The sequence below is a fragment of the Podarcis raffonei genome, chromosome 6 (genome assembly GCF_027172205.1).
Source record: "Podarcis raffonei isolate rPodRaf1 chromosome 6, rPodRaf1.pri, whole genome shotgun sequence".
NCBI classification, from domain to species: Eukaryota; Metazoa; Chordata; class Lepidosauria; order Squamata; family Lacertidae; genus Podarcis; species Podarcis raffonei.
The window spans coordinates 19,985,281-20,505,823 of NC_070607.1; the positions used below are offsets into that span (position 1 = coordinate 19,985,281).

At 41.0% G+C, this 520,543-nt stretch overlaps 13 protein-coding genes and 5 long non-coding RNA genes across 56 annotated transcripts; 8 read left to right on the top strand and 10 right to left on the bottom strand.

Moving 5' to 3' along the window:
• Positions 1–913: 913 nt before the first annotated feature.
• LOC128415394 (uncharacterized) lies at positions 914–58,802 on the top strand. 2 transcript variants are annotated; one of them, XR_008330939.1, is made up of 3 exons: positions 914–1,036; positions 3,770–3,854; positions 58,688–58,802. It is a non-coding gene; the product is annotated as an uncharacterized LOC128415394 (long non-coding RNA). The 2 variants fall into 2 exon arrangements; XR_008330938.1 differs by lacking the exon at positions 58,688–58,802 and adding an exon at positions 29,863–30,086.
• On the bottom strand, positions 34,291–66,439 carry KIF14 (kinesin family member 14). 3 transcript variants are annotated; one of them, XM_053391508.1, is made up of 30 exons: positions 66,336–66,439; positions 63,283–64,519; positions 61,854–62,105; positions 60,642–60,732; positions 59,775–59,873; positions 58,579–58,631; positions 57,801–57,831; positions 55,697–55,804; positions 54,811–54,927; positions 53,733–53,851; positions 52,470–52,642; positions 51,622–51,769; positions 51,102–51,165; positions 50,758–50,942; positions 49,837–49,939; positions 49,470–49,630; positions 48,527–48,674; positions 46,789–46,941; positions 45,811–45,928; positions 44,438–44,528; positions 43,885–44,023; positions 43,126–43,226; positions 42,514–42,590; positions 41,442–41,663; positions 41,135–41,319; positions 40,280–40,438; positions 39,926–40,048; positions 38,874–38,948; positions 37,489–37,627; positions 34,291–36,404 (listed from the first exon to the last, which is right to left on the bottom strand). In XM_053391508.1, exons 2-30 carry the CDS (start codon positions 64,395–64,397, stop codon positions 36,013–36,015), a joined length of 4,941 nt encoding a protein of 1,646 aa, XP_053247483.1. In that variant the 5' UTR covers positions 64,398–64,519; positions 66,336–66,439; the 3' UTR covers positions 34,291–36,012. The 3 variants fall into 3 exon arrangements, with proteins under 3 accessions (XP_053247483.1, XP_053247484.1, XP_053247482.1); XM_053391509.1 differs by having other exon boundaries at positions 39,926–40,045; positions 44,438–44,531; XM_053391507.1 differs by having other exon boundaries at positions 44,438–44,531.
• A 3,642-nt stretch (positions 66,440–70,081) lies between these two features.
• Positions 70,082–79,292, bottom strand: DDX59 (DEAD-box helicase 59). 5 transcript variants are annotated; one of them, XM_053391515.1, is made up of 8 exons: positions 79,060–79,292; positions 77,406–78,235; positions 76,362–76,529; positions 75,704–75,793; positions 74,648–74,899; positions 72,453–72,605; positions 70,747–70,875; positions 70,082–70,387 (listed from the first exon to the last, which is right to left on the bottom strand). In XM_053391515.1, exons 2-8 carry the CDS (start codon positions 78,222–78,224, stop codon positions 70,124–70,126), a joined length of 1,875 nt encoding a protein of 624 aa, XP_053247490.1. In that variant the 5' UTR covers positions 78,225–78,235; positions 79,060–79,292; the 3' UTR covers positions 70,082–70,123. The 5 variants fall into 5 exon arrangements, with proteins under 5 accessions (XP_053247490.1, XP_053247493.1, XP_053247491.1 ...); XM_053391518.1 differs by having other exon boundaries at positions 79,143–79,287; XM_053391516.1 differs by having other exon boundaries at positions 79,056–79,287.
• An 11,056-nt stretch (positions 79,293–90,348) lies between these two features.
• Positions 90,349–105,099, bottom strand: LOC128415393 (uncharacterized). Of its 3 annotated transcripts, none has more exons than XR_008330937.1 (3): positions 105,047–105,099; positions 104,556–104,635; positions 90,349–90,427 (listed from the first exon to the last, which is right to left on the bottom strand). It is a non-coding gene; the product is annotated as an uncharacterized LOC128415393 (long non-coding RNA). The 3 variants fall into 3 exon arrangements; XR_008330936.1 differs by lacking the exon at positions 90,349–90,427 and adding an exon at positions 91,351–92,396; XR_008330935.1 differs by lacking the exon at positions 90,349–90,427 and adding an exon at positions 99,617–101,043.
• Positions 105,100–105,404: 305 nt separating this feature from the next.
• Positions 105,405–182,517, top strand: CAMSAP2 (calmodulin regulated spectrin associated protein family member 2). Of its 3 annotated transcripts, XM_053391510.1 has the most exons (18): positions 105,405–106,514; positions 127,538–127,797; positions 150,164–150,325; positions 150,685–150,768; positions 155,458–155,490; positions 156,254–156,395; positions 157,805–157,944; positions 167,711–167,804; positions 168,487–168,580; positions 169,924–170,006; positions 171,998–172,067; positions 173,966–176,141; positions 177,328–177,464; positions 177,995–178,215; positions 179,081–179,150; positions 180,452–180,567; positions 181,001–181,119; positions 181,849–182,517. In XM_053391510.1, the coding sequence occupies exons 1-18, from the start codon at positions 106,376–106,378 to the stop codon at positions 182,152–182,154; spliced, it is 4,446 nt and encodes a 1,481-aa protein (XP_053247485.1). In that variant the 5' UTR covers positions 105,405–106,375; the 3' UTR covers positions 182,155–182,517. The 3 variants fall into 3 exon arrangements, with proteins under 3 accessions (XP_053247485.1, XP_053247486.1, XP_053247488.1); XM_053391511.1 differs by lacking the exon at positions 155,458–155,490 and having other exon boundaries at positions 105,407–106,514; XM_053391513.1 differs by lacking the exon at positions 127,538–127,797 and having other exon boundaries at positions 106,414–106,514.
• Positions 182,518–190,966: 8,449 nt separating this feature from the next.
• Positions 190,967–226,742, top strand: WDR47 (WD repeat domain 47). 2 transcript variants are annotated; one of them, XM_053391538.1, is made up of 16 exons: positions 190,967–191,324; positions 202,359–202,525; positions 203,177–203,260; positions 206,761–206,845; positions 207,452–208,254; positions 210,308–210,434; positions 212,454–212,632; positions 212,989–213,219; positions 215,126–215,201; positions 216,702–216,859; positions 218,349–218,429; positions 220,468–220,637; positions 222,562–222,732; positions 223,300–223,431; positions 224,490–224,708; positions 225,207–226,742. In XM_053391538.1, exons 2-16 carry the CDS (start codon positions 202,368–202,370, stop codon positions 225,347–225,349), a joined length of 2,817 nt encoding a protein of 938 aa, XP_053247513.1. In that variant the 5' UTR covers positions 190,967–191,324; positions 202,359–202,367; the 3' UTR covers positions 225,350–226,742. The 2 variants fall into 2 exon arrangements, with proteins under 2 accessions (XP_053247513.1, XP_053247514.1); XM_053391539.1 differs by lacking the exon at positions 218,349–218,429.
• LOC128415402 (uncharacterized) lies at positions 223,466–225,326 on the bottom strand. Its single transcript, XR_008330942.1, has 3 exons — positions 225,217–225,326; positions 224,440–224,672; positions 223,466–223,512 (listed from the first exon to the last, which is right to left on the bottom strand). It is a non-coding gene; the product is annotated as an uncharacterized LOC128415402 (long non-coding RNA).
• Positions 226,743–228,904: 2,162 nt separating the features above from the next.
• CLCC1 (chloride channel CLIC like 1) lies at positions 228,905–251,227 on the top strand. 10 transcript variants are annotated; one of them, XM_053391551.1, is made up of 15 exons: positions 228,917–229,009; positions 229,481–229,555; positions 230,328–230,521; positions 232,773–232,907; positions 235,106–235,225; positions 236,112–236,222; positions 237,783–238,004; positions 239,786–239,926; positions 241,013–241,106; positions 243,224–243,321; positions 243,406–243,552; positions 244,318–244,650; positions 246,413–246,472; positions 248,534–248,794; positions 249,958–250,524. In XM_053391551.1, exons 4-15 carry the CDS (start codon positions 232,773–232,775, stop codon positions 250,084–250,086), a joined length of 1,851 nt encoding a protein of 616 aa, XP_053247526.1. In that variant the 5' UTR covers positions 228,917–229,009; positions 229,481–229,555; positions 230,328–230,521; the 3' UTR covers positions 250,087–250,524. The 10 variants fall into 10 exon arrangements, with proteins under 10 accessions (XP_053247522.1, XP_053247526.1, XP_053247527.1 ...); XM_053391552.1 differs by having other exon boundaries at positions 230,392–230,521; XM_053391550.1 differs by having other exon boundaries at positions 228,956–229,012.
• LOC128415403 (uncharacterized) lies at positions 241,100–244,387 on the bottom strand. The gene is made up of 3 exons (XR_008330943.1): positions 244,299–244,387; positions 243,694–243,808; positions 241,100–242,082 (listed from the first exon to the last, which is right to left on the bottom strand). It is a non-coding gene; the product is annotated as an uncharacterized LOC128415403 (long non-coding RNA).
• GPSM2 (G protein signaling modulator 2) lies at positions 250,896–288,156 on the bottom strand. Of its 6 annotated transcripts, none has more exons than XM_053391540.1 (15): positions 287,893–288,155; positions 276,573–276,875; positions 269,174–269,395; positions 268,093–268,228; positions 267,171–267,313; positions 265,073–265,196; positions 264,141–264,256; positions 262,786–262,941; positions 260,092–260,200; positions 259,684–259,813; positions 257,984–258,054; positions 255,572–255,745; positions 254,904–255,051; positions 254,600–254,817; positions 250,896–252,029 (listed from the first exon to the last, which is right to left on the bottom strand). In XM_053391540.1, the coding sequence occupies exons 2-15, from the start codon at positions 276,674–276,676 to the stop codon at positions 251,862–251,864; spliced, it is 2,019 nt and encodes a 672-aa protein (XP_053247515.1). In that variant the 5' UTR covers positions 276,677–276,875; positions 287,893–288,155; the 3' UTR covers positions 250,896–251,861. The 6 variants fall into 6 exon arrangements, with proteins under 6 accessions (XP_053247515.1, XP_053247516.1, XP_053247517.1 ...); XM_053391541.1 differs by lacking the exon at positions 287,893–288,155 and adding an exon at positions 287,525–287,796; XM_053391542.1 differs by lacking the exon at positions 287,893–288,155 and adding an exon at positions 287,420–287,508.
• A 202-nt stretch (positions 288,157–288,358) lies between these two features.
• Positions 288,359–310,279, top strand: AKNAD1 (AKNA domain containing 1). 10 transcript variants are annotated; one of them, XM_053391531.1, is made up of 18 exons: positions 288,360–288,557; positions 292,276–293,412; positions 295,696–295,755; positions 296,565–296,706; positions 296,941–297,089; positions 297,200–297,259; positions 298,366–298,499; positions 299,758–299,914; positions 301,892–302,061; positions 303,638–303,728; positions 303,956–304,065; positions 305,335–305,429; positions 305,539–305,671; positions 305,922–306,019; positions 308,407–308,490; positions 309,355–309,439; positions 309,705–309,849; positions 309,992–310,279. In XM_053391531.1, exons 2-18 carry the CDS (start codon positions 292,393–292,395, stop codon positions 310,133–310,135), a joined length of 2,877 nt encoding a protein of 958 aa, XP_053247506.1. In that variant the 5' UTR covers positions 288,360–288,557; positions 292,276–292,392; the 3' UTR covers positions 310,136–310,279. The 10 variants fall into 10 exon arrangements, with proteins under 10 accessions (XP_053247511.1, XP_053247512.1, XP_053247506.1 ...); XM_053391530.1 differs by having other exon boundaries at positions 303,959–304,065; positions 308,368–308,490; XM_053391527.1 differs by having other exon boundaries at positions 288,361–288,557; positions 308,368–308,490.
• A 435-nt stretch (positions 310,280–310,714) lies between these two features.
• Positions 310,715–338,336, bottom strand: STXBP3 (syntaxin binding protein 3). Its single transcript, XM_053391558.1, has 19 exons — positions 338,215–338,336; positions 333,313–333,362; positions 330,894–330,975; positions 328,550–328,626; positions 327,415–327,493; positions 325,812–325,912; positions 324,826–324,974; positions 323,633–323,723; positions 322,976–323,100; positions 320,409–320,513; positions 319,157–319,214; positions 318,623–318,688; positions 317,340–317,420; positions 316,408–316,546; positions 315,690–315,796; positions 313,975–314,073; positions 312,779–312,864; positions 312,541–312,689; positions 310,715–311,593 (listed from the first exon to the last, which is right to left on the bottom strand). The coding sequence occupies exons 1-19, from the start codon at positions 338,264–338,266 to the stop codon at positions 311,496–311,498; spliced, it is 1,794 nt and encodes a 597-aa protein (XP_053247533.1). The 5' UTR covers positions 338,267–338,336; the 3' UTR covers positions 310,715–311,495.
• A 6,939-nt stretch (positions 338,337–345,275) lies between these two features.
• Positions 345,276–361,719, top strand: FNDC7 (fibronectin type III domain containing 7). Its single transcript, XM_053391563.1, has 11 exons — positions 345,276–345,549; positions 349,143–349,397; positions 350,758–351,018; positions 351,603–351,860; positions 353,268–353,522; positions 355,584–355,841; positions 357,051–357,305; positions 358,503–358,757; positions 359,723–359,986; positions 360,773–360,802; positions 361,555–361,719. The coding sequence occupies exons 1-11, from the start codon at positions 345,378–345,380 to the stop codon at positions 361,614–361,616; spliced, it is 2,325 nt and encodes a 774-aa protein (XP_053247538.1). The 5' UTR covers positions 345,276–345,377; the 3' UTR covers positions 361,617–361,719.
• An 870-nt stretch (positions 361,720–362,589) lies between these two features.
• On the bottom strand, positions 362,590–373,801 carry PRPF38B (pre-mRNA processing factor 38B). Its single transcript, XM_053391564.1, has 6 exons — positions 373,408–373,801; positions 368,695–368,763; positions 367,783–367,934; positions 367,640–367,700; positions 365,420–365,643; positions 362,590–364,671 (listed from the first exon to the last, which is right to left on the bottom strand). The coding sequence occupies exons 1-6, from the start codon at positions 373,753–373,755 to the stop codon at positions 363,816–363,818; spliced, it is 1,710 nt and encodes a 569-aa protein (XP_053247539.1). The 5' UTR covers positions 373,756–373,801; the 3' UTR covers positions 362,590–363,815.
• Positions 373,802–373,938: 137 nt separating this feature from the next.
• Positions 373,939–388,674, top strand: HENMT1 (HEN methyltransferase 1). Its single transcript, XM_053391567.1, has 7 exons — positions 373,939–374,495; positions 377,598–377,722; positions 378,562–378,674; positions 380,455–380,589; positions 382,486–382,668; positions 384,110–384,281; positions 385,485–388,674. The coding sequence occupies exons 2-7, from the start codon at positions 377,606–377,608 to the stop codon at positions 385,905–385,907; spliced, it is 1,143 nt and encodes a 380-aa protein (XP_053247542.1). The 5' UTR covers positions 373,939–374,495; positions 377,598–377,605; the 3' UTR covers positions 385,908–388,674.
• Positions 388,675–388,744: 70 nt separating this feature from the next.
• Positions 388,745–419,234, bottom strand: EEIG2 (EEIG family member 2). 4 transcript variants are annotated; one of them, XM_053391568.1, is made up of 11 exons: positions 418,548–419,220; positions 405,184–405,304; positions 404,360–404,389; positions 403,955–404,071; positions 403,136–403,182; positions 397,798–397,904; positions 395,121–395,216; positions 393,183–393,369; positions 392,949–393,076; positions 392,498–392,567; positions 388,745–391,280 (listed from the first exon to the last, which is right to left on the bottom strand). In XM_053391568.1, the coding sequence occupies exons 1-11, from the start codon at positions 418,694–418,696 to the stop codon at positions 391,238–391,240; spliced, it is 1,095 nt and encodes a 364-aa protein (XP_053247543.1). In that variant the 5' UTR covers positions 418,697–419,220; the 3' UTR covers positions 388,745–391,237. The 4 variants fall into 4 exon arrangements, with proteins under 4 accessions (XP_053247543.1, XP_053247545.1, XP_053247544.1 ...); XM_053391570.1 differs by lacking the exon at positions 395,121–395,216 and having other exon boundaries at positions 418,548–419,234; XM_053391569.1 differs by lacking the exon at positions 404,360–404,389 and having other exon boundaries at positions 418,548–419,222.
• Positions 419,235–425,651: 6,417 nt separating this feature from the next.
• On the bottom strand, positions 425,652–429,582 carry LOC128415411 (uncharacterized). The gene is made up of 2 exons (XR_008330946.1): positions 428,114–429,582; positions 425,652–427,582 (listed from the first exon to the last, which is right to left on the bottom strand). It is a non-coding gene; the product is annotated as an uncharacterized LOC128415411 (long non-coding RNA).
• Positions 429,583–432,843: 3,261 nt separating this feature from the next.
• On the top strand, positions 432,844–453,124 carry SLC25A24 (solute carrier family 25 member 24). The gene is made up of 10 exons (XM_053391566.1): positions 432,844–433,437; positions 437,446–437,572; positions 438,154–438,241; positions 438,700–438,811; positions 440,764–440,922; positions 442,386–442,535; positions 444,534–444,641; positions 445,795–445,962; positions 448,802–448,952; positions 449,845–453,124. The coding sequence occupies exons 1-10, from the start codon at positions 433,252–433,254 to the stop codon at positions 450,021–450,023; spliced, it is 1,428 nt and encodes a 475-aa protein (XP_053247541.1). The 5' UTR covers positions 432,844–433,251; the 3' UTR covers positions 450,024–453,124.
• The last annotated feature ends 67,419 nt before the right edge of the window (positions 453,125–520,543 follow it).

The following is a 520,543-nucleotide window of genomic DNA, read 5'->3' on the forward strand; positions in this document are numbered from 1 at the left end:
ATTAATGTCCTTTAGATGTGGAAATTATTCAGTTGGAATCATAACTAATTTTCAATAAGCATAACTGGCAAAACAATATAAGATAAATAGTGAAAAGCTACTCAGGCCTTAAAAATCAATTTATTTAAAATTCAAAATAATTCATGTCTTTTTTACACCACCCACTTGGTTTTAGGTGCTTAATAGATTTAATTATTTATTGTTGCTGTTATAAAAAATAAGCAATAACTGCTACTAGATTATATCTATTTTATTTTTTATTTACTATTTACAGAAATATCTGCTGAAATTAAAACAAACCTGCTTCTCTCTCTATATGTATTATTATAATTTTAATTTTATTCATAGGTTTTACGATTATTCATTATTTCTTTCTGACCACAACAGCTTCAAGGCAGCTCACAATAAACTCCATATAAGGAAAAATAATTGTTTTTATAAAAAGACAGTTTTTAAGTAAAATGAACAGAAAAAACAATATGTACAATCAGCCTTCCTGAGGGTTCTTTAATCATTTATGCAATGTTTGTGCAATATCATTGTCAAAATTTCACATTTCTAGTCTAGTGTTTCTTGTTGTCCATCATCCCTTTGTGGATGTGGTGTTAGGTCGGATTTGAAGATATCTTTACCATGCCAAACTTTGTGCATGGTTCCTTCCCATGCCTACAGACGCATAAACAAAGGGGTCACCTTTAGTCATTTTCTTCCAGTAAGAGAGAGATAAACATCACTGCTGCTGCACAGCAGCCACCACTTTTGGTATCTATATTGTATTGTTCTCCTACAGGCTCAGACTCTGATTAGCTGAGCTGATTCAATTGACTTGCTCCAAGACCTTTAAGAGTTTGCAGTTCGGCTTTTGTGAGAGAAAAGAATGTTGTCAGTTTGGGTGGGATCAAAACTTCATGCAGAGGCAGTCTGGGAAAATGGGAAAAACTGGGGGCAAAATGTCCTGAAAGCGGGCGGAGACAATGAGGCTGAAGGAAATAAATATGCTGAGAACAGAACTGACTGTGAAAGAGGAACATTTAAGGTGGGTGGCTGGAGAATAAGTGGCAGAAAAGACACGGAAGTGAAGTAAGGAGGGTCGGTGAGGGAAGTCGGCAAGGGAAGCTGGTAGACCCGGCCCTACTATTAGGTAGAGTCAGGCCTCAAGAAGCAGACTAAAGTGTTGAGAGAACAGAGTCGTGTCTTGAATCCCCAGCTAACCTTTTGCCCTCAAATATGGTTGAACAGTGTTCTGTTGCTAGTGCTGAAGTCAGATTTAACTACCGGTCCAGTCCGCTTCTGTAGGCGGAAGTAGGGTGAGGGGCACCATCTTGTCCTTTGCCTCAGGCGGCAGAATGTATTGGCCCGGCCCTGCAGGCTGGTCAGGAGGCATAAACCCTATACAGTGGTACCTCGGGTTACATACGCTTCAGGTTACACACTCCGCTAACCCAGAAATAGTGCTTCAGGTTAAGAACTTCACTTCAGGATAAGAACAGAAATTGGGCTCCAGCGGTGCGGCAGCAGCAGGAGGCCCCATTAGCTAAAGTGGTGCTTCAGGTTAAGAACAGTTTCAGGTTAAGAACGGACCTCTGGAACGAATTAAGTACTTAACCCAAGGTACCACTATACTCAAAACGAGCAGCTAATATCCAACTCTGGGCCCATCTGCGCTATTCATTTAAAGCAGTGTCCCAACACTTTAAACCAGTCATTGCTTCAGTCAAAAGAATCCTGGGAACTGTAGTTTGTAAAGGGTGGTAAGAGAGTTGTTAGAAGACCCCCTATTCCCCTCATGAAGCTTTAATTCTCAGAGTGGTGTAACAGCCTCTTTCCTCAGGAAAACTCTGGTAATTGTCGCTCTGTGAGGGGAATAGGGGTCTTTTGGTAATTCTCAACACACTTAACAAACTACAGTTCCCAGAAATGACAGTTCACAGTGATATGATGCTGCTTCCGGTGTGCAGTGCAGATGGGGCCTCAGACATACAGAAGACCGAATGCTAGTAATGATCACTAACTTAAATCCATTAATTTCAATGGGTTTACTCTATAACTTAAGTCAGATACCACCCTGTGTTTAGTGGGGGAGGAGCTCAGGAAAATATATAGGCTCATAAACAGAAATTTTGTTGTGAGGCGGCTAATTGGGGCAGTGGATCACTGAATAATAGCACCATCAAAATCTTGTCATTACCCATTTATTTGTATCCCACTTTCCCACAAGATGGTGTCCCAAAGGCAGCTCACAATGTATAAAATGAACAGCAACAAATATAAGAAAAATAGGACCAATTTCACTTAAGTGAATGTATAATAAAATCAGCTCTGAATAAAACAATACAAATAAATTGACCCAACAAATAAATTGACCTAACCCAACAGCTGAAAAGTGTCAGGAGCCTGAAGTCTAAGATAGAAATAAAAAATATTTATTTTATGCTCTCTATAGAAATATATGAGGCCAAATAGATCTCCATTCTACAAAGGCAACGTGGGATTCTCCACAGTTAACTTACATACATGGCCTGGCAATCACACCTCTCAATTTGAGGCATCCTTCCTCCCAGTTTTCACCTTGATCTCTTCTCTTACTCCCTTCCATATCTTTCACTTGGGAAGGTAAAGATTTCCACTCCTTTAATCCCCACAGATGCTCACGTATTTTTATCAACCAGAACGTAAAGCAAATCTTTCTCTCTTTTCTTGCTGTCTCATAAACGCAGATAGGCCAATATGTTCAAAATGATTAAATTGCATTAGTTCTTGGCAAACAATTAGGCTGAATGGGAGTCAGGCTATATCCCTGATATAGGCCCATTGTTAAATAGTTCTGGACAGAGGCCTACACGCACTGGGATGCACACAAAATACAGACCGCTGTTTGGCCAAAAAAAGGCACAATCCTGATCTCCTCTATTCTACCTCATTTGTCCCCAGTTTCACAAATGGTAGGATAGCTAAAGGAAGCAGTTTCTAGGTTTAGTAACAGTGCAGCAGACCCAGCTCCCTATCCTCCAACATTTCTCCGATGAAAATAGGAACGCCCCAATCCATGATGATAATTTTACTGTTTAAACCACACACACCTTACTGGGTTGCCCCAGGCACTCTGGGCAGCTTCTAACATATATAAAAAATATAATTAAACATTTTAAAAAAAACAAACTTCCCTATACAGTACAGGATTGCCTTCAGGCGGCTCAGGGGTCGGATAACTCCATACCCTCCAACATTTATCCAATGAAAATAGAGACATCCTAAGGAAAAGTGGGACATTCCACACAGAATAAGAAACCGGGACAGCTTCTCTAAATCAGTCCTTGGAAAATAGGGATACTTGGAGGGTCTGCAACTCTCAGTTTGTTGTAGAGGGCTTTGCTGTACCCTGAAGTACTCCCAGCAGCCTTACCTGATGCCAACTGCAGCAGTGTGCCAGACAACTGAGACTTGTTGCCATTTTAATTTCTCACAGTGCCCATGATATAGCCTTGCTTGGGGCATTGTGGGAAATTTAAAAAGCAGCTATACTGGCAAACTGACTTGGTAAGCCAATTAACAACATGTAATGTGATTATAAAACAATCCAAGGTGTCAATTCAATCCACAGGTGATTGCCCTGAACCACCTGATCTTTGTAATTGAGCTGTTTGGTATTGCATTTTCCTTCTGAACTTCTCTTCCAGCATGGCCACCTTAAGGTCTGAGTGGCTGATGTGTTCTTCCATTGGTTTTTTCAATTTTGCCTTTTTTGATGTCTTTTTATTATTTTGTGCAGAGATTGGCCTGTTTGTCATATGTAGAATGCAGAAAGGCATCGCTGGCAGATGATGGCATATATCACGTTAGAAGATGAACAAAAGGTAAGCGAGCCTCTGATGTTGTGGATGACAGTATCCTTCTGAGCATATGCAGAGCACTCATCCAGTATTTGTGGGCTGGGTTTTCTTCTCAAGAGGTATGGGCCCCAGCACCTCTTAATCACTTCAGGCAATCTCTATCTCACTGATGCCAGTGTCAAAATATTAATTCTGGATTATTCCCAAGGATTGCATCAGTTCCAGCACATCTCAGCAACGCTTATGTTGCAGAATGCAAGAGGTACAAGTAAGAAATATTGTGGAATGTATCTGCTGCTGTCGGATAATGACAATAAGCATGAACGGGGCTTATTATACTATGTATGACCCTAGTTATTATTACCTTGTTAGGGAAATATTTCATGGATCTCTACACTAAATAATTTGCAGTATGCACTTGTGCTTCACGAGCATTATAACCTTCACAAGGGGGAAGCTGCAAATACTTTGTGACAGATTCCATTTGTCGGCTGGCAATTGCAAAACCCTGAAAACATATTATGTCTCATGTCAGCCATAAAAATAACACCACAAATTACAACCTAAACAAAATTATGTAGCAATTATCATTTGGGGGTCCATTCTAATCCATTTCAGATTTACTGTTAACCTGGGTGTTTTTTTCCTTCCCCTCCACCTTTTTTTCTTTTTACACCTAAAGATCTGATATCGGGTCAGGCAATTATAAGCTACTGTGGCCCTTTAAATTGCAACTCTTCGCAATCATTGCTATTATAATACCAGCAATCTGCATTGCTGGGCATTCTGTCTAGTGTCCCAGCCTAAAAGTGTGCTCCTTTCTAAATAAATTTGATTTTTGCAGTTTGAAATTTGACAAGAAATGCTTAAAAAGCCCGCATGTGGGATCAATTATGGAAATTCAGCAAAGCACACAGGTTAAAAGTGCAACACCAGAGCTCACACTCTCTTTTAACTTCCTAATGTCTCTGACCCCCTTTGTACAAAAGTACTTTAATCAACATTATATATATTATATTTTAGTCTCACCATTTAGCAGGCTGTAAAAAATGTTTGCTGGTCAATTATAGACATCAAGTTGATATGCTGCAGGACTGTGGGCCGTTTTAAGTTTGCAATTATAGCTGAGAGGGCTTTGGGGAAACCCAGAGAGGGTAAAAACTGATTCCCCCCCTCCCCTCTTTAAAATGTCTTAAAGTTTGCAAGCAAAAACGATGAATATTAATTAAATAACAACAAACAGAGACAATTATTGGACCGTAATGAAAGGTGGATTTGAATTTAATGCACATGGCATTCTGTCCCAATATTTTCATCCCCTGCCACAGTGTATGCCACTACAACAGCCAATAACGACAAGATTGTCCAAATAATGTAATTGCATTAGATAAATTTGAGACCAGATTTCATTTTAAGTCCCTAATACACTGTTGGAACAATGACCTGAATCTGGCTACTGATAACTGGTATGAGACATGGGTCAATGCACATAAGTGCTCTATTTGTAACCATAAAAGCAAGATAATGTATAGGATGCTAAACCACTGCTTTACATTCCCTTCACCCTCTGAGGAAATTGATGGTCCATGTTCATTCAAGGAGGATGAGAAGAGAGTGGTCATTTAGAAACTTGATGCTTGGTCTGGCAACAGGCACTTTTAAAGCTCCCTTTATTTCATGTTCTTTTGAAACTGTGGCTGGAAGTTAGCCGCCACCACTCTCTTGGTGGCAGGAGATTACAGGAAGTAAACTCTTCAGCATCAAAATGTGCCTTTGGAAACCTCTCGAGTTCCTTATTGGAACACCCTCTTTATGTTGTAAAGTGGTGACTGCTCTATGGTGCTATTAGCCACCATATACGTTTCTTGAATATGTAAAGTTTACTCTTTTATTATTTTATATTTGAGTGCCTAGTTGGCTGGTAGGTTTGTGAAACCATATTGTCTTAACTCTTGAATAATAAGCAGTTAATGCCTAAATATCCTGTCTTGGGTAATGTCTTGATGTATGAGTCAAACTATGACATGGTACTGTAAACTACCAGTCCTAAAACCCTTAGTTGCCCTGTGTGGTGTGAGCCACCAGGACTGTAGTTTTCAGCATCTACCTGGGAAGCAGATCTGTTTCCAGCCAGCCAACTTGTCCATGCATTTCTTTAACAGGAAGAGCTATAAAGCGCTTTTGTTCAGGATGTACTTCACTTGGGCAACAATTGCCTTCTGGGCTGTTCTGACTCCTGGGCTTATTTTCTTTTGGACGAAGACACAGTGTTATGTACAGTTGTGAAGCAGCTATGCCTCCATAACAGCCAATCTGGCTGAAAACTAGAGAAGATAGACACAAAGTGTTTCCACACTTACATTCAGCCTCTGTGGTGGATTTATACAGATAGTTATGTACAAATTTAGGGCTCCCCTGTTCTTGAGGGCCCCCTGTGTTATTAGTATACTTTGTTAACTGAGAGGATACTTTTGAAACATGACTACAAACGACGAATTGCCATTGTTGAAGTCTAGCATTTTAGTTTTTTGCGTGGTTTCCACTCTTTGTTTATCCTACTCTCCAATTAAAGTTGGTGGAGGCTGGTCCGTTTAGGGCATGGGAGCCATGAAAAGCTTCATTGGCATGCCAGAACAGGGCTGCCAGACTCTGGACTTCCTGCTCTTTACTTAACTTTTTTAAACTTCTAGAAAGAAAGTTATAAAGCAGAATGTGCCTTCTAAGCTGGAGGAGTTGCTGACCAACACAAGCTGAGTGACAAGTATAATACATATTCTGACTTTAAAGTGCAGAGCTGCTGTTGAAAACGGAAAGGCCCATCCACTTCCAACTCCAGTTGCCAATGATGTGAACTCCTCCTCTCCTTTTGGAAGGATTTGCCTGGGAAATGGTTATTGAACACAGATAAGAGTGGAGAGGAGAGGCAGGATTCTTGGTTTTGGGAGGATGATGTGGGTGAGGGAAATGCCAAGGACATTTCACCTGCTCTGCTCTGGCTGCCCATGGAAGATCTTTTTGAAAGGATGGGGAGAGCCAAGAAGTGTTGTGCCCGTTTGCCTTCTCTTTGCTCTGCTGCCCATGGAAGGGCTTATTGAAAAGGGAAGGGAACAAGAAGTGCAAGGGCTCGTTTGTCTCCTCTTTGCTGTGCTTCCTGCTGGCCTTGTGTGGAGTACTGGAGGAAAATCTGCTGCTATCTGCTCCTCTGTTAAGTGTGTTTTTATATTTAAAAAAAGATGTGTGTTGGGGTATTAGGGAAAGAACAGGAATTCCCTGTCACTTGTTTTGCTGTATATGGCAGGCAGCTGCTTTAGAACCCTGTGAGCTTTAGAACCCTGATCTTCTGGTATTCCAAATCAGAATCATTCCTACTTCGGGGGTTCAGCTCCTAACGTGTGGGAGGATGTGACAGCATCAATGGTGATGCCAGGAATAGGGTGGGACCAGGAAGTGCATCATGCAATGGTAACTGCAAGGTTTGTGGGAAGCAAACACATGCATAGAGTTATTGTGTAAATTAGACTTTGGCACAGCTACTCTGGAACAAAGGAGATCATTTGCCTAGGTAAGGTCCAAAAAAATCTGAAACCAATTCTGGTTTCCTAGTACAACAGTCTGAAAATTCCATATTCAGTTGCATTTTGGTTTGATATAGCAACAATAACCCTTAATTCTTCTAACTGGGGTAAGTATTTATCATAGTTTGCTCAGGTTTCTAGCCCCTAAGTGTGTGGTATATAGGGTTTGTGAGAGCACCCATTAATCTTCCATCATGGGAAGGCTCTTCAACATTGTGATTTTGAAGTCGTATATTTTGAAGTCAAAGTTTGTTTAATTTGCTGATTGGTTTTTGGTATTTTATTGTACTGTGCTTTTTGATTACGGTAAATATTCTGTTTACCGCTTTGGGAACATTTGAGACAAAAAGCACTATATAAATTATCAAAAGTAGCAATTGCTACAATAATTGTAATGCCAACCTAGGAAGTTGTCTCATACTGAATCAGACCATTGGTTCATGTAGCTAAGTATTGTTTACAATGACTGGCAGCAGCTCTCTACGGTTTCAGACTGGGGATTCTCCAAGCCCCACCAGATATTGAACCTGGGATCTACATGAAAAGGGGATGCTCTGCAGCTCTTCCCCACTTCTGAAGATGTTCTCATTCCTTTTTGTAGAGACTCATAACTGGGATTACATAAATTTCTAATTTATTTCCTATGTACACACGTGACTTCTGCCCAAAAGTTGCCAGGGTTTTATAAGACAGCAATAAAGCTTTCTTGGCATTAAGTAGCCAAGCACATAAACATTTTAATGAACTGTTTTTACACGGTTCATTGGAAAGCTCCCGGTCTCCTACAATACAAATCACTCCTCTGTCACATTCAGTCCTCTCATATGGTGCTTACATTTCAGTTTACAAAATGGCTAATTAAAGTATAGCACAAGTGGAAGTTCAGCAAATACCAAAGTTAGGGAGGAGGGCAAGCAAAACCCTCCTTAACTGCAGATCTCAAATAGTTTTAGGCAGGCATGGTCAACCCACAAATTGCAACCGACTCTTCTGATTTGTCACAATCCACCCTTTATTGTTTCCTCCTTTGGCAGTGCCCAGTTAGAAGCTGCTGGCCTGGCCAGTGCCAATCCTTAAGTAACTTCACTCAGAAATGACACCAGCTAGAACAGAGTTTGGGCCTGGCTGGCATTTTATGTTATCACAGTGGCCTCTGAAGGAGTTTGATTCTCAAGTAGCTAAGCTTGGAGGAAGCCAGCCCTGCAGCTGGCTGAAAAAAATTGACCATCGCTGGTTTAAGAGACTGCATACTAAGGGTGTGTTATCATTACTGCCTTGGAGCACAGTGAAGTTGTGTGTGTGTGTGTGTGTGTGTGTGTGTGTGTTTTGGTGCATTTCATATGCGTGTGTGTGTGTATTAGTTTTTTTACATGAAATTTAACATTATTCAATTTATTTTAAATATTACAATTTCTTACATGTTGACTTCCCATCCTTCCATGATGTTCCTGTTGTATTCCGTTATCCTCTGCCATAACTGCCATATATTTTCTATTGTGTTACAACTTATATTACAATCATTTATTTATTCTTCTTCCCTTGCCTATTATTCAAATCCTGCTCGCAATTTCATCTTACTATTTTTTTCCTTAAATAGTCCAAAAAGAACCTTCACTCTTCAACAAAGTTCTCGTTTCTTTTTCTGCTGTCAACTTTGCCATCTCTGCATAGTCCATTTACTTTAAAATCCAATCTTCTTTCATTGGGACTTCTTTTCACTCTGCACATACAGGATTGTGGCTGCAGTAGTAGCATACACAAACAAATTAACCATCTCTTTTGGAACCTCTGCCCCTATAATCCCCGGAAGAAATGCTTCAGGCCTCTTGGGAATGGCTATTTTACACATCTTTTTTAATTCATTATGTATCATTTCCCAGAAGCCTGACACCTTTCTACAAGTCCATCACATATGAAAAAGGACCCTTCTGTCTGTTTACATTTCCAACATTTGTTTGACACTGTTTTATACATTTTGCCTAATTTATTTGGTGTGAAATACCATCTATGTATCATTTTCATATAATTTTTCTTCATTGCATAAAGGTAAAGAGACCCCTGACCATTAGGTCCAGTCGTGGCCAACTCTGGGGTTGCGGTGCTCGTCTCACTTTATTGGCCGAGGGAGCCGGCGTACAGCTTCCGGGTCATGTGGCCAGCATGGCTAAGCCGCTTCTGGCGAACCAGAGCAGTGCACGGAAACGCCGTTTACCTTCCCCCCGGAGCGGTACCTATTTATCTACTTGCACTTTGATGTGCTTTCGAACTGCTAGGTTGGCGAGAGCAGGGGCCGAGCAACGGGAGCTCACCCCGTCGCGGGGATTCAAACCACCGACCTTCTGATCGGCAAGTCCTAGGCTCTATGGTTTAACCCACAGCACCAAGCAGTAAATTTCATATCTATTTTCCACAACTTTTCCCATGCTGCCATCTCAATATTGTGCCTCACATCTTTTGCCCATTGTATCATTGCTGATTTGACCAATTCATCTTTTGTCTTCCATTCTTACAGCATACTACACATTTTTGAATTTTTGGTGCGTTTCTCAGCTCTTTCTCCCCAGCTGTTCACATTGGCATGGTTTCAATTCTCTTCTGTTTGTGCATACAACAGGGGCATTGATGTGGTGGGGGTGTCTTTATCTTATGCAAAAGCTTAAGAACTACAATCACACACCAAACAGTTGTCTCTTATAATAAAAAAACAAAATACATATGCATTTGGGACAATAACATATGAACACTGGAAACCCATAAAATGGGTGTGTGAACACAGCCTGAAACAAGATTCCAGTACCACCAACTCCTGCAACAACAGGTTTCAAAAGGTTTATTATTGTTTGCCAGTGCAGTCTTGTTGTTGCCACGCTACACAGATAAGGAAAGCAGTAAGTGACAGTATTCTCACACCATGTTGGGAAGCTAAGTTCTCATTAATCATATTTGAAAAGGCTATCTCCCCAGGTAGGTATTTATTTTATAATGACCCGCAGGCAGAAATGAATTATTGAAATCAACATCAATGTGAAACTCTTTAGAATAATTAAAGCACGTTAACAGCAAACATTTTGGCACATTCTACTTAACCTTCCAAAGCTACATATCAAATGTTTATTGTCATCGTGTGTGTGTGTGTGTGTGTGTGTGTTTATATGTGTATTTCAAATGAGGTATGTACTCATTAAGCTTTCCAATATGGAACCAGAATCTTAGTGCTGCAATCATTAAATGTTGGGCTGTCAAAGCCATTAAATTTCAGAATCCGCTGGTCTTTCCTCTGTAGTGTTCTTGGTCCATGTCTGATTGCACCAGATTCCGCCTTTACTTTCCAGATTCCTTCAGCCTCCACTCCTGACCTTGCAGGTGTGCAGTTGCTAGACAGATGACCCTCAGGGTCTGCTTTGGTCCTTCATTTCCTGAGCAGAATTTTTAAAACCAAAAGTTGCAATCCTTTTATGCATTTAGCATGAATTTTAATCGACAAACACAGGATTAAGTAATGATGAATACACATTATAACTGAATATTTAACAAACCATGCCACATTTTTATGTCTTCACATATCTCTCTCATTAATAGGGACTGAGTGAGATATGGCTTTCATGATGGATCATACAGCTGCCTGAGGTTCTAGCTTTTTTCACCTTGAAATGGCCTTTAAAAATATTAATGAATTTATTATCATTGAAGAAGTCATGTGCTAACAGAACCATGCAAAACAAATAGAAGACTGTTTATGTCCAATCAGCCATGCAATAGTAGGGAATATTTATTTTGTTAGCGAATATATTTGGCCATTTAATTCTGGGGGGGAGGTATAGACTGTTTATTTCTAAGATGAGCCCAGGATTAAGTGGTACTAATGGTACTATAAAGTTGTTATATGGTATTAATATAACCTGAGTATTAAAAACATAATGGATTCACTATTTCTGAACCATTAAGTTTTAACTTCACTCCTCAAATAAACTTCATATCATTATTGGGCTATTAATACCTTTTCCTTTCTGTCTTCTTTTCTTATTCAATCCATTGTTTCTTTTCTCTCTCCCACCCTCTCTCTCTCTCTCTCTCTCTCTCTCTCTCTTTCATCATATATAGCTGGCATAACTGAATACAGCAGGATGTGGCATATAAAATGATGTGATGAGTTGCTATCTGGACATGTGTTAGAGCATTCATAAGATCCAAAATTCATATTCAACAGATACAAGCTAGTAATATAGCTGAGCCCTTAGATAATGAAACTGAGGTACCAGGAGGTTGAGGTTCTGGAGCTCAGATCAAAATACATGTCTTGGTCACCAAGAGGAAATTATTGTGACTGGACTCCCAATAGAAAATCACATCTGTATCCCAGGCAACTGGTAGAATTCACAAATTTCTGTGTTTGGCTTCATGCCATACTCTCCCCTGTAGCTGATGGGAACATGGGATGAGCATGTAGAATAATAGCGCCAATTCACATGGCAAGCACTTTTAGCTATTACAGCTAGGATGGGAATGTTATTTCTGACAATATCCCCTTGGCAACTATATTGTATGTCCTACTCTCTTCACAATTTCTGGAGAAAATGTTATTGAAGTGCCCAAATATATTTCATTCCCAGGTAGGGATGAAGAATGTGACACAAATTCACTACATTCTAAAAACTGTTCAAGCATCTTTTGGATTTCAAGCCTATTGGCAAGGCCTGTCTTTCACAATGTATGCATGGGGCAGCATTAAAAAATGGCATATGCACACAGCCCAGAGTGTTACGGTCTCCTCTACTACCACATACTACTGCATGTAGTAGAGCAGACCTCAAACTGACTAGTGACCAAAATGTGAGAAGACTGTCCTGAGGAAGTATCCATTTTAAGTGTATAAAAAGTAAAGGTACCCCTGCCTGTACGGGCCAGTCATGTCCGAATCGGGTTGTGCGCCCATCTCACTTAAGAGGCCGGGGGCCAGTGCTGCCCACAGACACTTCCGGGTCATGTGGCCAGCGTGACAAGCTGCATCTGGCGAGCCAGCGCAGCACACGGAAACGCCGTTTACCTTCCCGCTAGTAAGCGGTCCCTATTTATCTACTTGCACCCGGGGGTGCTTTCGAATTGCTAGGTTGGCAGGCGCTGGGACCGAACGACGGGAGCGCACCCCGCCGCGGGGATTCGAACTGCTGACCTGACGATCAGCAAGTCCTAGGCTCTGTGGTTTAACCCAAAGCGCCACCATTTTTTAATTTTTATATTTTAAGTGTATAGGTAAATGTAAATCTAGGTGAATGTCGCTGAATGAAAGGAATTAGGGGGTTTAAGGTGAGGAAAGGGGATATGTGTTATTCTGAAGAAAGTGGAAATCTGCTTGGGATAATGGATACCTGCTTTCCATTGCAGAAAGCCATGCATGCAGCATGCTAGAACTTGAGGTCCGGTTTCATTTCCACAAATGTCAGCAGTTGAGACTTCACATGATGAGCTGCACTTGTCCCCTCTCCAACTGTTAAACATGGAGCAGCCCTGTCCTCCTTTGCTTCTGCTAGCCTAAATGCCAGACTCTGACCTGAAGTTAGCGCCTGTGTCTTTAACACTGGTACTAGCAGTGAAACATTTGGTGTGGGACCAGTCCAAGATATTTTTGTCCAGAATTTCCCAGACATTCCCAGCAAAAGAAGCTGGGATTTCAAAAAAATTGGCAAAATGATGTTGATTTTCTCAACAAAAAAAGCTCAGCAACTTTTTTTTTACAGATTTTTAGTTCTTGAAATATGGCAACCCTAAACAAAAACCACCTCACTACCTGAAGGGACAGGGATTTTGGTGAAATTCAAATGATGCAGTGGAAATATCAGTGTTATAAACATTTCATAGTTGCATTTGCACGATATCCATACCTCTGTTTTAAAGTTATGGAAGGGAAGCAAGAAAACAATGCAAGAAATAAAAGAAAAGGAGGGGGAATGCAATCCCTTCCAAAATAAACTGTTCAGTAAAACAGAAGCCTATGTAAGGTACAGTCAGCATTATACCACTTCATTTTCTTTGGATATATTCTGTCCTCAGGAAATAAGCAGCTATTGAGGGGAAAGCGGGGGAGGAAACAGGTACCGTACATGAGCAATTTAGATGTAAAAGGGAGCACTATTTGGACTCAAGTGGCACACAAACAGCAGACAAGGATCCGACAGTGGCTTCATACGAGCAGCAATGCTTTCAATATTTCTATATGCAGCCTTAGGAATGATGGAGGGAGGCAAGGGGGGGAGGACAATTTCTACCCTGAGGTATAGACAAAGAAGATAACCTCCCTGAGGAGCCTAGCATGATAAGTAGCCACAGCGAGAAATGCTGTGATCAGTCAGAAAGGCAGAAGAGTTATTAGCTTAGCCCTGAACCTCCTACTTAATGTAGGACCAGTGGTGATAGCTAACAGACCCTGGCTAAGGTGACAAGCTTTGGACCTGCTCGAGGAAATCCAATTGAAAAGCAGCCAAGAGGAACAACGAGTTAGAAACAGATGTTCCAGCCAGGAGGAGGTGCACACATTTAAACAGTACACGTTAAAAATATATGTTTTCTAAATATAGGATTTCATCTCTTCCTGTGGCCCTGTTATTGTCAAGTACTGTTATTCTTTGAGCGGGGAGGGGAGCTAGGTAAGGGGAGCAGGCAGACAGAAGCATCCTTCTAATTGTGGAAAGCATCTTAAAACTATCTAGCTGCCTAAGTGACCATCTTCCCTAAACTAAAATTTAAAAACAGTAGCCAGGTTCTTGATTGATCCTTAGAGATAATTGCAGTGTGTTGCACATAAGCAAACACAGACACACAAAACATGGTTATGTTCTATTTTATGAGGAAGGAAAAAATTGATTTCCAGCACAGGCAAAATGCTTGTTAAGACTTGTGCTTAACATACAAGGGACAAAAATAGTACCTTATTTTCCTTTGGCTCCCTGGTTATTAGTATAATTTGGGGGGGGACTTGTGTTGATTGTATGCTGATACACATCAAAATGCTGCCAAAAAAAACCCCCAAAACAAAACAAACGATTTTCAGAAAGAACTAATTATACTCCAAGGAGAATCATATCAGAGACACAACAAAAGAAATGTCATTGCCCAGGGTAAGTCCTTTGTGCATCTTTATATTCTATACCATGTCCAAGAGCACATATACGTCTGGCAAAGATGTTAATATCCAGTACATAAAACATATATTGGGCTATATTCTCCTTTGGCTGTATTTCCATAATTCTCATTAACATTAATGGGAATTATATATGTACCCCAGGAGGGGACAGTGGTCCCACTGTGTTGATTTTTACAACATATTTGCAATTCTCAACACAATATATCCGGTACATATTTCGAGCTGTTTCTATCTGAGTAAGTGCAACATTCCAAATGAATTTATCTGCAGCTCTGCACTGGAGAAACAAAATAAGAAGAAAGAGGTTCAGGAAAGAATAGATGCTAATAGCTATGGGTATTAAACTTAATTAAGATAGGAGCTATTATTGTGGAAGGACTCAGATGTATTCGCATATATGTTTGCTGCATCTCAATTTGGCACACGATTTGTGAGGGCGAAGAAATTAATATTTTCCTTCTTTAATTCTTCCATCTATCTTTTATATTTTAAATTTATCGGAACATTCACAATATAGGCAATCTAAGGAACAAAATCAAAGACTGAGAACACAAAGACTGCAACTGCGGTAATGTTTGTGAAGTGCCCTGGGCGCTTGAAATTTGAAATATAAATCCAAATTATTGTTTTTAGGGAGCCAGTGTACTGTAGCAGACAGAGTTTTGGACTTGGTGTGGAGGAACCCAGATTCGGATTCCTGCTCAGCAATGGGGGGGAAGAACTATAAGGGGCTAATAGCAATGTTGTTTTAGTACTGCTAAGTAATTCCCTGTATGCGTTTCAGTGTTGTCTTCATTAGGAAAAATCTGTTTGCTCAGACACATGAATGCCACCTTATACCCATCATTTGGCAAGAAGTGTTTTGAACTTGGTGACACAAGCTTCTCTTGTCAAATACTGGGTGTAAGGTAGTATTTGTGTGTCTTGGATTCATAGTTCATGGGAGATTTCCCCTAATACTGAATTACTAGCTATGCTACAATATTGGGAATTGCTTGACAATATTGTAACCAATTTTTGTGCACCCATTGGCTTGGCTTTTTGGTTTGTCTGTTTGCCCGCAAATGACAGACACTGTTCAGTTTTACATTTCCATTGCAATGCCAGCCTCTTCTTTTCTGCACTTACAATTATTTTCCCACCGAATATGCACCGGTATACACCATTTTTTGTATTATTCTGTGTAGTATTCTGTGTAATTTGTGTAGCATCTTTAAGCCTGAAACCTTTTCGTTTTACCCTTTACTTTATAAAACATAACATGACTTGAGATACACTCAAGTTTATTTAAAAACAAGCTGTGCTATGGCCACAAAATTAAGAGTGCCTGTCCAATGGGAAAATACGGAATAAAACAGACATAGCATGGCCCAACATTTTTTCTTAATACTTTAAAAAATAACCTTACAGAATGGAGGGAAGTTACTGCTATGCCAGTTTCTGAAACTAAATGTTTTCCCCAAGGTGCAGAGGTATGGGACAAAACAACCACAATACAAATTTGGGGTGGAATCCAAAGTTACACTAGCAGACTTCCACTCAAGCAACAGAGCTCTCTAGTTTGTCCTGCAGTGCCCCAATCCCATCCCCATACATGTTCTAGGGTAGAGTTTACATGTTGGTGACAAAATTTCAGACATGCATCATTTCATGACACAGTAAGTCAGTTTTATTAGCAAACCAGAGGTTAAACTAACTCCTTTCCAGCTCCAAGAGGAGCACAGTTGAGTGTTCATGAGACACACCTACACACTGCAGCCAACACACGTGTCACGACACACAGTTTGGAAAGCTCTGTTCTAGGGTGTTACTCAGCCCTGTAGAACAAATTTTGGGAGCACCTGGAGAGCTGCAGGAAGGAAGAGGGAGAGGAAGGGAAGATCCCATTCCACTCATGGAAGTCTGTTCCACTTACACATGGTCACCACTGGACACAACCCTCTGTGGACCTTATCGGCTTCAGAAACAATTTAGATTTGAAAAATAGAGGGGAATTTAAATACTCTTCCTCAGTGCCAACTGTTTTGACCAAACTCAGAGTCCCCATATCATGTTTGGTTTTGACCCTGAATTGGCCTTTTTTGAAATTGAATGTATTTAAATTTTGTAAATACATTCTGCTTTATCTTAGGAGCCATCCTAGTTTTAGTATTACATGAACTTCATAGATAAACCTAATTTTAATATATTGAACACTACCTCCAATTATTTCTCTCTCTCTCTCTCTTATTTGAACTCCACAGATTATTTTTGGTGGGGAAGGAGGGGAACTGGGAGCAGAGCTCAGGGAAAGGGTTAATCATGCTGCATTTCTTTCCTTTTTTACAAAATGGTGTCAGAGATCCACAACATATATTTGTGCATAACATATTTATTCCCAATGTCAGACATAATTAAAGTGACAGTGCAAAACCATTTAAAAGAGGTTTATGGTTAAGAGAAACCTTTGCAATGTGTTGCTTCACTGAAAAATCTAAACATATGTGACATTGAAGATCCGTGATCTTAAAAAGATTAAAAAGCCTTTAAATCACTGCAGGAGGCTCCAGTTTTGATCTGAGCAGCAGCACTGGGGCACAGAGTGTTTAATGGTTAACCCTTTGCCTCCTCAATCTTTTCCTTACCAATGAGCTGTTACAAGTCCCACAAGGGGAATAAAATAAAGGCCCAATACAAGTACTTGTATTTTTTTATTCACTACCTAGCTAATAGCAGCTTTGGGGAGCAATTTAGATCAGGAAAATGTGCTTTGAGGAGAATTAAACCTTCCTCCACCACTATTGTTCTGATCAAAATCAGGGCTGGTAGGAGCTGCTTTGAAGTTTAAAGGGTTATATCATGAATCTGTTGCATCGTGGCTGCTTCAGCCTTGAGTGTATACTCTGAGCTTTATTTAAGGTTCAAATGCACTCACATTTGGTGTGTTTAACCCACTCCATCTGCACCATACATTGAGATGAGCTGCAAAAGTGAATAGACACCTGCCTTTAGTGCATCATCTACCTTTATGTTCACTATCCATATTCAGATGAGGAACCTGAAGTCCAGGTTGTGTATATTTTAGGGTGATTGTAACTAATGCTGACCCAGAACATCCCTCACTAGCGGTGGAGTGACAGATTTTGAAGTATGGGAACTGTCATGATGAGCCACGCCCCCAAGTAGAGTGCAAAAATGCAGGCACCTTTTATTGTCCATCCACATACACACACATCCTAGTGGTACATGTTGAGTTTGACATGGTTACAATCCTCTGCATAATTTACCCGGAGCTTTCTTCTGACTATGTAGGTTCAACTTGTAAAATACACTGAGCCTTAATAAAAGAGCTTAGCCAGCTAAAATGCGACCTTTAGCTTTTAATTAGAAATGCAAACCATACTGTAAATAAATTTTACTATTGAAACTGCTAGTGTGAAGCAGGGACCACAACAAAGAAAAGGAAAGACATACCTAGCCTCTGCTTATTTTCCTTGTTCTCTGACTTCTTCTATCTATGCCTTTCTTTCACAAACTTGAAGCCTCATTATCACCTCATTCACTTGCCAGAGCACAAAGCTCAGGCAGATGATGTCATCGCCCCTGCCTTGAAAAAATGTCCTGCAGCTGCGCTCGCTGTGGTTTCCCTCCAATACACCACTGCCCCTCACATTCATTATAAAGCTGCATATTGTTGCTATGTACTTAACTGTATACCTCATGCCAGAGAGTACCTATAATTCAGCCACTACACTATCTAGCTTAGAAAGAGATTGCATATGTGTGTATGTTGTATGGTTTTATAGGGATATTCTGGGTGTTGCTGCAGTGCGGAACCATGTACATTTTCCCTATTCAGCAGTGGTGTGTTCTAGGCGGCATACACACCATAAGAAGAATTCAGTGTAGTGCTTTGGCAACCATTCCTTCAGCAAAAGCTTTTCAGCATGCCAGATGGAATGACGTTCCCTCTCCTGGCCCCCCAGAGCCACTTTTAAGTGGGGGCTGGGGGCATGCAGGGAGAGATCTGTTGCACTGGTGGGACTTGTTAGTTGAATCCTGCCCTATATTTTCCTTCAAAGAATTCAGGGCACTGTAGTTTGCCCTTTACAGAGTTACAATTCCCAGCAACTCTTAGCAAACCAGAGGAGCCACTCCACACTCTTTGTACTTGCAGGCAAAAATTTGCAACCCATATTAAAAGAAAATGCCTCTCTGAATTACTTTAACCCGATCACAAGAGACTATCATTGTTTGCCAGTATTTGTAGATGCTTGCCAAATTATTAAATTTAATAAAATACTTCAACTCTTTGGATATGCTTCACATATTATGCGTAGATGAAAATGAAAATGTAAATCTCTTGCAAGTGATTGGTGTGTATAAAGTATAAAGTTGATTGACACACGCTTTCACTTAATGAGGGTAATTACAAAGAACAACAATTCCAAAACACATCTGTTCAATGTAACCGTCTTGTAGAACCATGCAGAATACATTGAGAGCTATCAGAAATGCCAGTTTTGCCACAAATCATGCACAAGCACACTTGTAAGACAAGAAACAGATTAATAAGCATCAACACTTTCCTATAAACACTTGTTGAAGAGAATAAAAGCTGTTCGCACTGAAGGAAATTATTCCAAAGTGGGCGCTTTCTCTTGGGGCAGTAACAGCGGGTGTGGTGGGGGGTGGAACAGTGGAAGAAGTACAAATCTCCATGAGTGAGAACTTATAAAATAATAGTTTTCCTAGCGAAGGACCTAAATACTGGAATTGCAACATCTATTATTCACTTGAACAAACATAATATTTGCTGTGGTAGCTTGTGGTACTCTGAACAAAAATATTACTTTAGCTAACCTGGATGCGGGCATTATTATGTTCTCCTCAAATAGGCCATGTCTTTAAGTTGATATATATGTAGCTTTGCGAGGGACTGAGAAAGCTTGCTAGGGGAAAAAAAACACTTGTTGAATGTCTTAGGATTGAACTACACATTACACTGAATTCCAAGCAATTTTCTCCCGAGTCCCCACTTCCTTCCTAATAGGAAGCAGCCATTGGAGACTGGAGACACTATAGTGTAGACCAGGCATTCCCAGCCTGCAGCCCTCCAGACGTTTTGGCTTACAACTCCCATGATCCCTAGCTAACAGGACCACTGGTCAGGGATGATGGGAATTGTAGTCCAAAACATCTGGAGGGCTGAAGGTTGGGGATGCCTGGTATGTAGAGGAAGGGTGGTGTTTTAACTGACCCATACTCGCTATAGTCCCTCTCAAAATCATCTCTACTCTATCCCACCCCTTTGCAATGCCGACCCTCCAAGTGTCCCTATTTTTTAGAGACGTCCCTGATTTATAAAAGCCATCCCAGTTTCTGATTTGATCCTGGAATGTCCCTCTTTTCCTTAGGATGTCCCTATTTTTACTGGAGAAATGTTGGAGGGTATGGAATTATCCAGTCCTTGAACCATCTGAAGGCAATCCTGTATAGGGAAGTTTTTAATGTTTAATGTTTTGTTATGATTTTATATATGTTGGAAGCTGCCCAGGGTGGCTGGGGCAACCCAGTAAGATGTGTGGGGTATAAATAGTAAAATTATCATAGTGGAATGGGACATCCCTATTTTCATCAGATAAATGTTGGAGGGTGTGGCAATGTTGCTTTTCTCACCGCAGAAGAAAGTGACACAGGAGTCTGTGCAGTTTGGCCCCAAGAACCAGAGAGAGGCAATTTTTCTTTTTGGAACATTGAAGACTATTTGGAACAGGAACCACTGTTCATAGGGTGTGTACATTCATAGTACTTTTGAATCTAGTAAAAAGGAGTTTGCTGGATTTTGTGTTGTTTTAAAAACCCACAGACCCTAAGGTTGCACTCCTAGGCACAGTTACTTGGAAGTAAGGCATACTAAATTCAAGCATAAACATGTGTACCATTGTGCTGCACATCAGTTAAAGAAAAGAATATATTTCTATCCCGTTTCAACAACATTCATAGGAAGCATGAGATAATTTTCCAATACACACACACACAAAACAACAAAATTGTAAATAATTTCATGAACTTTCTTAACCATGTCGAAAGTGTAGGTGTTTTTATTCAAATGCTGTTTAAGATTCAGGGTCATGTTTATAATAGCAAAGGGGCATGGAATTATAGCCAGTCAGTCATATGATCTCAGACAAGTCATTAATGTAATATGACTTTGTTTGCTTTTATATGACAGAAGACATTACAAGACATGGCTGACACATGGTAGTATCGTTGAATAAATAAATAGCTTGATTTTGAAATACAAAGGTTCTTAGATATGTTTTGTAGAGCAATGTTCTTTTTTATATTTCTTTAAAGCCAAAGATTTATTCGCTTGTTTGATGCAGAAATAGTTTTCCATCAAATGTGTCGTGCTGAGCTACAAATAACCAAAGTAGGGTTTGTCATATATAAGTGTTAGCATACGCTACGGAAAAGCCAACAAGCAATCTTCCTTGAAATATATACATACACACAGAGACACTTACACACTCACTTATATTTTCTGACACTGCCCCTTATACAGCAGCAAAAATATGTGGTGAACAACTGGGCATCAGGTTGTACGCAATCTGAATTAGGTTGAGTGTGAGGGAGATGTTTGTGTCATTTGATTAAAATCTTAAGGTGCAATGTGGACAAAATGAAGCTCTAGAAATCAAGTTTCATTAATTTAGAAGGAACAAATGTAGGGATATGCCTAGCTTTCCCACTGATATCAATGGAACATCAAAGGGGTTAACTATGGATGGATCATGTCCTCAACTTTGAATAACTCATGGGCAGGAATCTAAAGAGCAATTTATTGTGCCCAGAAGCTTGGCCTGATTCATGAGCTTTTTTTAGTTTCTTCCCTTTGAATAAATCATCACCCGCTCCATCTCCCACCATGCAATAGAACAGTCCACTTTTGAAAGACCCCAGTCCCATCAGTTTCAAAAGCAGTTTGTTATGTATTTTTGGGAGAGGGGCATTTTTTGACAAAGATAACTTTACTAGTTGCATGCTCTTTGGATTCCAACCTGACTTTTTAAAGAAGCACCCATTAAGAAAAATGCTGATAGTGATGAAGATTCATGCTTACTTTAAATCGTTTAAAAATAAATAAAAACTAATGCAGTATAATTATACAAATTCACCATAATTTGCATTTTACAAGCTCTTTGCTATTTACCATAATATTGAACTGCGATACATCATATGCTCGCATATGACTGAGTTTCAGAGCAAATGACTCTGAAAATGAGGTGGTTCATTACTCATGTTTATACTGCGGAGTTATAATTTCCACCAAGCTTTCCAAATCCCTCACAAGCTCACAACTCACCTGTTCCTTGAAGAGATTTGGCATTAGGGTAGGAAAGGCAGGTCCGAGATTGCAAAATAAAAAGTAATCGTAAACATTCTGTTGTATAAGCCTAAGCAGTTCTTTGGATTGCCTTATTTCATCTATACAGGGCCACTTACAGATGGGTTCAAGAGATTCATCTATACCAGGTCTCTAGCACATATAGAACAAAAATTATGAGGCCAAATGCGCAGGTGCTGTTCAAATTTCTTTGCAAGCATGATCTCCCAGGGTTTTAGTCAATGGCTGAAGTTAGAGCTGTGATTGGAGAGTCATATAAGCCCAAGGGAAGACCTAAAAACAGCTTCAAAATGATCCAAGAAGTCTTGTGTCTTCCATGGTGTGTGTATCATCTTAATTTTTCCTCTCTAGATTAAGACAATGGAGAAGGACTTCCTGGCTCATTTTGAAGTTGTTGGTTTGGTTTGGTTTGGTTTGGTTTGGTTGTCTTCTCTGGTAAAGACGTGATTGTTGCTAAATGAAAGTAATTAAGAAATCCAGGCATTGTGTCCAACTAAGCCCTACCAGCCCCCATGGAAATCAATGAGCACAACTAATTTAAACCTATCAATTTCATTGGGTCTGGTCTGAATAGTTGGATACAGCGTAGTCATGATTGGACAGTAGTATGCCCACCCAAAATCAAAAGGTAGTAGGAAATGCAGGAATTTGTGTTCTTTCCAACTCAACAGAATGGGTACTTAGTGAGTAGAAACGTAAGAGTGCTGTGTTCTTACAAGTGGCTCTACTGACATCAGTAGGACAGTTATAAACAAAATTAAGCATCATGCTGAATTGAGCCATTCTCCCTTTGCACCATAACCTTTGCTATTGTCCTTTGACACTCACCTTATGACGCTGCCTCACAGATTGAACACCACTTACTTTCACATTACATCTAGCTACATTTAAAATCATTATATTTTCTATTCCAAACATTTCTCCCCGTTTTTTCAGTGTAGGCAGTTCACATGTTCAGCTGCAAGTCACTTAAGCATTTTTTTCCCAGTGATATGCATATATTACACTATATATCGGATCCAATAGAGATGATCAACACCTGTCTTTTGGACCTCTGCCTTTCACGAAACCACTCCAATAGAACTTAATCCTCTGGGTCCTATCACCCTCTGTTCACTCTGTTTCCGCAGGGAGGAATTGCCACTAGCAATATTCTTACCCATACCAAATATGTAAGCCTGCAGCAAATTTCCAAAGAACCAGCTGTTTCTGGGGTATCTTGGCATCTGATTAAATGATTTGAGGGGGTGGGGGGAATCCAGAGGGGAAGAGGTACTTTAAAGGCTGCCGGAGAGCATGATAGGGTTAGAAGAAGAGTGAAGAGGCACAGCTGTGACAGCTGAAAGCAGGATAAGCCGCCACTGATCTGTTTCCCTGCTTATCACAACACCCATTAATCAATTCCAATCTCAGCAGGCCCACCAAGTCAACCACCCTCCAACTCTCAAAAAACTGACTGCTCAGCCTTGTAATCCACTTGAAAAACTGTTCATCTGAGGAAATGGCAGAGGAACTGTTGCCCACTAGCAGTAGAAGTATCAATGCGATACTTAGGTTTTTGTTTTGTTTTGTTTTGTTTTGTTTATAAAACACATTCACAAGTTTCTACCTTGCAGGACCCTTTTGTCCCTCTTTGCAAAACATCTTGTTTGATTTTCACACAAGTGGCGCTTGTCTAACTTTCTTGTACGTGTTCCTACAGACTTTTCATTGTAGGCAGCCCAAATCCCATCTGTTTACTGTGACTAAATTACAAGCTAACCTTTACCCTAGCCAGAATGAAGAGAGTCATTAAAAATATATCCTAGGGGTATGTAAGGAAATTAATTAAGACTCTGGGATCAAGCTATGAAAATAATATCACAAAAATATGCCGGCGATTACACACGGAGCAATGTCAGCCCAGCTGAAATTGAATATACTGAATAATGGACTGCAGACAATAGCTTTTTTCAGATGTGTTCAAGGTGGTATGTCAGAAGTACTGCTGCTTGCAATGCAGGAGTGATGAACTAATGGCCCGTGGACTGGAACCAACCCACAAGACCTTCCAGAGTTGTCCATCAGCCTTATCACAGGTTGTTGTTGTTTTATGAGATCAGCAGCAACATTACAAGTAAAAAGATTCCAGCTGGGGTGGGTATCATTGCCTGGCACTAGTTGTAACATCTGCAGCGCAGCAGCAGTGCTGGGCAGCTCAGAGTGTAGCTCAAACAGTATCAGTACAAGCACTCATTGACTTCCATCCTTCTTGGCAGTGTTTCTCAGGACACTTCCAGGAAGCTTAGAGAACAGCAGAGGTGCATCTCCCACTTTTAGACATGATTAGAAGCTGTGCTCCTACATCTCCCCTTTTGCAGCTCGGGGTTAACGGGTTTGAGCCCCAGAACCTGATTTCTCTATTAGATGTTCTCTGTTAGAGTTTGGATTTGATATCCCGCTTTATCACTACCCGAAGGAGTCTCAAAGCGGCTAACATTCTCCTTTCCCTTCCTCCCCCACAACAAACACTCTGTGAGGTGAGTGGGGCTGAGAGACTTCAAAGAAGTGTGACTGGCCCAAGGTCACCCAGCAGCTGCATGTGGAGGAGCGGAGACGCGAACCCGGTTCCCCAGATTACGAGACTACCGCTCTTAACCACTACACCACTTTGAGGAGGGGAGGTGTAATTTGCTCTGGTGATCTCCTGCCTTCCTCTGCTGCCAAACTTATCCGGTGTATGCCTTGAGTGTGTGTGTGTGTGTGTGTGTGCGAGTGTGCGAGTGTGAGAGAGAGAGAGATAAGAGAGAGAGAATATATCTGTATTCATACATATGCATATATGTATGTACACCCATGTCTAGTGTGTTTTGTATAGGTTAATGTGCATGTGATGTCCCCTTGCCTCCTGCACGGTTTGTGGTCCACGTGAGAGTACTTGGGGTGTATTTGCATGCATGTCTATGTGTGTGTGGTCATGCACACAATGGCCACACCCAATGGTGGCATGCCCCACGCTTGGAGGACTATCAAAGAGGGAATGCAGCCAAAAAAAGATTCCCCATCCTCTACTGTACTGTGTAGATTAATTACGCTACATACTTAACAAGCAGCCAAAAATAATATTTGCAAGTGAACAGTAAGTTACAAGAACACAGGTCCCATAACTTTTAAATATATAGTCTTTCTTCCGAATGCTATTCAGTGTTGTTGTTTTTAATTACATAATTAAATATCTAGCCTAAAACACAATTTCAGAATAATTATCCAGTTAACTGCCTGTTTATTAGCCCAGTCGTCATTCCTTACTTGCACATTTATATTTGCAGCTTTTTTTTAGGTAAGGGGCTGGGGAAGAACAAACGCATTTGGACAGCATTATCCTTTCTCAAGAGTTGGATTCATGTAGTGACAATTATGGGACATTACTCATTCCTCAGAATTGTTCTTCAAGCACTTTGTAAAGATAGTATTGCAAATTCATGCTGCTTTTAGTGCTTTGTAACATGCTTTATTAGGTAATTTATGCACTAGATTCTTGCTTCCATGCCACCAACTCAGCTGACATTTAGAAGAATGAATAAGGACTCCAACACACTGCTCAGTCATAGGTCAGTCACATTTGTATCACTTACACTGGTATTACATTCCACATAAAATCCATAGAAGACCCACCTGTGTCTTGGTGAATTTTAGGACTGCTAGCGTGTGCAAAGTTCATATCTAGACCACAAGCTCTGTGGGGCAAAAGCCTCTATTTTTGGCTTTTTCACTTACATCAGTCTGGCACTGTGGTTGGGATCCCAAGTACAACTATTTCCATCTTCCCAAAGCAGCTTTTGTCTTCTATTTTCTGAACAGCAGCTCTCCTCTTGATTCTATCACATGGCAAACATCTTTTGAAACCGAGGGAGCCTCTCAAGCAGATTACATGGCATGGCACAACCTGTTGTTCAAAGAAGAACTAAAAACGCACTGGACATCATCACCCTCTCTTTCCAATCAACTTTCAATATTTCGGAGATGGGTGGGGGTTGGGAGAATAATTTTTGGTTAAGAACATCCTCATTTGCTTGATACTCACTGTGTCCATATTGAAATGGACTGATGCATACTTCAGTGCAAATTGTGGTGTGCATCACTTCTAAAGCAGGCAGTTTTTGCACATTACTAGTTCACAAGTACAGTTGGATCAGGGGGCCGTAGAATTCAATGCTAATAGTGGTCACTTGAAGATCTTTATGTGACCCCATTTTGCACTGGCAATTTTCCAACCCACCTCCTTCAATGTCATCAGGCTGTGTGTGCACATGTATATCTTTCCACTTTTTCACCAGAGATCGCTCCCAACTTTATCTGGATTTAGCTATTCATCTTATACTTTAGTGCTGTATCAGAAAAGGTATTATAAAAGACTATTGCCCCTCTGAGATTTCTATATTGCTATAAGGGTGAGTGGAAAAGGAAATCAAAAGGGGACTGATCAGTGGGGGTGCTACGTTTTCAGTTAAAAGACTTGAAGGAACAGAAATGGTAACAGATTTTAATTATTTACTTATAAACATTTGTTACTGTCAAACATAGACTTATCCTGATTCTTATTAAAAATTGCTTTCTACCTGTTGTAGAGTAGGTGTATCACCCATATGGAAATACCTAAGAGTTACATTGAAACTTGAATAAATTACCCACAGACTTATTACTTATTACTAACTTTAGTTTACCCCCACATTAAATTGCAAATGCCCAACCTCTCTTCAAAGTCCATCAAGAGATCAAGACCCTCTCCCTTTTTAGAGATTATGTGAAATCCACCCAAATTTCAACATCTTTTTAAATATGCTTTTATTAGTTTTCTTACTTAACACGCACAAGAAATTAACAAAAATTATAAATAACAAAAAAATCCAACCATCCATAAATCCATACATTCTTGCAAAATAACTTATGCCACCATGTTTTTAATCCCCATCCTTATCTTCCCCAATAGACTTCCGTCTTTCTCAAAACGGGTCTGTCTTCTCTGTTTAATAAACTGCTTCTTTAATCATTTTGCCATTTCTTCTGTTATCTGAATACAATACTTATAATCCACATTGTGGTTTGCAAAAATTAATCAAAGCATGTCCAGGTTTTAACTTGAGGGCACTGTTGTTTTTTTTAATATTCTTTATAAATTTCCCACTCCTTTTTGAACTTTTGGTTTGGTTGTCTCCTAACTGTCTCTGTCATTTTTGCCAGTTTGAGATATTCAAATAATTTATCCTGCTATTCCTCTTTTGTTGGTACTAATTCTCCTTTTCAATTTCTGGCAATTAATATTCTTGCTGTTGTTGTAGCATATAAGAATATTCTCTTTTTTTCCATTTGGAATATCTGAATCTAAAATGCCTAAGAGGAAGGCTTCTGGCTTCTTTATGAAAGTTTGCTTAATTTTTTTTTCAATTCTTCGTATATAATATCCCCAAAATTCATAATTTTTTTTGCAACCCCACCACATATGAAAGTGTCCCTTCTGCCTGTCTACACCTCCAGCACATATTAGATCTCATTTTATACATTTTGGATAGTTTGCTGGGAGTTATATACCACCTGTAAAACATCTTCAAAAGATTTTCCTTTAGTGTATAACAGGCTGTAAATTTCCATTCTTTATTCCATAATCTTTCCCATGCTGATAGTTGGATATTTTTACCAAAATCTTTACCAAATTTCAACATCTTACAGCTCCTTACACACAAAATAGCCACATCTCTCCTATACTAAAGAGGCTCCTCATGAGACCGGAGGAACTTTGCCCAGCAACTGTTTTATTGATTTAATGCTTTGAGGTTTTTATTAAAAATATTAAGCAGTATAGAAATAAATAAATAAATAAATAAATAAATAAATAAATAAATAAATAAATAAGCAAGCAAGCAAGCAAGCAAGCAAGCCAGCCTGTAGACTGTATTGCTATTGCAGGAGCGAAGACAAATATGTAGGTCTTTCCCATGTCATTGATAATTCTTATGGGAAAGATGAAGTTCCATGGCTAAGCAATTACACTGGCTGTGCCACTGCCTAAGCAAAATGTTGGTGGAATGTGGCATTTGGCATCGAACTATCTTTATTCCCCCAAACAATGTAAAGCATGGATAGGATAAGAGGAGATTAAGGGCAGACTAAGAGGAGATATGATTGCCATCTTCAGATATCTAGTGTTGTCACGTGGAAGATGGAGCAAGCTTGTTTTCTCCTGCTCTGGAGGCTACGACCGGAACCCATGGATTCAATTCACAAGAAGAGAGATTCCAACTAAACATCAGGAAGAACTTTCTGATGGCAAGAGCTATGGAACAGATTCCCTCGGAAGGCGGTGGACTGTCCTTCCTTGGAGGTTTTTAAGAAGAGGTTGGACAGCCATCTGATATGGATGCTTTAGTTGAAATTCCTGCAGTGCAGGGTGTTGGACTAGATGGCCTTTAGGGTCCCTTCCAACTCTATAATTCTTTGATTTTATAGGGAACCTATCACTCTCCAGATGTTGACTACAGCTTCCATCAACTCTTGACTGCTGGCCATGCTGGCTGGGGCTGATGGGAGTTGGAGTCCAACAGCTACAGTTGTATAAACCACATGCTCACACCCTATTATAATGCTCAGGGGTGCACATTAGCATTTGCATTGCAACGAGATATGAACATCACCCCCATCCACACCTGACAACTGCTCAAATTGCCTTATTGTGAGCGAGAGTGCTTCCCTAGCTGTACACTTTAGGCTTATGTCTCCCCAGACCATTGGCAGACATATTGGTTCTTACGATACTCCCAACTGGACAAGTAAGCTTACAGTTGCATCAATATTAAACTTCAGGGAACATTTTGTCATGAGACTTGTCAGCCAAAATTGTGGCTCACCTACAAAAGAGGACATGCTGTCTTCAGCTATTTTGGCATGGAAAATTAGTGCTCAGAAGGACGTTCTCTAGGACACAAGTCAGTTTGCAATTTGGAAAGATTAATCAAAATGGGGAGAAACATCCTCCGCACTCTAGTAATAAATTCTGTACAAATCATTGACCTGTTAAAACCAAAACTTTTGTGAGCAGTAGAGTTATCAACGCAGTACACCACGATGAAAGAAGTATCAATAGGGTGGCCTCTGATGAAGGCAGCTCCAGATACTGCCAACAGTTGCCCCACTTCTGGAGTTGCTCCTCCGTAGAAACATCTGCATCTTTTAGATTTTTCTTATACACATTAACAGGTGGTAACAGGTCATTTGGCCCTTCGATAGATGGTCCTATGTAGTTTGATTTTCTGAAGTTAACAGGCTGGGTGGCATCTTTGATTTAGGGTGTGACATATCCTTATTTGTGGATTAATGCAAGTTGCTCACTCACTAAGACCAGAAATGTATTTTGCTTTCAGAGCTAGTCCACGTTAAGAGAATGTAGATGTATTTGTGTTGAGACATTTGGAAACACCAAGATTAATAACACAATTACGATGTAAATTTCATTGGTCAGATGGTTATGGGGTTGAATACTGCTTTAATTAAACAGATGAAGTATTAGGTGCAAATGCTCCATTTCCTGATAGAGAAATGCCCCCTTACAGTTTTTCTAATTCTCAACAAATATGATCATGAATAACCCACACATTTAGCATGATCTCCCAAATAGGCAAAAAATCATAGGTAGTGCTTATTCTCCATTGGGAAGAAAGCTACATTGAGGCAATACTTTTCTTCAGACTAAGCAAAGTGTTGTAAAGCCATGGTAAGAAAAACTAAGTGTGTGTGTGTGTAGAGCCTTGTGCTTTACTTAGTGTTGGAGATGGATCTAAGTAACTCCTAACTTCGGTGGCTCAGGAACTGCAGGGCTTTGGTTTTAAATGACGATCCTATTTAAAACAGCTCTATCGGACTGTAGTTTTGAAACAACTCATTTTTTCTTTACTACAGGTTAGAGGTGGTAAAACCTAAGTAGGCCTAAAGAGGTTACCACTGAAATGAGGACATCGGTCCTATATATTAAAGCATTTCTGTACAAATTAAAAAGAGCACCGTCCACTGAGAGAAAAGTTCTTGTGTGCAAAGCCTATCAAAAAGTATGGGAACTCTGCAAGAGCACCATAGTTATTTTGCACAACTGCCACTTATTTCAGTGGAGATAGCACCCTAAAAAGGAGAAATACAAACATTTTCTCAATCTGTATATGTCTACATCAGAGTAGATGATTCTGGGACATATGGGAAAATAGCATTACCTAGTATAATGTGCATCCATGTAATGATCTATATCTCAGGAAAGGGCTATTTCTGCTGAATATGTAATTTGGGGGGTTATATTTGGGATTTAATTTTTATTCAGAAACTCCTCTGGAATATGTTGGGGAAAAGGATGAGAACTAGTAATTGTCATCCGAGTCACGGCACCAAATATATATATATATATAGAGAGAGAGAGAGAGAGAGAGAGAGAGAGAGAGAGAGAGAGAGAGAGAGAACTAGTAATTCTCACACCTTGGATGGTATTCAACAGTCCTTATAAGGCCTACAGATTGTAATACCATTGTGAAACACTTCCATCTAGTGGAAGATGAGGAAATTGCATGCTACTGAAATAAGGCAGAATACTAAAAATTGTACTTGCTTTTCCACCCCACCCCACCCCACCCCCAATAAACCCCAACTTACTTTATAAACACACAACATCATGTTGGACTGCTCTCCACTCCCCGCCCCCCCAAGATGGTTTTATGTGCTCCATGAAATCCAATTAGAATTTTTTTGTGCTTGTTGAACCCATCTCTAAATTATTGAAAGCGAAGTGACATTCTAAGATAAGCAAATTACTTATTCATTGTCTTCAATCTACAAATTCAAATTGACTATGTATATTTTTACGCCAATCTATTTTTATTTAATATTTGGGCCCCATTTCTGGCTCCTGCAATCTTGATACTGTACAGCTGATTTTGATAAATATTGTACAGACTGCAAGCAGTTTGCAGATCTGCGGCTGAGCTGTTTTATCAACCACTGGGAGAAAGAAGTAATGGACAATGTTTGGCCTTCTACCACAATGCACAAGCCATGCTCAGAAGCCCAATTTAAGAGCAGAGAGGCTCAAGTGCTAGGCAATTAAAATACCTATGTCCTGTAAAACCCATAAAATTGCCCATTATTGCTGGATTTGGGACCCTTTTTGGCTTATGCAGAAGATACTCTTGTTGGTGGATGAAGCTGTAAGCTATAGTCAATACCGTGCAATTATTGTTAAAGAAACATCACCATCGAGTGGTTCTACATTAATTACAAGTACCAGTTTTTAAATTTAAAAATGCTCGTGCTAGGCTTGCCAAAAAGGAAATGGATTTTACTTCAAAATGACTTGAAATAAAAGCAGATGAATGCTTTCCCCTTGAATGTATAAGCATTAAAACAAATACATGACATCACTATCCTTGCATTTCCCAGTAATTTTTTCCAGGATTGAACTTTTGTGGCTGCAAAGTTAATTTTTTTAAGGAATACCAGCTGCACTTCAGCATTTTTAAAAAGAAACATAACCAACTAGCCACCCTCAGGCTTGTAAGCACTGAGTAATAATATTACTGTAAAAAGAAGGGTTGCTTTTGCTAATTTTCTGTCATGACTGTTTTAAGACTTTTCTATATTTCCTGCAGCTGAAAAAAAATGCTTCTTTTCTTTTATGATCCACAAATAAAAGTGAATGTTAACAAAGTGGGCCTACTGAACCTGAAGGAAAATCAGACCCAAGGTTTGAGGTTTTTAAAGCAAATCAGGATTCAACCCAAACCTCCATTATAACAAATCTGAGCAAGTTCCCAAATAGTTGGTTCATCAGGTGCTCAGATTTTTGGGGAGACAGCAAGAAAGGGCCCCCAGCTGTTCCCGCTGTAGAGAATCAAGCAAAATATACTGCTATCCAAGAAGTCGCCCAAGAAGAGAGCAGAGTTGGAAACAGAAGAATTACTATTGCTCCCAACATTTATATTGGACTCCGTTACAAACCTTTTTCTCTTAGAGAAAGACAGAGAACTAAACGCACAGAAATTGGTGCCAATTTGGATTTCTCAGAGCCTTATATTTTAATGAATAAACTGAGCATGACTGGTTTTTTTCAGTCAGAAAGGTCTGGGTGGTTAAGACCTTGGGTCAATTCACACAATCATTGGCTACAAATCACATGCACAACAGATGGTAAGGGGCCCATACGCACAATGTGTGCCCAACAGCCTGCCTTTGTGAGCAAGAAAGCCTTGGACAGAACCAAATGTAGTTCAGCAACTCTGGCAGCATGTTTGTGTGACATATTTGCATACATATTACAGACATATACATGCACTGTGCAAAACCTGGACAGAGATACGCAGTTAAAATTCGGCTCTTAGCATTCCAATTACTGTACTATTGTGCAGAAGTTGAGAGGCCTGTATTTTGAAAGATTATTTACAATGTAAATGTCTGCAAGGTTTCCTTTCTTTTTGTAGGGGTTTTAAACACTAAAATATAAATAGCCAACTTAACAGAAATATTTGCTTCTGCCCAGAAAAATGTCTGAACATTGTATCCATAAGTAGAATAGAAAGTGAATAGTACAGTATATAGCCATGTGCTTGTGGCACAACTGTTTTAAGGAGAGTGAAATAACTGTGATTCTCTCTGTTACCTGCGGGTGCCATTATTGAACCAAGTGAAGACGGAAGCTGTACATCAGCTATGCAAATTGTATTTAGTGTTCTTTGGAGAAAGCAAGAATATGTTCTCACTCTTAATGCTATTTTTTTTAAAGAAACCTATATGCAAATTATGAGTTATAGAGCAATATAGTTTCCAGAGGACTCCTAATACAACATTCTTAACAATGCTATAGAAGGAGGTGATTCAAAATAGTGGAAATGGAAGAAAATTATTCGAGACACTTACTGAAGCATTTTAAATTGCTGGGTTATGAGGCACTAACTAACCACACAGAACATAAGTAGCTGGAATCCATTTCTTCTCTTAAAAAATGTTTTAGAATCAAGAGTAAAGATCAGGTACAAAGTTCAAAACAGACTCAGTGGTACACTCTTAAGCCAGTGTTTCCCGAACTGGGGTCTCCAGCTGCTTTTGGACTAGAATTCCCTCATCCCTGACCTTTGTTTCTGCTAGCTAGGGATGATAGGAGTTGTAGTCCAACAACAGCTGGAGACCCAAGTTTGGGAAACACTGCTCTAAGCCAGATATGCAGAGTGTCACATTTGAGTGGTCACCTAACGTATCTCTTCAGGTTCCAGGGTGTGGGAGAATTGGCATGAGAAACAAAATACAACTTTTTGTGTGTGGGGGGGGTAATTTTGAGAGAACCAAATCTAATTCTGTCTCAGCTGGCAGAAATACTCTGTTAAGAGCCTAACAGGATGTGTCTGTGAAAACTGGCCCATCAAGATACAACATAGATCTGAGGATAAGAACTCTCCTTTGCATCCTCCTAACCTATTATGGAGCAACTATTTCCATAATCCTTTCACGTTTGTGTGTAACAATGAACATAGCTTGCTTACTCACCGAGGGAAAAGGAACAAGAGTGATAGATTGGGAATGTTTTCAGCAAAATTAGCCGGTGTCGGCATGGAAATTGACTCAGATACATTGACAGGAAAGGTCAGTGTTAGTTCAAGAGGAAAGAAGAGTAAAGGCAAGGCCTATGTCATGTATGTAGGAGGAATAAACGAACAGCAGAGTCTGCAAAGCACCACATTTGGCACTGATGTTTAAAACGGCTATACTATCAGACAAATTCATATTAAAGGGGAGGGGTTACAGCTCAGGCATCAATTTCACACATAGCAGAAGTAAGAAGGGACTTTGTTTACCAGGCTAGACAAAAGCTGCTAGAATGGCAGCAGGCAGAAAGAACCAATCATTTGACTTTGTGTAATGTGGCTTTTTGTATTTCATGTTTCTTTTACAAGGCACCTGCATTAAGAGTTTTGCTTGTCTTCTGCCAATGCAATGTTATCTACTGGCTTAAAAAGATGTAAGTGCTGAACATTCAAGAAAGCAGGGGACAAATCCTCTGAAACCTAAAACGTAGCAATTTAATTAACTCTGCTTGGCGTGTGAGTACATGCGAAAACACTATATTATAAATAGTTAGAGCCATGTGTAGTGTACTGCCCAAGGGCTTCTTAGCTTCCTTATTCTGAAGGGGGTAGGAAGAGTCCTGCCCCGTGGGACCCTGAAAAGCAACCCTATGAGGCATGAGAAGCAGGACACAGGAAGCAGGGAATTGTCAACCTGTTACCCTCTACACATACACACAGCAGGTGAGCTCCAAAATATGACTATATAAGCTTTTTAAAACCCTCTAAAAACATATACACTTGAATAGAATAGTTTAATAACACTTTTGTACAGCATTTAAAACTCAATATATATGGCTCAAGGCAGATACTTGTTTTTAAAAAAGAACCAATAATGTTTACATGTACCTTATGCTCTATTTGCAAATCTTTACAGTTCAATTCTGATCTTTGTAAGCACCTTTTATACAAATTTGTGTATGTAAATAGATGTGTATAGACAATACATGATTAGGAGGAGTTACATTTACAAGCATCAATCAAAACTGGTACTATAAAAATGTGAAAGCCAGCACTGTGTTTTTGTTTTAAGGGATTTTAAAAATTCTCAACAATTGAAATAGTTTGTGTCCAGTCAACGATCATTTTAAAGCCTTTTAACAAATGATGAATGAGTTCTGTTGTACTGTGTGGTACACCGTTAAAAGTAAAGTTGACTTTCAGGTGTCCGAACAACTCTGTTGGCAAACCATAATTATACTGGAAAAGCTCTGCTAAAACGAATTAAATATGTTATTCTTAAAAAACAACAACCAAAACAAGTACTGCATATAAATTACAAAATAATGAAAAGCTTGTTCTTTAAAATTAAGGCTGAGGGAACTTACCATACTCAGAAGCTACATCCCTTTCACTTGTTTGTTTTAAAAATCATCGTCACCAAACTGAGAAGAAGCTGTTACTTTTTAAATCACTTTACCTCATACCCTGTTATTCCATGTAATCAAATGGAATCCAAAGGGCAGTCTTGCCATTTCCTTTCCTCTGTGCCCGAGAAAACCATACCTAAAGGTTGGGGTCCTTTGAAGTGGCTTCTCGCTAGCAATGAGCAGTTACTGCTGAAAGGGAAATTGGCTCACATGTTTAGACACCCTTGTGGTACACACAAGCCATTTGCATGGGTGCAGACATGAGTCTCTTTGGAGACTAACCATCCTGAGGGTTCAGTGGCAGCAAGAGACCTCTTCTAAGCCTCTTGTTCGACAACTTGAACTGTGCCCAAAGAATGGCTGCAAAACAGGGGTGCATTTTTCATATAAAATGACACATCACTACCCAAGCAACTATGTCCCCATTTTCCAAGAATTTCGCTTTAAATATATTTGGCCTAGGTACTGCGACTGCCTACTAAACATTAAACATTTATAGACCCCAAGAGCTAAGAAATATGACCAGCAAGGTTAATGCAACTCCTTCGATGTTGAAGCATGGTTTTAAAATGAAGCTATTACATGCATGCAGAATGAATTAAATTTTAACGACTGAATTTTCTGACTTGCCCCACAGCTTAAAATATGCGTCTTGGACTGGACTTCCTTTAGGTGTGAATTTGCAGCTTCTTTAGGGACCAGTGACTACATCACCCAGCCAAGAACTGTCATTCCATGATAGAGGGAGCAGGCAAGACCACTCCTCTGAACAGTACATATAAGATATTTTGGGAACCGGGCACGCTTCTCATGGGATGATTTGCAACTTTTACTTACACCCTAAGAGATAAAAATTTAGGGAACTGAGACTTCATGAATGGATTCACACAATACCTTAAATATGCAAGTAAAAGAGGAAGACCTGCTCTTATTCCATTCACCACAGAAGGGCAATCTTGGCTGGGTGAGCATGTGAACTAGCCCAAAGATTTATTGTTCCAAGGCTCCATTTTTTCCAGATGCCAACACAATAGCCAACATAACCGTTACAGTGTTTATTACCTGCATTCCATAAGTTAAGCAATAATTTATACCCAATGGATTCCACTAGGTGAAGCTTCCCCTAAGCTTTTAGGTAGAGACCAAAGTAGATGTTCCCATTTTGGAGCTTCTTTCGGCTCCAAGATGTATAGAACTTCATCCTCTTCAAGTTGTTTTCCTTCAGAACAAGAATTTTGCATACAAGTGTCCTGAACATTTGATGAATTCTGTCCCTGTTCAAGTTCAAAACTTATAATGAGTGACTTTGCTATGGAGTCCAATTCTCTGTGGTTCACAGAAGGCTCTGGGATTGTGCAAACAGGATTGTCTGCTGTATCAGTGGATAATACAGATGGGTTGCAGAGAGTGTTAAAATTCCCAGTTAAGATGCAAATCTTTTCTATGAAATACCTAAGTGGACTTCTGTTTCTATATGAGCCTGTGAAAAACAAAGGTAAAAAAGCCAGTAAGTTAAAAATAATTAGGAAGAAATTTGAATAAGCTGCACATCGTTTGAAGAGACTCAAAAAGGAATAACAGATTTATACACATAGCTTATTTTTGTTTTTCATTAAAAAAATGTTCAGGAGGTTTAGAGAATGATTGCAGAAATATGATTGTTTACCTTACTATAATTTGTTCCACAAGGTGGGGATATGTTCATGGCTTCCACTGGCAGAATCAACCATTGACATAACATAAAGTGCTGCATTTGAGGCACCCAGAAAATAATACTGCATGCAAGCTTTGTTCAAGTATTAGGTATCCTACTACATGCTTTTTAAACTTTAGATGTTAAGAAGGGAGAAGGGCTGCCATACACTGTAGAAAAGGATTGAATGGGGAACCCTTTTTCAATCTGATGGTTGCATTCCCTAATAGGCAATCTTAGCTAGTAGAAAAAGTTGTCAAGAACAAAGACAGTAGCCAAACAGAGCTGACCTTAATAAAAACAAGCGTATATTACTTATCATAGATGCTGTGAGAGAAACTGCAGGGATCTAAATTTTAAATACACTGCATACAGAAGAAACAATGATCTTTCTGGTCTGAACACCATGAGGTCCCCACAAAAGTCTCTCTTCACTCACTTTGCTACCCTCTGGTGAAGCTCTAGCAGCAAACCTGCTTTCTCGTTGTTGGCTTCTGCTTTCAGTCAGTAATATGAAGTTTGTACACTCCATGCCAGGCCTATATCTCCATCACAGTCACTGACTTTAGCATGAGAAGGACCACATGATCTAAGAAACTTTTACAAGTTACCAATGAAATGTGGGAATGCTTGCAGAAAAGCAGTTCTGCAACAGCAAGACTAAAGAGCTAATGTGAATTTGGCCTTGATCAAGGAGGCAATAAGTTTACTCAGAAAGAAAAAAGATCACAACGACCATTTTCCATCATAGACATTTTAAAGCAAATGGAGGACTCTGGCACCAACTGATGTATCTCTTTAAGCATACTCTTAAAATGGTTTTAAAAATCCAGTCATTTATCACAATACCTTATAACGAAAATTAGCATACCTTGTAATGAAGAAGTAACCATCCGACAGACTTGATCTAGGCAATGGTGTAATTCCAAGAATGCAACAGCTTTGCTAGTTGCTTTCTTTAACTCCTGATCAACACTTTCTTCAGTCCATGATATATTTGCTGCTACTTTCTATGGCAATTAATATAATGGTTTTCAGAAAATGACAGACAATAGAAACAATTTTATCCCTGAGAATACTGTCCCTTAGGGTTGCCTATCATACTGATTTTGAAAAACAAGTGGCCTTGGTTTTTCAAGAACTATGTAGGTCTTTTAAAGATCTGTAAAGATGCAACCTGTGTCCAATAAGGCCCTCTTCACATATTACATTGTTAGGTAAAAAAAGGACCCCTGACAGTTAAGTCTAGTCGCGAACGACTCTGGGATTGTGGTGCTCATCTCGCTTTAGTGGCCGAGGGAGCTGACGTTTGTCCGCAGACAGTTTTTCTGGGTCATGTGGCCAGCATGACTAAGCCGCTTCTGGCAAAACCAGAGCAGTGCACAGAAATGCCGTTTACCTTCCCACAGGAGCGGTACCTATTTGTCTACTTGCACTTTTTTGGCGTGCTTTCGAACTGCTAGGTTGGCAGGAGCTGGGACTGAACAACGGGAGCTCACCCCGTCGCAGGGATTCGAACCGCCAACCTTCCGATTGGCAAGCCCAAGGCTCAGTGGTTTACACCACAGCGCCTCCCACGTCCCTACATTGTTAGGTATATATATATAAATATAGGGTAGCATCTAATTGTGTCCTTCCACTGACATGGGCCTCTTAGAAAATTTTGCTAAAGTGGAACAGGGAGGGAGGCATTTTTGTTTAATCATAATTATTTTGCAGTTCCCCCTTCCCTATATAGCCCCTCACATTAGCTCCCACACTGTTCCAATGAGATTTGAGACAGAGTGTGCATTTGGGGCTGCGGATGGGGCGGGGTGGGGGGATTGGCAAGAAGCACCAGCCTCTTTGTTCCACTAAGAGAAGTGGATCAAAGTGTCTTCCATCCACAAAGTGAGACAGTTGGATACAACCCATAACGTGTAAATTGAGGAAGGAGAACTTCTGGCCTTCCATATATTGTTAGGCTACAGTTCCCACCATCCCTGACCATTGGTCATGCTGGTTGGGGCTGATGGGAGTTGGAATGTAGCAACATCTAGAGGCCCACAGGGTTTCCCATCCTTGATGTAAGCAAATCCTGGAAAACCCATTTATTGTTGGCATTGATTGACTAAATATCTCTTCTGAGTGCCCAAACTTCAAGAATAACAGGAAAATGTTTAATTTCATTTGAATTTCACTGTAATATGTAAGCAACGTTATACTACTCTGCTAAGTCCAAAGTGAAAAATGTAACTAAGCAAGAGCTCCGTTTACCTTTTTACAACCAGCTATTATATTTTCAAGGATTTTAGCCAAATCCATAGCTTTAGTCTTTATTTGATTCTGAACCTGCAAAGGAAAGCGAGAAGACGTTTTAAATTATTTTCTACTTAAATTTAAACCATAAACATAAAACAGTTTCTAACATAACACAAGCTGAGATATGCAGAAACTTTGGCCTGGTTCATGAATAATAGCCTCTACAATGTTTGGATGTAGCGTAGTGGCTGGAGCCCATTCCCCTTTGTCACCCAACAAATGTAACGTTCTAATATCAACAGGGAAAGGGGAGAGAAGTGTATATTGGGGCATTGCACATGTGGATATCCACACAGAACGCCCGTTTCAGACATTACAAAATTTGTGTAATGCAAGTGAAAATATAAAAGGTTGCCCCTACTACTGTACCACCATATGAAGGGGATCACAGCGGTCAGTCACCTCATTTACATGCAATGCCATGGCAAACCATGGTTGTGCTAATGAGTAGGTACCACTGTAGTAGCATTTTGCATCTTGGACAATATATTTTGGAATATCAGCTGTCATAAGAAAAATGCTTCCCATTTTGCCACTTATGATTCCTTGTTAATTTTACAGCATAATTAAACAGAGAGTTTCAATGCATTTAAGATTAACACTTTAGTTATCCCCTCTTAATGCTACAGTCTGTCTGCCAAGGCAGCAAAGATCAATACAAAAAAAATGAAATATTGTTCACTACAGACAGCATTCTGGTTTTGGTTTTGGTTTAATCTACTGCCCTTGTAGCAGACACACTGGTTTAAAGAAGCCAACAACTTAACCTTTCAGCAGTCAACAGTTTCATTATGCCATGTGTTTTAAGTGTTTCTGTGGTATGTGTAGCTGTGAGAAAAAGTGTAGTGCAAATGCTGATTATATATACACAAGTCTGTAATGAATATCACCAGTTGCAAATATAAACAGTGTGAAGCTTAAAACTGCACTATTAAATTTGTGACATAGTAAAAAATATGCTTCCCTCCTCATGCATAAAGGATAGTTTATAATTATCCCCACATCACCTCATTTTGTGGATACCATTTTAAGAGTTCATTCCACATTGCCCTAGATTTTTTCTGTATGCAGTTTAAAAGGTGTTCCAGTCCAGAGACCATTCCATCACAGATGTCTGGTATGAACTGCTTCTGAAAACAAGAAGAGATTTTTAAAAAAAAAAATTAAGCCAGTTACAGTTTTTAGAAGTCTCATCATCTAAAAGGGCCACAGATTCCCCATCCCTACAGTGGTCTGTTGGTACTTTCTTTATCCATTGTGTTGCATCCACCCTATCAGGTCTTTTTATCCACAGATCTGCAAAACATGGTTTGACTTACTGTGACATGTGAACTAGACACCTCTGTCTCTGTCTCTCTTACCTTTGGGTTGCTTGCATCACTTTTATTTTCTGCAGAAAGATGTAGGTCTGAGCCAGTAAGTACCACCAAGTGTCCTGTGTATTTTGCCATTTGTTTCAACATCTGCATTATTTTCTTTTGTGCTTCTACTACTACTGAAGACAAATCTGAGCAACCGCCCTGAGAAAACAAAAATACAGTTGTTGCATGCATCTTTATGATGAATTCCTATTCATATTGTGACAACAGTACAGTCATACCTCATGTTGCGAAGGCTACGGGTTACGTCTTTTCAGGTTGCGTCCCGCAGCGACCTGGAAGTACCAGAAAGGGTTACTTCCAGGTTTCAGCGCTTGCGCATGCGCAGACACACAAAATGACGTGATGCGCATGTGCAGAAGCGGCGAGTCGTTACCCACGCATGCGCAGATGCGGGTTGCGTTCCATTCAGGTTGCGAACAGGGCTCCGGAACGGATCCCGTTCGCAACCAGATGTACCACTGTATAGTCTTGTTCCAGCATCAAAAACATGACATCATAATATTTGCAATGTACACTGATAGTTAATACAGTTTTGGCCAATGCAGTCGCACCTTGGTTTTCGAACAGCTTAGTTCTCTCCCAAATGCCACAGACCTGGAATGGCTGTTCCAGTTTGCAAACTAGTTTTGGAAGCCAAACGTCCGACGGGGCTTCCGCGGGTTCCGATTGTCTGCAGGAGCTTTTTGCAGCCAATCAGAAGCCGCCCTTTGGTTTCCAAACGTTTTGAAAGTTGAACGGACTTCCGAAATGGATTCCGTTCAACTTCCAAGGTACGACTGTACTTCCAATTGTTCTCTTTCATTCCTAAAGGATGGCCATAATAAGAAAACTTACCCGTAAGAGCAATTGCAGATACGCTCCCAGGTGTTTTACACTCTCCCTTAGTTCAACATGAATCATTACAAATTCTTCATTTTTTCGAAAACTGCTCAGCCAGTGCTTGGTTAGAACAACAAGCTGTTCGAAAGCTGAACTAATCTTGATGCTGCAGGACTGAGCAGTATAGTTAACAGCGAAAACTGAAAAGATAGAAAGAAGGCAAATTATTCTGGACTGAAGGAAATGTGCATTTGTAAATAAATTATATGAGGTTCAAAGCTAGAACTCAAAAAGGGGCTACTAACTCAGCAATAGGACTTACAGTTCTCTTGACTTTGTTCAGCTTGTTCATAAGCCTTTATCAAAGCAGAGACTCCAGCGTAAACGTTGAACAATGTGGCTAAAAGGCTTTGTGCTATGCTCTCTTCCTCTTCTGTAGTCTGTCCCAAGACATCCAAAGCTGAATCTATCAGTTCCTTACATATGCCAGGTAGAGATGATTCAGGTAGGTCTGAGCCCAGGCTGCCCAATTTATTTGCTGAGTCTGTGATGACAGAACAGTGTGATGAAGGCATACGTATAGTTAGACAAAATGGAAAACTGGACTTAATTGTGAAGTGCTCTTCTAGTTAGCTGAGAGTGAAGCATACAGGAAAGGGTTAACTTCCCTTACAGAAGTCAGGGGGTCTAGTCTAGAAATCAGTCTAGTTTTGACTGTACCTTCTAGAAGAGATTAACCCTTTCCTGTATGCTCCACTCCTCCACTGAGTAAGTCAGTATTCTGATGGATCTCTTACCCTACTTTTTAAAATACTGTACAGAGCGGAACTATGACAAATAAGTAGAGCCCTTTTGAAAAAGCAGGTTTGCTCTTTGTAAATAATGATGATGATATAATAATAAATAATATAAAACTAAATATGACTTGAAAGAGAGCAAGATATATTTCTTTAATGAAATGATTTATATATTGTTCTTCATTAAAATTGATCCCAAAACAAGTTACAATATAAAAAGTAAGCAAATATTACCAGTAAAACCAGCTCATCATTGCATACAGTAAACTGACAAATCATCAAGGGCAGGTTGCGTACTCCACATCTGGTTTGACCAAAAGTGTAGGTAAATAAGTGTGCTTTCAAATGGCACCAAAAACTCACCAGTCAAATTTGTGAAGGGAGGGCATTCCACAACCAGAGTGCCAATATTGAGAATGCCCTCTCACGTGTTGCTGCACACCTGGCAAAAATATATAAAGGAACACTATCCCCTATAAATATGGGAATATTTAAAAAAACACTAGTTTTTTTTTAAGAAAAATCGCAAACCACTAAAAATGAACGCAACATTAAATATAGCTTTTGAAGGTGACAGGATTATAAGTGCATACACACCTGATAGGTATGAATTGTGCAGTCTCATCTTTACCTCAGACAAACATCCAGAAATTCTTTTGCTCCTCCTCAAACTTCTATCGAAATTGACCAACAATGGAAGGGGAGAAAACAAAGCAGGACAGGTGTTTTTAAACTTTTGTGGCTTCCACTAATTTTCTGAAACTCATGCATACATTTATTTACATCTGGTTTCTAGTGAGAAACACTATTCATTTATCTTGCCACTGCAGGATGAACACAGCAACAGTTCAAAGGAAGCTGGAAACCATCCCTTTCTAAATATATTAATCTGGGCTTGTACTGGCTCCCCCAGCAGAAACCTTGGCTGCCCCAGTGAAGGGGGTGGGGAAAGATCAGTCTTGGTGGGAGATTCTTCACAGGCATTTCTTGCTTTGTACTGTTTTGCAGAGGAGGCTAAGAAGTTAAGCTTCCCATCATTACTACATTTCCAAAACATTAATTTTTTTGCAGGTGTAGATACTGAACTACCTATAAGCATCCCTAAAGGGTCATAATTCCTTTCCACTCACTATTTATATATACTTCTCTCTCTATATTTTTTGTAAAGAGGCAGAATCTAACATTAAATTCAAGCTAGAAATTATTTACCTCCTTGAAGAAATAGAAGAGATGGATGCATTTGAAAAATCAGGTTCCCATTCATCAGTGGGATCATAAAAAATCTCATCAGCTTTGTTAGTATTGTTCATCTGGAAAGGAAAGAAACCTGTTTCATTAAAGGTGTTGGACAAGCGAAGGCCTAAAACCTTCATCAATCTGGAAAAAGGCTGCTAGCTCCAAAACAAAGTCTGTTATGTGGGCAGCACAAGAAGAAAAAGATATTACCATCCCTTAACTTCAGGATAGGGACTGAAGTTTGGACCAGAAGTGGGAAGTTCTCCAATGTTATCTGTCTCTCTCTCTCTCTCTCCACTACACCCCTGATCCTTTGGCTAAACCTTCATCAGCTAGGCTTTCCTGCAAATACCTTCTTTCTCCATGCTTCACTGCACTACCCTTTCTAAACATTTTCCCTCCAGATCTCTTTCTCTGTTCCACCACTGTTTGCTCCTCCAGCATCTCCTCCCTTGCCTCTGTCACTTTCCAAATCCCCAGCTTGAGGTCACTGACTTCTGCCCTCCCCTACAGCCATAGGCTGTTCTGTGAAGTGTCGAAACCAAACCCCTCACTGGGTTCCAGGGACACTGACACCCAACCAATTCTGAGTCAGCAGCCTTTGGCAACATGGACAGGTACTTAAATTGGATGCAGTGTCTTTTAAATCAGATTTAATTCAATTTTAAAACTGACTCTTTCTCATAAAAGCAATATTTTAGGAAGAAAATAATGTTTTATTCCCAAACAAACCTCATAGACTTCTTTCATTGCAGCCAATTTATCTTCAAATTTTTCCAAACTCCAGAATGTTGCAACACCAAGCCTGATGTTACGGACTTGAACTTGAAGGGAATGGCCAGGACCATTTTTATTATCCATTGCATCATGCCTGATGGAACAAACAAATCAATTTACTCCCAGAACATGAAATATCTGTAATTATTGGACGTGTCCCTTGATTACCATTATCTTTCTGTGGTGTTGGCGTATTTTACACACAGATTACAAGACAAAACACCTTACAATTAGGTGCTTGATTTTGGAATGAAAAAGCCTGCAACTAGCCAGGAACATTATGTTAGCCTTTTCAGAAAAAAACATGAGTACAGGAAATCTCACTGAATTTTCACTAAACCCTTGTCCTTCCAGAATCACATTTCCCCCTCTTTTTTCCTTTTCTTTTTTAAGAACTATACGTTCTTATCAGAAATGCTATACTTGATTATTCAAAGGAAGTCATCAAATCACAGAACATAAAAAGCATATGCAGCACCACTTCTAATATTTTAGTTAAAATACTTACCTACAAAAAACTGTGTGTTTCTCTAATTTACTGCTAATAGTGTTGGCCTCCTTGATCATCATGGACAGCTTCAAAGAATTCCAGTTTGGCTCTGCTAAATATATATTTTTCAAAGAAAAAGATAATGGACTTTTTCTTTAACTACTGGTTAATAATTATGCAATCAGTCATTGAATTGGTAATCCCTGAAATTCTTTTTAAATTCCATACAGGACAGGACAGGATGACTTTTGTATCTATGAGGAATGCACAAAAACATTTAGGCTATTGTCCACCCGTACTGTATAATTTCATACTGCTCCCTCCCAAGTCTGCTCTCATAACAGGTTTGGAAAGAAACTGAAAAGCAGTATATTCAAAAGCTCCCAAGTGAATGGATAAGAAATGTGGTGGGTTTTTTTAAAAAGGGCAGCTCTCCAAGCAAACAGTGTTAGAAACTGAGATATGAAAACTAGGAGCCAAATGGTACCTTAAACCTAGTTTATGGGCGCAACAAGGGAATGTCTAGGTGTACATTTCTATAACAAGAATACAAAGCTGAAAATGAATGAACTGCAGCTAAAATATTTCTTTCATTTTTCACATGGTCTAGTCCTTCCCCTGCCCACCCCCTAATATTCTTAAAAGGGTCTCTTCTCCAGTCTTCAGCTGGAGTAGCTGGAAGTGGGGAGGCAGAAAAAGGTCCTCCTTTCCTTCCACTCTGCAGTTTTACTCTGAAATCTTATGCACTGTACTGCGCCCAGAGGTCAGAAATTGCTGGCGCTAATGAAATTCCCTGTCACAAAATGCGCCTAGAACACTGGGAGTTTCGAACACTGCAAGCAAATATATAAACCCTTAAAAAACCAGTATGCCCTCTCTCCCTAGTGGCAAGGAGAAGATATATTTTCAACACAGAGATGAAGAGGGCCTTCCTGGATTCCTGTTGAAAGAAAAGTCTTTATGTAGACACTCTTACGTTAGTTTGTGGTTAACCACCATACAGTTAAAAAGGTAAAGGTACCCCTGCCCGTATGGGCCAGTCTTGCCAGACTCTAGGGTTGTGTGCTCATCTCACTCTATAGGCCTGGAGCCAGCGCTGTCCGCAGACACTTCCGGGTCACGTGGCCAGCGTGACAAGCTGCATCTGGCGAGCCAGCGCAGCACACGGAACGCCGTTTACCTTCCCGCTATAAAGCGGTACCTATTTATCTACTTGCACTTAAGGGTGCTTTCGAACTGCTAGGTTGGCAGGCGCTGGGACCAAACAACGGGAGCACACCCCGCCACGGGGATTCGAACCGCCGACCATGCGATCGGCAAGTCCTAGGTGCTGAGGTTTTACCCACAGCGCCACCCGCGTCCCTTTGCTGTATATAATAATGTAACCATACCTTTATTTCTGTTTCCATGAGTCTGCTGAAGCATTGCCACTTCCTGAGCAATTTTCTGCTTCTCAGCTTCTAGAGCTTCTAGAATCTTGGCACGACGAATGACATGATCTTCTAAAACCTACCACAAAGCAAGGGATTATGAGATTTTTTCAGCAAAAGCTGCACAGCTTCTGAGACCATACACATAATATTCTGTTCAGGCTGTTGATCCTAAATGAAATAAATTCTATTAGTTACCTTGCCTTATCCATTACCCTCAAAACATATACAATACACAAAGATAGTCGTGAAACAATGCTCCTTCCATTTAGGCTTGAGGGGGAAAGCACAAACTTATAAAACTGATTTTAGAAAACAACTAATTAAAACTAGGATGATTTTATCTAAGGCACGGAACCTCTAAGTACCAGCTGCTGGGGGCAAAATGACAATTACAAGGGAAGGCCATCACTTTTATGCCATGCTTACAACTTTGAAGAGGTATAGCCAACTATGATCTGATTCAGCAAAGCAGATCTTATTTTTTTTATAAAAAATAAGTTATGTAAAAGTGACTCAGACCAAACTTGCAACTATTAATCCTCAGCTAAGTTAATATTCCATTCACAGGGACAGATATGCCATTTTCTTTAATCTTCACATTTGCCAAGCACAATTTTAAAAAGAGGTCTTCGTTTCCTTCCAATATGATTGCAAATATTTTACATTGCAAAGAGTGATTACACAACACAGCTTCGAGGGATGCCTTCCATTGCTGTAACAGGCACATCAGCAGAGCGCCCAAAGTTATATAAACTATCATTTCCCAAATATCAGTCGATCTCATGAAAGGGTAGAGCTAGAGGGCGCCTGTGACATAGTTTCTTGGAGTTATGCTGCATAGAATGTATAGATTCAGAGAAGCAATACTAGATCACGGTACACTGTCCAATTGATAAGACAAGATGCTAGGTTTTATGTTTCGTTTTTAAAATTTACCTCCCTGGCAGCCAATGTCTCCATTTCCAAGCGCTTCTTGTTTACGTGTACCTCTAGCTCAAGGCCCCGATTTGCTTGCTCCAGCTCTTGAATTTTGTTTACAGCTATTTTATTATTCATTTCCTGCAGTTGTTTCCTCCGGGATTCTTCTTCCTAAGAAAACAAAAGAATTAATAATATGTGCCAATAACAAAAAATATGCTTGACCCAAGCAAAACCATTGCCCCAGAATAAGCAATATTCTTTACTTGCTCACATAAACACACACACACACACACACACACACACACACACATTTCACAAAAATCTTGGAAGCTCTTTCATTTTCTCTCTCACTCTATTTTCTTCAGATTTCCATACATTCCTGGACCACCTCCAGACAAGGTAGTGACGGTGCTTTGGGTATACTCAGAGACAATTCAAACGCGCAGAAATAATTTGTAAATTAAAAAGAAAAAAGTTCTAAAGTTGAGCTGAAATTGAGGACTGAGTATGCTCATCCTTTTTCAGAAGCGAGCACCTAATCTGAACACTCTGATGCTATATATTACAGTGGGGGAGAGGTTTAGAAAGATGAGGAAGAAGAAAGATATATTTTTCCTTCCTGAAGATACTACAGTGGTACTTAGGGTTACATACGCTTCACGTTACAGACTCCGCTAACCCAGTAATAGTACCTCGGGTTAAGAACTTTGCTTCAGGATGAGAACAGAAATCGCGTGGCGGCAGCAGGAGGCCCCATTAGCTAAAGTGGTGCTTCAGGTTAAGAACAGTTTCAGGTTAAGAATGGACCTCGGAACGAATTAAGTACGTAACCAGAGGTACCACTGTATATTTGTGAGTTTTATATGTTGGAAGCCACCTTGGGAGAGCCTGGCCCTAAAAGGTGACCTAAAAATAAGCCACATACATGTGGTATAGGATAGTGTTGGGGACCAAGATCCCAGAATATTCACAGTTGAGTTGCTGTCATTAGGACATGAAATTAGCTGGTAGAAACACATAACAGCCAGATTGTGTCAATTGTTTCAGTTAGAGCCAGTGTGGTGTAGTGGTTAAGAGCGGTGGACTCGTAATCTGGTGAACCGGGTTCGATTCCCCGCTCCTCCACATGCAGCTGCTGGGTGACCTTGGGCTAGTCACACTTCTCTGAAGTCTCTCAGCCTCACTCACCTCACAGAGTGTTTGTTGTGGGGGAGGAAGGGAAAGGAGATTATTAGTCGCTTTGAGACTTCTTAGGGTAGTGATAAAGCGGGTTATCAAATCCAACTCTTCTTCTTCTTCTTAGGGACAGCTCAGTTTGAAGAGCATGAGACTATTAATCTTCCAACTCTACAATTCTATGATTCTAAGAGGGTTTTAATAAAAAAAAACTAGGTGCCATTCTCTAACCGTCCAATTCCCAACCAGTTATAGTAAACTACCAGAATGTAAGTGGATTTCACTCCATTAGCCTCCAGCTTCAGGACAGAGAGCTGATGTACCATGAAAAACTGCCCTGTGCATATTTATTTATTTATTCCTTCCCATCCTCAAGGAAGTCTCTAATGCAGACTGTCTGTGTAAGCAGGGGTACACATTTGAATGTATATCCTCATCTAGACCACAGTGTACATGCTGGCCTCTTGAATGGAGCAGTTACATCTTTTGATGCAGATAGCAATGTAACCCTATCCTCCCCATTCAGTGTCACCTTCTGTGGGATCAAGTGTATTTAAAATACTTATTAATGACTCACCAGCTGTGCTTCTAATGATTTTATCTGGCTCTCATAAATTTTCTGCTGAGAACTAAGTTCCTCTTGGGCCATTTCTTTTGCGATTTGGATACTTTGCATCATTTCTTCCTTAGCTTTCAGACGTGCTTCTTCTATTTCTGATTCAAGTCTACAGGGTGTTTTAAAAACCAAGTTAACTGATATATATCCAACTAGCTATGGCTGTTGTATACCATTTTTTTAACACAAAAGAAAAGTAGTATAGAAATACACTAGTTATCCCAAGTCATTAATACCACTATCCTATATATCTCTACCCAGAAGTAAGACCCAGTGAGTTCAGTGGGGCTTATTCTGAGGTAAGAGGGTGCAGGATTGCAGCTTACTCTTTCCAATCCCCAAACATATGAACACCCAAAAATAGGAGCTTCAATCATCTTAATATGCTGTGCAGGACCTTTAAACAATCCTTTCACCTACATTACAGTATAAATGCAAGTATGAAACTCACTACTTTTCCAAAAGTGAAGAGAATAGTTTTTCAAATATCAACGTAATTTTTTTCTGCTATTAGGAGACCCATTTGTTCCAAAGATAACATGAAAGAAGGCTACATGGTAATGTAACTTGTCTTGCCACTCATCGCTTTGCTATATTCCTGTTAGCACCATAACAAAATTTAATCCCAATTTTTGCTTGAACACCAATGAAACTTACCATATCAGCTCTAAGAGCAACAGTGGGTTTTAAGCTGTCTAAACTCAAGCTTTTAGTGGCAACAGGATTTCTAGACGTTGGTAGGAATTCTGTAAGACACCTTTCTTACATAGAAAGTAAATGTTCATTTTAGTATCTCCAACCTATACAAAAATCAAAGTTCTAAAAACTAGGGTGCAACATTCATGTCACACACAAGAAGGAAAACACATTTACCATTTAAGTCAGAATTTCTACTAGTACTCACTGAGCCCTTTGTGAAGCCAGCAATTCATTCTTTGCAAATTCAAAGCCACTTGGACCGTCCTCAGGAAGGGAAGTGCCACAAGAAAGACTTTTGACTTTCTGAACTTCTACTGGGTGATTAAACCGAAAATAGTGGTCTCCTCCAAGAATGACACGGTCACCCTAAAAAAAATCCAAGATATATGTTTGGTGCATGTTAAAAATTATTTTTTGTGTGTGTGCTTGCATGCAAGCGCTTATGCACATGAGTGACATCGAAGAATATCATGCTTTGTCATTGAAAATCTACACTAAACCAGCATATGACACATGAATTTAAACTTCTGTCCCAATTTGACATGCAAATAAATCTGTTCCAACCAACTCACGTGATGGAGAAATGTAGGGCTTGAAATGCATTTTCCATTAACATATGTATTCGCTCCTCCCAGTGGAATAATACTCACAACACCATCCATGTGTTTGATAATACTACAAATAAGAAATAATAAGATATTATTATTATATATCAGTAAAGCTTCAAGTAAGAAAAGTGTGACAAATCACTCTGGGATAGACACGTGTACCAGGAATCTAACAGCTGATTCCTACCCCAATTGAATTTTTGACCCCTTTGCCACATCATGACATCCTACTTTGGAAACAAGCCTGTGTTTCAAAGGCATTCCACATGAGAAACTGCTGCCGGGGGTGGGGGAGAGGAGAGAGGAAGAAGCAGTTTTAACTTCTTTACATTCACGTAACTAGTTTCTTTGGATCATAGCTTCGTTCATGCTTCAGCACAGTAGCCAATATGCTTGAAAACAAATAGGATTTTTAAAAAACGATTATGCCGCATTACAAATATAACATGAGGGCACAAGAGAAATTATGCTGAGTAGGGATGGGAAGGAAGTGTTTTTCACCTCCATCTAGTGCAGCATCCCATTTCCTACAGCTGGCAACTAAATGCTTGTGAAAAATCCATAAGCCCTCGTCCATTGTTGCTTGCCAGAAATTGGTATTGAAGGGCACACTGCCTCTTAATATGGAAGTTTCCTATAGCCTTGACTAGTAGCAATTGATAAACGTATCCCTCCATGAATCTGTCTAATCACCATCCTAATCTGTCAACCTAAACACACGAATTCTGCCCCATTTACTTTCAGCTAAATTTGTTTTAGCCTGGATTATAAATCTACACAAGCTAATGCGCCTATTTATTTCAGTGGAGCTGCATATTAACCAGAGGAATCGTGCAGAGCAAAAGACCCATTTATCATTATTTGTTAACTTAAAGAAACACCTACCAATGGTCATCGGCAATCAGGACACCAGACAGCTGAATATCATGACGTGAATTTGGCTTGCATTTCCCAACTGTTGTTTGTCCTTCCTTGATCATGTATAGCAACATCTCAGAGAGCTGGGGATCTTCATTGAGATTGACTAAATTAGGCAAACTATTGTCAACCTTGAATGTAATGCCAGCTTTCTAAAATAAAAGATTCAGAACATTACATATTGCATGCAAATGAAAGCAACTTTTTGTTCATTTGCTGTTGTAGGAATATGATGCAGATAAGGAAGAAGAATGACACTTGGGAAAACTATTATTTTGCATCCACAATTGAATTTACTTGAAAAATGGTACCTGTAACTCCATTGTTTCCTCAAATTTCTTTTTTTCTGCTTGTTCAAGTTTTTCTTTCCAGGCCCTTTATTTATCAGGGGAAATAAAATGGTGGTTCAGCTTATTATCATTTTGCAAATGTAATTCTGAGGCTAACAAAAGGGATACATAATCTAAAGAAGAATTGAGTTATCACTGAATAATATTTATATCCTTACATACTATTGGAAACAAAGTTTAAGCAATTAAAAAAACCATCATTATATTTGCATAACAGGAAATTTACTAAGATCACTGGAAATACATAAGAGGAGTCTTAAATCAATAATTGCTTAGGTGAATGTTAAAACTATAAATTTGAGTTAAACAGTCTGGCCCCAACATTGTTATTCTTATTTATTTAATTAGTTATTATTTATGTGCAATCTTTATGCAATAATGCACAATTAATTGTATAGACTATATTTCAATAGTAAAAAAACAAAAAAATAGAGGGGAACCTTCCATTAGCAGTCTGTATTTTTGAGAAGACACCAAGTACCTTTGCATCTCTGCCATCTCCCTCTCTTGCTGGTATAGCTTCACTCTTAAAGATGTTATTTCTTGCATATAAAGCTTTTGTTTTTCAGGGTCAACATTCTGAGCGTTTTTCTGAGCCAATTTCAGTTTCTCAATTTCAGCTTTCAATTCTACATTTAACAAGAGAGTTCAGCAGCTAGTCAAAATGGCATCTCTTATATTGGCAAATATTCTGGATTGGCATCTATGAGTCTCACAGTGACAAATGTTATAGCTACACAAGCATTTCAGCTTGTCAGGTGGAATGGATCTACTCCCCTCCCCCTCTCTGCTGTTCTGGGAGTTCTTCTGCCCTCCCCAGCCAATTTCGTGGAACACAGGGGGAAGACCCATTTTGCAAGTGGAAGTCCTTGTGCAGGGCTTCTGCTGACAGGGTTTGTTAGATGAATCCTACCCACAATGTTTGCAATTTAAAAATTACCTGCATATTGAATAAATGCAAGTATTGGTTTTTTTAAAAAATGCAGCATATCAACTACACACCTAAAAATGTACAGTATGAATGTAAAAACCCCCCACATATTTGCAAACATGTAACATACAGACATGCTTGTAAGGGAGCTGTGATCACCTCTGAGCTGTTTGAAAGTATTTTGCACTCCAGGCTACCTATAAGCAATTTCATCACATTATCATTAAAATAATGATTCTTGCCATTTTTGTGGGTTTCAATTGCAAGCATTTGTCCATAAATTGATGCAGCTTTCTTTTGAATTACTTCCTCTTAGTAAGTGTATACTTTGTAAGAAATCTAGGAACAACTTGGCACAGGGCTATTTCGGCAAGAAGCAAAATAGTTCTCAGGCTTACCTCGGATTAGTTTTGCATTTATGTCTTCGTTGACTTTGGCAATGTTGATTATGAAACAAGCTTGTTTAGCATATCGAAGGGTACTCAGTGTTTCTTCTATATTGCTTGCAGCAGGGCTAATTGTGGCAATCATAGCAGTTTTCGAGTTTCCACCAAGACTTTCCTTTAACAGCCTACATTTGAAAGAAAATAAAGGCACAATGATTTTCCCCAGTCTGGATTTATTTTAAGACTATATTCTCTGAAGATACAACCAAGTACAGTACATGTTTTGAGCATTTTGCAGGATCCAATTCTTTATGTAGATTAGAATAAGGATGCCTAAGTTCTTCACCTGTGGAATCAGATCCAGGTCATTCACCTCGTTACCCAAACAACATGTCACCATTCACCTTCCACTTCCCCTTGGACTCCTGCTAGCATTAGCGGAAAGGATGGACCAAAGGAGTCTGGGACAACACCAATGGTTTTTTGCGGAGGGGTGGGATCTTCTCATCAGAACATAGTTGGAAAGCATAACTCATAAACTTACCATCCCTCCCAGTACTGGAACAGCTAGATACCCAGAGGTGTGTGCACCATTACAGAGGCCTCTTGACTAACTTTCCCCAAAGTGCTGAGAAAACTGTGTGGAGACTGCAGCAAAAGTCAAAAGTGGTGCAGAACTGTTAGGCGTACTTCATTCAGCTTGGCCTGGGCTGTTTCCCAAAGACTGGTTCAGGAAACAGTGCAGCCCAGGCCAAAGAATGCATGCCTCACCCCACCACCCCTAGTGCTGAAGAAAGGAATGTTTTGGGGGGCCTTCAGAACTCAGAAGTCTAAGCACTAGCTGGCTTAAAAGCAGTGCCTTTCCCACAGATATTAGCCGAAGGTGCTAGTGGAAATAGGCCCCAAATATTAAGGCATTATCCATTTTTTTTCCTATATGCAAGAATAACCAGTTGAGAATAAAGTAAATGTACTCTACCAGTTGCAGTTTTATGCCCTACAGGATCAATCAAAATCACTTTGAAAATTAGCTCAGTTCCATTGTCAGGAAATAGAAAAGCAGAGGACCAAAATGAATGGGTGGAGAGGGGGAAGAGTGGTTTGATTAATGTGGTACATAACTGGATCTAATTCCATTTTTTACCATTAAAAGCTGTGTTTCTATGAAGATCTATTAACTTTGATAATAATTAAATGCTGCCAAGAAAGAAAGGATCACTACAAAAAATGAAGCTTTTTTTTTAAGCTGTTATGGCACACAAAATATGTACATACCATGTAAGAACAGATTCACGGTAAGGAATGAACACCTTCTTCCTGCTCTGATTTTGCTCAGACAGTGCAGAAATAACTTTCCCCAGAGTTAACAGGGATTTATTTATACTCACACCTTCCTATATTGAGAAGGAGAGAAACAGTCAATAGCATCAACATATTATGCCCTAGTTTTTCCTACAGGCGCCACAATATAGGTGCATAAACCCAGTTACATTATTGCACAAGGCAGAGGAATATCCACTTCTATTTGCTGTTCATTTCAGAGGCATGGGACATCCCCATCATTTAGATTCAATTCTGGGCCACTTTTACAATTAATTATTTTGATACCTGAGTGTATAGGGCGGTATACAAATTTAATAAATGATAAATTAATAAATAATTTGCCTAAATATAACCAAGGCATTCTACTAGTCACCTCACCATCTATATATTCCAATACCCAAATCACTACCTGTATCTAACAATACTAATATTCCATGTCTTAAAGTGTGCACAGGCGGAAGATGCTTAATCCATCTAGTTCACACATTTGTTACAGGAAGAATAGTATTTTACAATCGGCTATATAGATGCACATAAACAGGGGGCATATATATTGAAGTTGCAATCTGGCACATCTCTTGTTACGGCTTCCCGATACCAGTTCACGGTGTCACCTTTCCCAGCCACTGTATTCTCAGGAGCTGCTACTGAAGAACCATAAACATAACTGGGGTCAGGTCAAGTCAGAACCCATGGCTGGTTGTCCTGGGAATATGGGCCCCAGGATGGCTGAACTTTCCCATAGTTTTTTTTTTTCCTTTCTTGAATCTGATCTAGAAATGGGATAAAGTGGCAAGAGGCTGTGGGTGTAGAAAGGCCTAGTAATGAGCTAGGTAGACCAGTAATCTGACACTGTATAAAAGACCTTGTTAAGTGGTTCTTCTTTGTGTTTCAAGTTCAGTGCCATAATATTGCATGTTGTGTTGCAGTACGATTTGCTTGGCGTGTGGATTAACAAGGTGGCTCCGCTGGACAGTTGCCCAGTTTCTGAGAATATAAGGCCCAGCAGAGTACCTTATATACATTTTACCTTCAGTCTTTCTCCACTGGTTTGAGCTGTAGAACAGCGCTCACTGCCTGCAAGGTCTACCAGGTTCACACGACTGATAATTCTGTGTTCGCGTTCCTCCTTTTCCACAATATCCGTCTAAAATAAAGAAATGACTACAATTGGACATGTTGGGAAGGGATGCAGCTTGCGAGGAAGGGATGTAGGTAAGTGGTAGGGTATCTGGCTTACATGCAGATGGTCTCAGATTCAATATCCGGCATCTCCAGATAGGGCTGGGAGAGTCCTGCCTAAAACTCTGGAGCTGCTGCCATTCAGTGTATACAGTACTACTCTAGATGGACCAATGATTTGCTATGCTCCTGTGCTATACCTGACTTGCAGCCTATGAACAGTTTAAAAACAAAGCCGGAGATCATGAATATTTGTATAACCTAAAAAAAAAGAAACCTAGACAATCTCCCCCTTAACCTGCTCTAATTCTCTAACATTTAAAACTTCATAAAACAAGTTAGCAACCACATTGATAGGAAGCTAATGCTTTCATTATGTTTACAGTAGAAAACAAAAGTATAAAGAAAAATGGGGAGCATAGTGTGCAGTCACTCTGCCCATACATAAAATTACTTTATGTAAGATTAAACAACTTTTGTTGATGCTTGAATTAAGTCTCTCCACTTGTGCCAGACGCCTTGAGATCCAAACCATTATTTCCCAGGTTTTATATCAATAAGTGAATTTTCTGCTCAACGTCTGCTGCATTATTGAACATTTTTTTTAAAATTAAAAAGTTCCCCTTTATGCAAAAGGGAAGAGAGGGGGATGAATAATTTTGTTGAATTTTTGACCTGCATTAAAAAAATGTTATAAAAAAGTAAGTTTAAAAGCAAACCAAAATGCCCAGTACCTTTGTTTGTGTCATCACCAGGGTGAAAACAGAGTGAGATCGAGAACTCTTGTCATTCATTCCTGTGGCAGCAGTAGCTCTGTGTTTATTTCCTAACTGCAGCCAATTCTGATAAAAAGAGAGGATGTGAAATTTTTGAGAAAACAGTTGTGAGCACCATGAGGGTTTTTTTAAAAAAATAAAACTAAATAAATGTTTCTAGAACAACTTGTGCTAACACACACAAGAGCCACTTATAGAATCATAGAAGTGTAGAGTTGGAAGGGACCTTGAGGATCATCTAGTCCAACCCCCTGCAATGCAGGAGTCTCAACCAAAGCATCCATGACTGATGGCCATCCAACCTCTGCTTAAAAATGTCCAGTGAAAGAGAGTCCACATGATTTATCTAGATTTTCAAGCTGTCAGTAAGTTAAAAAGCCAAAATGAAGTAGGGCATTGAAATATTAAAAATAAACACAGATTTGAAATCCATCACTCATCTGCTGCTGCTAGTAGTAGGGTCTTACTATAAATATAGCAAGTGGCTCCACCTCACAGCATAGCTCTTTCCTCCCCTACTGGGTTGCAGCTGTGCTCTGCTAGTCATGTATTTGGACTGTACACTCCAAGGTGGGGCATTCTACACATCTCCCGCCAACTCATCCTGTGCAGAAATAAGGAACCTACTGTGTATAAAACATACACAAACAGAAAAAAGGGTTCTTTTTCTTTTTCTTTTTTAAAAAAATATTTTTCACAATTAAACATTATCTTCACATACCATAATAAACAGATGCAATTAAAGTAAAAATAAATTTAAAAATTTAAAACATTTTCATACCATATTAAATCCGTATATTGGGATTCCTCAGATCCCTTGACTTCCCTCCATTCCTTCCCCCGGTTCTTTTATAATTTCTTATATAGTACATGTCTATAATTTTCTTATCCTTAAATATTTCCAATTTTAAACATTGTCCTTAAGATTACAAGTGTTTTTTCAAAAAAGAAAAAACAGGGGTTCAAGCTAGTATACAGAGACACAATATGTGGCAAGCAAAGTACAAAGCAGCTGTAGCAAACATGACAGGAGCCCAGTGATCCTAGTTTCGAAGAGACAGCTAGCAGCTGCCCCAACTTGTACCCGATGTGGGACCTTGTTAACTTCACAGGCTGAAGAAGGAGTTTCTCTTTGAAACTGGGATAACCAGGCTCCAGTCCTGCTTGCTACAGCAGCTCTGCCACTTCCAAGAATTTCCTTGTGCTAGAGATAATGAAAATATATCATTAATTGTACTTATTTTGATTATTCTGGAGTACCGCTTGTACGTACCACGTCTTGTAATAGCGGGTACATTGTGACGAACACATTCATTGTACTTTGCTTGCCATATATTGTGTCTTTGTATGCAGGGACCTGCATGTGGCTCTGCTCCTGTTTTTTCCCAGCAGTATCTTGCATGTCAGGATCCTGGGGGATGGCAAGAAGCTAGATGCTTCCAGCGCAGGTGTGGAAGGTCTCACCTTGGAATACTTAAGATTTTCTGTAACACTACACACCTGACAGGAAGTCAGTGGGGGAAGCAAGGGGATATACTGTCCTTTATGGCACAACTCTGCACACTGCACTAAGTGTGAAGAAATGGCCAAATCACTACCCAAAAGCTTACCCAAGTCCTCATTATTTTGGAGTAGACATTTCTATCTGAGCTGCAACAGTTACCAACTGTATTGGTAACATTGATTTTATGGCAGAATTGGTTGGTGGCTTTTCATGTTGTTTATATTTAAATCATTAAGAGTATTAAGATGTATATCATTAAAAGATACACATCAGACAATTAAACATACTATAAATTAAAACAAAAGTTTTTACAATCTCTCACAGAAACTCTGGAGAAATGGGTAAAAGGAGAAATTTTGATCCTGCAAGTAATTTTCTATCAGTACAAGGATCTACCACAAAGAACTAATTGCCAGTTCAACTATTTCAATACTTATTTGTGTAGAAGAATTCAATTACTCAATAATATCTTATCTACCATCACTAAAAACTAGGAATCAGTTTTTTACATGAGACTTTTAAAGTCTCGTGCTTTGATACATACAACAACAACCTTACCTGAATATCCAAGTAAGAGCTAACAACATTCCTAGAAGAAAAATAATAATTTTTATCTCTTGTGAAGGGGAAAAAACCAAGTTCTACACATATAAACACAGACCCAGTCCTACAAACCATTCAGCTTACAATTATTCATCAAGAAGCTTCAATGAAGCCTACAGATACTGCGGAAATTATGGATTTACTACACAATTCTAGCAGTATTATGGTCCAAATATGTACACCTGAAGGAATGAAAACCCACGCTTTATTATAGGCTCAACAGAGTTTACAAGAGAATCAATATTATATTTTGCTTGTGGTGGCGACACCTCCAGTACAATTGAGGTGGTGTTACAGAATGTGAAAATGGTTAGCATCAGAACATTTGTAGTTACCCGTCTGAAAGAAAAGGGCAAACTATATCTTTGAGATTAATACAAAACAGAAGAGGAGAATTGTTTGCATGGGGCAGATTAGGACCCAAAAACTGAGTAAGAAAATGAAGGGGAAGGGGAGCTGAAGGAAGGCTGGAGGACAGGCAGTGGAACAGAAACGAGTCTGAGCCGACAGTAGGTGGAGGAAACTGCATTCTGGGGGACAGGGAATTAATGAGAAATGATACTGTGAAAAAGTAGAGCCAATAGCCAGTTTGGTTGGGGCTTAATTTCACAATTTGTTGGAAAAACCCAACAATTTCCTTGACTGCAGGCTTCTTGTTATGTGAATAACTAATAGGTCCATTTTAAGTCAGCAAACAGACATTTGTAGAAAAAATCATAAAGTTAAATCTTACACAGTCAGGTCTTCCACATAGGGTCCAAAGATAGGATGTTCTCTCACACGAAGCTGTTAATCGAAAAGTCAGTGTTGATCAACTTTATTTTTATTTTTTATTTTTTCAGTGTTGATCCGCTTTAAAAGCTTCAGAGATTTAGAGCACATTTATGGAACTATCTAACAAGTTATTATCCATAAGTAGAAGGACTGAAACTTCTCCAACTCAGTGTTTGCTAATCTGGGACCCCAGAACAGCAGCGACATTGGTATCCTAATCCATACAGTGGTGCCTCGCAAGACGAAAATAATCCGTTCCGCGAGTCTCTTCGTCTAGCGGTTTTTTCGTCTTGCGAAGCAACCCTATTAGCGGCTTAGCGGATTAGCGGTTTAGCGGCTATTAAAGGCTTAGCGGCTTAGCAGCTAAAAGGCGAAGCAAGCCCATAGGGAAATTCATCTTGCAAAGCAGCTCAAAAACGGAAAACCCTTTCGTCTAGCGGGTTTTTCGTCTTGCGAGGCATTCGTCTTGCGAAGCACCACTGTATTTGCACATGTGAACCTGAGGGCTGAATAATGTGCCAAACAACTGGACATCACACATGAAAAAACTAAAAAGGGCATGGGGACAGAGGAGAAATAAGAGACTGAAGCGTTTTAATGTAACAATGTGAAAACCCTAGTAAACCACAGATAACAAAACAAATGGTTTTTGTTTTACTTTGCCACAAAATAACTTTTGAAAACCCTGAAAACAGAATGCATCTTTATAATACATTTTATTTTAAAAAAACATGAAGAGCAATAAAAACTTTTCACTGCAAGCATCACACCGTGCAAAATAGTATGCAAGCACAGCTTAAGAAGCAAAACCTACAAAAACAGGGAATCAAAACAAAATAGAGGTGAGTAAAACTAAAAGTCTGCAAGTCAAAGTAGAAGCTCTTTAAATGGCCAGCTGGAAGACCTATATGGGGCTGAGAGTGCCGGGCTGCAGAAACGCCGCCAGGGTTGAAAGCGGCTATATACAACCCTATATAGCCTCACTGAGGCTCATACATTAGCCTTTGAACAGATGCCCATCTTTTTCTATGCTTGTAAGAGCCAAGAACAGAAAGGATCGAATTCCTTATGGTTATGAGGCTAGCCCACATCCGGAGAGTTACTGTTTTATACACTGACAATACGTCAATGTTCAGAACGTAATTAGTTACTTACAGGCTGTTTCTTCTGTCCATTTTCAGCTTTGTAGACTAGCAAGTCGTGAATTTTTTCATTGTAGACTTCAAAATAGCTCATCTCAAGATGAAAATCAGTCTAATTAAAAAAAAAACAGCTTTATTGCTGCCCGTACACCCAAGAAACACAGTACAGCAATAGAATATATTAGAATTATTAGAATTATTAATAGAATTATTAAGGTGTAAGATCAGCCTTGCTAGCCAACAGAGGAGCTGTAGTCTGTACATATTGATTTCTGGTTTTATTTTATGGTAAAAAAAACAACACCCCAAAACCACAGAAATATCAAGTACTTTAGAAATATGTTGTTCTGGCAATTTGCTTCCTACACACAGCCACATGGAATGAATATAAGCTGTGAATATGGGCTGTATGAAGCAGCCACAAGGATGGGGCAAATTTCAGGGTCGGCTTTTACCCAGTTCAATCACTTCTGAGGGAATACCAGTAATATATATATATATACACACACACACACACACACACACACACACATATATATATATATATATATATATATATATATATATATATATAATACTATTCTGTACCTCTCCACATGCCCCAAGAAAAGCATTGAGCCAATCAGCTCAACAGCATTTATCACCCAGTATACAAAACCCCCAGGCAATTGTTGCAGGATACTTCCAAAAAAGCACTGCTGCCACTGTGGAAATCATTGCAATCACATGTAGTGCATCTTTGTGGAAGTGTTGATTCCCATTAACAGTGCCTCCACAACAGTGATGCCCAAAAGTGAACCCAAAGGTGGTTCCATGTACTTTCAAAGCAAGTGGAGCAGCCTCAATAAGTTCAGAAAGAAAAGTAATGCTGCAGCAATACCTGTTGCGTTTCTTTTTCTGCTATTTGAGTAAAGAGATCTTCACAGAATCTTGGTATTATTCCTCTTTCGTCATCATCAAATCCCATCATACTGTAATGACAAATATTGCAATTATAGGCTCAGGTTATATCTCTGCAGAATACGACGTTCACACTTCCTAATGAGGCATTAATACAGAGTGGGTACCAGTTTTAAAAGACAACTAGAAGAAAATTTCTGCATAATATTGTAAAATCTAATAAGATTCTTAAAATGGATTAGCTAGGAAAGAGGACAGGTGACTATGGTGTTCTTAACTGCATGGTTTGAAGTTAAGACAATCCACACACCATATGGTAAGCTTTGGCTATCATGTGGCTTCTGGTCACCTAACTCCATATTAATTGTTTTATTTATTACATTTTTATACCACCTCATTTGCAAATCTCAGGGCAGTTCACAACATAGAGTTGCTAGGAGAAGATATTAGATCCATATTATTTTTTATAATACCTCATGTTTATCTTGAACTTTCTACACACTTCACAAGTATCATCTCAGCCATTATTCCAACAACCCTGCCAGGTAGGCCAACATTACTGTCACCATTTTACTGAAGGTAAAATGAAGTTCGCCAGAGTTGGGCTGAGGGAGATACTTTGCCTGAAACCCTGGAGAGCTGCTGTCAGTAGTAGACATTATTAGGCTAGATCAGTGTTTCCCAAACTTGGGTCTCCAGCTGTTTTTGGACTACAACTCCCATCATCCCTAGCTAGTAGGACCAGTGGTCATCGATAATGGGAACTGTAGTCCAAAAACAGCTAGACTAGTTTTCCAGCTTTCCAGCTAGTTTGGGAAACACCGGAATGGTCTGTCTTGGTATAAGAAAGCTTCCTATGAGCCTAGTGACTTAACAGCATACATGAGATCTGAACAAGGAAATTCCTGCTTCGGATCTTAGTCTTTTAGTTACTGTTACCCATAAGCACTAGATAATCACAGTCCTGAAGATAGGTGGTTTTTCTGTTTAAAACATAACATAATTTTCTTCAGAGAGATTTAAATAAAATGTTCTCTGTACTGTTAGTTTGGCTTCATTCAAGTCAGTCTTCCGTTTCAATAATAATCTCATTCACTTAAGAAACAAACATACAACAAAAAAGCATCTGGATATGACATGTATTGGGTGTCAACAACAGCAACAGAAATGGAACACTTCCAGTCCAACTTACGTGTATGACTTTCCAGAACCAGTCTGTCCATATGCAAAAAGGCAGGTGTTGTATCCTTCAAAGGCTCTTTCTAGGAGAGGTACTGCCAGAGACTGATACACCATCTCTTGGCTTGCAAAATTCTGACATTTATCAAAAGACCATAATGAGAAGTCAAAAGTGAAACTGTAGATTTGTTTTGTATTTGGATGGTGCACAACAGTCTCTTGCCCTGTCATGGAAACCACTTGTAATGTTTCTTCATTCTTATCTCTGAATAAAGGCACAAAAGAAATGTTAGTTATAGGGGGCGAGGGATGACAAAACACTGAACACATTCAGCTTTGTAACTGATCTTATAAACCAAATTTAATCTAAATTGTCTAATTGATGTTGTAACTAAATCATTATAATATGTGGCAGTCTTCAGGTTAATTGTGCATCAGCCATATGAATTTTTTATATGAATCTTCTCCTTAAAGGTTTTTGAAATTTCATTATATGTAAAATGTTAGCATAGAGATAGACTGTATTGAAGTTCAGTATACTACATCAGCCATTCATAGAACTAATGTACAAAATACACCTAGATCAAAATAATTCATAAATATACTGTTTAGGATCCAATGCTAACATGTGTAACAAAAACCAATCCAGGATTACAGTAAATCAGCCAAAAAAATTAATTTATATATTTATAAAACATATAGTTCCAAGATCAAAGACTAAATTAACTACTAATATAAACTCCATTGCAAGTGCCAAGTTTCTAAAATGCAAAGCTAGCATCTGCAGATCTGTTGCCTAAAAATCAGAAGACTGATAAAAAATTCAAAAGCCACTGTGCTGCATAGCATTTCTTTAAAAAATTTATACAGGGGGACAAAAAGCTGGACATTACTGTGCATGCAGAGTTCCTTTTGCAACAGGACTTCCCCTTCCTGTCCTCTTGAGTGAGCCCTCAAATTGTGCTCCAGAGGGTCCTTTAACTCCCTGGAGCAGATTTTGTGAATGCATGGTGAGCTGCAGGAAAGAAGAATGACAAGTTCTGTTGCGCAACTAGAAGTCTGCTGCACAAGGGAACAACAGTGCTGGATATGACTATACTCTTGCCCCCAAAATCTGAGGTTTATTAAAATGGAGTTATGCAAAGGGAATTGGATTAGCTTCTCTTGCAAGGTGGGCTACTGAGCTAACAAAGTATCAACTATCATCCCATTTTATTTATTTCATATAGTTGTTAAATTGTCTCAGCCTTAGTTAGAACACACAGATCCCTTATAAAGTGGACAATGGAAGTAAAGAGAAGTGCAGCAGTTTGTATACAGACACAATGGAAATTAAACTGGGTAATATATCTAAGTGGTTGGAGAGCATGTTATGCTACTCAATATCATGGTAACAACTTGTACAATTTCATATATTAGTTCCCCAAAAAATGGTTATATACCTGACACTAAAGGGTCGTATTCTCACAGCTACAGTCACTTTGCTGTTTTCTATTTTGAAAGGGTCTTCTTTACCACATATGTTCTGCATTAGAGTATCTTCTTTCTGCGAAGCAGTTTGTTGAGTATATGTGGTATTTTCTTGCAACCTTCTGTTTAGAGCAAATTCATTAGTACCAGATTTCTTGGCTGATATTGTTTGAGGACACAGAATCTTATTCTTTATGCTTGAGGCAGCAGGAGTCTTGGCATGCTGAACAGCTCCACATCTGGGGGTGAATTTCATTCCTTCTGTCGAACCTTTCCTTGGTGTCTTCTGCTTTTCCAGATTTTCATTCTTAATACATCTATTTTGCAGACTTTCAGTTCCATTTTCCTTACTGGAATTACGCTTTTCAGCTAGTTTTAACATAGACGTCCTTTCATCAAGTTTTCCTACTGTTAAGAGTGATGGTCTAGGAACTTTGTTTTTACTCTGAGAATCACCAACAACTGTCTTGTATCTTAAAGGTGTGTAGCTACCAGTAGCACTTGAACCATTATGATTAAAAGGTCCATCACTTTTCATATCAGGATTTTTCTTTCCATCTGTGAGGCCTTGAAGTGACAAAAGGCCAGTCTTAACAAATGGAGGGTCACTGCTGCTAATTTTTGGTGGAAACAATGTTTTGCCACTCTTCTGGGGAAGAGGGTCTCCTTTTTCTGCCCTGGCTTCGTGAATATTTGTTTTGTGCTTCTCAGTTGACGCAGTCCTTGTTCGGCGCTGCAGCGTCAATCTTTTTTCCACTTGTGTATTTTCACTGTCATGTGTTGTATTTGTATCAGGTTGTTCTTTGCTCGTCACAGTTCTTCGTTGGAGTGTCAGCTTGCCTTCAGTCGTGGAAGCAGCTGAAGTGTCAGCCAGTTTGTTACAGGCTGAAAGCACATAGGTCGTATTTATTTCTTTGGTCTTACTCAGGGACTGGGACTGAGGATTGCTTCCCTCATTCTCCAGTGTGCGGGATGTAAATGTCTGTGCAAACCTGTTTCTAGCAATGACATTTTCTGGAGGATGCTTTTGTGAAGATCCACCAGGTGCACTAATATGGCTTTTCTTAGGAACAATATAAATAGGCATTGAGACCTAAAGCAAGCTGCAACTGCAAGACTGAAACAATATATCATACAAGCTCTTCCTGAAGAGTATACTTGACTTGTAATCTTATTTTCTCTACGGCACAGAATGTATCACTATGGGATCTGTTTAAAAAAAAAAAGAAGCCATTATTAATTTCTATTTTTACTCAACTATTGTCATGTGGGTAATATACTTGACCCTATTTCCGTACCTATGCTGAAGGTAAAGTCTTCCTTGTAGGATGGATAAATCAACATTTAAAATAATGACTTTAAATAGATTTTAAAATTATATTTTAGCATCAAATTCATTTTGTTTAAACTTCAATTTACACAAAATGCCACATTTAAAAAATAACTTAAGTGATTAATTTTATACTTCTCTTAAAACTCAATTAATTATCACTATGTCAAAGACAACTGAATTTATCCCTACCTTTGTATGGTAAAGGTGGAGAAATGGAAACAAAATAGTTTACTTACTTTCATATATTACATGTATTGCAGCAAATTATGAATATTTAGAATTAAAAACATAACAGCATCTTTCCATCTCATGGATAATTGTTTTGCTCAGTCATTAACATAACTTGTTCAAGAGAGTTCAGAGTACTTGGCTTACAATGCAGAACATAGGAATCTTGATCTTTGACATCTTACCTTGCTTGGTTTCCTTGTATGCATACAGACAGCCATTGTTACATTGCCCCTTACTTCTAAGTATATATAATACAGTGCAAAAAAGGCACATGAACTACATGACTCAACATTTTAAGATAATGGCTTGATTTAACGCCATTATTTACATAGGTCTTTTTCATCACTTTAAATCAGTGTTTGACAGTTGGTGCTGGAGTGGTGCTGGAGGGGAGGAAATTCCCAGGGTCTGTGTCTGAAGCAGAAGTCCATAGACAGCATTACTAAAATATCTGTCTCTGATCTCTAACCCCACCCAGCCTTTGCCATTACTTGGCAATATTGTCGCCAAAGGGAAATAACGTTTTCCTGCCCATCTCATGTAAATCCTCTACCCAGAGAAAATGGGTGTCAAGCTGCCAAGAGGAACCCATTTTCTTCCTGCCCACGTCCAGCCATCAGTCCAATCCAGGTTCTCCACCTCAAAACTTATACAAATCCTGTTCATATTCAGCCTCAGCTGCTGGGCGGGGGGGGGGCAGGGGGAGGTAGTGCAAAGTGGAATAAATACTGGCCAAGTGAAGTGATGGAAGACATTTCAGCTTAGTTGCTGACACTTGATTTGCGGGTGAGAGGTGGGAAGCTAGCAAATTCCATCAGGCAACTTCTTTCTGGTGATACTAATGCTTGCTGCAGGTATCAACAGGCAGTGAGATGAAACAGTAATATACAATTTGTGTGTGTGTGTTGTTTGTTACTGTTGCTTTAAAACTATAAAGCCACCTTAAGTAAGCATTGGGAAAGAAAAGCAGGGTATGTAGAGAGAATGACTGTACTTTCCACCTGGTAGAGAAGTTTATAGTCTGTGTATAGAGTGAATATTTCTTCCATTTCAGGGTGAGGTGGGAATTTTATAATCGGTTAGTGAATGTGACCAGGAAATATCTGGCTTGAAGTTTAAGAGAAGGATTAAAAGCAAGCCTTTGGGGCTGCTCAGTGTTTGTGCCTTCGGGCGGGGCGGAAGAGCACCTATTAAGAATATCCGTTGAAGTAAACGATGCTTAGCTTTTGGTCCCTGCAAGAATAGCGTCCTCCCTCCGCATCAAATAGTAGGCAGAAGCAAAGGAGCCCCTTCTTTAAACAGGGACTAGACTGCAGGAAGCAGAAGACCAACCCTCTCCGCTGCCAAAAAAAGCCACACGTCCCGCATTTTTAAAGCAGGAAGCCCAGGGGGGAAGAGACGGCCTGACCTCTCGGAGACAGGTGATGCCTGTCCAGGAAGGATACCTGTCCAGCGACTCACCTGTCCTCAGGAGATCGACCAACAGCCCGTCCTCCTGCGGCGCCTCCTAACCTCTCCGTTCGAATGCGGCGCCGCCGCCTGCTATTGGTTGAGACGGACGGTGAGGTCACACGCAGTCCCGAGAGGGAAGCCGGAGCAAGCGAGGCTGCTCGCGACATCTCCGGTTCTCAACGGAGCTGCGGCCATTTGTGGGGTGACTGATGCGCGGGAGAAGAAGGCAGGGCGCCTTCGGCTTTTGCAGAGCGGGTGGGTGGCGTTTAAATGGAGACTCCGCTCCTTTCTTAGTGGGAAGAACATTAAAAGGAGGGCCGCCGCCACACTAATAGACCGGGAGGAGCAAGGTGGTGGTGGGGGAAGCAGCACCGTTCGTGCCTGCAAATCTAACGACTCTTAAATTATAGAATTGGAGAGTTGGAAAAGATCCTAAGGGTCATCTAGTCCAACCCCCTGAAATGCAATCTCAACTAAATGATACTAGATGCGGGTGCTGTTTGTGTCTCCATTACGGAAAGCCTTGTTGTTTTCAGTTCAGTTTTTCCTGCTGAGATTATTATTAAATTTTATTTATTAAATTTGTCGGTCACTTGCCCAGGACAGCCCAAAGCAACATGCAGCCAAACCTTTCAGCCACAGCACGTACAGCTATTCAGTCGGGTTTTTCCACCCTTTTCTACTCCCTCCTGGTACTCCTCAAAATCCTGTCGTGACTCTTTAAAAACAAAAATAAAACATACTCTCCAAAAACATATCCTCTTTATTCCCCACCCCCATTTTTCCTCCCTCTCCCCACCCTCCCACACAAAACCCACCCACCCCCATCCCCGGCTTCCCTCAGTTCCAGTCTTTGGTTTCTCTGAGAATGCTGTTTTCTGCATGTTACAAAGTCGCATAGATCCTCAAACTATTTAGCTGATTATTATCAATAAAAAGTTTGTGAATGTTTATTCAAAACCTGCCAAGGAGTCCAGTTCGCTTTGTTGCGTCTTCAAATACTTTGTAAAGGGTTCCCACTCATCTTTAAAGTCAGTTATCCTTGTCCTGTCGCTTATATGTCAGTTTTGCCAGTTCTGCATAGTCCGTCAATTTTTCTTGCCGACGGCGCCCTGTGACTCTTAATATGAGAAGACAGAAAGTTGGTTGAGGTAGCAGCTTGCCTGCATCAGCGCTCCCAGCAAGTGATGTTGGAATGCCCAAATGTGGGAACTCTTCCTTTTGGGCAGAGATCATGTCTTGCAAAGCTCACCAATGAGCTACATCTTAGCAGTGTGGAACTTCTTAATCCACTTCCAGAGGGAAGTGACTACTACTCACTGTCAAGGTAGTTAGCTCATGTGTTCTCGTTATGTATTTTTATGTTGTGAACCGCTGTGTGATATTGGGATGAAGGGAGGTATATAAATTTTTATAAATAATTATAATGGTAACTCCTGACCTCACAGCAGGGTTGAGTAACTTCGGTCTCAAGATACGATACATACGATACATCTTTATTGTCATTGTCCCATACAGAACAACGAAATTGAAAAAAATCTACATCAGACATTCAAAACCAACAAGCCTGCTATCCCAGCTATCCCAGCCTTGTTAACCCCCTAAAAACTCTGGTATCCCATAATTAAATACAATATACTCCCACAGAGACTACCTTAAAGGTAAAGGGACCACTGACCATTAGGTCCAGTCGTGACTGACTCTGGGGTTGCGGCACTCATCTCGCTCTATAGGCCGAGGGAGCCAGCGTACAGCTTCCAGGTCATGTGGCCAGCATGACTAAGCCGCTTTTGGCGAACCAGAGCAGCACACGGAAACGCCGTTTACCTTCCCGCCGGAGCGGTACCTATTTATCTACTTGCACTTTGACGTGCTTTCGAACTGCTAGGTTGACAGAAGCAGGGACCGAGCAACAGGAGCTCACCCCGTCACGGGGATTTGAATCGCCAACCTTCTGATCAGCAAGTCCTAGGCTCTGTGGTTTAACCCACAGCGCCACCCACATCCCAGAAAACTACCTTACACTGTGTTTAAAACCACGTTTGGATAAAAACTGTTTCTCAGGTGGCTAGTCCTAGTCTTTATAACCCCGTACCTTCTTCCAGAAGGCTGAATGTGACCCTGAGGCATACCCCCCAGGCCACACCCATTGTGCAGCCCTGCTCCCCACCCTTCTCAAGTGCTTTGACCTGGCTGGAATGTGACCTTGAATTTTGATGACACCTCTTGCTCGCCTGAATGAAGAGGTGTGTAGAAACCTGAACTTTTGCAGAACCTGAACTTTTGCAGAGCTGAACATAGCCTACTATACAAGAGTAAAATAGCACCTGCTGCTCTGCTCACTTTTCTTGAAATTGCTGCGTACTGTTGACAGCATCTACCCAATTTGCCATTTAGACTGGTTCTCACCTAGTGTTAATGTTTGGCTATACCAAAAAACAGTTTTATATATGTTTTCAGATGTTTAAGGTTTTATTTTTAATTGCATGGTTTCAGTAAAAATGTGTTTGCCACCCTGGGTTCTTTTTAGGAAGAATATAAATTCAATAAATAAAGTCTAAACCATAGGAGCAAACTTTTTGTTTAAAACAACATCCCCTCCCCCCGAGGCATTCCTGTTAGGAATGGTTCAGAAGGAGGTACCAAGGTGTCAGAAAACCTATTTATGTATGCGACAACAGTGGCCTGGATTTTCTTAGCCCCCAAATGGAGGTTGAATGGCAATTTAAAGTGAAAGAATATGCAGAGTTAGCATGTCTAACAAGTAGAATAAGAGAGCAAGAAGAACAGGTATTTAAAGAGGAGTGGAATTTTTTTGTTGAGTATGTGGGAAATTGTACACAGTTGAAAACCCTGGTAGTATTAAGGTAAATTCAACAGTATAACATGTTTAAAAGGGTGTAAAATGGGGGAGGGGGACTGATTTAGATGGATATACAAGAACATGCAAGAATTATGGATAAATTAAAAAAAAAAGCTTGGAAGGGGAAGGAGGGAAGTTGTTGAATGTATGGGTATAATGAAAGATGCAAATGTAGAAATGTAAAACCTGAAAACTTTAATTACAAAATGTTTTATAAAAAATATTAATTTATCATCTGAAAAAATGTATCACAAAAGAGAAGAGTATTTTGTAAAAAGCAGGACCTAACACTTTTTTGTGGGATGAGGTTTCACAGATGAGAGTTCATGATATCATTTGACCAGTTGAATTAGGACTTCCATGTGACCAACATTTTATTATTTAAAAAAGTTAAAGAAGCTAAAGTTAAACTTGTCTATAGCAAGTTTGCTCTGGTCTCCTCATCATACTTGTCCTCTGCAAGGACAGGATACCACAACCTTTTGGGTTACTGGATGGTAACTGGATGGGAGGCTAACTGATTGCCACATGTATGCTGCTTAGGGTCCCATAGCAAAAGGTGATATAACCGTGAATTACATGTTACACTTCTTGCAAGGAAAACCCAGACCTTTAAGATGTGCATATTCCGTTTAAAGTTCACGATGCTATGTATTTTACTACTTAATACTGAGTACAAAATATGAAGTATAAAAGCATTCTCATAACAAAGCTCGCTGGATGACTTAAGTCACTCTTTCAGTCTAATAACCTTGCAGAAGTCCCATTAAATTTCAAGGAAAAATATTAAGCTTTTGCTTTAACTCTATGATCAAAATCAGTAAGTCTTCAAAATGCGAAAATTTGGTTAGCTTATGCCCCCAAAGTTAAAAATTCATCACTTAGTCATACAAGTTGTACAAAACAGTTGTATTTAGAAGGACAGTATCACTTGTTACTTCTGAAAAGAGCTTTTGCTGTGTTTTCTAATAACGTCCATAAGATTGTCACTCGTTACAAGGCCATTCTGAGATTGTTTACTTCGCTGCTGTTCTTTCCTCTTCTGGTCATGTAGATATGGAGAATTTAATAACTGGGGTGGGAGAATAGTGCCAGTTGGTTTAACACGCTTCACAACATCCCAGAAAAGTTTCTTGCTGCTGTTATTCACAAAGGTGATTGCAGTTCCACTGTGACCCAGCCGGCCTGCTCTTCCAACCTGAAAATAAACAACTGTATTTAAATTTGGCCCAATTATCTGTCTCATGAAACCAAAAGAATCCCTCAGGTAGCTGTAATCCTCAGATTATCAAAGTTTACAATCAAAGTTTAGTTTCTGTACAGTATGAAAACCTCCCTCTCTTATCTCAAGTAGCAGATTCTGCTACCTTCCTGAAGGGCCAGAAACTCTGATGAGCAACCAGCCATTCCACCTGAGGTTGCTGAAGTGTAGCAGTGTTAACCATTGATAATCAAATATTTTTCCATTATTTTATATGCTTCTCACAGAGCTTATAGAGCTAAAAATCAACCAATAACTGTATTAAATTAAATAGCACAGCAGAGAAGTCTATTTACCTGGTGTACGTATTCATCCATACTAGATGGCATGTCAAAATTCACGACCAGCTTAACGTTGACAAGGTCAAGTCCACGTCCCAGGACTCCAGTGCTTACTACAACTTCATACTTGCCTTGAAATAATCCCTAATGCAAAGCATACAGAAACATTATTTCAGAATCCTTGAAACTGTCTTGTTGTTAAGGTGCAAGATGTAACTAGAAATAAATATTAAACATTACGAATTCTGCTGCTTGTCTTGTAATCAAAAGTTACAAGACAAGATTTCCAACAAAGGAAATTAAGCTGCAGAATTCACAGTGAAGCCAAATCCTGAACATATTTCAAAAGGAATCAAAAAAGAGCAACAGGGCAACAAGCAAAAAAATAAAAAGGAAGCAAAAATAACTTTAAAGTATTTAAATAGAACTAAAAGCTAGCTCCTCTCAGATATATACTCTGAACTTGAACTCACAGTCAGTCTAGCTGCTGCTCTGAATGTTTATGTTGAAAAACATTAATGATAAACTGCATCTAAAATTGGTGGGTAAGCTGTGGCTCTTCAGATGTGGTTGGACTCCCATCAGTCACGGCCTCCATGGTTAATGGAATTGTAGCCAAACATCATCTGGTTGGTCACAGGACTCCCATCCCCTAAATCCAGCCTTACTAACATTACTGCACACTAAAAGCCCCAGACACCCTGTTCCCCCTGCTGACCACTATTTTCAATATACCCTCATGGAATATGGTTGTAGCCCTAAAATTTGTACGTGGATCAGATCAAGTAATTTTCCCAGACCACTGATGAATTCCCAGAATGAGCATGGCAACAGGGCCAGCAAATTATTATTATTATTATTATTATTATTATTATTATTATTATTATTATTATTATTATTATTTCTGTGGATAGCTCAGTCCATAGAGCATGAGATTCTTAATCTCAGGATTGTGGATTCAAGCCCCATGTTGGACAAAAAGATTCCTGCATTGCAGGGGGTTGGACTAGAGGACCCTCATGGTCCCTTCCACTTCTACAATTCTATGATTCTACTTATTAAAATCTGTAGATCTCAGAGCGGTTCATAACATAGAAATACAAGATAAAAAACACAAAATACATAATAAAAACAAAAACAAACCAATAACCCCCCCTCTCCCACAGCCACATTTAAAAGGCTACCGGATGTTAATCAGCCAAAGGCCTAGTCGAAGAGAAACATTTTAACCTGGCACCTAAAGGTGTACAATGAAGGCTCCAGCCAAACCTCCCTAGGGAGAGCATTCCACTGCAGAAAAGGCCCATTCTTAGGTTGCCACCCTCCGGACCTCTCATACAGGAGGAATACAAAGAAGGATCTCAGATGATGATCTCAGGGTCTGGGTAGGTTCACATGGAGAGAGGCGTTGCTGCTTACAAAGTACAGCTTAATTTGGTTGGAGAGCAGCATCTGTGCAGCAATCCAGAATGCTGCATAGAACAGAATTGTGATGGATTGGAACCTATACAAAGAAATCATGAAATTCACAGAAAATTGCAACCTGTTTCAAAAATGTGGCAAGAAACCACAAATAATTCAGCGGTTAAAGCCTATACACATCTAATCAGAAGTAAATTCAGCAGAGTTCAATGGGACTTACTCCCAAGTAAATGTGTACAGGACTACAGCCTTAAGAATAGGAATCTTTTAGAAAATGGGCATCAGAGATATATACAAACCTGTAATATGGCAGTTCTTTCTATCTGTGATTTATCAGCATGCATAGAAATTGTTTGCAAGCCTGTAATTTTATGTACAGCATCGCTCAGGAGATCTGCACCCAGTTTGCATTCTACAAATACCAGCACAGGAGGTTTGAACAGTTTCTTATCCTAAAACAAAGCAAAGTCTCATTTTAAGTCTTGCATGATCAACACAGTTACCAATGGCACTTACAACTCTTTCTCTTAATTAGTGTGTATACATTCTACTGAAACGATGTCAATTTTAAAAATGTTACACGTGCCCCAATTTCACATTTTAGATATATATCCTTTATTATCAAATTAAGGGATGGTTTCGAGTGCAAATAGTTTTTTACTTAAATTATAATATTCATTGACTCAGCCATGGAATATTTTAAAAATCATCAGTAAGAGTAATATTAGATTGTCCTTAGACCCAGGAACATAAGAAGAGTCTGCCTGCTCAAGCCAATGGCCCATCTCGTCCAATATCCTGTTCTTACAGCAGTCAGTCAGATGCCTGTGGGAAGCTGTAAGCAGGACCCCAGCACAGGAGGTCCTGCAGTTTACAGCAACTGGTATTCAGAAGCATACAGCCTCCAGCCACGTATGCAGAACATAGCCACTGTGACTAGTAGCCACTGAGAGCCTTCGCCTCTTCAAATATGTCTAATCCTCTTTTAAAGCCATCCAAGTTGGTGGCTAGAACTGTCTCCTGTGGGAATGAATTCCAGAGTTTAACTATGAGCCGTATAAATAAGTACTTTGTTTTGCCTGTCCTGAATCTTTCAACAATTATGAGACAGGGAGAAAAACATTTCTCCAATCACTTTATTCACGCCATGCATAATCTTACACAAGTCTATCATGCCACCTCTTACTTGGTTTTTCTCAAAACTATAAAGCCCAGAATACTGCAACAGTTCCACATTAGGGGAGTTGCTCCACTCAATTGTTTTGGTTACCCCTTTTGAACATTCCTGTTGACCTTTATAAAACAAAAATTCTAATGAAAAGGAAACTTTGCTGTCTCGCATGACTACAGCTAGAATTCTATATGGTACGTACTGGAATGTTAAGCATATTGCTAAACTGATGGAGCTGTGGGAGGTGGCAGAGCTGAACAAAGTAACGTGGCCCTTCCAAGTCTGCCAAAGCTTGTGTAATATTAACAAGTTTAAAGTAGATTGTGCAGGTATCTTTGAAATGCTGTTAAAAATGGAATCTCGTCAGTGATATTAGCATTACTGAAGCCTTTGCACGATTATTTCTATGTATTTACCAAAATAAAATATCCTATTTCTGGCAAGAGGATGAGAGTATAAACAATATACTCTCTAGGATAATAGAACTGGATGCTTTTTCTTTTTCACTATTCCATATCACAAACTGCTTTTAACCCTAAGTTTAAAAAGCAGTTTGCCATATAACATGCTAGGGCTGCTGTTTGGGGGGGGGACATAGGTAAGGGTTGCTACCGCAACCTCCTTTACCTGGTGTAATGTCCACTGAATTCAATAGAACTTAATTCTGAGTACAGTGGTACCTCGCAAGACGAATGCCTCGCAAGACGAAAAACTCGCAAGACGAAAGAGTTTTCCGTTTTTTGAGTTGCTTCACAAGACGAATTTCCCTATGGGCTTGCTTTGCAAGACGAAAATGTCTTGCGAGTTCTTGCGAGTTTGTTTCCTTTTTCTTAAAACCGCTAAGTACCGTTAATAGCCATGCTTCGCAAGACGAAAAATCCGCAAGACAAAGAAACTCGCAGAACCAATTAATTTCGTCTTGCGAGGCACCACTGTATAGATTGTTAGAATTGCAAAGGAACTTTTCCTTGGATCCCAGCCATGACGCTTTGGATCCTGACTATTCTTTCTAAACACGTCTACACTGGGTTACTTAAATACCTCTCAGCATCACAGATTCTAAAGTACTGAAAACACAATAATAAGCTAGTGAATATCACCAATAATATTGAAGAAACATTTTGTTTCTTCTTCCACAAGTTTCCACAAAAGCATTGGCTAAACTGAATTGCAAGGTCGTGTTTATGCCTCTCTGCTGGGGAGCTCTCAAGAACAAAGCTGCATCAGATAAACAGCCATTTTCCAGTTTCTCTCCTCCAAATCTGCAAAGAATCACAATTTGTGGAAGAAAAACAACAGGTTCTTCCTTCCAAGAATACTAACATTTAATATTTCAAAAAGCTTTTTCTTTTTGGACGGTTCTTCTACCCACAAGATAATCTGGCGAACGTTGGAACATGGCTGGTTCTTTTCTCCGATGGTTATTTTCACTGGATTTTGCAGAAGTCGATTGGCCAGCTGTTCAGTGCCGAAAGGCATTGTGGCAGACACCAGAATAGTCTGACGGTCTGTGGGGATGTTTTCCAAAATGTCTAAAACCTGCTGCTGGAAACCCATCTTTAACATGGTATCAGCCTATGTTAAAGAGAGAGAGAGAGAGAGAGAGAGAGAGAGAGAGAGAGAGAGAGAGAAAGAGACCAGTAAACATTAACATTCCACTGTAGGAGCAGAGGTGAGGAAATAAAAGATTAATTCACTTTCATTGCCAGCATAGTCAGAAGAACAGCCTTGCTGGATCATTTGGTGCAGCATCCCATTTCCTACAATGGCCAGCCTCTAGGGAGCCTACAAGCAGGAAATGATAGCAATAGCCCACTCTGGCTGTCGTCCCCCAGTGATTGGTATGCAGCCTCTGACCCTGGAGACAAATTATATTCCCACCATGACTAGTAGCCTTTGATAGCCTTATCCTCCATGAGTTTGTCTAGCCCACCATATGCAGCCCTTGGAAGGATGTTCAAAAGGATATGCAGCCCTGAAAAAAGGTTCCTCAACTCTGCACTATGCCTATTCGCAGCACCTTCCAGTTCTACTTTATGCTTCTCTTTCCTGCCAGCAACTCACTACTGTCCAAAATGCACGCTAGTGTCTGCAGCAGCTGCTCCCACTTTGCAAAAAAAGTGACCTAGATGCTTAATCCTCAGGTGTGCTCTCATCTCTTCCTTCCTGACACATAAATGGGCCAATACACCATCTGAACTGCATTCCAAGCATACCATGCACTAGCCAAAGTACATACGCATTGCACGTGCCTGAAATCTACTAGTGGTCACCAGACAGAAATCAAGCCATTTCAACCATTGTTATTTCATATTTAAGTTATACCCGCATGCACACTCATACATATATTTTGTGTTTTGTCCCACCATGTATACTTACTTCATCCACTACGACAATTTTAATATTATGGACTTGAACGGAGCTTTGCTTTAGAATTTCTAGCAACCTTCCTGGTGTAGCTATGATAACCTAACAGAAAGAGGGTAGAGGCAAAAACACCAACATTAGAAATAAAATCAATGATCAGTGCTTCATCATTATTATTTATCGTTTTTTATCCTTCCATTCCTCCCAGAAGAACCCAGTGTGGAAAACAACAAAAGGTCAAAAATAATACTCCCCCCCCCCCCGTAATAATAAAATAAAATATCCTCTCTGCTAAATACTTTCAAGGCTGCAAGAACCAGTATCTTCCAGTCATCAAATACCTGGGTAAACAGGAATGTTTCTGAATTCTACCTAAAGGTTAATGAGGGTGGCAGGTGCACCTCACCAAGGAGGGCATCCCATAAGCAGGGAACTATTACTGGCAAGGCACTATAAAGGGGTTGGCACCCAAAACCAAATAAGGCCTCCCTTGCCAATTGTAAAGCCCAATGTGGTTGATACTGGGGCAAGCAATTTTTTAAGGACTTGAGACCCAATCTCTTCAACAAGAGCTGAAGTTCTGGAAGTCTTAAACAAAGAAATCAGTATCACCTCTAGTTCTTTGCCATATATTTTTTAAAAACCCAGAAATCACAGCAGCAGGTTTTACCTTAACATTTTGTTTCAGGCGATGAAGTTGAGGTGGTAATGGCAATCCTCCAACCAGAAGAACAGTTCTCATGTTGGGCAGTCCAATCATGAGCTCTTTAGCTTGTTTCTCTATCTGTATAGCTAACTCCCTCGTTGGCGTCAGAATAAGAGCAGATGGGGTTTCTGCCTGAAGCAGAAAGTGGGAAAAAGTTGTGAGTTGCCAATCTGCATTCTCAATTAAAAGTATCAGATTAGGGGAAAATAAGAGAACAGTTACTGTAATTCATATCAGATTAGCTCAACAACATCCTTTTCATTCAGATGTCAATGGAGACGACAGCAAATAGTCACAGTGTAACATTAGAAACTCTGGAAATCTACTCCCACCTACTAAGACTGTTAAGTACAGAAATAAGAGTAAGTGGACAAACTGTTACAGAGTATTTCTAAATACTGGAGCACTCTTCAGTGGTTATCTGTATGAAGAGGTAAAGCAAATGAAAAAGGGGCTGTGGGACAGGGCTCTTAGGTCACTGCCCCCAGTTTGTGCCAGTTGCTCAAGAGTTCAGCTGTAATTTCTGCAACAGAAAACCTTTTCTACTTGTGGCTGCTGCCTGTGTATTCAGAAGCCTGAAAGGGTTTGAAGTCACATGGGGAGCCTCAATGTGTATAAAAAGATCCCCATTGCAGTTACAGCTGAACTCTTGAGCAACAGGTGTAAGCAGGGACACTGAGGACCTTTTTAGGACAATTGGCAGATTCAGTAATTGTATGGTTTATCCAGCCAACTGACAGATATACAGCTGAAAGAATATATTAGATATTCTGTACTGTTTTCCAAACATTCACTTTTTTCAAGTCAACTGACATAAGTTCAAAGAAGAAAGAAACAGCTAAAAATAATTTCTCTAGAATTCTCAGTGCAACTAAGGTTGAAATTCAATGCAGAGTTTCCCAAAGAGAAATCCCCTTGAAAGCACTGGGATTTACTTCTAAGTAAACATGTACAGGAGCGTGCTGCACAATTCCCACAGCTTTTTGAAAATGCAGGTTTAAACTTTACCTCTCCCAAGGCTTTAATTACAACAGGAAGCAGGAAAGCAGCAGTTTTTCCTGAGCCAGTGTCAGCCGTGGCCATGATATCCCTGCCCAGTAATCCAACTGGGATCATCTGCATTTGGACAGGAGTTGGGACTTCATAGCCTGATTTTTTCAAATTGGTGTTTAAAATTTCAGGGAAGCCACAGTGTTCAAATTCTACAATAGGTCTTGCAACTTCTTGACCTTGAACAGCAATGCCTAGTTGCTGCTTTAAGTTTTCAATCTGCTCCTCTTGAAGGCTTAGCACAAATGGATTCTCTTCATAGACGTAAGTACCATCAAGTAACGTGGACTGAGTCTCTGCTTTTTCACAACTGCTAGCAGATTTTGAGTTTTCCTTTTCCTCTTTGATATGTAAAAGGTGTTTGGCTTTGCACTCCAAGCTACAAACATCTTCGTCAGTCTTGTCACAGATGTATTCCCCATAACGACCACAAACCACACAGACAGGTTCCCCAGGCTGTGGCCAACGTTGCATTTTGCTGAAAGATTTTATGGGATCCTCAGCAAGAGAAGAGTCCTCATTGTTTGCATTTTCCACTGTTGCTTCAGTAAGAGCTACAGCTGAATCCAGAGAGATGTGCAGCTTAGTGTCTCTTTCCATTGGTCCAAACAAGTCACTCTCTGAGCTTGGCATGTCTTTTGTATCTGACTTAGCATCTCGGAGGTCTGTGGCATTTTCAAGTGAGGATTCACTTGGAGATAGCTTATTTTTCTTAGTTACACAGGTCCCCTCATCACCAGCATTCCTCTTGACTTTAATAGACCTTGGAACAAACATTCTTCAACAGCCTGTAATGAAAGCATAGAATATGTATTACTGTACACATCTGATAAAAGTAGGATTTCAGAATAATTCAGGGACTGCTAAAATGCACTCCAATAGTCCAAACCTTAATTATGAAGCATAACAAAATATATTAATGCCATCCAAATGGGAGTTACTGCAACGGCTATCTGAAAGCTTCAACTAGTACAGGCTGTAATTTTCCATTTCCTGACAGAGAACATTCTCTTGCAGCAGGTCACGATGACGCTGCATTCATCTGCACAGTGCCCCTATTCACTTATGTATTCATAATTTGGGTTTTTAATTCTTAAAACAATTTACCCAGACAATAGCTCCTAAGGGAGCTATTCACTGCAGAAGGCTGACAAGTTGTTCCCTGCCGAAATCGCCATAGCAGCCTCAAACCCAGACAACATACTGCTTCTTAGAAAGGCTTAGGCTGTGTGAGGTACATTTAAATCACTCACCCACACAAGAATCCTGGAAACGATACTTGACACATTGACAAACTACGGTTTCCAGGGCATGAGATTTAAACATGCTTCGAATGCATGGCGTTTATATGCAGCCTTACCTTACTTCTGAGCAGACGAGTGCAGGACTTGTGCTGTTAGCAGCAAAGAACGACACAGCCCCCAAGAGCTGGGTGTTTGTTTGTTTTTGTGGCACAAGCTTTTCCGGACTACTAGAACCAGTTCACCCAAAAGCACGCATTATCTGCAGGCTAGACAAGATCGCATAGAAGTCTATGGGGCAGTTTGGGACGATTCTGTTCAAAGCTAAGAGCAAGCAAAGCGACTGTTTCCGATGCAACACAATCACCTACGTGGTCGTGGTGGAGAAGCAAAAGCCTCCGGGCTCCAGTCCGACAGGCCCCGCACCTCCCTTGACCCTGACGTCTCCAGATACCGTAGCTTGATTGTCTCCCGCCGCAGCAGATGGTCCTCCGTGGGTTTTGCAATGTTTGTGGCCGCTCTAGGCACTCAGCACCGGGGCGGAAGAGACGTACAATAAGCTCCGTACTTCCGGTTCCTGTTTGAATGTGCATGGCAGGAGCTGCGGGGTGGTGGAAACCGAAGCAGATGGATAAGGTTCCTTTGTAGTGGTTTCGGGATGGTCATGTCCGTTCCCCCCGCACACCCCGAAAGTGATTTGGGTGATTGGCTTTTGGAAGAGAGAGGGGGCTGGAGTTGGGGTTTTTAAAAGGAAAATAGCTGGGTATGGAAGTAAAAAAATAAAGAAGGAACTGGGTATGAGGAAGGTAAAGCCTTCAGCTTTACAGAACTGATTTCTTTTTTTCCCTTTTTTTAATTTTTGAAAAGTTTTTATTATTAAAATAATTCAGCATTAATACACACATATTGCGAATATACAAGCATACAAACATACATTTAATACAATCCTTTAAAATGTTCAAACATACCTACACTCAATCCCACAGATAATTCCTTTTCCCCATCACCATCCATCATCCCTCACCCCACCTTTGTGTTAGACTTCCAATCTACTCAATTGCAATTTCTTTCCACTTCTATTACTTTCTTTCACACACCTTTAACCTAATTTCATGCTTCTTTTTCTGTTACACATTGTTATCCATCTTATTTAATATTTCAGTATTTAAAACGGAACTTGTTTATTCTAATAGGAATTCTTTGGTTCACAAGGAGGAATCGCAATGAGTGTGGGCTCCTGTGTCTCCTCAGCCCCAGTCATACTGGCAGAAGTTGAGCCCACGTTCAGATTAGCTAGAAGAAAGGGGGGGAACCCCAGAAAAGGAGGGGTTGTGAAAGGGGCAGTTGGAAGGAGGGACTGCAAAAGGTAGCTGTTTGCTTGGTCAGAATGAAATGGAAAGGAGTCTGTGGGACTGATCTTTTGTAAACTTAACAACCTAACCATATACAGTTTGCTCACAGGTAAGGCACACTGTGTTCCGTGTACTCCTAGGTAAAATATGGACACTTCCTGGAAAGGAAGCCCAGCTGAACACAGTGAGATATTTTGAGTAACATACTAGGTCTGCACTGTGTGCATAGCACATATGTTTGATGCCTGTGCCAAGGCAGATCTGAAGCAAAGGTTTTAAGAAATTCAGCATCACTGTATCTCCATAATGGTCGTTGTACCTGTTTGGACACTATAGGGCCATAGCTTGTGTCCTTGTCACTGGACTGTTGCTTTAGCTTCCTTATTTATGTGTGTATATCAGGCTTCCCCCCTCTGCTTTTTCAGTCCAAAAGACATTCAGAGTGGCGTCCAAAAATCAGTAATAAAAAGACAGTCCTGCTTTGGGCTTGCGACCTAAAAGACACAACACAAAAATAAAGAGTGTTGAGAGAGAGGAGAGTAAAACAAAACAAATTCAAGCATTTTTTTCTTAAGCTGAAATTGAAGCAGTAGACTAAAAGTAGGAATCAACCTGCTTCAAATCTGTTCCTTAGCTTCCACAGCCTGATGAAATGGCTGTTTCCAGGTGAAGCTGAAGAATGGAAGAGTCTGTTAGAATTGATAGTTGGGCATGGACGACACTACTTTGCTCAGGATAAACTTCTTAAGCACAAACTTTCTTGCTTTCCTTCTGAGGCAACCTGATGGAAAAGATAAGCCTAGATCCTCAGATGTTTCGCTCTTTGTGGCTACTGAGTACAGAGTGCTCAGTCTTCATTAGACTATTTGGGGGAGTTCTGCCTTAGGAGATTTCCTTTATAAAATACATGGGTTTACCTAGGCCTGCCAGTACCTCCCTCTTGTTCATGGATGACATGGTTTTTTGCTACATGGTTTTGGCACTTGGAGAATGAGTTTGCTGTTAAGGTAAAGGTAAAGGTACCCCTGCCCGTACGGGCCGGTCGTGACCGACTCTGGGGTTGCGTGCTCATCTCGCTTAAGAGGCCGGGAGCCAGCGCTGTCCGAAGACACTTCCGGGTCACGTGGCCAGCGTGACGAAGCTGCTCTGGCGAGCCAGCACCAGCGCAGCATACGGAAACGCCGTTTACCTTCCCGCTATAAAGCGGTACCTATTTATCTACTTGCACTTAGGGGTGCTTTCGAACTGCTAGGTGGGCAGGAGCTGGGACCGAACGACGGGAGCTCACCCCGCCGCAGGGATTCGAACCGCCGACCATATGATCGGCAAGTCCTAGGCACTGAGGTTTTACCCACAGCGCCACCTGCGTCCCGAGTTTGCTGTTAGTATACAGTATATGATTGTGATTAAGTCTTCTACTGCAGATCAAGCTCTCGACTGCCCTTCTGCTCACTGATTATATACTTTCTAACTGGGTTGTCACTGCCTTTTCATTCACAGACCAAGGCACATTATTTTTCTTGCTTAGGACTCCTATATTTAGAGTTGTTGGAGGAACACTGACCCTAAACAGATGACCAATTTATCAAGTGCTAATATTTTCTAGGGCCATAGATCAGTGGAAGAAGAGGTTCCTAGGTTAGCAGAACATAGTTAGATGTTTTATATTGAGTCAGACCATTTGGTGCATCTAACTCAACATTGTCTACAATGATTGGCAGTGTCTGTCTAGGGTTGTAGAGTTTCTTCCAGCCCCGCCAGGAGATGCCAGGGATTGAACCTGAGACCTTTGGAATGAAAGCAGGTGCTCTGCCACTGAGCTTCAGCCTAATTCCAACCAGGGCTGGGGAAAACTCCCCTTTCATAGAATCATAGAATTGTAGAGTTGGAAGGGACCCAGAGGATCATCTAGTCCAAGCCCCTGTAATCCAGGAATATGCAGCTCTCCCATACGGGGATGAAACCTGCAACCTTGGCATTATCAGTAGCATGCTCTAACCAACTGAGAGCTGCTGTCACTCAGTGCAGACAATTCAATACAAGCAGCTTCCTTTAGCTATGTCTACCACAGATTTGTCTATTAATCAGAATTAATTTTTTAAAAGATCATGTCTATAATGTATAATGTAATGGGGGACAGTTATCAAGTGGCAAGGCATCCTCACATTTACCACTGGGTGAGTTGGTCATCAGTAGTCACTCAATGTAATAAATGATGTAGTGATCTGCATTTGGTTTCCTTTGAAGTTTAAGTAAAAGCAACAAAGAATCTTCTAAGCTTATAGACTAGCATAATGGCATATGTTTTTTTGTTGACGAGTCTACTTCCATCGGTTGTTCTTAGAGCTGACCCACCATTAGGCAGAGCAAAGTGATTGCTTCATGCAGCATATGAGAGTATGTGTGAGGTGTAAGGATGAGTGCACCTACCTCTAAGATGGCTTGATGTACTCAGAGAATAGGAGAGGACACTAATTTGTCCACATTGTTGAACTAGGAGTTAACTGCCCATCTGGTTGGCTTGTAGTTAAATGGAGGAGAGTGACATATTCTCATTTGCCTCGGGCAGCAAAATGCCTTGGCTGACCCTGGATGTTCAACTGGTTTCTTGCTTTCTAGCTCCAAAAAACAAATCTTTTTGGAGCAAATTTCTGTATAGATTGTACACTTGTGCAGTTCTTGTACTTTTAGAAAGCCAGTTGTATAAATTAAGGTATTGCCATACTCAGTTCCTGCATCTGATGAAATAGGCTGGCTGTTGCCTTGGAAACCCACAATTGCTGTAATGATTCAATTAAAGGTGCTACTGCACTTTATATGTTCTTTACCCGTTTTATCGCTCTTGGCTTATTTAGTTTAGCAGGGCTTACAAATGGACCTTGTTTTGCACCTCCCACCCTTTATCTCTAAGTAACATATGTTTGCCACTTTTTTCTCCTTTTCACTTGCCTACTTGTTCCTTTAGCAGTGGCATGATAGGAAGGAAGCCAATAGGAGCTGCTTTCTACATCTCCATGCCAGGACATGTTAAATTCATTCAGTGTGGGAAAAGCAAAAAACCATGCTCTAAATACAGGTACAGTGGTACCTCGGGTTACATACGCTTCAGGTTACAGACTCCGCTAACCCAGAAATAGTACCTCGGGTTAAGAACTTTGCTTCAGGATTAGAACAGAAATCGTGCTCCGGCGGCACAGCAGCAGCAGGAGGCCCCATTAGCTAAAGTGGTGCTTCAGGTTAAGAACAGTTTCAGGTTAAGAGCTCTGGAACGAATTAAGTACTTAACCTGAGGTACCACTGTATATATACTAAACTTAGCTATGATGCTCTGTATATATTAAATAGTAGTAGCCATATATTTAATGTTACATTCATTTAGCCTTATTAATGCTTATTTTATTTATCTTTGACTGAGTCTGTTACTTCTGTGGAATGCTCTCCCCAGGGAGGTTTGTCTAGTACCTTCCTTATAGCACATTCATTCCTCTTCAACCAGACCTTGGGCTGATTAATATTCTACAGCCTTTTAAATGTGTTTGTGGGAGGGGAGTTATTGTTTTGTTGTTTCTGTTTTAACTATTTCTTGGTACTTTTATCCAGGGCTTTTTTTAAGCCTGAACTCACTGAAACTCAGTTCTGGCACTTCTCAGGTGGGCGCCATTGCCGTTATAAGAGAAGAAGGGAGGTGTTCACCTTTTTCTAGAAAAATAGAACTGCTTTTATCTCTTGTTTTTATCACATGAACTGTCCTGAGATCTTTTGATGAAGGGTGGTATATAAATCTAATAAATAAAAATAATAAATAAATAAATATTTAGATTAGGTTTAGTCTTTGCATAGTGGATTTTATTAAAGTGTTATCACGTACTTTATTGCATCTGCCAGGGCTAGATTGTTGAGAGAGGGTCTAGTCCTTTCATTTTCACACAGAACATCTATAGTGGAAATGGTCAGCTACTCCAGTCCATAGCCTCAGAGTTGCAATGGAATCCTAAGCAAGTTTACTCAGAAGCAAGTCCCATTCTGAAAACATGGAATAAGTCCCACTGAACTCAGGACAACTTTGTTCTGAGTAAATATACATAGGACTGCACTGTACATGAAATATACTCAGAGTCGCAAAGTGATTTCATGCTCTTTATTCAGCTCATAGTGGTGAGGAGGAATGAATGAATGTCCCCTCAAAGTATCTGCTTTATATACATTATTTACACAATGGGCTGCACATGATTGGCTAATTCCGGAATTCTACTGTAAGCCAATCAGCTTGTGGATTCACTTCAATCTGGAGCATGATTGGGTGGTTCCTTCCAACCAATCATACTGCTGCATTGTTCTAGGACCAATCAGACTGCTGCATTCTGAATCCTATTGTTCTAGGACTAATCAGACTGCTGCCTTTTGGATCCTATTGTTCTAGGACCAATCAGACTGCTGCAGTTTGGAGCCTATTCAACTCAGTACATAACACCCCTCCCCTCTAAGTTCCCGTCCTGCCCGGGAGGTCGCATTCATAGTCCTCGAGGTACGCTGGCGGCCTACGTGTGCGTTGCGGCCTGGGGTGTTCCCTGGTCCGGGGTTCAGGTTCTGGCTCGTGTTCCAAGGATGCTGGCTGTGATGGGGCTGTCTGGTCTGGCGCAACCGGCTCGCTCAGTCGTGGTTCTGGTTCCGGTGTCCTTTCGGCCTCGCAGGTCCTCTCTGTATTTACTGATTCTGCCTCTCCTGCTGGCCCCTCGTGCTCTATGGGCCTCACTGCCCCTCTGTTCCCTTGGGACTCCTCTGACCTTTCCTCCTCCTGGTTTTCTCCCGGGAATCGTCGCCGTATCTGGTCGCAGTGGCGGCGCCAGCATTGCCCCCCATCTGTTAGCACCTCGTACGACACGGGGCCAGTGACCCTGGTGACTGTGGCGGGTACCCATGCTGGGCCTGCCCCAAAATTCTTTGCGTACACTGGGTCCTGGGCCTCGAAGGTCCGGGGGTTCCTGCCTTCCCCCACCACTACCTCATCCTGAGCTCTATCGGGGTGAAGGCGGTCCAATCTGATTGCAAGGCGCCGACCCATTAGTAGTTCAGCGGGGCTCCGGCCAGTTGTTGAGCTGGGGGTGCTGTGCTGTGCTAGAAGGAATGTGGCAAGGCGGTACTCCCAATCCCCTTGCGTCATGCGGCGAAGGGTGTCCTTGGTGGTCCGCACCATGCGTTCTGCTTGGCCATTGGTGGCAGGATGGAATGGCGCCGAACAGATGTGGCGGATGGCGTTTTGCGCTGTGAAGGTTTGGAATTCTCCTGACGTAAATGCAGTCCCGTTGTCTGAGACGAGAGTGTCAGGGAGCCCGTGGGTTGCAAACAGCCTGCGTAGTACCCGGATGGCTGCGGACGTAGAAGTGGACGGTACCAGTGCGACTTCCAGCCATTTGGTGTAGGAGTCCACCACTATGAAGAATGTTTTCCCCTGAAAGGGGCCAGCGAAGTCCACATGCAGGCGTGACCATGGTGCTCGGGCGGACTCCCAGGACTGGACTGGGGCCCTTGGGGGATCTGGGCGGGATTCTTGGCAGGCCTGGCAGTGTTTGACCCAGGCCTCTATCTCTCCGTCGATCCCCGGCCACCACACATAACTCCTGGCAAGGGCCTTCATTCTTACTACCCCTGGGTGTGTCTCGTGTAGGGCTGTGAGGACCCTTTTGCGGAGGGGCTGGGGAACAACGACCCTGCTTCCCCATAACAGGCACCCCTTGTGGGCCGACAGTTCATGTTTGCGGGTTGTGTAGCCGGCGAATTCTGGCCCGGGGCTGCTGCTGGGCCATCCCCTCCACACCCAGTCCAGGACCCGGGAGATGACCCTATCTTTCTTGGAATGGTGTGCAACTTCTTGTGCCTGAATGGGGCGGTCGGGAAGCAGCTCCAGGCTCATAACCTCTTGTGCAGGTGCTGGGTCGGGGCCTGTTTCCGGTAGTGGTAGCCTGCTGAGGGCATCCGCATGGCCCATCGCCTTCCCCGGACGGTGAATCAGTGCATACTGGTAGCTGGCAAGGAAAATTGACCACCTGAGGACGCGAGGAGACAGCACTTGGGGGGTCTGCTTTTCAGGGGCAAATAAGCCAAGCAACGGCTTGTGGTCAGTCACCACGGTGAAGGGCCGCCCGTACAAGAAATCATGGAATTTTTTTACTCCCTTCACGATTGCCAGACCCTCCTTGTCGATTTGCGAGTAGTTCCGCTCGGTTGCGTTGAGTGTCTGGGAAAAGTATGCCACCGGTACCTCTCTTCCATCCGGGAGTTGGTGTCCCAGGACAGCGCCAATTCCATAGGGCGAGGCATCGCATGCTAGCACCACCGGCAGCCTCTCGTCGAAGTGTGCCAAGACCGAGTTTGAGACAAGCAAGTCCTTGACTGCCTGGAATGCGGCCTCCTGGCGCTGGCCCCACACCCAAGGGGCCCGCTTGTCCAGGAGTCTGTGTAGGGGCTCTGCTACCGCCGCCTTGTGGGGAAGGAAGGAATGGTAAAAGTTCAATAGTCCCAAGAAGGCCTGAAGTTCAGTCTTGTTCTTGGGCGCTGGGGCATCACAAATGGCCCGTACCTTGTCCCCAGTCGGGTGGACCCCTTCTGCGTCCACCATAAATCCCAGAAAGTCCACCTGAGGCACTCCTAGTAGACATTTTTCCCGCTTCACCTTGAGACCCGCCGTCTGGAAACGGTGCAGAACGGTGCGGAGGCGGTCCTCAAACTCCTCTGGTGTGGGCCCGGCAATCAACACATCATCGAAGAAGGGGGTGACGCCAGGAATCCCTTTAAGTAGAGAGTCCATTAGATTCTGGAATATGCCTGGTGCCACGCTGACACCGAATTGCAGCCGCTTTACCCTGAATGCTCCTCTGTGCGTCACAATCGTCTGTGCCTCTGCTGTGGCCTCATCTACTGGCAGCTGTTGATATGCTTGGGCCAAGTCCAGCTTGCCAAAAATTTTCGACCCAGCCAGGGTGGCAAGAACATGGCTGACCACTGGCACTGGGTATGCATGGGCCGTGAGGGCCTTGTTTATGGTACATTTGTAGTCTGCGCAGATGCGGACTGAACCATTAGGCTTGACGGGCGTGACGATTGGGGTTTCCCAGGGGGCATTAGGCACCGGCTCCAGCACTCCTTGCTCCACGAGCCGGTCCAATTCCTCGTCTATACGGGGTTTCAGGGCGAACGGGACCCGGCGGGCCTTGAGCCTGACCGGTCGTACTGCGGGGTCAAGCTGTAGAGCAATGGGGGGGCCCGTATACTGTCCCAATTTCCCATCGAAAACCCCCGGAAATTCCTTGCATATGGCGTCCACGTCCACTTGTAAGCTAGTGTGGTTCACCCCGGTGACGGCTAGCCCCAGTGGTCCAAACCATGCCAATCCCAGTAAGCTAATGTAGGGGCCCTTGACCACAAGCAAGTCCAGTTGCCGCGTCCGCCCTCGGTATTGCACCCTGAAGGTCCCCACCCCCATTGTGGGGACCTTACGTTTTTGGAAGTCCCGGAGGGTGAATGGGGCCGGCCTGAGTTTGGGACCCCCAGTAGGACACAGTTTCCTTAAGGTCCTTGCCGAGATTATGGATAGAGTTGAACCCGTGTCAAGCTCCATGCGGCATGGGGCCCCCTCTATCTGTACGTCAACATAAATTTTCTCTACGTTGGGGTGGGGCAACTGGTATACCTGGAAGTCCGTGAGCTCTGTCGAGTTGCCTTGGTGCGTTGGGCCCCGGGACCCGGGGCTCTTGGATTGGTCATCTGATGCCTGGCGTCGGGTGGGCCGAGCCCGACACACCCGGGCGATGTGTCCCAATTTTCTGCACTGCCTGCACTCTGCGTTGCGGAAACGGCAGGTCCTCCTCTCGTGACTTTCTCCACAGCTTGCGCAGCTCCCTCCTTCTCGTCGAGGCAGCTGTGGTATGTGGGCTGCTTGAGTGCGCTGCTGTACTCGGTGCACCTCCTCCCTGTCGGATCCTGAGTCGTCGGTGAGGTCTTCGTGGTGGACCCTCGGTTGGGACAGCTGGCTCGGCCGTGCCTCTTGCGTCGACCTCTCGGCAGCTTCCGTTGCCAGGGCCTCCTCCAGAGCGACCTGGAACGTTAGGTCCTTCTTAGCGTAGAGGCGTCGTTGCAGCTTCTCATCCTTCAGGCCACCGACGAGGCGGTCACGAAGCATGTTCTCCAGCTCTGAGAAGTTGCAGAACCGGGCGGCTTGGCGGAGAGAGGTCACAAACCCAGTTATGGTTTCCCCAGGGGCTTGCCGCTTTGCGTAGAAGGCATTTCGACGAGCCACCACTGAGGGCTGTGGCGAAAAGTGCCCCTTCAGCTGTTCCATTATTGTTTTGTATGGAACAGTAGCGACGTCTTCAGGCGCAAGGAGGGCCCGGGCGATTTCAAACGTCTCCTCTCCGCAGACGCTGAAGAATATCGCCCTCTTCTTGGCGTCTTCTTCGTCGGTGACCCCTTTGGCTTCTAGGAGGAAGGTGAAACGGGAGGCGTACGCTTCCCAGTCTCCAGATGCTGGGTTGAACGGCGAGAAGCTGTTGTCGGTTGCCATTCTGAGTTCCTTGTGTCCCGGAGCTGAAGCCTGGATACACGGTGCGAGGCAGCGGTGCGGCAGGTGGCGGTGCTGCGGTGCTGTGTGTGGCAGTCAGCTCAGCGGGATCCCACCTTCGTCGCCAGTGAAATATACTCAGAGTCGCAAAGTGATTTCATGCTCTTTATTCAGCTCATAGTGGTGAGGAGGAATGAATGAATGTCCCCTCAAAGTATCTGCTTTATATACATTATTTACACAATGGGCTGCACATGATTGGCTAATTCCGGAATTCTACTGTAAGCCAATCAGCTTGTGGATTCACTTCAATCTGGAGCATGATTGGGTGGTTCCTTCCAACCAATCATACTGCTGCATTGTTCTAGGACCAATCAGACTGCTGCATTCTGAATCCTATTGTTCTAGGACTAATCAGACTGCTGCCTTTTGGATCCTATTGTTCTAGGACCAATCAGACTGCTGCAGTTTGGAGCCTATTCAACTCAGTACATAACAGTACATTTATTATTAGTTTGATTTGTTAACCTGTTCTTCACGCTGAGATCCCAGGGTGGATCACAACTATGTAAATACAAGATTTAAAACAGTTTTTAACAAATTAGAAAGGTATGTATACAGAGGTCAAACGCCAGGATAAAGAGGCACATCTTCAGCATTCAGTGAAAACTGTGTAAGTTAAGTTGTCAGATGCAAGACTATGGGGAGAGAGTGTTCCTTGACTAAGGGCAAGGAAAATGCCAAGATGGCCCCTCTACTTATCTTAATGTCCAGAGGGTCTATAGAGAAGGGGATGGTATTTCAGATATTGGGGGCCTAAGTCATTTAGGGCTCCAAACACTAACATGAACTGGGCCTGAAAATGAACTGGCAACCCATTCAGCTGTTTTAAAGCAGAGGTTATATGAGATCTAAATGGAACCCCAGCCAGTAATCTGGCACTGCATGCTGGACTGGTTGAAGTTTCTTGTGTTTTTGTTCAAGGCCAGTCCCACATAGAGGGCATTGCAGTAATAGTCAGTAAGTTACCAGAGCATGGAGTATAGAGGCCAAGTCACTTCTGTTTGAAAGGGGCCATAGCTGGCAAACTAGCTGGAGCTAGGGAAAAGTACTCCAATCCCAGTACTCCAGTGACATAGTTGAATCCAGGAGCACCTGCAAGCTATGGACTGCATCTTCCAGTAGAATACAACTCTGTCCAGGACTGGTCATTTCGCCAGTCCCCAGACTTGAAAACTCAGAACACATAACACATGTCTTTTTCAGGATTCGGCTTCAATTTGTTGGCTCACATCTAGCCCCATCACTGCCTACTAAGCACTAGTCATAACACCTCAGCAGCCTCTCCTAATTCATAAGGAACAGAGAGATAGAGCTGGGTATCATCTGCATATTGATGACACATCACTGCAAATATCCTGATGACAGCTCTCAGTGGCTTCATATAGATGTTAAATAGCATAGGGAGAATCTACACTCCTAGCTTGCTCTCCTTTGCCCCCAACAAATTCTGTATCATTTCCCTCTTCTTTTTAAAACATAACAGCTCAGAGGGGTGATATTTGTTTTAACACGGTATAAATTTAAAATTAATGATTTAATAGTCAAGCAAAAAATCAACAGCAATTCATATTTAATGAGTCAAATAGTACACCTTCCAGGTGCACTTACTCAGCTGGCATAATACTGCACGAGGAAGTTGCTAATTGGGATGATAAATTGTAACCTAAGGGTAGATACTATCTGCAAAATGTACCTGTCTAGCTGGCATAGATGACAGTCTGGCTGGGACCCTGGAATACAGAGCTTTTGTGTCTTGTGTTGGATTTTGACCTGTGAGAAATGAGTATTTTTTTCACAAGAAAAATGGACAGATCACAAATAGAATGAATATGCTTTTTGCATAGCAAAAATATTAATGGACAGAGCCCCTCTTTCCCCAGTGAGTTTTCTCTTTTTTTCTTTCTTTCTTTTTATCTCAAGAGGTTCTTTGGATCCTAGCCAAAAAAAGTTGAATTTAATTGTTTCAAAATTAATGTACAATAGGTATGTATGTTCCTATAACGTACTGAGTAATGGCATGGGCAGGCAAACTAAGGCCCGTGGGCCGGATGCAGCCCAATCGCCTTCTCAGTCTGGCCCGTGGACGGTCCAGGAATCAGTGTGTTTTTACATGAGTAGAATGTGTGCTTTTATTTAAAATGCATCTCTGGGTTATTTGTGGGGCATAGGAATTTGTTCATGTTTTCCCCCAAAATATAGTCTGGCCCCCCACAAGGTCTGAGGGACAGTGGACCGGCCCTATGCTGAAGAAATTTGCTGACCCCTGGAGTAATGGCCATTGGAATAGATATATTTTTCATCTTACTTTTTTGTATATCCAAGTGCTTCATATTTAATGGTCACAATTTAGCCCTGTTCAGATATTCTAAATTCCTCGCATGATAAGGAAAAGTGAGGACAAGTATGCAACTCTGTCCACCCCCCACCCACCTCTGCTCTGGCATTTTCCCTCCTACTTGCAGCAGGAAATCTTCAAAAATAGACCCATCATTATATTTTCCTATGCTAAAGATACAATAAAAAGGGAACATTTAAAACTCCCTAGTTTATATTGCGGCAGCTGCTCAGATGCTGTATGCAAAGTATTGGGAATGACCAAAAATACTGCAGATGGATGAATGGATTAATAAAATGTGAAAGTATATTGTAATAGCTAAATTTATGAAATCTGTGAGACGGAGAGGAACGACGCCAAACATTAGATTTATTTATAATTAAGTGGAAACCATAGATACAATTTGGACTCAAATTCTTTATTTCCAACAATGCAATATTGCAATAATGAGAGAAAATGCAACAGTGATTAGTTATGACCTTTGTGAAGTTAGAAATCTGAATATTTTTCAGTGCCCTGACATACAGTACATGTATTTTGGGGGTATAGCATCTCTTTTGCATTTGAGAAGTATTATACAGTTTGTTTTGGAAGAATTTCAGGTAGTTTTTCAGTACCATATAACAATAACAGAAAAACTCCTTTAAAAAAACGTGTCTCGTGTTGCTCTCCTTTAGCTGTAAATTAGCCAGAGGAAACACCCTTTCTCTTATTCATACCCCGCTGCCTGAATGTATTAACATCTTCTGGGCATTGCCTGTGCCATACTTTATCTGTATTATACCTGGCTCTAGAGTAGCTATAGTAAGTCAGTCTACTAATAGTATCAAAGCTTTCTGTTAACAAATCTCAGCAAGTTTGGGTATTAGATCGTTCTGAACTATCCCCTCACCAAAGTGAGGCTTTTTTGAAGCCAGAATAAGCTGATCCTAGAAAAGCAGGTTAAGGCAAGTATCAAATGGTTTGTCAGCTAAATACACTGCAAGGGTGGAGGATTACATTCATAATATGTTGTGTATTATGGGTTAAGCTACCCATCTCTAAGAGGGAAATAGAGATTATTTGAATCAGTCATCTTAACTCTATTTGCAGTGATGAAAATTATATGTTTCAGCTGGAGTAAAACTTGGAAACAAGATCTTACGTGTTTTAGAAATCCATTCTTATCTTACTCAGTTTTGTACCAGTATACAGTATAAAATGTAAAGTGTTTTAGAAGATGAGTTGATAGTCGGGTAGTGGTGTGTTAGAAATGGTTTGTCCATTTGATTATCTTGTGAAACACAGTAGCTCAGCAGCAAGCATCAGCACTAGTTCAGAAGGATGGCAACAGTCGGGAGACTCGGGTGAAAGCTGGTGGGGCAGTGACAGTATCTGCATTCTGAGGCAGCTGCCTCACTTTGCCTAATGATAGGGACAGACTTAAAAGATTAATTTTGAGAAACAAAATTAGGCAGCAGTGTATCTTGACATGGAAATGACTTGATGTTGAAATTTAGTAAGGCTAAGGCTGAAACATTCAATTTAGCAGCAGTTTTCACTTTGGTAGTTATTTAAGATCCCATAAATACTTTAAGGATTACATGGGGAAGGTTGGTAACACTGCCTGTTACAGAAAAAAGGTGTGTGGTAGTTGTGATTATTGTGTAGCTGTCAACACATTTTCTAGTACAATATGTGTTTGAGGTTTGTCCAAGGGAAATGAAATGAATGAGTGCTTTCTGTTCTCAAATAATTGGTGATTCATTCCTGATGGAATGCATTTCTATTTTTGACAATGCGCTGCATACTATTTCAAAATAATGACAGTGAATTATGGTATTTCTACATCTCTTATTTGCATTGCAAGCTGGAAAAATGTTACGAAAGGACACATTCAAGGTTTCATTCATCTCAACCAATGAACTTAATAAATTTATGTGTTTGCTCCTATCGATATATATATTAAGGTTCCCGTTTTAAAAATATAATAAAAGAGCCCTGTTCAATAAGAGCAAAGGTCTATCCAGTCCAGTAGCCCATTTACCAAAGAAAACAACTTTGTGGGAAACCCACAAGCAAGATATGACCACAATAGTACTCAGGCAACCCATATTTACAGGCATGCTATATCTGATCCTGGATATATTATCTATCATGGCTAGTAGGGTTTAATAGCCTTATCCTCCATGAATTTGTATAGTTTAACAATGTGCTGTGTGAAGAAGTATTTCCTTTTGTCTTTTTTTAATCCCCCAACATTTAGTACCCTGGATGACCCCAGGTTTTAGTATTATGCCTCTCTTACCTGGAAAGCATCTAAAATTCACCTCTAGCTTTAATTTTTGTTGTTTGCCCAACCAGGACCTCATGCTTTTTGCTTAAAGTATGGGAGACATGTAACAGCTAGGTTTTATTTCTATATATATATAAAAAGAGGAGTGGCGATTGCTTCTTTATTTCAGAATCCTAGCTGCTTAATTTGGTATCTCAGCACTGAGCCCCCTTCATGAATCACTGCCTTGCCATGGCGAAGGGGCTTGAATAACTCAGAGAAGCTGTGAGCTATGCCGTGCAGGGCCACCCAAGATGGACAGGTCATAGTGGAGAGTTTTGACCAAACGTGATCCACCTGGAGCAGGAACCAGCAAGCCACTCCAGTATCCCTGCCAAGAAAACTCCATGGACAGCACTGAGCAGAGACTTATTCAATCTCTATCTTGGAAGTGAGCCTGGAGGCTGACCTTACGGCTGCAACATCCAGCCTAGTATTTGCACTTTATTGTTTTATATTTGTCCTCATTTCCCGCCCCCATTTCATAGTGTAACATCTTGCCTGATGATGAGTACAGTGGTACCTTGGTTTGCAACTGTTTTGGATTACAACCGTTTTGGATTACAACCATGTCAAACCTGGAAGTGCGTGTGCCTTTTTGTGGATTACAACCCTTTTAAAATTATTATTACAACCCCCCCTTTTTTGGGGGGAGGCCCCATTGGCGAAAGCACGCCTTGGGTTACAACCTGTTTTGATTTACAAGCAGACCTCCGGAACGGATTATGGTTGTAAACCAAGGTACCACTGTATTGGATAATTAAAACTCTTGTCACGATTTTGTGACATTTTGTTTGGTCCTAACATATTGCCCAAGTGTGGATTTTTTGAGCTGCTTTTTTATGGACAAACACCCCCTTGCTTTTTAATATAGTTTTTAATATTTCCAACAGAGCAGCAATTGCTGTGCCTCATGACCTGTCATCATCTGCAATAGTGATTCCTAGTTTTCTCATGAAGCAAACCGTTCAAACCCCGCCCCCAATATGTTATATAGAGATCAATAAAATATTACATGGCTCCGAGCAAAATCGTTTCTATCCAACACACAAACAGTAAAGGTTGGCCCATAAGAAAAAATCCATACTACGGCAATACCTTTATTAGGCTGAACAAAAGGTCACAAAATAGTGTGCAAGCCTGGGTTATCAGGAACTCTTCATTAGGCTAGGTGATAAACGGAGCAATGGAGAGAGGGGAAACAATATTTGTTTGTTTCATGGAATAATGGATAGAAATCAGGTTGACAGTTGGATTGTATATTTTCAAAGAAGAGGCAACAACCATTGTACGTTCCTTCTCTGTAGCAGTGTTAGGTTCAGTCTGAATCCTGCAAAGCTCCTTACACAGCTTTATTGGAAGGTCCCTTCCTTCCTCCTGCTTTCTGTCTATGACAAGATGCAGACTCCATGATCTCACCATTAGCCAACTTCCTCACCCGCATGTTGCTTTCTTTACTGGGATTTACATGAAAGTGATATGTGTATCACATATTTTGCTAGTTGATGTTACAGTGTGCCCAGATTCTGTGCAGGAATACTTTTAAATAAGTCCCACTTAATTCAATGGGGCTTAGTCCCAAGTATATTGTTGTTGTGTTTAGTTTATATACCATTTGATTGGGGGAGGGGGGGAAACCTCAAGAGTTATTTATGCCATAAAATTTCTATACTCCTTGGTTGTGGAAAAAACCTCAAAGCAGTTTAAAAGAAAGCCTATGGATTTTACGTAGAAGTTTAACTATGTTGAGGGCAGATTTACTCCCATGTAAGTACATAGAATTGCAGGCCTACAGCAACATCCTATTGTGTACAATGGTACCTTGGAACTCAAGTGTAATCTGTTCTGGAAGACCGTTCGACTTCCAAAACATTAGAGTTCCGAGGTACGGCATCTATTTAAGCAGACATATATAGGATTGCACTATTAGCCTTAATTCATAGATGTTCCAATTAAGGTTGCCAATCTCTCCCCCCCCCCCGAAGGCCTTGTGTGCCTTTAACAGCTAGTACAGTATAGGGGCAAGTTTTGTGTGTTTAATATTCTATCTTGGTAGTGGACAGTGCACTTTAAAAATGAAAGGAATTCAGAAACCTGCAAGTTGTCTTACATTTCCTCACTAGAAATGTACAAAAGCCATCTACTTTTAAAAGCCTCGGGCAAACATGGCATTTGGATTTCTATTCCAGTGGTTGACAAATTGACTTGGGGGCAGAAATGAATGACATACGTGTCTCTGGATGTAGCCACTGGAATAACTTTCCTGTATAAACTAACAGCCTGATCTTATACATCAGGCATAGGCAAACTCTGCCCTATAGATGTTTTGGGACTACAACTCCCATCATCCCTAGCTAACAGGACCAGTGGTCAGGGATGATGGGAATTGTAGTCCCAAAACATCTGGAGGGCCGAGTTTGCCTATGCCTCCTATACATATTAATTTAGAACATAATTTTTAAAGACTTTCTCTTTAGTGAGTGTTGTTGTTGTTGTTGTTGTTATTTACTGCCCTTCACAGGGCAGTTTACAGGATTGCAGATTTCGACTTTGCCAATTTTTGTTTCAGTTCATTTTTTAAAAATAATGCTTTGGGCCACGGCACCAGGAGAGAAGAGTTCATGGAGCCCACTACCCGCACACTAGATTATTTCTTTTTAATCCCCCTTCCCTCTTTCTATCATATACACTCAGCTCCAGCTCCATTTTTCAGCCCTAGGTAGGGCAGGGTAAGAATGATCTTTGTTAACTGAACATGGCAAGAATGTTCTCTTAAAAGTGTACCCTAGGACCCTTGTGATATCACAAAGGATTCTGGAATTGACTTTCTGCTAAAGCAGGGAAGCCAGCCAAGTTGGAAGCAGTGTAAGTCATTAAACACACAGGGTGGTATTCTACTAAGTTTTAATCATAGCAGACCTACTAAAACTAATGGACCTAACTTAGTCATGCTCATTAATTTCAGTGAGTAAAAACATAGTTGAATGCCACGCATACATTGCATCCAGCAGGGCAGGAACCCCTACAGTAGTAACTACATTAGGCAGCTGCCTAACCTGTCTGTACGATCGGGCTGGAACTATGTTTGCCTGGCACAAACTGCTGGGAATTAATCAGAAAATGTTTAATTCTATAAATGTATGGCCTAATATAGTTTTTAGTAGTCATAGCTAGAAACCGATTTTAAAAGCAGAAGTGATTTATGAGTGTGGCAGGCTGAAGTAAAGGATTTACATTATTCTCCTTTTGATGTGGATTCCTAGAAAAAAGACTTTCTGGCTGTAACAGCAAGAAGGTGGTAGGGAGGTAAATCTTCAAAGCATAACAAACCACTGCACTCTGAATTACTTTATTGGAAAGAGAGGAACATGGATAAAGGCACACGATACCCAATAATTTGTGGTCTCTCGCTCATCCTATATAAAAACACTGAGGGTTGGATATGTACTTATCCTCATTTACATCACACTGTTCATATCCAGCACCCCAGTTCTTGTTATGAACAGGTCTGTCAGAAAGGGGCACTGTTGTTTTTCAGGCACCCAGCCTATTTGCAGTTATAGTGGCAATCTTAAATACCCTTGAGGAACAAATACAAGATCACTTAAAGTGGATTAGTTACTCCTTGGCGATTTTTAGCTGTGCTGTTACAGTGCAGAGTGCTCAAGGGCTGCTTAAAAGAGGATTTCCCTCACTTTTTTAGATCCATGCTTAATATAGATGAAGCGGGGATTCTAATGCATGTTAGTAATAATGAATATAAATCATGGAAGGGGGAAGTTATTCCAAGTTCAAACAGGCCACAAAATTCACTGGAAAGCCAAGACTAATGGCAGATTTCATTTGGATGACATATACTGGTAGTCTGGAATGGGAAAGACTTTAGGTAGATATACACATGGCCTGCAGAAGTCCTATTTCAAAATTGCCGCTAGCCCATACTCTTGCAGCACCTGTCACATGAACCATGGCACCTATAGCCAACAAATTTATGTAAAGCTGTAAGTTTTTGGGTCTTCCAGTAATAGCCACAACAACAACAACAACCAAAATATGTTGAAGAGAAAAAGGCACTAGGTGTGGTCACCAGATATGTTTTTAAAATTACTTAATGTAATCCTACCTTTCAACGATTCCTTTTCTTAGGGATGTTGCAAAGACTAAAAACTAAGTGCAACAAAATCTGCTGTATATTTTGGAAACTTGTTTGTTTGCATTTGGATACTTCTTAAGATTGAATACCAAATTCTACATGATGGTTTTTTAAATCAAAAGCAGTTTTAAAATAAATAAATCTGAGTCAAGATGACAAGCTGAACTTTTCAGTCTGCTTACATATGCCCCATTCAGTCCCTGATTAATGAGCAGAGTCAGGACCAAACTTTTATGTTGCTTCCATCATGACAGGCACCCCATCTGACTCCCCAGTCTGCCTGTACGGCAAGGGGGCCCACAGTTTGTTTAGGCTTAGAATGATTAATCTAGGTTAAAAATGTTTCTGGTTCTCAGACAGAAAATCTTGGGACTTATTGCTGCTTTGAGAAACCATAGCCAAGGCTCCAGGTCAGTGACTTCAAATTACATCAGTCTAATCCTTGGTACATGGAGCATTAAGTGTTTAAACTTATAATTTATAAAACTTAAAAAAAAAAAACTAGTAACCTTCACAGGGAGGATGACTTTGTCCTCTATCTGCACATCATGGCCTTTGATATTCAATACACTTTTATAAATTTTGCATTTCTGCTACATGGTGTACTCTTGTATAAACTGGCGCTTCTCAAACAAAAATGGTTTAAAACCTAGCATGGTGATTCAGACCCACTCCCCCCCATCATACCTTAGGTAAAGGGACCCCTGACACTTAGGTCCAGTCGTGGCCGACTCTGGGGTTGCGGCGCTCATCTTGCTTTATTGGCCAAGGGAGCCGGCGTACAGCTTCTGGGTCATGTGGCCAGCATGACGAAGCCGCTTCTGGTGAACCAGAGCAGCGCACAGAAACACCGTTTACCTTCCCGCCAGAGTGGTACCTATTTATCTACTTGCACTTTTTGGTGTGCTTTTGAACTTCTAGGTGGGCAGGAGCAGACACCGAGCAACGGGAGCTCACCCCGTCATGGGGATTCAAACTCCCGACCTTCTGATCAGCAGGTCCTAGGCTCTGTGGTTTAACCCACAGCGCCACTCGCGTCCCTCCCCATCATACCTTGCTTTGTCCCAAATATGCCCCAAGTGTTGGCAGTGCTTTCATCAATTCATTTATTCCTTTACTCAGTGGTTGAATCCTTGGGTGCCTATATGGCAACTTGCAAAGGAAAATACCTACGTACTTTTGACTAGGTTCATGAGGTTGCTATCGCTACTACACTACACCTTGACATCCCAACACAGTGGGAAACAAAGTAATTGTAGGTTACCCCATACCCACCTCACAATGATATCCCCAAATACTGTACTGGCAACTTTTCAGGTCAGGCCCAGCATCAGTACAGTACAGAGCATCCTTGAGCACTTTTGTGGCAACTCCTGCCCTGTGCCTCTATAGTGGATGGCTAGTTCTGGGAGCTAAATTTCCCATGATGCCCTGGTGTGATGCTGTGTCAGGGACATCATGGAAATTAGAATGGCAGTTCAAAAATAACAGCACTGATTGTAGATATTCTGCACATTTTACTGAGGGCCCCCTCAAACCTGGAGTTGGCCCTTTCTCAGGTTATCATCACAGGTCTGAAAACTCTGTGAACTCCAAATTTTGTTGGCTCCACCTGGGATGCACCAGGTCTTGCTAGATTCTGTCAAGAACATGCCATATTTGGTGCTGCCTCCACCCCGAGTCACCAGACTGTGGCCTTGGCCACACTTGCTTACCTTTCACCCCACTCTTTCCAGGCAGAGGTCTGCATTTCAACACTCCATGGCTGAGTGTGGTGGTGGTTTTTTTTGCTCCAGGCTTTCCTCCCAAAACACACTCTTTAAAGCTGAATCAGAGCAAGCATCAATTAAGATTTCCCACAGATTGATACTTGCTCTGACTGAGCTTTAAAAGAGCTGGTTTTCATGGGGAAAGTTATGGAGCAAAAAAGGGTGCTCGGACATGGAGCATAAAATCGCAGACCATGCCCGGAAGAGAGGAGAAAATGTGTTTTGACTCCACCTTCCCAAGCTGTCCCCAACCTCCTCTGGGGCTCCCAGTCTTTCTTCGTTTTCTAACCAGATATTTGTCCCCCTCCTCCTGTGCCTGCTGCAGTAAGCCTCAATTCTTGACTCTGGCCACTTCACACAAAATATTTGTCTTAACTCCATGTAGGAGGGGAAAGTCATGCCTGAAGCGACCTTCATATTTACAATAATGGAAATACTTTGATGTAAGTTTGGCCAAAATTTTATTGCTAATTTTCTCAAAACTGAGGTAACATGATTCTTGTTGTTCTGAAGAAGTGTGCATGCACATGAAAGCTTATACCCAGAACAAACTTAGTTGGTCTCTAAAGTGCTACTGGACAATTTTTTAATTTTTTTATTTATTTCGACTGCTTCAGACCAACATGGCTACCTACCTGAATCTTATGTTCTGGTCACTTACACCTTTTCTTCCTGCTTGTAAAAGCCTACTATTAGCAGATAAGCCTGACTGGTAGAAGTGGTACAGTTCCATCTTCAACATTATTTCCTGCCTACTCTTGCAAAAGCCATGTTTTCAGTTGTATCACTCTCAAGTTAAACTATCATTCTCACTGCTTAGTTGAATTATGGTCACAGAATGCTGTTCCTCAGCTGCTAATCTTACAAAATTAATAAAGCTGGCTCTTTTGCCTTCCTCTTTTTACAGTTATGTTTTGTAGGGATGAAATATTTCATGCAAAGGTGAATGTCTTTGACCTTTGCTTATCACAGATAATATGAACAAATCCATGCCACTGTTACTCTGCAAGGGTACTTCTGGAAGTGTGTATTTGCTTCCATGTTTTCCTAAGAATTGCTATGTTTCCTTTAAAAAGGCAGCGTTTTGCACATATTTTACTTGTAAATAGCTTTGAATTTCAGCTAGGATGACCAGATGCAGTGGCACACCACCTAACACTTCACAGATAAGAACATTCTTGTTAACATTATACCTCCATTCTCAGATCAAAGAATGTAGTCTCCTGTCCCGGCCTGTCTTACCCCATTGAACACTGCCAAAGTACTGAGTTTTCCTGAGCTCTGTTTTATTTACTCTGCAACAGTAGTGGCTGCTGAAGCAAAACATCTTAGTAAATGGACCATGGCAGTTCCCTTTCATAAGATCTAATCACACAGTGGTTCTTGCTGTACATACTACAATATGCTACATACTAAGAGTGAATTCATTCACTAAGCATGAATCTTTGTGTAGGCAAAATAGCACCTCACACAAACAAGGAAGGGGTATCAGCAGGCTTGAGAGGTGGGGAACCAAAGGGTTGTGGGAAACCAAAGACAGCTCAACAAAGACTGAGGTGTGTGTATGGAAGAACCAACAGAAAAATGGAGGGATGGGATGAAGTATACTCAAAGAAGGCATAGCTAGATGGCTGGAACTCTTTATAGGAGCACTCCAGCCTGCAACATTTCGTTGCGGGTCCCACTTACTGCAAGTAAAAGACATCCAGCCCCATGTGCTATTGAGGCAAGTAGTTATGGGGAAATAATTCTGTCTTCTGTAGAATTCTGAAATCCACAGCAGTCCTCTCCAGGTGTCACAATCTGGTTTAAATCCTGTTGAAATCAGTTGTGATTGTGACTAATTTAAGACTTGTTAATTTCAATGGGACTTAAGTGCAGTTTTTTTAAAGTGCTACAGTCAGTTTGAAATTCCATCTTGGCAAAAAGCAGGGAACTCATAAAATTTGTAACAAAGATATGAAATAATATCATTTGAAGAAATCTACACAAATCCTCTGAACAAGAGTATTTGTTTCTAATAGACATGCCTAGGATTGCTGTGCAAGTCCTGAAGTTCTATTTAGACTATCTTCCATGTGCATATAGCATTATAACCTTTTGTACTTTGCTTCTTGCAGGCTTTGTTAGAGAAGTGAATTATGAATCTTTATACTGCATTGTACTAGCAGAGAACAGAGTTTCTGGGGCCTTTTATTTTGGGAACACAAAAACCAAGACCGAAAGGTGACTTTTTATTTCAGTTTCCTTGATTCCCCTTCCTTTGCTGTTCTAAATTAAGGGTGGACAACACCCCCACCCCCAACAGCAGGAAAAAGCAGTAGCCAGACAAACTGTAAACCAGGTAAAACTTTTGCTACTAGTTTCCTGTTTTGCCTTGCTACTGCTCCCTCCTGGACAGAGAGGAGATGCAGGATCATGCCTGGAAGAGGAGGGTGGACCCACCCACTTCCAATTTGCAACAGCTGGCCTGATAACAGACTAACAGACTTCCAGGTGGGAAATTTCCAAGGGGAAAAACAGTTCTTTATCTGCTAATTAGTGGGAGGGAGTATTGTTTGTTTATTATTAAAGTATAGTTAATGTTGTTTGTTATTATTTATAAGGCAGGTGGTTCTTCCCCCCCCCCCCATAAATGTTATGTTAGAACTGAGCTTTCCAAACTGTTACCTGTGTCGGCTGCAGTATGTAGGTGTGTCAGGCAAATGCTCCCCATGCTGCTCCCAAGGCTGGTAAAAAAAAAGTAAAGGACCCCTGGACAGTTAAGTCCAGTTAAAGGCGACTATGGGGTTGCGGCACTCATCTCCCTTTCAGGCCAAGGGAGCCGGCGCTTGTCCACAGATAGCTTTCCGGGTCATGCGGCCCACTTCTGGTGCAACAGAACACTAAAGGAAGCCAGAGCACACAGAAATGCCATTTACCTTCCTGCCACAGCGGTACCTATTTATCTACTTTTACTGGTGTGCTTCAAATTGCTAGTTTGGCAGAAGCTGGGACAGAGCAACAGGAGCATACCCCGTCATGCGGATTCGAACTGCTGACCTTCCAATCAACAATCCCAAGAGGCTCAGTGGTTTAGAAGCCTGAGTTAGTTTAACCTCCGGTTTGCTAGTAAAAATGAATTATTGTGTCACGAAATGATGCATGTCTAAAAAGTGTGTCACCGATATGAAAAGTTTGGAAAGCTCTTTTAGGCAATATATTGATGTATGATTCCCCCCTTTCCCTTATGGCAGTGTGTATTTCTCTCTCTCTCTCTCTCTCTGTGTGTGTGTGTGTGTTTATGTTTATGTACACACAAACATTGCTATAAGTTACTTCGGGTGACAAGCAACTAATAAGTTTAATAAATTAATAAATAAAATAAGCAAACACTCTTCAGCACTGCTACTATTGCTTTTTCCTCTCACAGGAGTTGAGTTACAGAACTAAGATCAATGATTTTGGCTAACACATGATATTCTGATTCTATTTCGTTCTTATCTCCCTTTTCTGTCATTATGATGGTTACAGTGGCCAACTCTCCTGACCAATGAACCAAGCAGTGGGATGATGGGTTGCTCTTGCACAGTGAATGTAAATGAAGTGTTGAAAAAGGACCTTTACACACGATGTGCAACATTTTTTGCTCAGAGGCCCAATCACAATCTCTCCACATGACAGTAATTGGTTACCTTCTACTGAACAGAGGATTTCAAACCATATACCTTCTGGGAACATTTATCCCTACTTAACATTGTCTACCATATAACCCCTACACACATTGCAGATATTAATGAGGCATGTCTATACACTCAATTCACATGAAATAGTGACTAGGCATCTTGGGTTTTACTACTGTCACTCATGAATGTGCACTGCTGAACACATCCAACACTCCCTTATGGTAATGTATTGCAGGGGAAGACTAGTAGTCTGGCTAGTGATCCAGGGAAGGTTTTGTTTCATTACTGATTTTCTTCTTATTAAAAGCATGGTGATGTTTCCACATTAACATCAGAGCTTCATAAAGCAGAGTTGGAAAATTACATCTCTAGAAAATAAAATGGTTCACAGACTGAGAGCCATACTTAACAAGGTGGGGGAGGAGATTTAGGGGCCATGTGACATTTCATCCCAAACTGATAATGTAGGAAATTGAGGATGTATTTTATCCGCTGTAGAATTCAAGGTCAGAATGTTGACCTAGTATGCAGCAGCTCTGAAAAAGACCAATTCTATCTTGGAGATCATAGGAAAGGCACTGAAAATGCAATTGCCAGAATTATAATGCTGTTATACAAATCGATGGCATGGCCACAACTTGGGATACCATGTTCCATTATGATTGCCCTACCTAAAAAAGGAAAACTTTTAAGAGCTGGAAAAGGTTCGGAAAAGGTTCAGAAAAGGGCAACCAAAATGATCAAGGGGATTCTTAATATGGGGGGGGGCGCAGAAGGGGTGTCTGTGTGATAGGTGTGAAATATTATACACTGTGTGGATAAGATAGCTAGGAAGAGGTTTTTCTCCCTGATAATACTAGAATCCAGGGCCATGAAGCTGAATGGTGGAAGATTCAGAAGACAAAGGAATGTGTTTCATCACATAGCACAAAGTTAAACTATAGAATTTGATCCCACAAGATTTTCCTGCTTGGCAGGGGGTTGGACTCGATGGCCCTTGTGGTCTCTTCCAACTCTATGATTCTATGATTCTAAGATGTACTGATGGCTGCCAACTTGTATGGCTTTAAATTCATGGATGATATGACTATCAATGGCTACTAGCTATGTTCTACCTTTATTGTCAGAGGCAGTATGCCCTGGAATACTAGTTATGAGCTTGGTTATACACATGTGGATGTAATGTGTAGTTTGTCCCTCACTATTGCATGCCTAGAATTAAGTACTTGTAGCCTGCTCTGGCCTGAGAGGGCAAGGCTATATAACATATGTATAGTACTGTACTCTTTCCTGGTACTGTACATGGAATAAGTCTCCCTGTCTCTCTCCCTAGATTGCCCAGTTAGTGATAAACATGCCTAGTTCCAAATTTAAGGCATGTTTTAATTGCCCCATCTATCAGGGTAACTTACATTGACTCTAAGAGATTGCACTAGTGATAGCGGCCACTCATGTTTTTCTCAGATAATTTTTTAAAAAAGATTTTACGTTCACAATAGAATCATAGAGTTGGAAGGGACCCGCAAGGGTAATCTAGTCCAACACCCTGCAATGTAAGGATTTCAACATGCTGTATTGAAACCATACCGGGCCGGCATAGCTTTGCAAATGTGAAAGCAGTTTTATTTCTGAACAGATGCTTATATAAGGTTCGTAACTCACTGACACATGTGCTTTCCAAGAATCCTATCACTGCCCAAGTGAAAATCAAAGCTTCAGTTCCCACATGCAAACTGCACGACCTGTGTTGGAAGAAAAGCAAGGATTTGAGAAGGAAGCTTTTTTTTTTTTTTTTTTTTAAAGGATAATTAACCAATTGCAATTGCTCTGTGGCCCAGACACTAAGATGTAGACACATATGAGCGTTTTAAAAAAATATTTATTTTTCACGAATTGGCCAACATTTCCCACAGTGCAGTCAAATGCAACTTTTTTTTTTAAAGCGCGCTCCAGAATGGGCCTGCCAGTCATTGATGCCCTGAAGGCAGGACTCTGCGGTAGAAATCCGGGGGGGGGGCTCCTCCTCAACAAAATGAGGAGTCCCCCCCCCCATAGCAGGGCTAACGTCTCTTGAACTAGGTGAGCTAATAATAGACATGATGATTACCCAAAAGGCGGCGGCGGCGGGGGAAGACTATTAAGCCTATAATTACCATGGGGCATCGCCGGTGCCAATGCATGCCCGAGAGCTGCCTTGTTTCCTCTCTCAGCATGCATCCAGTTCCTGTGCAGAGAACGGCCGGGCTCCGCCGCGCGCCCACCCCGCCTGCCCCAGGCCTTCAGCTGCCCGAGGGCCCTCCCCATTTGCCACCCCACCCCGTGCTCTCTGGTGGTGGGCCAGCCTCCGCCCTGGTCGCTGAGGCGCCTTGGAACCAGATGATGGTGAGCTGGAGCGCGCGCGTCAAGAATGCCCCATTGTACCGGCCACGTGACCCTCCGTTTCCCCAAGCCGGGCGTCGGTGGGGGGAGAAGCAACACCCCTCTGCGCCTCCCCCTTGGTCTATCCCCCACCCCACCCCGTCTCCTCTCCCGGCAGCTCCGCCCAAGCCCGGGAAGCGCGCACGATGAGGAGGGGGCAGCGGCTAGCCAGGAGAGCGCGCATGCGTCTTTGCGCGCGGCTGCTTTCCTCAGTCTTGAGCGCGGCAGGAGGAGGAGGAGGAGGAGGAGGAGGAAGGGGAGCTGTGGCGAAGCTTGGGAAGGGGGCGACATAGGGGCGACGTCGGAGAAAGCGAGGCGGCCCTCAGAGCGCCGCGAGGAGCACTGACAAGCGCCGCGGCCGGCTCGGCCGCCGGGTCCCTCCCTCGCCTTCCCGCTTGGAGAGCCGTATCTGGAGCGCCCGGACATCTCCCTGCCTGGGGCGCCGCTTCCTCCCGAGCCGCTGCAGGAAAATCCCGGCCGCCTCCCTCCAGAGTCTGGCCCCTTTTCCCCGCCCCCTCTGCATTTCGGAGGGGAGAGCCGAGCCGAGCAGGAGCCTCCTCTTCAGGCTTGTGGGGAAGACTCTCTTTCAAAAAAGAAGAAGCAACCAGAATAATTGATAATAACAGCAGCAGCAATAATCCTCACCATTCGTCCGAGGAGTCTCCGAGCTGGCCATCGGCTGCGGTTGCAATTTATTTGTTTGGAATCGGAAAAAGGGCATTCGGACAAAGGGCCCTGGGGTGGGGTGGCGTCGGGTGGGGGAGAAGGAGAAAAAGAGGGCATTTCTTTCACATTCCTATGCGCGGGAAGGGAAGCGGTGGCGGGGGGGATTTCGCCCCATAAACACAGCTGAGTTCGCTGCACCGCCTCCATCCTCCGTTGCTACGGTCTCCTAAAAAGAGACCTATATATTACTAGATTTTTTAAATAGACATCTATATATAATATATCTCTCTATATATTGAAGGTTGCCTTCTAGAAGGTGAATCATGTAAATCGATTTTTTGAAAATAAAATAAAATTAAGGCTCTGTGGGCCCGGGGTGTGGGGGGGAGGGAAGGAAAATGGGGGATGCCGCAGACGTCAAGGAAATGAGAAAGACGTTCATTGTCCCTGCCATCAAACCCTTTGATCATTACGACTTCAACAGAGCGAAAATCGCCTGTAATCTAGCGTGGCTGGTGGCCAAAGCCTTCGGGACAGGTAGGTTAGCATGTCTTCTTATCACCTCCCTTTTCCTCATCCGTCGTTCTTGACTTGGTTCTCTTTACTGGGGTGAATCATCCAGCCGTTGGGGGACTGTGCCAGGGAAGGGGATGGTGGTGGTATATATGACAAGTAACCTGGGTGTGTGTTGTGTTTTTGCTTGTGCAATATTTAATCTCATTTTGGGGGTGCTGCTGTTTTCATGAAAGAGTAAATGGCAACTTGTATTTCTGTGAATTCTTAAAATGCAGATCTTGCAGGATGATGTGTGCAGGCAGTTCCCTCCTCCCCTTGTCATAAAATATACACCTTTTTTCCATTTAGTAGCTGGCACAGAAAATGGGAGAAATGTATGGGCGTTGTTAGTTTTTGACATCTGAGGATAGCCAGCAGTCAATTGGGTCAGTGGGAGCTGGAGGTTCCCTCCTGAGAGAAGGGCATTTCATGACACTTGTCACCTTTCACAGCCTATGAGGAATTCCCATTGCTTGATTGTATTGAAGTGAATTCTTTGAATACTCTCTAAAAGGTGAGAGACTTCCTGCTGCTTATCATCTAGGCCTTGTGGAAGGCTAGCTTTGTTATTTGCAATAGGTTCCTTTCCGAACAAAGGATTTTAGGCTATATATATATATATATATATATATATACACACACACACACACACACACACAGCTTTTTAATAGGTTATTCTTAAATAGCATGCATTAATAACCAGTGATGATTTTTCCAAAAGAAAGGTGAAGTAGCAATCCCATAATTTTGTCTGTAGAATAACAGGAAAAGGTTCCTCCTCCTCTTCCTTGCAATTCTGCAACTGTTGCATTTGAAGCCAGGGCATTGTTGCATATTGTACCAGGGCAAAAATATGTGGGGGTTTTGTGCGTGTGCTTTTTAAACATGTCATCTGGAAACTGGCAGTGTGTGACATGACAAAAGGCCTTTGGGGTGCCTCAGATGGTTATCCAGACATCACGGAAATGAACCAAACCATAGCAAGTCCTATCGTAGGCCATCAAATAAGTGTTTTGTTTTGTTTTAGTTGTGGATGCTGCAGACTATTTTTCTCAGTGCTTTGCAAAACATATTTTCCCCCCTACTCTCTAATTATCATGGGTTTGTGTAAGAAAATGCTGATTTATTGGAAATTTGTAGACAACTAACTATGGGAAGTTTCTCAAATGGTGTAACATTCTTCTTCCCCCACTCCTCTTAAGATTCAGTTCTGCAGGTACAATCATGAAAACATCTTAATTAACACATTGTGGTAATGTTGAAATCATTCTTGTCTGGTAAACAAGTGAAACGGCATTCCTGCATTTTCAGTTGCTAGTCACCAAGAGTACAGTAATCAAGTACAGAGAAGATGTGTGGATGAGCCCTAAGGCTCATTCTAGGCAGTAAGTCCTACTGAATTCACTGTGAGCATTTCCAAGCAGACATGCATATAGGATCAGGAATAATTAAAGAATAATTTATTTTCAGCATGGGGATATGCAATTTGTTGTTATGGGTGGGGGGAACACAAGCAAGGCAATCTTTTATCTTTAACTCTGCTAAGGTGCTAGTTTATTGCATTGATCTAACTATAGCAACTGCCTGTGGAATAAGTATGGGACACAAGTATGTTAGATTGCAGGCAGTTGAAATTGGGAAATGGGAGCCTGTTGTAAGTCATCTTTCCTGGTGATATGACCCTTTCCCTCTGAACTGTGCTGCTTAGGTGTTTTGAAGTGCAGTAAGAACTGTACCAGCAGTTGGCACTTCCAGGAGGTTGGGGAAGCGGCTGACCATCTTTATGTTCTCCAGCATTTGCCTTTTGCTGCTGCCAGCCTCCTCTAGAGTAAGAATATGGAAGATAGCTGTACACTATTTAGCCTGGTAAGAGAACTCCTCCCTTCGAAACTCTTATTTAAGCCAGGCTTCTGGGAGTGCAGGAAGACCAGTAAAAGGTAAAGGGACCCCTGACCATTAGGTCCAGTCGTGACCGACTCTGGGGTTGCGGCGCTCATCTCGCTTTATTGGCCGAGGGAGCCGGCGTACAGCTTCCAGGTCATGTGGCCAGCATGACTAAGCCGCTTCTGGCGAACCAGAGCAGCGCACGGAAACACCGTTTACCAGCCCGCCAGAGCGGTACCTATTTATCAACTTGCACTTTGACGTGCTTTCAAACTGCTAGGTTGACAGGAGCAGGGACCGAGCAACGGGAGCTCACCCCGTCACGGGGATTCGAACAGCCGACCTTCTGATTGGCAAGTCCTAGGCTCTGTGGTTTAACCCACAGCGCCACCCGTGTCCCTGGAAGACCAGTACCAGAAACTTAATTGTCAATTAGCTCTTGTTCTGCTTTGTATTTATATACTTAAACCTATATTTTTTGTTTTTTAGTAATATTGGATTTATTCTCTGCTTGTTAAATTGTTTATTTTGCCATTTTTTAATTTATTGACATGCTCTCTATTTCATATAATTATTATATGATGTTTTGAATGTTTGTTGTAAGACACCTTGGGCACAGCTGATGCTGGAAAAGTGGCATATAAGTAATCTTAATCAAATAGGTTCAAGTAAGCCTTCCACATTAACTTGAAGATGGAACAGAAAGTTGGGAATAAGACATACAGTGTGAAAGAGTGAAATAATATCCTCTTTGTACCTAAGTAGAATGTTGAAGAACAGTGTACCCAGCAAAGACAGTAAGAACATCTTTTATTTCAAATGGATTTTGTTACTCCTCTTCACAGAGAAAGCCATAATTTGCTTTATAGACATTTTTGCTTCCTGCTGAGAGAAACAATTATCAGTGTGTAAATGTGCTGTTTGTATAGTGTCTGCCATTGTTTTGATTGTTTCAAGTGACTTTATTCAATTAATCCTTTCCTTGATCCTTGAATTGGAATGGTGAAGTGGTTTGTGTTTCAGTAGTACTGCATATGTTTGTTCTTGACCTGTTCCATCAGTTGGGTAACCTGAAGACCCATTAACCTCCACTTTTTCTTAGGGATGGAAAAGTTCACTGGCTTATTTTTGATACCTAAAATGGGTTGTCTGCCTGTAAAGATGCACAGCTTACTTGATTCCCCTAGTGGGACACGAGGAACTTACACTGTGCCTTTGTTTAGATTTACTGGCTTTTTATGGTTTATTGTACATAAGGAGCATTCTGATGGGCACTGCCCAATCACTCCCTCTTCACTCCTCCCCTGCTACACGTGGGAGAAGCAAACCAGGAAGCTGCAAATAAGTTCAATTTTCTAGCAATGTCTGAATACTGGTTGTAAGACCTGCAGGTTTTATATGTATTCTTCTTAAAAGTTTTATTGGGCACATTAATCTATATATATTAAGGGTGCAGATTTAAATAAAGTATTGGCCTGTACCCTTTTTAAAGTTTGTTGCTTTGTAAAAGCCATAACTCTTCACCAGCCTTAAGTCATGGTTTGTTGTTGGCTTAGAAATCCTGTCTTCTTGTGAAGCAAGAAACCGTGATCCCGGGTTTGGATGTCATGGGAAGCCTGTCTTTATTGTAGTTTTCTGATTTGCTTCTCTTGCTTGCGCTTATGAAAGAAGTGAAGTGGAAATGGCTGGGCCACGTGCACAAGTACATTATTTGTGCACGGTGAAGCACAATAAGACAGCAACTCAGGCTGCTTATTGTGACGGGCGAACGTGGTTGCTCAGTCTGATCATTGGCTGCAACCGTACGCTCTAGCGTCAGCCTGCAAACGCATATGCCACAAAAGATCCATTTGCCTTTCAGCCAGAGGTGGAGATGATGTCATCATGATGTCAGGTGACTGATACATGGGCTGTCCCACCCACCTGTCAGAGTTGACTTGCAGTGTGGGGAAAGGGGTCTTCTTTGCCATTGCCATTGTGAAGCAGGACCTAGTAGGATTGAACTCTGCTCACCAGCTGATTAGTGGATACAGTGGTGCCCCGCAAGACAAAATTAATTCATTCCGCGAGTTTTTTCGTCTTGCGGTTTTTTCGTCTTGTGAGGCACAGTTTCCGACGAAGGTTTTGAAAAGCTGCAAAAAGCAACAAAGTGCTTCAAAAACCTCAAAAAAGGCTACCGCACCGCGCGCTATGAGTTGCTCCTCGAAGTTACAGTTTTGTAACGTTTTTAAGTAAAAGGAAACAGTTCCGAAGCAGCTCCGAAAATGAAAAACTCTTTCGTCTAGCGAGTTTTTCGTCTTCCGAGGCATTCGTCTTGCGAGGTACCACTGTACTTCAGTTTTGCTCTCTGCAGGGGTTCTGCTTCACCAGCAGTCAGCATGATTGAACTCCTCCCCCCCCCCGCCTATCAGCTGACATCACCCAGTTATGTCAGCTGAGTGACAGGTAGGCATGGCTTGGGGAGAAATGGCATCATGAGCCAAAGGGAACCTTCCTGGCAGGCTAAGCTTAGCCCACAAGTCAGAGGTTCCTCACCCTTGCCTTGAAGAGTGAAAGGGCTATTTGTTTTTGAAAACAGACATTGTACTCCAAGACTACAAATACAAAAGTAATGATAGTTTTATATATGAAGTGTGTTTTCATGCGTAGAATTGTAGCAGGACTACAAAAATTAGTCTTTGGAGCTTATCTGTCTTGTCCAACATTTTGACCCAGGAGTTAGCATTGCTTCTTACAGCTGCAGCCCATTTCTTCTTTCACAATTCTAGGTTAATTGGCACTGACAACTTGAAAAAGCCTCACTTTATTAACCCTTTGAAAGGTTATTTATAGTAAAAAAAAGTTACATTTGTTCAACTACGTGTCTGATTGTATAAATTGCAATTAGACTTCACTTTGTTGTTGTTGTTTAGTTGTTTAGCCGTGTCTGACTCTCGTGACCCCATGGACCAGAGCATGCCAGGCACTCCTGTCTTCCACGGCCTCCACGGCAGTTTGGTCAAACTCATGCTGGTAGCTTCAAGAACACTATCCAACCATCTTGTCCTCTGTCGTCCCCTTCTCCTTGTGCCCTCAATCTTTCCCAACATCAGGGTCTTTTCCAGGGAGTCTTCTCTTCTCATGCGGTGGCCAAAGTATTGGAGCCTCAGCATCAGGATCTGTCCTTCCAGTGAGCACTCAGGGCTGATTTCCTTAAGAATGGATAGGTTTGATCTTCTTGCAGTCCATGGGACTCTCAAAAGTCTCCTCCAGCACCATAATTCAAAAGCATCAATTCTTCGGCGATCAGTCTTCTTTATGGTCCAGCTCTCACTTCCATACATCACTACTGGGGAAACCATAGCTTTTACTATACAGACCTTTGTTGACAAGGTGATGTCTCTGCTTTTTAAGATGCTGTCTAGGTTTGTCATTGACTTCATAGTTAATTTGTCATAGACTTCACTAGCAACCCACAATCTAGTATTTTTTGAACACTGTCATTTCTGTAAAGCAAATAAAGTTACTTTTTCGTTAGTTAATTATTTTGAATACTCCACTGAGGAAAAATGCAGGATTCATTCAGGGATCTAGTGGCTCTGATACATTTCAGTAGTACCTGTTGATTGCTGTAATTCAGCAGAGTAAGTTGGTTTACTGGCTCTGTCCTAACATAATGTTAGATTGGTTTTAATTGACAATCAATGGCTTTTTGCATACACTAGAAGATTTTCTTGTCGGTTTTAAAAGAAATACTTGCATTACCGTGTGCTAGAAAAGGTTCTGAAGATGAGTTCCAGAGGTGTATTTTCAACCTGGCTCCTTCAAAATGAATGTGTGTCTGGTGTAAAGCAGTTTAAGTTGGACATGCACTGTTAGGGCCTGACAAATTACTTGCTTTGCCTAAACTTAGAACATCTTGAATCCAAGTCAAATACTCCTTTCACTTAAATGTAAATATCCACCCCCATGTTTGGTAGACACACTGCCACACATCTTTACGACTTGGGGACGTCACAACTTGCAATCTGCATTCAGCAAAGGTGTGGAATTCAAACTTTGTACCATCAAGAAACTTCTTTTCCACATTGATCTGCCTTTTATGTTGATGTATTGCACAGATTCTGTGGTACATTTTAAAAGAGTATTGTCTTTTGTTTTTAATCTACTTTAAAATTATAATAAATAGCAATACTTATGATTAGAAATATATATAAGAAAAGTATCTGCATGTATAATAGGTTAATTATGAAATGCTAAATAAAATATCAATGCCATGAATATTTATAACAACCCAAGTAACCTTTTTTTTATGTAACATGTGGAAGCAACTAGAGGTCAACTCTTGGATTAGATGAAGTGCCAACAAGCACCTAGCTTATTGCTCCATGCATTGCTTCTAGTAAAATTATACAATTTTATTAAGTGCCTAAAGAAGGCAAAGCTATGCACTACAGTAGAATTTATTGTCGAGCATCTTGGTGTTTGGATGGATAGGGTTCCTGGAAGAACACCTCAAGGCAAACAGTTAATGAGCAGAGTAAATGTATTTTGTTGGACAACTGTCATGGAGACAAATGCATGGTTGACAGGCAAATCTTGCCACCTCATTCCAGCCTAACTGTAAACTTCACTACCTTATCATACAAAAAGCAACCAGTCTAGTAAATCATGTTTTCAGAACCATTTTGTATTCTATTTGCTCCTCTATAGGCAAAGGCCATGCCGATATAAATGTTACTCATAGGGCCCAGATTGGCAGCGCTGTGATAGCTGCACAAGTATGTGTGTGATATTGGCCTATCTTGAGTGAGGCAGGACTTAACTTTGTCTTTTATTGAGATGCATCTCTTACCTTGTCATCATCATCTAACCATGTAGCACTAGTATCAAGGTGACATGATGCTTGCAATTACTTTGCTCCTGTGCCACTTGAGCATTAAGTTGTCCTTTCCTCAAAGCTAGAATTTGCCCCACAGCGAAAAGTATGCACCTCCTGATGTCATGTCTGATTTTGTTCCAAGAGGCTAGAAAAGTCATCACGCTTGTAAGCGCTTGGGTGGTCTTGTATCCTTTTTTTTTTTTTTAATAGGCTCCCTTTCAGCAGATCGGCTTTCTGCTTGTCACTTCAAATCAGGATTTTAATGTATCTTATTTAAAAATCATTCAGCACTACAAGTAATTGGGCGATAGTCTGGAAATGAATATCGTTATTGCTCTAAAACAGAGTTGGGCAGATGACAGTTTTGGAGAATCTGCTTTGTTTTTGCTGGAACCTACCAATGGTACTAGGTGCAGAATCCATACACTTAAAATTCCACTCATCAGAACCATGAATTATTTCTGTGAGTTGCCCAGAAGTGACCTATATAAATATATACGGCTGTGGAGACAATTGTAAACAGAGGGAAGTTAAATGCAGGAAGTACCGGTATATGACCTATTTTACCCATGACCATTCACAAAGAATGTGTAAGTGATGGCACAAAAATCCTAATTAACGCATGCAGTGTGATAAAAAACGTTTAACCTAATTCAAGTCACAGTTGATAGAATTAAATTGTTGGATAAATTGCACTTCAGCAGCTCTCCTTAGAAGTTCCGCTGTTTGAGAAAGGCCGCCTTAAGGTCTGTGGCAGTGTCTCTTGGGATGCTGTTTTCTGAATATTGCCATTTCTGTTGTGAGATTTGTATTTTATGTAGGGAGTGGGCTGTTTGTCTCATTTGCCAGCAGATAGTAGCATGTAACAGTGGGAAATTGAGCAGATGAATAAATCATTGATATTGTCATTAACATTATTAGGATCTATAATAGCATTGCTGAGGAGATAGATTTGGGGAGAAAACTTGGATATATTGCAGGGCCTGATGCTTGTGTTTGTGCCTCTTTTCTGTGGCCTATTGTTGCTGGTGGGTAGCTATTTTAGGTTAGATGGGTGTCTGTAAGCAAGGACTGACCCCAAGACCTGTAAGAGGGAAGTTCCATTGTCCAAGATGGGTTGTACAGCCTTGGTGATGATTTGTGCTTGTTTATTCGGGAGCTTTTTCTTCTACATCCGTCTTGTAGATTATTCCTGGATATCAATCTGACTTTGTGGATCTCTGGTGTGCCACTGCCTTTGCAGAAACTTGCCTCTTTCTGTTACATCGATTCAGCAACTAAACTAGACTATCCTATAGCTTTATTCTTCTTTGTTCTATCGCTACCTTACCTCCCATCCTTCTGCAAGTTAACTATGTTGATGTTGCCCACTGGGGGATATCATAATAAAAAAGAGCTATGTACTTACAGAATTTGTGCACTTTAAGCACCAGCCAAAAAATAAATAAAAATGTTTGTCCCTATGTGTACTTAGGGTGGTTCTGTTGTCTTTCCCCCTCCCTCTGGAATTCCTTGAGGGCTTTTCAAAGCTAAATATATATTTCATTTCCATATGAACCAGCAGTGGCAGCCTTGTCCTTGAACAACTGCCTGAGGTTAGTAGTCAGCTGAGTAAGGTAAATAAATTGAAACCCCACGCAAAACCAAGTTCAACTGGAAAGGTGTGTGTTGCACTCAGGTAAGCAGCAGGTTTGCAGGCTGGAAAGGCTTCCTCCTGGGCATTCTCCTGGATTTGTAGGTGTGCGTCTTCTCAGTTGTAGATGATAAAGCAGCTCTTCCTCCTTCTGGAAAAAGATACCTCCCACACACCTCTTCTGAACCAGACTACTATAATGTGGTGTGATAGGGCTCACTTTGCAAAAAGTGGCTGTGGTGATGGGAGCTGGAGGAGACCAACAACATCTAGAGGGCCATATGTTTGAATGTTGAATGTGTAAGTGTAAGTGTATGTCTAGGGTCAATGGATAAAATAAACACCATTAGCTGTACTGCTGGATAAGTGTTTAATGGTTACTGTATTTACATTTGTCTAAAAACTATGAAGAAATTGTTTGTTTTTTATTTTAAAAATCTAGGAAAAAAACCTGGACAACTAAGACCCCCCTTTTTTCCCTTTTGAAGGCTTGCTTCCATCTATAAATATCCTGGAAATTAATGCTTTACCTATTTGCTGAATGATTTGGATGGTTTGTAGTTATTCATCAGCTGGGAGTACTTGCTCCCATATACAGTGGTACCTCGGGTTACATACGCTTCAGGTTACATACGCTTCAGATTACAGACTCCACTAACCCAGAAATAGTACCTCAGGTTAAGAACTTTGCTTCAGGATGAGAACAGAAATTGTGCTCTGGCGGCGTGGCAGCAGCATGAGGCCCCATTAGCTAAAGTGGTGCTTCAGGTTAAGAACAGTTTCAGGTTAAGAATGGACCTCCGGAACAAATTAAGTACTTAACCCGAGGTACCACTGTAGTAGATCTGCCATGGAATCAAGATAAATTGAGAGGCTTTGCTGTCAGTGTCATTGTGGAACCTTTACTGAGTGAGCACAAGAAATTGGACCTTTTTGTGGTGGTGCAACCCTGGATACTCTCTTGATTGAACTTCATTAGGCTTCCTCTTGTGTTTCTTCCATCAAAACTCAGTGCCGTATTTTGACAGGCTATTAATATGCAACACTTAGTTTTATGGTTGCCAAGTACAATTATTATTATTAGTCTTGCTGCTGTTAAGGTTTGTTGTTGTTTGTTATAGTGTTGGTTGTATTATGTCTGCTGTAGCTTTTAGAAATTGTTGTATTTTTAGGATCATATCGTACTGCTTTATGGTTCTGCTGAGTACTGCTCTGTGTATATTTAGTAGCATCAAAGGATTTTAATTATTGGTTAAATTGAGAAGCAAGGGATCTTTCTTAAACCTTCATTTTTCTTGCTAGTAACTTGGGGCAGAGATCTAGAGATCTGTATTGTATCTTGCACTTGGGAATATTTTGTTCTATATAGAGCCAGAGGTTCAAGATAAGCTCTTGGCACCAGTGCTTCAGGAGTGCCACTTACCGGTGAGGTAAGGACAGAACAGAGGTGGGGTTGCCTGTGTCTCATCTTACTTGCCTGTGCCGAAAGAAATAAGCAGCAGAGCTGTCCAACTTTGCCTGCTTTGTGTAGTATGGGCTGCTCCCAGGGGAAACCTCTGTTTCTACCGCAGAATCTTCAGAGCGACATAAAACTGGGCTGTGTTTCTATAATCAAGACTTCAGCCTCTTTGTGGTAAATGCTTTCTGAAACTGGAACATAAATTACTTCCTGATGCTATCTCTCCTCCATCTTAAAGTCATTCCTACTAACTTCAGTTGATAATCTTACCAACGTTATACTTATGGCAAGCCAGTATGTGCACAGATAGCTAGTTAAAACTGCTCATTAGCTTTACTGCCTGACTTCATAGCCCTTTGGGATAGCAGAGAAGCAAGCAGAACATTAATTTACCAAATTTAGTATCGGGTTCCTCGTTACTGGCTTATTGTAAACTTGAGGTGGGAGCCCCATGCTTCTTGTTCACAACTGCTACATGCTATATTTATCTATCTATCTATCTATCTATCTATCTATCTATCTATCTATTTCTTTACAGTGGTACCTCGGGTTAAGAACTTAATTTGTTCTGGAGGTCTGTTCTTAACCTGAAACTGTTCTTAACCTGAAGTACCACTTTAGCTAATGGGGCCTCCTGCTGCCGCTGCGCCGCTGCTGCACGATTTCTGTTCTCATCCTGAAGAAAAGTTCTTAACCCAAGGTAATATTTCTGGGTTAGCAGAGTCTGTAACCTGAAGTGTATGTAACCCGAGGTACCACTGTATTTATTATATGCTGCTTAAAGCTAAAACCCACAGTGCATATCCATGGTACTTATGCAAGTGGAAATAGGTTAGCTAGAATTCCTAAGTGTGCACTGTTCATTTTCATGACCCAAGACGTCCTCTTTTTATCTGTATCTTTAGAAGCTGTTTGAGGCATGTCCACTGGAGCTTCAAATTATTTTCTTAATGCCAGATTGCAGTCTACTTCTGAAGTATCCCTCAGTTTTAAAAAATACGATACTGTAGAGCTAACAAAGGAAAGGAAAACTAAGTGATCAAGACTCGAAGCATCTTTTGTGCAATGAAAATCTAAAAGATGTTGAGACGCTAGAAAAAAGATAGTTGTGGGTGAGGGAGTGAATGAGAAGAGAGAGAAGCATGTCTCTCCTAAAGGACTAGGATATGGTTTGGTTGGTCATCTAATTAAATTGATAGGCAGGAGGTACAGGACAGACCAAAGGAAGCACTTCTCCATACCAAATCGATTTACCAGAGATTGGCAAATTTTCTATCTAGGTTTGCCAGGGTAAGTGTCCCCACCCCTCCCTCTGGTGAGCGTGGTGAACCTCAACCCAGAAGCTGGAGAAGGAATGGGTTATCATCTCCTGGTAGCTCTGTGCACTTGGAAATGCACTACAACAACCCACAGCTCTCTTTTTCAGCTTGAAGCTGAGGAAAGGGTGGAGGTGTTTCACAGTAGTTTTCCTGTGTTTGGGATAAACTCGAAAGGCCTCAGAAGCACTGAAAATGTGGGAGTGTTGCTTTATTTCCTTTGCAGCTCCAAGCTCAAGAGTAATGCTGGAGTGTTGTTTTGTTGTGCTGCCCCAGTTCAGTGTGATTGGAGGAGTGATCTTCTTCCTGAACCATTAGGAAGAAGGCTGGGCCTTGTCTACTGCTAACGTGCTGGGAATCCTTACAAAGTGCCAAAATGTTCCTCACAGTTTTCCCCAGCCTCTGCTTTTTACATGAGCGTGATAGATGAGTACACACAGCTGCACCATCACATCTAGTTATCCCTTAGGAGTGCTATCTGCTATAAGGATTTGGATTCACATGGTTTCTGAGCTGCAGCGGTTAGGTATTCACTCCATCAACTTATACTAAGATCAGAGCAGACTTACCGTTTCCCAAATGTCGTTATGCTTAACTCAACTGGACAGACTCAGCTATACAAACCTAATTCATAGCTCCAAATTTATGAATGAGCGACATAACATGAATGTGTGTTTTTTAAATTCAAAATTCATTGTTGAAAGAAAGCTACAGTAGAAATGTTTTTATGCCCAGTGTTCCTAGACAGTATGAAGCCTGCACTAGGAAGAAATGAAGGTCATTAAGTAATTTGGACAGTGTATTCTTCTGTATAAACTAGCATTCTCATTTTTATTTTATTTTTTAAGATTACCCCCAAAAATAAGTTTCTTTTTAGTGCAAATCTGTAGTCACTTGTGATTTGGTTACCTTTGAACTTTTGTTAATCTATATGATGCATAAGACTCTCCCAAACTAACAGATTGCCAAGGACAGAATGTCATATTCCCGCCATGGATATGGGAGACACATTTTCAGGAACTCTACAAGGTGGGATGGCGGGAGAGGCCAAATCACTCAAAACATAGCAAACCTCCCAAAGTGGGGCCCTGTAACAAGGACAGAGATTGAGAGCCTCGTAAAGAGGTAAAGGACCCCTGACCGTTAAGTCCAGTTGCAAACGACTCTGGTTGCGGTGCTCATCTCGCTTTACTGGCCAAGGGAGCCGGTGTTTGTCCACAGACACTTTTTCCGGCTCATGTGGCCAGCATGACTAAGCCACTTCTGGCGAAACCAGAGCAGTGCACAGAAACGCCGTTTACCTTCTTGCCGGAGCGGTACCTATTTATCTACTTGCACTTTGATGTGCTTTCAAACTACTAGGTTGGCAGGAGCTGGGACTGAGCAGCGGGAGCTCACCCCATCATGGGGATTTGAACCGCCGACCTTCTGATTGGCAAGCCCAAGGCTCAGTGGTTTAGACCACAGCGCCACCCAAGAACCTGGTAGCTCAACTGAAACAGGGGAAAGCACAGGTCATTAAAAACAACCTGCATTTCTGGGCCCCTAGCCTAGCCTCACTTTACACATGTATTGATACTTATCAATGTATTCCCAAAGACTGGGGACTTTCAGTCATTGTCCCAATATACAAAAAAGACAAGAAAGAGGATCCCGCAAACTGTAGACCAACCAATCTCCTTAACACAATAAGTAAACTGTATGTAAGACATCTACAACAGAAATTCCAAGATTGGCTGGAACTAGAAAGTATACTTGCAGAGAAGCCCGCTCAACTATCAACTAATGTTTTGTTCTTCAATGCCTAATAGAAAAGTACTCATCTAATAGCACTGTCTCAGTCTATGTGGCCTTAATTGACTTCAGAGCAGCCTTGGACTCTATATCCAGAATTAAGCTATGGGAGACCTCCACACTAGACAGACGCCTGCTATACTTAATACGCACACTACATGAAGAGACCTCGTTAAAAATACGATGTAACTCTCAGGGCCATCTATCTAATGCAATTGAAACCAAGAAAGGTATCAAGCTAGGGTGCATATTGGCCCCATTTTTATTCAATTTCTATATAAATGATATGGTACCCCTCTACCACAATATGAACTTCAAGCCTCCGAAACTAGCAGGAAAGCATATCCCTGTGCTGCTTTACGCAGATGACACAGCAAACCTCTCCAGAATTCCTTTAGGCCTTAAAAGAAGCATGTAAACACTGGCAGCGTACTGCAAGGAGAGCGGACTAGAACTACATTATCAGAAAACCAAAATCATGGTTTGCAAAAGGCCCAAACCTTGTCCATGGTACATTGGTGGCCTTGCTCCCTTAACTATTAAGAACCGTTTCCAAACAACACGGAAATGTTTAGTGATAAACATAATAACTCTAGGCTTCACCCTGCAGATCCTACTTGACATGGGGTATTGTGATAGGAATTTTATGGTCTTAGATATATGGTAATGTTCATAACCGCACATACATAGATCAACACAGGAAGGCCAACCTGGAACCATTTTGATTCCTAAACTGAGCAAATGTTTTCTCTGCAAGGTCAAACTGGAAAAGCCTCCCCATTGTCTTTTCCTTCACAAATCCTGTCTTAAGAGTATGTCTCTGTTTGAATAGGGTGTGAGCCTGTGACATGGCCAGGAACTATTTATCACTACAAAAGAATGGCCAGGCTACCAAGGAAATCCAATCAAGTAACCTGCCAGACAGGAGATAAACAAGGACAAGAGAAAAACAACATTTAAATTTCTGTGATGTAGGTGGGATGTATCTGAGGGGTGGTCTTAGGTTACACCCCTTCTGTGATGTATGCATAATGTTTCTGGGGGTGGTCTTGATCTAGAGGATGGGAATTTCAAAAGTCTTTATAAGCCCTTGCACAGCATTTTTGTGGGTCCTCCTCCTTTCCTGCGAGTGAGGGGAGCACCCTGTTGCAACAGATCAATAAAGATCAAGCTTGCTAGCTGCTTTGCTTCTCAATATTCTCTGGTTGGCCTCTGTTACTTTCTCCTACCAATAGGGAACCTATGTAAGGACTCTGTATGGGCTCTTGGATACCCCATAAGGGAAAAGGGCATATTTTTATTTACAACAGTATGAACAAGCAAAAAACAAACAAACCACCAAACAGCACCTGGAAGATACCAAATGCCAAGCAGATCTAGCCAAGTACCCGAAATTTTTAATCAGTGAAACCAGAAGACACCTCCCAGATGCCATATATAACCAACCTTAAAATTCCAAAACAGTGAAGGGCTTTCACTCTGGTCCACTGCCAGGCCCTCCCTTCAGCCATTCAGGAAGGCTGCTTTAGGAAGACATCATACAAAGAGAGAAAATGCCCATGTGGCTCTGGGCAACTAGAAACAACAGAGTATGTCTTTTTTCACTGCCAATACTTATACAGATATAGGTTCATCTTGCCTGTACTATATAAATTCCCAGGTCGCACAGAACAACTTTATACCTCCCTGCTACTTCAAGATGAAAACGCAGATGTTACATACTCAGTTGCTAGATTCTGCGCTGTCATGATGGCTATTCAGTGAAGGATGGTTTGCGCCACAAATGAGGCCCAAAATGCAAGACCTGTGGCTCCATCACGCTTCCTCCCTTATAGTCGCTTTTAACTGTTTGTCCCTGTTTCTATCTTTTTTAAGTATGTTTGATACAATCACCTTTTAATTGCTAGTTTTTATTCCTTACTTGTTTTAAGTCTTAGGTGTTCATTTTATCCGTATGTTTTATCTTACGCTGCTCTGTGACCGAAATAAAGTTTGATACTCATATGATGCAAGTACAAATTCTTTTTATTACCTCAGAAGTATTAGTGAAAGTAAGCTGCTGTAGTATTAAGCCAATTAATTTTTGTATCTAAATTTTTTGGAAGCAGGGTGAATAGTCATTATAGTTCATTAATACGTATTCTGAGCCAAATCTCTGTGAATTCAAGCAACTTAATCTACAGAAATGGGATTACTTTGGAATGCGTTCTGCAGAAGAGAAAATTAAATTCAGTGGGAGTCAGGAGTCCTGTTTTTTTTTAAAAAAATAGCCGTATAAACAAGAGCACATGTTTAAAACCTCTTCAAACCTGCTTCTATTTGAAAGTATATTTTCAGTTCTTGTGAAGGAACAAAATGGTATGGTAAAGAGAATCACAGGATAATTTAGAAAATCTAATTAGTGTAGCAAGGCAGGGCAGGAAAGATGAGACATACGTTAAAAAAAGGCTTTGACATTTTTGTTGATCTTCCTGCTTGTTGTTGGCTCTGTAACTCGCCAAGCTGTTTTTTCTCCCTATAAAGGAAGTAGCGGTTTTCTGATTTGATAGTAGAAGATAAGCAATCCATGTTCTTTCTTCAAAGCAATGTTTGTACAGTAAATCTCAACGAACTTCATTGGGGCTATGAATATTATTCTGAATCTCTTTTTAAAAACTTCAAAACTCGCATCTCCTTCAGTATGGTGATAAAGTGGCAAGTGAAAGTTCTCCTTTTCATTCTAAGTTGAGTTGGTGTTAAAATCTGAAGAAAAACATAGAATATTAGAAGGGATCATGAGGGTCATCTAGCCCAACCCCCTTCAATGCAGGAATCTTTTTGCCCAACTCTGGACTTGGTGCCAAGGGCCTTCTGGTGGTTCCCTCGCTGCAAGAACCCAAGTTGCAGGGAACCAGGCAGAGGGCCTTCTCAGTGGTGGCACCTGCCCTGTGGAACGCCCTCCCACCAGATGTCAAAGAGAAAAACAACTACCGGACTTTTAGAAGACATCTGAAAGCAGCCCTGTTTAGGGAAGCTTTTAATGTTTAATAGACTATTGTATTTTAATATTTTGTTGGAAGCCACTCAGAGTGGCTGAGGAAACCCAGCCAGATGGGCGGGGTATACATAATATATTATTTATTTATTTAGCTCTGGTTTGCTTAAATAGCCAACTTCAAACAATGGGCTGTGAAGCTGGCTTGTTTCTACAACACATAGTTAAGGTTAACCATGGTTCTTGGTTCAGGTGAAACAGTAAACTGTAGTTAATCGAAAACAGAAAGTTTCAGTTCACCTTTGTAGTCTTGCCAAGAAAGCATATGACTCCCAAGTCTCACTGGGGTTCCTTGTAATTCTAAACTGCATGTTTAGTTTTGAATCTGAATTCAGACAATGAATCTGCCTGAAAGAGAAGCTTAATTCTCAGATATGGCAGATGAGGAATAAAACCTGTATTAGGCTGTACCACATCAGACTGCAGTTTAGGGTTTACATGATTGAATGTTCCAGAATAAAAATAAAAACTATGGAATAGAAACATGAGCAAGTCAGTAAGAAGGCTTGACTGAAACCTAGGAGAAGTAGTCACCGATAACTGACTTTAACTAATCTGGTAGTATAGCTGTAATATTAGAGTAGGCAGAAACAACACCAGTGCAATTGTATTTTATTTTTATGTAAAGCCATGCAGTTTGGAAGGTAAAAATAGTACTGTGTTCATTATCCTGTGTGCCAGAGTGGGTGGATGTGTGTATTTTTCAGTTTATTCTCACCTGCATTATCCTGAATGTTCGTGCCAGTGTATCTGGCAGCAGAGTAGGAACATGTTTTATGATGTTCCGGATTGGCACTTCGTAAGTGCCTCTTCTGCCGGCAAAGGAAATCTCAGCCACTCTCCTCGAATTACATTTCCCTACTTGTGTTTTGCAAATGCTTGCCGAGGAATAGCTAGGGTGCTTCTGACCCGGTTGCTGATGTTTCAAGGAAATGGTTGGCATGAGTAAGTGGATAGTGAAGAGGATTTCGGGTGCTGTGTCAGTCACATACTGTATATCATAAGGTAAAGGTAAAGGGATCCCTGACCATTAGGTCCAGTCGTGATCAACTCTGGGGTTGCGGTGCTCATCTCGCTTTATTGGCTGAGGGAGCCAGCGTACAGCTTCCGGGTCATGTGGCCAGCATGACTAAGCCGCTTCTGGCGAACCAGAGCAGCGCACGGAAACGCCGTTTACCTTCCTGCTGGAGCGGTACCTATTTATCTACTTGCACTTTGACGTGCTTTTGAACTGCTAGGTTGGCAGGAGCAGGGACCAAACAACGGGAGCTCATCCCGTTGTGGGGATTCGAACTGCCTACCGTCTGATCGGCAATCCTAGGCTCTGTGGTTTAACCCACAGTGCCACCCGCATCCTACTGTATATCATACATAGGGTTAAAACCAATCTTTGAATCAGGAAATACTGGGTTCAAATTTCTTCTTGTACAATCTCACTGGGTGGCTTTAGGCAATTATGGTGGGATAATGCTGCCGTCCGCTGCAGGGCTTACTGTCATTCTTTGGGACACTTCATACTCACTAAAGCAGTATATGAATGTTTGTTGTTATTGGATTTGCGTCTTGACCATTCCTATAGTATAAAGAGATGACCTAAAGCATCTTCCTGTTTAGGTAGAGATCTTTAATTTGTGCAGTGAATGGTAGAGACAAATGTGGAACAAAGATGGTTGTTCTAATTTTACTCAAAGCTTGCGGCCAGGAGTTCATATAAAGACTAGGGCATTTTTTTTCAGCCAGAGCTCAGCTCCGGCCCCTCTCAGGTGGGTGCCATCGCCATTCTAAGAGAACAAGGGAGAAGTTCATGGTGAGCTACAGCACCTCTTTTTCTAGAAAAAGTTTGTTGTTTAGTCGTTTAGTCGTGTCCGACTCTTCGTGACCCCATGGACCAGAGCACACCAGGCACTTCTGTCTTCCACTGCCTCCCGCAGTTTGGCCAAACTCATGCTGGTAGCTTCGCAAACACTATCCAACCATCTCGTCCTCTGTAACACTGGGTAAAGACTCAACCATTAGGAGAATGACGTTGTGTAACCTCCTACTTAAAGTGGGGTGAGACAAGAACTTCACTCCAAGTAGAGCAAGTTCAAAGTGAGCGTTGTAATACCACCTTGCGATTTTGCTGGCCAAATAAATAAATAAATAAGAATTCCTTTTAGACCCTGAGTACAAAGTGGGCAGGATGAGACTCTGAAGGCAGTTCTATTTCCTACAAGTAAGTTAATTGCCATGGTTCTGCCCTTGATTTTCAAGGTGAGCTAGTGAAGGAGGCAGATGTTTCTCAGTCCTCCACATCATTTTGGTTTCTGGGCTTGAATTCCATTAACTGACAAAAGATGTAGAACTTAGCTGCTGACTTCCTTTATTTTTGGGGGGGCGCTCCTTAGCTTCAGTATTTGTACCCATAGATTCTAGATTCAGGTAGGTATCCGTGTTGCTCTGACGCAGTCGAAATAAATGAAAAAATACAGTATCTGAAGAAGTGTTCATGCACACGAAAACTTATACCCAGAACAAACTTAGTTGGTCTATAAGGTGCTACTGGACAATTTAAATTTTTATTTATTTATTTGTACCCATAGAATGAGTGCTGTACAGCAGCCGTGAACATGATATGGAAGCTCTTGTTTTGGGGACTTAAATTGTCTTGCAGACAGAATTGCATTAAAAATCTCAACCCAGCACACTCTAATAAACCTCTTTGATCAATGCTAAACCAGTCTTGTCTTTTAGACATCCTCTTCCTTCTGCTACCTCCCTCCAATGGTCAATTCAGTTTATGGCATTTAGTTTATGCAAGCGTTCTGAAGGTTGCATTATTTTGCAGAGTTCCCAGGAGCTGCATGAACACGTCATGTCAAAGTAGTTTAGCTTCCCTATATGCCCTCTCTATATTTCAGGATTTTCTATTAATTGAATCTGCAACTGCCAAGTATCAAAACCAACCTCACCTGCAGGTTTGGGTAGATCTCGCCAAAAACATTTCAATCAATAAGAAGCATAGTTGTTGTTAGCTTGTTCATGACATGTTCCATTTTTGGTACTATTTTGGGTACTGGCACAGATATAGTGGTTGAAGGAAGAAAATATTCTTTATTGGCAGGATCGGACATTGACATACTGTCTAAATGGGCCCACATGTTTGTTTGTTTGTTTGTGTGTGTGTGTGTGTGTGTGTGTGTGTGTGTTGTTTGCTCGTTTTTTAAAAATAATTTTTATTAAAGATTTTCTTTGTTTACAAAAGTACATGCATTATCTCTTTTCTTAGGTTGTAAAGTCTTTTCCATATATCGGTTACAAATGGTGTGAGACATTGGTGTTGTATACAGAATAAGCTTGAGGAAGAAGAAAAAAGGGGGAGTGGTTATCTTACATTTAGTGTGTATTGGGGTTTTTATGTCAGCGTCATTTGGGTAGGTTCTCTTTCTGTTTGTTTGTTATATTTCCTTGGTAGTGAGAGAGGTTGGGGGGGCAGGGCATGGTTGGTTGTGTTTAGTTGGCTGCAGTGAGATTTGTTTGCGTGGCAGGCAGAATTGTTGGGTCAAGTTAATCAGATTGTTTCACATACTGTCAGTGGGTTTCTGTTGCTGTCTTATTGGGCTGTGTATGTGATAAAAAGGAGCCATATTGGGGTGAAGGCATCCTCTTCTATTTGATGGGGCCTACATGTTGTTTAAGGAATATTCTAATTTCATGTCAGGCATGTTTGACAAAAGCCGGCTCATCCTAATGCAATGATGTTGATCCTAGTTATAAAGGTAAAGGTAAAGGTACCCCTGCCCGTACGGGCCAGTCTTGACAGACTCTAGGGTTGTGCGCTCATCTCACTCCAGCGCTGTCCGCAGACACTTCCGGTTCACGTGGCCAGCGTGATGAAGCTGCTCCGGCGAACCGGCACCAGAGCAGCACATGGAAACGCCGTTTACCTTCCCGCTATAAAGCGGTACCTATTTATCTACTTGCACTTAAGGGTGCTTTCGAACTGCTAGGTGGGCAGGAGCTGGGACCGAACGACAGAAGCACAAAACCAAACCCCACAATATATAAACAGTAAATAATTGCTGTAGGCTGTGGTTAAAAACTTAAAAGGGTCCCCCCCATATGTTGTGCAACCCATTCAGTACTTATTAGCTTTGCTTCATCAAGTAGGATAGTGTCCCTGAGGAGCAGACTGAACAATGTGGGAAAGCAGTAATCGGAATACCTCACATTAAAAACAACAACAACTAATTGACAACTTTATTCAGCTGCTTTGAAGATCGGGGAAATGCATCCTTGTAAATCAGCCACTTAATATTAGTAGCTTCCACACTTTTTCATTAGCTTGCTGGATGTGGCAGAGGAGGAACAGAGAGCTTCTGTGTGCAGAGGAAGCAGCTCCCCTTCTTTAGCAAACTGTCTTTGCTGGGCGCTGAGGAGGGATGGAGTATGCAGTAGAATTCTGTGCGTTGTGACTACCAAGCTAGTGGTAAAATACAAGGGTGGGGAAGTGGCACCGGAGGAGGATATGAACAGTTTCCCCCCATTCCAGATGCCTGGTTGAAATTTCCCCACTGAGCTAGGGACAGCTTCTGGGGCTATTTCTTTTGGGGAAATGGTGCAACTGGAAGGGCTTTTTAAACACCCCCAGTCCTACTACCACCTGCTCCTTCTTCAAAGCATCTGCCTGCTAACAAACCTTAAGGATGGGATCTCAGTCATGGATTTCTGACATCCTGTGTAGTTTGACCTGAGGATGGTGTAAGCCAATTGAAAGGTTTGCAGTTGCATACCAAAACATTGATTTGACCCATTGCAGCTCTGCAGGAGCTAATGTGCATAATTAAAGTTGGCATTATTTACCCCTCTTACCCCCAGGTTAGGCTTTGGGAAGTTCTTCAGGGTGGGGAGTGAAAGGCAGTCTTGTAATGTGAGTGTTTCGCTTCCTAAAAATGATAAAATGTAGGAATTTTGCACTTCCTACTATAATAATTCAAATAATTACAAATAATGTAATTCAAAGGTTTTCCCCTCTTCTTTTGTAGAAAATGTACCAGAGGATCTTCGAGAACCATTTTATACGGATCAGTATGACCAGGAACATATTAAACCTCCTGTTGTTAAATCGCTGCTATCTGCTGAATTCTACTGTCGTGCTGGGAGTCTTATTCTCAAGAGTGATGCTGCCAAACCGCTCCTGGGCCATGATGCAGTTATACAAGCCTTGGCACAAAAAGGCCTCTATGTCACTGACCAAGAGAAGCTAGTAACGGAGAGAGACTTGCACAAGAAACCCATTCAGATGGTGAGTTCTGGCATTAGAGTTTTGGCATTAGTCGTATACCTGGCTGTTAGCAGCATTTCTGTCTGGGTTTGAAGTTTGTAATGAATTAGCTTTTAAAAATGTTCCATAAATTGAAGTCACATCTTACTTTGCAAGAAATAGATATGATAGACCTATTTCTTCAGTGTTTCTCTCACTTGTTCACAATATTCAGATTCTGGAAATTCAAAAAGTTGTTTTTTGGGTACCAGGGCAGACAACATGGTACCCTCCAGATGGTGCTGGTCTGCAGCTCCCATCATTCCTGAATATTGGCTGTACCAACTGGTGCTGATGGGCGTTGTCGTTCACAACATCTGCAGGGCCCCATATTGGCTCTGGATAGTAAGAACATTTGACTTTTATATTCCATTCTACCCACCTAAGTTATGTTTGGAACATACACATTGAAATCAGTGGACATAAGTTCATCATTACTAACTGTGGGTCTGCTCAGAGTTTGACTTACTTGAATACAACCCATTGTCTTTTATTTGAATAAAAGTATACTTTGCCTAGTTATATAGAGTCTTAGATTTAGATTTAAAAATCAAAAGCATGTGAATTTATTTATTTTTAACATAGTATGTAGCATAATTTACTAGGGCATCAGTTCAGAAGGCCAGAAAGCAGCAAAACATAGAGTCTAGGGTGCACTTTGTTTCCATAGGACAGTGGTAGCCAGTGTGATGTCATTCAGATGTCATGGACTACAATGTCTGTCATCCTCGGCCTGCATAGTCAGGAATGATGGGTTTTGTAGTCCATAACATCTGGAGGGTATCCTACTGTAGGATAACATCTACACCCAGCAAGCCTGGCACAGAACCCAGACTGAACAGAGTTCATTGCCAGAATTCTTTGTAACACATAACAGTTTTGTCGCCAACGTGCAGGGGTTGCTTGGCAAGATGAATCACTGTGGAAAGAGTTCCCCAAGGGTGTGAAGTCTCGGAAAAACACTGGCTTGTAGTAATAAAAGGAAATATTTATGACTAATAAAAAACAATTCACAGTTTAAAATGGAAGACCGGAATAAAACCACAACCACAAATTTATATTTATTTTTATTACGAATGTACAGAACTGCAAGCATAAACACAAAAGCACACGCATGTGTTCAGTGGGTCATCATACATATACTAATACATAAAGCATAGTCAGCCATTCAGGCAGTAAAATGACCGTTCACAAATTTCACTTCCAAAGGTTTAATCCAATTGAATTCTTCCAAAATGTGCGTGGTCTGGGAGAAAGGGGAGCAAATTGCAGAAACTTGAGAATAGAAGGAACCATGCAACTTAGAAAGCTTGTTTCCCAGTACAGTACCTATTTATACTTTCCTAGTTTTAAGATACTTGGCAATATGAATGAAACGCTTTCCCTGTAAATCCCATAGCATTCCCTACTGTCACCCTCATTGCACAATTAAGGCAGCCTCTTTAAGATACATTTGAAATACTTTATGAAACCCTGTATTTCCCTACCTACAACACAACAATATATACCTGTAAAACACGTTCTTATTAAGTGATCCACAAGTTAGTATAAGCCTTTGGAACTTGTTTTTTGTTTTCTGGAGAATTTGTAAACATTCTTACTAAGTGATACATCTACTGTACAGTACTGCCATTCTCTTCTGTCTTTCTGTGGTCAGGTTATAAGTGAAAGCTGATGAATTGCTTCCAGGTTGTTGTCCTGTGGATTCATTGAAGAAGCTGTTGACTGAATTATCCCTGTACTTGACACATATGCCTACTAATTCCATTCTAAGCCCAGTGATCTGGGGTATTTTAATTAATTAAAAGAATTATTTATTGAGTTTCATTAATAATGATTATTTTCTATCATACATCAAGAGGTTGAATGTAGCCTAGAATGTCCATTCTTCTGCTGCATACATTATGGATTCCATGGTGCGCCTGCTTTGGTTTTGATGAACTTGACTGTCATTCTGCTGTGTCCGATGGGGTTTCTTGTAGGGTGGAGGAAAATCAGTGTGAGTTGTGGGCTTCCTTCTTTGGTGTGTCTGAAGCAAAACAAGGAGTGCTGGATACTTAGGTTATGGGAAGTGCCTGAGGCTTGTTTCCCGACTAACCTCTTTCCCTCAAGTGAGAACAAGAGTAAAATAACAAGGCAGGAATTCAAAGCGGACAGAAAAGGAGGTCTGGGGGTGGAGAAAACTTTGCATGAATGACATCCATTTCATATGTCATCTTGACACTAGTGTGTACTAGTGACCTTTTGGCTTTTTCTGTGCTAATCATGATGTTTGGACAACTGCTACCAACACTTTGCACGTGGGAATTTTTGCCTCTTTGTTCAGATCCTTTAATTCAAGAACTCTGTTGACAGCAGCAGGCTGCAAGCTGTTATCAGGCCTGTGTGTTCCACAAAATTAGGCACAGAACCTGAAATGCCAGAGTAAATCAAGCAAATTAAATGTTGTTTGCATGTATTCATTCACTGAATATAATGCTGGTGCTTGGATGCAAGTTGTCAGAATACTTTTGTTGTTGTTGTTAAGATTGTTAGAGGAGCAGGAAATAATTTCAGGAAAGGAGCAACAGTCTTGGTCTGCCTTCCCCAACTTGGTGCCCTCTGGACGTTTTGGAGCACAACTCTTATCAGCCTTACCAGCATCAGTTATCAGGAATGATGAGTGTTGTCCAAAACACCTGGAAGGCACCAGGTTGGGGAAGCCAGAACCTCGCAGTGGACTTAGGTTGCCAGTAAAGACAGGCAATACTAGATTCTTAAAGTGGATGGAAAAATTATTTTTCTTGAAAGAGCGGGATTTCCTTTCCCCCATTCCTAATATTGGAAGTGTTGCTGAAATGGTACGGGACTTCTAGTGTTTTGTTTTGTTTTAGCTTTAGAATCTATGCAGCAGTAAAGCAGTGTGTGAGGTGGAGAAAGAGATCCACATTAAATGCTTAAGGGCTACTATATTTACCAACCAGGATGAAGCATTGCTTTTTTTAGTTGTACACTACATTTTTTCTAATCTGGATTTTGCTAATCTATTCTGTGCACAGAAACTTGGCAGCTGCTCTCTGTGTCTCAAGCAAGGTTTATGTCATAATGGTTAAGTGCTCTTCTGAGGTTTTAAACAGCTTTGCCTTGGGAAGAGAGAGGTCAGAAACATGGGACTTACTCCCCACTGTCCTAGCTTGCTATCAATACTGCAAATTTAAGTCGTGCAGATACCAGGGATTGAGCCGCTTTCACTATCCTTGTCCCCTGAAAATACCCGGGAGGAAATTCCATTAAGTTGGGCATAGCCACTAAGATGCCCTGTCTTGTGTTACTGGCCCCCTAGGACTTTCTACAAACGGGGGGAAAAGCAGGCATCATTCCCTGCTGATTTAATGCACAGCTTACAGTGTTTCTCAAGCTGTGGGTCCCCAGATGTTGTTGGACTACAACTCCCATCATGCCTAGCCAGCATGACCGGTGGTCAGGGATGATGGGAGTTGTAGTCCAACAACATCTGGGGACCCACAGCTTGAGAACCGCTGAAGGAGGCAATGCTTAAACACTTAGAGCTAATGTGGTGTTGCAGTTAGTGTTTGACTGGGACCTGGAGACCAATGTTCAAATTGCTGGTTGGCCATGAGGCTCACTGGGTTAGACTGTCAGGCAAGGACTGGCCGAGCAACCTTGAGCCAGTCACTGCTTCTCAGCCTAGCCTACCTCACAGGGTTGTTGCCAGGATAAAATGGGGAGGGGGAGCACTATGTACGCCGCCTTGAGTTCCTTCAAGGAACGGTGCGATAATAATGTAATTAATAGTAAAGTACTTGGATCCTAGGTCATTAGGGCTTTACATGCTAACAGCAAAACCTTGATTCAATTCAACCAGTCTCTCTGCATGTGCTCTTTTTTCACTGGATGAAGAAAGAGTATTGTATTATCAGACAAATCTTGTTTACATTTTGTTTTGGGGATCAGCACCTATTTTTTTAAAAAATTAAGCCTATCTGAGGTGTACAATAAAGCACTTCATAGTACCTATCTCAGAAATGGCTAGCAGTTAATGCTTTTATTAACTGGGATCAATTAATAAGTCAATGAATAAAAAAGCCTACTTTCTTATATGGCTATTCTTTAGCTCTGTGTCTTTCACTTAACCTTGTTGTGTGTCTGCTTGCAATTATGGGTAGCAGGAGGTGGTGGCTGTTAAAAATGGTTAATCATTATTCAGCACTAGGCAGCCTGTATTATTCTCTAATCAGAAAGAGTGCATCCTCGTGCTGGGGACTAGACCAAAACACATATGCAGATCCTTTCCCTGAACCTTTTTCAATGCATTTTAATCAGCTCTATTTTTAAACCAGATGTATATCTTTTTTTGGTCTCCCATCTATTACAATGTATACAAAACTTTAAATTTGTGAAATGTATTCTGCCAGATTAAATTATTCATTCCTTCAGCCTATTCAGCAGTAGGATCCCTTTATCTTAAACTGAGTTTAGTACGATCATATTGAGGAAATGATCACTGTGCCCTAATACACTGCTCATTCATAATAAGCCATTTACACGTATTCAGTGTAGTAAGAAATTACCATTATTGATGAATGTGTAGTTTAAACTTTGGTAAAATACCATGCTATAATACTGTTGTGACATTTGACTCTTAATTTGTCTTTAGGTAAGCATTCACATTTTCCATAGAAAAGGTGGCATTCTGCTGGTAGTGTATCCTGAAATACAGGATTGTTATTATTTTAATTGGGAGGAGGCATGCTAGGGTTAGATGCTCAACAGGTGGCCTTTGAGCAAATCGTTTATCTTTGCCAACATACTTTAGAGCAGAGTTTCCCAAACTTGGGTCCCCAGCTGTTTTTGGAATACAATTCCCATCTTCCCTGACCAGTAGTCAGGGATCATGGGAGTTGTAGTCCAAAACCTTCATAAAGCAATCTTATGAAGGTACTGGGTGATATCCAGCAAAGTCATACAAAGAGTAGACCCATGAAATCAATGGACCAAAAAGTAAGTATAGGAGTGTGCTTTCATGTGGCATAGGTAAAGGTAAAGGGACCCCTGACCGTGAGGTCCAGTCGTGGCCGACTCTGGGGTTGCGGCGCTCATCTCACTTTATTGGCCGAGGGAGCCAGCGTACAGCTTCCGGGTCATGTGGCCAGCATGACTAAGCCGCTTCTGGTGAACCAGAGCAGCGCACGAAAACACCGTTTACCTTCCAGCCGGAGCGGGTATCTACTTGCACTTTGACGTGCTTTCGAACTGCTAGGTTGGCAGGAGCAGGGACCGAGCAACAGGAGCTCACCCCGTTGCGGGGATTTGAACCGCTGACCTTCTGATCGGCAAGTCCTAACCTCTGTGGTTTAACCCACAGCGCCACCCGCTAACTAAGGTTACACATGTAAAGCTGCTTACTGGTCTGGCTTCTTTCTAACCTTTTAAAAGGTTGACAATGGTGTTTCTGGGTGGTAGTTTCAGTTTCCACCGGTTAGTAAATGGCTAACTGCATGCCGTTGATTATAAAGAGATATTAATATAAATGCTTACATTAGAGATGTGACTGATCCAGATCCCCACACCTGCAGAAGTTGCCCATATTCATGGGAAAGAATAGAATATGTGTCCTTCTAAACAGCAAGGAAACATACGAGTGAAAACTTGACCCTACACGTATAGTTCCATCACCAAGAGATGATTCAGAACCCCACTTCTTTTCAGAGACAGAAATGTATGGAATCCATGAGTGTTGTTCATTGTGTATGCCACATATTTTCTCCTGGAAGAAGAGGAATGTCCTAGAAAGAAGCAGTTGCACTGACTGTTGCACAGAGTGCATGCTGTACTCTCTAAGTGCGTTGGTACTCATTTTTCAGCATGATGGGTGTTGCATCTTTATGGATACTATCTTCCACATCAAGAGAGGAACACCTGCTGTCTGTTTTCTGGAAGGTGCCTTGCAAATTCTTGAAGCTTCCTTTTTGTTTGGGCAAGCCTATCCACACGCACACACACACATACACAGAGAGATTTTAATTATCTTTTAAATGCTTTAATTACTTGTTGCTAACTGATTTTTATTGATAATCCTACCAGTTCTTGTAAAGTGCTTAGAGGTCTTATTACAACCGAGCAGTATATATAAATTATTAAATAAAGAAGGAGGAAGAGTCAGAGCCAGGCCTGCATCACCATGCAGCATCCTAAAGAAGCTGGCAGGGTCCTCTGCCAGTGGCCCAGCCTTGACCTCCTTTATTTCCCCTCCGTCCACCAGCGCTCAGTGCCAGGCAGGCGGGTGCTGCCATTTGCAAAACCTGGTGAGTACTGCCACTGTGCAGCCCTGCAGGGAAGAGCCCTCTGGTATAGACTCAGTACAGTGGTACCTTGGTTTACAACCATAATCAGTTCCGGAGGTCCATTCGTAAACCAAAACAGTTTGTAATCCAAGGTGTGCTTTTGCCAATGGGACCTCCAAAAACATTTTGTTCATAATCCAAAAAAAATGGATTGTAATCCCAAAAGGGTTTGCAAACTGGGACACGCACTTCCAGGTTTGACGTGTTTGTAACCCAAAATGTATGCAAACCAGACTGTTCACAAACCAAGGTACCACTGTACTGGGAGCTGACTCAAACCTGAAGTTAGACACTGTCTGTCTAATTCAGTACAGTCAAACATTTACTTACCACTGCCTCTTCTTACAGTCATGCCAAGTCGCAACTGCAGCAAACCTGGAAGTAACCGGTGGGTTTGCCACCGTTCGCGCATGCGCAGAAGTGGCAATCACCATTCGCACATGTGCAGAAGCGGGCAATTGCTGCCTGCTTCTGCGCACAACAGCGCCTCTCCCAGCGACCCGTTTCGACCTCCGGACGGACCTCCGGAACAGATTATGGTCGCAAATAGAGGTTCTACTGTATTGTCTATTCTGATTAGGCGTGACTTTCCAGGTTCTCAGGCACAGAGGGCTTTTGCTACTCTAGGTCAACAGGAGATGCATGGGGGTGACCTTGGGACCTTATGCACACAACATGTGTGCTGTGTCACAGACCTATGGCCCTATCCCTGTTTCCGAGCTATTTCTGAGATGATATGTGTGACTGAACAAATTTGGTACCTCATTTTGGATATTAACATTGCTGTTATTCTTACTACTTCAGATTTTCACATGTTCCCTAAAAAGTGTGGCTCAGTTCAGACATAGCATAAAACTGTTCCTTTGATGTTGCAAGAGTGAGCATGGGGCTCATGTTCTCGCTTTGTCACCTTGCACATTCACTTTTGCAGCAAACTATAGTTTGCTGTTGCATTGGAACTGAGAAAGCTATAATTTGCTGCAGAAGAGGAATTGCAAGATAGACTATGGGGAGAAAGGAGTGCAAGGAATTAGAGGCTTATTTGTATAACACTAAAATCATGGTGGTATTACAGTTAACAAGAGAACCAGAATCTTGTTGCTGTTTTAGGACTGTGAAGACCGTATTCCTTCTGAGACTTGTAAACAGTTACTACAAGAGCGGTGTGTGTGGTATTTAAAGGAATAAGGCCGCCATATGTAGCAATTCCAACTGGAAGGATTGACTTTTAGGAACCAATAAATTTGGTAGCTTCTGTGTGCACTGCCACAATAAAGGTTGAAATGGTACTCATGCTGCTTCGTAGGTATTCAGCACCTGTACACCAGCAAATCTACAAAGCGTGGGTTACCAACCTTTTATTGTTATTATTTTACAGCATCTCAGTCATGCAAAGCCTTAGCATTACTTAGATTTTTTCCCCTGCACTAGCTAAAAGGCCTAAATGTCATATGCTTTTCCCTGTTATCTTGTTAGTGAGGCCTAAGGCGAGGCAAAAATCTGCTAAATCTGTTTTGAGTAATCCAGGTTAAGAGTATGCATTAGGAAGAATTATTACGCTATACTGGATGCTACCTACAGATTGCCTCTCGTTTCTCAGAGGGGCAATTAGCTTTGTTGTTAATGTGAGAATGGTTGGAAGAAGGGGAAGCTTTATTATAATGCAATTAGCACTGAGAACTATCCTTTGTCTGGAGATTACAAAGTTGATGTGGCATTTTTAGGAGAATATAGGCATAAAATGGCAAACCTGTGTGAGAGCAGTATTACTCTGTCTTCCAGTATTCCTTTTTCTAGGACAATTTGCTGAGCTTATTAAATTGATTTGATTCTATTTATCTGCTGCTATGCTTTGCACAGCATTATATGGCCATATATCTTGCCTTGTGTACATATACGTACTTGCCCATATCCACTTTTGGGGGCGTTAATTTATTATATCTATTTAATAAATTTATACACCACTTTTCTCTGAGTTTTTTGGTTTTGTTTTTTGGGAAAGGAAGGACCATATAAAACAGATGTGCCTGCATACGGCTATACTCCCTTACTGTTGGTGTTCGATCAAATTGTATGTTACATGGCTGTAGCTGGATCTCGACAAGGTATGGTCAGGGATCAGTATAGAGATATGAGTGAGATGATAGGTACAATTCTTTCTCAGGGAAGGAGGAATGGAGCTTTCCTTCACCAGGGCAGGGGTGGGTTTGAAAGGGCCATGTGTGTACCACAGTTCTGTTTGAGAGCTGAAAAAGCACAGAACGTTGTAATGGGTTTAACTCTCTTAAAAATTTCTGTCTCTTGTGGCTGTGAAAATATCCTTGGGAATAAGTCAGCAGCCTCTGCTGAAATGTCAGAAGTCAAAAAGGTGGCAGAATAACATTTCCAGTAGTTGCACTGCATTTTCTGTGCTCTGCAATTGTTGCTTGCCCTTCTCTTTTAAGACTAGCAAAATAAAAGAGCATGCCAGTTATTCAATTTGCATAATTACACAGGTTGATTAATTCGGAGTTTCTTTGGGATTGAATGCATATAGAATCATAGCTACCTGTTTTTTCAAGTGAGCAGTCAGCACAATCCTAGGCATAGCTTGTTCTGAAAAAAATGTATTATTATTATTATTATTATTATTATTATTATTATTATTTAGACCAGAGCTTTCCAAAGCGTGTATCGTGACACGTTAGTGTGTTGGCTGCAGTGTGTGCCATGCACACTCCTTCCGGATCTGGAAAGGGGTTATTTGAACCTCCGGTTTGCTAGTAAAACTGAATTACTGTGTCTTGAAATGCTGCATGCCTAAAAAGTGTGTCACCAACTTAGAAAGCTCTGATTTAGACAATCACACTTAACCACCTATGAAGCTGTGTTTCCCTTTTCTCTTGGCTTCTTCATGGGAATAAGGCAAGTTATATATAGAAAATAAGGCACACTTGCTGCAAAGCTACTGGCAGATATCTGCTCCGTCTATGTGGCTCTGATCAATAAAGCTATGCAAGCTGAACTGAGATGTGAACCTACCTCCTAATCAGTTACACTGGAATGAGCAATGCTGTGTTCTTACTGGTGCTACCTGCTTAATATTCCAGTATATTAGCAAGCTCTGTGTCTGATGTTTGGCTTTCTGAACACACACTGAATTGCGTCATGTTGCTTTATTCTAGATTACAAATCAAACTAGAACAGTAGGAAAGACTGCTCTAGTGAATAACTACAAGGGCATCAGTATCTCTGATTTCCAGTATCCTGCAGCTACATTCCAACATCCTAAGCTTAAATAAATACCTAGGTTTGTGAATGTTAAAAATCTGACTCTCTGTGTGTCAATCCTTTAGTTATACACTATGAGTAAAATAGTGAAAAGGTCTCCCATCTCTCTGGGGCCTAATTAATGTACAGTACTCATTGAACTCTCTATATAAGTGAAACTCTGTTAGCTACAGTTCAGTGCTTACTGTAATTAATATATCGGAAAGTGGTTTGCTGAGGGCACCCACCCAAGAAATTTTGTCTTGGTTTTGTTCCCTCCACTCCCATCTCCCCAAACTAGGAAATACATCAGACTTCAGTGTCACCACTTTAAAGCTGCAATTAAAAAAAGAAAATCACTTTAATATTAAATATGTTAGGAGATGGGGAATGTATCTGGACTGAGGCGTCAGATGGGTTTGGGATACTTTTAAAAGTCAGTAAGTTACAGAGAGCAAAGTCAAGCAGTTTGTTTTCCCAGTAGTCAACATTACCCTAATTTTTCAACGAGCTCCGCACCAGGACTGGCTGTAGAAATATGGGTGTGTTTTTCCCTGTGTGTTGCATGCAGCACTTGCATGTTAGATCCTTATTGGAGGCCCTGATCTGTTTCCCACACTGACAGCTGAAGTATTGTAGGTGGGTCAGGGTCTTCTTGGTGATAATCAGTAAAAGCAGGGGGTGGAAGATGTCTAATTTCCATACCAGAAGGGGCAATCAGTGATGCTTTCCCCTTCCATATGTCCCCGTGCTCTGTTGCCTTAAGGGCTATAGCTTAGTCAGTGGAAGAACACCTCTGTTGCAAGCAAGTTTAGTCCTTGGCACATCCAGGACCTTGTTCTTGGTGATGGGAAAGACTTCTGCTGAAAATGCTGGAGAGATTTTCGCAGTTGGGGGTCAACAATCCTGGGCTAGATGGACCCAAGGGTCTGACTCTGTGTAAGGCTGTTTTGGGTGCCCATATCCTTACTTCCAGGTCAACTCATTTTCAGCATCAGAGCTGGGCTAGAAGTGGCAATGTTCACCTCCCCTTATCCACATTAATTAATTAAATGCACACACCTTTTATATATAAATAGCACAGGCATGAGTTAAAAAACAAATACAGCTCTTGCAGATAAGTCCATTTTCATCCTAAGCTTTGTGAAGTCCCCCCCCCATGACTTGACAGAGCATTTTAAAAGTTTAACATAATTACTACAATTAATAATAATAATAATTTAATTTCTGTAGTGAAGAGATTGAGCATGCCTCTCTAATCGAGGTTACACTTCTACTTCAAATAGTTCAGCACCCTAGAGAGACATGGCAAGGTAAATAGAACAGAAACTCTTCCAGAGGACTGTAGTATGTTAATGAGAGTTACCGTAATTTTACTGCCCAAAGGAAGCTTTTCCTTCTCGAACTCAGGTGAAGAGTAGGTGAAGGAGCTCAGGAAAATCGAGAGATCCCTGAGCTGTAGCTTAAATGCCTTGCCCCTGCCTCGTAATGTTTAGTAGCATTCCCCAAATAAAGCTTCTCTAAAGCAGCATTAACTTCCGGATTCCCAATAAGCCCTTCGTTGTGGCTTTATATCTAATTATCATTTTAAACCACGAGATACTTCAATGTACTGATGTAACAGTGCCGTCTCATCTCCTCCCGCAGTGCTTGAGCTTTTTCCCAGTCACTGGGCCTTCCCTTTCTGTCTAGCTGTCATTGCTCTGCCAGCTTGTCACAGTCAGTCCCTTATCCACTAGATGAGGAAATGTGCAGGTCAGCTTTCTAGTAAATCTGTTAGTCAGCAGCTTATCACTCTGTAGGGTTTGTATTACTGTAATGACTAAAGGGGACACAAGTCTTTATGTGATAAGTATTCCCCCCCCCACCTGTCCATCTCCACTTCTCTCATGCCACTAATGTGTTCGGTTTTAAGTTGGAGCGTCGGAAATGCCCGGCTGAGACCTCCTAACCTGGATCTTTGTGCAAAGCAGAGTCTGACAGAATCCATCTCATCACTTCCCACTGTTTGTGGCGCTGGGGCTGCACTCTTTCAAAGCCAATTATAAACAATGAGTGCCCTTATGTGGTTGCTCTTTTGCTTCCTAGAAATTTCCTTAAGCCTGTGTTCTCTCTAAAATGTGCCATTACTGGATGCACTTTAGAATATTATAGAAATAAAGTACCTTGCAATAAATGAGTATTTAAAAATTGAATAAAAGAACCCAGTGTGAAATATATATATTCCAAAGAAGCCTAAATTTTGCAGTGTGTGCCTCACCTCCTGCCTTTAAAAATAGCACTTCCTGGATTTACGGATACACAAATGAACAGTCCTCTTTACAAGCTCCTTTTGAACAGAAGCTTATAAGAGCAACTGAGATGAGATACATTTCACTATTAATGATTTTCAGAGATACCACCAGTTTTCTAATTTTAGACTGCCAGCTGAAAAGCTAGCACTGTGTGAGTGCTGCATGACATTTGTATGGCATTGTGGGATGAGTTTTACTGTATTAAGCTTGTTGATTTATATCTGAAATCCAGTCCTGCCAAGAGCTGCTTTATATGTAGCTGTCTCAATCCAGTGAGGCATATATAGACATAATAAGTAAGCATCAGCATGCATCCCTTGCTAGATGATGAGCCCCATGCAGTCAGTGCAGATACTTGTCCCTGCCTGATTTAGCTGATGTTTGTGCATAACCCTGGTTAGCAAATTGTTGACAAAGTCAATTCTCTTTGGTAGAGGAAGCAGGAGGTTGAACTGAGCCCTTCCTACAAACAGCTTTGGTATAATCACTATTTCTTGTCAAAATGTGTGTTTGGGCTATGTGAAACATTTTTTCGTATATACTTTTGATTTGTATCCCCCTCCCTCTGTGCAGTTCACCATGACACTCTTGAAGTCATTTGTTGTTGTTGTTGTTGTTGTTTGTTGTTCTTTAAATCCTCAGCCCAATCCTGTGATATAGTTTAGGTTGCAAAACAGCGACATGCTCAAGGCAACCCATTGAGTTCCATGTCAAAGCTGATACAGTGGTACCTTGGTTCCCAGATGGCTTGGCAGCCGAACGTCTGTTCTGGCTGTCGGCATTGTTTCTGGGGCCAATCAAAAGCCGCGTCTTGGTTTGCGAACTTTTTGGAACGGACTTCCAGAATGGATTGAGTTTGGGAACCAAGGTACTGGGTACTGTATTGGGTTTAAACCTAAGCTTTCCTGTCCTAAGTCTGTTACTGCACACTAGCTAAAGTTACAAAATTGGGAGCATCTGGTTGGCCACTGCCTGTGTTCTGATCCAGCAGTGCCCTGCTTATGGATCAGCAAAACTATGTATTGTAGAGGTCAACCAAAAACCCATAATACCTTCCCTTTCAGTATGTTGCCTTCTCCACTGTGTGTGCGTGCACTCTTTCTCTTTCTCTCTTTTCCTTCAATCCAGCAGAAGTACTTCTCTATTGTGTGTTCATTTTTATGTGCTATGAATCTGGAATTCTATTACACACTGTCTGATTTCAAAACAAGGGCTCTTTTTAAAAACAACAACAGTGGTGCTTTTTAATATTGACACTAAATCTCTCTCTTTAAAGAAAAGCTACCCCCTTTTAATAAAAGTGCTTTGATTATTTTAAGCTGAGTATTAGTCACAGAACAGCACTGTGCGGAAGTGATGAAAGTGCATACAGTAACAAAAACAAAGGTTCAGTATAGTCCCCCACCTGCATCTCAAGAAACAGCAGTTGCCATAAGGGATGCTATTAAGAACCATTTAGTTTCCATGGTGATAGGCTTACAAGGTGAAAAGAGAGAACCTGCCAATTTTTGAAACAATTACATTAGTGATCCCTCTGGTATATGTTAGAGACGTATGTATTACAGCTCTCCCCCCCACCCCCAATATCTTTAGAATTCTGTGGGTTACAGTCGCAAGAGTACAAATATTTCTGGCAGGGAGTCATTATAAAATAGACTGTCTCCTTTGCATCCTTGCATACACGAAAGCAGGGTTTCCCAAATTGTGGCCCGTGGGCAGCCAGTGGCCCACAATCTTCATTCAGGTGGTTCACAGCATGTTTGTAAAAATGCAATTAAAAGCATCTAGGGTGGTGCTAAACTGGCATAGCAACAAGGCCAACAGTATCTGCGAGTGGTTTTCCACCTCATGCAGTGGATTAACATGTACTAAAGTGGAACAAAAGCCCACAGGGGATTGTGCGTGGCAGTTTCAATTCACGGATACTGATTCTTTGAGGGGTCACTTTTTGAGGATTCTCAGGCAAGCCACAATCATGCATGTGCGACACTTGCTAATTTCCTTCTGCGTAATGTGAAACTCCTTCAGTAACTCATTCTCATCAAAGTATTGATGTAGATCAGCGTTTCCCAAGCTTGGGTCTCCAGCTGTTTTTGGACTACCGTTCCTATCACCCCTGACCACTGGTCCTGCTAGCTAGGGATGATGGAAGTTGTAGTCCAAAAACTGCAGGAGACCCAAAATTTGGGAAACCATGATGTAGATGGAGCCAGGCCACTGAAAAGCATTTCATCTTTAATTTAATATTGGATTGTCTCAAATGCTTCCCTGGCCACCTTAGAACCACTTCCAGGTGCCTGACTAATATTGTGAGCAGAGAAATCTTTGATTCACCTCTTCTCAAGGCCACTTAGTGATATCAATGCAAGCTATTCTCTCTTGGATTGGCCACCAAACCTATAATGTGAGGACCGTTATACTGACCTACTATGCAGACTGATAGCTGGGATGTCTGAGAGAATGAATATGAAACATTTGAACATCATAAAGCAGTGGTTCTCAAACTTTTCCCGCTGATGACTACTTGAAATTCCATTATTCCTATTACTTTTTAAAAGTTTGCAATGATTTAAAAAACTCTGCAACTTAAACTTCTAGATGCCATTATGGAGACCTGCTTAATTTCTTCAGGTTACTTAGCATGCTTAAGTGGCAGTGACATAACTCTAATGCTTTTTACAAAGTATAATCAGGTTGCTGCTTATAATTATATGCCAGCTAAGCAATCATCTGGAATGTGACATAATTCCCAATAGTACATTTATCAGATCTAGTCTTCTCATACTAGACTCACTTACAAATTAAGCCAGTGTATAAAAGTTACTGAGATACAAGAGAAGGAAAAACAAAATGCTTCTTTCCAGTTTTCTGACACATGAGCATATGTGCCTGAAGCTTGATAGTGTATAAAATTGTATAAAATATTAAAGGTCTTTTTACACACACCCCATTATGCTTTTTTGTGCTCTGCAAAATTTTTGCAGGATCTCTCAGGAGTAACCTTGGCTGTTACTGTTTTAAGAGAATTCCATTCCATTCCACTTCTAATTTGTATATCATCTTTCTATATTACTATACACAAGGAAGTGTACAGTAACAAAATACACAACAAAGGACACACACCTTACAATAATCTGATCCAATACAAAAATTCATAATAAAACATAACTTTAAAATGGAATGACTTATGCCAAAAAGTAATATTCAATAATCTATTAGAATATAACAGTACACAATAAAATTAACTCTCAAAACATCAGCAAATGACAATTAAACAGAAATTCACTCTTAAGAATTACAATAAATAATTACTAAACTATGATCAGTAAAAATAACTGCAAGTCACAATGCATAAAATACCACTATATATGCAAAACCGTGTAAAAGGATCAAATTGAGAAACAAAACACGCACAACTTATAACATCTGCTATGAGCCATGTTGCGCCTAGTTCAAAAAATTTCCCAGCAATGAACTTTCTGGTAGATCCGTTTTTCTCAACTAAACATCTGCATTCTGTGCCACCAATATATGTGTTAATGTGTCTGACCACTCAATCACATTCATAGCTGGGGACAAATCTCTTTTTAAAACATGAAATAGGGCCCGTGCTGAGAACAGCCAGATCCTACCATGTCTCTTGCTCTGCCTTGCTGTGTGATCTCATGCTTCAAGCAATTTTATCCCCAGCCTGGATCTGATACTGAAAGTGGGTTGGGAAGGAAATTGCTTGAAACATAATGAGGAAAAGTGGAAGGCACAGTTATCTCCCTAAACCTGGACGCTTGATTTCATCAGAGAAATAGGAGAACAGCAAAGATAGGTGAATCAAATATTTGGCCCTTATGGTTATCTTCTAGCAGGATCAAATTTGCTTTAAAACTATCTAGAAGTAAGAGGATAGTATTTCAAAATGAAATTTTATGAAAGGGAGACAGTGGTTCTTTAATTCAAAAGGTGAAACCAGCAACATGTTGGGTAATATCTGACTAAGTTATACTCAGAAATTGACCTACAATGGCACTGTGGGTTAAACCCCACAGTGCTCGGTCCCTGCTCCTGCCAACCTAGCAGTTCGAAAGCACGTCAAAGTGCAAGTAGATAAATAGGTACCGCTCCGGTGGGAAGGTAAACGGCGTTTCCGTGCGCTGCTCTGGTTCGCCAGAAGTGGCTTAGTCATGCTGGCTACATGACCTGGAAGCTGTACGCCGGCTCCCTCGGCCAATAAAGCGAGATGAGCGTCACAACCCCAGAGTCGGTCACGACGGACCTAATGGTCAGGGGTCCCTTTAGTTTTTAGTAATAGCCAACTCAGCTGATCTCAAAAGTTGATATTATCAATGGTTATATAACCAAGAGGGCTAAGATTAGTGACTTGTTTATATAAGAAAGTTGGAGCTACGGCCCAACATTTGACTTGATTGTTAATAAATGGTCTGTTTAATCATTGATGTTGTTATATTGCTGTAATCTTATTATTTGGGGCAGGAAATTTCTCTGTACTAGATTTGCTATATGGTCCATTGTCACACTGGTGACAGAGTGAGTGTGCATACATAGGGGAGAGTGGGCAAGTAAGTGGGCCTTTTTCTCCCATACAAGCTGGGTAAGAAGCAAACAGCAGGTGACAATGGAAAAAAATGATTTGGAGAGTGTTAAAGGAAGGCCTGGGTGCACGGGGAAAGGCCAGATTCCCCTGGCCACCTTCTTCTTCCCTGGGTGACCTGGAGTTCTGCATCACAAATGGCCAAATCAGATACAGAAGGAGCAGCACAGTAACGAGAAAGGTGGTCAGAAGTGGCAATTAGCTAGCCAGCCTGCAGATCCCTTGCTGCCATTGATGCCACTGCATCCCAGGCATTGCATGTGTCAGTAGCATGTAGGGTTAGGGAGAATGCCTAGGGATATCCACCCAATTCTTAGGCTATGCCCAGCCTGCTCCCTGTGCTGACTTCAGAGACAGGAGGGAATGCCCAAGGTGGGCAAAGGAAGAGCAAGCCACTCGCTTTCTGCCACTGCACGTTGGCCAACTCTTCAACCTACTTGGCTGCTGCCCAGTATAAAGGTTTTTTTGCCAAGGTCTTAGGGTGGGTTGGCTAGGTTTGGGGGTGGAGTGGAGGGTAGGTGTGGCTGGCAAGTGAAGCAAGCAGGGGTGCAGCCCCTAGTGTAGAAAAAAAATGTTGAGTTAAACATGCATCGTTGTACTTAATGCACTGCTAGATTGGTCAAGCTATAGAATAATGAATGGCATTCTGGATGTTTTTGGACTCCAGTGTCCATCAGCCCCAGACAGCATGGCCAGTGGTCAGGGATGCTTGCAGTCCACCAACATCAGGAGGGCTACAGTTTCCCCAGCCTGATCTAGGGAATCTCATTCTAAATTAAAAATAGACATTTTCTATTTCCAGTAATTGTATGCTTCATGGAGAAGATTGCAAGCAACATAAATAAAAAAATAAGATTTCAAAACTTGGCACTGTGTACAAAATAATTCCATGGGACTTAAATAATAGTGTAATTACCCTTCTTGCTAAATGGAATTCCTGTGAATCTGTCAACATGCAAGTTCTGCAATTAATCTTTTGCAGGAGTGGAATTTGACTCTTTGGGTTTTTTATTGTTGATTATAGAACACCACATTTTTCAGTGTGTGTGTAACTTCATGCTTATTGTTATTTGGTGTTCCTGGTGGTGGTATCGGGAGGGGAAATATTTAATTGACTGATAGAAATAATTGCCAAATTGGCTACTTTATTAGGAAGGCTTTCTGTTTATGAAGCTTGAATGATTTGGTAACTTAGGATACCACCCACTTGGACTCAACTGACCATAATAAGCCCCTTTGTAGTACAAATATCCCCACTCACTAGTTCAGTCTTTAAAAATTGAGGGTGGCCCACATAATGCGTTTTTCGTCTTTTGTGAAGATGAAACGCAAGTGGCACTCACAAAATGCCAGCTACAGCATTATCCAGACTACTTATGCTTTATCTTTATATTGACCTTCAAGAACAAATGTTCCCTAGAGGCAATCTTGTGCAAGAAAACAGATGCATAGGCATTTATCCACATAGCTCTTTCATTTGCACATACAGATAATTTAATGTGTACACATGCGAGATTTTTCTGCATCTAACATTTATTATGATTCATACATTACATTTATACCCCACTTTTCCTGCAGAGATCTCATGGTCACATGCATGGTTCTTCCCCTCCCCATTTTATCCTCACAATAACCGTCTGGGTAGGGTTGCCACCTTTGGTCTGGCAAAATACAGGAAAGAGCAGGGTAGGGGATTGCATACCTTGCAAGTGTCCCAGACCAGGACATCCCATTTTTTTAATCGTGAGAGCACGACAGCCATTTTGGTTGCCATGATCTCATACGATTTTGCAGTGCAATTCCCCCCCCCCCCCGAAAGCATTTAGAAATATAATGTGTATTCTCTCTTCTTTTTCTTTCTTGGGTGTGCCTAGGTTTATTCTGGGGAGAAAGCAGTTAGTGAGGCAAGTAGCCACTTGGCGAGCTATTCAGCCAAATGGCCAAAAGAACCACACCTTCACTCTCCTGGATTTCTGATCAGATGGAAAAGCATAGCAAGATGTTGCTGCCAGGTGGTGAGGAGAATGCTGGCAAAAAAACCTAAGCAAGTGGTTACTTGCCTCATGCTAAGTTAACATATGACCAGTTGTTGCTGCAATTGCACTGTGCGGACTTCAGTTGTGCCTTATACCTCCACTTCCTGTAAAGAGCCCAGAGGTCAAGTGAGCATCACACCAAGTGCCCTACCACACCACCCACAACTAGAGTCGAGGCTGGAAGAGACACAGGTTTCTGGCAAGAAAGAGGAGCAGCACCAGAATCCCCATCAGTGGAAGGTCTTACCTGATTACCCCTGCAGCTTGTTGCTATGCAATAAGCCATTTGGTTTTTTACTCCATAGTTCAGTGGTGGCTAACCTGTGGCTCTTCAGATGTAATGGAATTCCAGCTCCCATCATCTCTTTTTTTTCCAAATAATTTTTATTAACAGGCCAATCAAATCACATTAATTCCAAATTACACAGCCAATTTTTTAAATTTTTGTTGGGGGTACCCATGCTTCGAGCTCAGAAAGGGATCCAAATATCTCTCTTACTGCTGCTTTAATGTACACAGTTCAGTCCAAATATTATTCACAGTTCTGTTCAATCTTCTCTTTGTTACTTTCTCATCCTGAAGTATTTTCCTCATCTTCTTGTTGTTATCATATATTCCTCTTTGTGATCTCTAGTAGTCTCCACAAGCGGGTTGAAAACAAACATTGTTATATCCTGTGTGAATTTTACACTCCTCCAAGAGCCATATCAGAATAGACAGACGCCATTTCCGCACCTCCGTACAAAACATTCCCAAAGTCTGTCTGTTAATTTCCACAGGCCTGCCAGTCTCTCCTCAATTTTCTCAGGGGGCCCTGCCAGGTCAAACTCACAGTCCGGTATAATAACAAACCATGGTCCTCCTCCCCCTTGATCATCCTGTGGCCAGGCCTGCCGTAACAAATCTCTTTTTAAACTGCATCACAAAGAACTTCCATTCCTTTCCCGATGTTCCCACAAGCCATGTCTTTGATTAGTAATTTATTTCCACACAGTTCTTAAACATCCTGCTTGCAATCAGTAATTGCAACGGTTCTTTCTTGGGGGGAGGGTTATTGGGTACTCACATAAGATTTAAAAAAAAGGAAAAGCCCCCCCCCCTTTTTAGTCCCGCTCCGACATACCAATCTTTTGATGAATCTTCTTCTTGATTTATTGTTGAATCTAGCCTGTCGCTCCACTTCACGGAGATCATTTTAATTAGCAGTCTTATCTCCCGATCTTCACTCAAAGTATGTGCATTTGCTTCTCTCTAATTGTTTATTTTGAGCTCCTGCAACCAGGCGCGTGATTAGAGACAGCTTCAGGGAGAGCCATCTCCCACGAGGGCTGTGTGCCTAGTGCCGTCACCCCCTTCTTTCGATTCTGGGGGTGATTTATGGCAACCGCAGGCAAGGCAGTGTTCCCCATATCCTTGGGGTAACGAGGGAGGCTGCGTACTCCCATATCAGCCTCTTAATTGCCTCGTGTGAGCCGGAAAGATGGAATTGTCAGCCATCTTCCAATGCGCCCCTAGCGGCCCCCAGTTCCCATCATCTCTGATCATGGGCTGTGCCATCTGGGGCTGATGCAAATTGGAACCGAACTATATTTGGAGTACTGCAGATTAGCCACGCCTGTCATGGTTCCCACCTGTTAGACAAAACTTGGAGTTATATAGGCTACATCACTGCTTAATAACCCTTTAAGCTTCAGATTCAGCATCCCTTGCAGGCTCCAGTCTCAACAACAGTTAAAGTGTTGTGTGGTTAGATCTTTTCCTCCTATGAGGCTAGGATCTCCTGTGACCATATACATCCATCATTTTATGTTGTAGTTGTAATATGTACTGCACTTGATCTTAGCCAAAAGGACAAGAAGCTAAAGCTCCTCTGTTGGCTAGCAAGGCTGATCTTACACCTTAATAACTGTTGATATATGGTATTGTTGTACTGTGTATTTTGGATCTATGGACCGCAATAAAGCGGTGTGTGTGATATGTGCAGTTGTACCTTGTTTTTCTAACAGCTTAGTTATTGAATGTTTTGGCTCCTGGACACTGCAAACCTGGAAGTGACTGTTCTGGTTTGTGAACTATTTTTGGAAGCTGAACGTCCGACGAGGCTTCCACGGCTTCCGATTGGCTGCAGGAGCTTCCTGCTGCCAATCAGAAGCCGCGCTTTGGTTTCCGAACATTTTGGAAGTCGAACGGACTTCTGTTCAACTTCCAAGGTACAACTGTACTTGCATTCTTCTACACTTCTTGAGGAATGTTGCCCCCCCCCCCGATATTTGACATATTAATATCTGTAGGAATGTTGTTTTAGATAAAACAATATAAAGAGAAATAGAAACAAAAATGTAATTTCAGATACCTGAATTTTAAGTAGCTTGTAAAGAATGCTGTAGTTGCAAAAGAAATTTACAAAAAGATTTAAATATCAGACATAATCTGCTTTGAAATTATATAAACAACCATTTTAAAAAATGTTATGGTAGTAATGCTCAGTTAAAATATCTAGTTAATTGTAACTTGCAGATCATAGTATAAGGTCCTATATAGTTGAATTTGGATTGCCTTGACTCAAATGAGTATTGTCTTGTTTTGAAATAAAGCCTTCAGAGCTAATTTGTTAACACCTTTTAATGTAAGTGTACCTTTACCATGTGTACTGCAGAGAAGACCTGGCAAACCTTTACCCTATGTGTACTGTGACAAAGATTGTGTGAATGAATGTTTGAACAAGATTCTTCTGTGCAAAGCGATTTAATTCCCAAATAGCATGCGGCAAACAGAGGAAGCATTAGCTATGGTGCTTGAGAATAATTGTACTTCAAGACTCAATAAGCTTCTTACCATGCAGACCTAAATCTCCAGCATGGCTGAAGCTTCTGGAATTCGCACAAAGTAAGCAGTAATTACAGGAGATTTTGGAGATTATTTGGCAGATCAAGTCAAGCCTAACTACAGACGATCCAATTGCAGCTTTGTGTTTGTTTCTTTAAAAACAAAAAAACCTTTTGCATTAAATATTTAAAAGTGGAAACCTGCAATAATTGATGGTGGGAGAAAAGGTTGAGCAGAGGGTTGCATCCCATCCTTTTGCTCTGACTTAGTCAATCCACAGGTCTCCAAAGAAGCTGTGTGTACACAAGATTGTACAAATCGAATATCTAAATCAGAGTGGGGGAGTCTGTGACCCTCCAGATGTTGTGGGACCCCCCCCCCCACTCCAGCATTGTCAGAGGTCAGGGAGCATGGAAGTTGTGAATAACTGAAGTGTCTCAGGTTCCATGTCCCTCTTCTAAATGGGCTAAGAAATCGACAGTCCTGTTGGACTGGCATGGCGGAGACATAATGATGTCTTTGTGAATTGGTCTCAGGAAGCAAGTTGCACAGGGACAGAGGCATGCTTAGGGTCCCTTGTGCCCTTGGCAAGGAGCTGCCTCACCCCCCCAATCACTTTACTGTCATAACCACATTAGAAATTACTACATTTTACGCGATCCATGTACTTGAAGCGAGGTCGAGGCAAGAAGCAAGGGTAAAAAACCCCTAAAGAGCCTCTTCTATAGGTAGCCGCTGGAAAGAGTTTCATATTGGCACTCTTTGCTAAATCATTTGAGGGAGATCTTACGGTCTTTTATCTTTGTGCTTTTAGATGTGCTTCCAGTTGATTAAAATATATTTTCAGACCATTCACCTTGCAAAAAATAATACTTTTTTGCCTTAAGCGAATGACGTCCTTCAGATACACATCTGCTTAAGAAAAGAAAAAGCAGTGGTTTAATTTTTGTAGACAAGTAGTCTCAAAATACCTGTGTTAACATCTCTTTGCAGAGTGCTCATTTGGCAATGATTGACACCCTTATGATGGCGTATACGGTCGAAATGATCAGTGTTGAGAAGGTGATTGCGTGTGTGCAGCAGTATTCTTCCTTCTTCCAAGCTACGGATCTGCCCTATGACATAGAAGATGCTGTCATGTTTTGGATAAATAAGGTAAGACATACTACAAATACACTCTTCATAGGATATTTGTTTTCCTAAGATGATCATGTGGGGGGTTATTGTTATTGTTTGTAATTATGGTATGTATTTTGTGTTTTTATATTGTAAACTGCCCTGTGATCTTCAGATGGAGGGCGGTATAAATAATAATAATAATAATAATAATAATAATAATAATAATAATAATAATAAAAAATCAAACTGTACTATCTTGAAAATATTTATGTTTCATTACATATTGAAATTATGTCAATATGTCTTTTTTACACGCAAAAAGTATTAAATTAGTTGTCCTTTTCATCTCAGAGAGAGTGCAAAATTCATTGAAGGCCTTCTTTTTGTCATTTTAGGTAAACGAGCACCTAAAAGACATCATGGAGCAGGAGCAAAAACTAAAAGAACATCATAGTGTGGAAACTCCAGGAGGTCAAAAGGTATGTCTAAGAAATGCACTAGCATAACAAACATCCCAGTACAGTTGCAACCAACTTTCCTTTTTGAAATATATTTTCCAAGAGGTGTAAAATTGCTTTTTGAATACAGACTTAAACATCAGAGTTTCATTTAGACTTATTTTGCTTACCTGGCTCCGTTTTGGTGATGTCAGGGGAAATTCTGGGAGAAACTGAGCAGAAATTTTGCATTTGGTACAAAGGAACCACAAAACACTGTTACTGAAAACAATGTAGGGGTAGGCAAAAAACCCTTTGCTCTGTGTGTGCTATAGATTCAGCTCAAAATGTTGCCCTAATGAGAGCAGAATGTAGCATATCGAGAGTGGCCACCCTCTGCACAGCCCAACTTTCAGCCCAGCCCTAAAACCTAATGTAATTAGGCCTTTGTGATAGTGTGCTAATGAGAACAGAGGCTGTCCTCTGTGAACAGGAGTCATACATGCCCTTCAGGAAATATTGGTGGGGCTGGTCCTAGGTTTGGGCTTAGTGTTTTTTGGCAGTAGCTGCAGAATGATGTGGCTTCCCCCCATAGAGAACTTTCATTTTTAAATTACTCTGATCAACCACGTATTCAATGGGACATTTTCTTCCAATACAAATAGCTTCAAAGGAACAACTTCCATCATGACCATGGCAGAGGAGGAAAGTGTTAAACTGTCCTTCCCCACCTGTTGCAATATCAGTTTTCCAACTCCACCTCTCAACAGCTGCTATTTGCATTATTTATTTGCATTAAAAATGTTTACATTTAATTCAAAGATGCATTTAAAATTCCATCTGAAGTAAGCTCTTTCTTAGAAAGACTATTTCCCATTAAAGTTGTTAGCTTCTAAGGTGCTAGAGGAGTTTGTATATTTACACAAAACAGATAAAGTGATACGTTTATTATTAAATATTGTGCTGAAGGTAGATATTTCCTTGCCATACCTGCTTTTCAATTGCCCTAGATTATTACTCTTGGACAAGTTCTCTTTCAAACTAGTGAAAGAAGTGAAATGAGTTGTTGTAGGAATAGGGAAGCTAAAGGGAATTGCATGCAATCAGAACCAATCAGCTGTACCCATTTGAGTTCTTTAGCTGCCCCTATTAATTAAAATGGCTTTTATATGAAATATAAAAGAGTGTGGTGACTTCTCTTTCCACAGAGAATTGTAACTTCAAGTGTTTGTGTTTTTTAACTCAAGTATTTAAATGATGCTAAACTCTTTCACCAGAGCTAAATTACCAAGTAATCTAAAGAGTTTATAAATTTTCCCTTATTGCACTTGGGGTGCATCACAGCTTACCCAGCAGATATGATAGTGGCTTGTTACACCAGCATTTCTCAGAGTCATTCATAGCACCTGGGTGCTTGATTGAGTCAGTGGTTCCCTAGCACATATGCGGATGCTTAAAGAGTTGTGCATGATGAGTTACACTTTGTGGCAAACACTGGCATCACCCATGGACACCCATGTCAGTCCTTTGATTCTTCATATTTGCAGTCTTCAAATGTGGTCTTCTCTTGGGATCCAAGGATTCCTCCATCTCAAGAGGATGTGTGCTGCCCTTCCTTGCTCTCTCCTAAACTGTGCCACTCACAGCTGTGCAGCCATCACATTAGGTTTTGCACCAGTTTTCCTAAAGTTGCTGACATAGGCACATAATTGCAGCTGTCACTTCTGATGACTTTGGTCTCCCTTTTTCTGCCCTGTCCTCCCCCTGTCCCCAGTTTGTTTTCATTGTGTATGGGGGAGCTAAATTATTTGCTTCACTGGAGACTGTAATTAACTGACTCAGAACTGGGTCAGGTTAAGAAACACTAGTGTGTTAAGTCACACCAGTTCATAGATTTATACCTCCCCGTCCCCCACATACACTGTGATACTGTGATTGGAGGACCTTGTCGTGGCTTTAACCTTCACTTGGATTTGTAATTTTTCACCCCTCTCTGCCCAAATTGGAAAGAACTGCAGAGCTGCTTTCTGCAGTTGTTGGAGGCAGGTATTTCAGCCAGCACGGCCAGTGGTTGGGGACTTGTGGAAGTTGTGCTTCCTCCTCCCTTTATCTTTCATATAATGGAACATTCATATTTTTAAAGTTGGAAGCCTGATTAAGCTATTGGTTTGGTTGTTGCCATTGGCTACTGAAGTGATGGTTTGTGCTAATGCTACTCTTATTCATGCAGAAAGCTGCACTAATTTGTCTGCAAGGTTATGAGTTTCAAGCAACTTCATTACAGCAATGTAATCCCAGGATAATATCAAGGAAGCTTTAATAATAGTTTTGTCATCTTAAAATCAATTTCACAGTGGTGTTGTATTAAATGAGCTTAAAAATGACAAAGTGGGAGATGGAGCCAAGTTAAATCTTGTGTAAATTTGGTTTATAATAATGTCCATTTAGTTCATTTGGAATCATCCTACCCGTAGGGGAAAGGTAACATGCAGTTATTTTAGCAGTCCAGTCAAGTAAAATACACTTACAATTTATTTTCTAACATATAATAAGTAGGCCATATTTGACAGGAAGTCTTCCTAAAGATAAAAGGGAGTCAGCTAGGTAGATCTCCTTGGGTAGGGATAGCTGCAGCAAAGAGTGCTATCACCAAGAATGTCCAGTTTAGGTGGCATCTTGCCACATTTCAGATGGTGAGGAGGGCACTCAAAGCCATGATGGGGCAGGGCCCAGCATGGAAGAGGTATTTCTTCAAATATTATAGCCAAGACTTTGCAGAGCTTAAAGCTCAAAGCCACCACTTTGAATTGGGTTGGAAACTCAACATTAATCAAAACTGCACATTTCTGATTAGCCTCTTATGGTCTATTGGCACCAGTTAAGAGCTCAACTACTGTACTGTTGCCCAGACACACTCTTCCAAAGCACCACATGCAGAATATATTGCAGTAGTCCATGGTAGGCAACTCCTTATCTCAGAAGGGCCACAACTGTTGCACCAAGCAAAGATGGAACTAGACACCCTTAGATGCCACTTGAGCATCAAGCAGCTGAGCTGCAGCAAAAAGTGAGGAGACACAGCAGCACCCTCTACTTGCCTTATTCTACATCTAGACAGTTGTACAGATTAGGCTCAGAGGGAGTGGGGAAGGGAATAGGCAGCCATGGTGAGGAGGACGTGGACCTTCTCAGGGAATGGGATTGTCTTGCCCAAGTGCCCTGCAAAACTTGTATCTGGCACAGTGCAAATGTTTGTTGCTCAGAAACATGTGTGAATATCGTATTTGTGTGTGTGTAAATCTTACAGTGACACCTTTTGCATGAACATTTACAGAAATTGTACATTTCAGTTTATGTATCAAAAAAGGCCTCTAGCTAAAAATATCAAAGCCAGTTCCAATCATCTTCTGTAGAAACACAATATGGAATCTTCAGTTGAATGTACTTTTAAAAGCAAAACACACACAGTTTGCTGTTATTTGGGGGGTGGGGGGCTGGCATTCACCACCAGCACAATCTTTTGATCCAATAAACTTCAACATCACTTATGCCAGTTGTGGGGAACCTTCAGCCCTCCACATGTTGCTGAACAACACCTTCCACCAGCCTGCACAAACATGTCCAATGACCTGGGGTGATAGGAGTTGTATTTCAGCCATATCTAGAGGTCCAAAGGTTCCCCACACCTGATTTATGGGCTTCTTTTGGCCACGATCCGAAGATGCTCACATACTTCACTCATCCATGCAACCAGATTTCTCTTGATACCTGTTTTTCTCTCAGAAACTGCCTCCATAGAACCCTCGTGCTTCTCTTTTTAAGAGCGAAGTTTAAAAATATTTATCTAAAGGGTTACTTTAAGAAAGAAGATAGCCTGAACGCATAAGCAGAATTTCTCAGTTAAGAATCTTTTGTGCCAGTTCCCTAAATTGCTTTTCAAAAGACATGGGAGTCTCAGAGCAGCAAATTCTGGGATTAAAATACACAGAAAATTTCACACACTTCCACACATACCGTTCATACATCTTTCTGGATCATGGTCTTCTTATTATAGATTTACTATTCTCACCAATTAACACCTACCTCATATTACTGCTGCTTGTGTGTTTTCTCCATGACTTGTATTGTTGCCCAGAATGCTTTTTATTATGTTTTTTGTCACTACGAACATAGTCCAGGGCAAAACTATGTTCTTTTTTAAAAAAGTTTTAAATCTTACACTTTAATCATGTTACCAAGTGGCATTGGATATTTTAACATAGCAGTTTCTGACCACAATAAATAGGCACATTTAGGAGTACTGCTATGTAATCCTTAGGTTCATGTGTTGCTGCTTCTTTGATAATCCGATGTCATGAATTCTAATACTGAATTAATTACCTAGGTAGAAAAATGGATTAGATGTAACAGTGCTACTTTTCTTATGGATAAAAGGCACCATTTTTATGGATTTCTTTTTTTCACTAAGTGATAATTGTTCTGCTAAAACATGCTGAAAAGTACAAAAACCAAGTCATTATTTTCGCAGGAGTCCTTTTATTAACCACTTTTACAATTAATGAAAGCACTGGGAATGTTCATACAGTGCAATTATGGATCATTCCTTTTGTGCAAAAATTAGAATGTTTGAAGAGAATGTCTTGAAGGAATTGAATTGTAAACTCTGATCAAAATGTTCATCTTTCCTTTGCTCTTTGCTTTCCCTTCTTTTTCCTGCTGCTTCATCTGAAGTCTCCTTCCAAATGGTTTTGGAAACTGGTTCCTGTAAGTTTGCCCAACTGCTTCACTTTGATACAACAGTTTAATTTTGTATGAATGGCTCTGCCCATGTCATGCTGGTCCAGTCGTTCATTGCTCTCGTGCCTCTTTTAACAGTTTGGTAGATTTCTGTCCTAAAGGGCAGCAGAGGTAGATTATATGGGAACACTCTATGCTGTGCATCATGATTTGTACGTGTTTGCATCTGTGTACGTAAAATAACTGCAATGTGAAAATCAAAGGGTTTTGTTTGGTGTTTTTGTTTTTTATGCCAGGTTTTACATGACTGTAATAATAGGTTTGTTCATATGCAAACTCATTTCTCTTTTATGTTGTGTGAATGACTTCCCTTTTCTAAGACCTCTGTAAAGACTATAGTTGTTAGTTAACACAGTTTTATTGAAACAGCTATGTCAGATTTGGGTTTCAGATGAGTAGGATTTGTGCCTTATCTTTGTCGTTCTGTTTCCCATTGCATTATTCTACTGAAGCTGGACATTCCTTTTCTAAGTACTATGTGAACTGTTCCATATTGAATGAAATGCCATATGTGTGCAACTGGCACTGCTCTGAACGGAATTGGCATTGGTTTTTCCTTTAAAATGAATCTATATTTTGCTTATAAATGCTAAATCTATATAAAATAATATAACTATGTCTGGTTTGGAACCAGCCCCTTTTTTTGCTAATTGGTTACAGCATCTGCAGTACAATCTGTTTTCACATATGTTTCTGGGCATGTCTATTTTATTTCATTTTTGCATGACAGGCACGTTACAGGAAGGAACAAACCCTACTTAAGCAGCTGCCCTGTATCCCATTGGTGGAAAATCTGCTGAAGGATGGCACAGATGGCTGTGCTTTAGCTGCCCTGATCCACTTTTACTGCCCAGATATAGTCAGATTGGAGGGTAAGAATATTTCTTCTTAATGATACCTCTGCTTGTTAACTGTATTATGGTTTTACAATCTACCCTGTGAACTTTTTGGAAGGGTATAAGCACCCAAAATAATGTTATGTATTTATTTAAACCAGCATGGGTTTATCAAATTCATCAAATACATGGAGTGTGTTACACTGTTGGGTTGAAATAATAACCACATTAGTAACAGCCCAGTTAGTGATTTTATACTTGTTCATCCTAGTTAATCCTAAATAACCATTAAAAGAAAAGAAAAGAAAATGGTATTATAAAGGTGTTTTCATAAACAACTCACCTGTTGACTGATTATACAGTGTGTGGAATCAAGGAGCACAAATTGCAAGGTCTTCTATACATCATGGAATATACTAATACAGGCACTTTCCCATTTACGCAAACTCTGTTTGTGTGCAACTGTGCACAGGTGCAGTGCCGGGATCCTGGAAGTGAATTCTGGAAATGAGGAGTGCCTGGAGAGTCTCTTGTCTCATGAGGGGACCCTCTCCAGAACCTGGAGAGGACATTCTCTTCGGGCTCTGGGGAGGATCTCCTAATGAGCTAGAGGCGCAGTGAGCCTTTGTTGAGGCCTCCTGCCTAACAGCTGACATGCGGGGTAGAGCAGCAGCAGCTGCCGCTTCCCCAGCCATCAGCTATGCGAGGCACACTGTCCCTTCGGCTTGCACAGCCAACAGGCAGGAAAGGTGAGCCAAAAAGCTCTTGGTTCAAATCTAATTAATTCTGTGAGAGTGTACACAAAGAACCCTGAACACTTTGGAAAAGTACTGTATTATATACTAAAATTTTAATATTTATCATCACAAATGGTCATGCTGGCTGAGGCTGATAGGAGTTGGAGTATATTCATAACTAAAGTCCACAGGTCCTCCATCTCTGCTCCAGACCAGTTCAGGAGAATGTGAATGAGCCACTTCACCTATTGAGCAGTTTCAGTTTGTAAATTTAGTACTTCCCATGGTGTCAGAATTGATTGACTGTGGCTAATGTCTGTGCTCCAAACTTGATTTGAAAGCCATAGTTTGAAATTGGTTTCTATTTCCAAATTTGATGGGTAAACACCAATGTGAAGATATTAAGATGTAATATGAAGAAAAGATAAGTATTCGTACTGTGCAACTGTTCTACACACACACACACACACACACACACACACACACACACACAAAATCACTGGTCTAATAAAACCTGTATAATTCAGAAATGCATTAGCAGCAAACATAAATCTCTTTGAAATGAACTGCAGTTTCAGTTTTGTTCTGAACACACTTAAGAACAAATGGGTAATCTTATTTTGCCATGAGCAAAAGAGATGGGGGTAGTGGTGGATGTTGGGTCAGTTTTCATAAAATGCCTAAATCATATTTTTCTTTGTTTTATAGATATATGTTTTAAAGAAACCATGTCACTGGCTGACAGCTTGTATAACCTGCAACTGATACAGGAATTTTGTCAGGAGTACTTGAACCGATGTTGCCATTTTACACTTGAGGATATGCTCTATGCTGCTTCTTCAGTGAAGGTAAAAAAGAATGCTGCGGTGTCTTTGAGTAATTCTACACAGGAAGCCATGAGCAGACATTATATATATAAAGCTAGGCACCAAATGGCTCCTTAAACCAAGGTTGCAGTTGCCAAAACAGAATGGCTAGTTGCCGTTTTTGGGCAAGACTACTCCAAAGTCTTCTTTTTTATGGTCTGACTGCGATTGATTGTCAGTTTAAAAAATCTAGCTAATTCAGGTGACAGCCTTGAGCAAGAGTGGGGGAAATTGAGTGACTCACTTGATCTGCAACCCCCAGAATGATGTGTGGATCGGACATGGATCTATTGGGAATCTACACTCCTATTGGATTCCACTGTGAAGTGATTAACTGTGGTTAGCATGCAGCCAGGCTTAGGAGCAGGGTGTACACATGATTCCCCACATCTCTTCTCAGTGTCTTCTCCCTCTTTTGGTATTCATGGATCCAAAGCAGATATTTCTGTGCACGACAACTGTTTCAGAGTGACTTTTCAGAAGAAAGTATGGATAGAACTTGATTACCCAAAGAGCTAACGTTTTTTGTTTGTAATTTCCTTCAGTAACGTATTTTTATTTTTATTGTTAAGGAACATATTTGGGTACCCACTCCATTAATGATAGTAACCTCTTTCAGTAAGGCTGCAATCATATCATTGAACTTGAGGGGCTTTCTTCTGAGCAGACATATATAGGATTACCCTGTAGATCTGTTTACACAGAGAAGTAACAGCTTTCCTCATCTGATTGAAACTTAGCCACTGTTTTCAGTAGAGTCAGGATTTTGTAGTATATCTAAATCCTCAATAAACTAAACTAAACCACATTGAAATCACTGGAAAATACCTTTTAGTTCTGTTTGTTCCAGTTGACTTGTTTTGCCATAGTAGCTTGCAACAGTAGATTAGATTTGATGTAAAAGGGCTTGCTGTCGCAGTGGATTTTACTAGCTTATTGCATTAACATTATGATATAAATGTGACTAGATTTTGCTAAATGTACTTTGATACATTAATTTGAGAGCTTACTATTTGCTTCCCCACCCCCTCAAAGCAATGTTATGGTTAGTTCTTGGAACTGAGTTTCAATTATGTTTTTTCAACCTTTTCAGAACAAATACGTACTTGGATGTAAACATTAAACAGAAAGAGTTGCCAGGTTTTCTCCCCAAGCCCTTAGCTGGTACTTTGAGTTCTGTTAAGGATGTGTAAAATTGAGCTGCTCTGTAAACAGAATAAAATCAATCATAGATGGCTTTACAGATTTCCTGGAATATCTCTTGGATGCAGTTGAATGTCTTAGTTACCTCAGTTTCAGGCTGCAATCCTATTCATGCTTGGGAATAAATCCAATTGAATTCAATGGGGCATACCTCTGTGTAGAAATCCATAGGATTTCACTATAAGATTTCCTATTAAAATACTGTAGTGCTTCAAAGTTAATGCAGCACCATAATAATAACAATTTAAAAATCATTCTGGCCTATAGTCATGGCCAGTGGAACATTAAAACCTTTTAAGCACTTCATTTTTGGAGTGTAGGCCTAGAAATAATTTGATGAGCAAAAGAAAAAAACAACCTCTGATTGTTCTGATTTAATTGAATTTCTGAGGGGAATGCATATAAGGATGCAACCTGCTTTCACAGCTTGATATATATTGATTTCCCTCTCTTCCTTACCCTGCTCCCCCAGACTGCTTCGATCCACTGTTGCTATTCTCGTGTTGTTTTCTTTTACTACTCCTCTAAGGAATGTACCACTTCTTGTTAGCGGGGAACTGGCTTACATCAAAGCTGCAGTATGTGCAGATTGCAGTGCGTACAATTTCTGCCTTGAGCAGTTAGGCTTGGTGCAGAGAGCATCCAACAGCACCCAGGATAATTTATGTCCATGGATTATAAACCGTATTTGCTTGTATGTGGTTTATTCCACTTTTTCAAATAGCAAACATAACTGCTTAATTACTTATTAAATTCACAATTCACTGCCTCAATCATTTTAATGAGTAATTTTCTAAAAATCTGCGTGTGGACTGAAAGATTTGTAACAATAGGACAACTTGATTTGTCTCTGATGATCTGCTTTGTGCAGAACCAGGACTTGAAATGCTTATTTGCCAAGGCTTGATTATGAGTGCAATTCAGCAAAACCACCCTGATAGCATTAGCAGTGGTTCCGTGCCCGCATGCCGTCCTCCCAGGTTTGCATGGGTTTGCCTAGGATTGGGATGAGATATAGCAAAGTTCTGGTTAGATGCCAAGCCTGGCCTCAAAGAAGTGATCTACAGTTTGTTTCCAAGGTGAGATTTTGAGAGCAGAACCTGGGCCCTAAGAAAGAACCAGTGAGCATCTAATCATTTTGTGGAGTTTTAAAGAGAGGATAGATTCCTTTAATGCTAGAGATGTTAAATAGCATTAGGAATCCTTGGGATACATTTGTACACCAGGGGAGCTTTTGACAGCTTGTGCTCCATCAAACCAGTTGTGGTCCTCCAGTGATCTGAGAAACCTCTCATTTCCCATCTTGTTAGACTGGAACTGGAAAATGCAGACTGAAAAATCAGAATGCAGCTCATGCCTGTGATTTGCATACCTGGTAGATTGCAGGTTATTTGATTCATTCTTAAGGAGGTATGCATGTGGTGTTTTTTTGCTTTAAAGTTATTTTTTCTCTCCTGATCTCTGCAATTTTCCATTATGCACTGTGAAGTAGGTCATGTTTAGCCACTGAGAGTTAATTGCTTTCAAAGGGAATCAGCAAAAGGAGGAAGAAACTGGATCATTTTCCAACTGCTTCTTTGTAACACATGTCCTACTTTAGACAGTTGTAGGAGTTTTCTTTTAAATTCTCTGCTGGCCAAAGAAGCATGCATGTTACTGAGCCCTGCATAATAGTCTGAATTCCTGTATCTGCTATGCATCAACTTCTTATGAAACATTAATGTTCAAAGAGCTCCAGTCTGAACCCACTTTTCTTGAAAGTCGGTCAGCTGGATTTTAGATGCATCAGGTACAATAATGCATGCTTCACTGACCGAAAGCCAAGACTGCCCGCTTGTATACTTCTTAAAAGATGATTTCTCTGTTTTAAAAAGTAGCTGCTGCTACAACTGTTTCCTCACTTGTGCTTTTGTCGATGAAACATTATTTGTCCTTTCTAAAATCTATAGATTTACTGCAGACTAATCAAGCTTGTTTGGTTGGCAGAGGGATGAAATTACACATAGTACACAGTATGCTTTCTGTGTTGCTTTTGGAAGACATACCTTTTGTGAAAGCCCTAATTCCCATTTGTAAGATATGAAAATACATCATTGATACCTCAGGACCTGCATCTGTGTCTGAAAGTGTACATATAGCAAAGGAACCCGGAAACATTTATTAGGCTTGTGTGTGTTCTTCCAGGGTTCAGTATTGTGGGTGGAATTCAACTAGACAATTGCATGAAAAGAGCAACTCTTTCGCTTGTGCAGACGGTCTTTCCCCCTCTCCACCCTCTTACATAGACCCTATGCTGCCCCCAAATCTGCTTTAGAGTGTTGAGAGAAACCCCAGGACAGATTTAGGGGGAGGTAAGGGGCAGAAGAGCAGGAGAACGTTCTGTTGTGCAAGGAGAAATCATTGTGACAGCAGAATGGTTTCTTTAGCACTTCATTGAATTCCACCCTGTCTTTTACTTGTGTTTTATGGAGCCATAGAGGTGTCCACAAGAAAAGAATTGAAGTAGTTTGGATTCATATCCACTATCTCAAACATAAATATTATAAATCCACAATTACCTTTCTACTGAGCTTCATATACATATGCCTCTTTAACAGCTGTGACTTTCAGTACATGAGAACATGGCCAGATCTAAGGGGAGTGAATTTAACTGTTACCCATTCATTCTGAAAAATATCAAAGGCTATTTGATTATAACAATTAACATTTCCATAATAATATTTAGAATTTATATGTATCGTACTATGAAATTTAAATGCTTTACATGCATTGTGCTAATTCTGAAAACAGTCCTGTAAGAATTATTCATTTAAACAATTTATATACTGCTTCACTACAACCATCCCTTAAGTGATGTACAGAAATACAATAAAGAAAGTCAGTTAGAAATATAAAATCAAAATTCAGTTAAAATGCCTGCAGGATTATTATTTTTTTAAGTCTACAGTAGGTAGCAGGTGTTCCATGGGGATGGGGATGGTCTGACTTCAAATGGAAGAGATTTCCATAAAATTATCTCTCTTGTATGGTTGTGAGAGAAAAGTGATGTGAATAAAACCTCATAGAGAATTCATGGCAGAAGCAAGGGATTCATTCAGTCTCTTAGCTGCTAATTTATTTTACTCCTCTGCTCAAAGACTTTCAGAGTGTTTTACATCATCATCATCATTTTAAAAAAGAAACCAGCAAGCAACGAACAGTCTTGACATAATAACAAAGTAAAAAGCCTAGACAGATAAAGATTTTCACCAGGCTTTGGAAAACCTTCAGACTGTGTCATGTGAGCTTTCCTGGAAAAAGTGTTCTGTAACCAATGTGTCTAAGTAGAAAAGAACACATCCTGAGTCTTGTTTGGGTGATACCGTAGGACTCACCCAATGACATATACATGGAACAGCCTCCACTTGCTGGCCCCATTGTCCACATGAGTTTGTTGGAAAAGGGCAGGAACCCAGGTTCTAAGCTATTTAGAGACTTTAAATATAAGAATCAGCACTTTGGATTGTGCTTGGAAACAGACTGGTAGTCTGTGTAACTGATTCAAAACTAGCATGGTCCATTTCCCACCAGTCCTGTTTGGTCATCTCACTACTCTGTTTTGTACCAACGCATAAAACAGTGCGGTGGGACGGATTATCCCTGTCAAGGTTACAACAGGTACATTACGCCATGTATACCTTTTGGGCCTCCAACACTAAGGGGTAACCTGGAAAACCGCAATTTGCAGACCTGTTCCTTTCTGGGGAGTGCAACACCATTCAGAAATGGTTGACTGACAGTTCACAAGTCAGGCAAGCCAGCAGTACCTCTATCTTGTTTCTGTTGAGCTTCAGTTTCAGGCACTAGTTTTAACGCATCCATGGCCTCATCTGAATATGAGAAATGAAACTCTTCAATTTGCAAGATAGGGGACAAGGCAGGACCTTGAAGCACACCATAGCATAAAAACCATGGGGCAAAGCCACAGTCATCCAGCACCTCCTTCTGGAAGCAGCTACCCAAATAGGAACATAAGACTCCTATACAATAAGCAATCCAGAAGGCTGGAGTGTGCTGCACTACAAAACATTTAACAAAGGATGAGCACTCCTTCGGAAGCTCTCACTAATGTAGTTGAATAAAGGGATTGTTCCTTTAGTGCACTGTGACCTCATCTTTTGTGACATTTAAGTCAATGGCTAGCCTATAGAGAATAATGAAGGTTGGAATATGCTTGCAAAGTAAAACTGGAAATCTCAACCTTGCCCTCTAGTGTTAAATAAATTACTGAGTGCTTTGAAATGTTGTCAAATACTGTATGGTGTATAGAGAGATAATAGGTGACTCAGTAGATGTCATAGGCAGGATCTGAACAAGATTTAAAACTGGTTTAAAGCTTTAAATACATATTTATTTATTTTCTTGGTCCCCCTGCGGCACATTCCATGGGGCTAGTGCAAACCCTTTAAGTTTGCCTGAGCAGCACTTTGGAGCCTGACCTGTATATTACATGAAATACTTGGTTCAGTATAATGCGTTTTTTTTTAATCCAATAAATAAATGTTGAAGTGCTATCTCCCACCTCTTTTCTCTCTTGAATGGAAAATATTTCTGTTCATTTTAATATCAAAGGCAGCATTCCCCCCTCCCTTTCCAATGCCATTTGTAGCTTGCATGAAATTACTGCGGCAACAAGAAGAGAAGAGCAAAGGAACTGCAGACATGGGCAAAGGCTCAGACAAAGCTGAGCTTAGAAATCAGTCAAACAGAGCCAATGGCTTTTACAATGTTGAGGCTCAAAAACAGTCTTCCATGATGTTGCTGAAATGTATAGTGGGGGGAGGGGTAGTGTGTGTGTGTTTGTGCTATGTTTCTGGATGTCAAGCATTTTTAAAAAATCAGCCCTCCCCCCCCTTATTTTTCATATTTATAAATCTTATCCTGCAGCAAACATCCTGCACAGTAATTGAAAAAGGAATTTGTCTGTTCATTGTATTTATATTCCACTCCTTTAACTTGGTTTACTGGGCAGCTTGCAGGCTTATAAAAATGCAGCTTAAAATATGTTTGATGATCAGTTCACACTGGTCCTTATTTCTGTCTTCTAGTTCGGACTGATTCGATTTTATGGCTTTGTTCAGGGGGCAAAAGTTTTGTTTTACCATTAAATGCAAATTGAATCAACAGAGGTTGTTGGTCACTTTCTGGACATTCTTCCCACTCATAAAGTCCTAAGAACTCCATTCACTCCTGTGGGACCTAAACATGTAAACGCCTTATCAAAACCTTCCTTAGAATTCCCATTTAAAATAATTAAATTAAAACTATTTAACAGAATGAACTATAAAGCATATCTATTTTACAATCCTTTGTGTTCTGATTACTCATCCCATCTTCTTTGATCCAAAACTCATTCTCCGGACTGATTTAAGATAGTTAACAGCACAGTCCTAGCTTTGTCTACACAGAAGTAAGTCCTACACACCACCTGCAATAGAATATTCATTTTGCAGATTTAGTAAATCAGCTTCCAATTGGTCCCAGAATAATTATCATATAGTGGGGAACACAGGGTTGGAAGAGTACTGAAACAAAAGAGTTACTACAACCCTTAATGTTGTGGCTATCAAAAGGTCTAAATCTCCTGTTGCTCTGCCACTCTTTATGGGTGCTACCGCTGTTAGCATGTATACTACACACCCATTAATCACATTTTTGTGAGCATTCAGGTTTCTGGCAAAGCAGCTATATCAAATTTCCTTAAATATTGAGAAAGGCTGGATCACAGGTCTTCCTCATTCACCCACAGTATACCATAAGGGGAAAAAAATACCTCTGATATTGAGCCACTGCTTCTTATAAGGTTGACCAATTATTACACTGTCATGAGGATCTATTATACACAGATGATAAAGGTCCAAATCTGACATCATTACACCGAGCTTATTTTCCTCATTTCTTTTCATTTTCTGGGATGTGAGCCCATTTCATAAGGCTTTTGTTCTCTTTGTTTAGTCCGCTCCTAAGCATGAGCATCAGTGCACCAACTTTCTGAGCAGTAGAGCATCATTCTGTCCTAAGCAAGAGTCAATCTGTCCAAAGAATCGCCTGTTGCAAAGTCCCAGCTAGTTTACTTTGCAGTGTGCTCAATCTCTTTATGATGTCATCGTGTATTACGACTGGAAACATTTGGAAGAAGTTGAACAGTCCTTCCTCAACCTTGTCAGGGTTGGTCCTAGCTATAATTTTGGCTCCTTGAATTTCTTCCTTGGGTCATAGTAAGTTTGGTTTTGGTCTGACCTCCCCTGCTGCTCCATGACCATATCCAGTTTCCTGAAGAGCCATAGGTCAGTTATAGAGCATCTGGTTTGCATGCAAAACGCCCCAGGTTCAGTGCTCCAGGTAGCACTGGGAATGTCCTCCATCTGAAATTTTGACAGTAAGTGTAGAGTGACACTTGGAAGACAATGCAGTGGTACCTCGGGTTACATACGATTCAGGTTACATACGATTCAGGTTACAGACTCCACTAACCCAGAAATAGTACCTCGGGTTAAGAACTTTGATTCAGGATGAGAACAGAAATTGTACTCCGGTGGCACGGCAGCAGCGGGAGGCCCCACTAGCTAAAGTGGTGCTTCAGGTTAAGAACAGTTTCAGGTTAAGAACGGACCTCCAGAACGAATTAAGTACTTAGCCCGAGGTACCACTGTACTGAGCTAGGTGAACCAATGGTCTTAGAGAAGGCATTGGTATCTGGGACCAATAAATAGTACAGTGGTACCTCTGGTTGCGAATGGGATCCATTCCGGAGGCCCATTCGCAACCTGAAAAGAACGCAACCCGCGGGTCGCTGCTTCTGCGCATGCACGTGACATCATTTTGCGCATCTGCACATGCCATGCGCAAGCAGCGAAACCCGGAAGTAACCCTTTCCGGTACTTCCGGGTCACCGCGGGACATAACCTGAAAACGCGCAACCTGAAGCAAATGTAACATGAGGTATGACTGTACATTCTCTTCTCTCTTCCACCCTAAGGAGCTATACATGAGAGGTTTGGGGTTTTTTGCATTAGTGCCAACCAAGCTGGCAGTGATACACAGTACCTCACTGGGGCCTTCATCTCATCTTGACTCCAGCTACTTCCTCAGTTATGTGTTCTTTTATACCTTCTGTCATCTTTCAGTTTTAAAATATAATATGCTCTTAGTAAAATGTTGATGAATGGCTATACTGTTACATGGCATGGTAATGAAGGACGTATGTACAGTCGTACCTTGGTTCCCGAATGGCTTAGTTACCGAACAAATCGGTTCCTGAATGCCGCAAACCCAGAAGGAAGTGTTCCAGTTTGTGAATGTTTTTTGGAAGCCAAACTCCTGCAGCCAATCAGAAGCCATGCCTTGGTTTTTGAATGGTTTCGGGAGTCAAACGGACTCCCGGAATGAATTAAGTTCGAGAACCAAGATAACACTGTATTGTAAAAGGTGAAATATAGCGCTTTAGTCTTTCATTTTATTGCCATCTTGTGGCCAGGAGGGGAAATGATACTCCAAGCCATTTATCTGTATTTAATGAATACAAACTGGTATAGTCAAAAGCTATTTAGTAGTCTGACTAGAATCGTAAAGTATTTTACTCAGTCTTTGAAAAAGAACGTAAACCATGAACAGTAATTTAAATTGTACCATCTTTGCCATTTTTGAAAAATATCCTGGATTTTAATGTTCTTACTTGCAGGGCAAAAACCATAGCAACATATTAATTTTACAGATACCACTGGATCTAGTTCCTCTAGAATGGGACCCCCTGCAGTGGTTTCTTCCTTCAGTCCTGTCTGGGGCCTCCCAATTATGACAGACTTTGCATTTCAACTTTCCATTTCTTCCTCAAAACTGGTACCATTATCCTTGCTTACTATTCCCTGCTTCTATCACTTATTGTTGTAGTCCAGTCAGTCCGTCAGGCTATGGCTTTGACATTCATATGAGGAACCTGCTAGCACATTAAGTTCATGGCATGCAAGAATACAAGCAAATTTCATGAAGCCACATTAATGCTATCTTCAAAGATGTGCCCAAGTAATTACATTTTGAACATTGGCTTGGGGAATTTTCTACATGGGGTTTTTAGCAGTACTGTGTAGTGTTAAGCCTCTTGTGGTAGTTGTCATATCAAGCACACAACATTGTTGTTGTTTTGACCATGGACTCGCTTTTTAGTACAGAACAGATGCAACAATTGGGGGGGGGAGAGACACTTAATATACTGTAACCATGTGCTCTTCCCTCAATTCTAGAAAGGTGTATTTTCTTTATACTCTATGGACCAAATTCAACCACATAAAGCCTCACTAGTGCAATGCAACTTTCTGCCTCCTCCCCGCCATCAGCTTGGGGGTGTGTGTGTGTGTGTGTAGAATCTCCAGAACAGCGGGTGGGGGGGGGGGAGTGGAAAGGAGATCATATTGTCCAGCAAGTTGAAGTTCTTGTGCTGATAGAACAGTTTAAAGGGCACGATGTTGTGTTTTTTACTTCTAATTAAGCTTCCATCTCTAATTTACAGAGCAATTATTTGGTGTTCATGGCAGAGCTCTTCTGGTGGTTTGAAATAGTGAAGCCATCATTCGTTCAGCCTCGAGTTGTAGTTCATCCTCAAGGTAACCTTTCTTCTTAGTTGCTTCACATTATGCTAAATTATGTGCGCTCCATGGATGTCAGGTTAAAATAGTGCTAACTCAGTACATAACCCCCTGGCCAGCAACTAGTTTTAAAATAGGGGTCATATTTACAGTTGGTGAGGATGGGAAGTCACATTAGCTGCATCTGCCCAGACACAGGCAAATGTCTTCTCAAACCCCCTTTCCACAGTGCAAATAGCAGCAGGAGCTTGGGCAGGGTTTGAGGAGAGGGACCGTAGTTCAGTGGTAATGCCACACAGGTGCTTTCCATGCAGAAGGTCCCAGCTTCAATCCCTGGCATTGCTAGCTTTAAAAAAATTAGGTAGCAGGTGATTTGAAATTGTGCCCAGGAGCATATTGGTAACCCATGCAAATGTTCTAATATGTTCACACAGCTGCATTGTCATGAGCACCCTTGCTGCTGCATTCTAAACCAACTGAAGCTTTGCCTGTGTCTTGGTTCTTACATGAATTTACTCTAGAGTTGTGTCAAACTGGTTGCTTTAAATTTTTGGGGCTAAGAAATTTAGTTATTTATATGGATGTGTATGGTGTTAACTTGCTTGTTCTTCTGATGTTATGGATCCCAGCTTGGCTGTTGTTCTTTTGTTGACTTTTACTTCTACAGCTATAATATATAAAATGCCAATCTTTGTTTTAGCTGATGTTGCAAAAGAAGCATCCTCTGTTCCTGCTGCCAATGCCAATAGAAGAAACTATCCAGAAGTTTCACACGATTCTGACCTGATAGCCAGGTATAATTCCCACCCTCCTTTTTGTAGGTATTTTATATGACTAAGGTAAAGGTAAAGGGACCCCTGACCATTAGGTCCAGTTGTGACTGACTCTGGGGTTGCGGCGCTCATCTCGCTTTATTGGCCGAGGGAGCTGGCGTACAGCTTCCGGGTTATGTGGCCAGCATGACTAAGCCGCTTCTGGTGAACCAGAGCAGCGCACGGAAACACTGTTTACCTTCCCGCTGGAGCGGTACCTATTTATCTACTTGCACTTTGACGTGCTTTCAAACTGCTAGGTTGGCAGGAGCAGGGACCGAGCAACGGGAGCTCACCCCGTCGTGGGGATTCGAACCGCCGGCCTTCTGATCGGCAAGTCCTAGGCTCTGTGGTTTAACCCACAGCGCGACCTGCGTCCCTTATTTTTATATGACTAGTTTTAACTAAAAAACAACAACTGTGCCCAACAATGCTTTTTTGGCTTGGCTCTTTTTATTTATTATTGTTAACCTAACCACAAGCTTTAATACCAACTATAGTGAGGCTATTTTCAAACCACCACCACAACAAGCTCTTTCTTCCAAGTGTCAGGACACAAAGTCCTGATTTTGTCGCTGAGACAGCTTATAAACTTGCTAGTGGAATTAATAGAGCCTTGTAGGGCCCAAATATCTTGTTTGTTAAGGATCTGGTGTTCTATTCAGCAGGAAGTCAATTAGCCTTTATAAATGTTTGGTTGGTGGTGTCCATAAGATTCGTCTGTGATACAAGGAGCAATGCACAATCAGCTGTGCCTCCATGGGGGGCGGGTTTCAGTTTTTCTTCCAGCAGCCTTTCGCACCTGTGAAAAAGTAATGTGGCATTGTGAGAAACTGAGGGAGAATTTCACTTTACTCCATGTCTTATCTTCTCCAAGTGAGCTATAAACACATTTGACTGTAACACTGCTAATACCGAATATATTATTTGCAACACGCAATTCATAGATGGAATTACAATTTCTAAAAATGCCATAGTATCGCAGTTATGTGATGTTTTAAGAAATTCTGTAGTGGAGATAATGGTACCCCTCAGATGCCACAGATAACTCACATGTTGTAGGAAATTTATATTTAGCTCTTTGACTGAATTGAGACAGAGGTACAAATTATTGTGCCAATACAAGTATTACTGAATACCTTTTCATATGATAACAGATTCAGTTAAAATTTGACCTTTCAAATCTCGAAATATATTTTAATTGCACTAAATTCATGCTTTCAGGCCTAGTTTAAAGCACGATATTGTCCCCTGAAATGTTCAGGGCTGCAAGATTTTAAATTAGAAGAAATTAACCGTGGTGTTCTGTTTTTGGTTGTTTGCAGTGTGGAATGCCCAGCTTTCCCGCCATCTCATCAGATTCCAGCTGCTAGCCATGCTCACCAGCAGCCTTATACACCTGCTCCAGGTAATAGCAAAAAGCTGAGAGATTCTGCTCATTTTTTTTATCCAAAGATTCCCTTCCTTTGTTGGTAGTAGAAGTCTTCTGCCAGAAGAAGGGAACCTTTTTTTCAACCATTATCTAATTTTATCTTTAAGTGTTAAACTAGAGTGCTACATATGAGTGCCGAGAATTATTAGACTATTAGAATTACAAGGGGAAGGGTTGCAGCACAGTGGTAGACCAGCTGGTTTGCTTGTACAAAATTCCATGTTGAATCCCCAGGATCTCCAAGTAGGGCTGGGAATCAGGTGTGTGATGTCATGGACTGACTGGATGCAGAAGAGTGGTGGGAGGCACCAGCTGGGGGAACCCCCAAGGAAGCCCTCGGGGGAAGAAGGCTCAGAGCCAGGGGGCTGGTGGTAGGATGGCAATGAGTGGTCAGAGGGAGCAGGTCAGAAGTTGAAGAGGCAACAGGGCTTAGTGAACAGGAAGAGGATGTGACAGACAGCAGTTCAGAACCAGAGGCTGGAGAGGAGTGGGGCCAGGAGACAGGGAGGAGGCAGGCTGCTGAAGAAGCCAGGGAGTCTTCCCCTCCTGCTGTGACCAGCTCCTCTCCCCACTGGTCTCCCAGAACACGCATGGAAATGAAAAGATCAGAGGAGAGTTTGGTTGCGCACCAACATAGTCTCTGATTTCTTGGGGGGAAAGCCCTGGAGCGGAGGGGACTTAGGCAGCTGTGGGAAAACGGGGACCTTCATTCCTCACAACTGTCTCATTAGAGCTAGAGCTATTGGGAAGAGTTGCTGGGATCACTAGGCCTGGGCTGTTTTGGTTTCTTTGAATAAAAAGTTAACTTCATTGACACTGGTGGTTTTTTTAATTGCTCACCTTCACCTGACTGGCTCCTGACACGTACCTGGGCTCCCTTGCACCCTTGGCAGGGAGCTATATTACTGCTTCCCATGCTTTGCAGCTTTGGCAGGGAGATGTATTGGTGCCTCATCCCATCCCTTGTTCCCTTTCCGAAGGAGGCTGTGTGCCACATCTGGCCGCCTAGAACAGCAGAGGAGTGGCCAGGGAAGTGTGCAGGCTGGCAGGCAGACTTCTAGCTGCTGCAAGCCTGGGTGGAAAGGCATGATTCCCCTGCTGGGAATGTCACCTGTATGAAATCCTGGAGAGCTGCTGACAGTCAGTGTAGTAGACAGAGTTGACCTTGTTGGACTAATGGTCTGGGTCTGGCTCAATATAAGGCAGATTCCTATGTTAAATCTATCCTGGAAAGCTTTATTTATGCAATATACATTTTCATTTTCTGGCCCACCTCATCCTTGCAACAGCCCAGAGAGGTAGCTTATGATGAAGGCAGTAACTGATGCTATGTTGCCTAGGGAGTTTTATGGTTCAGTGGATATTTGAATCTGGATCTCCCATCATAGTCTGATACTCTATTCCCTTGCTATCCATTATTAACACAAAAAAGTGGAGCAAGAGAAGTAGGAACAAGCGAATCACACTTTTCAAGTTAAATTGAATCATTTTGTATATTTTTAAAGTACAATGCATAGGCAAGCAGTAATATAGACTATTGTGGGAATATTCTGCAGAACTAATTTTTTTGTGATTCACATCTCTGTGTATCTCTTTTTTTCCACAATAAAGCATATTTTTAAATAGGGGAGGAGTATTAACGCCATAAACACAATTCATGTTATTTATTGTCGACAGAAGTACATTGAATGGTTGCATTCCCAACGTAGCTGATGTCGGTGAATTTAAGTACTTTGGCTTAGGGTTTTACTTGGATAGTAACGTACAGAGGCATAGATGTGCATTCTTTGATAATTTTCTGCAAAACGTTGAATGAGATGTAAATGAATTTATGTGGTCTGTCTGCTTTAAATCGAATCAAGAGCAGAAGCCACCTATTTGATTTGTTAACTGGAAGTTTTTAATCCTCTTTTTAAAAGTTTCAAAAGACCTCACCCATATATGTTTTTTGTTTTGATTTTGGATAGGTGGCATTAGACGATCTACATCTATGTCTTATATGGATGGATACGTAGGGACATGGCCCAAAGAAAAGAGGTAAGTCATTGGTTAGTTGATGCCATATTGCTATAATGTTTCATTTCCTATTGTTGTGTGATGCAAGGGGATTAATCCTTCAATTGAATATCCTCGCTCTGAAAAACCGTTCATGGATTACACATGGGGAAGTACACTGAAAAGCCGCAGGACTCATACAAAGCAAGATCTAATATAGCATGAACAAGTGTGCCTTCTGCATTTCTCTTTCCTCCTCACCCTGCAAAGGTTTGGGGGACCCTCCAGAACCAGTGTTGGGGCCCTCTAAGCAAGTGGATTTCCACTGCACAGGCAGGCAAGCGTCGCTGGATGTCGCACAGAATCATTAAAGCGAAAAGCTCTATAGATGCAAATCTGCAGACATAGGCCCCACTTCTAAGATCCATAACCTCTCATTTGTGGAAGATGGTACAGAGTAAGCAGATCCTGTGCATGTACGTGCTACATGTGAAAGCAACACGCTTGGCATCAGGAGTTGCTGGAAGGAGGCATACAAGTCTCCATCCAACTATCTTAGGGCCTCCACTCTACATTTGTGTAGGGTTCATTCCTTAGCCCTTTCATCTCCAAAATAATATCCCACAAGGCAGCAGAGGTTTAGGATCAGAGTTTTCCTTCTCCTAGATGTGCTACCTTCCCAGATGAGCCCCATCTGCCCCTCACTTCTTTCTACAGCATGTGCAGAAACTGCCTTCTTGATCCTTGGACCCACTACTGGTCTTGTCCGCTGAATCTGCCAGAACCTGTCTTTGAATGCAGGGAAAGTCCCTAACTCACTGAAGGTTTGAGACCCATTGGTTACCCTTCACCTGGTTTATCCAACGAGTCAAAGCTGTTCCCAGGGTGTGGCTGCTGTCCCATGCAGACAGCTTCTAGGAGCCACTGGCAAGAGTTGAGTGCAGGGTGGGGACCAAAGATGTACAAACTACCCTAGAAGGAGCACGACATGCCCCCCAGCACATGCATTTTAGAAAGGGAAAATAGATGGAAGTTCTGCACCACTTAGGAGCCTCCTCTTGTAGCTCAAATTGTGTGGTGGGTCTTTCTTCCTGGCTTGCTTGTTTGCTTCTGTCAGTTGTCAAGAGAGAATGGACATCCCTACTCCTTTTTGAGAAGGGTTTTCACTTTTATATTTACAAAAATGATATAATGGTCACAAGGACATTTTCAAGATATTCAGAACAAGAAATACATGTACGTAACAGAAGATTAAATAACTGTGTAGTAGATTTTTGTTGGGTCTGAGCCAAATGGATTTGAAGTCATTTTCTGCAGGAAAAAGCACCCCTCCGTTTGGCAGTCATTCAACAAATTGTAACAAAATGAGGGTAAAAGTGTTTGCCCATTCAGAGTGAGGGCAATTGGTGATCTCATTGGCTGGGATCACCTATATGACCAGTCCAAGAAGAACAGCCCTCACTCTGTCTGTTTTGTTTGCCCTCAGTGACATCAGGTAATCATATCTTGATTGGCTATGTAGTGCTGTAACGATATAATATCATATTCACTGCTTGATCCCTGGCTGGCTGGGATCACATAGTTCAAGCAGAAAGAAGCCCTAGCAAAGGGGCAACAGATGTGAGAAACAAGGGCTGCACAGAAGATCAAAAAGAGGCAAGGTAGGGATTTGTTTATTTACTATATATATGGAGGGCCCCAAACCTTGAAATGAGCAAACATTTGGTGCAGACCATACCTTTATGCTCAATGGATGTAGGACTAGATAATGCTAATAATGCTGTCACCCTGTATTGTATTTTACTGCTAGAGTTTGAAGCCAGCATTAATGCTATAAAATAAAATATATTGTTTCTTCAATATAAAAATGCTGGAATATTTCCAACATTTTAAATGGAGGGTTGCTTTAATGGCAGTCTCATTTTTAATTCCCTTTCTAGATCTTCAGCACATGGTGTTTCATTTGACATTTCTTTTGATAAAGAGGACAGCATCCGTGAGACTCCAAACAGAGGAATGACTAGATCTCTCAGCAACGAAGGCATTGCGCAAAATACCAGCCGTGTGCCCAGACTTGTTAGAAAGAACCTGTCCTTCAAGCCTGTGAATGGCGAAGAGGAAAGTGAAGATATTGAAGAAGAAAAGGATACAGAATTTTGCAGTGATCTAGAGGCTGACAGCAATCAAAGGAATGCGAACCAGATTAACCCATACAGCCTGCCCAATGGAGCGCTACAAAACAGGTTGGTTACCGATGAATTTGGCAATCGGATTGAGACACCAAGCATTGAGCAGGCTTTGCAGATTATCCACGATAGTGAGAAATCTCCCAGTGTTACTCAGCCAGAGCAAATTACAAATGGGTTTTTCCTTCACAACAAGGAGATGAGCATCCTGAATTCAAATATTAAACCCAACCAGAGTAATCCTGATATTACTGCAGATACAAAAGGTGCTCTCAGTCCCATGACTGACAATACAGAAGTAGATACTGGAATACATGTCCCTTCAGACATTCCAGAGACTATGGATGAGGATTCAACCTTGAGGGACTATACTGTAAGCCTGGATTCTGATATGGAAGAACCATCTCGATTCCTTCAAGAATTTGATAGCAGAGGCATCAACCATAAGGAACAATTGAGCCCTTGTCCAAGCTCAGTAAGTGCCAAATCACAAGCAGGCAGTAGCGCGTCCTCAAGTTCAGGTGTTAAAATGACCAGCTTTGCAGAGCAGAAATTTAAGAAGCTGAATCATACAGACAGCAGAAGTAGTGGCAGCAGTTCTCAGAAAACTACACCAGAAGGTTCTGAGCTGAACATTCCTCACATGGTTTCTTGGGCTCAAATACCTGAGGAATCTCCTCTCCCTCAGGCAAGAGATACCACACAGTTACTGGCCTCTGAAATGGTGCAACTGAAAATGAGGCTGGAAGAGAAGAGGCGAGCAATTGAAGCCCAGAAGAAGAAGGTTGAGGCTGCTTTCACGAAGCAGAGACAAAAAATGGGAAGGACGGCGTTCCTTAACATTGTGAAAAAGAAAGGTGACGGGATTTCACCACTTAGAGAAGAGGCGGCTGGAGCAGAAGATGAGAAAGTGTTCACGGACAGCAGTAGGCCGAAAGAAAAAGATGCCCAAAAGCCATGTGAGCAACTAAACAAGGCCACAGAGGCAATTAAAGCAAGCACTGAAAATCCTCACGTGAAATGGCTGAAGTCCCCCAGCACACCGGTTGATATAGAAAAGCAATGCAATTTGGTGAGCCCCTCGGAAGAAAACTTAAATGACAGTGACCTTCTGGAATATACAAAATCTATTGAGAAGCTCAATTCTTCTCTGCATTTCTTGCAGCAAGAAATGCAACGCCTCTCACTTCAGCAAGAGATGCTTATGCAGATGAGGGAGCAACAGGCTTGGGTTATTTCACCACCTCAGCCTTCTCCTCAGAAGCAGGTTCAGGAGCTGAAGCCTTCATTAAGGTTTGCGGGCTCACCCTTCCCTGTTGCCCCATTTTCCGTGGAATCTCCCCGATCTTCCCACCAGTCCCCACAGTCATCCTCTAGGAAGAATTCCACTCTCCCCAGTAAAATGCAAAGGACTCCTAGGCCAAATGAACTGAAATTAGCACCTTTGAATCGCACTTTGACTGCACCGCGATCTGTGGACAGCCTTCCTCGTTTGAGAAGATTTTCTCCAAGTCAGGTATCAATTCAAACTAGATCTTTTGTTTGTTTTGGAGATGATGGTGAACGTAACCGCTTGAAGGTCAAAAATACAATGGGAGGGGCTGACAAAGAAACAGCAGGTGAGAAAGAAACAGAACAGGCAGAAAAGGAAAAGCCAGAGGAACAACCGGCCAGGCCTCTGGAATCTACAGTGTCTGAAGTCCTTTCGCAGCCCATTACAGAAACTGTCTGCCTTACCCCAAATGAAGAGGTGCTGAACCCACCAGGATTTCCAGAACCTGCATCCAAAACTGTTAACCTCATAGAAGTTTCCCTCACAGATTTGAAGCCACCAGAAAAGTCAGAAGAGTCTGTTGAGAAATCAGAGGGTGAGAGTGACAAGGAACAATTGGAAGATGACCAAAAAGTATGCTGTGGATTCTTTTTCAAGGTAAGTGAACGAGGACATCACAAGCATGCATTTAGGATCTTTTTGCCTCTGGTGGTGGTGGGCAGGTGGTCAGGGCCTGTGTAACAGAGGGCATGGCAAGAGTCTATGGTGAGTGGGACCTGGGTGACTTGTGTTTGGTTATCTCTTCCCATGGATCATCCACCCCTCACAGTCATGCTCCAAACAGCTTGCTAAGCACCTGCTTGAGAAGCTGTTTTGAAGCACAGTTGCAACAGGCAGGAGCTGGGGAATGACTCACCTCTGTTGCCTTTCTCACCATCGTGTATTGTTCAAAATAAAACACTAGGGCAGATAATAAATGATTTAAGCTCCTCTGCAAGTGGAGTTGTATTCACGTCTCCCTGCAAATGTATTGTAAATAAACCATATCATAGGTTACAGAATTGCGGTTGAGTGTAATACAGACGTGCTCTGTCCATAGAGGAGTGTGACCCTTTATAGAGGAGTGGTTAATCTAGCACAGCTTCCAGTGGGGTATAATACTACAACTGAACAATCTAATTTTAAAAACTACTAGACCTTGCATGCTTGGGACGCGGGTGGTGCTGTGGGTTAAATCGATCAGAAGGTCGGCGGTTCGAATCCCCACGACAAGGTGAGCTCCTGTTGCTCGGTCCCTGCTTCTGCCAACCTAGCAGTTCGAAAGCACGTCAAAGTGCAAGTAGATAAATAGGTACCACTCCGGCGGGAAGGTAAACGGCGTTTCCGTGCGCTGCTCTGGTTCGCCAGAAGTGGCTTAGTCATGCTGGCCACATGACCCGGAAGCTGTACGCCGGCTCCCTCGGCCAATAAAGCGAGATGAGCGCCGCAACCCCAGAGTTGGACACGACTGGACCTAATGGTCAGGGGTCCCTTTACCTTTACCTTAGACCTTGCATATTTTGATATAGTTGTCTCAGTAACTTTAGACCAGGCATGGTGAACCTGTGCCGGTCCCTGTGTTTTTGGCCCCATCAACCCCAATCAGCATGACCGATGATCAGGGTGATGGGAGTTGTAGTTCAGCAACATCTGGAAGCCCCAGGTGCCACACCCCTGCTTCAGACCAATCCTTAAATTTGTCTCTTGATCTCAATCCATTTTAGTTCAATGGTTGTCCTGTGGATAAAGTCTGCTACCAATGTTCAGATAATGATTGACATTCCTTCCTAAATGTTGCTTCAAGGATGATCAAAAGGCTGAAAATGAAATGGCAGTGAAGCGGGCGGCATTGCTGGAGAAGCGATTGAGAAGGGAAAGAGAAACCTTACTTCGGAAGCAGCAACTGGAAGCAGAGTTGGAATATAAGAAAGAAGAAACAAAGTAAGATCAACTGCAGATGCTAGTCACTGCAACAGTCACTCGCAAAGAGAAGCTATTTGCAGCTCTCCTGTGTTCAGAATGAATGAAACGCTGTGTGTCCAATCTTGACCTTCAGTTAAATGTGAAAATGTGAACATTCTAAAATAAATTTCTTGCATAACTAAGGAATACTAAACTTTCAAAATAATTATTCTTTGAATATTACCAAGAAACCCAAAAAACAACTTGATATTTACGGGTACACAGTACTAAAGTGTTAGGTGGTACTGAAGTACTAAGGGGCATTTCACTTAATATTTACCCTAATCTGGTTCAACTGGATCTTTAGGACTATGCCAGTACTTCTGTGAATAGCTCCACAAAGCTTAGCATGAGCATACAGTTAAAATATGTACACTAAAATTTGGAAACCAAGATACGTTCTGGGAATGTAACAGAGATACTTGGCATTCGGGTAACTTATAATCAGAAAAATTGGTTTTAGTTTGTGAGAAGGATGGCTTTGCTAATGGCGATGTTGAATTTCTAAGGAGGAAGTCTGAGGAAGAACGTCAGAAGAAGGAAGATGAAAGAGCACGTCGAGAGTTTATTAAGCAAGAATATATAAGGCGGAAGCAGCTGAAACTGATGGAAGATATGGACATTGTCATAAAGCCTCGCCTCCACATGTCCAAACAAAAGAAGCCACGTCCAAAATCCATTCACAGAGATCATATTGAATCACCTAAAACTCCAATCAAAGGTCCTCCAGGTAATAAATATAAGGAGGAGTCTTGATGCTGCAATTCCAGCTTTGACATGCAGTACAGTTGTACCTCGGTTTTCGAACGCCTTTGTAGTTGAATGTTTCAGAACTCAAACATTGAAAACCTGGAAGTAAGTGCCTTGGTTTTTGAACGTGCCTCGGAAGTTGAACAGGAAATGTGGCTTCTGTTTTGAGTTTTCCATTTTGAGGCCTTTGGTTTTTGAGCATTTCAGAACTCAAACGGACTTTTGGGATGGATTATGTTAGAAAACCGAGGTACCATTGTACTCAGAAACTGAAAAGTGATGCACAGCTATTTCCTCTTCAAGGCCCTGTAATCCTGGGGTGACACTAAGCCTTCTGTTGTATCTGTCCTCCCCTCTTGCTTTTTGTTTTAAGTTGCTTGCCCGAAGATTGGGGGGCAGAGGGATTGTTAAATGCTACCAGACTACTGGTTTTCATTATGCCTAGTTATCACATTAGAAAAGTTGCAAAGAATGATTGGTTCATCACTGCTTACATAGTTAAATTTTGAGTCAGCATGACCTGGACCGATACGACAACATTGCCTCTACTTTTAAAGTAGCTCCAGGGTGATGTTTAGGTTTAGAACAACCTATAGCCATGCTATCGTTTACCATTACTATATAAAGACTTATGAGGATAAAATACGCATTATATGTTTACAGATGTAGAGTTCATAGGGCCAATAAAGAGACAGAATATTTCTTAGAAAACTTAGCAACTTTTCTTTCCTGGTGGTGCATCTAATTCACAGACTCTGTTTTCTGTATCTGCATTCTTTTAAAGTTCCTTGCATTTACCTAGGCTCACACCTTCACTGTGTTGCTGTTCCCCCATCTCCCCTCAGCATCTAGCCTCTCGTTGGCATCATTGAACACCGGAGACGACAGTGTGCAATCGGGCAAGAGAACGCCAAGGTAAATATTCAGTTCCAATTTACATTTGAGAGAAATGATCATATTTATGTGACTTGGCACAACAGTGTGCATTCAGTGAGGCAGTGGTTAATGCATAATTAAGAATAGTTCATGGCTCTTCAGATAAGACCAACTTTGAGTATGTTCCTATAGCCGTTTCCATACACAGTCGCCACAAAACAGATCTACACATATTTAATTTCCAGGCTGCAGGGAATTGTTTAATTGCTTCTGCTGATATGTACATTTTTTTATTAGATTGCTAGGTATGAGCCAAAACCTGTAGTAACACACACGGAATGGCATACACAAGACACATAAACACACACAGGATTTGTTGTTGTTTAGTCGTTTAGTCGTGTCCGACTCTTCGTGACCTCATGGACCAGCGCACACCAGGCACTCCTGTCTTCCACTGCCTCCCACAGTAGCTTCGAGAACACTGTCCAACCATCTCGTCCTCTGTCGTCCCCTTCTCCTTGTGCCCTCAATCTTTCCCAACACCAGGGTCTTTTCCAGGGAGCCTTCTCTTCTCATGAGGTGGCCAAAGTATTGGAGCCTCAGCTTCAGGATCTGTCCTTCCAGTGAGCACTCAGGGCTGATTTCCTTAAGAATGGATAGGTTTGATCTTCTTGCAGTCCATGGGACTCTCAAGAGTCTCCTCCAGCACCATAATTCAAAAGCATCAATTCTTCGGCGATCAGCCTTCTTTATGGTCTAGCTCTCACTTCCATACATCACTACTGGGAAAACCATAGCTTTAACTATACGGACCTTTGTTGGCAAGGTTATGTCTCTGCTTTTTAAGATGCTGTCTAGGTTTGTCATTGCTTTTCTCCCAAGAAGCAGGCATCTTTTAATTTCGTGACACACAGGATGGCACTTCTAAAAATGTAATCATTCAGCTCTCCTTAATTTTAAGAAGCCACTGAAATATCTACAAGTGAATTAAATTCTCTAAGTTGTATAGACTAATATGAAGTAGAGGGGATGCTTTCATATTCAGATTTTCTTATTTGTGATAGCTTTATAAGGGCAAAGGGGCTGGAAACACCCGCCAATTTTTCAGAATTTAGCCAGCTTTGCCTGATGGACAGTTGACATTCTTCCCACTCATTCCTGAAGCTACTTGGATATTTGGAAGAACTTACGTGCTGTTAAATCATTTGATTCCATATTTGTGTTTAACAGTGCTTTATCTTCAGGTCTTTCATCGTGAAATGCTACCATTTTTTCATTGTGAAATCATGCTTGGTAATAGATTGGCCAAATCTTCTTTCCTGTTTAAATGCAACTTTTAGGTCTGAATCTGTGGAAGGATTCGTATCTCCAAGTCGTTGCGGAAGTCGTAATGGAGAAAAGGATTGGGAAAATGCATCAACAACATCTTCTGTGGCTTCTGCTACAGAATATACAGGTTGGTATATTAAGAGTTGTTGCTGAATTATTTGCTACAAACAAGAACGTGTAGATGCTTTGGGGTGGTGTGGTGGGGGGGAAAGCCGGTAAGTAGCAGAGAAAAAGTGACACAGAGTAATAACAGCAAGCCAGTGTACCAGATTACAATCTTGCTTCACTTAGTATCAGGTGGTAGTTAAATACCCCAACCATAATAAAGGTTGAGAAGCTGGAGTATTAAGAGTTTGGTTTGAAGGAAATTCCTTAGAAATTCCTTGCCCTGGCCACCTGTCAAATTTGGCCCATGGAGTGCAGCTATAAAGGTCTGGCCCCCAGAGCCAGAAAGGTTCACCTCTGCCTGCTCTAAACCATGTTCATTTATTCATTTATGTTTTTAAAAATATCTCTCTCTCTCTCTCTCTCTCTCTCTCTCTCTCTCTCTCTCTCTCTAGGACCAAAGCTGTACAAAGAACCCAGTGCAAAATCCAACAAACATATAATCCAGAATGCCTTGGCTCATTGCTGCTTGGCTGGAAAAGTAAACGAAGGTCAGAAGAATAAAATATTAGAGGTAAGGCAAACCTGTAAAGGGGAAGGGGTGGGGGGTGGGGAAACTGAAAATCTGAAATTCAGGTTGTGGGTAGGTAGGAAGTGTTGGGGGGACAGTTTTCTTTACACTGCAAGTTCAGAGGGGAGTCTTTCTGTTTACTAAGACCCCATAAACATTAATGGTGTGCATTAATGGTATTCCTGGTGCAGCCATAGCACTGAAACTCCTAACCTCCTTTTCATCCTCTGTTCTGGGTCCTCTGCTAAGCTAAGCTGTCTCCTTAATACAATATTCTTGCCAGAATAGGAATACATACACCGTGAAATTGTCTACTAACACTTCTCATGAGTTTGTTCTGATGCTAAAGATTTTTAAATAGTTATAACATTAGTTGAAATAAGAATATAACTTTCTGGTGCACCAGGAATGTAGTTTTTAAAATTACTCTTGGCACCCTATATCGCTTGTTCACACATGCATGTATAACACTTGATTTGTCTATAATTTACTGTTGTACAGTTAATGGCAACTGAATGTGCAACTTCAGGTCCATGATATGAAAGTTGTATCTGTGTTGTTGGATTTGTGATGCCTTCATACATGTGTAAATAAGCCAAGCTCACAATGCTATTACATTTTCAATAACATGAAATAGTTGCTGTCATAAGTGTAGGAGCACTGAAAATACCCATAAACTGGATGTTAACTTGTGCACAATTTGAACGCTCTTTCCTCCCCTCCCCCTTTCAGGAAATGGAAAAATCAGATGCCAACAACTTCCTTATCCTTTTCCGCGACTCAGGCTGCCAGTTCCGATCTTTGTACACGTACTGCCCTGAGACAGAAGAAATCAGTAAGTTGACTGGAATAGGCCCCAAGTCCATCAGTAAGAAGATGATTGAGGGGCTGTATAAGTACAACTCTGACAGGAAGCAGTTCAGCCACATACCTGCTAAAACGCTCTCTGCCAGTGTCGACGCTATTACCATCCACAGCCATTTGTGGCAGAGCAAGAGACCAGTAACACCGAAAAAACTCTTACCTACAAAGGCATAGTAACTCGGAGGGGGGTAGGGTACTTTGCCACGTTTGTGGCAAACTTGCACTTCGTATTTGCTGCCTATTAGAAAATAGGTTCTTATTTGCCAACAAGATTTCTTTGAACTCGGATCTGAAGAGAAAAGCTCTGTCATCATGCACAACTGGAATGTAAACACAGTATTGAAGACTTGCAGAAAACTGACACTTAAGTGATTATGCATTCGTGTGCTCATGAAAGACTGACTCAAGAGTGGAGATGGGTATGTGCTCACAGTTTATAGGGTTCATTTCCTCTCGTTTTTAAAACACTGAATTATTGAATGTTTGCAAATCTGTAGTGACTGAAATTAAAGTATATATTAAATTCATTGCCTTATACTTTGGTGTGTTATGCTTGTTTTGGAATTTGCTTCTGCTCTTTATATCTTCACTGGAGAAATGTTCTGTCTTGAGTTGCCACACCGTTAAATTTTAAGTGGCCTGCCGGTAACAGAGGGCACAAACCTTTTTGCAATGAAATGAAGTTATCCGTTCTTTTTTTGACTTTCATTCATTTCAAAGGGTTTTGCACCAGGAAAGTTCCTTGGAGAGGATGTCCAGGATTAAATGTTGCTAGCATGTCTTAACCTCTGGCAAGGAAATGTGATGGCTGTCATTGCTTGTTCCACAAGGAAACTTATTTTATAAAGGTATTGTCATTATATTTAGAAATCCACCATTGCCCTGATCCAGGGAAGCATGACGGGAGATCTTTGCATGCACTATTGTGTTTTGCATTTTTCTTCTGAACAGGAAGTTCAGTCCAAACTGCTGTTTAACATTCTGAGATTTAGCAAAGGGGACGATACGTGTCTGTGGCATGACAGGTGACCCAAATAAAATAGCACCACTAAACAAATGCAGACATCTACCATTGCTTCCTGAGATTACGGCCTGGATGGCTATTTCAAAATTCTAAGCAAAGCAGTATTAATTGTCTTAAAAGTAGACACTTTGTATGAGTCCTTCTGAGAAACTTGAAGAAAATTATATTGAGTAAGCCTGCTCTACGAAAGCTATTCTGATGTGTCACCAGGTTGCCATCCAGTATATGGACCAAAGTAATTTTTCTTCCAAGACATCAATTTAATTTTGTTTAATATAAATTATGGTATTGATGATGATACATGACAATCTTGAGTGTATTGAAACCAAGAATGGCTGAGAGCCACACACATACAGCAATGTTAACATTTACAGAATAATCACTGGGGCACCTTTTTTCAGTATTAACAAAGGGCTGCACATCTGATTCCTTTAGAGAAGTTATTTCTGTTTGGAGGTTTGCTTGTTGCTTTCTTTTTCTTTCTTATTGTCAGGATTCCTATACAGATATAGCAAGGCACTGTTTCAGCAGGTGGAAAAGCTCAAACTTGAAACCTACCCTTATTTTTGTGATTGCTTTTTTGACATTTGTACACCAGAGGACTTAGTTGGGGGGTGGGAGGGGATCTAGGTGGAACCTCATTCTCAGGAAAAGACTTGAATTATTGCTAAACCTGTTCCGTTTCAGTGTTGTGACAAGTGTTGGAACTTCAAGACAGTCTTGAACTAGCTGTCTAAAGTGTTTGTTACTTTTTATTATGCATCCTACAAAGGAAAACTTAAAATTCTGTACACTTCTCCCACTGAACTGCTTGACTCGGAGAGGTAGTACTTCACTACAGTCTGCTTCTGTTCTTTATATACCGGTAGATGATGTATAGGAATGATAAGTCCTTAAATAATTTAGAGAACAGCCCTTTTTAAAATTATGAAAAGGCCTTAGGCATCAATGTGTCTGGGTTCTTTATCAGCATTTTCTCAGAAATGCAATCAATATTTACTTTAACTTATGTTCTTATATTTATGTATATTTGTTAAAACTGTAAAAAAACCCAACACAAAACCCACCTGTTTAATAGGTATGTGGCTCTGATCTATTTGTGGTTAGCTGATTCCTACTGTTTGCATGTATATGAACCAGGATATCTAACCCATCTTCTATTTCAAGTGTAAACATACTGTGTATATATTATATATATTTTAAAAATAGGAGATAGAAGGTCTATGCATTCTACCAACGAGGCTTATCCTCCAACTAATGGCATAGGGAAAATATATTGCATACCCATGTAAGCATACATCTAAGTTAAAACTTGCCCAAGTTGGGGGTGAGCTGCTAGGACATATATGGGATAGACGATGGAGGAGATCACATGGAAGGATTTTTAACTAAACTATTCCTGCTAAAAGAAAAATATAATTTAATGATACATACCACTGTCTGATTCATGCACACCTATCTAAACAGGATTTCTTTTAAAATGTGGCAACATAGTGTCATTTTAAATTATTGAATGTATTATGAATTTTGTCTACCGTTCAGAAAAAAGATGTCTGTGCAATGTTGAAAGGTAGGATGTGAATAATGCAATTAAAAAATTGAGACTTTGGGGATTAAAATGTTACTACATACTAGGAGAACTAAGGACAGGATTTTTTCTCTTTTTTTCTTTTTAAGCTTGCAAATTTTCTAATGACAGTATGTCTTTATTTGGGATCTTGTTTAAGAAAATAAAAGCCTTTCATGGAGAAATCCGGTGTTCATCAGCGACATTATCAGTTACACACCGGTGCTTTCATCGAGGGAGCGGGGTGTTTTTATTGTTTATATGACAGAATTTGCCAACCATCCTAATTTCTAGGCCAGGTGTTCAAGCTCTGACAGTCATGGTAGCTACTGAAACCATTTTTGGATGACTGTTGGTGGTTTTTTTTTAAAGAAAAAATTCTTTGGCTGTTTAAAGCCAAATTCTGTTTATTTCTAATTTAAATGGGCACCGTCCGTTGAGAAATGTACAGTGTATCGTGTGCTTACTTGTCCACTTTTGTGGAGCATTGCTACCCTATTTTTTCAGAAGCTGTGCTGTAAGATATTGTCATAGTGCTACCTACCTAGTACAGTGTAGTCCTTCCCTTCCATTTAAATAAAAAGCATGGCACCAAAAACAATGTTGTGGTTTCATCTTTTGGTACGCATTTTCAGTTTATCCTCTGAAGCCATTAAATGTATACGTTTATGGTTGGCAAAAGGTTTTGCCGGCATGCAGTTTGTGAAGGCATCTCTGATCTGAGCAATCAAATGGACACTTCTGGGAGTGGGCTGGTCCTGTTGGTTTGTGCTGGCACTGGCTTCTCTGTGTCATGGATGATGGAGGTGCCAGCTCAGTATCCAGCATACTCTCTGACATGTCCCCAGGCAGAGGCTGCTTACTGAGGAGGTGCCTGACCAGAGATGTCCAATATCACAGGGTAGCTCACCTCTCTGGCAACCCACTTGAACCTCCCCCAGGATCCAGCTCCTGACTCACTTGAGACCCCTCCTGCAGCAGAGGCATTCCTTGAGGTCCCAGTTTCACCTCCCTCAACCCACTTGGGTCCTCCTGTGGGTTATTAAGCTCCAACTCCCTGTTTTACTTAACACCCCCCCCAAAAAACCTCATAATTGGACCATCCCCTCTGTGACATCTCCATGGGGCTCATGACAGAAGTCAACTCAGAAGGTAGCATTTTCGCCAGAGTTGACTTGAAGGTTTTGTTAACTACAAGTGAACTACATCCATTTGACATGCCCTGCTTTCATCATGGGCACAGGTCAACACTGAACCAGAAAATTATTATTGGCTTGTTCAAAGGACACACCACCACAGGAGCACTGCAGAGGTGCTCGATAATTTCTCCCCATTTAGGCTGCATACACACTATATCTTTAAAGCACATCCTTTCCCACAAAAATTATGAACACTAGTTTACCCCTTTCAGAGTTACAGTTCCCAAAAACCCTTGATTGCCAGTGTGGTGTAGTGGTTAAGAGTGGTAGATTCGTAATCTGGGGACCCGGGTTCGCTTCCCCGCTCCTCCACATGCAGCTGCTGGGTGACCTTGGGCTAGTCACGCTTCTCTGAAGTCTCTCAGCCCCACTCACCTCACAGAGTGTTTGTTATGAGGGAGGAAGGGAAAGGAGAATGTTAGCCACTTTGAGACTCCTTCGGGTAGTGATAAAGTGGGATATCAAATCCAAACTCCTCCTCTTCTTCTTAACAAACTAAACTAGTGCCCAGAATTCTTTGAGGGAAAGAATGTGCTTTAAAGGTGTGGTAGGTATATAGCCTGTCTTCTATTAACTGGATAAGCAGACTACAGAGCTTGTTCATGCTTTTGATTCAACCAACTGTTTAAACTGGGGGTGCCAGGTGAGATGGGACTGTTCAGAAAACTCCTAAAAACTTGTACTTTCTCACAATGTTGCATCTGCCATTTTGGTAGTAGGGCCAGTCATGCTGAAAATGTGAAGCCCAAGTCACTGGCAAATTTTATCTCACAGAGCTAATTCACACATTTCTTTCTGGTATAAATTTGACCCATATGAGCTCCCACGTTATTTTCTTACCTTCACCAGAGACACACGTGAGATACTTGCACACGCTACCAAGCAGTGTGCTCTGTGCCTTGAAATTATCATTTATCTCTTGCTGTAATGAAACTCTAATTCTACCATTGTTTTTATGAGCACTTGTGTGCAAATTACGATACATCAGTTTATACAGCTTCTTATTAATTAATTAATTAAATCTCTGCACCGCCTTTCATCAGGATCACAAGGCTGTTTACAATATAAACATAATCCTTATAGCCCAATCCTAAACTGCATATTTCAAGTAAATCCTACCAAGTACAGAGCTTGTCCCACACGTTTTTGTGATCAGGCTGTCACCAAAGCATCATTTCCATGGCTAATTCTTCCCCTTCTTTGTCAAACATGTTTTAACACTTACTCTGTTATGCAACATGTTTTGAGTTTCCCTGTCCCGGCGCTATAGGATTGGCTGGTGGGGAAGCTCACAATTTGATGTAGCATCACAGAGTGAGAGTTCCTGACAAAAGTGCTAATCCTTTTCAGTATTGATGTTTTGAAATATGTTAATATACTTGCATACTCTCAGCATACGCTTTTTGTAATTAGACAAACTCAACTCTCGTATCAAGTATTTCATCACCCATGTCTTGCTATATCAAAGAGCTTTCCATCTAAGATAGCAAGTCCTGGCAAGTGCCTCTTGAGTGTAAACACATTTATTAAGGTGCTTGGATGTGTAGAATTGTCACCTTAAATCAATATTGCTTATTGTTTTGACAAGCCTAGAAACCGGTAATACCAGAATTTGGATCAGCTCCAGAAGTGTTGAGTAAGTACCACGAAACTATTTGTAAACTATTTGTGTGGATTTGTGAACAATGTTCAGTGAATGCTATGTTATCCAGGAGAGCATTTCTTTTGATGGGATAAGCTGTGAGGTTGAAACAAAAGAAAACACACAAAGCAAATAAAGTGATGTTGGTCCATAATCCATCAAGGAATACATTTATTAGGACCAACCAAAATGTCACAAAAACTTTCAATTTCTCTAGAGCTCTTCATCAGACTGGGATATTAGCCAATATCACATGAGCCAACAGTGTGACGCGGCAGCTAAAAAGCCAATGCAATTCTGGGCTGCATCAATAGGAGTATAGCATCTAGATCAAGGGAAGTAATAGTGCCACTGTATTCTGCTCTGGTCAGACCTCACCTGGAGTACTGTGTCCAGTTCTGGGCACCACAGTTGAAGAAAGACACTGACAAACTGGAACGTGTCCAGAGGAGGGCAACCAAAATGGTCAAAGGCCTGGAAACGATGCCTTATGAGGAACGGCTAAGGGAGCTGGGCATGTTTAGCCTGGAGAAGAGGAGGTTAAGGGGTGATATGATAGCCATGTTCAAATATATAAAAGGATGTCACATAGAGGAGGGAGAAAGGTTGTTTTCTGCTGCTCCAGAGAAGCGGACACGGAGCAATGGATCCAAACTACAAGAAAGAAGATTCCACCTAAACATTAGGAAGAACTTCCTGACAGTAAGAGCTGTTTGACAGTGGAATTTGCTGCCAAGGAGTGTGGTGGAGTCTCCTTCTTTGGAGGTCTTTAAGCAGAGGCTTGACAACCATATGTCAGGAGTGCTCTGATGGTGTTTCCTGCTTGGCAGGGGGTTGGATTCGATGGCCCTTGTGGTCTCTTCCAACTCTATGATTCTATGATTCTATATATAACAGTTCCCTTCACTGCACCCTCCACTGTTGCTTTGTTCTTTTATTATCTATGAAAACAAAATATAGGGTGTGTTTTTTAATGCTCTAAATATTAAGTATTTCCCACCCAGTGCCTCCAAGCAAAGAGTAGATAAACAAGGTACTTTGTTAACACAGTGTAGACATTTAATAAGTCATACAGATTTAAGGCAATTCATTAATAACAGAACCATCCATTTTGGTGAGCAGATAGGAAGGAAAGCCTGAATGCAGTAATGGCTTTTACTTCCCAGTATTTGTTTATTCAGTCACTACGTTTATGGCAAAAAGGATTTTCTGTAGCAGTGGAAAATGTGAGAAAAGACAAGGACAGACTGGAATCAAGAAAGCTCTCAGATGGTAATTACATGCACTGGCAACAAGCCAGCAGCTTCCACTGCAAAAATAGAGGAAAATGCTACTGTGATGTCAAGACTGTGGTACAGGCCCCAGCACTGGCAAGCAACCCACGTCTGAGCTTGACCCAGTCAGAAGAAAGGGGAGCAGGACAAACAGAGAAGCTGAAAGGCAAAATGGAACAAATACGATTTCTTACCAAAACCACATCAATCAGAATTTTACCCTTCTAATGCAAATATGGGGGGGGATATATAAATCACACAGAAGGAGGAGATTTCTGTGCAGCATGCAACAAAAAGCCACCTGGCACCAGTTGGACCTTGAGTTATCCCTAGCTTCATAAATGGGACCGATTAAGAATTAACATACTCCATGCCACCAAGCATAATTTGGGTATAATAAGGGCATTAATCATGAAGAGGTTTGGGAAATGACAATTTGTGAATTAATAACGGCCAAAATGGTGACCTGTCAAGTAATGACTACCTCTCCCTGTAGTGTAATTGGGGTCTAAGACTCAATGCACACATTACTGCAGTGTTGACAGGGCCGACCCACCCAGAAGGCAAGGCAAGGCGACTGCCTCAGGTGACAGGATCCACAGGGGCAGCAGATCTGACCTCCAAGGAATGCCACTGGCACTGCTGCTACTTCCTTGGCAGCTCGCCACCCCAAGTCACCCCTCCAGCGACCTCTTGGTGCATATTAGGCACTGCTAGTCTCCTCCCCAGACCTTATTCCCAATGTATTGTTGTTATTGTTAAATACATTTGTCCTTTTTTTTTATTTTTTTTATTAAATTTTCATAATTATAACAAAAGCAACCTGACAAAAAGGAGAAACAACAGCAGAAAAACATACAAAAAACCTCCCTAAACCACAATAATAAACATAATCCTTATCCCATATCCCTTAAAACCCACATTTTATTTACATTGTAAATTGACTTCCTCAAATCCCTCCCTTCTGAATTTCCTTGTATCTGTATGTAACAGCTTTCCAATATCATTCTTCCACAAAAATATTTCCAACTCCTATCTAAGTTATTCACTTTTCTTACTGTTCTAAATCCCAATTATTTAATTAAATCCTAATTTAATCCTAACCTGTTTAGTACTTTCAAGTGATTTCTAATTTTTTATATTACAATATTTATTCAAATAGTCCTTAAATTTCTTCCAATCTTCTTGATATTCCTCTTCTTTCTGGTCGCAGATTCTTCCAGTCAGGTCAGCTAGCAGCAGGAAATTCAACATCTTCATCTGCCATTCTTCCACCGTTGGAATTTCTTGAGACTTCCAATTTTTTGCTAACAGCAGTCTTGCTGCTGTGGTGGCATACAAAAATAGTTTAACATTTTTTGGGGGCAATTTCATTCCTATTATTCCAAGTAGAAAGGCCTCTGGTTTCTTAATAAATGTATTTTTCAACATTTTTTTTCAATTCATTATATATTTCCCCCCAGAAGTCTTTCACCTTGGGACATGTCCACCACATATGAAAGAACGTACCTTCTTTCTCTCTACATTTCCAACATATATTTTCAACCGTGTGGTATATTGTTAAATACATTTGCATACCACCCTTCACGCATGGATCTTCACTCACCCCTTCTTCCATGGTGCGGGAGTGGGGGCGCGCGTCATTCTGTGCTTTTCCTCAGGTGCTAAAATGTGGGGCTGCCCCCTGTGGGGTAGCTGGCTAAACCCCTACAGACCCCCCCCCGCCTTGTATCAATTACTGCTTGTGTGAGTGGCCTCTAAGGGGCTCGCCTAGAATGTACACGTGTCTGGAAGAAAGACGTGGTTGCTAACCATGCCATTGGGAACGGCTAGTTTGTATGTGTGTATTTTGTTATTGTTTTTATTCTTGTTTTTGGTGTTTTTATCCTGCATTGTTTATGTTGCGAACTGCCTTGAGATGTATGGATAAAGGGCAGTATCCCATTTTAATAATAACAATAACAATAATAATAGTTTGGCACTATTAATGTTAAGGGAGAACAGCCTTTAAAACACCCACCCTAGGAATTACTGGGGCGGGAAGAGGATGCGAAGGAGGAGACAAAAAACACCCTCCGTAAAATGCGATTAAGAAAAAACCACCAAACAGATGCGAAGCAATTTTGCCGGAGGAGGAGGAGAAGAAGAGAAAATCCACACCCCGGATTCCCTCGCTCCTTATTGGCCCGCCTCCGCCGCTGCCACCCCCGATCCCCGTCGCGCCTCCCGCCCGCGCCGCTCCCCGACATGGGCTGGGCGAGCCATTCCTCCCGGAGGGACGCCGCCCCTGCGCCCGCCCGCCCCTTTTTTCCTGGCTCTCCCAGTCAGGCGGCTGCGCTGTCACCCCGCCCAGGCGCCGCGGGGCCCTGAGGAGCCGGCCTGCCGGGCACTGATTGGAGAAGCCGCTTGACAACCGCAGCCAGGGCACTGCCGCCGCCACTACACAAGCCGGGCCGGGAAGGCGAGGAGCAGCTGGGCGCCGGCAGGCAGGCAGGCAGGGCCGCGTTGGCTGCTGGCGACGGGACCCTCTTCCCCTCCTTGCCACTACCCCGGTAGCGAGGCTCCGCTTGCCGCCATTTTGCGCGCCCCCGCCAGCCCCGGTCTCCCCTCGCCGCTTTGGGAGGGAGCCTCCCCTGAGGTGAGCCTCTGTCTCTTCCCTGAGGGATGGGCCCTACGGCTGCCCTGGCTTGGGTGGGTGGCGCGGCCTCCGCTGAGGGGGGAAAGAACCGGGTCGAAGGAGCGGGAGGGTGGGAAGGGATGCCCGGGGCCTGAGGGCAGGCCCCGAGTGAGTGCCCGTTCGGGGGGCACCCCTTGGAGGCGTTGGCAGGGCAATGGCTTGGTGCTGCTGCTGCTGGTGGTGGCGGCGGCGGCGGGAGGGGCGAAGCGACAGCCTCCTTTGGGCTGCTTTGGTGCTGAATGAGCGAAAGGACCATTTTCTTTACCCCCCCCCCCCCGCAACCCATCCTGCTTATTTGTCTCCCGTTGAGTCAGTGCATGCTTCATCGCCACGGCTGCCTCTCCTCACACTCCGCCGGCCTCGCGAGGGGAAAGTGTTGTATGCGTGTGCATTGCTGCTGAATTTTGTCCGTTGCCCATGGTTTTGTTGCATTTTGCTTCCCGTTCTCCGGCGAACGTCTCCTCCTCTCGTCCCCGCACCTCCCTCTTCTGCCTTTGTTATTGCAGCATTATTAGCAGGGCAAACCTCCCAGAACGGGTTAAGCACCTGCAAAGCTGCTCTCCCTAAGTAACCCAGATCTGTCCTGGGCACATAAGAGACATTGTTTGTTTGTCTGTGCTGTGCTTGGTGTGCTTGACAGGAGAGGATGCCTGAAACAGGTTTGCAGTGTCACTGTCTGGAGGAAGAAAAAGAAAAAGATGGGGTGTTTTTATAGCCTGTCTTACCTGCTCTGAGGTTTTTAATTGTGCGTTTTCCCGAGGAAGCATTCCAGTTTTGTGTCCTAAAGTCCCTGCTCCTGTCTAATTTCATTGCAAGGGTTGTGTCACAGCACAGTAGCTTTTTCAGCATGTTTTAGCAGGAAAAACTTGAGTGTCAAGTATCCAATTCCCTGTTGCAATCCTTTGTTCACACAACTGAGCTGCAGTGAAGGAAGGGTGGGTTCGTGGATGCATGCATGCGCATGCTTCTTTTAGAATGTGTTTAGTTTAGTGACAATCCTGTGAGTGTACGAACGAAGGGTGACAGTTATTATGGATGCATTCTGAATACAGGAATGCAAACTTGACAAAACATATTGGCAGCAGGCAGCTGCAGATGTTGCAGCGACTGTATACAATAGCTCGAGACAATAATGGAATACTTTGTTCTTTGTTTGAACAAAGAGCAAATCAATTTGTTGACAACCTTAGTTTGAAGGATGCCATGAACATAATAATGAATGCCTGTGACTTTTCTGGAGTACCATGTGTCTGTGGTATATTCTGGTTTGGAGACCTGAATAGCAATAGGTCACACATGAGAAAGGCTAAATAAATATAATATGCTGACATAACTGTTATGCTAGTGACCCCTTTCTATTTCTATATGGTAATCTTTTGAATAGCCTTTTCTCCTCTTCATCTCCTGATTAATTGCTGTAATTAGTATGTTTTATCACCTTCCATTCTTGCTTTGCTCATCTATTTAATTTGATAATCTTTTAGACAAATAATAGTTGGAGAATAAATTATAGCAGGTGAAAGCATTCGCACAGCTATTTGACAACAAAAATTATTCATTTTGGCATAAATGGGGCAACATAGATCATGAGAATTATTTTAGCTTACCACTCTGTAAAGGTGCAAAGGCTGTGGCTTTTCAGTGCCCCATTGGTCAGTCACAGATAACTTCTGCACTTGGCTATTCTTGAAGCCTCCTCATGTGTTTTCTCTTTCACAAATATATACACAAAATTTTGGTGCCAAATAAATTTTCTAGGAGCCGCTTGAAAGTAAGAAGTAGAGATCCCAATGTAGGTGCCTGGCAAAAACATTCCTCTTCTCCCAGGCCTTTGGATAATTATGCAATCTTTGGCCTATGAAGGACAGCATAGAAATTTTAATGATGATGATGATGAGAGTTTTATTCTTGCTGTTATGCTGCAGGCTCTTCCCACCCCACTTCTCCCATATAGGGTTTACTTGAAAGATGCCAGGCTGAAATCTATCTAGGAATCATAGCTAATATTCCCTTGAGGTTCCCCTCATTGTAGTACCTACCAAAGAAACCTTTCTGTCCTCTTCAGTAATCTTGACACCAGGATCAGTTTTCGAGACACTGGATTTTTGCATCTACCTCCTGTCTGCAGCACTGTTGCATTTTTATATCTTAGGTTCAATCCAAGCACTGTGGCACTACCAGAAAAGGTGTGCTAATTATGATAGAGCTACCATCTTCCTTTCATGCCTAGCATAAAGAACATATAGTAATTTTGTACCACCTGACATGCATCCTTTTGGGCAGGCCAATTGACTGCAGCTATGGAGCAGGAGGATGTGAAGCATTTGCTCTTTATTTATTGAATGGAGGTTTTGGTTGTTGCAATTAGAAGCAATTGTTTTCCCTTAGTAAGCCAAAGAGTTGAAAAACAGTGGCTCACTGAGTCCTTTTGCTCTGTCGTGGCCTGGCTTGGGTAATATTGTTAAAGCACAATCCTGCTAAAACAAAGCAATTCTCCTTCTCCTTTTATTTCAGTCAGAGAGTTAAACATATGCATTTCCTTACCATAAAATGAAAAGGGGGTAAAAGTGCTTGCTTTTGATTGGAACGCCCTATTTATATTATTATAAGAATGACTAGAATGGGTGCAGTGAAGAGCTGAAAAGCACTGGGATTTTCCCTTTAAGTACATATAGTTGTGTGGAATGTTTGTTGTAAACCAGTGGTGGGGAACATGTGGCTCTCCAGATGTTGTAGCACTACAAATCCCATCATCCTGGTGCTGCTGGTTAAGGCTGATGTGAGTTGTCCTCCAACATAATTTGCAAGGCCACAGGTTCCCACCCCTGTAATAAACAGTGGATATGTGTTATAATCACAAAATAAAGGGCACTTTTTATCCATAATCAGTTATTGACCCTCAAATATGCCTCTTACTGAACAATAAGTAATACATGGACATAATGTAAATAAATCTATGTACCTTTTAAAATTTAAATGCTGCCTTAATACCTATTTGCCACAAATACTTATCCTTATCCTTTGATTAAAAGGCTGTTAGGAGAGACTAAATATGGAATAATAAACCAGTGCCTTGGCCCCTAGGTGCCTGCCTGACTTTGTGTGTTGCAGAAATTGTGCATTGTCGGGAAGTGTTTTAAATAATAATAAATACTATGCCAAATGAATATTCAATTATTTGCATATTACCAATCTATTTTAGTTTTCTGTTGTATATTGAACTTCTGTTTACAATTACTTTAGATTCTACTGTGCTATTTTGGGAGATAAATCATTACACAATAGCAACTAATTTTACAAATTATGGGCTTGAAGGACTGTCTCAAATTGAGGGTGACCTTAAGTACAGTTTGTTCCCTTTCTAAAGAAGATTGTAATTTCTTTATTAACACTCCAGTTTAACAATCAAAGAAATGAAAGGAACCAACAAGTGCTTCAGGCAGGCTTCAATACTGAACACACTAGAGATGGGAAGTATCAGTGGTACATTCTTCTGACACATACATAGGATTGTACTGTTGGCTAGCCTGTTGTTTCAAGGCAGAATTACCTGACAACTTGTGTTCTGCAATATGATCGTGTTAAAGCCACATTGCATCACACAGTTCATCTAGCTTGCTGAATAAATATACGAAGAGAGCCAAGCCACAAGCTACAGCGGAGGGAAGAAACTTAGTATTAGATATACTCACAGTAATTTAGCTCTAAAGGCACTAAATTAGAATTAAAATATAATCTTAACATCTATAAAATACATTTATTAATTTGTGATTTAAGACAATGTTCAATTTATTACCTTAAAGCAGCCTTTAATAAATAAATTGTTACTTGCGTACTAAGCCTTAAATCTTGTACTCACTTACCTGGCAGTAAGTCCCATCGAACTCAGTGGGATTTACTTCTAAGGCCCCGTCTGCACTATGTATTTAAAGCAGAATTATTGATTGATTGATTGATTGATTGATTGCATTTATATCCCACCTTTACTCCAGCAAGCTCAAGGTGGTGTAAATAGTTCTCCTTCTCATTTGATCTTCACAACAACCCTGTGAGGTAGGTTGAGCTGAGAGTGACTGGCCCAAGGTCACCCAGGGAGCTTTATGCCTAAGTGGAGATTTGAACCTTGGTTGTACAGGTCCTAGCCAGACATCCTAACCACTACACGACACTGGCTTTCCATTATATCACTATATCACTTTAAACAGCTGTGGCTTCCCCAAAAGCATCATGGGAAGTGTAGTTGCTGAGAGGGTGCTGAGAGTTGTTAGGAGATCCCCTATTTTGCTCCCCAAGCTACAATTCCAGTGTGGTTTAACAATCAGTCCCTCTTCCCAGGAAACTCTTGCAACTGTAGTTCTGTGAGGGGAATTGGGGCCACCTAACAGCTCTCAGCACCCTTAAACTTTAGTTCTCAGGCTGCTTTGCAGGAAAGCATAACTGTTCAAAGTGGTTAGCTGTTTAAAACTGTCTATACTACTTTAGTGCAGTATAGTGTAGATGAGGTCCGAGTATACATGCATAAGATTGCACTGTAAATTTGGTAATGGCAAATAGTGAGAAGGTAGGAAGTTTTTCAGGCGGGAAAATCTCTCCACCTTTTCAGATGCGTATGGAAGGCCTGTAAGCGGGACCTGAGCACACCAGCATTCTCCTCACTTGTGATTTCCAGCAAGCTTTCCAGCAGTGGCCTACTAGCCTTGATAGCCTTATCCTTCATAAATTTGTCTCATCCCCTTTTAAAGTCATCTAGTTTTGTGGACAAAGTGCAGCTGCAGAACAGAGGAGAGAAGTGATTTCAAAAATAGGGTTGGGAAGGTGAAAGGGAGATTTAGTAGTTGCATAGGGTGGGAAGGGCTTTAAGGGGCTAATGTTGGGAAGTGCTGGTGGTAGGGTTGGACAGCAGAGCAAGCGTTGGGGCAGAGCCCTCCCAGCATGCATGCATGTTTGTTTATTGTCTTAATATTTTTAGCAATGTGCTCCTTGAATTTATTTTTCTTTTTGGTATCCCTTATGGTACACTTGCATTTATTTTAGACCATTGTCTCATGCAATGACGGCAACGCTTGCTAGTCTACTTAGAAAAGGCTTAGTCAAGATTGCATGCAATGACAATTTAACTCTCACAGAGAAAGACGCTACTGAAGCAAAGCCTTAGTTATTTCCATCTGTGTCAATTGGTTGTCATAGCTGTCCGATATAAGCTGTTATCTGGAGTAAGGATATATGACTTACATTTCTGTAAAAAATATTGGAATGTCTGAGTGGTGATACGCTATGAAAGCTTTGCTTTTTCAACAAATAAGTAATCAGAATTGGAAGAAAACCTGCAAATTCAAAATGTATATTAAAAAGAAAGGGATTCTAAATCCTTCAGTCATTCTGAAGTATTAGCCTTGGATCACTTTGGTGACGTTGTGTGCCATATGTGCTGGCTGCTTGTGGCATACTGAGGAGCTTGAGCTGCATCTTTCAGATTTGTTGGATGGTGGTTTATCTCCCAATGTGATAAAATCTCCTTTGCATATGCCTTATAGTCCCTGATATGAATATACTGATGCACCAGTGTGTTTTATTAATTTTAGAGATGTGAAGACCTGGGGGGGGGCTGGAAAAATGGGGGGAGGACAGGATTGCCTCTAATTTTTCTGTTGTTTATTCTGAGCCTATAAGTCTCTAGTAACATTATAATTCTGTTGACTAGTTACTTACAAAATGCCTCCACATACATAAGCTTATTTTCTTGCTGGACTTATTTCTTTGGTAGAACTAAACTTTTCGTCTTGTTGCCCTGTGACTAAGCTGTAGAGTTCTTCATACTAGCATGTAGAATGAACTACAGTACAAGACAGACAGAACTTTCAAAATGCAGAGACAATGCCCCAATCCAACTTTAGTCATGTGTAAAAATGGTATTCACTCATAATTGTACTAGACTGTGGATGCACATCCAAATATGCATCTCATTGAAAATAAAAGAATATAGTACCTATAGGAGATGTCTGTGTTTGGGTGCACATTGGAAAGTACAGTTAATTTGAATGTGCATGTCCTGATCCAAAACATAATGTGTGCACAGAAGCCTGCTTCCTAACACAGTGGCGTAGCTTGGGGGGCATTGCCCTGGGTGCATTTTTTTGAGGGGGCACAAGCAGGCACCCCCAATAGTTCTTTTATTGAGGGAAGCCATGCCCAGGCTGGCCTTTGGGGCTGGGGTGTGGGTGGCAGCAGCAGTTGCTCCACTCCCAAGTCAGGCTTGTTTTTCCTTTGGCATGCCAGGCATGTGGGGCTGCTGGGTATTGTGGTAGGCTCCTTCTCCCTCTGCCCCCAGCATGCCCCATCCCTGAGTGCTTGTGCCCACCTGTCCTTGGTGCTATGGGCTCACACAACACCACTATCCTAACGTTTATCTCCAGGATCTTTTAATCTGGATCAGGGTGCTGTTATTTACTCTTTGTTACTTTTTTCTATCTTTAATCCCAACTTTTATGCATGATAAAAACAATTGTGAGACAAATACTAGGTCAATAAATGTTTGATATCTCCATCAGTATTAACATGACAAGCACCCCAATTTCTGTTTTTCATCAAATTAAAAAACTTGGTCACTAGTACAGGACTTTTAAATAAAAGCTGTTAGTTTTTCCTTACCACTTAAAACACTCATTACCAGCTTCTAATTCAAGGATTGAAAGCTATGATAAACAAAAATGATGGTTCCTTCCAAGGGAATATGATTGTGTGTTTAGGGCCAATTCACACTTCACTGCTTGGCTTGTCCTATGATATACAGCTCATGGTTTGTCTGAGAGAGCTAAACCATGAACCACTTGTTTGTGCTAAGCCATGGTCTTATCATTACATGTAAACAGCAATGTTAATTCTCTGTTCCATATATAGCGAGGAGGATAACTTCTTAGACTGAGACTTCAATAGTAGCTATGTAACATCTGATGTGCCTTACTTCTAGTGCTTAGGCAAAGCTGGAAGGAGCACTGCAGTGTAATCTCCACAACATGTGCTACCTATTTCAGCTTTTAAGCTCACAAGAAGCAGCACACACAGCAATGTTAGTGCTGCAGCAGTGCTCTTTGCATCCTATATCAGGGTGGGGTGGATTCTGAGGTCCCCCATCTTCCGAGGGTTTTTTTGACAGGTGACTTAAGTTCAATAGAAGGAATCGGGAGTGCACTTTTTATTCTTCCTTTGCAGCCTGGCTTGAATTAAAACCAGGGATGTGAAGGATCTTTCCTAGGGAAATGTGGCTCTCTGCAAATGAAGATCATTTATTTGCATCCTTAACTTGAATTCGGAGTGTATTCCAAATTCTTTCTTTGCATAAAAAAATCAGTACTTTCTGAACTTGATGCCTTTTCTTTCACTGTGCTGACTTGCTGATGCAAATAATTTTTTGATGCTTGACCTTTCCTATGATGTTGGGCCAGAAAAGGTGGATGTGGTTTACCCCAAATGGCCTGGTGAGCCAACATCTGAGTCCTGGCAGGCCTAATTAAGATGGATTGGAGGTTCCCACCACTGTCTTTTAGTTACTGTTATAGAACTGATGATTGCATCCTCCTTAAAGGAATTTAGAATATTGCCTTCTGCTAATTTCTAGTGAGCCTGTCTATAATAATCTTACTCTGGGTGAAAGAGAAGAAAGGGTTTATGCATCTTTGTTGTGTAGAAGAGGGAATTCCAGAAGATTGAGTTTGTAATGCAAGGTTGAGAAAAGCTGCACTTGCTGAAATTCCGTCTTCTATACAACTTAGGGAAGGTATCGGTCTCTGTTCTACTTACATATTGGGAAGTGTGTAAGACATTTCATTTGTAAAAAGGTTTCTGTTGACACTCCCATTAAAGCTGCTGCTTAGTGTAAATCTACTCCCTGGCAACGTATTGTATATCATACCACCTTCTGCATCAATAGCATGTATAAATATTTAATAAAATTACTAACACAGGAGGTATGTTATCTGTACTACTCTAAATTGTAAAATTGAAATCTTGGGATCCTGTTTCACATGAGATGTATTTGTAGTCTCCTAATCCTAAGAAACTTAGTGGATAGCTAAACATGATTCCTGCAAATGAGGTTGTTAAATTATTTGATAAGTCATAGTATCATTAAAAATACTACTAAAAAATCTGGGATCTTTTGAGATGGAGGAGGGGAGCGATTTTAGAGGCTGTGATAAAATATTATATAGTTTTTGTACTTACAATTGTCAATCAGTTTAGTTCCTCTGAGGTTCCCATCTATACAGAGAATATCTCCAAGGATCAAATGTCTCTCCCAAATGCTTAATGGGAACTGAAACAATTATGATGAAATGTGAGCAGCTGCCTTCAAGAAGGAAAGACATCTCACTTGCCCAGAGTCTTTGTGGTTTCTCCTCCACATACACTGAGCAAAGAGTTGTTTTGTGTTCTGTGACTAACACCTTCTGTGGCCCAGCTGCTTCTTATTTTCTCTCTCCCTCTTTCCACCCCAACCCCCCATATATGTCAGCCAAGAGCATAGGCTCAGATTTATGGGTGTGTATGTCAATTTGTGATTCTTCTTATTCTAGCCTTCTGTGTCTTAAAATCTGACTGTGGATTAGAGACAGTCCTATTTAATGCAAAATCTCACTCCCTGGACAATTGATATTGTGCCTGGTGGGATCTTTTTGAGCTCACATTAGTTTCTGACAAAGACAGTGCATGCTAGACAGGCCATGAAATGCTGCAAAACTTAAAATGCAACACAAATGAGGAAATGAAACATAACTACAGTACTAGAATACAACTGACATACTAATTAACACATCCAGATTGACAAGTGCACATCCCTACATCATTGGTCTCAGTTGCAACTCTGCCTATGAGTTCTTACAATTGGGATTCTGAAGTTCTGGGTGGGAGAAAGCAGTTCTGGAAACTGACATGTCTGTGAATAACAATGAATCATGGGAGTTGTCCTGGCACTGCAGAACTGAAGGCAAGCACACTGTGACCCCAGTTTGCCAGAGGATTAAAGACTGCTGAAGAAGCTACATTCCCTACTCTTCAGGTAGAACATAATGGAAGGATTCACCAGGCCGACTCTGTCGATTTGCCAGTGAAGGAGCAGCAGCAGGGAGTTTGTCAGGGTGGGGAAATTGCTGCAACTGCAGAATTAAAGAGAAGTATACTCTGGCCCCATCCATCTGCTAGTGGAGAAGCAGCTTCTCCAGTACTTCCTTTCATTTTACCTTTTGATCTCTTTTCTCTAGATCTGTCTTCAGCCTTAAGCAAAATGTATATGCTTCTTGTAATACTATGCAATCCTTTCAAATATGAATAATTATTTGTGATTACAAAGATTCAGTACTTGTATTGTATTGCTCAGTACCTATTAACAGTATGTTTGCTGGGTTAGATATGCTGTTTAAACCATGGAAAGAATAATCAGGAAGACTATGAAGTAGAATAGTACAAATACCAAGGATGAAATCTTCATGTCTGGCATACCATGAGCATTACCTCTCACTATCATTTTACAAACACTGACTCTATGGAGTGATTCCTCCTTATGGACTATCTCTGTAGATGAAATACATAATAGTGACTTTTTATGAACACACTTGGGAATACTTCACACAAGACTCTTTTCCTACACAGATACAATTTCCATGTAGGAAATCATGTCGTAAGTGACAAATGCACATGTTTGTGTTTATGTGGAGTGGAAAGTGACAGCTAATCACCATTTTTATGTGACTTTATTATGGGAAGAATGAAAAACAGCAAGAAACCAATTCAAAATTTCTATATACAGAGGTTTAGGACTGTATCAAGTGCTGGGCAAAGGAACTTGTAAAACATTTATTCAAACAGAATTTTAAATGAGAGATTTGAAACCTTACTGTTAGAACACAAATGACTAAGTTTCAAATACAGATTCATATACAGTTGACAGATACACACAGTTCATTAAGCAAATTGTATGCATATTAATACTTGGCATACTAGTTTATATCCTGTCAAGTGGTAAGGAGATGTGTGGTCAAAATGGTCATTTTGTATTACTCAGTGTAAGATTTAAATCTGTATTCCATTCTTGAGACAAGTAACTGAGAAGCAGCTACAAATCTAAAAAAATGAATAAATACAAGGATTTTTACTCCTTCCTTTAACCTTCTGCAGGAACTTAAACAGAAAAAGTATTGTACATAGTTAATCATATATTAATATTCAAAAGAAAGTGAATATTGCAGCAGCCACTGAAAATCCCCCCTTTCTCTGTTTTGTTTCATTTTGTTTGTGCATAATGCACAGATGGTATTATTGATAATGCACACTTACTTGATCTTTGGATTTGATTTGGAGCATACGATAGGAAAGGCCAAATCACATGAAGTCTATATTAAGTAATGTTTTTGCCTGGATCTTAAAGATTAATTTGCTAAAACAAAAATGTAGGCAGAAATACTCCATAGCATGCAAGTGGCATTTTGATAAAATGTAGGTAGCAGTTTGTAAGATTGTTAGGTTATTCAATTATGCTGATAGTTCATGGTAAAATTAGCAATTATTTTTGCTTAATAATATTAATAATTCTAAAGTAGATTACTGTTATGAGGTCTCCCCCCCCAATGTAACCAACAAAATGTCCACTTTCTGAATGGCCAGATGCTCTGCTTTAACGCATGTTGAGGTTTTTTTCTAAAGAAGCTGTTGTTCAAATGTTCCTTATGCTACTAAACGCTTGTAAACTGAAACATAGTTAAGTAAAACATAATCTTCCCTTGATATTTGTAGCCCTCTGTATGAAGCTGAACTTCTAGCTGTACAACTGGGCTAAATTATTAGTGACGCTACATTGAGCTGCATGAACTTTAGTGGTTAAGCCTACTACCAAGCTCTAGCATGTTTCATGTAAACAAAGAAGAAAATGCATTTGATGGTGTCTGTTTGCTAACAAGATGCAGGTCAATCCCAATTTTATATGTAGCTTTTTCTTCTTCTTTCCAGTCTTTCACAATGACGGCAGAAGAGACAGTGAATGTAAAAGAAGCTGAAATAGTCAAGCTAATACTGGATTTTTTGAATTCAAGAAAACTTCATATCAGTATGTTGGCTCTGGAGAAAGAAAGTGGAGTAATTAATGGACTGTTCTCAGATGATATGCTTTTCTTAAGGTACAAATAATTATCATAGTATTAAGGATACTCTTTATACAAAGCTCACATTTCTGTTGCTGTTGTTTAAACTCAGGTCCATGCCTTTAAAATGCTTTGATCCATCTTGGGCTTTACAGTATCTTGACTGACTTGTTATCCATTTCTGTATGTGTACTGAATAAAATTTATCCATAACCCCTTTTAAGCACTTGGCTGCAAGACATGGCCAGTGTAATGCTATTCCTGTAAGTATCTGAAACATGCATAAATACATTATTAGATTATTGTCAGTTTACATTTTTGAGCCACCCAACGTTTACCAGATAATACTGTTCAGCACAAGGCAATACAAATTATATTGCATCCAGTTGTGACTTTCAGTCCCTTGATCCAGCGGACACCTCTGCTAACAGAAAGAGGAGGGTGACAATTTTCTGACTTCCTGTAAAAAGGTTTTACTTTTATCTATTTAAATTAGTAAATAATCTTCTTAACTACTTTGTAAAGCATTGACTTTGCAAAGCTGATTGGTCAGCTGCTGTAGTTGAGGGAAGGGATGTTTTGGTTAGCTTAAAAAAAAGTCCAGCAGAATTCAATAGATCTCAATCACAATCTCTCTCTCTCTCTCTCTCTCTCTCTCTCTCTCTCTCTCTCTCTCTCTCTCAAAAGACAATTGATTCTTGATGGTCAGTGGGATGAGGTTCTTCAGTTCATCCAACCTCTGGAGTGCATGGACAAATTTGATAAGAAAAGGTAAATTTATAGTAATTTTTCAATACCATGGCAATCCCATTTATGCAACACAACAATTAAACATGCACTCAGCCTTCATACAGTTTCAGAACTGTTGCAGTATCTATATCTGCATTGCATTCTTCCTTACAAGCTTTTCTCAATTAACTCTATAAGAATAACACATTTTCATCACAGCTCTCACTAAAATTCCATTATACAAGTAGAAACAAAATAGCAGTGTTTGGATAAGCTCTCATAGTTAGGATTTGGGATAACAAAGGAACGATTAGAGAACGTTTTTGGTGCAGTGGCCTAGATCCTTATCTGTCCCTACCCGCATGGGCCAACTTTGACAGGTGAGCAGGAGAACCCACTTGTCAATTCACCTAATGCCATGATGATGATTGACAGCTGGCTTGGCCCACCCACCTGTCAAAGTCTGTTGCTCAGTGCTTCCTAGGCTTCCATCAGCCAGCTGGTTGTTAGGTGCTGGGGAACAGTAGCACAAGGGGCTTTGTTAGCTATATACTCAGCTTCAGATGCACTGAGTACAGGCTTCAGCCCTGTTTTCTGCAGGCATCAGCTGTGCAGCCAAGCTCTCCTCCCCATGGGGAACTGAGTTGCACAGCTGATCTGGCAGGCTTGAATTCAGCTGATGGGCTGTGGATTCAACTCTGCTTTCTGCAGGGATTGGCTACATCATCAAGCTCCCCATGAAGAACTCTGTTACACAACCAATCCAGCCACACCTCTGCCTGCCATATGCCTGTTGTCACATATGAAGGAAGACTTGACGTGAGGGAAACATGGGGCTGTCCCAACGTGTCACTGGCCCATGGCACATGGGAGGCCACACTCTGGATTTTGTTTTCTTGACTGGGCAGGAACAGGGTGATTTGAAGGTGGGGAATATTGACATTAGTCCCTTGTCATGGTCAGATCACTTCCTGTTGAGATTTAGGCTGTCAGCACCTTTTCCCCTCCACAGAGGCAGGGAACCTATTAAGAAGGTCCGCCCTCGGAGGCTGATGGATCCAGTGGGATTCCAAACGGCTCTGGGAGGTTTTCCGGCTGAGATGACTGGTGCCCCTGTCAAAGCCCTGACTGACCTCTGGAACACCCAAATGGCTCAGGCTATTGACATGATCGTCCCTGAGTGCCCTCTCCCACTTCATGGAGCCCGTTTGGCCCCCTGGTATACTCCAGATCTTAGGGCGAGGAAACAAAGCTGGGAGACAGCTTGAACACAAGTGGAGGAAAGATACGAATGAATGCAATAGAACACTGGTAAGGGCTCATTATCAAGCCTACCTAGTGGCAGTGAAGGTAGCAAAGAAGGCATATTTTGTTGCCTCCATTGCATCCTCATTATGTCGCCCAGCAGAGCTTTTCCAGATTATATGGGGCCTTTTACAGGGTGGCCCAAAGGAGGTGATAGATCCAACGGCAGCTCTCTGTGACTTGTTTGCAAAGCATTTTGAGGATAAAATTGCTTGCATCCACCTAGATCTTGACTCTGCTGTTATAGCAAATGAATCTCATGGGGTGTCCAGAGCACAGTCTAGTCCTGTTGTGTTGGATGAGTTTCAGTTGGTAAGGTTCGAGGATGAGAACAAGGTGCTCGGATCAGTCAGGGCAACCACTTGCGCTCTGACCTTTGCCCCTCTTGGCTGATAAAAACCAGCAGGGAGGGAACAGCTGGCTGGGCCAGGGATGTGATCAGTGCCTCTTTACAAGAGGAGGTGTTCCCTGCCTGTTTGAAACCTTCCCTGGATTCGGAAAACCTAACTACCTGCCAGCCAGTTGCTAATTTCCCTTTCCTGAGCAAGGTTCTGGAGTGAGTGGTCACAAACCAGATCCAGGCGCTTTTTGGAAGAAACTGATTTTCTGGATCCATTTCTCCATTTCAATCGAGGTTTAGGCCTGGTTTTGGCACAGAAACTGCTTTGGTCGCCCTGTATGATGACCTCTGTCGAGAGAGAGACATGGGAAACATGTCCCTGTTAATTCTTCTCGACCTCTCAGTGACTTTCAATACCATTGACTACGGTATCCTTCTGGAGTGACTGTCCGAACTAGGGGTGGGTGGCACCACTTTGCAGTGGTTCCAGTCCTACTTGGATGGTCTTTCCCGGGGGTGTTGCTTGGGGAATGCTTTTCAGCCCTGTGAAATCTTCAATCTAGGGTTCCGCAGGGCTCAATCCTATCCCCACATTGTTTAACATCTACATGAAACCGCTGGATGGGATTATCCAGAGGTTTAGAGTACGTTGTCAGCAGTATGCTGATGACACTCAGCTCTATTTCTCCTTTACATCTGCAGGTGAGGCAGTGGAAGTGCTGGACCAGTGTCTTGCCTCGGTAATGGACTGGATGAGAGCCAACAAACTGAAACTCAATCCAGATAAGACTGAGGCACTATTAGTGGGTGGTTCCCTAGACCGGACGGGTGGGAGATCACCTGCTCTTGATGGGGTTACACTTCCTCTGAAGCAGCAGGTTTGTAGCTCCAGGGGTACTCCTGGATTCTTTGCTGTTGCTCAAGGCTCAGGTGGCCTCTGGCCCAGAGTGCTTTCAGCTTCAGCTGGTGGCCCAGCTACACCACTATCTGGACAGGGATAGCCTAACTACTATTGTCTATGCTCTGGTAACCTCAGGGTTAGATTACTGCAATGCATTATAGGCAGGGCTGCCTCTGAAGACGGTTCAGAAACTTCAGCTAGTGCAGAATTCAGCGGCTGGGTTGCTCACCGGAGCAAGACGGTTTGAGCATATTACACCGATCCTGGTCTGACTGCACTGGCTACCAATTAGTTTCCAGGCCCAATTCAAAGTGCTGCTTTTGACCTATAAATCCTTAAACGGCTCAGGACCACAATATCTCAAGGACTGCCTCTTTCAGTATGAACATATCCGGACCCTGAGATCATCTTCTGAGGCCCTTCTTCGTGTGTCTCCTCCCCAAGAGGTCCGGAGGATGACAACACGACAATGGGCCTTCTCTGCAGTGGCTCCCCGTCTGTGGAATGCTCTCCCCAGGGAAGTTCGCCTGGCACCTTCATTATACACCTTTAGGCGCTAGGCAAAAATGTTCCTTTTTAACCAGGTCTTTCGCTGATTTGATTAACATCCTATGCCCTTTTAAAATGTGGGGTTTTTTTGGGAGGGGGATTATTGGGCTGTTGTTTTTATTTTGATTATTTATTTTGTGGTTTCATATTTTGATTTTGTTCTGTGAAGCGCCCTGAGACCTCCGGGAATAGGGTGGTATATAAATTCAATAAATTAATAATGATAATGACGACGACAACAACAACAACAACAACAACAACAACAACAGCCGCCTTGTGGACCAAATTGAAACCCATGCATGCCTAAATCTTCCCCAACCGTGTGTTAGAACATGATCTTCCAAAATTTCAGGAACAGCAGTCCCAGTTAACTGCTATAATTTTGTACCAAAGTTCACATTAATTTACACTGTTACATCAGTTGTATTTCTGTTTTCTTGTGCATAGGTTTCGCTATATCATACTGCAGCAGAAGTTTCTAGAAGCCTTATGTGTAAACAATGCAATGTCTGCAGAAGATGAGCCTCAACATGTAAGCCTTGTGATCTAATCTCAGCACTCTAGCTAAACTTATAAAATACAAATGTATTCTGCTTTTTAGAAGGCAATCAAGTCTTTCTTAAAGTTTGTTTTCAAGTCTTACATTTTTCTTTTAAGAAATATAACGCAAGGATATCTGTGTAGAAAGTAAAAACTGAAGATCACTTGATACAGTGATTCACAACCCATTATCGTGGGGCTGAAGTGTGCCTTGTAAAATTAAGGTGCCAAGGTGGATAAATCTGGTGCTGAATGCAAGTTGGAGTAGGGAAAAAAGTGACCTAGGTATCAAACCTTAATCAATGTTTAAAGAAACGGCACTTATACCAAGATGTCTGAAACTTGACCTAGGAAACTATCTAGAAAACAAATTGTGCCAGCACTAAATATCATAGAAATGTTCAGTTGAACAGCATTTTATTGGTCACACAAGTTGAAGTTGTATTTTCATATGCAGGGAAAGGTGACACTCATAAAACTACAATTGATTATTAATAGGTGAATAGCAAAGTAATTTATCTACCTGTATCTTTATGCAGCTATGTATGATAAAAAAAACATTATTTTAGCCTTAAATAGGGGTACTCTCTTTTTTCAGTTGGAATTTACAATGAAAGAGGCTGTACAGTGCCTACATGCTCTGGAAGAATATTGTCCTTCTAAAGAAGACTATAGCAAACTGTGTTTACTTCTCACATTGCCTCGTCTGACCAACCATGCAGAATTCAAAGACTGGAACCCAAGCACCGCACGAGTTCACTGTTTTGAAGAGGCTTGCGTCATGGTAGCTGAGTTCATTCCTGCTGATAGAAAACTAAGTGAGGCTGGCTTTAAAGCAAGCAACAATCGTTTGTTTCAGCTTGTGATGAAGGGGCTATTGTATGAATGTTGTGTGGAGTTTTGTCAGAGTAAAGCAACAGGAGAAGAAATTACGGAGAGTGAAGTGTTGCTCGGCATTGACCTTTTATGTGGTAATGGGTGCGATGACTTGGACCTTAGTTTGTTGTCGTGGCTTCAGAATCTGCCCTCTACTATTTTTTCTTGCGCTTTTGAACAAAAGATGCTGAATATTCATGTTGATAAACTCCTAAAACCTACAAAAGCTGCCTATGCTGACCTTTTGACTCCCCTCATCAGTAAACTTTCTCCTTACCCATCCTCACCCATGAGGAGGCCTCAATCTGCTGATGCTTACATGACGCGTTCCTTGAACCCTGCCTTGGATGGACTCTCCTGTGGATTGACAATTAATGAAAAACGCATCACAGATCTTGGGACAAAAACATCTCCCATGTCTCATTCCTTTGCTAACTTCCATTACCCAGGAGTACAGAATCTTACTCGAAGTCTAATGTTAGAGAATACAGATTGCCACAGTATTTACGAAGAGTCACCTGAGCGGTAAGTTGCCCTTTACCACACTAAGGCTGGATCTACACTGATCTTAAAAAACGCTAAGAAAAGAAAAAGTTGTATAGTCTCAATGCAGTTTTTCATTGACTGCTATACAGCGCCTCCTGGTGTCACATTTATATAATGCATTTATAACATTATAACCACCAGTATAGATCAGACCTTCGTTACAGTAAGAAACTGGTTCTTGAACCTGCTCTGCAATATAATGCATTAAGGTCTCCATTTTCTTACACATTTGTGTTAACATCTAATGCAGGGGTGGCTAACCTTTTTTTGTCTAAAGTCTGCATTCATCTTCAGACAACTCTGGGCTTCAAACCAGCAGAGGATGTGTCAAAAAGTAGATATGGCTGCTTCTCTTTCTGTGTTTTTGTTTTTATATATATATATTTCAACTGCGTCAGACCAACACGGCTACCTACCTGAATGTTGATGAGTGTTTATTTTGGTTTTATTGGTGTATAAATAGTATTGACATATGTGGGATAGGATGAGGTCATAGAGAGGTAATATAGAAGGGATGAGAATATATTCCTGAGGATCCCAGAGAAAAGCACAGGAAGAACTCTTTCATGTGGAGTGAATGGTTAGGTCAGAAGAGAGTTGGCTAAAGCCAGAGTCATGGAGGCCTAGGTCATGAAAGGAGGAAAGTAGATAGATTAAGATATACTAGATTCAGGTAGGTAGCTGTGTTGGTCTGACACAGTCAAAAAAAAATTAAAAATTGTCCAGTAGCACCTTAGAGACCAACTAAATTTGTTCTGGGTACAGTGGTACCTCGGGTTAAGAACTTAATTCGTTCTGGAGGTCTGTTCTCAACCAGAAACTGTTCTTAACCTGAGGTACCACTTTAGCGGCGCGATTTCTGTTCTCATCCTGAAGCAAAGTTCTTAACCTGAGGTAGTATTTTTTGGGGTTAGCGGAGTCTGTAACCTGAAGCGTCTGTAACCCGAGGTACCACTGTATAAAGCTTTCATGTACATGCACACTTCTAAGATGAAACTGTTTGTTATTTACGTGCTGCCAAAACTTCCTGAGGCTGTTTTGTTCTGTTTTATGATATATTTATTTGTGTTTTTAATAGTGTTAAAACCAGGGCTGCCACATGCTGACGCTACTGAACAGATGGCTGAGTCTCTTAAACGATCTCTGCCAAATTTTCTGTAGGCATGTTAGAATCTAGTTGGGACTTTTGTGGCCCACTTAAAAATAGAGTGCATCAGCATTATTGGTAATTTATATGTTGTGCCTCGATGGGTCTTCTCCTGTTGCTGATACTTCTTTTGTCTTAAAGGATCTTGACATCACTTTTCTAGCCCTAGTGGGACACTTCACTTAATGCTCGCCCACACTTCGCTTGTCCCACACCTAGAAAGCATAGGTCTGATTAGTTTTCTGCTTTTCCCCACCGCTTTTCCCATGAAAATCGATTCTTTACTGCTGAATCGGAGCAAACATCAATCCATGTGTAAACTGAATGACTTTTGCTCTGATTAATTGGTAGAGTGGGTTTTCAGGGAGAAAGCATCAGGACAAGTGGAAGTATGGACAAGCCTTACTTTCTTTTAGTACCCTCTGGACCTCTCACAATAACATTTGCTCCTGCACTTGATTGTTCATCTTTGAGAGATATTGCTTCCCTTAGTTTGCTATGGGTCTTGAGCCACGTGGCAAACACCAATTCCCTCTGCTATTTTCAGGGGAACACATTTTGCCAGTTGTTGTCTTGAGGGATAGTAAAGCTCAGTTCCTACCCCCCCCCCATACTTTTACTTTTTAAAGTCTGGAATGTTAAAACATTTTAGATATGTCACTTTCTTTGTCACCCAGCTGTTCTGTGAGACCAGCGAAGGACTGTGAGCATGGAGGGAAATGTTGCTGTCATAGTTGTGGAAATATTCTTTTCTGGCCTAAGTTTGGGAAATGGTTAGCATGTATTTAAATCATGAGTATCTGTATATATAAGATGTATTTGCAAAATGGTTTAACATAAAAGAAAACTTTAAACGCTTTTTCCTGGTCTCTGCATCCATGAAAGATGTGACACGCCAATGGATCCCCAGCCCTTGTCAGGCAGTGAGACTGTGTGCCAGAACTCAGTTCCAGAAAAAGAGCCAGCAAATGGAACACAGAATCAAGGACCAGCCAAGCAAGAAAAAAATGAGGTAATGGAATATTTTTGCTTCCACCTAATAAAGGGCCTTTGAATTTTCCTGCTTTGATTGGTAATAACAAAATGCGTACTGTAGTGTTCGCTTCGGCAGCTCATATGCAATGCGTACTGTAGTGGGAACTCCTGTGCAACGTGATTTTTTTGAAGCTTGCTTTTCTATAGCAAGCATGCTTGCTGTGCATTCTGCATACTTAATTCTTGATTCATCTAAAAAGTGTGTGAATGTGTCCCTCTGTAAGATACTCTACTGGTTGCCATATAAATGTAAAAAGGGGTCTGTGGGGTCCCAAATATATTTATGCAGCAATTTTATTTCATGGCATGCAGTCCCAGTATTTAGAAGTAGATTTGTGTGGATGTTTTTATTATGATTATTATTATTAATTTATTTTTATTCAATATTTTATTGATTTACAGTAGTGTATGTCTTGTCTCTTTTTATTTCTTTTTAAAAAAATTTATTTTGTGTGGATGTTTTGATGTTTTTGCTTACGCACTCTCTCCAGGGTATATAGAAGAAAATGTCATTATGGGGGAAACCATTCCCACAATTTATAACACAGTGGATAGGATCAGGGGGAGAATAATGCTTTGCAACCCACTCCGTGTCATTTCAGACCTGTGCATCTGTTCCAAAGTCTCCCATGAGGGTTTGGGAGGGGTTATAGTGAGAAGGGGATCAATGAAAATCTCTGCTCATGAAGGTGCATCTGCTGCTTTAGCCAATTTTATCCCTTCTGCTGAAATGACCCTTGAGCTCTTCCTCACACTGTTCCAGAGGGTCCACCATAGTCAGGAGTAGCTTTTCAGGAGCTGCAGTCATGGTATAGGAAGAATTAAGAAACCTCCAATTCTTGATCCAGTCCATTGTGATAAAACTTCTACAGAAGTTCAGTCCTCCACTGAAATCCAGAAAACATCTCTTCTTTAGAAACTCAGTACTGCTATTTTTAAAATTCCTGCTCTTTTATGAGAGCTGAGATGTGGCACAGCACACAGCACAAGAGGGATGTCTTCCTCTTCAGTCTTCTTTTTAAAGCCAGCCAACCAATGGGGAGCAGGGAGCCACAGAACCAGACAAAGCATGCAATCTGCCTCCATGCTCCAAAGCTAGTTCTGTTTTGGAACTACTTAGCATTAGGACAGGGGTCATCAAACTTTTTCAGCAGGGGGCCTCAGACCTTGTGGGGGGGCCCAGACTATATTTTGAAGGGGGGGAAATGAATGAATTCTTATGCCCCTCAAATAACCCAGAGATACATTTTAAATAAAAGGACACATTCTACTCATGTAAAAACACGCTGATTCCCGGACCGTCCACGGGCCAGATTTAGAAGGCGATTGGGCCGGATCAGGCCCCCGGGCCTTAGTTTGCCTACCCATGCATTAGGACTTCATGCGTGTTGTTTGTTGAAGCTTGCCTGCTTGCAGTACAGAATGAGATAAAAGTTGTGACTGTGGCATATAAGCAGACCTGCCATTAATTTGGGAAAGTCTATAGGACAACATGTGTTCTTGGTATGCTTGGTGAGGTTGCAATGTTCTTTGTAACATGCTTGCAAAATGTTTCTTCCCACTCCATTCAGTATCTACCTTTACGAAGCAATAAATTTTAAAACTTGATTGCTTTGATCAAAATTTTTGAGCTGGCAAGTGAACACAAAGTATGTGGCAGCAGCAAATGTAGAAATGTGTTTCCTTTGTTGACTAGTCATGGGAGATTTCCATTTAAAATCAAATTATGCATTCTAGAATTTTGTTCATGATTTTCCAAGCCTTTATGTTATGTTTTTTTTTTTTAAAAAAAGCACTTTCAGTAAGTTTACAGGTGTGTTTTCCAGGTGAGGTAAAAGACAGAATGAGCATACACCACCAAATGTTTAATGCTATGTTACACTTAAGTAAAGAGCCGTTGCTTTTTTTCTGCCTCTGGTAATGTAAAATTTTATTGGTGTGGTGATAAAGAACTGTAATGAGAATGATGATTTTATTTATGTCCGATCTTGTTTAGCTTCGTGATTCAACAGACCAATTTCAGGAATATTACCGACAGCGATTACGATACCAGCAGCACTTAGAACAGAAGGAGCAACAGCGACAACTATATCAGCAAATGTTATTAGAAGGAGGGGTAAACCAGGAGGATGGTTCAGATGCACAGCAAAATCTTACAGAGCAGTTTCTTAACAGGTTGGCTATGATATCTTTGTGGTTTTCAGGTTATGATTTGTTCAATAGCAAAGACTACAATCTTAGCCTTACTCTAGAGTCAATGGAATTTACTTTGAAATAAATGCTGACAGTCGCTAAAAAGAATATTTTCAAATCTGATTATAGTTTTCAGTATAATTTTGTTATAAAATGACTTTCACAGTAAGTTCCCCAGCATCTGCTGATAGGATGTGATGACGTTCTTTTTGTATTAATTTGATGCCTTTCTTAAGTCTTATTAACCAAATACCATATTGGTGACAACATTACATTGAATGTAATAGTAATTATGCTTTCATAGCTCTTCATTTATGTTTTTTTAATGTATCCTGCAGGTCTGTTCAGAAGTTGGGGGAGTTAAATATGGGAATTGACAATCTGGGAAATGATGTGCAAACACTTAACCAGCACTGCAGTGGCAGCAAAGGAACCGTATCCATCCTTCCAGATTCTAGTCAGAGAACAGCAAATGCTAATGTACAGTTCAGTACAAGCACACCTCAGAAACTTGGGTCCACTAATCAGATACCATCTCTTGAAGAATCACCTGTCCATGGAAATAAAATGTAAGTACTTGGAACACTCTTGTGCATGTCAGTGCTACTTCTGCACTAAGATGAATAATATGCAGATCAATTTGATGTGCCACCCTCGCAACATATTGTGCCTTGCTCAGTCATTGGGTAGAATACTTTTGACTGTATCCAGAGCAGCAGCAGTGGAGTTTCCTCTCCTCCTCATCTGCACCACCAAAATCTTGCCTGGAGCTGAACTGGAGGCTGCACACAGGGAGTTGCTGAAGAGAGGAGGGGAAAGTTCATTTCTGCTAGCCCACATCTCTTGCACCAGAAAAATAGGAGTAATGGATACCACCCATGCCAAATTTGGATAAAATTTTTACAAGTAAACATACAAGTAACAAATGAACATTCATTTCCTGGAGTGTTTTCAGTCTATTTGTTCTGGTTGGAATCCATTCACTGGTTGGGTATGATCTCATCTGGCGATGAGGCAGGAGAACATAGAATTCTGGCAGGCAGGTGTTTCTCTCTGTTTTTTCTCTCCTGCCTGAAGAAGCAGTTTGCAGAGCCTCTTCTCAAAGTATATTAGTGGTCAGTATACCTTTCTGTCAGCCTGCTCTCTCCCTTCAGCATCCACTCCTCTTTCTCTCTTTTCAACTCTCTGCCCTTATATCGACCACTTTGGCTTAATCCATTTTTATTTACCCCTCCTTTAATTTAACGGGCTTTTCCCCCTCATGCAATTAGCTCCTAACCTTTCTGTTCCCCTGAATAAGAAAAACACACAAAGCCCCACAAAAAACCTCTTTCTGTGTATACTTTCCCCTCCCTGGACTGTTCCGTCAGGCAGGGTTAAAAATCACATAGTTACATAATCATCTGTTGGGGCCCACAACAGTTCTAACCGCCACTCGCCATATTCAGTAGACTGGGCTCTGTCATCTGCACTGGCTTCCACTGTATTTCTGGACCCTATTCAAGGTGCTGTTGTTAACTTTTTAAAGACCTAAATAGCTCGGGGCTAGGCTACCTAAAGGACTGAAGAGCTGGCAATATCCAAGTGTGCCCATCAGATGGGGAGAAGTGGGGAGGAAGGACTTTTTGAGTTGTGCTGCATTGGTGCCTTCAGCAGAGAAGTTTGTCTGGTGTTTGCATTGTGGTCTTTGGTGCCAGATGGGGATCTTTTTAATTATACTGTTTTAGTGTGTAGCTGTTTTATATTGAATTTCTAATGGTTTTGTGAGCGTTGCATTGATATTTTCTTATATATTTGGTTCATAACTTTTGTGAACTGCTCAGATAACTTGTTGATGAGTAGTACAAAAAAGCATTAATTATTTAGTCTACCTGAAGCTATTACTAAAGATAAAATACATAAAACAGAATAAAATACATTACACAGTTATCCGTCAGATAAGAGTTTGCAACCTACCCTGAAGAATTTAACTCATCATCCCCACAAACTTTTCTCCTTAAAATTGCTACTTTAAAAGCAAAACCGGCCACTTTTTCAGAGGTTCAGGGGAACCTGCCCCTCCCAAGTTAGTCAAATACTTAAACAATTTAATTATATGAACACAGTTGCTTTTAAGTCCCCATAGCTTGGGCAAACCAGTAAGTAGTGGGCAAGTATTCAGGCAGATTACCTCCACGTGGACAAACTCTCTTCATAGGGCATTCCTCAATAATGTCCTTCAATTATGGCAGCACATAAAAATATCTTCAAAAATTATTCTAGAATTTGAAGATGTCAGTTTATTGCTGAATAACCAGCAACAGACAATTATATATTTACATTTGTTGCTTAATTTAGAATAAGAAGGGAAAGGAGAAGAATAGAGGGCAGCACCAAGAAAGCAAGGGGACGGGGAAGCAGAGGAAGGTGACATGGGTGTAAATAACAGGGAAAGTTGCATTTAAATTTGAATTTAAATTTTGTGTATCAAAACAGAATACCAGAGCATGGTGCCATTCCAGCACAACATGAAGATTCTCCAGGGAATTTAACAAGAGCAAGTGGTGATGAGGTAGGACTTCATAGCATCTTGCATTACAATGAAAAGGCTTAATCCTAAAAAAAGTTTTATTGATTTTTTTCAAAATGTAAAAAATGACAGGCAAACAATAAGAAATTGTACAGTGCTATGGTGGAGTACCCCAAAATATAGTCATAGTCTTACTGCCAATCACTTGGACATCAAGAACAGATATGACTGTGGAATTTCTCAAAAAAATGACAATCCCATATTTAAGACTCATGCTAGGTACCCTTTCCATAAGGCTTCATGTGTCCCAGAAGGCCGAGGAAAATTACTGTTTTTATTCACATAACTAATAAAAGGAAACTAAACTATATTAAAAATATGTTTTGTAGTACCTGACCTTCCAAATGAGTGTGTTTTCATTTCGCACAAAAATGTTAAGACTATAAACTAGAACATGAATGTCTCATGCATATCCCAAGCATTTAAGATGGATGCAACTTGAACTTCTTGTCCAGGTTACCTAAATGCCATAGTTTGTATAATCATGTCACTGTTGCAGCATCAGGGCTGGTGCAAATATAGCATTCATTATCATTATTTTTGTAAATCCACAAATGTCCTAAATGTGAGTTCCTTATCATACATGTATTCTGCCACATAGTACACACAGGTCCAACTTTCTGAGGACAGTGCATTCCCAGGAAATTGTTCATCAGGGGAGCATTCACATAATGAGCTGATGATTTCAATTATTTCCCATGGGAACATTTCTAATCTGTGATTTGTCCGTTGTCTGTCCCTCCCTCCCTCGCCATGGTTTCTACCTGAAACTGCTGCAAATCAGCAAAAGCCAAACAAAGGAAAAGTTGATTTGTGCAATCTTTCCCCACTTTGTCCAATCCCTCTCCTTCCCTCCATGGTTTCTGCCCTAAATGGCTGCTGCCAGCCAGCAAAATAAATGCAAGTAAGGAAGTGGACAAACTGTGGCTGTTCAGATATCTGAATCAGCTGTTTGTGTAGTGAGGTTTGGGTATACTTTTTGTGTTTAGATAACTGAGATTTCGGATAATGAACGTTCCAGTATCAAAACCTGCATATAGTGTAGTATAGTGTTACCTAGTGGCACACCACAAGCATTGCAGTGTGTTTAGAAGCACACCAACCAAATATCTCATTTAAATAGACTCCACCCCAGTGAAGGTGAAAATTTACCCTTAGTTTTTACATCCAGAATTCTAAATGTATTGTATTCCCCATGTTGGGGGTGGCATTATATCATAATGTGTTGGAGACGTGGGAAATACTTGGACAACAGTAGAGAGTTTAAGTTTTGGCTTTCAACACTGACCCTTTTTCACAGTTTCACAAATTACGGTTTATGAATCCCTGAACTATTGCCCAAACCAGGTGTTGCTTTCATATTTCTTATGTTGAGTTGATGTGCAACCTTTTCCTAATATTAGAATAATATCATGTATGGCATTCTAGTTGTAAAGAACTATGGAGAAATAGTCACTTGTATTGTAACTTTTGACACAACAGGATGACAAATCAAAAAAGCAATTCATTTGTGTCAATACCCTAGAAGATACACAAGCTGTCAGAGCTGTGGCTTTTCATCCAAGTGGCACTCTTTATGCTGTTGGCTCAAATTCTAAAACTTTAAGAGTATGTGCCTATCCAGAACTCCAGGAATCAAGGTAGGAGTAATTATTGATTGTTAATCTGTCTCTCATCAGTTATGTCTGACATTTGTATCCATTTCTGCTCTGCTTTTCTGACCCTCATTTTCTCCATTTCTTATTTTTTAACATGTCATTGATTATTGTGGAACTTTGCCCCTTGAGGGCTACAAAAATATTAGTCTAGGTATTTCACACGAATAGGGCTACTCGGAAAAATGTAAAACTCTCTTATATTAATAGAATATCAGTATTCTATAACTTCATTTTTGGAAAGCAATCTGAAACATTGGCATTACAAGTGACACAATTTTTGCCCCATTATCCTCATTGCATTTTTATAAGCATGGTTAGGAAATTTAAGGCAGACAAAAGGTTCACACTGTTCTCAAGACCATTTTAGAACCAATGCTAAACTGGAAGTTAGTTACTGTTGTGCCGTTGCTGAGAAGTTACCATATGTTTTGCTGTTGATGTTGAAGTGAAAGCTTATACGTAGTGAAAATAAAGTTTTCTCCCTGCCCAACTTTTTATGTATGAACTTGGGGCTGCTCTTGTTGCTCACCAACCCAGCTAAATAAATCTTTACCCCCCCACACCCCCCCACAGCTCCTTCAGATCAACGTCTGTTCCCTCACAGCTCCTGTGTACCTCCAACCATGCTTTATTCAAACCTCTGCTGTTGTTTAAATCTGCCATCTCTTTGCCCCCCTCTCTTGCAAATTCAGGATTGTGGTTACATATCCTTCAATGGGGGCTGCACGATGACAACCTTACATTTTTATGTACATAGAAAAATGGAGGTTGCCAGTGGCAATCTTAAATATTCTGATGAATAGGAAGCAGAACAAGCAGAAACAGAAGTGTTAAAAAAGGAATTTCAGCAAATTCCTACCTGAATAACTACCATAAGGTGAACTTCTTGACTGTCCAACTATGGTTAGCAAATAAACAAACAAACAAAAAATAAATGCCAAATAGAAGTTACTTTATTATTTACAGGATTTTTGTGAGGTTCACTGTAGCTCATGGTAATATCAATTACTATGCATAGGTGACCAGTAGCAAGTTCTAATATTAGTGAGCTTGGCAAGCCATTTCACTGAAATTGGTGAAATTACTTGAAATTGTTTTTGGACCCATGCTATTTCACTTTTGCTCAAACATCTGAGTAAAACAAAAAACAATATGAAGTAGTTTGAACTCCTCCATATATCATGCTTAGCTTTCTCACCTCTGTGGACTTGTGTGGCTGCAAGCATGGCAAATGGGAGCAAATGTCGGTAGCAAACGCTGTAGTAGGATGGGATGTTTGTTCAGTGAGTTGGCTGTTTGCATTATAAAATGTTGCCAAGTGTAGTGCTGCTGTTGTTTTAAATGTGACCCATCACAAGCCAGCCTTCACCTTGTGAAATTTAAAAAGCCATAAATATGTTACTCTTACAGAATATTTTGTGTGTGTGTGTGTTTAGTCTCTTTATAACTTGTTTGCTTATATGCTGTTTAGCTCCTCCTCTGCTGTTCCTCGAAAACTGGTATTTGACTTAGGCAGATCTTCGCAGTCTTCCTCTGTAAAGATGACAACAAAGTAACTAGTAAATTTACAGTATTTCCTCTTACAAACACTTTGGAGTTGCCAGATCATTTGGCTTTGTTTCTTTTGGCTTTGTATTATGTGCCTGCTCCATAACTACTTGAGTATACCACTTTCTCCATATTTTGTACTCCTCTGCTTTCACTCTTCATACAACAGCCTCACTTTACAGCTTCTGCAGCATGACCTTTTTTTAAAAAAACCTCTGCTATTACTAAAAGCTTCTTGGTTGTATTAGCTTTCAGTTGCCTTATTAGCATCTTGCTTTTATTTAAACTGTCCAGTAGCCAAATATTTACATGATTCCACTGCTTTTACAGTTTCTACTTTTGCGTGTAAGTAATGATTGTTAATCAGCTGTTTTCCTGCATCTTTAATAAATAATGGTTAAATTAAGATAGAGAAGAAAAATAATGGCAGGCAGATTATTATTTCTGTTACCTTTTTAACTAAGAACTTGAAAGCAGTCTTGCAACTTCTAAGTTACAAGATTTTTGCACATGAAAAACTACAGTAGAAATGGAAATTGGTATGTGACTGTATCTGAAAATCATGAAATCTGGTTTCCTCTCTCACAAGATTACTTGAAGTCTTTAGTTTTCCATTGATTTTTTGCCTTTACAATGCTTAAAGTGTTATATTAGAAGTGGCTAATTCACTTTGGGAAAGTGGAAGTTGTGGTATTCCTGCTCTTCAGGCATGCACATTCAGTAGTAACAAAACATACTGTGGCGGGGAACTATAGGGGTTGAATGTGCTAGCTCCATCCTCAAAATCCTTATCATCTTCTGTGAGTTGGAAGGTGACTGTTTGAAGTAGAGAACCTTCTGTACTCATGAAGGGTCAGGGGGTGGAGCTTGTGCCCCCCTTTCCCATGCCCCCCTTCTTGGTTTGTTTTGGCTTATTGTCATTACTTTGTTAACTTTTCCATTAATGCAATGGTCAAGATCTGAAGATACCAATAGTCTTGCAAGTCTCCTGTAGCTGCCTTCCAATGTTTGTCATGCTCCCTAAATGTTCTGAAAGTCTGCTCACCCCTCTTGGTGCGGCGGCGTTGCAGGACAGCAGAGGCTTCACTGGAGCCCCAGCGTGGGAACTGGAACTGCCTTGCCCTTCCTGATGGGTGGGCAGGGGGGCAGAAGCCCCCCCCCCCACCTATCAGGAACCGGATCCTAGCCTGCACCCTGCTTTGGCAAATGGGGATGCAGGCTGGGATCCTCTTTGTTCAGTTAATGCTGAATGTGCACATCTGAAGGGGACTCCTGTAATCTGAAAACAAAGTCGCTTGGCTTTAGCTGCGGTAGTGCCAGAAGCAGTCTGTTGTGTTTTAATTAAATTCTGATTTAATTAATTAAATTCTGTTGTCTCAGCTGAACTTCTGGTAGGCAGGTGCATTGGTGAGGAAAATGATTTTACAAGTTTAAAAAGTGTGGATTTCCCTACATTCTGCTAAAGGCAAAATTAGATTAGTGATTAGAGACTGATGATCAGATCTCTCAGGTTCTCTCAAGAACAGTGTGTTGGGATCCCATATTGGACAAAGACAGTGGTATTGGGCAGAATTTATCTTGTTCCCACCAGACCATTTATTTATTGTGTGTTTAAATTAAAATGTATTTCTATTAATTTGGTTGGAGAAGGTTGAAGAAGGAACTTAGCTCAATGGCAGAGCATCTGCCTTGCTACAGAAGGTTCTAGTAAGAGCTGGGCAGCTGTGTTCTGCACCATTTTTTAAAAAGCACTTTACAGCTCATTAAAACAATATAAGCCTTTTGAAGGTGGGCTTTTTTGCATGCTCAAGAAAAACAGACTTTCCTTAAAAGTGCATCACTTTAGAAGAGGGACCCTTTCTATAGTTCATATTTTTAATACAAAAGAAACGATAAATAATTTTAAATGCAATTATGTCATTTTAAAATATTTGCTAATTACTCTATCCTTCCAAAAGAGTAGAATTATTAGCCTTTTGTTACAGACCCTGTCCAGACATGCAAAAGCACAAAATCATCTTACTTTCATTTGCCCCCCCTAGTGATAGTAACACTCCTAAGCAGCCTGTGGTACGTTTCAAAAGGAACAAACATCACAAAGGATCAATCTATTGTGTGGCCTGGAGTCCTTGTGGACAATTGCTGGCAACTGGTTCCAATGACAAATATGTTAAAGTGCTACCTTTCAATGCAGACACCTGCAATGCAACAGGTAAGTACAAACTGTTGTTACAATTGCTTGTAACAATTGACTTTTTATACACTTAAGAGCATATAATTTCTTGCATTGTTCAATTCAATTCAAAATCCTTTATTAGGCATATCACACCTCACATTAACAAACAAACATCATATACAGACTGTATAAAATACGGGCTCAGCGAACACAATTTATCCCAGTCCTATTCTTAACTCCAAGAAATAAATCAATGTACATAAATAATATAATACAACACAGCAACATCACCTACCATTAAAAACCACTAAGTCTCTTTATCATGGCCCATTCTTTCTTCATGGACAGCACTTAAAAATTCAGCCGCTATTAAAGTAATTTGATCATCGCTGTCCGCCAGCAGGTCCTGAACAGTTGGTTGTGTAAAAAACTGTCTATTAAATTTTAGGGCCTCAAATAATTGTCTCCTGGCATAGCTGCCAAAGTCACAGGAAAAGAATATATGCTCTAGAGTATCGGGTTCCTGTTTTCTGCATTTACAGAGACGCTCTGATTCTGGGATAGCTAAGTATCTTCCTCTCACTACCGCCGAGGGAAACATGTTAAATCTGGCCAACATAAACAGCCTACACGATTCATGTTTCTTCAGATTTGTCATGTATCCCTTTTGGAAATCTCTACACAAAGGGAGATTTAGGTGGATAGGAGAGCAGGTGCTGTGCTTTGCAACCTCAAGCATGGCGAGAACACTTTTTTCTGTGAGGGTCTTCCTGATAATTTCCCATATATCTTTGGGATCAGAGATTTCAAAATCAGTTAGAGTGAGCCCTATCGAATCCAGTTTTCTCCTACAAATCAATGATAGATTGTAGATTGCACTATCACTTAAAAGATCGTATAGAATTAGGGGATAGGGCTCTATAATGGAGGAAGATCCAATATTTCAAGGTCCTCAGCCATGCTCTTACTGATAAAGGCAGTATTCCCAGCTCACAACATATTGTTCTTGCATTGTTCAGGGGATGAGAAAGCTTTCATATCGGCTATAAATAATTTGTCCTAACAAACCCTGACTCCTCTCCAAGGAGTTGTTAGTCGCAGTGTCTGCACACGCCACCATCTTGGGTTGTTGTTCTTAACTTATGGTCTGTGTGTGTGGTTTGGGAGCTGCACGGTCAGGGGAAAAACAATGCTGTCCAGGGTTGTAAAGACTGCGGAGAGAATAATTGGGTGCACTCTTCGCACCTTGGATCAAATCTATGCTTCCAGGTGCCATAAGAAAGCTGCAGAGATAGTGCAGGATAGTGCGCACCCCGGAAATGATCTCTTTCAGCTTCTGCCTTGTGGAAGAAGGTACAGGGTTATAAAGACTAGGACTAGCCGCCGAGAAACAGTTTCTATTCAAATGCGATTTTGGTTTTAAACACAGTGTAAGGTAGTCTCTATGGGAGTATATTGTATTTAATTATGGGGTATCAGAGTTTTTACTGGGCTAACCAGGCTGAGATAGCTGGGATAGCAGGCTTGCTGGTTTCTGAATGTCTGATGTAGATTTTCAATTTCGTTGTTCTGTATGGGACATTGACAAGAAAGATTATCGTATCATAAGAAAACTTTTAAAAAAATTAAGAACCTTAGCTTAAAACTTTGGAAGATTTTTTTTGAATAAAAAACCAGACCAGTTGTAGTAGTATAAATGTAAACTATTGTACTGTTATATACTGTGCAATCTACGTACATGAAGGCAGTAATTCTGCAGTGCGGTACATTTCAACCCGATACCAGACTGGCACAATTTTTCTGTGTGTGGGATTGAGAGTTTTGTTTTTGCAAACAGTTTGGTTAGACTCAAACGTTGCTGTGTTTTAATATTAAGTAGTGTCCTGAATGGTTATAAAACTCCAAATTTTCTTTCTCTGTGTGTGTGATAATTGTTCACTCTGTTCTCCATCTATTTTAGGGCCAGATTTGGAATTCAGCATGCATGATGGAACCATTAGGGATCTAGCTTTTATGGAAGGTCCTGAAAGTGGTGGTGCCATTTTAATAAGCGCTGGAGCTGGGGACTGTAATATTTATACAACAGACTGCCAGCGAGGGCAAGGCCTCCATGCTTTGAGTGGTCATACTGGTACGTTTCTGGTCAAGCTTTGGTAGCCTTTGGTCTCAGTCAGTTTTACTAACAACAAACAGTGGGTGTTGCTGGATTAATGAACCATTTTAATAAAGTTTAAAATGTACCACATTGTACACTTTACTGTGTAAATTCACAAATTTTGGCAAAACTACCCTTGTTGCATGTAGAACTTGCCATTTCTCTTACTTGTATGACAAAAGTGCATTTTGCTGACAAACGTGCATTCCTGGTTAGTACAGTGGTACCTCGGGTTAAGTACTTAATTCGTTCCGGAGGTCCATTCTTAACCTGAAACTCTTCCTAACCTGAAGCACCACTTTAGCTAATGGGGCCTCCTGCTGCCGCTGCGCCGCCGGAGGACGATTTCTGTTCTCATCCAGAAGCAAAGTTCTTAACCCGAGGTACTATTTCTGGGTTAGCGGAGTCTGTAACCTGAAGCATATGTAACCTGAAGCATACGTAACCCGAGGTACCACCGTATATCAATAATTTAAATCATCAATGCAATAATATCAATATTTGTATTAATAATTAATACAAATCAAAATTCCTTATATGCAGGTCACATTTTAGCACTTTATACATGGAGTGGATGGATGATAGCGTCTGGCTCCCAAGACAAGACCGTACGATTCTGGGATCTCAGAGTACCTAGTTGTGTTCGCGTTGTTGGAACAACATTTCATGGAACTGGTAAGGTTACTGATGATGAAGCCAAGAAAAAATCCTTGCCATGGTTGGCCAGTAGAGTTGCTGTTTGGAAAATAGCAAGTTCTGTGCAAAAATATTTGGAAACAAATTCACATAAATTAACTTCTGTTCACAAGGTACAAGGGTCCATTTCAGTAATAGGACCCTGGATATAGAAAGCACTAACTCCTGGAGGTGTGGCTGTGCCACTTTTCAGCTTTAGGGGCCAGCTGTAAACCTTCCTTTTCCATCAGACTTTTTTGGTGTAGGGGAATGCCCTCTATAAAACTTTCACATATTATAATTTACTATGTTGCTGATTTAATTTTTTTAAACTATTGACTGCTTCATGTATTGTTGCAACCCACCCTATTGTCTTTGGATGAAGAGAGGGACATCTCTTCAGTGCAAAAGCTAGCAATCCTTCTAAAATTTATCTGATACCTTTTATCAGGAAAATAAAGGCAATGATTGCCAGTTTTTAAGGAGCCAAGGGTTAGGTCCATTTCCTGTCTCATACTGGTATTGAAGATTATTTTTTAACATACAGAAGAACTTGTTTGAAACATTAACCAGTGTTTGCTGTTAGTTAAAAGTACATTTACAGCAGATCTGCAAGGATAAACAACCATATCTGCCGTATTTATCTAAATTTAAATGACAGTACAAGTAAACAATTAAGTGATAGTACAGTTAAAAAGATTTATTAATATCATATCATATCATCTATGTACATGTGGTCCCCCCCCCGCCGCCAAGAAACAGGTATGGAAGGCCCTCCCCAAGGGACTTACAACCTATAATAAACATAGGGAAACGGAAGAAAAGGTAGGCATGCACAGGCAGGGGAAGAATAATGATTATCTCAATAGCACATGCTTTGGGCTTAGTTACATCTCCCCTGGTCCCTATGCTGAATTGTATCAGATGCCTGGAAATGCATCTATCTTTATTCTGATCTATATTTTATAAGGACTTCTTTAAAAAATCTTTATTGTAAACAACACACACATTATCTAGAGAAATGGTACTGATTTCATTTATGGGATTTCTCCTTGCAGGCAGTGCTGTGGCATCAGTAGCTGTAGATCCTAGTGGTCGTCTTCTAGCTACAGGCCAGGAGGATTCCAGCTGTATGCTGTATGATATTCGTGGAGGGCGAATGGTGCAGAGTTACCATCCTCATTCCAGTGATGTCCGTTCTGTCCGCTTTTCCCCTGGGGCTCATTACCTTCTCACGGGTTCTTATGATATGAAAATAAAAGTGACAGACTTGCAAGGTAATTTAACTGCTAAATCAGCAAAGAAACAACAGGGAGTTTTCATTTTTTTAAGACAATTTCATGGATTACCAGAAGGCAGTGAAAGAAATACCATGGGTAGCTGCTGCTTCAAACTTTACTACTTCTAGAAAGTATGAAGTGGGATTTGTGAGCAAGATCTGTTTGCCTCAGAGAGCTTCTGAAGCGCAAGGTGGTTGTTGCTATTGAGACCTGCAAGTTCTTTACACATTGGAATTATTCTGAATTACCTGGGAGTAAGCTCCCCTAAATTCAATAAACATGTATAGCCTTGTGCTGTAAAGGTAGAAATGTGGAAAGAAGAACAAATCATCTGTGCTGCTTCTTTCACTACCCCTTGGCAGCATATGAACCGACCTTAATGAGTTACTGAGTTATCAGGATGTGATGTAAAGTTGTAAATGCAATCAAGTGAAGTGAATGGTGATTCTGCAAAAAGTTCGAGTAAACAATAATGACTCTATTTCTTTTTTACAGGGGACCTTACCAAGCAGCTCCCAACTATGGTGGTAGGGGAGCATAAAGACAAAGTGATTCAGTGCAGATGGCATACACAAGATCTTTCCTTCTTGTCATCTTCTGCAGACAGAACTGTAAAACTCTGGACCTATAACGGCTAAAGAGTAGTTTTTAAGCCAACAGATAAAGCACACACATTTAAGACTATTGGAACATTAAATTAGGCATCAAAAAGAGCAGCATTTGATCAGGAAAGCATCTCATGGAGAAGAGATGTTTCCCTTCAGTTACCTGATTGCTAGGAGGTGTTGGTGTGTGATAGTATTATTGTTCAGTGCTTTCCATGTGATCTCATGCTGCTGTGACCTATCGTAGTCTTGTTGCCGAAGTCTGTTGAACAAGCTCTTGCAATGTCAGTGTGCACTCCAAAAGACTAATTATGTGTTTACAGTTTAGTGTTTATTGCATTCTCTGGTCTTTGCCTCTATGACTATTTTATTTTCTACAGGAATAAAAACTGATTCATAATTAACTCAAGTTCACACGAAATGTCTCTAGGTCCACACAAAATAGATTTTTTGAAAACAACAACTAGTTATGCTGTATTCTACACCGTTGCTTACATCACATCTTAACTAGTGGTCAAATTTGTTTTGCATCAAAATTTCATGTTTTGATTTTAGTATCTATATGAACTTGAAAGGTGGTTAGGTAGTGGCTGACTCTTGATCACAGTCCATTAGGTATAATATGTTGGTTTTTAACTGGGATTGTTTTGATTGGATGTTCTACACTCCTAAGCTTTAGGTGGGAAAAAAGCCTATTGGTTTGCTGAAGAGATGATAAAACTTTTGAATGCAACAAAATACCTCTTTGTAAGGTACCGTAGGAAAGAAAGCATGCAGTTGAATATGGTTGGTAACAGTAATTTTAATAACTACAGCCACGATCCCTCAAACCCTTGTGCACACATGGGAGAAAACTGTATGCAGCTAGAGATTTCTCTGAAGTTTCTATCAGAACTGATTGTATTGCTGAAGATTTTAATATATATGAAGCGGAGAAGTAGCTTGCTATTGTAACTCTGCAAATGACTATGATGAAGTCTTCAAAGCAACCTCTGGCTACACATGCTGTTTCTCCTGTGTGTGCATGTAGAGTACCATATTAAAGGCAACAGCATGGCTTGAAATGCTATGTCTGCATGATAATGTAAAAGTAAATGATTTCCCAGTTCAGAGGCTTATTTGATTTTTTTTAATTTCTTGCACTGTCTATATAATACAGAATTACAAATTTATTTCTAAATATCTTTAGAGTATTATGTTTTATGTATTGTTTATATTTTCATATTGTACAGTTATGCTTTTAAATTAAATTCTTGAATATTTAGGTTATTTATTTGAAGTACAGTTAAGATTTGGTTCTTATTAATAAATTATGTGCACTGTAGCAAGACCTTTTTAACTATCATAAAAAGTTGAGGTTACCATAGAAATGTATATGTGCTTTAAACTCAATAAAGACTTTGACACCTGATAGAGAAATGAGAAATTATTTTGGCATTTCTATTCTCAAAGATGTCATACACTAATTATTATACATTGCACTATGGATGCTGTTCTAAAACAAGGAATGGGACAAATTTAAAAATATTGCTCCTGATCTTAATTAAGTCTTTCAATTAGTCTTATACATGTGGCTACTCCTCTTCCAGGGCTTTCTAGATTGCCAACTCAATGGGTGTGCTTGGGTGGCTTTGCTTTAGGCAGGGAGGAAAATACCCACATATTCCAGAAGTCTTACGCCTATTTCAAAGTGGGCAAGGGCCATTCTGAAAGAACGAGAGAGGTGTTTATGGTGAGTTCCCGCGCCTTTTTCCCTAGAAAAATAGCAATATTCTTAACCGACAGTTTCTGCTTTTTTCTGCTTCTCTGAAAATCTGAACTTGTCCAATAATATTAATGTACAAATTACAACAACAGTTATAACCTACACACACAGGTAGTCAAGTCCTATGGGAGATATTGTATAGGTGTGTATAGAAAAAACATAGAAAACCCTATCAAAGGGAGGGATTTCCATTGTGCATCACCTAACCATACCCACCTTTGTGGATGGCGGGATCTATAATGCATGTGGATTGAAAGCAGCAAGTATGCATACATAATACCTTATTCAGATATATGGTTTCACACTTTCAACAGTAAGTGTGTATGCAGCTTAAGTCTCGGGGTACTTATCCTTCCAAGACAAAACAGATATTTGCATCAAGGCAGTAGGAGCATACCCTGGCAAAGGCATGCACCTCCCTGACAAAAAGACCATTAACAGGAGAATTCAGGAGCTGAACATAAACTTTTCTTCATCATTTAACATATATTTGCATGCTGCTGTTGTGACCCCACTTAGATCAGGCTGAAACTCTCCCAATCCACCAGTTGGAAAACCAGTGCATTACAGGATTACGGTACCTAAAATCTTGGCTGGTCTATCTCCTGTGGGTGTCACTGTTCTCCCTTTAAAAAGGTGCTCAGTTTTGGTGGACTATATAATAATCCAGTAAAACAAATCCCTGAAAACTCAACAAAAGACAACACAGATTAATAGAGAACGGTAGGTGCACATACTGTTCTGCAACTGTTCTGTAACGGACCTCTTTAAAAGTTTTACTATATTAAAGACAATACACTTTAAAAAACAAAAACAAAACCTACACAGCTTAAATGAAGCTTGAGGATGTTACAAAAGAGGGAAGTTAAACAAAATTTGCCATCAGTGGGTAAGGTAAAGGCAAAGGGACCCCTGACCATTAGGTCCAGTCGCGGCCGACTCTGGGGTTGCGGTGCTCATCTCGCTTTATTGGCCGGTGTACAGCTTCCGGGTCATGTGGCCAGCATGACTAAGCCGCTTCTGGCAAACCAGAGCAGTTTACCTTCCCGCTGGAGCGGTACCTATTTATCTACTTGCACATGATGTGCTTTCGAACTGATAGGTTGGCAGGAGCAGGGACCGAGCAACGGGAGCTCACCCCGCCAAGGGGATTCGAACCGCTGGCCTTTTGATCGGCAAGTCCTAGGATCTGTGGTTTAACCCACAGCGCCACCCGCGTCCCCATCAGTGGGTACTTCTAAATTAAAGGGCTGCCCGCCCGCCAAGGACAGGGCTACTACACCTTTCAGCCGTTTTGTAGTACACCAGCTGCAATTCCGTCTTCTGCATAAGAGTCCCGGGTTTCGCAGAATCATGGATTTGGAAGGGACCCTCAGGATCATCTAGTCTAACCCCCTTACAATGCAGGTATCTCAACAGGCGGTCCCCCATCCAATTTGAAACCACACCGGACCCTGCTTAGTTTTGCAAATGGGCTAAGCACTGTTATTGCTGCAATAAAAGTAAAACCTATCAGTTTAAGACCAAAAGCACTCTACTTCGAAATAAGATGCGATGCCTTTGCCTCTGCACTCTGGCTGGAAGAACTGCCCTCTCTTTTGCAGCACCACCCCGCGCGCATCTCGTCAAGACAAGAAAGCCCCGCCGAGCTAAACGGATATAAACTTAAGCATCCCAACCTCGCCACCGCCCTATCACGCGGCTATCAGAGCGCCGGCGGCAGACGAGCCAAGTCGACCGCCGATCGAGGGGCGCGAGCGAAGGAAGGCACCGAAAGCCAGGCCGAGGCGGATGACGGCCGAGCTCACGGATCCGAGGAAGCGCGGTTGAGCCGAGGCCGCCGGAAGTTGCGAGGCTTCCGTTGCCTTCGTTCGCTTGTTTTTAAAAGCGCGAGGAACCGTTGGCGGTTGGCGAAGCGAATCCCTCAGGTGGTGCGCGCGCGCTGCTAACGCGGCGGTGGGGGTTGTGTGTTCGTTGGTTGTGGGCGTGGTGGTTTCCTCAGTTTTCCTCCGTCCGTCGCCTCCTTCCCTCAGGCGGGGACGCCCCGCCAGCCAGTGGTCGTGGCCTCGGTCCTCCTGCTGTCGTCCTCCCCCGGGGCCTTTTCCCTCTCCAGGGTTGCCGTTCCGCTTTCTCCTTTTCATTCCCCCCCCCCAAGACGGTTGCACGGCGTCTAATGCGGGCGAGAAGCGTTTTCCCTCACAGGCAGTCAGGGGTGTGGGCGGGAGTGAGTCTGTCGCCGCTTTTCAAAGCAGCGGCTTTCGCTTTCGGTGGCCGTGGCCAACCCTATCCATGGTGTGGGGGGAGGAAAAGACAAATCCCCGTGACCCGTGCTATTTTTCTAGAAAAAAGAGGAACCGGAAATCCCTATGAACGCCTCCCTTGTTCTCTTATAATGGCAGTGGTGCCCACCTGAGAGGTGCCGGAGTTGAGTTCGGGCGACTTCTGGCTGAAAAAGCCCCGTCTGTGACCCAAAGGTATGTGGGGGGGGGGTTGAAGGGGGAGGGGAGTAAATAACAAAAGAATCTGGGTGCCTGGATTCAAAATGCCGGGTTAAATTCACTCCCAAGAGGCAGAGGCATAGCTGGGCTCCCTTGCGCTCTGGGCAAGGAGATGGATCCCCCCGCAATCCCTTGCGCTCTGATGGCCAGACTGGGGAGAGGTCCCCCCCCCCCGGGCAAGGCTGTTGCGATGGCTCCCACTCCGAGCCAGAGTAGAGAGGTGCATTTTTTTTTGTATCCGCCCCGCCCCCCAACTGTGCCCTTAGCGTGGTCCAACCTGACCAACCCCCTAGCTATGTCCCTGCTAGCAGGAGAGAGCCTCCAGTAGCAGAGTTTAAATTAACAAAAGTCAAGCAGCTCTATAGCTTTATGTTGTTAGACCCTTTTATCTTATTTAGCCTGCTTGTAAACAGCATTCTTTCTACCCATCTTGCAGCGAACTGACTGTATGCTATTAAGGTAAGTTTAAAATGTGTTGCTTACAAAGGTCAGAGATTCATTCATTTATCCAAGCAGCAGCAAAGAGAACGCAGGCAGAATACTAGTGGGTAGAAAATACAGAAAGATAGCTTCAAACATCTGCTCTAAGCTTGGAACTTGCTTAGGCACATCATCTTTGGTCAGTTACATGCCTGAGTCTAGGAACAGACATCTCTGGTCTTAATGCCTTCATGCACTTATACATAGTTATGTTTGACTGTAGTTAGTTCCCTACCAATGGCTTATCTCTACTTGTTTGAACCCCCAGTTGCTGTGACCTGGGAACCATGAGTGGGGAGAATGCTGCTGTTATGCTCAGCTTCTGCTTTCAGGCTTCCCACAGACCTTCTGATTGTTGGCTGCTGCAAGAACAGACCTGATCCAGCAGGCTCTTCTGTTCTTGTGCAGCATTGAAATGAGGAGGACTGCCAGCAGCATAGTACGCTGCCCATATTTAGACAGGTAGGCAGGAGTGTGTGCAGATAAGAGGGGATGTGAGGTTGCTTTGCAATAAGGAAAAAAACACTGTCTTTCATTTCTTTGACACAAAACTTGCAAATCTTTTTGAGAATCAAAAATGCTGCTGTTAACAAATACAGTGGTGCCTCGCAATATGAACGCCTCGCAAAAAGAAAAACTCGCAAGACGAAAGAGTTTTCCGTTTTTGAGTCGTTCCGCAAGACGAATTTCACTATGGGCTTGCTTCGCAAGCCCATAGGGAAATCTCCGCCGGCCTTCAGAAGAGGTCCTGGACCTCTTCTGAAGGCTGGCGGGGGGCAAAAGTCTTTGCTCCCCCCGCCTGCCTTCCCGGGACAGCGGAGACTTCTCCGCTGTCCCGGGGCAATCTGAAAATGCTGGCGGGCGACAGCGAAGCCTTCGCTGCCGCCCGCCAGCATTTTAAAAGCCCCCGGGACAGCGGAGACTTCTCCGCTATCCCGGGGCGATCTGAAAATGCTGGCGGGCAGTAGCGAAGCCTTCGCTGCCGCCCGCCAGCATTTTAAAATCTCCCTGGGACAGCAGAGAAGTCTCCGCTGTCCTGGGGGCTTTTAAAATGCTGGCAGTCGGGAGGAAAGCCCTCCTGTCCCCGGAGCTTGCGGGGTGGGAGATGGGGAGAAGGGCTTTTCTTCCCACCGCCAGCCTTCAGAACAGCCTTCTGAAGGCTGGCGGTGGGAAGAAAAGTCCTTGTCCCCCCCCCCCCAGCCTTCAGAAGAGGTCGGGGGACAGACTGTCCCCGGACCTGGTCTGAAGGCGGTTTCAATAGGAACGCATTGATTGATTTTCAATGCATTCCTATGGGAAACCGTGCTTCGCAAGACGAAAAACTCGCAAGAAGAAAAAACTTGCGGAACGAATTAATTTCGTCTTGCGAGGCACCACTGTAATGTGTTTGTGTGCAGAGAAGTCTTGGTGAAATTCTTTTTTTAATGCCAGCCAGACTTTCTTAGAAAGTTGTCTAGCAAGTGGCACACTAGTAAAGGAGTTATAAGTTATTATATTTCACCCAGAACCCTGTAAATGTGTTGTTAAGTTTCCCAACTGATGTCTGGCCTAGGTTTCGAACATGTCCCACCCTATATATGCATCATAGAAACTTAGAGTTGGAAAACACCCAAGGGTCATGTAGTCCAACCCCCTGCAATGGAGGAACCTCAGCTAAAGCATCCATGACAGATAGCCATCCAACCTCTGCTTAAAAACCTCCAAGGAAGGACAGTCCACCACCTCTTGTGGGAGTCTGTTCCACTGCTGAACAGCTCTTACTATCAAAAAGTTTTTCCAGATGTTTAGCTGGAATCTCCTTTCTTGTAACTTGAAGCCATTGCCTCAAGTCCTACCTTCAAGAGCAGGAGAGAACAAGCATGCTCTCTCTTCCATGTGACGGCCCTTAAGTCTCCTACAGTCATACCTCGGGATAAATGTACTTCAAGTTCAGTATTTTTGGGTTGCACTCCGCGGCGACCCGGAAGTAACAAAGTGCGCTACTTCCGGGTTCTTCTGTGCGCACATGCGCAGACGGTCAAAATGGCATCATGCGCGGAAGCAGCAACGCGCAGATGCGGGTTGCGTTCACTTCAGGGTGCGAACGGGGCTCCGGAACGGATCCCGTTTGCATCCCAAGGTACCACTGTATTTTTTAAATTGTGGGTGGATATTGGTATCATTCTTTGAATGGCACTAATAGGTCTATGAAACTCCTAGCAGTCAATGGGAAGACTGGGTTTTGTTTTTAAAAACATATCAGTGGTCAGGCTTGGGTAATATGAGTTAAGTTTAACTGCAGCTTAATACAGCTTGCTTTTATCAGATTTGCCTTTGTCCATACATATGCCAGAGTTTCGCAACCATGATTTAGGGTAAAGTTTACTAGACTTTATGACCATCATTTGAGTGTGCAACCTCAGACTTCCACACATACTAGTTAATCTAATCTGATGTTCACGTAAAATTATTCTGCAGATCAAGTTTTTGAAGGTGTTTGGAAACTAAGTGGGTAGAATTTAATGGGGACTGTAAGAGATAACTTTATATGTCACTCTCGAGTTACTTGCATAAAGGATAGGGTGCAAGTTTAACAAGTAAATTAAGTTATATTTCTATGTTCCTTAACTAGAGTAACCAGATGACATAGGCAAATTACCTACGTCACCAAATAGTTCAATTTGTCCCAGAGGATTTTGATTCTGCTAAAACCATCAATTGTGTTTTGTGACAGATGATGCTAGCTCCTTTGATACTGTGTGTAATCCTGCTGATAGGAGGGAGTGAAACTCAAAATGATGACTGGATTGATCCAACAGACATGCTGAACTATGATGCAGCTTCAGGAACCATGAGAAAGCCTGATAAGGTACACATTTTGAATTTGAGTTGCTGTTCAGTAAATGGTTTAGTTGATGCCCTTTAAAGAACCTGCTCACCATGGATGTCTGGATTGCCTCCCTTACAGAACACATACTGCAACAAATTAATAAACCTAGAGTTGAGCATTGTATTTTCTTACTGGAACGATTCCATTCTGTCCTAATGATCAACTTATTAGTTGATAGGGGTGTCTTACTGAGCTCTGATTGCATCTTTAGATTCAAACAGAATAATTACAAAAAAGAGATTGGAAGGAAGTAATGGTTGGTTGATTTTGAAGGCTGCCAAATACTCTTCCACATTTCATTGGTATTTTCTTTTCCATTTGCACATGTAGCACCATGTGGACAGGAGGGTTTGGGACAGTTCTCTATGCACATCCTCTCTTGAGTGCACAGATTGTGGTTTTGAAGGGGATACTGGGCAACTTCTGCTGGCATGGGACTCCCAGTGAATATGGGAAACTCATGGCTAATAAAAGCAAGCCGGGAAGGGCCGGGCGATGGGCTCTGCGGGTTGGTGAATGCTTCCCTCTGTGAGGGAGCCTTCCCAGACCCGCTGAAAGAGGCGGTTATTAAACTGCTTCTTAAAAAAACATCCTTAGACCCAGCCGATATGGCCAACTATTGCCCAGCCTCAAATCTTCCATTCTTGGGCAAGGTGATTGAGCAGGTGGTTGCTGAACAACTCCAAGCACGCCTTGAGGATGCGGACCATTTGGATCCCTTCTGGTTGGGATTCAGGCCTCATCATGGGACTGAAACTGCCTTGGTCGCACTGGTTGATGATCTCCGGCGGGATAGGGACAAAGGTGAAAGTTGTTTCCTAATTCTGCTGGATCACTCAGCGGTCTTTGATACTATCGACCATGACATCCTTCTGGACCATCTAGAGGAACTGGGAGCTGGGGGCACTGTTATACAGGGGTTCCACTCCTCCCTCCTGGGCTGTGTCCAGAAAGTGGTGTTGGGGGATGAGTGTTCAGACCCCTGGGCTCTCACTTGTGGGTTACCTCAAGGTTCCGTCCTCTCCCCCATGTTTTTTAACATCTACATGAAGACGCTGGGAGAGATCATCAGGAGGTTTGGGCTGGGTGTTCATCAGTATGCAGATGATACCCAGCTCTACCTCTCTTTCAAATCGTGAAAGCGGTGAAGGCCCTGTGTGAGTGCCTGGAGGAGGTTGGAGGATGGATGGCGACTAACAGATTGAGGCTGAATCCTGACAACAGAGAAATACTGTTTTGGGGGGACGGGGAGGGCGGGTGTGGAGGATTCCCTGGTCCTGAGTCATTTTGGACTCACAGCTGTCCATGGAGGTGCAGATCAATTCTGTGTCCAGGGCACCTGTCTACCAGCTCCATCTGGTACACAGGCTGAGACCTTACCTGCCCGCAGATTGTCTTGCAGGAGCTCTGATTATCTCCTGCTTGGACTATTGCAATGCACTCTGCATGGGGCTACCTTTGAAGGTGACCCAAAAACTACAACTAATCCAGAATGTGGCAGCTAGACTGGTGACTGGGAGCAGCCACCAAGACTACATAACACCAGTCTTGAAAGACCTACATTGGCTCCCAGTACGTTTCCGAGCACAATTCAAAGTGTTGGTGCTGACCTTTAAAGCCCTAAACGGTCTCGGCCCACTGTACCTGAAAGAGCATCTCCACTCCCTTCTAGTGGTTCCCTCACTGTGAGAAACGAAGTTACAGGGAACCAGGGAGAGGGCCTTCTTGGTAGTGGCACCCGCTCTGTGGAATGTCCTTCCATCAGATGTCAAGGAAATAAACAACTATCTGACTTTTAGAAGACATCTGAAGGCAGCCCTGTTTAGGGAAGTTTGGGCAGGGTATAAATAATAAATTATTATTATATTATGAAATTTGCATCGCTCCAGTTAGATTTACACAAAGTACCAGTGAGCTGAGAACCCAGTAAATGGGAGGGAAAATACATATTTGGTTAGCATGTTTATACTACAAACAATATAATTAGTTAAATTATTTTGTTGATATTATTTCTTGTTCATGCATTCAGCAGCAATGAGTGACAAATTTTGTTGAGTTCTACCTTTTCTCTCTTTACTCTTTTCCCAATAAATATGCAAAATGAAGCAACCATATTGATATGAGATTTCCGGTCTATAAATTACAGTAGAAATATTAAGAAATGCCTATGATTACAGTTACTGCAGGTGAACCAGGATGATTCTGAAGATAAGAAAGTTCCCCAAAAATCAGTGGTAAAAGAAAATACTGTGGATGTTTCCATATGCCAAAAGCAACTAGATTCTTTAATTCTTAAGGTTTGTTTGCATGTATGATGCTTCATATTTAATATATTGCTTTATTTATGAAAATATTGTTTACATATTATTTTCATAAATTCAGATCTTGTTGGTCTATCACCTTCACAGAAATATATTATTGGGTAAGCATTCATATTGATAGGTGGTGGTAAGAATCAATACTCTTAATTATTTGGTCCACAATCTGATTTTATTAAGACCAGTCAGAGTTTCATTGTTGACATCAGCAGGTGCAGATTTGTACATTTACAGCACAATCATCTGCATGACTACATACAAGTTTGGATTACAACCACATCAAACCTGGAAGTGTGTGTCCCTTTTTTGGGATTACAAACCATTTTTTTTGGGAGGCCCATTAGCGAAAGCGTGCCTTGGGTTACAACCTGTTTTGGTTTACAACCGGACCTCTGGAACGGATTATAGTTGTAAACCAAGGTACCACTGTACAATGAATTATTGCTTGGACGCGGGTGGCGCTGTGGGTAAAAGCCTCAGTGCCTAGGGCTTGCCGATTGAAAGGTCGGCGGTTTGAATCCCCGCGGTGGGGTGCGCTCCCGTTGCTCGGTCCCAGCGCCTGCCAACCTAGCAGTTCGAAAGCACCCCCAGGTGCAAGTAGATAAATAGGGACCGCTTACTGGCGGGAAGGTAAACGGCGTTTTCGTGTGCTGTGCTGGCTCGCCAGATGCAGCTTTGTCACGCTGGCCACGTGACCCGGAAGTGTCTGCGGACAGCCCTGGCTCCCGGCCTCGTGAGTGAGATGGGCGCACAATGGGCAGGGGTACCTTTACCTTTAAGGCATTGTCTGGCCACAGTATACGTATTATATACTATATGAATTAAGATTGGTAAAATGTGATATTGAAACTCTTTATATTTGCAGCTTGAAGAATATGAAAAGAAAGATAAAGCCAAGTTATATGAAAACAATAGCATCCATGTTTTTAAGAGATATTTGAATAAGATTTTAATTGAAGCTGGAAGACTTGGTCTTGTGAGTATCTGAATAAGCCAGCATTCTTATTGCTATATACATTTGCTCATTTAAAGATTAAAATGTATTCTTAGCAGTGTCCTATGCAAGCAGCACATTCATTGTTAAGATGGGGAATCGTAAGTAAGATGTTAAGATGGGGAATTGTAAGTAAGATGGGGAAATACGTAGAACCCAACCATGTATTTATTCTTTTTTTCCTTTTACTTTGCTTTCATGTGGCTAACATGTAATCTTACATAAAACATGAAAACATTCTATATTCGTGGATAAGATGGGTTTGATTCTGTAGGCTTCTATAGATTTGTCTTGGGCAAAGTCTCTTAGAGGTGCCTTGGGGCTGAATGTCCCCCCTCCTCCTCAAAGGTGTTCCTATCTGGCCCTCAGGATTCTTCCCAGGCAATGCTTCCTTCCCAGGCCACATCCTTTCCTCAAGTGCTTTGGCTTAACTCAGCTGTCTCATTGAGCTGTGTTAATGCTGCTTACATGCGTGCCTGCTTGCTTGCTTGCTTGCTTGTTTGGATGGTGGAGAGCTATGTATAAACCTCTTAATGTAGCCAACTATAAAAAGGGTAAGAGTTGTATCTGTTGCTCTACAGTACCTACTTTCTGCCTCAAACCTTACCCACCACTGCCATGCAGTCCCCAGAAGGTTGCCCAGGAGGAATGCTGCCCTTGGGCTGCGAAAGGTTTGCCAAACCAGTCCTTGGCACTGGGGTTGGTTTTTTGGTGGGGTTTTTTTTGTGTGTGTGTGTATGGTTTTGTTTTTTTTTTGTAATAAACCCTTCTTGGATCTAGGACTTCTATAACTACAGTATTAGGTTTGATATATGATTTTCACAGAACTCCCATCTTCTGTTGGTACTGTATATACATCAACAGCTTTAGCTGTGAATCTGGGTAATAGGTTTGAGTAGGGCCGGTCCAGCCATGAGGTAAGGTGAGGCGACTGCCTCACACGACAAGATCCACAAAGGCAGCACATCTGGCCTGCAAGGAATGCATTACCTGCTATTGCTGATGTAGATCTTCACTTGCCCGTTCTTCCTTGGCAGAGCAGGGGGCTACACCATTTTGTGGTTCGTCTTAGGTGCCAAAATGTATTGGGCTTGCCCTGGTTTTGAGACTAGAGTAGGTGAATGTGTACTTAGAAAATATTAAGCAGAGAAATCCTAATTATGGTATTATTTGACAGACTAGTCCTTGTACAGCGACTTACATGCATTTAACTTGTGCACATTCAGCTTTACATGCTTGGCAAAATAATTTTTTTAATGGGGGGCGGGGAGCATCTGGAGAAAAAGAATAACAGTCCCACCCGCCATTGAACCCAATGTGTTTTCACTATACATAATTTTGGCTATAGGTGTAATCCCTAGAATGTAACCTCCACATAAACTGTATAAGAATTCTTTGCTCTTTGACTTCGTCACTACAGCAGTCAGTCAGTTTGATTTAGTAAGGCTCTGCTTAGCTATGATTAACAGTCAGATTACTTTGTCTGTTATTATCTGCAAGAAATGTCAGTTCCCAATTCAACTGTGTTGCCTTGTTTTTTAGCCTGATGATAACACTGGAGATGTGCATTATGATGCTGAGATCATCCTTACAAGACAGACATTTAATGAAATCAACAGGTTCCTTAAGGAAGAGGGCTGGAAATCAGCTGCTTTGGATGATGCACTCAGTGATATTCTGATTAACTTTAGGCATCATGATGCTGAAGTTTGGAAATGGAAGTTTGAGGACACATTTGGGGCTGATGCATACAATGTCTTTATGGTGAGATATTTTTTCTGCAGTAAGGTGTTTTTCTACAGCCAATATAGTCATGGGTACCTTGCTTGCACCAGACAGTAAAAGATAAAACCTATATGCAGTGCTTTGTACCACTGAAGGCTGAGTACATAAAGTCTTTTAATGTTTTCAGGCAGCAGTAGTAGGTCAGGACTGCTTAATTTGTGATCCAAATTTCAGCGCACTAGCCATGACTGCTTTCCTACTATGAGTTCAGCACCACGTTTATGTCTGGGTGTGCAAAAATAAAGGGATATGAATCAGTTCAAAATTTGTAGCATTGTCTTGAGTGCAGCTTCATGGGGTATGTACTGCAAAAGTCTAAAGTAAATTTGTTTGTTGCATTTATACCCCACCTTTTTCTCCCAAGGAGGTCAAGGTGTTACACATTGTTTACCCCTTCTTCAATCCCCACAACAACCCTGTAATGTAGGTTAGGCTGAGAGGTACAGTGGTGCCCCGCAAGACGAACGCCTCGCAAAACGAAAAACTCGCAAGACGAAAGAGTTTTCCGTTTTGGAGGTGCTTCGCAAAACGAATTTCCCTATGGGCTTGCTTCGCAAGAAGAAAGCCCATAGGGAAATCTCCGCCGGCCTTCAGAAGAGGTCCTGGACCTCTTCTGAAGGCCGGCGGGGGGGCAAAAGTCTTTGCTCCCCCCCGCCTGCCTTCCTGGGATAGCGGAGAAGCGCAGCGCGTTTCTCCGCTATCCCGGTGGCTTTTGAAGGCAGGCGGGGGGGAGCAAAGACTTTGGCCCACCGCCGGCCTTCAGAAGAGGTCCTGGACCTCTTCTGAAGGCCGGCGGGGGGCAAAAGTCTTTGCTCCCCCCCGCCTGCCTTCCCGGGACAGCGGAGACTTCTCCGCTGTCCTGGGCGATCTGAAAATGCTGGCGGGCGGCAGCGAAGGCTGCGCTGCTGCCCGCCAGCATTTTCAGATCGCCCCGGGACAGCGGAGAAGTCTCCACTGTCCCGGGAGCTTTTAAAATGCTGGCGGGCGGCAGCGCAGCGTTCGCTGCCGCCCGCCAGCATTTTCAGATCGCTCCGGGACAGCGGAGAAGTCTCCGCTGTCCCGGGAGCTTTTAAAATGCTGGCGGGCGGCAGCGAAGCGTTCGCTGCCGCCCGCCAGCATTTTCAGATCGCCCCGGGACAGCGGAGAAGTCCTTGCCCCCCCCCAGCCTTCAGAAGAGGTCGGGGGACAGACTGTCCCCGGACCTGGTCTGAAGGCAGTTTCCCTAGGAACGCATTGATTGATTTTCAATGCATTCCTATGGGAAACCGTGCTTCGCAAGACGAAAAACTCGCAAGAAGAAAAAACTTGCGGAACGAATTAATTTCGTCTTGCGAGGCACCACTGTAGTGACTGGCCCGAGATCCACCAGCGGGCTTCATGGCTGAGTGATGATTTGAATGGCATCTGTTTAAATTTCAATTCACATTTGGCTGCCATCAAGCTATTGTAAATGAAAAGAAGTTATAGTTGTTAGAATATGAGGTTTAATAAATGTTCACCAACATGATAATGGTTCCACATTGTTCAGTTTTACTTCAAGAAACCAAAATGAGGCTGCTGCCACCCCACCCCATGATCCCTTTAATGCATACTGCTCATGATTCCCTCAAGCGGAAGCTGAATGGAAGATTTGTCTATTATCAGATAAATGCTAAAAATGCTTCAATGCTAAAAATGTAGGTTCCTCCCATTTTAAATGGTCTTGGCTTTTATAATTCTTTTGCAATTTATCTCTCTTTTTATCTCTTGTTTTCTAAAAGGTACTTCTGTGTTTAGTGTGCATTTCAGTAATAGTTGCTACAGAACTATGGACACGCATTGGTTGGTTTACACAGCTAAAACGTGTTTTATTCGTAAGTTTTCTCATCAGTTTTGGGTGGAACTGGATGTACCTATATAAGGTAAACAATTATTAATGTTTATTAAGTAGTAATGGGGAAGTGGATATCAGTGTGCCCTGGAAATACAGAAAATATTGTGCCAATCACTATTTAGCTCAGTAACTGAACAGGGCTCAATATAAACTCAGGCTACCACACTTGTTACCCTTAAAACATAAAATGTTCTTATTTGGCACATTTTGATATTGATCCAGTAATAATCAGGGGCTATTTTGGGTCACTTGTGCAGAACTATTTTTAAAAGTGTCGGGTTCATTCTCGTTACAGTCTAGTGAGATTGGCACATTGGTCTTTCCTTCTCCATGATTTACTAGCAGTTCAGTAGTTTTCAACTTTTCTTGTTCTGTGTACCAGTCTTATAAAATTAACAGTGTGCTGCAGCAGATCTAACAGACTCTTTCCCCTCTGCTATTTTTCAGTAATCTTATGGCTCAGTCACAGAAAGAGTGCTTGGCCTCAAGAGCTATATGTGTGCAATCTATTTTGAGTAATCATATGTTTTAAGAAGTAGACTTATAATAGCTTTGAATTATGCAGTTTTATTGTATATGAAAGTTGCAGCTGCATTTGCAAGTGTATTAGTTGAATTTACAGTGGTACCTTGGGTTACATACGCTTCAGGTTACATACGCTTCAGGTTACATACGCTTCAGGTTACATACTCCACTAACCCAGAAATAGTACCTTGGGTTAAGAACTTTGCTTCAGGATGAGAACAGAAATCGTGTTCCGGCGGCACAGCAGCAAGCAGGAGGCCCCATTAGCTAAAGTGGTGCTTCAGGTTAAGAACAGTTTCAGGTTAAGAACGGACCTCCGGAATGAATTAAGTACTTAACCCAAGGTACTGCTGTATTTATATCCTGCTTTTAGGATACAAATCCTACCAAGACAGTTTACAAGTAACATCAAATTGCATTAATACAGTACAAAAAAAATATCAAAATATTAAGTCATAAGGAACTTCCCACAGGCTCTGTGGAAACAGATGGCAGTGGGATTTTCATCCACTTTTTAAAAAAAGATTCCAAAGTGATATTGATTTAACAATTTTGTTAAATTGTTAAAATCCTTTTGTTTCTGTTGTAGGTAGCCTTTGCTCAGCATCAAGCTGAAGTGGCAAAAATGGGAAAATTTGATACTGTATGTGCTGAGAAGATCCGCTGGAGTGATGGTCTAATAGGTGAGCTGTTTTTGTTTTGCTTGCTAACTTTCCATGTCAGATTTCCTTCTCTGTAGTGGCGCCCGCCCTGTGGAACTCCCTCCCATCAGATGGCAAGGAAATAAACAACTATCTGACTTTTAGAAGACATCTGAAGGCAGATGTCTTCTGTTTAGGGAAGTTTTTAATGTTTGATGTTTTGTTGCTTTATTATTATTATTATTATTATTATTATTATTATTATTCTGTTGGGAGCTGCCCAGAGTGGCTGAGGAAACCCAGCCAGATTTGGGGGGGGGTGTTAAATAAATTTTTGTTTGTTTGTTTGATTGATTGTTTTAGTAAACATTTAAGCTTATTTTTAAGATTGGCTCTAAACCCTATACAAATCTGGAGTGGAGTACCTAAGACGGTTGGATGGCTCCTTGTATGCCTCCTTCCAGCAACTCCTGCTTCCAAGCTGTTGCCAAACATTTTGTTTTCCTTTGGACCACATTAGTGAGCCTGAGAGCAGGGTTTTGTCTAGACAGTCAAGGACTTCCATACACATTGCTCAGGCTTGTGTTCCGGCAAGGTCACTTCAGTGCTGCTAATGCAGAGATTTGGCTTCACACCCTGGCGGCACACTCCATTGTCTGTCGAGACAGACAGATGCCAACATCACATTTCTGATATTGCTGATTTTACTCTCTGGGTCACTTCTTCCTTGTGCCAATATAATGAGTCAAACATAATTATTCCTGAAACATTGCCTGTATATTCAAGCATTTCAGCTTGCTTAGTTGGACTGTGTCATTCATACAGCTGGCTCACTGATAATCTTCTGAAATGAATCTCTTTCCTGGTGGTAGATTAATTTAATGTAATTGTCTTTGAACAAGTCAGGTGGATATGCTCCTTGAAATATCTACAGAAGACATATTGTCTGCTTGTTGTTGAGCCCAAACTAGTTTTTTTGGCGATAGACTAGGGTCTGGGAATCAGGTCTGCTGAACATCTAAAAAAATGACAGAGAAAGGCATTTTAGTGGGATGAAGGGGAATGAAGACATGAATACTGGAGAAGTTCAGCATCACCCTTGGCCTTTTCAGCCCAGTGCACTCTTCTAGTGCTGCTGCTAAACCAAATAGCCATTTGGGAGGAGAATTGAGTCTGATAATCTAGGTTAGCAAACTTCTAAAAAGCTTTCTCTCCTACACTCTCCCATTGTAGGGCTAGGAGAAAAGGGACTGGGGAAGAGAATACAGAGGGAAAGTAACAAGTTTCTCTGTATCTGTTACATTTTACTTACGTACCTAATCAGAACAAAGCAGGACTAAAAGCAAATAAAGAGGACTATTTGGTAGCAGACCAAGATATGGATACTTCCTCCTCCTGGGGAAAGAAAGTGCCATTTGCCATTTGTTTAGCCCTTTTACCATTTTGCTACATTGCTTACCTAATACGGTAAAGGTAAAGGACCCCTGAGAGTTAAGTCCAGACGCGAACGACTCTGGGGTTGCGGTGCTCATCTTGCTTTACGGGCTGAGGGAGCTGACGTTTGTCTGCAGAGCATTTTTCCGGGTCATGTGGCCAGCATGACTAAGCCGCTTCTGGCGAAACCAGAGCAGCACACGGAAACGCCGTTTACCTTCCCGCCAGGGTGGTACCTATTTATCTACTTGCACTTTGACGTTCTTTCGAACTGCTAGGTTGGCAGGAGCTGGGTCCAAACAACAGGAGCTCACCCCGTTGCGGGAATTCGAACCACCGACCTTCCGATCAGCAAGCCCAAGGCTCAATGGTTTATACCACAGTGCCCAAATGCTAATCTGGCAGGTTGGGGGTGGGTGTGTTCCGTTCTTCAAATTGTGCTTCAGCCATGTCTTCTACTCAAGACTGGGCTTACCCCCCGTTTACCAAATATACTTTAAAATACCCTGACTGTTGGTGAAAATATTAGAAAATCATTTCCTTCCAGATCTTGTATCATTTCCTTTGATAAGAGAAGTATAGTTAAGTGTTTACGTCCTCCTCACTGTCTATATATGACTTCTTATTACACACTGAAAACATCTAGTTATTTATTTATCCTTACAGCCAAAATATACTTGCTGTTTTTGTGGTTAGTTATATGACTTGTTGCTTTTTAACTATAGAATGGTTTAGAAGCTCGATGACGTTCCAAGATGATCCTTGTCAAAAGTATTATGAAACCGTATTAGTGAATCCTATTTGGCTTGTTCCTCCAACAAAGGTATTCTCTAACTGAGTCATTTGTATTTTGTTTGATTCTGACAGCTTCACTATCATTCTAGTTTTACTTTCTGTTTGGTTTTAGGCATTGGCTGTTACATTTACCAATTTTGTAACAGAGCCATTGAAGCACATAGGTCAAGGAATTGGTGAATTTATTAAAGCACTCATGAAAGAGATTCCATTGCTGCTACATATTCCAGTGCTGGTGATCATAGCAATAGCAGTTTTGGTATGTACATGCACAGACACATGAGGGATCCAATATTGCACACAAGGATTAGAAATTGTGAAAGTAGATACAACTAGCAATGGATTTGCTCAACAATTTAACGCCAGTAAGACTGAAGTTAGGGTACAATTAGCTACTTACCTGTGAGTGATAGACAAGGTAGTTCCAGAAATAACATCTTAGTTCTAGCACAGTTGTTCCACCTCCTTGTGTAAGAAGAGGCAGCTGTGATTGTATAATGGTGATCTTTCTAGTCCTAAGAAAGAAGTGTTAGAAGATAAGGAAGACTTAACTTGTTGACATCTACAGCTAATATTTTGGGGCATAAATAGCTATTTATTTTTAAAGGATAGTATAATCTTTCTCCATACTGAAGTATTCTAGAACACAAAGAAACAAATTATCAATATTTAAAGATTTATGAAATAGAAAATTGGATTATTTAACATGAATGCCACAGCAGTGGTACATAATTTGGCATTTTCTGTTAGGTGGACTGACTAAAAGTAATACTCATTTATAAAGCTCTATTCTTATATGAATATAAGAAAGTCCAAGAATTTAATTCTCTGTTATATAGGGCAGTTACAGAAATACTATTTCCACTATGTCTGACTAAGAATAGTTGATAATGAAGAAAATCTCTTGAAAAAATTATCTTATTTTAATTTTACTTTTCAAAACAAAACAATGTAAAAACCTGTGTTAAAAGGAGGAGTGGAAACAAAGTTTGTCAGAGTACTTACAAGGGTGTCTCTTCTGTAGGGTTTCTGCTTTGGGGCTGGAAGCTCAGTGAATGCGCTAAGGATGTTAAGCTACTCAGACAAGCGGCCACCTCCAGCACTTCCTCCAACAGATGAACAGCCGCCTGCACTTCCTCCAAGGGGCAAACAGCCACCTCCTGCACTTCCTCCAAGGGGTAAACAGCCACCTCCTGCACTTCCTCCAAGGACCAGAGCAATACAAGAACAAATGCTACATCTGCAGCCAAATGATGCAGGTGAAAATGGTGTCAACATTATAGAAAATATGGAGAATACGTACAATATTTACTCGATCAAGAGAGGACCTTATGACAGAGGAGATGCTTCAGTAAAGGTAATATTTAGGTTTTGCAATCAGGTGATGTGCTATATATATTGTTGTCCAGCAGCCTCCCAGACCAAGCAAGCGGAGGCAGTCTCTGGCATTGTGCTGTAGAACCTAGGACTTTTTATACTGAAACTGCTCTTGCTGTTCTGACTCAGGACTTCATTCGATGAAAGAAGCTAGAAGCTAGCTAGAAGCTGGAGCACAAATGGTGGAAGTCCCAATTCAAAGATTACCAAACCTGTGCTAAAGCACATAATTGTGCCTGCTGTGGAAAGGAAAGTGGCAAAGAAGGCCTATTCATCTCTGTAGTGAGCTAGATGCCATGATTGATGCAGTCCTAAGTGAAGTTTCCATCAAGCCACATTTTGTGGAATCATTTTCAGTTTTTGCAGCCGGATGGCATTGACAGGGTGCTTGTGAGTCTGCACCCAAAAAGATGCCCTTTGGACCATTTTCGTTCATGGCTGGTTAAAGCTAGCTAGAGGGGTGTAACTAGGTAGGATCTTGGTGTGATGAATGCATCTCTGCCTGAGGATGTTATGCCAGACATCTTGGAAAAAACCACCCTGGACCCCGTGGTATTTAACAACAACTCCCCAATCACAAATACCTCCTTGAGTGTTATGGTGATGCAGCTACAGGCGTTTCTGGAGAAATCAGGTTATCTAGATCCTTTTTAATCTCGTTCATGCCCAGGTTTGGAACTGAATCTGCCTTGGTCACCCTAATGGATGACCTCTGTTGGGAAAGAGACAAGGGAATCATGACCCTGTTGCTCTTGTCAGCTTTCAATACCATTAACCATGGTATCCTGCTGGACCCATCTACAGGAGATTAATATCAGAGGCACTATTCTGAGTGGTTCCAGTCTTATTTCCAGAGGCAGTTCCAGAGGGTATCACTGGATGAGTTCTCCTTGGCCCCTTGTCTTTTCAGGTATGGGTGCCACAGGACATTTTGTCTCCAGTACTATTTATCATCTACATGGGAATGGTCATTAGGAATTTTGGACCAAGCTGTCATAAGTACATTGATGATGCCCAGTTCTGTTTCTATGCAATTCCTGACTTGAGAATGTCCAAAAAAAGGCTGTTGTCTGGTATCTGGATGTAGTGGTGGACTGGATAAGCGCTAACAAACAGCCAGAATCCTAGCAAAATGGAAGCTCTGTGGATGAGTAGTTCCTAGGTCCAGGAAGTTGGTAATTTGCATGACCTGGACAGGGCCGGAAGGGCTAGCCAATATGTTCTCTCCTGTTTGAGAACTATACTCTTAAGAGATGTATATGGGAATTTAACAATTCAGTTTGGAATCTTTATTGCAAATAATGAGGAAAAATAACTCAATTTTCTGTAGTTATTAACTCAGGAGGCTTAATCTGCATTAAAAACAATTCTTGACAGGCACCTCAACTACCAACTAGGGATGCACAAATTTTGTAACTGCCTTCTAAAAAACACCTTAACACAATTTTCACATAGGAGTATCAAAAACAGCCAATAAATTTAAAGCAAGACTAAAATCCTAACAAAATAGACACTCATGGTAAAGACCCATTTATCCAGCTGGGAAAGCCAGTTGGAGCAAAACCATTTTCAGTTGTTTTAATGCATGGAGCTGGCTTTATTAAAACGCGTTAGGTTTAATAAGATGTATAGTGCACTTAAACATGTCTACTCAGAAATCAGTTTCATTCATTTCAGTGAGACCTAGCTGGGGGTTTGTAGCCATAATTATTTAATGACCTTAATTCACCTTGTTTTTTCAGTCTTCAGAGGAAGTAAATTTACAAACAAAAAGAGAAAAAAAGAACAGTGAAGACTGTCCTGTAAGTTGATAGATAATATGTTGGGCGGGGTACTAAATGAAATGTTCTAAGAAAAACACTTAATTCCTAGTATGTTTGAATATAAAATTGATATTATGTTTTTACTTAATAGATGTTTCAGACTGTTATTTATAAGAAACTTTTCTCCCTTGGGTATTGGATGTCTCTTGTAGCTTGAAGCCTGGAAGCCCTACGACATAACAGATATTGTCAGACCTCACTTCGTTTTCTGCCTTTGCTTGGAGCAGGCCCAGTTGATTGCCTCTTTCTGAAGTTTCTCTGTTTTCTCTCTCAGACCTGGTGTCTTTATATGCTCCTTCTGCTTATATCCTTTTCTGTAGTCATAGTTCTGTTTTATATTAAAGGGAGGAGCCTTTTAGTCTCCACAGATTTTTTACTGCCTCCCCCCCCCCCCCCGTTATCTACCTGTTTATCTCTCTGATCACTGCCTTTTTGATCAAAGGGCAGAAGAGCTTTTATTCTGTGCTATCTAGTTTTATTCTCTATCTTACCTCACCAAACCTTTATTAGGCATTACAAATATAGCCCATCATAAAACATCCATATACAGTGGTACCCCGCAAGACGAACGCCTTGGAAGACGAAAAACTCGCTAGACGAAATAGTTTTTCGTTTTCTTAGCCGCTTCGCAAGACGCATTTCCCTATGGGCTTGCTTCGCAAAACGAAGCTTGCCCCGCAAGCTCCGGGGATAGCGGGGAAGCGCAGTGCATCTTCCCCGCTGTCTCCGGACCTGTTCTGAAGGCTGGCGGCGGGGAGAAGATTGCTTCCCCCTGTTGCCAGCCCCGCAATCTCCGGGGACAGAGGGGAAGGCGCGCGGCACTTCCCCTCTGTCCCTGGACCTCTTTTGAAGGCTGGCGGCGGGGAGAAGATCGCTTCTCCCCGTTGCCAGCCCCGCAGTCTTCGGGGACAGAGGGGAAGGAGCGCGGCGCTTCCCCTCTGTCCCATCTTCTCCCCGCCGCCAGCCTTCAGAACAGGTCCGGGGACAGAGGGGATGCACCGCGCGCCTTCCCCTCTGTCCCCGGACCTGGTCTGAAGGCGGTCTCCATAGGAACGCATTGATTGATTTTCAATGCATTCCTATGGGAAACCGTGCTTCGCAAGACGAAAAACTCGCAAGAAGAAAAAACTTGCGGAATGAATTAATTTCGTCTTGCGAGGCACCACTGTATAAAAATTTAAAATATATACAAATAAACAGCCATGTAAATATATGTAATAATGAGGAATTTCATTGGAGTTTCTTCCCGCTAAATAGTGCCATTCACCACTCTGAGAGATACTATAGATAAAAACTCAGCCACCCTTCCAGTTACTTCCGGGTTAATGTCATACAGATAGAATCAGATATTTTCATTGTGCCATGATGTTAGACTACCCCAAAAAAGGGAATAGCATGCATTTGCGTAGCTGGTTGTACAATGGACGGTAGAAAAGCATATGTTCTACTGTGTCTGGCACATTCAAAAAAAAAACATCCGCAATGTCTCAGCTATCTTTCCCTCTCAGCTCTTAGCTACTGGACTATTACTCCCCCTCCTTACCCAACTGGCACTCTTTGAATATTCACAGGGCTGTCAAGATACATACATAGAATGCACATATTCAAGCAAACAAGCACACTATTTCCCTCTTTTCACCTTGTTCTCACTGAGAGTCATTTGTGTCCCCTTTAGTGGTTTTTCTTTGTCCAGTTCTGTTTCTGTGCATCAGAGGGTCTTTGCTGAGCTCACAGAATGGAACTGAGTATGACAAAATCTGTTGTTGCAGGGTTTTGAGATAATGGCCAAATCTCACTTAAGATACATACATATACCCAAAGAGGACCACCGTTCACAGTAAAACCGTTACTAAAATAACAGATTGAGAGACCCCATTAAGGCTGCAATCCTATATCCAGTTTTCTGAGACTAAGCCCCATTGAACTCAGTGAAACTTACTTCTGAGAATAAATGTATGGGATTGCACTGTTCGTATTTTTTGTTGATTTTTGATGGCCTAACATTGTTCCACAAATTCAGTGATATGTTACTTCTTGCAGAGTGGATTAGATACCAAACCAGGTGATCAAGCTACTGATAGAATAGAGAACAGCACAGATCAAAGCCTGGTTGAACTGGACAGACCTAGCCACATACAAGAATTTACAAGAGGCAATGAAGATGAAACAAAATGTAACTTTAAAGAGGACAGGAGTGTGCAGCAAGAAGTTCCGGATATAACAGGATGTAAGAAGAGAGAGAGCCACTCATGTGAATTAGAAGAACCTACAGAGAAGATTGTAGAACATTTGAGCTTTACAGTAAGTTTTAACATACAGTATATTTTGTGTATCACAGAAAGGGGATGTACACCTCAGCCAATTCTGCCTTTCCTAGTGAGGTAGCATTGTTGAGCAAACACAGAAGTCTTTCCCTCGTCTGCCTGCTGCAGAGGCTGGAAAGACCTGCACAGAAATGCCAACAAAGAAGCAGTTTGAGGACTTGCTTTATTATCTGCCAATTTGAGAATAACAATGTTACATTATAGGCTGCATAATCTTGCCTACACTCAAACAGGGTTTGGAGATTTAAGAATGCACTCTCTTGCCTTATTTCAGCTATTTATATAACCATTTCAAAAAGCTCGGTAATGCAGGCAAATTTATTTATCAAATTCAGAGAATGTAAGAATGTGTCAAATCTGAGTTGAAGTCTTAAATCATTTAGGTATCTGATTCCTACTAGAATCAAGCTTAGTAGACTAATGCTGTTTTATTCAGACTTAAAATCAAAGGATTATATCCAACTAAATTCTACTTAAGAGTAGTCCAATTAAAATGAATGGATCTAACTTGAGTATCATGATCTTTGAGTTGTACTATATTGAATATTTAATAACTTAAGGGAAGAGTAAATTCTTTACTGAACCAATTGGAGCATGCAGACTGAAATGCCCAAGCCACTTCCTTAGCATTAGACACATGCTATATTTGAATTGTAGAACAAATGATTTGAAGATAATAAGAGTAATAAAAGACATAGTAGAGACAAACTAAATGTGAAAATTAGCATAGACAAGATGTTCAGGGTAAGTGTTTTTAGTACTGTGAAACTTGAGCATCCAACTTATGCTGTTGGTAGAGGATCTAAGGGTATTATTTTAATTAAATTTTATACTGCACTTAATCCACAGATCACAGGGCAGTTCACAGCCAAAAAATACAAAATTAAAACCCAAAATACAGTGGTACCTAGGGTTAAGTACTTAATTTGTTCCAGAGGTCCGTTCTTAACCTGAAACTGTTCTTAACCTGAAGCACCACTTTAGCTAATGGGGCCTCCTGCTGCCGCTGTGCCGCCGGAGCACGATTTCTGTTCTCATCCTGAAGCAAAGTTCTTAACCTGAAGCACTATTTCTGCGTTAGCGGAGTCTGTAACCTGAAGCGTATGTAACCCGAGGTACCACTGTATATAAAAAAAACAGGAACAAAAACAAACCAATTGCCCCATTCCCAGTGCTCTTATTCAACAACTTTCTGTATTACTGGATGTATTAGATGGTAATCTTATGACCCAGTTCTGTTCATATTTACTTGAGAACAAGTCCTACTAAGTTTGAGTAATGGTGCATAGGATTAGTTAGATTCTTTGGTAAAAACAGCTGCCTAGAGCGATTTGCCCAAGTGTGTTTAATGAGACTGACAGCATTCTTTAAATAACAGCATCTTGGCCACGGTGGAAGATGATATTAAGCTGAAGAGAGCAGCAATGTTCTGCTTCAGTTTCCATCACCAATTCTCACCAAAACTCATTTCCCCATGTAGAGTTTAAATTGCATGTGTGCAAACATAAATGCATCTGGAGTGGAGGGAATAGGGAAGGGCTAGCTGGGGTAAAGGTTGGCATAGCAGTGAGCCTTGGCCTCCTATACATTTAAAAACAATGGCACTGTAGTCTGTGTTTGAAGATGTCATAGTTTTATCCTTCTACCATTACAAAAAGTACCAGGATAGTGGTTTTGCCCTTTACAGATTACTAAAAGTATGCTTCTCATTTAAATCTTCTCATTTACAGGAACAAAAACAGAGGAACACTGCTTCCTGATAGACCTCCTTATACCAGGGAAATGATTTTTTTAAATGCCTCTGCTAACCAACAAATGTTTGTGAATCTACTTTGGTCAGTTTTCATTCTTATAGAACTTCTTTGCATACTGGTATCAGGGCACATTTTTTCTCGAAGACCTAAATTATATTTATGAAGCACCTTTGTTTCCATACAACCACTTCAACACATTTTAAAAACATTTAATGAGAAAATAATGTAATTTGAAAAGGGACTCTACTGGTAAAATGCTTTTAAAATTTATGCTAAGTTTTTTTGTAGTTAATATTTGCCAACAAAATAAACTCTTACAAAATGTTACTAATGAAATTTATTTTATATTCGTATCTGTAAAAGCTGTTATTTAGGTTCAACAGGAGAACTTTTATTTAGCTGTGACTTTCCCCTACCCCAAGATCAAGAACTAATTTTTACCAGGTGTCATGTTTTGCATGAGGAAGGCTTGAACATTGCGTGGAAAAGGAATGTTGGTTCATACCTAAGTTCATGTTCTTCAAAGGTAGGAGAATAACCTCAAGTGGGTTGCTCTTCCCAGTCCCTCAAGGAGACAGGACCATGCAAAGCAAGCTCTCTGACAGAGAGAGCACGTCTTCAGCCATGACAGTCCTGCAATCTAGCCCCCACCCCACCCGCCAAAAAACAAAACAAAAACCCAATAACAGGCAGGAAATAATGGAAGACTTCTCTTAACAAATGGGAGCAACAAATAACTAGAATAGCTGAAAAAACTCCAGGGTGGGTAGGAGATAGGACCTTACCACAAAAGGAACTTATCAGAGTTAAGAACCAACGGCATTCTCTTTGGATCAGTTCATTTACTTACAGACAAAACAGCAGGTTTAGCTAGTATGAAAATATTTATTTTTCACATGTGTGTTTTTTAAAAAAACAAAATACTTGTCAATTGTTTTGGAACATTCTATACTTCTTAGATGTTAGAAAAACTTTTGAGGTTAAGTCTAGAGTTTTCCTATTTAATTACATAATTTTAGCTGGATTTTTTTCCATAAGCTCATGTGAAAAGTACCGTTAAACACTAAACCATACGAAACAAAAAAATATTTACAGAGAGAAAATTGAAACAGTGCTCTATAGAGCTTTTTACAAACATTTTTAGATATGTTTTTTTTCAAGCTGTGGCAGCAGTAACTGTACCATAAACTTTTTCCCTTAAAGGCATTGTTTCCTGTATTATTAAAAAAAAGGAATTCCAGTATTACACAATCCATCTGTTTCTCTTCTGTGTGCTTTTGAAGAAGTCCATTAATTAGAATTTGCCCTCTTCAAATCAGAGGGTAGAAAGACTCTCTGCTCATCCATTCTCTTCCCTTGGGATCTCAAAATAAGGCTAAAAAAATCTTCATCAGGTACAGTTGGTCCTTTTGTGATGATTGGTGGTGGTGCACATCTCTGATCATCTAGTCTAGAGCCCTAAAATCAAAACAAAGTAGGATAGGAGTTACAGCTAAAATCCACTGTTTAATCATTCCACAGTTCAGTTCATCCTGTTTGCCCGTGTTGAACCTATTAAAAGTAGTAACATTCACATTTTGGCAGAATATTGTCAGTCATGGTTTCCTGTCCTTTCCCAGCAGAAACAGCATATACATTGTGTGGTCCTGATTGAATATTCACTCAGAGAAGCAGTAATATAGCACAACGATGTCTGTTCCTCCAGTGACAAAGGAAGAAAAGAATTGTGGCGGGGGTTTTTTATTTGGTAACATGGTGAAAGATGTTGGCCAAATTGAAGCTGGTTAAAAGATTTTGTAGACCAAAATCCTGGAAAAACTATTTTACTTCCACAGCAAATACACTTGGAAAACAAGTGCTAGAAACATTTGGAAAACCTTAAGTGATAGGATATGTGTTTTTTAACATGTCAGTATGCTATTCTCCATGGTTGCTGTTGGATAACAATGGTGAGTTTTTGTTCTCATTCTTTTTATTGGTTTTTCCACATACAATAAATATAAAGTACAATAAGCAATGGCAGCTTGCCTGTCATTTGGGGGGTGGGGGTGGGCTTAAAATTGGAAATAATTGCTTAGAACAAGTTAGTGATGCATATTAAAGTCTCTAATCCAGTATGTCTCTGCCAATGTTTCCATGGGTGTGGGGAGGTTGTCTCGATGCAGCATATGTCATACAGGAGAAGAATGGATGCCAGCTAGAAGAATAAAGGACTCATCTTGCATCTTGTCACACTTCCCAGCCAGAGCAGTGAACCATGAATGGATACAGAGGCCTTAGCCCAGATTAGAGAGGAACACCTTTTCAGGTATGCTTGAGCATATACTTCAAAGTCAGCTGCCAAAACCTGAACCCCTTTTAAGAATACTGAGGGACGTGAACTGCTTATCTGAAAGATTAGCTAACATATTGTTGTACCTTTCATGATAGGAAAAGTGACACAACAACAAAATATTTTTAAATTTTCCTAATCTATATTTTAACAATCTCTTCCTACTAGACCCCTTAGGCTATGAGCTCTTTGTTTATAATCTGCAAGGCTCTCCAAGCCTCCTTCACTATATTATCTTTTTATAAATGTTATGTTAGCCACTCCTTCACCTTGTCAAGAAATGTGTTCGATATTTTGCACATTTTAGATAATTTAATAATATCACTTGCTTTATAGTAAACTTTATTCCAATTGACATAACTTTTTCCCCTTGCACAGGATTCACAGCTAGTTGTTAGATGCTTAGGAAGAAGGACTGGCAGATGTCAGGTTTTCAATATCACAATGTATCACCAGCCAAACATTACAGTCTGGCAATTCACCATGATGTTGAAATAAGCTGCACTGAACCCAGCCCACAAGGGAGGGAGCAGAGGCAGTTTCATCTCACTGGACTGGGGTCAATGCAGCTTGTTCCCAGTGCTGGGGGAGGAGTAAGTCCTTCCATCCCCAACACCTGGTGTGGAGAGAACATGTGCTGCCCATCGGGGGGGGGGCACAAAGGCTTTCACCCCCTCCCAGCTGACCAAGCCCCATGTCCCTCCAGCTCACAGGGCGCTTTTTTTGTACTGCATTGCCCCCATAAGACCCCTCACATCTGACTGCCTTCACCCTGGTGGGTGGGGTCTGTCTTTCTTCCCAGGGTGATGGGTCACCTGGGAGTAAAGATGCAGTGCACCGGTTGGGCCGGGAGAAAGAGATAACCTGCCAAGGTGCCTGCCTCACCACCACCTTGGCATGCGTGGGCTACCTCTTTTGGGGTGCACAGCTGCCTGCCCCTCAGCAGACAAAATCTAGCAGAGCACCCACCACGTCTCTGCCTTGTGTGAGCCAGAGTGGGGGCTCCCTTAGACTTCTCCGCTGCAGGGCAGGCAGCCAAGGGAGGAACAAGCTAGCTTGCCCTCAGTTGTACGATGGCTAGAGTGCAATGGTGGTATCACTTGGTGGTATATTGCATGTGAAACTGCCACCAGTGCCTGGCTCCAGTTTGTTTTTCCTTTGGCACACTGGTGGCAAAGGGACTCCAGAGTGGTCTAGCCCTCATACCGGTCCTGGGCCGATGTACTGATATAGAAAACTCCTTTCAATCCAGGCTTTTAAAACAAAATTCTAGTGACATGTATAGTCATTTCAACAGGGAGAAAAAAATGACATTTCATAAGAAATCTGCAATTGTGAGGGTCAGGCAAAGTCTGTTTAGAAGCTGAGAAATCAGCAGAGGGCATGTTCTGTTTATTTCTCATCCAACCAACATTAGATTGCTTATAAATCCAGTAAGTTGAGTTCAAGTATTCCTTATCTGCTTACAGCATTTTGGCGAGCCATTTGATTTTAAGAATATATCTGAGGGTGACTCACCATGAGCTTTGTTAAAAATGCTAAGATTTATCAGAGAGCATTCATTAACTTTTTAATCGGAAAAAAACATTAAGAACCCACTGAAACCAGATGTCACCATCATGCTGCATAAAGTTTATTTCCTCCTGGCCTTCACAAAACATGACATACTATGTAGAGCACCATTTACAAGACTTACCTGATATTTTATCAAAATGTCAAAGAAGTCATCATCTGGTTCACTATTACTACTGGCCATCAAGCGGCCAAGGACCGATTGACTGTTGCGCTGATTAAGACGAAGTCCTGGTAAATCACTGGCATTGGCTCGCTGATCATCCAGACGTCTACTCTGAGAGCTAGCAAGAAGATCTAGAAATTCATCAGTGTGAGGTGAGACCATGGACGTAGAAAAGGCTGCAGAAAGATGAAGAAAATAATTATGCTGCTTTTATTGTATTTTGTCAGAAGGTGGGAATTATACACGTTTTAAAATTAGTTACATTTTTTCAATGTTCTTGACGGTGCAGAAGGTGTCACCGCCAGTCTGTTCCTGTCCTGGAAACAATACCGTTGATCATCCATTCTGTTGCTCTGAAATCGACTTAGCAAGTCAAAGAACCCTTCATCTCCAGGCACATCAGGGCTGTTCTTTTAAGAAGTCAGATAAAAAAATAGTCAGGCCAAAGTTATACTGGTTACTTTTGAAGACAATAGGAGAGATTTTTCCTCTACCCATATTACAAAAAAAGCTATGCACAAATAAATAGCATGGGAAAGAGGGAGGGAAGAAGAGCCAATGAAGTAAAACAACACAGGCTAAGACGCTAGCATCGATTTCTATCCTAACAAAGCCAGCACAGTATTTAAGCAGCTGATACAGGTTTTATAATCAAATGTTTAGTTCTCACTCCAACCCAACAAAATTTTCAAATGGATTTTTCCACCCAAATCCTAACCATGCTTATTTAGAAAATATCCACTGAGCTTGATGAGAAGTGCTTCCTAAGAAGTATGCTTAGAATTACCTTCAACATGAGCATTAATCATGATGTTGCTAAGTTTTTTTTTAACTCAAGCAAACAAGTTAAACCAACATGCTTCTAAAAAAGGTGTTCAAAATATAATTTTAAGATTTCTTTCAAGCAATTAAATATTTATCCACAAATACCTTCTGTGAACTTAGTCGGTGGTCAATAGAATTACTAGCATCCTGAAGCACTTTAGAAGATGTGATGTTTTTGTATTTTTTGCCTTTTAATCGATTTACAAAGTGTAGTTTTGCTGAAGGTTTAGGAACTAGTGGTTTCTGTTTGGCCAGAATTTCACTGTTCCAGTCCTGAACCTAGAGAACAAGGGACAATGTATATCAAGAAACTATCCAGAAGAAAGTCTCTCATTCAGGCACAAAATGCTACTACCCGCCTTAATTTTCACACTACTAACACTGAAGTGGCTGGTTTAATTTGGGTCAATATCTCCACAGAGCTTGAAAAATTCAAGTACCTCATATCAAAACAGGAAGAAGCATGCTATGGCAACAAATCCTGCACTCTTGAAGTTCTAAGCAGCCTTCCAAGTTAGAACAAGCGGTATCCACTACAACCTGTTTCACTATACAGTGGTGCCCCGCAAGACGAAATTAATTCATTCTGCGAGTTTCTTCGTCTTGCGGTTTTTTTCGTCTTGCGAAGCACGGCTATTAATGGCTTAGCGGCTATTAACAGCTTAGCGGCTTTAAGAAAAAGGAAACGAACTCGCAAGACGTTTTGTCTTGCGAAGCAAGCCCATAGGGAAATTCGTCTTGCGGAACGACTCAAAAAACGGAAAACTCTTTCGTCTTGCGCGTTTTTCGTTTTGCGAGGCGTTCGTCTTGCGGGGTACCACTGTAATAGACATGCAAATTTTGGGCAAGAGGGTGGTCACATTTTCCCAGGGACAAGATACTGCCACTTTTAATGTTTCTTTGTGACACTGCCTACATTCAGGAAAGTAGTATGGATCCCAGGTATTATTTAGCTATGCTAAACTAATTGTCCAGGATAACTTTTTAAGACCTAAAATTAAGTTCATGCAGTGATGCCAATTCCTTCTTCATTATACTAATTGTACATCACTTTTTCCCTGTTTAAATTAGCTCTGCCTCCTTAGATTGTTCCTAAACTACAGATACACACAAGTATTCTGAATTTTTAAATATCCCATTTCTGTGTACAGATCAAGTGCAGCAAAAAGGAGAGACCCCAGGCAAATGGGGGGGGGGCACAAGGGGTGGCAGGAAGCAGAAGCAAGAGGAGACAGTGGAACAACAGATGAACTTCTGTATTTTTAACCTTTTCTCCTATCCTTTGACTCCCCATGTGTGGGGACTAAGGGTTCAACGAAGTTTTGCTTGGGGTAGGCCTACTGAAATTAATGGACCAAACTTAACCATGGTCACTAATTTCAATGGGTCTACTAGGACTAGAAATAGCACAGGAAACAACCCTAAAAATGTGAACTTGGAATTCATTTTACCCATTTCTCAGCAAAGCTGCTGCTCCTCATAATTTTAAAACAATATACTGGCTGCATTTAATGTTTTTTGCTCCTCCCTGCTGGTAAGCAGGAGCAACAAATCACAACCCTTGGATTAGTATTCTTTCCAAATCAGGGATCATGTTTTTTGCTCAAAAAACAGGGATCCCTGGATTGAGTGATCTGCACATTGACAAGAGAACATTAAGGCTCATTGTGATGTGTGAACCAAACCTTGGAAAGAAACTCAGAACATCAAACTGCACAGAAATCAGTCATCATTCCACCTTGCTTAGGATGTACTTGTGTACCCTTCATTTCCAGTAGCATGCCTCAACTACAGAACCAAACATTATTACCCTTAGTACTGTTCTACTCATATATCTTCTATCTCTTTCAGTGCTATTTCTGGTATTTCCATGTAGTCATCTACTGTAAACAATGGCTTAAGTACCCACAGTACTCAAGACAAAGCGAAGAAAAATATTTTCTATCCCCGATATGTAGCCAATCAACTAATTCTCTGCTTCAGTTCAGCTAATTTGGTCATCAGATCATAAACATCAAATACAGCATAAGGTATTGACAACCTCAGGGGAGGGGGAGAAGGCTATAGATGCACACACAAGTGGTGCCATTTATTGCCAGATTCACAATCAATCAGAAACAGTTAAAAATACAGATTTTTATTCTCCCATTTTTGACCAAAATCACTTCCCTTTGTGCATAACTTGTTCTGGCTAGTCTAACATCCAAAGGTAGTTGCCACTGCAGAGGACTGGTTAGTGAGGAGCACTGAAGCCAGAGACCTGACATGCGCCCCCCCCCCCCCACCAAAAGAGAGAGGGGGACAAAGCAGCAGGCAGGTCAGCACTGTGCAGGCACGTAGATGGGAGCGCCACAACCTCCACATCCCCTCTCCCTATAGCTTGAATGACAATTAAGACTAATGTGCTGAATCCATATTAAGTTAATAATGCCTAGCTGAATTCCATTTCCAGTAAAATCAGTGGGAGCTAATGTAGTCCGGATCCAACCCATGAAATATGTTCAGCCAGTCACCAACCTTTTCAGGAGTAAGCTTCATAAGTTCCATGTTTTCCATACTATGGCGCCGTCCTACTCGGGGTCTTGCACCTTAAGATAGAAAAATAGTTTATTTTGAAGGAAAGCTTCATAACAAGTACAATTACCTGGACCTTCTAAAGTCTAATGACCAACAAAGATCATTACTACTTGAGACTAATAATTGAATTAGAACTCACCTACATGCAAGGTAAGATTTTATTAAATTATATATTTCCCACTTTTCACCTGAAGGGCCCAAAGCAGGTTACAGCATAATATAAAAACAACTTGGAATGACTTAGAACTATAAAAATAAGGTGGCTCCTAAAAACATAAACCTCAAGGGTCAAAATCCAAGGTGGGGAGTTCCACAGCTTAGCGGCCATCACAGAGAAGGCCCTGTCACAGGCGGCCACCACCCAAGCCTCAGATTGTGGAGGAACTACCAAGAGGACCCCCCTCTGTTAATCTCAGCAGGGTCTGTAAGGAATGAGGAAGTTTTTCAGATATTTAGGGTGTGTGTGTGTGTGTGTGTGTGTGCGCGCGCGCTGAGGGGTGCTCTACAGTGGATTTCAGCGGGGGGGGGGGCGTCAGGGAAATCACCAATAATTATCTCCTAGTTTTGCTGAGGGACTTCACTGTATAGGTGTGCTTATAAAAGAAAAATGGCTTGTGGCTTTTTTAAAAACAGCTTCTAAAACCAGAATACAAGAACAGACCCAGTATTGAAGATTAAGGATTGCAAAAAAAATTCCCCATTGCTTTGCAAATACACAATGGCAGCAGCGGGAACTTCCAACATTGGAAGAATGGCAGGCTAAGATGATGGAATATGCAGAATTGGCAAAGCTGACAGGGAAGATCCGAAATCAGCACAATGAACTGTTTGAAAAGGACGAGTAAATTTATACAATATATGAAAGAACATTGTAAACATTTGAAAACGTTTGTAGGTTTGAGTTGAAATATTTTGCTAATATTGGGAGCTGGTTTACATTTAACGAGGTAAAATTTATTAAGAAAGAAAAAAGATAAATACTGTAAGTGGTTATAGAAATGCTAAGATGTAAGTGATTATTTATGAAAGCCAGAGAGTGGGATGGGGGGGAAGTCGAAGCTCAGTTTGAGCATTGTTCTTTGGTTATGAGATTATGTAATGGAAAGTGATTATGGTAAAATGTAAACTCAATAAAAATTATTATTAAAAAAAGCATATACAGAGTCTTAATACTTTCCCCAAGTAAAATGAGAAGTATACCCCACAAAATACAGTGGTACCTCGCAAGACGAACGCCTCGGAAGACGAAAAACTCGCTAGACGAAAGAGTTTTTCGTTTTCGGAGCTGCTTCGCAAGACACATTTCCCTATGGGCTTGCTTCGCAAGATGGAACAAAAACGTCTTGCAAGTTTGTTTCCTTTTATTTAAAAACGTTACAAAACTGTAACTTCGAGGAGCAACTCTTAGCGCGCGGTGCGGTAGCCTTTTTTGAGGTTTTTGAAGCACTTTGGTGCTTTTTGCAGCTTTTCAAAATCTTCGTCGGAAACCGTGCCTCGCAAGACGAAAAAACCGCAAGACGAAAAAACTCGCAGAACAAATTAATTTCGTCTTGCGGGGCACCACTGTATCAGCATATCTATGAGTGTTGAAGATTAATTAAGATAAATCTTAATACATAATCATGGAAGTTTATACTTACCATTCACACTATGATCTAAAATTTGATTTTCTGTCATCATTGAACTGTTTGTGCTGAAACTTAGGCCAAGCACCATTTGTAGATCTGAGAGGTTAAGTTTAGCTGTTAGTTCTCCAGTTTTATCTCCCACCTGCAATCAAAAGCATTTCGTAATTTCATACCCACACTGAACAAGTTCCTGTATACACTCCCCATAAATATGTAAACCCCAGTCCTTGAACTTCTGAGGCAGCTTCCATTTTGAGTTTCCCTATTGTACTGAGGCTTCTGTATTGAGTTTTGGTTTTCAAACATTTCAAAACTCGAATGGTCTTCCGGAACGGATTACGTTCGAAAACCGAGGTTCCACTGTATACTTATTTTTATAAAAAGAGTATATCACAAACAACTTGTAATATGACCACATACCTCTCTTGAAATGTCCAAATGCTTTTCGGCATAGTGCATAGCTTGTTCATGGTTCCCCAGGGCTGTGTATGCATTCCCCAAACTCCAGCATGCTCTTCCTTCACCAATTCTGAAACACAGTTCAACAGCATGACACTTATTAAATGCTCCATACATTAGCTTTCTAACTGACTTAAACCAGTAAGGACCCATTCCTATACTAGTCAGTTCATATGCCACAGTAAACCAGTTAATAGTTTAATGCTAATCCACTGGACTGTGCCACTTTGTACTCCCCACTAGCACATGTGAGAAACAAATCGTGATCCTTGGCTTAGCTTTATGTCTGAACCAGAGATCATGTTTCATTTAAACAAACCACTATCGGCCAAGAACAAGGAAGAACATAAGAGCCTGATGCATCAAGCCAATCCTATCTAGTCCAGCATCCTGTTCTGGCTAGCCAACTACGTGCCTGTGGGAAACCTTTAAGCAGGATCTGAGCACAATAACATTCACTCCTCCTGCAGTTCCCAGTAACATATTCAGAACCATTACTGCCTCCAACCATGTATACCCTTCTTGGCTAGTAGCCATTGATAGCCCTACCCCCCATGAATCTTGTCTAATCTTTTAAAGTTGGTGGTCATCACTGCCTCCTGTGGGAGCAAGTTCCATAGTTTAACTAGTTTAACTATGTGCTGTGTGAAGAAGGACTTTCTTTTACCTGCCTTAATCTTCCAACATTCAATTCTAGTGTTATCAAAGAGGGAGAAGCACTTTTCTCCACCCACTTTCTTCACTCCCCACCCAAAAAAGCATCCTGAGCATGCAGGCATAACAAGGAATGGATCCATTCTAAGGAAATGTTTCCTCTTCTTCTGACACTCTCCTTCCCAGAAATCGTCATTCTCCCTGACAGCAGGACAGCTCTCATTGTGGGAGTGGGACACAACTATAGTATTCCTGCATGTCTCATTCACACAGTTTTCTGCCTCTCTTAGCTTTCCTGGTGTGCCACCTTAGCTTCAAGGGAATGAGCTTGTTCCAAGAGAACCAGGAGCTCATTGCACTTTGGACACACCCATGACTTCTGCCCAAAAGGGAGATAGCTGTACATGTGACAAGACAGTGTAAAACACTGGAAAGCCCCCACACCGCTGCTGACATTCCAGTTGCAGGGGTTACTTTTATTGAGAGTTCAGGTTTACTTTAGCTATAAAGGAAAGGAGGGGCAGAGTCATGTGCCCTGTCCTCCTTGCCCTGCTGCTAAACCTGCACATCTGCTGAACTCACCTTGATGCTTTGTAAGTGAGGCTCCCTCTAGCTCACTAGGTTGCTACAAATTTACATGCCTAGCTTTCTTCCAGCTACTGTAGTAGTCAGTGAAGTCAGGAGGTGTGGCTCAAATTTAGTTAGCCCCCTAGGAATGGGGAGAGAACAATGCAGTGGCTGTTGAATCAACTAGTCCTCCTAGTGGTGCAGCACTGAAACTGCTGGCACATTTGCAAAGCTAAGCAGCATCCAGTATAGGTTCAAATAGGAGAAGGACCATGTGTTGAGATTCTTTGCATTGCAGGGGGTTGGACTAGATGACCCCCAGGGTCCCTTCCATCTCTACAATTCTGTGATTCCTTGGGAGATAGGCTTCCCTCCCTTCCTGAGAGGAAGTCCTGTTTACACGCTCTTAGTAATGCTACTGAACAACTAGCTTTTATTTTTGTTTTCTTTACTGGCAACAACACACTTAACACCGTCAGTCAACAAATGCATTACTTTATGGTCTCTGCAGATGGGATCCATTTCTCTCTGCTTCATATGTTAACTGTAGAGAATCAGAAGTATGAACGCGCATACTTCCACAAGCTGCTCAATTAAAGTAATACTTAAATGAATTGGTTCTCAGTAACAAAACAGAGGTTTCAAAACAGAGAATGGAGTTTATATTCAATTCGAATATACAAAATCTCATTAATGCACAAGTTCAATTAAAAGCCCTAAAGCTACATAATACAAAGCTTAGTGACAGAAAGCTGGCTAATCCCAATGCAAATCTCACAACTTTTAAAAATAATTAGTGCTTATTGAAGTTTCCAGAGTTGTATTTAGACATTGAACCCAGGCTTTTGTTTCTAAAGTTGCAGATCAAAGGACAAGTCACTGCACAAAACTGAAGGGAATTTTCAAAAGAGTTTATGATATGGCATGGTCACCTACAGTTCAAAAAGGTGGAGGGGAAAATCCCAAGGGGCAGGGGCAGGTTCTTAGGCATGCACAGTGTAGTTCAGGGGTCTGCAACCTTTAAGACAAAAAGAGCCACTTGGACCCGTTTCCGAAGAAAAAAAACCTGGGAGCCGCAAACATTCGCGCCGCTGCCCTCCGATCTGACAGCAGGCGGGAAGGTGACGTCGGGACGGTGCGTGACTAACGCACGCACCGCCCCCATGCGACGTCACAGCCAGTACAGCACCTGCCACAGTGGGGAGCGTCGGGGCGCACAATGCGCCTCCTCCCCTCGCTAATATCCGCCCCAGTGCCGCGGCAAAGGTGTAAAAGAGCCACATGCGGCTCCGGAGCCGCGGGTTGCTGACCCCAGGTGTAGTTCTTTGGACCTTTGTCTATTTGAATAGGACAATTATTCTATAGGAACTTAATTTTGTACCCTCAAAAAGATCTCTCTCTTGTTAATGAACAGTGGACTTTTAAAAGCCTTACCTATCATTCAGTTCTTCAGCAATTGCCAAGTGTTTCAGATGATAATCGATGGCCTTTTCATAGTCTTGAAGTAAAGTATATGTATTCCCAAGGCTGTAGCAAGCTTGTGCTTCTACAGCCCGGTCTGTAAGCTGCCTGGCGAGCTGCAGTGTTTTCCTAAAAGTACAAACAGCTAGAAATAATCTTCGCTTACATGACTAACAAGAATGTATCTGCACATAGTTCAAGTGGCTCTCAATGTTTAATATGCAAATATAATCCTATACAAAGCTAATTGTCTCCCCATTTCCAAAACAGTCTTTTTCCTTAGACAAATAGTATATATGCATAAGCAAACAAACATACAATGAGTCTTTATCAATCAATCTCTATTGTTTAGACTCGGAGTCACAACAAAGAAATAAATAAAATAGTAGTAACCTCAACAAAACAATATAATTTATCATGCTACTGAGAGGGCGGAAAACTGTCTCAAACTTTAGAAGCTGCCAAAGCAAATATCACCACTGCTAACAGGGTCACCCTACTTTGCAGTTCAGACCAACTGGGTTTCCCATCAACAGCTAGATCGAAGGATTTTGTATAAACTGCAGAAAAAACAGGTCAATCAAATAATGGGGTACATTTTCCATAGAACCAGAGCTGCAGTCTAAAGCCATAGGGCAAGAACACATAAACACAGGAAGTCAGACCATTGGTCCATGTGGCTCAGTGAATGGCAGCAGCTCTTCCAAGGTTCCAGGAAGAGGACATTCCCAGTCTTACTGGGAAATGCTAGGCATTAAACCTTGGACCTTCTGCACACACAAGCAGATGCTCTACCATTGACCATTCCCAAAACATTGGTATTTTCCTAAAGTGATATTCTAAAACAGCTGTCGTTTGTTAGATCCTTAGATGAGTTAAGATAGTTTAGAGCATTAAAAAATGTAAGAAGAGCTTGCTGAATCAAGCCAATGGCCCATCTTGTCCACCACTCTGTTCTCACAGTGGCACAGATTGTTTATATGTTCTAATAAAAACTAATTTTGAGGGTCTTCGTTTTCAAGGGGGGACTGCCAATACTGACCTTTTGAAAAGATCTTAACTAAACTCAGGAAAGAGAAGACAACGAATCAATATTCAAATAAAACATCTAAATCTGAAAGTAGCTTCAGATTTGGAGTTAGAAATAGAAAATCCAGGCTCACACAAATATAATATTCTCTGGGTGGTCCAAGGCAAGTTATATCTGAGTCTAACCTACCAGATAGGCTAAAATCTGAAGGATTATAAATTTATAATGAAAACTGGAAGGATTGGAAAACTTATGAAAATAATACTTTGGTTAGGTATTAAACAATATATTGACTAACTTGTAGTATTCGGCAGCAGTTTCAAATTCTCCAAGGAAAATATAAGCATTTCCAAGATTGCTGTAGGCTCTTCTTTCAGCAGCTCTATCACCAAATTCTTTTGCAATTAAAAGACGCTGAAAAAGAAAGGTTCTGTTGTCAAATACTGTGAATTTCTGATAGACAACTAGCTCCTCTGGAATAGTTAGGAACCCATATGCCCACTACTATTTCCTGAAAGAAGGAACAGTAACTATTTCCTGCAAAATTCCAAGTAAAGCAACTTTTAAATTCTCAAGTGTGCTGTTTATAATGGTTCATACTGATATCCAGTAAGTAGTTGTGAACTGTAAAAGGATGGAATTCAATATGTAGCACAAAATTTTAGAATCCCAGGTTACTGATTTCAAATAAACCTTAATCTGGGTGTTTCTACAGAACATACATTGTTACAGATTCTTTGTAAAGTGGAATCCTGAACTGTCTTTCATCACTAGGAGTTAACAGATGATAATAATAGTAATAGTAGCAATAATAAAAACGTGCTTTTTAAATGGCAGGTGCAGAATACATCATCAGAATACATCATCACCATATTCTGGCATGCCATGCACATAACACCAAGCCAAGGTTTCTTCAGCCAAAGTGTGGATTGTCTGAACCCAGCCCAGTTGACTAACAATTGTTTGTTTTCTGGCAATAGACCACAGTGTAAAGCCATGGTTTGTTCTTGGCTTATAGACTTATTTAGACTATTGTGTGGCATTATGTACGAACCAAAAGGCCTTTGGCCTTGCCACCCCAGATGCTCACCAATCTATACAGCAAAGCAAGAGCAGTCAGAAAACAAACCAAGCTTGGGAGAAACAAGTCACAGCTCTGCAGGATGACTTCTGGTTTGTTGAAACAAACCATGGCTTAGTCTTATGCGTGAACACAGCACTCTCTTGTACCTGTTCATGGGCAGTAACAGCACTCCTGAAGTTGCCCAGAAGATAATGAGTATTCCCCAGGTTTCCATAGGCACGTCCCTGGGCTGCTCTATCACCCAGCTCTGTCACTAATGTCAAGTTCTCCCTATTTAACAGGGAAACAAAATAAAAACAATTAAAAAGGTTTATGTTAGAAATGCATAACAATTAGCAGCCATGAAGGTGGCTGTTCTTCCTGCTCATGGAACTGACACGATGACCACAATACATTAATAACTTTTGCTAGAAGCAATCAATATTAGGTGGTTTAATGCTTTCACCCTCACAAGAGACCTAATCCAAAGCTGTCCTTTTATTGCCTTCCAGAGATAGGAAGAGGGGCCTAACCCAACTTATTGTCATTCTCCCCCTGAAGAGCTGTTGCGAATATAGGTGGTGACCACTTTGCACGTGTTCCAACAGATGTGCGACTGCCAACATGTGGGTACCTGTGGACCTAGAAGAGGGCAGGGCATAGCAGGGCAAGACAGGCTTATGTGCGCTCAAGCTAGAAACAAAACCCTGTGCAAAATGGTTGACACCTGTGCCTAAAGAGAGATTTTGGAGGCTTACAAACGTGTGGTCAGTTTGTTGAAGAGCAGAAATTCACCAAAACAGAATCCCATTTTCCACCTCTCTGCATTGCGATAGTCAGGAAAAATAGGGAGATGAGCAGAGGAAGCCATCAGTTATTAGTGGCTTTTCCATGCAAAAAACATTTATATGAATCAGGCTTGGAAAAGTAGGGTGGTACACACACTAAAGATTAAGTGGATGGCGTTTTTGATGAGAACAACAAGGTCTCTTTAACTCTATTGTTTTATAATTATTATTTTTCACATTACAACCTGGTTCGTTATCAGCTTATGGAAATGTACATTTTTGATAAAAATGTGGAAGAGCATAGACAAAATGAAAGCAAGCTTGCTTCTCTTTGGGTACTGTTAAAAGTTCCTACACAATTTTTTTTTTCATTTTCCTCCTTCATAAATATATGTTCATGGTTTGAAATGGGATGTGTGTCACCAGACTGAAGCCAAATACTGTTGAAACCAGTGGTCAGCAGATCTCATGACTTGGAATAGGAAAGTATTGATGGAGTTCAAATGGGAGTGACATGCAGCACTTTTCCATAAAGGCTGTACAGTGGTACCTCTGGATGCGAACGGGATCCGTTCCGGAGCCCCGTTCGCATCCTGAGTAGAATATAACACGCGACTGCGCATGCCACGTTTCGCCACTTCCGCGCATGACGTCATTTTGAGCGTCTGTGCATGCGCAAGCGGTGAAACCCGAAAGTAATGCATTCCATTACTTCCGGGTCACCACAGAGTGTAGCCTGAAAACGCTCAACCTGAAGCATATTTAACCCGAGGTACGACTGTGTGTGTGTGTGTGTGTGTGTGTGTGTGTGTATATATATATATATATATATATATATATATATATACACACATACACACACACACACACATTCTTCCAAATTCAGTGGAACAACCTCAAAGTGAAATGCATTCAATGTGTGATAGCCCTTGCAGATTATTAAGAAGCAATAACCCATATAGTTTTGACTTGACTTCACTGGCTTCTGGTACTGTTCCAGGTACAATGCAGGACTAAGTTTGGTAACTAATAAAATCTTGAACGAAACAGTACATACCATTGTGACTGCTATGATAAACTGAAAGTGTGTCCTACACTGTGATCTCTGTGAATTAATTTCATTTTGGAAAGGCACATAAACAGCTTTTATGACAGTTACTCTATAACTGTTGACATTTCCCTCCTTAGAAATTCATCAGCAAGTGCATTTTTATTGGCCAGAATTAAGCTGCTGCAACTGGAGAGACAAGGTTTCATCTGAATGTTTCATATGTTCTATTTTTGAAATTTATTTTTGTGTTTGGACTTTAACAAATTTTCAAACAAAAAGAGCTTATTATATAGAGAAGGGGAATTAGAAACACAGTTTTGAAAGCATGCCTAATATAAAGCACATTTTAAAGGGATATAAATACTATTTTAAGCTACATCAACTCTGCTTCCAAGAATAATTCTCCCTGCTCCCTTTGTTACTTACTCATAATAATCTGCAGCTTTCCGCAATGCAGCTTTAACATCATCTGGAAACTCTCCTGGATCATGGGTACCTGCACAGGCTACACTTTTACCCTTGGAGTGATATACATTTCCAAGGTTATAAAGTGCTCTTGCTTCTCCAACCTAAAGAAGAAAAGGCTGGAAATTAATTTCAAACTTACTGCCTTATGAATGCTTTCAGCCAGACATATAAAAGCACATTTCTCAACTATTCAACAATGGATGTCTTCCCATTTATACTAAACAATCATTCTTTTCCTGCAATTCTGATGAGCCATTTCACCACAGCATTCCCCAAGAAGGCTCACTATATTTGCAAAAAGTTTTATCAGGTGCCACAACTGCAGACTACAGGAACTCCACAGAGACCTCTTTTAATTATCCAAACACATGCTACCTGGATCGGTAGGCACAAAACTTTCTTTTTAGACTATCAAAACGACTTCTCAGGAACGTGCAGGTCCTACCAAGCACTCGGTTATGAATGATTTCCCATGGTTCATGCAGCTGGCAGATTCCTACACCTATTTGCTTTTAACAAAGACGAATGGCACGAGAAGAGGTTAAGAAAAGCAAAATGGTGAATGGTGTTTAAAACCAGTCTGGATTGGTACCCAGATTTCCATAAAGGTTATAGAGAGCTAGAATGAGATGCTCTTTTGTTCTCTGCACAGCAAATGTATTATTAGGACAGAGACAGTAAATGTGGTACCCTCCCGATTTTGTGGACTGAAACTCCCAATGGAGCAGAAGGGGCAAACAGTGGTATAAAGAGAATGGGGAACTGAACAAAACTGAAATCACTTGAACCAAATAAATCTTTAGCTATAACCTTGTTTAAAAGAACACTTCCTGTCTCCGCCCCCCCCCTTAACAGTGCTAAATATAGCAAGTGTTCTTACCTTGTCACTTAGCTCTCTAGAAATGTCGAGGTGCCTCTGACAGCGGACAACTGCTTCTTCATAATTTCCAAGGACCTTTAAGGTATTTCCCAAGTTTCCACTTGCTTTAGCTTCGCCTAACTGGTCCCCAATGGTCCTGAAAACCAAAAGAAATATGAACTCATTTCTGCCACTTTTATAACGTATGTGGACTTCAACCTACCTTAAACAGAAATATTTTCCTATTAAATATCTACATTAGTTACCAGATGTTTGTTAAAATTTGACACACTTGAGTCCCATCCTAAATATGTTTACTCAGTATTAAGCCTTATTTATGATCATATTAATTCCAGCTAATGGCTTAGCAAAGACTGCTTGGAGATATTTTAACATTTGTCAAACTGCTACAATGCTATGGCTTCAATTCTAAATGCTCTCACTAGTATGTTAAGAACTACTGAAAACAATAGGACTTGTACATGTGCATAGTATTGCACAGTAAATGTACTATAATTTAGAATTCAATTACAACGTGGTGCAGCTAAGTAATTTTATACCCTGAACTTAATGATCTTACTGGGGGTGGTGGTGGATTTAGAAAGCTATGTGTATTACTTCAATTTTGAAGTGTACAACATTTCTCTTTTCCCCAACTCCCTGCCACCACTCTATGCTTTACCACTTCTTCTACATTTCTACTACATTAGCGCAAAAATCAAACCAAAGCTTCTGCTGTCCTCATGCTAAACACATTTACTTGAGAATAAGCACCATTTTATTGTAGAAAAATACATTCTTAAAGTAAAAGTAAAAAAAATAAGAATATGTGACCATCTACATGCCCAGATGGGCACCCCCTGTCCCTGGACACATCTGTGGTCGCTCTCATGAAATCCTATTAGCATATTTCATCACATAATTAGCAGAAATTAGCCTAAGAAATTTCTGTTGACAGAATTATACCGAGCAACATTCCATTATCATGTGTTCAATATATGGTCAAGTATATCTAGTCAATTTCACTGAACAAAGTTTATTCACAAACAGAAAAAGTAATTGCTATCTAGAGGATCCTGAAGGAATCACAATTTAAAGTTACCTTGCAAGGGTTAAATCATGGTGGTGATACTCCAAAGCTTTTGTGTATTCATGCAAGTAGAAATAGGCATTGCCCAGCTGGCTGTAAATTGCACTGAGGGTTTTCAAGTCTTCTGTTCCAACCTGAACTGCTGCTTCAAAGAAAGAGACACCAGCTCGACAGTCCCCTGCTTTACACAACCGCTCCCCTTCCAAGGCAAGCTCCAGGCAAGAAGCTTCCATTCTGCAGAGATGGAATGCAAGACGCCATGAGTTCCAATATCCTGCTATTCCCTGCAGCTGTCATTAAGACCTACCTAAAGCCCACACAAAATCCCCTGCTAGGCACTTTTACTGAAACATAAATAAAATATGCTTAGTTCAAGTGCACACTTAAGCACTCATATGATTTTGCAAAATTAAAATCAAGTTCCAATTATCTTAGAACAGCTGATGCCCTTATTACATACACGGTACATTATTATACAAAGCAGAGGGTGTGGTTGCAGCAGCAATCCTAAGCACCACATACACTTAATAAACATGCTTGGTAGCCCACCAACACATCATTAGTCATTTTGCACCTCACCAATAGCCTGAAAGAAGAGGTTAAGTATCTGTTTTTCAGTAGAAAACAATCCACACCTAGTTACCTGGAGAAGCTTTCTTTCAGCACATGCAGCCAGAAATATGACTTATTTACTAGCTTCCCAGTTAAGGACCTTATAGTGCAGCGCATTTCACACAACAGAGGCAAGGGTTGATTTCCAACCCAGTACAGTGGTACCTCGGGTTACATACGCTTCAGGTTACATACGCTTCAGGTTACAGACTCCGCTAACCCAGAAATAGTACCTCGGGTTAAGAAGTTTGCTTCAGGATGAGAACAGAAATCGTGCTCCGGCAGCGCGGCAGCAGCAGGAGGCCCCATTAGCTAAAGTGGTGCTTCAGGTTAAGAACAGTTTCAGGTTAAGAACGAACCTCCGAAACGAATTAAGTACTTAACCTGAGGTACCACTGAAATGGTTATTTTCAAGGCTACATTTCAGTTCAATTGACTAGACTGATGGTTGAATATCTCTGTGCCTGTCCTGCATAAGCAGCAGACACTGCTTCATGTTTTAAGCTACCAAAAAGACCTTAATCAAGCACAACAGGTTTTAGATTACAGTGGTAAGCATAATTAGAGTACAAAACTGTAGTGCAGAACAAAAAGTTGCAGTTCATGCATTTGTAAGGCCCCTGGTATATAATGTCTATTTGGGTATGTCTTGACTGTACACTTCGTATGCCTAGTGGTGGAAGAAGTTCTCTCCCCCACCCCTCTCCACCCAATGGAATAAATGAGATGATTTATATTGGGGAAAGAGTATGGAAAGGGTGGAAGGGTTAAATCCCCTCTTCCTGAGCACCACAGTCCCACTCTTCAACACAGCCTCATGGGACAGCTAAACAAGAACTGTGGGTGACCTAAATCACTGATATCCTACCCCCTGCTGCTGCCACCACCTGTTCTGTCTGGTTTGGACCTTACTAGACTGCTGTGTTGCATGCTTTGAATTGCTCTTTTATGTTGCGACTTCAACACAGAAACATGGAAAGTGGAAAGAAGATCGTGAATCTCTTAGCTGATGAATCTCAAGTGGCTATGTGATTTAAATTAAAAATTAATTGTACCACCAAAATATACCATCTATGTATTTAATTCCAGATTCCTGGTTGCAGTGTTGGGCTTTTACAATAAGAAATGTGGGTGCATGTTTTACCACCTATGCAAGCTCTTAAAATCAGATGTACTGCCTCCCATCTTCTCTGAAAGAGTGCTGGCAGTTGCCCTGTTTTTATTTATTTGGGGTGGGAGGAACACACATGGAAGATATGCATAGATAGCAATACTGATGCTGTATTAGAACTGGTTCCATGATTACTTAAAAATCAAGATTCTGGCCTGAATTTCCAGAACAGGCAAGTTAACAAGTTAGGTGATATTGTATTAACATGTGGAGTATTTATAGGTTTTTTTAAAAAAAACAACGCAACAAGGGTCTTTTCATTTAGAAAGCATAATCCTTGCACACAAGCCCCTAATGTGTCATTCTGGTGTTCAATAATGTTTAGGTTCTCAGCTCTTACCCAGCCAACTTTCACACATAAATATTCTTGGATTCAACCTTTACAGGAGGGAGAAAGAACGAGTTATTCGTGCCAGTTGGACTGCAGTTCTCTTGGGTACAAGTCAGCCAGCAGGAATTCCTTCCTCATTCCCTGCCTGAACTATTTGGGAGAAGCCTGGAAAGACAGACCATGGAAATCTTTCATCCCTCTCTCTCTGGCTTCTAAAGAGCTCGGCCTGTTAAGTGGGTTAAAGCCAATACTTAATACCAAGTCAGAACACTGAGCATATTATTACAGAGGAAAAAGGAAAAAGGTGGGGAGCAAGATGTAATTACATATAATAATGACTAGAAAACAGGCAAGAAGACTAAAAATCCAAGTTCCTTGCACTACAGGCTTTACTTGAAGCCCATGTTAGAATCACAGAGGCAGCGGGGGGAACCTTACAGACTATCCAGTCAACTTCCTTGCTCAAGACAAGAAATCCTGAGTAAGAGCATCCCCAATATATGTTCTGCTTGAAAAACTACAGCTAAAGCTCACCATCCATCTAGGTAATTTGTTCCAATGCTGAACTGCTCTGATAATGTTCAACTGAAATCTACCTTCCATTAGATTAGTCCATTAGATCCAGCCCTACCTCATTTTATGCAACTGCCCCTCAGGTATTTGAACAGTGCTATCATGTGTCTCCCCAAGCCCAAATCTTCTCTTCGGGCTAAACACCCTCAGTTGTTTTTTCTTTAGAGGACTTGCCTTCCACACCCCTGACCATATCTGTAGTTGTCCATTGACCCCATTGCAATTTGTCCAGATGTTCAATGTGTGACTGACTACAATCCAGAGATCCTTTTCATGTTTTTCTGCCAAGCCAGGAATCCTCTATTCTTTACACATGCATTTGGTTCCCAGCAGAACTTTGCTTATACCTTGGTGGAATTTGATTTTGTATGTTTCAGTCAGTTTTCCATTCCATCAAGAACATTTTAGGTTTACTACTGTATTCTGAGGAGTTAGCTAACCTTCCCAGTTTTCTGTCATCCTCAAATTTGAAAACTAGTTAATACACCCTTTCATCTAAGTCACACATAAAAGTCTGAAGAATTCTAGGCCTAAAACAAGGACTTGCTGCACCCCACTTGAAACCAGATTAATGAGGAATTACTGATATGCACTCTTTGAATATATCATTCCAACCAGTTGTAAACCCACATAACAAAACTATCCTCTAGCAAACAGTGAATCAGTTTACAATCCAAAATATCACAAGGAACAAATTAGTTGAATCCTACCCATATATTCACAACAAGATGACCGTTAACATTATGAAGCATATAGTCCAGCAGTTAGGACTACAGAAATACACAGAACACACAAAAAGCATTTTAAAAGTGATATGCAGCATTTTACCCATACTAGAAAAACTGGAACATGAAGTCACATAAGCAGTTAGTACAGTACAGCACCTGACTGCGTTAATAAATAGTGCAATTATTTTAAATACCATCCAAACGTTATATAGGTTGTCAACTGGCAACATAAACCCCAATTTTGTATATACCAAATAACATATATTTCTTCAATATCATGCAACAGGACCTTTTAAAATTTCTAGTCAAAACAACTGCAGAATTAATGCACCAGACTATATGTAGTAAGAAACTACCAAAAGTATACTGTACCTCTTAGCCTTTGAAACTCCGCAGCCTAAACACAAGGATATGATAGACATTCTTAGCTTTTGTTAAAAAAAATAGTGTACGCCTATTAGTCAGGAATCGTACAAAATGAATCTTATATTTCGTTTGTAAGTCTAGTGTCTCATGTTGGCCAGCCATACCATAGATTTGGAAACTTGCCAAAATATCTTAAACAGAACTAAAAGCCAACTTCTTTCATTTTGTTACAACGCTGTCTAGCCAGCATAACTTAACTAAAAACAAAATTGCCTACAACAGTATGTAACACCACCACAACAAAAGAATTAAGACACGCTATTGGGTAATCTTACCTAATCCTATCCCCTCCAAAGAGGTTCTCTCCGGGCACTTCATGTTGAATGTCACATTCAATTAACTTGACATTTAGAAATTATAGCACTCATCAACATGTAGAGGTTTTCCTATCACTTAGCATGATAAATTTATGGTTATCCTTTCTTAAATTTTCATTTTAAGTAATGGGTAGAGTTTGATTTTTAATATAGATTTTAAAGCACAGAATTTTAAAGCAGAATTTTATGAAAATTATATTATAAGCACAAAGTGGCTTAAGGATAGATGGACACAATACTGGAAGTATTTTTATGACTCAAGAGCAGAGCTTGCAGGGATGCAGAGATGAAGTGTTTACTGTTACAAAGGGATAACAGCAAATAACTCCAGTTCAATTGTGTGAAGGCAATTTTTTGGTATGCCATACTGGAGATCAAAGCAGCTTTGGGAAGAAAAGCTATTTACAGATATCTCATTGGATCTAAAAGCTGGGCCTTAACTGAGGTGAGATACAACTTGCTTTTAATTACAGGAACAGCATTAGCAGCTGAGCAAACGCTTTACAACTGCACTATGCCTGTTTTTAAAACCTTATGAAATGTTAAAAAAATGCTCATTATGCAAAAAAACAAACAAAAAAAAAACAAAAAACCAGTGGGAGGGAGCAATATATACATTTTTAGGAATTCATCAAATAGTCACAAGAAAAGCAGTTTCATATTTTCACTATCTCTTCCAGTACTCAATAAAAGGATATATTGTTAAGGATGCTGATTGGGGAAAAAGATAACTCTCCTGATTTGTACATTTCAAGATAAATAATGTCCTGGCTTATCATATGACAGTTTTTTAGATTCTGTGTAAATATTTTCAACACATTGCTGCTTAATCTTAATGTTTTTGGTTCTACATATAATCAACAGAATCATTCTTCTCTGAACAAAATGTTTCTCAAATATAATTTTCAATTTTGGTCTCATAAATCACAATACATTGCCTATTTTGCCTCCATTCCTTTTAGAATTTCTCCATCTTTTCTTTTTTAAGCTTCTAAATTCTTATAAAATGCTTTTTTCCTTCATTCTTTTAAATGCAGGGAGCTGGTACTTTTGAGTAATAATTTAGTCCTAAATTATTTTAAGCAACTGTGGGAAAGAATGTGAATGCTAGCAAGTGTCTTTGTTTCCCAACCAGTACCATGCATGCATCTTAAGTCAGGGATGAGCAAACTTCAGGCTTGCAGGATATACTTCATTTTTTACATAATCTCCAAGAGCCAACCAGAGCCATGTGCAAAAGCATGTATTTAGAACTAAAGAATCCTGACCCCAGGGATTTATTTCCGAGACCAGAGCTTAGCTCACAGTTCTTCCAAAGAAAACCCCATTCTTGATAACCTCAGCTGCTCCAGCTTTGTTAATTTCAACAGGGTAATGGGTAGGGGGTGTGTGTCATTTTAGTGTTGCTGTTGATAAATAATCAGGAGTCAGAAATCCCTGCTGATCAACTGGAAAACACCCAGAGAGCTACTAGAAGATAGTGGTCAACTTTCTGTCCACCTCTATATTAAGCTACCAATAAACTGGGCCATATTTGCTGTTTAAGATGCAATAGAAGTATATGAGAATGCTTTGCACTTTCTATCCCTGCACTGTCATTATGTCCAAAAGATAATGTTTGCATAAGCTCGATGAGCAAAAACGTACAGATTTTAAACATGTTGGAAAATAATCAGTGCAAGCTATTTGCACTTTCTATTTATTCCATTATCTCTGTCAAACCAAAAGCTTCTCTAAGTGTCTACTGTATTCCTTTCACATTTCTATTTTTCTTCTTCTCCTGATCTTTAAAGAGAAAACACTTTTCAGTTTTCTAAAAGATTTTAAAAGATTCCCATTTATGTGTCTTTCCCATCATTTCTTCCTCTTCTGTTAATAAAGTTTTTACCAAATATAGGTGCCTAATGTCATGTCTTGATAAACATATGCATATTTTTACTGAACTTAGTAAAAAGAAACTTCTATCTTTCGACACTTGATTTTCATCACATGCAGCTAAACCTACATTTGAGTAAATGTAGAGTTCAGAGTTTCTGACTGGTGTACTGTTTGTTGCTAAAGGAGCTATATCTGTTTTTCATTTTCTGTATGGAGAATAAAAAAGTAATAGCTAAGTAAAATGCAAATGGGTCATATACATCTAGAAGGAAAGGAGCCATGTAGTCATCCTTTTCTAAGCATTTGATCCAGTGGTTCATGTGGCATGGTACAGAATCAGATGCATACAATTGGTCTTTCTAGAATAATTTTGTTCATTTCATAAAGAAGGATAATTACTTGCTTGGCCAGCAGTCTTTCTTCATTTCTGCTGCTATTACTGCATGGTTATTTCCCACACTCGCCCCTTTAGCACTGAGACTGACCATCACCAAAAAAACCTCACTGTTTTCTATTCAGAGGGAACACAACCCACTTCTATAAGCAGCTTTCTTGATTTTCTCTCTTTAAGAGAACTGCCACAGTAGATACTACATAGCAAGGAAGGAATAAGGAGCAAAAAAAAGCAAATGAGTGGCTCTCACCTGAATACCTATTTGCTATACCCAGACAAGTTGTGAGAAGCGCCAGCAAACAAATATATGTTCCATATATAAATATATGTTGTTTAGAACAGATTCATGTATTATCTTTCATTCAAGAAGGAAAATCAGAAGAATTAAAACAGAAGGGGTTTGATCCTGACCAAGTTAGTTGTAATGGAGTCCCACTGAAGTCAACTGAGTTAGTGATAACCTAACTAACTTGGTCTGAATGCAACACAAGATTCACAGAAAGCTCTTTTCAATAAAAATATTGCCAAGTATTTTCTATCTGAGTGTGCAACAGACATTGCTGTTGTGGGCGGAAACCACTGGAGAAAACACTTTGGCTGTCCCATGCTCAGGGGCTACCCAAATTTCTGAACACATAGTTGGCTGACTCCCTTATGTTGTGGGTCCCACCAAACAGCTGGCTGTAAGGTGTTTGGAAACCAATGCACAAGGGATTTTGACAAGGTGGCAGGGGCAACCTACCTGTCAATCCTCTGACACCAAATCACTGTCAGACAGGTTATCCCACCCACTATCTAAGTTGGTCCTTGGAAGTGGGACCAGATAAAGATCTGACCAACAAAGCCAAAGAAGTTCCCCACCACTGTGCTAAAAAAAGGATCTATGAAGTCTTTTGAAAAAGTAACATGCAATTTACTTGCAAGCCTTGTTTTGCTAACCTTTTAAAAGTATATATTAAAAAAATTAGTAAGCATGCTTACCTGTAACGAACATGAAATGAATGACCTTCACACATGTTTAACAAAACATTTTCTTCCATTGAGTTGCATGATGAGTAGGAAAGACAATAGCTAGTATGTCGCATGCAGGGCAGCCAGTAGGTTATGAGGAAGTGCTTTACGACAAAGTCCCAGTTAGTGTATTAGCAAATTGGAGTCAATAAATTGTATGTTCTTGTTGCAGTAGTCTTCTTTAGTAACAAAAAAGAAGCTCCTTGTCAGATACCACTTAAATGTTCAGAAATAAGATGATGGGCTGTATCTGTGACTGAATCTGTTGTATTTCTGCAAAGGGAACAAAATATGCTATTGTTTCAAACTATGTATTTATCATCACAACAATCCACAGCCAATGAAAAAAGAAGTGTAACTGTTGAGCAATCTTAAACAAATAATGCAAATAGGGGGTGTTTGTTTTATAAGTCAATTTTCATCTTATATTTTGTTTTCAGGTTGGATACCCAAGTACAAAAATACATAAACCGCTCAATAATTGTGACTAGCACACACAACTATGCACCCATGCCCTTTTTTTCATAACTAAATATAAGTCATCATTTAAGAGAATTTCTTGGTTCATACTTCAGTTCTAGCTCAAGATGCCAAATACAGTACAGATACTATTTTATCATTTGGTTTACTTGTGACAGTTTCAATTCTAGTTGAATTCTAGATGTGCTTATTTTGAAAAAAACAACCCACCAATTTCAATTAGATTTACTTTCAAGGATGCAGCTTTAGATTCAGCTTTACATGTTACCCTGAAAAGCAACCTACAACTGAGTTTACAACTGACTCAAAAGGTATTTTAATCACATGATGGTTATTTCATTTATTAGGATTCTTGCTGAAATGATTGTTTTGCTTCTATTCAAGATAATCATTTTCTTTACAGATGAACTATGCCACAGTCAGATAGGATTAGAATGATAAAAGTTAACAAAGCCATAGCATGTGAAATAAAATAAAATGAAATAAAATCTAACAGGGCAATAAAATCTAATTCATGCTGCTAGTTCTAAATCGTTGTAACCAGGCTTAAAACTGTTCTGAGGGAGAAGGATCTTCTAACTAAGCCAGATGGTTCATAGTTGGCTTCCTCATTTGTCCTCCAGATGAGGCTGGTAGCAGCAGAGACGAAATGCTGGACTTACGTTATGTTCCTCTCCAGACTCCCAGGTGTTCCTGCTGCTAGTGCTGATCTTACAGCTAGAGCTCAACAAACACAGAACTCTTTAGCATTTCCCAGGTGATTTTCATATTTGTGCATCATGAAATGGACAGTAAAAAAAAGGGGGGGGGTTCAGAAATCACCATAAGAACAATTCTGCTACTAATAGAATGAACAAATATAATGCTGACTGGTGACAGAGAAGAGCTCATCATTTTGGCAGCATTTAGAGCTGTATATTAAGCCAGGAATAAGTGTCATGCTACACTCCCCCCCCCTTGCACACTGACTCTGGTGCTTATATTGTGGTCTGTTTAGACTAAATTTTCCCATTACATTCTAGTTTCGTATCACAGCTGTGAGTCCATGATTAAATATTTCAGACATAATAGGAAATGGTGAGTTGTTTAAACCACAATTCAATTTCCAAACTCGATGTATGAGATAGGAGCAAGCATGTGGGCATGATGCTAATTTCTGGTTTATGAACTATACAGTGGATGCTTGGGTTGCGAACGTGATCCATGCGGGATGCACGTTCGCAACCTGCAGCATTCGCAACCCGCATCTGCGCATGTGCGGGTTGCGATTTGGCGCTTCTGTGCATGCGCAAAGCGCAATTTAGCACTTCTGCGCATGCGTGGCCGCCGAAACCCGGAAGTAACCCGTTCCAGTACTTCCATGTTTTGGCAGTCCGCAACCTGAAACGTCTGTAACCTGAGGTATGACTGTACAGCAAAGGTTGTCAAATAGTTTATGAAGAAAGATTGTGAAACAGTTGAGAAACTCTTATTGGTCCTCTATTTTATTATTTTCCCCCTTGACAGAAATAGAGGTAATTTTGATCAGGGGTCAATTACTAAACAACGCTTTAGCTTGAGGCTCATTATTTTCAAAATATTTCCTAAGAATTTACCAGTTAAAAGTTATTTGTGGATTTGACAGAGGCTCAGGATTTTAATAATAATAATAAATAGTGGTATTCAACTAATTTGTACTCATAGCGGGTCCATTGTAATTAATGGTCCTAACTTAGTCATATTCATCAACTTCAACAGGTTTATTCTGAATAAAACTTAAATACCACCCACAATGTTGGTTTTGACAATCACAAAAAATATTAAAATATGAGTTGTGTGTGCTTTGATTTGTTGAAAAAATAAGTTTAGTAGGTGATACACTGAACCCCCCAGCAATTTTCAAGTGATCCATGCAACAACGAAGTCTAAAAAACCACTAAACAATAAGCTGATTTAGTTGGAGTTACATTCAAACAGTTACAAGAAGAAAATGTTACAATACAATCAATGTTTTAGCTCTCATAAGACTAGGTCCAGGAAACTAGTTTGCGCTATCACAGGCGGTGAAGCCTGTGAACCTGGTGACTCGGCGGGCACCATTTGCGCCCCCCCGACCTGCGAAGGAGCCTTTTTAAAGGCTTCGGAACGGGGGACGGGGTGAGCGGCGCGGTGCTGAGAGTCGACTGCTTCTCCTGCGGAGTGAAGCCGCGCTGCCATGGCTGGAGAGCGCTGACTTCTTCTTGTGATTTGGACTTTAAAATAACAACCCGTGAGTATTACGGAAATTGGATTTCTAAGGAATTTTTTTTTCGTGAATTAGGCACGATCGGGGAAGGCGTAAACAGGAAGTCCGTCTCCCCGTCCTGTAAACAATCTAAAGCAAGGACCTGCTAACTAAGGTCGAGAGAATTCTTTCTTTTATTATTGGGTAAAAGACATTAATTTCACGATCTGGCACTAGAAGAAATTTTACTGGAGGATAAGAGCTAATTTTGGGAGCTGAAGTGCCACCCCCCCCCCCGGACCCGGGAGTGATCCGCGGGAGAGCCTGTTGAAAAGACATTGAAGAGTTTGACAGCTGTCAAATTAGCTGTCAAGCTGTCAAGACGGAAAAAGAGAACTTTGTTTCTGCTGCTTCTGCTGGCTATATTTGTTACAATTTGACTATACTTTGTTGAAAATAAGGAAGAACTGATACAAACTAATTTGACTTTTGGATTTTAACTGGAAGGATAACTAAGTAACCAAAATCCCTCTAGAGGGGATTTTGGGACATTACAAGAATGGCTGAAGGAGGAAAAATTCAAGCTAAATTGGACAGAGTGTTTCTTCTCTTGGGAAAGTTACAAGGCCAAATTGATGTTTTGGCTACAAATGTTGCAACTCTGGACTTAACAGTAAACAAATCCATTGAATTTGATAAGGAATTGACTCAGGAAGCCCATGCAGCTGGACAAGAAGAGAAACTTGAGAGTTTTGAGAGTGTGAAGAGATATATGTTGTTTCTGAGGAAAAGGAAGGAGGAGATGTAATGTTGCAGATGACAAAGGAGAGCCAGAGGCCTGACATGATGGTTACGAAGGAAAATAAGAACTTGATGGTGAAAATTTGGTCTGAATTGGAGACTGAAGAATGGAGAGATCTCCTTATGTGGAGATCGGAAGACCCAAGGATTACAAATTTGATTAAGGTGGAAGTTGGAGCTTTGGGGACATTTGGACTTGAAAGGAGTAAGAAACAAGATTCAGGCTCCACTTTTAAGTATGGAGGTCTGGCTGGAAGAAACATGGACCCTATTGGACTGCGCTTCTCCGAGATTTGGTGTTTAATACTAAGGACTATCAAAAAAAACCGGCAGAGAGGAACTGAGAGAGAATTAAGAGCCTCGGACGTGAGATCGCCAGGCTGATAGTAGATTGATTGATGGACGTTTGTCGTGGATTGAAACCGGGAAAGGGGGGGTGGAGTTTGGGAATCCAAAGGGTGTATAATTATAATCTGTTTTGTTTTTACTTTTGTTATCTGTTTGAGAATTGAGGAAATCGTGGAAGGGAATTTAGGCCGACTTTAGAAAAAGGTTTTAAGAATAAGCACTGATGTATTACTATTGATGTTTATAAGGCAAAAGTGGTTTTTTAAAATGAACTAAATATAAAAAGGTTAAAAATTAGGGATAAGAACTTGTTGAACCAACAATTTGAATTGGAATACAAGAGGGGGAGGTGTGGGGAAGTCAGGGAAATATGTTATTGAAAATAAGGATTGTGAATTCTATGTGTTTTTAAACTTTTCTGTTTTTTCTTTTTTGATTTTTTAATGTATTACAATGGAAAATTTTAATAAATATTTTTTTTAAAAAAAAGAAACTAGTTTGCGCTAGCCCAGTGGAATATTTTATTTGACCCTCTTTCAATGGTTAATTCCCATGCCAAGTAACAAAATGTTTTTAAAATGCCACTCAGTTTCAAAAGTAGTTTGTTGCATAGCACTGGGGGCTGCTGTTCAAGAAAAATAAGTCTAAAGTCCTGCTCAAGCTCATGGAACAAGTTTAATTATTTTCTGAATCTCAGCCAATAAAAAAGGTTGTGTAGGGAATTGGGTGTAACTAAAAATAAGTACAAATGTGAATTATAAACATATTACAAAAAAGTTATATTCAAAGCATCTATGCAAGTGGATATAATATTGGTAGTCTCACTCCACCACAAAATGTAAGTAAAAGTCAGCAGTTAAGATACCAATTTACTTTCCCAACAAGTATTCCATAAGTTTCCTCTAGCATAACCCGATATAGTACTACAGCTAGAAAACCAGGAGCAAACTCCAAAATACTGCAACACTTTGTCCTAGGTTCATTTTAATACCAGAGTTGTTAAAACAACCAAGAATGTGTGAACAATCATGCCCACTTGAGAGTTCTAGCCCTCAAATCACAAATCTTCATCTCTAACTTAACCAAAACAGATTTTCAAAATTATTCAAAAGATTTGAAGTCAATATACTATAGAGTGCTTCCCAAAACCAAACTACCTGTTCAAATGTCAAAATTGAAACTGCACATTTAATAATAAGAGATGACAGATGACTATGCAATCCCATTATAAGCAAAATTAAATACCTCTCATAAAATCACTACTGAAGATAAACATGCTTCACATTTTCTACACAACCCAGGCAAAATATAGCACTTTTAAATTCCTGTATGCTCAGTAAGGAGCTATTTCCAATGAAGTCAGACTTAAATGTACTTTATTAGTGGCATTTCCAAATTTTTGTCTATGAAGGTAGGCTGAATGTTACAGCACATCGGCATCTAGGCCAGATGTTAGATTATGTTGTGAACAGCCATCTCCAATATTTCAGATTTTTATAACTTTATCTGGAATTTAAACATTGACTAGATCATAATGAGCTCACTATTCAGTTCTCTAGTTTACAATAAAATAACTATATAAGCAATAACATTCACCACTGAGAACAGCAATATTCAAAAGCAGCAATAAAACCATATAGGAAAGGATTACCCACTTTTTATAAACACAAGTTTAGATATTTGTGCTTCTTTAATTTGTATCTTTCAGTATCTATGGAACTCCCTGCAACAATAAATCAGAGATCTTCAATGTGATCCCTTTCCTCTGCCACCCATTCTCTTAGAAAGCTTTTAAAACCTCATTGCGGATATAATATGCTTAAGCATGAGACTTGCACCAACACGGAAGAATGAACCATTAACTACAATTATTAAAGAGATACTTTGTACATAAAGGAAATTTTGGGGGCTTTCATGTACTTTATAAATTTCTAAGGACTCAAGAGACATTATTGCTGACAGTAGCCTCCAATAGGATTTTACCTCCAGAAAAAATATTTTACAACCCACTTCAGCTACTGGGTACAATCTGCCTCTGGCACCAAAGCCTCAGCTGACTGCTTGGACAGTTTAGCTGCTTTCAGAAACTTATGGAAACTTTTTTTTTTTAGTTTTAGTAAGAAGCATTTTTTGCCCAACACCTGCTCACTTCTTCTGATCTTCACCAGCAAAATATAGTGATCACACCAAGAAGTAACAGTTTAATATTCAAGCTTCGGCTATCCAACTTCACCTCTATCCAACGCCACCTTTCTCTGCTGGCCTTTACCTCAAACCTCCATCAACTGATTTTTTCAAATGATGTTATTTCTCCACAGTGACAGTTAACTGCCCTTTCTTCACTGACTAGAACCTCCAGCCAATCAGAGACTGACATTTGCCACACCAATCAAACGGAATCTACCTGATCCAGACTTATCTTCTCTGACCCGCCCCCCCCCATCTTTCAGACATGTCACCTGGTTACTAAACAGGCTTGCAACAGAGTAACAGCACATGGCCTTGAATTTTGACAGTTAAAACTGACATCTTGTTCAGAGGCAAATACAGTGGTACCTCGGGTTACATATGCTTCAGGCTCCGCTAACCCAGAAATATTACCTCGGGTTAAGAACTTTGCTTCAGGATGAGAACAGAAATCACGCGGCGGCGGCGGCAGGAGGCCCCATTAGCTAAAGTGGTGCTTCAGGTTAAGAAGTTTCAGGTTAAGAACAGACCTCCGGAACGAATTAAGTTCTTAACCCGAGGTACCACTGTATCCTCTTATTGACAAGACAAGTTACAATTCTCATGGTATAGTGTGGCTTTCTTAAAGAGTAGTAACATAGCCAATCACCTTCAAGTCAACCAGGACTACCTCCTCTCAGAAGCATGCATTACTTCTTGGACCCGTTCAGTCAATGCTGCTTTAAGCAGAGGTTGGATGACCATCTGTCATCATGTATCATATAGTTGAGATTCCTGCATTGCAGGGGGTCGGACTAGATGACCCTCAGGGTTCACTTCCAACTCTACAATTCTATGGTAACTCCTTCTGCCACGGAGAAGACCACACGTGCTATCAGGCACCCTGTCTGTCTCCTTAAGCTTCAATTACAGAAGCTGATCACTGACCAGTTATAATTACTTCCCAAGCAGGATACCATAAGGGGCTCTGCCCCTTCACACCTTAGGGTCCTTTTTGAGATATGGTGGACTTGTGCATAATGGGGAAATCTTCCAAAATTAGGTGGACCCTCCCCCACTTGATTTGGGATTACTCCCCCTCCCAAGAGCCCCCAGGTCCCATTCCAAATTGTTCAAGAAGACCTCCCAAGCACTAAGCTAAAAAGCATTGTAACTAAAAGCATAGCACCCACACACGATGCTAACTTTTGCTTCTTCAAACTCCTCAGGAACAAGCTCAGGAAACACACACACAATCAGGGATGCACGGCAACATCTAGTTGTGGGGGGACCAATTTGAATAAACTAACAGTGGTCTAATAATGAATCTTCTTGAAGCCAAAACCCCTGCACAAGAGGGAGGTATCAGAAGACTCAGGTAAAGCTCAAAGTTTGCAGATGTACAAGTTTTGCTAAAAGAAAAGCCTCTAAATGGGAGATATTAAAAAACAGTCGCATAAGGGCTGAATATGCCCAGTATCCATAGAATGCTGGATAGGGATAGTGGTATGGAAAATCCTCAAAGGTGACATAGCTGCTAGTCTGGCCTTATGGAGAGCTACACAACACACTAACATTTTGTTGTGTTTTAAACTGTCATTATCAGTTGATGCTGTTTGAAACTTTTGTAAACTACCGGTACTCACTGCCACCCCTGTGGTCCAAATGCTGCTTACCACCACTCCTATTATTTATATATTAAAAATATGCACATTAATTGCATTCATGCAATTGACATAATGCCTAATCTGGCCCTAAACTAGCATGGAATTAATTCTAAATTAGCACTTTGCTCATTAATGTCCCCAGAGCATATTTGAACTAGGGAGACAACATCAACAGTACAACACAGGGATCATTTAATGAAGTCAATTCAACCAGAAATTCAAGGCTGGAACTTTCAAACAAAGAGCATCCAAAAGAACATGCAGTATCTCTCAATTAGTCCTGCTTCTCTACAGCAAACTTGTAACACACAGAGGCATTATTGTTTAGTGTCTTGAAATTACACCAGGAGGTGTTGCCATCACATATTTAAAGTTCCCTCCAGCTTTACCATGGATAGATAGAATAATGATAATGCCAACATTTTAAAAATGCCAACATTGAAAAACTAACAGGAACATACGGGCTACCGTAACATAAATAATGATATTCAGGAGACAGAATTAATGTGTTTTATTAATTCTTATTCAGCCAGATTCACATGTAGCCTGACAGCAAAATGCTATTTCTCAGCATCAGTTCCATTACTATAAAATGGAACAACCCCCTTAATTGTCCTTCAAGAATTGTGAGGACAAGCAAGAAAAAGACCATGCACAAAGATGGAGCTAAGCATACCTAAGGCAACTACATTCAATAGGCTTAGGAATGGTCAACAGGGTGTTGGATTGTGACCAAAGGCTATAAACCACTTGGCACATTATGATAAATGAATAATTGTAAGTAGGAGTAATGAGGACTAGCTCTATCATTAAAAAATATTAATAAACACGTTTAATAACTAAATTTTAAACTAATGTGATACATACTGTCAATATGACTCCCATTTAGATTTCAATTAGGAGATTTCAAGCTTGGCTTGCAACACGTTTGTGGTTTTTTTAACACTGCCAAACAGCTACATTTTTTTTTAATCTTTTCCCCATAAAAAGTGAAAAAGACTTTTCTATCTCTGCTTCAGCTACCACTCAACATTTTTAGTTTTTTGCAGCAGTATTTAGTTGGGCTGGACCCTCAGCAAAGCTGTGCCATAGACTGTGGGAGGTTTGTTCCTAAAGTCACATACTGTATTCCTTAGTACACAGTTTTCCAAACTTTTCATGCTGGTGACACACTTTTTAGACATGCATCATTCAGCGACACAGTAATTCAGTTTTACTAGCAAACCAGAGGTTAAACTAACCCCTTTCCAGCCCCGGGAGGAGCGCGGGAAGTGTTCGCACAACACACCTACGTACTGTAGCTGGCACACTAATTTGTCGCGACGCAGTGTTTAGAAAGCTCTGCCTTAGTACATAACTCCATTTTATAATATTCAATGAAAACCTGTTTAGTATGTAGTAAGCAAACGGAAGTTAAACAATACATTTTAAAATGTTCACTTTGACAACCGCTTTAAGTTGGGCTATTTGACGGATTGATTACCCCCACCTGAACCTGATTGTGCCCAAAGATCAACTGGACTACTATTAAGATCCATTAGACTGGCAGGCACTAGAGCGTTTTCTGCCATGGCCCCGCAGTAGGTAACCTACATGATGCCCAAAGGCAACATCACACCTGTCAGTTTCTCCTATGGTGCCCACAAAAGGTATCTGTAAATATCCACTAAAAAATCCACAATAAGCACAAAAAATGTTTGCTCTTCATACTCAGGTACACTGGCTGAGCCTCTCCTACACTAAACACACCCTGAAACATGCCCATATTTCATTGGATGCCAGGATTGCACAACCATCCTCCCATCCATTCTGAACAAAGAAGTGCAAAGAGCTTCTCTCTTCCCCCACTGTTGGAGGTGTTTTTTTGCACGACTTAGCGGTCCTGTCTTTTTCTGGGTTTTTTGATATGCCAACCATTTTGTATTATGCCATGGCTTCATAGCATCCATTTTGTGACTGGCACCAGTGGCATTTTCTTAAAATTCCAAATATGCCCCATCCCAAAAAAGTTTGCAAGGCAACCCCAATGAATCTAATCTGTGAAACTTCCTCCCAAGGGATTTACAGTTAGCCCCATTCTGGTCTCTAAAAGGGCTAAAGTCTTACTTGTTTTGTATGACTGTTGACTAGATGATCTTTTTGAACATGCTCACTGGTTTATTATTAGATTTACTGATCAGTATTAATTTTTGTTCTGGTTCAAAATGTGGTGTAAATTGTCATTTCTGATATTTGCAATTTGTATTTTTAAATGAGGTTATGTTACTGAAACTATTTTATCATTTAATATTTGCAGCCTCCTAGACAGGACTTCATCCTGAAAGGCAGCCTAAAAAAATTAAAACAAGAAACCAATAGGATATTTTCATATTGAATTATGATGTGCTAACAGTCCATCTCCTAATAAGTTATTCCTTTGAAGCTGGTTTAGATGATATAAATATATGTAAAAATAAAGTTGTTTAAACCCTGGACCTGAAGAGTCTCGTCAAGGAGCAGAGAGCATTTTCAAAGGAGATTCCTACCATCTTCAGAAGCAACTTTTCAGGGGGCTCAAGTGGATATTATGGGGATGCCAGTAAATTCCAAATATGGATGAGGTCCAATAATTGTCTCATTGACTGGCAATGGGCACACCTGCTTTTTACTTATGGTTCTTGAACAGATGGCAAATCAGTTCAGCTCCCTGTGGTTCACCTACAATTATTTCTGTATGCTTGGATGAAATGCTACCCATATAAAATTGAATTAAAGCATTGAAAATAATACTAATCCAGTACTGAACAACACAATATAAATAAGAACACACTTGTTGAAATAGTTGCAGAGTATTTAATCCTTTTTTTACACACAGGCACAAGCAACTTCATTTAGGGAAAATGACAACCACCTATAACACTCCATTCCTGCAATGAAACAATCTGAAGGATAGTGCATCCAAAGAAGGCACACTGCCCAATTATTCTTGTTCAGGTGTTGAAGTAGGTCCTCTTTATGCCCCAAATACCACACAGAGACTGGGATATTTGTATGCAACTTGAAGCAAAGATGAATAGGGAGTTTCAAGGAGGCAACTCAAGTGGCACCCAATACAGAGGGATGGCAAAACCTGAAAAGTACAAGGGAGGGAATGAGGGCCTACAGCTAAATACCTAAACTGATGGCAGAAGCCCCCAAGTTTTCTCCCACACAAGAGGGAACCTCCTTTCGCTGCTTTTCTGTATCTGGTGTTCCGAGGGTTGCCTTGCTTCTCTTACCTAGCCCTAGAGACATCACGGAGGTACGTGTGGCCAGCTTGCTGGAAAACCCTCACACCTGGCGCTGGTTGTAATATACAGTATATATACTGTCTATCGATAAGAAGTTCCGCTTTCAGCCAAGGGCTTCACGCGGATCGATGCCTGACCCCGTAAGGATTTCCTCAAAATGGCTCCCCTCAAAAAAAAGAAAAGAAAAACCCCGACTCTCTGTATTCTCCTCACAAACAAGCACCGTAGCTGCTCCGTCGTGTTTTCGCCTCACCGCCACCGCGCGGGTGTCAGGCGGTGGATTCCTCGCCCTTCCCCACAAAGGACCCCCCCTTGTGAACTCCCCCCCGGCCATTAGCAGCCCCCCCCCACGTTACCGGGCTCGGGGGAGCCCCCGAAGGAGGGCGGGCGACTTCCACTCTTCCCTCAGCAAAGCTTCATCCACCCGGGGCAGCTCGCCAGGCCTCCTCGAGCTCGGCGCTCGCCCCGTCCGATGCCTCCCGGCCCCTTCGAGGGTAAGGCACTAAAGGGGAGCCGCCGAGAAGCTCGGTGGCTCAAAGCAGCAGCGCCCCGAAAGGGAGGGGCGCCCCCACCCCACGCGCGCGCACTCTCACGCACAAACACGCTTCGCTCTGAACCGTCCAAGCCAATAGCATCGCACCCTCGAGCTCCCTTCGCCCCGCCCCAACCAACCCCCATCATGCTTTTGCTTGCTTGGTTGAGTGACGGGAAAAGGGGTGGGTGGGAAAAACTGCCGCCCGCGAGCGCATGCGCTGTACCGAGATGTCCTTTCCTCCCGTTTAAACGGTGTAATCTTTCAACTGCCGCCGCCCGCATCTTTCGCATTGGCCAATGAGAAGGCGAGTGGGGCGGGGCGGGTTTTTTCCCCTCCTTCGCCTCGGCCTGCTCCACTTTTCATTGGTTTAAAGGCTGACAGTCGTTTGGGTCGGAATTTGATTTGAAGGAAAGTAGTTACAGTATTGAGCCCGAGCAGGGGCAGAAGGTACTTTGTCTTCGAGGAAAGGGGGTTTGCGCTGGAGCAGTTGAGTATTTGTTGCCATAACGAGAGTGTTTACTTAGTGTGGACACAGAAGTCGACGTAGCGTGATTACCCCGCCCTCTAAAGTGCATTCGATACTTTACTCGTGTACATAGGTTTGCGAAAGGACAAATCTTTATTCCGGATTATTTCATTCCGGAATAAAAACTCCTATCTTTTGTGTAAAGCCAGACACCGTATACACACGGTGACCGGGAAAGCTATCGTAAAGCCCGGAGCAAAAAACAACGAGGTGTCTTGTGGCACCTTAAAGACTTTACCAGTTTTATTGCCATAAACTTTCGTGGACTGTAGCCCACATCATCGGATGCATAAAGTGTTCATCCCAGTTACACGCTGAGGCAGCGAGCAGCTTTTGTTTTTGGTTTGCTGCCCCAAACACTAATCAGTATTGGAGTCCCGGCACTTTTCTTGTTGCAATGGTGCACATGATGTTGGGGGTTGTAAACAGTGAAGAAAGAGGGAAATGAAAAGTTTTTCATTTATCTGATGAGGCGTGGACTGCAGCCCACAAAAACGCAAACCATAATAAATAGTTCCAGTTACAGATAGGTAGCCGTGTTGGTCTGCCATAGTCAAAACAAAAAATTTTTTTTCCTTCCAGTAGCACCTTAAAGACCAACTAAGTTAGTTCTTGGTATGAGCTTTCGTGTGCATGCACACTTCTTCAGGTATCTGAAGAAGTGTGCATGCACACGAAAGCTCATACCAAGAACTAACTTAGTTGGTCTTTAAGGTGCTACTGGAAGGAAAAAATTTTTTCATAATAAATAGGATTGACTTTAACGTTGCTGCAAAAGACAAGTAATCTCTAGATTATTAGTTCACCCTTCCTGGTGGGAAGAATTTCCTGTTGCGTATGCACCAAGAAACTGATGGCCCCATATGAATCACCAAACACCTAATATTGGGTCTCCCTATATGCAGTAAAAATACATTTGCCCTTTACCATGTGAAGTAGGCTAAGGAACATTATACATTCTCTACTGCCAGAGAAAGGGAGGGACAGTATAAAATAATTATAGTTACCTGCCTCAAGCCTTTGGCAATAAAGCTTAATACATTCATACAGGAAGGGGTGGAGATGGGAACACACCCATCATTCTCACTCAGCACATGGGATGTGCTCATCAGAAAGCATGCTTACCTGGTGCATCAAGGAAGCTTGATATTGTCTAGCAGCAAGGCTGCATCTGGAACTTGAGTACAGCTAAATATATATATATGAAGAGATACAAGGTGTGTTATGCTTTGGATGCTAGTTTACATATATCAGCCATAGTTTATCTTACAAGTGTATAAACAGACCAGAGCTTGAGTTCAAATACATGCTCAGCCATGAAACTACTGTGTGACCTTGGGCCAGTCACATTCTCTCAGTCTAACAGGGTCGTTGCAAGGATAAATTGGGAGAAAGAAAAACCATTTACACCACTTTGAGCTACTTGGATATAAATGCAATAAATAAAATAATCATGTACTAACTAAGAGTTTTAGCAAAAATATTATTTTTTTATAAGCAAGTGGAATAGAGCAGTCTGACTCTGTCATGCATACCTTACACAGGATGCTGCAAAAGAAGCCTCTGCTCGCACCTCCACGGGTGCTGAAGGGATATTATCAGGATGCCTGTGTTTCCTCCTTCTGCTTTCCTAAACTATGTCATTGACGTTTTTAATTCCTAATGCTTAAGAAACTGAGCTTCCATGTGTAAAGGGACTCATCATAAGAAGATTCTAATGGACTAGAATACAAAACAAAGTAATTATGGAAAATACCTTTGAGGATTTTCAAATGAATGCACAGCGTCTCCTCCTCCCTTTGCAACTCCTTCTTAGCCATGCTAATGTGAAACATTCCTAGAGATTGCCTGTCTAGATAATTTATAAAGATTTCAGGATGCAAACATTTGCTTTTGATCTTAAGAAGCAGTAACAGATGATGGCCATGATAATAGTAAATAATTAACTTGCATGGACCTTCCCATATAAATAATTAAAAGTCTCCACTGTGTAGGTGGAATAAACAGATTTAAGACATTAAAGGCTTCAGAAGAAATCCAATACCCATTCGAAATACTCCTTCATAGGTCCCAATGAAAACAAAAGTTAGTTGTTAAGTGAGACTAGGCTCATTCTGACATTCCCACCCAGGACTGGAAAATGATGGCTTGTTACTCTATATTCCCTTTGTGATCCCACTGAACAATAGCAGGGTGAAACCAGAATAATAAATAGCAAGGTGTCTTGTTGCATTTATAAAGATACTGTGCTACTCCAGTTTTCTAGGCTCAATATAAGGTTGCAGCTTATGTAATTAAATATATCCACTATGAAAAGGCATTGCTGTGTCTGAGTCTTAACTGTTTGGTAGTAGGCAACAGAAAATGTTCCAAGAATTTTGCTATTATACTGGTTGCCTAGGAAATTAGCCAGACATTTGCCTGTGATGTGTAAGTATAAAGGAGCATTGTCAATTTAACGATTAATATTTTCTGTACAAGTATATGTACTGTTTCTGTTTTATAGATGTAATGGGAAATGAGCAGGATTTGTGTATTGAAAGATGCGGGGGGCAGGCATGAAATAAATATTTAAGGTGTAGTAATTTAAATTCTGTTTGCCTGTTTACATGCATTTGCCAGAGGGTATATAACAAGCTGTAACTTAGACCCCAAAGCAGTTTAGACTCTAGCAAAGTTGTCCAGCATTTGACAAATGCTTGATGTTCCGAGCTACTTTGGTAGCCAAGCAAAATGTGTTGGTTTGCATATATAGAAACTAAGAAATGGCTAGTTCATGTAAACTAACCCAAAGCCAGACCTCTAGGGGTGAGGAGTAAAATTATACTTCAAATGCACTTTTCATTTTAGAATATACACAGAAGTAGATCTACAGATATCCCAAGCCATTCAGAGTTACATAAAGAGTGCCCTTTTGTCCAGTTAATGTAAAATTTGGAGCTAATAAAAAATTATCTGGGGATGCAGGTTAGTCAGAGTTTTCTGTTTGAAAAAAGTGCCTGGGACAAAAAAAGAAATCCAATTTTTTTATTTCAATGGATTTACCTCAGACAAGAGTATATAGGATTGTCTTGATAAAATACCACCAGATGTTATCTCTTACTTCCCTTTTTAATGTTCACATTGAAACCTTGCTGTCTCAAATAAGGACAGGGCTTGCACATTGTTAATCCATAGCTGTATGGAAGGCAGCAACTTTTCATCCCGGTGGTGAAGTACTATTTGTTTGCATCCAAAACTCAGTGTTCATGAGCCACTGATAAATTTCAAATAGTGGAGGTGTAGTTCAGCAAAACATGCATATTATTGAAATGTAGGGAGGTTTCTGGGACTAAATAATTACCAAGACTTCACCCCAAAAGGAGCTTGTAACAGTTTAGCCCTACATTCAGGAGGATAAGGGAACTGATTTTTGCTCCACATTGCCAACACCTCAGGAATAGCAGTAGCCTTAGTTAAGCTGCAGCTAACTGGCACTATTGATTGTGGATATAATTTTCCTTCATCCTAGGTTAGATCCTTGGGCAACCCCAAAGATTTTAATTGCATTAATTATAAGTAGTACTGTATGTGAAATGGACTCCAGAAAGTTTTAGAGTATGGAAAAGGAAGACTTACAAGTTTATTGTACTGTTTTATTTAGTTAAGCTAATGTGCATGTTCTCTCAAATCTTTCAGAATCTGAAAGCTGACATTCAGTGAAAGTCATATTGAATATGCTCAGAATATGAGTAGGTATTGTAGGTAAGAACAGTCTAACTGTATGAAGGCTAAGCCAATAATATAGTATTTGATATGCTTTACCCTGAAGACAATACCGATGATGAGCAAGAAGATCTGCCTTATGATGGAGATCTACAAAATACATATCAACACAAGTGTGATTCCCAAAACCTAGAAAATTCCACTTGTGTAGAAGATGGATCTCAGCATGTTTTCACCTTGACACCTTCTCACATGAGCTGTCATTCAAAAGAAAAATCAGACTGCAAAACACAACTGCCTGAAACAAAAATAAATCTGGCAACATTGCAAAGGGAAAATGACATGGAATCTCCCAAGGCAACAGAGAAGGAGTTACTTGCTTGGGATGTTAACAGTTTAGGAAGAAATCAACATCTATCCAACTCAAACATTTCTGATGTCCTTTTACGCCATTTTCCCCAAGACGAATTATCAAGTTTGTGCCAATTGATTGATTCTGAGACTCTCCCAGAGATATCATTTACTGAAAGTTTTGATGAAACTATCCTAAATAAAATTAAGATTTCAGAAAGTACAATATCTTTACCAAAGGAAGAAGGAAAAAATCTCGAATGCTGTAATTCAGAAAGAGAAGTAAAATTTGAATCAGCTGACAAAAATTGGGATTTGACTGAAGTTAAGGAGTTTGTAATGGATAAAAGTGTGAATCCCATTTGTGAGAGAAAAGATTGTAAAGAAGATAATCTTCAACTTGTAATTGAGAAAGAACATGCAATTAATGAAGGCTTCCATTATTTCTCAACCCCTAAAGAAGTGTACCAAGAGCACAAATATTTTCTGGAAACAACTTCGCATAATCTCAAAAATGGTCAACGTCAGGTTCATTATCAGCTTCCTGATTTTTCTAAGGTTGCTCCAAAGGTCAAAATACCTAAAGGAAAAAATAGCAACTCATGCCCTATACCTAAAAAGACCACACACACCCCAAATTTGCTTGGTAAATCAGAAGTTGTGAAAGATGTTTTAGAAGCGATGAATTCTTTGGACTCTGTTGCAACCAAGAATGAAGAAAAGGGAATTAACACACCTGAACTAGACCAACAACTAGAGGTAGATAAGAGGTGATATTGCACATAATTGGAATTGCCATTGATAGCCAAGCACAATCTTGGGTGTATTTATTATGCCTGTAACAACTCAGCCAGCCACAGATTTCTGTGTGTTTCTAGACACTGGTTTGTGCAACACACTAAACTTTGACTTAGTGGGACCATGAAAATGGATGAACTCTTAGAAAGAACCAGCAGCTCCTTTGCTGCCACACTGATTTCTTAGCATTTCATCCAAAGTAGGGCTCACTCTCTCCTCATTAAGCATGAGCTTACAGCAAACTAGTCCATAAACTGAATGCCTACCTTTTATTTTTTTGTTAAATGTAAAACCAAAAACCAGGGAGACTCCACTAATCTGTGAAGGCAACCCTAAGCATGCTTTTTCTAATGAGAAAACCCTATGAGCATAAAGGTAAAGGTACCCCTGCCTGTACGGGCCAGTCCTGTCTGACTCTAGGGTTGTGCGCCCATCTCACTTAAGAGGCCGGGGGCCACGCTGTCCGGAGACACTTCCGGGTCACGTGGCCAGCGTGACGAAGCTGCTCTGGCGAGCCGGCACCAGCGCAGCACACGGAAACACCGTTTACCTTCCTGCTATAAAGCGGTACCTATTTATCTACTTGCACTTAGGGGTGCTTTTGAACTGCTAGGTGGGCAGGAGCTGGGACCGAGAGACGGGAGCTCACCCCGCCACGGGGATTCGAACCGCTGACCATGCGATCGGCAAGCCCTAGGCGCTGAGGTTTTACCCACAGCGCCACCCGCGTCCCCTCCTATGAGCATAGTGAGAGTTAAAAGTAAAGGAATAAATATTAGCTGGAGTGCAAAGTGAAGAGTGCAGCCTAATACCTTACATTTGTGCTGAAGAATTTACATGTGGGCTGAGATTGAAAGGAGACCTACTGCAAATAGGAAGCACTTCTACCCATAAAAGGGTCATTCCATGATTTCTGCTCGTTCCCCACTCTATGTGCAGTTCCAGAGGTTCCCTGGCCAGCTTTTTGGAATTTCAGGGGACTATGTTGGAAAGGATGATAATGGCAGTTGTTAAGATCCAAGCCATTACCTCCAGTCTAACCGTCCTGCAATATGCACTGATTGGCGAAACTTCTACCAACCTGAGCTTTCCAAGGGTAATATATCCAGAAAAACATTTGTTATCTTCTTAGATGGTGGTATACACATGATCCTATGTAAGAAAAACTTATTGAAACTTGATTATATCTATTTATTGCATAGTATTGTATATCATTTTGATTATGTATACTGCCTTGTTAATATTGGCACTGAAGAAATTATAGCAATAAGATATTTTCTCTTCATTAACATAAGCCCCTTTCATGTAACCATCTGTATGTGATATTTTATATGTATATATTTTAATTCTGGGGACACGGTGGCGCTGTGGGTTAAAGCCTCAGCTCCTAGGACTTGCCGATCGAAAGGTCGGCGGTTCGAATCCCCGCAGCGGGGTGCGCTCCTGTCGCTCGGTCCCAGCGCCTGCCAACCTAGCAGTTCGAAAGCACCGCCGGGTGCAAGTAGATAAATAGGGACCGCTTACTAGCGGGAAGGTAAACGGCGTTCCGTGTGCTGCGCTGGCTCGCCAGATGCAGCTTGTCACGCTGGCCATGTGACCCGGAAGTGTCTGCGGACAGCGCTGGCCCCTGGCCTATAGAGTGAGATGGGCGCACAACCCTAGAGTCTGTCAAGACTGGCCCGTATGGGCAGGGGTACCTTTACCTTTACCTATATTTTAATTCTAGTCCTGTTGTTAAATTATTGATTTTTATATGTTTTTAGTTGTTTCTATTTTAGTTGTGATTGGTCTATATACTCTCATTATGGGAAAAGGTGATATTATTATTATTATTATTAATGAGCCCAAGCACCAGTTTGGATCCCAGACTGCATTTTCTACCCTAACCTTATCCTTTGCTCATAGCACTGCTTCCTGGCCCAATATCTATATTTTCCTTTCAGATGCATTATCACCATTAGCCACTTTTTCCAGAGTTCCCATTATATCCAGCACTCATCTCCCAGTGTAATAGCATCCGGTATCTCCTGAGCCCACCTTCTCTATGAGGATTTTCCTGGCCAATTTTTTGTTTTCTTTACAGTGCTTACTCTATTTGAATATAGATTTTTCCTAAGCAGCTAGAACATTAATTAATGATCTTGGCTATGGGAAAAGTATTGCTCACAGTCAATTGCTATTTTTGCTTTCCATATACAATATATGTTTATTGTTTTCTCTTTTTTATATCTATTGAAATAATAGCTACTGACAAAACAAGCTGAAGCTCAGAATCATATTGATCATCTAAGATTTAATACAAAGGTAAGTCTCCTATAACATGAAGTCAGTTTTTCTTAATATCTTTTCTTGCTACAAAATATTAATATATTTTTTCTGAATACAAATGTTTTGTTTATGCATGCATGGTATAATGCATTGCAAGCACATTCTGTATTCTTTTCAGTGTCTGTTTAAAACATGTGCAAGGCTGCCCTGACATGTAGAAAATACATGTGTTTTATCTCTCTTTAGCTACTATTGATTTAAATCTTTTTATATATTATTCACTTTTTATACAGAATTTTAATGCTTTATTTTATATTTTGTAAACCACTTAGAGGTTTTCTTGTAGTCAAACAGAATGCAGTTCTTGTTAAATAAATATGCATACTTTCATACTGTGGTTTATTTATCTCTCTGCTTCAGTATTTTATGGAATATAGTGTGCTCACTCTTCCTAGAGCAGATACACTGGAACAAGCTAATTTTCCTTAGGTATAGCTGGTATAAACAGTAACCCTAGACCATGGCTATGTTTGAACAACCCTAGTGATGACTCCTCCTTTCCACCACCCAACTTCAATGACCTAAGATGTCTAATCAATTTGCTATGTATTTTACCTTGTTTGTGTAAACCCTGAAAGTTCCATTGAAGAGTGGTATATACATCTTTTAAATAAATTAAAATATACTGGTGTTTGGATATCGCTTGCCTAATTTTACCAATTTATTATTTGTGCCTGTGGATGCTTAGGGTGGGGGTGGGGTATCATAAAGAGAAAGGCAAGTGAATGTTTTTATTGTGGGTGCTGATTTTGTACTTCACAATGAGTTTTTGTATATTTTAACAGATACCTCCTTGCTCAAATCAAAATAGACCAAATCCTGGCATTAAATCAGAAAGTCCTGGAATAACTACAGAAATGTCTACAGTTCTACCTGTAACAGTCCCTGTGAAGCCTATGGTTGGTTTCTCCCAGTCACCTTTCTCAGGTAGTTCAAATGGACTATTCAAATAATTAGAATATAATTATTATTTTACTTGTATAGCCCTCCAGAAGTTGTCTAACTACAACTCCCTGACCATTGGACTAAGCTGACGGGAACTAGAGCGCATCTGGAAGGCCTCAGCTTAAGCCACTGCTGTTCTGCCTGTTTGCTGTTGTACACTATATGAAGGAAAGAGCATACAGATCACATTAGCACTTTTGTCATATTGTTCTGTAGAACTGCAGTCACAAAGAATGATCTCACCATTACCCTCAGCTGATGCAGCAAGACAATCATCTGGGAATCAACCTCTGTTGCAAAACGTTACAGAAGAAGAAAAGCTTTTTCAGATGTTAAAGGAACAGTCAAAAGAGCTAAAATCAAAAGTAATACAAATAGTTGTATTTTAAATACAATATATATTTGAAACAAACACCTTGTTTTTCTTAATACTCCATCTGAAAGCTTAAATGAAATGCATCCCTTTTTCTTAAAGGTGGAAACATTTTCTAACTGTCTTACACAGGATGTATTCCCAGTGGAAGAACGCCATCAGGTGAATACCTTTTTTCGTGTTTGAAAACAAAATTGTTACATTTTAAAACTCTGCTTTTGAAAAACTATATGTAAAAATAAAATGTATAAAATCTAGAATAGCAGCACTATTCTCTACATCTTATACTCAGAATGAAGTATAAAAATTGCTGCTTAAATCAGTTAAAATTAGTTTCCATTGAAATAAGTGAGACAGGTGAGTCACGACTTACATCTCATAGATTTAAATGGGAACTAAGTTCAGTTACCTTAATCTGTGCTTAATAATAAATCATTTTCATCATCTCAGAATCATGTGAAGTTGTAATATCATACTCTCTCTACAAGTTTGTACAGGAGAGGTGGTTAACCTATGGCCCTCCAGATATTGTTGGTTTACAGCTTCCATCATCCCTGACCATTGGTCTTGCTGAGAGATGAATTCCAACATATGAAAGGGCACTGATTAGCCACCCCTGCTGTTTAGGACTGCAGTCTTAATGGAGCAGTTTTATGACCACAGGTCTTACTATAAAGGCAATTATAATTTGAATAAATTCCTTCAATTACCTTAACTCCTAAATTACCTTCAGAATTAACTGGGAGATTTTCCTGAAGGGGAGTGAAGGCATTTGTTTAAGTATACCCTGCAGGCCACAGATGTAAAGCACCCGTAGATTAAGATTAATCAAATTTCTTAGTTGCCTACTGCAAAAGAAATCTCTGGGTGGCTTAAAAGAAATTTACAAAAACTATTTCAACATAATAAGTAATGATACTTACATAAATTGTATACCCCAAAGCGGCACCTCATTCACTTCTGCAGAGTAGGCAGCTCCATATGCATATTTCTTCCACAGAATGCCACCTGCACAGACATATAGAGTTCTTGGTAGAGCAGTATTGTTTGAGTGCAACATTTTGACAAAACAGGCATTCAGTTAAATATAAGAAACGTTTGAAAAGTCTGGTGTAAACTACTTTAGCTATTCATGTTATGTTTATCTTGTTATGTTTGAAGCTATTGCTGTGTCCATGGCATGTTTAAGGACAGCACTGAATATTTCAATTACTAACCTATAGAAAAACTGTCAAATAACACCAAGGTTACAAATTTTGTTTGTGAAGCTTTTAAGGCTTTTAAAGGAGCAACTAGACAAGCTGGAATGGAATTATTTAGCCACGAAGGAGAAACATTGTACATTTCGGCACCAACATCCCATGTACTCATCAATGAGCATCGGAGAGTTTGATCCTAACAGGTCAAGTATTTTTTAAAAAACAATAATACACTAATAATGTAACCATTTTTAAAAATCTTACATTCACAACCTTGCTTATGTTAAAAAATTATTGGGACGCACATCAAAAATTACTTTACTTTTGGTCACCCACCAATTCTCTCCTGCAAATGCCTCCCAGGCTGATACAAGAAATAAGCCCAGTCGTGGTGAAAACAGAGTGCATCCCTTTCCTATCAGTTCACCCTTAAAAATGCCTGCCATAATAGTTACAACAAATGTGGGTTTTGGAACAGGACTTAAGGAAGCTATCTTATACTGAGTCAGACCATTGGTCCATCTCTAACTCAATATTATCTACATTGAATAGCAGCAGCTTTCCAGGGTTTTGCATGGGAGATGCTGGGGATTGAACGTTTGCATGCAAAGCCTGTATTCTACCACTGAACCATGGCCCTCCTTGCATGGCTCCCCCTATTGTTTGTCCTCCATTTATCTTAAGAGCCTTGCAAATATGAAACAGCAATTCCAGACATACAAACTGGCATTGGATTACTCCATGAGGTGGTAGGGAGGAAGGCAACATCCAGTAACTCACTATTGATACCGCTAGGGTTTTCTGAGTAAGGCAAGCTGGGAGTAAAACGAACAAGTGATCCATCCAGATGGGACAAGGAATTTGCAGGAAAGTCTGTGCAGAAGGATCCTGTACATGGAAATATGACATTGGGCAGAGGAGTGAAGGCTAGATAGTTGTGCTCCTTCCCATTCACCTCTCAATGTGTAACTATGTCTGATGTGTGTCACTACATGCAGCTTCCCTGCACATGACATTATTAATAATGAGCCCTTTTCTATCTGTATCCAACCGTAAGATGTGGCTAGCAGCACTCACCTTTTTCATGATTGCAACCCTTATTTTGAAGTTCAAACTTCACCGTACTCAGTGCATGTTAAACATTGTGGGTTGCATCCCGTGCTGTGCCTGTGGGATTCTGCTGGTACAATGGGACTTCCCCAACCCTCCTGAGCTGATTGTGAGGGCATGCAGGAGGCTGGAAGGGTCAGGAGAGGAAGAGAAAGTTCTGCAACTTGCACAGAAATCCATTGCGCCAGTGGAGTTGCAGTGTCGGATATGGCACTGTGGCACGAATACTGTGATTTTTGACATTTCATTTCCTTACCTAGCCCATTGTATCTCTAGTACTATAATGATAAGAACAAGAAGCATGCATCAATATTATAATGTAACTTTGTATCTTATATTATTTGGATTTAGAAAAGTAGAGGGGGAAATATTTAAGCTTGGGATGCTGCTTGAAGATATCAAAGAGAAAATTGATAAGACTGCCTGCAGCCCACATTCCTCTGCTTTTGTAACATCACCATCATGCACACCCTGTGAATCTGCTTCTCCCTATTCAAGTCGTTCTGAGGTAAACCATTAAGTCCCAATAAAGAACAAAGCATATTGTTTTATATCACATTATCTTCACTGAGATTGCATGATTGAATTATGTAATAGTAGAGTGGCAATACACGCACTCAAAATGTAGCAATACTGTCATAGTGCCACACCCCTCTAATTCACCAGTCCCATTTCACTGGTTTTTCAGGTTTTGAAAGTTTTCAGGTTTAGACCTTCTGAGTTTCTGTCTCCTCCACAGGATCATGCAATTTAGCTTTAAGCTAACAGCAGGCCTTTGGATCTCTTCCAGATATGTATATATCAAAATGTGCTCCTTGGGATGACTGTTGCTAAATTGTATTGAAATATTATTTTCCTGGTTTAGCTGTTTTGTATCAACTTACAATGGCTTCCTGGGGTATGCTTAAACTTATCAGACATCATTTCTAGCTATGAGCCTGTGTGTTAATACATTACCGTAGTTGCACAAGACTCTTCAGTCTAGAGGCGGTAGCTAATTAATCCTGGTTTTTAGATGTTTTGTACACATTTAGACTTAACATGTGGATTCCTTCTATTTCATTAGGGAAGAAATTACTTCAAAACTATGAACTCAGAATAATAGAATTGTGGAGTTGGAAGAGACCCCAAGGTTAATCTAATCCAACCCTCTGCAATGTAGGAATCTCAACTAAAGCATACATGACAGGTGGCCATCCAACCTTGGCTTAGAAACCTCCAAGGACAGAGAGGCCACCACCTCCTGAGGGAGTCTGTTCCACTGTCTAACAGCTTTGTCAAAAAGCTCTTCCTGATGTTTAGTCAGAATCTACTTTCTTGTAACTTGAAGCTATTGGTTCGGATCTTAGTCTCTGGAGCGAGAAAACAAGTCTGTTCCATCTTCCATGTGACAGTCCTTCAGATATTTGAAGATGGCTATCATGTCTACTCACAGTCTGTTTTCCAGGCTAAACTTACCCAACTCCCCCATAAGGCTTGGTTTCCAAACCGTTTAACATCTTGGTTGCCCTCTTCTGCACACATTCCAGCTTGTCAATATCCTTCTTAAATTGTGATGCCCAGAACTGGACACAGTATTCCAGGCGTGGTCTGGCCAAGGCAGACTAGAGCAGGACTATGACTTTCCTTGATCAGGACAGTATACTTCTGTTGATGCAGCCTAGAATAGCATTAGCTTTTTTTGCTGTTGGCTCACATAGTTGATGTTAGGATATTTCCGTTCCACCTTAAAAGGGAGCAGGCTTTGTGAGTCACAGAGTCTGCGTATTTCCTGTTCACAGGATGTTTATGTTTTCAGTTGCTTTCATTTCCTTCTTGTTGCCTGAACATACCGATGCAGGCAGTCATGGTTTATTTGTTCTGACCAACGCTGAATAAACTGTAAATATGCTCTCCTGCTGTGCATCTTTCGCTGTGTGAATTCTGCTGATAGAGTGTGCACCAGCCTAAGAATGTGGCAATCTATTTCTGAGGCTTCGTGTCGCTAATTGCTGATATTGCCTGTCTACGGGAGGTCGATGGATCGTCCGGCAGCTGGCTTGGGGGCTATGATGACCTTTGCCTCCCTGGCAGTATCCCAACAGTTGACTCGTGTTAAGCTTGTGGTCTACTAAGACCCCTAGGTCCTTTTCACATGTACTACTGGCAATCCAGGTGTCCTCCATCTTATATTTGTGCAGTTGGCTCTTCCTATCTAAGTGTAGAACCTTACATTTGTATCTATTGAAATTCATTTTGTTAGTTTGGGCCCAGTTCTTCACCCTGTTAAGGTCACCTTGAATCTCCTTAAAATTACAATATTTTTTTTCAGTTTTTCAGATCTTTTGGTTGGCATGCAAGGTGGGTTTTGCAGATGAAAATTGTGTGTGTATATACACACACACACACACACACACAGAACTCTCCAACATTGTGAAATTGCTGTCAATGTAGCAAGTTCTTCAGTAGGTCATAATATCCATTTCCCCATGTGGTTCTTTCATAGAGTCCAGCGATTTCAAACATTAGTGAGTCCCCACAAAAGACTGCTTCTTGCGTGAATATTGCTAAGAATAAAAAGTATGGAGACAATGGAAGTCAGCCTATGGAGATGATTCCACAGAGAATGTATCAGCAATCTAACAAATGTAGCCAACATCATCCCTTTCATCAGAAGTAAGTGTTATCCATAGAAGTTGACTATTAAATGGGTCATAATGTGTTAACTATTTGCTCAATTCAGCAGATCTCCAAATCATGGCCTAGAAGGCACAAAACATATCAAATTCTCTCATGCTCTTTCTCATGAATTTGTATGCTATGGTTAGTGCTTGCTCTCGCCAACCCATGTTTGGAAAGTGGTTTTACAGTTCTGGTTTGGAAGACAAGCGCTATCCATAGCTTGGCAACTCAGATCTCACAGCAAAATATAGTGAGCATTAAGCTATAAACTGGAAGTAAAGCTGTATGTGAAAAGTGTGTGCATGAGCCCATGATTTTGGCCATTGGTATCTGAAAGAGAGCCTATTCTGACAGGCCAAATATAAATGTTTTGGCTAAGGTCCAAAGAACTACCTTAGGTATGGCCAACTGTTTACATACATGCAAACATTCTATTTTACCTAGATTCCCAAGCTGACCCTATAATTTTAACATGTTCCTCCACTAACGATATCATTGCCAAAGTGGCAAACCTCTGTGCATAAGCATGTATTAGTAGAAACTAGATGATTAAAGCACCTTACCAGCCACACTAGTACTCAACAATTCATTCTAGTGTGACTGAATGTGCGACAACACACACACACATATCCTATGCAAATAGTCTTTTGCTGGCCTGTAAACTGTAAAATTCTATTTGTTTGATTATAATTTAGTGGCTGATCTGTGATTGGAATAATAATAAAGACTGAAATATATATGCAATATAAAACAATCAGCTCTATGCCATATCATAAGTTGTTTTGTATGAAACTCACCTTTTTTTCTAAGTGGTTTACTATGCAGCATTGAGGACTCTTTTTCAGAAACATACATTCAACCTCTCTTGGGTTCATAGAGCTGGTTGTACATTTCTTTGGAGTGTAGACCATTCCAGCTGAGTTAACTTAAAATTTCCATGTAAACGTGCCTAGGATTAGTGTTAAAAGGCTCATTATAAAGCAACATCCATTGAAACGGCTGCATATTGAAAACAGCCTTATAAATGTGAAATACGGACTTGAAGACATATAGGGCAACACACAGAACAGTATCCAATTATGTCTGTTTGAGAATGAGAACAGAAATCGGGCTCCGGCGGCGTGGCAGCAGCTGGAGGCCCCATTAGCTAAAGTGGTGTTTCAGGTTAAGAACAGTTTCAGGTTAAGTATGGACCTCCGGAATGAATTAAGTACTTAACCGTACCACTGTATCCAATTATGTCTGTTTGCTTGTGCAATCGGACTTTTGGATTCTCTTCTTGTTCCACCAGTTCCAACTCACATCCCATCTGGAGCATATTTTGAAAACTTGTTTGCATGGGAGATGTCTGTAGAAGATGATTTGCATGAACAGATACCCACTCACTATGTTGGATCTCAACCACAGAATGTAACTTTCTTCTTCCCATTTGTACCAATTCATTCTGTGCCTCCCTCAGATCTGCAAACAGTTGTTTAGTGAATTTATAACCTGTTTTTAAAATATCAAAATTACAAGGAGTTATTATTAAAGACACATTTAATAAAACAGAATTTTGCTTTCCCCTTAGCCAGCTAGAGCTGCAAACTAAACATTATTGTGAAGATATAGTGAATCCTCTGGAAAAATCAGGACTCCCAGCAAATAAGCAAGCTACTCATGTAAGTCAATTTGATTCTTAATTTATTGTTTTATCAGCTTCATAAAGCTAAGATGGTTCTAATTAATTACTGTTGACTTTAATTACTGTTGACTAGGCTAACATCCTAAGACAATTCAATTGCTGTCATTCAAATAAATGTACGAGGAACAATGTGCATTACTGCAGCAGTGTTGACGATGTAAATAATAAGAGTCCTTTGTTAATGTACTTTGTTTTGTAATATAGCAGCACTGCTCCTTTTCACCCATTAAAAAGGCTGGAGGGCTACAATCCCACAAACCACTTATAGGCAGAGGAAATCAAAATGATTACAGTGATCAAGAAAACACAGATGGGTAAGTTTTAATCTCAGAGGTTCCAAAATATACTCTCTCAACTATTCCAACTATAACACATTTGCACTGTATGATTAGCAACAAGGCCAGCTTCGGGTTGTGTGCCCTTGGGCAACTGAGTATCAGTTGACTCCTTTGGCACCACCGATTTTGCACCACCCCTTCTTATTCTAACCACTCTCCTTCCCTCTTTGTCGCTTCTCGCTCATAACCAAAACAAGTCTTATTCAACAGAATCTCCTATTTTCAAATAAAAATATACATTTTTTAACATCACTAATTGCCTATTTTTGTGCTGGGGTAGATTTTATAGTCTATCTGGCTAATAAAAGCTGTAAAAATTAAAGCCTCTATTGAAAGATGCCAGCGTTTGTGCTACTGTCACAATCTCAGCCACCATCAAATCAAAACCTCTCAGTTCCCAATAGCTGCTAGCGACCAATGCCAATGATCTGAATAATGTTGACGGCAGTTATTCCCCACATAGAGCAATTGAATTTTAATTTGTAACAGACATGACAAAGTTTGCAGAACTTAGTGTTTATCTATGGTCCTTCCTGAAGCACCTGATCTGCAATGTCATGCTGGTGGAAACAATAATTTGCAAGTAACAGCTAGCCACCACATCACAAATTACTTGTAGGATTTTGCAAACTTGTAGACAGATATTAATATTTACAGATCAGCACATCTAAAACACACAACATAGCAAATCCAGCCTTGCTGTTACAGAAATACACTTTAGCTCAAACAAGCCAAACAAATGTTTTCTCAGACTCCGACCAGATACCATAATAAAAAAGGATATAAGAAAAAGAAACTTCAAAAAGAAAACGCACACCAGCTTCAATTTCCCTAAACAAAATGGAGCACAATCCCTACTAGGAAAGACTAAAATGTTTAGAGCTTTTTAGTTTAGTAAAAGAGAAAAATAAGGGAAGATGTGGTAGAGAATTATTGAATTATGGGTTTTAAAACTATACATGATCCAGGTTTATACGGTTGCATTGCTTATGTGCAGTTTCACTTTTCTTTATAGCTTTGATAACTAGGAATGATTAATAGTATTTTAAAGAGTATCTGGAATTGGCGCCTCAATAACATGTTTTTGTAAGGGGGGTCTTTTGACACAACAGTGCTGGCTTGCAAAAGGAGAGTTCTAGGGCTCATGCTTAAAATGCTGATTACAGAATTTGCTATGTCCTTTATATTGTGCTGATCCTTTCTCTGACATGCATTGTGCTCATATTTTATTTTTTACCCCATAAGTAATTTAAGCTATTGGGAAATGAGATCTCCACCCCCAGCCAATCCATATAATACCAACAATCAAGAATCCAACGTGACTATAATGAAAGAACGAGGTACAGAAAGTTAAATCAGCAAAAGTATGTAAGTTTTTAAAAATCAGCAAAATAATTCTAATAGATATCACCCACTAATCCATTTTTTCTGATATACATTTTTTCATAGGAAGCGTAACTTATCCTTCAGATTACAGGTTTCTTGATGAGTTGAGGAATCCTGCAAAGGATCATATTATTATACATCCTAGACTGAAAATACAGTTATCAAGTAGACAAGTTTGTCCCTGTTCTACTAGCAGGTTAGTATGTACATTGCTAAACCTAAACTCTACACAAACCAAATGTGCACTCTCACCATGTTGAGGAACACATCCCTGATATGTCTCATAGGGTGCAATCCTAAACCCATTTACATGGGACTAAGTCCCATTGAATTCAGTAGGATTTGATTTTGAGTAGACAAGTAGAAGACTGCAATGTTAAGAACCTCTGTGCTGATTGTTAACGTACAATTAAGCCTCTCTCCTGTGTTATCTGTTTCCAACACAGAAATAAAAAAATGGAGCACAGGAAAATAAAAGAAAAGCCAGACTGTGAAAGGTACTCTATCTTCTTAGAAGGAAAAGCGATGGATTTAGATTTATCAGGTACTTAAGTTTTGGTAATATTAACAAAAGGCCTCACATTATTTGGAATTTAAGTGTGAACTACTAAGCATCTCTAGTAAACATTACAATAATCTGATGTCAGTTAAAGTCAATGGGTGTGATTGAATGTAGCAAGACTGGGCTTCTGCTTCCTTGTCGCAGCCCCCCCCCCCAAAAAAAATCTGATCTGGAGGGCTAGATCCTCAGAAGCAGATTTTCGGGAGATACAATGGTGCTAGAACAGGGAAAAGAAAACTGCAAGTTCTGTAGTTTCCAGCAAAAAACAGCTGCTATAGGCAGCAAAAGAAGATGCGCTAGTGCCCCCGCATCAATGAGTACTGTCACACAAAAAAGATCAATATATGTACGTGTGTGTGTACATATGCATACAGTGGTACCTTGGGTTAAAGACGCTACAGGTTACAGATGCTTCGGGTCACAAACTCCGCTGACCAGGAAGTGGTTGCTCCAGGTTAAGAACTTTTCCCCAGGATAAGAACGGAAATCGTGCACCAGCGGTGCAGCAGCAACAACAGGAGGCCCCATTAGCAAAAGCACGCTTCAAGTTAAGGACTGTTTCAGGTTAAGAACGGACCTCTGAAACAAATTAAGTTCTTAACCTGAGATACCACTGTACAGCTTTAAGTACCGTATTTTTCACCCTATAGGACATACTTTTCCTCCTCCAAAAATGAAGGGGAAATGTGTGTGCGTCCTATGGGGCGAATGCAGGCTTTCACTGAAGCCTGGAGAGCGAGAGGGGTCGGTGCGCACCGACCCCTCTCACTCTCCAGGCTTCGCCGACCTCTCCGCAAGCGGCGGGAGCGCTCCCGCTGCTTGCGGAGAGTTGACTGTTTGGGGGCTGGGGTCGGGGGAAGCTCTGGCCTGGGGGGAAAATAATTTTTCCCCCTTTATTTCCCCCCCAAAAAACTAGGTGCGCCTTATGGGACGGTGCGTCCTATAGGGCGAAAAATGCGGTATATGTAAGTATTTATAAATAAAAAATTTATCAGGGCAGTGCACCTGTGCACTCCCATGGTCCCAATCAAAAGCAACCATCTCATTCAGGCAAAAGAAACCACATGTTCAGCTAGATGCATTTTAAACTTCAACAGTGAGCTTCCTTGGTTGTCCAACTGGAAGTATAGCGCTAAAAAGTTATGGGATTCTTAGTAACATAAAGGTAAAGGGACCCCTGACCATTCAGTCCAGTCGTGACCGACTCTGGGGTTGTGGCGCTCGTCTCGCTTTACTGGCCGAGGGAGCCGGCATTTGTCCACAGCTAGCTTCCAGGTCATGTGGCCAGCATGACTAAGCCGCTTCTGGCGAACCAGAGCAGCACATGGAAACACCGTTTATCTTCCCTCGCCGAAGCGGTACCTATTTATCTACTTGCACTTGGATGTGCTTTTGAACTGCTAGGTTGGCAGGAGCTGGGACCGAGCAACAGGAGCTCACCCCGTCGCGGGGATTTGAACCACCGACCTTCTGATCGGCAAGTCCTAGGCTCTGTGGTTTAACCCACAGTGCAACCCACGTCCTCTTAGTAACATAGGCCTCAATTAATGCTTCAGCTGGTCCTGATGACTGACTGGTACGGACAGCTATTACTCCAGCGTTAGAAGACCTTGACTGACTTTCCCCTCCTAGCTCAGTTAGAACCCTAAATGGCGAAGGGCCATGGTATCTAAAGGGTCACCTTTTTTCATTTAAATCCAGCCATCAATACCTTTATCAGAGGTGAATCTGCATGTGTACCGCCCTTCTGAAGTTAGGCAGGTGGCAACCAAAAAGCCTTTTCTACAGTAGCACCATCTTATGGGATTCTCCCCATAGAAACGGAATGCTTTTGCCTGGCTCCTAAAGATACATAATGAAGGCACCAGACAAGTCTCTCTGGGGAGAGCATTCCACAAACAGGGTGCTACCACAGATAAGGCCCGTGGAGGAGGCTCTCAAAGAAGGGCCTCAGATGATTGCAGGGTCTGGGTTAGTTCATATGGGAAGACGTAGTCTTTGAGGTATTTGTGCACATTTATGATCCTTTAAATTGTTTTTGCTGCTGCTTTAAATCTGTTGTTGCTGTTAAATCTCCATGCTTTTACTCTTGGTTTGACACCATTTTTTATTGTGCCTTGTAAGCTTCCTGTGGGTGAAAGGGAAGGTGCGAATTCCAGGAATATACAATAATTTTATACATACGTTAGTGTTTCAATTGTTCCAAGAGACTTAACTGACATGGCAGCAGTCATTACAGATTTTAACAAAGTCAAGCAAGCCTTACATTTCTAAGGCCAATACATTACATATGTATTAATATGTTTGTTTAACTTGGGGTGCGGTGTTAGGTAGTGACACCGAAGACACTTCGTTCTCACACCTACTAGACAGTTCAAGCAGTGAAGTATGTCTGGAAAAGAGTATTAAAAGTCATGGATCATGGACAATGGGTCTACAAGAACAAAATGAAGGTAGAATAATTTTTGTAAGGTATTCTTTTGTATAGTATATGGAAAATTCTGGATATAATTAACACAAAATTTTGATCTTTATATGAATTTAGCTGAAGACACCAAAGTGGTATTATCATACTTCTGTGCCCATTCCACTTATTGAATCAAGAACAGCAAGCCTAAATCAGCTGTACAATCAAATTAATCTGCATGAGAATGCAGATTACACACAATGCAAAAATATACAAATCACGATTTTTGCATAACTACATCACAGTCTGAATCACTAAAAATCCGCAGATTTCCTCTGGAAGAGAAAATACCTATTTTTGGTAGTTTTCACAAAAGTCTTCAGAACACTTAAGCTATGTACAAAAACGCAGACTGACTCTGGGCTAAGTTGCTGTTTTACTTTCTTTCGCCTTTTTATTTCAACAGACTTCTCTCAAAGAGATTGGAAAGGCAGTCAAAGAAAGAGTTAAGGAAAGTGATGAGTGTAAGAGGGGTAAATCTATAATTAAGCATAAGCTAATACCAAAAACATTTCTTTCTTGAAAGGGAAAAACAAAATACACATAATCTCAGACAGTTTTTTAAACAAAAGAGAAGTTAAAGGGAATGACCCATGCCCTTTCAAAAGCTGTGAAACTCAGTGGAGCCCCTTCACATCCTGCTGTTTTTTGCATACAGAAAATGGCCTTAATGGCCTTAGAAGCTGTGTGATTCCTTTTCTAAGGTGTTAATTAAAAATGAAAGAGCAGTTATACTTGTGTTTGAAACATTTAATCATCAATGCTTAATAGTAGGCTGGAGCAGGGACCAGGTAATGTAGTGAATGTGTTTAATTGCATTTCTTAAAAATATTTTTTTAATTTTTTTTAGCTAGTTCGCAGAAGCAAAGCATCAACCTTCAAAGGATATATACAAAGAAACAACCAGAAGAGTTTATAGAAAGGCTATGTGACAGGTAACATGCATCATCAGTTTTAAAACCAAGTTGCTTATAACTGTAATTTTCATGGGCAAGTTTGTTTTATTTGCAGCAATGCATGCCAATACTTTTAAGATCACAACAAAAAATGTAATTTTTGAATTCAGCCTTTTGTGGTGCCCTTGTGGGCTTAGTAGTAATATAATTAATTTAGAACTAGCAAGCAGACACTAGCTGTTAAGCATAGAGTGTATTTTTGTGTATCAATATGATATGCCTGTGATTTCTTGTTACGCTCTAGACAAAATCTGCATATTCCCCAAACTCGCTACTCAAGGATGCATGATACTATTATCCTTTCACCACAATACCTCACTAGTAGGAATATTTATGGAAGGCCAGTATGCGGTCTGAGAAACAGGCACATCAAGGAGACACATTCAAAGGTATGTGGGGAGCCTTGTATCTACAGAAAAGGAAATGGAGAAATCTTTGAACATTTTCCTTACAATGAAACAAGTGAACTTTTCTCCCCTAGTCCAATCAGTGATGTTAATTACAAGCAGGGTTTCCCCCCCCCCTTAACAGATATTAAGTTCCACTTTGGATGATGTTATACAGACTGCAAACAATTTGAAGAAAACTACAGAACACATGGTGCAAGTTGTTTCAGAAGATTTAGCCAAGGCCAAAATTCAGACACTTTCCAGTCTTGCAGCTAGCCAATACTAAATCTGAATGTGTTTTGAAAACTGACAGAACTGTATTTGAAAGAGAGACTATTGGAATGTGTAAAGAATGAAAATGCACCATTTCTCTCCTTATTCTTCATCTTAAATAACCTAAAATCTGTTACATAAAAAATAACAGAAATTATCAAGTTGTGAGTTAATAATAAATAGGTTTTACAAAATCTTGCATTGTATACGTATGTTTAGCTCAGTTTGGAACTTAGGATAAGTATATTTCCCACTTAGTGTTGGTACAGAAGAATCATCTATTTGACTAGTCCAGTCATTTAATCTCAGACACAAACTCTGATAATTTAGTAGGCGGCGCAATTATTTTTATATCAGCATTGAAAAAATTCTAATTTATTGCCCAGCAACACCCCATTTATGTCACTCCCTCCCCCAATTAGAGAAGTAAGAAGGGAAATATGGGGAATATATGTGGGATTGACCAATGATGCAGTTCATTTTGTGAGCTGATGAAAGAAGCAAGTCAGTCATCTGCCCTGTACTGCATTCTTTTTCAGAGTCCTGACAAAAATTACCAAAACAAGTAATTAAGACAACATATTCTTCAGCGTTCTTGATTGTTGATAAAAGGTTTATTACTTTCATAATTAACTTCACCCAAATACCATACAGAGAACCATGCAATCCCCGACACACATAACCAAAGTTCTGTCTTGAGATTTCTCAGGAAAAGTTTAACTTACACTTGGTACCTCACTGAACTGAAGCTGTCTATGACACTCTTACAAGTTGCATGGAATCTTGTAGCTTACCAAATTGTAGTTGTGCTATACATTTACATTTCCTCTTGTAGCTAAGCTCATTGCCCTTTTATAATAGTATTTTTAGAAACAGACTTTTTTTCCAGGATAGAAAGTTTACACATTATTACTGAAAAATCATTAGCATATATACAAATGTTTCCCAAGTCCAAGCATGATATATTGCGATGGTGAGCATTCTCTACACCAAACACTTCGCCGCAAAATGCCATCTATAACCAAGTACATTAATATAAAAACATAAGCTGTTACATACATCTTATTCTTATCCATTACCTTCCCCTTCCCCCCAACCCAAGGAAAGCAGATTTCAAATTATAAAAAGAACAGTCCCAAATACAGCACTGATTTATAAAATATGTACATAGGGTACAATCCAGTTCAAATCAAGGACTTTTAAGACCTGCTGATTTCAATAGGGAAGTCAGATATGTAACACTTCTCCCACTGTAATCATTTGAACTTAAAACACTCTTAACTATCACTAAATTGTATCCATAATATTTATATTATGTGTTCTTAATATCTCTTAAATTAAGCACAGCTGAAAATCTTTGAACGTTATAATCTCTATTCATTCTTAAAAAAGACTGTATCCTTTGATTTTGTTACAGTAAGTGCTTTTACATCATCCAGTAGTCTTCTAGGTGTCACAATGTGAGTGGAACCTGGTAAAAACAAGATGTAATCTTGAAGGACAGTCATCAACAACATTAAGCTTATTAAACTTGTAACTGGGGAAGGGACAATCTGCATCCTCATTAGGGTGCTGGGTTTGGTAAAGAGGTTTAAACCTCTCTGTACACCTCCGTGTTGTGTATTTCCTGCCTTTTTGCTGCCACTGCCAAAAACAGTGAAGTATTGGGGGGGTGATTTGGATGGGGGGTACTTTGGGTCCCAGGGCACAGGATTAGCAACCCCTGAACAAAGTAATAACCTTGAGGCAACTTGTTAATTTCCTCCTAGATGCCATTAGTTTCTCCAGCAATTCAGTATGACAGCAGTAGTACATATTACAGCCAAGTGGCCATAACAGTGAAATATTTGCTGGGAAATGTTAATCACACACATTTCCTACTTCAAACTGCTCCTTCCCCAAACAGTTTTTCCTTTATTTTGAAAAAAAATAAAAGACCATCTGCATGCTATTACATGCATGTGCATTCAACATGTAGTTAGGCTCCTAAAACTATTTGAAGCTAACATGAGTTGCCAGTTGCTGTTATTTCAGAAAGGTAATTGCAAAATTTGATGCAGCTTTACAGAGAAATGAACTACATGAGAATGCAAGGATAAAACACTTGTAGGAGAGTATTCATGCTTTCTGATAATATGCAGACTAGATACAACAGCTATTATAAATTGCTTGATTCTTAGAGGAACCAAGAGGAAGATTCAAGAGAACCAATCCAGAAATAAGTATTTTAGTCTTATGTAGAAGGGGTAGCAATGTTTAGAAATGTAAGTGGCGAAGTCAAATTGTAGAGGGAGCAGAAGGGGAATAAAATAAAGGACAGAAAAAGGAAGCAAAAATAAATCCTGGTGCTCCTATCGCTTCAAAAACCAAGCAGTTTTTAGACAACAATCCTGTCTAAGCATAATTGGTCAGGCTTACCAATAATAACTTCACAAGACTTGTAGGCTTGAGAAACTTCATATGCACAGCGCATCTCAGAATATGTAATGCCTCCAATGACAAACACAATTAGCCTTGATCCACTTTTCCGGTCGTCCAAGTAACTAGTTTTGGGTTTATTGCGAGCACTGTAAAACAGAGTGGAAAAAAGGACATTTGGAAATTAATGGGGGAATATGCACACAATTTTTAATTTGAATACCATTAAATCACTTACCTCACTGCTCCAGAACCATTCCATGGTGCAGGGCACTGGGAACAATAAGGCCAGTCTTTTGTGTCCAGTTTATTTTCTATAGCATCCTGGAATAAAATAGGTTCTTTTAACAAATTAAGGTGATACAAAGTATTTATTCTGAGTCTTAAAAATCCCCAGATTTTCTATGACTAGAAAGCAGGCATGAAGTCAGCATATAGCAACAGACACTTCCTGGGTACATGATGTAAACATGTTGACAAAAGAACGGAAGTTAAGGTTCCAAAGAACAAGCCACCTTTCTGAATGAAGGAACTGCCTGGTTATAATGGCCACACTTTAAACCACTGATTTCTTCTCCCACCGACTAACTGAAAATTGCTGAGGGTCTTGGTGGATACTTAATAATTTTTCTGCCTGCTGCAGCAATTTTAATTCCATATAAATTTCTGCGTATCTATTTTTAATCACTCCTTATTTTCTGATGAACACTATAAATGCTTAAGGCACACCAGGACTCTTTATTATTAAACTGTCTTTATAAATGTCTATTGTGCCCAGTTTGAAAGTTACTTTCTGAGCAGGTCAAGATGAGAAGGAAAAAGTATGCAAGCATAAAAAGTGCTCTCATCCTCAGCCCAATAGCACTTCCAATGGAAGGAGTGTGTCCATAGATGGAATAGATTTCCACTCTCTTTTATACTCCTCCCAACTAGCTGCCTCCAAATCTAGATCCTATCTAGCAGATTTTTGGGGTGCATCAGGACTGCAGATGAGAGGAGAGAAAGATGAACTCCTGTTGTGCAAATGGAAGTCTGCTTGTACAAAGTTGGGTTATACCTTCTGTATTAGACTGAAGCAACTGTGTTATACTGGTCTAAAAATTAGGAGTGTGAAACATCAGACTCAGAATATGACGTTCTAGAAATCTGTATCACGCCCTCAGGAGACTCCCCAAGTCATGCCTTCTCCCCAGAAGGTTGTACAGAAGAGAATAGGGGCCCTGGGCTGAAAAAAGCTCTCCACCACTGGATTAAATATAGCACACAAGTATATGTTTTGACCTATGTGGTCATTCCCCCAGAAAACTTATCAGGAGTAAAAGGTCTATATTAAATGCAACTAAAATAGGGATAACAACAGCACACAAGCAGAATTTCTTAAAAACATCCAATATTATGTGCATGACTAAAAGCTATTTTATTTAGAAATTTTACCTCCATAATATCCTTAATAACAGGTGTCCATCGAGAAAGTTGAAATGTTTGTTCGGAAGAACGATCCTTCCTCGATGATCTGCGCTGTTGTGATCCAGCCTAAAAAGCCAAAGAGATTGAGCTTGATTGCTACTGAACGCTGTTAGGAGTAATATCAGTAATGCATTTATAACAGGTTATAAACCACTGAAAGAAATTAATATAATTCAAAGACAACGTTTTGCAGTCTATTATACAGGGGTTTCAAAGAAAAGTAATTGGAGAGAATAAAATATTGTCTTCGTCAAGTGAAAACCAAAGTACATCTCTTAGTAAGTACATAATAAAATGAAAGCTTTAAAACTTAATGGAAGACAATTTTTATACAAAGGGATTTGTAAACATTGGTTGGCCATGAAATTGCATGCATGCATGCTTCACTACCAACCCTGCCCCTCCCAAACCCTTGGCATATAAGGGACACCCAGGAGAGGGGTGGAAGATCACTTTTGACATCATTAACTTAGTCTATATTTGCCACAAGTTACCCTGCTACAGGGTATGAGTTATACCACATGACTTCAGAGTAGCTTCCATACTTGCTACTCTACTCAAACTGTACACAACTCATGAGTCAGCAAGAGTCATACAAAAACATGTCTGAGTGTCAGCAGAGCTATCTAAAGCACATGCTTCCAATTTTATCTCATCTTTTCTCAAGCACATGGCATATTTTGCACTTCTTATAGCACAATAAATTCATGTTTACTTGGAAATAAGTCCTAATATGCACAAAGGGGTTTCCTCAAAAGTATGAGTATGTTTAGGATTGCAACGTTTGGTTTAAGAGGTCAGCACAAAGAAGTTTCAGTCAAGAGTTTCACATTCTTCCTATGAGGCTGGGCTTTAGTGTAATGATGTGAGATACAAGTCAGTGAAATCCCTGGCTTAAGTCTCCCATCAGCTGCAAATTCATTACATGGTTTTATATAAACCATAATATCCAGCTTTATGCCCTACCCCTTACTTACAGGGTTGTTGTACAAATCAGAAAATCATCTGTGTGAAGCAATCTGAACTCCCTGAAGTACTATACAGACATTACGTATTAACAATACAATACAACTTACTAGGGTTTAATGCTAATAATATGAATATTATTATTATTACTAACCTGTAGCAAATTCCCCAATTTGTTCTAACTTGGAAATATGTCATGTAGTTATGTCTTAGTCTGCTACATGAATAAGTTATGTTCAGAGTAGACCTATGGAAATCAAAGAACTACGACACAATTAACCTAAATCTGCTTGGTGGAATTCAATGTCACATTATGATGAATGTTCCATCTGTGTGATAATTTCAGATTGTCAGACGGAGCACTCTCCCCTCTTCTCACCCCATGCCTTGTTATTGGGGTTCTCTTGACCCCTCCAGAGCCAATTGGGGGGGGGAGCCCCATTGTGCAAGCTAAAGTCTTACACAGGGCTTCAGCTGACAGGGCTCATTAGGTGAAATCTTGCCCATTGATTTCACTGAGTCTACTGCGAGAGTGACAGTTTGATACCACCCTCTGATTATGTTTGAGTTTGTAAAATTTGGAGTATTATGGCAAAGACAGAAGTAAGAGAAAGTGTAGTAGAAAACACTAATGGCATGAGGATAGTGGAACAGGCCTTATAAAATAAGCCAGAGCTAACACAGAGTTAATAGGGAAAAAATGCTGCATTTCTTACTGCGATGACGACAGGTACACCAAGATACTTCCAATTTTTTATCATGTCGCTATCATTTTCTATCTGTACGTTCTGGATCAGCTTGTCCAAGTTCTCTTGTGTAGTTCCTTTTTCCACATTTAAAAATAAATGTGATATTTTGAATTAGTAACTTTCTGAGATTTGTGTATTTATTTGTTACATTTATATACTGCCCATTTATATATTGCTCATTAACCAAGTGCCGTGCACATTGAAGAAACTTAAAAAACCCCAAAATGGTTTAGAGTAAAATTCAATCACAGAATTTAAGAAAGCATTAATAAGTTTTAAACACTTTAAGAAGTGCTACCCTAATACCTGTGTAGCACTGTTCTGAATAAGTTTGCACCACGGCAGGCCTGAAAAATCTCCATCTCACCAGCAATCCAATAATTACAGTCCAATACAGCTATCCCAGATATATTTTAAGATTAAAAAATCTATTCTTCAGGGCTGGGCAGCTTTTTATCCATACAAACAAATGACAATTTACTTGGCTACATCTCCTCCAAAAGAGTAATTTCAACAATAATTCTTGCATAACTGTCATTTATCTCAATAAGCATGAGTGGCATGAGTGAATTGTGGCCACACATACACATGTGCATACACATGACATTTCATTACATTCATGTAGTTTAGTGTATGACATACTGAACTATGCTTTAAGACAGTAGATAGAAGATTTAGACCTTACCATTTGTGCTGAAGATATAGAGGAGGATGGCTCTTATCTTATCATAGCTATCGTGATTTTTATTTAGCAGTACTGGAAGAAGGACTCGCATCTGATCTTTCACTTTCTGTCCCTCTACATCTGTTCCAAGAGCCAAATCCTAAGTTGCAAACAAGATATATACTCTCAAGTTCACAGCAATTATTTCAGCATATTTTTGTATGTTGCCACAGATCCACATTTAGCCTTAAACGGATGTAGAATTTTGGAGGCATATCATATATGTTGTGTTTCCAGGTAACTATCCCTTCTCTCCCAAATGCAATTACGACTGTACTAGATTGCTAGGAGTAATGCTGTAAGAGGAAACCACAAAGTACTTGCAGTAACGGAGCAAAACAATACAAGTTCAGTTGTTAACCGATCCTGCAGTACATTACTCAAGGAAACGAGTTCACTTAATCCACTTCGTAAATTTATATCCTGTTGCATCCTCTCTGTTGCTGCTGCTCCCTCACCAGTATAGCACTGGGGCATTAGTCTTAGTTCTGGATTTTTGGAAGTTGATAAAGTAGCCATGACATAACTGTGGCTCTTCCCACTGTTGAACAAAAGTAGCTACTGAAACTAATCTTTAAAGGGCAATGAGAGACCACTATGATACTATCCTGGTAGCTTTTCTGGTCAGGAAAATAGGGCTATGGCAATACTATAGCCGTACACACACACGGTTTTTTGCCAGTAGCTTTGCACTAGTATTCAAGAACTGCAAAGAATAGTTATTTTTTACTAAACAGATTTTTAAAAGGCTACTTTGGCCAGAAGTACTTTTAAAAGCCACCAAGATATAAAGTTCTCTCCTTAGGGGAATAGCCAATAGAATTTCTGTTATTATACTGTCCCCAGTATTTGTTCAGTCCAAATAACATTGTACTCTTGGATGATTCACATACCTGTTCAACTTTGCACAGCTTTTCTATGTTATTCTTAAATTTACTCATGCAATCTTCAGCTATATTAAGATGCACTACTTGCTGCAAAACAGAAGCAAAAATTTGCTTACTTTTTCATAATTATGACACAGCAACAGAAAACAAACAATTCATTAACAGGCAGTAAAGTTTAATGTGTCCAACCTTATTTCTTAAAAACAATCCACAAAATATAAGCTTCACACTCCACAATATTAACAGGAAGAAAGAAAGTTGCAGCTATAATGAACATGAATATGTTGCAGTTATAATGTTTAAGAATGCTAATTAAGGCCAGCCTAACACTTTCTAAAGCTGCAACCATAACACACATTTAAGTAGTATATCCCACTGAATTTAGAAAGAGTTGAACAAACATGCTTAAGATTGCCTGCAAGCCAGGAAAATACAATACAAAGTAGATTTGGGGGTCTTTCTGACACATAGGATACGCAAATTAATATAATACATTTTAAAAATTAAGACAAATTCATGAGGCTTAGATCTTATCAAAAGTAATTAGTTGTGAGATGTAGATGAAATTTTCATTTACAAACAGTCGGGATGCCTCAAACATCAGAGACAGGGAGCTAACAACCTTTATGTTTTGCTTTTGAACCTGCTGAGGTATCTGAATAGCCAAATGACAATAGAATGCTGGACTAGATGTTCCTTGCTCTGATCCAACAAGGGAATTTTTGTTTATGGAACAATTTTATCTCTCTTTAGGTTGGTAGTATGCCAGTTAACTAACTATGCAAGTGGGACGGTGGGGATGACCTTGCTAACCCTGCTTCTCCTGCCCAGGTCTTTGCTCTGATCAAAGGGTGAACTTCTGAAGCAATGAGTCTTCTTGTACTCATGGAGGCTCGTCGCAAATTTAGAATAGTGCAAATGCTTCCTGCTTCAGAAATTTACACTCCCGCATGAGAGGGGCAGTCACAATGGTGACAGGGGCAGAGCTAATGCAATTATCCCCACCGCCACCCTATGTGTTTACTTAACTCCAATTGTACCAGTTAGATTACTTGTACCAGGAGCAGTTCACGTGGTGCTCTGCAGATGATATTTGACTCCAACTACCATCAAACTGAGCCAACTTCACTAATTATCAGAGATCATGGGAGTTGTAATCCACAACATCTGGAGGGCACCTAAGTCATGCTTAAACACCAGCATAATTGGCCACAAACTAAGCCAAATCTAGGTTCAAATCTAAAAAATGCACAGCATCCAAACATATAACAGTACTACATTTTGCTCACCTTAGTAATCTGTTTGCGAAAGTGAGGCATCTTCTTCATGAGCTGAGCCAGATTACTTAAAGATAGCTAGAAAATAATTCAAATTTCAGTTTCAAATATTTCACAATCAACATTTCTTTTAATTTGTGTTTGAGGACTGGGAAATGCATAGCCAGCTTCAAGAAGTCTACTAAGGCTGAAATCCTGTGTTTACTTACAAGGTAAAAAGTATCTGTCTGAAGTCATAGGGGCCTTTCTTCTGTGTTTTTATTTATTGACTGATTACATTTATTCAAAGCTCAAAAACTATTGTTATTTAGGATTGCACTGCAGTATATATTTAAGATTGCACTACAAATATATATATTTTAATCTCCATTTTAGTAGGTTAGAAGTACCAACAAAAGGCAATTCAAAAACACTTGAAAACAAACCCCAGTGGATTTGCATTCAGTTATTCTCACTTCCAAACTCATGTCTTTAGTATCAAGGTAGTTGCAGAAGACAAATTTAAAAACATTTAGTACCACTTTAAAGTAAATATTTATTTCTTACTTTTCCTTCTGTTGCCTTTCTCTTTGATGAAACTTCTTTCATAAGTTTTGGTATTTCCCTGAAAGAGTAGAAGAAAATGGCTTCTTAATATTTTTAAATTAAATTGAGAATATATACAAGTCTGAAATTCCCTTCCTAGAAAAGCTAGACTGGCTTCCTCTTTGTTCTCCTTCCGTCATCAGGTGAAGACTGTTTTATTATCACAGGATTTGGGGAACTCACATTTTTTTAAAGGAAAGGACTTTTAATAATACTGTGACGTTTTTACTATCTGTTTTGTACCAGATTTGCTTTTGTATTATTTTAATTCTATCACAGTTTCATTACTTTACCTATTCTAATTTATAAGCTTTTAGGTTTTTGTATTTCAGCTGTGTTGTTTTACTTAGTGTAAGCTGCCTTCAGTCCTGGTTTGGGAAAAAGGTGGGAATAAATAACAACAACAACAACAACAACAACAACAACAACAACTGTTTAAAGGCTTCAAAATTAATGATAAAATGGTCTCAGGTATGTCTACATAGCGGTAGTAAGCAAGTTTATTTAGTAGAAATTCAACAAGAGCAGAAAAAAAATGTAGATTTAGTCCTCAGAAATAAGTGGACTATTTTGTGTATGAGGAACATTTCCAAGGTCCCTCACAAGTCCCCGAGTGGTCAATAAGGTGACTCACTCAACTACTCCAGAGTTAAATACAGGCTGCCACCTTCTACTGACTTAATGAGAGATGGCAGTACTCTCCCTTTATATTCCTTGGCTGTGGCCTATTGTTTGCCTAGAGCAGGGGTGGGGGGAACTAAGGTCCGAGGGCCACATCTAAGCCTCTATCTGGCCCTCAGGACTATTACTAGACCCCTCCCCGGGTCACACCCCTCACCCTGCTTTACATCTCCTTGAATGCTTTTCATAGAATCATAGAACTGTAGAGCTGGAAGGGACCTATAGGGTCATCTACTCCAACCCCCTGCAATGCAGGAATCGCAACACAGTCTTTGTTGTGGAAGTGGGAGCCCTTGTACTGGCTTCCACTAGCACGCCAGGTTAGTTGAATACAACCTGATGGGCCAGAGTCAGCTAAGTCCTACTCAGAGTAGACCCGCTGAAATTGATGAACCAAACCTAGTCACATCATTAACTTTAATGGGCTTACTCTGAGTAGGACTAGTACTGAATACCACCGATACACACACAGTTTTAAGTAGCTATCAAGTAATGTTATGTAAAACAGCAAAATATGTTCAATCGTACGCACTCCAACACATCCGCAATATGCCTGTGTCGGATTTTCACCCAGAGGTCATCATCTTCTTCCAGAATAGCTTCCCTTTCTTTTCCACTTGCACCCTCCGTCTTATACCTAAACAAAGAAAAAAAAGCAAATTATTAGTTGTAATATATAAACAGATGAATACACGGAACAGTTTTTTGCACATATGTTTTGTAGTTAAAGAGAAGGATTTCAAAACTCTTGTTTTGAATACATCAAGAGTCCTAATTACAACATACAAAAGCAATAGTTGCGCTTTTTAGGATATAAAAAGCTGAAATACTAAGCTAAGGAAGCCTAGAAATTATTCCTAGGAATAAGTCCCTCTAAAGTGAGAGCTACTTATTTCCTAAGAAACATGCACACAATATGCTGAAAAGGTAATAATATTTTGTAATGTAATGTAATGTATAAAAGATCATCAACTGAGACACAAAATGGCCTATTCCAAAACATATTGTCTGTTTATATAGGTCATTACATTAATCTCCTCCTTCAGTTCACAGAACAGTTCCTCTTACCCCAACGTGCAGAGAACAATCTCTCATTTTAAACTGGGGAAATATCATATTTTTCCGTGTATGAGACTAGGTTTCCCCCCTAAAAAATAATGTCAAAAATTAGGGGGCATCTTATACATGGGGCCATCTCCCCCCATTTCTTAAATCTGAGTCCACCCAAAAATAAGGGGCGTCTTATACATGGGGGCATCTTATAGAAGGAAAAATATGGTTAACTATTGATTTCACATACAATCACAAAGCAGTTTCTTATATGGGAATTATTTAATGTACAGGTATCTGTACTAACATGCCTAGTATTCTATTCTATTCTTCCAGCTGTTAACCAGATTCCTAAGAACTGGGGGAATGCCACAGAGTTTACTACTGCTATGTCACGAAACACCGTTTATATGTATAGGAACTCACATAAAAACTGATTCAACCAGAAGGCAGTAGAAATACAAGAAAGGAAAAAATGGAAAGTTAGTTAAGACCATATTATTGAAAAAGAGTTAGTAGCTATTATACAAATATTAGTCTCTCTTGAATGCATTAGTTATTCCTAAAGTAGATGTAGAAGATGGTGAAAAGCTGAAATCTTGCTGTGGAAGTTTGCATTTGAACTACAGCTGATTGTTAGCTATTTACTGTGGAACTTAAGGGCTGCATACTTTAACTAACATGTCTGAAAGTGTGGGATAACACTCTTTGTATTAACACAAATCCAGAAAGTGGCTTCACATTAGTATCTTAATAGCAATAAGCAGGACTTGATAAAAAATAATTATGTTGTCTGTTGTGAATATTAGATTGGCACTTCAGGTATGGACTCAGGACAAAGGAAGTGTGCATCTGTCTGTCTATCTATGCGCACACACACATATACAGGCTTTCTCTGCTGACATGAGTAAAGCCACAAAAGTGTGGTATGATACATGGTGCTGTGGAGTCACATGGTATTGTTTGGCAGAGGGACAGATCAATGCTTTAAAATTTTGAGTAGCACTAAAGTTACTGAAGTGATTTAGCCTGCAGCATGATGCTATGGATCTGTGCTCAGTGGGGCTTACTGACTATATTCAGGATTTGGTAAAAATAATTCCTGACCGGATAAAAAACTAACAATTTGTACTACCATATCTACCACAGTACTGTCTACACTGACTAGCAGTAGTTTTCCAGGGTTTCAAATAGAGGGCATTCCCAGCCCCATCCTGGAGATGTCCAGGATTGAACTGGACACCTTCTTTATACAAAGGAGATGCTCTACCACTGAGCTTCAGCCCTACAAGATTGTTCACTGCCCAAATCAAATCAATAGACTACACACTTCCATGAGACTCTCTGCAGACCACTTAAATAAAGGAAGTTGTCACCACTTACAATATACTCATTTTCCCCTTCCCTTTTATGTTGAACTAAAGGTGGACTGTTCTGGAAGCTCTGCTTATGCCATGTTGATAGTCAAGATGACCCCATTCTTAATTGGTAGTGGCTGTAGCAATGAGCTCATGTGTGTGTGTATTCACATGCTTTGAAATGCACCAATTGGCTAGCTTTGACAGTATTCTTATCTGTGGGTCAGAGATATTGGGCTCTGAGCCCACAAAGGGGCAACATTGGTAATGCTTTGGGTATCAGCCACCTGTGTTCCCATGTGACGTATGCTGCTTTACCGTATAAAGAATTTATACACTTTAGACTGGGTGCACGCAGTCCATCATCTGCTTGCCTGGTGGTGTCTGTCTCTCATGCGAAATGCAAGAACTGGCAGGCTACTTTTTGCTGTCTAAACCCTTCTTAATAAAGACAACGAAACTGTCTTTAGCATCCTTCTTGGAATTCCTGTGTCCCATAATTCTCAGGAGTCCTCCTCTGGCTCTGCAATGTGTAACACCTTTAAGCAAGGAACTTCAAAGGCAGTCCTTATAGGGAATGTTCCATTTCAGCCAACATGGAATAACAAATATAGGGCAGAATGTATTCTTACATTGCAGGAGTTTATGAACTTGTGAGTATATTTAAAAATTGAGATGAAATTATACTTGCTTGTATGTGTCATTTTCAATTGGTAGCAGATCATAAGCCATTGCTTGAAAAGTGAGTTCATGGAGCACAGTCGACACAGGGTCAAAGCCACGATCAATTATTAACAGCTGGGAGTGGGTTTTCCCCTAAAAATCAGAAAGCATCACTTTTTTAAAAAGAGACAACAAGCAAAACAGAGAGCGCTGTACAACCTAAAAATATTTACTCTATCTTTTAAAAAAGAGGAAGCTACACAAAATAACAGGGGAAAAAGGCTAAAGTTTATTCTCATATAATTAAAACAATAACCGTATTCCCAACATATTCCAAGATTTTCCTGATACTCTATACTCCTGTACTCCTTTATTTCATGGGGAAGCCATTTAGGTTCCTTCAAGGAATCAGCAGTGAAGAAATGGAATGTCAGACCCCTCTGCCCTCAAGAGATTTTATTGGAAGTAACGTGCTGGACTTTATATGGAATACGTTTTGTGTATAGGTTTGTGGCTTGCTTCTCCTTTTGTGTTGTGGTTTAAAAACCTTGTTCAATTCCATCCCCTTGTAAATGGAAGAGCATTATTAGCTCTTTTCCTGCATTTACAACATTCATTATTCCCAACTACATTCCAAGGCTCTCCTATCCCCAGCCTCCTAGAGAAAACTAAATATTCACTCTACCTTTACTTGACTTCGTTGATCAGTTTCATAGTAGTTTTCAAGCTTTTTCTCAACTAATTGTGCAAGTTTGCTGGCGTTATCCAAAGGCTTGCTGAAAAGAGAGGAAAATATATTTTTGCTGACATTTATGAGGACACTGATATCTGAAATAAGTAATTGTGAGCTAGTTGAGTTCATTTGCTCTATTAGAATTTGAAGTGATCATTTGCTACAGAGTATTTCATACAAACAAACCTGCCTTTTTTCAAGTCAGACCATTGGTCTGTCCAGCTCAGTACTGTCTATACTCAGATGGTAGCAGCTCTCTACAGTTTCAGATAGGAAGGAGTCCTTCCTGCACAGTAGTTCACACAGATACCAGGATTGGAGCATGGGGTCTTCTTTCTGCAGGCCAAGCATGTGCTCTATCACTAAGCTATGACTCTTCCCTACAGTTCTTTATTCTGAACGCGCTGAGTTCAGTATGGGGTGGAGGTCAGTAGCATGGGAAACATCAACCATCACAAACTTCATTAGGTTTATACATTTCTCCCCTCCTCCACTCTCTGAGTTGGAATTTGGAAAAGTGTTAAGGCACTGTACTAAACTAGGTACCTGCGGGTGGCGCTGTGGGTTAAACCACAGAGCCTAGGACTTGCCAATCAGAAGGTCAGTGGTTCGAATCCCTGTGACGGGGTGAGCTCCCGTTGCTTGGTCCTTGCTCCTGCGCACCTAGCAGTTCAAAAGCACGTCAAAGTGCAAGTAGATAAATGGAATGTAAACGGTGTTTCCGTGCACTGCTCTGGTTCGCCAGAAGCGGCTTAGTCATGCTGGCCACATGACCCAGAAGCTGTATGCAGGCTCCCTCGGCCAATAAAGCGAGGTGAGCGCCACAACCCCAGAGTCGGTCACGACAGGACCTAATGGTCAGGGGTCCCTTTACCTTTAGGTACCTGCTGAAGACCTGGTTATGTATAAGCTCTTCTGAATAGTCTCACACACACCAATGTTCCTTCCAGTATGCAACCCTGCTTGTCTCCCTCTCTCCACCCAATCCTGTATATATTCACAGATTTGTTCCCCACATGCAGGGGAACTGCATTGCCTCCTAACATTTCAGAATGGGCAATGTTAAATTTCCAAACTGTTCAAAGCGTAGAATCCATTTCTATCAAACCAACAGAACACTTGGAATATAGTATTTCCAGTTGTACCTTCTGTATCTTACACCAGGATTTTCTTCTAGAGTGGCACATAATGTGACAATTTGCTCAGCTATTTGCTCCATTACGGTGTCATTTGTCTTCTCCATGATGGGACTGTAGCAGCGATAGAAAGCATTTGGGACATCAAGGGTAAATACCTAAAGTAAAGAAATGGTTCCAAATAGACTGTTTTAGGAACCAGAATGTAACAGCAATATCAGCAGAAGATTGAAACTATGATTTTATTAAATTGCAAGCGCAATAAATATCTAGTATAACACAGCTTAATGATACCTTCCCCCACCCCACATCTCTTCTCCTTGGTCCTCTTGAAGAAATGTGTTCCTTGTTCTCACTCACCATTCCTCTACCACTGTGGTCTACTTTCTCCTCTTACTTAAAGGCATCACCGTACAACCTTTTTGCTACCTGCACAGATGATGGAACCTGAAGTGGTCAGAACCATGTTCAATAGTTCAATATGACTGGGCAATGTAATGTCAAAATAACCATCAAGGAAAAAGAAGTCTAAAACCTAAAAAAAATAGGTTTTAAAAATCTCAGGTGACCAAAAACCTAATGTCTAAATAACTATACTTTGATTTCACTTTTTCCCATTTGTAGAGTTTTCTGTCAACATCTAATGATTTTTATAATTTATGGAATATGTTCCAACCACTGAAAACCCCATCTGGTTTCTAAAGATTTAGGAGAAAATGCCTACATACTTTAAATTTTCTGTCTGCGGCTATGATGGCTAGCAACGTTATGTAAGAGGAGTTGAAATATTGTGTTAAAATATTAAAATCATTTTTGACAATATTCAAAATACGCAGCTTTCTAGTTATTTTTGACAGGGTTATTTTTATTTAACTACTATATAATTTAACAAGCAAGACTCCACATAATAAGCATTAGTTACTTAAAAGGTTAAAAGAGGATTAGACAAATCCATGGAAAACATGGAAAAGTTAAGTTCAGTAAATTAAACTTACCTGTGATTCATAAGGGAAAAAGTTAATATTTATTTCTTTGCACCGTCTTATAGCCTTTGAACAAGATGACTTCATTTTATTGAAAAGTTTGTCATCACAAACTAGGAGGAGAGAAAGGTTTTTCAGCTGTCATATTATTTCATCTTTAAAACTTCTTTTATGCAACAGGCAGTGTGTAAGTATATCTTACCAATAATTTTTAAATACACCAAGAATCTATTGAAAAGTATTAGGTTTTTTCCTCATGTGGGTATTCTGAGTCATCCACAATGGTCTGATTAGGAAGAACACTAAACCATAATTTAGTGTTACAAGAAGCTCTTCCTCCAGCACAACCACAGAATTCAGGAGTTATTAATTCAATATTTTATTAGCCACCATTTACAGTGTCATCTGAACCAGGACAAACTGTAGTTAAACTTAATTATGATTAATGAAACTGAACCAACTTTAAACCATGGTTTGTGCAGTTAGCTTGTTTCCAGAAACCAGTTAAGGTTTCAGGCAATTTGCCCAACTGTGGTTAAACTAAAGCAGGAGTGAATAACCTTTGACCCTGCAGGCTAAGCTGGGGCAGATGGGAGTTTGAGTCCATCACCTGGAAGTTCACGGGTTAGACATCCCCAGGCTAGCCAAACCAAAGCAGCCTGCTTTTTGCAGCTGTGCTGGAGGAGGAAAGGAGAAGTAGTGAGGAGAGGTAGTAAGCATGTGAACCCAGAGGCGAGCTGGGTTAATTCTCATAACACCAAACCACGGGAGCTGAACCAGATCAAAATATCTTGCCTATAGTGGCAAGATATAGTGGCAAACTATTTTTAAGCACCAAAACAGAAGCCAGTTTTCAGACTAAATTATCTGCGGAAGGTCACCTAACCCTCTAGTGTTTACCGGGTGTGTGGGGTGTGTGTGTGTGGGTGTGGGTGTGTAAAGGAGCAAGGGGGGAGACTGAACAAAAAAGCACAGAAAATTATGGCTCTACTACTGCACGCCCCTTGCACTAACAGGAACATTGCATACCACCCACTGCTCTGAACCTTTTTATTATCCTAATCCTAAAAGACCTTTTCAGTGGGCATGTCCTCATTTTGTTGTTATCTCCCAAAACTGCTAACCAAGGCCACTGTTTTCACATTTAGGTAAATTATTAAAAGGTTTTTTTCTAGAGCAGCCATTTCTGGCAGATGGGAGGATAGAAGAGTATGATTATAAATGGTATCCTAGTTTTTACTTTGTTTTAACTGTTGATACACCAAACCTATATTGCTTTAGGATTGTCTATGCAGGGCTGTTTTAATGGATGACTGCTGTTTGTTGTGATTATATTGTTTCATATTATAAGCTGTTCTGGCGACATTAAGGAACCAAGTTGGTAGGAAGAAATCCCAAAGAAAAAATACTTAAAGCAGCACTTGGAAGAAACTACACTATACAGAGTAATGTGGGGAAACACGTAATACTCTTGTCAGAATATTGTAGGTTTTTTTAGTCATAACCAATCCCCTCACACCTGAAATATACAAAAGGCTCAAAGGTCATTATCCTGCCTGCTCCCATGGCTACAATAAAAAAATCAATGAATTTGCTACAATCAGTGAATACTTACAGTCAGTAAAGTAGACATATGCTGCTTTGTACTTGCTGGATGATTTACTGACGAAGTCATTTATAAGCCCATCTACAGACTGAACAATTAAAACAGTACATTCTAAGTACAATTTCCATAATTGAGGAACTCTGTATATTTCCTTTTAAAGAAAGTACTAAAACAAAGATGAACAAGTCAAAATCTTGGGGGGGGGGGCGAACTGCTTTAATTAGCATAGAGAAAATTATTGGCAAACAAAACTTGTATCTATTTTATTAATATACAGATTTATAGGAAGTGTATTAAATGGACAGCAAATCATAAACAACATATCAATAGTGTATTTGGAAGATGCAGAAAAGACTGTATTTGAAATGTATGACTATAGTTTTTTCCAAACAAGCTATAATCAAACTGTGATTATGAGCCTGACTTGTTAACAAACCACAGTGTAAATCAGGCTTTCCCAAACTTCAGTTCACTGACGCCTTGATGAGCTTATAGTTAAGAAACCCCAACCCAAATTCTTAGGAATGTAAATGAAATAGTCAATAAATATCAATATATAAACAACACTTATTAATTATTCATCACCATTACTAGGAATCAAAGTGGAAAAAATAAGGAAGCAAAATAAGTGAATTTAATAATAATTTATCTTATCAAATGAGACGGGTTTGGTTTGCGAGTCTGAATCTTAAGTCACTGCATTCTGCTGTGTTGTTAAATACATCTTTTAAAATACAATGATTCTTCTTAACACGGGAGCTGCACTCCGTACATTCCCATGCCCTTTACTTCTGAGGCTCATCGTTCCCAAATAATTTTGTCGCACTATACCTCATAAACTTCTTTTCCACCCCAGATGCTTGTTGGCCCCCCAAGGGTCAACATTCTCTGTAATGCAGCACAAGTATGCTTGTGCTTTTCTGGAACTAACCCCATTGACAAAAAGATAATTACATAAAGTATAGCCCTTTCAAATAAAATTCTGATCTGCAATGACCACTGTTCCTCAGCAACTCTTTACTACTACCACACATTTCAATGAAGTAGTAACCTATGAACATTTTATCACATGGTAATTTTTTAAAATTTTATTCACAAGAAGATTAAGTCAAACTAACCAACAGGCTTAAAAACAACAACTAACCTTTGCTGTAGGTGTGATGAGATAAATGGCTTTCATGTTAGGGACTGGCTCACGGTTTTTATAAACATTCTCCACAACTACAAAATAAGATTTTTTTTTTTAAACTTCAGTATTTTATACATCTACATTTGCAAAAAGAATAAAAAGTACATGATGGATCTCTGATTTGGCAAAACTCCATTTTCATGCTGGATCCCACTTTTCCTAATAATAATTCCAAGCCAACTCAAAACTTACAATCAAAAGTAATAATTATATTAAATTAACAAAGCATGAAAAGAGCAAGATAAAACATATTATATAAGTCCTGCACTTGATCAACAATGTGAGAGGTGGCAATGGGGGCCATAGGGGAAATCTAGGAAACTCCCACCCAACTCCCTACCTCCCACAGGGAGCACTACTGAATTCAGGCTCCCTTCCCTTGGAGCCCCTTCCATTCTTAGAGGGGCAAATCTGGATCCAACCCAATAATTTTAAAAGAAGAACTTTAAAAGAAAAACTGCAGGTTGCAAGTACTTCCTTTTCTCTCATAGGGGAATGCTTCTAAGATGAAAGAAGCAAACAAATTGCTGAGCCACGTGAGTGTTATAATTAGGGTTTTCTATTTATCCTTTGGCAAAGACCAAAATGACCACAAGTCAAACCCAAACAGGCCTGAAATCAGTGATATGCTAATAAATTCAGGCATCAGTTAGCAAACTTAGTTTACAAAATAAGCACAGTACCGCAAACTGCATGTAGTCTCACCACCTACAGGTGTTAAATAGATTTACATAATGTTTCTAATCAATCACTATTATGTAAACAGATTTTTAAATGTTAGTTTTATCATGGTAGTTTTTCAGGCACTTCCAGCTTTACACCACAGCTACTTTGTATCTGAGCTTTAGGATATGGCTGTTCATAGATTATAAAATTTAACAGCAAAATCCATTTTGGAAGTTATCACTTCCCACCACGCCTTCATTAAGCATGACTTTCCTTCTTCCCCCACTGTCAAATGTTTCAGAAAGCCGTAATATACTAGGAGCTACTGCCTTAGCTCGCTTCGCTGTCTCTCCATTCTGCCTTCAAAGTCTCGCTTTGTCCCCCCACAAGGCAACATGCAGTAAGGGCCAGTCACGAAGCTCCCCCATCTCCAATTAGAGCAGCCTTACTTGCTCTTCCCTGCTGCCTACCAACAGGGCGGACAGCTTGCCCAAACCATGGGCCATGCAAGCTGCGGAGGAACAAGCAGGACAAGCTGGGGCAGCTCCCCAGCAGCCTTCCTGCTTTGCTGCTTTTTTCTTCCTCCTCAGTCTCTGATGCTGCTAAGTATGAAACGGGCATTGTTTGGTGTGAAGGTTTACAGCAGCAGGAGAGCAGGCAGTTGCTGGGGAACTGCCCCAGTCTGTCCTGCCTGTTCCTCTCTGTCTGTGTTTTTGTCATGATGCCACCTAGTGGCAGCCATGAAAACTGTAGCATGATGACAATCCAACAACTATATTATAGCAGCAAGTCATTCTGTAATTAGCCATTCCCCTACCCACTGTTGTAGTTTGGAATACAAGCAGATTAACATTATGCCACCCCAAACCACAGAACCTTTAGCCCACATTCTCAGTGAGAGCACGACAAAAGCAACAACAACAACACAGAAAGATTAGAGAATGAGAAAAGAAACACGAAGTTAAAAGCAAGAATCAAGAGAAAAAACTTGTAACTGGTGTTCTTGGGATTCTTCCCACCCACCCAGGGCTTGTTCCCTGGTTACCTTCTGTCACTACCTACTGATCTGAAGAGCAGTAGGACTCTCCCTTTATAGTCTTATTCAAGTATGTCTTAAACAGGCACACAGTATGAGATACATCCCTAGAAATTCACCCATATCTGAACACAGTAATATATTCAAGTAAGGAAGGTAATCCGGTGCAAGCAGGCATTTAATACAGAATACTCACAGTTCTAATATCCTATCTAATATGACTAACTTTCCTCATTAACTATGCTAACTCACTCAGCTCAAATTCTCCCTTTCTCTGTTTCACACACACACCTTTCAACTGTCATTTTGCAACACACATTCAAACTCCACCTGACATTCCATTCAACACCCCACCTGACAATTCTTCCATTCATTCCTCTGTTACAACCATATACCAAAAGGATAAGAAACTCAATGAAGACAAAATTAAGAGATGGAAGTAACAAATCCAGCAGCAGAATGAGTAACAGAAAGAAGTGAGATGAAATTCATGACTTTTTTGTTTAATAAGTTTCCACTGGATGTCCTCTGCAAATGCTGACAAAACAAGTTTCCCCATATGCCAGAATCCCAGAACTCTGTTTAAAAGGTACTTACCAGTGATCCCTTCTGCTAATAAGTCTGTCATTTTACCACATGATGACAGAAGCTTTGTGGTGAAGTCATCTAGAAGAATTATCTGTATAAAAATGTTGAAGTAGTGCTTTAGAAAATTATATCCAATTGTAAGCTTCTTTATTGAAATTGGTTTTGATGCCTGGTTTTAAGACGAGAGCTTAATGATAAATCAAAATCGTTGTACCTACTAAAATATTTATTTATAAAGTATATAATACTCCTCATTTCAGGTCCCAAGAACCCCTAGGAGCTTCCAAACATTAAATATAATATAAATCCTATAAACAACATGGCAGTATCAAAACAAACCATCACAAAAAAGAACACAACTATGTATTTTACAACAGCTTGATTTTTAACATTAATTTGCCTCAAAGTACTTCCTAAGTAACTAGATTTTCATTGCTTGCTGAAAGGTGAACAATAATTAACCCACATGGGTGTCTCCTGGAAAAAAGGTTCACAATTGTGGCACCACAACCTGTAATGTGCTGCCTCTCATGCCCACTCACCTCACTTCTGAAAACAGAGGAACATGGAGCAGGGTCTCAAATACTGATCTGAGTGCCTATGTGGGAGCAGGCAATCCATTCAATATCCAAGTCCCTTACTGTTCCTGAGTTTTAAGAGTTAAACCAGGCCAGGACAATTCCACAATCAATGTAGATGTAATGATATCAATGCAAAAGAAGCCCCAGCTAGAAGTCTGCTCACTGCATTTTGTGACAACTCTAGTTTTTGAACAGTTATCTTTTCCAAGGCAGTCCCTATAGTAACATATTGTTATCCCTCCTAAGTCCCGTGAGATATAAATAAAATATATAATGTTATCTGCATCAAGTCCGCATAATGTGAAGAGAAGGAAAAAAGAGATGACACAATCAAAAAATTGCGCTAGAAATGGAACCAGTGTTAGAAACTGAGATATGAAAGCTAGGAGCTAAATGGCACCTTAAACCTAGGTTATGGGCACAACAACGGAATGTCTAGGCATGCTTTTTTATAACAAGAATACAAAGCTGCAAATGAATGAACTGCAGCTAAAATATTATGTTCATTTTTCACATGGTCTAGTCCTTCTGCTCACCCCCTAATATTCTGAAGATGGTCTCTTTTCCAGTCTTCAGAGAGTAGCTGGAAGTGGGGAGGCAGAAAAAGGTCCTCCTTTTCTTCCACACTCCAGTTTTAATCTGAAATCTTAGGCGCAATACTGCGCCCAGAGCTCAGAAACTCCTCGTGCTAATGAAATTCCCTGTCACAAAATGTGCCTAGAACAATGGGAGTTTCGAGCACTGAATGGAACCACTGTGCTTACCAGTCCCCATCCTCTCTTCTGCCACAAAATGAAGATGCTTGACATATACAACTAGACACTAAGGCACATTAAGGTATGGTGATCACATACTAAGGACACTGCAATACAGGCCTAATGAACTAATATATTTATGCCAAGGACTGCCAATGTGGGCATACATGCACCCAGAGGGCTTCCCTGGCATCCACATGGCTTTTTACTGTATCTGAAGAGAGTTATATATCTTAGACAAGTGATTTGTTCCTTTGGTTAAGAAAATTTTAGTTTACAAAATAAGATTAAAATATTAGATATGTTCTTCTTGAATGGTCAAAATATTTGAAGAAGTTATACTAACTGTTATGCTGAGATATGAATGGGCATTTTGCTTGTTCACAGAGCTCCCTATGCAACATCAGAAAATAAAATCCAGGAACTCGTCAATTAACCATAATTTCCTGTTACATCTACAGCAGGAACTAGGCTTGCAGGCTTCAGAGCATTAAATGCATTGTTTGAACTTGGCTTGTTCCAAAGGTGGTTCAGACGAAACAGGAAACTATTGTTAATTAGAGGTTTTAAGCCAGTTTGTGCAAAGGGAAGAGGCACCACGAGAAAGCACAAGGCTTGCTTATATCTTGTCTTAATAAATAGAAATATGATTATCTGATTTTTCAAAATAGTGTAGATGCATATCTCTGCAGCATTTCAGCAGTTCCCATTCAATTTAAATACTATGTTATTGAACAGTATATCCACATTTTCCTTTGACCCTGGATTGTGGGGATACACTGAAGCCCAAAGCAAACTTTTAAGTAGTCAAGGTCTTAGGTTCCAAGAAGTGCTTGGGGCGCAGCTCCTCTGAAATCAAAGAGCCTCTCATTTAAGCACACATGTACAAATTTAAAATCTGAGTGAAACTGTTTTAAGTATCATTGTTTCCTTAAAAGAGCTTATGGAACTGTGATATGGCTATCAGATATGTAACCCTTCCAAAGGCCACCATTACTTGACTAGGAGATGCCTAGTCAAGTACGTTGTGTAAGTGGTGGATGAACTACTATACAGTATTTGATAGAGGCAATTAAAAAAGATTAAACTTACCTTCCATTCCTCTTCTTTCCTACAGTCATCAAATACTGCTGCTTTTAGCTCTGAAAAAGAAATCCAGCAGTTAAAATAGCAGCACTGTAACAATGTGACGTAATCTAGCTCTGTAAGGAAAAAGCCTGACAGTTCAAACAACTAATTTCATTTCAACAAAAAACTGACATTTTTATACAATGTGTTTGCTAATGGTACAAGCTGAAAAGAACATGGCAGCAAAACATTAAAATGAAGTATGTAGAGTAACATTTCAGAACCAGAAATATAAACAACTCCTTAGATGTCTCCTAACTGCAAAGGATGTGGCACATGACTATTTTCCTCTCTGCACATCTGAACTTAAAAAAAGCAAACTGAAACCCACACACTCATCAGGAAGTTCTCCACCTGCAAGACTGCTTCTGTCTCTAATGTATCTATATTTGCAAATTTTGTTTATTTTTAAAGTATTAATATGGTTACTACTGCTGCAAGTGCAATACTAAACCAAGGGTGTGATTTTTTAATGGAAAAAAGACATGAGAAATGGTACTTAAACTGGTGATAGAGTTGTGTAATTTATTTTTTTAATGTGTTATACGGTGGTACCTCGGATTACATACGCTTCAGGTTACAGACTCCACTAACCCAGAAATAGTGCTTCATGTTAAGAACGTTGCTTCAGGATGAGAACAGAAATCATGCTCTGGCGGTGCAGCAGCAGCAGGAGGCCCCATTAGCTAAAGTGGTGCTTCAGGTTAAGAACAGTTTCAGGCTAAGAATGGACCTCCGGAACAAATTAAGTACTTAACCTGAGGTACCACTATACTAGTACGTACAGCAAAGACAGCTCACTCAATGTGTTAGGTATTTTTCATAAAATAAGTTACTGCTTTCTAATGCCAACAGCCCACAACAGCATGTTCACTCTTCTCTGCTGCAGATGTGCTTCCTGCTCTATTATTCAATAATTTTCTTGAGTCATTCTCAAGGCCCAATTTTTTAGTTGAATGTGGAGTCTGAATTTTCATACCAAAGAAAGCCTTAATAAAGGCTATCACCTCCTCTTCCCCGCAGCATTTATAGACAATTATGCATTGTGGGAAAATTCAACTACCTACAGTATTTTATTCAACAAGAACACCAATAGGAAGTTGGTGAAGACAAGTCATGACTATTATCTTAAGGTTCCTAGCCATACAACCATATGCATGTCCACTAAGGAATATGTTCCACTGAATTCAATGGGAATTAATCCCAAGTAATTGTGTACAGGATTGTATCCTTAGTCTGTCCAGCTACAACAGTATTGCATTCTAGCCCAGAGGCTCAGCACCATCTGCTTCCATCTCCCAATTGGAGCACTTCCAGCAAGATTTGTTTAGCTATTACACTAAACCAGAGCTTTCCACTAAACCTGAATACTGGCCACCACCGCCACCCCCACACAACCAATCCCCCAGTCTTCCTAGTGACATACACAAAGCTGGGGAATTGGTTGAAGCAAACCTTCATCCCTCTCTAAGAGTCAGTATGTGTGTCTTGTCTAACACTAACTTCCATATATTGGAGCAATATAGAACAGGGAAAAAGTAAACAGGAGGAAATAAGGTCAGAGTGAGTAGAAAAAAACTGCTTCTTCCCCCAAACATACATACAGTGGTACCTTGGGTTAAGAACTTAATTCGTTCTGGAGGTCCGTTCTTAATCTGAAACTGTTCTTAACCTGAAGCACCACTTTAGCTAATGGGGCTTCCCGCCGCTGCTGCGCAATTTCTGTTCTCATCCTGAAGCAAAGTTCTTAACCCGAGGTACTATTTCTGGGTTAGCGGAGTCTGTAACCTGAAGCGCCGGTAACCTGAAGTGTCTGTAACCCGAGGTACCACTGTATTATACTTCTTTAAGAGTTTTTATTATATTTTTATTGTATTATATTTATGAATAATAGTAACTATATAAGGCAGGTATGAGTCTGTTCTCTGCCACTTTAAACAGTGCTGAAAGCTAAGAGAGAATATTATGAAAATGATATACAGGTGGTACATGACACCAGTTAAGCTTGCAAAAATTTATCATGTGTCTGATAATAAATGTTGGAAATGTAAAGAGAATGAAGGTACATTCTTTCACCTTTGGTGGACGTGCCCAAGGATTAAGGCTTTCTGGGAGATGATCTATAATGAAATGAAAAAGGTATTTAAATATACCTTCCTGAAGAAACCAGAGGCCTTTCTCCTGGGCATGGTCGGCCAATTGGTGCCAAAGAAGGATAGAACTTTCTTTATGTACGCTACAACAGCAGCAAGAATACTCATCGCAAAGTTTTGGAAGACACAAGATTTACCCACCTTGGAAAAATGGCAGATGAAAGTGATAGACTATATGGAACTGGCAGAAATGACTAGCAGAATCCGAGACCAGGGAGAAGAGTTGGTGGAAGAAGATTGGAAGAAATTTAAAGACTACTTGCAGAAACATTGTAAAATTAATGAATGTTAAAATGATGTCGGATTGAAATGAAGCGGCCTTAGCAACAAGGTTAATAAGAATATGTAAAAATGGATTGATAACGGATGAAAACATAAAGTTATAATATGTTGAGATATAGAATTAAGATAAAGATAAAGAGGGTAAGGATTTGCTGAACTAACCATGTGAACGGGAATACAAAAAAGGGAGGTGTGAGGAGGTCGGGGAAATAAGTAAATGAAATTTAAGATATGAAAAGACTGGTTTATTTTTAACTATCTTCTATCTATTTTTTCTGTATTTTTTATTTTTTTATTTTTTATTTTTTTCTATGTATTTTTGTATTTTTGTATTTTCCTTTTTTACTTTGTAACTCTCTTCTTTTTGTAAAACCTTAATAAATATCTTTTTTTAAAAAAAAAATAAACAGTGCTGAAAGCTACTGCATTTTTGTATGAAAACTCTTCTCCAAGGATTCTTACTCCAGAAACCCTCTGACTCAGAGCTATTATTAACAATGATTCAAAGGTTTTATCTCCAACAGGAACCTATAGCCTCTTTTAATCACAAAAACTTTTTGTAAATCAAAGAGTAATGACTTCCTTATACTGTAGTCTAAACTTGTTTCAAAGTTTGCAATGCATGAAGCATTTTTAAATTATTTTTATTACCTTTTCAGCTATACAGTCTGTAATCAATCACAGAACATTCAAATAAAACTCTTTAAAAACACTGTATGAAGTACAGTGGCTTCATGTTCACAATCAGCTTATGTTACACCTTGTATTATGATGCACCGCTACCAGTAACTACTGATGTTTCCATATCACTTACTATACAAGATATACATTTTTCAAGGTCCCTAGTCAAAGATGAATGCACCCTTCAAATAACCACAATCATTCTGTTTCAGAAAACTCTGTATTCTAATGTAATGAAATAATGATGTATTTGGTAATAGAAAAACTTTTGATGGTGGATCACAGAAAATATCCTGCCCCTTATGCCCCCAAACATCTGCTCCATTTATTCTTAAACACATGCAGAGACAAAAAGAGGAACATTAAATCACAACAGAAGTAAAATTTGGAAACAGAAAACAACGGTTACAATCATCTTGAGGTCATTATGAGTTGAAAGTGAAAGGTCCAAAGGTAAGTCATAACACAAACTGCCATTGTGCTTGCTTGCTTTTTCTTGACAGGAAAAAAAAACTAAGTTTCAAAAAAATGATATATTTGAGCCACATATTGTACAAAGCTAAGAAACGATATACAGTACAGTATATTGAAATAAATGGGCTGTCCTTCTGGTTGCAAATTATACCACCTCTTTTTCTTCACCCATTCTAGGATTGACAACTGCTACCTGCATCCTATAAAACATAGTGCTTGAAGGGATTTTCACCGCTTGTACAGCACCCCGAACAACAAAAATGCTTTATAGTCTTCATATCGCATCACTCAGCCCTTCAGCAGCCTTGATTCCATTTTAATTTTAAACATTTCCTTAAATCTGAAGATCTCTTAAAAGGGAATCCTATTTTTATTCTCAACCATGATGTGAGGCAAATTAAATAGCGAGTAAATTATATCCAGTAAGCACAGGTCCAAAACCCAACACTCAATCCATTCACACTGCCTCCCAGGTGTTACCGACCAGGACTAGAAATGTGGCCCCCAACAATGTACCTTCCCAGCCCCACCCTCTCCTCATCCTTCTGCAAGTGTGTGTGTGTGGGGGGGGAATTATGGACGGCTGGACTTTAAACTGGGGCGCAGGATAAAAAACATACATTCAGCCACAATAACCTTGGGCTATTTTGCCACCTAACTAACTCCTCATGGTTCATTTCTTTAAAACACATATATAGACAGACAGACAGACAGACAGACAGACAGGACTAGAAATCCTTTCATGCCCAACGAAATGAAAATCCATGTAAGGAAGGGGGCTGGGAATCCTTACATGCAACCCAACGAAATGAAAATCCACCGTAGGGCGACACCTGCTCGCGTGCGAGAGATGAAAGTCGTCTTTCCCCGCTCCTTAAAACGCCGCCCGGTATACAGAAACGTAGCAAGTGAAGCATTTCCAGGCGTGCAGATAAAAAGAGTGGGAAAGAACTGCTTCACCTCATTTTTCTCGCACGTCAGGATGCCGTTACGGGCACAGGTCAGGATCGGGGGTTGCCTCGCTGCCCTCCACACACACAAGCCGACCAATGCCGCCACCCTCGCGCCTTGCACGACCCACGCACCCACCCGCCAGCCTCCCCTCCGTTTTCCCGTGACAGCGGGAGGGCAGACGGCGGAGGAGGAGGCCTCCCTCACAGCCGCTGCCGGGCAAGAGGGGAGCGGGCTGGCTCTGCCTCTACGCCCTACCCCGGCGGGAGAAAAAGAAGCGCGGGGCGTGAGAGAGAGAGATGTGGCGACAGCACCCGGCACTCACTTTGCCACACCAGGCTCTTCAGCCCCCGGTCCCCGCTCGCAGCCGGCGCCATCTTGCTTCTTCCCCTGCCCCCGCGACGCGACGGGAGGGGGGGGAAATGCCGCACTCTGAGGGAGAAGGCGAGCGCCGCTGTCCTTCGGCGCGGCGCCCCGCCCTCTTCACCAAGGCCACGCCCCTAGCCTTGCAGGTCCGCCGCCGCCTTTCCGCTGAGCTTGCGTGCTACGGGCGTACGTGCTCCCAGCAGAAACTGGCGAGCGCGGAAAAGGGGCGGGTCCGTCCTCGCGCCGCGATCCTCCTCTGCAGAGCTTAAGGCGCGCCCAGCTCCCATTGGCTTCAGAGGGAGCTTAAGGCGCGCCCCTGACTCTGCGCCGTACCCCCCCTCTCCCCCTGTGTGGAAAATGGTTTTCTCTCTAAAAGGAGTAGAAAGAATTCTCAAGAGAAGGAACTGGCTCCGTTATAGTCTAAAAAGGTAGTTGTGTTTGTTCCTCTTTCCAAAGGGTCTGCCCCCCCCCGTTATTCTGGCACCTTTAATATATATATATATATATTTAAAGGAATCAGCTACATCTTGCACCTGATGGACTCTAGCCTATTTAAAAGCAAAATTCGTTAATAAAAACATTTTTTTAAAAATAAGCATCTCACGCTGTAATAAGTGTCACAGGTGCTACAAGAATCGTTTTCGTTTGATACTATGGGGTAGGAAGGAGTGAAAGGTGTATTTTCAACTGTGACCCATGGAAGGTCACACTCCCAGTTTGTAATCTAGGGCGTGAAAGTCGACACAAGCACTTTGGATCAATAGTGTTTATTATAAACGGGGAAAGGTCATGCCTTTCCCCAAGCATGCAAAACCCCTTATAGAGCCATATTCCTAGGCAGGAAGTGATACATGACCCTCCAACCCTTCAATTTTATGTAAATTTATATAAGTGCAAGGATGCTTCTCATGCCTTCCAACATTTCTCCGATGAAAATAGGGATGCCCTAAGGAAAAGCAGAACATTCCAGGGTCAAATCAGAAACCAAGATGGCTTCTGTAAATCCAGGGCTCTCGGATTCACCTACACTTGTCAATTATATTGTTATAACTGCGTTATAAAAATGTGACACCAGAGGGTGCGGTAGAGCAGTGATCTGTTGCCAATGGGATTTTGCATTCAGAGCTTTTACAGTGTTATCTATAACTTTTTTAAAAAATCAGTATAGATCCAACCTTGGAGAGGGTCTGGCTTCCCTTGTCAAATGCATTTTATGTTTTACTTCTCTTGACGCTAAGATCGATGGGCATTTATTTGCTCCCCTCCATTTTCAGTACGTAAAATTTGTTCCTAAACCTTGACATGATCTCTTTTTTCTAACTTGGGACAGGGCAGAGCCCAGGGGGACTTGAAAGAGAAGCAAACTGAGCAGTTAGTGCCCATGGTGCTCTTTCAGAATTCCTAACCAGCTCACGGCCCCAAAAAGGCTGACAGTCCCTGTTCCAGATATTAAAAAGTAAGCACAACATTCTTAAAACATTCTCATTTTTCACAGGTAATTTTTTAGTAGATCCAGGAGCAGAACTTGGTTGGTTGGTTTTAAACATTTATATTCTGCTTTCCAGGTTCATTGATTGGTTGGTTGACATCTGTCTGTCTCAGGAGGCATTTGGGGGTGAAGTCAAATTGTCTGAAGGTTACACTACCTGCTGTGGCTGTAGAGACTGATACTGCAGAGACATGTTTTGGTGCAGCTGGGGCGATGAAGGTTATCCAGTTGTGATGATGCAGATGCACCATGATGTTTCTTCTCTCTGCGCTCCAGTCCCCAAAGTCATTTCAAAGTGTTATTATTATTTTATTTACACCCCACCCATCTGATTGGGCCCAGCCACTCTGGGCAACTTCCAACACACAATAATAATAATAATAATAAAACATCAAACATTAATAGTAACAATCAGATCCTATATAAAAAGTCACAAAACTTTATATCAAATAAAGCAATATTCAATAATCCATTAGAATCCAATAGTAAACAGTAAAATTAAACGTCAGCAAATAATAACTAAGCAGTTTACACTTATCAGTTACAATAAAGAATCACTAATCTGTAATCAATAAAAAATAACAGCAAATCACAATGCATAAAATACCACAAAACATACAAAACCATGTTGAAGGATCAAATGGCGAAACATGGACACACAACTTATAAAATTATTTTTAAGAACTATCCCCGAACTCCTCTCTTCCCAGCTGCTTCTGCTGTTTTCAAAGTCATGGTCTGGGAAAGGCTCCCAGGGCTGGAGGGTGGGGCAAGACAGGTGGGAAAGCCGTTGCCTGCAGTCTCCCCCCTCAGTTCTTCCTCTGGAGCAGAGCAGGTATTTTATAAAGGCTCCTAGGGTAGCAAGGGAGACATTGTAAGAATCTTCTAGCCCATACTAAAATTGCCCTCTGCTGAAATCTGAAATGGCACTTCTACTGTTTGCCAGATTTCTCGTGGCTATTGAACAAAAGGGTTCATTCAGAAAGTATGTCACACACTTAGGGGGAGGGAGTAACAACACTGTGACATTTTGTGACAAGGAAAGGGAGAGGGAGGCATATTGCTTGACATTTGATTGTGCGTTCACATCCTTGCTCCTTCTCCAGTACAACTGTTTACTGCATGGGTAGGCAAACTAAGGCCCGGGGGCTGGATCCTGCCCAATCGCCTTCTAAATCCGGTTCGCGGACGGTCTGGGAATCAGCATCTTTTTACATGAGTAGAATGTGTGCTTTTATTTAATGCATCTCTGGGTTATTTGTGGTGCATAGGAATTCATTCTTTTTTTCTTTTTCTTTTCAAAATATAGTCTGCCCCCCCACAAGGTCTGAGGGACAGTGGACCGGCCACCTGCTGAAAAAGTTTGCTAACCCCTGATTTACTGCATTGTTATGCTGTGCCAGCCAGTAAGCGCATGTCTTTTTATATGTGAAATCGGCTACTTAGGAGACCATAAATATTTCCCATCGAAAGAGGGAATGAGAGTTAAGCATACTGTACTTCAAGTGGGAAATCGGGAGGTGTAACAGTATTATAGTACAAATCTATGCATATCTATTGAAAAGTATATTGAATTCATTTGGACTGCAAGGGAAACATGTAGAGGATTGCAGGCTAAGGAACTGAAGCCACTTCTGGCTAAGAACTTGGATCAATTCTTTTATCAGTCAATAAAATTATGTGTCACAGACAGAAGCAGTGGAGTGTAACATTTGCCTCACTATTCAGCTAACTGTCATAAATAATTGTATTTGATTAAACAAAATAGGCAAGAATGCTTAACTGGAGTCAATCAATAATCCAGCTTTTATAGGCTAGCTGTGGCTAGAGGAGGAGCTACAAACTTGGAATACTTTCACTGCCTCCAAGACTTACTGATTATTTTGGGTGGAAAGGTTATTTTTTTGCTAACTTCTGGCTGGTAATCTCATTATATCTGTAATTGAACTGGGAATTAGAAGTCCAGCTTGAAGAATGATTGGCAGAAGATGTAAACATTTTATATTTTCTGGATTAATTTTCATCAACATTAAAATGGTAAGTCCAAACAGTTTATCTCTTAAGCATTTTCAGAAACAACTTGCTGCCTATTAAATTAATAAATTTAAATTTATTCTCAATATTTAAAAAAATACTCCTGTTTTTGAATGGTTTTGCTCTGGCTATGTGCAGCTTAAGTCAAAACATGTTAATTGTAACATCTTGCCAATAAATTACTTAATTATTTATTTTCTATGTATTATTTGGTGCAAACCTCTTGTAAGACCATGCAACAGGAAAACACATCTTTATTGCCATTTCAAAACTCAGGCAGTTTTGATCCATGAACAGTTTGAAAGGTATATTGCAAAAGTTTGTTTAATCTGTGATGCTGGTAATAATGATTAAAATAATTTGTAACTCTGAAATCTCTTCTTGCTGTTAGAACCCTGGATGGAAAGCAGAGTTATGTGACTTCAGTACATTTATTTGGTGGCTATTTATTTAGGAAGCTGAGTAAGACAACTGGTCTATCTAGCTCAATATTATCTATGCTAAGTGGCAATGACTCTCACCTGGGATGTTCACAGCCCTACTTTGAAATGCCAGGGGTTGATTCTGGGAGCTTCTGCATGCGAAGCATTGAGCCATGGCCCTTACCATACTTCCTAGTAGGTTTTTCTCTTGTGGCTTTCCATTCAGCTTGTCAGAAGTAAATTTGATCAGGTAGTTTGCTCCACTGAATCCTGACTCTAAGGTTTTCAGCTAGTGCACCTTAGAACCAGTGGCCTCCAGTGCACATTGCATTCCTTTTCACATCAAAATACACATCTTCTTGCCAGAGATGGGAATCTGCATTTAGATAGGCAGCTACATCAACAATATGAGATGGAAGTTTTCCTGTGGATGAGGTTTTCTCCTATCAGATTTGATAGATTATGGGGACGAAACTTTAATTGAAAACAATGGGATTTACATCCTGTTAATGTGTTTGAGATTAGAATGCCTGTCTGTCCACAACTGGAAACTTCCCCTTTCTGGAGCAATAGGCAGATTCAGGAGAGAAAGTTTAATTCATAATGTGATCTGCACACCAGTGTCAATAGATGTCAACATTTCCCTTTTTTAAAGGGAAATTCCCTTATTCCGAATAGGAGTCCTCTCAAGAAAAGGGAAAAGTTGACAGCTATGCCAGTGTCAAATCTCATCAATAGCTTTGTAGCAGGATTTAACAAGCCAGAATAAAATAATATATTATTGTGATTATTCTTTGTGCTTGTTTTGCTCAAGAAAATAATGGACTGTAATGCTGCAATCCTAAACTCTAGGTAGTAAATCCCATGGAACATACTTGGACTTACTTACCAGTAAAGTGCTTAGGAGTATGCTGTTAAGGGGGGGAGGGAAATCTGAAAAGAGTTTTTCTCTGTGTTACTAATTTTCTACCATCTTTTACAGATTCCTTCAGTGAACACAGGTAAAATCTGACAGGTATTTTTCTCTTGCCATTATTCTTTTTAGTGGGCCCCAGGAGAAAATTAAAGCCCATGTTTTGTAGACATCTTATTGTGCAACACAATGGAACAGTAAGGAAGTCCCACTGAGTTCAGTAGGGCTTGCTCCAAAGTATTGGATTGCAGTCAGGCATAGTAATCCAAACTCAAGGAGAAGCAGAGTTGTGGCTCCATTATTGCATCTGAAGCCCTGTGGGCTAGGACAGACAGTGGGGCAGAGGGATTCAAGAATCTGGCCACTTGGGTTTACACAACTTTTAAAATCCAGCAGGTTTTTGAACCTGGCAGATTTGAAACCACTAATACCCCCACCCCCAAAACATCCCATTTTAGGGCTCCTCATATTCTGCTACTAGTAGATGGCTGGGCAAAGTTTGGAGCCGAGTCCCCCCCACCAGTGGTATTTGACAGAAATATACCTGCACACCATCCTAAACCTTGTTCTCCTGCCCAGTCATGAAAGTGGGGGTTTGGATTGTGCTCTTACAGTTTAATAAATATTGTTCCTTTTTAATAAATATGTATAAATTTATTAGCATAACTATCCAGTGTAAGTAGTCAATAGGTACAAATCACATGGTTAGGATCATGCTGTGAGTCAGTAAAACAGTGGCCATAATCCTAAAGACAAGGGGCGAGGGTGGGAGAGCTATTAACGGGCTAGAAATGGTGCAAAACCAATTTCTCAAGAGACTGTTTTCCTTACCCAAGGGAACAGCAGCCTCACTCTTAAGCACGGAAGCTGGATGGCCAACGTTAACTGCAATACCATATTGGTATTGCAGTTAACTGCAATACGTTAACTGCAATATCATATGATATTTAATGACTTGTAAAGACTGTCCTCCATGCCTTGCGAGTGCTTGCCAGCCCTGTGCAATGAGGAATTGGAAAACAGCCAATGGTGGAAATCTAACACCCAACATTATTGGAACTCTTATTATTTCCATAAGCTAGAGATTATATCCATGGACAAATGCCAATTAAGGGATTGGTGCCACTGGACAGAATCACGACGTGATCTGCAAGCAATCAAATCCTCTAAATGCTCTCCTTGGTTCCCCCTTCTAATTACAGTCCATTTTAGAGTCAGCTACCTGTCGAATCTCCAGCCAGCCTCACTTAGCTTTTACTGAGCTGCATTTTCAAGCTATACCCTCCGCCGACCTAGACGGATGATATAACAGGATACCATAGGAAGGCGGACTCTGTATATGTGGGCAACCGCAGGTGGAAGACATATTGCACTATTTACCATATTGCCCACTATACATTGGACCCAGGAGATGATTTTTCACCTTACCGTCCGTACAGAAAAGATGTCTCTCCCCAGCAGAGAGGATCCTATGGCTTCTTAGCGATGTAAACACTTCAGTGATTCATAAAGTCGCCCTTTTTGCTTTGGGAGCCAAAAAGATCAGAAAAGAAGACCCTGGACAATATAGCAGTGAACTGTAAGGGAGATGCAGAGATCTAAACAGAGATCATTATTTGTGGCATGTACTCATTTGCTTGTACTCATTTTTGATTCAGATTTGTCACGCCAATGGCTAGTACAATAAAGTTATTTGGATTGGACTTAAAGTGTGTAGGTTGCATTAGGTTCCAAAACAATAAAAATTTGCACGCGAAGCTAGTAATTACAAACCCATGAATTAACAGGAATAACTACACAACAAATGCCTTTTACTTTTATACCAGTTTAACTTCCAGGGCTTTCCTTATTTATTTTTTTAAAAAATCCAGGAAACTTGTAGTTGTGTTAGAAATACCTAACTTCCTTACAAAACTATAGGCTCCCAAAATTCCATGGGTGTAGGGAATGACTAATAAATTTACTTCTGGTGTTGATATTTCCCCCAGCTTTCTAGATTGTAGCCTATGGGTGACAGCCAACTAAATCACAGAGCAGATCACTGAAATCAGTGGTTTAAAAGCCCTTTGATTTCAGTGAGTCTACTCTTGAGTAGAGTATGATTTTAATCGGACAACTCCCAGTGACTATTGTGTTGCAGGGTAAGGAGACTGACTGTTCATGTGTATACTTTTGCAGGTTTCACTGTATCCGTTTACGATGTGACGTCAAGAAGTGTTTATCTCCAATGGCCCAAATTCCCTGGAGCCTTTTCATACAGAGCCATGGCAACCCCTCTGAACACAGTGGGACACTCCTCGTCAGCCCGTTTCAGTGATGTCACACTTGTAGGTGCTCTTGCATCTCTAGCTCCCAACACAATCCACACTGTGAAAGTGGACGCCATAGACAAGAATGGAGTTATACTGGCTGAGGCTCAGACTATGCAGTTAACGGGTTAGTATGAGATGGTTTAAAACAGAGTTGGGGAGCCTCAGGCCTAGGGGTCTCTCTATCTGGCTTTTGGCCTCTCCATAGGCCACAACCTGTCCTGAGGCCACACCATGACTAGCCCACTGATGAGGCAAGGTGAGGCGACCGCCTTGTGCGGCAGGATCCACAGGGATAGCAGTTCTGGCCTCTAAACAATTTCCAGCTGCAGGCCAGATCTGCCTTTTCCTCAGGAGTCCCCGAGCCCCATGCCGCCTCTATAGCAATCTATAGCAATAAGAGAAGATGATGGTCTCCTCCTGCCCTTGGGGAGCAAATGGCTGGGTCTGTCCCCTGGGGTCTCCTGGGGGGCTGGACCCTCCTAGCACAGTTCAGAGTGTGCTTCTTTCCCTTACCCCACAACAGCCATTGGGTAAGGTTGATTTGATTCCCCCCTCCTTGTTCCCAATGTAGAACTTTGGAAACTGTGGTCTAAACCACTGAGCCTCTTGGGCTTGCCGATCAGAAGGTCGGCGGGTCGAATCCCTGCGATGGAGTGAGCTCCCATTGCTCTGTCCCAGCTCCTGCCAACCTAGCAGTTCGAAACCACAATAGTGCAAGTGGATAAATAGGTACCGCTGTGGCGGGAAGGTAAACAGCGTTTCCGTGTGCTCTGGTTTCTGTCACAGTGTCCCGTTATGCCAGAAGTGGTTTAGTCATGCTAGCCACATGACCCAGAAAGCTGTCTGTGGATAAATGCTGGCTCCCTTGGCCTGCAAGCGAGATGAGCGCTACAACCCCATAGTCGCCTTTGACTGGACTTAACCATCCAGGGGACCTTTACCTTTGCCTTTTAATGTAGAACTTACTCACCCCCTTGGTCCTGATGAAGATATTTCCCCTTTGTTCCTGACGTAGACCTTCACTTACCCTTCCTTCCCTGGCATGGGGGCCTCACAATTTTGTGGTTCACCTCAGGTGCCAAAATGTATCAGGATGGCCATCCTTTGCCATCCCTGTTCTACTGCCTTCTTGCTGGCCAGGAAAGAGGGTTTTGTGTGTGTGTGTGTGTGTGTGTGTGTGTGTGTGTGAGAGAGAGTGAGAGAGAGAGAGAGAGAGAGATAACGAACCTCTTGCTTTTGCATGCCTCAAATGTAGCCTACAGTACAAAGGTAAGTCATGCCAATTACTCTCCCCACTTTTGCTTCTGCACCTGCCTGCTCCTAACATGTGCGGCTTGTAAAGCTGCTCACAAAATAAAGTGGTCTTCCCAGCTGTAAAATGTTTCCCACTCCTGGTTTTAATAAACAGAGTTGATTTACATATTCTTCTATAGTCCCAATAAAAGCTACCAGGCTTTTTCAGTCTTATATTATTATATTCTACTGAATCTTTAACAGAAAAATAAAAATAAAAATGCTGCTTTTCTGAATATAGTCAAGCTGCATAAGGCTGAAATTGTATACAGTGGTACCTCGGGTTACATACGTTTCAGGTTACATATGCTTCAGGTTACAGACTCCGCTAACCCAGAAATAGTACCTCGGGTTAAGAACTTTGCTTTAGGATGAGAACAGAAATTGCGCGGTGGTGGCGCAGCAGCAGCGGGAGGCCCCATTAGCTAAAGTGGTGCTTCAGTTAAGAACAGTTTCAGGTTAAGAATGGACCTCTGGAACGAATTAAGTACGTAAGCAGAGGTACCACTGTATAACAACCATGGGATGTACTTCTAGGTATGCATGCATAGGACCATGCTAAAAATCCTATCAAAGTCAGTGAGACATAAGCAGCCTAACTATGAGCAGGATTGCACCAATGGCACTGTGAAACTTTGCCAGATGTGGGCATTTGATTACAAATCCCTTTTGCACCAGGCTGGGGGAGGGAGTTTGGATTGCGCAGAGGCGTTGCTCTGCCTAGTCCTGCAAGTCTCTGCCTACAGAGTGAGGCTGGCGCCATTCCACTGGTACAGAGCACCCTTTTCTGCCCACTGAATGGACTAGTGGAAGTGCCACAGTGGAAGGTCCCAAAATGGGTTGGAGAGAGGGAGCGACTGAGGCAGTCAGGGATCCATTGGATTCCATGATGGCTCCACTGCTTTCATGTGGTGGATCAGGCCTGATACAGTTCTGATCACTGTGCCAACATCTGAGAAATGGATAGCAATGCTTCTTTATTAATTTTTTTAAAAGAATGCTTTGCATACTTACACATGGTGGGAAAGGAGGACATATCTGACCAGCTGGCTGAATAGCACTGAATGAAAGAATGTCTTGGCTTAATACAATGGAAATATTGTTCATTAAGAGCTTGTTGTGCTTGCAGAAGAACAGCTCCTGTAATATTGCCAAACTCTCTGAAACCCAATTTTTATTTGTTATGAAATTGCTGGCTGTGTTTCAAAACACAAGCTTACATTTTAGATGCCTTTTAATTTTATTTAATGTTATTTCTTAATTTAGTTAAACAGAGTATAAGTCACTTACAGCTATGTTATAGGCTCTTACTCCTCCTGTTTTGTTTTTAAAGCTCTACTGCAGTACTTCCAGACTGCTTATATTGAATAATTTTTATCTGAATTAAAAGTGGGGATACTTCAGTAATTTATTTCACTCTTACACTTGGATAGGTTTAGTTCTACATTGTGTAAAAGGTCCCACTTCCAATGTTACTGCATGAAGCACTGTTCTTACAGGGACACAAGCAAATTACCCAGGCCCAGATCAGACTATTTGTCCATGTAGCCCATAATACTTTGACTGACAGTAGCTCTCCAGAGGCTCTTGCAGAGGTCTTTCCCACTATCTGCTGCCTGATTCTTTTTGACTGGGCCTGCGACGTTCTGCATGCAAAGCATGCATTCTACTGTGTCCCTCTTCTAGAACACAACCAACACTTCACTGTGGCTCCACATTGCAGAGGTCATTCCTGGTCAGCAAGCTGTCCTCAGGTAAGCTTGTCTTTCCTACTGAGGTTGTCACTGAGGACCTCCTGAGTGGCTTCCAATAATTTCCCAGAACCCAGTTTGAAAACTACTGATGTGTGTAATCTGTTTTAACTATGGACCTGTACATTTCCCAGCCTTCTGGGCTCCAAAGGGGCTAAAGCATATTCCATTGGAGTGCAGTACAGATGTGACTCCCATCTTCATCCCTGGAACTGCCCAATGACTTTGTCGAATCCAAATGAATAAATCATTCAGCGATGTACCAGATGCTGCTGTGCCAATGGCCAATACAGTCATACTCGTACAATGGCTCTGTGCCATAAGTTGCAGAGTGCCAAAACCTCTGGCTAAATGATGTGTGTGAGTTAGGAACCCTTAGCATGCCTGCAGGTCCTAGCAATGTTTTATTCTATACCGCTCAAGTGCTTTTCCTGTGCTCACCAGGACAAAGAGGAATGCATTTTTTAAGGCACACATTGCCTGTCTTGTTCTCGCACTAGAGACTGCTAAACTAATATGTGTTACCAACAGAATAATGAGAAATGAAAAGAGAGCCATCAAAACCTTGTTCTTCCGAAGCTGATACTTTGGGAATAAACAGTCACATTCAGCTATGCAAAGTCATGCCCTTGCATGTCAACATGTTATTCCTCTTCTTTTGTTTTTTTTTAAGCTCCTGAGATTCCGACTATTGAACAAGCTTATTCAAAATTGAGTAACAGTATCACAGTGGAATGGGCATCTGTCGCGGGGGCTTCAAGTTACCTGCTGACAGCACAGGATGGAGAATCATTCATTGAAACAGTAGTCACAAACTCACCAGGCACTGTGACTGGGCTGAAGGCTGCTACACTGTATAAAATCACAATCCGATCTATAAACACTGGAGGAAGAAGCCAGCCTTCACCTTCAAAGAAAGCAAAGACAGGTATCTTTTCATCTCATTTAGACACCGCATATGTTAGGTATTAAGGATACATTCGCAACCGAGTTGTTTCACATCCTTCCTCGTTCATTTTAATCTGACTTCTTGATTTAGGTTTGGAAGGAAGACTACACTAATAACCTTGACTAGCTCTCTGTTTCTTGGAATCAACAGGGAGAATACCTCCTTTTTATCTTTCTAGGTCCCTCATTGGCTTTTGACGCAGGATCATTACCATGCAAGAAAGAGCCTTTACAGTGGTGGCCCCCCGTTTTTGGAATGCTCTCTCCAAGGAAGCACACTTGGTACCTTCACTGTCAGTTTTTATGCACCAGGCTAATATATATATTTATTATACAGGTCTTTGCAAATTAAGTGACCCTCTACTGTGCTTCTCATATTTTAGTAGGTAGGCTGGGACTTTTCATTATTGTATTGTTGGATGAGGTTTTTAATAATTTTGTATTGGATTTAAATTCTCTGCATTTTAATTGATCTTATCTGTATTCTATCTTCTGAAGTTGCTTTGAAACTTTGTTTGTAAAAACCAGTGGATGCAGGTAAACAACAACAACAACCTTGCTGTTTCCTCTTCAAAATTTTGACATCTAAGGAGCATGAAACTGTTCTACTGTTTCCCTAGGCCTTTCCAGACAGTGGAACTTGGTGAATATTATTTAACACTTAGGCACCTACCCCACCCCATCCCGCTTTGAGCTTTTTAGAAGTCTTTTCTATTGTCAGTGTTGTTCAATTAATAGCCATATGACACTGGAAGAGATCATTTGAATGTATTTTCCCTATACAGTGGTACCTCGGGTTACATACGCTTCAGGTTACATACGCTTCAGGTTACATTCGCTTCAGGTTACAGTCTCCCCTAACCCAGAAATAGTGCTTCAGGTTAAGAACTTTGCTTCAGGATAAGAACAGAAATCGTGCTCCGGCAGCACGGCGACAGCAGGAGGCCCCATTAGCTAAAGTGGTGCTTCAGGTTAAGAACAGTTTCAGGTTAAGAATGGACCTCCGGAACGAATTAAGTACTTAACTCAAGGTACCACTGTATGGACCCTCCTCATGATCTATTTTTGTCTGACGGGGAGGCAGCAGCAATTAAAGTATTGTACCATCCCTGCCATTCATTTTACAAGGAATGTTTACTGAACTGTGGTTATTTGTATGTTTGCTTCACAATTGATAGGTGTAAACCATGCATTTATTTTGTACTCGGCTGTGCATACCTGAGTACAAATCATCAACTGGGAAACATCTCTAATGATGCAAACATAGAATCATATATTGTCCACATCTGCACAGGCACAAAATCCCACTAAACCTAACGTATCTTTTTGCTTATTCACAGTGCTCGCTGCACCAATCCTGACAGCAAGTTCCCAAAGTTATGACAACATTGTTGTGAGTTGGAGAGCTGTATATATGGCTGTTGGATTCTTTGTGTCTATCATGAGATCTGATGGTTTGGGGAGCATGTTGAAAGAAAACACCACAAACAACTCCCTGATATTTTCCAGTCTAGACCCAGGAACTCTCTATACTATCAAGGCACATGCTTGGGATGCCAATGGGATACCTGGAGATGACTTCACCTACAACCAAAGAACAAGTAAGAGGAAACTGGAAAGCCAAGGCAGCACTTGCTGTCAAGGAGGAGTCAGATAAATGTGACAATCAGTAAAGAAAGGTTTACACCTATGGCACTACTCATGGACTTAAAATGAAAGGGAAAAGAGTTTGAATGACTATTTAGTTTCAAATGTAACTGCGTGAATTTGTCCTGGCCATTGGAGACAGTGGGTTTTATCCAATGAAGTCATGACAGTGGGTTTTATCCAATGAAGTCGTTGCATGCCTCTCCTCCTGCTGCACGCCGCTGTACCCCTCCGATATCTGCTCTGGTGGTTTCCCCAACCCTCTGGAGCAGATTTGAGAGGGCTGCAGGCAGTGAATGGGGGAGAAAAAGGAGAGTTCCACTGTATGAGCATTCTGCTAGTATGAGGATTTCATTGGATTTGACCTAATAAAAGAGGAGTTACATATATTCCCTGTGCATTATTAAAGTCAAGCATAAAACCATGCACATAAAATCAGCACCAGAAATCCAGATACATATATACCATTTGTGTCTGAAACACCATTCAGCCTTATTTTTATTCGAGAGATTTATTTTGTTGTTTTGTTTTGTTTTAGGGCCTCATGCACCAGGAGATGTTCAAGTAGTTTTTGACAGTGGAGCATTGAGAGCTGCTGTTTCGTTCACGCTAGCAGAAGGTGCTTCCAGTTACCTCATTGCAGCCCACAGTGGCACCTCCAGAGTAAACTGCAGTACAATGTCCAGTTCCTGCACTATTCCATCCGTTGAGTGTGGGGTAGAGTATTCCCTGTCTGTTGTAGCAAGCAATGAGGCTGGTTCCAGCACACCTACAGAGGCTGTGACTTTCAGGACTGGTAGGTGATCTTTAGCAGCTCATATGCACTGTTCATGGTATATGGAGGAGTGTATGCTTTGAAGAATACCACAAGCTTAATACAATTGCCAGTGGATGATAGGTGTCAGGGTAAAGAGATAATAGTTTCTGCTTTCTTTTAAGGAAAATAATTGTGTAGGGGGAAAAGACAAGTAAATGGTGTACAACAGATGTTTATAAAAAGATGGGTTTAGTAGAGGAAATTGATTTTGAGAAACTTTTCACCAGTCTTGTCTAAGGAACAGATGTGGAGGGGGAAAGCATTGTTCAGTAGACATTCGCCATTATAACTTATTGTAATTTATTATTTCAGTGACTGTGTTTCAGGAAAGGGGAACCTTTGGTCCTCCAGATGTTGCCATCTGGTCCCAGTCCCCTGCTGTATATATAATTGAATATCGGATGCTGGGGACAAACAACAGAGGGAGGGCTATTGTCTTTATGTCTTGCTGTTGGGCCTTTGAGAGGCATCTAGCTGGCTACTGTTGGAAATAGTACGCAGGGTTAGACAGACACTTTGTCTTTATACTATGTTCATAGAAGTGAAGGAGATTATTTGAAGTCTGCAAACAGGAAGCAAATCAGGAACCATTTTTGCTGGGTTCATTTGCATGTCAGTTTTGAAATGGCTCAGATGTTCACGATTTCAGTGTATTTCTGAACCTTGCAGTCTCTATGTATGTCTGAGTCTTCAAGCCTGTCTGCACCCTTTCCCTGTTCTGGTCATTTCTGTATCAGAAGGTGATTGCAAGATCAATATGTGCAAACAAACTGCACAGCAATGTTCAAAAGGTGGGTGCGGAATAAAAGGTACAAACTCCACCTACTTCTCCACCTTTCAGGTGTTGAGACAGGCTTAGCACACAAATCTGTTTCTCAATACGCAGCCCAGATTTTTGGTATGTGTATGTAGATGATTCCCTCCTAACACACAAAATACCCAGCAGTGTTGCTGCTGCTTAATGAAATGGTCCTAAATTGAAAAATGAATGCAAATTATAAAGGCAGGCTTGTGATAGATGCCTCTGCTTCTGGGTTAGTGCTGCTGCTTTTGCTCATAAGTGCGATCACTAATATCCTTGGAAAGGGCAGGTAACTTTTCCTTCAAAAACTTCTACTGATAATGACATCCGCTGTGCAAATTGCACAGCATGGATTGATCTTTGCTGTCACTATAATTAGCTGTATGTGCTCTGGGGCACAGCAAGAGCTGAAACCTTCATCACATGTGGACTTATTAGATCAGATGTTCTACAAAAGCATATGCAATCCATTGGTTATGCACCAGTTGGGGATTTCCTAATTGTCTTATTGGAGTTTTCTAATAGCTGCACTATTCAACTATGAGAATCTGAAAATTATTTTTGTTGAAAATTTGACTTTTCAGTCCCTTGTGCTCCAGAAAGTATAATAATTGAAGAGGATGAGCCAGGCTACATGGCAGTGTCATGGTCAGATGTTGACCTGGGTGATTATTATGTGGTCTTTGTGAAAAGCGATGATGGCTTGGAGGTGCACTGCAACACATCACATACCCAGTGTCACTTCCAGTCAGACTGCGGCTTCACCTATTTTATTAGTGTCTTTGCCTATAACAAGGCAGGGCAGAGTCCATTAGGTGACATATTTAACTATACCACAGGTAAGTGCCAGTTTATTTTTTGCATGTATATTTGGTATATCTGCATGGGCATTATATAAAGCTAGAAACAAGCTTTGAGTGGTGAAATAGCTCCGTGCTTGTGTGTTTGTGTATTCACATGTTTTTTAAGATGAAATGGAATATAAGGGATTCCAAGATGAGACAAAGTAGCTTCATCTTTACATAACAGTTAGGGCTGGTGACACGTAGGTGACCCAGCAAAAATTAGCACTCTAAGACAGGGGTTGTCAACCTGGTCCCTACTGCCCACTAGTGGACATTTCAGGGTTCTAGGTGAGCGGTAGGGGGTTCTACAGCACAAGCTGAATCCTCCTTCCGAGCACTGGTGGGCGGTAAGGAAATTTTACCCTCAAGAAATATGCATTAGTGAGAGGTAGGTATAAAAAGGTTGACTACCCCTGCTCTAAAAGCTTCACTATCTGTTCCTGAAGGATGAATGGCTCAGACTAAGAAGCCAAGCTAGTCTCATCTCTCCTCCAGACAACCTGTTTATTCAGCTTTCATCTTGAATTGCTTGCACAAAGCTTACTGTACATGGTGGGTAGATTTTGTCCAGTCTTAAGTGAGCATCCATTCTTCCCATTAATTGTTAGCTCATCCCAGACTTTTTAACACACTTTCCAGACTGCAAAAAGACCATTTTGGGGGAAGTGGATTTGTCCTGCTAGGGTGACAGAATGCTTTCATCCACTTCAATCTGCAAACTTAAAGTACAGTGGTACCTCGGGTTAAGTACTTAATTCGTTCCGGAGGTCCGTTCTTAAACTGAAACTGTTCTTAACCTGAAGCACCACTTTAGCTATTGGGGCCTCCCGCTGCCGCTGTGCTGCCGGAGCACGATTTCTGTTCTCATCCTGAAGCAAAGTTCTTAACCCGAGGTAATATTTCTGGGTTAGCGGAGTCTGTAACCTAAAGTGTATGTAACCCGAGGTACCACTGTACTGTTATGTATTTGAATCCATTCCAGAAAATACAGACCATCAGTAACTTAATAGGACAAGGTGGTACCCTATTAGTATTGTATAATATGAGCCCTGCTGAGTTAATAGCTGCATCCCCACCACCTGCAGTGATGGTGCTGAAGTGCAGCAAAAGGTGGATCAGCAGTCCATCTGTTAAACTACCAGCATAGTACAGAGATGAAGACCCCAGGGCTCCAGTCTGTTTTGAGATGCTTGTCCAAGTGACTTCACATAACAATCATTGCATCAAGAACTAGTTGGTTAACCTCTAATATATTCCTAAATATTGCACTGATCCTGGCCTGACTGCACTGACTGCCGCTTAGTTTCCAGGCCCAATTCAAAGTGCTGGTTTTTACCTATAGAGCCTTAAATGGCTCAGGACTACAATACCTCAAGGACCACCTCTCTCTCTATGAACTGACGCAGACCTTCTCCGTGAGCCCTCTCCATGAGAGATCCAAAGGGTGGCAACACAGGAATGGGCTGTTCCTGCGGTGGCAACTCGTTTGTAGAATGCACTCCCCAAGGAGGCTTGCCTGGCAGTGTTATGTACTGAAGTTCTCACCCTGGGCCAGCAGGGGGATACTGTAGATAGTTTTCACTCAGGTCCCCATATGCAAATAAGGAATTGAAAGTGACGTTCAGTGATTGGATAGTTACAGAAAATGGTTACTGTTGCGTTCTAGTGGAGCTCTATATAAGCAGGCTGGCTGAACCCTTCAGTTCAGTTCAATTCTGGCCTGTAAATAAACAAGAGCTGTTTGAAGAATCGCTGTGTTGTCTGCTATGTTCACCCACAACTTAACAGGCACCTTCATTACATATCTTTAGGCACCAGGTGAAAATGTTTCTCTTCAGGTGTTTGGCTGATTAACATTCTATGGCCTTCTGTGTGTCAGTGGGAAGGGGTGTTATTGGTTTGTTTTGCTTGTGTTTTCATTTTATTATATATTTTGTGTTGTCATTTTGCATTTCTATGTTGCGAACCGCCCTGTGATCTGCCAATGAAAGGTGGTATGCAAATTGAATGAATAGTAAAATAAATATTGCTGCATTTCCCCTTTTTTCCCTTTAGCACCTTGCTGCCCCAGTGATGTTAACCCAGTGTTCATTTCCAGTGATACAGTTCAGATTGTTTGGTCTCCTGTCCGTGGTGCTGAAATGTATGAAACCAAAGCTGTGGATTGGACCAACGAATTGCTATGCAATGATACTGCGACAGTTTGCACCCTTTCTGCACTCCAGTGTAACACCCAGTACAATATAACTGTTTATTCATTCAGTGAAATTAGAGGCAGCAATACATCATGCACATCTAAACACGTGGCAACAGGTACTATTTCAGTTTACAATTTACAAGTTTCAATTTACAAGTTAAAAAGTAACTGTACAAGCTGTAAAGGTGAACCAGTACTGCATTGTAACTCATATATTGGAACTATTGGAACTGAACTGAGTATATTTGTCATACTGTTTTGAGTGGAAGGAAATATCTAGTGGAATTTCTGAGTTCAGACTGCTGTTTCAAAATCTGATCTGTTTTGTTTTGCATACTCATCAATCTCATGTATGTTTTGCTGGATTGCACCACTCCCAGACTGCACTTCTGGGAGATAAAATATTTAAGTGCTCTCCCATTTAAAATATTTTGCATATATAAAGCTAACATGTCAGGGACATTTTGAGATAGCATTCCCCCAACACACTAGCTCTGAATATGCAGGATGGTTTTGTTTGTGCTGTTCTGACATCTTAAGTACACTCCAGCTGTGTGTTTTGACTCTGGGATTAACATTTCCAGTAGGCATTTTGATTTGCAAAACTTTAGGTCACTGATTCTTTTAGAGCTGCAATCCTAGCCATTCTTGTAATTTAAATGCTAAGTATGATTTACTGCCAACTTCAAATAAAAATGTTCATTGCTGCTGCTAACAACTGTGTCTCAAAGGAGTTTTAAAAAACCTGACTTTAGTCTGTCAAACCAAACAGAACATGGATCTAATGCCTTTGGTTTTTGGGCAGGTCTTTGTACCAAGAATGGGAAACTGACCCTTCAGATGAAGCTGGGCTCCAGTCTCTACCTACCTCTGCTAACATGGCCAATGGTCAGGAATGAAGGAGTCCAACAACTTATAGAAAACCCCCAGTTCCCCATCCTTGCTCTATATATCAGCATTGTACAACAACTTGTTGCCCTGTGCCCCTGAGTTTGCACATAAAACACTATGGCATTATGGCAGTTAAGCCGCTACTAACCCCTCTAATTTGGTACCCTAAGACCTTTTAGGACTTTCAACTGATTGTGCTATGGAGAATGTATTTATTTCAAGGTTGGTTTTCTAAAGACTGAAAATACACCCACATGCAAATTTAAGTGAAATGTTTTGGGAGGGGAGCAAAACTTGGACAGAGAGGATACAGCCTTTGTAACACTGTTTTTTTTTAAGATCATAGATTCTTAATAATCCACAGCTGTCTTAGTGCAACATAAAATCCATAAATAAGAATGCAGTTTGAATTTGCTCCATCTAAAATCTTTCAGCTCCATGTAGTCCGGAAATAATAAGTGTCTCAAAGGATGCTCTTTCTGTAATTAGTGTGCACTGGCATGCCAATAATGATGAAGCGATGTACACAGTCACTGCCAAAGGAGAGGCAGGAATTTGGCATTGTGCAAGCTCGGGAAATTCATGCACCATCCATAATCTTCCATGTGGGTCACTGTTCTCTGTCAGCACTGTAGCAAGCACAGAAGCAGGTCACAGCTTGCCTAGTTACAGTGTGCCTTTGGAGACAGGTAAGTTACAATTGCTGAGATGTTATTTACCTTTTAGGTATCGCTCCCTTTTTATAACAGGGGACAGCAGCTCATCATCTGAGCTGAAGTTTTAACCAAGGTCGCCCATATCCAAATACATCTGCTGGCTAACAATGACTCCTTATGTATCACAAAGATAGATTGGGAGTTATAGTACTTGCAGTATGTCAAAGGATATACAAAGTATATACAAACAGTTGATCAAATATGGTTAACGATTGGACCAGCTCATACTGCCTCCTCGGGTACCAGGGGTGGACTTAAGTCTTTCAGATTTCAGTGGCACTCTGTGTGCGGCCATAATTTGGCACCCCTATAGCCTGCCTTCCATTCTGCTCATGTACTACATTAATTTCAGTGGGTCTAGTCACTAAATCCCACCCAAGATGTATCATGGATCAATGATTAAACAACTTCCAAATTAAATGAAAATTTCTGTGTATTTTTTAAAAAATTCATATAGTTTGCATGGAGATTAAATAAAAATTAGTCTCAGTAATGACTTATGTCTGCCAGCAGGGCCAGCTATTCCACTTGATGCATGTATGGGCCATATGGGGCAGAGATGGGGAACCTCCAGATGCTGTTGGAGTCCATCAGTCCCAGCCAGAATGGCCAATGGTCATGGATGATGGGAGTTGTAGTTCTAGGTTCTCCATCCCTGATCTAGGGTGACTGAAGGGAAAAAATATGATGCAGGAAATAAAAAGTGGGGGTGGGGTAGTATTTAACAAATAAATATAAAAAATCAGCACAGTATATTTATTCTCAGTATATTTATGGTGGCAGCTATTCTGCCTGGTGGAACCTTTTTCTTTATATCCTTATCAGTGGTTGCTATAGAAATTTGGAAGGCATAAATTATTTACGGTGCTAAGCTCCTTTCTTTTGTTACAGACTGTACTGCAACAGCATACCTGCACCTATTATTTGTCCGTGACACCCCACAGAACCCCCGATTTGTTCTCCGTTTACCTGATATATGTCCTTTATATCTATTAGAAACTGCAGTGAATAAGTAAAAAAATATGGTGACCAGTTAAAAGCTTGTGATGCAGGCAATTGGGAATCATTTTAAATTTCCAACTAAAGTGCCAAAATATCACCTAAGAATGTAGTTCTGTGCATGGAGTAAATACACACACAATCACTTACTAAGTATTTTCTTCTTTCAAGCACCTTGCTGCCCAGTGGATCTCACAGTAACTCAAGTGACACAGTCTGTAACAAACATCAGCTGGTCTACTGGGACCGGCGCAAAGACGTACATAGCAATTCTGGAATCGCACAAAGGACGTGCCAGGTGTCACACACTCCAAAACTATTGCCTCTTGGGATGCATTACATGTGGAACCAACTACAGTGTGTCTATCAAAGCGATCAGTGAAACAGGCTTAACATCAGATTGCATATACAATGGATTTTCTTCTAGTAAGTATGTGAAAATGTATTTTTAAGTACCAGCATGGTATTTCTACATTTCCACCCTCATGTTAAATGCTCAAACTATGCTCATTGGTTTGGATCCTGAAGTTAGATGGAAGCTTGCAGAAGGGGGCTGCCATCCCTTCCTGCACATGTCCCTCTTTCCAGAGGGTTAAGACTCCTGAGTGGTGTGGACTATGGAATGCTGTGGAGAACAGAGGAAACAACATTGGGCAAAACAAGGCGAGGCATCTCTCCTTGCTTTGGGCAAGTTTCCTATTTCTACAGCAGACCCCCCCCATCCCACCCTACACTGTTCAGAAGGATCCCATGACACTCTTGAGAGACTTTTCAGAGGGAACCAGAAGGCTGAAAAAGCTCATTTCTGGGAATCTGCTGCTGCTTGCGGTTTTCTGGGCCTAGCCATTCCTAGATTACTGTCCTAAAGGTAAAGGTACCCATGACCATTAGGTCCAGTCGTGACCGACTCTGGGGTTGCGGCGCTCATCTCGCTTTACTGGCCAAGGGAGTCGGCGTACAGCTTCCAGGTCATGTGGCCAGCATGACTAAGCCGCTTCTGGCGAACCAGAGCAGCGCATGGAAACGCCGTTTACCTTCCCGCTGGAGCGGTATCTATTTATCTACTTGCACTTTGACGTGCTTTCGAACTGCTAGGTTGGCAGCAGCAGGGACCGAGCAACGGGAGTTCACCCCGTCACGGGGATTTGAACCGCCGACCTTCTGATTGGCAAGTCCTAGGCTCTGTGGTTTAACCCACAGCCGCGTCCCTTACTGTCCTAGACAACTCCTAAAAGCTTACATTTTGAGAGAACCTACAGTACTTGATTAGGACATTGTGAAAATTTTCTCCATTTCAATTGATAAAAAAGAAATCTGGCCACTTTCTCGTCTATCCCCCAAGAGGAATGAGCAAACTGAATTAATTGTTCTTGGTTGTTTTCCTCCTTTAGGTGCTTGCTGCCCTTCTGGGGTTAAGCTATATAGACTGGGCAACAATGGCATACGAATATATTGGCGGACATCTAAAGGTTCAGTCAACTATAGTACAGATCTTTATGGCTCAAAAGGAAATTTCACCTGTACACCAAACACAGACCTGACTTATTGTGATATTACCGAGATACCCTGTGGCGATGTCTACACAGTTGTGGTGTCACCTGTAACTGATAGCGAGGGATCAAAACCTGCATTTTGTCCTAAGAAGATATATTCAGGTAATGACTTGTGGGCCTTTGGCAGTAATGGCAAAAGGGGACAGAAGCTGGGCCTTAAGATAGTGGAAGAAAATTGAAACTCTGGAAACTCCTTGAAACAGTCTACACTTGGTGGCTACTGCACAGAGCTCTTATCACATGAAATCTCCATGCCATTGTCAGCCAGTTTTGGTGATGGGTTATGGTGGCATGGCAACTGTCTCTACCTGAAGGTGTGTGGGCATGATTCCATTTTATTCATCTTAGCCACTGTTGCATCTGATGAAATCAACTCATCCATAAAAGCTTATGCCAAAATAAATGTATTCTCCTTTAGAGTCCTGCAAGACTCGTTTTTGCATGGATTATGGTTTCTGTGTAAGCTACCTTTAAACACAATAGAGCTGCCGATACTGCAGTGGCTAGTGGAGTATTTCTAGAAAATACTTATAGCAGCTTGTCAATGATCCCCTCCCCTCAGTCCAGACATGTGCTTGCCAATCTGAATTATTCAGATTTGTGGGGAAATTGCTAATCATTCTCCAGACAGGTAATGTAATATTGGTATTTATTCTGAAAACAGCTATTGTTGCAATTCTACCCATTTAGAAGCATGTTTATTGACTGAATCTTAGTCAAACTCCAATTCATTGCATTTTCGAATTTTCAAGTTAAAACCATCACTTTAAATTAAAACAAATTGGTTATGCTTTTTTCTAAGTTACATTGTGAAATCCTCTTTGGAAAGCACCGTTCAATGACTCTTTCTAGCTGTATATATATGTAATTTTGCATTTCATTTTCTAGTGACATGCTCCGGAAGTTCAGTAGGAATGGGTAAGTGATTGCATCAAATTCCTCTTCTAATAAATCAATATATTTTACCCAAGCTGAAAATTCTTTTAAATATCTTTTGGGATTTTCTATTTTTTTAAAATCAATTTTATCAGAGGCCAAATTGCACTGTTTTATTTTCCATACCTTTTGCAAAGAAATATATAATAGTCAATAAAGTTTGGGTTGTATCCAACGGCGTCACTCAGATTATAGCAAGGCCTTCATTAGTGGAACAAGAAAGCAATTTTCAGCCATTTAAGGAAATAAGCAGCAGCAGCAGCAGCAGCAGCAACAAAACACCAATCACTTTTGTTTCTAGAGGAATTTGTTCTCAAACTTACACAAGTTTTTCAACCCTGACCATGAAGTAAACACTGATTCACACAATCTCAACAAGAGGTAATTACCAATCTAAATATTGGTAGATGTCAAAAGCTACCTTATGTCAAGGCTCAAGCTGCAAATGTATTTTCAATACAAGTGTTTCTAGTCAACTAATATTACCATCATTCTATGCATTTTCCTGAAGGTCTTCAGGAGTCAAAATAGTCCCCCTGCATCCCTGCCCCCCATCATCAGGAAGGTTGCATGGTCTTAAGGGAATCAAGTCCCAGCACTTCTCATTTTACAAATTAAAATGCTGGGAAACTACATTTTACCCATGTAGGATTGATGAAAATGAGACAAAGTTTTAAAAATAAAGTCACTCAAGTCTAAATTGCTGTGTTTAAACATTTTGAATAATATTCCAGTGATTTACAGAGGAAAGCGAAGTTCAGAACACTACCAGGTACTACAGGAAAAGAGAGAATGAACCAAGGAGGTAAGATTTATCAGAGTATTATTTCAGTCAGTTTTGTGTTTGGACTGAGATTTAATACTATTGTTGTGGCTTTCAGTTCCTTGGCTAATATAACACTCTGGCTACCATGTCCATCCTTGAGACTGATACAGCTAATGCAACCTCCTTGTTCGCTACCAAGCAGAACCTCTTGTCATTGTACCATCACAACTGGCTCCCATTATTTGTATTGACTCCTGCAGCACCTATTAGATCAGGATGGCTCATCATCAGTCTTGGAGACAGGAACTTTCTATATTCCAGCTTTCTACCCTCGGAGGGATTGCCACAACACAAGGCTGATATCCCTTCTCTTATGGGGAGCCATTACTGACAGCCTTTTCATAATACATGAGACAAACTGCCAGCTCTAAGACAAATGCCACCACAAAATGTTCAGGATACAGGTTTTCTCTTTTATGTTTTGGAGGAGGAGCAACTTATTTTCACCATTAAGCTTTATGATCCAACAGCTTGGTAATTAGTGAGATGAAAGGGTAAAATGAAGCCCAGAGATAAATAGGCAGTTTTAAAAAACTGTACCATGGTTCCCAAACGGCTTAGCTGTCGAACAAATCAGCTCCTGAACGCCGCAAACCCGGAAGTGTGTTTTCCGGTTTGCAAACGTTTTTTGGAAGCCGAACATCTGATGCAGCTTCCATGGTTTCCGATTGAGTGCAGGAAGCTCCTGCAGCCAACTGGAAGCTGTGCCTTGGTTTTCTAATGGTTCCGGGAGCCGAATGAACTCCCAAAACGGATCAAGTTCAAGAACCAAGGTACCACTGTACTCACAATTGGGAAGCCGGCCTGCCAAATAGTTCTATCATTCCATTGATATAATGGGCAACCTGCTTGTTACACAACGAACTGGTGTTTTTACTGTTTATGAGTAAAGCCCAAAATGATTTTTTGCAGCTGGCAATGAACAAGTGGGGATAGCCACAAATAAATTAATCCAGTCTTTATTCCAGAGATTTTATATTTCTTATACAGGTCACTAGAACAAGTCTACCAAACAGAAATGAACTGTTGTGATATGAATTCTCTTTCAATACTGCATTTTGACATTATCTCACAAGTAATCAGTGTTTGAAAAAAATTATCTAGTTTTTCTGTTGCCTGAGAGAAATTCTTCATCTCAAGCAATGACCACAGTCTTTGTAAAAAAAAAGACACATTATGCATTTTAAAAAAACACTATGAAGATGCTTTACTTTTCATTTATAAAAAATTATTTGGAAGCTTGAAATTGAAGTTTGCTGCTTGACCTTATTTTTCATTTTTCTGTCTCCTCCCTGATTCAGCCACTTTCACCTTTGTTAGTCTATGGTTGCTTCATAAAGCACAGGGCAGTGGCACAACAGTTTTAATGAAAACCCTGGGGATATCATAGTGAAATAATATTTACATGAGCAATAAAAGCTAGCCAGAAAGTCTATGTAGAGATGGTAGATAGGCTTATAAATCTTAACAGTGTTCCTATGAGGTAGCACTGACTACAACATAAACCTTAGGAAAGCCTAAACCCCTGCCTTAAATTGCTACCTCCTTGAAAAGCCTACTCTAAATGCAACACTTTCTTTAGTTTCACAAATAAAATGTATTTTAAATGCTTTCCCAGGACAAGAGGTACAAATGGACACAAGTTCTAGAACTGCAACCTTCATGGATGTTCAATGCACATAAATATTTTAGATATAATACACGTTCAAGATCCATCCTTAAGAGCTTCTGCCATACTATTATGCAAAGCACAGCCATGCTAAGTCAAAGATAGAAACCATAATTCCACATCTATAAAACAAAGTAGAATTAGTGGCAGTTTTATTGCCGTATACAAATTTAACCAACATGGCAAACCATGCCAAAAGGATTAGAACAGTTTCAGGACGTATGTACAGATTGTACATTTTGGAAACATTTGAACAATTAAAAAAAATGCACAAACAGATTCGCATCATGAATTTAACTAAACAAATGGGCTGGAAATAGTCAACGCATTTAACGGGATTACAAAGGCACTTCCCTACTCAAAATAGGAAATGACAATCTGCAGCCTAGAGGGAGGTTGAAGAAGAGTGCTTATCAACTACTGCACAATTTCAACTGTAAGAAAAAATAAGCAAGATTTCAAAACATTTATAGGATTCAATGTGATCCACTTCTGAACATTCATACAGTCTCATCTTTGTTTTTAGATTGTTTTTCTTGATTCTCTCGTTCTGTACTTTGGCTCCTCTGATGATCATGTTTGTCTGAGTGGTCCTTATCACTGTGATCGTGTTTATGGGAACGTTCTTTGCTTTTGCTACGTTTTCGTGATCTCTCTTTAGTGGGACTAAGGTCTCGTTTTCGGGACTTTTCAGCACTATCAGTTCTTCCTCTGCTTCCACTTCTGCTTCGCTTATTTGATTTCTCTTTGCTTTCACTTTTGTGTTTACTAGACTTCTCTTTACTCCTGCTTCTACTGTGCTTGCCAGCATTCCTACTCACACTTCTGCTCCTATGCTTCCGGTCCCTACTTCGGCTCCTGCTATGCTTCCTTTCTTTCTTGGAATCTCTTTTATCATCCCTATGTTTCCTTTCATCTTTTTCATCTTTATGTCTCCTCTCATCGATTTCACTCTTGCTTTTTCTGTCCTTTGATTTTTCTCTAGAACGATCTCTCTCCCTAGAGCGCTCTCTTTCCCTTTCAACACCTCTCTCTTTCTCATAGTCACGCTCCTTCCTTCTACTACGTTCGTTTTCTTTCTCCCTCTCCCTCTCTCTGTCTCTTCTGTCTCCTTTTCGATCACGACTTCGACTTCTGTGCCTATCTCGGCTTCTACTTCGTCTTCGCTCCAATGCCCGATCAGAACTTCGAGATCTTCGCCTCTCCCTCTCCTTAGCTTCTCGCTCTAGTCTTTGTCTTTCCCTCTCCCGTTCCAATTCTCTATCAAAACTGGATGACCCACGGCCTTCACGATGACGACTTCTGCTTCTTGATCTTCTAGGTGACCTCCTGGGGCTCAAGGACCTTCTTGGAGACCTACATGAAAAGAAATGCTTAAGAAATTGAATTTTCCCAACAAGAGTTTCAGCAAACTTTCACGTTGTACTTTGTATACCCTTTTCATTCTATTTCCCTGTTATTATCAAGTGTACCAAATCATCCGATATTTTTTAGAGATCTGCATAAATATTAATAAAGTGCTCTACAGCTGGTGTTAGTATACAGTAGTAGTAAGCAAACTGTACACCATGGTCTGTTGATAGACCACTGGATAGTTTCAGGTTGACTACCTAGCACTTGATGGATTCTTGCAAATACTATTGGCCTAGGTGAACGCTAGCTCCAGCCAAGCAAAAGCCAAGCATATTCTGGATAATAAACATTAAATGATGCCTTGTTCCAAGTATGCATTTGCATCTCATAATTTTAAAACACACATGGACCATACTTATCTGGTAAGGAAAACCATACATGCCTAGAATCAACCCACCCTAGATAAAAGGCTATGTACTTGTGTCAGCAGACTCTTACTTTAGCCATATACACTAAGTTAAACAAAACATAGCGTAGCTCATCTGCTATATGGGAATACCACCATTCCTACAGAGGAATTGTAAGGATTATTGAGATAATGTATGTGAAGCTATCTAAAGTACTACATAAATGCTATTACTCATTTAGAAGACCACACTGCAAACATAACTACAAAAAGTTTTGATTATGTGAAATTATAGGATGAGAACGTCTAAATTAAGTAACTTATTTTGTAAAGTTAATGTATAACCTTGAACGTCTACGTTCCGCATGCCTGTCTACTTCTTCTACTCCCTCCTTGCCATCCTTCTTGATTTTTCTAGGCCTGGCTTTAATTTGTTGATCAATGTTCTTTTGTACTGGTACAGGAATCCTTGGAAATAACGTAGAAAACCATTCCAGCTTAGTTAGAAAAGAGCGCAGCATTTCTCCAATGGTCATGACACAGCCGCCACCTGCTTTCACATCAAGGTCCTTCAAAAAACAAACACAAAACAGAACACAAATTCTGAATGTAAGAAACCATCTAGAGTTTCCTTTAGAACAAATGCTACTATACTGATTGCCATCTTTCAAGTTTCAAATATGACGGCTTAGCTGTTTTTGCTGGTAAATAAGTTGCCTAAGAACTTCAACTCTTGTACCTTTGCATTTGGCCCTATGTTATAGAGTGGGAGTTGGACTTAATGCATATGCATGCAGGTGCATACCAATCCTGCAGCCAAATAGTAAAGGGCTCATGTCTCAACAGATTAGTGTAACATTTGCTTACACAGCTGGCTTGTATGCTACCATCTTTTACTGTTATGCCACAAAATGGATCGTAACTTGCTTGACATTAATTCTCATTTTTGAGGATTGTGGTCACAACTGAACAATTGAGGATGACTATTTCCTGTCTAAAAATGACCAGAAAAAGTTGTAGTAGAAAATGGACCCTGCCTAAATCGGAAGCAATAGCAAACCAACTGCCATGAAGCAGTGAGGTTTCTAATTTAGAGTTATGCAAAAAAATAAATAAAGGAACAAATAATTGGAAACGCATAATCCATGATGACCATTGTCTCGGAAAAGGGTCATTACCGCATGAAGGCCTTCTTGCTATGCCCTCTCACAGCTCAGGACATGTTAGTCAGCTATTGTCAGGCCCAAACCTATAGTGCAAGCACACAAGGAAAGTGAGATTTGTTATCTAAAACAGGAAGAGAAAATCTCAATGTAAAATTGCTTGCACTCACACACATTTAAGTGTTCAGATATACAGTATTTCCAAACAAAACTGCTGCACAGAGATCTAAAGAAGAAAATAAAACACTGGCTTAAATGTAGTACCTGAAGTGGTACATACAAAAATTAGAGCATCAGTGAAAAAGTCAAAGCACTAACAACATTTAGCTAGATACATCCAGAGACACAACGCTGAACTGCTTTCACATCTTCAACAGTGGCAAACTGAGAGAAATGTTAATATTTAGAAATGATATTTATGTGTTACTATAGTTTTAATTAGTTACATGAAAAAGAGGCCAAAGTGATCATAAAGCAGTTAATGAACAGGAACCAAGAATGCCATTCTGTATTACTAGATTAAGGGGAGTCAAAATATATGCCATTAGAGCAAAAACTACAAGCATAAAATAGTCATGTAAGCTTAAAAATAGCACTGCGTAGTCTAAGCGTGATATTACGATTGTGTACTGGATCCCTAAAGGTCTTTTTTTGCATGGGATCTAAACATTTACTGTGGCAGTAACTAGCAAACTACACTGCAAGGTATTAGTATGAATCATCAACGACTACTTCTAGAGGCAAGATTCAATAGTTCCTATAACATAAAATATGCTTTGGACAAAGGCTGAAATCTGAGCAGCAGATTGATGTGTGGTAAAAATGCTGCTGAAAAGAGAATCCACACTAAAAATAGCACATGTGCACTGGAGGAAATTACCCCTTTCAGCAGTTTCTGTATGGCCTTATTATCACTATTTGAAAGTTAAGAGGTTAAAAGCAATTTGCTAGTTCAGTGGCAGTACTATCAATTGAAAATTTTAGAAAGCAACTACAGACTGTAGCTGTGTTCACATGCTGTTGGACTGCAGATGCCCCATTCAATTCTGCTTCGTCATTGTCCATTTACTTTCACGTAAACAAACAAACACCCACCTGATTTTTCAGGTTTCATACTTGGTTAAAAGATAGAGATATTGTCCCATACTGTAGTTATCTTTCTAAGTATGCGTTCCATTTGCCCCCAAGGTTGGTGATATATTCAATTCCAACTTATTTTAAGGGTGTAAGAATGTCCCATAGTCTCTGTTCATTGCAAGTTTGCAAACCATTAAAGATGAGAAAGGTTTTACTTTTCACATGGTTAAAAACTGTTTTCCAACATACAGAAGTTCATCTCAAAGTTACTTTACTTAAGATTTCAGAAAGAAAAGAAAGTAAATTATTACCCTTGTTGACATACCTCCTCATCATCAAGAAAGGATTCAAACCAGTCCCATAAATCAGTTGGAGGCTGTGTGTACCTTGAAGTACAAAGAGACTGTGTAAATTTAATAACATTTTTTGCAGCAAAGTCAGCTGACAGTTAAGTATATGGCTACTTACCTAATATACATGAATCCAAGGGCCCTAATAAAGGGGGAGTCCGTATGAGTTATCAACCCCATCACTTGCTTACGGGTAAGCTTCAGGGTAAATAGCTTGTACAGGAGGCAAAAGGCTGTAGACACTATACCTCCAGTTCCAACACCACGCACCTTTAGAGATTAGGAGGAAGAGAAATACAATTCATGTAACACTAGAGAGTAAGACACTGAAGAGAAATACTTTTCACTTCAGTACATATAACATTAATGGGTTTTTTCCTGCAAGTTTGTAAGCTCAACACTTAAGGAAGGTCATCCGATTCACTTAGAAGTTGCTGAGCAGTGGGTGACTGCGCTAACATTTCCTGAAGCTGAAGAGCCCCATCCAGACATTAGCCCTACAATATTTTTGGAGGAGGCATGACTGGATTTAGTCTCCACTTCCACCTATTGAACCAGGAATGCATGGAAACTTCCCAATGGCCTAAGCTGATTGAGATCTGAATCTTAATTTTTAAAAAATAATAACCAAAGAATTTCAAGTGAAATGAAATAATTGTGAGGCATGAAAGTTAAGCAGATTTAGCATGGTTTATATATATTTTTTGAAATTCAAAACTTTACTTGGGAATTATTTTTAAACTATTTGTGAACATTTTATCATGTAAGAATTCAATAATATGCACTTGTCTTGCATTGTTTAGAATCCAACATTTTCTTTTTCATTCCCTATTACAAGTAGCAAATCAGTCACGCTAACTTCAAAAAAATATGCCCACAATGACCAGTCAGTTAAGGCTTTAGTGGCATAATCTATCAATTAACTTGATTAGAGCTTACAACACTAAATTTTCTGCTGAGTTCAGTGTTGCATTTTGGAAATGATTAGCTACCATATAAAAAACTTCAGAAGGCACGTACTTCTACTTACCCCTCCGCACATCCCTGTCTGGCCTGCTGTTTTTCTGCTGCCTTTCTCCCAAGGCTCAACATGTGTAACCTGAAAACAATAAAGCAATTAATCAACCCATCATCATTTTAGATTTACATTTTAACTCAGACTGTACTAAGCACAGTGTGTCATTGACACACCCATTCCTATTGCCCCGCCCTCAGCAAATAGTAAGGACAAATCATTCCTCAACCCCTCAATACAAAATGAGCTAGAGGTGTAGCTAATATCTATTTAAAACTAAGGTCATGTCTCATATACACAATTATTTGAGAATATGCTCTGTCAAATATTTTGGACTTGCTTTTAAATAAACATGCAGGATTTGACTATCAATCTGGCTTTTACATTTTCAGAATACAAATATAGCACTACAAATAATATTTATTATTATGGTCAATGAGATGATTGGTAAATTTTGATAGGCTAGAAGTTCCAGGAGACAATAGTCTGTTCTTCAGACAAATCATGCAGTGATGTCACCTGTTTATCACTTTTCTACTTTATGCCCTCTTACTACCTTTCTCTACAAAGTGCTCAGCTATTCAATTATTAATATCTTACCTACCTTTCATTTTCTATTTCAAGAAAATTACACTAGCTCAGTTATTATGCATTTAATTTTGTTTATCTTATGTCCATCACTTTGGTATTCTATATTAAGTGGTTTATAAATTCTAAGCATGAATAATAAATGGCAAATGTATGGTTGTGCAAAGTGGTGGTGACTTAGGCAAGAAGCCAAGGAATGGAGAAAGTAGTTCTGTTTGCTAGGGGTCCACAAATTTTGGATGATCCTAGTAACCAGCTAAAATTTGGCTCTACATGTGTGCCTATGACAAGGGGAGGAATATTTTGTCAGTGATGTCATTTTGAACTTCAGAGGCATTCTGAAGCTTGTTCCTATTGCACCAAACTTGAAAAACATCTGACTATTTTCAGAGTCTTTGTAAAAGACAACAAGCCATTCTTCAGAAAGATCAGAAATTAGGGGCTCCTGCCAATATACACAATAATCATCAGCCATTAATGGACCCCTGCCATTACCTAAAGGGACTCTGAGTTCATTTGTTGAAGAACTGAGTCTTGTGTGAATTTCAAAGGAGACTTATGCTATGGCATGGGGACCATGACCATCAAAGCCTATAAGCATTACAATACAGCTTCTTCCCAAGCTGTAGGTTTCCGAGCACAATTCAAAGTGTTGGTGCTGACTTTTAAAGCCCTAAACGGCCTCGGCCCAGTATACCTGAAGGAGCGTCGTTCAGCTCAGACACTAAGGTCCACCTCTGAGGGCCTTCTGGCAGTTCCCTCACTGCGAGAAGTGAGGTTACAAGGAACCAGGCAGAGGGCCTTCTCGGTAGTGGCATCAGCCCTGGGAACGCCCTTCCATCAGGAAATAAACAACTATCTGACTTTTAGAATACAGTAGTACCTCTGGAGGCGAACGGGATCTGTTCCGGAGCCCCGTTCACATCCTGAGTAGAATGTAACAGGCGACTGCGCGTCTCGCTGCTTCTGCACATGACGTCATTTTGAGCGTCTGTGCATGTGACGAAACCTGGAAGTAACGCGCTCCATTACTTCCGGGTCCCCGCGGAGCGCAACCCGAAAATACTTAACCTGAAGCTACTTCAACCCGAGGTATGACTGTACATCTGAAGGCAACCCTGTTTAGGGAAGTTTTTAATGTTTGATATTTTATCATGTTTCTAATATTCTGTTGGGAGCCACCCAGAGTGGCCGGGGAAACCCAGCCAGATGGATGGGGTATGAATAATAATAATAATAATAATAATAATAATAATAATAAAGCATGATTTGCTCCAAGATACATGGGAAGAGAACACGTTGTGGCTCTTCACCACCTCATCTCTGTACCGATTTCCAGGCATGAAATTATTGTACAGTGCGTGCTCTTCTCAATCTAGTCCAGGTTTTCTATGCTATCTTCACAGTGGGAAGGGCTCCTACTTCAGTGTTACAGGTGCCATTTTGCTCTGTGCACATATTCAACTGAAAAATAATTAAAAGCTTGGAGAGGACAGAGAGTATGATTCTAAGGCTCACCACTGTTTGTTCACAGTACAGCATGGTTTCACATTACGTTGAAACCATCTCCAAGGCTGCAATTCTATCCATGCTAAGAAGCTTGTAAATCTCAGTGTAATAAAGAGCATACATTTGAGTAAACGTGATTGCTCTACATTTCATATGAAAACTATTTCAACTTGTTCTTATTTATTTGAAGTATTTCCAATATACATGATTTACATATGTAAGACAATTTTGACTGACAAATTACAGAAACTTAATAGCTTTCCCCATGTTTCCTATGTTTTAATTTAAGCATGAATGAAACATGTTATTTGAAAATGTTGCTTTAAATTAACTTTGGGGGTAAAGGAGGCAGTATAAAAAAAACAAAGGAAGGTAAAGGAGGCAGTATGAAAAAAAAAGGAAGGAAAAAATGAGGAAAGCAAATCTTAATCAAATAATAGAAATTGTAAAATAAAATAATAGAATCACAGAGTTGGAAGGATCCCCATGGATCATCTAGTCCAACCCCATGTGATGCAGGAACATGCACCCATATGAGGATCAAATCCTTGACTTTGGTGTTTTCAGCACCACGCTCTTACCAACCGAGGTAACCAGCATATCAGATATAACTGACATTTCTGGCAAGTATATCTTACATTTTGGTAATCTTTGGAAGGGCACCGGTAGCGGGAGGCCTCATTAGGGAAAGCACACCTCGGTTTAAGAACGGTTTTGGTTTAAGGACGGACTTCCGGAACAGATTAAGTTTGTAAACCAAGGTACCACTGTATATTAAGTGGTATAGAAATTAAAGAATCAGTAGTCAATATTTTGCTTAAGGTAGCATTTTTTGAAAGTGAGGCAATTTAAATGTAGATGGACCCTACAAGCTCTAGAAATAAATCATTTGCTAGTTAAAAAGAATGAGGTTTTGTTGCTTTTAAATTAAGTGGTAAAAAGAGTCACACTATGCCACACTATAACCACTGAATGATCAGCAAGAGAAAAAGTCAATGCAATTAACCGAAGGTCGTAATGCCTCCTGGAAAATGCAGATAGATATGATTTCCCTATATTTGATGTTATGAAGATATGGATTAAGAGAACAGAAGTGGAGAAAAACTTGGAACATAAACACACTTATCTATGAGCTCAATTAATTTAAATTCAATAGCCCAATCTAACAGCCCACTTGATTTCTGCTTGTGCTCCCCCCCCCCCAAAGTCCTGAGCATATCAAATTATTCTATAACCAAGTTCGCTAAGTGATTCATTAGAAACAATGTAACCTATGGAGAGTTCAAGTCCTTCCTCCTGTATTCCCTCAAGTCCCATACCAAAGTTATTTAAAAAGGACCAGAAAGTACAGAAAAATAAGTGAATTTAAAAGGCAAGTAGCTTGTAGCTATATCTGTCTGTAAGAAAACCCCCCACCAAAATCTAGTTGGGTAGTACTTTTATTGAGACTACCCAAAATGTCATAAACATGTGGCACTTTTGAGTTCTTCAGAACTGTTAATCAGTTATGATACACAAAAGGGGTGTGGTTGGAGAATAATAAATGGCTACATCATTAGCCCCATTTTTTAACTGTTTACCCCTCCGCCCCCTTTTGTGACAATCTGGTTGGTCCCAAATTACTTACTCCACTGTGCATTTAGGTAATTTTAAGATATCTAAGTGGTGGGCTAGGTTCTGGGTGAAAGATGGGGAAGTTGTGGCTCTCCATATGTTTTTCGACTCCAAAAACACCTGAAAGGCCACAGGCTTCCCATCATTGTGTTTAGCTCCGCAATTCAGGCTCACACCTTAACAGCAACGTTTCAAAGCTTAAACTGGTTCATAGAAAATAAATGACAGTCATAATCTTCCAGGTTACAGAACCCCAATTTAATCAATGGAAGACTCTGTTAGCAGCCATAAGAATGACTGAAAGCAGGGTCACATAGATCAAACTAAACAGCTTTTACTCACAGCATCTGAAATACACAGCATATTAGAATTCCATTTTAAGACGGCCAAAATCAATTAGTAGGCCTCAAATTTTAACTTATTAGCATTAAGATTAGGACAGTGTTATGTTGGTATACAGCCAACGTAACAGAGTATGCAGCGTGCTGGTTACCTCCTGCTGAATTCCTCAACCGCCTGTTTTAGATCTTTGGCTAGGAAAGGACGTGAACATGCTGCCCAGTGCAATTGCCAGTTTTAACACACATGCAGCGCTGGCATTAAGTTTCTAAATTCAACCAACATACAAGTCTGACTGGTAAGATATTGGGGGGTGGGGGGTGGGAAGAGAGATAGAGATCTGGAGTCTGGATTGAGACAAAGAATTGCATAGCCATTTCCCAAAGAAAAAAGTAGCTACATTACAACTACATCGCCTTCTCTCTGACGATCGTGGGAAGAAATAGGTCAGCATCTCTCATTTTGATGGCGAGACTGGAATAAAATATTCATTATTATTAAAAATAGTATGGGAATGGATTGTGGAAGAGACAGCTGCGAAGAGCCTTATGTTTTTGGGCCCAGGCCAGATGAGATCTGCTCGGCCACGCGGTGATGAGCGAACCAAAGGATTTGAAAACAAGAATCTTGCCGGCTTCCTCCGAAAGGACCTAGTTCCTTCCCGGGTTCCCGGCTCACCTTGAAGTAGATTTCGTCGACCACCTCGTGGTAGGTCTTGAGCTCGTAAAGCTGCACCTTGAAGTAGGGCGAGGAGAGGATGTTGGTGAGGATCATGGGGTTCAGGTTCATGGTCTTCTCGTTCCCCCACAGGGGCAGCACGTTGCCCTGCTTCCCCGAAGCCGCCGGCTTGGGCCCCGCGCTTTGAAGCGGCAGCGGAGGCGACAAAACGGCGCCGGCCTGCGGGAGCGGGAGAGGCGGCTGCTGCTGCTGTTGGCCTCCCGGCTGCTGCTGAGGCGACTGCTGCGGGTGCTGCTGCTGCTGTTGGTGGCAGTTCCCGGCGCCCACGACGGGGCAATTGTTGGCCATGGCGTCGCCGGAGAGGGGCGACTCCCGCTCACACCGAAACAGCGGTCGGCCGAGTAAGCCTCTCGGGGACAGCGCTGCCGAGCCGAGCTCCGCCAACCGCCAACAAGATGGCGGCCGCTGCGGAAGTGACGGAAGGGCCTTCCCGGGCTCGGGCGGCCAATCAGAGCGGCGGGCGCTGGCGGAAGTGGGCGGTTGGGCTGAGGCTGCGCATACGTTAGGGCGGCGGCAGCAGTGGCGCTTCAGATACGGCTCCGAGAGTACGAAGAGCGGGACTTAAGCGCTTCACCTCAGAGTGGGCCGCACCGTTTCGATATGCGCCCGGGCCAGCTGGGGTGAACGGTGAAAGGCCTCTGGACGAGCCAGTTCCGTTTCGCTGCTCGGAAAATGCCCTTTGGGAAGGAAGAGGAGTGAAAACACCGCTTCTTCCCACAAAACACACACGTTGCTTTTCTTTAAAGTAGAAATTATCCGGAGACGAGAAGCAGGCTGCGGCCTTCGAGTTTTCGAAAGTAGAGGCGCCCCTTGTCCCTTTGCCTAAAATGTCAAGTGTTGGTAGTCTGTTACAAATAGCCTTGTCAAAGCCAAGAGGTGGTCGTGTGGGTTTGTAATAATAAGAAAAATCCACTCAGTTTGCAGCAAGCCTTTTATTAGGTTAAGTAAAACTTTGCAAAATACTGTGCAAGGTTTATTTGTTTTTGTTTTATAGATCGCTAGGACTCTTCTTCAGGCTGGATTGGAAGGTAAACAGGACCAGGGGAGCCTAGCTGATTGTTATTGTTGTTATTATTATTATTATTTGTTACATTTGTATACTGCCCTCCATCCAAAGATTCCTGGGTCGTTTTAATTCTGGATGTGGGTGGAGGTAGCAGTCATTCAAAGGAGACTATTAGGTGCTGTGCAGGTTTCAGAATGCGCTTAAATCTTCTGTGAAGGTGCATTCAGTAGCCCCATATTTGAAACTATAATTGGTACTTATAAATGTAAAATCCAGCTGTTCCAAGTCTCTTCACTAATAAGTGAAATGCACAGGTTCCTTGGTAGGTGGAAAATGAGAACAAAGAGAATCTAGGCAGGTTTATTATTATTATTATTATTATTAAAATATAGAATATAAAAATTAGGTGGTGTGCTAGGCTTACATTTATTTAAGAGCAGCAAAATTGGGCAGTAGATCTATGGTACAACCCTAGGCATATTGACTCAAAAATAGGTCTCATTGAGTTTAAAGGTAAAGGTCCACTCATGGACAACTCTGGAGTTGTGGCACTCATCTCGCTTTATTGGCCGAGGGAGCCAGCATACAGCTTCCGGCTCATGTGGCCGGCATGACTAAGCCGCTTGTGGTGAACCAGACCAGCGCACGGAAACGCCGTTTACCTTTCTGCCGGAGTGATACCTATTTATTTACTTGCACTTTGACGTGCTTTCGAACTGCTAGGTTGGCAGGAGCAGGGACCGAGCAACAGGAGCTCACCCTGTCGCAGGGATACCTGCGTTGAGTTTACTTGCTTCCAAATAGGGAGATTGCAGCCTAAATCTAGGGACCTTTATTGTGGCGCTTCAAGGTTCCTTTTTTCTAATGCTGTGCGAATGGCATATGTTTTGGTGAACTAGAACCCCCTTCGTTGGATGTAGGACATGAAGGTGATGGTTTTCCCCTGCTGCTTGTTCCAACCATAGGAACATAGAAAGCTGCCTTATATCGAGACAGACAATTGATCCACCTTGTTCAGTACAGTATTGTCTACATGGATTTATTTATTTATCTTATTAAATTTCTCTTCCACCCTCCATCACAGGGCAGTTTACAATATAAAAAAGCAAACATACATAATGTAGTGACAAATAAAAACATTGGCCCTCCCCACACAGAATGTCTCGAGATTTGGGGGATTAAACCAGGGACTTGCATACAAATCACATGCTCTGCCACTGAGCTATGGCCCCTTCTCCATCTTGGATTCAGAAGTATGCTTCCTCTGATCTTGATTTCATGTATGTTGGAGTGAACTGTAGTCCAGAGAAACCTAGGCTTCAAAATTATAGCACGATCCTATCTAATCGGAAGCAAGTCCTGTTGAGTTCGGTGGGGCATACTCCCAAATGTGTGTGCATAGAATTGAGCTTAAATTCATTAGCCTTTAGTATAGTGCCAGAAGGATCTTTCTTATAGCTAAATAGCTGCTGCAGAATGCCTCCTGATTGCACCGTAAATTTTAAAAAAGCAGAAGAGAAACAAGTATTTTTTTTATAAAAAAAGCAAGGAATAGTGCTGTGCAAATAAAGAAGCATTCAGAGCAGAATCCTATCTATTGAACTTGGGGGTGTTATGGAGCAGACTGACAGGAGAAATAGTGCCCAATTTCGGGGCTGGGTACAGTGTGTAATGTGAGCCTGCTCACTTAACATTTCTTCTGTCTCAGTGTGTTTAGAGACAGCGTTTATCACAATTATTTCAGTTGTCCTGAAAGCTAGACATTTGCCAGTCAGAGACAGCCTCAGCACAGGAAAAAGAAAACTATATTTCCCCTTATTTAGTATTTTGTCAAGAAGCTTCTGGAACATTTTAATGAGACAACCTCATAAAATCATTGAAAAAGCAGCGTTGCCAGTAACGTCAAAACATTTTTTTATAATTTTGTAGTTCATACTAATTAGACTTGCCAACCGTCTGTTCACAGCAGGTGCAATGCCTGAACAGTACTAAAATGTGGTATGTGCTGCATGCTGGATTTATTTAAAATTATGGCTATTAATAAAGAACAAATTAACATTTATACCTTAATCTTAAAACATATTTACTCAGAGGCAATGCATGTAGATTACAGTATGGCTTACTTCCAAGTGCATGTGCTTAAGAAAGAGCAATTAGCCTTTTCAAGTGTTAAACAATTATGCAATGGGAAATGATGGTAGTAACCGGTGCTTTTTCTCAGCTGGAGTGCTCCGGAGCACAGTTCTGGCACCTCTTGTGGGGAGGGGGGTGCCATTGCGGGCTGGCTCCAGCCCCTGCCTACTTACTGCCTTTATGTACTTCTGAGAAGCCCAAAACGAACATTTCAAGGGAATCTGACCTGTGTGTGCAAGTCTACTTTTTAAAAGATTTATGACTCCACCTAGCTCCTAGCTGTGATTGGTCAAGCTGCAGGGCCAATTTGTATTTCCTTTTCTTCGATGTGTCTGACATGTAGCGGTGGTGGGATTTAGGGTTTTCAGCCAGACCTCTACCATTGCATGAATGCATGAGTGTTTGTGTAAGGGCTCTTCCGAGTTGCTCTAGTCATCTGTCTGAATCTTAAGAGAACTTGGGGGGGCATTTATTTGACCTGCACCAGAACCAAGGGTGACCCCCAAACCAGCTAGAGAGATAGCTTGCTGTAATTTTTAGCACCTCTGTGGGTGGTGAACGTTCCTGTTGCAAAACCAGCATCTGTTCAGAGCTACCTCGAGTCACCCAGTGACTTACTGTAACAACTTCATGGTGAATTCCAGCACCTATTTTTCTTGAAAAAGAAGCACTGGTAGTAGCCTCTTTTGCATTATTAACAATAACCAATAAACAAAAGGCTTTAATGTATGCATTAATAACATATTTTATATCAAAAGCTAGAAACTAATCTTGATGTTTGTATCAAGTTTTGCCAACCAATTTCGTGGAGAAAAGATGTGAAGGAAATAAACACATGGGATACCAAAATGCTACCTGTCAAAATGGTGACAATTTTTGTGTTAGATTTCAGACTGAAAGGAAAGCAGGAGCCAAGAATGCTCAGGAATTTCCAAGCTGCAAAATAATTGTTATATAGTATTTCTAAAACATTCCTATCTTTTGTTTTTAGCCTTGGCTATGGATGCAAAAATGCAAAAGGATGAACTGACAAGGACAATTAAATTTATGCCACCACTATACAAACAACGCTACCTGTTTGTTAAACAGTTAGTGAGTAAACATAAACCTAAAAAGGTTTGTATATGTTTCTTAGCAAAATATGTTCTTTATAGTATGGCTAACTGCTTCAGAATTGTTGGCCTTAGTCTTGCTGTGATGTGACACACTTAAACATAATTGAGCTAGACAGGCACTTCCATGCGGAAATAGTACAAATAAGGAAAACTTATATGGGGGTGGGGGTGATCATAAGGGGGTGCTTTGTATTACTTGTCTCTTGTCTCAAATTTGCTGCGTTATTTTAAAGTGTCTCAGCCACTTGGAGACCAATTCCAAACCCTGACTAGGAGCATGAGGGCTTGTAGCGTGGAGCTGTATAGCTAACACTGTAGTCACAGAACCTGTTCTTGTGCCAACCAGGAGAGGAGGGGAGGAAAAGTGCTTCTTTGCTGCCCAGATAGAATTTTTCACACGCACACACAATCTCCTTTCCTTCTGTTGTATGCTTGGTACAAAGAGCTTCTGTTAAGCCCAAATTTCACTGTTAAGTCCAAATCAGGAAACATGGTTTAAGGTTGGTTAACAGACTTTTAAGTCATGGTTGCCTAGTTTGGAGTTAACAGAGAACTTTGCCTTAATGCTAACCACAGAGTTTATCCTGCATTAACTGAGTCCTTGGATTCCCCCACACCACCCCAGTGGAGTCAGATCTCACATCTTCCCTGCCCTTTGGCAAACTAAGGGTGATACCCAACTAAGTTGTCTGTTTTGAGTATGACTAACCCTCTGTATGTCACCCTAAGTGCAAACAAATTCAGAATTAAGGATCGGTTTCGATTCCTAAGCTACTAAGGACTTTAAAGTTGTATCAGTTTTAGTTATGGACTATTAATGTATTTAATTCTAATTGACAGGTGGCAGATTTGGGATGTGCTGAATGCAGGCTACTCTGGATGCTGAAATTCTGCAGCTGCATTGAAGTGCTTGTTGGGCTAGATATTAGTGAAGATGTGATGAAGGAGAATATGTAAGGAGAAAAAAATCCTTTAATTTCTTTTGCAAAAGCTATTTGCTGTGGCTTGGAAATTTCAGAATATATATATATATATCTCAAAATCAGCCATTCAGTTCCTAACACGAGATTGGGGGTTGGCTACAGCAATGGTGAGGAATCTAGCTCATGTGCCACACTGGGCCTTCTCATTTGGCCTGGCGGTGCACTGGGATTCACTGGCTCTGATAATCAGGTGATGGTTGAGTCTCGTGGAGCACTGTGCAGCTAGCTTTATCTGTTCCAACCGCGATCAGTCTAATTAAGAAAGCGTGTGTTACAGTGCAAACAGTGACAATAACACTGTTTCCCTGGAGTTAGGAAACTGTGTGATCACCATGGTTTGCTCTTCTTCACATGGCTTCATAATTAGTATTTTTCAGAGTCGTTAGCACCTTTTAGGTTTGAAAATATTTCTTTTGATTAATATTAATAGTTAACAAATGAATATTTAATATTGTGGTTTCGTTGCTAGTACCAGACTAGGTAGAGTACACAGAATATACCTAAATCACCTCAATCTAGCAGTGGAAAGAAAAGCAATGTCAACTGAGAAAAAATACTGAAAACTAATCTGAGGATGAATATTATTATGTGTCATATCCTATGCCATAGTATTTTACATTTGGAACAATGTATGTTTCTGGTTGGACCTCTCCAATATTATTATTAGCAGTTCTCTAATACATCTGAAAGAGTAGTTAGCTCCTGATAAGCTTTGCTCGGCGTCAGCAAACTGCACTCTTCTCCATTTTCAATTTCTTAAGTTATTTCCCTTTTTAAAAAGCCTTAAATGTTGTTGGGACAGTCACACAAAAAAATTGTACTGTTTTTGCTGAAAGTAAGATACTCAGTTTGTGGGAATTATACCCAAGAAAAATATCTTCCAGAGTTTATCTTCAGTTGTGTTTTGCCGTGTTCCCATTTTTATCTAGTTTTTAAATAATTTGTTAATGTTATTGTTTAATTTTTTTATGTAAAATGCATAGACATTTTTACTATATTAAATGATGAAAAAGAATAAAATTGAAACATCAAACTTGCACTGAGAGTTACTTCTAATTGTGCACAGTTGTTTCTTATGCTGTCAAGTAAGGGCATTAAAATGCATTTCCTGTGCAGACTGTAGAGTCTCAGCAAATCCAGTATTATATTGTACTGACTCCCAGTACGTTTCTGAGCACGATTCAAAGTGTTGGTGCTGACCTTTAAAGCCCTAAATGGCCTCGGTCCTTTATACCTGAAGGAGCGTCTCCACCCCCATCATTCAGCCCGGACACTGAGATCCAGCGCCGAGGGCCTTCTGGCGGTTCCCTCATTGCGAGAAGTGAGGCTACAGGGAACCAGACAGAGGGCCTTCTCGGTAGTGGCGCCTGCCCTGTGGAACGCCCTCCCATCAGATGTCAAAGAGATAAACAATTACCTGACATTCAGAAGACATCTTAAGGCAGCCCTGTTCAGGGAAGTTTTTAATATGTAATGCTGTACTGTTTTTAACACTTGATTGGGAGCCGCCCAGAGTGGCTGGGGAAACTCAGCCAGATGGGCGGGGTATAAATAATAAATTATTATTATTATTATTATTATTATTATTATTATTATTATTATTATTATTATTATTAGACTTGCCTTCCATTTCAGCTAGAGTCAGTTGGAACTTCCTGGTGCACCAGTAGTTAGATGAGGTGGGGGGTAGTATGGTTAAAAGTAAATGTCACCTGAGGTCTTGTATATTGTACAACTTGTTTGCTTGTAGGCATACACTATCTCCCCTTCCTGGTGACTATCTCCAGCCAAGTGAAAGACGTCTGACAGTTATCCTCTATCAGGGTTCAGTTGCTCACAAAGACCCTTGTATGCTGGGCTTTGATATGATAACATGCGTTGAAGTGTGAGTATTCTACTGAAATATTTTATTTGGCAATGTTTTTCAGGTTTTGGTTTTAAAAGCATGTCGATTTAAATACATTTTCTACCATATATAACACACATTCCTCTTCCCTAGTTCCAATAAACTTCTCAAAAATAAAGGAGTGTGCCATCTTTTAACTTCTTAAACTTAGGACAATACAAATTAATACAATTGGGATGGTTGAGACTGTTGTGTGGTGTAGCAATACTTTGGAACAAAGGGCATAGAAACATTCATGGAAAACTGAGGGTTTTCAGTTCAGCATATAAAATCTAACACTATACAAGAATACACCGAGAGTGAGGAAGTAAGAATCCAGGCAGATAGAGAATCAAAAGTAAAGTGTAACTGGTCACTGGGTAGCTGATACATGTTCCCAGTTACCTTGAAGGGAGATGTAGTCAAAACAATATCCACCTTGCTTCTTAGCAGAAATGAAAAGTGCTGAGCAGCTAGAATTCTTTCTAGCATGTTCCAGCTTCAGTTTCTGCACATACAAAGAATATACTAGAAAAACTTCTGTTTACTTTTATAAACTGGAAAAGATTTCTGTACCTGAGAAACGCCATTAATCCCGACAATATGAACTAGGGCTTACGAATCTTCCAACTTTGGTGTCATTTTGATTGCCCTTTTTTGAACTTTTCCTGACTCTACAATATCCTTTTTGAGGAGAGGCAAGCAGAACTATACACAGTATTCCAAGTGTGGATGCACCATAGATTTTGTCCAACAGCACTATGATATCGGCAGTAGGATTGATACTGGCGGTATTGTTTTCAATCATTTTTGTAATGATTCTTAACATAAAATCCACCTTTTTCATATGTACTGCATGCTAGGTCAACATCTTCGAGCTATTCACAGTGACCCAAAGGTCTAGTTCTTATACAGTCTTTGGCAGTTCAGACTTAACTGCCAGATTAACATATATGTGAAATGAGGATATTTTTTTTGCTCCAATGGGCATCCATTTACATACACTTGCTTAAATTTACTGCCATTGTTTGGGGAGGTCCTTTTTGAACTCCTTTTGGTACAATTGATATAATCACCTCACTGCTTACCAGTAGCTACAGATAATTTATGAACAAGTTAGAAAGCACAGGCCCCAATACGGATCCTTTGTTACTCCACATCCTTCCATTGAAAGAACTTTCTGTTTATTCCTACTCTATTTCCTGTCTTTAACAGAAACATTATCAAAACCTCTTTGAAAATCTTAAGTACAGTGTCAGTTATATCACCTCTTTCTATATGTTTGTTTATACTCTAAATTAGATTGATGAAACAGGCCTGGTTCTGCCTCAGAAAGACTTATTCTTCTGTATGTTTTGTAATTCTACCTTTAATAATGCTTTCCATCAGTTTTCCCAAAACGAATGTTATACTAACTGGCCTGTAAAATCCTAGATCCCACCTGGATCCCTTTAAAAATGGTTTTACATATATTCCTTAAGTATAGATGGGTGCCTGGCGTGCTCTGGTCCATGGAGTCATGAAAAGTCAGACACGACTAAACGGCTAAACAACAACAAAATATAGATGGTGATTAAGAACTCTTGGGTGGATTGTCATCCAGACCTGATGATTTGTCAGTTTTTAATAAGATGTAGAACTTCTAGGTAAGGACTGAGATAGGTCTTGGTTAGAGACTATGGAGAACTGCATAGCTGGAATATATAATACTAGGCGAGTTGGATCAAGTATAAAGTAGTGTCATACTTTTAGACAGAAAAAAAAGTTATCTTGAGAAGGTATTTTTTCTTATATCAGACTTACTGTAGTTGTGCAGCTTTGCTACTTCATTCAAGTATGTACTGTACTCAGTTGATCTACTTGGTAAGAAGATCCTTGTAACCCTTCTATCTTCAGAATAGAACACCTGGAGGCAGAAGAGCTGGACAAATTCCCAGAAGTGGTATTTGGTTTTATGTCTCCAGCCATGGTCGTAATAACAACACCAAACTCAGAATTTAATTGTTTGCTTCCAACTGTAACATTATTCAGACACCCAGATCATAAATTTGAATGGAATCGTTCACAATTTAAGAACTGGTAAGTTCATTCCATCTTTTATATGCTTCCAAAAAGTGAAACAACAAAAAAACTGGTGTATATTTTAGTGTAGGCTGTTGGGGAATAAAATAAAACCTTGCTATACCCTTTGAAAGCTTTTATGATTTTGAATATACTGTGGTGACTGCCATGCCTACCTTATATGTTAATCATTTTGGAAATAACAGTAATTAAAGTGAAGGACAACCATTGGTTGTCTAGGTGTAGCTTTTTCCACCCCAGTAATCTCACAATATGTGGAATGTAGGTGAGACAAGAAATGACAACAATTTCTGATCTATGTATTTTCTTCGTTGTGGGGATTCAATTTTTTTTTTAAAAAAATCATGAGCACCATTGCGAGGCATTGTAGTAGTTAAAGATACGGAGATTTTTTTAGGTGAAGTGGGATTGGTCTCAAAGCAGGAATATCCTCTAATACAGTGGTACCTCGCAAGACGAATGCCTCGCAAGACAAAAAACTTGCTAGACGAAAGGGCTTTTTGTTTTTTGAGCTGCTTCGCAAGACGATTTTCCCTATGGGCTTGCTTCGCAAGATGGAAACGTCTTGCAAGTTTGTTTCCTTTTTCGTAAAACCGTTAATACCCAGGGTGCATTGCTTGAAGAGGTGCAGTTGCGACTTGACTTCGAGGAGCAACACATAGCCTTTTTTGAGGTTTTTAAAGACTTTGGTGATTTTTGAAGCTTTTCCAAAACTTTCCCGACACCGTGCTTCGCAAGACGAAAAGAATCGCAAGACGACAAAACTCGCGGAACGAATTAATTTCGTCTTGCGAGGCACCACTGTATAGGGATTGTCTCAAAATTCCTGCATACTATTTGCTCCACCATAGCTCCAAATTTCCTCTTCTCCCACCATCCTTCTGTGGGATACCAGCTCCACTAAACCTTCACACAAACACATATCTTAATAATGCTTAAGAATTATTAAGAATATTCATGGTCCAGTTTGAGAACTCTCACATTCCTATTCTAATGAGGGTGAAGCTTTATGCTCTTTGCTGTCTATTTCTTAGTCTAAAGAACAGAACAGACTCCTGGTAGTCAGTGAAGGCTGGGTATAGTTCTAATTGACAGAACAAAAGTTTGTTGGCAACAATCATGTGTTGTTTCCAAATTCAGGGTTGGACAGAACAGGAGTTGTTTTGTCTCACTGGCCTTGTCTGTTGGGCTGGTGAGGAGGTGTCTTTGTTCCTAACAGCTACAATCTCCTGTCACTGCTGCCATTTCTCTACATCTACTTATCCACACAGGCATTGTTAATAGGAAGGAAGAAATGCCTCTCTCACAATAATGGCTTGTACTTGTGATGGGAAATTTAGCAGTACTCACTATACACATGTTTGATGAGCAAGATAGAGCTGTTAGGATTGGTCTTTCAAAGTTACTTGCACAGTTTGGTGTTTTGTCATAAATTTAGGGCCCAAGATGTTGCAGCTCGCTACGACTATACAGTGGAGTTTACTGGATTAGGAGCCCCACCTCCTGAAAAAGATGTTGGAACTTGTACACAAATAGGTGTGTTTGTGAGAAAATACCAGAATGATGGACCTACACATTTTGAGAAATGCAAGGAACAAGTTTATAAAACCGTAAGTGGATCTTTTGCTTCTGTAAGGAGGAATAAATTCAGTATAAAGTGGTTACATAGTAAAACATAAAACGATAACTGAAATAGAAGTCTATGTATTGAGTTTGTGCTGAATTGATATCTAGTGAACCTTGTGACTGATCAGCAGTCAGTGTCACAATACATACTAGGAAAGAAGTTCTTTTGATTCTGACTTTCAAAACAAATGTGTTATGATTGATGAATACATGGCATGGAGAGGCAACTGGGCATTTAAAATGACAAAAAGAATGAGAATAATTGTTAATTAGCCCTAAAATATTATCAAACATGAAATCATTTATCCAGGGAGGGAAATGTTACTTAGAATGTTTTCTTCCCGGTTTCAGTGTTTAGTAAGCATTATTGGATATTGAACTGTAGAAGCACACTTGTTTTTAATAGCTTAAGTAAGCCTTTAGACCCTATGCTGTAATTCCCACCTTTTTACCTTTTTTTAACCTATAATTCCCATTAGTATTAGCTAGATTTAAACCCAGGTCCAAGCCTAACACTTTGTTCGGTGGGCCACTCTGAACTTGGATTGTACTTTTAAGATGGGAATAAGGCAGTGTAGGAGTGTCAACCATATTGCTCAAAATTGTTTTTGTTTTATTTCCAGTAAGTGGGTAACTTATGGAAGAAAAGCTAACTCAAACTAAGGATTTGTTACTTTAAGGTTGGAAGCCCATTCATACTTATTTAGGAGCAAGTTCCATTAACTTCAGTGCAACTTACTTTTCAGCAGACGTGCAAGGGATTGTATTGTGATAGGGCTCTTGCTAGTTTGCCCAAATTCTACCTAATTTTGCAGGGAGGCTTACACCGCATACTACAGGGCTTGCTTCTGAGGTTTTTTGTTTTTAAAAATCACACGTACAGATAGATGTTATTGAAAATTGAACTGAGGAGCATGGACAACCGTTTTATGGTCAGAAAGCCACACAGTTGTAGGCTATGGTCTGTCTTAAAAATCAGCAGGAGAATTATATTTGCATTCGTCAAACAAGTAAGGACAGGCGGTTTTCAGCTTTATTTTGTGTATTGTAAACATGTTAGAAAAGGTCCAGTAGAGCTGTGCCTAGTTTAATATTCTGTAACATAAAATGCTGAGTATGTGAAATGCTTTGAACAGTTAGAATGTGCTAACAATAAATAAGCCGCATCTTTGTTTTCCATATCAAAGCTTTTCAAAGCTGAATATCCAAGCCTTAAAGATGAAAAGTATTTGCAGACTGCAGTGGTCAATGAAGTTATTTGGACAGCACAAATCATTGCAAGGAGACTCTGGGACCACGTAAAATCTGAATATAAAAAACCCTGTTATGACTCTGAAACAGAACCCAAAATCCAAACATCTCACCATAGTCTGAAGTATTTCAAGCATCTGCCTTTAACAGAAGCCAACAATAAAAGTTTGCAGCCATTTATTAATGGAAACTCTGTCTACATACCTCTTGCAAACATTTTTTCTTTTCCTAAAGTGAATAAACTTTGTGGAACAGTTGAAACACTAAGCAATCTCATAACTGGCAAAGTTGCACTCAGCCATGACGGATCTGCAGTGCTGATTGATGCTGAATATGAAAATGAAGAGCTGGAGAATTAGCAAATGCTTTCAAAAATACTTGCTCTTGGTACTACTTCGCAAACTGGAGTCCAGTGAGCAGAATTCTGCTAGTTGCTGGATTTAAAAACTCAGCAGATTGGACTGGCTACTAAATACTTGGATCAGGTGCCATCTTTTTGTATTGAGGTGGGCTAGAATAAGATGTTCCTACCTAATTATTTTGATTGAGAAATAAACATGTACCTTCCTCAACCCAACTGCTTACAACAGTAGTTAGTAGAACAGAAGTCAGAAAACAGTTTTCTGTCTGTGAACAGAAAAAGTAATGTTTAAGATGCATTTTTGGAATTGGAAGGTGGTTTTGCAGAAGTTTGTGTACTATATTATGCAACACCACCATTATCAGTATCTTTATAGTATAAGTTTAGTTGAGAACTAAATTAGTTGCTTAAGTTAATGCTAGGTGTAATGCTCTCTCTGTGTGTGCTTTTAAAATAGTTTTCTTCAGAACCATTCACACTGTTCTATATAGAAATGGGTTTGTAGATACTGTCCAATAAGGACTTTCAAATAAGATTGTAGAATACTACTTGCTGAACAAAGTTGGAAAATACATTTGCTCAACTCATCCACAAACTGATTCTAACCCCCAAAGTACCAGAATAACCTTGGGGGACTGCTAGGTTTTGATTATAGAAAGGAGCAGCAGGGAGCAGCAGCAATTCTTTTCCTTAGTCTCAACCTTATAATGGTTTGATCAAGGAACTCATTCATCTAGCAGTACTGCAAACACCAGTCATAGGATAGCCTTATTAAAGCCTCAAGTAACTGAAGTTATGCCTTGCTTCCTGCATGTATTACCTGTTCAAGTATGCTTTTCTTTAATTACAGTAGTTGGTAAACAGATTGGCAAATGAGCAGATGTAGTTGTACATAAATATTGTTCCTGTGTAACAGTAAACAGCCTTTTCTAAACAAATATTAGACAATTCTATCTCACTAAGCTTGCAACAATTTCAACCACCAGGTGGCATGCTTCTCCATAAAGCATTTGCTTGGCATCCTGTTCTCATCTAACAAAAAGGGATGCAGCTTTCCCCAATATTCCTATCACCACCACCTTGGTAAAGAGTCAGAGGACGACTGCAGTGTTGTTTTTATACCAGAGGCAACAGACATGAGTGGGCAAGAGAAGAGATGGTTTGGTACCTTGTTGCTCTTTGACCTTTTCCCTAATTCACTGGTCACATTTAAAAATGCTAGGATAGATTATTGTTTTTTTACTTCTACCTTCTTAGAATGTAATGCTCTCTATTACAGTTGCACTGCAGCAGCTTTCTCCTTGTACTATAACCAGAACACTGCATCACTTCCCAGCCTGGCCCGATTCCAAGCCCTTGCAGAGCGTACAACCGTAGCCACTAATTTTCCCTGGTGTTCTTTGCTATTATAGTGTCGCTTCAGAGGAATCATTTTTGGGATGAGAATAGAGAAGAAAACCCAGCAGTTTCTGCTAGGGCTTACTACATAAAATAGTCACTTAAATCACTTAAATAGTTCAAGACAATCCTGTTTGCAAAGTTTAGTTTAATCACTTCTTCAGTATTAGGATTGAAGGCAGTCTCTTCCCTGGACAGATAATCACCAAGTATTCCTTTCTACCAACACAAGTAGTAGTTACTGATCATGTTTACGATAAGCCCGTAAGCGTGGGGTGCCAGCTAAATTGCTGATGGAGATGTAGCTGCTCTGCAGAGGAAATGCGAGCTTTTCACAGAAATAACAAACAGGAACTTTTCTGCAGGTGGGACTCATAGAGGATGACAAAAGGCAGTACAAAGGGGGGAACCACTAAAGCTGTGGCAAGGCCTCAGAATGGTGCTCTAAAACATGTTATATGTTTAGTATTTTTTGTCATCAAAGTTTTGTATTGTCTTACTACAGTGACAACCACTACAGCAGTTTACTTAGTGAATACCTAAAGTAAACTGCTTTAATAGTTATAATGGAAACAAAATGAGATACATTTTTTTGTCCCAAAGAATGATCAGTGTCGAAATGTTATTTAATACTGGAATATTTTGTTTTTCATGCTTTGGGGCTGTCATTTCTCTAGATTTTACAGAGTAAATAGATCATTCAACTTGTAATGTTTTAGAACAAAAGTACCTAACAAATCAAAATAGCATAAAAAGCATTTTGAGAAATCACAGCAATCTGTATCAGTGGAATTAATCATGATGACAGGGTATAAACACAGGTAGAAAATGTGAACCTAGCACAGGAAGAGAAAGCTGACTTTCCAGAATGTCTGCAAGTCAGGCCTCAATACAAAATGCAGTTTAATTTCCTCTAGCCTTTGAATCAGACTACTAAATTGTACAGAGGTTCCAATATAGATGAGCAAAGAAAGCAATGGAGCTAGAGAGGCTTAAATCATTAATTGATTCTCTTCTCTAGGAAAGGGAAGAGCCCTGGTTCTACCAAAAAAACATCTTGAATTTTTAAACTTGTAATAGATCAGTATTAAACTTAGTACAAGGAATACAAAAGATTTATCAGGAAACCACCTGACCCAAACAACTGAACTATTCCTGTCTTGGGCCTTTTTTCTGCAGGGAAGTAACCTAAAAATGAGATACAGCTCCTCTCAAAATTTAGCCTGTATTCTTTTGACATACTATTTTGTATTAGAAAGAAGGAAGTGGAAAGATAACCCCACTCCTTTTCAAGCTAATAATTTGGTGGGGATGGAATGCCATTCATTTGCTCCTTTCAATTTAATAAAGTGAAATTAGTTACAGTACTATTGCAAACACCCTTTGCATTTTGTTGTTTTGATTCTCTGTTCAGAAAAACAGCACATAAAATGCAGGTTGAAGACAAAACTTTTATTGAGTTTGTAAGACCACTTTACATCAAGTATTTTATGGTAAAAAAATCAGACTTTACTAAAAAATGTTAATTTTGGGTATCACTGTACAGTTTTCACAAAATGAATGCCATATATGAATATGAAGTTCATTTCCCATGTCTTGGGGACACAAATGGAATCACTTCATTAACATGGCTCAGTTGACTAAAGTGCATAATAGCTGTTTAATGAAACTATCATATGGAATTCAAAAAAATTACCAGTGTGATGGGTACAAGAGAAATTGCCTTTGTGTAAGGTGTATTAAGTCAGGGAATGCAGGTATTTACACTAGGAGTGACCAACATTACATCTGAGTAAACAAGCAATACATAAAGTTTATTGAATGTTGAACATGATAGTTCCCTTGTAGTTAGTGACCTTAGTTTTTTTATCCCTTGTGTTCTTTCTCCCTTATGCCAATTTGTTCTCTCCAAATCACTCATCTTTTAGGACCGACACTTTTTAGAACTAGCATTTTTTCAACAAATTTGCACACTAGTTTAGTGACCTACTTAAACACACTAAGAGCAAACTCAATTTTACCTAGATCACTGTATGTTTCAAAGTAAGTTTTGTTGTGTATTCTCTTTGCATTATTTTAACAGCAGCTTAAAAAATTAAATATTTACTTGAACTCAATTAGAACAATTCAGGCTAAATAAAATGTTTTATGAAGCAGTGACAAGTTACTTCCAGGTACCATAATACAGAAGAAATGGTTCTCATTTTAACAATTCACACATATGATTTAAATAATAAGAATGAGTTGCGACATATCTCCAAGATACAAAATTCCTTCATTTAGCTAACAACTTAAATCTTTCATTATGTTTCTTGAGAAAGATAACAAACATTGACCAACTCCAGGGAATTCATAAGAACGTCAGTGTTCCACAAAGGTCAAGTAACTCTCTTTAGCTTACTCAAAGTTGTTTTGAAGATACTGATTAATTCTAGTGACTAACTTTTTTTGACATCTGAAGTCCACTACTAACTGTCAATATGTTTCTGAATTGTTGGCAGCCTTCACTCCAAATCCCCAAAAAATTCTTTACAAAAATAAAATGGGTTGTTTATGCTGTCAGAAAATGCTTTGTCAAAACTGTTGCATAGGCACATTACATGTTTCATTTGTTCAAATTTATATGTACCAGAAACTATTTATTCCACCAAAATCAATGAGTTCTGTCTTAACAACAGTTGAATGAAATGGACTAAAATGAGATGACTTAAAACAAGCTATGCAGACATTCTGCATGACCAGCACTGCACTGCACTATACCACATGTGTGGCAGTTGCAAACACCAATGTGTGTATCAGGTAGAACAGGGCAGATACCTTTTAAATGGAGCAAGTACAGAGGTAAGTTATTTGCTCATATCCATGCCTCATTTACACTGGGCCTGAGTTAGCAATTCTAATTAAAATACAAGATTCTGGTTTCAGATGGGGTGAAGAAAATTATATAAAGTGCTTTTCTTGACAGCTTAAGCATAATAGCAGTTATGTTAGCTGTTTAATGGTTGTTCTTAAAGCTTTATAAGAAATCGTTCTGACCTCCTTTTTCCTCAGGAACAAGGCACTCTTTTAAGTGTTAAACGGTTTGATTTAATATTGTATGAGCTAAACAACATACTACTGTATGCCCTAAACTTTTTATTACTGCTTATTATTCAATGAGGTCACCTATGATGTAGTACTTTTATTTTTCAGTACACACCAAATGTCAGCAAGAATTATCTTTGAATACTATAAAGTTGTACTAAGGGTTCAAATCTTGTCAGCAGTGAGGACTGTGTAATACGATACAGATTTAATTTTGTGAAAGCTAGTCACTCATTTTAAGTAATAAACTAGTTCTCACATGTGACTTAGCCTTAAAGTTGCACACATTTGTAGCAGTATTTAATCCTATTTCTTTCAAAGCACAGCTGACTGGCTCACTTCCTTGAAGCAGCTGTTCCTATTTTGTAGCAATTCTAGTTTGACAGGAACAATTAAGTCAATACTCGAGAGGCAAGATTCTCACTCCCAGAAAAGGACTGAAATAGATGTGCTTGTCTTTTTAAGGGATTAAAAAGCAACAGCAGCCAGGTTGCAATTAGAGAACATCACTGAATGCATTTCTACATACCGACAATTGATTTCACCATAGTAAAGTCAAATCGGATACCATTTGTCCTATCCTCAAAAAAGGTGCTTTGATTGACACATAGAACAATGTAACAAATCTACCAACACATTAACAATGGCTGGCAAAGTACTTGAAGAAGAAAAATTTGCCCTTATACCACAGGTAGATAACAGAAGAGGGCACTTTCAGTATGAGCAACCCAATCTGACAACTCAGGTCAATGGAAACTTGTGTTTTGGAAGCACCCATCTTCAATAGTATTGGGAAATAAGCAAGTTCTGGAGTTCCTAGAATTCTGCCACTGTAGTCCAGTTCCTCTAGCGTTTAATCACCACTTGCTCATATGCTCCAGATCCAACCCTGAAAAATTAAAGGCAGTAGAAAATACTGGAACAGAATTTTACACTTTTGAACAGGAGGAAACTTGATATTTATTACAAGAGGCTAATTGCTGCTTTCAAAACACAGCAGCCTACGTGTCTCTGCAATGTGTGATGTTCATGGCCAAGTGAGTGGTAGCTAATGAAAGGGAAGAGAAAAGTCAAGGCTCTATGTTACCACATCACACATTTTTGTTTTTTTAGATATTATATGAGAGAAAGCTTGATTTGTTTTTGACCGAGAAGACTTTAGTATCTCTTGTAACATCTAGTTCTATGCCCAGTATGTTACCTAATTTGAAACAAATACCCACAAAATAGAATCAATGGTTTAATTACATATGCTTGAACACTGGGAGTTGGATTCTTCAGTTAGTTGCACTTAAACTCCACTGAACTCTGTGGAACACATTAGCTCACGACTAAACTTCAATATGATTTCAAGGGACTGGAATTCAACCAACATTCTGGATCCAAGCCAATTTTTCCATGATTCCCAACCAATAACTCTATGCTGTGGTCTGTGCCAAGGCTTTGATGCACATGTAAGCTATTGCTAATCACAGGCACCATATGTAACACAGAAATCAGATTACAACCACTAAATATTAAAGATATATTAATAAACCATCATCAACAATTCAACCCAATTTTGGAAAAAAATAATAATTTCGTCTTTAGAAGACTGTTTAAACAGCAGCAGGCCCTTTTTTCTAGCAAAAGGTGCACTGAAGACACTGCAAGTCATAGACACTCAGTACCTTTAAAGGAATGTTATCATTGCTTTTCACATCAAATGAGGAATTCATCTCAATCATCAGCCTCACTCCTAATTTTCCTGTTCCCTCCCTTTCCCCCTTTTATATCTTGTGCATTAGACTGTAAGCTTGTGGACATGGACTGTGTTGCTTTTCAGATCTCAGCACAGTGTTTAAAATGTTTTATAAATACATTAACATTAATGATCAATTTGCATTTCAAAATTCTACCGGTGGTCAGTGAGTATTACAAGACTACAAGTGGTAGTCAGGTGTCATGAAAGAGCAGTTCAATTTTCAAATTACATACAAACAAACCCAAAAGGTTATGTCCAGATGATTTCTGGAGCATGTTTCCAAATTTTAGAATTGCTCAGATGTGGTCTTTGTTACTTATTGTGTAGTAGGTAGGGAAGGTAAGTATAATTAGTATACATACCTATTGGGTAAGTGATGACTTCCAAAAGCAGTGCTCCCTCCAGGGCCTACAAAAAGTCTTAGCCCTTCCTCTGAAAAAGAAAGGGTCAAATTTCATAACATGCAATGTTATCACACTTGACTTGGATCTAAGAATAAGCTTGTAGAACTCCATTTGTGGAATGGACCTTTCCTGCCCCTTTCCTTTGCGGTGCAACTTTCTGCACCCATGAAAACCCCCGTCCCAGGATTCAGAAACCCTTGGGAATGATGTGGGAGACTGCAAGTGGAAAAGGGAGTCAGCAGAAGTTGCAGATCCTCCCTCCCTTCTGTGAGCAGAGTTGTCTTCTGCTCATGGTAGGATCACTTTGGACCTAACTCATTTGGAATACATGCCCACTCAGGAATGAGGAAATTTGGAGCCAGTAATTTAATCAGGTTTTCCCCCAACCCACCCCCTGTGCTTTACAAACCTTCTGCACTTGAGTCCAAACTGAAGTCTTGACTCTGCAATATTTTTTCAACAATATCGTCTGCATCCACTCTGGTGGCATCAACCCTTTTTAGCTGTGATTCCACAGAATCTTGTTTCACTGGATGCCTACGAAATATTTATTGTATATAACATTTAGATCACAGTGCAATTCTAAAATATTTCTGCAGAAGCACCTGAGCAAACTGGGAAAAGTATTTTGCAAGTCTTGTACCTGATGAATTTTTCTGAGGTTGTGTCTTTCACAGGCACTTCCAAATTATCCTCAGTGCTTTTGGTTTCAGCTTCTTCGCATGGCTCCAGAATACTACCTATACCAGTTGATGTGCTTCCCACAGAAGTATTTCTCTTATGACAGAGATCAGAGAAACTGGATGATCTGGAGTGGCAGGTGCTATACCCTAGAAGAGAATGATTCAGAACTACTATTTTGATGCCAAGGCTTATACTTCACTGAATTGCAGGATTTTGGTTTCCACTTCTACCTTGAATATGACACTCGTGTCAAATATTTGGAATTCATTTGGTTAGTGAGAGAATCAGAAAATAATTTTACTTCCAATACAGTACATCAAAGAGGCAGACACAGTATCAAATAACTTAAAAATAATAATTAGACAATGAGATGCACATGACCATCTATGAACATGACATTTTACAAAGAATAAGGAGTCAGGTCTGTGTTCCCAAAGCAATTCTAATCTAGAAATAGGCACAACAAAGAAAGGAGAAAAATGGAGGCAGGGGAAGACTGTATGGTTATCACAGTTAAGTACACAAGTGTTCAGATTGGGCCGGATTACTGGGTTAAATATATAAATGAGACAATTGAATCCAAGTTTAGGACAGGGGGAGAAAGGGACTTAATAGAATGAGAGGCAATCAGATTGCAGTTTTTACCTATTCTAAGGCAAAGGGGACAGAAGGAAATTCTTCCTCAGAGCTCTGCTGTGAATCTGGAAGTCATTCCTTGCAACAAGACACTGGCATTGCAATGTAGGTTCATTACCACTTAGGATAGCTAGTTAACAAGCCGAAGCTTGTTTTCTACAGATATCCAGGGGAAAGACTATTGGGGGACTGAGGATAGGCCAAAAGCCCTTGGAACATATATTGGTTAAGATTATGAAGGGAAAACTTGCTCCTTTCTTGTCCTGTATGGCTAACTCTCTGCTTAATATACTTCTTCCAGGGAAGGGGCTCAAAGAAATAATTAAAGCGGCAATTTGGTTATTTATTTATTTATTATTTTTTGTTGTTGTTGTATACCACCCTATACCCACAGGTCTCAGGGCAGTTCATAGCGTAACATTTTTAAAACAGTCTCTTTGACTACTCTGACTAATCTCTTCCCCAATTCACTCTGACTGACTTTTCTGTGCATGTGTAGCTCCTCAAAAGTCACAATACCCCGGGGACATCTTTTGGGCTTCCTGATGACTCAACAGTGGTGGCTAACCTTCAACAAGCATAATAATTTGCTTTAAGTGCTTGCATTGCACTAAAGAAATGCAAGTTTGTCTTGCTTCACTTCGGCTTTGCCACTCTAGTTACAAATTAGTCACTGACATTTCCTTTTAATTGGCATTGCTCCTGGTATTTTAAACGGCAGCCTGACGTATTTGAATTCCCCTTTAAGGAAAGGGCTGTAGCTCAGTGTTAGAGCTTCTGGTTTGCATGAAGGAGGTCCCAAGTTCAACCCCTGTCATCTGGGAATGTACCTTGTCTGAAACCCTGGTGGATAGCTGTCAGTCAGTCAGTAGAGACAATACTGAGCTAGGTGGACGAATGGGTTGACTCAGTCAGTATAAGACAGCTTCCCATGTCCCTTGGAAATAAAGCTTTTCCTATAATGGAGGTTCAGTAGAAAGTGTTAGCCGTCTAATTTCACAACGCAGTTAAAAACACAGGAGTAGCATTTTTTAAAGTAATGCCTACCCCTTTGACCATTTTTGTAATTCATGTCAAGGGTGTGCTTTTAAAATGGCTTCCACATAAAAGCCTTTGCTGTTAAAATTGTTTTCCTATTTTTCCTTATATTGTCTGTAAATCCATCACAGCTTATAAAAAAGCAGGAAATTAATCTCATGGGGTGTTTTTTTTTGCTAAATCTACTGAAGTAATTAATAGTGCACATCAAGAAACCTCCTACCTGAAACTTTTGACTGCTGGCTTGCATAGCTGGAGGTTCTAGAATGCCCACATGCTCCAAGTTCATCTGGGACAGACATGCTCTTGGTTGCGAGATCTGCAAAAAATGAAGATCAAGCAACACTGCTGCCAAATTACTTCCTCAGATTAATCGTCCACATTGAGACTTGCTTAAAGCATACACTTTCTTCAGCAGGTAATTATCAGTAGTTTTAGCCATTACATTATATCAAGGAAGTAACATGCAGATGAAATTATTGCACCAAGTTTTCAAATTGTGTAGTTTTGACTACTTTGTTTTCCTGATATAATTTCCTAAAATGCTCAATAGCTGAAATGGAGAAAGATTAGAGTTTTTATGTAGGAGACATGGGCTAAATAACGATAGAGGCATAATTTCTGCTGGTTCCTTGATTGGGTGAAGAGAGATTAGCCACATCCCTTTTTATCAGCACAACGCAAATGGCTAGGAAGGCTATATTTTGCACCCAAAACATTATCTAATGCAGCAGTGGGAAGCCTCCACACCTGGTCTTAATGAGGCTTGCCAGATCTCTGAATTTGAACCCCATCAAGGTCATTTTGGGCAAAGCATTCTAACTTGGCAGTCACCCTAAAGTCATATGAAGTCAGGTGGGAAATCTGTTCTCTCCAACCTTAGCACTAAGCACCACAGAACTAAGATCAGGGAAGAACCTCTTCTTACGGCCAAGATTTGAACTTCGCATCAGATGCTGCCATATTTCAGAATGGCCATAGAGTAAGACACCCTGATCTAATGGATTTTCAGCCATGTGTGGGTCATTTATATGTCCCTGTATTTATTTATTTTTTAAAAGCCAACACCAAACTTGAGATCAGTAATTTCTAATAATGAAGAACTGATCTACATATGCAGAAAAAGCATATAATACTGTTTCTCCTGAGATTGTACAATTCTACTTCTTCCTTCCTATATACAGAAAAACTGTAAGGTGGTCATTGTGCAACCCCAATTGGAGGATTTGTTGCACCACATCACAATGAGAGCCAGTGTGGTGTAGTGGTTGGAGTGCTGGAATGGGACATGACAGACCAGGCTTCAAATCCACACTGCCATAAAACTCACTGGGTGACTTTGGGCCAGACACTGTCTCTCAGCCTAACCTGCCTCAAAGAGTTGTTGTGGGAATTAAATAAAGAAGGAGAGAACAGTGTATTCTACCTGGGACATAAATGCAATAAATAAATAAGTCACAAATTCAGACCTGTAAGAAGTCAGGTTGGTGTATGGGAGTAAAAGAGAAGACAGACAGCACAACACCAGTGGCCATGGAATGCGAGAGAGAAGGTAGGGGCACTGACAGGGAGAGAGTGACGGCTTCAAACAACAGCAGAGGTTTGAATAAAGCAGGGATGGAAAAATACTGCGATGAAATAGTGGCAATTTTAAACAATGACATAGATTTGAGTAGAGTGAGCAGGTGCTGACATTGGGTTGGGGAGCAGCTGCTTAAAACAAGGTTTGAGTACAGCAAGAAGTGAGTAGGGAAAGGTTCTGTTGTGTTAGCTTTCTGATGTTAGTTTCTGTGTTGTACCCATCTCTGTTATTTCTCCTTGTTTTACACTAGTTTAAAAAACAAACTCCCCAGTGCTTCTCCATCCCTGCTTTACTCAAACGTCTGCAGTTGTTCAAGTACAATGAGAAGGAAGAGACAGTGCAAGGGAAAAATAGGCTGTTTTAAACTTTCCCCCCTTCCATTCCATAGCAGCCTCATGTGTGAGGCAACATTCCATTGTACCTTCCCACAATAAAATATTTCACTTCTGCTACCATGTGTTGTCTTCAACATGTGTGTTGTGTGTATATGTGTGTGTTGGTGAGTGGAGTGAGTAGGAGCAAAGCACAACCCCTAGTAAAAAAACAACACACTTGTATACTGTAATTTCATTTTTAAAAATCAAAGTGGTTTACAGCAATTATCTATACAATAAAAAACCACATAGAAACTAAAAGCCACAGTTTGCTGGCTACCTATTGCAGAAAGCTTTTTTTTCTTAATTGCCTTCATAAGCCTAGCAGCATAAAAAATTCAGCAAATATTTAAATTTATTACAGAAGGCACCTGTTAAATCTCTGTTTGAAAAGTATTTCATAGGATTGGGCCAATGATACTGACACTGAAGGCTCTGTCTTGTGGACATCAGATAAACTTCACCAACTCCAGGAACAACCAGCAAAGTTCCTACAGGTGATCTTGGTAATCAAGCTGGGATTGTAAGTGTTCAAGCAGTCAAGAGTGCAGTGGAGTACTGCATGTTTGAATACTGCCCCATATTAAGAACAATCTGCACAACTGGTGCTGCAGGGAGGAGGAATCAAACCCTAAACAAGTTAGCTCTCTGTAGATAAGGTTTTCAAATTGTGGAGAATTCAATCATGTACCACTCTAGGAGCTCTCAGAAATGATGCAATGCTTTTCCTAAATGTGCATAGTATCTCTGAGGTGCACCCCTTAGTTATACCTGAGCAGGTTTTTTGTAGATAGACTCCGTATGAAAACAATTATGCCAAAGTGCAGTTTTCAGCTTATATTCTAATACCAAGAGATGCCTGTGTTAAGTGGCATTCCCACTTATCTAAATGAAATTATTCTTTTTTATTTTCCCCAGGCTTCTACCATAGCATTGCTCCCTACCTGATATAGTTAGATGTGATGATTTTGTATTCTCTGCTCCTTTTCTGTCTTCATTTAGGGATTCTGGTTCTCCAGCAATTGCTATAGACATTGCTGTGGATGGGGGCCTGAAATGAAACAAACAGACTGAAATTAAAACTGGTCCTATCTGTGTTTGCCTAGGGGAAACAAATATGCATTTCACATATACTGCAAACAAAATTCAACAAATTCATAACATTTCCTCCCAGAATTATACAATATTATCTTTTTCAGTGCCAGGAAGACCCAAATAATTTGTAGATTTCATCTCTCTAAAAAACCTTTTTATTTAGTATCTTGGAAAAAACAGGATTTGCAGAACAGTGGCTATAGCAGTTAGTAGTTCAGCGTCTTATAAGTGATGTTTTTACAGCTGTTTCATGGCTTATATTGAGTTCAATACTAATTTCAATAAATAGAAGATTTATATTTGCCTTCTCCTTATGTTATATGTCAACCTAGCACTTCCTATTGTTTTCTACTATCATAAAAATCTAAAGCAGTGAGTGTTTTGTGCATGCTATACCTCACTCTGTAACACCAAACATAGCCATGCAAGGTACAGTGGTACCCCGCTAGACGAATGCCCCGCTAAACGAAAAATGCGCAAGACGAAAGGGCTTTCCGATATTTTTTCCGCTTCGCAAGACGAATTTTTCTATGGGGCTGTCTCGCAAAACGAATTTTTTTCTGTGGTCTCCCTTTTTTTTTGCCTTTTCTGAAAGGCGCTAAGCTGCTTATCTGTAAATTGCCGCTGATCAGCTGATAAACGTTACTCCGCAAGACAAAAATCCCTGCAAGACGAAGGCACCCGCAGAACGGATTATTTTCGTCTTGCGGGGCACCACTGTAACAGAATTGTTGCAAACCAAATAAAACAGCAATGTCCTGAACAGTGTGTAAGGCAGATTTAAAGAAAACAGTATGCCTTTCAAATAAATATATGGCATTATTCCAGGACTGCACAAGGTGTGACCCATCAAGTAAAATAGATGTATTCCCGGACTACACAAAGGGTAAACCCACCAAGTCACATGCAGCCCACTACTCATCTATTGTGGCATGCCAGAAGCCTAACAACGCCCCCCCAGCCACATACGGTACTTGCATGCATGCAGCAAAAATGTGATAAACCACTATACTGTTCAAAACACTGCTGATGTGTCTCTCATTTGTTTCAATGGGGCTCTGCAAGACCATATGTGCTATTAAAATAGGGTTGTGCAGCTGCAGTGCTTGATGTATGCTCTCAGGCACCCTCATAAAACAGAGAAACCGATTTTAATCATTCTACAAAATGCTTTTCTAACTGGGTAAATTAACATCAGAAAGAACCACCATCTGGATTGTCTAAAATGTATGGCGTACTTGGAAAACAGTTCTTTTAATTTTTAAGAACTGAGCAAAATTGCCCAGCAGTCTTGAAAATATAAAGCGCCTTCTATAAAAGCAATATTTTTTAAAATAGTAAGCTAGCATCAGGCAATTTGTGGGTATCAATGTGGGGAGCAATGTGTCTGGTTCTCATCTCTTGCTCATTTCCAAGGGGCAAATCCAGCCCCAAGGTCCTCCAAGCTGTCCCTGGGCAAAGCCTTGGATCCCAACGCCACCATCTCTACATACTATTATGCACCACAATTTCAGCAAATTCAGATGCAGGCAATGAACTGTTAAGTCCCCTAATAGGCCCTAAAGAAGTCCCTCCATAGATTCCCATATACCAGTAAATTGTTGAAGAAGAGCTCTGCCAAAGCCTATGCTATTGTTCATCCACAGAGATGAGATTAAAGAGGCCTTTCCTCAGGGTCACTGCCAGGCACGGACCCAATAACACAAATTGGCATGTGCTAATTTTTATATATAGATGCAAATTTAAGTCACTGAGTAAATGAAGATGTATGGCTAGAGTCTTCCTTTGTAGAATGTCTAGCATCCCTATATGCAAATTAAAAATTGTGAGGGAGGAAAAGGCCAAAGGATCTGGCACCTAGTGCAAAAGGGGGTAGCACAGTAGGTTTGAGCCCCAACAACAACCCTGTGTTTCCATTAATGTCACCATGTCTGCCAGTGAATCAGGGGGCTTAGCAGTATCCTCCAGCCCTTGCTGATTTCCAATTAGACGCCTTTCAGTGTGCCCACCATACTTTCTATGGTGCCAATGGTCTCAGTATTCAAAGTCCTCTCAAAAAAATCACAATGCACAAGGAATCGTTTGCTTTTCCTGATCAGTTCCTGGTTGCACTGACTCAGCTTCTCCTACACTCGACATGTGCTCTTAAACATGCCCACAGTTTTTTATTGGGTGTCATGATTGCATAACCACTCTCTTGTCCTTTCTGAACAGAAGAGAGGTGTAATGAGCAAGTGTAGCAGTGACTGATGTAGGTGTCCCCCTCCCCAATTGTGGTTCTGTTTCTTTATCTGCTCTTTTAGATGTGGCATCCGTTTTGTCTTATGCCATATCCCCAGAGCATCCCTTTTGTGACAGGTACCCAAGACACATTCTCAAAATTCGAAATGTGTCCCCTGGCACAAAAAGGCTGGTGATCCCGGCTTTTGGGGGGCGAGCACATTTGCTGGCCAGAGCAGTAGTAAAAGAATGTCACCCAGCAGAAACTTTATAGTAATGTTTGCAGAAGAACTAAAGAGACTGGCCTGGAAACTAGCCCTTTGCTAACATAAAGTTAACCATTAAACTCAAGATTTTAGTGATATGAGTTCCAGCAACTCTTTATCAAGGAACTATTGTGTACTCAGTTATTATACAGTTCATCAATCATGATGGAATGAAGATGCTATTGGAAAATAAGTGCTCACCTCAGCACATTGTGTTCCAGTGCAAAATCAAAATGTTAATTCTATTTTAAAATAATAGGATAGCTTTTAGTGGCCTCAAAGGAATCTCTGTCATAAGGTAACACAGATAACATTCAGTACCAGTGATGGTTGTAGACAAGCTAATAAATCTGACCCAAATTAAATAAAGGAGTGTGTGATCTAGAAAGCTTCAGCAAACAGTTACTCACTAAACTGGCTATCCATACAAGATGCCTGTCAAGCTGAACTAAACTAAGATTTCAATTTTTAATGGGATTATTTGCCTAAAAAAGCAGGACCATTGCAAATACATGTTTGCAAATGTGGCCATCAAGCCAAGGGTTGCCCCATGTCTTGTGGGAAACAAGCTTACACCTGATCTTACTATTACAACAACTCAACAACTTATATTATCTTCATATAACATTTTCACAAAATTGATTTTACAGAACTCCCAACAAGCTCTGAGCTTTTCATTGTTCTTCATAGCTTTCTGGGGGACTAATAGAATTTAAGACTGCAAAAATTGTCTTCTGAGCACTTCTTCTGCTTGAGGCAAAAGTGACATCTGTTTATAATACTCTAGCACCAATACATTCTTGTTTAAATTTATCTTGCCCAGAAACACCAACTCACAAGAGAAGCATTTTTTTAAAAAGAGCCTCACTTATGATTAAGAATTTATGCTGTACTACAACACCCTTTTTTTAAAAACAACAACCCACTGCCTACATTTAACTTTTGCAGCATGGCTGATGGAAATAAAAGCTTCCCAGCTGCATTGCTACAATTAGACCACTCACCAAGCTGCATGACTCATCGCAAAATACCTCATTAGTCTAGAAATCAATCCTAACCACATTTTTCCTTTTGGTGCAGTACACGTAAATAGTCTGCTGGAATAGGCATGCGCAGACACAGGGCCCTTTAACACTCCTGAAGCTGAAGACCAACAGAGTAAAATTTACAGCATCATTAATCCCATGCACTTTGTTTTATATCTTTATTTCTAGGCATGCATTTGTTTTGCTGAGGCTCACTTTAAGAGTCTCACTTTATTTTAAGAAGTATTTAACACCATTTACACTTTCCAGAGATTAGAATTCACCTATTACAGTGGTGCCTCGCAAGACGAAATTAATTCGTTCCGCAAGTTTTTTCTTCTTGCGAGTTTTTGGTCTTGCGAAGCACGGTTTCCCATAGGAATGCATTGAAAATCAATTAATGCGTTCCTATGGAGACCGCTTGCCAGGCTGGTGGTGCGGAGAAGGGCTTTTCTCCCCACCGCAAGCCTTCAGGACAGGTACGGGAACAGCCTTCCGAAGGCTGGCGGCGGGAGGAGGTCTCTCCGCCCCACCGCCAGCCTTCGGAGCAGCCTTCCGAAGCCTGGCGGCGGGAGGAGGTCTCTCCGCCCCACCGCCAGGCTTTGGAGGAGGTCCGAGGACAGTGGGGAAGACGCGCTGCGCTTCCCCGCTGTCCCGGAGATTTCCCTATGGGCTTTCGTCTTGCGAAGGAAGCCCATAGGGAAATTCGTTTTGCGAAGCGCCTCCAAAACGGAAAACCCTTTCGTCTAGCGGGTTTTCCATCTTGCGAGGCGTTCGTCTTGCGGGGCACCACTGTATGTACTCAAGAATTTGTACACTATTAAAACTGCTTTTTTTTGTCCCAGGGATGGGGACAGGGACTGGAGTTTTGAGACAACTGCTGTGATTCAGAATCCTGAACGTGAAAGACCTGTGCAAGTTCCAACATTTTTGTTCAAATTCTATAGACATGCTAAACCAATCCTGATTCCATTTAACTCTACATAGCCTAATGTGTTCTTCCATGAAGACAGGCAGCAACTAGAAAGGGTATAACCAAACCCCCCTCCCTCACAAAGTGTGTACAGTAAGCCCACAATTTATGCAGGGTTTACGTTCCAGGGATTGGTCTAAAGCCAAAATCACGTATAGTCAAAACATATTGGGTGCAATAGTGGATGCGATTGTCAAAGGCTTTTCCCCCAGACACCTGCCCCTGTTTATTTATTTTTTCCCCCCATGTGCGTAAAGCTGAATGTGCACATGTTAAATGCATGCAAGCTGTGGGCTTACTGTACAAAATACACAGTGTACACTGATCAAATATTGTATTTCCAATCCATTTTTTTTGCATTGGTAATTTACTCTGCACCTGTACATTCCTTTTGCCCCTTGCATACATGGATTAATACAAGACTTCTTGATTTATAAAAAACCATATAGCATTATCTATTATTGCCCAAATAGACTATCTCCCCTGCCCTGTAAATGGGTGAACAGCGCAACTGCATGCAAAGTGATGAGCTATATCAAAGATTATTGAAGTAGGCACCAAGGACTGCTGATACCCAATAACCTTTACAACTTGGTTAACAACTCTTTTTCAAAGTATGATTTGTACAAGTTACTCAAGCATTCCAAAAGCTAATTATTAACAATACCTAAAATTTCACCTGCTGTATCATATGTAAACTTACGTTTTGAAGCATGGGTCTCCAGACATTAGCTGCATGCTGATCAAGACCTGTAAGTTAGGAAAAACAAACAAAAATAAAATCAGATTCAAATACCAAAAAGCATGAAATGGGAAAATCCGTGTCATACATCTTATATGTGAGCGGCTTAACTCACATGGTTACTGTGAAGATGAATGGCACAAGTAACAGTAAAGCTATCTGCCAACTAAAAATATTCATGGAAGTTAATAACTATAGTTAGTCTGACAGAAGACAGCTTTTTAAAAGACACAGAATGGGCAAACATGCTGTCCGTAAAAGCAATCCTATAATTTATATTACTAGCCATTTCAGAAGGAAAATAATTGCAACAAGCGAATATTACACATCCATAACAAATTTATTTGGCAAGGTTCAGCAGTAAGGAAGTGGAAAGTGTTTTTACCTTTTCCTGGATGACTATATTACAAGCCATGACTGATAGCAAAACTAGCAAATTCTCCCTAATATTGGGCAAACTAAAAAGCTACCTTGAAAATTAATTCTCTAATTAGGTTAGTTTATCTTATTTGCATGGCTGCATTTACATAAAACACATTTAATTATTTTCCTCCACTGGATTTGAACTGCATTGTACTTGAACATCAATTTCCAAACTTCTACTGGAGTACTGTATTATGACAACCTAACTGCTTGATTTCTTACCAGCTATTGTGTCAATGTTTCAAAAAAAGTTACAGCTTTGGTAATTGAATGCTATCCTTTGCTTTCCCATTTAACATTAAGGAAAAATACAATTCTAAAAACAATGAAAAACAGAGAAAAAACACACACAATTACTTTGAGAATTGAATTATCCTGCCTTGTGTTTTTGGTATCATAACCTTCCAGTAAACAGCGACGAGTGGTATTTCCTGATCCAGCAAACTCTGCCAAGTTGAGGTCTGCAAAACCCAGCTATTGACAAAAGATGAAAAGTCAGCAATTACAGAACCATCAAGGGAAACAAACACTTTAGGCATCAAAGCATTTGTACTTTAAGAAAGAAGTTTCTCATAAAATGACAAAAGGAAAAGCAGGACACAGTTTTCTTAGTGCGACACAACTATTCCTTTTAAACAGTATTTGCAACATCCAGTATCCTTAAGGACAGGAAATATAAATCTGCACAGTTCTTTAAATTTAAATTACATATGTGTAAGTAAAAGAAGAGGAAGTATTGTATTGATATGGTTGTGTCGTTACCTTTGCATAGGCCTTCCCACCTTTTAATTCCTGCAAGAATAACCAATGGTTATGGTTTAGTAATCACTATTTTCTGATGAAAAATGTCAAAGAGCTAACGCACAGCATGTGACATAAACATTTAACACACAGCAAGCAATACTACTGAATATTGAGGAAGTTTTATAAGTTGTAATGGGTTTCCCTAAGTCAGGAAAAAACACATTTTGAGCCCCTACAATATTATCAATGCTATCAATAGTAATCAAAGGTAATTAAGCTGTGTAGCTCTTTTCCTTTACAGGCACAGTAGATCAAGATAATCAGAGAAGACCTTGCTGATGGTGCTGTGACCAGTGGAATGTCATCTAGTGCGAGTACAAAAGCAGGCTATCTCTGTAGTTGCACATTCCCGCTGGGAGCCATCGACTGTTGGGTGCCTGCTTACACAGGGTGTCTCTGATCATTAGCACTGACCCAATTGCCCTAGGTTATTGATATCTATAGTGTTTCTTTTTATATACCTTTGTTTCTATTTATTTTTTAGAAAAAACATTTCTAAACTGCTCTGCGATTACTTGTTAATGCTAAGCAATATAAAAATATTACTAAATAAGTAAGACAAATTAATAGTTGCATCTCATCTTTGATTATTCAGTGTTTTTGGCAGTGTGATATTTACAGAGAATTCTGTTAATTATATTTGACGAGATCAATAGAAATAATATAATTAGAGTCTGGATGCACAATAAGTAAACAGCGTTAAGTTGCCACTTATTTAGAGGCACATGGCCACAGCATAAACTAAAACGCAAATATCAGAAGAAGAGAATGGTCATTTTTACCTTCCGAACAGACACTCTGCAGATGCAGGGGTCCAATACCCCTGTAGTGGCACTTGCACTCATTTTACACATAAATAAGAACCTCTTTTTCCAATGGACACAGTTTGCCTGCACCACTTCCCTGTGAATAATAAAAAAAGGAAAATATTGAACATTGACAAGAAAAACTGAACATTTTCTAGAGGTAGGGTTGCTATATGTCTTCTTTTTCCAGGACACACCCTCTTTTTCATGGGTATGTAAAATGAGAGTAGTCATAGAAATCCATAATTAAAAGTAGAAGTTGGCAAATGTGTCCTCCTTTTTGCTCTGTGGCAGGACTTAATTTTAGTTTTAGTTTAGTTTTGACAAAACCAAGTTTCTATGTATGGACCAGGGAAAATGGTTTAAAAACAAACTCTGCTTAGTTTAGCAAACCATCTTCATAACCCATGGGTTGAAGCTGACTGTTATGAAACTTAACAGAAGTTGTTTTAAGCCACAATCATGGTTTCATACACAAGATCCAGTTAGGTTTATAGAATGTGCAACTTAACTCTACTGAAGTCCTCCCAGGTGCACAGGAGGAAAACATGGGAAGGGGAGGAGAGGAACCCAGGGTGCATGGTGGCTCCTTTCTGTTCATGCACGTAGCACTAAACCATGGTTAAGCATTACAGGATAACAAAACCAATTTATACTCATGGCTCCCTCACAAATGAACCAGCATGACATCTTACTCAACTGTAGCAACTAGACTATAAGAACTGGTTGGCCCTTTGCCAAACTTTTGGGTTGTTTTCTGGTCTCCTCTGCTATTGTATGTTTCCCCCAAACAATGGCTTTTAGTTCTTGTTCTGCTGTATTGTATTGTATTTGATTTTATGACTATGAACCATATTTGGGGACCTGTGTGGAGCTAAAAGTTATGGAAATTTTACCCTCTTCACTTTCATGTCTTGATACCTCCCAGCTTACATATCAAATCTTGAAAACAGAACTTATTTAGATTTGATTTGCCACCAAAAATAAGCATTATTAAAATGAACCTCTCAACATTGTTCTCAAAGACCTTCATAGACTCAATGACATGTACTCTTAGATTAATCACCCATGTCATTTTGGAGTAGACAATCTCTTATCTTTTGATTATTTTCTGTATTCCAAACTGAGAAATTTAAATTAATCCTCTTTGGCTCCCTATTTACACACAATACAAATAATATAAGAATTTGTGCCCACAGGACTTGATTGCTGTGCCTGAACACTCAGAGTTAGTATTTCAGAAATCTATGGCTTCATCACTGGTGTGCTAATATTGTGTACATAGCAGCTGAGGGACTGGTTTCAATATGGAATGTTGCATGACTATGATTTTCTTATAAGCCCAGCATCATGTTTTAATCAGACAGTGATTTAAATCCCGAGTTATTAAATCACTGCTAGGTTTGCTCTAGAAATAATGACAGTACCACAGGTAATGTATGCAACTTTAATTTACTGTTATTTGATCTTTTTGGATTCCTGACACCCTTTTTGAAATGCTGAATAAATAATTCTGACTGAAGTTTGTGAGTAATCACATACAACAAAATAATGCACAAGTGAATCCACCCATAACAATATATTGATTCATCCCCACAACCAAGCTCATGACCTTCCTCTATGGAGTTCAGACAGAGACTGAGAAATGAAGATGTCCAGATAAAGTATTGGAGGAAAGTCACAACAGTTTAGAAAAAGGAGTGGGGGAGAATGCCTCAAAATAAAAAGATCTCTGGGCTTGGCAGTCAAGTCACTAACAAACTGATATAATGAGGCTGCTGAAATCTAGGTTATAACAAGCCACAATTTCAGAGTCTTCAGTTAACAAATGTGACAGCTAGTATTGAGGTTAAGAAAAAATGCAGAGCTTGTGTGTGCACAGAATGCTTTGGTGAATTCTTTTACCCTGCAAAACCTCCTGAGCACATTTCTCCCTTGTGTGCCAGAAAGAGGTGTTATTCTGTAGGCTCTATTTGAAATTTACTTTGCAGTCTGAAGAAATGAAGGAACAATGCCATGGACTGGCTGGATGCAGAGGAATGGTGGGAGGCACCAGCTAGGGAACCCCCAAAGGAAAAATGGTCAGAGCCAGGGAATTTGTGGGGGGATGATGATGGTCAGAGGGAGAAGGCGGAGTGAGGTGGAGGTGTTGGAAGCTGAAGAGGTAACAGTTTAGTGAGCAGGAAGAGGCTGTTGCAGAAGTCCAGAACCAGAGGAAGAAGTGGAGGCTGGGGGGGGGGCGGGGGGGGGGGGAGAGACAGAGATGACGTAGGCTGTTGATGAAGCCAGGAAGCCCCCGCCTTCCTGTGACCAGTTCCCCTCCTCCCTGGTCTCCCAGAACCCGCAGAGGTATGAAGAGGGTGAAGCAAAGACAGACAAGGTGAATGAGCCTCAGATTGCTTGGGAAGGAAATGGGGGAGGAGGAGTCTTAAGAAGGAGTGGAAAGGCAGGGACCTTCAGTCCTCGAAACTGCCTCACTGGGACAAGATCTACTGGGAAGAGTTGCTGGGCTCATTATGCTTCAGCTGTTTTGTTTATTTGAATAAAGAGTTAACTTTATTGGCATCTTGTGAGTTATTACTTACCTGACTCTGCCACCCACCTTTGACAGTACTGTATGCCATAGATTCCTGACAGAAGTTGAAAGAACTGGCTTGGGTTACTCTATCCTAGAGCAAATATTTCTATTGCAAGAAAAATATGTTGGCTTATATTCAATGCTAGGTAAAGGTAAAGGCAAAGGGACCCCTGACCATTAGGTCCAGTCGTGGCCGACTCTGGGGTTGCGGCGCTCATCTCGCTTTACTGGCCGAGGGAGCCGGCATACAGCTTCCGGGTCATGTGGCCAGCATGACTAAGCCGCTTCTGGCAAACCAGAGCAGCGCACGGAAACGCCGTTTACCTTCCCGCTGGAGCAGTACCTATTTATCTACTTGCACTTTGACGTGCTTTCGAACTCCATGTAAATGGGAAACTTATAATGGAAAAAACAAAAAAAGCAGACCTAGTCTTAAGATGCTGCAGAGTCCCGGACTTTTAATTATGGACCCAAGTAACTTTTCTGTTGATTTCAAAGGGCCTTTAAGTATGACTAATGCTGGCTATTACCCATGTTCTCTATATCTTTAACGTATAATTCTCACAACCATTTTAGCATTGTATCTGCTGCTCAGTTGAAAACTGAAACGACACCAGGTTTTCCTCACAATCAGCTAAAAGACATATCCAAACAAAAGCACTAGGCCAGTGGTTTTCAACTAGTGTGCCATGGCACCCTGGGGTGCCTTGAATAATGGTCAGGGGTGCCGTGGGCAACACTGGCCTCTGTCCCTCTTTCTCTCCCTCTCTCCTCTGATGCGCTCTCATGCCTGCCTCCCAAAGCCTTGCACAGCTGTTTGTTGCAGCAGCCCTGGCTACAAGCACCACAGGCGAATGGTGCCTCTGGGGCTGGCCAGGGGGTGCTGGCTCCCAGGAGCTAAGGTGGCATCAGAGTAAGCAAGTGGGTGAGAGAGCCCAGCCAGCCAGCCCTTGCTGTTGGGAATGGACAGGCAACTGTGAGGCTGGGAAGGTAGGCAGGTGCTGCACTAGGCTTTCTTGTGCTTGCTGTGTGCAAGGCCTGCTTGGGAGCTGAATGCCCAGTGCTGAAGGAGAGCATTTCCCCATGCAGACCCAGCAGCGCCTGCTGCCTCCCAAGGTAAGGTGCCTCACATTCACCTTTGGCTAGTCTCCTTTGGGCTACTAAGACTGGGGGGTATCCTCTTCCCAGGCCCCTGTGGAGCAGTGTGAGGAGGCACCTTTCTTTGGCGCCGAGGGGCGGGGGCAACAGCAGCTCAGAGACCAGGGATGGCAAGAGCGGATGCCCAGAGGACTCCCATGGAGACAGGAGAGGAGACTGTGGGAACACTCCAAAGTGGAGGGTGTTTGAAAAAGGGTGAGAGGCTGCCAGCTCTGCAGACAAGGGGTGACATAACTGGGCTCCTGAGCCCAAAAGGGGTGCCACAGAAAAAAGGTAGTTGGTCAAGGGAGCTGTGGACTCAAAAAGGTTGAAAATCTCTGCACTAGGCTAAAACTTTCAAGGCAAACTTTAATACCTACAAGACTATGTATTTAACCAAGGCACTTAAACATCCCATTGCATTCTGCTAATGAAATTCCAGTCTACATTCTGTCTTCCTGAGACAGAAAAAAATTCACCGAATACAAACTGAGTTGTTTCACTGCTTTGAGAATTTGTCCCAAATGAAAATCTGTCTATAAATTCTTAAATAAAAACAAATGTGGTACTACAGTAATTTCACAAACAAATTAATATTTACCTACAGCTAAAAAGCATTCAGAGAAAGATAGCAAATAGAACACTGCATGCAGTGGACCCTCTGGATACGAATTTAATTCGTTCTGGGGGTCCGTGCACATCCCGAAAAATCCGTAACCAGAGGTGCCGCTTCTGCGCATGGTGCGATAGAGCGCTTCTGCAAATGTGTGAGCGGCGAAACCTGGAAAAATACTTCCGGGTTTTCCGCTTTCGCAACCTGAAGATTACGTATACAGAGAGGTACGTAACCCGAGGGTCCACTGTAGTCAGAAGTTTAACATTGTAGGATTTTCTAAAAATCTCCCCCACCCCACCCAAAAATATTTCACACATTGATTGGTTACCAAGGAAAGTGAACAGAGATGACAGTCTACTTGGCAACTGTGCTGCACAACAAGTTGATGAAAATGTTCCACTGTGAGTCAACTTCATATGAGCCTTAGGGAGTAATTTTGTCATGTACTATGAGTAGTGTTGTTTTTTTAAAAAATACCCAACTACTGCATCAAGAAAGAAGAAATTCCTATCTGTATTATGAAGTAGCAGTTTCATAGCTATTCTGCAAAAAAAGCCCTCTGGGCATGCCTACGAGGATTTCCCTTTCTCCCAGCAGTTCCTCATGCAATTTTGGAGTTTGGAGGAACTTTACAAAGGCAGGCTTCCCTCTTCTTTCAAATATATTAGAAGAAGAGGACGACACAGCAGTGGTTGTATCCTTCCTCCCAAGAGGGAGAGACAGAACATTGTCTCCAATGTCACATTAACTTTTGGTAGCATTCAGAGCCCAATGCCTTGAAAGCGCTTTCAAACCAGTAAAACGTATTGTAGCTTTTCAAATCTCCAAGGTTCAGTGTACATGCAAGGAGCCTTCACTAGTCTCCAGGCTTAGGAGAAAAGCAGGAACTTTCCCGGTTTCTAAGCTCTCACCTGGTAAAATATGCGCTTGCCAATGGCTAATGAAGTTATGGACTCTTGCAAAGGCTGTCCATTGGCTATATATTGCTGTGATTTCCCAGGCAATTGGCCATTCCTATTTTTGCAATCGTGGCAGGCTATAAAATCAGGAAGCTTATCATCCCCCTAGCAGGCAACTGTATGTAGCTGATGGTTTGGACAGTGGGTTGGCATAGGCTTGACTTTAGTTATTTGATATATTCACCTTTTCTGTAAACTTTTTAAAAATTTAAGCTAGGTTCCAGAATTTAAGTTTAGAGAATGGGGGAGGATAACTTTATAATGAATTATAACTAATGCACAGATTCCAAACAAACGTGCACACTGAGATTCTGGTTTACAGCACATGTAAGTTCAAACATTTTGCTAGAAATATTCTAAACAAAACAGTAGAAGCAAACAGTGTTGCCAACTTCCTAAATTTGCAAATCACAATTTGCCTAGTCACCTGGTGTAAATATAAACTGCCCAAGGCAAACAGGCCTATTCCAGAGGCTGTCCTTTGTAGTGTAAAGCTTATAGCTTGTTTTCAGTGGGAATTCAGGCAGTGAAGAAGAAATAGTTACGGTAAGTTTGCATATGCTCAGTTCTGCACTGCTTTTAGTACCCTTGCTGGAATGGCTGAAACCTTCTGCTTTGTTTTACAAACAGTGTGGCTTTCCTACTACTGGATTTTGTATTTGATTGAGACTCTGTAATTGGATGAGTCAGCTTCATTATTTGTGCTAGTTTAGAACTGTGGGGTTATCTTGTTTACTTGGATGCACTTTATTTCCAGTCCTGTTCCTATGAATATTTACCTGGAAATAATGTCCACTATGTTTAACAACAGTTTTTTTTCGGTTTTTTTATATAAAAAAACCCTGTACATATGCTGTGCACCATTCTCTCAAGCAAGTCCCACTGAACACAATCTGGTTTACTACTTTATATTCTTATACTGCTCTTACTCATATCAGATTTCCACCGGAACTGTACATCATAAAACAAAAACCAGAAGAGAAATACAGGTAAAATGGCCTCATACCTTATCTTGTTAGTCTGGGATTGCTGTAGTGCAATATTTCCTGTATTTCACTGAAGTTAGCTCTCTTCTTTAGCCATCTACATTTGATTCTGCAAATGACAGAGCCCTCTTTCTACATATGCTTCCCTAAACTCTTCTCCACTGGTACCAAACTTCTTGTTTAACCTAATATTGTTTTCTTTATCTCCATGCAGCTTCTTCTCTCAGAAATACCATTCCATCTGCCAATATATTTTCTTCCTCTGCACTAACTTTCAAGTGCCTCCTTAAAACACATCTGTTCACCTTGATTTATTTCAAATTCCCCTTTATTTTCCCTCCCTGCCTAATGTGGCTTAATTTTATTCTTAGACTGCAAGTCTGCAGATGGGGCCTGTGGCTTTTTATTTTATTCCTGCGACTAGGAATGCTAAACCCTTTATAAAACAAAAACATGATTCTCTCACAGGCAACCCAGTCCACTTGACACACCATTTCCCATCATGCACAATATGCAGTGACCCATGTATTTCTCACAAACATAAGAAGCAGAAAATAAGTAAATAAATCAAATAAAACATTAAGCTAGAATATGCAGTGTCCCAACAACACTTGTGGTCAACAGAGGAAAAGACAATTAGAAATAGTCATCGTATAAACCTTCTTGGCTGAGGTAATTAAAAAGTGAATACCGTAAATAGAAAGGCTGTCCAACTGGTTCAGCTCAACGTGGGAGATTGCAAAGGCAGCTGTTTCTAAAACTAAGGGAGTTCTAAGTGCTTCAATCAGTAGTGTGTGAAAAATTGTCATTTGTTATTGATGAAGTAACTCATTCAGAGAACTGTTAAAATACAGGCAGAGACCAGTTTGCATGGCACTTACATTCCGGCACAACACCCCCACCCAACGTTGACGGGGCCCATGTAAGGCTACCTTACCCTGTTCTGTCCCCTTTTTTGTAACATTTTCGGTCACTTTTGGGTTTGGCATGAAGTACACGGTCACGCACATATCGGACACACATAAAACAATCGCTGCCTGTATAGAAGGAAGGACTTTGAATGTATCGAACTGGAGAATGAAAATGAGCCAATTTCATTACAGAGTGGAATGCCAAATGTATTTTCACACCTGCAGAATTAAAAGCAAGCCTGTTATAAACAAGAACCCAGTGTCACTGTCTGGAGCTTATCAGTACAGGTCATACTAAAAAGGAAGTTCAGCACATAAACATTATTTGATATTAGGGATTTACAAACACCTTTTAGCATTTATATCCCGCCAAGCACTGAAACTGCTACATAATTCTTGTATGCTGGCACTCAGCATCTCATTCTGCTTCATTAATCCACCAGTATCCTGCAAAAAGAACTGAGGCCGCAGTTTTGTTGCATATGGTCAGGTGGAATTCTGCCAAGTCCCCACAGCTGGATTTCCTCTGCCTCACTAAACGAATCAAAGTCATTTGCCAGTAAAATGTGCCTCTAACACAGGAAATAGCATGAAACTTCATACTTTTACAATAAAAAATGTGTTGCGGTTCTAAATGGAACTATATATTTATAAAGTATGCTGCATCTCATGTACATAGTGTTGGGGTGGGGGGAAGGAATGCTCCGCCAAAAAAGAATATGGCACAGAATGATTAGCTATTTCTAAATACTTCTATATACACAGAAAAGAGAAGAACTGCATGAATGTCCATCCCTCCAAAATTAAGGGGGATTAAATGTGTGCCCATACACACACAGGCCTATTTTGAGATAGAAGGGATTTCAGGTTCACCTTAATACACCCTGAGATTAGGGCTTCAACACTGAATACACTTTGCAGCCAAAGCCATACAGCACGAAAGTTACAGATTCATTTTCTCAACTTGGTCCTTAGCATTACATCTGGGGAAAAGGTAATGTTTACTTCTCATTTCTTCTCGCAAACTCTCATTACAGACTACCTCTTTAACTTATACTCACAATTAGAAGACATTTACTGGGGAGTAAGTAACATTGAACTTAGCAGGAACTCCCCCACTGATTACACTGTAAGAATGGCAAAATAACGGATTTTTCCAATCCTGCCATGTACAATTTAATTTATAGCTACATAGCACATTTGAAATTAGCTGGGAAGAGTTTGAATCCAATTAATTAAGACACAACATAGTGCTGTGATTTTATTTAAGATTTAGTTTGCCAGGAAACATGTACTGCTACGCTGCGGCTAAATCATAAAATTTAACAGTATGATGGCACTGCAGAATACTACGGGCCGACAGCTTCCAACATTACTTTTCCCCACTAGCAATGTTAATTTGCATGGAGAAAGGCAACCAGGTAATGGCGTAAGGCCAACATCTTTGAATGTCAAATGCCTGAAATCTATGAAGGGCAGAAAAATCACCCCCTCCACAGTCAACAAATCTGCTCTGGAGAATTGAGGAATACTCATAACAGATTTAGAGGGTGCATGAGGGAGAAGGAAGCATTCTGTTATACAAGGAGAAATCCTTGTGCTCAGTGGTATGTTGAATACAACCCACAGTGTGCATGCGGCCCAATGGCAACTGCCTTCTTCCACATTAAACTCATTGTTCTCAGAAGCTAGTAACACACACACGCCTTAATATTGCAAGGAACTATACTGGTAGATAGAGCAACAGCATTCCAATAAACAAGAAAAAAAGGGTGGTGAAACATATCATGGAAACTTCTAAGATCAGTCTGTGGTACAAAAAAAACCTTTGGTTTTAGATCAGGGGTCAGCAACATTTTTCAGTCGTGGGCCGGTCCACTGTCCCTCAGACCATGTGGTAGGCTGGACTATATTTTGAAAAAAATAATGAACGGATTCCTATGCCCCACAAATAACCCAGAGATGCATTTGAAATAAAAGCACACATTCTACTCATGTAAAAACATGCTGATTCCCGGACCGTCTGTGGGCCGGATTGAGAAGGCATTGGGCCGCATCCAGTCCACAGGCCTTAGGTTGCCTACCCTTGTTTTAGATGAATAAATCCATAGTGAGACGTACAGCACATTGAACAAACTTGGGCACTCTCTCTTAACCCTTCCCTTTCCTCACAGGGCACCACAAAGAAACATCAGGTGCACATTATTAAAAGAAATATATGAAACTATACTTTTCAGATACAGAAAAGACCCATAATTTAATGGTTCATAATTTTTATACAGCTGAATGTTTCTAGCACAGGTTTTTCTATCACAGCTACTCAAACTTTGAAATTTTAAATAGCGTTAATTAAATGTCTTCCAGGTTCTTATACTACATTAACTGTCCTTTACCTTTACCTTACCTTATAATACTATACAAAATCCCAAGCTTATAAGAATTATCAGAATTCTGGTTATCGATACTAAATTAAATAGCATGTTTGAGATATATGTCACAAAGTATGCCACCTCATATAAACTCAGTAAGAGAGGGCAAATAAGACCATTTTGCAAATAGAAGAGTGATGTGTGTTACAATTCTATCCACTGCTAAACATTTATTTTGAAATTGGGTTTCTCAAGTCCAATTTCAAAATGCAGCACACTAGACCACAATGAAAATGCCAAAGATTTTTTTTTTAAAAAAAATACTTGTAATGGTATTAGCCTAAGAATAGCTAGCTCATATTTACCAAACTCAAGCATATTCACTCATTAGTGAATATTCCAATTCTTGGAAATAATCATTATAAACTACAAAGCCATGTAACTGCATGTTTGTGTTGTTTATAGCTGTCACCTCCATTAAAACTTCAGATTTGGCACACTGTTGTGATATATACAACACACACACACACACACACACACAAAAGTAATTGTCTGTGTTTTCATGTCATAAGGCAGGGTTTTGAGCTTATCATGGTTTATTGTGCACAAGCAGCATGCTGGTTGCCTGATTGTTCCCACTTCACTCCTTTCTTGGTGCAAACAGGACAAACTAGGAAACTCTCACAAAGCTTGCTAGCCAAACTTAAACCATGCATTGTTAGTTACTGGGTTGTTGAACCTGGCTTTTCGGGGACCAACAAGATCCTGGGTTCAGATGTAACAAGAGTCTCCTGCTTTTAAGAGAGGAGGAGTGAAGTAGGAGCATAAATAATAAATTGTGATAAGCTAGAAACCCTGGCTTATCATGATATATGATCACATCATCAAGTTACGTAATACTGTGTAAAACTGGATGTGACAGTATTTATTCAAAGCATTTATACCCCACTCTTCATTCAGAAAAGCTCGGAGAATGTCTTATGGATCAATAAAAACAACACAGTTGCTCCCCTGAGGCTTACAATGTAAATACAGTATGCACAAGATAAAAGGAAAATGGGATGGGGAGGAAAGAAGAAAAGAAGCAAATTCACATGCAAAATTATTGATATTGCAAGGTTCTAATTATGATAAGCTCTGATGGAAAGGGCTACAGGCCTTGATAGTCAAGGTCCACATACACTTCTGGGCAACACACAGAAGCTACAATCACGTGTTAATCCATGCTTCACTTTAGATCACCCTTTCACACTTTGTGGTCCCCAAGTTAATCCTGCCATTATCAGATCCAGTGGCACTCTCAGACAAACACGGGAAAACTGAAACCCTCAGTATGATGCAATTACAAATCTCTCTTTTTTCCAATACTGTAATATGATGCCCTGGTGAGATCACAACTGGAACTATCTCCACATGTGGAACAACAGCAGGCTCACCCAGGCTTATGGAGCACATCTTCAAAGTAGAAAAAGGCAACTAGAATGATTCAGGAAATAAACAGAATTTTGTATTGCTGAATGTTAAGAAGGCTCTTTGTTGTAATTTACAAATGTCACACTAAAGTGGGGAGAAATGCTATGCAGGATCAAGAAAATTGTGACCATGATGAACCAAAAGTGATTTTAAACAAGTCCAAGAGCTTGGTTACATTCAGTGGGATTTTTGCCCTTTTGTTTTTGAACAGCAAATTCCTATGCCATAACCCAAACTATTTTTGAGAACTCAGTTTCAAAAGCTGTTAACCATAATAAGCACTGATAAATGACTACGTGTGCATGTGTATTTGCACTTGAGCACACTGTTTAAGAAACAAAAGCCCTGAACCCCCTTGGGCACACAGAAACAGCTGTGTATTTCTTTGTATGCTGGTCTGAAGTTAGAACTTATAAGAACCACTGCATACAGATTTGCCTTTAAGAGGTTAGAAAGCAAAGGAAGATACCTTATTATAAACTCAAGAAATCTCCATAGCACAGCTGTTGGAAGGAAGAACCTCACAGGGTTTCAAAACACTGGTTTCTCAACTGAGATGAAGTAGTGATATTATTTTAATGAATTGTAAAAAGTCTCCCCTTCCTCTGAAGCTTCAGGCACTGCGACAACCAGAGAGAGGAGTTATGGATTTCATTAAATATTCATTTGGGGGTAAATCTGTGGATGACTTTTGTATTACACCTAGGACAACTTCACCCAGTACATTTGACACTTCTCTGCATATTCAATCACAGTGATAAAATTTACTTTTAAAAAACAAAAATTGAAAGACTGATAATTGCTTCTGTGATCATCATGGAAACTAGGCTACCACGTAGCCTGTCTGCATGAACCTCCTCCCATGTGGGTATGCCAGTTTTCAACATATCATTGCAAAATGCAGAAACAGAGGGAGGAACTACATATAAACATCACTGGAACTGTGTAGAGAATTGCTTCCAACACAAAAGAAAGGCACATAAAGTAGCCTCAAGGTGGTTCAAGCCAGCATCCTAGTAGCATTTTGTGTAATGTGTGACTGGTCCACTGGCTGAAATAATACCTTTCTCCACTTCCCTAGGGACGATCAGACAAGCTTACGTGTCAGGCTAAAAACTGAGACTTTTACTTTATCTTTTTCTGTAGCGTACTGCATTACTTTGTATAATTACGTACTCCAGCTGGAGCTATCTACTTTGCTGGCACCTTCATGCAACACACTGATCATTCCTAGTCTCTGCAAATGGCATAAAATAGAGATAGTTGTGCGAGGCGGTGCTAAGAGCCTAGTCTTGGGCGTTGGACCTTCTGGCTCCTTTCTAGTTCCCTCCCAGAAATTCCACTGTACTTTATAGGGCTGTTCTGTAATAGGTCTACTGAAGGAATACTTTGAGACTGGATATTATTAAGCAATCCCTAACACTAGGTCTCAACATTTGTGAGGGAGGTTTCCAGTTCTGTGTTGTCTGGATCAGTAACAGAACTGCTAGGTCACGTAGGAAGGAAAACAATAAGTTGGTGAGATTTATGGAGTAGTTTCCAATTCCGTTAAAGGAAATTAGATGCTAGATGCAATGCAATGCATGTGTGTGTGTGTGTGTGTGTGTGTGCATGCGTTGCATCTAATCTCCTTTAACAGAATTGGAAACTACTCCATAAATCTCACCAATTTCAGCCCTCAACTTAGGGACTATCTATCTATCTATCTATCTATCTCAAACACAATAGGATAGAGGGGCTCAAATCTGCCTGGAAACAGTACCTTTTGATCTGGAAGCCTCACGCGGAATCCCATCCATTTTGGGGCAAATGCATTATTTTGGTTACCCAACGGTGTAACCAGAGACACTGACTTCACTACTGCATTACACGTGCATCATGCAGTTAGAAGAGAACTCAGCCCTGGCACCGAAAATAGGCATTTGGCGGGTGGGAGTGGGAATGGGAGCTCAAGATGGTTTTGAGGAGGAAACAAGTTCATTCCCCACCGGGTCTCTTAAGGACTGGGAAAGGACACGTTTTGCAGGAGGAGAAGGATCAAAACCGAAACACATCTATAGCATTTACGACTACACTCCCTGCCCGCGCAAAATGAGCGTGTCTCCTGCGCCTCTGAAGACTTAACAGGTGTGTTGGGGCTACGAGCGAAGCGGGGCAGCCCCGCTTCTGTGCCGGGGCGCGTCCGCACTATAACGGGGCTGAGCGGCGACATCTCTCCGCCTGCCATTTGCCACCGCTCCGGCCAGGTTAGGGCTTCTCAAAGCGAGGGGTTGTGGCAGCGGCGGCCGAGGCTGTTAGCTCCCCCTTTTACCTGGACGACTCTCCGCTGAAGCTGCCGCCGTCCTGCAGCCGCACCTTGCAGAAGAGGATCCCGTTGACGAAGGGCACCGAGGAGAGCTCGTCCAGCTCCAGCTCCACGCGGAATTTGAACTTCTTCTTCTTCATCATCATGAAGGCCATGAAGCGGGGCGGCGGGAAGCAGCCGAGAGGAGGGAGGAAGGAAGAAGTAAACAAGGCGGCGGGGGAGGGGGAGAAGAAGCCTCCCCACCCCACCGGCGGGCTAACCCCCTGCCGGCTCCTCCATTACCACAGCCGCACAGTTTCCTCCTTCGACCCTTGTGACCAAGCGCAAGAGGAGGCGGCGGCGAGGAGAAAGAGGAGGAGGAACAGTGGGGAGAAAAGGGGAGGGCGGCGGAGGGGAAGAGAAACGCTAGAAACGCTCCCGCCCGCACGCGCTGTCTTCGCCTCAGGCAGGCGGCGCTGCCACGCAGCGGCACCCCGCCGCTCTCGCCTTGTTGAGCCCGCCCGCCCGCCGTTCAAAAAAAAAGACCGCCTCCCCTCCTGAAGCCACAGAGGCGAGTCCGCCAGCCGCTTTCAGGGCAGCGTGGCTATCTTATGTGCCAGCGCGGCCAGTGGTTTGGGGCAGGGCCGGCCCGAGACGTTTTGGGCGCCTGAGGCGAACGACAAAATGGCGGGGGTTCCCCAACCCCCTCAGGGCTGCCTTGTGGCCCTGCATACCGTGCGAACTTCCACCAGCCCCAGACCAGCATGGCCAGGGGTTAGGGGGCAGGGCCGACCCCGGGACTTTTTTTTTTTTTTGGCACAGAATGACTCCCCCCTAGGGAATGAGGAGGGATTGAAGATATACATCAGGGACAAGGGGTGGGGAATAAAGATCTACATTGGGACCTGCTGGTCGTGTGGGTCCTGCCGCCCGTGGCAGTTGCCCTCAGCTTGCCTCAGGGCTAGGGATGGTGAGAGTCCAGCAGCACATGAAGAGCCACAGGTGCCCCAGCCTCGCCCTAACAACTTGCCATCCCCTGGACAGTTAAGAACATGTTCCAGATTAAAGATAATAGTACAAAGAGGGCAACCCTGTAGCGCAAGCCAAATCATGTCTACTCAGAAGTCAGCCCCACAGTGTTCAATGGGGCTTACTCCCATTGTATGTATTTAGGTGTTAAGAGGGCAGGCTTATTGGTGAAAACAACCCATGCCCAATTTAGGTTGGTCATTGAGCTGTTATTAAAGTGCTGTCAGAAAAGTGGCAACCCTACAAAGCATAAGAGGAGGAGGGACAATTTCTACATTACACAACCTCATCCTTTCCTTGATCACGTCTCACATTGCTCTAAAATAGTTGCTACCACCAACCCTTCCACTCTTACAGTGATTAATGTGATGTGGTTCATTCCTTTTATCGCTTTTTAGCCACCCTGATTGCCAAGGAGCATAAAACAATATACCGTATCTCCTCACCTTCTTTACAGTTGATATGTGCTTGTGTTATTGAATCAGTGACCTGGAGAAACTTCTTTCACACCCTTCCTGTGACCTTCTTGGCCAAAAACCGTTGCGCAGGATAGATTTCTAAATGTATTAAGGACCTTCAATTGAGGAGAAGTTTCTTAAAATAGCAAGAGGATTACTGTCTTGAGCACGCTCAGCAAAAAAACGTAGTAATATTAAGACTGCTGATATCGTTAGTCACTTGATTTAACAGATTGCCTAAATGCAGAAGAGCCAAAGATGTATTTGCCAAATATAATGCGGTACCAATTACTTCAATTTATTTATCACCTTTGATCCATGGAGCTCAAGGCAGTGTACGTGGCTCGTCTCCATCAATTTTGACTTTACAACAAACCTTTGAAGTAGGTTAAGAAGAAAGACAGTGACTGGCTCAAGGTCACCCAAGGGAGCTTAATGGCTGAACAGAGATTTGAAACAAGGGTCTCTCCCTCCTGTCCTAGTTCAACACTGCATCAGACTAGCAAGTGTAATGGTATTTCATCACATGGGTGGCTTTAGATTTTGAGGACATTTGGCGTTCAGTGGGGCTTTTCTCCATTGGTGTGCCCTCTCCTAGGCCAATCCTTACAGCAACCAAGGAAGTGAGGCAAGTGTGGAGGCTACTCTCCTCACTCAGGGAGATGACCAGGCAGTGACAGCAAGAAGGATCAGTGGGGTAGGGTGGGCATTAGAGATTGTGTTTTAAGTCCTAATGTAAATAAGGACAATGTGGTTGTCCCCCCACCCCCGTGTTTCAAGTTGCTTTTTCACTTTCACTCAACCAGAGAGGGAGTAGGGATGTCTTTACCTGATTTCCTGATGTTTCCTTCCGCCAAACTCGTATTCACTGAAGCTGTCATCTCTGCATGCACAACAACTGTCGCATACGTACACACCTCATCTTAACCGCAGCTTACATTTTCAAATCTGCATTAAATATTTTGCTATTCAGTATATTATAAAAGTGGTTGGTGGTGGTGGTTTTTTTAAACCTCCGTTCATAAGCCTGATGTTATATCTCCCTCTACTGTGTTCACAGTATCATTACAAATGTTCAAGAAGAATAAAATACATAAAAGGTATTAACAAAATATATTTTATGTATTTTATAATATATAGATATTGAATATGTGTAACTAACAATTCAGTCCTATAAAAGTCTACTCAAAAGTTAGGTCTACTGAGTTTGATGGCACTTGGGATTTAGGACTGGAGCTGAAATCAGAGACACACAAATTTGTTTTGCCAAGCACTTCTTCAGTGGCTCAAGGATTTCCTTTCTTGTCCTCATCTCAGAAATATTATTCTGTTCCCCATCAACTCTGAAGCTCCTGTCAATCATCACTAATAAAATTTTATGAATTAATCATTTTATAGTTTGCTTTTTGCTTTGTAAAGGACAGACTTTCACGACATTCTTTATTCAGTGGTACTGAGTCATTGAGAGGGGTCATGATGAATTGTGAATCATAAAGCCTAATCACTATTTCTATGCATTAGTTTAGGAACACATAGCTGTTGCTGCTAAAGTGTTAGAAGACAGTGGTGTTGAGTGTATATCCCCACTTTCATTCATTTACATACACACATCATGGCACATTATGTTTGAGCATGGGGAGGCACCACACTAGGCTGGACGGAGTGCTAGGATGTCTTCTAGGAAACATTTTCCTGGCACTGGTCACATGTCATCTGGAGTGACTCAATCTTTATTTTGGGGTGCAAAACATTTTCCTTATTCATATATAGTGATACCTCGGTTTAAGAACAGTCCTGTTTAAGAACAATTTGGTTTATGAGCTCTGAAAAACGGAAATAGTGTCCCAGTTTGAGAACTTTATCTTGGTCTAAGAATGGAATCCAAATGGTGGAAGGGCACCGGCAGTGGGAGGCCTCATTAGGGAAAGTGTGCCTCGGTTTAAGAACAGTTTTGGTTGAAGAACAAACTTACGGAACGGATTAAGTTCATAAACCGAGGTACCACTGTACATATGAACCATATTTGGCTTGGGGGGCATCACACTTGAGAGTCACTTGTGCAAAAACAAAGTGAACATGATCTCCCAGTTATCGATTCTCTTGGCTGCATCATGTGTTAAATGAATGAATGTTGTTTGGTGTGGAAAGAATGCTGGTGCTGTGCATCTCGAAAGAAGCAGTCTCCCAGTCATGGAGACATAGCCCAAAGCTGCTTTTTGCCCCTGGTTCAAGGGTATATATGCTTATTGTTCTTCAGACAGCTTGTGTAGCTGTGTTGAATAAGGAACTGGGAACTAGCAACAAAGTTTAGCTTCATGTCAGCTTAGGTCCCATGCCTTCCATTGTTATAGGATCAATGCCTGTCATCCTTACCTGTGCTATATTTGTGAGGAAACAGGCCAGGGTCCAGTCTGCCCCTGCTTCCTGTTCTAGGCTCCATGCACTCTGTCAGCGATCAACTAGTCTGTTCTGATGAACACCACCTTGTATACTACAGTGGTACCTCGGGTTACATACGCTTCAGGTTACATACGCTTCAGGTTACACACTCCGCTAACCCAGAAATAGTGCTTCAGGTTAAGAACAGAAATCGGGCTCCGGCGGCGTGGCAGCAGCAGGAGGCCCCATTACTTAAAGTGGTGCTTCAGGTTAAGAACAGTTTCAAGTTAAGTACGGACCTTCGGAACGAATTAAGTACTTAACCCGAGGTACCACTGTATTTGAAAAATAACCAAGTGCAATATAACTATGGTGATGGTATAACTTTCTTGGAGTCAGTAGGAAAAAGATTAACTGAAAGGATGTGGCTTTTGGAACATAAAACACTAACAATTACTTGAAATGATACACCTGGTACAGAAGTTACATGGTATGGAGTAGCTATTTTGCCTTTTCTCTCTGAAGCTATTATATTAAATAAGTTTGCATTCCCTTGGAAAATTAACTATAAATACATTGATGTAAGTGGGTAGAATCCTAGAAGACTGCAGTAGCCTGTCATGCATTTGCCTTTGTACCACAATCAGATTTGGTGCTGGAGGGTGGGATTCTGCACACATATACTACCACTGGCTTTAGTGTGTTGGAAAGGCTTGCCAAATGATCAGATACAACCCCGTTTTGCCACTCTTGTGCCCTTTAACAGAACTACAACCTGAAATACATAAATCAACAGCTGGAGATTTTCACAACACGAAAATAAACATCACCTGTTAATATTTGCATATTAAGGTGCCATTATGAGCAGTTTAAGTTGGCAACCTTTCTTGCACACTGGGAGGTAAATGGGTACATGGCTCCTCTAAAAGTCTAAGCCCCATTATTGTATTCAATTTTGTTCTGGAGGTGAACAACAGAAACCTTTTAATAAGCTATATTAAGCAGGAGTGTACATGTCTTAGAAAAAGAGCTATAAATAGAGTCAGATGTGGGTGGCATTGAGGCAAATGGGAATCACACTAATTAAAGGACTGTGTTAGACAATGCATGTATATATAACATCTTAATATTGTTGACACCAATATCAATGCATCACATTGAGTGAAAGCGCAACAGTTCCAAATTAAATATGGTTAATGGTAAATGCATATGTAGCTCACATGTAACACAAATGTTACCCTACTTCTGGAGAACCAGACGAGAGAAACAGAAGTTCCATTTTAAAAATTTATCTAGTGCTCTATACATCAGCCAATTTCCTTTATGAAAATCTGGTAAAAGTTTCCTTATATACAATTGATTTGTAGTCTTAGCTATGTGCTTCACCCGCCCTCCCCAAACTGGACAGATACAGAGGTGGACAGGACTTTTCACCCTGAATATCTGTGGAGAAAAGCTAATGTTTGATATTATTGTTTATTTATTTGAATATTTATTATAATATGTTATTTATTAATTAAATGATGTGATCTCCTAAGCCCACACTCCCAGCATGTTCACAGTCCTGTCTCAGAGATGTCTACACTGGCTTAGTCATGTCCACAGAATGGAAGATGGCAGGATCTCCAACAATGTGCTCTACTAGGAGCTGACTTCAGGCACTGGGCCTGTTGGCAGACCAAATCTGGGTTACTTAAAAACATGACATGAAGGCTGGCAACATCAGCCCTTGCAGATGACTGCAGTGCCTGGAGACAATCAGTCGGCTCATGTCAGCAGTGACCAGAGAAGGAATGATCATTGGGAGGAGTGCAGAGAGAAGAAATGACATGGTGCATCTGCAGTAGCACAACTGGATGCCTTCATCTGCCCCAGGTGCAACAAAACATGTCTCTCCCACATTGGTCTCAACAGCCACAGCAGGTGCTGCAACCTTCCAACAGTTTGACTTCATTCCCAAAGGCACACTCCTCCAATATCTCCTGAGACAGATGGATGCAAACCATGGAAGATTTATACCCAGCCTTTCAATCAAGTGGTTCTTAAGGTGGCTTACAAGCAACAGGTAATACTATTAAAAAACCAACACCCCACAAACACAATACAAAACTGCCCCTAAGTCCTTTGGCTGGGGCCACAGCATGAATCCCTTTTAGCAGGGGGTAACTGGAGCAAAATATTATTTCTTGAATAGGTAAAGAAGCAAACTACCTATAGCTGCAACTTCTCCAACCAATGGATGAGACCAGTTTGGTCTATTTGACAAATTCCACCTGCTAAAATCTCCTCTTCTATATTAAAGGTACATGAGAAGCATCCTGTTTTTGCATCTGGCAATAAGGTAAACTGAAGCAAAAGAGAATGTGGTTTCTGTACCTTTAATAGTTTAGTGAAGCCTGTTAAAATTCCTTCTTCCACACAGCTGTTAAGGGTGCAGGAACCCTGCTCCCTGTAGCTTTTGGCCACCCTATTCAGAAGTGCAAAAAACAGGCACCTAGTTGGGAGTGCCAAGAACTTAGAATCATAGAATTGCAGAGTTGAAAGGGGCCCTGAGGGTCATCTAGTCCAACCACCTGCAATGCATCTAGTCTCAACACATGGTCTCCTATCCAATGTGAAACTGTACCAGGCACTGCTTAGCTTTGCAAATGTGCTAGCAGTTTTATTGCTGCCAGCAGCATGGTCTGCAAAATCACATTTGGATGACTCACTCAGTTTATGGAGCCAAACCAGTCATAGGTTCGGCTGGCAAAAGACTTACAAAATAGTATAGCTGTCTTAGAATTGCACATTATCTTGCCTGTTTAACAAAGGCAGAATGGACAGGTCAAGGCTTTAAAGCCCCCTTAAGTACATGTTGGAAAGGACTCTAGAAATCTCAGGGCTCTCCATAATCAACCAATCAATAGGTGAAATGCTCTAATTAGTTTAGGTACCATGCCAGCATACAGGAGGTCAAGCAGTGGTGTAATAACCGAAGAGGAATGTAGGGAATGTAGCTCTAGGACTTATTTTCATAGATGGAGCAATGACATCATCTGCTAGAGATCTAAGATAATTGACAGATCTTTCTTGATCTGGCAAGTGCACGAGGTGATAATGAGGCTTTCAGGTTTTACTACACTATTGTTTGTGGCATCTTAGCATTGAGAAAATCAGAGAATCAATTAGGGCTTCCTGTATTGATTTCCCTTGGGCTGTGACTAGGGGGGCTGTCATGGTGAGCGCCTTCATCTAAAAAACAAAAACAAAAAACAAAACCAGCTGTGTTTTCTCTGTTTAATAGATACATTCAACCGACAAAAAGAGAATGGCCTAGGAATTTAGGGGTGTGTGTGTAGGAGTCTGCATACAATTAACATGGATATCTGTCCTTGCTGATCTTTTGCCATGGCAAGCCAAGCATGAATAGTTATATGCCCTTGCCTTTTGACATGAAAGCTTGCGACAATATGATTTTATTGTTTAATACACATACAACAAACTACTTATTTTTAAAAATATACATTTATTTTTATCATATATTTATCGCCTTCGTTTCCACAATATCGTTTTATTAAGCCACCTTATATCTGATATAGCATTTGTACTTCTGTATAATATTTGGAAGAGCTCATAGTTTGTCAACTGTAGGAAATAATAATAATGACATCTATCATCTTTTAGGCAGTGGTATGAATGTTGAGAGAACAAAGCTCCTGTCCACAGACTTAACAAGCTAAGAGTTATGGTATAAAAAGGAAAAGAGATAGTTAAGGAACAGGAAAAGATCCAGATTCAGGCATTTATTCTGTTACAATTACATACTGTAACCGTTTCATGAGCAGGTTCAATGGTCATTGAGGCAATTGTAGGAGAGGCAGAGCCATTAACAGTTGGTCCCATAGACTGTACTATCTCACTTTTCCCTCTGTTGCAATCAGCTAGAATGACTAATAATCAACAGTTATGGGAGAGAAGCAGCCAAGTGGCAGTTGATCCCAATCAAACATTCCAGATGCTATATTTTCCTTTAAAAAAAAGAAAGCAATTTGCACTTGTAGCTTTCTGTTTTCCCAGCAGTCATACGTGAATGACTTCAAAACACAGTGTTTGTTTTAATGTAGCTAAGAAACTGTCAAAGGTAACAAATTTGACTATGCAATTTATTGTTCAAGCAGAAATGATGAGCTAACACAGGATGTCTGAATGACTCACTAGCTCAGTATCTGTATTAAAACAACTTATGCAATCACACACTATGACCACTCTTCAGTTGCTTTTAAACAACATATGAATAGCAGAATAGCTGGGTGAAAATTTTGCATAAAAATAGTTATGTAGACCTCTCTAATACATACCACTATGTCGAGTGAACAGTCAAGATACAAAACTGGCTATATAAATGGAAGTCAGCCAGGTCCACTTGTACAATTTTGTTATTATTTAAGAAATGGTTGATGTGATGTGATCTGTGTACTGGTACCATAATAAGCACTTGTTCTATACTTCACACATATTATAGTCCATATGTATTTTTCTTACATGGAGATCCTGTGATCCATTTCACAAATTGTACAAGGAGCTAGGTTTGCTTGTTAAGCTCACATTCAAGAGGGAGTTGTAGTTCATTCTGTCCCTTTGAAGAGTGTGTGATTCATGTGTTTGCCATGTCTATTCCACATTTGTCAATGTACTTAAAACATCTTAGTGACATGTATTTTTTTTATATAAAGGCCAAGTAAGTATGAAAAAGCAACTTTGAAGTGTGGTGACTATATTCCTCAGCTATTTATATTGTTTGCCCCCTATTTCTTCCCGTTGCCTTGGCCTAAACTGCCCATTATATAATATATGCAAATTCATGCAACTGTAGTCTGTCAGACACTTTTAAAGAGGAAGCCCCATTTCCAGAGGAGGGCACAGAGTGGCGAAATGGCAGGTGGGGAGGTGGTGTTTAACTCTTCCCGGATCAGCATTTGTCTGTTCCAAATTGTGCAGCTTTTCTGAGGAAAGATCATTTGTCTGTTGGCACCGGGGCCCCACCAAACATGAGGCAAGGTGAAGCGACTGCCTCAGGTGCCAGGATCCACAGGGGCAGCAGATATTGATGTCGCTCTTTATTTCCCCCTCGTTCCTGATATGGATCTTCACTCATCCCTTCTTCCCTGGCAGTGGAGGGCACCAATTTGGGCACCAAAATGTCTTGGGCTTACCCTGGTTGGCACAATACATAATTAAGACAGTTATAGGTTACTTGCAATGACACTTAGCTTTAATTCAGAACATTCCAACTTCAGCTTTTAAGAGATTTCCTGATGTAGATGCTGGAAACAGACTATATCTTTTGAAAAACGATTTTGCCCTGACTGAAGTCCCTTGGGTGTTGACGTTGCCTTAGAAACCATATTTTGTCGATATAGTAACGGACTTAGCAGTGAAAGCTGTTAGTGTAGCTGGCATTCTATTTACACCTAAAGTGCAGGAAAAAATCAGGACACTTTAAACATATCTAGAGACTTGTAATTTAAATTCCTTAATCTGGATACATCACTGTTCAGTCTCATGAAATTATCATGGGTTAAAAAAAAAAAACTACAGTTGCTCAGAAACAAGGGGGAAAGCTTTGAAATGATTAGAATCACTTTTCTGCCTAAAATTGTCTTCCTTCAAAAAGGACCATGTGTGGGTTACAAAAGGTACCATCTAACACAGCACACTGATTTTAATGTAATTAAGAATGCTTACTTTCTGGTGGGTTGCGGCCGTTAGATGAGCACAACTGAGAATCGCAGCAAAATGTTGCAGTGCGAAGTGCTCCTGTTCAGTTTCAGTCAACCAGCCTTGCCCTTTTCTAGAAATCACATTATTCCACCCCTCCCCCTTCCCTCTTGTTTTCATTTCCCCAAGAGCCAGCCAGCATTCTGTGGGAGCATGCCCCTGCTTGGCAGCCAACAATATTATGTGCCCCATCTACTTGGAGGAAACATTAAGTCTATAGGATTTTGAGCTTTTTGTGCTTCTCCTAGCTGGTACCTGCTCTCTTCCGATAGGGGAGGAGTTTATTTTTAATACTTTAACTTGTTACTGCCACTTTAAACACAAATATAGCTTTTAGGGAGCAATTAGCTACCCTATTAAAACTCTTCTACCAGATTGACCTCATATTTATTCCACCCTAGTTAAGCCTTACCAGTGCTGTAACTGAGGACTTTTGTTAAAGCCTGTTTTGATCCCTACCAACTTATTGAAGTGCAGATCTGTTTAGCATTCTAAACTGCCTCTCATTTCTTCTGCCTTAATATTGTAAACACGTTCTTCCCATGTCTCTTTACTCTAAGCCAAGTGATTCAGCTGCCCCAGCAAGTCTTCTGGCCACCAAGCTACACTTCATTTTTTTCAGATCTTCTTTCTGAGGTCTCTTCCTCTGCTGTCTTCTTCTTTTGGTTATCTTGCTGGTGGTTGCTGGCATCCGTCTCCAACTAACACAGACTGATCTTGACTGAATAGCACCCAGCTATATATTCACTTCTTGTGCCCCACCTAGTTGAGCACCAGCCAATCACACTGCCTAACTAAGAATTCTAAACCTGTAATCACCAATCAGAATATGCATAGGTTCTAGCCTTCTTTTGCATATTGAGTGTTCTAGCTCCAACCTCTTTCCTCAACTGTCAGTTAAGGACCCCAGTGACAGTTAAACCAACTTTCACCTGATCAGACAGATTTCCACCATCAAACACGTTACAATGCCCATTACAATGCAAATGACTGACTATATTACACAGTACCCATTAAACACATTTTAAACAAGCAGGGCTTATTCATAGTGCTAAAAAGAAATTTCAGAAATGCAGTGTATCTGTGATTGGGAGTAGTATATCAAGCACACAACAAAAGTTAGCTGCAGTGACAGGAGCTTGTACTCTTACGAGGTCAGGTCTTATTTCATGCAGATATGTATTTCTCCCCAAGTTTGTAGACATTTTTGAAATTACCCTGCCAAGGCAAAGGAAGTCCACCTTTATATTATGCTCATATTGTAGGGGTGGGTGCTGGGTGCTGCAGCTGAGAGAAGATGGATAACATCAGGGGTAGCTAATGTGGTCCCTCCCCCCAGGGCTTTTGAACCATAACTTCCAAAATGATGACTGCTGGCAATTGAAGTTTTAGCGCACAACATCAGATTGGCTACCCTGGAGTCATATCAACCCTATATTGCTATATCCATAGTGTGGGTTTGGGGTGAGCTGGTAGAGGACAGCATGTGACGCACTCCTGCAATGTAGTGCGATGTTATGCAGTCACCTGCAGTGCTGAGTTTTCTAGGGAAATGCATTGGAATGGGTGTGAAGTTGATTATAACACCAGCACAGAGATAGGTGGGGGTGATCAATGCCTTTTTCCACCCATGGGAGAAAAGAGGACCTCTAGTAGGTGTGTGTGTGTGAATTCTGATTGCAAGAACACCTCAAAGTTTCACTTATCCTTCCTTAGTACTGTTTCAGCAACCAATTTCACCACCCTCTGCTGCCTTTCCCATAAAAAAGCAACCCTGAAACCACTATAGGCAGGTTTGAGACTTTGGTTTGTTAAACAGTGCTTTAAAGTGCTTTAGCAGAAGTAGTCTGCACTGCACCCCTCTGCACATGCAGTGCTGGATTTATGTATTAGCTAAACAAGCTATAGCTTAGGGCCCCACTCGCTTTGGGGGCCCCCCCAAAAAGTTAAAGAAAAAAATGTACCATTTCCAAAATAAAAGATAATATGATGTAAGTCATGGCTTGCTAGCCTGCTCCCTAAAATATCACTGGTTTGCTCATTTCTATATATAGGGTGCCTACATTCTGCATAGACTGGTTGCATGGCAACATATGCAAATGGCTTTAGATACTTATTAGGTCTATAAATTACCATACTGTACAGCATATATTCAACACAAAAATCAGCGACAATTTGTTGTTGACAAAGGACAGCTGGACATATAAAGGGCCCCATTACCTTAAGTAGCTTAGGGCCTCATCACACCTAAATCTGGGCCTGTGCACATGGATGGATGGATGGATGAGCTCATCCTGCCATTGCTCTTGGCCAGGCAGCTGCAGGGATTGGCCTGGCCTGATCGGGAGATTAGAACAGCAATGGCAACTGTTTGCTATGGAAGGAAGTGGAAAGTCTTCTTCAACCAGCTGTAGGCACATGGTGACTGAAATCTTGGGTGGTCAAAATTGAGTAGTGGGAAATGGGGAAGTATTTTCTCCACTTGCTTCCCATTCGTCATCCCTGAGCCTACCAGAAGCAGGAAGAGGCAAGCTTGACTAGGAGTAAGCGAAACTCTTCATGCACTTAAGGTACTTTATTATCCCATACTGTGTAAGTTTCCAAATGTCATGAAATGTAACTTTAAGCAGTACTGGTGGGCAAACACAGAAGGAAAATACACAGATGTCTTGCATGAGCGTGTGCACATAAACATCACATACTACTGCACGGTTTCAAATATAGTTTTAACTACATGTGCATGCACACCAGCAAATTTTGTGAGTTGGTTTGTTGTTGGGGGTGGAGAAGGAGGCCCATTAGAACCTCTGGCAAATCAGTATATTGCAGCCTAACCCACCTCACAATATGGTTGTAAAGAATGATGAGAATTAATGGGAATTCATTGTACAATTTTATTGAGAATAAGCCCCACTGTAAGGCTTGCTTCTGAGTACAGTATGCTTAAAATTAGGCTATAAAGCATTTTGCATGCAGATACTTTTTACCTGGAACAGCTACTATACTTATACAAAGTATAGATTACAAGCAACTCCACTGAAGTTCATTCCATTTAAAACTAAAAACACCACCAGCATTCATTCGGCACTTGCTTGCATGACTAGGCACACCCATATGCTTAATTATGCACACCAACAAGTTGGTTTTAACTGACAAGGAATTACAGGGTGTACCACATGCACACCCTATGCGCATTGTTTTGAAAAGTACTGTGCACAGAATGATGTGTGTTCGGTGTGTATGAAATACCTTCCTACATATACTGGAGAGAACTAGAACTGCAAGATTTCAGGGATGAGTATAGCTGGTTGGTAAGCTTATGAATGGTATTAAAGCTTGTGCTGCCAATGCTGATTCTTTCAATCATTAAATGTCATGTAGAAACCCAGCTCTGAAGCCTTCCAGGAAGGAAGGTGCAGCAATTGGGTGGGGAAGCACACCCCAACGAGAAAAGTTGGCAACCTTTAGTATAGCCATTTTGCTTCAAGGTTCACACGTCAACATTTACAGCGCAGTTCTATACATGTCTACTCAAAAAGAAGTCCCAAAGTTCAATGAGATTCATTTGTTAAAATGATTTACATACTGACTTTAAATAATAATTATCAAGGTGGTAATAACACAATAACTATGAAAACTCACTAGAACATATTAAATACTGTTACGAGTATAAACATGTACATTTGCCATATCTTTGGAACAACAACAAAAAACCCAGATATATGGAAAGTGAGGATGAACAGCTTTGTTTTTATTGGTCATATGGTTGAAGGCAGCAGCATATCCCAGGTACATGTACCGGTATATAGAATTGCAGTGTTGTTTACATATATAAATAATCCACTCCCTACTTTCTGCTACTGTCATAATTAGGATGATGGCCCTCACTCACGTTCAACAGGATGCTTGTGGTATACTGTCCTTCATCAGAAGATCACAGTGTGGTTCACAACATAAAAATAAAACATGAGAACACAAAATACACAGTAAAACAAAAAAACAGAAACAAATCAATAACATCCCCCCAAACACATTTAAAAGCCTTTAGAATGTTAATCAGCTGAAGGCCTGATTATAAAGAAATGTTTTTGCCTAGCACCTAAAGATATGTAATGAAGGCATCAGGCAAACCTCCCTGGGGAGAGCATTCCACAAACAGTGAGCTACTGCAGATAAGGCACATTCTTGTGTGGACACCCTCTGAATCTCACATGGAGAAGGGCCTCAGATGATCACAGGTTTTGGGATGGTTCATGTGGGGAGAGGTGGTCCTTGAGGTATTGCCATCCTGAGCCGCTCAAAGTTTCATAGGTCAAATTGGGCCCAGAAACTAATTGACAGCCAGTGCATCTGGCTGGGATCAGTGTGTTATGCGCAAACCGTCTCTACACTCAACAGGTGTAGGTTTCTCCATCACTGCATTTCCATGTGTGTGCGTGTTGTGAGGGGCACAGGTTAAGTCCCACCTGTAAGCCCTCTAATGTTGCAGCTGATTGGACCAGATAACTCTCTTCCCACACCACAATTCTATGATTCTAAGTGGCTGGCTAGGAAGCCTCTTTAGGATCACAATCTCTGAATGCAACCACAGGCGTATTTTTTTGGGGGGGGGCAGAGTGCCAGTGCAGCAAAGCCCTATTATGCGCGGTTGGATCGACGCCCGAGTAAACAAGCACAGGATCGGGCGTCTCAAACAGCAGCATAACCTTTTCCCCCTTCCAAGCCGATCAAGGAACTTAGTCGCAAACTTCCAGATCGTCTGCCTGGGCGCAGTTCTCCTCCGCCCTCCAAACCCAGCTCCTTCCTTTCTGCAGTGGGAAGGAAAAGAAGACCCAAGTCCCACCCAGGCCGTGACCATGCAAGGCCAGGACGCCCAATGAGAAGGAGAAACCAGCTCTTCGCCTCCCTGCTCCCTCCCTGGGCGTTGGCTCTTGCGTGCCATCTCTTAACGTTTTTTTCGCTCCTCCCCAAAGTGGGAAGGTTGCAGCTGTGTTTTTTCCTCCTCCTCCGTTTTCTTCTAGTAACGCTAACCAAACTGCGGGGGGCTTCTACTTCTTTCCTCTGCCCCCTGCCTCCCCCCCGACGCATTTCCTCTCTCCTGCATCATGTTTCGCTTCTGGAGAAGCTCCTTTGCTCTCCCGGAGGCTGCCTGCGAAGCGCCCGACAGGAACCCGCGGTACGAAAGCCTCTTCCAGAAGCTGGACCGCGATGGGGACGGCCGCGTGGACATCGCCGAGCTGCAATCCGGACTCAAGGCTCTGGGCATCCCCCTGGGAGATGACGCGGAGAAGGTGGGTGCGAGGCTTGGCGACGGCTGGAACCTGGGCGCGAGGGGAGGTGGGCCGAAGCCAGTTTCAGCCTTGCAAGCCCTGGGATATCTTAAACAAAGGGTTTAACCGAGTGGTTTGATGAGGCAAAATAGTGCAAATAGTAAATTACTGTTTTTTATTATTATTTATTCGATTTTAAAACCACCTCTTTTCTGAAAGAAGGAACTTCCTTTTCTACATTCCAGCCTGCCTGAGTCAGTGCAGCATGGACTATTGACCTAAAATACTATATCCGTTTGCCATTCATGACTAAGGGCCTATCTGGTCTGCATCTGAATAGGCCTGTGTGGCTTGATGCCCATTGGAGCAGAAGTTACAACACAAACTAAATTGATTGCAGTGCCACAAAATTACCACATTGAGGTTATGCCGTGGTAAGAAGGTTACAGTTCTGAGCATCTGCACTGCCTAAGGTAATTTGCTGTCTAAGGTGATGCCCTGCTTTCTGTTGTACACATGTGGGAGTCAACTGGACCAAGAGTTGTTTTCAACACTGGTGATGGGGCAACACACCTAAGGGTAACGGCTTAAACTGCTTTGCACTCAAGGTAGCTTAGCTGCCTCCAGGGGCGGACTTTGCTAATACAGTGGTGCCCCGCAAGACGAATGCCTCGCAAGACGAAAAACCCGCTAGACGAAAGGGTTTTCCGTTTTTGAGTTGCTCCGCAAGACGATTTTCCCTATGGGCTTGCTTCGCAAGACGAAAACGTCTTGCGAGTCTTGCGATTTTCCCCCGCTCCCCCCCTTTTTCTAAGCCGCTAATCCGCTAAGCCGCTAATAGGGTTGCTTCGCAAGACGAAAAAACTGCTAGACGAAGAGACTCGCGGAACGGATTAATTTCGTCTTACGAGGCACCACTGTATAGCGCCCTAAGCAAGGACATAATTTGCCCCTTGTCCAATATTTCTTATTTTTGTGCTCTTCTCCCTCCCGCCTTCCGTTCTGTGCATGTTGTCAAGTGCACTACATCACAGTTGTGGCAACTCAAACACCCGTCTGACCAGGGCTTAACTTTGAGTAGGTACCTGTGTAAATATAGGGATGATGATGATGAGGATGATTATTAGTTTACATGCCGCCGGCTTGACACCCTGTGCAGGGGAACCACCCACACTGCCTTAAATCCGGTGCTGTTGCCTCATGCTCCTCAGGATATTTAGGAAGGACATTAAAAGCCTTTAATAGACCGGTACTACCTCCTCCCATATTCCTAAAAGTATCTCTTTGGTGGTGGCTGATGAGTGTGGTTTTTGCCATTTTTACATTTGGGGCCAGGAACTTTCCCCTGGAATGTCCACCTGCCCTTCTTCCTCCAGGCCTTTCCAGTGCTGTGAAGATTTATCCCCCGCCTCCAGCAAATTCTATGAAGTTGACGTTCTTGTTGACTTGTTTTAATTTGTTCCCATTACTCTATTTTTTGCTTTCATTTTTATTTATTTTTCAATCATTCCTGTAAGCTACTTTGGACACTTGTGTTGTGGCAATTTTACACAATACATATTCAGGTACTCTATGTGACAGGCTACTGATCTAAGAATAAAAGGAACATGCCTGCCAGAATCATCTGTGGGAGAGCATTTATGTTCTCATGTTTCAGGAGCCACGTACAGGGGTGACAGCACTAATGAAGGTCCAATGCGTTCTACTTGAGGCAGAAAAGCCAAATGTTGTTCCCACATAGTGGTGAGACTATAATAATAAAGAATGAAGTAAATAACAATTTGCTGCCCTTCAATGCCCTGGCCTCCTGCCTTACGGTGAGATGGACCTGTTTCTTTAGGGAAGACGGTTACTTTGAACTTCATAATCGCTATGAATCTTGCATTCCTAGAACTTGTGTTAGCAAAACTGTTGTACTGGCCTTGACAAAAATGTATCTGCAGTATACTCATGGTTAGTATAATAGCAACAAGTGCGCAAGCATGTATGTATGTCTGGGAAGGAAGGTTGAATCTAGATATTTATGCCCATGTAGAAGATATTTCTGTTTTAAAGCACATAAATACATTACACATAGATGCTCACAACCAACTGGAATGAGACCCGAACCAATAAACCTTAAAATGATCAATACTTTTTTGGGGGCAGGGGGTTAATCTCTGTTATGTACCTCTAAGTCATTGTTCAGTGATGTTCTTCATAAAATAGAATTCATGATGCCACTGTGATTAGTTGCACATCATTTGTATGTCGCTAAGGTAGCCTAAATGTCTCATTAGGCTAATTAATACTGGCATTTGAACCTGTTTTAGGGTTTGCTTTTGTGGCTTATTAACACGAAGCAGCAGGTCATATTTATGGAAACAATAACATTCTCTGCATATTATTTTGAGCAATTCATGTTTTACAGCTAGCTGCATAGGTAGTAATGACTGTATTAAAGCTACAGTGGTGCCTCGCAAGACGAAAATAATCCGTTCCGCGAGTCTCTTCGTCTAGCGGTTTTCTCGTCTTGCGAAGCAACCCTATTAGCGGCTTACTGGATTAGCGCTATTAGCGGTTTAGCGGCTATTAAAGGCTTAGCGGCTAAAAGGCTATTAGCGGCTTAGCGGCTTAGAAAAAGGGGGGGGAGCGAAAAAAAATCGCAAGACTCGCAAGACGTTTTCGTCTTGCGAAGCAAGCCCATAGGGAAATTAGCCTTGTGAAGCAACTCAGAAACGGAAAACCCTTTCGTCTAGCGGGTTTTTCGTCTTGCGGGGCACCACTGTATCTGTGTACAGCAGGCTTCCTCAAACTTGGCCCTCCAGATGTTTTTGGCCTACAACTCCTATGATCCCTAGCTAGCAGGACCAGTGGTCAGGGATGATGGAAATTGTAGTCTCAAAAATGTCTGGAGGGCCGAGTTTGAGGAAGCCTGGTGTACGGGGTTAGCCATTTAAGCTAGTGGCGATTGGCACTTAAAGTGGCAGTGCATTCCATAAGACATAGTTGTGTGAAGAGGTATTCTCTTATGGATATCTGCAGCCTGCTGCCAATTAACTTCTGAACATGACCTACTTCTTCATATTTAATACATTTTGTTGTTTTGTTTACATGGTATAATATTTAAGGTTAAATTTTGCTAAATAAGTACTTTTCCAAGAAATAAAGTCAGAGCGTTGCCCGAGCTCCTTTCCAGGCACTGCTACATTTAAGTAGAGACCATATCTAGGCCTGCTTATTTTTTGAATGACTTAGAAATTTTCTCGCAGGCCGATTCTATTGAGAGGTAGGCAGCAGAGTATGCTAGGAGGCTGAAATGGTGGTTTTTTTCATGTTAGATTTTTGCCCATTTATTATTCTTTAGCACAAGCATTCCACCAGAGTAGCCAGAGGCGGAGAACGTTATTATCAACTATCAAGACAAAACAGCTCAGCTTTGCATTGCCTTTCGGCTGCTTTTTCCTCTTGCGTATGAGATAATAACAACAATAATTTTTTTGTTTATACCCTTCCCATTTGCTTCCAGCAAAATAAAAAGTAAAATAAAATGTCAGACATTAAAAACCACAGTCTCATGTTTCTCATAACTCTCTAATGACGTTCCGTAGCCCAGTAGATAGAAGGCTATCAGGGAATTGGGCAGGGACAAACAGATGCAGAATGCAGGCAAGGTATTGGGTCTTCCTCCATGGTAAAACACATCAGAATACATTTGGAGCAGTTCCTATGGAAAGATACAGGCAGAAAGTGTTATTCTGGTTAAATAGGTTGTGAGGATGCATCACTGCGGGCTGGAATGCTACCTTTGTAATGCTTCAGTGATAAGATTCCATACATCACATCCAAGAAGAGAACACTGTTTAGCTAAATTAATTACTGTATTGCACTTAATTGTCTACATTTCCAGGAAATGTATGCAATTCTATTAACTAAAAGTGCAGAAATGATTTGTGCAGAAAAGGAGAAACCTCTCTTTTGGAATGCGTTTTTGAAATACTATAAGCACCATTACTAATTTTTCTTCAATATGCATTTTTTTAAAAACAGAAAATTTTCAAAGCTGGAGATACTAACCAAGATGGCCGGCTGGACTTTGAAGAATTTACACGCTATCTTAAAGACCATGAGAAGAAAATGAAATTAGCCTTTAAAAGTCTGGACAAAAACAACGATGGTAGGATCCAATTTTCCACCATATCTGTTGTGTTAAGATACACAAAGGAGTCTATTTCTTTCAAGTCAATCTAAAATTCTCAGTGCAACACAGAAATAAAATGTAAGCATTAATTACGTAATTATGTTAAGAGATCAGCACTAAAAATGTAAACATGACATAAACAAGAAAGTATCATAATACAATATATAATTAACATTTTCAATAGATTTATATTAAAGAATGAAATCTGTCAATGAGCTGGTTTGGAAAGTCATATGTAATAAACCAATATATGAATCAGCTTTTTCCAAGTAACTGCAGTTTGCTGTCTGCTCTGAACCAACTTCTCCACATAGGAACATAGGAAACTGCTTTATACAGAGTCAGACATTGGTCCATCTACCTGGACCTTGTTCCTAGTATTTTTGATGCTCTTTTTCTGGCGTACATCTTTATATTGTTTGTTTGTATACTGACCAATTCCCCAATTCCAAATCCCTGGTGCTCTTCTCTTGACTATCTGTAATAACATTCAAATATTTAAAAGTCTGCAGAGCCCTTCAGCTCATTTGTCTTTTTTCTCCCTCCCTCTTATAAAGGAGTAATTGATGCCTCAGAAATTGTTCAGTCCCTCAAGATCTTGGGTATAGATATTTCAGAAAAACAAGCAACAAAGATTCTACAAAGGTCAGCACCTGCTATTATTTTAAATTGAGTAGCACTGAGGCCACCTCCCCGCTGCTGAAGTCTCATCCCACTGGGATATGTAACTATTTCTCAGCCTCTCTCTTTGCTTGGTGACGAGTCTTGCTGATAAAATCTTTTACACTATTTTCTAGAAGCATAACTTAGGTTGACAAGGTAAACCATGGCTTCTCTGTGGCCATCTTTGCACACTATACTATGGTTTATCCTGACATGCTCAAGCTGGAAGAAGCCCGAGTAAGCCTCATCTTTTTGTACACAAACTGTAAACTCACTTAATACCACTAGAAGCTTAAGTTATCATTGTATGTGAACCAGGAGCTCTGGTTCATAACAAACTCCAGTTGATTTAACAAACCAAAGCTTCACTATGCATGGCTAGAAGTTGGTTTGTTTTGAATATTGCATAGAATTCTAATTATATCACTTTGAATTTTTAGCATAGATGCTGACGGGACAATGTCAGTGGACTGGAATGAATGGCGGGACCATTTCCTATTTAATCCTGCTACAGACATTCAAGGAATCATTCGATACTGGAAACATTCTACAGTGAGTATGCATTACATTTCTTATGGTAGTCATAGTGCAGACAAATTTGAGCAGGATTTACTAATGAGTTTCGTTAGCAGAAGTGTATGTTGGGGGTAGGCTGCTACTGTCTTAGGCTGCTACTGTAACCCTTAAGCTGCAGTGGTTCCGCCACTGTTAAGATTATGGCTCTATGTATGCTTATTGTAGGAAGGGGGGTGGGGTCCCATTGAAGTCAGTGAAAATGGTTACCTGGTAAATATGTTTATTTTGGAACATCCTTCTAAAGAGGTCTCCTATTTTGGAGGAAGAGCAAAATATAGAGAGTTTGGGGCTGGTGGCAGCAACCTCTTTTTGAAGAGCATAGATAGAATTATTCTTAGAACATGCCAAGCCTTGTATAGAAGCGGGTGCTTGGGTTTGGAATACTGAGGAGAAAAGGTTTAGCTAGTAATCCAAAGTGTCTTGAAAATAGGTTTGTTTATAATAAACTCTTGCAAATGTAAATGCGCATTTCCATTCTGAATTCTCAGTTTGTAATTCACTGTTAAAAAGTGTGGCTCTCAAGCTGAATTCTGTTTGATTTCATCCCATTTCTGATAAAGTTAGAATCAGAGTTTAAGAGCAGCTGCATTTTGAATTGACAGGGTGTCTAAAAGATGAGTAAAATCTGAGAGAATATTGATATTTAAAATTAAAATACCAGTATTATTGATAGACTATGACTGTAGCTTAAATACGTCTTAAAAGCATACGTACATTATAAGTCCATTACAACTTCAGTTTATTGGAGATGTCTTTTGAGGCCTGACGAATTATATCATAAAATAGATTTTTATATAGATCATGGTGCCAAAATGTAAGCTAGTTAATGAATTATGAAGAGGAAAAGTCTATATTTAAACTACTTATATAGAAAATTGTTGTCTTTTTTTCTTCAGTAATTTTATCAAAGATTCATTCCTTTTAACCATGAGAATGGCCACCATAGTAGCAAATTTCCCGTTGGTTCATCCCATAGAACTGCTGCAGCATTTCAAAGCTCACAACCATTGCCCTGGTCTTCACAACGCAACTGTTTCATAGCAGTAACAATTCCATGATAAGAACTTGTGCAAACTGGCTGTGTTCATGTGGTTGCATAACTTTTGATGTTGTAGCAGCATCCTATGGAAGAAAACCAGTGCTACTGCATTGTTTAAAGCAGGGAGTGAAGGCCCTCCAGGCTAAGGTTTAGTTTGAATATAGACTACTTTACACCACAGATGGTCAAAAAGCAGTTTGCACTACAATAAGAAAGACAATAATGTGGTGTTTAAAACAAAGAAAAAGTACTGGTAATCAAGTTTTGTAAATTGGCATAGGACAACTTGCTTAACCTGCCTGCTGAAATAGAAAGGATTGTGTTTTATACATGTAAAAATACCAATAAACTATATTTCAATCATGCAATCTGATAGAAGGGGGGCAAACTAATCATAGATTTGCCAAACTGATTATCTTGCAAAGCAAGATGGCCGTCTTTTATTTTTATTTTTTAAAAATTAACATAATAATTCAGTGGAGATAAAAATACTTGGATGAATTACAAGTAACTGGGCTGATAATCCTTTTAGGAAGTTGTCAAAAGGTTAATCTTGGTAATCCTTAAAAGCTGCCGGGAAGAAAGTCGAACTGTGCTTTGTAGCCATTAGGACTGTGTCTGGAAAGCGTCGCTCGCCCCCATGCCATGTCTCTTTTACAGAAGTATACGAGGCAGAAATTTACTATCATTTTTAACGATGATGGCGCGGTTTTTGAAATGGTGGGTTTTTAGACTGCTTGGTTTCAGATGTAGTCAGGAAAAATACGTATGCTTCCTTTCTCTTCTGCTTGGAATTGCCCTCATGTGAGCTCTGTAACCATGAGGGCTCTTTGTTGAAAGGCAAGGTTGTTGGATGTTGATCTAACCCTTTTGCTTTGCATCTTAACAGGTATTGGACATTGGAGACAGTTTGACCATCCCAGACGAATTCACAGAAGAGGAGAAAAAGACTGGGCAGTGGTGGAGACAGCTTTTGTCAGGAGGGGTTGCTGGTGCAGTATCTCGAACGGGAACAGCGCCACTGGACCGCCTTAAAGTCATGATGCAGGTGGGTTCCTTTAAAGCTTAGCCCCCAGGATCCATATCCAGACATCCAGACCCAAAGGGTTGAACACACCTGGTGCGATTTTTAATTTTGAAGAGCAGGCCGCCATGTTGAATCAAAAAAGATTTGGGGAAGTTCCTGCTCTTTCCATAGTAATTTGCCCTGTGTGCTGCTGTTTGGGTCCTATAAACGCAAGGCCTTCTGGGACAGGGCTGACAAGTTTTGTGCCTCTTTGGCCTATTGGGTATCTTCTCTTGCCCTTCCTAAGAAATAAAATTGAATCACGAGATACCAGCTGTTTTTGAGAGAAGCTCCATGCATAAAGAGGTTATTTATAGGAACCTATTTTTAGAGAGCCCACGAGTGCTAGTCATTATGTAAATGGGAAATGCATTTGTTGCAATGGGTTGTTAACTCAAATATAACATGAATATATGCAGGAAGGACTTAATAACTGACTGGGGTTTTCAGTGCAAGCCTGTATGTGTCTGCTCAAAGATAAGCCCCATTGACTGGGGTAGGTAAGTGTGATAGGATTGCAGCTTTAGGTCTGGGTCCGGAATCTTTTCTTCTCAGTTCAGCATTAGGATGTTGGACGCATCTTGCTGCTGATTCTCTACAGGTTGTTTCTGTTCTGCTAGCAAAACAGAACTTCTGTTTCCTCCCTCCCCCCCCATACCCCCTAAATGTGTTCTGGAGAATCCCCCAGAACTGCAACATTGGATCCGGCCCTAAATGCAGTGCCATTACTTGACTGCTAAATCTGTTGAGTAAAATCATGTAAGCAGTGCATGTCCTCATCACATGTAATGCCAAGAAGACTTGGCATTGTAGAATGCAATCTGTTCCCGAAAAAAAAAATCACATTTGGAGGCAATGTAATATCTGCAGTGTATTTTTATGGGCATGCAGTTGTATTTATTTTTGAACTTCCTTAGCCTCAGACCATATATTATAGTAGCGTTTTGTTCTTGGTTTTTAACTGAAAGCAGCTCAGGCTGTATATTAGTGGAATGAGGGCAGGACTAGGAGAGGCTGGTTAACCCTTTCCCTGCCAGCTATTTCCTCCTCACCAGCTACGTTTTGATTTGTAGGGTGAAAGTTCTACCTTCCAACTAAGAAACTGTTTTAAAGAGGACAGCTTTGAACTGAAAAAGTACAGGAAGGGAAAGGGATAGACAGTTTTTCCTTCTTTTCCTTCACTATTTAAGATACAGCTTCCCCCAGGCTGATTTGGGATTTTTTAAATGCAGAGGAATTTGACTTTGCTTAACATGTTGTTTAGGCCTTAACCTGTGTTTCAGGTGTAAGCCAGGAAAAGTAACAGCTAGCATAGAATTTGGAATGGCTCCCTCCTTAAAGGGTTTGCACACTTTATTTCTGTTTAGAAAGAAAAGAAGTGTTATACTGTCAATTCAGCTTTCTATGTGTATCAAACAATTATGTTTTCTCTTTCTTTGCTAAAGGTCCATGGCTCAAAGGGGAAAATGAACATAAAAGGTGGCTTGCAGCAGATGGTTAAAGAAGGAGGCGTCCGTTCACTTTGGAGAGGAAATGGTGTCAATGTTGTTAAAATTGCACCTGAAACAGCTATTAAGTTCTGGGCGTATGAACGGGTAAGATGTTAAATGACAGTGATCAGCATGAAATGAAGGAAAGCCAGCTGAGCACACAAGAAGTTCCGTTTGTGCAATGTATGAAGTTGTTTTGTTTTTCTTTCTTTCTTACCTTTGAGAAAGAAAAAATCTTGAGTGATTTAAATTTGATTTCAAAGGCGCTTTAAAACGTTCACCACCACATGCTGGGTTTCAGCCTTGTCACCTCAGCTCTACGTCAGCATTTGTATAGCAAAATGTTGATTAGCCCATCCTGCACTTTACAGCCAGGATTCTTCTAAGGTCAGTATTAACTGAGCTGTAGTAAGATGGGCCTCACCATGGATTTCAGTGTTATATTTACCTCTGAATCAGCTTTAGCAGGTTATATAACATCCTAATCCTCCTGCCGGAGAAAGTGCCTCCTGAGATGGAACTTTAGCTCTCCTCTTCCTCCTCCTTTTACCAGTGTTCCCCTTGAATCGCAAACTTCTGAAAGCTAAATCATAAAAACTTGCTTTAAAAAGTCATGTAGATATCCTGCCCTTCCTTCAAGTCACGCAGGATGACACACACAGAGAATAGACCCATTTTATCTGTGCAACAATATTACAAAGTCAGTTCAGTTGAGAGTGGCTTACTTGGGGCTCATCCTGCATGTTTCATGCCTGAATGGGTATTTCAACTTTGTGCAGTAAACCTAGGGTACAACTCATACACTGGCTTGAAAATTGAACTAGAAATGCTGTGTTTCCCAACGGTATCTTAAAAGCAAACAAACTGAAAATATAATATATTTTCTGACACATGTTGAAGAGAGGGAGAAAATGGCTGAAGTCGAGCTTTGTAATTCTGGGTCAGATAAAAAACTGATGTCTATTGATGGCAAAGTTCCTTGCTCTGCGCAGCGCTGTCTGCTACAAGCTCTGAATGAATCTAATCGCCAATGTCTTAACACAAACATTTTAAATTAGTGGTTAAGGATTTAATCTACATATTTCAAAGGCTTTACATCTGTATTATTTACCGTGCTCTATCTTACAGAATTTAATTTTAATCTGCTTTTATTTACATGTTCTCTATTGCTGTATATGTCCATATTGCTTGACTGTGATCAATTGATTCTGATTCTGCCTGCTACATGGGGGAAGGGTGGTGGAATTAATGTGGCTTTAGAAAAATATTCAGGTTTGGAGAGGAAGAAATATGGAAAAAAAAGATTCTTGTCAGGCCTCTTAATCAGGATGTAAGCCCGGTTTCTCAGTTGAAATGACAGACCAGTGAATCAGGTGCTGATTCAGCCATCAGCTTTGCTTCAGGCGGTTGACTCTTTTTTATGGGATTTTAAATAATAATAAAAAAGAGTGGCATGTGCATTTTTCATTTAAGCATTTGCAATCTTATTTATTTGTATATACATATACACAGATTAAAAATAGTTGCAAAACTGCTCTGGAGTGGTGAAGGAGGTGGCTTAGTGATATCACAGGTGCCAGCAAGTCAATCTCACTCCTCGCAGGAGTTGCTACTATAACATACAGAGCAGGCATCTTCAGAGCCTGGTCCTGGAAAGGGAAAGTGTTTTTCATCCACACTTCTGGAATTGGAGCTGGTATAGCTCAATTGGAAGAACGTGAGATTTGTTGTGCTGCTATAAAAACATTACAACCGTCTTCACCCATTAAGAGGCAGAGATTAAAAATCTCCAGGATAGGATGCTCTGTAACTGTGGAGGAGACACTTGAGAGTGCCTCTCTTCACATCCTCAGTTGGGTGATGGTTGGCGTTGTCAGAAAAGTCTCAACAGCAGCCCATCATAGAGATTTACACAAGGGATGGAGACATTATTGTGGCGACAGTGAGCTGCCTATGTGCAGGACTTTGCCATGTAGACCAGCAACTCCTCCCACAAACTAACATGGCTGGTGTTCTTGATCCTGCTAAGCGGTTCTGTTAGTTGCTTGTGACTATATGGGGAAGAATGTAACCTTTTCTATCACTGTGTGTTTTAATATTCAGTATAAGAAGATGTTCGTTGATGAAGGGGGAAAGATCGGCACTGCTGAAAGGTTTATATCTGGTTCCCTGGCTGGAGCGACTGCACAGACTTCTATTTATCCCATGGAGGTCAGTTTTGGATAGACTGCTCTGTTTGTGAACATGCACCATCTATCCTTTTTCTGAGAAGCAGCTTTTTTGTAGATAGTGTGGTCAGCACTTTGGTCAGCATTCTGCAAATTTCTTTTAAAATTATTTCAAAATCTTTGAACAGAGGTGAGTGCTGTTTTAAGCCTGTTGCTGCAGAGCGATCCTAGATCATTGGCAGAATGCACACTTCATAAGCATGAAGGCTCAGGTTCAATCTCCAGCATTTCCAGTTAAAGCATCTTGGGTATCAGAACTGGAAATGGCACCTGTTTGAGACCATGGAGATTTTCCTAGTGACATTAAGAAGGATCAAGGAAGATGAAGCATTGAGAGCCAGTGTGGTGCAGTGGTTAAGAGCAGTAGACTCGTAATCTGGGGAACCAGGTTCGCATCTCCGCTCCTCCACATGCAGCTGCTGGGTGACCTTGGGCTAGTCACACTTCTCTGAAGTCCCTCAGCCCCACTCACCTCACAGAGTGTTTGTTGTGGGGGAGGAAGGGAAAGGAGCTTTGAGACTCCTTTGGGTAGTGATAAAGCGGGATATCAAATCCAAACTCTTCTTCTTCTTAGTCCGAGTTGGTATTCAATGGATCTCTGTTATCAGAGGCCCCAGGCAACCTTAGCAGTTAGGAGCAGTGGCAGACTTGGGTACTATGGCGCCCTGTGTGAGCCCAAAATTTGGCACTCCCCCCATCCCAGTTCTCACGCTCTCTTCCCAAAGGCGGGTAAGTAGGCACCTTGGTTTGGGAAGGAGAGACAAGGGCTCAGGCAGGGTCCCAGGGCCCTCCCACCTCCTTCCCAAAGCTGGAAAAGCACAAGCTAGGACCCTTTCTGAGCCTCACGCCTCCTTCCCAAAGCCCAGTGCCTCGTTTACCAAGCTTTGAGTTTAGTGCTCTTGGTTAAGTGCCCATTGTGTGCACACGACTTCCACAGCCCTAAATCTACCCCTGCTAGGAATGCCTTCTACCAACTTTGACTGGTGATACAGCTCTGTGTGCGTGCGTGTGTGCATGCACATGCACTCTGCACTCATTCGTTCGTGCATGCGTGCATGCATACATACAAGGGAGTGAATAGCAGATTTTAGTAATGCAGTATTTTGATTAACTTCAACAGTTTTTCTCCACCTTAGGTATTAAAGACCAGGCTGGCTGTGGGTAAAACAGGGCAATACTCTGGAATGTTTGACTGTGCTAAGAAGATCTTAAAAGGAGAAGGCGTGAAGGCTTTTTACAAAGGTTATATTCCCAATATTTTGGGCATCATTCCTTATGCTGGCATAGATCTGGCTGTTTATGAGGTGAGTGGAGTTCACTGGCGTATCCCATGACAATATAACTAAAGGAGCATTGTATAATAGATGGTTATGTTAGACCTAGATTGGGGAAAGAGACCTGGGCTCGCATGTCTGCTTAACTCAATGTCTGCCAAAGCTCATTTGGCTACCTTGTTCCAGGTATTGCCTCACTGATCTGGTTGTTGTGTAGATGAAGTGGACTTATCCCTGTGTGTACTACCCTGAGCTCATTGGACAAAAGGCAGGATATAAATGGAATTAAATTGTGATTAATAAAACACTCTCTTAGGTTCCATTCTCCAAGCTATTTACTCTGGAGTAGCTCAACACATTCCTAGAAGGATGACTCCCAAGTACAATGGTACCTCAGGTTAAGAACTTAATTCATTCCAGAGGTCTGTTCTTAACCTGAAACTGTTCTTAACCTGAAGCACCACTTTAGCTAATGGGGCCTCCTGCTGCCGCCGCACCGCCGGAGCACAATTTCTGTTCTTATCCTGAAGCAAAGTTCTTAACCCAAGGTACTATTTCTGGGTTAGCAGAGTCTGTAAGCTGAAGCGTATGTAACCCGAGGTACCACTGTAAATAATTTGCCAGTTGGTGCCAAGCATAACCAGATATTTGTGTGTTACATAACCTCAGTAATAACTGAACCTTCAGCATAATTTTGTGTATTTGCAGTGTTGCATTGGTGTAGTTGTTGTTTCACTACTGCTTGGGTATTCATTAGCCTAGTGAATCCTGTAAAAATGTATTTACACCTGAATCTGATGTAACCTTCATTATATGCATTAAATCTTTTTCTGAATGACTGTTCCTGCAGGGACATAGGTCTATTGTTGTGTGACCATTCTCTGCCACAACCCTCTTAAGAACTGATTCAGATGTGCAGAACAATATGTGATATAGTCCTTTTTGAACTCTTAACAGAGGGGCTGCATGTCTGACTGGATTCCTCATCTAAAGACTCCTTGCATATGGCAAACCGGAAGAAATTTTTTAGCTTATTCCCCCCCCCCCCGGGCATGCAAGTTTTCTGTATTCAGGAAGTTTTAAAAATGTGTGGTAGCATTCGAGCATGCACTCTCCCACCTGTAGTTTGAAGCACAATCCAGGAAGGATTGCAACAGGCGCTATTTCTAACTATTTTAACTCAGATTAATATGCCTGGAAACCAGACAAACAAGTATTATTTGCTGAGATGACAATTGGCCTGCACAGTGATACAAGTGAGCCTGTAGGGTGTAATGTAGATTGACTGCTGAGTAGCTGTCTAAACGTTTGCTGTTTCCACTTTTCAGCAAGCAGAGACCTCAGCACGGCAAAATCATGTATTTTTAATTTTGTAATGAAAGAGTGAAGTCACTGAACCAGAATTATTTAGCGAGTCTAACTGCAAAAAGTAATTTCTCCTCCTTTTGGTGTCAAGACTATAGCCAGGTTCACATGATCACATTCTGGGTTAATGAGCCAAACTATACATGAATTGTGTGCATGCATCTCCTTTACTGCCAATTCACTCGTTCCTTCTTCTTGAGTGGCAAAACAAATCAGATATGCCATTGTTAGCCATTGTTTCCTGCTTACATGCAATCCTGGTAAACGATGGTAAGTGGCTTCCAAACAAGGGTAGTATATCTTGTATATATTTGGGTTCTGTATTTCAGTCCTTAGACTTTTTTACAAACCCTTCTAACATGTGCACGTGTACGCACACAGGCACGGTATCTGCCAATGTAGGGTTGGGGTTTGCGTTTAGTGTGGTCTGAGGAAGAGACTATTTGGTGCATGGGATATTAAGGTAAGTGGGGCAAGCTGAAGGATGTGTGGAATAGTGGGGTGGTGTTTGGGAAGTTTTAACAGCTGGGAGAGTGTAGAGAGGGATTAACTGGGTGAGAATGGGTGTAGGAGACTGCTTGTTCAAATCCATTAATCTCAGATGTCAGTTTACATAAGGAACAATGAAAACAAACCAATATTAAACACGTTGGCTGTTGTTAGCCCTGGGTAACTCAGTGAAACCCACACTTACAGGGTTTGAACAGTGCTGTTAGCACAGCAAGACCCTGACAAAGCTACCCTGACAAAGTGAGGTCTGCTCCACATAAGCTTATGCCACAGTAAATGTGTAGGTTTTTAAGGTGTTAGCAAACAAACTAACTAGAAATAGTTCTCTAACACTGCTGCCTTTCTGAGGTTCATGCTATGTTACTTAGCCCCACAGCTGCTGTCATTTATAAAGCAGCCTCCTCTCATTATAACTGCAATACATTAATCTTAACACATTTAAGCATGCCTCATGCTGAAATAATTTTGTACTGCTGTTTTCTACCTGTCAGCCATCTATTATGCTAACTCTGATTAGCTGGTATCATGCTTTCTTGTTCTGTAATACCCTGCACCAGCTTCACTAACAAGTGTACTTAAAGTCTAATTTCTCTCCCATCTACATAACTGATTTTTTATTTATACAGGTGATAATTAACATGTTCCATAGCTTCCCAGTGCTTATGAAACCCCTTATTACTTCATTCATTACGCTGCAGGCATGATTCTAAAATCTTACAACTAATTTAGGCTGCAATCCTTAACCCCACTTACCCGGGAGTAAGCCTCGCTGAATTCAGTAGGACTTACCTCTGACTGGACATTGTTAGGATTGTGCTAACAGGTTGGAAAGAGATGAGAGTCGGTCCCGCCTCTCATGGACCAATATGCACTTGTAAAATATGCAGATAGTGAGATTAGGAATTGACCTGACATGTTTCTCATGTGAATACTTGGCCATTATGGTTTTTTTTAAGGTAAAGTTCAATTAACTGCATCAATGTTCTCTTGGCAGGCTTTGAAGAAGAACTGGCTAGAAAAATATGCAACAGACTCTGCCAACCCTGGGGTACTTGTATTGCTGGCATGTGGTACCGCGTCCAGTACATGTGGCCAGTTAGCCAGTTATCCTCTTGCCCTCATCCGCACTCGAATGCAGGCTCAAGGTGAGTGTTGGTGTCTGTGGTATAGGAGCTTGTTCACCTGTGTTGAGCAAGCTAGGTAAAGGTAAAGGGACCCCTGACCATTAGGTCCAGTCGTGGCCGACTCTGGGGTTGCGGCGCTCATCTCGCTTTATTGGCCGAGGGAACCGGCGTAGTTTCCGGGTCATGTGGTCAGCATGACTAAGCTACTTCTGGTGAACCAGAGCAGCGCACGGAAACGCCGTTTACCTTCCTGCTGGAGCGGTACCTATTTATCTACTTGCACTTTGACGTGCTTTCGAACTACTAGGTTTACAGGGACCGAGCAATGGGAGCTCACCCCGTCGTGGGGATTCGAACCTCTGACCTTCTGATCGGCAAGTCCTAGGCTCTGTGGTTTAACCCACAGTGCCACCCGCGTCCCTGTTGAGCAAGCTACCAAGGCTTTAATACTTTAGGTGCTATTGCCCACTAAGAGTTTGGCTACATTTTCCTTTTTTTCTTGGTAGGTTCTTCTCTAGATTACCTGCTATCAGCAATTACTTTACTTCCCAGAATTAAGCCACCCTTTTAAAATACACCAGACCAGTTTTTGCCAACAAAGTGCCCTCCGTAAGTTTTGGACTACAATTCTCATGAGCCCCAATCAGCACGACTGTGCTGGCTGCAGCTGATGGGAGCTGTAAATTGAAACATCTGGAGGACACCGTGTTGGCAAAAGCTGCTCAAGACAAATGCCTGCTTCACACAAACAGCACGTGAGGCAGTGAACCTCTTTCTGGAATGTTGACGCTACCGAAGGATTGAGAGCATGAAAAACACATTCTATTCTTTGTTAACTTTAGAATACTTTTAAAATGATACTTTTAAGTAATATGTGTCTCTTTCTTTCTCCTTTTTTTAACCTCTTCCATAGCCATGGTAGAAAGTGGCCCTCAATTATCCATGGTCGGTCTCTTCCAAAGGATTATTGCTAAGGAAGGAGTCCTGGGACTGTACAGGGGCATAGCCCCTAACTTCATGAAGGTGCTCCCTGCTGTCAGCATCAGTTACGTGGTGTATGAAAAGATGAAGGAGAACTTGGGGATAGCATGAGAGGAAAGGAGGGAAGAAAAATAGAGGTTTATTACAGAATATGCACACCTGATGAAACCACATTGGATGCTAAATTTATTCATGTTTACAATTGGATTCAAGTCTTCACTGCACCGTTCTTGTGGGGATCCCTTCAAGGAAGCAGAAGAAGACCCACTTTCCTGAAACAGCTGTAAGCCAGGTATCTTTTTTAAAAAACACCAAATCCGACAACCTCAGGTTCCCAAATCTTAACAATCAAGAAATATTCGATTGCTAGCCGAGCTGAGTGATGGAAGATCTTAAAGAATGAATCTCTAGTCAATGTAATTTTCTGATTTTTCTAAAATATATTTTACTGAGCTAAATATATATTTTTATGCAGTTGAATTTGATTGGTCAGTGGATTGTTCCATCTTGTACATACCAAAAATATAACTCTCCTTTGTGTTTATATTCTGCATTAGGGAAATTGGGTTATTAAAATATAGGTTTTTTTATTTTTTTGGTAAACTTTAAAAAGGCATAGGCAGAAATGCAGAGATAAACAGAATGCCACGGTGCTGTTCCTGAATACATTAGATTCCCTTGTTAACTTAAAATATTAAGGAACAACTTAGTCTTGACTAAGTCCCATTTTAAAAACATTGGGAGCTATTAGTCACGGCTAGGAAAAGTCTTGTTTTTCTTTCAGTGGGAACTTAGTCGTGACTGACTTTGGCAGGAGAAGTTCTCGGCAGATCATATGCATTGGTCAAATACTTCAGTTAGAAATGAATGCAAATTTTAAGTGTCTCATGGCATTTTGAGTGCTCTGGGCTACTGTCCATGTAACTTGTAAATGTTTGTACCAAAAGCCCAGAGCATTGTTTGATGCCCTTGTTTGATTGCCGCAGAAAACTTGCCTTTAGGGAAAGCCATATCACCTTTTAAGAACAGCGTGCAGTTTCAGAATTATTATTTTTTAAATGTTTTAAACTGATTCTTCATTATCTCTTCCTTGTCTTGGAATATTTCAACCATTAAGTCTTTGGCCCTATGCAGGTATTACTAGTAAGAAAGTGTTTTCCTGCTGGTAACACTAGCTCATTATGTGAAGGTTGAAAAACGCAATTCAAAAGAAGAGCAGGAGTGGGATTACTTGTGCAGTCTTACAGCAACCACAAATTTTCCATTAGTATTTCTGGAAGTCAGACCTGGCCTCCCTGATGGAACACTGCTCCTTTTTTTAATAGTGGAGACAACTGATAATGGAAAATTCCCTGTCTTTTCTCAGCACCCAAATCAAATAACTGAGTAGACTGGCTGAGAAAAACCAGTTCACCATGGCAATAAAGGACTTTGCCATCCAGTTACAAACTTTGCAATCCTAAGTCTATTTACTTAGAAATAAGTCATTCTTAAGTTCGGTAGGACTTGCTATCAAGCAACGGTATTTAGGATCACAGCTTAAATCAGTAGAACGACCGTAAGGAAATGCATGGCAAGCACTGATCTTATCAGTCAGGCTGGGCCTGCAAGAACAGATTGCTGAGAAGACTCTTCCTGCATGCCTTCCTTGCAAGATCTTTTAAAGCACAAACATCTTATTGAATGGATCCTCAGTTTCAGAGTATATTTCAGTTATCCATGAAATTAATGGTTGCTGCTTCTGCATGTCGAACACGTCATTAAAATCACATCAATTGCAGATGCTCCCCACCGTCATAGAAGCATATCTGCTTCTTCAAGGTCTACTTATTCTCTTTCTCTTTTATAAAAATTGAGCATGGAAAATTGCACTAAAGTGAATAATCTGTTTTTTTGGTCTTTGAAGCTTCCAACACCAGTTCTAAGAGGTAGATGTGGTGTGGGAAGCAATGCTTCTCTTTCTTGAACAACCCATCCTCTGTGCATATACAAAGGACCTAATCCAAGGTCAATTGGAGGAGGCAGTAGGGGCCAATTCCTTTACGACTTTGCATGACTAGAGAGGTCAGATGGATTACTGCCATCCAGGAAGGTGGCAACTATTTCCATGATCATTCATCGCTGTACTTCTTCTCTGCAATCATTATCGCAGAGATGGTTGCAGTTCCCCACTATATAACCCAGTTCATGCTAGCTTTTCTTGATTGTGTTCAATTGGAGCAATTTGGTAGTGTCCCTAGAAATAGCCTAAATCACATCACTACCATTGTCCTCCCTCCCTTGATTTGTATTCCTTTTACCAACTTCTCAATGTTTGTAGGATGGCTTTGTAAGCTTGTACTAGGCACACTTTCTTTTGCATTGGCATTATGTTGATTTATGGAACCATAAAGATAGAGGAAGTGGTTTTCTTTTCCGTCATAATGCTATCTTTTCTCTGTTTTAGTCAGATAATCCCAGCCTCTAGCCCCTCAAAGATTTCACAAATGGGCTGGGGGATCCAACCTTATTTTTTGACTGGTTTGAGAAGCTGATGTGAACTCCAAATAATATAGCTCACCATGGAGAACCCATATTTGCACTTTTTGAGTAGCAATCCCTTTTTTAATTGTTTGCTATGCAGAATGCCGTCTTTAATGAACTTTTGGATGTAACTATGGGCAAAATCTAAAAATCATGTTGTTGTAGTAGAGCTTTGGTGGGTGGTTTCCAGTAGATTGTGCCCATCCTTTATGAATGGCAGGGTGGTTTTTTTAGGTTGCAAATCTGTCCCATGATAGAAACCTTCACTCTTTCTGCACTTGATCAAAACCAAAGAATTAATTCAGCAGAAGCACTCTGTAATCTTGTATTGCACGCTGTTACGCACTTGCCTGTTGTAAATGTGATTTTCTAAATCACCTGTGTTTTTTTTAAAAAACCCAACTGTAAGCTATACTATGTATGCCTATCTTGTATGTAATTTTAAGGTGACATGACCAGTATGTGAACCAATCTCAGTCATTTTTTTCATATAAGTGCACTTACGAGAATGTTGGTGATGGTGTTTTATTTTGTTGGAAGAATGCATGATATGGTGTAGATCTGATTCCTTTACTTTGTGCCTAAAAAGAACAAGGTTCTAATTGTGATTTTTTGGGTGACTTATTTGGTGAATGCTTTTTATAACCTTTAAATTGATCTGTTTATAATAAACAATGTTTTGTAATGCAGTTGTGAAGTTGCTTTGTAACTAGCTGGAAATGTATTTACTTGTTATATTTATACCTTTCCTTTCTTTTGTGGAACCCAAGACAGTGTATGTATGTATCTGTATGTATTGGCATTTTGGGGGGACAAGGGTGGTGCTGTGGTCTAAACCACTGTGTCTCTTGGGCTTGCTGATCAGAAGGTCGGCAGTTTGAATCCCATGACGGGGTGAGCTCCTGTTGCTCTGTCCCAGCTCCTGCCAACCTAGCAGTTCGAAAGTACACCAATGCAAGTAGAGAAATAGGTACTGCTGCTGCTGGAAGGTAAATGGGGTTTCTGTGTGCTCTGGTTTCCGTCAGTGTTCTGTTGCACCAGAAGTCATTCTGGACACATGACCCGGAAAGCTGTCTGTGGACAAACACTGGCTCCCTTGGCCTGAAAGCAAGATGAGCGGCGCAACCCTATAGTCACCTTTGACTGGACTTAACCATCCAGGGGTCCTTTAACTTTTCCGTATTGGCATTTCTAAACTACTTAATATTTCAAAATTCCCTATGTACACTGTAAAAACAGTATCCATTAAAACGAATAGAGCCTAAAGCCAGTAAATCAGCAGTATAAAGCACATAAAACAAGTAAAACAGATTTCCAGGGACTCATACACATAAATCAGGGTTCTATCTTACAGGTCAGGGAAAGCCTGGGCAAAAAGATTGGTCTTCACAAGACATCTGAAAAAAACTTGTGGTTGCTACTTCATGCAAGGCAGTGGTAAGATCATTCCACCGTACAGGGGTAATAGCAGAAAATGCCACTTTTTGTGTCGCTGCCCTATGATATACTGTGGGGTGGGGTGCCACAAATATAATTTCCCTAGATGATCTGAGTGATCTTACAGGTATACGTAGAGACAGGTGGTCTTTCTGGTAAACTGGCCCCAAGTCATTCAGAACATTATATGTTAACAACATCTGGAACGTGGCTTGGTAGTTGATTGGTAACCAGTGCAGTTCCCTCAGCAAAGCTGTAACATCTGCATCTCCCAAGTTTTCCACTAAACGATGTAGCTGCAGCATTTTGGACTAATAAAGTTCTCATGCAGTCATCTAGGCACTGGCCAGATGCAGAGCTGCTTAGCTTCAGTGAGGTTGCTGTATGATGGTGTCCTTAGACTACATGCTGGGTTCTAGAGGTATAAACCCCACCCACCCAAGTACAATGTGGTTTTTTGCTGTTCAAAAGAAATTGTTTCCAAGACTAGTGTTGCTCTTTGTATGTCTAATACTACTTTTCCATGCAATTCATTCAGTAATAGTCAAACAGGGGGCTTCAGTATTTTGGCAGACCTCTTGAAATTTGTGCGCAGCTTACCTGTTCTGCTCATATAGCTTATTGAATCCCAATGCCCTGGAAACTGCAGGGATCAATCGGCCTGCAAGACCAATATTCTCAGTTAGCCATGAATTCCCTCCACCTCTGCTGTTGGCTGCCAGGACCGATATATGGCAAGGTCTGTTTTCTTCTCAATACAGAGTATTAGGCATAGTGGATATTGAAACTCAACAGTTAAGGGAATTGGGTATGTTTAGCCTGGCAAAATGAAGATGAAAGATGTGAAAGCATGTGTGAACTGGCCCTTAATATGCTGAAAAAGCAGAGAGAAAGCAGTTAATGAAATTGCATTGGATTGCTTCTGTTGGTAATCAGCAGAATGAAAGCCAGTTAGTTCTATCATCAGGGCAGATTGACAACCCCCTCTTTTAAGCCCTTATTCACTAAGTTCGTCCTGAGATAGGCATAAATCTGCTCTCAGTCAATTATGCTGATTTAAGTGGCTTATGGATAGAGCTGCTTGTTTTGTTAACGTCGAATGAATTATTTTCTAAACACAGGAGCCAACTGCTACCCTCCAAATGAAAATTACATCCAGCAGGTGCTAGAACCTAAATATATGTTGTCTTTTTATTTTTCATGCCTGGCATGGAAATTTTCGCACTGTACTGTCCACTATATATAACCCAGGGTGTTATGTCAGCAGCACCACCTGCCGGTAGAATAAGGGCAGCTTCACAACAATAGCTCTTGCCTGGTAGGTCTTGAGTGTCATTCAAATAGGATAGTAGCCGCAGGACAGCCAACTAAAGAACAGCAGGGTGGTAAACTTGCGTGCTAGTTTAAAAACAACAAAGAGACAAGGTCAGGTAGCCACTTAACAAGAGACCTGTGTCCCCCTAACCTCCCTGCCCTAGCTGCTCTTGTGACAGCATGTGATAAATAACTCACAGAAAAGAAAGCAGTACATTTTACAGATCACAGCTGGGGACAAGAATTTCGTAGTAATCAGGATGCAAGGCAAGGGGCTGTAGCCAACTGGTAGCCGAAACAATTGGCATCCACACAAGGCCTTATTCAGCCCAAAAGGCCATAGAGAGAACGTCTTTTCTAAAGGAGGAAATATTGAGGGCTCATAGAGGAACTTCTATTATTATTTTTGTTCTGTGACTCATCCTGCCTTGTGCGTGTTTTGCTGTTCATCTCATTTTTTATTGTGCTTAAAGGCAGTGAGCCCTCCCTCCCGTCCTATAGTAGTGTTGTAGAACATGTGCCAGAAGCTCAGGAAACAACTGTGCTGGCAACACAAATATTCGCAGCCCAGCTGTTGTGAGGGGGAAAAAAGCTGTCAGTTTTGTTACCTCATTCAGGCCCTACGGAAAAAGGTGGTGCACAGAGGAGGCTGAGGACCAGAAAGGTCTTTGGAGAAGGAGGTCAGAGAATAACAGAACTTGGACATTGGAAAACTCAGTGGCAGGAATTTTGAAGCAAAGGTGGGCAGTGGAGTAATGCTAAGAAAAGAGAAGTCTGAGGGAAAGGCTTGACTACATTTTGCTAGGAGTCAAGGGGGTATGTGGCTGCGAATTCTGGACCCTAGGGCCTTCTGTGTCTTTAAACATAGCATACAATAAAGAATTCAGATAGGCGTATGTCCTACACTGATTGTAGCATGGAAGTTCTGGTGTTTGATATGGTTGTGAATGCTGCATGTCAGTTTCAACCCTAACAAGCAGCTGGCGCTGCTTGATCTCTCACTGCTAAATTCCATTGCCTCCCATCTGGATATGTGTAGTCTGTCCTTTGAAAAGATTGAGTTGACATTTTATGTTCTGACCATGTTACTCTGCAGAGAGGAGCATTTGACAGCCATACATGCAAGCCATCAGTTCACCTCCCTGGTCAGAGGCAGCATGCGTCTGAACCAGTGGTGGTGGTGGTGGTGGCAGCACAGGGGCAGCTGCCCCGGGTACAAAATTGTAAGGGGCACAAAATTTCAACACCCAGTCCTGCCTCAACACAGCTGCATGCTTCCGTTGCTGGGCTCCGTTGAAAACCAGGCCGTGTGAACCAGGAAACTACCTCTCCAGACAACGGAACGACTCTTCTTATCTCTGTAGCTGTGATCTCCTGGGTGATGCAGATGCTGTTAGGCAGTTGAATGTGCATGTGTACTCCATACGTTTCCTGTCCCTCCACATGGCCACGGGCACTGGCAACCCATGCTACGCCGCTGTTCCGAATACCAAGTGCTGGAAACTGCAGGAAGGGAAGGTGGTGTTGTACTCATGTACCTGCTTGCAGGCTTCCCATGGACATCTGGTTGGCCACTGTGAAAAAATGATTCTGGACTAGATGGGCCACTGGCCTGATTCAATGGGACTGTTACGTTCTTATGTAGTTGGTGTTACACTCAGAACGGCTGTGTGAAAGCAGGCCTATACTGTAGTATAAAATCTGAAATGATTATGTTTGTACAGTAGGTGGCGCACCACACTTAGAACAAGAAGGTAAAAGCAAACAAGACGTTTGAAAAGGGTCTCACTGGAAATGTAGCTTTTCATTACCATTCACTATAACACTATAGCACATATTCTGGAAATACATGAATTAGGGTGGTTTGTTTTTTTTAAAAAATGTTTTTATTGGGTAACAAAAGTACATATAGCCTCTCAATCTTCAATTCATAGAATATATATAAATTACTTATATGAGGTGGCAGAGGCAAAAGAGTGCTTTTTGTTAAGGACATATTCTTCTTTGGCATATTCGTCTGTTGGTGGTTAGTAGCAGTGGAATGTCCCCAGTCCTGTGTGGTTAAACAGGTACGTTTTCCTTCTTTACTTGCTTATGTTTACTCCCCCCCCCAATTCCATTTAATTAATTTTTAAATTAACTTCGATTTACTTAAGAGATCACATTGTTCTAAATGTGCCCATTCTATTGCTTTGGTCAGGAACTTGCACTTTTACATAATATCTGTTCCACAGTTATGAGGAGCCAATTTTTAGTGTGGCAGCACCTGAACTTTGGAACTCCCTGCCTATTGACAGTAGGCAGGCACCCTCCCTATGTTTTCGTAGATGGCTGCTGAAAATGTTTTTATTTCAGCAAACCTATTCAGATTTAGAATTTATAACTTACATATGTTTTAAAGTTTTATTGGTTTAAATCTTTGTTCTTCATTATGTAACGATTTTGATTTCATGCAGGGTTTTTTTTTGTTTTAAGCAGACTGTGGATTTCAGCTGTGTTTTATCTTCAAGTTCATTTGTACACCACTCTGGAGATATTTTTAAAAAATCAGGCCAACATCTGGAGGACACCACTGCCTATTTATGTGCTATGCTTTGGTTTGCAAACAAAGTGATAGGATAAGATACAATAAGCTTCCCTTTTCCTCCGAGGTCTAGCAATGGAAAGAAGCAGAGCAGAAAGCAGGGGTGCTGTGGAGGGGGGGCTGAGCCCTCAGCTTCCTGAACCCCCCCTTCTTAAAGCTGAAGGTTTTTTTGTTTGTTTTAACTTTTGCCTAATAGGTGGCTGGATTCACTGAAAAACACTGAGACTTGAGAAACCTACCTAGAGACAAATTAATGTACCAAGGAAATCTTGTTTGCACTCATTAAGTCCTGAGAGGAACAGTCAAAACTGTGCCTAGCTTTTAAATGAACTCTAGCTTGTTTGGAGGAACTACACAAACTTTTGGGTGGGTGGTTTCCCTATCTCTACACAAGGGATGATTTGTAGGTGTCACTAACCGGGTCATTGCACAAAAGTAGAAGCAAACGCTTCTCGTTTCTGTTTCTCCCTGGTTCTGTGGCAATGAGAAAAAACAACTCGGGCCCCATCTGCGCTACACATATAAAGCAGCATCATGCCACCTTAAGCAGCCATGACTTGCCTCAAAGTATGTTGAGGGTATGTTTCCCTCACAGCTACAATCAACCTTTTCCCTCAGGGAACTCTTTGAACTGTAGATCTGTGAGGAGATTAGGTATCTCCTGGAGGTCCTCAGCACCTTAACAAACCTCAGTTCCTAGAATTATCTGAGGGAAACCATGGCTGTTTAAAATGTTATAATACTACTTTAAATGGTATAGTGCAGACGGGGCCTCACATCTTGCCCACAGATCATCCGCGCAGCTCACAACAAATTGGCAAGTTGCTAGTGCTTTTATTTCACTTGTGTCTGGATGGTGTGTAAACGGGCCCTCAGGCAATTTTGTTGCTAAGAGTATGAAAACAGTAATCGTGAGGCTGGCTGAGCTCTAGCATGTGACTTTCCCTCCATGTGGCGGGCTGTCTGTGTCATGAGGACAAGGCTGTGTTGAGAAAGCACTTTACAAATGAGAAGGACATTATCATGAGCAGTGCTTTTTTCTGGGCAGGGGGATGCAGGCGTACCCCTAAACATTTTGTGAATCTAACGGGAGAAGAAACTAAAAATTAAATTTTTTTTAGTTTATTCTCTAGCATGGTGAATCGTCAGTTCCGTTGCTACCCCCGATGGCGGCCTCATTTCCTGTCACGGTGTTTCCTGAGTCTCAGATGGAAGCAAGCATTTAATGTGTGAAGTAGGAGTTGGAATCTAGCACAGTGATTGGTCAGTATTTATTTTTTTATTTTCCCTGATTTGAACTATAAAATGGTGATTTTCTAGAGTAAAAATGAGAGTACCCCTAAACATTTTTAAGAGGGGAAAAAGCACTTGATCATGGAAATTAAAGTTATAGGAATTGACTCCCTCTGGGGCTAGCCTGAAGACTTCAGGCATCCAAGACAAATACTAAAGCATGGCCCTTCTTTCTTATGAATCTAGAGGCGTCCTGTTCCATAATAATAATAATAATAATAATAATAATAATAATAATAATAATAATACTCCCCATCTGACTGGGTTGCCCCAGCCACTCTGGGCAGCTTCCAACATATATAAAAACATAATAAAAGAATAAGCATTAAAAAAACCTTCCCTGTACAGGGCTTCAGATGTCTTCTAAAGGTTGTAGAGTTATGTATCTCCTTGGCTCAGGGGTTGCATAACTCCGTACCCTCCAACATTTTGCCAATGAAAATAGGGACGTCCTAAGGAAAAGCAGGACATTCCAGGATCAAATCAGAAACAGGATGGCTTCTGTAAATTCTGTCCCTGGAAAATAGGGGCACGTGGAGGGTCTGAATGTGGTGCCTTGTCCCACCTCTCCCTATCCCTGTGACATGCCAGTCCTGGATGGCATCATGTTTGCGCTCTGTTTCATAGCTATGCCATTATATTCTCTCGAACTCAAGCTACTAACTTACCCAGTTCTTAGTTCAGGCATCATGCCTGATTATTTCCTTGCCTGTTTCCCCTTTCTTCCATCTGTTGTGATCACTTGCTTGTTGTCTGGTTCCACCCCCCCAAGTTCTCCATACTAGACCCACCACCAATCCTTCCTTTGTTCCTTGAAGCTAGAAAGAATCGCTCCCTATAATCTGCTCTGGCACAAAAGCAGCTGCCCTAGACAGTTGTCCTAGGTTGCCTAGCAATTAGACCAGACACAGTCTTATGCCCATTTACCCTCAGTAACACTTCTATAGGGAGAAAAGCGGATAAGGCTGCCCCCTTACTGTGCTCAGGAGCTCACTATCTGACTTGAGTTTGGCCAAGAAAGGGCAGTTGTTCCATGGGAGAGCATCTGTCTTGCATGCAGAAGATCCCAGTTTCATTCTCCAGAATCTCCAAGGTAGGGCTGGGAGACAGATTCCCTACCTGAAACCCCAGATGTCACAAATGGCCTGGGGGAGTCAAATCATCTTTAAATGTAAGCCACATTTCAAAAGCTAAGGGAAGCATACTTCATATTTAGCCCAATCAGGAGCAACTTCTTGTTAAATCACTTTGAAACTTTTGCTTTTGTATAAAATGACGGACACATGTAATAAACAACGACAAGAACATTGATGTTCAGTGGTTTTCCAGAAAACCTCTGTTCTCAACTACAGTACTTTATCATTTCTCAATATGATTTTTTTTTAAAAAGAACCCAGATGGTGTACTGAAATGTAGCATACCACTAATTCCTTTCCATCTCCAATTTGGTGCTCAGTCACACTACCTTGAGTCTTCATTCAACATAGGAAGTGCCTTCCACTGGAAGAAAGGAATCCTTGGATCCCATGAACTTTTTTGTTGTGCCTTTTTGCCAGTGAGGCTTTCTAAGGGTGCACAAACATCATATGAATGGATTACACAGCCTAATACAGGGGGCAAAAGGCTGGGCAAAAGGAAGGAAAGCTATTCTTCACCCATTTCTATAGGTCTATGATGTGGCTGCTCTGATTATTTTATCTGGTGTGTCATAAAAATTCAGACTTACTGCTGTTATTCTATAAGGTGCCAGCACAGAATCATGATTTGAGAACGAAGCGAAAGCCTAGATGCTACATTTCATGGCTTCCATTGGTTTCATTCATTATGCTAATGATCTATTTAATGCCAGACTATTACCACTCCTAATGAAAATCCTCCAGGTATGGCTGTGATCGGATATTAGTCATAGAGTTTAATAGAAAGTAATATAGAAAAATGTGTGTAGAATTTAATGAGAAAAATCGGATGGAAGCATTTTTTTTTATTCCAGTGCACAATTTTTAGCAATGCAATTATCTATTTTAAATTGTGAAGTCAGCAATGTGGTCAGCTTAAGGCAGCGGGAGTGAGGGAAATCTAAAGGATTTAAACAAGACTACTAAGTATAGAAGAAGAAATTTTTAAGAGTGATCCATTTATTGTCAGGGAGAGAGTGAAAAATTAATGAATTAGTGTCTTCTTATAGGATCTTCAACTCATAACATTTGAGGGGAGGTGGAAGTGTTGAGAATAGAATAAAATTTGCTGTTGAGTCTGTTTCCCAAAATTATCTCTCTGATAAATGTCTGATATTTACTGAGGTGTTTTTTTAAAACAACAACAACACCGTTATATGATGATAAGCATTCAACCTGATTTGCTTAGTTCACATTCAAGCTGTTCACAAGACTGGGCCCAAGCCTGAACTCTAAACCAAACCAGGCTGATCAAGGTGGATCTGAGAATCTGCTGAATCAGATTGAGATGGCCTTGGATCCCCATGGGTCAGGTCAGAGCAACCTGGGGCTGTCAAAAGGCAGAGTGGTCAGGCAACAAGAAGGAGGAAGGAGCGACATTGCTGTCCTGGTTTCATCATGCCACCAATCATTGCTGGTTGCCAAAAAGGGGAGGGTCAAGACATTGGGGTGCTCTGAGGGGTGCAGCCCCATGCAGGCACAGCAGCAGGAGTGGTGCAGAAGGGGGTGAGGAGGGAAACTTGTGGCTCCTAATTGGAAAACCCAAGGAATGCTACGGATGGCAAACTTCCAGATGTTGGGTTTTTCAGCAGGGGGCCGGCCCACTGTCCCTCAGATCTTGTGGGGGGCCAAACTATTTTTTTGGGGGGGAAATATGAACAAATTCCTATGTCCCACAAATAACCCAGAGATGCATTTTAAATAAAAGGACACATTCTACTCATGTAAAAACACACCGATTCCTGGATCGTCCGCAGCCTGGATTTAGAAGGTGATTGAGCTGGATCCGACCCCCGGGCCTTAGTTTGCCTACCCATGGGTTACAGCTTTCATGATCTCTCATCATTGGCCATGCTTGCTGGGGCTGATGGAAGTTGAAGACCAATAACATCTGGAGGGCCACATGTTCCCCATGCTTTAAGAGAACATGCCCCTATATGTATTTTCTGATAATGCGTGGCTCAGCTTTTTCTCTCTCTTCAATACGTTTAGGAATTATGAGGAGTTTATAGAATGCCTGTAAATCAGAGAAATGTCTTCTAAGCTTCAGTTAGGAGCCACTTTTACAACATTACACTTGAACTTGCATAAGGGACTTGGAAAGATATAGCTGTGTTAAGGACAATTCATAAGGCTAGTGGTGCTGCTTTATCAGTTTTATGTTTCATTTTGTGGATTGATTTTATTTTAGTGGATTTAAATTCCCTTGGCAGAGAGCTCACTGTCAGAAATAATATCCCCAACTTTGTCTCTATCTTAGGTTCCATGCCCAAAGTGGCAAATGATGATGGGACTCAGAGATGGCAACGGATGGTTTGTGCTGAATAGTTTAATTATGGCTGCAGCTGCAGGAGTGGTTTGCAGCATTAAGTTTTCTCCATGGTTAGTTGCATGCTAGGGCAGCTCACAAAAACGTCCTCACATACAGTGGTACCTCGGGTTACAAACTTTATTCATTCTGGAGGTCCGTTCTTAACCTGAAACTGTTCTTAACCTGAGGTACCACTTTAGCTAATGGGGCCTCCTGCTGCTGTCGCACCGCCGCTGCACGATTTCTGTTCTCATCCTGAGGTAAAGTTCTTAACCCGAGGTACTACTTCCGGGTTAGCGGAGTCTGTAACCCGAGGTGTTTGTAACCCGAGGTGTTTGTAACCCGAGGTACTACTGTATTGAAAGAATGTATTAGGAGGCAGCTTGGGTTATCTATGCCATGCATGCCAGCTTACCTCATGCAAACAGATCACATATTTGGCAAGTGCAAGAAGGGGCCTTCCATATGTACTGACCCTCTTTTCCTCCCACAGAGGGAGAAATCATAATTGTCTCTCCTCTTATGTAGAGGAGTTCTATGTAAGTTTGTTAGTAGACTTCCTTCTCACATGTGTTAAATGTGTGGTTGGTGTGTGTGTGAAAGCTGGATCATGTTCTGGGAATGAGTGACCCTGAGCCACCCCCCCTCAATCCATAACTTTGGCTAGTGCCAGAACATTTGACAGTGCAAATAAGGCATAGTGACATAAATAATAATAATAATAATAATAATAATAATAATAATAATAATAGCTCTTGTTGTTAATTAAATTTGTATACCACCCTATACCTACAGGTCTCAGAGCAGTTACAACATAAAATCACAGTATAAAAACACAAAATACATAATAAAAACAAAAACAACCCAATAATGCCCCCTCCCCAATAGATTTTCAAAGGGCATTGGAAGTCACTCAGCCAAAGGCCTGGTTAAAGAGGAATGTTTCGCCTTACACCTAAAGTGGTATAGAAACTTTCTTACTAGTCATTCCAGCCACAGACAAAGATGTATGGGGAAGCATCCAGAACAGAGTTCCACTATCCTGCCATGAAAGCCCCCAGCGTGGTCATGTGAGCGTCTGACTGTCAACAAAAGGAGGAAGTCAGGCAAGAGCTTTTGCTGCTTCAGCATGAGAATGCGTGACATTTTCCACACAATCCAATCTCCACCCAACATTGGGTGACTACATTTCAGGAAATGAATGGAATACTGCTGAACTAGAGCAAAACAGTTCTGTGGGTAGCTGATGCAAAGTCATTGGCATATCTAATAGCACTGACTGTGACGGGGAGGGAAGAGTCCCTATTCAGTAGCTAATCTGAGCTGTTCCTATCAGACAAACAAGAATTGGTATTGAACCTTCATGATGGTAACTTCATGTTTTGTTTTCCTTCTGCTTTTCTGGGGAGAAGAGACATCCCAGTGTAAACATTCCACCCCATCCTCCTCCCTGCAATGCTGAGATCTACTAGGGGGATACTGAGGACTCAGCTATACAGCTGCAAATATAACGTTTTAAGTGTGTTGTAAAGTTCATTACACAAATGTGACACTAGATGGCGATGGTGAGCAAATTCAACATATTTTTCGAAAAGGGGAAAAAATTAAGCATTTTCACACCTTTTTTTTAATGTGTCTAGATTCCACCTGAGTGTAAGAAAGAGGCAGTTGACAGACAGTTGTGGGTGCATGTGGGGGCTGGCTGAGGGTAGACTTGAGGTTGATGGGGCAGTGCCTCATTCAGCCTAATGTATCCAACAGAGCTGGAAGCACAGGCACTGAACTATGAAGCAAAGAACTACTAAACATTTTGCAAAGGAGGCAAATTTGCAGAGTGCAGTTTAGGGTGAACTCAGTTGTTGTCTCACTTAATTGATAAGAAGATGGTTTAGAATGCTTCAGTGAAGTTGGACTTGACCAGATAGACAAAGATGGGGAATTAGATCCAGGTGTTATATATTGTTAGACAAATATGTTTTCCTAGGATTTCTATAACAAAAGAACAGTTGAAAGCAGGAGTGGCAAACTAGATCAGATGTAGCTTTAAAGCAAGGAGTGGAGAGCCTTTTTGGTGCCACAGGACAGATCCTTATCAGGATTGGCACTGCAGGCCAAATTTGGCAGGTGGGCAGGCTAGGATTGGCCTGCTGGCCCGATTGTTCCCCACCCCTGATTTAAAGGGGTGCTAGTTTTCCTGGGTGCCAGTTTTCATTGATCACCTTTTAGTCTGTTCCTGAACTAGGAGCAATTAAATATGAGATTTATTATTCCAGTGCAGTGACTTCAGTGGTTGTTATTGCGAAATGATTCAGAGGAAGGTACAAGGAGAACTTGCTTTGCAATGATACAAAGCAATAATAAAACAATATATTTCTCTTTCAAAGGACCTGCTTAGTTAATCCATGGAAATGAAATGCAGTGGACTGGAGCCAGTGCTTTGGTGCAGACGACAAGCTATTATTTTTACGGGTTCATTAGGTATTCACTCACAGGCACTGAAATCACCTGAAGGCACATTCTAAGAAGCTAACTCTTGCCCTCAATCTTGTGGGTATGTTGAGGGCTGGCATATTACCCATCTTTTGTGTTTTCCCAAGGAGAAATGCATTTTAAAAATGACCTTTTAAAATGAAGGGACGCATACTGGTGGCCCTCAGCTCCCAGCCACTGTTGGTGCCTCTGTAGCAAGTCTGACCCTTATTACTACTAATGCACTTAGTGAAAACATGGATCTAGTTGCCATAAAGAGCTCATTGCTTTGTTTTCCACATGCTGTACTATCAAGATCAGCAAGCTTTCTACATCCATCCATCTGTAATGATTAGCATAACAGGTTGAGGAGGAGACTATGTTCAATGGCAGAGCCCATGCTTTGCCTGCATAAGAACCCATGTTCAGCTGGCATCTCCAGTTAAATAAGGACCGCACAGGCACTGCTGCTGCTTCTTTTTAAGGATCAAGTAGGAGGTGATGAGAAAGATCCTGCCTGAGACCCTGGAGAGCCACTGTCAATCAGAATCTACAAATCGTCTATGTTCAGACTTTACTATTTAAACCATCACACAGTGCACTTGTGAACAACCTGGAAATTATGTATATTGGTTGGGATGTGTGTTGTCAACCAGTCAACTTACATGACCCCTAACACACACACACACACACTGAACCTTTTGTACTCCTCGACTCACAATCCACGTCTTATTACCTTTTAACTTAGATTTTCCATGCTACAGACCCCGTCTCTTCCTTTGAGACTTGGCTGCACGAGGGCCTGGCTTTGTAATAAAGCCACAAACCTGGGCTGAGTTCCGGACGAGACGTCTGCCTTCACTCAAAGCCCGAGGCATCTGCTAGTTTTTGGATTCCAGTAACCCTCCTACACATGGAGCTTGGAACGGTTTTATGCCGTATCATTTCAGCTCAACAAAATATTTTATATTTAACACAGGCACACACATGCCTCATTCTGTGCTGCTTGTCTTGTTAAAGAGGACATTTAGAAGAGAGATCCAATGCACATCTACTGAGAAGTTAAGTCCCACTGATTTCATTGACACTTACTCCCAGGTTGGTGTGCAAAGGATGGCAACTTTGGCTACTCTGAACCAGAGGCTGGGATTCTCGGGACCATGGTTACCGTAAGCATTAGAGCACCCTAATCCAGATGTTTCTCCTGTCCCCACTGCTGTCTGCTTGCCTGCTCTCTCTTCCTCTGGTCTAGAGGGAGCAACAGCAGCTGCTTAATCACTTCCCTTCCACACCCCCAGGCAGAACTGAGAATTGGGCCCAGAGTGGGTGGTGACAGGAGAAGGCATCTTGCCCCAAAGCCTCCTAATATCTGGAGATGCAAATCTCCTACATTCCTCAATCCTCAATGCTTTTATTTCTTTTTTAACCAGGAGCCACAATATCACATACATTTATGAGCTAAAAGGCAATGGAGGTCAGGTCCGTGTTCAAGTATTCATATTGTTACATGCCACCCCAATTTCCAGAAGTGGTGTGAGATTCCAGGGGTTACAGGTGTGATTTCCAGGGTCCGTATTTCCTTTTGGGACAATGAGATACAGCAGAGGTTGTTTTAATGATACAGTGGTACCTCGGGTTACATATGCTTTAGGTTACATATGCTTTAGGTTACACACTCCGCTAACCCAGAAATAGTGCTTCAGGTTAAGAACTTTGCTTCAGGATAAGAACAGAAATCGGGCTCCGGCGGCGCAGCAGCAGCAGGAGGCCCCAATTGTTAAAGTGGTGCTTCAGGTTAAGAACAGTTTCAGGTTAAGAACGGACCTCCGGAACGAATTAAGTACTTAACCCGAGGTACCACTGTATATGGTTTTATTTACACATATATACAACCTGCAGCTAGGTGGAGTGATTGCAGAGCATTCACAACCTATGAGGGCAGCATTGGGTTCAAAAGACAACAAAAAGCCATCCTCTGTGTTTCTTATTTCCAGTCTTGTCATCTCCAGCTCACATGGAGCTCTCCAACTCCAAGAACCTTCCCCCAGCCCACATCATTCAAAGTTGAAACTCTAAAGCTGGCCTTTGCCTTTGTTCACTGTTGTTGTTTAGTCGTTTAGTCGTGTCCGACTCTTCGTGACCCCATGGACCAGAGCACACCAGGAACTTCACTAGGCAATTTGTTCACTAGCACCCAATAAAGAAGGGACCACACTCTCCTTTGCCTAGCAGTCTTGCCCTCTGATGCTTTCCTTGATGGGCCATCACTGGTCTTTGTCCCCTGCTAATGGCCCATCCAGCTAATTCTGCTGAGCTGGCTGGGCTCATTAGGATAATCTAGAGAGTTCTGTGTTGGGCAAAGTTCAACCAAACCTTGATTAAGTCTAACAGTTACTAAATCCAGGAATTATGGGGAGGATTTGGCACCCAGGAATTTAGGGGAATCTGGCCCCGCACAAACCCAAAACATCATGATGATGTATGTCATGAGAAACAGGCCCAGTTTAAACAGAGTGCCTGGCTGGCTGGTCTGCCATAGATGATGTATTCTAAATTGTATCTAAATGGTTGAGTAAAGCGTCTAGCCCAGGGGTCGGCAAGGTTTACCTCGCCTGGGCCAGTTCACTCCAGCAGAGATTCCCCCGTGGGCCAGATCGCGTGTGTCTGCGCAGATGAGATTTCCGGTGCAGCGCAAGCGAATACCCCGTGGGCTGCTTGTGGCCCATGGGCCTTAGGTTGCCTACCCTGGTCTAGTCCTTCGCTTTTGAGATTCTTGCTTCTTCATTGGGTCAGCAGAAACTACTCTGTATGTCTTGTTAGAGGGAGGAGTATGCAGTTAGGTGCAAGGTTTTTGGAGCATATACAGTGAACAGCTGGAGAAGAAGATGTGATATATTGTATTGTTATACTTGGAAACTATACTGTACTAGAATCCACTGAATGAAGGGCGGTCTAGAATTTTTTCAGAAACAAAAAGTAAAGCAGCACAACCCACCAGAAACTATAAAAGTGAATGGTATTAATACCATTAGTTAGGACTATTTTAAATGCTTTAGAAAAAGTGGATTGCCTGTTTCCTTTGTGGGTGTAATTACAGAAAGGTGATCCTCAGTGTTTTAGAGGGTCTTTTGCAAAATCTTCCTGTTGGGTCCTATTTCTGTCCACAAGATACTCATGACAGCATATCCTGGAGGTGTCAAGGCCCCCAAAGTTCAGTGCAGACACTACAGGCCAGTTTCTCACTTTCTTTCCATTCTGTCCTAGGTTGAAAAGGCTTTGCAACCTCTTCAAGATGTGCTGCAGGCAGTGCAAAGTCCACCCCCTGGTCTCCAAGAAGGAACTAGAAATCAAGGCAATATTCAGAGGCCTGATGAACACAACTTCTTCAGAAAATCCAGGTAAGGAAATGTCCTGCTGAGCAGGAATCATGGTGGGGTCAGTGAGAATCTGACTGGCTGGGTCTTGGATTCAGGAAGCGTTTGGAGGCAGCCCTTTGGAAGAAGGGAGATGATAATTCTTTCACTTTCCTACTGACCATATACACATATACATGCATACTTGCATACCTAAACTACTTTGAGGGTTCCCTCCCACCCCACAACCAAGTGCTATATAAATTTTATGAAATAAATCATATACATGTAAATTCTGATGTCCCTTGCATATAAATGTATGTTTGAACACACATGAATCCTGTGCAGAAAAAGACTCACATTTATTGTCAAAACATAGGGTATGTTTCTCTCTCTCTCTCTCTCTCTCTCTCTCTCTCTCTCTCTCTCACACACACACACACGCGCACACACACACACACACACCAACAAAAAAATCTGTAGAAGTATAGAAAAGGAATCCTTTACAAAAATGATTAGTAGAAACTTTAAAATGAACCCTCCAACTTTTTTTTTTTAAGTCAAGCATAGCATTGCCTTCAGTGAAATAAGCCATACATAAATGTATGCTGGTAACTTCAGTGGAAGAATCCAGTAGCCGATGAGAAAGGAGGCCATAAAAGACATGTCCAATACTTCTAGGGACCAGGCAGGATCACATTTCAGCCCATTTATCCCCTCTGCCTCTCGGTCACAACTGATCCCAGTGTCATCAAGTGTGTGGCTATTTTTGTTTCTAATCCTCTTCCTGCCTGGTCTGAAAAACTCAGCAGGTGAAATTTTTCTCATCCCTTTATCCCCATGTCAGGAAAACCTTAACATGCTTAATTTATTTGTGTCAGGCTACTATTAAAAGCAAGACCAGAAGGGAAGGTGGATGAGGAATAATGACTCCCTTGACTTTTTCTTTTTTAAAAACTCTCTTGTCTCACTTTGCAAGGAAGGATGAATAGGCAAGCATCCCTTGCAAGGCTCTTGGATGGTTTTAGGATGGTGTTGTCAAGGTCTCCAGAACTAGAATTTTCCAATCTATTTTAATATGTTCCCTCTTTGAGAGAGGATTAATGGAATGGTCTTAGTTCAGTTTGTTTCCTTTCCATACAAGTAAACGGGTAACTCCATTACTTTGAATGACAGTGCGGATTTTTAAAGCAAAATTCTGCACCCTTTAAAAATGTAATTCAAAAACAAAACACAAGGTGGTCCAAGGTGGTCAAAACTTTTCAGTATGCGTGGTAAGAACTTCGCTTTCTAGCTGCTCCCAAAATTGATGAATGTTAATGTTGTTTGTAGCAAATAGCCCATCACACAGATGCTGAGAGGTGGTCATTCATGCTTGGCTTTCCTCATTCATGCATCTGCTGCACAGCTGATTGGTGGCTACATGAGACACACCGCCCCTCCCAAGAGCTCCATACCAGCTTTAACTGACTTTGGTAGGGTGTGATTGAATCCCACCTGAAAGCAGTGGCAGTCTGAGGGGCCCCCACTTGTTACTATCCTGTAGAATCTTGATAGATCCATTGGCATTTGTGGTAAGAAAGCAGGAAGATAATGAAGCTTTGGATATATGGGGTGCTGTTCCTCAAGGGATTCAGGCGCCTACGCAGAAGGTCTCTGTTACTAGGTCTTTAATCAGAACTGACTGGTATTTTTTGAGTACTCGCATTGCTTATTTTGTGACAGTATTCACTGGTACCGGCACTTCTTTTTGCTGCCTTTGGCAGCCATTTTGTGCTGGCACCCACAGGACTTTTATCAATATTTGGGTAGTGGAACCTAATTTTTTTAAACCCCCTCACCAAAAAAGCACTGGGTACTATTGTTAGCAGTACTAGGCCTCCCTGCAGGTGAACTTGCAAGACTATAGTCATGCACCGTCTCTCCAGCTTAAGAGTTTGGGTTCAGATCCCGGCTGGAGGCTGGGATCATGACAAATAATAGGAATGGAATATTACTTCTCCACCTCCTCCTTTCCCCAAAACTTGGAAATAGCAAGTGAACCAGCTGTGCCTCCATCCCACCATATGCTCCTAAAATGAAAAGCAATTATTTCTGTTGTCAAGGAGTCACTGAAAAATGTGGATCTTAGCCTTGGGGGAGATCTGTAGCCTTTGTCATTCTCCTTGCAAACAGGAGATTGTATTCAGGCTGTCTGAAAAATAAATCCATAATGATGTCACGAAGCTGGGCTATAAGTGGGATGGGAAACAGGAAATGTAATGGACTGACTTCATCAGCACTCAGATCTAGTTCTAGCTGGTTTGGCATGACAAACAAACTTCTGAGGGAACACAGACACAATGGTGGTGTTTCCTAAGAAAATGTACATTCCCCCTTGCTTTGGGACATGCTCTTGTAAACAAAATGGTTCTGCAGGGTTTCAGCACGGTGCAGCTGTATAGTTCCTACTGGCTACTGTCCGCCATATCTCCAACCCACTTCTCATATAATCTGTTTTGCATTATACTTTTTTTGGGGGGTGGGGAAGAGGTAAGGTGAAGAATGAACATATAAACCCACATATGCTGCACTGTTAAAAAAAGAAGAAGAGAGAGAGATCCCATATAACCAACAAGGGAAGATGTAAGACTAGGAACAGATCCATATTACATTTGTAATGCAAGTTGCAATGCAAGGCTCTTAAACTGCACATACAACACATATTTAAAGCACATTCTCCCACAAAGTGTCCTGGGAAATGTAGTTTGTTAAGGGTGCTGGGAATTGTAGATCTGATAGGAGTGAACTATAATTCCCAGGATTATTTGGAGGGCGGAGGTGGAATGTGCTTTAAATGTTTGTTTTGTACAGAGCCTTACTGTTGCGATCACTTTATCATGTCTGTTTTTACCTCTATCTTTCTACCTGAGACAGTTTTTTGAGTTATGGAAAGCACTGCATGCATTTGAATTGCTGTGTGGGTGTAAATTTGTTAGCATTCTTTCAACAATGCTGAATAATCTCATGTAAATCAGCCTCAGTTTGTATCTAAAACCACTTTTGTTCTGAAATTTCCATCCATTAACAGTTCCAACAGCAGCTCCTTCAGAATCTCACCAGGTAAATCATGGATGCCAGAATGTATGTATGTATTTATTGAGCATAGCTTTGGCATAATTTGAGTCCTGTAGGACAATGGGGATTAATTCGAGATATGCCTCCAGAAAACACTCTTCAAATGCAAATTTTGATGCAGATTAATGCCTGAAAGCATAGATTTAATAATAACTGTATTTATTATACAAAAAGCACTGAAATAACTAAAGCTGCAGTCCTATACACCAGTGGTGAAAAACCTCAGACCCAGGGCTCTGGGAACTCGTGAGGCAATTCTCCTTATTGGATTCCTCCTTTGCCATTTAAGATTTTTTTTCTCTTTTTATTTATTCCTAACCTTCTCCTCCTTTTCATGGTTTTGTGCCTTCGCAGTTATGGCTCCCTAACTTTGGAATACTTTCTTCAGGGGTGATCATCTGGCATGGATTCTTTCTCTCCACCCTGCCCCCCCCCCGTGCCACGTAAAGTTCTTTTTTATTTGTGTGAATCTTTTAGCTTTTTAGATTGTGTTTTTACCTAGCTTCACCCCGACATACATATATTTTATGCAGACGTACATTGTCCTTCAGTATAAATATGTCCAGAGAAGCTTACAGAATTAAACTTTATTTATGGTCTTTGTATGGAGGAACATTCAATCTGGTGAGCTCCTCCTGCCTGCAATCTGAATGGTATTGCTCAGTATGTATAGGTCAAGTATGTTTGTGACCCCTGTTACCCAAAAAGACAGAGTGCCTCCAGTCACTAATTTGTGGGGGGATTCAGGCGTGTACTGTAATTCTAGTTTTGTGAAATTAAAGTGATTTAAAGCAAGCTGTCACCCCAGCACCACCAAACCACTTGAAACAACAAGAACAAAAACCCCACTGGACGTTTTGCAGTTAGGAAAGTGACAGGGAAACACATTGACAAGTGTTGGACAAAACGTGTGGGGCAAATGAACGATTAACAGCAAGATGTGTATAAACGCCTTTCAAACTAGCATTTTCTTCAGCCTCCTGGGCTAACTGCATGCTTTTGCGGTGGAATCGCCACACTTCCTCCTCCTCCTCTTTTCTCTTCCTATTATTCTCCTAACTGCGTGCTTGCCAAGATGTGTTTGGAACCTGACAACGGATCTCGAGCAGAGGAGCAGTGGGTGGAAAATGGGCCAAACACTCATCACTTCCCCATTCCTGCCCTGCCACCTCAGTTTCTCTCTCTCTTTTATTTTTTAAAAAAAGTTCTTTGGTCTGTTACATGCATTTAAATGTTGTCCAATTTCATCCTAACTTTCCCCTATTTGGTTATCTTACTTTCTCTGATGCTGCTGATTTCTCCCTTCACTGGAGCTAAGAGCAAGAGATCATTCATAACTCAGGTTCTTCCTTACATCTAGAGGACATCCCATAGCTACTAATAAAACTAGTGGTTTTAGGAATTAAGACAAATTGCAATGGCTTTGTGTGCTCAGTCTCTCTCTCTCTCATTTTCTTGTGAACCAGTGGAAAGGAACTTACTTTATTCCATCTCTATTTCCCCTCAATTATGTTCCTCTTTTCTTAAAACAACAACCAGACCTCACACATCTGTGTTATAAATCCCAGGATTACCTAGGATACAGATGATGAAAATCGACATTTTCAGTCCCAGCATTAGCCCTGTCTTACTTCATAATGCTTAGCTTTTATGTGATACTTTTATCTTTGGAAAGTGATTTGGAAGGATTAATTGGTCAATATCTGCATTATTTGCTTCCATTTACCATACAGCAAGCAGAGCAGTAAGCAGTAGGGGTGAAGGCAGACACAGTACAGTTTTAGGGCATGCGCACTGTAGAGCTACAGCAGCTGCATGGTGCCTCCACTAAAACTGGAATGTTCAAAATGGCTTAATGTATTTCTTCTTTAAAGAACAATGTGTGGAAAATACAAGGGACAAATCTACACTAAACACTTAATCTGCTCATTTTCTTCTTCTTCGGAAACCCTGTGAACTGAAGTTTAAAGTGGTGGGATGTTGTTAGGGATCTCTAACACACCATTCTTGGCAAATCAAACTACAGTCCATAGGATCCTTTTAAGAAAACCATTGGCTCCCAGTACATTTCCGAGCACAATTCAAAGTGTTGGTGCTGACCTTTAAAGCCCTAAACGGCCTTGATCCTGTATACCTGAAGGAGCGCCTCCACCCCCATCGTTCAGCCCAGACACTGAGGTCCAGTTCCGAGGGCCTACTGGTGGTTCCCTCACTGTGAGAAGTGAGGTTACAGGGAACCAGGCAGAGAGCCTTCTCAGTAGTGGCGCCTGCCCTGTGGAATGCCCTCCCAGCAGATGTCAAGGCAATAAACAACTACAGTGGTACCTCGGGTTAAGTACTTAATTCGTTCCGGAGGTCCGTACTTAACCTGAAACTGTTCTTAATCTGAAGCACCACTTTAGCTAATGGGGCCTCCTGCTGCTGCCGCGCCGCCGGAGCCCAATTTCTGTTCTTATCCTGAAGCAAAGTTCTTAACATGAAGCACTATTTCTAGGTTAGCGGAGTGTGTAACTTGAAGCGTATGTAACTTGAAGTGTATGTAACCCAAGGTACCACTGTATTTTACTTTTAAAAGACAACTGAAGGCGGCCCTGTTTAGGGAAGTTTTTAATGTCTGATGCTGTATTGTTTTTAATATTTGGTTGGAAGCCACCCAGAGTGTCTGGGGAAACCCAGTCAGATGGGCGGGGTATAAATAAATTATTATTATTATTATTATTATTATTATTATTATTATTATTATTATTAGCAGCAGCAGTTAAAACTAGTGTAAAACAGAGAACAGTTTATCCCTGTGCTTAATATGTAAATGCAGAGACTTTTACAGGTATATGGGAGGTAGAGAAGTTGCCTTGCCTGCAGAAAGTCCCAGGTTCATTCCCTGGTATCTCCATTAGAAGGATTGGGTAGAAAGTGATGAGGAAGACCTTAGCCAGAGGGGAGATCCACACCATGCTTTTGAAGCACATCCAACATACATTTAAAGTACATGGCTTCCCCTTAAATAATATTGGGAACTGTAGTTTGTTAAGAATGCAGGGGAATTGTAGCTCTGTGTGGGGTAGACTACAGTTTCCAGGATTCTTTGGGGCAAATAATCTCCTTAAAATGTGCTTTGGATGTACTTTAAATTTATGGTGTGTATCTGATGTCTGACCCTGGAGAGCCACTCTCAGCTAGAGTAGACAGTACTAAACTTATACCAGATTGATTTGGCAGAAGATAGCTTCATGTGGATTGTATGCAACATTAGTCCTACTCAGAGCAGACCCATTAAAAGTAATGTGCAAGACTAATTTAGGACAATTAATTCCATTGGGTTTGCTCCCTTTGTTCCAAGTGCAATGGTTGTGACAGGTCCTCAGTGTAAGTTTGTTTGTGCTCCTGAGTATTTTGTTTTGTATAATTTTGCATCCCATCTTTTTTTTGTCTAAAACAGGTAATGTAAAGCAACTAAAGCATAATATGTACAATGGTCCCTACAACTGAAAGTGTTTTAATACTTGGGGAATTTGTCTCTGCATCTCTTTTTCCCCACATGAATTATATCCAGCTATGTTTCGTATCTCTGTGCTTTTATTACCCTAAGTTCTTCAATTAATAATAGAGCTTCCTTTGAAGGTGGAAAATATATAACATTGTTCTAAATAGACTACTGAATCTAACTATGTCATCATTAAGGACAAATGTGTAAGAATGCTTTTAGTCATAATCAGTTCTTATTTATCACTCAAATTCTTGTTTGAATTTATTTTGCTGGACACTGGATGAGCTTAGGGAGACTCCCATCTTGAGGAGTGATCATCCACTAGAGCACACCTCTTTGGACTGAGTTGGCATCTGTTTATCAATAACGTCCCAGTTTGTTTTATCGTGCAAATGTTTGATTTAGCTGCCATCCAATGAGTTCTGATGTCCAGCATGTTGAGTGCTTTGATAATGCGGCTCAATAAAAGATATCTTAAACTGATAACTCTCCACCTTGAATGATCTCCACATCTCCTCTTATTTGCCCATGTTGCTCAACATAACGCTTCTCCAAGGTCCTTTGATACACAACACAGAACCCAGCAATGAGCCCTCATTAGCACCAGTAGTTTAAAATGTCTTCCTGTGCCATTCAGACGCCAACCTCTGCCTTCACCTATTCCCTTCCTTCTTGTGATGTCATCTGTAGCAAGCTACCTGGCAGGGCTGGCTTTCTGCACTCCTATATTTGTGCCTTTTGACAAGTTGCTCTAAGCAGACAGTTTTATTCTGATTTCATTAAACTATTTACGCTGCCGCTGCCCTAATTCATTTCAAAACTCTTCTCTTCTCAAAAATTGACCAGGCTCCCCTCTATAGATGCCGCTGACCATGAAAAGCTTCTTTTCAGGCACATTTTTAAATGGCAACTCTTACACAAATCATTAGTAGAAAGCTGTGTGGTCCATCAGATTTGATGTTACTTTCTTTACACAACTGTCTGCATGTGGTAGGATTTCAGTGCCTGTGAACTTGGCCTATGTGGCTGACCAGAGATGAGTTGGAATCAGTGCTCCATTGAAATAAGGAACTAGCTGGTGACAAAAATAAACACTGTGGGCGGAATTCAACATTGCACTCTTCTGATTCTTTCATTAGCACAAGTATTTTTGCTTGCCCAACAGACCAATCTCCCCTCTCTTTCCACTGCCCCACATGCTGTTCTGGGGGTTCTACTGACCCTCCAGAGTGCATTTGGGGGAGGAATAGGGGGAAGGAGATTGGGTGGAAACACTAGCACTCCAGTTTACAGTTGACACTGGGCCTGTGTGATTCAAGTTATGATTTAACCAATCCTTTGCCTTCTGGCCAAACACTGACAAAACCCTTCTTTCAAACATTTTTTCTTCGCTTCTGGAAGCATCACTTGACTCTGGTATATATCACAGTCATTCTGTGTATGTATCGTAATCATGACAGGTTGCCATAAATCAACCAAAGAGGACAACCAAAGAGGAAAACCCTCCTGTGGTTTTTCTTCAGATTGCTGGCCATATCCCATAGGCCCATCGGCATCCTTATGAATTAGAACAACAGAACTGGCTGTTGGATTTGCCAAATCCACAACTCTGAGCTCTTCATGAATGGGATGGGTGGGTGGACATATGGGGAAAAATGGACTTAGAAATAAAAACATGAGGACTTGATAACTTAAACAGATGCAAATGGACCACTGAAGTAACATACTTATCCCTCGAGGAGATTATCTCCATCTTTAAAACAACCCCACAACTTTAAATTTATTAGGAAATAGTCATTTGAAAACACTGATTAGAGGGTTGCAATGGGCCTAAACTCAGCCCCTTTGAGCTCTCTTGAGCCTGACAAACTTCAGACATTTTACCACCTAAGAAATTACAGATCTTTAGAGAAAACTAGATTGTGAAGTGTTCTGGTGAAAACTTCTCCTAGGTCCGTTCAGTCTTGTGATGCCACCATCAAATATACTGTTCACGTGTTGATGAGGCCATACTTATCAGATGTGTTGACTAGTTCACTAAGCATCAAAATACTGCAGACTGTTCTGAACTGGCACATGCAAATCTCTGAGACTGGATGGAGATCTATATCGCATGGATGGAGATCACATTAGATCCTTTCCCCTTGGAATGCAACTTGCACCATGCAAGTGGAGCAACTGGATCTACATCTGAGACCATGGGTCTTGATCCAGTGAAGGAATCAGAGCACATAAGCCTGCTTATTTTTGTTGTTCTCCCTTGCTCTGTTGAGAATAAGCTTTTAAAAATACAAAACAAGAAGTTACTCCCTTCCTGCCACTGAATTTTAGCCCAAATAAAATGTAAGCCCCCCCCCCCCCTGTTTCAGTGATGAAGCTTGGGAGATATCAGAGAGTGCCTCTAAATGTCTAGGGTCTATCTCCTCTCTCCATTCTTGTTGCAGCAAGTTTGCCCCTTTCTTTTCCTTAATTTATGTTTGTCCATACAAGAATGGGCAGTCCTGGGACTCCTTCTACTGTAACATTTTTCTCCAATGAAGTCTTACTCAAATTTTTACTACGAGCCTAGGTGGGAAAGCGTCATTTCAGTGGCTGCCTTGGTTCCCTGTTGCATTCTGGATTGATTCCAAAGTGGAAATAATGATACATAGCCCTTAGCAGCCTAAGCCCAGCATATTCAAGAGGCAATTTTCATAGGCTACCCTTGATATAGAGCATAAGAGGAATTAAAGATCCATATCAAAGGCTGTATGTTCCATTCCAACCACGGTCAATGGATCCTGAGTTCGCTCAATAACAGACAAATCAATCTGCATGGTAAGAAATATAGGGCTGTATCTGATGGTTGTTATTGTGTGGGTTACCTCATCTGTACCATGCTAAAAACCAAAGCTGAGAAGCATGTGATGCTTGCAATACAAACAGCAAAACCCACACATTACCATGATTTTCCATATTTCCTGACGGCTAGATTAGATCAGAAAAAAACAGAGGAAATGAATATCTTGTTAGTATTTCTGTTTCCCTCCTCTGCATCATTAAATGGCCATGTAACATTTCCAAAGAGACTAAATTAGATCTTGACTTACAGGGAAAGCATCCTTTTTGGGCCTGCCAGGAACTAAGACAGCGTCTGGAGTCAGATGCCAGGTTGCTGAGGTAGGAAAGGAAGCACTGAATCAAGGGAGGCACGTTGGTATGAGAGAATGATCTCTGCCTTTTTTGTCGTGTGTTCAGTCACTCACTATTGTGACCAAGAAATGGAACCAATTGAGGGATTTTGAAGACAGGCGTTATCTCAGTTGCAAGTGGGTCCCCTTAAGTTCATAGGGACAAAGTTAATTCAGATTGACTTAAGCTTCCAATACTGTATGCATAGAGTAGGCAAAGTACAGCATTTTAGCATGTCAGTTAGATGATTTTAATTGATTGATTCGGTTTTCCACCATTTTGTTTTTGTTTACCAGGTTCCCCTCCTCCTCATCTCTGCTGTAATTGTTTTGTCTGGTTGTTTCCTGTCTTGTTTGAATTTCTTTTATTACATCATATTTAATTATAATACTGTTAACTACTCTGGAAACGTCTTAGCTAAACAGTGGCATATTTTCTTTTTGAAAATAATTGAATAAACAAATGCCTGGTTCTGGTTGGCTCCTAGAGCCATGATGTCACCAAAAACCCTTGCCTGGAGCAATTCTGTACTTTGAACAATTATTTTAAAAATGAATTAGGCAATGACCGAATGGATAAACATATGAATGCCTGTGTGCTGCCTTTAAATAACAAAAAAGGGAACAGGGGAGGCAGGGTGAGATGACAGCTGAGCTAGCCTTCAGTTTCCAGGTATGCACATCTTTCATTCTAGTTGCAAAGCCAGAATCATGCATTTCTATACCACTCTTCATCCAAGGATCACATGAAGCGTTACAATATCAAACAAAAAAATACACAACTAGTAACAAAAAAAGCAATACCCCCTCACAGTTTAAACAGCCATAGGTAAAGGGACCCCTGACCATTAGGTCCAGTCGTGGCCGTCTCTGGGGTTGCGGTGCTCATCTCCCTTTATTGGCCGAGGGAGCCAGCGTACAGCTTCTGGGTCATGTGGCCAGCATGACTAAGCCACTTCTGGCGAACCAGAGCAGCACACAGAAACGCCATTTACCTTCCTGCCAGAGCGGTACCTATTTATCTACTTGCACTTTGATGTGCTTTCAAACTGCTAGGTTGGCAGCAGCAGGGACCAAGCAACGGCAAGTCACCCCGTTGCGGGGATTCGAACCGCCGACCTTCTGATCAGCAAGTCCTAGACTCTGTGGTTTAACCTACAGTGCCACCCACGTCCCTTAAACAGCCATAGATTGTTTAATTAGCCAAAGGTCTGGGAGAAGAGGAATGTTTTTGCCTGGTGCCTAATATTGCAACTGTGGTGGGAAGCCATTGTGTTAATAAAAGACTATTAAACACTGTTCCTTCTGTCTCATGCTGGTCAATATACTGAATCCAAGAGTTTCTAAAAGCACAGATCATGCACCAGTAAGCCACCATGTAGTCTGTGGAGGAACGCCGCATATATGTTTATGTTCATTTTTTTTTTTTTGAGGGAGGGGGTGTTCTGTGACTGTGACTTTAAAGGTTTGAGGCTGTGTACTATTAAAAATGTTGCAAGCCTGTGCAGCGGTAGATCAGATGACAGGTTCTGACAGTGGAGAGAGAGATGATTGCTTAAAAATCTTATTAGATGGGGCGTGGATCAGGTAAATTTAATCTGATTGGTCTGGGTGACAGCAGACTGATTGGCTGGAGGTTAGTGTCAGTGGGAGTAAACCGTCAGTGAGAGAGACAGTTGTCTCTAGCACTGGCATCCATCTCATGCCTAAGTCTACTATACATGCTACTATGAGGTTCTGAAGGCATTCCTGGCGAGTTGGTGGCAGCTGAAAATCGGAGGAAGGCACATACCTAAATCTGTGATGATACAAAGCAAGGTTGACGGAGCTGTTGTCCCTGACATAGCAGTAAAAATCAGCTAGAATTATGTCTGTTCTTTTAGCTTTGCTTTTAGCTGTGGGGGAATTGTGCTTGCTATGATTCCCTAATTGCCTGGCCATCTGATGAGCTTTTCTGTTCTGCAAACAGCAAGCATAAAACATCCACACACTACTTGTGCCAAATGTTTTCCGCGTGGGGACCCTCAAGTGTGCTTTCCGATTATTCCAGTGCTCCCGTTGTCAGAACTTATGGCAGCATCTGAAATTAAGGTGCTTGCCAAAAAAAAAAAAAAAAAATTGCGTGGGAGTGAGAGGACAAACTTCTGTTTTTCGCAGGGGAAATTGTGTTTCTAAGTATCTTGTAAGCCTTTATCCCTTCAAGATGTTGCTTGCAGGTTATTTATACAAAGTGTATCAAGAATGCTGTATTCCTGCATCAGACTTCAGTGTGTACATTAGGTAATGGAGCCTAGGAGGCATAATGCTCACAATGGAACTTTGCTCATTTTCTCTGGGCAGTCAAGCAGATGCTCACAAGATATTGCACCTTCTGCCTCTAGGAACTGCAGCACCTCCTAATCAAATTTTAAACTGGCGTTTCCCAAGGGCCCGTAAATAATCTTGAAGAATAGCACACATGACCACTTGTTTCTAAAACTTACTTGGGTAGTAAAATGCAGCACTCCCAAAATGAAGCTGCTTGGTAGCCTTATTGCTGTAGTTGCCCCTCTTTCCACATTTTGGATGACCCTGAGCAGTCATTATGTCTGCATGCAGATAATAATAATAATAATAATAATAATAATAATAATAATAATAATAATTTATACCCCGCCCATCTGACTGGGCTTCCCCAGCCACTCTGGGCAGCTTCCAAAAAAATAAAAAATAAAATACTGTAATACATCAAACATTAAAAGCTTCCCTAAATATGGCTGCAGCCATCTCACAGACGGCAGCCATAATGTCCAGGTCCTTCAGCTGAAGCTCTTCCTCAATCAACTCTAAAAAGAGCCCTCATAAGTAATGTCAAAGAGCCCTGCCTTATAACATGGACTCAGAAGATGTCTCAGGAGACCCTGAGTATTAGCGTCCTCTTCCCCGACTTCTTCTGCAGGATTGACACAGACTCTTGAGCATCAGATGATTTCCTGCTGCTCCAATCCATCTGAATTGGCAACAAGCAGGGCTTTTTTCAGCCAGAACTCACTGGAACTCAGTTCCGGCACCCTTCAGGTGGGCTCCATTGCCATTATAAGAAAACAAGGGAGGCGTTCATGGTGATTTCTGGCACCTCTTTCTCTAGAAAAATAACACTGGCGACAAGGAAAAGTGTATCACAGAGGGTCCTGGATCTGCTACCTGCCGATCCTTTGTATAAATCCTCACTTGTGAAAATAAATGTGGAAACTGAAAGATTCCCAGCTGTGTCAATTGAAACAGTATCTATTTATATAAATGTATATTTAATGTGATTTGTTCATATTAACCTTGTCCATAGAGAGATAATGCAGATTCTGTTGGGCAATAGCATCAGATTAATGCTATTGCAAGGACTCTAAATCTTCAAGGTGCAACAGAAAATGCTATTTTAATTTATCTAGACCCTAGGTAATAAGTTTATAGATTTCCGTTTCGCTAGTAAAGAGGCCAGAAGAGAGATATTGCTAGAGCTATCTTTTTTTTTAAACAGGCTGCTCCTCTGTATTGGTGTGATAAAACTAGCATTTAATAACAGCTTGAGGATTTTCTGTCAAATGCTTTTGCTTTAAGCAGTGTCTTAAGATGTGATCACCTGGTATACCGGTAAATTTGGAAGTGACTGTGAGGAACAGATTGAACCAGAAGGTGGCGGTAATGGGGTCTCCCCTATGGTTTTAGAATCAGAGAAGTCATTGATACCAGAAAAGTGAAAGGACTGATTGAAAAGTGAATTCAAATTATTAATATACCTTTATCCTGCAAGGGCACCGTGTTGTTTCATTAGATGGTCGGAGGTAGTGGTGACTGCTAGATTCATTACAAGGCTCAAAAACCAGCTTTCAGAAGTAGTCAAGAAAAGAAAAAAATCCCAAAGAAATCTTCTCCTTTCAATTCTAGTCTAAAGAACATTTATTAGTTTGCTGTTACCTTATAATATCTGGAAACAGGTGTTCTGAGGCATAATCAGAAGTTATCTGAAATACTGACACTCCCTAACTCCCTTAAATAACACTAATATGGCAATATTTGCATGACGGAGATGAAATATTTCTGTAGATATATAAATGCATACCCAGACTACTCACTTTCACAAGCTTTTGTGATTTGGATCCCTGCCTCATAAAAAATACGTCATTGATAAAATGTATTTTACATCAGCAAGTGGGTAGGTAAATTCTTACTGTTTTGAATAGTATCTTGGTATCTTGGCTTTTCTATGCCAAACAAGGTCTTCAATTTGCCACGTAGAAATAATAAAAAGCAACACATGAAAACGATACCTTTGTATCAGTATTCTAACTCAAAAGAGAATTCTAACTCAAAAATATGAAAACAATAACCAGTTTTTCCTCATCTTTCCAACACTGTAACAACACACCGTATTATTATAATTCATTTCCGACTGTATTCATTTATTGCCCCATGCCCCAAAGCAGCTGCTCTGTAGTTAACGTAATTATAAATTGGTAAAACTCATGTTGAACCAATCTGTGGTTGATACTGTTTGCATGTCCAAACAGAGGTAGAAAATACTGGCCTTTTACAAGGCCATTTTCCTGGGTGGAGAGTACTGGAGTCATGTTTATATTACCTCTTCCTTTATAAATTAACATACAAGCTGAACTTTGGGCAGCAAGCAATGACCCATTAGCGAGGGCTAGGCTTTTAAGTAGCATCAGATTCAAAGGCAAACAGCATATCCTGTCTCCACCTTGTCCCTTCTCAGCAGCTAGCTGCAAAACCTTCATCTGCTGGCTACATTCCAAAATGTCAGACTATTTCTCCCTGGCCCTGTATCCAGGCAGGTGGAATATGCAGTAGCCAGTAGGCACCAGCCACCAGTATCTGTCGAGAAAGCATCTTTAGCTATCAGCTAAACAAACAAACAAAACCCTAGAGAGGGGGAGAAATTATTTATTTATTAAATTTGTATTTAATAAATTTGTATTCCTCTGCAGATCCCAGGGCGGTTCACAACATAAAAACCACAAAATACATAATAGGAACATGAACAAAGCAATTAGGGCCTTGGATGATGATTGCAGCGTCCGTGTAGGCCCATACGGAGAGAGCCTGTCCTTGAGATACTGCGGTTCTGAGCCATTTAAGGCTTTATAGGTAAAAACCAGCAGCCAGGATTTTGAGGTTAGGACAGGTGTATAACCTGCCGCTGATAACCTTAACAATACCAAAATCAAAATGTTCAAATCTACATATTAATTCCCATGTTACTTAAGGGCTGCTTCTGAGTTTTTGGGGGGAGAAAAAGGCTCATATCTCCAACATGTAACCAAAACATTTAACAAGTGGAAGAGGACAAATGACCCGAGGGTAAGAGAGAGGGTAAGTTGTGGCAGCACAAGATAAGAGGATGTCGATTTATTGCCACTTACAAGCAGTAAGCACAGTTTGCCATCTGCCTAAATATTTTCTGCTTGCAAAAAAATAGACTGAAATGCCAGCTATTAAAAATGAATTTGACAAGTTTCCACTCATAAATGTTCTTCTGAATGTTCAGAGTTTTTCCACTTACAATATTAATGGAATACTGCATTTTCCACAAATTGTTATTTGAATTATTTAGCAATTTCCCCTCTCTCACACACTCTTTGGGTCTAATAGCAAGCTATTATCTGCAAGTAAACAGTGTCTTGGTGTTTAAGTGTTTACGTATGAGTGGTCAGATAAAACAGACTTTATTGGTTCAATATTTTTGCCTGTGCTTGGGGGAATAGTAGCCCAAATAAAAATACAACGTTTTCTGTAACATTAATTATTTGTGATGTTATTTCAACCCAGTTCTGGGGAGCTGCAAAGGTCTGCTTTGAGTTGCTCTGTTAGTTAAATTGTGTCTGGCCTACTTAATGCCCCAAATATTTGTAGTGCAATATTGTAGAAGGCAAAACAAAAAATTAAGCCAAATATTTCCCAGATGAAGATGGACTTCAAATGGTACCATAAAGAATGCCACCTATTTCTGTGACTGATACTTTTATTTCCTAAAAATAATAATCCTTTATTTCCTCCAAAAGAAAAGAAAAAAGGTTGAATTTACACAATAACCTAATAAACCTCTTGTATCTTGTTCCATTTTTGTGAGGTGGGCTTTCATGACACGTCACCTTTTCTAGATTCCTTACATTTAATTCAGCTTCTGCTAACCTATCTTCACAAAGGAACCTTCAAAGCAACATAGTTAAACAAGAAAACAGTCTACATTAATCATTCCCGTCTACTGAGTCATACACAGCAATGGCCCTATTTGGTGCTGAGGTTTTTGTAATACGTAAGAGGCATAAGCAGCCAGAAAAAATTGGGTCACCATGTTGAGATTACTTTGTTGCTGGCATAGAAGGAGCAGGTGGGATTGTAATATTGCCCCAGGCACTTTGAGGCTGGAACTTCCAGTAGCCAAAGGAAGTGGCCATGTGGCCCCCAGCTCAGGGCTTTTGAAAGAAAGAACTCTCAGAGAACCCCATGGCCATCCTCAATGTGTGTGTTTTGGAGTGATGTTTGGCACTAGCACTACCACCAGGAGCTAATGCTAGTGGTGCAAGCTGTTCCTCCACAGGGCGCCAAGCCAAGGAGGCACAAAACAACAACAACAATCCTGTATTTATATGGGTGTCTACTCAAAGTTATGCCCTGGTCAGATGGGCAATTCAGTTGCCGTACCTATGATATAGTGAAATTGAGAGCATGCGCAGAATGAAAGGCTATCCATCTTGGTCATAGAATTATAGAATTGTATAGTCAGAAGGGACCACAAGGATCATCTACTCCAATCCCCTGCAATGCAGGAATCCTTGTGCCCAACATGGGGCCTGAACCCACAACCCTGAGATTAAGTGTCTCATGCTTTATCAACTGAGGAGGGCATTAAAATAAGAAATATTTAGGGAGCACCAAATGTTGTCCTTGCTCTGGGCGCCATATTGCCAAAGTCTGCCCCTGATGCTGAGCTGGCATAAGAACCTTAGGTGCCACCAGACTCAGTCTCATCTGTTTCCAACAGTGGTTAGCTATACACTTATCCAAACCCTGAAGTAAGGCATGATGGAGATGTTTGGTTCCTGCTGTTGCTTGTTCCCTGCCGATGATCATCAAAAGCATACCGCTTCTGAACATGCAGTTTCAATTTAGTTGTCATCTTTCCTTCCAACAATGAACTCAGTTGCTGCAGCCAAAATGAGGCCACTGAGAAACAAGAGGAAAGTATGAGCATGCTCAGAAGAACCCCAAGGTTCCCAGAGGTACAAACAATTAAGATGAAATCCTAAGAGGGCAAAACATACACAACACATACACCCTAAAAATGCCAAAGGAAGACAGCAGGTTTGGTGGCCACAGAATGCTGAGTGTCTGCTTGGGGAGAAAATAGAAAACTGGAAATTGGGAGGGGAAGTAGAACATAGTATCTTGAAAATGCAGCTTGGCTTTTTGGGTGAATCACTGAACAGGAGCACTCAGCATTGCAACATTTTCTTGCAGGTCCCACTTGTTCCCAATAATAGCAAACTCAGGTTGTGAAGTGCCTATGATTTTGGAAGTGAAGCAGGGCCGCCCAAAGATAAAGTGCTGGTTTTGACGTACTGAGGGAACTCCCTAGGCAAGCAGGATTATACAAGTATATAAATCAAAATGACTTAAACATAATAGAAAACCCCAAAGCTGCCTGACTATAACTTTGCCAGTCTGTTGCCTTCCATATGTTTTGGACTACAACTGCAATCATCCTCAGCCAGCACACCTTGCTGGCAGAAAGCAGGCAGGCTATGCAAGTCTGTAAATTAAATCTTTTGATGAGGATGGTTCGAGCAGAGAATTTTAGCTGAAAACAAGACAAAACCAATCCAAAGAAGGAAAACGGGGGATGGAGGGAAAAGAGGAAACTCACTTTTTCATGCTGACAGTTTGTATGATGTGTCTTAGAGAAGAAGGAGTGAGCTTATACCTGTCCTGTTTTAAGAGCAGTGTCCTGTCCCCCCCCCCGACTTTTTCTCTTTCTCCAGAAGTGTGGGCCCACCTCCCCTATTTAGCTGTAAAAACTCATATTTGCATTTGGCAACCTCCTACTGCTTTATAGCCCAGCCAGCAGAGGCCTTGGGATGGCGGAAGGGGAGGAAAATCACGTTCTTTATTCTTTTCTTACTCCTGAAACTTTCCTCTCCCCAAGAGGCCTGAACAAGACTGCTTAACAAAGCTCTTTCTCTGGAATCCTGAATAGGAACACTCCACTTAGCAGATGGGAATACACTGTTAAGCCCCACATCTCATGACTAATAGCCATTGATCGACCAAATTCATGTAGAAGATAGGTCTCTCTGTTCTTAGTGCTATCTGTACCACTGACTCTCACATTCACAACATCTGGGGCAAGGAAGTCCATCAATTAATTACGGGGCGGTTTACACACTGGGGTGTATAATTTGCAGTGGAGCAAGGCTTGGGTTGGTGCATGTTGAACAAGGTGCATGAACAGGTGTACACGTGTCAACTCTTAGGTGTCTGTCCTATGTGGGCACATGAAAGTCATGCCAGATGTGGTGGGGATAGACCCCTGCCTGGACCCCAGAGCTGCTGCCAGCAGTGACAGGAGAGTGTAGAAGCTCTGCAGGGAAGCATTAGACTCAGAAATCTTCACATATGATCATTTTGTCATACAGTGCAGTTGTACATTAATCCACCCCCCCCTTTAACAGAAATGCACCCAGTCTGAAGTTGACTCACTGCCTACAAATCCAAGATTGTCATGCCTATTAATATTTGCCATAAGTATGCATCTATAATTTATATACATTCTGGAGATGTGTATGTCATATTTAATTAAATGCCTTCTCATAATAATGTTTTGCCTCTGCTCAAGAGGTATGGAATTGGATTCTGGTGAATCATCACACTAAATTGGAAGGGGAGCGCGGAAAGTATTTTGTACAAGAACCTGCAAAACGAAGGATGCTTGTCACTGGCTGCCCACAGTATTGTCTAGTGAGTAGACAATAGTGAGCAAGATGGACTAATGGTCTGACTCAGCGTAAAGCAGCCATCTGTGTCTCAGTTGTAGAAGATAACCATATAGGCAGGGGTATACGTGCCTAGGTATGTATGTATGCATAACTCCCGTGTCACAATCTGAGGTATTTGGGTTTTCCCTAAATCTTACATTTAAGTGCAGATGCCGTATAAGGAAGAAAGGTCAAAGCTTCAAAAAGCAGGCCCCTCATACTTAATATGCTAGCTAGAGTGGAGAGATTTCCCCTGAGGGACCAGCGCCCCAGTGTGATATGAGACCTGTTAATAAGCCTTGTGTTGCTGTTTCACACAGGAGAGAAATGACTAAGGGTTGTTAGGAAACCAGTGACCAGATTGCTAGTTAAGAGAGAGTATTAATAATTGAATGTCATTAACAGTTATGTGAATCAGAGTAATAAGGGCCAGATTGCAACTGAGCCCTATTACAATTTGTGTGGGGAAACAATTGTAATAATCCACATGGAAAAAAAATGTAATTATAATGTTGGGAGTGTGTTATAAATCCATGTTCTAGACACTGGTTATGCTAGTCACAGTGGAAAGAATATTTCACTCAGGGAACAGCACACTGGAGTGATAAGCGGCTGTTTGATAAGCCCCAGTATTGCGTACCCTTGAGTACTCGCTGAAAAAAAGCACTGCTTTGCGCTTTGGTGAATTTGCCCCATGATCCACAACTGAAGAATCTTAGGAGTTTCTCGAATGTGCTGAGGGACTCATTTGTGCTTCTAGAAGAGGAAGAGAAGCTGGGTGGCTTGGTAAAGTAGTTCCACCTTAGCAGCAACTGCACCAATCAGTTTGGGAGGTTGGGCTTCAGCTATTTAGCATCCCAGAGTGTCAGTCCAGAATACATCACCACATTAATTTTCAGTACTGAGACAGCAGTATTCCCAGTCCCTACAATTTCACACTTTGTTCAAAACTAAGCCAGCTGCTCTCCGCTTTGCGGACACATGCAAAGTCCGCTGGTCCTTCCCCAGCTGATACATTGCCTTTCCCAGTTACCGGCATGTTTTGGGTAAACAAAGAGGAAAGGAAGTAGAAGCCACTGTGTTCAAATGCCCCTGTCAAGTAAAGGGCTACAACAGGGGCACGAATGCCTGACATACAGATCATAGTCAACCTTTTGATCATCTGTCATTTTGTTATAAGAAAGCAAGCCATCCTTTACCACTGTTTAAAATAGCCCCGGAGGAAGTCAAGCATTAATCTTAACCTCAAACACATTGAGCCTTGCATTTCCTCTCAGGCCCTAGAATGTGCTATCTGGTTTCCCACACCTCAGTCCTGCTAAGTTTAGTTCCTTCAGGCCAGCTGCTAAGGAAGGAAAATTGAGAAAAAAACACAATGCTTCCGATGGATATAGCATTGCATTGCCTGGAGCTGTCTTGTTTGTTTCTCCTTTCCCTCAGAAATGTCTAAAGATGTCCATAGAGAAGAACGGCATGCAATTTTGTTTTACTTAAATGGCCTAAGGAAAACGCTTTACAAATGCAACGAATGAATACTAGTTTATTTAATTTCTCAAGTGAGGAGCTGCTGACCTGCATATTTTCAAATAAGTAATTTGACATTCAAACATTTAGCCGTGGTCAAGAGAATGCTCATTGGAGTATGTGTTAATCATATATTAAAATTAATGCACAGCTAGCATGGTGAACAATCACAGATTTTTCCAAATGTGCTTAATGGTATAGTCCTGTGCAGACATTAAATTAAATTGTGGATGAAGGGAAACAATTACTGTAGAAGCAGGCCCCACTACATCTGCAACCCTAGGAACATCCATTAATTATAATAGTTGCATAAAGGTCTAGGTGTGTAGACCCCCAATGCACATCGGAACCTATTGTGTGATCTGCACGCTGCATTTTTACTGGTGATGGATAGGCAAGTTGGGATTCCATGCTTAATCCTTATGCAGACAGTATGACCAATGTGTGAATGTTGGGTGTATGCTGCCACAATTATAGCCCTGCCCCTCCATGCTTACTGAATGCACAGAATTATTGTCTCCATAAAATAAATACATTTTGCGCCTCTGTGACAGCATACCCTTGAAACGCATCATCAGCATTTGCCATAGAAGGGACCATTAGAAAGCTGAGAGAGAGAACAATAATTGGTTGTGTTTGAAAAAAGCTGTGGCCTTTCATCTGCTGGAAAGCCTCTCCAAGTGTCTCATCTCTCTTGGAACAGCCACAGCTAGCCCAAGACATTTTGCTGCTTGAGGTGAAGGACAAAATGGCACCCACTTCCCGGTCCACTTACAGAAATTGTGTGGGTCGGCAACTGAATCTTATTTTAACACTGGTCACAGGAAAACACCCTCCACTGCAGAGTTTTTCCTTTTCCTAGATGGGCTACTTTCCCAGGCTAACAAGCCCCACCTGCCCTTCACTTCCCTCTAGAGCACAAGCAGAAACCACCTTCATGACCATTGGACCCACTGTTGGTATCGCTTGCTCAGTACACCTTGTCTTCACATGCAGGAGAAGTCCCTAATGCCCTGAGGGTTTAAGACCCATCAGCTTCCCTCACGCGTCTTAGCTGTCCAGTTGAAGTTGCTCCTGGGGTGTGATCAGAGGTGCCATCCCTCCCCCAACACCCCATACACTTTCTCCCAACACATGCATTTTTGTACACATTTGTGGGTTGGAGAATTGCATCACAATATTTGTAGAAGTGTGAATTTCCAGGAACAGCTGTATTTCGGTTTGCATGTTGTTTCAGGAAGTGTGAACTACAGTGGTATCTCGGGTTACAGACACTTCAGGTTACAGATGCTTCAGGTTACAGACTCCACTAACCCAGAAATAGTACCTCGGGTTAAAAATTTACCTTCAGGATGAGAACAGAAATCGCACGGCGGCAGCGGGAGGCCCCATTAGCTAAAGTGGTACCTCAGTTAAGAACAGTTTCAGGTTAACAGACCTCCAGAATGAATTAGGTTCTTAACCTGAGGTACTACTGTAGTTGAGTTTCACATTAAAATGCAATCGAAATTTCTCTCCCATCCCTAAACATACACATACACCCCCCCCGCTCCTCCAAAAGCTGTATGTGCTTTCGTCTGCTACTGTGCAATGGCCCATTCATATAAAAAGAAAAATGACCTTGAGCTTCATCCTGACTTAATAGATAAAATCAAACAGTAATGTGTTCAGTGCCCCATGCTCCCTTTAGGGCAAAGAAAAATTTCTGCCACCCCCCAATTCCTCCAGCACACAGGCTAAGCACTTTCCCCTGTGTCAGTTTTAACGTATATTTAGCATTATAGACCATGACTGAACAAAACAAAAAACCACCCACTGAAAAGACAATTTCCATGTAATGAACAGGTTTTACAACATAATTAGATGGAGCTATGCTACACAGAGGCCTTGACAGGTGCAGTAATTTAACCCATATATATGTGCACATATATAGCAAGGTATCCCATATTAAGCATAAATTACCTCTTTGGAAAGAGAGCTGTTGAAATGGTTTCTGTAGCTCTATGAAGGGCCTTATTCCTGCAGTAGAATTTTTATAGTTGCCGTTAAATGAATGTACATTATCAATCTTACTTTTTCATTTGTTCTAGAGGTCTCGCCCTTCTTTAGCGTTCCTGTAACATTGCACCCTTTCATCACTTTTTGAGACCTGCTGTTTAATGCAGATTTTATTCAAATATAATGTAATAAATTATGTGGTAAATAAACATGTCCTTGCTAATTCTTAACTATGTTTGTTAAGGGCAGGTTGGGCCCCCAAATGGTTCAAAAATTGATAAGTTGAACTGGAAGAAAAGTGTAGTGTGCTTTTAAATTCTTGTTCATGTAGCTGGATTAAATTCAAACTGGCCATGAGCAATAGCTAATGGACAAAAGTTGTGGTCATTGTTTGATTCTGGGCTTCTATGATGTCCCATTTGCAATTAGAGCACTTGGTGACACAGGGCTACTTTTTCATATCACCCATGTACTAAAATATACGGTAAAATATTGTGAGTAAATGAGCCCCAGATTGCAGTCATAATTAAGATATATAGCCCTGAAAAAGACACATGTATAAACAAGATGCTTCTGGATCCTTCCCTAGCCTAAAGAGGTCTTTCTAGGGGATAGTAACAAGTGTTGATGCTTTTCATGTGATATATTATAGACTGGCATAACTTTCTGCTAAGGACAGTGATTTATGCTTAAATCCAGTGATATTTTTCTAGAAAAAGAGGTGCTGGAATTCCCCTTGTTCTCTTATAATGGCAATGAGGCCCACCTGAGAGGTGCGGGAACTGAGTTCTGGTGAGTTCTGGCTTTAAAAAAGAGAGGCCAGCTTAAATCAATTCAAGTTCACTTTGTTGGGCTTATTCCCATGTGTGTGTGGAACAGTCAAGGGGCATTTCCAGACCTGTTTGTTGAGCATTCATCTTGATCCAGAGGCACCAACTCATGGTGGCCAACTCTTAGTTCCCCCAATATTTTTAGGGGGTGCAGCTCCCTAATGTTCCAAAAAATCAGGGGGCGGAGGAGGTTGAGCATGGAGCCAAACGCAGTGTGGCTTCCGTGGCTGGCTCCTCCTCTTCCTGCCACAGAGGGGAAGGAGGGTTGAAGCAGCCCCCTGCTGGTGGTGTTGGCATGAGGAGGAGGAGCCATCACCCATTGAAGCCATGCAGCCACCGTGTTCGCCTCCACCCCCACATCCGTGCGAAATGGGTACTGCCAAGGTGTCATCTTATGTAGTGTACAAGGGCATGGTTGGATGGGAGCTGTCATCAACTTGTTCCCCAAATGCTTAATGTGTAAAACATGTATTGGTCTCCACCTGTCCATTGTGGTTTGACAAATGATGTTGCCAAGAGAGGGTGTGCTATTTTTGATACGGCATCTATTACATGCTTGACTGCAGCACATAACAGGCCCTATGAAATTTAAATCAGAGGCAATCTTTGTTACACATTGCTGATAGGCTCTCAACTGACTGTAATAATGGACGGCACTTCAATGATCACAATTTAAAAATATTATAGAAAAAAATGCAATGTGCATAAACATAGAGATCAGGGCATGCTGGTGTGTGTGTTGCCCATAAGGAATTCCCTATAATCAGCATATTAATTAAACAGCTTTCTGGGGGAGCGGAATACATTTTTGTTGTCCTTAAAATGTGCAGTACTATATAGTGCCTATAAAAAAACTCTGGAAAGGATGCTGTTAAATAAATATCAGTGCTACACTGGATTCCCTCTGCCAGAATGAGGTCTTTGCTTCATTTAAGTAGAGCAAGAATAAGAGAAGCACAGAGCTTAGAAGAAAGAGTAATTTTTAGCACTAATCACCCATTTAACTACTTTCAAAATTCCACGGAATTAGCTTTGAAATGTTAATGAGCACAGTATTTGGAACAGTCTAACTCCTTCCTATCTCAGTTTGTTTTGGAGTTTTGAAATCAGATCTGTCCAATATGTGTGTGAATTTATATAAGTACACGTGTGTGTGTGTGTGTGCGCGCGCGCACACACACACACACACACACACACACACGGCTGTCTTTGAGGGATACTTATAGTCCTCAGGAGACAGCTTGCAAAAGCAAAATATAAAAGACATTAGAATCACCAAACAATTTGAAAACGGTTAGAAAACAGCACCTTTAAAAAGGCCAGAAACATTATATAAAGGTTATCATAAACCAAATTATAATCAGCTGTGTTAAAAACATCATTACTTAGACCCTTTAGGAAAGGGCACCTGAAACATGTGAGCTTTTCATGCCCTTTGAAGGTTTGCATTGTAGACACCCCTGGGTTCTTTCTCTCTGTCCTGCTATTTGCTGGTGGTAGTCAGTCACCCTCTGCTCTTCCTTAGCTTCCCTTGCACCTTTCCTGGACCTTGCAGCCTTGGTGGAACACTGTTTCCCGCTTTACAGTTAACAGCAGAACCACACAGGATCAGGCCAGCGTTTACTACGATAACATTTATTTCTGTGCACATTTTCCTTTCCTCCCATCAGATCTAGTGAACATCTATAAATAACCTCACTAAGACTCAATGAAGGCTTCTTTATATTGCCTGACCTGCAATGTTGAAAATCATTGGAGCTCAACATTATGTTTGCTGGAGCAATTACAAGTCACTTGAGCACAGAGTTGCTCTTCAGGGCAGTTCTGCCAACAATTCTTTTCCTTCAGAGGCTAAGGCAGCACAAGGGCAAGGGGAGGACGGTTACAATTTCCTTGCATGGGGCATTTAATGATATTTGCTAGTCTTATTAAGTTTGCTTACCGCAGGTTGGTTAAGATAGATATTCTGTTAGTTCAGGACATTTTAGAAATTATGTGGTGGTCACACAGGCCCAGCATAGAATCCTGGGAACTGGACTTCGGTAAAAGTGCTGGGAATTGTAGCTCTGTGAGAGGGGAATTACAGTTCCCAGGATCCTTTGAGGGAAATCTTGTACTTTAAGTGTATGGTGTGGATCTGCCCCATTGTATAACACCTCAAAGAGGACTTTATAGCTATGTATAAATTACCGGCTTAAAGTGTTCTTTCCCCTCAGTTTGCATTGAAGCTAGTTTGGGGAGAAACACATCAAAACATCCCTGGACGGGATGCAGAGTAAACGAGTGTGTGTACACAGCCTTTCTAAACTTTGTTTAGTCAGGACTGAATTTATGGAAAAAATAGGCATTTCTTTTAAAATGCTAGGGCTTCAGAATTATATTTAGAATATCTGTCTAGATGAAATGATGTAAGACAAACTAGCCTTTCCTGAATGGTTGTTAATGTTATGGGTTACCTCATCTTCTTCACCACTAAAAACCAAAGCCGGGAGCCATGTGGTGCTTGGAATACAAACATCAAACCCCACACACTACCATGATTTTCCATATTAGATCAGAAAAAGAGAGAAAGTGAACATCTTGTTAGTATTTCTGTTTTCCTCTTCTGCATCAGTAAATGACCACGTAAATATTTTTAAGGGACTAAATCAGACCTTGACTTAACATGGAAAGCATCCTTCTTTCTGGGTCTGCCAGAGAATGTCTGGAGATGCCAAGTTGACAGTCAGATCTGAGATAGAAAAGGTTAGCTTTTAGTCCAGAAGACAAGCATCCTCTTACTAACTTTGTTAATAGCTGCTGAATGGAGAACTCATGCATTCATGCAACTAGCATCACATCTAGTTTGGCCCTCGATGGTTCCCAAGAAATTCCTTGGGACAAAGTGAATCAACTGTAATTAGCAAAGCTGGTGGGGGAGAGCGTTCGCTCCCTGCAAACAACATGGTCCACAGGGGCAGGAGGTATGTTCAGCCCTTTCTTGAGTGCTGCCCTTTAATGTTGGCATCTGCCTGTCTTGAGAGACAATGGCGTGTGTGTTCAGCAGTGGAGTTAAACTGCTGGAGAATCACAGCACCTGCTGCAGCTGCAGAGACTGGTAACCCATAACTGCTGCCTCCTGCATTGTTTTTGCTGCATTAGCAGAACCAAGTGACCTCTGGGGCACAAGGCTTTCTCATGAATGGGTATCTCCACATGGCAGCAGAGGTTTAGGAACACAGTCTTCCTTCTCCTTCCCAGGGCTGCCTTCCCAGGTTGAAGAGCCCCTCATTTTCCTCTACAGTATATGCAGAAACCACCTTCTTGACCCTTGGACCCACTATTGTTCTTGTCAGCTCAATCCACCAGAGCCTGTCTTTGCCTGCAGGGGCAGTCCCTAACTCGCCGAGGGTTTGAGACACACCATTAAGGAAGGGGTAGTACTTCAGGTGGAACACACATCGTACACTTTCTGGGATAGTTTATCCACCTTTGATCCCCACCCTGCACTCAGCTCTCACCTGTAACTCCTAGAAGCTGTCAGAATGAGATAGTGGCCACACCCCGGGAAAGTCCTCTATACTTCATCTGTTTCAGGGTTAAACTATCCGAGACACCATTCATGAAAACAGCAATTATATCAGCGACTTTTAAGAAGGACATACCAAGGGATAGGGGACATGGGAGGGAAATGTGTTTGTACAAGACCCTGCAAATGAAGTATGTCTGTCACTGGCTGCCCACAGTATTGTCTTATGATGAGAAGACAATATTGAGCAAGATGGACTAATGGTCTGACTCGGCGTAAATCAGCCACCCAATTGTAGAAGATAAATCAATTGGGTGGAGTGTACATACATAGGTATGACATAGCTGTCAAGTGTCCCTTATTTGAAGGGACAGTCCCTTATTCCAGCGCCATGTCCCACTGCTGTCCCTTATTGATGGATGTCCCTTAAATGTCCCTTAAATGATGTCCCTTAAATTTCAAAGGAAGCAGCTCCTCTCCCTCCCTCCCTGCCGGCCAGGGAGGAGGGAGGCGCCAACTGTGTTGCTTGGCTGTGTTGCTCACCCAATAAGAAGTCTAAGAACAACTGGGGGGTGGAGCTTGCATGCCTTGTGTGTGGCTAGTTAATGCAAGCTGAGGGGGGGTTTGAATGCTGGACGCCATTTTGTTGCACGTGCTGCTGCAAACTTTGCAGTGCAAAGCCAGGCCAGGGAGCCATCTTAAGTTGAGGCTGCATAGGCCTTGTGGTGCATGTGATTCAGATTCTATTCAGTTGAACCTCTGGTTACAAAGTTGGTTGGACAGTGTTCTCGAAGCTACCAGCATGAGTTTGACCAGCCTGCAGGAGGACAGGAAGACTGGAGTGCCTGGAACAGGTGAGGCTGCAGGTCCCTTATTTTGGCTGCTGGTCCCTTATTTTCAGGGCTGCTGGCCCCTTATTTTCAAATCTGTAAGTTGACAGCTATGGTATGAATGTGCTACTCCGATGTCACAATTCAAGGCATTGGGTTTTTCCTGATTCTTACACTTAAGTGGAGATGTTTTATAAGAAAGAGCGAGCAAAGCATCAAAGAGCAGACCCGCTCCTACTGATGTCGATCTGGTGTATTTTATAATTTACTTGCTCCCCAGGTATCCCTGAATCTTGTAAACCAGGCCATGCCCAATGTGATGGCATGTACTAAGTCGCAGAAACATTTGTTTCGCTTACTTCTTAAACGTTCATTTCGGTGTATCCAGTAAATGTGCATTATCATTTTCCCCTACATTGTTATCAACCATTTCTGAAAATACAGAGGAAGTAAATAGATAACTGCCTCAGTCTTTTGAGCTTTTGAACATGTTTTCCAAATTAACATGGCTCATTGGTTTGGAAGGAAATGCTGTATACTTCAATGTTTAATCCATGACGGATGATGAAAAACTGTTCCTTGTGGAAATGAACAATCATCTGTTTTGATTATTGTTTTCCATTGTGTACATTTTATGCTGAATAACAAGGCCATGGTAATTGTACATACGGCACATGAAACACATAGGTTTCTTTGGGCATTTGGTAGCATCATCCTTCCTTTGGAAAACCACATGATTTTGATGATGTTGGTTAAATTAAAGGAAGTGCAGAAAATTGAGTAAGTTCTTAGACGTTTTGCTGCAGCCTGCAGTGACTTGTCAGGCGGTTCCCTGGAAGTTCATAGGCTTCTGCCACTGAGTATGAGGCAGTATTCAGCATAGGCTGCTGATGTCAATGCTTGTATGCTAGATACTCAGCAGCCATGTGCCACTCCTGTGCCTCTGCAAATGTCTTGTAGCTGCCTTTCTCTGTGTTCCCTCCCTCCTCCTTCACACCTCCAGTGTGGTGTAGTGGTTAAGAGCAGTAGTCTCGTAATCTGGGGAACCGGGTTCGCGTCCCTGCTCCTCCACATGCAGCTGCTGAGTGACCTTGGGCCAGCCACACTTTTCTGAAGTCTCTCAGCCTCACTCACCTCACAGAGTGTTTGTTGTGGGGGAGGAAGGGAAAGGAGAATGTTAGCCGCTTTGAGACTCCTTAAAGGGAGTGAAAGGCGGGATATCAAATCCAAACTCTTCTCTTCTTCTTCTCCTTGATCACTACTTAAAACAGAAGCCTATTTTTCTTCAAGCAAATCACTCCTTGAGCTGCTACTCTTTCACAATAAGCACCATGCTGGACATTTTACATATGGAAGGTTTCAGTCTGGCTTGGTAGGAGCCAGACCAGTCTTAGAGATATAAAAAGCCCCAGAGTTTTAGTGCAGAGCTGCATTTAAACAGGAACTTTTAAGATCAACTGTTCTGTTTCCAAAGCAACACTCTTTATGGAACAGAAAAGTGTAATAACTCAGTTTAGGGGCTGGAGGATTTACAATGTTGAAGTTAGAAAAAAGAACCTGTTGCTCTTCTCTGCTGGAGTTTTACTGGACGTATTACGTCATAACCTTAATCTGTAAATTCCTGCTTGTGTTGTTTGTTATAATACAAAAGGAAAGGCATCTAGGTGTATAATTTTATTTTATGAGTTGAATGCATTTTGAACAGAATCCTCAGCTTGGGCCACATTCACACATTACATTTAAAGCACTGTTATGCCACTTTAACAGTCATGGCTTCTCCCAAAGAATTTGGGGAATAGTGTTTAAGGATGCCGTGTGTCATTGTTGTTGTTGTTGTTTAGTCGTTTAGTCGTGTCCGACTCTTCGTGACCCCATGGACCAGAGAACGCCAGGCACCTCTGTCCTCCACTGCCTCCCGCAGTTTGGTCAAACTCATGCTGGTAACCTCGAAAACACTATCCAACCATCTCGTCCTCTGTCGCCCCCTTCTCCTTGTGCCCTCCATCTTTCCCAACATCAGGGTCTTCTCCAGGGAGTCTTCTCTTCTCATGAGGTGGCCAAAGTACTGGAGCCTCAGCTTTACAATCTGTCCTTCCAGTGAGCACTCAGGGCTGATTTCCTTCAGAATGGAGAGGTTTGATCTTCTTGCAGTCCATGGGACTCTCAAGAGTCTCCTCCAGCACCATAATTCAAAAGCATCAATTCTTCGGCGATCAGCCTTCTTTATGGTCCAGCTCTCACTTCCATATATCACTACTGGGAAAACCATAGCTTTAACTATACGAACCTTTGTTGGCAAGGTGTGTCATTAGGAGACTGCTATTTAGTCTACAGAGCTACCATTCTCAGAGTGGGTTAACAAGCTCTCCTTCTTCCCAGGGAATTCTGGGAACCGCAGGTCTGTAGTTTCCTCTTTAGATGATAATGTATAGATTTCACTTAACTTCAAATTGGGGTAAGCTAACCCTGCTGCATTTGGGGGGCTTTCCCACTCATTCTGCTTAGGCCACTGTCTCAAGGTCTGGTCCTGACAGTATCACTGATTGCATTTGCATCTTACCTTTCATCTCAGGAGCACAAGAGGGCATATTTTGGGTACCTCTCATCCAGGCACCAACCAGAATTCAGGCATCCTTAGCTTCAGCAAGGTAACCACATCTTGTACCTTCAGACTGTTTTCTGGGCTGATACTTAAGATTTATTAACTGACTTTCCCTTAAAAACACTCAGAGCAGTACATAAGAGAGGATTAAAAATTGGTAGAATTTAGCCTTTAATTTTCCACTAATATATGATGATAATGCAGAAAAACATTAAGGTAATCATCTAAAAAGATTCTCAGTGTGTTCTTACTGGATCATATTACTTTAAAGCAATCCAGCAACTATTCATGTGTGAAACAGTAATATTTCATTCTTCCTTAGAGTTGCTCCTTTCAAATATGTCAAGAAACAAACAAACTTTAGGTTCCACTGTCAAATTAACTCATAGAACTTTTTTTACAAGTGCACCAACATTTCCCTATCCAACATATTTTCACTACTTTACTGGTAAAACAGTCACATATCTTTGTGCTATCAGTTTGTAACAGTTTTCTCTCAATACCAGATACAGAGTGTACAAATTTGTCTATAGCCTTGCATATTTCCATGTATTGATTGACAGCTCAGTCTTTAAACTCCCCTTCCCCATAGCCTTGGATATATAGCTCAGACTACTTATTTTTATCTATTTGTAATTATATTCCATGTATCTGTGACAAAAGACAGATTCACATCTCATTCTCTGTCCTGTTTCCCCCCAAATTGGTTAAATCCCTAGTCACCATATGTAATATTCTAAAAGTTTCCAATAGAAAATATCAAATTAAGACATATTTAAATGTTGGAGGGCTTCTTCTAAAATAGATCATGAAATAAATAGCAAAAGCAGCACTCCAAAAGCAGCATCTAAACTGATTTGGAGAACTGAAATATCTTCACCGGGAATTGAAATCTAAGTAGCAATTGTGCTTTGCAGGCCTCTGGGCACTATTCCAAGGTTGCAGTGCCATTGCTGAAAAAGCTCTGCTCTAGCTAATCATAGATCTTACCTTAGAAGTCAAAGGCACCAGAGCAAAGCATCCCCAGCTCATCTCAAAGAACAGGGAGAGGCATGTGATACCCGCTAAAGATGTTGCACCCAGTCTCATTACACCAGGGGTGGCAAATCTGTGGCTTGCAGGCCAGATTCAGCTTTCCAAAACTGTTTGTTTGGTGTTCCCTAAACCTCAACAATTGGACAGATTTTTAAATTTTTATTTTCTTTACTATATGAACAATTCATATACCACTTAACTACCATAGTTTCTAAGCGGTTTACACTTAACTAGACTCTAAGCTGTTTAGAAATAAATTTAATGTTTTTTAATTAAATATCCAATTCGCTGAATTTGCATCAGGGATTGGGAACTTTTTCCAGCCTGAGAGCCACATTCCCTTCTGGGGAAGCTTCTGAGGGCCGAATACCAGTGGTGGGCGGGGTCAGAGGCAAGTGTGGGCAGAGCAATGAATGCGTATTTTACCTTTGCATAGTTTCTACAAACATGCACATGCCCATCTCTGTTCTTCATCCACACAAGCAAGAAGCATGGTCAACGTTCAAGGGCATATTCCAGCCAGGCAAAAGCATTTGGAGTGCAAACCAGGGACAGTGAAGTATGTGGAGTTGCAGAGAATTCTGGAGCATAGCATTTGGCTCCATGCTTGAGGCTCCTCACCCCTGGCTTACACAACGGTGGTGTGTCAAAACACCCCCATGAGATGGAATTATCCCTCTAGTCAGTGGCTGAGCATATGCCCGCGCTGGCCAGGGCAGGCACACTCCCGAGGGGGGCATGGCGTGGAGGGTGCCCTCCCAGGCGCAAGATAGCCGCTCGGGTGCCCGGAGCGGTGCTTGCACCCTCTATCTGGGGGCAGAGTGAGCCACCCATTGGAGCGGAGCGAGCTGCCCATGGTGAACATTTGGCGCGCAATCCACCCGCAACTCCCAAGCCTCCCCCAAGCTGTCAATGAAGGGGGAAGGGGGGAATGCCGCCGGCAAAGCAGCACAGCTCCCCCCCTTACCCCAACGGCTCGGGGTAGGTTTGGGAGTTGCGGGCGGGTGGTACGCCAAATGTCACCCCCCTCAGTGAGGGCACCTGGGGTATTCCACCCTCCCTTCCTATGCCCCTGCCTCTAGTTCTGTAGAAATGGCAATGACAGGTGGCTAAAGGCCTTACTGATAGGACCACGTTGGCACATGATTCTGTTCTGAGCTGTTTTCTTTTGCCTTACCTTGTTTTCTTTACATCATCTGGGTGGCCTTTTCTTCATGGACCAAGGTAAATCAAAATTCTTCCATCTTCCACTTATCTGGATTCTTGTGGTGACCTAATGGAATTTCCTGGGGGGAAATGCACCTACAGAATTAGCGGCGATTCCATTCTTGTCATCTATAGATACATTCCTTTCATTTCTCATCTGCTGTTTGGCGACGCAGCCCAATGCTGAACTTAAGGAGTGCAAACTGTCCAGCAGCTGCTAGTCAGCGGAACTGAGCTTCAGAACAATATTTTCCTGTTGTGGAAAAAAAGGAAGAAGCTAGGCAGAGGTTTAGCAATGAGATTAGAATCAAAGATGTTTCCATGGTCGGTATCACAAGCTTTATCTCCTTAAGATTCCAACTAACGAGAAGGTGAATTGGGTGGATTATGGCACCCAGTCTGTCACAATACATGGCTCTAGGTAATGTGTGCCTGCAATCTGCGAGAAGACAGCACAGAGTGCATAGAGCTTCCCAACCCACATGTTTTATGAAGGGAGGGAACACATCTACATGTACATTCCCTTGCAGATGCTGAGCATCTTCTTCTTTTGAACTGAAAGGGAAGTCTGTGCATGCAGGAACTCCCTGTATCTACTGCAGTTTACAAGAAACTCCAGACTGGGGCACACAGGTACAACTAAATGTTAAATTTAATGCCATTGAGGTGAATGGCAGTAATGCATTTATCTTTCTGCTTTGGTCCCATTGGCTGTTTTAGAATATCTAACTTGGGGTAGCCAATGTTGTGGGACCAAGTGGGTAGGTTGCATCACTGCCGTAATACAACCTCACCACCAATTTTCCACTCCCCTGCTCTGTCCCAGTGCAACAGTGACATAACCAGAGGGGTGGTGCCAGATGAGTGGCACAGCTCCACCATGCCATCCACTACTACTCCCATCACTCTTGGCCTTTAGCTATGCTGGCAGGGGCTTATGGGAGTTGGAGTCCAACAACATCTGGAGGCACCATGTTGGCCATGTTGACCTAATTTCTTCTAGGCTGCTGCCAGTATTTATAGGAGGGAAAACAAAGTGCTTATGTTCTTACTTCACAAATGGGAATCTGACACAGATTCAGCACTTTACCCATTGACATAGAGGAAAGTTTGAGATGGAAAGAGCTGAAAGAGTCACTGCGCCTGAAATGGAAATGTTGAGCGAAAAAATATGCACCATAAACTCTGAACATTTATTTGCACGGTGGCAGTTATATTACCATAAAACGTCCTGCTGCTCATTAAGACAATTTATATGGACAGGGAATAGGCTCGCCAGAAGAAGACTACAGAAATAGTTGCCATCTTAGTTCCAGTGAAAGAGAGATAGGACCCAAAATGATGTGGGTGAACTTTTAATTGGGCCAGTCATAATGAAAGAGTAAGGACAGTAGCGAATGATTTGGTGTTGGTGGTAGTAGTGTGTGGGTGTGTGGGTGTGTGTGCATGCTACATCGCTTCCTGACCTTCTTCTGTCTGAGCCAATGCTGCATACCAGGAAGGAGAGAGGGAAGTGTGAGACATTGGTGAGGCTGGCATGGTGCAAATGCACCAGCGGAACCAATCCAGTTGGTAGTTGAATTTTTGGAAATGGGGAATCAGCCACTAAGTGTCTTCTTTCCTGGGTTCCTTAATAGCCTAAGTTTAACCCCATTTGAATGGGGTTCTTTTTAATACTGTTTCCCCATTTGAATACTGCCTCCCATACTCCTCCTTAAGACTCTTATCCGGTACAGTCACAGATGGATTGAATAGCTAACCCCGCCCCCCACTTTCCGCCACCTTGTATTTAGCCTTGCAAAGAATTCTGGGGAATTCAAAAGCTTGCACATTTTTTATTTTTTATTTGGTCTAATAAAGGTATTGCCCTAGTAAGTGTTTTGGGATTGTCAGGCCTGTTACACATTACAGCTTACCGGACGAATAATACATAGTGTATTTGAGCAGGTATCTGGATGAGTTTGAAAAGCAGAACTGGAGCAATTCTGTTGTTGTGGCATTTGGCGGAACGGGAGGAATAGTTAATTATTCATTAGTTTGAAGATCTAAAAACCTGCCTCAGACTGATTGGCATTTTCACCATCTGCTACAAGCCTCATTTAAATGAAAACAGATACTCAAACATTTCCACAATTTATATGGGCTGCTATTAAACTAATGCTTCAGGCTCTCCCATTAATGTCAATCCAATTATTTTTTGGTGGGTAATCATTTTATCAAGCAGAAATGTTGGCTTTTCCAGGGCAGCAGAACCATATGTGTTTTGTTTTTTAAAGAACAGAAAATCTTCACCCTGCTGAAATGGACAATGACAGACTCCGATCAGCTGTACTGGGAGTAAAAATTCCTTCCACTGGCCGATTGCCATTAAGATCTGCCATGCTTTGTGAACTGTGAAACACTAGCTGTTGTGTTCACACTTGCCTAACATGAAACATATGCACTGCGGCCTCTACAGTAAAGGGCAAATCACTGGCCCCTGCAAAGGAGATCATAGTCTGTGAATACTCCTCGGTTCCAATCTGTCACTGAAGTCCCAAATGGCCTCTGTGGCTATGAGTGCTTATGCACAGCCTAAACTGGTTCACTTGCTGCAGCTATGCTTAGACCTGGCCTCAGTAGTTCACCCTCTAGTGACCTTCCGTCTGGACTACTGCAATCCTCTCTACATGGGGCTGCTCATGAAGACAGTCCAAAAGTTGCAGCTATTGTGGCTGGTGGATGGCAAATGGGGCAGCCCTGAGGGACCGGCTGCCACCAGTCCAGAAAGCACTGCACTGGCTACCAGTGAGCTGCCAGACCCAATTCAAGGCATTATTACTAGTGTATCAAACCCTAAACACCTTGAGACCCAAGTACCTAAAAGACCACTTTCTCCAATATCAGCCATCTCTGTCCTTATGAATGGCAGAAGAAGCCTTGGTTAGTGCTGGTGCTGCCCTGCTGGTTTTAACCCATTACAGGGCCTTCTTGGTGGTGGTCTCCTGTTCATAGAATGTCCTTCTTGGCATGGTGCATCTGCCCCCCTCATTATTAACCTTTATGTGGAATTTAAAAACACTCCAATTTTTCTGGCATTTCATGGATGAAACATATCGTTGCTGGCAACTGGGAAATTACTTAGCAGTGAGGATATTTGACCAGCTTTTAAAACTGTTTATATTGTTTGTTGTTTGCTGCTCAGGGCTCTTTAGAGAGGAAGGGTGGGATAAAAATCTAATGATGATGCCTACATTATCTCTGGTATTGAAGGTAATATGCTTCCTGGATGAAGTAGTAGTAGTTTTTGGGTGAACATGAGTGGGAGAGTGCTATTGTGCTTATGTCTTACTTGTAGATTCCCACATGCTTCTCCTTGTTCGCTGTGGACTAGATAGGCCCAGCACTCTTCTCATGTTCTTCGAGGGGTCAGCTGTTTCCTGCTTGGGATTGTACATCACATTAGGATGGAGAGAGTCCAGTAATCTTCATACTTGTGCCGCCCTTCCTTTGCTTCCTGGAGAAGGAGATAACTGATGTTAATCTTCTAAGCTGTCATCCTGTTTCTCTAGAGCTATGGGGGCAGGAAAAATATTGGATATAGTGGGTAGACAAATCAGTCTATTTCTAGCCCATGCCATTTTCACATGTGCTCATTCCTAAATCTGTTTCATCCTGTTTCCACATTTTCTTATTTTTGTTTTTTTTAAATCCAAACAAAAAACCTGCATTTGAAATACACATTTCAAACGCGATTTCTCCTAAAATACAGATAAGTTTTATTTTCTAAAGGGGGATTTTAAAATATGCACTGATAAAATTTATTTTAAGCCAAGAACTGCATCACAAATACTTGGAGAAGTGCAGAGCTACGTTCTGATCCACACATGAGTTTGGTAGGTTCATGACAGATATTGCAAGGACAGAATTCCCCAAGCATCCATACCAAGAACCCTACTAGGGAGGTTGCAGTACTCATGGAGGCCTTTTCCCTCTTTGGGGAAGTACATGGATAGACAATATGGTGTCACCCAGATGGTGCTGCATTATAGCTCCCATCATCCCCAGCCAGCACGGCCAATAGTCTGTGACAATGGGAGTTGCATTCCAGCAACATCTGGATGGCACTACGTTGCCTAGGGTTGCCATATTTCAAAAAGTGAAAACATACACAGAAAAGTTCTTGAGCTTTTTTGGCAAAGTTATTGGCTATTTTCAGGTGCAGTATTACGGACGTATGACAACCCTATGTTGCCTGTCTCTGATTTGGTACATCTTTCTGAACCTAAAAATGGAAAGCGTAATGCTGGTGGTTAACAGAAGAGGTGTGACTCTCTCAAGGCAAATCTAAAAAAAAAAAGTAGTATAAACACTGACAACTAGGAAACACTGGCCTGCGAGCACTCCAGTTGGAGAACAGCCTTTACCAAAGGTGTCACGGGCTTTGAAGACACTCAGGACAAAAGAGAGAAACGTGTTACGAGGAAGACACATTTGGCAAACCCTCACCATGATCAACTCCCACCTGGAAACCTATGTCCCCACTGTGGAAGGACGTGTGGATCCAGAACTGGCCTCCACGGTCCCTTAGAGACTCACTGTTAAAACTGTGTTCATGGAAGACACTCTTACTTGGCTACGAGTGATCACCAAAGAAGAAGAAAAGAAGACATCAGAAAAGAAGAAGAAAAGAGCTCAGCATCACCAAAGAAGAAGAAAAGACATCAGATCAGGATGGAGAGACTCTGCTAAATTGCATCCTCCCTTTCCTGTGTCTCTTTGAAGAAGATGATGCCACCTTTCTAAGCTGCCATGCCATTTCGCAAGCACTGCCATTTCACCATAAGACTGTTCTGAAAAAGAAGAAGAAGGGGGAAAAGGAATCCTCCCACTTCCTCATGTTTTCGTAGAGAAATGCATCTAGGAAAAAGGAACAAGCCTAGATGAAGCAGCAGGCAAAGGTACTTCTATTTGCTGCATGTGTATAGGAATTAATATGGTAACAGATGGGAAAGTGCTGCTGCTTTTTTATTACTGGGCCTGCTGTGTCCCCTGTGTTTCCTGATATATAAACTGCAGCATCCAGAAGGGCAATATGGCTTATCAGTAGGCTAATCCTGCTTCACTCTGACTATTACTCCACAATGTGCAAGGCGGAGGGAGGGCCACCAACCTCTCTGGATCATCTTCCCACTTACAGGAGCGAGAGAAAAAGAGTACAGTCTGGAGGTGACATCTGTTAAGCTAACTGTCAAATTATCGTAATGGCTGGCTTGTATTCAAGAGTGAGCAGAGAGAACAGGTTGAAGGAGGAACACAAGCTGTATTTTTTTTTAAAGAAAGAAATCTGTCTGCATTTAACCTAAGTGGGCTCTTCAGTTTTAAACATCTTGCCATAGATCCTGAATTGGTTGAATTTGCCACATACAATGGATCGCAGTAGCATCATTTCAGAGCAATAAATGGGGGCACTGGGATTTTAACTTTAGCTAGGTGAAATCTTACTAGCAGCTTGCTGTTGGGTATGACTGGAAATCACTTGTAGTTCCATCTATCTGCCACCCAGCATCTAGTGATAAAATGCCACCTCAGTCAAGAAGATCTCGTAACAGTTACAGACACACACTCATTGTGGCATAAAATTTATACAGGGGTGGCTAACTGGTGGCCAACTCCCATCAACCCCATGCAACATGGCCAGTGGTCAAGGGTAATACGAGTTGGAGTCAAGCACCATCTTGATGGACACAGGTTAGTCACCCCTGATTTATATCCTACCCAGGGTGAGGGACGATGACGCATATTTCTCTTAGTGGCTTAGGAAATAAGCTAAGACAAAACCGGCAAAAGATATAGCAAAACCAAAGATATGAAGTATTAAAAACAGCCCATAGAAGCAGCATAAGCACCAGTTTTAGAGGGAGCGAAAAGCGAAAATGTCACGGATAATAAACATCCCTGTCATTGCGAATTGAAGTTCTCTCTCTGTCTCTGTGCAGGTTTCTAGTTGCAGCCATGACAGACTGTGCCATGGTTGTGAATTTTTCTTGATTTTACTGTTTTATCTTTCGTAAACCACTTTGAGGTTTTGTTTTGTTTTTACAATCAAGCAGTATATAAATTTTGTGAAATATATAATAACATAAAATAATGTGTGGGAGCACGGTTCTAGGTAAAAGGAAGCGAGTTTGCTTTTTGCAATTCCATTCAGAAAATCATTCTGAACTCATTGTGAGAAATGACTCTGTTCAGCAAGGAGCAGATTTCATGAGAGGTTGGAGTTTTGAAGGGGGAAGTTCTACAAATACAGTGAATCACGTTACTTACAGGTTACTTACAATCCAGGTTACTTATAATGCATTAACAGTGCAATTGTACACGTTGCATTTAATGTGGCTTACTCTCCAGGAAAGTTATTGTTGTAATGAACCTCAAGAAATCTAGACAGCTGCTTGATGATTCAATGGATCTTTAATGGATCCCTATGGTAGTATTTGGTTCCACCAGTTGCCTGAGGTTGTGACCTCACCTTGACTCATGGAAACATCAATCCTACACAGCCTCTCTTGGGCCCTGCCAAGCTAGAGAGAGAAATTGCATGACTCTGCTGCCCTACCCTTGCCTGTGGTTAAACGAAGCACTGTTGCCAGCTCCTCTGCCATAGCAGCAAGCCCTGGATGCCCTCTTCACAGCTGTTACCGCTGCTTGGATCAGTGACAGCTACCCTTGGCCATGCAACAGGGTACCAGAGCTCTGTAGCTTTCCTTCCTAGTCGCAGCAGGTACTGTTGGAAACAGATTAATGGCAACTGCTGGGACATTGCTGGACCCTCCTTCTCCACCCAGCTGGGGGTGGGGTGTTGCGGACTCTGTAGTACATTGCAGATCTGTTCTTGTGGATCAGCTCTAAAATATTCAGAGCCGCAGACTTAAAAGATGGGCTCATTTTATAGCCATGATTGTTCATTGCTGCAGCAATCTTCCCCCTAGGCTTCCTAATAATGGGGAACAGCATAATTGTGCAATCAGTTGATTCTCCCCTCCCTGCTTTCGTCATTCACATACTTTGAAGTCTTCTTTGCCTAGATACTGAAATATTTTTGTCTGATTTTTTAAAAATAAAGTGGCCCTGATTCTTTAACATATTTCAGAAGAGGTATGAAAAAGTCAAGCAAAGTGTTTCCCCAAACCACTTTTATCTTAAATAATCACCTCGTGTGGAGGCAGTTGACACTTCACTTCTTAAGGTGCTTTTAAAACTGCAAAATACGGATGCAGTAGCAATACTTTTGTGTGGTAATGGTACATATGCACTTTAAAAGGCTGGTGCCCCTGTAACAGGCATGTAAGCAGCAACTGGGAAAGGCTCAAGGTTTTGGGGGAGCCCTGCCTGGGCAAGATGCCCTCAGTTTTTTCACTGCTTGCTCAGTCAGAGATGGCAGCAGAACAGACCACAGTAGTGAGGAGCAACAGCAGTAGGCCCAAGGAGCTATTGGGGGGGTGGTCAGCAGTGTGGCATGGGCCCTGGCAGATCCCCAGTGATATAACCCTGACACAGGCTGGGGTTAAAGGATTGGTCCTTTCTGTGTTATTGCAGGGAAAACTGTCTCTTTGCACAATTTTTCATCATTCACAATGGATGGGAATTCACATGCGTTTTGCCATTTAAGCTTGGGTACTTAGCATGCCTGAGTCTTAAAAAAAACACGAATCAACCCTTTGGCTCCAGTCCTAAGCACACTTACTTGGAAACACTGAAGTCAGTGGGGCTTTCTTCTAAGTAAACATCATTAGGATTTGGCTGGAGGTTTTAATTTAGAATAAGTTGTCAATTTTAAGAATAAAATCTTAGATGCTCCCATACCCCTGGGTTAATTGCCTCCTTTCCCTCCAGCGTAATCTAGCAGTAAAACATGCCCTGCATTACAGCTGCCGCCATTGACTCTCTGAGCATTAACTTGCTTGGCTCAGCAATTTTATTGTCTTTCAAAGGTAAAGCATCTTCAAATGGACCTCTGGGGAAGCTTTTATAGCAATATGGATTCTTGTCTTTACTTACTTTTCACAAAATCCTTTTCATGGTAGTGGCAGCAGCTGAACAGGACGGTAGAACTCTGGCTCCCATTCTGACACATGCAACTGGTGTATCTCTGCCATGTTTTAAAACAGTGACAGGGAACCTGTGGCCCTCCAGAGGTGGCTGGACTTCAATTCCCATCATGCCCGACCATTGGCCATGCTGTCTGGGGCTGATGGGAGTTTTAGCCCAGCAACCACACTAACCTTAGGCCAGCTGACCTTATTGGAAAAGGTCATTGGAATTTGTGATACTTGCTGCAAATCTGGCCTTCCAGCAACCCTGCTTTTGGTTCTCATATGTCTGCAATACTGCTTTTTTTTTTTAATGTACAAGAATACAGGAAGCAACATTTATTCCTGCAAACTTAGTGTGTTTTGTCCAGTATCTCTGTTCATCCTTGTGGTTATTAGCAGGTGGCAATCTTATAGCCTGCTTCCTATTATTAGGTACTAACTCTATAAGATAATTTCACACTGTCAGTAGCTTTGCAGATAAGTAGATAACTTATTTCCGCTAGATGAAGGTGGAAGGAGAATGGGCAAGATCCGCCACATTTTAAAGAGCCACTGTAACTGCATCTATCACAGTACTGGTATATTATGCATATACAATGGATGTGTATACCTGAATGTTTGAGGACAGCTTATCACAGATTTATTGCATTAGCCGTGTGGCCATAGCATGATATACATAGAAATAACAACATAAAATGGGGGTGGGGAGGTAAAGGTAGATATCTTCCTGGGCAAATACTTAAAGGGGGGAGGGAGAAGAAAAAAAAAGGGATAACAGAAGCAACAGGGGATTTAAAACATCGAGTGACCGATAGTACAAAAACAAAAAGACAAAAAACTGCTGAGGCTGGAGGAGGATCGTTAAAGGGGTCCTTCAGCTCCTCAGATTTGTCCTAGCTCCATTGTCCTTGTACAATAAAGCTACTTGGAACTTCGTTCGATTGAGCAGCGTATCGACTGCAGCTGTGGTGTTAAAAAAGAAGTTAGTGCCGCTTTCCTCTTCATCACACTGAGCAGGAAGTTAGCTGTCATCTCGGTGATCCAACAATCAGAATCCTGCAAAAAAAGGGACACTATCCAGGGCTGGATTGGGAGATGAAGCTTGTTCATGAGAGGAGTTAAAAACCGAGATCTTTCATCTGTCCAGTTGGGACAGAAGAGCATTACATGTTCCATAGTCTCCAGAGCCGTGTCATTACAGGTGCATGTTCTGTTTGCAATGGGGACTCTGGAATAACGACCCGACAGAACTGCTGTAGGAAAACAGTTGAGACGGGCACAGGTAAAGGCCCTTCGCTTAGCCTCCGAAGAAATTGTGAAGCAGTATAGAGGGATTCCTTCAGGGGGAGGAATAGCTAGGGCTAGGCCTGAACACGGCCCTCTTGCATCGGCAGCTGTGTTAGAGAAGTCAAGTTGCTGTAGCTTCTTTTTAATTGAAGGTAGGGCCGCCGGACTGATACACTCTAATTTAAGAACAGTTTTGCAATTCAGATTGAAAAGAGAGCGGAGTTTGAGGTTAATTGTAGTTTTCCAAGGGGAATTATGAATATCTCTTAGGATCAGATTGGAAAAACCACCTCTAATTCGAGCATCCGATGCTAGTAGGTGGGAGCTATAGGAAATGGCTCGACACCATGCTCGTTTTACAATTGAGGGCTGGGCGAACTCAAGTCGTAGGGCTGCACCTGAGACGCATCTCGGGACACCGGAAAGAGATCTCAGAAACATATGAAGTGGGCGATCCAAGTTACCTGATATTGCTGTAGTCCATACTTCACAGCCATATAATAATTTAGGAACAACTTTGGCATTAAATATTTGAATTGCTGCTGGAAGGTGTTTGCCGCCCTTCTGGTGGTAAAATCGGACAATGGCATTGGAGGTCGTGGTTGCGGCGAAAAAGGCAGATTGTAGATGGGTGGTCCAGGAGAGATTATAAGTGAATATTAAGCCTAGATATTTAAAGGCTTTTACCTTTTCTAAGTAGCCACCTGTGATCTTAAGCGGCTCCAGCTTGAGTTTGCGGGAACGAGTGAAGTGAAGGACTTTCGATTTTTTATAATTAATATTAAGAGCTTCCGCCTTACAATAGGCGATAAATGCATTAACTGCGTTTGCTAGGTCTGCAGCTGTTCTGGATAAGATGATGGCATCATCTGCATAGAAAAGGGAAGCAACGGGGTGGCCTGCTAAGTGAGGAGGATACTTAGTTGCTAGCTTCAAAGGGGGAATTGCATCATGAAGATAAAGATTAAGAGGACAGCTTAATAATCACATGCAGACAGCGGAATGTGCAAGCCTTTCTACATTTAGCCATTTGCACAAGAGGAAAGCTGGGAGGAGCCCTAGAAGATGGAGATTAGCTGATGCTCTCCTGGCAGGTGCCTCAGAGAAGGAGAGAAGCAGCAAGCTGATAAGCCACTGTTGGTTGAGGTGTAGCTGGCAGGCAAAACGCCCAAAGAGACAAGCCCTGTTCATGTGTTCAAAGAATGCAAGTAGGGAACGAAGGATAGAGAGGCTGCCTTGGTACATCAGATGACTTAACCCCGATCTAAAGTGGTGTTCTGAAGAGAGGGTCCTTTGTGCAATCAGATGACTGAACTTTGAATCCTCTGTGGCCACCAGGAGCTTTGTGCAGGCTTCCCTGACATGGGGAAGGCTCCTAGTGCATTTAGCTAAACATGCAGATTTTCTTTCAGACCTTTGGCCTCGGTGCATGCAGACTGGAGGCAGAAACAGAGCCAGCAGGGATGGCATGCCTGTCTCCGCACCCCCTGTGTCCTTTGGACACCTGAAAAGGGCTAAAGCCAGTGATTGTTAAGGGTAGAGGGGCTTGCTCAACCCCACCCCAGCACTTAAATAATGTGTGAACGGGTCGAGGGACCACACCACATATCTCTGTCACATGCTCAGCGATTCTGCAAAGTGGCCTGACATGCATTCCAAAACATGTGTTTAGTAGAGCTCTTCCATGTGAGGGGGGATCCTGAGCCAGTCAGGATTCCCCCTCAAGCAAAGATGGGCTACACGTGTACATCAGTGCACAATAGGGCCACTTCATAAGGCTTCTAAATTCATGACCCATAGTCAATGTATATGTCAGAAGCAGGAGCTGAGATTGCACAGTGCAGCCCAGTGAGCTCCCTTCCTTCCATGGTGAGTGTGAGATGGGGCCTGTTTATGGACACTGTTATGTACTGAGTTGAATAGGATCCAAAAGGCAGCAGTCTGATTGGTCCTAGAACAATAGGATTCAGAATGCAGCAGTCTGATTGGTCCTAGAACAATGCAGCAGTATGATTGGTTGGCAAGAACTACCCAATCATGCTCCAGATAGAAGTGAATCCACAACCTGATTGGCTTACAGTAGAATTCCGGAATTAGCCAATCATGTGCAGCCCATTGTGTAAATAATGTATATAAAGCAGATACTTTGAGGGGACTTACATTCATTCCTTCTCACCACTATGAGCTGAATAAAGAGCATGAAATCACTTTGCGACTCTGAGTATATTTCAGACACACAGTCCATAAACACGTGAGAAAGGCCTGTTTATGGACACACAGTCTGCTCATGATAAGGGTGAGATTCAAACCAGCTCTCCCTCCTGATTCCAGCCCTCAGCCACTGCTCTTCACCTGGCCTTATTCTGTCCGATGGAATTTAATGGCTCCATATCATCATGCTACACTTCATCCTTAAACACGTTAGGTGTCACAGCAATGTTAGTGCAACATACGGCCAAGTAAATTTGCTTAAGGTTGTAGCCTGCGTTTCTGACCTTTTAAAAACCATTTCCCTCCCCTCTGATGGTTAAAACAGACCTTCAAAGAGTTGGGGGTTATTCACTGGTTGTTTTTATTCTATAGCCGTTTGGGTTTTTAGCTAACAATGTGAATAGTGAAAAATGTGAAGGAAATATTGATAAAACAGAATAAACAGGGACACGCAGAGAGGCAGCCCTGAGCTAGGCTGGAGAACTAAAACTCTTTTTTTTTTTAGGCCAGTGCCTACTGCTATCAGACATGGGAACTGTTAAATGCAAAGGAAAGCTCAAACTGAACCCTACTGAACCTTGTTATGGTATCAGTGGGAGCCCCTGCTGGTTCCATTAGTAATGGGGCTTCTGGAAGTTTTGTTTCAGCAGATTTTTCAAAGTGCTGTTATTACACTGGGAAAATACAGAGAAAGACACTCACTCTAGTTTTGTTTTTGTTTTTTTAAAAAGGGGCTTCCTGTGGTTTATGTCATAGTCTCAGCCGTTGGATACATTTGCTTTTGGCACAATGACTTAGAATCTCTTGTCAGTTGTTGAAAACCAAAATACAAAAAAACACACACCAAAAAACCAGAAGTTTTCTTTTTCTTTTGATTATGTCAAGTTTGGAACAATGTAAATTCCTGGCTGGGAGACAAAAGGGGGTTCTCAAGGATCTGGCAAGTCACTATATCTGCTTGGCTGGGCTGCATTTTGACTTGGTGGGGTAACCCATTGTGCAGGGCTGGTCTCCTTTCAGCGGCCTGCCCGCAATGCGATTTGCTGTGCATAATTATGACTTCTGCATTTTAACCATTTCATGTGTAACGTGGAGATGTGGTTGGTGCAGAATGCAGCAGTCCACGTCCTGACACATTAAACATGGTGACATTGCATACCCATCCAGTTTTGAAGCCACTGCATTGGCTGTCTACATGCTTCAGGCTGCGAAGCAAGGTGTGAAGGTCATTCTCTGCACCTTTCGCAAAAGGAAGACAGGGACGCTCTTTTGTGCTTGAAAAAGCACTGCTGTTGGTGGCAGAGAAAATCCCCGCTGTGTCACCTTCACCTGGGGTATTCCTTTATTCTTGGAGGAGGGCGGGAACCATCTCTACATGACTGAAAAGCAAAAAGGGTGTATGTTTTAAATAAGATAAAATGGCAATTACTTGTGTCAGAATGTGTCAGAACTATTCGAAATAATCCTCTCTCCTGCTGCAACTTGCGAAGTGAGAGGCTATATGGTCATCTGGTGTCTTAGGCTGCAATCCTATACAGTGGTACCTCGGGTTAAGTACTTAATTCGTTCCGGAGGTCCGTTCTTAACATGAAGCTGTTCTTCACCTAAAGCACCACTTTAGCTAATGGGGCCTTCTGCTGCTGCCAAGTCGCTGGAGCACGATTTCTGTTCTCATCCTGAAGCAACGTTCTTAACCTGAGGTACTACTTCTGGGTTAGCGGAGTCTGTAACCTGAAGCGTATGTAACCTGAAGCATATGTAACTTGAGGTACCACTATATACACACTTGTTAAGAAATAAGTTCTGTTGTGCTCAGTGGAACTATATGCTCTTATAGGGTTACTATATGATTATTGTTAAAGGTGCCAGGGTTTGGCCAAAAAAGAACAATGCAGCCCCCCCTCAAATGACTGCCTAATTGTCAGTGGATGGGCAAGCCCCCCACCCCCATTTTGCTTGTTTGACAGCCATTTATTGCAATCTATCCATTTATTGCAATAGTGACTCCCCTGGAATGTGGGAGCATCAACATGCTCTCCCTCATCCGATCCACCCACTCCCTCCAACTGAAGGACAGGGCAAAAGCTGTTTTGTGAAACAGAACACTTTCAGATTGAGAGTCAGAGAGTGACCTAAAGGGTCAAGAAGGCACCTTTGGAGGTGCTGTGCTACCTCTCTAGGGCCCTGATATGGAGCAGTGGATTTGCTGCTTGTGAAAGTGCTGTGCTCCCTGTCTCCATCTATGCTCAATTGGTATATATGTAAATGAAACCAAATACTATAAAAACACTGTAAGCCCTCAGTGACCACTGCCTCCAAAGGAAACAGCACACACACTGGAGAATCAATATACAGTCCATCCCCTTCACACACAGAGGAAACTTACTTCTACAAATCTGTGGAAGAAGCCTGAAGCCTGAAGTATGCCATCTCTAGGAACTCACACAAACCTGAATTTCGATAACGACTTCCTCTAAAGCAAAACAAGGACAAAATAGGGGACATAACACAGACATTTGTTGGAAACCTGGGCAATCTCTGGTAAATAGCTATCAGTGGAGTATCAATCAATCAATCATCTATCTATTTATCATCTATATATCTATCATCTATCTATCTAATCACCATTATTCTTCTCTCTCTCTCTCTCTAGCTAACATCTATCTATCATCTATCTATCTATATCTATCTATCTATCTATCTATCTATCTATCTATCTATCATCTATCTATCTATCTATCTATCTATCTATCTATCTATCATCTATCTATCTATCTATCATCTATCTATCTATCTATCTATCTATCTATCATCATCTATCTATCTATCTATCTATCTATCTATCTATCTATCTATCATCTACCATTGTCTGTCTGATGGAATGCATCTCCCCATATGTTCCCATACATTTCAGATGCTAAGAGAAAGGACCCAAAGTGTGTGTGCAGTTACAGGGGACTTGAAAAATGACATTTCCCTTCACTGGGATGACTGATGGGCAACTTTGCCTACTTTTAAATTTCATCAAAAGGATTTATGTAACTTATTAATTACTCTAGTAAGCCTGGTTGTTTTACATTGATTTAAGATTCCCTCTCCCCAGTAAAAGGGGAAAAAATGCTTTAGGGCTCCTACAGAAACTATCTGGCTGCAGGTCTGATCTGTAAGTTCCCTTAATTGCAGTTGCTACAAGAGTCCTCATTTGTTGAGGTCTCCCACTCATCTCTTTTGTGAGAGTTTTTCAGCAATGCTTCCTTTGCAGCAATGCCAAATGATGCCTGTGGCTTTCTGTCAAATCCGTTCTTAAGGCTCTTCGGGAAAGCTTCTTAGAACATATGGATGAGGCAAAAAGTTGGGGAAAAGAAAAGGACAACAGGTTTAGGACTAGGAAATAAGCTGTTATTATTCTTGGATTAGGGGTTACATATAATAATGCACACAACTCAAGTGAGACCTACAACAACATGATTATGTAAGGACAGACACTTGGCGAAATGAGTTTACTTCATATATGATAATAGTGGATAATGATCTGATCCATGCAAATTAGATGAACTGGCCCTCAGGAGCCTATCTCCCCAACTGTTGAAATGCCCTTCTGACTGCTCCCTGATTTTGTGGATTTTCCTAAAGTTAGAACTGCACTAAATATTGTCCAGTATTGATTTCTGACCTGACAGTAGTGTGAGTAGAAATATTAACCTCAGAATACTTTAATTGTGAGAATATCTGCCATTTTTTCAGTTGTGTTTGTTGCCATTGATTCCTATGCCAGCTCAGTGCCATTTTTACCTTTTGGCTGCGGCCTTTTCCTTCTTTGTCTCCCTTCTCACCAAGAATGCTCTTGAAACAAGCTGCAACATCTGTTAGCAGCTGAATTTACAAAATATAATTTTAATAGCAGATTCCCCCCTCCATCTTAAATAAAGCGTCTTACAAATATCAACAACAGCAACAAAGAAAGAGGAAAAAGCAACAACCTAAAATACTGGGGTGGGGGGGAAGAAAGAATAAAATATACAAAAACAATGCTTCATGAAGATTGCTTTTAAAATGGTATTCTTTACCAATTTTAAGGGATTCTGGATGGCCATAATCAAGAAAAAAACAGCGGACCACATGATTATCTGAGGCATAGATTAACCATTAGAGAAGGTGGAGCTCAAAGCTGTCTGGGTACTGTGTATTATAACGTTGAAGGAGGGATGTTTGAGCAGTTGTTTTTCTGTGAATGCCAAAGTGAAACTGAGCTGATTCACACTTCCTGGACTTACGTGCAGATTGGGACATACTTATCCTTCAGGTTTTGTCCTCCCACTAATTTTTGCAATACAGTTCTCTAAAAAAAGAAGCTTGCAAAAATTCATTAAAATGTGTGTTTTAGGACAAGATACATTTACCCCAAATAAGTACATTGAGATAAAGCACACATTTAAATGTGTACTTCAATATAAACATTTGTGCTGATTTTTGGGGGGTGGGGTGTGTGCAGATTCATGTGGAAATGGGATGGGATGGACTTGTGAATGAACGCATGCAAAACGGATGCACACTGGCTGATTCATCCATTCCTTCCTCAAAGCTCTTTCTGCTTATTTGAGTTCTGTGAATGAAAGGCACTCTAGAAAGTCCCAAGAGCAAAGCAGAGTCTCCTTTATTATTTTTTCAGATGCCCAAGATCTGCATCCTGGCAATGAAAACAGGCTCCAGGGCTAATTGAAGGTCCTAATGATAAATGGGCTCAGGCACACTGCAAAAGGAAAGACTTTCAATCCTGGGTGGATTTAGCTTAGATATTTTTTTAAAAAAAATGTAGAAAAAGAAAAAAGGAAAGTTAGAATGATTACTTCTCCTATGCAGTAAGAGTATGATAAAAAGCAAACTGGTTGTAAATTAAAGGTAAAACTACATCTAACATTCCTGAAAATTGCACTTATGTTTTGTAGTTCAGGCATAGACTCTAGGGGCATTGTGCAATTTATTTCCTTTGGTATTTCTGAGAAAAGACTGAGCAGGCAGCTGACAGAACTGCTTTGGGCTTCTTCTTCTTCTTAGGAAAGAATGATAGAGTAGATTATTTTCTTGCAAAGGACACACTTGACTGGATAATGTTCATGTTACTTGCAACTTCAGTCCTCAGTCAATGGGGCAATGGCATACATGAGTGAGCTTGGTGCACTCCATTTGATTATGCTGATCAGTTTCATGGGTCGACAAATGTGCAAATATCATTTCTTAATACTGTTTGCCTTCCTAAATTCCAGTTCAAAAATTGAACTGCTCAAGGGGGCTTGCAAAGTAAATTTAAAACCAACAGAAGGTCATTAAAATACAAGAAAAAAGCAGAATCACAAAACAATGCATGCTGTCAATGAAGGAAGAACAGGCATCAAAATAAATAAAAGAATCCACACAAACACAATCCAACCAAGTGGCACCCTATCCAAGGAGCATTTTTGGCACCCCCTCTATTTGTTTCGTATGCCTCATTTTTAAAATTATATTTGAAGGCAGTTTTGCAAAATTTGATGTGCTATTTTTGCATGCATGATTTATCCTTGCCATGTAAGACAATTAAATTTAAATTTGAAAAGATATTGCAATACTGGCACTGCAGGTCAATTATACTAGCTTTACAAGTGAGTGTAACTTCTTTGTATTCTTTGTTCCAGATGTTAAGGAGATAAACATAGGAGTGCCCTCCAAGTACAGCAATCCAGTTTCCTGCCCCTAAATCCAGCCCCCTTGCAATTGTCTCCCATGCATATGGTTAAAGAGAAGGGCTTTGAGATTAAAAAAAATGACATTCAAACATCCCTGAGAGCTGACACCTTTCACTTTAGATATTAAGAATTATGTGCTATCAACCCCCTTTGCTCCAAATAAGATTAATTGATTCAGATAAAACTATCTTTATTAGAAAGCGCTCAATGGGAATAGTAAATGTATTTCCTGTCAGACCATCCTTTTCCTATAAAACTGACATTATATAAGTTCCAAAGCCTCATTTAGCAGATAGACTCTAGAAACTCAATGATAGGCTCCTATCAGCATGTGTGCTGTTCATTTTCGAGCTCAGTGAAGCCAAGTTCTCTATCAGTGTGATCAAGTGGCACTAATTTAAAGTGCTGCTTCTCTGCACCCAGGATAAAAGATGAATTGGCAGGCATGCACATGAGTTAGTTGTGCCGGTTGTTGCTCTCATTCTACACGATCACATCAGTTCTTCCATAATCCATATGGGGATGGAAGTCTTTGCACCTTTCCTTATTGCAAATTACGTTTGTAGCTAGGCATGCAAATAGGTGATGTCACAAAGATACTGCCCCATACGGCCTGGCATTTTATGCTGTTCCTGGAGGGAAGGCATATTTAGAGCCTCTCCCTCTCTCAGCGCTATCCCAAGACATGCTGCTACCTGACGTGTACAAGAAAAAGGCACTCCTTGGTTGCACTGTTTGCTGAATCATCTACTGTCAGCAGCAGGATATTGATACTTCGAAATGGCTCTGTGCCATCAGCAGTCACCAGCATAGATCCACAAAACCTAATGCCTGACATGATGTTGACATCACCTATTGCATTTGGGGGGATTTAAGACTGAGGTTGCCTGCCACTGATGGTCCAGAGCCAAAACAGAGGTCAGCTACGATCAGCTTCCTTCACCTTAGTCTCTTGTAGAGCTCAGAAAGGAGGAAGATGGGGGCAAAACTAGAATTAGTTGGCTCTGCCTGCCATTGGCTCTGGCTCCTCCTACTGTTGAGGTTCCTGCCTTCTGCTCCACTAGCTCCAACAGGCACCAGCCACTACTGGTAGAAGCATAGAATGAACATAGCAAGCTGCATGCAAAACAGATGCTTTACCACTGAACCACAGCCTTCCTGAATTAGCTGTGTCAGGAGTGGGTGTCAGGAGCAGGTCAGCATTAACTCACATGGTGTCAGTGAAGTTAACTCTTTATTCAAAGAAACAAGACCTAGTGAGCCCTGGAAGATCATGTCCCAATGAGGCAGTTGTGAGGACTGAAGGTCCCACCTCCCCATTGTTCTCTAAGTCTCCTTCTCTCCTGAGTCCTTCCCAAGCAATCTGATACTTCATGTCCTTGCCTGTATTTGCTCCGCCCTCTTCATACTTCTGGTTCTGGAAGACCAGGGGCGAGGAGAGCTGGTTGGAGCAGGAGGGAGAGACCCCCCCCCCGCTTCTTCAGCAGCCTGTCTCATCTCTGCTTCTTGGTCCCCCTCCTCTCTCTAGCCTCCACTTCTGCCTCTGATTCGGGACTGCTCTCTGTCGCAGACTCTTCCTGCTCACTAAACCCTGTTACCTCTTCAGCTTCCCACACCTCCTTCTCCCAGTCGGCTCCCTCCTCTCCCTCTGACCACTCATCATCATCCCACCACTAGTCCCCTTGGGGTGTTCCCTTGGGGATTCCCCAGCTGATGCCGCCCACCACTCCTCTGCATCCAGCCAGTCCATGATATCCATACAAAGGGTCTAATATTTATGTAAAACACTGTGTGCATTTACATTTTGGCTCCCCTTCATAAGGGCTCTTCCCTCAAATTTCCATGGGAGAAAAAACGCTATCTTCCCACATAAAGATAAATAATAATCAACCAAAATAGACATAAGAAATCGGGAAAGCATCAAGAACTTGAAGCTGGTGATGACAGCTATTACTTAGTGTTACAGAGAGCTATTCTTTCAAAGTTAATTGGAAGTGTGTGTGTGTGTGTGTGTGTGTGTGTGTGTGATATGACCAGGATGAGGATTGCCACATTTCTCCTGGAAAAGGCCCTGTGTCTTGATGGTGAAAGCTGCACTGCTTGAATATCCATTTGCCAAAGGGGCAGAGTTTTTCCTCAATAAAAAAGCGGGAATCTTCCAAACTTGTCCGCAAAAGGTCTGCATCACCTCAATAAAAGCCACCCTAGGTGTCACCTCTACCCCATGGAATGTTATTTTGAAATAAAATAAAAAATGCAGGCAGCAACAAAAACATGTAACAGCAAAGCAAGATTGTTAAAGGAATAATATCCTTGGAATATTGTGGTCTGTGGAAGAACCATGTTAAAACAGTCTTAGGAGCTTGCTAACCATGTCATCTATAAGTTATATGTATCATCATGGTTAGAATAAATATAAGCACCTCTACTTTATTGGAATGTGATCAGAAGACTGGGGATGTTCCCACTTACAAAATAAACAGAAACCCTGGTGCCTCATGTAGGTTGAAGAAACTGATGTAGCAGGTACTAATTGGTTTAGA

Bases quoted from the DNA above. Each gene is read 5' to 3' on its own strand.
- STXBP3 (XM_053391558.1), bottom strand. From the start codon at position 338,266: ATGGCGCCGGCTGCGAGCGGGGACCGGGGGCTGAAGAGCCTGGTGTGG. The intron at 325,913-327,414 runs GTAAGTATTCAC...CTCTCCTCCTAG, and splicing joins ATATGTCTACTTTACTGACT to TTTGTGATGACAAACTTTTC. The intron at 311,594-312,540 runs GTAAGCCTGACC...TGTTTTTACCAG, and splicing joins GTCTTGTGAAGTTATTATTG to GTTCCACTCACATTGTGACA.
- WDR47 (XM_053391538.1), top strand. From the start codon at position 202,368: ATGACGGCAGAAGAGACAGTGAATGTAAAAGAAGCTGAAATAGTCAAG. The intron at 208,255-210,307 runs GTAAGTTGCCCT...CATCCATGAAAG, and splicing joins TACGAAGAGTCACCTGAGCG to ATGTGACACGCCAATGGATC. The intron at 213,220-215,125 runs GTAAGTACTTGG...GTATCAAAACAG, and splicing joins CCTGTCCATGGAAATAAAAT to AATACCAGAGCATGGTGCCA.
- PRPF38B (XM_053391564.1), bottom strand. From the start codon at position 373,755: ATGGCCAACAATTGCCCCGTCGTGGGCGCCGGGAACTGCCACCAACAG. The intron at 365,644-367,639 runs GTATGTCAACAA...TGTTTTTTGAAG, and splicing joins CCTTTCTTGATGATGAGGAG to GACCTTGATGTGAAAGCAGG. The intron at 364,672-365,419 runs GTTATACATTAA...CTTTTCATGTAG, and splicing joins GCGGAACGTAGACGTTCAAG to GTCTCCAAGAAGGTCCTTGA.
- HENMT1 (XM_053391567.1), top strand. From the start codon at position 377,606: ATGGATGCAAAAATGCAAAAGGATGAACTGACAAGGACAATTAAATTT. The intron at 377,723-378,561 runs GTTTGTATATGT...TCTAATTGACAG, and splicing joins GTAAACATAAACCTAAAAAG to GTGGCAGATTTGGGATGTGC. The intron at 378,675-380,454 runs GTAAGGAGAAAA...GTTTGCTTGTAG, and splicing joins GATGTGATGAAGGAGAATAT to GCATACACTATCTCCCCTTC.
- SLC25A24 (XM_053391566.1), top strand. From the start codon at position 433,252: ATGTTTCGCTTCTGGAGAAGCTCCTTTGCTCTCCCGGAGGCTGCCTGC. The intron at 437,573-438,153 runs GTAGGATCCAAT...CCTCTTATAAAG, and splicing joins TCTGGACAAAAACAACGATG to GAGTAATTGATGCCTCAGAA. The intron at 438,812-440,763 runs GTGAGTATGCAT...GCATCTTAACAG, and splicing joins GATACTGGAAACATTCTACA to GTATTGGACATTGGAGACAG.
- AKNAD1 (XM_053391527.1), top strand. From the start codon at position 292,393: ATGCTTTACCCTGAAGACAATACCGATGATGAGCAAGAAGATCTGCCT. The intron at 305,430-305,538 runs GTACAGAAAGTT...ATTTTTTCATAG, and splicing joins GACTATAATGAAAGAACGAG to GAAGCGTAACTTATCCTTCA. The intron at 309,850-309,991 runs GTATGTGGGGAG...CCCCCTTAACAG, and splicing joins TCAAGGAGACACATTCAAAG to ATATTAAGTTCCACTTTGGA.
- FNDC7 (XM_053391563.1), top strand. From the start codon at position 345,378: ATGGCAACCCCTCTGAACACAGTGGGACACTCCTCGTCAGCCCGTTTC. The intron at 349,398-350,757 runs GTATCTTTTCAT...GCTTATTCACAG, and splicing joins TTCAAAGAAAGCAAAGACAG to TGCTCGCTGCACCAATCCTG. The intron at 358,758-359,722 runs GTAAGTATGTGA...TTCCTCCTTTAG, and splicing joins ATACAATGGATTTTCTTCTA to GTGCTTGCTGCCCTTCTGGG.
- DDX59 (XM_053391515.1), bottom strand. From the start codon at position 78,224: ATGTTTGTTCCAAGGTCTATTAAAGTCAAGAGGAATGCTGGTGATGAG. The intron at 72,606-74,647 runs GTTAGTATTCTT...GCTTTGTTTTAG, and splicing joins AGCTTTTTGAAATATTAAAT to GATAAGAAACTGTTCAAACC. The intron at 70,876-72,452 runs GTTTGTATATAT...GCTTTGCATTAG, and splicing joins AAAGAACTGCCATATTACAG to GGATTATTTCAAGGCAAGTA.
- CAMSAP2 (XM_053391510.1), top strand. From the start codon at position 106,376: ATGGGGGATGCCGCAGACGTCAAGGAAATGAGAAAGACGTTCATTGTC. The intron at 168,581-169,923 runs GTATAATTCCCA...GGTTGTTTGCAG, and splicing joins GATTCTGACCTGATAGCCAG to TGTGGAATGCCCAGCTTTCC. The intron at 177,465-177,994 runs GTAAGATCAACT...TGAATTTCTAAG, and splicing joins TATAAGAAAGAAGAAACAAA to GAGGAAGTCTGAGGAAGAAC.
- CLCC1 (XM_053391547.1), top strand. From the start codon at position 232,773: ATGATGCTAGCTCCTTTGATACTGTGTGTAATCCTGCTGATAGGAGGG. The intron at 238,005-239,785 runs GTGAGATATTTT...GTTTTCTAAAAG, and splicing joins ATGCATACAATGTCTTTATG to GTACTTCTGTGTTTAGTGTG. The intron at 243,553-244,317 runs GTATGTACATGC...TCTCTTCTGTAG, and splicing joins TCATAGCAATAGCAGTTTTG to GGTTTCTGCTTTGGGGCTGG.
- KIF14 (XM_053391507.1), bottom strand. From the start codon at position 64,397: ATGCCTATTTATATTGTTCCTAAGAAAAGCCATATTAGTGCACCTGGT. The intron at 52,643-53,732 runs GTATGTACATAT...TTTCAAATGTAG, and splicing joins CGTGAATCTGTTCTTACATG to GCTGTTAAAGGAAAGTCTTG. The intron at 40,439-41,134 runs GTAAGTTTTCTT...TTGTTTTCTCAG, and splicing joins ATCTGCAATTGCTCTTACGG to GGCGGTTGCTCAGATTTGTC.
- GPSM2 (XM_053391540.1), bottom strand. From the start codon at position 276,676: ATGCGACATACTAGCTATTGTCTTTCCTACTCATCATGCAACTCAATG. The intron at 268,229-269,173 runs GTAACTTTAAAT...TTTGGTTTTCAG, and splicing joins CATGATTTAACCCTTGCAAG to GACCATTGGGGACCAGTTAG. The intron at 265,197-267,170 runs GTAAGTAACAAA...CCTGTTAAATAG, and splicing joins AAAGCTGCAGATTATTATGA to GGAGAACTTGACATTAGTGA.
- EEIG2 (XM_053391568.1), bottom strand. From the start codon at position 418,696: ATGGCCTTCATGATGATGAAGAAGAAGAAGTTCAAATTCCGCGTGGAG. The intron at 404,390-405,183 runs GTAAAAATGACC...TTATTCTTGCAG, and splicing joins GCAGAGTGTCTGTTCGGAAG to GAATTAAAAGGTGGGAAGGC. The intron at 397,905-403,135 runs GTAAGTTTACAT...GTTTCATTTCAG, and splicing joins GGAGACCCATGCTTCAAAAC to GCCCCCATCCACAGCAATGT.